General features: G+C 58.7%; 9 protein-coding genes, 2 long non-coding RNA genes, 2 other non-coding genes and 1 pseudogene across 32 annotated transcripts; 7 read left to right on the top strand and 7 right to left on the bottom strand.

Annotated features, from left to right (window-relative positions):
* Positions 1-38,964: 38,964 nt before the first annotated feature.
* On the bottom strand, positions 38,965-39,076 carry LOC123850380 (U4 spliceosomal RNA; annotated as a pseudogene).
* Positions 39,077-59,467: 20,391 nt separating this feature from the next.
* Positions 59,468-59,593, top strand: LOC123850350 (U6atac minor spliceosomal RNA). The gene has a single exon (XR_006792313.1). It is a non-coding gene; the product is annotated as a U6atac minor spliceosomal RNA (small nuclear RNA).
* A 2,371-nt stretch (positions 59,594-61,964) lies between these two features.
* On the bottom strand, positions 61,965-81,803 carry WDR5 (WD repeat domain 5). 6 transcript variants are annotated; one of them, XR_010407877.1, is made up of 17 exons: positions 81,678-81,785; positions 81,110-81,306; positions 80,878-80,966; positions 78,414-78,601; positions 77,688-77,796; positions 77,264-77,337; positions 76,814-76,903; positions 76,319-76,408; positions 76,058-76,141; positions 72,403-72,458; positions 69,007-69,053; positions 66,483-66,558; positions 65,717-65,750; positions 65,302-65,376; positions 64,724-64,811; positions 63,278-63,595; positions 61,965-63,179 (listed from the first exon to the last, which is right to left on the bottom strand). XR_010407877.1 is itself a non-coding variant. In XM_045883474.3 (16 exons), exons 4-16 carry the CDS (start codon positions 78,492-78,494, stop codon positions 63,495-63,497), a joined length of 1,005 nt encoding a protein of 334 aa, XP_045739430.1. In that variant the 5' UTR covers positions 78,495-78,601; positions 80,878-80,966; positions 81,110-81,306; positions 81,678-81,785; the 3' UTR covers positions 61,965-63,494. The 6 variants fall into 6 exon arrangements, 5 of the variants coding, with proteins under 5 accessions (XP_045739430.1, XP_054365459.1, XP_045739431.1 ...); XM_045883474.3 differs by having other exon boundaries at positions 61,965-63,595; XM_054509484.2 differs by having other exon boundaries at positions 61,965-63,595; positions 81,110-81,193; positions 81,678-81,766.
* A 10,293-nt stretch (positions 81,804-92,096) lies between these two features.
* On the bottom strand, positions 92,097-92,200 carry LOC123850392 (U6 spliceosomal RNA). Its single transcript, XR_006792328.1, has one exon. It is a non-coding gene; the product is annotated as a U6 spliceosomal RNA (small nuclear RNA).
* A 20,416-nt stretch (positions 92,201-112,616) lies between these two features.
* Positions 112,617-148,496, top strand: BRD3 (bromodomain containing 3). Of its 2 annotated transcripts, XM_045883472.3 has the most exons (12): positions 112,617-112,773; positions 127,007-127,328; positions 128,145-128,282; positions 129,053-129,200; positions 130,045-130,259; positions 132,162-132,533; positions 135,225-135,353; positions 137,543-137,734; positions 138,551-138,786; positions 142,201-142,493; positions 143,503-143,631; positions 145,241-148,496. In XM_045883472.3, exons 2-12 carry the CDS (start codon positions 127,116-127,118, stop codon positions 145,354-145,356), a joined length of 2,181 nt encoding a protein of 726 aa, XP_045739428.1. In that variant the 5' UTR covers positions 112,617-112,773; positions 127,007-127,115; the 3' UTR covers positions 145,357-148,496. The 2 variants fall into 2 exon arrangements, with proteins under 2 accessions (XP_045739428.1, XP_054365458.1); XM_054509483.2 differs by lacking the exon at positions 112,617-112,773 and having other exon boundaries at positions 127,188-127,328; positions 128,044-128,282.
* A 556-nt stretch (positions 148,497-149,052) lies between these two features.
* On the bottom strand, positions 149,053-153,019 carry BRD3OS (BRD3 opposite strand). Of its 2 annotated transcripts, XM_045883473.3 has the most exons (3): positions 152,653-153,019; positions 152,138-152,187; positions 149,053-151,764 (listed from the first exon to the last, which is right to left on the bottom strand). In XM_045883473.3, exon 3 carries the CDS (start codon positions 151,209-151,211, stop codon positions 150,957-150,959), a length of 255 nt encoding a protein of 84 aa, XP_045739429.1. In that variant the 5' UTR covers positions 151,212-151,764; positions 152,138-152,187; positions 152,653-153,019; the 3' UTR covers positions 149,053-150,956. The 2 variants fall into 2 exon arrangements, with proteins under 2 accessions (XP_045739429.1, XP_064435919.1); XM_064579849.1 differs by lacking the exon at positions 152,653-153,019 and having other exon boundaries at positions 152,138-152,229.
* A 21,290-nt stretch (positions 153,020-174,309) lies between these two features.
* On the top strand, positions 174,310-346,032 carry VAV2 (vav guanine nucleotide exchange factor 2). Of its 5 annotated transcripts, none has more exons than XM_064579525.1 (27): positions 174,312-175,025; positions 207,749-207,865; positions 268,359-268,417; positions 286,676-286,744; positions 302,851-302,938; positions 305,842-305,940; positions 307,143-307,211; positions 308,275-308,375; positions 315,624-315,723; positions 316,631-316,726; positions 317,392-317,460; positions 319,190-319,276; positions 321,013-321,098; positions 321,790-321,922; positions 325,069-325,178; positions 326,118-326,219; positions 326,649-326,737; positions 329,275-329,291; positions 330,077-330,098; positions 331,029-331,156; positions 332,378-332,452; positions 333,647-333,699; positions 334,964-335,080; positions 336,554-336,641; positions 337,672-337,795; positions 339,596-339,750; positions 343,754-346,032. In XM_064579525.1, exons 1-27 carry the CDS (start codon positions 174,822-174,824, stop codon positions 343,799-343,801), a joined length of 2,505 nt encoding a protein of 834 aa, XP_064435595.1. In that variant the 5' UTR covers positions 174,312-174,821; the 3' UTR covers positions 343,802-346,032. The 5 variants fall into 5 exon arrangements, 4 of the variants coding, with proteins under 4 accessions (XP_064435595.1, XP_064435597.1, XP_064435594.1 ...); XM_064579524.1 differs by having other exon boundaries at positions 174,314-175,025; positions 302,851-302,953; XM_064579526.1 differs by lacking the exon at positions 174,312-175,025 and adding an exon at positions 197,621-197,734 and having other exon boundaries at positions 302,851-302,953.
* An 8,207-nt stretch (positions 346,033-354,239) lies between these two features.
* SARDH (sarcosine dehydrogenase) lies at positions 354,240-415,386 on the top strand. Of its 7 annotated transcripts, none has more exons than XM_045883470.3 (22): positions 354,240-354,310; positions 355,517-355,571; positions 357,468-357,815; positions 358,964-359,142; positions 360,542-360,721; positions 361,298-361,421; positions 361,599-361,699; positions 368,678-368,782; positions 369,909-370,038; positions 372,550-372,636; positions 372,852-372,942; positions 376,082-376,223; positions 379,388-379,471; positions 381,687-381,800; positions 386,809-386,947; positions 388,449-388,562; positions 394,333-394,480; positions 398,302-398,395; positions 410,855-411,017; positions 411,516-411,684; positions 413,398-413,533; positions 414,223-415,386. In XM_045883470.3, the coding sequence occupies exons 3-22, from the start codon at positions 357,497-357,499 to the stop codon at positions 414,346-414,348; spliced, it is 2,745 nt and encodes a 914-aa protein (XP_045739426.2). In that variant the 5' UTR covers positions 354,240-354,310; positions 355,517-355,571; positions 357,468-357,496; the 3' UTR covers positions 414,349-415,386. The 7 variants fall into 7 exon arrangements, with proteins under 7 accessions (XP_045739426.2, XP_064436099.1, XP_045739425.2 ...); XM_064580029.1 differs by lacking the exon at positions 354,240-354,310 and adding an exon at positions 354,358-354,505; XM_045883469.2 differs by lacking the exon at positions 354,240-354,310 and adding an exon at positions 354,740-354,832.
* A 6,398-nt stretch (positions 415,387-421,784) lies between these two features.
* Positions 421,785-441,412, bottom strand: DBH (dopamine beta-hydroxylase). Its single transcript, XM_045881892.2, has 12 exons — positions 440,037-441,412; positions 437,232-437,378; positions 435,362-435,619; positions 434,348-434,524; positions 433,582-433,684; positions 430,098-430,264; positions 427,467-427,610; positions 427,024-427,062; positions 426,341-426,400; positions 423,516-423,643; positions 423,066-423,225; positions 421,785-422,175 (listed from the first exon to the last, which is right to left on the bottom strand). Exons 1-12 carry the CDS (start codon positions 440,385-440,387, stop codon positions 422,044-422,046), a joined length of 1,866 nt encoding a protein of 621 aa, XP_045737848.2. The 5' UTR covers positions 440,388-441,412; the 3' UTR covers positions 421,785-422,043.
* LOC135362683 (uncharacterized) lies at positions 429,048-435,507 on the top strand. The gene is made up of 3 exons (XR_010407640.1): positions 429,048-429,392; positions 431,968-432,225; positions 432,376-435,507. It is a non-coding gene; the product is annotated as an uncharacterized LOC135362683 (long non-coding RNA).
* Positions 441,413-459,384: 17,972 nt separating the features above from the next.
* On the top strand, positions 459,385-486,681 carry FAM163B (family with sequence similarity 163 member B). Its single transcript, XM_045882032.2, has 3 exons — positions 459,385-459,682; positions 483,014-483,129; positions 483,715-486,681. The coding sequence occupies exons 2-3, from the start codon at positions 483,037-483,039 to the stop codon at positions 484,114-484,116; spliced, it is 495 nt and encodes a 164-aa protein (XP_045737988.1). The 5' UTR covers positions 459,385-459,682; positions 483,014-483,036; the 3' UTR covers positions 484,117-486,681.
* A 580-nt stretch (positions 486,682-487,261) lies between these two features.
* On the bottom strand, positions 487,262-521,319 carry ADAMTSL2 (ADAMTS like 2). The gene is made up of 19 exons (XM_045883466.3): positions 521,063-521,319; positions 519,241-519,331; positions 518,523-518,665; positions 517,414-517,489; positions 516,107-516,209; positions 515,466-515,611; positions 515,205-515,328; positions 512,583-512,663; positions 509,919-510,094; positions 503,532-503,880; positions 502,725-503,097; positions 498,029-498,126; positions 493,797-493,923; positions 492,775-492,988; positions 492,512-492,667; positions 491,830-492,000; positions 490,994-491,170; positions 488,755-488,899; positions 487,262-487,933 (listed from the first exon to the last, which is right to left on the bottom strand). Exons 2-19 carry the CDS (start codon positions 519,328-519,330, stop codon positions 487,815-487,817), a joined length of 2,868 nt encoding a protein of 955 aa, XP_045739422.1. The 5' UTR covers position 519,331; positions 521,063-521,319; the 3' UTR covers positions 487,262-487,814.
* A 7,721-nt stretch (positions 521,320-529,040) lies between these two features.
* Positions 529,041-538,004, top strand: MYMK (myomaker, myoblast fusion factor). The gene is made up of 5 exons (XM_045882031.2): positions 529,041-529,252; positions 533,543-533,657; positions 534,478-534,626; positions 537,261-537,377; positions 537,855-538,004. The coding sequence occupies exons 1-5, from the start codon at positions 529,118-529,120 to the stop codon at positions 538,002-538,004; spliced, it is 666 nt and encodes a 221-aa protein (XP_045737987.1). The 5' UTR covers positions 529,041-529,117.
* A 12,425-nt stretch (positions 538,005-550,429) lies between these two features.
* Positions 550,430-554,411, bottom strand: LOC135362635 (uncharacterized). Of its 3 annotated transcripts, XR_010407551.1 has the most exons (5): positions 553,698-554,411; positions 553,168-553,342; positions 552,430-552,497; positions 551,823-552,008; positions 550,435-551,335 (listed from the first exon to the last, which is right to left on the bottom strand). It is a non-coding gene; the product is annotated as an uncharacterized LOC135362635 (long non-coding RNA). The 3 variants fall into 3 exon arrangements; XR_010407550.1 differs by having other exon boundaries at positions 550,434-551,335; positions 551,823-552,497; XR_010407549.1 differs by having other exon boundaries at positions 550,430-551,335; positions 551,823-553,342.
* Between the last annotated feature and the right edge of the window lie 690 nt (positions 554,412-555,101).

The following is a 555,101-nucleotide window of genomic DNA, read 5'->3' as shown; positions in this document are numbered from 1 at the left end:
TGTTTCTAGTTTTCTTTCTTTCTTTCTTTCTTTTTAGGAGGGGGGAAGAGCAGAGGGAGAGAGAGAATCCCAAGCAGGCTCCACCCCCAGCACAGAGCCAGATGCAGGGCTCTATCTCACACCCTGAGATCATTACCTGAGCCAAAATCAAGAGTCTCACGCTTAACCGACTGAGCCACCCAGGTGCCCCTGTTTCGTTTCTTAAGGTGGCCCGCGAACCTACGGAGTTGAGGTTCCTTTTCTGAGGTGCAGGCGGAGAGCCGTAAATCCCGCTCCAAGCACGGTCCTTGTGCTTTCATCCTCCTCCAAGTGCTATCTGGTTTCCCTTGTGATTGTTTTGACCCACTGGTTCCATAGGAGTGTGGTGTTTAGTTCCCATATTTGTGAATTTCCAAACTCCCTTCCAAATTAGAACGAATTTCCGATTTCATTCCATTGTGGTCGGAGAACATATTTTGTACAATTTCAATCTTTTTAAATGTACTGAGATTTGTTTTATGCGGTCTGTTAACATGCAGTCTGTCCTGGAGAATGTTCCATGAGCATCAAAGAAGGATGCATGTTCTGCTGGAACATTCTATAGATAACTGTTAATTCTCATTGGTAGGTTTGTTGGAAGTTTTCGGTTTCCTTGCTGATTTTCTAATTGTCGTATCCATTACTGGAAGTGGCATATCAAAGTTTCCAACTATGAGAGTTGAACTGTCTGGATCTTCTCTCAGTTCTGTCCTTTTTTGCTTCATGTATTTTCGGGCTCTGTTGTTAAGTGCATATATGTTTATAATTGTTAGATCTTGATGGATTATCATTAGAATCTCCTTCTTTGTCTCTAATAATAGTTTTTGACTAAAGTCTATTTTGTCTGACGTTAGTAGAACCATGCCAGCTCTCTTTTGCATACTATTTGCATGCAATATCATTTTCCACTCTTTTACTTTCAACCTACCTGGTATGCGACTCTTGATCTCAGGGTTAGGAGTTCGAGCCTCACATTGGGTTTGAAGATTATTTAAAAATAAAATCTTAGGGGCGCCTGGCTGGCTCAGATGGTTCAGTGTCTGCCTTTGGCTCAGGTCGTGATCTCCAGGTCCTGGAATTGAGCCCCCACATTGGGCTCCCAGCTCAGCGGAGAGTGCTTCTCCCTCTGCCTCTCCCCCACTCGTGGTTTCTCTCTCTCTCAAATGAATAAATAAAAACTTTTTTAAAAATCTTAAAAAATAAAATAAAATGAACTGAGTCTATTGTAAACAGCATACCATTGGATCAAATTATTTTATCCAATCTGCTCATTGCTTCCTTTTAATTGAAGAGTTTAATCTATTTACACTTAATATAAGTATTTATAAGAAAGAACTTCTGTCATTTTGCTATTTACTTTCTACATGTCTTTTTTCCTCCTCTATTCCTCCATTACCGCCTACTTTTGTATCAAATAGACTTTTTCTAGTGCACCATTTTAATACCAGTGTAATTTCCTTTGCTATATATTTTTTAGTTATTTTCTTGCAGTTGCCTGAGGATTGAAATTACCACCTTAATTCATAACAATCTAGTTCAGATTAATACCAATTTAGTTTCAGTCGTATATAAAAACTTGACCCCTGTATATCTCCATCTCCTACCATCATGCTCTTATTGTCATCCAAACTACATCTTTATACATTGAGTGCCTATACATCAACCTAGGTTTATAATGATTACTTTATGTAGTTATTTTTTTATTATTGACATATAATTAACATATAATGTTATATTAGTTTCGGGTGTACAACACATTGATGCAGTGATTCTATACATTACCCAGTGTTTTCTGCAACAAGAGTAGCCACCATCTATCCCATATTCCCTATGCCGTGCCTTTCATCTCCATGGCTTATTTATTTTATAAATGGAAGTTTGTACCTCTTAATCCCCTTTATTTGTTTCAAAGCAGTTATCTTTTAAACCAGATATTTTTTTAAAAGGAGTTACAAACCAAAATACATAATCTGCTCATTGTATTGAAGATTCCCTACGCATGACACATCACTTCTCTCTTTCTTTCAAAATTCTCACTTTGTCTTATAGCGTTTGACGGTTTGATTGTGATGTTTCTAGGTGTGAATCTCTGAGTTCCTTGAGCTTCCTCGATGTGTAATGTTTCTTATCAAATTTGGGAAGTTTTTGGCCACTATTTCCTCAAATATGCTATCTTCCCTTTTCTTTCTCTTCTCTCCTTCTGGAACTCCCATTACACATATTTTGGTATGTGTATCCCACAGGTCTCTGAGGCTCTGTTCATTTTTCTTCTATTTTTCAGACTGGATAATCTTAACTGACCTATCTTCAAGTTTGCTGACTTTTTCTACTTCCTCAAGTCTGCTGTTGAACTGCTCTAGTGATTTTTTTTTCCATTTCAGTTACTGTGTTTTCCACTCCAAAATTTCTGTTTCTTTGTTATATTTCTGTCTCTCTCTCAATAGTCTCAGTTTGATGAGGCATTTAGTTCTTTCTAAAGAACTAAAACTATGAGACATAGTTTCCTTTAACTCATTGGACATATTTAAAATAGCTGACTTACAACCTTTCCTAGAAAGTCTAGTGTCTGGAGTTCTTTGGGGACAGGTTTTACTGATTTCTCTTTGTCTTGTGTAGGATCCATACTTTCTTGTTTCTTGGCATGCCTTGTCATTTTTCACTGGAAACTGGACGTTTTGAATATTATAATGTGGCAACCCTGGAGACCAGATTCTCTCCCCCGCACCCCCCAGGATTTGTTGTTGCTGCTATGTTCGGTCTTTTGTTATTGTTGTTGTTTTTAATGATTCTTCTGAACTAATTCTGTAAAGTCTGTATTCTTTGTCACGTGTGGCCCCAAAGCCTCTGTCTTATTAGCTTATGGTCAGCTACTGATTAGACAGAGATTTCCTTAAAGGCTTCAGGCCAAAAAGAAATCTTCTAGCCTTTGCCAAGAGGCTCTGTGTGTGTTCACAGCACACCTTCAACACTCAGTCGGGTGGTCTCCAACTCTGCCTTAGCCTTCAAGTCTGGAGGTCAGCAGGAGGTGAGAGCTGGGGACCCTCTCAGCCTTTCCCTGAGGATACGGTCTTGAATATGCACTTGGCCTGATAATATTCAATTATCTTGAATAATTCAGAGCTTTCCAAAGCCCTTAAGGACATCTCGGTCCCCAGCCTTCCTCCCAAACTTTGATCAGTCTTCTGTTTGCCCCCACTGTTATCTTTTACCACTAGTGGTAGTCAGTAAACAGTTTTGACCAACGTCCCTGGGTGTGCATCTTTAGCACTAGGCCAATTCTGCGTTAGGTGGACTATCTTTTGAGCTGGTTTTCCAGAGAGTGCAAGACAAGTCAGAAATGATTGATTATGACTCTTTGTGAGTGAGGTCTGTTCTGCCTTCTCTAGTGTTGGGAACGTGGGCTCTTATTTTCATAGCTACTACTGAGCCGAAGAGCAGGGGATGGGGCTGGGGTAAGTTAAAATGCCATAAAGTCCACTGTTCTTCCTGAGAATCAGCTACATTTCTTAAATAACTATTCCCTGGGTTGCTGCAAGCCTTTGGTTGATTTCCAGCGGGCTGTAGTGACGGGGGAAGGAAAGTAGATACCAACAGATTTTGCCTGGTTTTTTTTTTCATTGTTTTATAGAAGGGCAGAATTTAGAGTCCACCATTGTTGACATCACCCCACACTTACTTTAAATCGCTGAATCATCGTGCTCAGGCTCTCATTGTGTTTTCCCATCCACTGATAATACCCAGCAATAGCCACCCAAGGCCATACATCGTCTTTATAATGACTGCTTCTCCCGCCAAGTATCAGACGCTTGAGATACCGCAGTCCCTTCTACTGGTATGCCATCCCAGCCCACTACTGGACAAAGTTTTAACATTCGTGTCACTGTCACAAACCAGGCTCTGTCACTGCTTCACCTACAACCTGCCATTCAGCTCCAAAATCCCATTTTAGAATTTGCTTCCTGGGACCACTTCCAGTATCAACGGCACGCTGCTCTTAACTGTCCTGAGTGCTTTCAAGTTTTGCATCACCCAGGCCATCAGATGTCCCAGTGGCCCATGGAGGTCAGGGTGAGGGACCTGACCCTTCAGTCAGATTCTCTAGGAACCAGACTCTGAAGTGCAGATTGGCAAGCAGGAGGCTTACTGTGAGGCAGAGCCCACAAGGGAATGAGGGATAGAGGCCTGGCCAGAGGGAGGCCCGCAGCAGAGGCTTCAGCTGACCGCACGGGAGGCTTTGCAGGTGGGCTGGCCCTTTGCAGTTTCCCCAGTTAAGACAAGGGGACTTTGTGCCCCATACCTGCCGGTCTAGGATGCAGGTTGCACTTGGATGAGGCGGCCCCCTTCCACCCAGGCAATTCCTGGAAAAGTACTTAGCTGTGAGCTGTCAGCAGGCAACAATCCCAGGAGCTTGGAGGACAGAGACCTCAGTCCTGAAGTGGAGATGTGGGCGGTGTGTCATCACAACCACCTCTGTGGTTTAGCCCCAGCCTGCCAGGAGGCCCCTTCTTCCAGGAAAACACCCTCAGACCCCAGAGGTGCTCATCTCTAGATGCCTCACCCTCCCACCTGGCCTTTTTGGCACATTTTGGACAGTTCCCTGTACTAAGTTCTCTCTGTTGAGCCTCCTGACATGGGCTCTGGCGTCCTTGCTGGCCCCTGGCTGATTATTAGGTGACTGCCAAGGCCCCCTCAACACTGATATTCTCAGCCAGGTTGCCCAGTGAGTTTATGGCAGGGTGGAGAGAAAGCCAGGCCTCCCACTTCCCAGCCTGCATGCTCTCTCATCTGGTCCTGGCTGGACCTACACCTGCTCGGCCCCTAAGTGGCATCCCTAGCCCTGACCTCCATGGGCCACTGGGACATCTGATGGCCTGGGAGATGCAAAATGTGAAAGCACTCGGGACGGGTAAGAGCAGCGTGCAGATGGAGACGAGCCGACTCCTGCAGGCAGATGTTGCTTTCCGTTTCCTAGATGGGCACGCAGGAATCCCACCCCTCCTGTCCTCACGCTCTGGAGACCCTGCTCAGGCAGCAAGCCTGGAGGGACAAAGATGCTCTGGTTGGGTTCCATGCTTCCCCGAAGAACAGAAATTCTAGGGCTGGGCTTCTGAAACCCTCCTCCTACAGGGGCAGATGGGAAGAGGGCATGTCTGAGAGCGAGAGGGACCCCCAGGGGCTTTCTCTGTCCTGCCCCCAACGGAATTAGCTTTGCTGATGGTAAAGGGAATACGTGCTCACTGTGAAAACATAAGTAATACATTTGAGCAAGACATGATGTGCGAATTACTGAGTATAAGGACCCAACTAGCGCCCGCCCTGCAGAGGATCCAGGGAACGCTGGCCTGCGGCCCCCGGGGTTTTCACCGCCCCTGCCCAAACGCTGTTTCTGCAGCTGTCCTCGCTCGCCAACAGGGGCCTGGGGCGCTGGCGAAAGGCCGGCCTTTCTAGTGGAGAGATCTGGCTGGGACTCCCAAAGTCACCAGGGGGGTGACTTTGCACCCCCGGGGGATGGAAGCAGCAACACTCGCCTCTCCGGGACGCAGCCCTGGACGTGAGAACGTGGGTAGAATGCTAAGCAGCGAGCCGGGCACTTGCCAGGGTCTTTGCTGACATTCCTGCTCCAGCCCCTCTGCCTCCAAAAGGGGGCCCAGGACAGCAGGCTGTGGTCAGGGTCACCACTAGGGTCACCACTCCCCGGGGGCCGTCTTGGAATGGTGCACTTGGGAAACGCTGGCCAGTGCAGCCTTGCAGAAGGCGCCTAGGGAGCCGTCTCTGAACGGGAGGGAGCACGGAAATCAAACCCACAGGGTGGCCTCATTAGGAGCCAAGCTTCCTCTCGACTGAAAGCCCTCCGGCCTGTGGTCTAATCAAGCTCACCGCTGCCTGGGGCCTGGCTCTTCGGCACAGTTCACTCCCCACCAGGTGCCCCACTCCCAGCCTCCGCCCCCCAGAAGGAGTGTGCCCCCAGGAAGGGAGGCGTCTACACCCCCCACACACACACACACACTCAGCCTCACGTGGACGTCAAACCGCACCAGCCCAGAAAGTTCCACAGGACCAACGAGCAGAGGGGACGCGGCTGTCCCGGCCTCCTTCGGCGACACTGGGCACTTCACAGAGAACTTTCTCTGCATTCCGGGCCCTTCTGCAGTGTGGACTGGGACCCCCTGCAGCCCTCAGAGCGGGAAGAGAGTTGCTTGAGTCTGGTGCCCTTGGAGGCCCAAGAAGGAGGCATCGGGGTGCCGTGGAGCCCCTGAGGCCAGCAGGCGGCTGAAAGTGGTGTGGGGGTCCCCTGGGTAGGAAGGGCTGGGAGAAGCGTGAGGCCCCGGCGGGGGGGAGCCACTGAGGCCAGGGTCCCCAGAGAAGACAACAGAAGCTATACACCCAGGCTCTCCCCCGACCCTCGAGGCTCTCCTCGGTTCTGGGGGAGGAATGGAGGCAAGGGTGATGGGGCCCCTGGCCCCTCCCCACCGCTCTGCCTGTGGGCTTGCCCCCAGCATTCAGTCCCACCCGCCCCGGCTGGCTTGGGCTATCCTGGGCGTGCTGTCCCCCAAAGCCACAACCAGCCCGTGAGCCCACGCTCAGCCTCAGCCCAGCCCACACAAACCCCAGCATGGCCCCCGCTCAGCCGAGGAAACTCCAGAGGGAGGAAGTGCCCTGTGTCTGGTGGGGAGGCGGGATCCGGACCCGAGCCCAGCCCCGAAGCCGTGAGCAGGGTACCCCTCGTCCTGGGTCTGAGCAGAAATCAGGACACGTTCAAGATGGAAAGGAAAACCCAGCTCGTCAGGTCCGGAGCTGGGCCGCCCAGCCTGGGGCAGGTCTGGGGCAGAGGTGGGGTGGACTGGGCCAAAGCCGCAGGGCAGCCAGGAGGGGCAGAGACAGGGGTCCAGGGCAGGCCCTTGCCCTCAGGTGGTTTGGGCAGAAGGCGCCCCTCCACTCTTCCAGGCTACAAGGGACTCAGCACTAGGGTCTTCCTGAACCTTGCCTTTTATTTCCATGGGGCATGGCGGGGGTGGGGGGGGCAGCCAGCCTCATCCAGGGCAGGGCAGGGCAGGGCCAAAGGTGGGGATGCTGACAAACACCCTGATGCCGCCCCCGCCTTTCCCCCTCCTGTGGCTCCCATCTCCCCGGCGCCCAGATCGTTTACTTGGTCCTCGCCATCCCGTGTTGTGCCTTCTGTAGGCACACCCCCAAGGCCAGAGTACTGGTGACTGCCTTGGGTAACCCCAAACCTGCACGCCTTGACCACGCTCACTGCTGTTTTTTAAAGTAAGCTCCTCCAGAACGGGGAGCTTGCGGACTGCTGTCCGTGTGGCGTCAGCTGGCTGGAGGCCCCCCGAGGCAGGTGCTTACTGGCCTAGGGCTGGGCCTCGCCCTTGGGCGGGGCTGAAGGTCAAGCATCAGAGTGAGGGGGACTCTCCCCGGGAGCCTCTGTTTCCCAGTCTGGGCTCTGAACTTCCAGGAAGTCTCCGCTGGCTAGGCCTCCCCTCCGCCTGGGGACAGCCCAGATGATTATCCCCGTGCTACAGAAGGGAAACTGAGGCACAGTAAGGAAGTTGTCCCCTTTGAGCCAGGCTCATAGTGAGCACTGGGCTCTCCTGCCTCCCAGCACGAGGACGCAGTCCCTGCGGCACCACCTGTGGTCCGACCGCCCAGGCCTGGCTCAGGGACGGCCTGACCCGATGCCCCTGTATGGCCAGCCTGGGAGCGGTGGAGCTGGGCAGGGGCGGAGCAGGCGGCAGGTACTGGGGAGAACCTGGGCTGCCCAGTCATGTGGGGGAGGGGGGAAGGGGCGCCTCTGGTGTGGGGGAGGCCTGGCCAGCCCGCATTTGCCCTGCAGCCCCCCCACTGCTCCTCCCCCCATGGAGAGTTTGCTCCTTCCAGAGAGCCTCCCCGGCCGCTGTCAGGAGCCTTGGCGGGAAGGGTCGGAGGAGGAGGACCAGCAGGCAGGGCAAGCTCACCCCCCCAGCGGCTGCAAGGGCCCTGGGCCGGCCCTCAGCCTCCCTGAGCCCCGTCCTTCCACAGAAGGGCAGCACGGCCAGCCCACCAACGGGGACAGGGAAACAGCGGCTGGATTGGAAGCCGGCCCCCGGGATTCCAACCCCTGGGGCCAGAACTACCCTGCAGCTCAAAGTGGGGGGGATGGCGGGGGGAGAGAGAGGCCGGGATTCAGCCCCCCCTCGCTGGAACCCACGCAGAGGGCGCACGGCAAAGCCCCCTCCCCCCACGGGGAAGTCCTTGGTCACGCTCACCCACGTTTGTTTCTGACCCCCCGACCCACTCCACGCCCGCTGCCTGAGACCCGCAGACCTCCAGCCTCCCTCAAGGCCCGGCCCCAGCTGTCCCCAGCAGAGGGACACACACAACAGCACGTGGGGGTCCAGGCCAGCAGGCGGACGCAGCACTGCCCGCACCGAAGGGCACGGTTCCAGAAAGGGCACAGTCACCAGGGCTCACAGCTGCTTGCGGCTGAGCCACCGCGGGCGTATTACATGCCCACACCTCCCCCGGGAAACCGAGGCCTGGTGCATGGGCCCAGCAAGGACACACAGCCTCGAGTGGCCAGGCGGGCTCCACGGAGGCCCTGGAAGCCACAGAGCCCAGGCTCCCGGCCCCCCACCCTGCACTGGGCCCCCACTCCCATCTTCTGAATCCAGTCTGCAGGCCATTTGAACCCAGAGGTGAGCTTGAAGAGAGATGACCAGAGGCTGATCCCTTGGGTTTTTTTCTGGCAAAATTCACAGCTTCCTGTCTCTCAGATGAAAGACGGGGAGGCCATCAGGTTGGGGGTGAAGCCCTTCTGATGAGCTTTGTGTGAATAAATCAGAAACAAGGTGGAAAAGACCCCCTTGACCCCCTAGCATAAAGACGCAGGGAAATGCGTTAAGGACAAAACTCCAGGGCGCCTGGGTGGCTCAGTTGGTTAAGCGACTGCCTTCGGCTCAGGTCATGATCTTGGAGTCCCGGGATCGAGTCCCGCATCGGGCTCCCTGCTCGGCGGGGAGTCTGCTTCTCCCTCTGACCCTCCCCCCTCTCATGTACTCGCTCTCTCTCATTCTCTCTCTCTCAAATAAATAAAAATCTTAAAAAAAAAAAAAAAAAAAGGACAAAACTCCAGGGCGCACCAAGCTCCCCGGGGACCCCACAAGCCCCAGCGAGTTCTGGAACCCAGCAGCTGGTGGGGCGGAGGCAGGAGGGTGTGCAGCCAGCTTGGCCCACGGTGCCCATAGGTAAGTTGTCCCCAGACTACTGCTGGCAACCCCGGCAGCCCACAGCCCAGAGCCACTCTCTCAGGCCTCCCGGGCCTCGGTTTACCTGCCTGTCCAATGGGCGTGCCAGCAGTTCCTGGACCAGCTGCAGGGGACCCCCTCAGAGGCCAGCCACAGAGTGTGGGCATGTCCTCCACAAGGAAGGTCGGGGTCACCCGTCCTCCCCAGGGGGCTGGTCACCCATGGTCTCCAGCCCCCAGCAACTCACCACAGACCCCTTTGCCTGCATCACAGTGACTCAGGGACATGGAAACCAAGCAATTTGTAGCTGCCTCTGTGGGCTCCACAAAGAGCTGACAGACACCCCTTGGAACTTCTGGGCGCCCCATCCCCACACCTCCACCTGCACCAGCCATGCAGGGCAAGCACGAGGCCAGCTGGAAAACACATCACCTCCCTGGGCCTGGCCCAGACTGGCTGCCTTGTTTTCAGGCTGGGGTCACCGGCCCATCCGATACAGAGAGGCTATGGGGGGGGCGGTTCCCAGAGCACCAGGCAGGTGGGCAGGACGGAGGAGGAGGAGGGAAGGAGAGGGGGCAAGGCTAAGTGGGCGGTGGGGAACTGGGGAAAGAACGGGGTGGCGGGTCCAGGGTGTTTGCAGCCAAGGAAAGGGGGCAGGGAAGCCCCAGGCAGGGCCAGGACCAGACCCGGGGTCTGCAGCCCCCACCCCTCAGGGCCCCAGGCACAGGCCCCTGGGCTCCTCCGTTCCCAGCCTCAGAGAGGAAATTACAGCCCAAGAGCGGGATCAGACATCCACGTGGGGCCGGGATGCCTGAGACGGGCTGTGAGTGATTCTCACACTGGCATGAGAGTGACCGCCGCTGAGCGTCCCGCAACCACTGGGTGGGGCTCTCATTTGGCAGGGGGCTAGTAGCCTCACATCTCAGACCTGGGGTGGGAAGGAAGGCCGGAGGCTTCTGTGGGCCATCCTGCGGCTCAGGTCCCAACAATGGTCTCTAGCCATTGGTGGGGTTGGGACACAAAGAGGTTTCTGAGGTCCCAGGGCAAGAAGTGGCCACTGGGGACGGGTCAAGGTGGCGTTGGCTGTGCTCCCTGGGTCACTGAGTGCTCCAGCCCTTCCACCTGGGCTCCCGCCCAGTCTCACACCCCAGGGATAGGGGCCCAGAGGCAGAAGGTCCAGGTCACAGGGGCTTTCCAGGGTGTACTGAGCCCAAGGCCCCCTGTGACCTCGGCCTGAGGCCCCCTGACCACCGCCTCTGCCCTCTGCTGGGGCCTGGATGCCTGGGTGAAGGTCACTGGTGACCCACAGCAAGCAGAGTAAGGTAGGAAGTGCCACTCCGCAGTGCCCTCGAGGGAGGGAAGTGGCCGCAGGTACAGAGGTTGGCAGGCCTCTGTCAAGGACAGGAGCTCTGGAGAGGTGACGTCTGAGCTGGACATGGGGGAAATGTGCAGTGTGCTGGGCACAAAGGGATGCCAGCCGACCGAGGGGCAACGCCGAGCTGCAGAGGTGTGGGGTGGCGGATGGCGGGCTAGACAAAGGCCAAACCTCAGGGCACCGTGAGGTGGGAAGTCAGCCCCAAGGGCATCTCCAGAGCCTCCTGGCATGCTCCAGACGGCAACAGGTAGACGTGCAAGGTTCAGATTTTGTGTGTTCTAGAAAGATCTCTCCAGCTGCTGAGTGGGCAGGACAGGACAAGGGGCAGCCAGAAGCGAGGAACTCCCGTGTCATCCAGGCAGAGCTGAGGAAGATGAGGGTCAGTGTTTCAAAGACTAAAAACGAGGACTGTTCTCCCTGCCACACATTTGGGGGCCAGCCAGGCCGGGGTGGGGGGGATGGAGCCCATCTCCCGTAACGGGGAATGGCCTGCTGTGGAAGGGGGCTGCCTAGTGAAGGAAACCACCCCTCCCTGAGAGGCATATGGGGTGGAGAGGGGCAGGAGGGGTCCTGTTCCTCTGATTTTCTCCGGGCCCCAAAGGAATCCACTTGCCCGCTCTGGAGCTTGGCATTCCCACCAGTTCCTGGCCCCGGAAAGTGGTGCGGGTGGGGGGCAGTGCTGCAGGGCTGCCAGGGTTGGGGGGCAGATAGCTGCAGGAGGGACCCCAGCATGCAGGGGTGGCTGGACTGGGCACAGGCTCGCCACATTAAGGGCCCGCCTTCTGGCCAGGGATGGGGGCCTGTTGCAGTCAGCCCTGGAGCCCCAGCTATGGGCACCGGGAGGTGAGGGCTGAGGGGCAAGGGGCCTGCCCTCTGGGACTGGCTTTGCTGTTCCATCTCCTTCCCCTCCTGGGGGGCGGGCCTCGGCCTCACCGGTGAGAATGCTGGGGGTAGTCTCCCTTGGGCCCCACCGTAAGTGTGGGACTCCACCCTGGAAGCCACTGGGGAAGCCGCCATGAGGAAACCGAGGCACAGGGAGGCAGTCACTTGCCCCGGCCACACAGGTCCCTCTGACTCAGGCCAGTGGGCTTACCCTCGAGCTGGGCTGCCCCGGGTGGAGGCAGGGGCAGGGGGGCAGCCTCATGGAGCAGCCGGAGGGACAGGTCCCGGTTCCCAGCAGACCGAGACCGCTTTTGCTCCCTCAGCCCCTCATGCAGGCGTCCTGCCCTCAGCACCAACCCTGAAGTCCATGTGAGCAGGGGCCCCGGAGCCGGGCAGGGCAGCCCCCTGCTCCCAGGACAGGCCGGGAGCCCAGTCGGGCACTCCAGGAGGTGGGGCCCCCGGAGACCTGTGCCCAACATCAGGGAGGCTGTGTCCAGGCTGCGTCCCCAACATGGGCTGGGTCCGCGAGGGAACACAGCAGACCCCTTGCCTCCGTCCCGGGTCTCCTGTGCCCCAGGATCAGGCCCATTGCAGCTGGGGAAGCTAGGGCTCAGCAGGTTCCAACCCTCCCTAGACCTGCAGGCCAAGGGAGGGGTGGGAGCATCCTGGGATCATCCCACACTGCCTGTACATGGGGGAGCTGCTTCCTTTCTCAATGTGAAGCCACAGGGCGGTTTTAAAAAGAGAAAATGCACTCAGGGTCTGGAGGAGGGAAGGCACCATAAGGGCTGGAGGCCTCAGGCAGGGAATCAAAGGATTCCGCACCAGTAAGCCTGGAGGTGTGTTGGGGAGGGGTTGGGTGGATGTGCAGGGAGGCGCAGGAGGAGGTCTGGGGTCTGGGCCTTGTGTTCTTGGTGTCACGGTGGGCTGAAGGAGGCCAAGGACATGCCACACCGGGGCTGGTTCACCCTTTGTGTAAACAACCCTGGGAAATCAAGTCTCCCTCCAACCGTGGTGGGGTGGGGCGTCAGGCCCATGGCAGGGCAGGCGGCGGGGGCCAGGGGACGCAGGGAAGCCGTCTGGCTGGGCGGTGCCCTCTTTCCCCAGAGTGGGCCAAGGGTAAGGGACCCAGAGGCCCAGGGAGGGCAGGAGTTGTCTGAGGCCTCTGCACACCTAGGCTCTGCAGACTCAGGGGCCCCAAGTACCATCTGCCTCAAAGGTGCCCTGTCCCCCAACTCTCCACTCAGCCTGGAGCCCCACCACTGCTCTCACTCCTTGGGCTCCTCCTGCTGAAATGCAAATTCTCACATCTTCTTCAGAGCACCTGCCCTTCCAGGTCTAGATTCAGGATCCTCCAAATAATATCATAAAAGTCTTCTCTCCTGAACAGGAAGAGCCTCTCCTTGGTCATATGTCCCTTTTTGCCCTGGCTGCCAGGAAGCTCAGCACTGCACTCAGGACACCCTCTGCTTGCTTCCCCACCCAACCATGCCCTCTGGAGTTGGCCTTGTTGTTCCATCTGTCTGTCTTCTTTGAAATGCGTGTGTTCCTGGCAAACCTCCTCAGACCTTAGAGGAGAGAGGTGGATTTGGCCGACATTGGCTTGAAGTCACGTGAAATGGAGCTGCACCCACCAACGAGGCTGATGTCCAAACGGGCCTCGAGCTCAGGAGGCAGTAGGGCCTGGGTCCAGGTCCAGGAGTGAGAAGGGGTGAAGAGGAAGGTTCTGCAGGGTCGCTCAGGAGCCCTGCTGGATATCAAGGGGCTGTCGCTGTGGAGGCCGGAACCCGGTGGGGTTGGCACGGGACCCTGGGCAGGGGAAGGGGCTCCGGGAAGAGGCCATGTGGAAAAACCCAGACCAGGGTCATTCTCCAAATCAGCAGCAGCTGGGGGATGGGTGATGGGGGGCTTGGACCCCCACACCTCCCCTCTCCGCAGCCCTCTGTGTCCAGGCCCACACGTCCTGCTCTGGGGTGCACCCAGCTGTCCCTTTAAGGAGCTGGGGGCTGCTGCTGGCACAGCAAACCATCGGCCAGTGCAGAGACGGGCACGTTCCTGATCCTTCTGGAAGGCTGGCTTGCAGAGGAGACAAAATGTTCTTGCTCAGCTCAGTAAACAAGCCTGAAGTGCTTTGAAAGCGTCTGGCGATACAAAGGACTGAAATAAAGGCCAGCATTGCCAAAGGAGGCCCAGCTGCGGGGAGCCGTGTGCACGGGAGGGCACCCAGGCTGCTTGCCACCCCAGCTCCCGGTGGGTCACCTCGAAGGTCACTGTGTGCGTGCCTGGGCTCCTGGCCATGGCCTGAGTGTGCAGATGCGGGTTCTGAATGTGAGCTGGCCAGGGCGCATGGGGACCTGCGTCCCCAGGTAGGAGCCTGGGAGCACGTCCTCCCCAACGGGGTGCCCCGTGTCCACACGTGTCGCTGCGGTGGGTGTGTTCGCACACACACGGAGTACATGCACGTGGGGACACACAGCTCTCTGGATCACCCCAACACTCCCTGGGAACCCAGCTGGAGGAGATCCAGCACCACCCTTGGAAGGGAGCAGGGAGCCCCGCTCCCCAGGGAGCTCATTAAGGGCCCGCGGAGCAAGGAGACCTGGCGTCTGCAGGACAAGGAGAGCCAGGCGAGAAGGCACGCTTGGGGCCCAGCCAGGAGTATTTTACACGGCAATCATGGTGCTGAGGGCAGAGGAGCTCCTATGGGGCTCCCCCAGGCGCTAGGGAAGGCAGGTCCCTGCATGGTATGGACGCCGAAGCCTGGCCTTCCTGGCAAAGACCGGCCTCTGGTACCATGTCAGCCACTCCCAGCTCAGCTGACCCGGGTCAAGTGATTAAGGACTCTGAGGCTCCCTTGCCTCACCTGTAAAATGGGCAGAACCCTATCCGCCTCCCAGGGCCGTCGTGAAGTTTGGAGGAGAGAGGCTTTGGCCGGACAAGGGGCCTACAACAGAGAAACACGGCCCCCAACGCCCACCTCGGCGTCACAGCCGGGCAGAGTGTGACCAGGTCCCGGCCCTGCTCCATGACCGTGTTAGGAGCAGAGGGAGCAGAGGGTGTTACTCCCCGTAATGGACTCTTCCCCACCGTCGCTCGCCAACACTCAGAAGCCACCAGACCTGGCAGTCTGCCCCACTTGGGGCTGGGTGCCGGGGGGGACAACACACTCCCCAGGCCAGCTCACTCTGCTGTTGGCATGGCACCAGCCAGGGCCTGGGCAGTGGGAGGTGCCAAGCCGTGGGAGAGACACACGTGTGGCCTTGGGACCACAGCCGGGGCATCAGCCTGGCCTGGAGGGGGCCGGGGGTAGGGAGAAGATAATGCATGAAGCCTGCAGGAAGGGGGAGAAGGGTAAGGGCGGACGGACCAGGAGAAGCGGCCAGAGGAACACCAGGCACGACAGTAGATGCTCAATTAATGCCTGATGAGTCAGTGGTGAAGCCCTGTGAAGCAAGAGAAAGCTGAAACCCAGGGGGATGTCCCTCTAAGGTCACAGTGTCCCCGATTTGCCTGGCCCCAGGGCTGTGCCCCCTCCCTGCTCGAGAGGCTGGGCTCCCCCCCACCCCACCCCCGCCTGCGCACCGAGCGAGTGAGGGAGGTCCCACAGCTTGCACCTCTCCGCGTGTCGCAAACACCTCCCGAGGCGCAGGGCTCCTGCCCAGGAGCCCACTCTGTCCTCTGTTCTGCTGGCAAGCCGAGCAGCGCAGGAACGGCCAAGTCCCTAAATTCTTGCCCAAACCCGCGGGGCGGCCCCCAGGAGGCGAGGAGCATCCTCCTTGCCTGGCTGCAGCAGGAGACATCCCGGCCAGGAGGCCCATTTAGGAAATGGGTGGCCGGGAGCTGCGGGGGCGTGAGAGGCCACGGTTGCCAGCCAATGCCAGGGCTGCCAGGCCGTCCACCCCCTGGGCTCCCAGTGGCTGCTGGGGGGGACTCCCCGGCAGGGCCCAGCCTCTGGGTACCTGCCAGCCAAAACCACTCAGAAACCACAGGCCAAATGAATCCACTTTCTGAAGTGTCCGGGGAGTGAGGGAGACACGCGGTTTCGGTTCCAGCGCCGCGGCCCCGTGAAGCGTGAGGCAGCGCCGCCGTGGGAGGGGGCGGGTCACGGGCCCCGAGCTGCCCCCCATCCCGGGGCCTCAGCGCCCGGCTGACTGCGGGCCCGGGACGTGTGCTCAGGTCACCCTCTTGTCTGTCCAGGGCTGGTCCTGGCCCCGAGCGGTGTCGGACAGCCCTGCCGCTGTCGGCCGTGCCCGCCCCAGTCCCAGGACGTGACGGAGCCACCCAGCGTGTCCCGGGCCCGGGGTGAGGACCAGGTGACAAGGCCAAGCCGTCAACACAGTCTCACAGGGGCCCAAACCTTCGGCCGCGGCGGTGTTCCTCCCACAGTCTGGGTCCCCCTCCCTGGGCCCTGGTGTCCACACGGCACCTGCTGTCACTACGCTGCAGGCAGGGGACCCCGGGTGGGGGGGCAGCCTCTGTGCCCCGCCAGGCGCGCCCTGCCTCATGTCACTGTCATCTGGGAACTGGGTGCCAGGACCACACCAAGTGAAGCTATGAAAGTCCACCTAACACGTCCAGGGCACACGGCAGGTGGAGGGGCAGGCCTTGAACCAGGGGTCTGCCTCGGTCCCCACGGGCTGAGCTGCTAGGCCACAAACGCTTGGCCGCCAAACCCCGCCTTGGGAAGGGAGGAACAGGGCCCCCCCAGCACCGAGAGGCAGGGAGGGGGCAAGGGGTGGTGAGGCCAGAAAGCAAGCAAGTGTGCCACGGGAGAGCACAGGGCTCCAGGCTGTCCTGGGGTGGGGCAGGGAGGGGGGAGCCTGCCACCCACAGAGGGTGGCGGCTGGGCAGGAGGCCAGAGCCTCCCCTCCCTGTCTGTGTGCAGGAGGAAGTCAGGGTGGGAAAGTTCGGGGGAGGGTGCAAGGGGCGGATGGTGCAGGGGAAGGGTGAAGACTGGGGAGGGTACGGGGGAGGTTGGTGAGAGGGGGCGTGCAGGGGGTGGAAAGATGGGGAGGTAGGAGGATTCGGGGTGGGGGCGGGTGCAGGCTACAGAAGCCCTAGCCCAACCCCACTGGCTGGGTGACTCTGACCCCTCAGCCCCCAGCTGGCCTCCCTTCCCCATCATGACAGAAGGAGAGGGCCTGCTGGAATAGGATCCTTCTCACTGGGGTCAGGGCAGGAGAAGCTCAGCAGGAGGGCACCCCCAGCTCATCAGTCCGTCGGGGAGCAGGGAGGCAGCCCAAAGCCTGTGTCAGGCTCCAGCATCCGTGCGACCCCAGCAAACACCAGTCCTGCCTCAGAAGGCCCCTCCGGTGACCTCACCCCAGGCATCACACCAGACACAGGGAGGACTTTCTCTGGTACCTGGCATGCCCTGCCTCCCGCCCAGACCACAGTGGTCCTTGGGAGGAATGGATAAGGGTGCTGGGGCTGAGGGGTGCCCAGACGCAGGACTCCCGCACTCCCGCATGCCTTGCCCTCCCCCACGAAGCCCTGGCCTTACGGGGAACGGAGCTGGCCACGGCTGGACCCGTGGTGGCCTGGTGGGGGCTCCGAGGCCAGAGCCTGTGAAAACTCACGGGGGCACTTGGATCCTGAGCAAATTCTCTAAGCAAAGCCCCAGGGAGCCGCCGTGGAGAGAGATCGAAATGAGCTGAGCGGGGCCGGGGAGAAGGGAGGGGCGTGGAATGGCCCTCTGGGGACCCGGGGGCATCTCGAGACGGAGCAGCCGCGGAGAGGGGGCACCCAGGCCAGAAAGGGAAGCGGAAAGAAAGCTGACACTCTGAGAGGGGGCAGGAATTGGCTTCCCTATCCCCCTCCCCCCACGGGCCTCCAGGGAGGGCAGAGAGGAGGGGGCTGTGGTCCTCCAGAGCAGGAGGAGCGTGGGCAGCCGTGGGCAGCCAGGCCACGCTGGTTTGAGACTCCACCTGCTGCAACAGAGATGCCAGTTCACTTGTCCCCGGGCTCCCGGGGCCTCTGCACCCCCAGAGCCCTTTCCCGGGACACTGCCAACGTGTCCCAGAGCTGGTGTTCCAGGAGCAGCTTCTAGAAGCCCAGGAGCAGCCAAGTGCCTTCCTGCTTCCCCCAGCAGAGCACAGAGCTCCATCCTCAGGGAGGAAGGGGCCTTGAGGTTTGGGGGTGGGGGGGGCCCATGGGACAGAGCCACCAAGTCAGGCTGCCACCTCAGCTCAAGGCTGGTGAGCTCTTCAACAGGCTGTGGCCGTCCAGGTCCCCCCACCCTCAGCTTCCACAGCTGGGCGTGTCTCAATGGGTTTAGTGGACACTTAAGAGCTTAGAGCCCCGCCTCCGCATCCCCCACCTGCAGTCCACCACACACTCTCTGGCAGCCTCAACTTCCCAGAATATGGGTGCTAGCCCATCACACGCTTGTTAAACAACCCGCCTAGGCCGCCCGTCATCCCAGAATGGAAGCGCTCATCGTTCACAGGCTCCATCTTCCTCTCCCAGTGCAGATCCCCACCCTTACGTCACACCTCCTCCTCCTGGGCCCTCTTCTCAGGGACTCTGAGGATGTGCAACTCCACCAGAAGCATCTCTGGGTCTGCCCCACTCCCCTCGCCACAGATGGCCTCCACCCCGTCCCATCCCTCCACGCGCTGTGTACAAGCTGGCTGAAGGGCTAACTCACACTAGAGTGGAAATGGCTGAACAGTGGGTTGCTGAGTGAATTTTCTCTGGAAATACATCACCATTGACAAAAAAGTCACTCTTTAGCCGAGGGCATGGAGTTTCAGAGCAGAGAAAGACCCCAGGCCCCAAGGTGGCGTGCTGTCTAACCCACCGTGCCACCTTGCAGCTCCTCCTGCCCCCTCCCTCCTCAAGGCCCACAGTGGGACAGCGACTTGACCGGCCTCAACTCGAGTTGGTGGCAGGGCTGGGTCAGGATCCCAGGGGTCTGGACTGCACCAGACCCAGCTGAGAGCAGAAGGCTGAGAGCCCTCTGACCCCCAGAAGCGTCCCCCGGTCGTGGGACTCCAGGAATCAGAGAAGGGTCCCACGGGAGCGGTCTGGTGGGGAGTGGATCCGTGGCCCCAATCACCAGGCAGGAGGGGAGGCCAGAGGCCTCCAAATTCCAGGCTAATTGGCGTCTGGCAGAGCACACTCCTGCACAGCAGGCCTGGCTTTCCCACCCCGCTCCATGCTCTGACACCACCCCCCGGAACACCCCCCAAAACCCAAACTGACCCAGCCCTGCCCCCCCGGGCCACCCCAGGAAACCTGACCCCAGCCCTCTCCAAGCCCAGAGGCACCATGGCGGCAGGGGCTGCAGGCCTAGAAGGAATGTCTCCCTGACCTGGGGGCCTGAGCATCACAGGGAGTCGAGCCTGAGACAGACACAGGCTCCAGAGGCCCAGGAGATTAGAGCCAGCCACATAAACAGTGATAGTCGAACCGCGTCCACACTCATCCAGACGTGGCGATGAGGAAACCGAGCTCTGGGCAGAGCACGGCCCCAAAGGAATTGCCCAACGGGTCTGTTGCAACGGGGCTTGGATTCCAGGGCCGGACCGCCCAGCCTCCCTGCCTCCCAGCTGCCCTGAGCGCCTAAGGTTTGGGGACAACGGCTGCCAAGCAGGGTGAAAAGGTCAGGTGTCCCTGGGCCTCCACGCCCTGTTGTCTATGGACCGGACAGGATGGGGCAGGAATGGAGCCTCCGGGGCAACAGTGGCTCAGAGCCGACCCTTCCCCTCCTGGCACGGTCCTGGGAGGTCGCCTGGGAAGCAGGGAAGGAGTGAGGCCTAGCGGCGCCCCCACGAGCCCTACCCCGGTGGGGCTCCCCGGTCTTGCCCGCAGAGCACCGGCCCTGGGGAGCGGACCACTGACCGGCAGGAGGGCCCTTCAACGTGCCGCACAGAGCGCAGCTCGGGTCTCGGGAGGTCCCCTGAGCTCCGAGGGGTCCACCCAGACCGCCGGGCCGCGTCCTTCCTGCCACCGTGGGCCTGCTGCGGCTTTCTCCTCCCAGGGGCAAAGGCAAGGCCAACCCGTCAGGCCCCAAATCTCTCCTTTTCCCTGCAGACACTAATTCTTTTTCAGTCTAGTGGACACTGACCGCGCACTTGCTGGTGTGGACGGGTACGCCGCCATCCCCTCCCCACACCTGCCCGTGAAGCCAGCGCCACCACCCCTTTCTACAGGTGAGGACGCAGAGGCCCGAGGAGGTGAAGGGACGCAGCCAGGACCACACCTGGAGCCGTGGGGTCTCCTTGTTTCTGGGCAGACAGCTGACCGGCAGCAGCAGGCAGCCCCTGGTGCGGCCTGAGGGGCAGATCGACCCCCTGTGGTCTGTGCTTCCCACGGCCTCCGTCCCCCTTTGGAAGTGAGGGTCGTGGGAGGATTCGGAACAATGGATGTCTTCCCGCAGTCTTCTGGGTCAGGCATCCCCCCGTTCTGCATTCATTGCCCTGGTGAGATGCCCACCATCCAGGGGCTCAGCCTCCCACCCCAGGGACACACCTGGCCTGGCACCCAGGGTTCAAGCACGTGGCTCACCAGTCACATGCCCCGATACCCTTCCAGAGACTCGGTCTCGCCTGCACAGCAGGAGGGGTGCCACGGCCCCCTCGAGAGCCAGCTAGGAGACATGTTCTTGTGACATGTGCTCGGCATGCAGCGGGCCGACCCCCTCCTCCTCCTCAGGGGGCTCCCTCTCCCCTGCTTCCTGGGACAACCAGCCCCGTCTTTTCCACACCCTGGCCCTCCGCAGGCTGCCTGGCCCGCAGTCCGCACCCCCGCTGGGAGCATGCAGGGCGCTCGGCTCACACCACGGCACCACCCTGTGCTCCCTGCCGCCCGCCTGATGGGCACCGCTATGACAAACTGGTCGCTGGGCCCCACCTCCCGACCCAATCCACCTCACCGTCGCAGAACATTCAGGAAGACTCAAGTGACCCGCCATGGCTGAGAGCCCCAATGTCCAGCGATGGCCGTGCTCGGGGCGTGTCCAGGCACGTCCAGCCGGCCCGTCCACGGCAGGACCCGTGTAATCTGCCCAAAGCAACACAGCTAGTTAAAAGTTTTATTGATTGAACACAATTGAGTGTAAGTAGTAAAAGTTCTCCCGATGTAACCCACTTTTTCTTAATGGGTAATCTCAGACACTCGAGTCTGTATGTTAAAGGAGCTTTAGGACAATTTAATAGCTCATAAAATTTTATAGTCCCAGTTGAAATCAGAGTGATAACTCTGGTCTGCACAGCTATAGTTCTCTAAACGTCCCTCATCTATTTTTTTCCCTCTGTTTATTGCAAAGTTAACATCTGCTCTGCTATGGGGGGGTGGGTGGAAGAAAGGAAAACAATGATCTATTTTTCCAGAAGAGAGGTAAGACATTCGGGCTCTCCTGGCAACATCCTATTTTCCAAACACATGGTTTTCCTTTAAGTCCGAAGGAGGTCTGATAAACCGGCTGACCCGCAGTTGGCCCAAAACCCAGCAAACATCGGCGCCCCTGCGGGGACTGCTGATCCAGCTCTACTCAGGCCACGGCCACGGCCTGGTGTTGGCGGAACCTGGCAGGGCCCGTTAAGAGTCACAACCTGGCCCTTTATAAAGTGCCCACTGTGTGCACAGCCCGGAATGGGGGGGCACAAAGAACAAGGACACGCGTGCTCACACCGGCGCCGGCCCAACATGGGGGGGGGCCACCCACACGGCCACAGCGATGTCGCGATGCACGCCCCAGCGTGGGGAGCCTCAGAAATGTCACGGGGCGTGAAAGGAAACAGACGTGGTGTCAGATTCCTTTTATATGAAATGTCTGGAATTGGCAAATCTTTAGGGGCAGGAAGCGCACCAGTGGTCGCCGGGGCCGGGGGAGTGGGAAGGGGCTTCTCTTGGAGCGGGGAACACGTTTTGGGACATATACAAAGAGGTGGGAGACGCACAGCATCGCGTACGTGCTCAATGCCACCGAGCTACGCACTTTAAAATGGTTCCTTTTACCCTATGTGAATTTCATCTCAATGAAACAAATTTTTTTTTGAAAGAAGGAAATTCAGACCGACAACATGACACACGGGATGGTCACCGGGGACAGACCCCAGATGCCGTGCCTCGTTTACCCCTCCAGCCTGTGCAGAGGTCAGACCCCAGAAACTCGGAGTAGGGCAGCCGGTCAGTGGGGCCAGGACGGGGCCAGTAGGATCGAGGGCGCAGGCTGGCTACCCCGCAAAGTGCGATCGCAAGGCTGTGTCCCTGGACGCCGTGGGACAGGCTGCGTTCCATCGGAGCTCACTTAGGGGAGGGCACATCACGAAGAGCCCAGGTCAGCGCGGGGGACGGGCTCTCAGGCACCCCAAGGGGGCCTGCCGAGGGGCCCCCCGGGGGTCAGAGGACACGCTCAGCTGGGAGCACCACAGGGGTCAGGGCAGAGCCCCCACCTGCCCCAGGCGTCCCCATGGGCCTGCTTCTCCCCCACCTCCCTCAGCCACTCCCCTCCCCTGCAGTCTCTGGACTCCTCCCAGATCTCCCGTTCCTAATTCGTACCCAGGAGAGGAAGCAGAGCAGGAAGCTGTTCTGTGCCCTTCTCGAAGGCAGCCATGCCCTCGGTGAAAGGCTTCCTGCCCAGAGAGAAGGACTGCCCCCCTCCACAGCAGCCACAGAGGAGCCCTGGCCACACGTGGCCGCCTGTGAGGGGGGTCCTGGGCTCTCCCACGGACCCACCGCTCCCTGGACAGCCTCCTGGGCTCTTGCCCACCAGGGAAAAGGACAAAATGAGGGCACAGGACTTTCGTGTCCTGCCATGTGGGAACCCTCCTGCACAGTCAGGCAACACTGTCCCACAGACCTCAGATGCCAAAGAACGAAGCAGGTGTTCAGCCGGGACGGGACCCTGCTGCCTGGTGGGATTTGTGGGTTCGGGGAGGCCATGCCGCCATGCACACCCCAGGTCTGCCCGGGACTGGGCTGAGACAACCTCCCAGGATTCGAAACCTCACTCGGCTAGCAAGAAACGTGCCTGCTAAGGAATCGGCAAATCTTCAAATTCATAAATGCCCTCCAGGGCATGGTGACCCCTTGAGATGCAGGCAGGTGTCAGGGAAAAGCGCACAGGGACCACCCTGCTACTCAGAATAATCCCACATGAGCAGGAGGGGCCTTTTCCGAGCACGTGGCTTTTCTTGGGGTGGGCTTGCTTTCTCCGAGGGTCAGTTCTCATCCCCCTGGGGCCGCCCGCGCCCCTGAGGAGGGTCTGCAGCTCGAGCAGAGGGCAGGGTCCACGTCACAGGCCTGCGTGGAGCCCTTGCACGTGGTTGCCACAGTACAGGGCTCTGCTGGCCACCCCGGCTGGGTCCCCGGCCCCCCAGTCTCTGCTGCCTCTTCTGTCCAGAGCAGATGCCTGCCACTCTCCGTTCCCCCCATCTCCGCCTCCTCCACCTCCTCCTCGAGGCCTTCCTGATCCCACACCTACCGACGCTGCCCCCCTCCCCCCAGCCACTGAGACAGCCCCCTGTGGCCTTCCCTCGCAGCCCGTGGCTGTATTTAAGTCATTCTGCTCTGTGATCTCATCTGTGTTTCTTTTCTGCCTCAGCCTCCATGGGACCCGATGAGGTCCCGGCCATCCTCCTGAGCCCGGAGCCCCAGAGGCAGGTAAATGTTTGTTGAATGATGCCTGAGTGTTGAAACGGAACATGCTCTGTGATCAGGACACCTGAGCTGGAATGCTAGCCCTGCCGCTGCCTTGCGTGGTGACCGTGGGCCAGTGACTTGGGCTTTGCTGTCCATGGAACAGAGAGAATGTCACAGAGACTGCAGGCCGGCCACTCCCCACCACTCCACTGGCCCGTGGATCTTGAGCACGAAAGGGTGTTCTGAGAGGTCTTGATGGCACCCCCACCCCCAAAGAGAGAGGCTGCCGTGCGCGCTGCCTGGTCTGCTCCTGGGCTCTCGGAGAGGCTCCGATGGGCGGACACAAGTGCATTGTGGGTGCGAAAATAATCAGATTGCAGGCGGAGGGCGAGAGGGAAGGGGAAGATAATTGAATATCTGAGAGGAAGCTATCCTCAAGCCGGCCATATCGCGGTTCCTTCCCACACTTATGCTCTCTAAGAGCTCCCTCAAATGAAAGAGTTCTATTATTTTAGGACTCATAAAATATACGTTAAAGTTACATCACATCACAGCCATAATCATAACCACACTTACTGAACACCTACTATGCGCCATGAAACTCTCAAGATGAGTCTGACTCTCCCACTCTGCAGCTCGGAAGACGGCGGTGGCTCGTGGCCAGGGCGCCCTGGCCACGGGGCCACGCTGGTCTCGGCTGGAGAGGCCGCCCGCTCCCAGCCCTTTCCATGCTCTCCGGCACCCGGGCTCAGCCCATTCCATCATGGTGTGGCGTCACACGACTATTCATTTCCAAGTCTGGTTACTATAGACGCAAGATGAAAAATGAGCCAATCACACAGTAAATCCGAGCCGCTCAGGGCGAAACACAATAAAAGGAGGCAAGGCAGTGCCAGCCAGACGGATTAAGGAGGCGTCGCCTCTGAGAAGTTGCCCTCTCGGGCCCCGGGGTGACATTGAAAGGGCACAGAGAGGTCTCACCCCGCCAGGTCGAGAGGGTCACAGCCTGGGCGGGGGCAGGTGCCCGGGACCCCGCTTCTGCCAGGACTCGCATGCACGACCCATGAGGGACCCCGGGGCCGCTGACTCTGCCCCTTAGTTTCCAGGTCTGCAAGACGGGGCGGCCAGCTGGGGCGGCCCTGGGACCCAGAGAACGCACATGGCTGGGAAGTTCTGGAACAGGGTGACGGCCCCAAGAACGCGCCCACCCCTGTGTGCGCCCCCGCATGATCTTGCTAATGGAATGACTACTTCCCGAGGGGAGAGGCTAGTGAAGGCGTTTCAAAAGGAATGCATAGATAATACAAGTCGCTTGGCCTTCGCAGGCTGCTTGCCCCCGCCCCAACCCCTGGAAAGGGTCGGGGTCAGCTTGACACCAGCTCCAGAATCATTTATCCCCCAGGGTCAGAGCTCCACTGACTCTCAGTCCTGGCTGAACCTCCTGGGGAGGGCTCTAAACGTTCACGCCCGGCCCAAAGATGCATGTTACTGGCCCGTGTGGCCAGCAGGCCAAGGACACTAGCCCAGACCCCTTGACCCCTATACTCCCCAGGGCACCCAGCAAGTGGGCCCCCTGCCTGTGAGCCCTCCTGAGGGGGCTGGGAGGCCACAAACCCCCCGAGTGGGCCAGCACAGCCCAGTTCCCTAATGGCACCAGAGCCATGCGGCCATTTGCGTGAAGTTACACGGCCCGGAGGGAACTCACAGATCCCCACGAGGCCCGAGAGCCCGTGTGTTCCAGGGAGTCTTGGTGGAGCGTGGAAGCCAACGGGCCACCCCCCCCGGCCTCCTGCCTCCCATGTGAGTCTGTCAGACAGGAACACAACAATGCAGCCAAATAAGACCCCTCCTTGGCCGGTCCCTGGCCCTGTAGCCGCGAAGGGTCTGGAATGCTCTGAACGTCACGGCAACGTGCCACAGGGCCACCCCGAGCAAGCGAACCCCTCTGCCCAGAGAGAGCCTTCCAGTGCCAAGTGTTCCAGCTGCAGTCTGCCCCGCGGAGGAGAAAGGGAAGGTCAGGAATAGTGACCCTCTGTATTTATTGGGTGTTTTGGGTATTTTGTTCATTGTGGATATTTTGAATTAATTTTAATGTTTAAAAAGATTGCAGTAAAGCATTATTTCTCTAGATTGAGGAGTTTCCTGGAGCCTGGCCGGTGTGCCTGACTTCCCTCACCCCGGTTCCAGCCCTGCGGCTCCTGCACGCTGTCACCTGGGGCCACCCCGCCTGCTCTCTGGGCCTCTGGACCCGCTGCCGGTCACGCTGGTGACCTGCCGGGCCCCCCAGCAGGTGAGACGTCCTCTGGTCAGGCTCCTCATGTCCCCCAAAGTACATCACGACGGTTAAAAGCTTCACCTCCAATGGGGCATTTTGGAGATTCAAGAAGTGCTCTTTGGGGTCATCAAATGACCGTGGTGGGGGGCAGTAAGCAGCAAGCGGGGCCCCTCCGTTGTGCAGACCCCCGCCAACCTTTCCTCTTGAGTCCCGTCCTCCTGAGTCTCACACACACTCTAAATGTCCCACCAGGCGTTCTGGTCCGTGAGAGACTGTTTTTCCCAAGCCAGAAATCCCTGAGCGTCTTCTGTGCGTGTTTAACGACCACTGGCCTTCCCAGGAAAGCACCTACCGTTTGCTGAAGGCAAGATGCCTTGCTCTGTCTGGAGCTTTCCCATTTGGGAAGGGCACATCACGGATACGGCCCACTGCACCGGTGGCCCACACCCATCTCCGCGGATCCGGGAACTGGGGCAAGACTTCCGGCAGAGTCCCTACTGGGGATGTCGTGGGGCACTCACTGATCGAAATACACATTATTTTATTACCCATGGTTTTCCTTTAATGCATCCCTTATGTTACAGTCAGAACAGTCTATTGATTTTTTTCCGAAATTCTATGTGAAGCGAGTTCTATTTCCCATGATCTTCCTCTCAGACCGTCAGTTCGGGGGTCCAGACTGCCCCCATCAAAGCCCTGGGAACGTTAGAGGATGCTGCAGCCCAGGCCAGGATGCTGGTACACCTGGTCTGAGCAGGGGGGCAGGTGGGGGCAGGCAGGGGGTAGAGGGGATGCTCTCCTGCGCAGCCACCGTGGGGACCCTCAGGTGCCAAGCCCAAGCCGGGCAGGTGGCCACGGCCCTGCTGGCCTCCGTTCCCTCATCTGTACAATAGAACGATCCGGATGCTGCCGGAGCTGGGCACACGGACACCGGGAGGCAGCTGCTCTCACTCAGCATCGCGGCCCCTGGACGTGTGCTGTCCGGCAGCCTCACCACTTGCATAGCCTAGGCCCTCGGCGCGGAGCCGGCTCATAATAGGTGCTCATCCGACGTGTGCCACCGTACATGAGGCTTCCTGGGGCCCACAGGGAGGTGCGAGGCTCCCATTCCTCCGGGGGGGGGGGCTGCTGGAGGCTTCCCCTTCCCATTGGGGGGAAGTAGCATGTTACAGGTGGCCAAGGGGAGGGTCTGTCTTGCAGACGCAGGCCCCCCCAGCCCCGTGTGAGCAGCCGTGTGCTATGAGGGCCGTGGCAAAGGCTCATGATTCCCGCGGAGGGAGGGAGACCCATCTGCACTCCCTACTCCCACCAGCACACAATTCCCACAGGGGGCTGTCAGTGGCCGGGGGTGGGGGGGCGGTGATGGAGAGACCACTGGTCTTGCATGCGGCTCTGGAGCTGGGCGTGGCGGGGGAGGCCAGGCAGAGGCGGCAGGTCGGTGGGAAATGAGGGACAGACCCCTCCCGGGAACCTCCCTAGAATCCCAATTACTATCATGGAGAAGAAAATGGGAGGCCCCCCACCTCGGGAGAGAGCCCCCGATGCTTAATTAGCGCATTATCTTCCAGCCATCCAACTGAAATGGGAAAGCAAGCCGAGGAGCTAAGCGGCTTTGGGATTCCAACTCCGTCCTCCACCCTCCTCCCCCGCACAGCATCTTTTGGGGGCTGGTTTTTTTGGGTGTCTGATGAAAGTCCTGGGCAGGCCAGGGAGGACGGGAAGCTGGGCCAGGGGTGGGATCCCCCCACGGGGGCAGACCACCAGCCGAGAGCCCAGAGAGGGGCAGAGGGACAGGAGGTCCGGGTCCTTTTCTTGTCATCACTGCTTTCCAAGCGGTGTGTCCGGCCTGGACCCGTCCCAGGCTGCCCACTGTGTCTGCTGCAAAGGAAAAGAATCTTTTTCTGTATTTTATTATGGGATCACTTACGCTCAGCAAAGCTCATCCTTTCTCGTGGTCAGTTCTGAGAGTCCTGACCCATGTATGTAGTCATGTAACCACCCTTCGTCCCTTCACCCCCAGTGCCCCTGTGCCCCCACCCCAGCCTCAGGCAGCGTCCGCAGCACTTTCTGGGCCTATGGTTCGGCCCTGGCCGTGGAACCAGGCAGCGTGAGGCCCGCGGAGCCGGCACGATGCACCTGAGCCTCACCCACGGCGCGGCAGCCTTTTACGGCCGAGTGGTGTCCCCGCAGGCGTGGGCCCAGGCCACTTGTCTGCTTCCCAGCCGAAGGACATCTGGGCTGCTTCCGGTTTTCGCTCAGCCAAGTTCCAGAAAACGGTTTCTCATCCCAGAACAGGCTTCACGGCCACCAGCCCTGGAAGAGAGTCCCTTCCACACGGGCGGCTGGGTGTGGACATCTGGGCAATCGTGAGGATTGCCGGGGAGCAGTGAGGCTTGGGGTTCCCAGTCATCAGACACCCTGCCCAGGACACCCCTGCACTCGGCAGTCGGGGTCGCCACAGACCACTGCCAACCACCTAGAGTCATGGGCCTTTTCCAAACCTGGGGTCCAGGGGAGCCTGAGGGTGGGGCTGTCACCCACTCTGTGCACGAGCGCAGCCCCACCCCGGCCCCGTGCCTGCCCACACCCGGCCCTTCCCAATGCCCTGGGCTTAAACTCAGCACGGGCGAGGGGGACGCGGGAGACACCACGCTGCCGTTTCTCAGCCCTGCCAGCCACACGGTGCGTCCCTTTGTTCCCGAGGGAGGGCCGCTGGGTGGCCGGGCTCGCTGCCCCCTTGCATCCCCGCCGCCCGCCAGCAAGGAGATCACTCAGGCGCTGATACGATCGCCGCGGGACAGGCGGAAATTGGAGTGTCCCCGGTGCTTGATCGCGCCCGCGCCAGCCGCGGCCACAGGGACATTAAAGGCCCGCGTAATGGCCCACATTCACTCCCCTAGCAGCCCCACCATGACCTTGGGCGGCTCGGAGCCCGCTGCTGTTTTAATGAAAAATCAGGAGTTGGGGAATGGCTATGGCTCAGAGGGGGCAGGAGGGGGGAGGGCTCTAGGCAGCTGCCCTCAGTCCATCTGTCCACGCCGGCCGCAGGCCCCTCCACCACAGGCCATCGGCCACGCTGGGCCCTCGTGGGGGCTGGGGACCCCTGAAGAGACAGAGAGAGCCCCACCCCGTGGAACACTGGGATGAACCTGTGAGCTGGGGAGAGGCTGGGGAGGGATACAGGAGCAGCTATTAAGGGGAAGGGGAAGGGCTACCAGGCCAGGGCAAAAGGACACTCCGTCCAGGCTGGGCTGAGGTACCGACTCCGCTCACCGGCCTAGGTTTCCCCAGCCCCTCCAGCTCTCCTAGTAAGAACTGACAACTCTGATGGAGCACCTACGGGGTGTCCCCGCTGTCCCCACAGCACCCTGTGACCCTGGGCTGCCAATCCTGCCACCCTATTTTCAGATGAGGAAACAGAATCGACTGCCCAAGTCACACAGCAAAGGGAGGCAAGCCGCTGGGGTGCAGAGCCCTCTGCCTGGGCGGTGTCCGGCGGCCCCGCACATACCCTGGGCTATTTCTCCCAGCTCTTTCTAGAGGCCAGACCTGGCCCGCCCTCCCCAGCCAGGGCCCTGCCCCCTCACCTCCCACCCCCACGCCCTTGCCAGCTCCCCTGGGCTGATGGCAGACCAGACAGGTGAGCGCCTACCCTGGCTCTTTGTAGCCACCTCCAGGCCCACAGGGAATTCAAGTACCAAAGTCAGGGGCAGGGCTGAAGTGTCTCTGCTGGGGAGGCTCCCAGCCCTCTTTCCCCTCCCGGGGCCTGGTGGGAAGGCCCACCAGGCAGCCATCCCCTTACAAACACACACAAAGGTGAGCGACCCCAGGCTGACCCTGCAGTGGCCGGCAGAGCTGATGGAGTTGGGGGCCAAGCGAAGGTTCGCTGTAAGGGGGCCCCTCTCTCTGGCTGGGCTGGGGGTGGGAGGAGCCTTCCTGCACCTCCTGTCCCCAGAGGTGCAGACATCACCCCGGGGCGGAGCCAGAAAATGAGGCCCTGGAAACCCGGGAAATGAGGGGTTTCGGATTGGATGCCCCCACCAGACCCAGGATGCCGGCTTCTCTGGGCAGGGCCCCTCCAGACCGAACCTCCCTCCACTGGGGCTCCTCCTTCCCACTACAGTCCGCGGCTAGCCCACTGATAACCAGGCTATCTGCCTGCAGGAAATTTACTGGAAACCTTGGCCTTGACCCTCTCTTGCTGCCTCTTCGTTCTCTTCTCTCTCCTCCTTGGCCTCTCCTGGGATTCGGGAAGGCAGGTGCCTTATTAGCTTCAGCCACTCCAAGCAGGCTCAGGAGGGTCCCTCTCCTGGGACCTCACGACCCCCTCAGAACCCCAGGTCGGACCCCCTCTCTGAGAGGGGCTACATCGGAGCGGCTTCCTCGGGGACATCAGCCCTGCTCTGAGATCAGAGAGAGAAAACAAACGCTCAGTGATGATGGCAAACAGGTACAGAGCCCTCCCCAGGGGCTGGCACACGCTAAGGGCCATATGTCTGCTCACGCTCCATGCCCTTAGCCATCACTTGGACCGTGACACTGAATACCACCCTCCCGCTACCTTGTCTTTCTATACGTCCCACGCCTTTTCAGAAAGTCATGCAGCTCTCGTTCCGTTTTCCCAACGTGACCTCGTGGGAGCCTTCCTGGCTTACCACCTCTCACATCCCACACCCCTCTGTAGCCTCAGGGCCCCGCCCCCAACACCACGTGCCCTGTCACTTCCACAAGAAGCCTTGGATGGTTCAACCCCTGCCCCAAGATGGTACCCCTCGAACCACTGCCTTCATTTTTCTTCCGTGCTCCTGGCACATAGTGCAGCAGACTGCATGCAGTAGGTGCTCAGAAGTGCCGACTCGCTCCAGAACTTTGGAGTCACGGAGCGACTATACCCCATAGTAGAGCTGGAGACCAGGCGCCCACGGGTCCCGAGGGGCCCAAGGTGGGGGCGGGGGACGCATCCCTTGCTGAGTGCTCTCGTGGCCCAGCTGAGCCGGCCACTCCGTCTGCACCTCCCCACTAGCCTGCAAGAGCTTCGTGGGCCCTCTGAGGCACATGGTCCCTGCTTACAGGTTAGGAAAATGAGGCTGTAATGGGTGAACTCACTTGGCAAGAGGCAGGGCTGAGGTTTGCACCTGGCCCTTGGCACCACCTGGCACTAAGGCTGTGATCCCTGGCGCGTGGTAGGTGTCAATGGCCACGAGACCACAGAAAGCCCCCTGCAGACTGCTCCTACCGTAAACGCAGCCCACACCTGCCCAAGCGGCCCAGCCCAAGGCCAGCCTGCAAGGGCACCAGCCACCCTGGCCCTGGCATCGCCGCGTTCAGAGCCCTGTGGGGTTTCTAATCAGCCCCCGTGCGGAGTGCCGACATGATTTATAAAGTGGGTCTGGGCCACGGCTGCCTCCACTCAGCTAATGAGCACCAGGCTTTGGCAGCATCCACCAGCTGCGTGTTGGGTTCGGAGCGAATCACCCCGGACTATCCCCACCACATGCCGGCAGCAACCAGTAGTCATGTCACCCCTTTCCCGGGGTGGGCGGACACGACCTGGCCGTCTCCCCCGGAGGGAAGGGGGGCTGGCAGGAGGGACGCAGGGAGGGACGGTCCTCACCAGAGCCATCTTCCCACTCCAGGGCACGAAGAACAGCAGCCCATCTTCTGGCCTGGAGTCACCCGTACCCCACGAGCATCCCCTGTCCCTCCAGGCACCACTGAGGTCACCTCTGATGCAGCCCACCCCCAGCCCACCTGGAGCTGTACCCTGGAGCCCACACTCTGCAAACAGCCAGCACCAAGTGGCAGCACCTCCCTGAGCCTCAGTCTCCTCATCTGTAAAATGGGCACTTTTGCCACAAGGTCCTGGTGTGCTTTCTGTGAGGTGAGACGGGTCACACAGTAGATCCAGAGCCGGGCTCGGGCAATGCCCCACAACCAGAAGCCGTGCTCATTAGTGTTGTCACTGGGGCCCGGCGCCCCATGGCCCCGTCCAGAGCCGCCCACGTTCTCTTCCTGAGGCTGAGCGGCGCTCGCCTCGCTTCCCCATGCAAAACGTCCCAGATGTCTCCTTCCTTCGCCAAGCCGGCTCCACTCCACCCCAGCCTTCCAGGTCTGCCGAGAGCTGGCTTCCTCTGGTGGCTGCTGGTCCCCAGGGACCCCGTTCTTGCCCCTTCCGCCCACACGGCTCCCGGCACGGGAGGCCCCTCGGAGCCACGGCCTACTTGGCCACATGTTTGCCCACGTGGTCGGGCTGGTTTGTGGTGGAAAGGACATGGGGCCAGAGTCCAGGGAGGGACCAACACCTCCTGGGAGCAGGATGACTTGGCTCAGCGACCGTGAGAGCCCACAAAGGCCTAGGAGGGGGAGCCAGCCACGCCGGAGGCCACGGCGAGTGTGCCAGAGGCCCAGGACCCACAGATAGCCAGGCACTCCGAGGATCTCTGCCCTGCTTGGAGATCAACTACGCCAACTTTATCCTTGCTACACCGTCAGCCAAACAGGTTCCGAGCAGAGAGTTGGCGGGGACTCTTCAAGCTGCAGCGTGTAAAGAAGACAAAAGAAAGTGGAGAGTCAGCATTTGCCCGGCGCGTTTTCGCCCCTGGAGAGCGTTTCGGGGCCGGGACGTCAATCACAATGTGCTCTTGGGCCACAAGATGACGAAATGGGGGAGGGCGCCAGGCTCGGGCCCCAGCTCCCCCCGGGATGCTCGCTCCAGCTGCCAAAGGCCTGGCAACTGCATGCACACAGCTGTGGGAAGTCGTGGGGACTGTGGCACACACGGCAGCAGGACCACTGCCACGGCAGACGGCCCCAACCCCCGGCGCCTCTCAGAGGCTGAGTCCAAAGCAGACCGGCTGTCGGGGACAAACAAGACCAGGAGGTGTGATGGGAGCACTGATGCGCTGAATCTATGTGGCTCCCACTCCGTGGACGCTTCGAGATCCTTGGTTTTAATTACGGTGATAGCGGGCGGTCGTGGGTTTTGTTTTGTTTGAGTGTCTTCACTCAGTAACGGAAGATGTTAGCAGCTCTGTGCCAGACCCCAGATGGCTCTGTGGACCTGGTCTGTCTAGGAGCCGAGGGACTCCAGCCCTCGTGAGCGGTATGTTCTGGGCCATCCTAGGAGTCTTGCCTGTCACCAAAACCCCAGCTCCTATCTTTGCTATGAATTCAACAAGTCCACGTGGAACCTAGTCATGAGCAAGGCAGAAAAACCCGCTGCTTTCATGGAATTTCCATTCTGGGGAGAGAGATGGACAACTTGTAAGTAAATAAGGAATGTAGTTTCTGCTGAGTGTACCGGATGTTACAGAGCAAGCGAGGAGGGCCAGGGACAGAGAGGGTGCAGAGAGGGAGGCAGGGCAGCCCCCCCGAGGATGGGACCCTTGACCTCACAGCTCATGAAGTGAGGGAGTGAGCCATAAGAACACTGGGAAGGCACTCTGGGCGGGGAAACAGCAGGTGCAAAGGCCCTGGGGTGGAAAGAACGACATGGCTGGGCCGGCGGGCATGCAGAGGACAATGTGTCCAGGAGAGTCACAGGGTCAGCAGGGCCAGATGGAGAATGATGGCACCATTTAAGGGAGAGGTAGACACCGGGAAGATCAGGTCGCTGGTTTGGACATGCCAACTTTGAGCTGCTAGGTAATCTTCAAATGAAGATATAAGATGTCGTCATGTTGAGGCGTTGTGTGTGTGGTTCGATATACAGAAGTATGGATCTCAGGGTGGAGGTCAGAGGTGGACAGATCCGTGTGGGGCCATCTCCACACAGGTCGCACTTCACAGGATGGGTCCACGGGAGGCTGAGGGGGAGGGGCATAGATGGGACTGAGCCCTGGCACATCCAGGATTAGGACAGGAGGATGCGGAGCAGGGAGCAAGGGCTCCCGGCAGGCAGGAGAATGCCTTGGAGTGCTCCCGAGGGGCAGTTCCATCTCCGTGGGATGTGAGGAGGAGTTTGGAAGGAGAGTGACTGAGGGGTGAGTGGGGTCGTGGGGTTTGGAGGTTGCCTGGAATGAGCCTGCGCGGAAGGAAGTCCACGGCCAGGCCCGAAGAGCTTTACAGCTGTCCTGGCCCCCACTCTGGAGACCAGGTATGTTCCGATTCCTACCGCCACCCCCAGTCATCCTTCAGGCCACAGCCAGAGGAAGCTGGTTTTCAGGGAACGCAGAGCATCAGGCCTCCTCCGCTGATGCCTGCGGGCTCCCCAGCATGCTCGAGGTGGAGGCCTGGCCTCCTCACGGCCCCTCGAAAGCCCCTCCAGGCAGCCTGCCCCTGTCCCAGAGGCTCACTCCTCACTGGGGTCCATTCACCTCCGCCCCCTAGACCTCAAGCTCCCCGAGGCCCCAGCTGTGTGGCCAGCCCATCTCAGAGGGGACACGGAGTCACGGCCACAGGAGCACAGAACGTGCCAGCTGGGAGGGACTGCAGTGGTCAGCGGGCCAACCACGCTCCCTGCCACCTCTCTCTTGCCTCTCTGCCGTAGTCATCTGGCCTTCCCTTGAATGCCCCCTAGGATGAGGGGCTCAGCACAGTTTGGACAGCTGTGCCCCAGCTCAGGGGGCTGGCCTGTCACGGCCGCGAGTGGGGGTGCATGCTCCCCAGCTCGGGGGCCCTGCCCCTCAGAGGCCTGGACACCCATGCGGCTGCCCTTCACCAGCAGGAAGACTGCACCTCCGCGGACCAAGCTCCCGGACGTGGGCTGTGACACACACCGTTTCATTGGGCCCCCGCGTAACCCAGTGGAAATAAAGCCTCTGTCCCCTGAGAAGGAGTCACACAGGTGTTCCCGAGTTCTTTCTCGGAGGCCCGCCCCCCATTCATACCCATCATGCAGGAGAAAATCACGTCCTTTCTACAACACACACCCTCTCCACGGAGGCGCTGTAAATACGGAGAGATGACATCGCTGGTGGTGTGGTCCTGTGAGTGATGTCATCTTGGGGGCTGCCTAGCAACCCCAACAACGTTCGGGAGGCTCTAATTCTTGAGTAGGGTAAAGTCACATTTCTGCAGCTCAGTTAATCAGCTTCCTGGCAACTCCGACAAGATGATCTCATTTTATTCATGACTATTTTATGTGAAATGCACTTTTAGCTCTAAGAGAACACAAAGATTTAATTCAAAACCCGCTATCGCTTTATGTTTCCAGGGTGCCGTTAACACGGCATCCATGCAAATAACCATGGTAACACATGGGTAATTAGTATATACGGCACGCGGCATTAACACGGAGCCAGGGCCAGCTCCCCAATCAGCGCAGATTACCGCACGTTATTACTGGAGTAATTACCTGCAGTAACACACAAATTGAACTAAATGGTCAATTGAAGTAAAGTGAATGGCTTTTTATTCTCGTCCCTAAATAATGTGTCTGCTCGGCTGAGCCGTTCAAGGTAAATAAAACTCTCCGACTGATGGCCTCCCCCCCTTCCCCGCCCTGCCCTGGGTGGGGGGTTGGGCCTGGCCCAGACAGGTGTGGGGCACCCCGCGGGCTCCCCAGCTTCCCCGCCGTCCCTGCGCCTCCGCAGAGCTCGGGCCCTTATGTAACACGCCCCCTAGAACGAGGATGCGCACACAGCTGTCGTACTCCTCCCCCCAGGGAAGAGGGCACAGAACTTTCCAGAGAGAGGATGGGGTGAAAAGGCAAAAGGCCTTCCTCCCGGGGATGTTGTTCTTGCCCCTCTGGTAGGTGGGGCTTCCTGTCGCAGGATGTGAGGGGGAGGGGAGGTCAAAGGTCAGTTCTGCCTTATTAACACAGCGTTTCTCAAATTCCATAAACTTAGAAGATCTTCAAACAGGAAGTGGCGCAGGCTCCTCCAGGAGTCTGAGCGGAGCTGCCCGGCCTTCCCGGGAGAGCGGGAGAGCGGGAGGGAGGCAGAGGCCCCGCAGCGGGTGGAAGGGGCCAGCAGTCCCGTGTCCCGCTGTCCTTCCCCGGGCAGAGGTGCGCCAACGATGGCGAGGGGGTCTGGGGACTTTGGGCAGGAAACGCCCCGTCCTTCGTGTGTCCTTCACGTGACAGATGCAGAGTGGGTTCTGTGCAGGCCTGGCCCCAGGGGCTAGCCCTCAGCACGACGGCCACCGCCCCGCAGGCCGCCCGTCCAGGCGACGTGGAACCGTGAGGGCACCAGGTGCCACGAAGGCAAAGGACAGAGCACCAGGGGCTCCTCAGAGGGAGCGAGGTTGACAGCGGCGGCAAGGGGGAGGAGGGAGGCCCAGCCCGGGAGCGTGGGCAAGTCTCCGAGTCAGGGAACCCGAAAGAAGGCCACTGATCTTATCACCACCTTCATGTGCCACGGACACATTAATACCAAGGGAGAGCGAGATGCAGACGGAAGAAAAACGTGACTTAAAAACCCACAGCCTTATCTGCACTCCACTGTGGTGGGGCAGACTCATCGCGGGGAAAGCTGCCGTTTTTCAGAAAACATTCTGAAAGGCTTTGGTTTTCAGGGTGAAGGCACCTCATCTACTCTGGATTGGAGAGGCCGAGACAGGCAAGGGCAGAAGATTGCACTCCAAATCAAAGGGGATTTCCAACCAAAATAGCTCGTGGGTGCACACTCTCTCCCATCCCACTGCTCTGGGTGCACACTCTCTCCCATCCTACTGTTCTGGGTGCACACTCTCTCCCATCCCACTGCTCTGGGCCAAGTGATAAATGCAGCATAACTGATGACCCGAAACATACAGTGGGGCTACAAACACAATAACGTCTCCAGAGATGAGGAACACAGGTGGGGGGTGGTGGGCAACATGGCCTGCTGAGCCCAGATCATGGAGCCACAAGGTGGGGGGGCTGTCTGGGCTCTTGGTACCCCCTGCAGGGAAGGGGGACCTAAACCTAGGTGGGACCAGGACACAGGCCTGTGGAAGGAGACAAGAAAGAGCAGGGCAGCCCCCACACCAAGGCTGAATGCAGACCATCACTCATAGACACGGATGCAAAAATATAAAATAAACTACTAGCAAATTGAAATCAGGCGTAAAAAGGATAGTGCGTAATTAAGGAATTGTATTTATGCCAGAAAAGGAGATTTGGTGATCATCGGGAAACTGATCAATATAATTCACCATGCTGACACATTAAGAAGAAAAATCAGACAGAGTCTTACTACATGTAGCAGAGACACTTGCAAAAATTCAACATCCATTCACAATTAAAACTAAAACAGCTCTTACAAACCAGGAACAAAAGGGAAATTCCTTAAGCCATTTAAGAGTATCTGCCAAAGTCAGCATACTTAGTGGTGAAATATAGAAAGCTTTCCTTCTGAAATTAGAAGCAAGACAAGAATTTCTCCTCTCACCCTTTCTGTTCAACATTGCAATAGCAACCCTCACCAGTGCAATAAGGCAAGAAAAATAAATGAAAGGTGAGAAGACTGGAAAAGGAGAAACAAAACTGTCACAAGTAACGTGATTGTGTCACAGAGGATCCAAAATGAACTACAGGCCAGTAATTAGAACTACTAAGAGTTTAACAAGGTTGCTGGATGTAAAATCAACACATAAAATCAGATTTATGTCTATATAATGGGAGTAAATAGATAGAAAATGAGAATTTTTAAATGATACCATCTGCAACAACCTCAAATGAGATCAGGTACCTGGAACTAAATCTAGTTCTGTGCACAAGACCTCTAGAGAATAAATAATTTTATTAATAGACATTCATGAAGACCTAAATAAAGGGGGGACATAGATCATGTTTATGGTTTAGGAAACTCAACATTACAAAGATGTTAATTCTTCCAAATTGATTATTTTCAAGTCGGGTTCATTGAAGTATAATGATCTATAGTAAAATTTTTCCTTTTTTAGTGGACAATTCTCTAAATCTTGACAACCTTAAATAATTGTGTAACTGCCACCATAACCAACATAGAGAACACATCCATCACCTCCCAAACTCCACGCCAGTGCCTAGCAACCTCTGATCTATTGTCCCTATAGTTTTGCCTTTTCTAGAATGTCATTTAAATGAAATCATGCTGTATGCAACATTTTGAGTCTGACGTCTTTCACTCAGCATAACTCATTTGAAATTCATCCCTGTTCTTGCATGTATCCATAGCTCATTCATGTTTATTGCTGAAAAGTATTTCATTAGATGGACGTACCACAGTTTGAAAAATATGTGAATTGCTTCCAGCTTGGAACAATTATAAATTGAGCGGCTATAAACATTCACTCACAGAGTTTTAAGTGATTTTCTTCACTCACAGAGTTTTAAGTGATTTTCTTGGGTAAATACCCAGGAGTGGAATCCTTGGGACATACTGTGAACATGTGTTTAACTTTGTAAGAAACCGCCAGACTGCAGAGTGGCTGGGCCACGTTGTGTTCCCACCAGTGAGGTATGAGAGTTCCAGGTGCTCTGCATCCTCACTCGTTATCATCAGTTTTTAAAAGTCATGATTAGAGGTTATAGTGGTACATCATTCTGCAATGACATAATGACTAATTACACTGAGCATCTTTTTATGTGCTTATTTGGCAATCATACGTATTCTTTTGATGAGCTGTCCTGTAATGTCTTTGTCAGGTTTTGGTATCAGACTAACGCTGACCTCATAAAAAGTAGAACTGGTAGAATTTGCCAGAAAACTTACCTAACTCTGGAATTTATTGTTTTTGGAGGGTTTTAAACAACAAACTCCAATATATATGGGAGTTTAATGTTTTTTTTTTTCTTGAGTGAGCTTTGGTAGCTTATGTCTTTGAAGGAATTTGTCTATTTCATCTCTAAATTGTAGAATTTGTGGGCACAAAACTGTAATAATATTTATTAACATTTTAATATCTACACGGTCTTGGGGCACCTGGGTGGCTCAGTTGGTTAAGCGACTGCTTTCGGCTCAGGTCATGATCCTGGAGTCCCGGGATCGAGTCCCACATCAGGCTCCCTGCTCAGCAGGGAGCCTGCTTCTCCCTCTGACCCTCACCCCTCTCATGTGCTCTCTTTCTCTCATTCTCTCTGTCTCAAATAAATAAATAAAATCTTAAAAAAAAAAATATCTACACGGTCTGTAGTGATGTCCCCTTTTTCATCCTGATACTGGTGATCTGTGTCTTCTGTCTTGTTCTCTTTGTCAGTCTGACTAGAGATTTGTCAATTATATATGGTCTTTCCACAGAGGCAACTCTGGCTTCATTGATTATATTTTCCTCTAGACTTTTTCTTTCCTATCTCATTGATGTCTGCTCATTACTCTTTCTTTCCTTCTGTTCGCTTTGAAATTAATTTGCTTATTTTTCTAGTCCCTTAAGGTGGGGTTTAGATCATTGGTTTTCTTTTACTTTTCTTTTCTTGAGTATATTTGATGCACAGTGTTAAATTAGTGTTAGGTGTACAACTTAGTGATTGGACAAGTCTACACATTATACTAACTTCACCACAGGTCCATCTGTCCATCTGTCCCATTACATCACTGTTACCGTATCATTGACTGTACTCCTTATGCTCTGATTCTTGTTCCTATGACTTACTTATTCCCTAACTAGAAGCCTGTCTCTCCTTCTCCCCTTCCCCATTTTGCCCATCCCCCACCCCTTTCCCCTCTGGCAACCATCAGTTCATTCTTGGTATTTATACCTCTTTTTTTTCTAAGATTTTATTTATTTATTTGACAGAGCTTTAATTAGCAATAATCGTGCCTCGGATAAACCTCATTGGCTACAATACTGCCACTGCGCAAAGCTTGACAGAGCTTTAAAGAGAGACAGCGAGAGAGGGAACACAAGCAGGGGGAGTGGGAGAGAGAGAAGCAGGCCTCTGGTGGAGCAGGGAGCCCGATGCGGGGCTCGATCCTAGGACCCTGGGATCATGACCTGAGCCAAAGGCAGATGCTTAACAACTGAGCTACCCAGGCATCCCAGTATTTATATTTCTCATTCTGCTTTTTGTTCATTCATTTTTTTTTTAGATACCACTTATGATTAGAATCATATGGTATTTGTCTTTCTCAATCTGCCTTATTTCACTTAGCATTATACCCTCCAAATCCAACCATGTGGTCCCAAATGGCATATATCACCTCTTCTTTGTCCATTCATCTATCTATGGACACTCAAGTTGCTTCCATATCTTGGCTATTGTAAATAATGCTGCAATAAACATAGGGTGCAGATATCTTTTCAAGTTAGTGTTTTCCCTGAGTATACACCCAATATACTGGAATTCCTGGATCATAGAGTAGTTCTATTTTTAACTTTTTGAGGAATTTCCATACTGTCTTCCACATTGGCTACACCAGTTTGCATTTTCACCAAGGGCACGAGGATTTCTTTTTTTCCATATCCTCGTCAACACTTGTTATTTCTTATGTTTTTGATTTTAGTCATTCTAACAAGTGTGAGGTGGTATCTCGTTGTGGTTTTGATTTGCATTTCCCTGATGATCAGTGATGTTGGGCATCTGTATGTCTTTTTGGAAAAATGTCTATCCAGGTCCTCTGCCCATTTTTTAATCAAATTGTTCTTTTTTTTGGTGGTGTGATTTTCTTTTTCAATGTATTTAACTATAAATTCTCCTTTATAAATTTCCTACATATAAATTTTCCACAAATAAATTTAAGCTATAATTTTCCCTTAAACATTGTTTTAGCCGCATCACACAAAGTTGATATGCTGTATTTTAGTTTTCAGTCAATTCGAAACTTTCTGTCATTTGCCGTGCTCTAACTTCTCCCCTACACTCGCTGCATGGCCCTGGGCAGCTGGGGCAGTCTGGGATTGGAGACCGCTGACACGGGAGAGTTCCGGCGGGGACTCTGGGACTCCGTGTCCGGTATCCTGGCAGAGACGACACTCGGCCCCAGGCCAGTCCCAAAGGAACTATTCGAAGGAGAGAGTGAGTCAGGGCTCACCGGCCACGCCGGTGTCCCAGCATCAGGGCCTCAGCCTTCCTGACCCTCTGGCTGCGGTGGCCCCCAAGGTCTACTTACCCCATGATCCAAGATGAGGGTCCTTCACCTCTGTGCTCCATGTGCAACAGTCCAAGTGCACATGACGACAGCAGTCAAGAAGCCCTCACCGGGAGCTGGCGGGGGGGGGGGGGGGGGCCGTGGGCCAGCGCTGCCTTGGGGGCCTCCTCTCAAGTGGAGAGTATTATGGCTCCTTTCCCATGTTCCCCGTGGTCACTGGGCCCGTGGGGTCCCATGTCAGAGCAGAAGCTGCAGGGCCAGGGACTCACAGAAGCCCCCTGAGTGTTCGGGGAGTATTGTAGCAGGAAAGAATGAAGCGGGGAGCCAGGACAGATATCGCCCTGCCCACCAAGCCCCTATTTCTTTCCTTCAGTCTAGAAACCAGGTGGGTGTTAGTGTTTCTGAACCAAGGACATGGATGTTTGTGAGGAGAAATGCCAAGTCTGGAGCCAGCAGCTTCACCCCACAGCTGGCTGGGACACCCACCCTGGGGGCCGGCTCCTCCCAGGCCGGGCATGGGGGTGCCCCCCATGGTGCATGGGGTCCCTGCCAGGCAGATCACATTACGCTCGCCCTGGGCCCTCCTCTCCATCCCCACAGGAGGAGGGCGAGCAGGACGTGGAGAGAGAGAGCACGCGGGACCCACCACGGTGAGCTCAGGGGGACCCAGGGGCAGCTCCCGAGGCCACTGGCAGGCACAGGCCTCGGCTCTGCCTTCACCCCGACCACTGAAGGAAGAGCTTCCTTTTCCACCAGCTGCCGGTGCCCCGCCCTGGCAGGGAAAGTGGCTGGGGGGGGCTTTGTCGCCCCAACACCAGACCTCTTGAGCAGCATTCCGCCCCCCAGCCCCACCTTCTTGCTGCATCTAGAACAGGCTTCATACTGTCCCGTTCTCTCCGAGATGCAGAAATTGCCAGTGGCGTCCGTGTTCTTAGACCAAATTAGCCACACTTAACTCAAGTGCCCGCCGCCCGCCCGCCGCCCGCCACCCGCCACCCGCCTGCCTGCCCACGTGCCCAAGCCCACAGCGGGCCTGACTCACTCGAAGTTCACAAGCAGGGAGCCATCGGCTCCCACCCGCCGCCGTGATAAGCAGGCTGTGATTACGGAGGGCCGGGCCCAGCTCGGCTGCGCTGCTGTGTGGCTTGGGGCCGTGTGCTTCCCCTCTCTGGGCCTGGCTTCCCCCTCCATAAAACAGGGGCTGGGGGTAAACCAGGCCTCTGTGCTCCCACTGAGCCCACCTGCCCAGGAGGAGCTCGAGCGCAGACGAGATCCAGCAGCCAGAGCCCCTGGAAGCATCCACACAGCCCGCCCCGCATGAGGCCTGTGCCCACCGCGGGCCGCACCCGGGGCTCCTGTTGAGGACCCGGCTACAGAGGGGCTGCCCCCTCCCAGAGAAGCCCTGACGTCCCTAGGGGAGCGGCAGAAAGCCTTCTGGTCAGGGCCAAGACACTGAGGGGTGGAAGTTGAAGAAAATGGGTTTGGAGGCTTTTGCGTGAGACCCGCCGGAGTTCAGGCCCCCGCTCCACCATGCTCTGGGTGTGTGACCTTGGACAAGCCTCTCCCCCTCTCTGGGCTCCGGTTTCCCCACGTACAAGATGGGGACACTAATCCCCGCACCAGGGGCAGGGCATCTAAAGGACACGGTGCAGTGCGTGGCACCCACCACAGGCTTTGGGCGTTTGCCGAACGGCCGAATGGAAGAACACACGTGTGCGTGCGGGCTGATAGCGCTCTGCGTGCTCTGGCCCCAGCAGCTGGCGGCCTCGGTCCCTGGGGTGCTCCTTGGGGAAGGGCCCCGAGACGGTGCGTGTCTGTGCAGAGCGCACCGGGTTGAGTGCAGAGACCCGGGTCTGCACCCGGCTGGGTGTCCCGCACCTAAGGCTCTGCCTCCCCTGATCCCGTTCGCTCACCCCCGGACCCAGAGAGTAACTCAGGGTAAGGACGCTGGAAGGGGGTAAGAACCAAGCTCCCAGCCGAGGAGGCTGGGCTGGGGCGCTATCTCCTGCCACCCCCCACCCCGCCGTCCCCAGCACAGAGACGTGATTCAGATAGACTCTTCTAACGCCTATGATCTGTTACATTTAAAAAATTATACAGGAAGAGTCTGTAACATCTCACGGACCTGTATACTTACAATTTACGCACTTGACTGTATATAAGTTAACCTTAATTTTTTAAAAAATATATTTTTAATATAAAAACACTAATTCAGCTCATTGGACACAAAGCCGTCATGACAGAATAATTCCTTGTCTCAGCACCCCCCATTCCCATCCCCCAGAGGTAGCCAGGGTCAGAGAGAGTCAGGGAGGCAGGCCCAGAACCAGGGCAGACACCTGTCCCCGCTGGGGTGCTGGGGATGTGCCAGGGCTGCCCGGGCAGGAGGCTCGGGGCCTCCAGGAAGGAGGAAGGCCCAGCGACGCACGCGGGTGGGCAGGGCAGAGGGAGGCTGGCGGGGTTTGGGAGGGTGAGGCAGGCCGGCGGAGCCCACGCGGCGGCACCTCAGCCTCTTAGGCCAGAATGTGTCATTGCGCCTGCAGGTCCCGGGGCACTCGGCCCCCTGATTCCAGGAAGCCCCCCAAAACCCCGCTGCTGAGAGCAGAGTGCATTCGCCGCGGGCCCTGGGCTCTCCACCTGGACCCTCACGAACCAACCGACCTTGGGCTGTAATGGGAAATGGGGCGGCAGAAGTCGCCAAGGCCCCCAGGAAAGGGTAGCTGAGGGCTGGAACATTCCTGACCCCCGGCCCTTCTCTTCAGTCAGGAGCAGACCGGGACTTCGAGAAGGTGCAGGCCGGGGGAGATGGCGGGGGTGGGGGGCGGCGTGCTGGCCTCCACTGGCCTGCCTTCCCTGGGAGTTTCTGGGGTGATGCCACAGCCAAAAATAAGGGCAATTCTCCACAGCATAGAAGAGGCACCAGCCTCCTTGACTTGATCCACACAGTCCAGCCCTTTGCTCCAAGTGACCCCCAACCCATCCTTCTGCTTCCTTAGCCCCCCTGGCCCAGGGCCCGACAGCCACGGGCACCCACCCACCTGGGACTTCAGCCCCCCGCTCACAGCCAGCCGGCAGCCCCAGCCCCTCTGCCTCTCACCCGCAAGTTTCTGTGCCTGGTCTCCTCCCCCAGGTGACATCCATTCAACCTTCAGGAGCTCCCAGCTGAGGGTCCCGTCCGGGCATCCCAGAGCCCACGCTCACAAGCCCACAGGGCACGTTTGCCAGAATAACAGGCAGCCAGGTCCTAAGGGGACAGCAGACATCAGCCTTGTGAAGGAAGAAGGAGCAGCCTTGGCAGAGGTCCAGAGGTGAGGCGGAGCCGGGTGTCACCCCGCGGGGTCTGAGGGCACTGGGGGAGCTACGGAGGGCTCGCAGCGGGGGGGGGGCCAGGTCAGGGACAATGGCCCAGGTACCTGCTGCTCCCGCAAAACCACCGTCCCATCCCCCCACCGCCACCCCCCAGGGCAGAGGGCAGGCCGGAACTGCAGGCTTTGCCTTGGGGTGGGGGTGGGGGGCTCTTGCTTTTTAGACAGTGTCCAGTTGGACTGACAGGCAGCTTCAGGGTCCCCACGCCCTCCCACTGCAAGGACGGGACAGAGCAGGCCACACTCACATCCCCCTGCTTTCCCAGGACCTGGCCACATACTTGGCAGCTCTGAGGCCAAAGGCCACCCGACGTGAGCCGGTGAAGGGGGTAAGGGTCCTGCCCCAGCTGAGCCACCACTGCTAGATGCCAACAGGGAAGGGGACCACACCCTAATGACCACCGGCGGTAATCATAATCCCCGCAACTGGCCCCTGCCCCTGCTCCCAGCCCCTGAGCTGCCCCAGAGCCCCTGCAAGCGGGGAGTGCGGCGGAGGTGACGGAGCTGGGACTGTGGCCTGAGCACATGGCTCTCTCTTCACACCAACCTCCTCCCTTCCCTCCGCAGCAGAGCCGGGGCCCCTCACCTGTCAGGGGAGGACCCCACTGGCTCCCTGACCGGGCTGTCGCCTGGACTAAACGGGGCACCCACACTCGGAAGGCCAAGGCCAATGCCAAGGCAGGTCCAGAGCCACCCATCCAGCACGGCCTCCTTGCCACGCTGGCCACAGAGCACGTGGCCCAAACGGAGACAGCACGTGTATGAAACACTCCTGATTGCAAAGACCAAAACAAAAAACCACATGAATCCTTGTTTTTTCCGAGGCACATTGAGATGATCTTATACAGAGTACTTTTGGTTACCTAAAATATATTCTTGAAGCTAATTTCACCGGTTTTTCTTTCTTTAATGCGGCTACTAGAAAGTGTTTAATTGTGTTTACGGATCTCACACATAGGGTCGTGTGGCGCCCCGGCTGCAAGGGACCGAGGAGCAGAGACCCGCAGTCCCCTTGGGGGGCTGAGCGCATTCATGCGGGACAGAGGGCCCGGGCTGGGAAGGGAGAGGACCGGCACACGGGGACATGCCTGGGAGGCCACCAAACTCAGGGTCGCAGGGTCATGGATCCAGCAAAGGGGTGTGACCGTGTGGAGCAGCTCCCCGGGCTCAGCTTCCCAGCTCCCTGCTCTGGGCTCTGGCCCTCCTGGCCTCCCTTTGCACCGGCTGGAAGGACGGAGGGGCCAGGCCACCCTCCCGGCTGCCACTACCAGGCCCACAGTGCCCACCCTGGCCTGCCATCCCCCCTTCCCCGACTGCCAGAGAGAAGAAGAACCAATTAGCACCTCCCTCCCCAAGCCCAGCGACCCCACCACCTCTCTCCATCCCTCTGGTTTTCTCCTCTCCCCGACCTCCTCTGCCTGCCTGCCCGCCCGCCTCTCCCGCCCCCCTGCCCACCCTCTCCCTCCAGCACCAGCCGAGTGGGGAACAACAGCTGCCATACACAGCAACAAATCTTCCGCGTTCCCCCCTCCTTTATTTACACCGGGCACACAGTAGCAATTCAATCTGAAAAAGGGCCGTGTTTTCGGAGGCGTGCAGCCCGAGAAATTGATGTTTGTGTTAATCAATCTTGTAGGAGCCTGCGGGGCTCAGAGAGGTACCACACGAGAGATTTCTTCTATTGATTAATTGGATTCCGAGAGGGGAGTGGTGGGGAGGAAATCAAATACTCCAAGCGCCTGGCAGCTTCCGAGACGGTCCTGTCCCCCACCCTTCACAGCCCCACATGTGTCTGGGGGCCCCTCACTCAGCGTCCGGCACCAGCTGGGGGTCAGGACTCCTACCTCCGGGGTCAGCTCTGCCTGACTCTCCCCTGTCTGGGAACACCCCTGCTCCCGCCGTCACCCTCCCACTGCCTGCCTAGGTGATCCCTCGCCTCCAGAAGCGCCAGGCCCCCCATCCTGACAGGAGCCCACGTGGCCCCATGGCTGCATGCATGGGGCCCACAGCAGTAGCATGGGCCGAGGAGGAGGGCCGAGCCCCCCACGCCCCATCGGTGGCAAGTCTGGGCCCTGGCACCCACGTACTGGAGCCAGTCCATGCTAGCCGAGGCAGGCCGGCGGGCCATCCAGAGCGCGCGCCTTCTCGCTTCAGGAATCCGCGCCCAGGCTCGGGAGCTGCTTTCAGGGGCGCGGGCTAACCCGTCCCCGGGTCTGGGAGGGCCAGGAAGTGGCAGGCAAGCAGTATGGGAAAAGAGTGCAATACTCTGCCTTCACATGAGGCTTGCAGGGCTAACCGAGACTGACCCTGCCCGGGGGTTCTCACCAATGGGGTGGGATGGACAGACCCACCTTACAGACATGGACACAGGGGCTCCGGCTGGAGAAAGACTGGGCCAGGGTTCTGCTCCGAGACACCTGGTCCCCAGGAGTCCAGCGACCCTGGGCCCGGACGCCAGCCTCATCCACCAGGTCAGTGGTGGGGACGTGTGAGTAGGCCCCCCGCCGGGGCATCCCTGGGAGTCTGGCTGTCTGCCGGCTCCCTGAACCCTTACACGTCTGGGGGGCAGGGGCACCAGCCATCTCTAGAGAGTCGCTAGACTGTCCCTTCCTCTCTAGGCCAACAGCCTCAGGGGCATCACCGACGCAAAACTGTCTCGAGAGAGTACAAACCCAACCCTCTCTCGTCTGTCAGCATTACTGACTGAGCGCCTACTGCATGCCAGCACCCATCATCTGATTCGATCCTTGCAATCGCGACCCTTTGCTGGAAGCCTCTTCCCCGCCTTGTGGCCGCGAGCGCCGTGAGACGGACGGCGCCCGAGCGGCACGCACAGCGTCTCTGCCTTCCCCACAGTCAGGGGATGGCGGGGCAAGACCAGGCAGGAGCAGGAGAGGGGTCCCAGTCCCACAGAGGCCTCCCACGCACCGGGCCTCAGCTTCCCCATCTGCAAATGGGTCTGAAGAGAGACATCAGCCGTGACCCCACCAGGGCATCGTGCTGGGAAGCAAATGTGATCTCTAACCAACTGGATGGAATGCCCTGGAAACAGCCCAAGGACCCCATCCTCGCTGGCCTCGGGGGAGCCCCCGGGTGCAGGGTAGGGGAGCATTGGCCTGGACCCCCTGAGATCCCGTCCTCCTTGGACCACCCAGTGCTGCCATCCTCATGCTTGCCGTGTTCCATCCAGAGGCCTCTCCTGTGACACGGGGGGAGCCGAGAGCTCGGGGCGGGGCCCCCCACTGTTCTGGACCGGAAAGGAAATGGATTTGTAAGGATAGTCAAGGCTTTTTTCTCTCTTTTTTTTTAACTAGTTAATTGAGTGAGTCTTACCCCATTTCCTACACAAGCTCGCACACACACACTCGCATACCTTTGATTTCCCAACAAACAAACAAAGCGTCATCTCTGTTACTGCACAGAATGTCCTGTTTAGGTTGACAAGAGCCAAAAGGGATGACCCCAAGCCGTCCCACCACAAAATGCATTTCCAGGAAGAGGTCGATGGCATGAACGCCTGACCCCCCCCCGCCCCCACCCCCGCCAGAGAAAGCCCCCGGGAGGCCGAGTCGGCCCCGAGCCACCCTCCAGCCCACTGAGGGCTGCCGTCCCCACACCCCCAGGCTCGCCCTAAAACCACCCACCACACGCCGAGACCACCCTGATCAAGGAGAGCGACAGGACTGAATAGGGAAAAAAAGTAATGTCCCATGAGGAAAACAAATCACAGACAAAGCTGAAGGGCAAAGGACAAATTTGGAAAAATAAGTACAATATATATGGCTGGAAAAGGCTTTATGTTATTCATATAGACAGGGTTCTTTTCAAAATGTTTAACGTCACAAAATTCAAAAGTTAAAAGAACACAGACATCTCTTTGCCCATACCGAATTGGCTAGTGATATTTTTTGCTAACACCTAAATTAATAAGACGGCCCACCTACTGCCCCGGAAGGAAAAAGGGCAATTTCCACACACAGAGTGACACACGGCGGGCCCCCTGACCTGCCTTGCTTTCTCCATCAGAGACGTGGGCAAGGAGGTATGGATGCTGGTGTTGGCTACAGCAAAAGTAGTCAAAACGGTTCATGGCGGGGAGGGGTAAATCCATTGCTAAATCTTTACACAATGTGACACCTCCTGGGCATTTAAAGTCATGTGGTAGAAGGACATCACGTTGGGGCCTCACAGGAAAAGGTAAGAGAGAGGCAGCAGTAAGGCACAGTCCCGTGATGCTTACGTGCTCACGTGCACACGCACATGCACGTACACACACCTGCACACACGCCCGTGCATATACACATGCATGCACACTCACTGCACACACGCCCCCGAGCACACACATGCATGCACATGCACCCACACACATGCCTGTGCACACACACATGCACATACACACACCTGCACACACGCCCGTGCATATACACATGCATGCACACACACCTGCACACACACCCGCACACACAAATACATGCACACACACCTGCACACACACCTGCAAGCACACACATGCATGCACACGCACCTGCACACATGCCCACACACATGCACATGTACACACGTGTGCACAATCGAACACACCCACCCGCAGGCATGCACACACTCACACACATGCATGCTCGCACATGCACACACAGGTAAACAGTGCAAAGATGTGCACCCAAATGCCAACCCAGGTGGTCTCTGGGTGTGGAACTGATTTCTGCCTGTCACTTCCCGATCCCTTCCGCTCTGTACGCGGAGTCCATCCGACTTTCTCATGACCACAAGATACTAGAACTTAGTGCTTTTCCTAAGCTCTGCGTGGAGCCCCGAACGGGCCCCGCAAAGGCGCGGGTGGATGTGTCTGTAAAGCAGCGGCGCCGCTCCATCCGGGGCCTCTCACCTGCGAGTACCTTACCTGCGGAGGGGCGGTGATGCCTGACCCACCCACCCCGGGGTCTCTGAGGGTCACACCGGAGCATCGCTGGGACTGTGGTGGCCTCTGAAACCGCCTGCTGACCCCTCCCACCGGGGGAACTGAGACTCAACCTGCAGGACCCTGTGCCGTGGGAGCACCTGCCCGGGAGCACCCGCACAGAGAGGAGCCCACTCCCAGGGCCGCCCGGGCAGGCCATGTGACTCTCCAGGGACCCCAAAGTGGGAGAGGCCTCACCGGAGAGCTGCTTGCTGAGATGGAAGCCAAGCCTGCTCCCCTCACTTTCCTGGCCCACTCGACTCCCCCACCCCATTTCTCCCATCAGTCTGAGGTGGGACAGTGCGGGGGAGACTGGTGCTGCCTGGATAGCAATGTGGGGTCGTCGGCCCGTAGAAGGAACTAGAAGCCCGGCATGGAAGAAGCCTCTAAGGAGTGCAGACAGCTGGAGAAGAGCCCAGGGTCTGCCAGCACCCACCCCACACGGGCTGAGTAGGGGCGGGGGTCCTGGCGGGGTGGGGGTCCCCGAGGCCACGGGGAAGAAGGAAGGCTGAGGAGGAGCAGGGGTGAGGGTGTCCGATGTTGTGATGGTCCAGTCAGAGGACTGGGGCCTGCACCGCTGGCTGAGAATACGCGGAGGTCCCGAGCGACCTTAGGCGGGGGAGCCCAGCTCGAGTGGAGGGGTTCGTGGGCGAACGGGTGGGGGAGCGGGTGGGGCCTGGCCCCCTCGTAGCTCCAGCCTCTCTGGACGCTCACCGGCAGCCGGATGCAGTCCGCGCAGGGCTGCATGGACGGGCCCCTCGGGCCCACCCTGGACACAGGCCTGGAAGGAAGGGGAAGCTTGCAGACCAGAATCCCAAGGTCGCAGGGCCAAGTGTGGAGGATGCTGGCGCCCCACGGAGCAGAGGCGATGGTGGGGGTTACTCCAGGCTAAATAAATAAGCTAAGTGAGCAGGAAGACACCGCACACCCGTTGGTCCGTGAGCCAGCTCTGCAGGGAGCCTGGCGCGGCACCAGGGTGGGCTGCTGGAGGGGGTTCATGAGGCGGGCCCCCTGCAACACGGCCGGGCCAAGGCGCCCTGGGGAGAGCTGCAGCCTGGCTGGCCCTCCTGTCCTGTCCTTAGACCCAAAGATTAGAGCCTGGCCAGCTCCTGTCCCCCCAGCAGGCGTGGTGCACGGTGGGCCTGCAGAGGACGCATGGACACAGGGAGGAGAAGCCTGTCCTGCTCATGGGACATCGGAGCCGCCTCTGGGCTCTCGGCCCTGACACAGGTGGTCACAGAGCCTGCCCACCTGGGCAACTCTAGGACCCCCCCACGGCTGCCCAGTCAGGGCCCCTCTCTCAACTCTGCCCCTGCCACCTGGAGACCCTCTCCTCCCTGCCTGCTGCCCCCATCCCTTGCTCGTGAACTTGGCACAAGGCCCCCGGGTGTGCCCCCCCGGGGCCAGGAGTGCAGCAGAGGGGGAGACCAGGCAGACCCCCAGCAGCAGGCTGAGGCATGGGCCCCCTGCAAGGGAACGGTGCTGGGCTTGAGGGCGTCCTGGAAGGAGAGTGGGGGTGTGGTGCCGGCAGAGGGAGCAGCATGAGGGGGAAGGGACGGGGTGGGGGGCAGAGCCTTGCTGGCCTCCACATCTTGTCCTGGGCCTGATGGAAAGGTTGACTGTGTGTCTATGAGCCCCTGAAATTGGTGCACACACAGAGATGCACTTTTCAGGGGAGGGGAACAGGACCCCCCCATGACCCCCTCCCCAGGAAAAAATCTTCCCATTTCCCAGATGCAGGAGCAACATCTCCAAGGTCGAGAAGGGGCTGGTGACAGAGCAAGGGCCAAAACCCAGTCCTGACGCCTGGGACAGGGCCGCTCCCCCTGGGAGGGGCAGACCCCTCTGCGGGTAGAGGAGGAGGAGAGCCGGTGAGCCAGGACAAACAGCGATGCTCATTCTGCCCAGCCCCATCCAGTCTTCATGATAACCCCATTTTACAGATGCAGAAACTGAGGCCCGGGCAGTGTGGTGGGGTGAATGTTGGCCCCACAAGCTGCATCTCCTGGAGCCTGTGAATGTGACCTTATCAGGAACAGGTCTTTGCAGATGTAATTATGCTGAGGTCTTGACATGAGGTCATCCTGGATTAGGGTGGGCCCTAAGCCCAATGACAAGTGTCCTCACAAGAGACAGAAAAGGAGAGGCCGTGTGAAGATGGAGCGGACTAGAGGGGTGGCCACAGCCCAAGAGCACTGGGGCCACCAGGCTGGGAGAGACAGGAAGGACCCTCCCCCAGAGCCCCCAGGGGAAACGCGGCGCTGTGACACCTGGGTTTGGGACTTGCGGCCCCCAGAACGGGGAAGGAATTCATTTCTATTGTTTTCAGCCTCCCAGCCTGTGGTCCTTTCCTACAGCAGCCACAGGAACCCCATGAGGAGACCACACAGGGGTTCAGCCATGCAGGAGTCCCAGCCCCACACAGCCTCAGTCCACACCCGGCTAACAGGAGGTCCCGGGACCCGCGTCGCCTGCAGCATGCCCGGGCTTTTGGCGTGTTTCTTGCCCCTGGCAGGCAGCAGGCCAGGCGTGGATCCTGTAGGGAGCTGGGGACGTGATCAGGCCGAGGCTCAGCGGGATGGGAAATAGCAGAGGCTACTGGGGCCACGGGCGACATCGGGGGGCACAGGGGCAGGGGCAGGATGTTTGGGGAGCCAAGAATGGGCCGGGCCGGGCCTGCAGCCTCCAGGCCTCCTCCCAGGCCCACCCTTCTGTCCAACCCCCCGTGGGACCTTCCCAGTCAGGCCTGCCTCTGGGGCCGTGTCCACAAAAAGTCTGGATTGGGGCCCAGGCACATAACTTGAAAGATGCCCCCACCCCCTGCTCTGCTGTGATCCCACCCTGCGCTCGCTTCCTCTCCCATGAATGGGAGTACACCCCCTACCCTCTGGCTCCAGGGAGGGGAGATGGCATAGAGCCAGCCCTGGGAGTGCACGCCAATGCCCCTTGACATAGTCTCGGTGGAAGGAGCAAATGAAGGTGGGGCAGAAGGGGGCAGAAGGCCCCCACCTCCCTCTGCAAGGGCACCTTGGCCAGGCGCCTCCTGCCTGGTCGTCCCCAGGGCTCCCCTGGAGCCTGGCACAGCGCTGGTCCATGCCCGGGCCAGAAGCAGCCGGAGTGCATATCCAGAACGGCCTCCCCAAACCCCTCCTTGGCTCCTCCAAAGCAGCATCGCCAGCATCCGGGGGCCAATACGGTCAGCGGGAGAGGGCTCCCCGAGAAGTGTGGGCAGAGCACACTCCAGCCCCCTCGGCGCAACACCCAGGGCCCCGACGAGATGGACGGGCAGGGCAGGGGCTGCTGGAGCCCTGGAGAGGCATCAGGGCGGCAAGCCAGCCAGCCCCACATCCCACCTAGGCAACCACAGTGACTCACTGGGCTGCCTCCTCCACGCTGCCCACCTTTGCCCTGTGGCATCTGATCCTATCATCTGCCCCCTACCTCTGCTCACCTGCACAGCCTCCCAGAGCCCCACCAGCCTCCTGGCCTCTGGGCCTTCCTGAGCTTCTCCCCTTCTTCCAGTCTCGGGGCCACTCCTGCTTTTCTCCACCCCAGGGCCTTTGTACAGGCTGGGTCTTCTTCCCAGAGCCCTCCCCACTTTCCCCGGACAAACTCAGCCTGTCCTTTCCCGGCCTCTCCTAGACAAATTCCCTCGGCCCCTGGAACTCAAAATCCAAGTCAGGAAACCTTTGTCTACTGCCGGCTTTCCTCCAAGAGGGTAGGCCATGCAGGGCAAGACACGCAGTAGGTCTTCAATACGCACAGGTTCCCCGGAGGGAGCGCATCAGAGACTAGTGCTCAGCAAGGTTTCCTCCATGCCCCCCAAGAGCTCCACGGAATGGGCCTCGTTTCTCCCCTCCTTTCACAGTTGAGAAGACGGTGCAGAGAGAAAGGGACCTGCCCTGGGGCCCTGCGGCTCATTCAAAGGGGGACATTTTGGACAGCCCGACCATAGCAGCTCACAGCAGACTGTACCCCATCGGGCCTGCCCCCGCCCCCGGGGATGGGCCATACCCCAGCTTGGAAAGCACTGGGTGAACAGAGGAGAGCAGACTTCTTCCACGCGGGACTTGTCAGAGCCTTCGCTGCTCGGCATGCTGGCCCTCCGGGAGAACCGCGAGCAGAATTTCCCAAACGTATTTGGCCATGGGTGGCACTGGGGGGTGGCGGTGGGGGGGGCAAGGGGCTGTGGCTTCTGATGGAAGCCTCAGTCCCTGAGAGAGGATGGGGCTAGCCTGGGCTTTGCAGTTACCCAGAGGTGCCTTCAAATCCCTCTGTTTCCTTCTAGCTGGCAGTCCTCTCTGAACCTCAACTTTCTCCTCTGTCACATGCAGAAAGGAGAGCCCAGGTAGCAGGGGCAGAAGGACTCTTCTAAGCCCCTGGCTCCAGCAGGCACCCGGGGTGGGGGGTGGGGGGTGGAGGCAGCTTTGATTGGCCAGACTGGGAGAGAGGGGGTAGCCCGGGCCTCCCCCTTCCTCCTGGCTCAGCCGTGCTTTGTCTGGCAGCATCTTCTACAGTAAACCTTTTCCAGTGCGTGTTTAAGGAAGTTTTGCTGCCCCATGCAAAGGATTTGTCAATGCTTCATCGTGAGTCCCCCACCATCCCTGCCAAGCTGGGCCCACGAGGACCAAGAACTAGGAGGGGCTGTGTCTGCCCCCCACTCAGGGCCTGGGCCCTGCAGTGCTGAGAACGCTCGGCCCCTCCTCCAGCACCAGTTTCTCCGGGTTCCAATTGGAGGGACCAGAACCCACAGCCTTTCGGAAGCATCCAGGGGACCGTGGTGGGATTTAACCCCCATGTGGCCTGCACTGGTCACCTGAGCCTCCGTACCTCACCTGCGGGATGCAGGCCCCCTCTGTGTGAGGACAGGTGAGGGATCGGAGAACCCAGCACAGCACTGGCCACGCGGACTCTGTCGGGACTCAGTCATTTGTCTCCCCCTCCTGGAACCCGAGGCCCAGAGCCCCAGAGGGGCGCACACAGGTGTAGAGAAGACTAGACCGTTTTCCTGCCCTCCCCGTCTCTCCAGTCCTGGGCAGGGCCCCTCTTCTGCCCCAGCGGCATCCACCAACGACCAAACCAGCAGGGGAGTAAAGCAGGGCCTCGCTGCCAGGCTGCCCCGGGGGCTCCCGCACACAGAGCCGCACAGCGGGGCGGCCCCAAGCCAGCTCCTGGAGGGCCATGACCTGGGTCTCAGGCCCGCAGGGTCACAGGCCTGAGGCTCCTCCCTCCCTCGCCAGCCCTCTTGGGAGGCTGCAGGGGGCCGGTGCTGGGATATTTATATCCCAGAGGAAGGGCAGCCCCCGCACTTGGTCCACGCAGAGCTTCCGGGCCAGGGGGCCAAGGAGCCAGGGCAGAACCAGGGCGCTCTGGAGGCCTCCCAGTCACGCAAGGGAGGCCTCTGGCCAAACGCCAACCCTGGGAACACTCCGTCCCCTCCTCCCTCCCCACTTCCGGGGGTCAGTGGTCACTTTATTAATAGCAGCCCCTGAGGAGAGGCCTCACCCCTGGACGGTCATCGCTCTCCCTGCAGGCATGGCCGAGTGGCCTGGGGGCATCCCTGGGAGTGATGGCCGGGGGCGGGGGGGGACACATCGTCACCCGGCCTGGAGCCTCCACGGATGTGCAGAGAAACAAAAGAAAAGCAGCTTTCAAAGGCCGCGTGTTCTCTCTGCCACCAGCTGCAGGACGCAACATCAGCCCCATTAACAGCTCTCGGGGACAGAGAGAAGCACGCTGTCTGTAGGGACACAGAGCGACACAACCACGCGCCCGTCCCCAGGATGAGCGGGCACCGTGTCTGCACTGCAAGGAACGTCCTATTTTAAAACCATCAGGGCCCATTAATACCCAGAGAAAAATCTGGAAACTTATTTACCAAAAAGGCCTTATCTGGACCCCCCCCTCCCCTGCACAAAAACCTCCTGACGGGCGGCCTGCCCGGGACGCCGCCCACCGATGGCAGCTCAAAGCCATCACAACTCTGCCATTTACAGGAAGTAGGAACCTGATAATAATGCAAATCATTCTTGTCTGTAAAATGCAAAAAACTGTGCCCACCGACTGGGTTGTGTGGTCAGACCAGGGCTATTTTGCTTGGTGTGGCTTTAAATGCACACGCAATGGGCAGGTATCCTTGTGTAATAGTGGGAAAACGGGCTTCTGGAAGAACTAACGCCATTAAGTGTCCAGGTTACACCCAACGGAGCATTTGCAGGTCGGGCGCGTTCCAGGAACGCCACAAACCCACTAGCCTGCCTAGACTGCAGACCCCACCGCCTGCCTCCCTGGGGTACCCCCTCCAGACATCCCGTAAATGCCCAGAGCCCCGGTTTCTCTCTCTGGGAACCGGGATAGGAATAGCCAGCCCTCCTGAGCCTTCCCTGGAGCCAAGCCCCAAGCTCGGGTCCTGTCGGGGAAGGAAACCGAGGCACCGGGCGGGCTGGGCGACTTTCCCAGGGCCACGGCAAGCCAGACAGTGTGCTGAGGCAGCCGGCCGGGCTCCAGGGGCTGAGGCTTAGCGCAGGTTGGCCGCCGGCCTGCCCAGGCCCTGGCGCCCGGTCCCGTTCGCCCACACCCACAGCCTAGACGCTGAGAGGTGCAGGCCCGCCCTCTGGTGGACGCTCCTGGAACTGCCCAGCGAGGCGTCCCTCCCACAGACCGCAGAGTGCAGGCGGAGGGCAGGAAACCACCACCGTGGGGACAGCCCACCGGCCACCCCTAGGCCAGCAGGACAGGAGCCAGAGGACGGGGACATCCACAGGCCACGGCCTGCCCGATTCCAAAGGCCCCTGGTCTGTTTGGTGGCCGCAAGCAGTGGCCTTGAAGCTGACCCTCTGGGCCCCAGCAGTCACGCCAAGAAGGCTCATGATGGCCGGCCCCAGCCGGGTCCTGGGTCACCAAGGCCTTCCGTTCCAAAAGGCAATGAGTCCTCAGGGCCTGTCGCTCTTGCTGGGAATGTCACTGCTCTCCCCTCCCAGCTGAGAACCTCCCAAGAACCCAGAAAGGCCTTTGGGGCCGGCTGGACGGTCGGCAGAGGAGGGGAAGAGGCAGGGGGCCGTGCAGGTCACAGGCACTGCCAGCAAAATGTGTCTCCAAGAGGAAGTCTCTGAATCGAGCTGTAGCTCTAATCTCACCGCCGAACCCCGAATCCTGCAGGAGCTCTAACCCCACCACCAAACCCTGAATCCTGCAGGATTGTGCTGGATGGCAGGTGTTTCCACTCTGCTCCCATCTCTGACCCTGCCCGTCCTCAGGGGGCCAGGAACTCCGAGCTATGAGAGCCGGGAGACCTGGGTCACATGGCTGGGTTTCGGGGGGGGGAGCTCATGTGGGGAGACCCCAGTGGCCACAGACTTGCCACCTGAGTCCAGGCTTCTCCAGAACCGACGCAGAGACTTGGTCGAGGTCAGGAAAAGTCAAGCTCTCCAAAGCCACTGGGGCCTGGACAGGAGTATTGTAGGCAGGGCCGAACAGCGTTTTTGCTCTGAATAATGAGGAGCACGGCCTGAAGCTTGCTGAGCGCTCCTGGGGCCCCCTGAGAGACCAGACTCCAGCTGGGTCTGCAGAGCCCAGGTCTCAAAGCGCCCGGCCCGCAAGCCTGGACTTTGCCGCCAGGAGACGCTCTCGGGGTGAGCCCTAGGGTCAGGATTATTTCTCCTTCCTCCCCTCTGTCCATACACGTGGCTTTGCTCCTCCTCTTGCTGCTTCCCCCTTCCCTGCGCTCTCCTCTCCCTCCTGCACAGACCCTCATCCCACAGCCCATCAGCCAAGACGCTGCGCCCCAGGTCTCTCTCTCCCATTCTCATGAGCTCCACGGCCCACCAGTGGGCTCTTCCTGTGTGTGTGGGGGGGGGGGGTCATGCAATTTTGTTTCACACAGAAGTTCCCAAACAAGCTTCTTCTCCACAGGGACAGCTAGTGGTCTCGTGGGGCACAGTGGGAAATGCCTCGTGGGCAAATGACTAAAGTCCCCTCTCCTGTTACCAGGGTTGCAGGACTGCGCAAATAAAGCTTCAGGACCCTCAGCTAAGTTTGAATTTCAGAAGAACAATAGGTAACTTTTAGCATAAGTATATCCCATAAAATATTCGGGACATACACAAAAACATTGCTATTTGATAAAATCCTGTATTTTATCTAGCAATTCCAGAGGACACTCGGAGAAGGGTCTACACAGGCCTGGGGCTTCACCAGGGCTAGAAGGAAACCCACATTCCCACCCACTTCTGCCATCTGGGGGTCGGGGGCTGGGTCCTCACCCCAAACACTAACAACAACCCGCTGGGTGCCCTCGGGCAAGTGCCTCCCCTCCCTCCGTTTCGGCATGTGCAAAATGGACAGGTCAGCAAGGTGAGCTCACCTTCTCTTACTTCTGAACCTTTCTCTGGGTGTTGCCTGATTTCACGTGGGGGCCTTTGGGGATGGTCCCTGGGGAGGGTCCAGTGGGTTCTGTTCCTGGTGAACTCGGGGGGAGTGAACAGCGAACTGCCCCCCTGTAGGTGAGGACTCCACTCGTCCATCTGGCCTCCCGCCCAGGACACGAGGCAGGTGGCCAACCTTTCCTCTGGCCCAGAGTGACCTGCTGGCCCAGGAGGGCTCTCCCAGCCAGGGTCTTGCTATGCGGGGCAGAGCTGAGAACATGCCAGGACCAGGGCGGGAGGCAGGGGTCTCGCAGCAGTAGCCCATGGATTTATTCCACGTACACTGTGGGATGCCCTTCGGTTCAAAAGCAAAGGGGACGGGAGGTGCCGTCTGGCCTCGAGTCCTGGACGCCCCCACAGCAGACACCCAGAAAAGCAGCCTCATGAAATGCAGCCTGGGAAGGAGCTGCCACCTCCTGGGTCCTTCCCGCCTGGTCCCTCCAACCCCACGAAGACCTGATTCTACAAACCCTTCCCACACTTGTCACTCTCGCTGGGTCCCCTGGAAGACGTGGCATCTCCCACCCTCCACCCAGAGCAGACAGGCTGCTCAGATGGGGAAGCTAATATGCTTTGTGAAATGCAGATTCTCGGGCCTACCCAGGCTTTTGATTCAGACTCTGGGAGGTGGTCCCAGGAACCTGCATTTTGATCCCAGGTGGTTCGGATTCACTCTAAAGCTTGCGAGGCCTGGCCTGGGGTTCCTGAGGAGCCGGCTGCCCCTTGGTTCCAAGCCCACATGGACCAGGAGCTTGCAAACCCAGCGGAAGGAAGCCCCACGTGGCCGGCAGATGGGCAGGAGACATCAGTGAGACCCAGCTGGCTCGTGTGGAGCCTGAGGTGTGCCCAGACCTGAGGGGCCCCGTAGGGCCAAGGCAGAGAGCCGGGGTACAGAAGCCAGCTGTGAGCACGAGAGTCGGGCACAGGCAGACAAGATGAAACACGGGACTCCCTCCCGCTGACACCCAGTGTGACCAGGCCCAAACTACCCACCCGCTTCGGCCTCTACATCTTCAGCTATAAAATGGGGGCGCCGGATGGCCTCTTGCTCGTGGGTTTGGGGAGCTGGAGGGCACTTGTGCCCAGGTCACACAGCTCAACCCGGGGCCCTGACTGCGGTCCCTCTCCACTGAGTGCCCTGATCACTCCCGGCTCTTCTCCCCTCAGGTGCTCGGCTGAAGCGGGCGGCGCCCCTCGTCCCACCCTAGGCTGGCTCTGCATCTGTAACTAAGGGGGCTCACCCCAACTTCTCATCGGTGGCAGGTGCGGGGAAGCTGGCCGCCCACAGGCAGGGTCCAGCCGCAGCCCCCGCCTCACCAGGGGGGACCCCCCACCACCCCTTCTCCGGGCCTCCAGACCGAGGGCGCAGGAGAAACTTAAGAACTGCCTCGACCAACCAACGAAGTCTTGCCTTTTCTAATTAACAATGAGACCTCTTCGTTTTCTAATGCAGTTTGGGAAGCAGGCAACGGGACAAGCACAGAGAAATGCCCCCCGGCTCAGAGCCCACAGCCACCAGCGTGGGCCCTGCAGGTCGGCGCTGCCCCTGGCAGTGACCCATCCACGCGCATGGACACTCGCGTGCGGCCGCACACGCACGCACACACGCGTTCGCTCACCGCACACGCACACACGCGTGCACTCACCGCACACGCACACACGCGTGCACTCACCGCACACGCACGCACACGCGCCCGGCACCCGAACGGGCGCACACGCTCTCCCGCGGCACGCGCGCCCCCGCGGCTGGGGGACAGGGAGGCAGGAAGCATCGGGCGGAAACCTTCAAGCCCCGAGGAAAGGGCAGACAGGAGGCACGGAGGCCCGCTGCGCGCACGCCGGCCCGCCCCGCGGCTCGAAGCCGCGGCCCGCGCAGTGTGCGCAGCGGCCGTGGAGCAGGCGCTGAGCCGTGCAAAGAAGGGCTCGGAGCATGCGCAGGCCGCGCCCCTGCCCGCCCTCGCCTCCAGCACCCACAGTTCCAAGCGCAGGGCCGGATCTCCGCTCCTCGTCCTCTGATTCGCTCCAGACCACCGCCATTTCCGCAGGAAGTTCCGAGTCTCTGCCCGACCGTCCGCGAGGCGTGTGGGTGTAGGAAGTGCGTGCGGGCCCTGTTTTGTTTCCGGGGGACTCTCGTTTTCTGAGGGACGCCCAGGACTTCCGCATGTCCCTCCCAGCTTCTGATTGGCTGGTTTTATGAATACATTAGGGCAGGGACGGGCTAGTTGTTCCACACGCGGCAGCGACTGTGGGGATTTGGGCGGTAGTATGCGAACGGTGGCGGCTCCGCGCTGGGGGAAGGCGCCCCACCGGCGACCCACTTCGGTACGAGCCCCTCCTCCGCCCCCCTCCCCGGCCTCAGTCGCCGTAAGCGAAAAGTGGCGCGCTTCCGGAGCCATAAATAGCGGGCGGCCGGCAGCGAGGGTGTGTTGTATGAAAGGAGAGAAGGTTAGCACTCCCCTTGACAAGGATGGAAGAGGCCCTCGGGCCTGACAACACGCATACGGTTAAGGCATTGCCACCTACTTCGTGGCATCTAACCAACGTTTTCTGTTTTTCGGTTCCCGTGCGCTGGGGGGCGGGTCGGCGGGGCAGGAGCCGGGGTCCGGGCGGGAGGGCCGCCCCAGGCCTGGGAGACGCCGGGGACGGGAATCGGCGGGGTTGTCCCGCGGGCATGGCCGCGGCAGCCGGGACTTGTTACCCGGCCGCGGTGCGCTGAGAGCCCTCGTGGCCGCCTGCGTCCCCCGCGCCCCTGCCGCCGTCCGCTGGCCGGGGCTCCCCCCAAAGGCCCTGTGAGAGCCGGCCCGCCTGCCGGCTGGCAGAGCCATCAGCTGTGAGGATGAGGGCACGACGACCCTGAGCTAGGCGCCTCGCAGGCCCAGCGCGGGGAGCGGACCGCGCAGAGGCGCGCACCTGCCCAGCGGCCCGGGTGACTGTCCCCGGGCTTGCCGGCCGTTTCCTGGGCAAGTGTGGTCAGCTCTCCTGTGGACTGCTTGGACCGTCTTACAGGTTTCCTCGCCGAGCGAAGCAAAACCTTTGGCAAGCATGCATTTGGGAGGGTCATGCTGTTCCTGCCCCCACCCAAGTCTCCTCCGGGGCCCAGGCAGCCCCTGGCTGCACCCTGTCCCCACCCTGTCCCCCGCCTGGGCCGAGGTGCGGGAGTGGACAGCAGGCGCTCTGTCGGGCCTCCGGCACCGGCGGCCCTTGCTGAAGGAACACAGCCTGCCTTCCTTCAGCAGAGTCCCGGAGTCCTTGGCGGCTCAGCGCCGGGCCCTCCCTGAGCCCCTGATGGGCCATCATGCAGGTGCCAGGCGAGGGCATTACGGCCACGTGGCCGACGCCGCGTGCTCAGAGCAGGACCTGCTGGGTCGCAGTGCACACGCTCACTGTGCAAGTGACATCCTGACGTTCCCAGGGACGGAGCCCCGCACGGGGCCACTGCAAGCTCCACGTGTGGGGCTCACTTAAGGACCCAGGAAGCTGTTTGTCAAGTTAAATAAAAACCTGATCCACAGTCCCACTGTTAAAAGTGCACGCAGCACCGTCCACCTCACGTTCACTATGAAAAGCAAGTTCCCCAGCTTACCGGGAACCGGGGTCGGAGGCTGGTCCACAGCCCCTCAGACAACCTGCAAACCCAGACCTGGGAGCCAACGGGACACATGGGTGTTCCGAGTCGTGGTGAGGGACAAATGAGGACACCTGGAGATTCTAGAGCTCAACCAACCAATGTGGGTGGGGGCCTTGCTGGGGCCCTGGTTCTCCCCGACCCGCTGTGGAGCATGTGTGAACACGCACACGTGTGCGTGTGATGGCAGATGCCGTGTGGGAGTGTGCACGTAGGAACATGTACGTACACACAGGTACACATACACGAAGATATTAAGACAACTGGGGAAAGCTGGGCATCAGGTATTTGACTGAAGAACTTGAGGTGTGAAAATGGTTCAGTGCCGAAGCTTTTGGAAAATTCTCTTGTAGGGCCCATGTGTATTCACTGCTTCGATCATGAAGCGTCTGGGAGTTCTACTAAACAAACCGGGATGGATGCAGAAAACAAGATGTGTTAACAGGTGAAGCTGAGGGGCACCTGGCGGGCTCAGTCTGCAAGAGCGTGTGACTCTTGATCTCAGGGTTGGGAGTCTGAGCCCCAGGTTGGATGTAGAGTTTACTTAAAAGTCTTTAAGGGGTGCCTCAGGGGCTCCGTTGGTTGAGCGACCAGCTCTTAGTTTCGGCTCAGATCATGATCTCGGGGTCGTGGGATTGAGCCCCGCATCAGGCTCTGAGCTCAGTGGGGCATCTGCTTGCGATTCTCTCTCTCCCCCGAATGCGTGCTCGCTCTTTCTCTAAATAAATCTTTAAAAAAAGATTATTTTGGGAGGCACAGGGGTGGCTCAGTTGTTAGGCGTCTGCCTTCAGCTCAGGTCATGATCCCAGGGTCCTGGGATCGAGCCCCGCGTCGGGCTCCCTGCTCGGCGGGAAGCCTGCTTCTCCCTCTCCCACTCCCCCTGCTTGTGTTCCCTCTCTCTCTCTCTCGCTCTGTCAAATAAATAAAATCTTTAAAAACAATTTTAAAAAATTATTTTTTTTAAGTTGACTGATAAAGCCAGCAAGATTCTATGTTCATATATGCTTGAAGTGGTCCAAAATGGAGTTTATTTTTAATGAATACACTAGAAGATAATCCCCAAAATGTCAGTGGTAGCACGAACCCAGGTGGTTTATGATCCTTGCCTATTTGCTTTACGTTGTCAATAATTAACACAAATAGTAACTTTCATAGTAAGAAAAAGTAGTTTTTAGTAACTATGAGCTTTCTGCCAGAGTGGGCCACCCAAGCAGCAGAAGGGCCGGTGAGCTTCCAGCCCCCACCCCAAAAAGAGCTGCACATTAAGAAAAGTGAAAAAGTCTTATGGGACAAAATTACAAGACATGAAAATTTTTATTTTTAAAAGAGAGAATGTATTTTTACACAAATCTACAACAGAGAATTCAAACGTAGAAAAAATAAACTATATCCAAGGGCACAGAGCTCCGTATCCACACCCCCCTGCTCCCAGGGGCGGGCAACAATACCTTCGCGCTTCCTACCAAAATATGTGGCAAACCAGGCCCCCCCCACAGCCCCTCGAGCGCTGACCACATGTCGCTCCAGCGGGACAGCCCACCTGCTGTCCACCTCCCGGGGAGAGGCCGGGGCAACAGAAGGAAGCCGGTTTCCACATGCCTTCTACCAGAATGGTCAGCGCTGTCCAAGTGACAGTGGCCACTGGAGGGGGCCCCGGAAGCCCGTCGAGGGCAGCCCCCTACTCCCCCTCCCAGGACTCAGGGCCTCAGGAAAGGCAGGGTGGGCGCGGCTCCATCCACAGACCCAGCACAGGCAGGGCCCACGCTTCAGCCACCTGCTGCTGGCGGAGGACGGGGGTGTGGACGGGGGTCCCGCGCCTGGGATCAGCACAGCACCACCCCCGCTCCCCCCCACCGTTGGCAACCGCGCTGCTGGAGGTTCCAACCACCACCGAGAGGCCCGCTGGAGCGGGCGGCTCCCAGTGCCGGCCCCAAGGCCCCCAGCAAGCCTGCGGGTTCCGAAGCCCAGCCTGAGCCCAGGCCTCGGAACCGGGGCCTCCCGCAGCCCAGGCCGGCTCCTCTCCAGCCACACTGCCCCGGCTTGTCCCCGGCCCCCGTGACGCACTCCCGACTACAGGAGAGCCGAGTCCTTCCCGCGGCCATCCTCAACCTCCTGCCACCAAGGACTTCTCAGGAAGGGGCCGAGCGCACGTGGGCCCGGCGGGAGAAGCCCGGCGCGGCGGCGAGACTCCCACCTCGTACCACAGCTGGTGGCCGTGCGCGTCGGGGACGCGGGGGGGATGCGGGGGGGATGCGGGGAGCTACGGCACGACGCCACACTGTCGGCACAGGGACCACGAACTCCCACACAAAGGGTTTTTACACGGGATTAACCTTACAGTGTTCTGCGTTTTCCAGAAAGACTTTGAAACAACACTGGGCGCTCCAGCAGGAACCGGTGACCGCGGGCCGGGTCGCTAGAGCATCTACTGGACAGACGGGGGGCTGGCCGCGGGGGCTCACAGCGCTTGCATTGGGTGCTTACATACCGAAGAAGGGACAGAACATTTACTGGAAAAAAACACAACTCGTGATGAATTGAACTTCACCCTTCTGTAATAAAAAATTAAAAATTTTTGTTGACTCTGAACACAATACAGACTACAAACCTCCCCAGACAGTGTGAGAGGGATCAGCAAGAAATGTCACCAGCAACTTCTAGAACTTTCCGGTGGTAGACACCCCCTCCACCACATCGTCCTCAGAGGCGGCTTAATCCAGGCCCGTCCCGACCCCCAGGCCCAGACCGAGGGGCGCCCTTCCAGACACCGCGCTCCCGCCGCCGGGGCACCTTCCTGACCGTCCCCCCCGCGGCGCCCACAGCGCCTAGCAGTCACTCTTCCAGAGCTTGATGGTCTTGTCGTTCTCCAGCGCGGCCGAGGCGATGATGTTCTCTGTCGGGTGGCAGGCTGTTGAGATCACAACGTCTGAAACAGAGACCGGAGCCGACGTCTGCCTCCTGGTGCAGAGACCTGCTCTGCCGCCCCAGGGTCGCGCCCCCACCGCCCCCCGCCACTGGCCCCCAACGCTCACAGCCCTGAGCTGTGCCACCCACCCCGGTGGGAAGGTGGCAGGCGGCATGACGCGGCGGCCTCCGAGAACACCAGTGTCGGCCCGCGGCACCAGCGTGGGCTCGTGGAGCCTGGCCCAGCACCCAGCGCACTGGGTCCCGGCGGGTATAGACAAGCCTGGTCTCGCCGCGTGGACAACGTGCCCGCGCTCACCAGGACCAGAGCCCACGCTCCCGCCGCCCCCCACTGCTGCTGGGCCCAGGCACACTCCACAGGGCATGCTTCGCCTCCGCCAGGAAGCTCCCCACCTCCGCCAGGGATGTGAGAGTCCATGAGCTGACACCTGGGGCTACACCCCAGAACTTTCCCGCTTCCCGAACGGCTGCATCCCGAGCGGCTGCAAAGGGGCTGAGTGTCCTGCCCACGCAGCAGTGGGTGGGCCAGAAGCAACCGAGGCACGGGGCTGCTCCCGAGGAGCTAAGCCACGTGGGGAGACCACACAAACTGGCAGCTGACCTGCAGGTCTAGGCCGTGTCCCCAGCGGGTAGAGGTGGCTTTAAGGGATGACAGTAGAGCACTCAAAGGATCGGACACTCTCCCCCAAGTGCAGGCGGGGAGAGGGGCGGCCTCTGGGGGCAGAGGGCCCAGTATGGGCGGCCGCTCAGAGTGCAGAGCGCAAGGCCCCCAGGGAGAAGGTGGGTCAGAGAGCAACCAGAGCCTCTAGCCCAGAGTGGATGTCCCCTGCCCCACGCTTGTCTCGACGCAGGACACACACATGCGAGCAATGTCCGCACACGGAGCCTACATGGACTGTGAGGCCAGGCAGCCAGAAAGATGGCCATGGAGAGAAGTTAAAGCCGGACCCGGCCTTGGCCAGACGGGAGCTCGGACACAGCCACCTGCCAACCGCTCCAAAACAGGGGGCGCCCCCAGGCCACCAGAAGGCCGAGGAAGAACACAAGAAGCAGGCGGCAGGACGACGCACACGCGCACACCGTCGCTGTGAAACGCGGGTGTGCGGCCGGCACAGATCCCCGCGCTCACCTGTGTGGCCCTGCAATTTCTGTACGATCTCCTTGGTCTGCAGGTTCCAGATGTACACCAGGTTGTCCTCGGAACCAGACACGATCCACTAGGAACGGGAAGACGGGCAAGAAACACCCAGGTCGGAGCTGGCTCCTGGGTGAGAGTCCCTGTCCCCACATGTCCATGCCCGCCCCAGGGCGGCTCTCTCCCTCCCAGCACCGCCCACAGAGAAACGCGAGGCCGCGCTCGGCCGTCGGGAGCCCTCTGGGACCTGCATCATTTCCTCGAATCACCACTCTCTCAGGGTCACGTCCAGGTCTGCCGAATGCCACCACCCACTCAAGTCATGTCCCGCCTGGGCGAGCACAGGAGTGGGGCCCCGCCTGGGCAGCAAAACCCTCACAGAGACGACACTGCGCCCCACACCCCGAACCCTCTGCCTCCATGAGGGAGAAGCTGACCGTCCCAGGCACCAGGACTTCGTTCTGCGGGCACAGAGGAACGCCCAAAGGCAGACAAGCCAACCTATGAGAGGGTCACCTCTCGGGAGGGACAGCTAGGAGGCCGAGAAGCTCCTGAGCTGGGAGAAAACTTACCTTCCCGCCAGTGACTGAGAAATTGGCAAAAATGCAGTATTTCTCATTCTTGTGGCCGGTGTATGTCTTCAGGCACTACAAAGACAGGAATGTCAGTACGTCTACTGGGTCACGATCTCCCTGCACTGTGGACAATTCCCGGCGTCTGGAATGGGGGCACTTCACAGCCAACTATCCTTAGCTCTGAGAGCAATCTAAACACCTAGGGCGCAAAGCCACGCGGTTGAAGCCTTCACCTGCGGCCTAGCGAGCTGCAAAATCCTGAGTCTGACAAACACGCACCACGCCAACCCAAAGAAGGCGGCTTCCGTTAGCCCCTCTTGCTTCAGACCCTGGCTCAGCTCCGCCACCAGCGAAAGCCACAGCCCAGGCCCTCGGCACAACCAGTCCCAGCAAGCCTGCCCCCAGCACTCACCTTCCCTTTGCTGTAGTCCCAGAGCTTCAGCGTGCTGGAAGGCAGAGGGGGGCAGTGAGTCACCTGCATTCCCGGGAGTCCCTGCAGTCACTGTGTGCCCCACCCCCACCACGTGCTCACATGCGGAGCAAAGCCAGGGGCCGGGCCCCTCACCCTCTGCAAGCGTGGGCGCAGGGCCCGCCGTTTGTCGGCATCCGAGAGCACTGTGAAAACCCTGCACGTTTCTGCCACTAACCAGAGCCTACTGGGTGCCCCCGAAATCAGTCAGCGGCTCGTTCCCACTATAGGAGGGAGGTGGGGAGGTTCCAGAAATGTCCAGAACAGATTTCAGTGCAACAAACAATCCCCCCTCTTCCCTGGGCAGGAATTCGCTCTTCCCAAGGGTGTTGAGAAGCGCCAACCACATGGCCCTCTGGCAAGCTTGGGGGCCAGGCTCGGGGCCCCAGAGAGCTGCCCGAAGTGCACACACGGCAGCCAGAGGTTGAAGGCCCACCGAGAGGGGGCAAAACCGGCCCCGAGTCTGCTGGGGTGAAACACAGGTGCTCAGAGGCTGCCCGTGCCCCGACAGAAGCCGCAGAGAAACCTGGACCCCCAATCCTTCTTCAGCCCGGAGACTCGGCCCCCAGCACAGCATATGCATTCCGGAAGCCTACACCTTCCAGAAGCATGGACCACGTACCGGGCTTAGACATCTCATCTCTACGAGTGCAACACTGCTAGGAGACAGATATCTCTGGCCCGCCCCGCGGGAAGCGGTGGCACTTACTTGTCCAAGGTCGCGGCCAGGATGTACTTGCCATTTGGAGAGAACTTCACAAACGACACAGGAGGATTGTCGTCATCTGCATGGGAAACGCAGAGACAGGCTGATGGGAGGAGCGCCGGGCCTAGGCCCGGGGAGGAAAGGAGGACAGCCCCCCATCACCACACGGGGCCATCCGAGCGGGGACACTGCCACAGGTGCCCACACCACCACCTAGGACGGGTCCCCGAGGAGCCCAGCACACCCCCCTTCGCCCGTGCCTGGCGCCGGTCACAACGGCCGGTTCTCCTCGATGTTTCTCGGGTCCCTGGTGGGGGCCTGACCACCCCCTCTGCCACGACGGCTTTAGAACAAGGGGCCTATGGCCAATCAAACTCAGGGTGCCTGGCCTTCTGCCAACATGGGGTTTGTAGGAGGACCCAGGGTCAACTTCTTCACGTGCAACAGTTTGCCAACACCCCGCTGGACTGAAGAAGTATTGCCATTGAGGGAAAAAGGACCCGGGTGAATCATCTCAGATGTTTTCTGCCGCCTAATTAGAGCAAAAGGTCTGTAAACCCCCTCTAAAAACAACCCTGCTGGCATAATACCTGCATCCTTGCTTCTATACTCGGGTGTGAAAGCTCACCCCGGGCGGCCCGGGAATGCTGGTAAGAGCCACCGTCCGGGCCGCCCAGGCCAAGGCCGGCATTTGCTGCTGCATGACAGCCTGTGACCCTCACATCGGGAGGAGCGCACTTCCCCCCAGGTGAGAAGGACAGAACCGGGGCCGTGCACCCTGGTGCCGAGCAGGGGAGAGCGGCGGGCCGCATTACCACCTCGAGGGCCCTGGCCACCGCACGCCGGGGGCCGCTGCTCCCTCCGATACGTCCCAGACGCTGCAAAGGCACATGAAAAGGCGTGAGGCCAGACGGCCCTCCTCAGGGCACAGGGGCCACACCAGGAAGGCAGGCCCCCAACTCAGACAAGGCGAAGTAGTGCCGGTGTTTCCGACCCAAGCTCCAGGACCAAAGCGTCGCTGGGTCTGAAAAGTCCTAATCCTGTGGACCTGCCTTTAGAAACGGGCTGGGGACAGGGTTACGCACCGCCCCTTCCTCCCGCAGACGCCGTGGGGCTCAAGGCCCGGCGCTGGTACCTGCCTGCTCCCAGCCTTGGGTTAGTCAACGAGCCTCTCCGAGCCTCCGCTTCCCGCCCGGCTGTGGCGCGGGCTGGCCGGGAGGATTACGTGTGTTAACGTCGACGCTTAACACACAGCAGGCGCCAGACAGCTCCCGCGCGCGAACGATGGCACTTTCCACCTGGTGAAGGGGGCTGTGCCAGGCCTCTGGGGACGGAGGCTGGGGACACGGCGTGAGGTCACGCCATCAGAAGGGTAAACTCAAACAGCAAAAACCGTACAAAGGCCACCGTCATACGCTGAACCGCATCCCTCTCAAACCTCCACATCGCAACCCTAACCCCGGTATCTCGGTTCTATGTGGGGACGCGGCCTTGCAAGGGGTGCCTCGGTTAAAATGCGGCTAGTACAGAGGACCTTACTCCAATCTGACCAGCGTCTGTACAAGAGAAGAACTGGACGCCAGGGGTGCACACACATGGGACAACCATGGGAAGACACAGCAGGAAGGCCGACGAGAGACTGCAGGAGAAACCAGGCCCGCCCACGCCTGCATCTCAGATCGCAGTGCCGAGGATGCAGGGATAAATCTCTGGTAAGTCGCCTGAGCTGGGGTGCTTTGCTATGGCGGCCCCCGGTGACCCCAGCTGACGCATAAAGCCACATGCGTTCCCGATTGCCCAGGGAAGGGTGCGGAGCTTCGGAGGCGGCACCTCCCGGCAGGTCGTAGGCCTCTCCCCCAGCCCACAACCCAGTTCTCGCCGGCCCGCAGCGTAGAACTCCACCACTGCCCTATTTCACACTTAAACCTGAAACTGCAGGGACCTTCCAGGCTGACCCAAGGTGATCCACCTTCTCAAAATCCTCCCAGGGCTGCCTCCCCATCACCTTCAGGGGCTCAGGTCCTACAGGGGCCCAGCACCCACCCTCTGGCCACATATACACCTACCTCTCTTTGCACAACTGACCCCTACCCGTCTGCAGAGACCCCAGTGCCTATCCCCCGGGCTCGCCCGTGACACCCCCAGCAGATGGGGTGCATTTCAGGGCTGGGGCTCAATCACGTCTGCTCAAGGAATGATCCAAGGAGAGTCCCCACCAAGGGTCTCAGGGGCTCACGGGGCTTTCGGAGGACACGGCCAGGCAGTCCCAAGCAAGGGCTGATGGAAGACAGCACGGGGCCCCGCCTGGAGAGGGGACGTCACGGTGCCGGAGGTCAGCAGGAAGGAGCTGCCAGGAGCTGGACCTGGTCCGTGAGGGAGGAGCCCTCCCCCAGGAAGCAGATCCAGGATGGAGGACAGGGGGCCTTCCCAGAAAGCACACATAACGGAGGGCAGGGAACAGCGACCGCCGCTGGGAGGGACAGCCCGCCGGAAAGCCCGCCGGAAAGCCCGCGCCGGCGGCACTCACCGATCAGCGTCTTCAAGCACTGGCCAGAGGCGGTGTCCCAGATCCGACTGCAACGCAAAAATAGCAAGTTTTTACAAAGCAAGTCAGGACGAACAGCTCGAGGCGTTCCAGCTCCTAAGCAAATCCTGATTTTGAGACTAACACACAGTGAGCCATATTTCAGTTTTCTTTACTGTTCCGCTCCATCATTCCTGCGGCAACGAGGTCCCCCCGCCCTCCGGGGCCAGAACGGGTGCCACGCGCACCGCGCTCCCGCCGCACTCACAGGGCCCCGCGCTCACAGAGCCCCGCGTGTTCTCATGTGCTCAGCCACAGGAGGCGTGGTCACCACGATGGGGACAACTGAGGCCACGGCCGAGGGCGCCAGGAGCCCAGCCTGCTCTCCGGCACGAGCAATCCAAGCATGCGGTTGCTCGGGAGTTTCCGCAGAACTAGAGCATCGTATGGCATTTTCTGGATGTTCCTCTAGTTCAGGAGCAAGAGAACGTACTCGAGGAGCTGCTGCCCCAGAACGGACGTGCCAGTTCGAGCGTGTCTGTGACTTTCATCCACGCAAACGTCTTCAGCAGCAAACGCGCGTCGCCTGCCCCTCCACGGCACAGACACCCAGCAGCGAGGACGCTGGTTCACAGGGTGCCACTTGACCTTCCTAACGTCCTCTCCCAGCTTCCCACCCCCACCGGGGGATGCCCTGGCCCGGGATGATATCCCGCATCACTGGCCGTGGGGCACACTTTCGAGCTGCTCTCTAACTCCCTGACCGCTGGGAGTGGGCGTGGGGCGGCGACCTGCTCCTAGGACCGGCTCCGCTCTGCCTGCCCCACCAGGCCCTTCTTCTGGGAGGGGAGCCCCCCACCCCAGCACCAGGCGCTGTGTCGCATCCCGCAGCAGGCACCCGTCGGGGCTGGGTGCTACAGCGACCGGGCCTCAGGTTTGCTGTCCAGGCAACAGCAGGCCCCCGGCCGCCGGTTCTCCTCGCCCTCCCAGCAGCAGCTCGACTACATTCCCTCCAGGTCCTAAGTCCGCCTCCTCTCGCTGCAGAAAGGCCGAGGGGGGGCCCTCCGTGGAACTGCCCAGTCTCCCAGGCCAGGGTCCCCACTAGGGGACGTGCACACACCCCGTCCTCATCCCCCAGCTCGCTGCTTCCTGACCCTTTAGTTGCACCTTGTCATTTTCCCCACGTGGTCCTCCTCTTCCCTGTTAGACGTATCCTAGGTTCCCTCATGTCTCTGCCCCTGTTCCTGCGTGTCTGCTCACCACGGACGTCCAGTACCGGGGAAGGCTGTCTGTTTCCAAACCTTCACCTCCCCAAACACTCAGTCATGGTTTGTAACCAGCAGGGCCTGGCGGTTCAGAGCTGGGGCGCCGGAGCCTGCCGTGTGGCACAGATTCTGGCTGCCACCCACCCACGCTGCTGGGGACAACCAGCGAGACTTCAGCCTGCCTTGGCTCCCCTCCTGCCGAGTGGGGATGGCAAGGCTGGGGTCGGTGCTGATCAAGTGCTGTGTCCGTGACTCCTAACTCTTGAAAAACAGACCCTCTACAAAGAGAGAAAGTTCTATCCCATTAACCAGGAGCTCCAAACACCCTGAATAAGGGGCAGATGGGCCTGGTTTGCTCCTGATTTACCTAGAAACGTTTTTAGCACATTACTGCACGTTGTAAACGTTACAAAGCTTCTGGCGAACGGTTAGCGACACCGTTAGTCTCCACTGGGGGTGCCTGCCCGGCCTCTGCTGGTGACACGTCATGGAGGTTCGCCTTTGTTGACACAATTCATCAGATTACAGACTTCCTGATGTCAATCACGCTATCACAGCCCTCTCACAGTTCGAGAAACCCACGTGGTCGTGGACTACTGTTTTCTGAGGCACTGCTGGAATCAGCTTGCAAACGGTTCCTTTGGAATTCTGACATCGACACTCCTGAGCGAAGCGTCCTCCGTGGATTTCTTTACAGACTCACTGCGGAGCTTGGGGAGGAGGGTCACACTAGCTCCAGCAGGGGCATCAGATCAGGGGCCCCCACCTTGTTCTGTGGTCGGATCAGCTTCCCAGCCTTGGAAGCCCAGGATCCAGCTCAGCTCCACTGACCGTGAGCAAACCTTCCTCAGCCAACGCAGCAAACAGGAGCTCCCCGAACGTGCCCTTGTCCCCTTCCCTCCCCAGAGCCTGCTACGTCTGCACCCGCTGCCTCCATCCTGCTCATCTTCCCTGTTTCCTTACTGGAGCTTCGAAGGGTTAACTACTAGGCGGGCCTCAGTAAGTACACAGCCTTTTAAATTTTCTCCTCCTTCTCCCTCTTCTGTAGAAAGCTTTCAGAGCCTGTCCACAGACAACCCCAAGATCGTTCCAGGCTCGCGGGACACGACGTATGCTGTGCCGCATGCGCAGCAAATACACAGCCACGGCGTCGCTCGGGTCCGGACGCTCTCCTGTCGACGTCTAGACGACGCGTCCTGCCTCACCGTCGCGGCCCCAGGCTCCGCGTGCGCTCGGGGCGGCTGTCTGCGTCTCCTCGGGGGCGGGGGGGGGGGGGGGTGACGACACACGCTCCGTCTGTAAGTCCCGCTGACTCAGACGCTGCTCTGTGCTCTGCGCCCGCCGCCGCCGTTCGCCCACCCTTTGGTTTCCCACGCAACCTGACAGCCTGCAGCGAGGGGTCCAGCTGCCGTGAACCCGGCGCAGTGCGTTTCCCTCCTTCCGTGGCGTTTTCATTAGATGATTTATGTCACCCCCCTTCCTCTTGTTTCCTTTTTGCTAAATATAGACTGATTCCTAGCCTTGCTTTCGTTCTCCCTCGTAATTGAGAAGCTCCTCTCGGGTCATCACGCAGCTGGGGGCCGCTGCCCACCGCCTCCCACCGGCCTCCCCGCAGTGAGCAGCGAGCACGCTGGACAGGTGGGAGGCTGTCCCTGCCCGCGTGCCCCCGTCACAGCGTCTGCCGATTTAAACGGACATTTCCTTCTACACCCTCTCTCATGCCTCCAACAGAGTCCTCAACACGTAGGTTACAATCTCCGAGCTGTCCGAGCATTACTCAGTCCAGGCTACACTGCACATTCCACATGAAACCACATCCCCCCTTCCTCCTCACCTCCTCTGTGGCGGGATTTCCACGCCACATCCTCCACGGGACGTGAGGCTGGTCCTGGGCCCGCATGCCCCCCGTGCCCACAAGGAGCGGAGTCGGGAGCAGGAACGCCTCCCCAGCCTCCCTGCACCAGCAGCACCCCTCCGGCTGTGCGTCTGTCCGTCTGCCGCAGCCCACGACAGCAGAAGCCCCTCGCGGGGACAGGCTTCCTCCTGCCCCGTTTTCACTGCTGTCCCCCGGAGGCCAGAACACGGCCTTTGCACAACCAGGCACTGAGTAACTGAAGTAAACGTCTTCACTTACCAGAGACCATCGTAGCTACTTGACACTATCAAGGATCCATCCCGATTAAAATGCACCTGAGAACAGAGCGGAGGAAAAAAGAGACTTACTTCCAAGTGGTCCACACAGACGACGTGGCCCTGCCCACCTGAGTGGCCCCCTCCTCACAAGCACCCTTGACAAACACATGCCGTCTTGCTCACACCGACGAAGCAACAGAGCCGCCACGCACTTCGAGCTCTACGGATTTCCTGCCGACACTGACAGATACTCGAGGGACACAGACAAAGTGACTTTTGCCAGGTGTCTCAAGCAACAGGCCCTTTGTTTCACGATGGATAACTAAACTTAGAAGGCAAACCGACCCCGAACACATCTTCAGCAACTAAATCGCTTACTACAAAATGTATCCTTGAAAAGAAACAAAGGGGACCAAGTGACCAAGCCCAAGGGAGAAGAGGCCAGGCCTGCGTGCATCTGCTGCTGCCATGGAGGCGGCCTGACCAGGGCGACCTGGCCGAAACCCACCTCCCCTGACCTCACATTAAACCAAGAAAAACCCACCTGTTGGGTAACCACCGGAAGAACGCATGCAGGCGCATCCCCCTGCCTGCCACGAGGACCGGGAACCTCAGGCACCCGGGCGCCCGACATCCAGGCCGCTCTGAGCCCCACACCTCGGAGCGGGGGTGACTCCCCCGTGGGCTGGTCCCCCGGGCACGACCGGCCTCCGCTCCCCACACCTCTGTCACCCAGGGGCCCAGCGCCCTCCACCCCCATGGCCACACACACCTCCGGCAGCCGACAAGCCCCAGTCTCACAACTAAACCATCTTCGAGTTTCTTTCCTGCTTTCCCAGTGGAATCCCAGCGGAAGTAAAGGAACCACGATGTCAGATGAGACTATCGCCAACTTCTACCTTTTTTATTTGAGTCCTGGGCAGAGTTTATCCAGGATAAGCCTTTTTATAACAACTAGCACCTTGCTGAAACCAGCTCGCTCCCTGCTTCGTGCCACGTTTTCCACGTGAGACTGCGCGGCACAGGGGCTGGGGGTGGGCCCGTGGCCGCCTGCTGGGTCAACTGGCCTCCACCCTGGCGCCACCACCCCACCAGCCCAGTCTCTCCGGCCGCGGGGCTGCCCATGTGGCTGCATCCGCCCGACTCACAAGGGCCAAGCTGCCTCCAGACACTGCTGGACGTCCCCAGGGGCCAAGCCACGCGCCCAGGAGCACCTGAGAGCTCGTTCCACTGAGCAGCAGGCCCCAGAGCACGCCGCTGACACACCCTCGGTGGACGCGGGTGACGTGGGGCCAGGAGACCCGGAGAAGCTGGGGTCTAGACTCTCGGGCCCCGCCCGCCACGAGGACAATGCTCTAGTAGCTGCAACAGGAAGGTTAACAGGTGGGATGAACTTGGCTTTATTTAACCCAAAGTCTCTACGGTCCCACCCCAACACGTGACCGGTGTTGAAGTCACCCACGGGACACTTCTGGCTCCCTTTGGTCCCACGGAACCGTCGAAGGCTGAGCACACACAGCACACCTGACGCTCACGGCGGGTCTCGGTCGGGGCTCCCAGCACTTCATGGGCTGCACCACGGCGCGCGGCTGGCGGCCTCCGTGCCGGACCGCTGGGCCCCGCACGCTCTTCAGGAGACACTCGAGAGGCTTTTCTGTTGTCCTTCCATCCCTACAGGCTCGCAGGCCAGCTATTTAACCAAGACCACCCGCTCGTCAGCCCCTCAAGGTAACGGTCTTTCTAACTCGCTGCCACCTGTCCAACCACGTTCTCCCTTTCTCTGGATTTGCAAAATACTCTGTCACAGTCCATTGTACCAGACACTAACGAGTTGGCATGGGTCCCCGGAAGCTGCCATGCCAACCTCATACTCTGCCTTGTTCCCAACCACATCGGGACCTCCCCACTGGCAAACGCAGCTTGGCTTTTCCATCCCACCAACGGTCAGGTACGAAAGGCAACAAGGCCGCCCTACACGTCCCCACAGTCTAAACGTAAGCACTACGAAGACACGAAAAAGGCAACAAGTCAGACCCTAAGGGGAATGCCAAGTCCGCACTCAGATGACAGTCACTCAGAGACCTCCCTCCGGCGGGGGGGAGGGGCACACCTGGCAGACAGGTGAGCTCACGTAAAAGCAGCGAAGCAGGAAACAGGGTGAGTACAAGGAAAATCCACAGGCCGAGCGGCTGCAGCGAGGGCCCTTCCGGTGAGGAAAATAATGCAGGAGGAGTCCGGGCGAGAGAGGACGGGGGCCAGCGGAGTACCCGCCGGGAGGCTTCCAGCTCCCAGCCGCATCTGCTGGAAAGCTCAGTGTGCCCCCTTCACACGACCGTGACCGCCAGAAGTCCACCCGCAGGAACGGCACGCCGCGGGGTAAGTTGTCCAACTTACCAAGTTGTCCAACTTACCAAGTTGTCCAACTTACCAAGTTGTCCCACTGCACTCCTGGCCGTGCGGTGCGACTTACAAGCAAACACCCGCCGGGGTGCCTGGCGCAGGGTGCCCACTACCCCCCGGGGTCTGGGCACAGACACCACAGATGCCCGAGAACCCCTCCCAGGGGGCCGCACGGCAGCTGTGCTCCACCCCCACCACTTAGAGAACATCCGGTGAAAGACACGGATTTTTAAAAAACCAGACGGCCTCAGGAGGAGGCAGGGACTAGCAGTGGGCCTGGAGGGTGGGGACTCAGGAGAGTGTGACTCTCTCCTCGCTCCCTCTGTTTGCCTTTTCTTAAAGGAGTACATTTCACTTCAGTGGGAAATGCAAACTTTACAAACCCTACGGCTGCTCAGGCTAAGTCCCCCCGCCCCCCAACTCGCACTCCTGCGACTCCCCGCCTTCCTTCAGCTCGCTTCCCAGGTCCTTCGCACATTCGCTGCTGTGCTCTCCTCGGACTGCGAGTCCACAGCGGAGGGGAGAGTGCCGGTCAGGCTGGGCCCCATGTCCATAGCGCACCGCCTTCCTCGGAGCCCCAGGCGCTGGCCAGGACTGTGGGCGGCAAGGGTCCCTGCAACCAGCGTGCGATACGTGTCCTCTACGTATCCAGGCTCTGCAAGTGGTCTCGGCTGGGCAAAAAAGCCCTTCCAAGGCTGAAAATGTTTCAAATCACTCACCTACACGATTTCAGAAAGTGAAAAGGACCATCTGCTCAGTAAGAATAAGCACACTGTTTACACGATCCCTTCCCCTTTCCAAAAAAAGGCAAACTTGGCTAAGAAACAAGCCCAGGCTCTCTGCTGACAAAGAAAGGAATCTCCTGGCCACTTTCAAGTGGAGAGGTTTGTGATACAATGGACACTTCAAGCACCCACACTCGTCTTGCACACTGCTGGCGTGCACACAGGCAAGACGCGGAGCACACACAGCACGGAGCTCTCGCCCTCGGCCAGGTCATCTCGACCTCCTCCACCACCACCCCAAGATCAAAGCCAGCTCCACTCCAAACTCACTTCCCAATGCATGGCCCTCTTCTAGGCCTGGCCGCCCTACCTGTCCCACAGGATTCAGTTTCGGGACACCACACCCGGACCCTCGCCCGCCTGTCCTTTCATGGGCCCAGGACAGGGAGACCGTTCTCAGGGTCCCCAGTGTCCCCTCCCTGGCCATCACCCTGTCCTGCTGCGCGGTGTCCAGGGTTCGGTGGGACTTACAGCTGAAACCGGGTCCGAGTGTGCAGGCAGAGTCTTGAGACACTTCCCTGTTTTCACGTCCCATATCCTCACGCTTTCATCAAACTGAAACAAAAGAAGAGGTTAAGGCCATTCCATACAGAGGGGGAGATGACCACTGGAACCCAAGACGTGCCACCATCAGCCCCTCGTCCCCCAGCACGACAGAGAAGACTCAAGGCTCAACTCCCAAGCCCCTGGCTACAAAGTACCGCCCCCCACACCCAGGGGCATCGCACTTACAGAGCCCGAGACGATGAGGTTGGACTGGGGGTTGAAGTTACAGCAAAAGACGTAGTTACTGTGCCCCTTCAGGGTTTTCAGACACTTTCCCTAAAACCAAGTATTGTCAGACTAAGTTACTCCCAGTGGTTATTTCTTTTTTTTTGTTTTAAAAATTTTATTTATTTATTTGAGAGAGAGAATGAGATAGAGAGAGCATGAGAGGGGGGAGGGTCAGAGGGAGAAGCAGACTCCCTGCCGAGCAGGGAGCCCGATGCGGGACTCGATCCCAGGACTCCAGGATCATGACCCGAGCCGAAGGCAGTCGCTTAACCAACTGAGCCACCCAGGCGCCCCCCCAGTGGTTATTTCAACACCGAGCCCACAGCGGCCCGATGGCACATCTCCCACCAAGCGGGGCCGCCCATGACCAGCTGGTCCCCGGACCGCCCTCGGACTCCCACACCGTGCCCCCTGTCCACAAACAGGGGCTCTGCCGGGAGGGGAGCAGCTTACCGAGCTCACGTCCCAGATCTTTAGGGTTTTATCATCTGAGGCGGAAACAAGGAGGTTGGAATCTGACGACCAGGCCACATCTGATATCCCCTGGGGAGCAAAAACACAGGGTCACCACCTTGATGGGACAAAATGCAGTGAACCAGCAAAGGTCAGAACATCCGTCTAAAGATAAATAAGCACTATCCAAACCCTCTAGCTACTCCCGACCACACAGACGGAACACTACACGGTCCCCAAAGGAGAAGCGTGTTTTCTTGCAATCACGATGAAACTTTTCTGGGAAGGTCAAAAGTATTTGCTTAAAAAACAAGAGGCAAACAACTCAAAAAACTCGGGTTGGGGGGAAGCTTAGATCTTAACCTGATGAACCCTGGGGATGGGCCCCACCCCCTGGACTAGTGGAGCTACCGCGGCCCACCAACTTCAGCATGCAGGGCTCACACCTACCAGCTTGTGACCAGATATGGTTTTCTCAAATTTTCCGTCATACGCTCCCCAAATTTTAATGAGTTTATCAGCAGCTGAAAGAAAGGAAGACAAAGGAAATGGGGTGCTTCAGTCATCCTGAGTACAAAATCTGGGCTTCCCACAACAAGTGCCCTGGGAACAGTGTGAATCCCTCTGGAACCCACGTGAACAGGCTCCATGCAGAGGGAACAGCCGGTGCTCGGACACCTGCTGCCCGCGCCCTTCCCCTCTCCCCCAGGCCCATCACTTCAGAGCAGCCAAGCACCCCAGTTAGGGCAAGGGGCAAATGGCTTGCTGCAATGCCCCAGCGGCAGCGTTAGGAAGCAAGCCCTCCCGCTGTCCCGGGCTTCTGGTTGCAGCTCCGACAGCCCCTGGCAAGAGCTGAGGCCCTGGTGATACGTACATGAACTTGCCAGCCACTCCCCGTTCGGGCTGAATTTCACAGAGGACACGGCTTTCGTGTGGCCAGCCAGGGTGAATTTTAGAGCATAGTTTGGTTTAACGGGGGTAGGCTGTTGAAGAGACAGTACCAGTCATCAAACAGTAGCCACGTGCTGGTTTCAAGCTCAGACTCACCTCCTGAGCTCCGAATCCATATTCCAAGGGCCTACTAGACTCTCTGGAAGTCACCTTCCAAACTGGACAGGTTTAAATCTGGGCTATTTCCCCTCCACAGCTCTGCTTCTCCTGTAGCCCCCTCTTCAGTGCCCCCACTCCACCAGGCCAGCTCAACACGGATGCCCCTCAAGGCCTCACCCCACCCTCAACGAGACTGGAGGCACCATCTGACACGGCCGCAGCCTTGCTCAAAGGCCCACGTGTGCTGCCTGGTGTCCACCAAAGGGGTTGGCAAACCTGCCTGGGAACCAGAATTGTGGAACCAGGGAGGGGGCTTCAGGAGAGGCTTTCTGGGTCCCGCAGAGAATCTTACAATCGGGACCAAGGATCTATGTTTTTGATAAAGCCCCTTCCCCAGGGAACAGGTCTGGGCATCCCCAGCATGGTAAACAAGCACCGAGTAGGTATGTGCTCGATGAATAAAAATGCAGTGTCTGAGGGAGAAGCATCTCCAAGGAGTGTTCGGCCTAGGCGTCCCCTGACAGTTCCCCCAGAGCCCTCAGGGACATGCCTTGCTCTGCGCGGCCGAGGAGGAAGGGGTGGGCTGTGCTCTGGCGGCCTCTGTCTCTGGCTTCTTCTCCTCCGTTGCCATGGCTCTAAAGCCCACCAGGTAGGGGGACGCGGGCAGAGGAGTTCACAGCTCCAGTCGAAGACTCCCAGTGCAAAGAACTGTCTGCTAATCGAAACCTACAGGGGGAACTGAGGCCAATAAACAAACCATATTTTACAAGTTAATTCCCAGAAAAAAGGATGAAAAACCTTTGCCCACCTCGCTTGGCCCCGCAGCAGACACACTGTTCCAGATGAACCTATCCTATCTGTGGGCCTAACTCAGCACTAACACTCTTTAGATGCTAAGACAGCCTGCCCAGGCCCCTTTTGTCAACGAAATCCAAGGCCCCACCTTCAGGGGTGCTCCCTACTGTTATCCTTGTCAGTAGGAATGCAGCCGGTCTAGGCAAACAAAACACAATTTTCTTCAAAGAGCCCTTGAAATGTAAAAAAAAAAAAACCAACCAACCAACCAACCAAACCAACCAAAAGTGCAGGAAGACTGAGCTTCAGGGTGTAGAAATTTGGGAACTCATCCAAATCCTCACAAGTGATGCAACAGGGCTTAACTGCCATGTTTGAAAATAGACAAGAGGAGACCCCCAGTGCTCTGCGCCTCCCGGGGACTTCCCTGTCGCCCGGTGCAGACACAAGGCTGCCTCCCGAACCCTAGCAGCTCAAAAGGCGCCCTGTCCCTGGTGAGGCGACTACAAGACGCAGCCGGGAAGCGCGACCCGGGGCTGGCCGTGCCTGCTTGCTGAAGCCTGAAGTGTACACAGATCGGCTGCAAGCAAGCCGGCGCGCTGCAGGAGGGGAAAGACTGCAGCTCAGTTAGGTTTCAGCGTGACAATGGGCGCTACCCGAGCCACACAGCGAGCGACTCAGTTTGCTGTAGCACAGGATTCCAGAACCTGGATGTGTCTCCTAGCAGCACACCTGGTGACTCTGAAACGGGTTGGGGGGTGGGGGGAGCCACCACGGACAGCATCCTCGCAGACATCGCTGGCCATCCAACCCAGAAGTGTGCACCACCGTTAATCTAACGAGTTTACAGTGTAAATTCTAGCTTGGCGCTTAAAACTGAAAGCCTGCACGACTCCTTGTCACACCAAGGGAAAATGGAAGCCATCAAAAAAGACCATGTCTCAAAGTCTTCATCCAAGAGGAGGGAAGAGAAATTACAGCGCAACACAGCCGTGTAGAGCACAGATGTGGCCCCCGCTGGCTACCTGTAGCGAGGACTCCTACCCAAGGATGGATGGAGCTGCAGCCAAAGCCCAAGTACTAGAGCGGGGGAGGGGCAGGTCACATAATCGCACCCAGGGACAAAAGTGCTGGCACAAAACTGGTGCTCAGTAAATGGCAGCTGCTTGGTGATTTAGTGCAACCTGGCAATGCCAATTAAGCCAAGTGCTGCCCTCCCCTAGGTGGGATGGACAAGTGGGCTGGGGGAGCTGAGGAAGACAGCTGGAAAGGCTTTCACAAAACCTAACATCTGAAGAAGGTATCAGCAGGAGCTAAGTGAGGTGTGGGGGAGAAACAGCAATGGGAACACAAGAGGCTTCCTCTGGGGTAAACAGGGCAGCTCAGGGAGCCCAGAGCTGCTCCTTTTAACATAAAAATTGAGACGCACCAGGAGGTGGGGTGTGACTCCCAGCAAACTACCTGCCCTCAGGTGAGGACCAGGGAATGTATCAGACCCTCTCACAGAAAAGGTGTCGAACCCCTCCCAGCTCAAACCCAATCCGCCAGTCCCTTGGGCTAGCAAAATATTAACATGCAAAAAATCAGGGGGACCATAAAGAAGACAATTTCTTGACTCAAGGCCCCTGGTTTCCACTTGAGAGGGAGAAAAGCCGTGCATTTTCCATTAACACTCAGGTGATTCTGGGGAAGCAACTGGACGGCAGGGTAGGGTCTAGCTCCTCAAGGAGTCCAAGAAGGTAAAGGCAACTGTGCCGTGGGGAAGGCCTCCAGAGCACATGCTACCTGCCCCCTCTCGACACTCACAGGTCTCTCACCCAGGTGCGCCTGACCACCCAAGGCTGAGCCTCCCAAACCTGAGCGCTCGCCTGCACTGCTTGTAAAATGCAGCGTCCCGGGGGCGCCTGGGTGGCTCAGTCATTGAGCGTCTACCTTCAGCTCGGGTCATGGTCCCAGGGTCCTGGGATCGAGCCCCGCATCGGGCTCCCTGCTCCGTGGGAAGCCTGCTTCTCCCTCTCCCACTCCCCCTGCTCTCACTCTCTCTCTCTCTGTCAAATAAAATATTAAAAAAAAAAAAAAATGCAGCGTCCCGGACTCCACCCCAGAGACTGGGCCCACAGGTGAGGAAACCTGATGACCTGCAGGGGGTCAGACCAAAAGAGTGGGGGGGAATGCCTCTCTCCCCACCTGTTCTGCAGCCGGCTTCCATCCTAGCTTACCTATCTGCCTTCTAGGGGGCCGGGCCACCCTCAGAGGCAGCGTCTGGCACAGCACCTGCCAGTGCGTCTGAAGGGCTTGATAAACGGACCTGGGTGGGTAGAAACCGGTATGAGAAGGCTAGTAGGGAGCGTCGTGCCATCAGCCAAAATGGCTCTGGCACACCAGACCGGAGGTGGTGCGAGGCGCTATGGAAGGAGCCGGGGTCTCTCGCGGCGGGAGGGCGAACCGCACCTGGCGAGCGCGGCTTCTCAGGGGAGAGACAGGGCCTGGCTGCCTGGGCTGAGGGCGAGCAGCAGGTCGGGGTAGGGGGCGTTTCTGCAGAAGAGGAGAGCAGGCTGGTCTGCGCGCCACGGCCGGGCACCAGGCGGTGGGTCTGGGGTCTTTCTTTGGACGAGCAGCGGAGAGCAAGGGGAGACGCGCGCTGGCTGCTGGAATAAGTCACAGTCCCCGGGCTGGACGCTTGTCACCCGGCCGCAGGGGGAGCGGAAGCTGGGGAGTGGCCGCACGGGTGGGCGCTGGGGGGGGTCGCGGGGGGTACGTTTGGGGAGGGGCGCCGGGACCCGAGTACGGGGAGGGGGCCGCCGCCGGGGGCCGGGCGCGAACGAGGGGCGGAGAGCGGGCACCCGGAAGGGAGGCGGTGGGGGCGCGGGGCGCCTGCACGGAGGCCCCGGCGGCGCTGGGCCGGGACCTGGGCCTGGCCCGGCGGAACACGTGCGGCGGCGGGGCGGCCCGAAGGGGCAGCCGGCGTCGCCCCCGCCCGCACCCCGGGCGCGGTCCCCGGGCTGGCGTCCTCGCTTACCTGCCGGCCGCGGCGGCGGGGCGGGCACTCGGGGCGTCGCGACGCCGCCGCCTGGGCGGGAGCCGGGCCGAGCTGGACGAGGCGGCGCGCGGGGGCGCCGGCAGTGCGCGTGCGCGAGGGGCGGGGCGGCGGCGGGGCGGGGCGAGCGCACAAAGCCGGCCTCTCGGAGGGGCACTACGGGGAGCGGCGAGGGGCAGAATGCCTGGGGCAAGCGCAACGCCTTAAAGGGACGCTTGCGGAGCGCGCTTTCCCCTGCAAAGCGGTAACCTCAAAGTTGGCGGGTGTAGGTCGTTCTTCTCGTGCACTTTCTAAAAACGGAAGTATGATGATACCTCCAGGAAAGTGCCAGTGTGCCCCTCGAAAGTTCACCTCCTGAACTCGGCCTGCAGCGGCGCCCCCAGAAAGCCGCAGGGCCCGCCCCGGGGAGTCGAGGGGCGGCAGGTCCCTGACGTTTCTTGTGGGACCCTCACTCAGGGACCGCGGCCCCCCTTCCCCGTGGCGCACGCCGCTGACGGCGGCTGCCAGCGCGGGCTGGTCTCTCCACGCATGCCTGGCAGCTCGGCCGGTAGGGTCCCAGTCCGCCCCCCTCCCCGGAGCGAGGACCCTGAGCCCGCAGAGTTGGGGGCGCCGGCCCCCGCACTCCGCCTCCCGGCCTCCCAGCCCTCCCGCATGGCCGGCTGTCCGCCCGCAGAGAGCCCCGGCCAGGGACAGTCCGTACTTGCAGTCACCGCGTGCAGGCAGCTCTGCGGTCTGCAAGGTGGGGTCCCAGACGGTGTGTCACCGCCAGCTACAGATGAGGAAGGGGAACCCCTAGAGGGGAGGGCTCGGGCAAAAGGAGAAGCTGGAGCCCGTGTTCTGGCCCCAAGTCCCGTGCATTCTCGTCCGCCGCCCCCACTCCCGCTAGCCATGTGGGCCTTACAGTCTTGGAAGTGGTCTTGGTCTCCCCAGCTCCGCGGCCCCACCCCAAGCTGCGTAACCTGCAGTCTCATTTCCCAATTAAAGATGGAAACACTGAATATGTCCCAGGAACCCGTGCCAACAAAAGGACAGCATTTGACATGGAAATGCCCAAGGAACAAGGTGTGTGGTTATCATGGACGCAGGAGCTGGGACAGGCGCTCCAGGGGCCCAAAGTCTCTGGCCCTGGCACAGCTCTGTGTGGATCTGGGAGCCACCTTTGTTACAGAAGTTAACAAAACCAGCGCGGGATGAAGAAGGACGTCTCCCGCCACCTGGCCACCTGGCCACTTGGGCCAGAACCTGAGCCCATCATAGACACCCCTCCATCACCTCTTGGCTGTCTCAGCCATCCATTTCTCGCCATTTTTGCTCCAGGCTTTGTCTTCCAAAGGGCCTTTTCCAAACCTTTCTGAAGCACAGTCAGAACTAAGACCCCCGATGCTGTGATGTGTCACCCCCTGATCTAAGCCTCAGAGCCAGCTTCCCATTGCTCTCATGTCCAAATCCAACATCTCCTGGTGGAGTTTACCGGACTCCCCCCTCTAGCCTAGCAACACCCCCAATCCATGCACCCCAGATCCCAGCCCCAAATCAAAAATACCTCCAACCCTCCATACCCCAGAACTCAGAACTCAAACCGGGTTCCCAAGGAAATTGGTCTTGCTTCCCTCCCCCCAGGAGACAGAGCCTTCCCGTGAAAATGAGGAAATCCTGTTAAGTGCTCTTGCAACCCATCCTTGCAATCATAGCTAAAATACTACAACCAAATGACACAGCAGGTAAAGCAATTTAGCAAAAGCAGGAGATTTGCTTTATGGGCGAAGTTTTAAATCCTTTTATATCCCTTCAGAAATGTGGTCGGGCTCAGAAAAATCACAGGTAGAAATGGAAGTGAGGATAAAAGCCACAGAGAAGGGGAGAACATTTTGGAGATTTGTTTTTTCCAGAACATTAACTGTGCTTTGGCCAACGGGAACTAGTTGGTAAATGAACCTGTTTCCATGAGCAGTTTTTATAAAGACAACGTTTCTCAAGACTGTCTCATCAAGCAGAGAGTTTGGACCGGTCTGGGCACCCTCCCCACTCGCCCAGGTCCCTCCACCAGGCACACCACAGCACTCATGGCCGGTGGCGCTGGGAAGAGAGGAGGAGGAGGACGACGTGCGCCTGGAGGCTCTATTCTCTGCTAAGTTTGTGGCATGTGTTATCTCTTGCACCTTCACAACAAGCCTGTGAAGGGGGTGCCTTTATTCCTTTTCCCACTGAGGGAACTGAGTCTGAGAGGTTGAGAAGCTGCCCAAGCACCCTCAGGCAGTAGGCACAAGCATGGAAGTCAGTACTGACTCCAGGCAGAGCGCACACTCCCGGGCAGCACATTCACGATGCACACTCGGTGGCGGGTGGATGGATGGGTGGAGGCTGGATGGACACGTGGATAACCAATGGGGAGATGGATGAGTGAATGAGTGAGACGCACGTGCTGAAGGGAGAGCAAGCTGTGTCAATGGAAGCAGTCAGGTCAGCAAGGGTTGAGGACGGAGGCAGAGCTGAAACCGCCGACATCACTTTCTTAGAGGACATGAAGCTTTTGGAAAACCGTATTTGGTCACCCGGTGATAAAGATTTCACCAGGCACGGTGCACTGCCAGACTTGGCGGGAGGGCTTGGTGGGAGGCGGCAGGAACGCTGTGTGCTCCCTGGTGTGGGGGGGGATGGGGGGGAAGGAAGCACTGGTCCTTTAATGGCCAAGCCCAGAGCTTTGGATTCCGACAGCAGTTGATGAGGGAGGGTTGTGGAAGGCGAGGGACAAGGGGATGCCTGGGACCCAGGGCTTCCAGGAGCTGTTCACCAGCTTTCCAGACTAGCCGGCCCACCTCTGCTGGGCCACCATTCCAGGGGGCTGCTGACACTACCCAGAGACCCCAAGGCTCCCACCAGCCCAGGTCAGTGGGGTTCGTGTGCATTCCTTTTCTCCTGGTAACTATGCCAGGGCAGCCGGTTTGGGAGACTTAGGTCCCCATTTCCCCTCCTTGGGCTCTGCTCTCCCTTCCCCTGCCCCTGCCCGTGGTCCAGCAGGACAGGTGTTTTGCCCAGCATCCCCTGGGTCCCAGTGGGCCTTCAGCTACCCTGAGTCAGAATGGCCACTCCCAACCCCAGTCTCCAGAAAACCGTTTCTCATCCTGGCTGTGCTACCATCCTCTCCCTCCCCAGTCTGTTTCCCAGGTACAGAGAGAGCAGATAGGACTGGGTCCTAATGTCAAATTCCCTCCTTCTTCGGCCTTTGCCCAGTGTGCACCTCCCCCATGTCCCCTCCCTTCACTCCCTGGTCCATCCCTCCTGCAGGCTACTAACCACCTCAGCCTCATTACCCTGCATCACCTCCCCTCCTGGTACCACCCTCCCGAGGGGGACAGAGAGCCCAGTTTGCCTGGCCGTCCCATTTTAGAAATGAAAGCGCCCATTCCCTGCAGGCCCCCAGTGCCAGGGTAGCCCAGATAGTCACAGGCACCGTCCCCTTCCTCAAGGACACCAGGCTCAGCCCTAGGTTGCCCACAGTCCCTTCCAGTCCCTACCGGCGTCCCTACCGACACCGTGGCCCCGGACCCACGTCAGGGTCCATTCGCTCATCCACCACCCTCACTGTGGGCTCACGGGAGCAGGGACAACCCGTTAGGGCCTCGGTGCCTGCTGGGAGGGGCATACAGCAGGTACCCAATAAAGACGCTCTGAAGGAATGAATCCTGGAGTATCTGCTTTCACTTCCTGCTGGATTTAAGTCTAACCTACCGTTGCGTCAAAGCCCCCACAACTCAATCTATCTGCCCTCAGCTTCCACCCTATCTGGGCCTGGAGGTCTCCCGGGAGGGCCCCCTCCAGGTGGTGCTGGGTGCAGAGTACCCGTCTGGCCCCCAGGCCAGGCTGGGCGGGTCGCCTAGCAGGAATCCCTGGAATGCGGCTCAGACTTGCAATGCCAGGCCCCACCTGTTCCGGTCTGCAAATCCCCTCCCCACCTCCCGCTGGGCTAATCCCCCTGGTTAGAGAGGGGTCCCGACCAGCGAGCGAGCAGGGAGGATTCAGCTCCTGTGACAGGCCCGATGGAAATCAGGGGTCTGAAACACGGGCTGGTTTCAGAGGCTGTAGATGGGGGTGGGGGTGGGTGGTATTAGGCACCAGTGGTTTACCGGGTCTTTTCTCTGGAATGTCAGTGTGGCTGCCAGCGATCCACCTGTGTGGCCCTGTCACGTCCAACTGTTTCCATTTGTCCAAGTTATTAACCCCCCTCCCCCGCAGCTGTTCTTCCTGAGCACCTACTGTGTGCCGCCCTCGCCGCAGGACTTCAAATGCGGTCTTGTACGTTCCCAAACGTGCTCGTAAGGTATTCTGATTTTTACAGATGAGGAAAATGAAGGTTCGGAGGGCCTCCTGCCTTGCCCCGGGCGACCCTGCCAGGAAATGACGCAAGAGCAGCAGCTTGACCCTGCTCTTCTGGCCCCAGAGTCCACCCCGGCACCCCCTTGTACCAGACCTGCAGGGCCCTTTCCCTGGGCGGTTCCACGGAATGCCCATAATCCTGGCGGCTTTGACTGTGGCTCCGTCTCCCGATGACGGCTGTGGCTCATCGCCCCAACGAGCACTTTCCAGTCTGTTCCCCCGGCCACAGAGAGCCCTGGTAGCACGTTTGGGCTGTCTCCGGGGCTTCATGACTGTGAACGTTTCTGTGGGACAAGATCCAGGAGCCCCGACTGGGTCGCAAGGCGGGAACATCGGGGTACGGCCCTCACCTGGGCCTGGAAGCCCACAGGGTGAGGAAGGGGGCCCAGGAGCCAGGGCCCCAGCGCCCGCCTTTCTGGGTTGCCAGGCGGGCTGTGAATCCCCTAATGGAGGAGCCAGCGGCCTAAAATAGAAAAGCTGACACCGGGAAACACCAGGGGCCAAAGTCCGGGGGCTGTGCCCAGCTGCCCTCCCTGCCAAGTGCCGCGGGCTCCCGCCGTCCCTGGCTCCCCCAAGGAGCCTCGGTGGTGGCCCTTCTTTCTGCCCTCCCCTTCTCTCCAGGGTCTTTAAATAGACACACCCTCCTCCCCCAAGCTAAGGGCTGAATGTTCGCAAGGAATGAAGACCAGGCTTCTCCCAGGCTGCCCGGAGGCCTGGGCTAACACAGCTGTCTTCCTGTGTGAGCCCCACCTCGGGGGGTCAGAGTTGGAGGCCTGGCCCCACCATCAGAGCCTGGAGCTCTCCGGCCGCAGGCAGCTGGGGCGGGTGCTGTCCTCTGTGCTTCTACTTCGGGAAGTGAAGGCAGGCTTGACACGGGGGCTGTTTGGTTGTCTGGGCCAGAGGAGGCGGGGTGTGGATAGTTCTGGAGAGTTCCAGGCCCAGACTTAGATTCCCTATCCATTGCGGGGTCTCATGTTAAAGCTGGCGGGGACCAACGGGGGAGGGACTACGAGGGTGGAGGAGGGCATTTAAAAGAATAGAAACAGTGGTCCCTAAAACCGCAATGAGAGACCGACCTCAGGGACCATTTGGAACATACAGCCCCTGCGGCCCTTCCTCCCGGGGATCTCTCCCTGGGAAACGGCTGCAGGAGGCGGCTCAAGGCTGCAGAGCGTGTTCACGGCAACATTATTTATAATGATGAAGTCATTGGAGACACTGTGCATGTCTGTCTCTGGGGCAAGAGGTGAGTCGGCCATGCTCCATCTGCTGCTGGGACATTCTGCAGCCACCAGATGAGGTGGCTGGGGAGGTCGTGCTGTGAAGGGGCGGCGTGGCATTTTGAGAGTGAAGAAGCAAGTGATGGAAGAACGTGCATCGAATGATACAATTTCTGTGAAACCGCTCTGTGTGCAGAGAAAGAGGAAGAATCTGCAGGAGCAGAGGCTCTGGAGGGCGCCCCAGGGGAAGGGACTGCAGGGAGCCTCTTTCAACTTTGCTTGTATGTCACCCATATCCGTCCAACCCATGTCCTGCTTTGTGACTAGAGTAAGTAAGTCTGGGTCTCGTTCATTTCCACAATGGGAGAAGGACGCTGGGTTCAACTAAGCCATTGCAAATACTCTTATCTCCTGTCAAGCCCATTACTGACCCTCACTCCCCCACCAGCACCCCCGGACAGGACCTCTGTGCCCAGGGTTGCCAGGAGCTGTGGACCTGAAGCTGGCCCCACGTGGTCCCCGCCCTCGGGGAGCTCTCTGCCTGGGGAAGGCACACCCATGCGCCAATGGTCACAGAGCATGGTGCTAGGTTCTAGAAATAGGCTTCTAGCATGGGCAGGTGGGTTGATGGACAGTCAAGGAAGCCTTCCCAAATGGTGTTTGACCAGGGGCACCTGAAATGCAGGGTTTGCCCCCAAAGCAGGATGCAGGCATTTGGGGGGGAAAAACAGGCCACATAAAGGCCAATGGTGTGGGGGAAGCGAATGGGAGGAGGTTGAAGGAACAGGAGGCAGGAGGCTGGGCCTGGAGACATGAGTGGAGCCCAACCAGCAAGCAGAGGGAGAGCGTGATCTTCAGAGGCAGACCAGAGAGTCGGGAGATACTCCGAGCTGCCTGCACCCTGAGGCTGGAAGACAGCTCAGCTGGGATGTGCAGAGGATGCCCTGGTGAAGCAGCCACTGGAGGCCCTTGGCTGCTAAGCTCCTCACTGGGCGAAGGGCATCTCAGACTTCAGGGCACAGCAGAATCCTATGGGCCTTACAATTCTAACTGGCCACCTGTAGGGTCCCGTGTCTAGTCCTGATGTGACTGGGACACTTGGAGAGTCCATCCTGCTGTCTCACTCATGGGCAGAGACCTCAGCCAGGCCTGGGGTCTCCCCTGCACCCCTAGCTCCTAATGCTGGCCAGCCTGGCTCTCCCATGCCACCCCATCCAGCCTCCATCTCCCCAGCGCTCCCAGATCCCCTGCCAAATGGCAAGCCTGAGGGAGGCCCCCTTTGGTCAGTATTCCCCTCCCCTATGCCCTGGGGGTAGGGAGGGCCTGCAGTAGCCCGGGGGGGCTGGGTAGCAGCTGTGCCGGGCCTTGGGCCTTGTCCTGGAATGCACGTCCCTCCTTCCTCCTGCACTTCGGCCCCGCTCCTGATGGTCTGTCGGGTGTCAGAGTCCACACCTGCCACAGACATCTTCCTAGTCTCCGTGAAGTGAGTCCTGCTGCCCACATCCAGCTCTTAACACTAGGAACCGCAGTGTGAGCATGGTGGTTGATTTTTACGAGGCTCTGAGCTGCAGTGGCTAAAAGTCTGAGGTCTGGAGTCAGATACTCCCAGGCACCTCCCTACATCTCAGTTTTCTCATCTGTAAAATGGGAATGGTCAGACCGACTCATGTGGGGTTGTAAGGATGCTTACACCAATAACGTGGGACACTCAGTGCAGGGCCTAGAACCCAGGAAGCACTCAGAAGGTACAATTATTCTCAAATCTTTCTTTTCTCCTGTTCCTTTTGAAGTATGTCATAAAAATGAAGGGGGGAGTCTACATAGTTGTGTGAGTCATGCACACGAATAGGCCAGGGTCACCAGCACCAGCTTCGGGACTGTCAACTTCCAAACCCCCAGGTCCCCTCCCGCTGCCCCTTGGCAGTCAGATCTTCCCCCTTCCCTGGCCGTCACCAACCTGTTCCAGGTCCCTACGGTTTTTGTCTTTTCCAGAATGGTCTAGAAGTGGAATTACACAGTGGGTGACCTTTGAGACTGGCTTCCTTCAGGCAACATCATGTCTCTGAGGGTCACCCAGGTGGTCCTGTGTCAAGTCTGTCCTTTTTCACTGCTGAGGGGTGACCCCTTGCATGAACGGACCACCTTTAACGGTTCCCTTGCTCAAGGACATGTGGGTCATTTCCAGGCTGAAACGATCGTGGACAAAGCTGCTACCCACATTTCTGTAGACGTTTTTGTGTGAATATACACTTTCATTTCTCTTGAGGCCATACCGAGGAGATGGATTGCTGGATCTTTTGGCAAAACTGATTTTCGGCTAGGGCGGGTTTTCTCGCCGCCCCTCCCCCATCCCTGCTAGTAGATCTGTAGTAGTTTCTCACTGTGGGTTTGCTGACAACACTTTTTTATTGTGGGAAAACACACATCACATAAAATTGACCATTTGGCCATTTTTTTCAGCATATAATTTAGTGTGGCATTAAATACAGTCAGCACATTGTGCAGCTGTGAGTATAGTCCATCTCCAGGACTTTTGCATCATCTTGAACCCCACTGGTGAAGCAGAAACTTCCTATTTCCACCTCCCCCATGCCCCAGCCCCTGGTAACCTCGCTCCTACTCTCTGTCCCTATAAATCTGCCTGTTCTAGGTATTTCATATAAATGGAATCATACGGCATTTGTCCTTTTGTGTCTAGTTCATTACCATAACATCTTCAAGGTTCATCCATATGGTAGCAAATGTCACAACATCATACCTCTTGATGGCTGAATAATATTCTGTGGTGTGTATAGACCACATTTTTTAATCCATCTATTGAGGGACAGTTGAGTTACTCCCATCTTTTGGCTATTGTGAAAAGCTCTGCTGTGAACTTAGGTATGCAAATACCTGTTTGAGTCCCTGCTTCCCATTCTTTTGGACATTTCACTATGGTTTTTATTTACAATCCTCTGTGGCTAATGGTGTGCTTGTCTGTAATCTCTGTATCTCCTTTGGTGAAGTGTCTGTTGAAATATTTTATTTTTTTATATGGGTTGTTGGTGTTCTTATAGTTGAGTAGTGAGAGTTATTTCTAGAGTATGGACACCAACCTTTGTAGGACGTACAATTTACAAATGTTTTCTGCCAGTCTGTATCTCATCTTTATTCGCTTAGCTGAGACTTTCACGAAGCAAAGGTTTTTTTAATTTCATGAAGTCCCCTCTATGATTTTTTTCTCTTATTAATTGTCTGTTTGGCATCATAACTAATGTTCTGCCTAATCTGTGGTCACAAAGATTTTCTTCCAAAAAAGTCGTAATTTTGCATGATATATTCAGATCTATGATCCAGACTGAGTTAGCGTTTGTATTAGGGGTGAAGCATAGGTTAAGGCCCAAGAATTTCTGCATCCTGTACTTCAAAAGTCGGTTGTTATGTGCATAGACATCTAGGATTGTTATGTCTTTGTGGTGAATTGACACTTTGATCTTTATGTCATGTCCCTCTTTATCCCTGGTAGTTTTCCTCGCTCTGGACCCTACTATGACATTAATGTGGCCACTCCAGATTCCTTGACTAGTATTTATGTATCAGTTTATCCTTTGATTTCTTAACCCACCTCTATCATATTTGAAGCTCATTATAGACAGCCTATTGTTGGGTCATGGATTTTAATCCATTTTGACAATTTATCTTTATTCTTTCGTGTGTTTAGACCATTTATGTTTTATTTTGTTGTGCAAAGAACACTTAACATGATATCTACCCTCTTAACAAACTTGTAAGTGTAAGGTCTATTATTACTGACTATAGGGAAGCCATTTGCATTTATTTTTTTGACAGATATTACAGCATTTTATTTTATTTTTATTTTTTTCTTCTAAATTTTTATTTAAATTCTACTTAGTTGACATATAGTGTAATATTGGCTGCAAGAGTAGAATTTAATGATTCATCACTTACATACAACACCCAGTGCTCATCACAAGTGTCCCCCTTAATCCCCACCCCCATCTATCCCCTCCCCCACCCACCTCCCTCCATCAACCCTCAGTTTCTTTTCTCTTTCTTTTCTCAGTTTCTCTTATGGTTTGTTTCTCTCTCTCTTTTTACCCCTTCCCATATGTTCATCTGTTTTGTTTCCTAAATTCTATGTATGAGTGAAATGATATGGTATTTGTCTTTCTCTGATTGACTTAATACACTTTAGCTCCATCCACGTCATTGCAAATGGCAAGATTTCACTCTTTATAATGGCTGAATAATATTCCATTGTGTGTGTGTACGTATACATATGATATACATACACACACACACACACACACACACCCCACATCTTCTTTATCCATTCATCAGTCCATGGACACTTGGGTTCTTGCCATAATTTGGCTATTGTTGATAATGTTGCTATGAACATTAGGGTGCATGTATCCCTTTGGGTCTGTATTTTTGTATCCTTTGGGTAAGTACCTAGTAGTGCAGTTGCTGGATCATAGGGTAGTTCTATTTTTAACTTTTTGAGGAACCTCTATACTGTTTTCCAGAGTGGCTGCACCAGTTTGCATTCCCACCGACAGTGCAAGAGGGTTTCCCCTTTCTCTGCATCCTTGCCAACACCTGGTATTTCTTATGTTGCTAATTTTAGCCATTCTGACAGGTGTGAGATGGTATCTCATCATGGATTTTATTTCTATTTCCCTGGTGATGAGTGATGTTGAGCATTTTTCATGTGTCTGTCAGCCATCTGTATGTCTTCTTTGGAAAAATGTCTATTCATGTCTTCTGCCCATTTTTAACTGGATTGTTTTTTGGGTGATTGAGTAAAAATATGGAATACTTCGCAAGTTTGTGTGTCATCCTTGAGCAGGGGCCATGCTAATCTTCTCTGTGTCATTCCAACTTTAGCATATGTCTGCTAAAACAAGCACTACATTTAATGTAATTATTGGCATGTCTGGATTTGTTCTACCGTTGTATTATTATTTTCTATTTGCCTTTTTTTAACCTACATTTGTCTTTTCCTGCCCTTAAAAAATTATCTGAAAACTTCTCAGTGCTCTGTTGTAACTTATCAGTTGGGTTTTTTGACTATGTGTTTTGTGCATGCACTTTTTTAGTGGATTGTGTGGGGCAAACAAGTATATCTCTAAGTTTACCTCATAATCTACGTCATGTCAATATTTTACCACTTCGGGTAGAACATAGATCCTCACCAGCATGTTCATCCCTTTCCCCGCTGCCTTTATGTTATAGTTGTCACAGGTATCAGGCCCAAATACACTGAAAATCCCACTAGACAATGCAATTTTTTTTGTTTCAACTATCATGCATATCTTTTAAAAATTAAAAGGAAAAAATCTGTGTATTTGCCTAGTTATTTATAATTTCTGTTGCTTTTCCATCATTCCCAACGTTCCAAATTTCCCTCTTGCTTCATGTCCCTCTTGCCTGAGAACTTCTCTAAAGCAGTTCTGCTGGTCACAGATTCTTTCTTTTCCTTCATCTGAGAAAGTCTTTATCCTTCTTGAAAGATATTTTTGCTGAATTGATAGCTTTTTCTTTCAGTGAATTAAAAAATGTTATTCCACTCCCTTCTGGCCTCCATAGTTTCCAATGAGAAATCTGCTGTAATTCTTTTTTCTCCTTCAATATTTTTTTGATAAGGGAGGTTCCTTTCTCACCGTTCTCAAGATTGCTCTCTTTGTGTTTAACAGTTGGCACTTAGACTATGATGTGTCTTGGTGTAGATTTCTTCAAGTTTAAACTGTTTGAGGTTCACTCAGCTTCTGGAATCCGTGGGCAGGTTTGTGTCTTTTGCCAAATTTGGGGAGTTTTCAGCCATCTTTCCTTTGACTAATTTTTATGCTCTGCCCCTCTGTTCTCTCCTTCTGGGAATCCAGCCAATGTCATGAATGTTAGATCTTCTGTTAGAATCTCATGGGCCCCTGAGACTCTGCTTCTTGTTTGCATTTTTCCCTCCTTTGGTCTACTTCCTCTCTGTTGTTCAGGATGGGTGATTTCATGTGTTCTATCTTCCAATTCATCATTCTTTCTTCTCTCCTCTGTATTCTGCTCTTGAGTCCGAGCCCATCCATTGAGTTTTTAAATTTCAGTTATTGTTTTTTTCAGTTCTGAAATTTCCACTTTGTTCTTTTTTATATCTTCTCTTTCTTTGCTGAGACTTTCTTTTTTTTTTTTTTACTTGTTTTGAGTGTGATCGCAACTACTCACCAAAGCCATTTAATGATGACTGCTTTAAAATCTTCGACACATCATTGGAAGACCTCTGTCTCATTTCAGTGTTAACATTTATTACTTGTCTTTTTTCATTCTCTTTGGGATCTGCCTGGCTCTAGGTATGACCACTGTTTTGTTGTTTGTTTGTTTGTTTTTTAATTGAAACCTAGACATTTGGGGTATTATATTATGAGGCTCTGGGTCTTATGTGAACCTGTTTTAGCTGGCTTCCTCTGACTTTGCTCCGGTAAGGGGATGAGATGAGAGGTACCATTTCATTGTTGCTGCCTAATGGAGAAACAAGTCCAGTCCCCACCTGAGGGAGCCGCTCCTTGTTAGTGCTGGTGGTCAGAGTTCCAGCTCCCCAGTGGGCTCCCACCAATGCCTCCCTGGCTAGAAGAGGTGGGAGTGCCTTGGTCCTCCTCCCCACATGGCCTCCACATACACTGCAGCAGTGAGGGGAGGGAGTCACCAGCCAGCAGGAATGAAATTCCTGGCCCCCTAATTGTCCTTCTCTGATATAAACCCAGCAAAGTGTGTGGAGGTGAGGTACCCCAGTACAGCCTGGTGAGGGAAGAAGTTTGCTCCCTAATTGGCCTTTTGCTGGCCGGGGCAGTGTGGTGCCACTATGGTTTTGGTGGTATTGAGCTGCAGAAGAATAGTTATTGTCTAAAAGTTTTCTGTCTTGTTAAGCTGTCCCTTTCCTGGTCCTTTGGCTCAAGGCAGCAGGCTTTTGTTGAGTTTTTGTGTCCATACCCACTGTTCATTTCCAGGTTGCTGGCTTTTCAACTACAATATAGGAGGCCAAAGGAAAACCTGGGGAACTCACCACCATCGCATTCCTTGGGTCCTGAGATCCACAGCAGCCTTCTTCTCTCTGCTTTTTTGGAGTCTTCTTATGTTTTATTTATAATGTTCAGGGTTCTTAGTTGTACTTAGCTGGAGGAATACAGAGAAGTATGTCTCTGCTCCATCTTCCCCAAAACAGAAGTCATTAAATTTGGTAAATACCACCAGTAGCCCTCCAAAAATGTTGCTGGTTCATCTTTTTTTTTTTTTTAAAGATTTTATTTATTTGACACAGAGACAGTCAGAGAGATAACACAAGCAGGGGGAGTGGGAGAGGGAGAAGCAGGCTTCCTGCAGAGCAAGGAGCCCGATGCAGGGCTTGATCCCAAGACCCTGGGATCATGACCTGAGCTGAAGGCAGACACTTAATCATCTGAGCCACCCAGGCACCCCTGGTTCATCTTGAACTAGGAAATGGTATACCCTGAGTCTGCTTTAGACTTAAGGACTTAACCAACATCCGGTGCCTGCCTATTGTAGTTAATCAGTGATGGATGGATGGATGGATGGATGGATGGATGGTTGATGGTTTGATGAACAGAATACAGGAAAGGCCATCAGGAGGCCAGTACACAGTCCAGACAAGACATCACAGCATCAGCATCAGCATCATCATTATGATGGCCATAATACAAATAACAATTACTGAGTTCTTCTACTTTGCCAGGTAAACATTTCTGCCACATGATCTCATTCAATCCACAAACGAGATATGTCCATTGAGAGAGGAGGAAAACATGGGCAGAGAGACATGGTACTGAGCTGAGATTCAAGACCAGAGACCCCTGGTTCATGGACCCAAGATGCCCCCACTGTTCTCTCCCACTCAGTTGCCCAACTGTGAGAAGGTGGTGTACTGTAACTTCCTGGGAAGACACACAGACACCTAGAGGACAGAGGGGACCCACCTTACAAGAAAACGCAGGCAAAGGGGATGTATGTCAGATGACCAAGCCAGAACGTCCTGCTGATGATCAGAGGTTTTCCTGCCCTGGGGAATGTTGGTTTAGCAAGTTTCAGAATCTCCTCCCTGAGATGGAAACCCAGGCTGTGCTGTATTTGTGTATTCAACAAATATCAATCAAGAGTTTGCTCTGTGCCGGGTGCTGAGGGTATACTGTAAGCAATGGGACAAATGCGATTTTTACTCCAGGGACATCACAGGGTCTGAAATCACCCTCCCCCACCCCAAGTCCACCCTGTTGAAAGCAGAGAGGCAGAACCACTCCCTGGTGCCCACCAGATGCCCTGCCCCACATTCAGTCCTTCAGTCCCGAAGATTCTATGAGTAGCAGTGAATATCAGTCGTGGGCATCCAGACCATGGGAAGGGGAGCAAGTTGGAGGCAATGTCCCTGGGGTTTGGGGGATGCTCAGCTCTGGCTCTAGCTTAGGGTCAGAAGAGAGAAAGCCCATGCCCCCAACTTAGCACACCCAGTCTGTGCATTTATGAGGTAGACTCATGCCATCTGTAGAAACTCAGCTGCCAACCAAGCCAGGCAGCTGGGTTTCCTGGGGGTCCTCAGGCCTGCCTGCAGCCCTCCTCTGACTCTGTTTCCCCAACTATTAATAAATAAGTGCATACATTCCTCCTTCTTTTTCTCTCTTTCCTCCTTCTTTCCTCTCTTCTCCTCCGTTCGGTGAAGTTGGGAGGCAGTGTTTCCCCTAATACCTGAGGCTCTGGAATCTTCATTTCATTTCCAGGGAGTGAGCATCTATCCTGTGCCAATCCCAGACTCACCATGTGTGTTGACATCTGGGTACCGAGGCCCAGCCTCGCACAGCAGCGCAGAACACCAGCCTGCCTTGTATGTGGCATTGCTAGCCAGCGCTGAGTCCCCATTCTGGCACTGGAGACTGGAGTGGGTCCGCCAAGTGCTGCCAGGATGGGAGGCTGGTCGCCGTGGTGATGTCACTCCACCAGCACTACCGTCCCGCCCTGGGGCCACTCAGACAGACCTGTATGCAAGTCCTCTTCACTGTCCTAGGACCCCCCACCCCACCCCCTGCAGCATGGGGAAGGGTTCTGGAAAGGATCTCTGCACACTGTCACATGCCACGTGGTCACCAAGAGGCTTGTGATGGTGGCTTGTTCCAAAGAGTCAGCGTAGAGCCAAGATTCACCGTCTCCGTCTACCTCGAGAGGCTCTAAACTTTCCCGACTTCCTTCTGCATAGACCTCATCACCGTTTTAACTACATAGGTGCTGCTACACTTACGGTTTGGGGTCTCTTTGGCCCGCTGGAGGGTATGTTCTGTAAGGGCAGGGCCCTCCTCCCGGCACGTTCTCCAGAATCCCCCCAGCTGGGTACAGCCCTGGAGACAGAGCGGCAGCTTGACCAACTGCCCTTTGCCGAACAGAAGGAAGGACAAATATTTTACGAGCACTGACTTTACTCCTGGTGCCATGACAGCAGTGGGTGTACCAGGAGGTGCTTCACAATGACTTACCAAGAGGTTAAGCTAATCAGCTGGAGAGTTGGGGTGACAGCTTCTGAGCATGTTTTTGTGCCAGAAAGTAAGGAGATTGCTCGAAAAGCAAAAGGGCGGGTTGTGTCCAGGGGTGTGGGAGCCCACCTGAAAGAGCCCTCATAGCTGGGCCGGTTTGAGGGGGAAAAAACATCATCCTGGATCATGATGCAGAGTGTAAGATAGATGTCCACGAGTCCGCGCTGATGGAAAGAAGCGACAGATAATGGGAGAGGCGAGAGAGCCGGTCCTCATAGGGGAGTCCCTGCTCCCAGTGCAGCCACGGGCCCCGTGCTCCCAAGGTGGGATCAGCCAACACCCATGGGCGTACCCACGAGGCCCTTGTGGCGCCCAGAGAGCGCATCGGGGGCTTGGCTCCCTCGGTGGGGCGGCACTCCACGCCAGAGGCAGGTCTCCATCCTTCTTCGAGTCTTTGCTGCGGGTGGCACGGCTGCCCTTCACGGCCCCGGGCGCAGGTGGGACCCCGAGGACGCGGGGCCCCTGGGTGAGCCGCAGGCCTGCAGCTCCCTCTGCAGTGTTGTCCCAGCCCTGCAAAGCTCTGGGGGTCACCTCGGTTATGCAGTGCGGCCACTCCTGCTCCACTCACTGACCCATATCTTTTTTTTTTTTTTAAGATTTTATTTATTTGACAGAGAGAGACACAGCGAGAGAGGGAACACAAGCAGGGGGAGTGGGAGAGGAAGAAGCAGGCTTCCCGCCGAGCAGGGAGCCCGATGCGGGGCTCGATCCCAGGACCTGGAATCATGACCTGAGCCGAAGGCAGACACTTAACGACTGAGCCACCCAGGCGCCCCCCTCTTTTTTTTTTTTTAATTTTATTTATTTGGCAGAGAGAAAGAGAGAGAGCGAGCACAAACAGACGGAGTAGCAGGCAGAGGGAGATGGAGAAGCAGGCTCCCCACTGAGCAGGGAGCCAGACGCAGGGCTCGACCCCAGGACCCCGGGATCATGACCTGAGCCCAAGGCAGTTGCTTAACCGACTGAGCCACCCAGGCGCCCCTGCTGACCCATATCTTGACCGGGGTCCCCCCACCCCCGGCCTCTGTGGACCCCCTGGTGTTGTGTGCAGAACTTCAGGAGCATGGACACGAGTCAGGGGAAGCTCATGGCTAAGCCCAGGGGTGTTGGCTGATCCTGGCTCCAGCATTACTGACTCACACTCCCTTTGCCCGCATTCCCCTGTCTGTGTGTAAGGCGGGTCACTAACAGCCCCCGGGCAGGGTGGGGGCCCAGGGGGTGGGATGCGGCAGTCCGGGGCCAGCGCAGGGCTGGGGGAGGGAAGTGCCAGCTGGGTGGGGTGCTGGGTTCCTGCGTGTAACGTGGTTCAGAGAGAGCAGCCAGGTGACAACAGGGACGGAGGCCCTGGAAGGAGATGCAGGTGTGCAGGTGTGCAGACCCTCCCCCACCTTCGCCGCCCCTCCCCCATACTGACTTTCTGCTTCATCCTAAGGCTTTTGGGAAGACGACTTCTCAAGAGCATGACACCCCATTTTCTCCCTCTGTATTTTATTTTATTTTGTTTATTTTGTAAAAGATTTTATTTATTTATTTGACACAGAGAGAGAGGCACAGCGAGAGCAGGAACACAAGCAGGAGGAGTGGGAGAGGGAGAAGCAGGCTTCTGCTGAGCAGGGAGCCCGATGCGGGGCTCGATCCCAGGACCCTGGGATCATGACCTGAGCTTAACGACTGAGCCACCCAGACGCCCCTCCCTCTGTATTTTAGAGAAGGTTCAGCTTGGCGTCACAGCCCTGTCCCTGAGAATGCAGAGGCACACTGGCGAGTGCAGATGGACTAGAACTTCTGGATGGACTTCTTCTCCTGCTTAAGGAAAGGGATGATCTACTCTTACGGCCAGGCTTAACATTGATTCAAAGAGCTCTACAAATCTTCCTAAAATGAGCCACTATACGGGCGCCCGGCTGGCTCAGTCAGTGGAGCAAGCAACTCTTGATCTTGGGGTTGTGAGTTCGAGCCCCACGTTGGGTGTAAAGATGACTTAAAAAAAATAAAATCTTTAAAAATATATATATAGGGCGCCTGGGTGGCTCAGTCGGTTAAGCGACTGCCTTCGGCTCAGGTCACGATCCTGGAGTCCCGGGATCGAGTCCCGCATCAGGCTCCCTGCTCGGCAGGGAGTCTGCTTCTCCCTCTGACCCTCCCCCCTCTCATGTGCTCTCTCTCATTCTCTCTCTCAAATAAATAAATGAAATCTTTAAAAAAATACATATATATATATATAAAATAAATAAAATGAGCAGCTATCACGACAAAAGCAGACACACACCAAGGGCCACCGCACCGACTTCATCCGCTCCTGGTGTCTCCCCTTCACCCCTTGACAAGGGCCCTGCGCGGAGCCCCGCCTGGCATCCACACCCCACGGGCTGAGAGCCACACTGGACAGATCAGTCCAAACACCGTTTGTGGAGCTCATGAAGCACCAGGCATGGACAGGGAGACTAATACAGCCACGGAGCCACAGCCCTTGGGAGCGACACAGAGCCAAAGAGCTGTGCCCACAGTGGGAGTGAGTCTGTGATGTGTGTGAGGGATAAAAAGAGTGGATATGGTCAGGCAGGCTCCCTGAGGAGGAGACCCCTGAGAGCCGGAGGGGACACAGGAAAGGTAAGTAGCAGGAGCCAGGGAAAGCCCGGCAGAGGAGAGGAGTGTTCCAAGCAGGAAGAACAAACAGCTTATGCAAAGGCCCTGTGGCAGGAAGGAGTTTGGTGAGTGTGAGGGCCAGGATGTGATTGGCTGGCGCGTGTGGGAGTTGCAGGCCAGGCTGGAGACTGCACAGCCTCGACAGGCGTGTTCCCTCCCACTGCTCTGTGGAAGCCGGAGGCTGCTGTGGTCTTACAGGAAAAAGGAAGGAGTGGACATACTGGAGTGATATTTAGGAAGTAGAACCCATAGGAGGTGGTGGCCAACTGGATGTGGGGAGTGAGGTGGTGGGAGTCAAGGGTATGACACCAGTTCCTAATTAGGGCATTTGGGAGATGGGGGTGCCTATGCCCAAGGCGAGGAGCCCCACGGGTCTGCCCTTCATTTGCCACCTCTCAGGACTCCCTCCCTCGCTGTCAGGCCCAAGTCCTCAGCTCATGCCTCCAGGCTGTGGCCAGGGCCCTTCTGTTCCATCTGGCTGTGCACCGTCTCGTTTACCCCCCAGAACCCTGACACGTAGCTTCCCTATCATTTCCCCTTCACAGTGGAGGAAACCAAAGCTCAGAGGGGTTTACCAACTAGCTGGAGGCCACATGACAAGACGGACAGTTAGGACTCAAGCCCAGATCCGTGTGACGCTGAAACGCATACCCTCCGATCGGTGCTGCTTGTCGACAGCCGACACCCACTATTCCCAACCCTCACTGACCTCCTCCCCAAGCACACACACATGCATGTGACAGAGAAGGACTCGTTTTCTGGTGTCCTGTTACCGGCTTGTAAGTTAGCTACGCTACTGCTATACTTTCTGTGGGGACCTTTCCAATTCTCCATCCTGCTGAGTGCAGAGAGACCTCAGAGTCCTACCCTCTCACCTCCCCTCCCATCCCTCCTGTTAGATCAATTGGGGTTAATACCAGCTTTGAGAGCTAGAAGCCCAAAGTAACACAACAGAACAAAGTCTGAGGGAGGGAGCCAGGGCTGGTCAGGTGGGGGATCCTCCTCTCCTGCAGATGGAGAGCGAAGGCCATGTATGGCTTCTACCCATGTCCAACGTGATGCATCACCCCCAAAAGAAACCCCATACCCATTTAAGCCGTCACGCCCTGTGCTTCCTCCCCCCAGCCCCCGGCAACCGCTCACCTGCTTTCTGTCTCTGTGGATCCGCCAACTATGGGCATTCCGTGTCAATGAAACAATACCATATACGATCTTCTGTCTGGTCTCTTTCAGCACAGCCTCATCTAAATCCATCCATGTCGTAACAGGTGTCAGTCCTTCCTTTTTATGGCCTAATCATGTCCCCTGTGTGGACACATCACCTTTTATTGATCATGCATCACTTGATGGACATTGGGGTTGATTCCACTTTTTGGCTATTAGGAATAATGCTTCTCTAAATATTTGTATACAATTCTTTGGAACACCTGTTTTCAGTTCTCTTGAGTGCATAACCGAGAGTGGAGCTGCTGGGTCATATGGTACAGCTATGTTTAACTTTTTCGGGAATCACCAAACTGTTTTACAAAGGGGCTGCTCCATTTCACATCCCCCCTGGCAACGTACAAGGGCTCCAATTTCTCCACATCCTTTCCAACACCGGTTATTTTCTTTTTTTTTTTTTTTAAAAACAACCATCCTCCTGGTTATGAATTGGTATTCTCATTGTGGCTTTGATCTTTATATTCTTTTTTTTTTTTTTAAGATTTTATTTATTTATTTGGAGAGAGAGAGAGAGTACAAGCAGGGGGAGCGGCAGGCAGAGGGTGAAGCAGGCTCCCCACTGAACAAGGACCCCGATGTGGGACTCAATCCCAGGATTCTGGGATCATGACCTGAGCCAAAGGCAGACGCTTAACCATCTGAGCCAGCCGGGTGCCCTTGACATTTACATTCTTGATGGCTAATGGTGTTGAGTCACTTTTCGTGTGCTTGTTGGCTGTTTCTAGACCGTCTTTGGAGATCCAAAGGTCTATTACGTCTTATTAAAGTCTTAAGCATTAAGGTCTGTTCAAGTGTTTCGCTTGTTTTTAATTTGGGTTGCTTGTCTTTGGGCTGTTAAGTTACAAGAGTTCTTCATATATTTTGGATACAAGACTCCTATCAAATATATGATTTGCAAATATTTTCTCCCACTTTTTTGGGTTGTCTTTTCATTTTCTTGATGGTGTCCTTTGATGCACAAAAGTTTTTAATTTTGATGAAGTCAAATTTACCTATTTTTTTCTTTTGTTGCTTATTTTCTGCCAAGGATTCATGGGCAAATCCAAGGTCATGCAGATTTATTCCCATGTTTTCTTCTAAGAGTTTTATAGTTTTATCTTTTACCTTTAGGTTTTTGATCCACTTGGAGTTCATTTTTGTATATGGTGTGAGGAAGGGGTCCGATTTTGTTATTTTGCTCATGGATATCCAGTTATCCCAGCACCATTTGCTGAAAAGATTGTTCTTTCTGTACACATTAGCCTCCACAGCTTTTCATCTTATAAGGTCATCTGTCATCTTTGCTTAGGGCCCACCCCGATGACCTCATTTTAACTTAGTTACCTCTTTAAAGACCCTATCTTCAAGTACAGTCACATTTTGAGGTTAATGAGGGTTACAACTTATGACCATACGAATTGAGAGAGGAGGAGAGAATTCACCCCATAACATGATCTTCGTTTTTTTTTTTCCCCCCTAATCCTTTTAATATGGTGGTATTACATTCACTGATCTTCGTTGAACCGCTCTTTCGTTCCTGGAATAAATCCCATTTGTTGTGTAATCCTCTTCATCTGCTGCTTGCTAGCCTTTGGTGGAGGATTTCTGTGCCTGCATCCACAAGGGGTGCTGGTCTGGCTGTGGTACGAGGGTCATGATGGCCTCATGCGTGACAGGGAAGTGCCCCCTCCTCTATGTTTGGAAGGAACTGAGAAGCATTGGTGTTCCTTCTTCCTTAAACATTTGATGGAATCTGCCAATGAGGCCATGTGGTCCTGGGTTTTCCTCTGTTGAAAGTTTTTGAACACCTGTTCCATCTGTTTACCTATTTTAGGCTTATTCAGGTTTTGTGTTTCTTCTCAAGTCAGTTTTGACAGCGTGCGCATTCCTAAGGTTTTGTCCGATTCATCTAGGTTATTGAGTTTGTCGGCACACCATTGCTCTGTGGGCTCTCCTAGAGCCCGGTTTATTTCTGTAAGGGCAGCAGGAACTTGGTAGTATGAGCTTCTCTTGTGTTTTCCAGGCCAATCTACCTAAAGAATGGTCAGTTTTGTGGACTTTTTTTTTAATTTATTCATTTGAGAGAGACACACAGAGAGAGAGACAGAAAGAGAGAGAATGAGCAAGGCGGTGAGAGGGAGAAGCAGACTCCCCACTAAGCTGGGATCCCAACAGACATGGGGCTCAATCCCAGGCCCCAGGATCGTGATCTGAGCTGAAGGCACTTAACCAACTGAGTCACCCAGGCATCCCTGGACTTTATTTTTTAAACATCTTTTAGTTTAGCTGGTCCTCTCTACTGCTTTTCTATTCTTTATTTCATTCATTTCCACTCATCCATATTGTTTCCTTCCTTCTGCTTGCTTTGAGTTTAGTTTGTTCCTTTTCTAGTTCCTTTAGGTAGGAGTTCAGGTGATTGATCTGAGATGTTTCCTCTTTTTTTTTTTTTAAGATTTTATTTATTTATTTGCAAGAGAGAGAACACGAGCAGGGGGGAGGGGCAGAGGGAGAGGAAGAAGCAGATTCCCTGATGTGGAGGGACCTCGATGAGGGCCCCAATCCCAGGACCCTGGGATCACAACTGGAGCAAAAAGCAGATGCTTAACCAACTGAGCCATCCAGGTGCCCCTCTTTTTTTTTTTTTAAGATTTTATTTATTTATTTATTTGAGAGAATGAGAGAGACGGCATGAGCAGGGGGAGGGACAGAGGGACAAGCCGACTCCCACTGAGCGGGAAATCTGACATGGGACTCGATCCCAGGACCCTGAGATCATGACCTAAGCTGGAGGAAGATGCTTAACCGACTGAGACACCCAGGCACCCTCCTCTTTTTTTTTTTTTTTTTTTTTTTAACATAGGTACAGTATAGCTATGAATTTCTCTCTGGGTGCTGACTCTGCAGAACCCTGTACATTTGGTATGTTTGGATTTTTTTCAAGTGTTGAGTATTTTCTATCATCCCTTGTGATTCCTTCTCTGACCCATCCATTGTTTCAGAGCGTGTGGTCTAATTTCCACATATTTGTGAATTCTCAAATTTTCTTTCTGTTACTGATTTCTCACTTCATTCGATTGTGGTCAGAGGAGATATTCTCTATCGTTTCAATCTTTTCAACAAGTTATTGAGACTTGTTCTGTGGCTTAACATGTGGTCTGTCCTAGCAGACGTTCTGCATGCCCTTGAGAAACATGTGTGCCCTGCTACTGTGGGGCTGAGTAATCTATGTAAGGGTGCGGTCTGGTTGTCTCCTGTTGCCGATTGTGTCTACTTGTTCCATTCATTACTGAAAGGGAAGCGTTGAGGTCTCCAACTATTACTGTTGAACTGTTATTTCTCCCTTTGATTCTGTTAGCTTTTGCTTCATATTGCCCCATGTTTGGGGGCTCTGTCATTATGTGCATACATGTTCATTGTTGTTGCATGTTCCTGGCACATTAAACCCTTTATCATTATGCATTTCTTTGCCTCTTGTAACAATTTTGGTCTCAAAGTCTGGTTTGTCCAATATCAGTATAGCCACTCCAGCTCTCTTTTGATCACTGTTTAAATGGAATACCTTTTTCTATTCCTTTATTTTATTTATTTATTTTTATTTTTTTAAAGATTTTATTTATTTATTTGAGAGAGAGAGAATGAAAGACAGAGAGCATGAGAGGGAGGAGGGTCAGAGGGAGAAGCAGACTCCCTGCCGAGCAGGGAGCCTGATGCGGGACTCGATCCCGGGACTCCAGGATCGTGACCTGAGCCGAAGGCAGTCGCTTAACCGACTGAGCCACCCAGGCGCCCCTATTTTATTTATTTATTTGCTTATTTACTTTTCAAGGATTTTATTTATTTGTTTGTCAGAGAGAGAGAGCACAAGCAGGGAGCAGTGGCAAGCAGAGGGAGAAGCAGGCTCCCCGCTGAGCAGGGAGCCCAATGCGGGACTCGATCCCAGGACTCCAAGATCATGACCTGAACCGAAGGCAGATGCTTAACCAACTGAGCCACCCTGGCGTCCCATATTTTACTTAAGAAAAAAACCCCAACATATTTAATTAATTAATTAATTAATTTTAGGGGGGAGGGGCAGAGGGAGAAAGAATCCCAAGCAGACTCTGTGCTGAGCCCGGAGCCCGACCCAGTGCTCGATCTCACGATCCTGGGATCATGACCTGAGCAGACACCAAGAGTCGGACGCTTAACAGACTGAGCCACCTGGGAGCCCCTCTATTCTTTTACTTTTAACTTGTTTCTTGGGTTCTAAATGAGTCTTTTCTTGTAGATAGCATATGGTTTGATTACGGTTTTTTTTTTCTTTTATCCATCCTGTCAATCACTGCCTTTTAATTGGATAATTCAATCCATTTACATTTATTTATTTATTTATTTTTAAAGATTTTATTTATTCACTTGAGACACAGAGATACAGAGAGGGAGAGAGAGAGCATGAGCAGGGAGAGAGGCAGAGGGAGAAGGAGAAGCAGGCTCCCCGCTGAGCCAGGAGCCTGATGTGGGACTTGATCCCAGGACCCTGGGATCATGACCTGAGCCGAAGGCAGATGCTTAACCATCTGAGCCACCCAGGCGCCCCTAATCCATTTACATTTAAAGATTTTTTATTTATTTATTTGAGAGAGAGAGCGTGTGTGCACGAGTGGGATGGGCAGAGGGAGAGGGAGAGAAAGACTCTCAAGCCGACTGCCTGCTCAGCATGGAGCCCAGCACCGGCCTTGATCTCAGACCCTGAATCACGACCTGAGCTGAAACAAAGAACTGGACGTTTAACTGTTTAATCGACTATGCCACCCAGGCGCCCCCATTTACATTTAATGTAATTACCTGTACAGAAGTACTTTTGCTGTTTTGCCGTGTGTTTTCTATATGTCTGTGCCCAGTTCTTCCACCACTGTCTTCTTTTGTGTTAGGTGTTTGCCACTGTACCATTTTCTTCTCTAAATTAAATATTTTTTAGTTATTTTCTTATTGGTTGCTGTGGAGATTACAATCAACGTATTAACTTATAATAAGCTATTTTGGATTGGTTTCAATAGCATACAAAATTGTTGTTTCTATATCCCTCCCTCACGTTGTTACTGTTACAAATTGCACCTTTATACATTGTTTGCCCCGGGGACATAATTATCGTTTACGCGGTTGCCTTTTAAATCATATAGGTGCTTAATGACTGAGCCACCCAGGCGCCCCCCCCCTTTTTTTTTAAGCGTCTGCCTTCGGCTTAGGTCATGATCCTGGGGTCCTGGGATCAAGCCCCACATCGGGCTCCCTGCTCAGTGGGGAGCCTGTTTCACCCTCTCCCACTCCCCCTGCTTGTGTTCCCTCTCTAGCTGTCTCTCTCTCTCTGTCAAATAAATAAAATCTTTAAAAAAAAAAATCATATAGGTGGAGGGGCGCTTGGGTGGCTCAGTGGGCGAAGCGTTTGCCTTTGGCTCAGCTCATGATCTCAGCATCCTGGGATCGAGCCCCATGTTCGGGCTCCCTGCTCAGCAGGGAATCTGCTTCTCCCTCTCTCTGCTCATGTTCTCTCTCTGTCTCTCTGAGATGAATAAATAAAATCTTTAAAAATAAATAAATAAATCACATAGGTGGAGAAAGAGGCATTACTAACCAAAATATACTACTGCTGATTTTGTTTCTACTGAAGCACTTCTCTTTCCTGTTCTCTCTTCATGTGGACTCAGGTTACTCTCTGTTGTCCATTCATTTCTCAAAGGGCAGGTTTACTAGCAACAAACCCTCTCAGTTTTTGTTTATCTTGGAATATCTTGATTTCTCGGTTTTTTTGTAAGGCGGTTTTGCTGGATATAGAATTCTTGGTTGACAGGATTTTTAGTTTTCTTTTAGTGCTTGGCATATGTCACCATGCTGCTTTTTGGCCTCTGTGGTTTCTGATGGCCGATAAGCTCTTGATCTTATTGAGGACCCCCAGGACACAAGGAGTCCCTTCTCTCTTTCTGCTTTCAGGATTCTTCCTCTTTCTCTTTTAACATTTTGATTATAGCATACAGATCTCTTTGAGTTTATCCCACCTTGGATAAACTTCTTGTGCTTCTTGGCTATGCAAATTCTTATCTTTCATCAAATTTGGGAAATTTTTGGCTATTCTTTCTTTCTTTTTTTTTTTAAAGATTTTATTTATTTATTTGACAGAGAGAGACAACGAGAGAGGGAACACAAGCAGGGGGAGTGGGAGAGGGAGAAGCAGGCTTCCTGCCAATCAGGGAGCCCGATGCGGGGCTCAGGTCCTGGGATCATGACCTGAGCTGAAGGCAGATGCTTAAAGACTGAGCCCCCCAGGCGCCCTTATTATTTCTTAAAAATCCATTCTTCCCCATGCTTCTGTAACTCCCACTGTGCATACATTAGTATGCCATATAGCATTCTGCAGGTCTCTTAGGTTCTGTTCATTTTTCTTTCTTCTCCTCAGTTTGGATCATCTCAACTGGCTTATCTTTAAGTTCTTTGATCTCTCCCCCTGCTTGCATGAGTCTACTGCAGATCACCCTCTAGTGACTCCTTTTGTTTCAGTTACTGTTCTTTTCGACTCCAGAATTTCTATTTGGTTCCTTTTAGTAATTTCTATCTACTGCTGTTATCTATTTGGTGAGATGTCCTGCTTGTGGTTCCCTTGTCCTTTGTGCCTGGTTTCCCATAGCTCTTGATCATATTAACAGCTGATTTAAAGTCTTCATCCAGCAAGTCCAACGTTTGGGCTTGCTTCCTAAGGGACTGTTTCTTTTCATTTTTTCCCCCCTGTGTGCAGGCCATGCTTTATTTCTTTGCATGCCTTGTGATTTTTTTGTTGTTGTTGAAAATTGGACATTTTGAATGTTACAATGTGGCAACTCTGGAAACCAGATTCTGTCCCCTCCCCAGGGTTTGTTGCTGCTGGTTGCTGCTGTTGTTTGATGTTTCTGAGCTTATTTTGTAAACCCAGTATTGTGTGTTGTGTGTGGCCAGTGAAGTGTCTGTTTGATTAGCTTAATGGTCAGCTAGTTATTCAATAGAAATTTCCTTAAACGCTGAGATTGAGCTGCCTTCTTCTTGATTGTTTTCCCAGTTTATATAAACCTTTGACTCGTTTCCGGAGTTCAGATAAAGTTTATTGTGACATCTTTTGCCAGTTGTGTTTGATGTTTCTGCGGAGTTACGGGCCCTTTGGAGTTACGGGCCTATTCTGTGCTCTGCCATATTTGCTGAGTTCATCTCAGCCCATTGCTGGTCAGATCTCTTTGTCTTTGATGTTTTCTGTTCCTCTGTGATACATTTAGGGATGCATTCACTGTTGTCTATCCTACTTGTGACTTGTGTTTGAATCCAAGGATTCATTTCTTCCATCTATTTTGTTAAAGTTTCATCTCTTATCTGTACAAAGATTTCTTCTCCCCTTTAATTCTTAATTCAGTCTGTCTGGTGTTCCTTTTAGAAAGATGACATAACACCACTTTCCTGTTTCTTAACTGAATTTTCCGATTTTTAAATTTTCCATCTCTTTTGCTCCTCTAAACCCCATTCTGGTTGATTTCCTCGGATCTATCTTTTAGGAACTAATTCTCTCTTGAACATTGTCTAAGCCACTAGGTACCCCTTCCTCTGAGTTTCAAATTTCCCTGTAGCCTATATTTTTGATTTCTAGAACATCTAAGATTTTTTTTTCAAAATGTCAAATTTTTTGTTAGTCTTTCTTTTAAAATATTTTATTTATTCATTTGAGAGAGAGGGAGAGAGCACAAGGGGGGGCAGTCAGAGGGAGAAGCAGACTTACCATTGAGCGGGGAGCCCGATGTGGTACTCAGTCCTGGGACTCTGGGATCGTGACCCGAACTGAAGGCAGATGCCCAACTGACTGAGCCACCCAGGCGCCCGTTGTTAGTCTTTTTAAAAAAATTACTTATTGGATATCTTCAATCATTCTGAACATACTTGTCTTGTAATCTTGGGGTTCCTTCTCAGAGGCAGGGGATATGAGGAGGGAATACAGACAGGGCCATGATGTCCCAGGACATCAGTACAGATAGCTTTCTCACGGGTGGCCAAACCAAGAAGCTGGCACCACCACCTTCTAACAGCAGGGGCACCTAAACTTTGAACAAGGATTCCAGGGACCCGGAGACTGGAGCACTTCCCAGGCCAGCCCCAATCTCCCATTATATCACAATGATCATTTCTTCAAACAAAACTCAAGTTTTGGTACATAGTCATACCTGTTTGCCGTGGAAGAAAGAAATGATCATTGAGAAAAATAAAATGAAATCACTCACAGTCCTAGTTCCCAGAGGTAGCTGCCATGACCCTACTACCCCACTAGTCAGCTCCCCGGCTCCTTTCCTGGCTTGAATTTTCTCCACAGCACTGAGCACCGTGAGGCACATGGCTTATTTTACTTATTTATGACAGTCTGTGCATCCCCAGGAACATGTCAGCTCCACGGCAGCTGGCTTTGTCTTGTTCCCTGTTGGATCTCCCCTGCTGGGAAGTGGGACTTGGGGCGCCATGCCCTCCACCGGTCCCTATGCAGCAGACGCATGAATGGATGGGGACACAATCTTAGAGAATGTGTCCTTCTACCATAGTTGTCCTCACAGCAAGCCTATGAGGGAGGCATATATTACGCCCATTTTACAGATGAGCAGACTGAGACTCTGGGGGCCACCCCCTGTCTTCCTGCCCTGCCTCCTGCTGACTGCCTGTCTGTGACCACACTTTTGTGGCTGCAGCCCAGTCCCTCTTTTCCCCCAAGCTCCCAGATCACACCCAAGACCTCTGCACTGTGTGCTTTTAAAGACATTACTATTGCTTTTATGCAAATGATCTTCCACCTGCGGCCAGGGAAAACGGGGAAGTGAGAAAGCTCACCTCCAAGCTCCATCCCCTGATGGGCGCTCCCCACACGTTTCTAAGAGAACCACCAGTTAGTGAACATGGGCATCCGTGCCCTCAAATATGCACCTCATCTCACCTACCAAAACACAGGCTCCTGGAAGATACCTTGCAGGTGAAATGCGAACCCTCATCTGGGTTCAAACCGTGGCTCAGGCTAGGAATGTAGCCTCACCATGCCACCACTTTCATCTGTAACGTGGGCATAATCACCCCTACCTCATAAGATTGTTTGGGGATTCAGTGAAATTGTGTATGTAAGCTCTTTTTTTTTAAGTTGTTCTGAGGGCTGATCAGTCTCCTGGGAAGGACTCACGATAACTAAACTTTTCAGAGACTCGTGTATGAACTATAATGCAGTAACATAAACTGCTCTGTTCCTCCAGGGGCATGGCAGTAAACACTGCATGAAAGAGGAGGAGGCAGTTGAGACCCCAGGCCCGTCCTGGCCTGAATATGGGTTTAAGGCAAAGGGCAAGTTTTAAGGCCAAGACTTTAAGGCTTCCTGCGGGGCAGGTGCCTTAGCCGCAGGAGGTCTGGCTGCACTGAAGTTTGCAGATGGAGGCTGGAGGACCGGACAGGGGTGCAGAAGAGAAAATTCATTCATTCACGCCAGACCCCTCGTAGGCCCAGGGGATGGAGCACTGCTCTCATGGAGCTGCCACAGTGGAGCAGGATCAGCCAATCAACAGACCCTGTAAGTGAGAGACGAAGGCGGAGAGGGGAGCTGTGACCAAGGGAGGGGGCCGCAGGCCAGGCCTCTGGCACACACCCCTTCCCCCTCCCATAGCAGGAGACTCAGGTCCTATTTTTGGACTCCTTTGACAGATGAGGAAACCAGGCTTGGGGAGATTAAGTGACTCTGTTCCGGGCACTCAGCAGTCCTCAGAGGCCCAACCTCAGTGGTGTTGAAACTCCAGGAGCCTGGGCTGGTAGGGGGTCGGGCATCGGGGCCACCCTGAATTTCTTCCCAAGGCAGCCCTGCCTCTCCAGAGGCCCTAGGGAGGAGCCCCTGCACTAGGCCTGACAGGTAGTTAGCCAGGGGCTGAGATGCCCAAAGGCCAGTCTCTGTCACATTCCTCTTGCTGATTCTGCTTCCTAGAGACTTCCAGCCTCACAGAAGGCTACCCCACTGAGCCACCTGGGCAACGCGAGTGGCAAGCAGGACCAGTGGGCACAAGGAAGGGAAAGGTGGGGACCTGGGTCCTTGCATACAAGCCGAGGTCCCCAGGGAGGGCCCAGGTTCCTGCTGTATTCCTTGTGGGATACTTCTGGGGTCACCATAAGGCCCATGGAGGCTCATCAGGGTCCTGGGCATTTGGTCGGCAGCCTTGACAGCCTGGCTGGTCAGGGGCACCCTCTGTGGACTCCAGCCAAACTCTGGAAGGCCAAGACCAGGTGGAGAGGCTCTTTGCTTTGGCCTGATGAGTGAGGTGGGATCATCCTGATGGTGAGTGCCTAGGATGTCCTAGAGGATGAGACCCAGAGGGCAGGAAAGGAATGTAGCCTTGGGGGTGACTAGCACAGGAGTCTGTAAACCCGGAGTACCAAATCAGGGCTCTGGGAGGGGTGCAACCAGGACCCTGGGTCTGAGGTGTCAGCCTGCAGATTCTCACCATCCACTCCACCTTCTCCCAGTTTGTAAACTAGAAAGACAAGGTCTTCCCCAACCCCCTCACCCCCCAGTGCCTTGCTCTGGAGTCTCACCTGGGGTGTGTAAGAGGTCCTGAGCTCTTACACACAAAGGGGCAGCGTGTAGGGTCGGAGAACATTTCAGCCTCTCCAGCAAGCTGTTTCCCAGGTCTGGGGGACTTTGGCATCTCAGCTCTCTCCTGCTTACTGACTCTGTGACCCTGGGCAGGTCACTGCTCCTCCCAGAGGCTCAGTTCCCTCACCTGTGAGCCTGGGAGGACAGAGTGGCCCAGTGGGCCCCGCGGAGCCCGCACTCACTGTAATATTATTAAGATGTGTGCCTTTCCAGCGGCAGAACTCCTGCTCACCCTGAAAATAAACCCAGTGACCCCAGCGACTTGGGATGGGTCCAGACCACACAAAGAAACTCGACCTTCCAGTTGGCAGGTTCAGCCAGCACAGGGGAAAACTTGTTTTGTTTTAGACGTTTTTATAGGGGTCTAACTTACACAACATGCGTCCACCTTACATTACAGCTGGATAAAAGTGTACTTATGTATACACCTGAGGAATGGCCATCCAAAACAAGATCTGAAACGTGCCCACGAGCTGAGCCTTTCAAAACACAGAAGGGCCGAGCCTCCTTGTTTTTACCTTTGTGGCCCACTCCTGGAATCTCAGGGTGGGGGCCTTCATCTCATTCCAGCCCCTCCCTGGGCAGACGGGGAAACTGAGGCTGGCGGGCGCGGTCTTTGGGCAGGGCTCGGCACATCCCCTGCCCCTCCCCACCAAGGCTGACTTGGGCTCGCGGCCCCGCGCACCCCGGGAATGCGAGCGCGGTGGCGGGCGCAGTCGGAGGTGGGTAGCTAGAGGGGGGCGCGGCCGAGCGCGGCTCCTCCCCGGGCGGGGCCGCCCCTGCGCGCGCGCGCCGACGCCCCGCCCCCCCGCGCGCCCCCGCCGGACTAATTAGGCGCGCGGTTTGTTTACAAACACGGGGCTCCGCAGGTGCGCGCCGCCCCAACGGTGCGCAGCCGGCGTTCGAGGGCGCCCCCAACCCCGGGCTCCGGGGTCCCCGGGCGGGAGTGGCGGCGGGCGGGCCGGTGCTAGCCGCGCTCCTGCCTTTTCCACGCCTCCCGCGGGCACCAGGAAATTCGCCCGAAGGCGCAAGTTCCCTGCGCCGGAGGGCGGGCGGCAGGGCTGGGGGCGGCCGCCGGGGGTCCCCGCCCCGCCCCGCCCCGCCCCGCGCGCCCCCCGGGCCGGGCCCGCTCGCGGCCGGGTCGGCGGGGCGGGCAGCGGGCGCGGGCGCGCGGGGCGGGGCGCGGCGCCGGCGGGGCCGGGACATGTAGTCCGCGCGCCGCGGCCTCCCCTGGGCGGCCCCGGCGCGGGCCCGGCCGCGGACTACGACTCCCGCCAGGCGCCGCGGCGCAGCGCATGAGCCCTGCTCGGCTCCGGCGCGTCTATTATGCTGCCGGGGCCGGCGAACCCAAGAGGAGCCGGCCGCGCGGGCCGGAGAGGGACGGCCGCGGGAGCCGCCGAGGCCAAGTACGCCTTTCTCTTGCTTCCTTGCGCGCGCGGGGCGGCGGGCGGCGCGGGCGGCGGCGGGCCGGGCGGGCCGGGGAGCGCGGCCCCGTGCGCCCCGCGCGGGCCGCCGGCGCGTCCCGGGAGCCGGGCGCCCGGGCCGCCGCCGCCTTTGTGCGCGGCCACGATGCAACAAAGCGCGGCGGCCGCCCGGGGTCGCGGCGGCGGCGGCGGCGCGGGCTCCCTCCCCTTCGCCCTCGCCCGCGCCCTCCCGGCAGCCCGCGCCCCGGGCTGGGGGCGTCGCCGCGGCTGGGGCGCGCAGCCCGGAGTTGGCACGGCCCGCGCGCCCCGCGCCAACCCGGCCTCCCGCGCCTTCCCTCGCGGAAGGGATTTTTTTTCCCCCCTTTCCTCTGCCCGCCATCTTTCGGAGGGGGGAACGAGGGAGGACGCGGAGGGGAAGGTGCGCGGTGGCGTCCCGGGCCCGCCGTGCGCCCCGGCGCCACTTTCCCGGAGCCCGCCCGCCCTGGCTGCGGGCCCCTCGCGGCTCGCGCTGGGGGCCGGCGCCGCTGCCGGGCGGGGGGCGAGACCAGGCCTGGGCCCGACTCGGAGCGGCGCGGGGGCAGCTTCCTCCCAGAGTTAGGGTCCCGGCGCTGACTTTGAGCCTCTTCGAGTTACTGGGTCGCTGCAGCCAGGCCAGGAGGAGACCCAGTTCCCGTTTTGAAATCAGCCTGAAAAGCACTTAATCCGGGCGAGGGCGACTTGGAGTGGCAGGAGCGGGGTGCTTCCCCTCTTTTCCCCTCGGGTGGGCACCGGGGTGACCATGGCACAAGCCCGTCGGGGAGGAATGCCCGCCACGCAAACCTCGAAGGTCTCCGTGGCCCTAGTGGGCTCCCCGGTGAATAAAGCTGGGGGCCCGGCGGAGTTCTCCACCGGTTGCTCCTATGGGGGCAGGGCTAGCGTGGAGGCCTTGGGCGGCCTCCTTTCCCTTGGGGCCCAGGGACAGTTTTGGAAAGATGAAAGTCGGGACACAGAATGGGGTTGGGGCAGGTTCCTCCTGTGAGTTCCCTCTGTTGGGCCCATTCCCTGAGTGTCCTGCGACCCTTCATTTTGGCTGAAAGCTTTCCGCCCAGACGTGCGGAACTGGTGTCCCTCCCTCGTGTGTTAACTTGGTTATGGACTGCAAAGTTAGCGGGGTGGGTGTGGGGTGGGTATTGTGCATCAGTAGGCAAACTAAGGGGCTGGAGGGACAGGAGGAAAGCGAGGGAAGGATTCGCCCCCGCTCGTCTTCATGCTCCCCCACCCCACTGAGGATCGAGAAGGGAGTTTTGTTGGCTGTCTCCCTTACTCTTTCCTTTAAGATGGGGTTTTTTTTCCTGGGCCCATGGCGTGGCCCTGCGAGATCAAGTCTACAGAAAGTGGCCTGGCCTGGCGTCTTTTACCGGGAGTAGTTTTGGCTTTAGAGTGGTCAAGAAAAAGTCTGAATCTGTGCAAGGGGTCAGTCCTCAGGAGTTAAGGACCTCTTCCCCTCTGTCCAGGGGCCCTTCACAGCGGCCCTGAATGTGGCTTCTCATTTGCAAATAAAGCTCTGTGTTTGCCCTTTTCTGTCTTGAGGCCTTGATGTGTGCTGGTGGTTACAGATCAGGAAAGATAGGGCACACGGCTTTGTGGGGTGGGAGGGACAGGAGGTGATGCCTGGAGGCCAGGGGCATTTCTCTCTGACCTTTTTGGTGACCTAGGGTAGGGGCCATGCCCCGGCCCCTGGGCTTCTGGAAGCTGCCTCCCAGCAGCTCCTCAGAGGCCTAGATCCAGTCCCAGCCCTGCCATGGGGACATCCAGGGAGGAGGGATTTAAGACGCTTTCTCGGGGTGGACATTCGGCACCGTTTTGATTTTTGTTTTGTTTTTAGGAAGTAAAGTAATTGATTTCCTTCAGCAGCAGCTCACGCATGCTTTGGAAGTGAGCTTTGAATAAAGGGACGGGATTTGTAAACATTCTGCTCCCGCCTTTGACTCACGGGCAGTCCTGGGCAGAAAGTGAAAGCGGAGGGGGGGGCCCGTGCACCGCCCAGCCCAGCGCGCTGCTGCAGCCAGCGACTCCTTCCTGTGCCCTCTTCCTGCAGGCTGGCGAGTTGCCAAACACCAGAGCCCTGTGCCCAGCAAGTGGGGAGGTGCACGGCCACTTCCTGGTTCTAGGTGGCGGAGCTTGCCTTGGGGTGCGCTGGCCCCCGGCCCCTGGAGAGGAGTGGTTGGCACTGGACTAACAGGACCCAGCCTCAGTACCCGGCCATGGTGTCTGTTTCACTTTCTGTCCACCCCTGGTGGCCCTGTTCTCCTTGGGAGAGCAGCCTTCCCTCTGTAGATCCATGGGAAGGAGGGGTTGGGCCAGGAGTGGGGGCCCACCCAGACCCCAAGCCCACCAAGCGGCTGCCGTTGGAAACGTGCGTGAAGCCGCTCTGCAGGTTGTTGATTTGGGGGGCAGTTCAGGCAACTGGCTCAGTAGTGTGGATGGGCAGGTAGCCCGGTCCTCCCTTTTTTACTCCCTAGCTGACCTTTGAACTATACCCAGTGGGACCCCAAAGGCGGGCCCTGTATCCCTTGAGTCAGCATGCTGGTAGCCAGTTGAAGCGCTGTTTCGCGAGGAAATGTTAGTGAATTATGGCAGAAGGCGGCACCCTGCTTGCTGCATACTTGCGCTTGGGAACTTGGGGGTGCCCCAGCAACTTGCACCTTCTTGGGAGCGCTCCTTCTCTCCCATCTGAGGCTTTGCCCTTTTGTTTGGGCAGGAGAGACCGACAGGTGGCCAAGCAGCCCTGGGCTGCCTGGTGTGTTTGGGTCAGGGGACACCGGTCACTGTCCAGGTGCCCAGGTGCCCAGGTGGTGGCTGGTGTGTCCACGAAGCGCTTTGGCGCTTGCACCCCCGCCCTGGGTACCTGTGTTCCTGCCATCCGAGAAGCTTGGGGGCTCTTAGAGGCAACGTGTCATGTTTCGGGATCATTCACACGTTGGTGGTTTACATTAGAAGTCTGGGTCCTGGATACAGTGGGGATAATGGGGACCTGCCTGTGGCCAGAGGCTTTTGGCTCTGCGGGCTCAGTGCTATGGGTGACTGTTTATTTCTTTTGCCAGCTTTTAACTATTCTAGAAGAGAGTCTGCTCTCAGTTGACCTCCTTTATGGGCCTTTATGACCTCTGGTGAGAGCCAGCTGAAAGACGCAGTTTGGAGGAAGCCCCCGCCCTCCTTGCCACAGGCCCCAGAAGTTCTGGGGGACCTCGTCCAGAGCTAAAGAGGTGTTCGGAAGTCCTTGAAAAATGTCACCCGGAGTGCAGTGGCAGTTCAGATGTCCCTCGTCCATTTTCTCTGCATGTGATTAAAAGTCAAGCTTGGTGGCTGGAGTGGGGGCACCACGTCACAAGAGCTGGGACTCTGGGGCCCCCTTCGAGGTCCCGGGTACCTGGAGCCCAAGACGGGGAGGTGGGAGTGTCCTCACCTGCTGGCCGTTGTCATAGAGGCCACTGCCCACAGGCAGGACCGTGTTCGCAGTTCATGGGTCTGGATCCTCGGCAAGGTTACCAGAAGGAGGAGGAGCCGTTTCAGGTCTGTGACTCAGAGCTGAGGGGACGCCTTCCCTGTGCAATGACTGTGACCGGGGAGTGTCACAGGTGCGGTGTGGGCGTAAGGGGCAGACAGTGGTATGGGCCTCAGGAAGGGGGTGCTCCCCCAGCTTACTGCTGTCGGCTTGCGTTGCCAGCCCTGACGTTGACTGGGTGCTCACGGTGCCAGCTGAGTGCCAGGGACGGGCGTGCAAGCCTGGGCTCTGCGGGCTGTGCACTCACAGATAAGGCACGCGCCCGTCTGGGTTGGATTGTCTTCGCTGCCGCCAGGCTGTCCTGGCCTGGCAGATTGTGGGTCTGGGGATAGACACAGAACACCATGTGACTGTCCCCCATGAAGACAGAGCCCCCGCCCCTGTAGGCCAATCAGGAGCGGATGAGGGAGTAGGGGGAGGAGAGCCTGCAGAAGAGCTTGGTACACATGCAAGGAGGAGGAGTAGTAACAACCCGCTGTGGGCAGTGACGTCAGTGAGCGCCGGGCCGTAGTGACACCCTGCTGTGGGCGGTGACGTCAGTGACTCCGGGCCGTAGTGACACCCCGCTTGGGCGGTGACGTCAGTGACTCCGGGCCGTAGTGACACCCCCGCTGTGGGCGGTGATGTCAGTGAGCGCCGGGCCCGTAGTGACACCCCCGCTGTGGGTGGTGACGTCAGTGACTCCGGGCCGTAGTGACACCCCGCTTGGGCGGTGACGTCAGTGACTCTGGGCCGTAGTGACACCCCCGCTGTGGGCGGTGACGTCAGTGACTCCGGGCCGTAGTGACGCCCCCGCTGTGGGCAGTATTTCCAGTTTGGGGGGCTGTAGTAACACCCAGTTTACGAGGACGGGTGGCCAGACACTCCTGAGGTCCCCGCCCCTCGCGCTCTGTGTTCCTGAGTGGACAGGTTGGAGGGCAGAGGCAGGGCCCTGGTAGGCCGAGCTCTAGCTTGCGTCAGGCGTGTTGGGTTCAGACCTGTCAGGGGTCACAGTCAGCTCCCTGGGCTCCCTTCGTGAGTCCACGGAGTGCTGCCCTGGGAGTCCAGGACCGTGGTGGTTGTAAAGTGGCGCCCATCTGAGACGTGGTCTGGTCCCCGTCAGCCCATCTAAGAGGAGAGGTGCTCCCGTCTCCCTGGGATCGATCGCACCAGGGCCTGAGGGCCGCACGCCACACTGGGTGGACCCGCCAGAGTCTTGCTCTAGGATGTTGCTGGGTAGGGGGAGCCGCGGGCGTGCTGAACTGTGGTGCTCCCAGGGCCAGGTCCCCCACATCCATACCTGTGCAGGATCACCTGGCCTCTAGCGTCCTCAGAGAGACCTGCTGACCCAGAGAGCACCCGTCCCCTCTCCAGGCCCAAGTGCAGATGCCGGTCACTCTGGTCTTCTCCCGTTGTCCCCTGAGGACCGCTTCCCTTGAGCTGTGGGTTACCCATGGAAGGTGTCATTCAGTGCAGCCTGTGGCCTGGCCTGGGGGGGTGCCCTGCAGGAATGCATATGGGTGTTGCTGGGACTCTCCCAACGAATGATGCCAGAACTCAGTGTTTCGGAGCATGCGTAACTCCCCAAATTCCCTGGGCCTTACACCCCTTGAGAGGCATCCCTTGTACCATGTCTCTTTGTGTTCTTTCCTGGGGCGCGAGGGGAGAGGTCAAAAGACCTACGGGGACAGAGCCTCACCGAGGTGAGTGGGTGCGACTGGCCTGGCCCCTCACGGCTGAGCCATGAGCCCTGCTTGGCAGGGCTGGAGGCGCCTCCTGCAGTGGGGTCTCAGGTCCGAGTTGGGGCTGATGTTCGGGCACGAAAGGAGCCTTCAGAGTTTGGCTTCCTCAAGGAGGGCCAGTGGGCTGGGGAGAAGGATAGGACGTTAGCAAACACGGGGTCGAGGAAGCATGTGAGGTGGGCTGGGGGCTCGGGCCCCGCACGTGCTGTGGGTACAGAGCCCAGAGCACACAGTGGGGCATCAGGAAGTTGAGGGGAGCACAGCATGAGTCCATCTGCCCGCCAGACCTGGGGCCTTGTGACAGTCCTACAGAGGCCCGGTGGAGTGCCCGCACGTTTGATGGGACTAGGCCAGCTGGGGGCGGGTCCTGTGCTGCCGGACGGCAGGTGTGACCTAGACTTTTTGGGCTCGGGGCCCTGGCCGGGGCCGCACTGCTCCCTGTCTGGGCAGGGTGGGACGGTCCCAGAGTGTGGGCAGGAGGTGGCGGCCAGCAGGGCCAGGCGGGCGGTGGGCCCAGCCTGCCCGTCTGCTCCCCTAGGGTCCCCTCCCCTGGCCCCACAGGAGGAGGCACTCGGCTCCGGCTGTCATGGAAGCCAACCGTGGCCTCATGGATCCTGTTTCCTGAGACCCGGATGGTCAGCCCCAGGGCGGCTGCTGGTCAGCGTGCACCCTGTGGAGGCTCACCCAGCTGCCTGGGGGCAGAGATGCCCCTCTCTGGGGCGGCACTCAGCTCGCGGTCTGCTGGGTGGGTAAGACGGTTCTGAGAGGTGGTGGCTGGGAGTCTGGCTGGGGGGGGCCCGCCTCTGCCTCTTTCTGGCCGGGCGACCTTGTGCCCCTTCGCCTCTGAGTGTCTGGCCCCACCCGGAAGATGGAGCTCGTGTGACCCCTACCGATGCCATGCCAGGGTGAACTACAAGGAGACCTGGACTGGAGTGTGGCAGTGGGGGGCCCGCACAGGCATGGAGACCCCCAGGGGCACAGAGAGAGAGTGAGCCCACCCACACCCTCCTCAGGAGGCTGAGTTTTTGAACAGTGGATCTGATCAGGACGAGGCGGGCCTAGGCAAGCTCAGCCCTGCCCCCTGTCCCCTTCCCCAGCCAAGACTGGGGACTCACCCCTACCTCCCATCACCTCCCTCAGTGGCAGCGTCCTCAGGTGCCTCCTCTCCTCTCAGGACATGCCACGGTCTCCCTTCAGATGCTCCTCAGGTGCCCCCCACATAGGAGCCTCCTGAGGACCTCCACCGACCCCTGCCCTTCTGCGGTCCAGGGCCCTGCAGAGTTGTGCAGCTTTGCCCCATCCTGTCCCTCCCCCACGGCCCCTCGACCCTCCCTTTGAAAGCTGGGGCTCTCCCGCCCCAGGCCCAAAGAAGGGCTCCTCGCTCTTGGCCAGGCCAGCCTGGAAATACCTTGCCCCCCTCCCAGCTTCACCCCGTCCTCTCCAGGCTGAAGGTGCTCCACCCGCCGCCGGCCTCGGTCCCAGATGTCCAGGAGCATCCGTCTCAGCCCACCTCAGGTGCCACCTGTGGCTCAGCGGCAGGGTCTCTCACACCCCCTCCCCCCATCCGGGAGGGCGGCTGCCGCAGCTGCCCAGTCGTGGGGGTGTTTTCCACAGTGGCGACTGGACAGAGGCCTCCACTCCTCATTTGTCCAGGGACCCTGAACAAGGTCTTTCCTGATGTTCCCGTGGGCTGAGTGAGTCCCTGGGTGGATTTTTGCATTTTCTCTAGGTTTCTAGTTCCCCGTGGAGGAGGGAGTCCCAGAGGCTGAGTCCAGGCCCTTGAGAAGGGGTGGGGAGATGGCCCGCTGCCTCCAGGCCAGCCCGTCTTGCAGCCTACAGCGCCGGGGGGCCCCCCTCCCACCCCCCAGGGGGCACAGAGCCCCTCCGAGTGGAGCGTGTATGGCCCCGGAGGGTGGGGTGACCAGGCAGTGTCCCCTGCCCTCTCCTGCCGGCTGCCCACTTCGGAAACCCTCTTCGGGGTCTTGCTAGGACTCCCCATCTCTGGCTTTCACTTGTGTTTAAGGGTTTTTGTGGTTTATCTGAGTTTCCGCTCTGGGCAGTTTCAGATCCTCTTGTGTCAAAGGCAGCTTGTCTGCACTTTGACCTTCACCCAGTTTGCACATGCTGCCTTCCTGCCTTGGCAGGTGTCCCCCTGGGAAGTGGGGTGGGTTGTCTAAGCCTCAGTCTCCCCCTCTGAGAAACTGGGCTCCATCTCTGCCCGACGGTGCATCGCACAGAGTGGGCGCTCGGCGAAGGCTTCCTGGCTGTCCCTGGGAGGCGCGCCACTTCCCTGCGGGCTGTCGCCACGTTGGGAGCCCCGCTCCATGACCGGGAGGGCAGCCCGCGCCAGGGGGTGTCGTCTGCAGTAAATCGCTTTCTGGAGCGAAGTGGCGACCTGCGGGTGCGTGGGGGTGAGGGCAGACCTTGCAGCTTACAGATTTTGTTAAGTCTGTGTCTAGTCCTCAGGTGCTGGGGTCTCTTTGGCACCTGCACTTACCCACCCTGTGCATGGGGGTCCTCTTTCCACCCAGGGAGTGGGGAGCAAGCTCGTGTTCCCCAGATCTCACAGCTCCTGTGAAGGGGTGGGGGATGCAGGGCCCCGAACACCCAAGGGAAAGCGGGGTTCGCCCTCTTCCTTCTGATGCTGTAGGAGCTTTCAGTGCAGACAGGAGTGGAGGGGCAGTCCACAGCCCCCAGAGCGCTCAGCTTCTGGTTTGTCCTGTCTCCTCCAGACCCCTGCTCGTTTTCAAGCCCCACCCCCATTATCGGGAAGCAAGCTGCGGGTCTCATTCGGAAGACTTTGAGTTACCTGTCTCTAAAAGGTAATGGCTCTAGAAAACTTAGAACCGCAATACCACTACCTCCCCCAAAGCGTTGACATTGAATCCGAAAGATTATCACGTGGCCAGTGTTGAAGTACATGCCCCTGCGTTCACTTTTCAGCAGGCATCTCTAGCAGGCTGGCTCAGGCGCTGGGAGTCCAGGGGCCGCTGCCCACCAGCCCTCACCCACCCGTGATTGCTGGACCCGTGTAACATGCTAGAGTCCCAGGCTGGGTGTAGAAGCTGACCCCAGTGACGGGCAGCTGTCCTCACGGCCACCATCCTCGGCTCTACCTCGGACACCAGAAACTCTGGGAATGGAGCTTTTTTCCCCTGATTCTTTCGCAGCAAAACCTGACCCTTGGCAGCGGAGAAAAGGCCATCTGTGATCCTTATTTATCCTTAAGATGAAAATTTGTATGTTTCCTTGCGGAATGTTGTGTTTGATTTGGGACGTTATCCCAGGCTCTGGGTGGGGGGTGTGTGAGATCCCCCATCCCCCTGGAATGGTGGGCTCGCTGGGTTCTGAAATCCGACAGACTCCATCCGGACGCGCTTGGCTCCCGGGGGGAGCAGGCGATGAGCAGCCTCAGACTCTGGTCCATCCCGCGAGGCCTCACTCTGAGCCGGGCACGGTGGTTGCGGGCTTTCCCGCTTGTGTCCTGAGTGGGGTGGGTGCTGGAGCTGAGGCAAGGTCAGGTGTCCCTGGGGCTCTCGGGCTGTCTGCAGCGGTGGGGGTGCCCATGGGGGCCTCAGTTGCCCAAGAGGCTGTGCAGTGGTGTGAGTGCTCTGAGCTGGCCGTGCCACCTGTTAGCTCTGAGCACCTTGGGCCTCAGTTTTTCCTTCCGTGGCCAGCACCCAGGACATGTTGCCATAGGCTGATGGGGGACTCTGAGAAATGGGGTCCCAGCTGGGCTTTTTCTCTTCCCTCCTGTGATCCCCCTCTTGGTGTCCCCCACCCAACCACAACGGGGTTGGGGCACAAGATGGGGCCAGACCCTTTCAGGGCCCCAATTTCCCTTTGTTTCCTTCATGATATGGGGGCCCTGGGGTACCCCCCGGGGACTCCCTCGAGGAGCAGGTGCTGGAGGTCCCTGGCAGTAGACACAGGAGCAGGCCAAGGTGGCCCCATGGCCATTTTTGTCTCTCCTTCTGTCTGTCCCCAGCCAGTGCGGCTGGGCCGGCTGCCACGGGGCCAGGCTTCTACCTGGGCGTTTCTCCCAGCCTGGCATGGCCAAGGGGCGGGGCTGGGGGCCCCGTGTTCCTGCATAGAGCCCAAGCCTGGTGGGCTGAAGAGGGGCCCCACCTGGAGACACAGGCCCAGGGGAGAGCAGTGGGTGCAGCAAGAGCCTTTCTACTTCTCTGACAGGATGCTTCCTGTGTGGCTGGCTTTAATGTGCAGTTGGGAGGACATTGAGGGACTGGTCCTGCTCTGCTGGGACACGGAGGCGAGGTGGAAGGCTGAGTGTGTTTGAGGTAGACCTGTTTTAATGATCTGTTGCACGTGAGACCTCATTATGTCTGCAGAGTGCCTGCAAGTGGGCGTACAGAGACCCTCGGGCTCTGGTCCTGGACCCTTGGCTGTGCCATGTCCGCTCCCCAGGTGACTTGGGAACCAGGATAGCTCCTTTTCCAGCCCAGCATGCCCATGTCACCCAGCTCCCTAGCCATTGGCCAGGATGTCCCTGGCCCCTACATCCTTGTGGGTGGGAAGCCACGGCACCTGTGTCTCTGTCCGTGGGGTTGGGTTGGGAGCACTCAGTAGGTAACAGCAGTGCTGGAGGTCAGCCAGTGAGGGGAGCCGAGTTCTGAACCCTGGCGTGGCAGGCCCAGTGGGTGCTCCTTGCTGCGCTCTGCATGGCCCCCGTTGCCGGTGTCCTTGATGTTGGTGTGGTGACAGCAGGGCCATCTCCTTCTTCAGCTGCCTACCCCCCACCGTAGCTTATGTCCCCAAATGCCCAGAGTACCCCGAGGGGGGAGGAGCCTCAGCGTTGTCATCTGTGAGTGGACACGGTCGCTCTGACCTCTGGTCACACGGGGGTGAGACTTGTGGCCATGGGTGGCCACTCAACCATACTTCTTGGTGTTTTTGCCACGCCAGCTCCCACCGGCCTGACCCCGGAGGGCAGCAGTGAGGGCCGGGCCCGAGGGTGGCGGGGCCATCACAGGGGGCGAGGCATGAGGTGGGTGCTGGACACGTCGCAGGGAGGGGCTCTTCCTGAGGACACCCAAGGATCACAGGGCGCTCTGGGCGTCTGGGGAGACAGGTGGACCCCCTGAGAGCTGGTGTTGTGTGACTCCACGGCAGCCGTACCTCACACCGTTTGGAACCCCATGTCGCTCTGCACTCTGTCCCTTACTGTCGGTTCATGGCTGGCCCTGTGAGAGGGTCGGCTAGTGGTCTGTTTCAGTTTTAATTTATTTCTGGAAGCAGCGTTTGCTTCCCGGTCTCAGCACGCAGCCCTGAGCCCGCCCAGACCGGGGAGGCTGAGGGACGCAGTGTGGGTCTGCGTGTCGCCCGGCTGAGTGGCAGGAGCCGTGGGTGGCATGCCTTGGTTCCTGTTTGCCTCTGTGCTTTGCACTGACAGGTGGGCTCTGTCCGGGCGATCTGGGTGTGGCCACCTGCATCCCAGGGGCTGGCAGTGCTGCTGAGCGCAAGTCCCTACTTTGGACTCATGGTGGTCCTAGGATTTCCCTTTCAGGGAGCGCGCTGGGCTGCTCAGCCCTCCCCCTGACCCCCGGGCAGCGCGTCCCCAGGCCTCGGAGGAGGAGAAACAGAAGCTGCAAACACTTGGCCGTTGACCGAATGCAGGGTTGGGTTGGTTTGTGCTTGAGCAGATTTTCAAACTAGAAATAACTTTGCACGCTTTTCCTTTCGCGAAACAAGCCTGTTCCGGACACAACCTACCTGTTCAGAAACGCAAGCGAGGGCGAAAGCCCCTGTCCTTGTGGGCTGGCGTGCGTGGCGTGGGCTTGGTGCCTGCCGGCTGTGGGCCCCCAGGAGGCCCTTTTCTGTCCACTGCCTCCCGCCAGGGGCTTCCCAAGGTGGCCTGTGGCTCTCCTGCGTGCTCGGCAGTGTCTGTCACACTACTCTCTGGCTTGGAGAAGCATCCGGGGGAGAAAGGCAAGGCCAGCTTTCACCGTAGCTCGGCTTGTCCTGGACCTGCCATCCCGCTGTGTTTTGGGCAGAGGACTGACCCCCAGGTCTGGCCTCTGTCTGAAAGATGATGGTGTGCGTGCTCCTGCAGGGACACGACCACTCACTCTGCCTGCCACCCCACAGGGGACAGTGCTCGGTGACCTGTGCAGTTTTATGCCGGGGGAGCCTCTCTGAGCGTCTTCCCTCCCCGGGGCGGCTCACAGGGGTCAGGCTCTCTGACCGTCCCCTTGCTGGTCTCCTGAGAGGTGGGTCCTGGCATCTGGGATGGCAGGGCTTGTGAGGGGCCCCCAACCCCTTATGCTCTGGCTGCCCCCACCCCCACCCCGAGGAGCTGGTGCCTGGGCTGCTGGGCTCTGAGGGAGGGAGAGGGCTGGACACTGCCACCCTGAGAGCACGCCACGAGCCCTGCGGCCGTCCCCAGGTGTTTGCAGGGGTCTGGGTGGGGGAGGGAGGTCCCGCCCTGTTTCAGCGGAGTGTTTGCCGAAAGGGGGTGGGCTCCTTACCGTCAGTCCGGCAGAGTGTGGGCACCCGTGTGCTGGAGACTGCCCAGCCCTTTCTGCACGTGTCTCCTTAGAGCCTCACGGACTCTGCCGGGGTGGGTGATGTCGAGCTGGAGGCAGGCTTCGCTTTGGGCCACTGTGGAAGGACTCCTGTGGCCTGTAGTGACCGCTGGCCGTCAGGGAGCATGTGCCAGCCCCAGGCACTCTGCTCAGAGCTCCAGCAGTGCGGTCTGGGTTCCCCTGGCAGTGGTGGGCAGTGGCGGGGAGGGGTTGGGCTGGTGTGCAGTCTGGGGTCCCATCAGTGGTGGGCAGTGGTGGGCGGGGGATGGGCTGGTGTGCGGTCTGGGGTCCCATCAGTGGTGGGCAGTGGTGGGCGGGGGATGGGCTGGTGTGCGGTCTGGGGTCCCCTGGCAGTGGTGGGCAGTGGGGGGGGGAGGGAGTTGGGTTGGTGTGGGGTCTGGGGTCCCCTGGCAGTGGTGGGCAGTGGTGGGCGGGGTTGGGCTCATTTGTGGTCTGGGGTCCCCTGGCAGTGGTGGGCAGTGGCGGGGGGCTGGTGTGTGGCAGAGTCCAGGAAGCCCCTCCAAGCACCTGGCTCAGCCTTGTGGCAGCTGATGTGCTGCCCCCGGGCACTTACCTCAAGACAGGTTTGGGGATGCATTCCTGTGTTTGTGGCCAGAGCTGGCTTCCTCTCAGCCACACGTTTGGAGCGGTGGCCAGAGCTGGAGGAGGGAGGCCGTGGGGCAGGCCTCAAGTCCTGCTGGCAGCCTGAGCCTGTCCCTGCACTGAGCATGCCTGCCCGTCTTCATGCTTGGAGGAGGCCAGCCTGCACTTTGGCTCATGCACCTCAGCAGCAGCAGGTGCTAGGTGCTGGGCACCCATCCACCTGCCGGACACGTAGGGAGGGCAGGCCACAGGGGAGATCCCCGCAGGCAGTGGCGGTGCTCAGGCCAAGTTTGCACTTGCTGGCCTGCTGGGGGTGGGGCAGCGGGGTGTGAGGGTTGACCCTGCTTTGCTCCAGGCTCCCACGGCTTTCTGGTGGTGAAGACCCACCCTCAGTGCCATTAGTGTGAGCTGGCACAGCGCTGCCCCCACTGAGCAGCTGGTGGCGGCCGTGGGCACTGTGCTGCCCGTGCCATGGCCCCACCTTGGCGAGAGGGAGAAGCGGGAGAGGGGCCAGCTCGCCCGGGAGGGTGTGGAAGAGGGGAGCGGCTGTGGCTTCCCTGGGTTTCCCGGGGTGATGGGCGTGGCATCTCGAGGGGGTTCCAGGGTGTCCCTTGAATGTGGAGCAGGTCTTGGTGGGCGAGACGCACCTGCTGTCTGCTTGAACCCTTTTCACTCTGGTTGGAGTGGTTTGTAGCAAGCGCCAATTACTTTGGTGCAAACACGCCCACTTGGCAGGTGGCAAGCTACCAACAGGATGTTAACCAGCTCACGAGATTCTCAAAGCTTGAACGATCTGCTGTGCAAGTCGTAAGAAGGCTGGCTGATTCCAGCGCCCCCATGTTCTGCTCTCTGTCCCCCAGCTCCGTCTGGCCCCTCGTGCTGTGGGCGCTGCCACTGAGCCCCAACCTATCTGTATATCGTGACAAGGACACATAACACAAAGTCTGGCAGGGCACACAGACACGGCCTGGTGTTCTTATTCCACGTGCGGCCCCCAGTCTGCTCTGGGCCCTACAAGTAAAAGTGGGGCCAGCAGCTTCTGTCCAGGAAACAGTGGGGCTTCAGATGTCGGGACTGGCCTGTTGGTTCTGGGGCGTAGTTGGTCATCTTCCTTCCCAGCCGTGAGCCTGGCCAACATTCCTGAAAGCTGGTGGGGGATGCATGAGGTCTGCAGCAGGCCCGCATTTGCTGAGAGCCAGGGTGAGGTGCACCTCCTCCTGCCCGCCCCTATTGGCCTGGGGCTGGGCGTGTCACACCTTGGCTCATCATCACAAAACCAGCTCTGGTTCTCATGGTTACATCGGAACCTCGCCCCAAAGGGGCCCAGCTCCGCACGCCTCGCGTGGTTCCACAAACGCCCTGCCTGCCCAGCTCAGCTCTGTGGGGTTGATGCCGGAGCGCTCTCTACGTGTGCATCATTCCCCCAAAATTGCCACGATCAAGAACAGCCTGAGTCAGCCCCCAGTAGGCAGGCAGTTGGTGGGCAGTGAGCCAGGAGAGGCCGTGTCCTGGGCCCCCGCCCCCCACCGTTGGCTGTGTGCCTGGACCGCCACCTTCCCGCCCTTGCGTTACCCGCCCTTGCCCAGGCGGCCCGTGTTCACGTCACGTCCCTGCCCCAGCTTGAGAGCAGTAGTTAGAGAGTGGGTCCGTGACAGGTGAGGGCTGGGCTGAGCAGGGCGAGTGGCGTGAGTGACGTGAGCTGGCCTCACTGTGACCACTCGGGTGTGCTCGGGAGCCCACGAGGCTGGGAGAGGTGGTGGGGCCTGGGTGACTGGCCTGTCTCTGCCGTCCCTCCTCCCCTGTAGGTGCTGCCCGGTTGGGCCCAGAAATGGGATGTCAGGCCTCCGAAAGGAGCATAGTGGAAGCGAGGGCCTCGAGCGGCTGCTGTGACGGCCAGTGAGTGAGCCGCGGAGGATGTCCACCACGACGACGGTCGCCCCTGCGGGGATCCCGGCAGCCCCGGGCCCGGTGAACCCGCCCCCGCCGGAGGTCTCCAACCCCGCTAAGCCCGGCCGCAAGACCAACCAGCTGCAGTACATGCAGAATGTGGTGGTGAAGACGCTCTGGAAACACCAGTTTGCTTGGCCCTTCTACCAGCCCGTGGACGCAATCAAGCTAAACCTGCCTGTGAGTGCCCCCCCCCCCCGCTGGCATCCCTGCCCCTCCCCTACCCACTGGCATCCCTGCCCCCCTGTCGCCCCCCTCCTGGAAGGACTGCCCCTGGGCCCAGGCAGCTGTGGTGCCGGTAAGCCAGGCACGGCACAGGGCCTGTGGTGACCGAGGAGCGGAGGGGCTCCTCGGGTGTGGGAGTGTGGAGGGCGGTGGTCCCCAAATGTAGGGAGCGGGGGAGAACCTGTGCCTCCCTGCTGTTCCTGTGTACCCTCCTGTAGAACCATGCCTCTGACCCCTGTTGCGGTCAGATGCTCAGGGCAGGTTGTGGCCCTCTTTCCAGGCGAAGCTGCCCATCTGCCCCTTCAGTGCTGGCCCAGTCTTCTCATGGGTTTCTTATTTGGACCCAAATAGAGAAACCCCCAGTGTTGCCTGGGGAAGCCCTGGGCCACTAGTTGGTGGCCTGGGTTCTCGGCACAGCTCAGTACTGGTCACCGGCGGGCCCTGGGTTTGGAGTCTGAGAGGGGGCTCGGCCCCCTCACCACAGTGCCGATCAGCTCTGGGGCCTGCCCCAGCTGCCCAGTTCCGTGCATCTCTAAGAACCGCCTGTCCATGTGGAGCCTGTCGGGCGAGAGGTGTGGCAGGGGTTGGAAGTGGGCCGGGTGCTTGCCCTAGACTCTGCACCTGCCCTCAGCTGACCAGACACTGCCTTTGGCCTGACCCCGGTGCCCAGCTCACCCGAGAAGACGCTCCGTGTGCAATCGCCCTCCTCGGGGACGGCGAACACAACGCCTCAGAATCTGCTGATGATGCCTCTGAAAATCTCTTTCCCAGGATTATCATAAAATCATAAAAAACCCAATGGATATGGGGACTATTAAGAAGAGACTAGAAAATAATTATTACTGGAGCGCGAGCGAATGTATGCAGGACTTCAACACCATGTTTACAAATTGTTACATTTATAACAAGGTAAGAAAGCACCTGAGGCATGGCTCCCCGAGTGCCGAGGGGACCCTCTGGCCGGGCCTGGGCTCTGTGGTGGCTCTCAGACGGGGGGGCGTGTCACCCCCAGGCTCCAGTCCCCACTCTGGGGTCCCATGTGCTGTCCACACCCCCCCGGGGGGGGAGTGAAGCCCGAAGCAGCCTTTGTGGGGGGGCCTTATGTATCAAACGCTTTAACTGTTTGTGCCCTCGGACCTCGAAACTCCAGCTGTCGGGACAGTGCTGGGGTCAGCGTGGGCTCATGGGGCAGAGCTGCAGCGTGCACACGCATGGCGACCGGAGGGCAGCCGAGCGCACCGTGACATCCACCTGCAGCCGCCCCACGTGGCCAGGCCACTGCATGACCAGGGAGCATGTGTTCACGATGGTTTTTAGCAAGAAGATGGTTTTAGCGAGAAGAGTAGATTAGGGAAGGTCCACGTGGTCCTGACTTGGTGGGGTTTTTGTTGTTTTCCGATCGCGACAGGATATAGCAAAGATGAATTGAGTTGAACTGAGTGGAAGGTTCTGTTTTCTGCACGGGATAGGCCAAAGGGTGATTCTTGTTCTTGGTTTTCTGAATTCTTTCAAGAGTCCCCACAGTAAAATAAGGTCCTTTCGCCTCCCCCATCGCCTGCCCTACCAAATCTCTGAACGGATTTTTGAATAAATGTTTTCTTGAGCCACAACCGGTGATGTGTTTGCAAGCACGTGGCCCCTTGCCCAACAAGTGACCTTGGCTCTCCCTGTGTCTTCAGCCCACAGATGACATAGTGCTAATGGCCCAAGCCTTAGAGAAAATTTTTCTGCAGAAAGTGGCCCAGATGCCCCAGGAGGAAGTTGAATTATTACCCCCTGCTCCGAAGGGCAAAGGCCGGAAACCGGCTGCAGGAACCCAGAGTGCAGGTAACGGGGTGGACGGTGCCGTCCTTCTGTCCTGACACCCCGCCCCCCGGGACATGACAACAGCATTTCTTGTGCGGGTCTCGGCCCCTCTGAGCTCAGTGTCCCTGTCTGTGAAGTTGGGGCGACACGGCTGGCTCTTGGTGGCGTTGTTACCATCTGCCTTTGAGCCTACTCTGGTGGGGAGACTGGTCTTGCTGTGCCCGCGTGCAGAGGCCACCTCTTCCAGAAGTCTAGATGGGAGGTCCTTTTGTCCCCCTAGGACGTTGCCTCTCTAGCTGGTATTGTATGCTCTGGGACAGGAGAGGGGCTGTGTCACCCGTGAGGGAGGGTGGTGGGGATGAGGATTAGCACTAGGAGCCCTGGGGGTCTTACCTGGTCCAGGAACAGGGAATAGAGGTGCGCCCCGATGGAGAGACTGGCCCAGCTCCCCAGCCCTCGAGGAGGCTGCGGTGGGTCACCACCAGTGCCAGCCACCCCGCTTTGCAGATAGGACCGTGGGTGGTTAAGTAGCTCTGCCCAGGTCACTCAGCTGGTTATTGGTGGAGTCTGAGTTAACCCCCGGTTTCTCGGGCCCAGGCCTCGCTCTCCCTTCCAGGCTGCACCTTGTGCAGGCTTCCTCATTCAGACTCTGGTCTCTGGCCAGAGGGAGGGTCTTTCCTTTGTTGGATGAGCGCCTGTGGAGGCTGGTTCCATGGAGGCAGCCACGGTGCAGGGCCAGGGGTCTCAGGAGGAGGGGCTCCCCGGCACTGATGTGCTCTGGCTGGACGGGATGGTTCAGGAAGCTTCCGGAAGCCAGCTGGCAGGTAGAGCCTGGTGTGTTCAACGTCCTTTCCTTGTCTTCAAGGTACACAGCAGGTGGCGGCTGTGTCCTCTGTCTCCCCAGCAACCCCCTTCCAGAGCGTCCCCCCCACTGTCTCCCAGACGCCTGTCATTGCTGCCACCCCAGTGCCAACCATCACTGCAAACATCACGTCGGTCCCCGTTGCCCCGGCTGCTGCCCCACCTCCTCCCTCGACGCCCATCATCCCTGTGGTCCCTCCCACACCACCTGTAGTCAAGGTGAGTGACCCTGGGGACAAGGTCAGCTGGCTGTCCCATCACCAGGCCGGGTTCCTGGATTTGGGCAGGTGTGGGGCGGGCACCTGTCCCTGGGCACCGACTTCTCATCGGGTGTTTGGAACACGTGACACTGGAGTGATTCTCTCTGTGCCCATGAGGTTGGGCTGTTGCCCCTAACGCAGGCGGGGAGACCGAGGCTCAGGGAGCTGCAGGTCACACAGCTGGTGAGGGTGCCCTGCTCTGAACCCCAATTTCTCTGGCCCGGAAGCCCTGGCCTTCGCAGGGCATGGGTCACTGAGCGGGAGGAGGGTGGAGGGGTCCCGGAGCCCCCCTGCTCACATGTGGATTTAGGGCAGCAGCCTGGTGCACGGTGAGGAGCCAGTGCCCGCGGCCTGCACTGTGCGCCCCTGCTCGCGTGAGCTCCAGCACGTCCGTCTCCCCAGTGTGTGGCTGGGCACTTTCATGGCAGGGACCGTCCTGGCCGGGTCTGGGCTCAGAGCCCGTGCTCCTTGTGAGATCCGGGGCAGGCCCCGTGCCGGGTGCTGATGTGTGTTGTCTTCCGTTTGCCCCTCGCAGCGGCCCTGTGGGCCAGACAGTATTTCCCCCATCTTACAGATGAGGAAGCAGGCGCTCGGGGGGGTTAAGTGGCCCCCCCCAAGGTAACACGCCCCCGCCATTGCTTTCCCTCCCCCGTGGCCTTCACTGCCTGCACTTCCGGGCGGCACCGGGCCAGGCTGCCTTACACCGTGCCCGGCTGGTTTTGGAGCATGTCCTGTTTGCCATGGCCGGGTGAGCTCCCCCCGGGCCTCTGTGGCACACGCTTGGTGTCCTGTGGGTGCCCACACGTGTTTGTGGATAGCCAGCTCGTGCCCTGACAGCCTGGGGGCGGCGGCTTGGCTGGGGCAGAGACCTGGTGGCGGCCCAGAGAGCAGGTCGCTATGAGGCCGTCAGCCTGGGCGGTGCGGCTCCGAGGGGCCCCTCTGCCAGTCTGAGAGGTCTGCGAGGCGGGGAGCTGGCTGAGCTGGTCTCGGGGACGTGCTGAGCCTGGGCTGCACAGCGCACCGTGATGCCCGTGGGCGCCCGGGCGCGGTGCCAGAAGAGACCCGCACGGTCCAGGACCCACGGGTATTCCCCACGTTCTCACCCTCGGGGCACAGCCCGTGTGAGTGTCTGCCCTCTGCACACCCACAAGGGGCTCTGCGGACCATTTTAACATTCCCTCCCCTTGTGGACAGCAGCTCTCTCTGGCTCCCTCTGCCTTCAGGGTTCCAGTCCAGACCTGCCCAGTCAGCCCCCGGGAGCCCTTGCTCCCACACCCACCGCTGCTGCCCTGCCCCAGCCCCGCATGCTCCTCCTGCTCCTGGCCTCGGCCCGCTCCACGACGGCTGTCATCGGAGCTCCAGCTTGGAGGCCCTCATCTGGGCCTTTCCCACTGGCCTTTCTAAGCAGGGATTTCTGTGCGTCTCTGCTGTCCCTTAGCCTGGGTCCTGCTTGGGGATGATCCTAGCGCCAGGTCCACCTCGGTCATGTTGTCTCTGGAGCCCCCCACATGGGCCTGAGGTTCGACGCAGGTGACTTGCATGCCACACCTCACAGTGCTCGGGCGTCACCTCGGAGCCCTGGGGGCAGGCGGAGGGGACTCTCGTGGGGCGGCTTGGGGGGTGGGTTCTGAGTCCAGCCTTCCCACTACCAGCTGTGTGACCTTGGGCCTGAGACGTGGCCCCTCTGAGCCTCGGTGTCCTGCGTGGCGCGGGAGGGCAGCCAGGGGGACAGGCGTGGCTGTGCATGCCGTCGCTTTGCTCGGCGCCTGGCGGAGAGCGCTCTGGAAGCGCAGCTGCAAGCGTTCACGTTCTCGCGCCCCGTGCTCGGTCCTGGGGCTCACCGGTTGTCTCGCTGTCGCAGAAAAAGGGCGTGAAGCGGAAAGCAGACACCACGACGCCCACAACGTCCGCCATCACTGCCAGCCGGAGCGAGTCGCCCCCGCCACTGTCAGACCCCAAGCAGGCCAAGGTGGTGGCACGGCGGGAGAGCGGGGGCCGCCCCATTAAGCCGCCCAAGAAGGACCTGGAGGACGGCGAGGTGCCGCAGCACGCGGGCAAGAAGGGCAAGCTGTCGGAGCACCTGCGGCACTGTGACAGCATCCTCAAGGAGATGCTGTCCAAGAAGCACGCGGCCTACGCCTGGCCCTTCTACAAGCCGGTGGACGCCGAGGCCCTGGAGCTGCACGACTACCACGACATCATCAAGCACCCGATGGACCTCAGCACCGTCAAGGTACCGTGTGGCGGGGGCTCGGGGCGCGTGCGGGCCGCCCCCTCTGCCGTCGTCCAGGCTGTGTGCTGGCTGGGGGGCTGCTCAGCATGGCGCAGGCGCATGGCCCGCTGCTGGCATGGGTCCGGCCGCGTCTGGGACGAAGGTGCATTCTGCCTGTCGTCACTGAACCTGGGGCCTCGCGGTCCTTCGTTCCGCTGGAATCTGTCTCCTGTCTCAGTGTGCGGGTTTTGTGACGTCCGCAGGGACGCCCTTTCGGGTGACCCACCCCGCCCTGGCCAGAGAGGGGCCCTGGAGCAGGGGAGGTAGACTCGAGACCCAGAGCCTGGGCTCCCCGGGCCTCCCGGGCCAGGGGCTCCTCCCTGGGCCTCAGTGGGTTTTGTTCTGGGTCCGGCCCATTGTGTCCAAGCAGAGAGCAGGCTTGTGCTGGGCCGTGAGCGAGAAAGTGCCCGGGCGGCAGTGACCCCAAGGGCAGCAGACCCAGGGCTGCCATGAACTCCCAGGGGGTCTTCCCTGAGCACACGCAGGTGGGGTTCCTGACCCCCCGATCGGCTGGGGCCCCAGCACACATGCCCTCCCTCAGGTAGCGCTCTGAGCCAGCATGGTGTTGATCTCTGGCCCCTTCAGGAATGCCCCTGGCCACTGGGGACTGTAGCCCACCTCCCCTGTGAACTGGCATTCTGCCTGGTTTCCCAGTGATGCCAGCCTGGGGCAGAATCTCCATACTGGAGCCTCCCCCCTGGGGTGCTTGGGGGTTTCGGGCAGGACAGACCTTGCTGTGTGGGTTGGTGGTGCTGGGTGAAGCACGTGGGGGTCCGAGCCTCTTCCTTGGATACCTTCCGTCCTGCCCCTGCTGGGAGCCTAGTAACGTTCTTTCCTTTGGATGGTGTTTTATCCCTGTGAGTTGGCGTGAGTAGAGAACAAATGGAAAGATTCCAGCAAAGCAGAGGTGGGAGGAGGGCAGAGTGCACCGTTGCCCCTCTTTCCGGGGAGGATTCCTAACCGTGGTCTGGATTTGCTCTCGCCTGAGGCCTGCTTTCTCCTAGCCGGTCTTGACCATGGGGCAGTGGGTGGAACGGGGCTCCCAGGCCAAGTCCGAGGCCGAGCTCTCCCTGCTCAGGGTCTGTGGGGTCCTGGCTCTGGGCCAGCAGTGGGTGGCTGTGCGCCCATTCGGCCTCCGCACACAGTGTCCTGGCTGGGATTTGGGGTGGTGGGGGGTAAAGGGGCTAGGCCTTTGCACGTACCCTGGTGTTTCGAGATGGGGAAGCTGAGGCTGGAGGGCCCGCCCCGAGTGAGCTGCTGGTGGAGCCAGTCCCGGAATCCACGTCTTTGACTCTTGGGGCCTCGAGCCGAGCCGGCAGAGCTCATGTCACCCAGATGAGGGTGACTCTCGCTGTGCCCTTCGGAATCCCCAGAACTCTCGGGAGGCCAGTGAGACCAGTGACTTGTACGTGCCACACTGCCAGGGAGCGGCTGAGTGGGGAGGCTGCCCGGCCCTGGTGTGCTGGTGGTGCACCTGCAGGCTGAGGCCGCGTCCTCTGGGCTACCGAGCGGGGGCCGCATGCACGCGGCGGTTTGCTCTGGCCTTCCCCTTCAGAAACACCCGTCGTCTGCGAAACAGTGAGGAACGACACACAGCTGCCCGACTGTCCGTGGGCACCCCACGTGCACTTAACGTGTAGCCTGTGTGTTCCCAGCCCCCGCCCCCCGCCCCACTGGGAGAGCCGCCAGTGGTCAAGTTAGGACCAGAGTCTGAAAATCTGGCAGGGGTTGAGAAGGTCTCGGGTGCCCGTTTGTCCTCCCTAGCTGGGCCTCCCCAGAGTAGGGAGGCTGTGCTGAGGGCTGGAGCCATGCAGCCTGGGAGCTGTCAGAAGCTCTGTGACTGGCGGGGGTGCGTACCCAAGGCACTAGAGAGGCTGTGGGCCCCGGAGTTGGGCTGCACTCAACCTGCCAGCGTCCAGGTCTGTGTAGGTGCGAGCGAGACCCACACTGTCCTCCAGGGGTGCATGGTCCCCAGGAGAGCGGGCGCCCCCCACCGACAGGCGGTCCCTGACTGACAGCTTCTACTTGAACCCGTGCAGACACAGGGAGCTCGCTGCCTCACCAAGCAGTTCCCCTCCATGTGCCCTGACTGGCAGCTTGTTCTAAGTGCCACTTCGCGGTGTCTGTCAATGGTCGTGCTTCTGTCCTCCCCGTGAGCGGGCGTGTTGTCTTACCCCCACCAACCCCACCTTGTCCTGCTGGGTTGCGAGCGTCAGGCTGGCCAACAATGCCTGGATTCTCACAGCGATGAAGTCAGTGTCTCGATCCGCGAACTGAGGAGACCCCCGCGCCCCCGCCCCGAGTTGGCAGCAAGTTTACCGGAAGCTCCCTGTTCGCCCTGGAGCTCCTCCCGTCAGGGACTTCTCTGTGTATAAAGCTACGGGGCGTGTAGGGCTGGAAGCTATAGAGCAAGGAGAGGTTACGTGGCGGCCGCGGGAGCCAGGGTTCAGGCCGCCTCCCTGGGGGTCCCGGAGCCTCTCTTCCGAGCCCTCAAGTCCCGCGCCCATGCAGTCCCTCGGGGCTCCCGGGGACAAGGTCTGGGGCTGGCCGTGGATGGTGGTTGTGTGGTGGTGTGAGGTGCTGCATGCGGGGCCTGGCTGGGCCCTGGGGTGCTGGGCAGCGCCCCTCACCCCCGCCGCTTGTGTGTTGCAGAAGAAGATGGACAGCCGTGAGTACCCAGACGCGCAGGGCTTTGCTGCCGACATCCGGTTAATGTTCTCCAACTGCTACAAATACAACCCCCCAGACCACGAGGTGGTGGCCATGGCCAGGAAGCTCCAGGTAACCGGAGGCGCTCTCAGGCAGAGGGGCCTTCGGGGCACGGGGGGACCAGCAACCTGGGCAGGTGCCCAGGAAAGACCGGCCTCCTGGAGAATATACAGCTGCGAAGGCCGTGGGAGAGCCTCACCTGCACAACGCCTTTCTCCTGAGCGGTGCCCGGCGCTGGCCAGGCCCCAGGCCTGCTTCCCGGGCACACGGTGGCGGACAGTCCAGCCTCTGTCCCCCGGGAGCTGCAGGCACACGTTCCCGTGGGGAGGGGGAGGATGAGAGGGCAGGGGTCCCTCCTCCCGCAGCTCCAGTCTCTGTGCGAGGGAGCCTTTGTCACGGGCCTGCCAGTGAGCCCGGGCACCTGACGCTTGCGTGTGACCTTCTGTCAAAAGTCTGGGTGCTGCCCGCCTAGTTCTGTGTGGGTCAGTGCGCTCTCCTTACGACAGACACTGGTGCTTTTATAAATGACAGCACCAAAACGTTAAAGGTTTTTTTTAAATTTTAGAGAGAACGTGAGCACAAGTGGGGGAGGGGAAGGGAGAGGGAGAGAGAGAATCTCCAGCAGACTCCTCGCTGAGCACGGAGCACAACGTGGGGCTCGATCTCACCACCCTGGGATCATGACCTGAGCCAAAATCAAGAGTCCAACACTTAATCGACTGAGCCACCCAGGTGGCCCAACAGCACCAAAATTTTAAATGTTATGTAATTGGAAGACTTTTTTTTGGAGGAAAGAGTAAAAATTGTGGATCTCTACTCTCTTCCAGCAGTTTTTTTTTTTATCCCCATAATGCAGGCTATTTGTTGTATGAGCTGTTCCTAATCTTTTACTCAGAACCCTTTGAAAACCCCATAAAACAGCTCATGGTGTCACCCTTGGCCACCCAGGATCCAGAGGAGGGAGGAGAGAGAAGCTGTCTTTTGTGCTGCTGGGTCCTCCTGTGTTGAGTGGGCCTTTCCCAGGTTCTGCTAATGCAGGCTGTGCCCTCCGTGGACCGGCTCCCCTTGGGAGTATGGTGCCCAGTCCCGCTGGTCCCAGGATGCCCAGAAGCCAGCAGGATCTGTGGTTTAATGCTCAGACCACGCCCCACTGTGTCTGGGAGCAAAAAGGCTCTGCACGGTTCTACTCCGTGTTTACTCTGTGATGCTCCCGAACCTGGTAAACTCCTGGTACAGCTTAATGAGAAAGCCAGGCGGGGCTGGTGCAAATCGGGTGTGGAGGCCAGTGGCTCTGGTTCCGTTCCTGCTAAAGCTGGTTCTCGGCAGTCTGGCCACAGGGGCTGCGAGTCACGATTCCCAGTGCACTGAGCAGTCATGCCAGTCCAGCTCTGGGGTCGGAGCCCCGCACGGAAGCAGCCTGCTGTCAGTGCTCCCCCAGCCATGTGCCGAGAGCAGGCTGGACCGCTGTGCGCATCTGTGCCTCTGGGAGGAGAGTCTGGGACCAGTGGGGTGGCATTTCACGAGTGTGAGCTGGTGTGGATTTGTGTGTAGGAGCTTAGCAGAGAGGGAGCTCCCACGTGGCTGTGCACCCCGATGTGAAATGAACCTGGGCCGCCAGGAGAGGGGACCTTGGCTGGGAGGTGCCCCTGAGGGCCTGGGTCCTGCTCTGTGCAAGCTGGCAAGGGGCTTTCCAAAGCCAGCGTTGACGGAACAAGACTTTTGCCTTTGGAGCCAATTTTGGGGCCTAACTCAGGATGAGAGGTAAAAGCGGTAAAAGTGGTAAAAAGCTCTAGGGTGAGGAATGGGCGAGGATGTCAAGTGGCCCCCAGACCCGGCAGCTGCGGGCCCCATAGAGGTCATAGTTCAGACAAAGGCAGGCACTCCAGCTGCTTTGCAGTGGGCGGCAGCCTCATAGGGCCTCAGACCCAGAGGCCATAAGGATACGCAGATCTACGGAAGGCTTGCATGCTTAGTAAAGGGAGTTTGCGGACCAGTTTCTAGAAGGCTGCATCCGTGGCTGTGGGCCCCATGGCCCCTGCCCCCTGCCCCCAGACCTGCACTCAGTGCCTGGGCAGGGAGGGAGGGAGGGCGGGACAGCAAGCTAGGGCTGGCCCAGTCAGTCCCCCTGTGGGCCTGGCCTTCGAAGCCGCCGCGGGTGCAGCTCCGAGAGCAGCTCACAGACGCTCAGGTGTAGGTTCCCCACCCCAAGGGGCTTGCCCCATGGGCGTCCAGGACCTCAGGCGGCCCCCGCTTTCCCGCAGGACGTGTTTGAGATGCGGTTTGCCAAGATGCCGGATGAGCCAGTGGAGGCGCCGGCTCTGCCTGCCCCCGCGGCCCCCGTGCTGAGCAAGGGCGCTGAGAGCAGCCGCAGCAGTGAGGAGAGCTCCTCGGACTCGGGCAGCTCGGACTCGGAGGAGGAGCGGGCCACCCGGCTGGCCGAGCTGCAGGAACAGGTGTGCCATGGGGCCGGGCCGCCCTGGGCCGGGACCCGGGGGGGCGTCCGCTCCGAGGGCCCCTCGGCAGCGCTAGAGGCCAGGGTCATGCCAGGCTGCCGTGTGGTGCCTCGCCCGCTGTGGAAGGGTCTCGCGGGCGCCGGCTCCGGCCTCCCGACGGGGAGGAGAGAGCAGAGTAGAGATGGCCCCGCTGTCAGCGGCAGGGGGCTGGTGTTTGACTTTGGGCTGAGCCTCGTTAGAGGTGACGCCACAGGGAAGGTGGCCCTCGGTGTAGCCACCTGGCGGCCCCAGGATCTGTGACCCCGTTTCCTCCCCTGTGAGGTGCAGCTCACGGCCCTCGCGGGGGTCGCTGAAATGAAAAGTACGTAAAACGCTTAGCACACTACCAGGTATGTATCGACTCGGGGTAAACCTCAGCTGCTGGCCCTGGATCGTTTTAATCCTGTCTATCTGCCGTATGGCATGCAGATGGCTTCTAAAGGTAGCTATTGAAAATCTCCTTTGTACAGACATACAAACCTCTGTGCAGAGTTGTCTCTAAGTGGTGAGGAAGTTGTTGCCGTGCCCCCTGTCCTGGCCTGAGGGCGCCACCGGGCCCATCGGTCAGCCTCCGGGCCTGTGAGCGGTGCCTCAGGTGGGGCCGGCGAGGCCCCGAAGCTCTCCAGCGCGCACAGGGGTCGTGAGGGCAGAGGGGGCCTTTGATGCCGTCTGCTCCTGGCTCACCTCCCCGCGTGTTTGAGGTAGCTCCCAGGGCACCCCGAGGCCCCCGTGGGCCAGTCCCCGGGGAGCCCTGCTCAGCTGCCTGCTCTTTTCCAGCTGAAGGCTGTGCACGAGCAGCTGGCCGCCCTGTCGCAGGCCCCGGTGAACAAGCCAAAGAGGAAGAAGGAGAAGAAGGAGAAGGAGAAGAAGAAGAAGGACAAGGACAAGGACAAGGAGAGGCACAAGACAAAGTCCGAGGACGAGAAGAAGGCCAAGGTGGCCCCACCCGCCAAGCAGGCCCAACCGAAGAAGGCTCCCACCAAGAAGGCCAGTAGCACGGCCACGGCCAGCAGGTGGGCTGTGGCGCCCTTCAGGCCCCTGCAAGCCCAGTGTTGCTAGGTGTCCTAGGTGCTTGTATGGCAGGAAGGGTACCGGATTTGGGCCTTCACACCTTGGCTGCAAATCCTGGTGACACGGAGACGGGGCTGGTACATGGGAAACGGGATGGGGGCAGGGTGGTCCTTGTCCCCGAGAGTAGGGGGACAAAATGAGGCCTCTGCTGGGAAGACTGAGCTCTGGAGGGTGTCACTCGGCTGTCTATGGGGTTAGCCTCTCGATCTCAGGCACTGGAATGGCCGCACTGTCTGGCACAGACTTCAGCATCTCAAGTCTTTGGGGCTGTTTTCCTGATTTGAGCCAAGGAGTCCTAGGGGCATTGTGCCTTGGTACGGTTTTCTCCTTCCTGGTCCACCTGCCTTCTGTCTTCACTCCTACCGTGCACTGCCCTGAGGAATGCTTGCCACGGACAGGACCACAGGGAGATGAGGATGGGGGAAGGTGCTCAGGGCCAGCGGGCCTCTCCTGCAAGGTAGAAGGAAGGCTTCCCAGAGGAGGAGTGACTGCTGTGCAGGAGCAAGCTGAGCAGCAGTCGGGAGAGGGTTCCGAGAGTCAGAACAGCGGAGACAAGGCCATGGAGGCCAGCAGACGTGGTCTAGGAATTAGTGGGAATTAGGACAAGGTTGGTTACACTGAGGAATGGAGACTGGTTTGGGAAGAGGAGTCAGGAGAGGCTGCTGAGATTGGCCAACTTTGCTGAGGCCTCTCGTTTTATCCTCTGAGCAAATGAAGGGACGTCATGAGGTGTTTGAGCTGGAAGTGGTCAGATCCTGGACAGTGTGGAGAATGGATCATTGGGACGCAGGACTGGGAGAAAGGACAGCCTGGGGAGGTTTTGTGGTCATGCAGGCAAGAGAGGCCAGGGTGGCCATGGAGGTGGGAGGCAGAGGGACAGGCCTTGGTGCCTGGAAGCAGGAGGACAGGGGCATGGGAAACGGGGTTTGGGCCTTGGCAGCTGGGTAGGTAGTCAGCTGCATTAGCGAGGGGTAGTGGTGGGAATGCTCGTGTTTTGTCTTCCCTCCCTTTTCAGAGGGGAGGCAGGAGTCAGGTTTTTTTGTAATGTCTGTATGGATTTGGTGTCCGTATGACACTGGCCTCAAAAATGAATTGGGAGGTGTTCTCTCCTCTATTTTCTGGGTGGATTTATAGAGTTGGTGTTAATTCTTAAATACTAAGTAGAATTCTCCAGTGAAAGCATCTGGGCCTGGGGTTTTCATTGTGAGGCTTTTAACGATGAATTCAGTTATTTTTGTAGATACAGGACTAGTCAGATTATCAGTTTCATCTTGAGTGAGTTTTGGGGGTTTGTGCTTTCGAGACATTGCTCCATTTCACTTGAAATGTGGAATTTATGGGCATTGGTTTGTTTGCAGTGTGCCCTTATGGTCCTTTTAACATCTGTAGGGCCTGTAGTGATGTGTCTTTTGTCTTTTTTTCATGGTGAATCTGAAGAGAGATTGATGAGTTTTATTGGTTGTTGAAGCAACCAGCATTTGATGTCATTGGGTTTTATCTGCTTTTACTTCCTTTTGTTTATGGTCTTATTTTTATTACTTCCTTTTGCTTGTTTTGGACTTAATTTGCTCTCTTAAAGTAGAAACTTAGATTATTGATTTGAGACCTTTTCTAACATAAATATTTAATACTATTTATTTCTGTCTAAACACTACTTCAGCTGTACTCCATAAATTTGATATGTATGATTTCATTTAGTTTAAAATATTTTCTAATTTCCCTTCAGACTTCCTCTTTGACCATGGGTTATTTAGAAGTATGTTGTTATTTAGAAGTACATTGTTTAATTTCCAAGTATTTGGAGATCTTTTTCTGGACATGGTTCAGTTATTGGTTTCTGGCTTAATTCCTTTAGGGTCAGAGAACATACTTTGTGTGATCTCAATACTTTTGTTAAGATTTAATTTATGGCTGGGAACTGGGGAACGTTCCATGTGGACTTGAATATGTGTTCTCCTGCTGTTGGGTTGTTACCTGAATGTCAGGGGGAAAAACAACAATAACAACAAACACCCCCACCCCACCCTAGAAACGTGGCAGTTAGGTTAATTTGGTTGATGGTGTTCTTGGGGTCTTTTGTCTTCTTGATGATTGCTTTATTAATCACTGGGAGAGAGAATCGTTAGATCCCCTGCTGTAATTGTGGATGTTTCTACGAACCTCCCTTTGGTTCTATCAGTTTTGCTTTATACATTCTAAAGCTTGGTTTTTAGATGCACACACATTGAGGGCTATGATGTCTTCTTGGTCAGTCGATCCTTTTCTCACTATGCCATGTCCCTCTTCTTCCTGACACTATTCCTGTTTCTGAAGTCTCCACTGTCTGAAGCTAACAGAGCCACTGCAGCTTTCTTTCGGTTAATGTTTGCGTGGTGTAGTCCCCCCATCTCTTTACTTTTAACCTACTTCTGTCGTTGTATTTAACGTGGGATTGGTGGACCACATGTAAGTCAATTTTGTTTCTTATCCAGTCTATGTCTTTTAGTTGGTGTGTTTAGACTACTTATATTTAACGTAATGATTGATAAAATTGCATTTCGGTCTGCCATTCCATTATTTTCTGTCTTCCCTGTGGTTTTTATTTCTCTGTCCCCCTTTTCTGCCTCCCTTTTGGATTGTTTGAATATGGAGGTCAGTTCTTGACCTGCTGAATCTGAGATGCCTGTGTGGTGTTGAGGGGAGCTGACCACTACAGTCTTTCCTGGCTCAGGCCGGGAAACCCCCAAGTTGGGAGCAGATTGTGCTCTGACCTCTGAAACAGGGTCTTCTATGTCCCTGCAGACACATATGCAGCCCTCAGTCCACCTGGCCTCTCTGCCCAGGGCACCACTTAGGGCTTGCCTCTTGTTAAAGAGCCTGGTTCTAGAGAGGAAAAAGGCCAGACAGAACAGGCAAGGGGCAGGGGCTCCGTGGGGCTGAGGGGACATGGACTGGGGGCTGCACAGGGGCTGGAGGGACATGGACTGGGGGCTCCACAGGTGTCGGGAGGACAATGGGCAGGGGTTCCACAGGGGCTGGGGGGCCATGGACTGGGGTCTCTGCGGGGGCTAGGGGGGCTATGGGCTGGGGGCTGCGTATGGGCTGGGGGCTGCGTATGGGCTGGGGGCTCCGTGGGGGCTGGGGTACAGGGGCTGGGGGCTCCGCGGGGGCTGGGGGGATAGGGCCTGGGGGCTCCACAGGGGCTGGGGTGCCATGAGCTGGGGGCTCCATGGGGGCTGGGGGGTCCATGGGGCCTGAGGGGGCCATGGGCTGGGGGCTCCACGGGGGCTGGGGGGCCATGGGCAGGGGGCTCCACGGGGGCTGGGGGGACAGCGGCAGGGCCTCTGTGCCATGGTGTTCTTTGCCTTGTGCCTCAGGCAGCCGAAGAAGGGTGGCAAGCAGGCATCAGCCTCCTACGACTCGGAGGAGGAGGAAGAGGGCCTGCCCATGAGCTACGACGAGAAGCGCCAGCTCAGCCTGGACATCAACCGGCTGCCCGGGGAGAAGCTGGGCCGGGTGGTACACATCATCCAGTCCCGGGAGCCCTCGCTCAGGGACTCCAATCCTGACGAGATAGAGATTGACTTTGAGACTCTGAAACCCACCACTTTGCGGGAGCTAGAGAGATACGTCAAGTCTTGTTTACAGAAGAAGCAAAGGAAGCCATTGTGTAAGTTGTGGGGCAGAGCACCATGCTCGCCGTCCCTGCCTCACCCCTGCCTCCCCTCCTCCCCTCCCCTGCAGGCCTGGGGTGTGGGGGAAGCCAGGCAGTGGGGTGGGCCACTCTCCCTGCCCGTTCCCACCATGTGCCCAGCCGGGCCCTTCTTCCCTGTGCTTGGGCGGGTGGGCAGCGCTTGCATGCCTTGGCCGACACCAGGACAGGCAGGGGCCCTGGGTCGGCCCCCAGCCCCCGTTCATTCAGGTGCCAGTGACGCTGAGGCTCCCTTTGGGACCACGGTTGTAGGTGACCTCTCAGTGGTTCCCTAGCCAGGGTAGGCCAGTTCCCTTTTGCTTGGAGTTGAGGGTCCAGAGACCTCCCAGGACGGACATGGGCACTGGCCCGGGCTCGTCCTGGAAGTCAGCAACTTTACTGGATGGGGACGAGGCACTGCCTGGGGCAGCGGGTCCTGGGCAGTGAGGGGCAGGGCAGGCCCGAGGCAGCCCCGCAGCTGTAGGATCGCTGGGCAGTGGCCCCAGGGAACACCCGGGGTGCACCTAGACCTGCGTGTGGCCCTCAGTGGGCTTTCTCCCTCACTCTGAGGGGTTACTTGCTTCCTCCTGGATGGAGTCACGTGACCCCCGCTGTCTGGCATAGCTGGCCCTTGGTAAGTTCTTCTGGGACTCCGAGGTGGTGGCACAGGCGGTGGAGGCCTCCCTGCTGAGGCTGAGCCGGATCCGTGCTGGAGAACGGCGAGTCGGAGGGTCCGCGTCAGGTCTCGACTCCGCCCTCTGCGCAGGGGTGACTGTGTCGCCGAGCCGCCCATGCCCCATCTGTGCACTGTGTGGAGTGGGGAAGGTGTGAGGGTCACAGAAAAGGCTCTGCCGGTGGCAAGGGTTCGTGTCGCCCGTCCGGGAGCTCGGGTGGCAGCCCTGCGGGGGCCCAGCACACGTGAGCATCCAGGAGGGCGGGTGGCGCCTGCAGTGGCCGCCGGCCGGCTCAGCTCTGTGCTCCTTTACAGCCACGAGCGGGAAGAAGCAGGCGGCCAAGTCGAAGGAGGAGTTAGCTCAGGAAAAGAAGAAGGAGTTAGAGAAGCGGCTGCAGGACGTCAGCGGGCAGCTGAACAACAACAAGAAGCCCGCCAAGAAAGGTACCTGTCTGTGGGCCACGCTGCTGCCCCTGCTGCGGTCCTCTGGCCAGAGGGGAGGGTTGGCGGGGGGGGAGTGGCCAGCAGACCCAGGCTTCAGTCTGTGGCTCGACCAGCTCTGGAGCCGTGTGTCCTTAGATGACACTGTTGACCTCCTCAAACCCCAAGTCCCTTGTCTGTAACCTGGGGACCCGAGCCCTGCTCCTGCAGGGAGGTCAAGCACATGCAAGTGTGAGAGTGCCCCATGCCAGAACCTCCCGGAGAGGACTCTCTGGAAGGGCCTAGCTGTGGTCTTTGGGGGTGGACCCCATGGCTTGAGAGGGACTGGGGTCCTGGCCCCTGGCAGCAAGCTTTCTGGCCGTCCACAGGCAGGAGACAGGCTCCAACTCCCTGCCTCTGGGTCCTGTGCTTTGTGGACAGCGGGGTCTTATTTTAGGTGAGCAGGTGATTTGACTGCTTATCTCTTTCCTCTGGAGCCTATAAGAAAGGGCAGATCCCTTTCTCCCAGCCCCGGGGATGGGGGGCCCCAGGTAGTGAGTGGTCAGAGTCCACGATCATGTGGCAGCTGGGTGCCGCCGTTGGCCTTGCCCACTCCCTCTGAAGGTGGGGCGGGTCCCCTCAGGTCTCCCCTGGGAAGGACAGAGTAGGTGCCACGTGACTGACGGCTATCTGTGAACTGCTGACCTGCCCCCACACCCCATTAGTTCCTCCTGGTGGACTGCATTCGTGTTTTCTAGACTGGCATATTTCGATAGTTTTGTGGCCCTCTGAGCTATTTTTACTCACACTTCTGACACCAGGTGTGTGGGCTTGTGCCCACACCAGGTCTGCCATCCCAGCTCCAGGTGGGGTCCGGCAATTCAGTTCCCTTCGGACACTATTTACTTAGGGTTAGCTCAGAGCCCACAGGTGGGGGGCTGCCCTCCACAAGACCGCCCTTCTCTCTGATGCCAGGTGCGAGTCCTGGGCCTGCCTTACCCCTGCCTGGCAGGCTGTACACTGGGGCTCCCGTGACCCTTTGCTCAGACACGACAGTTTGTTAGAAAGAGCTTTTTCTAGATGTATAGTTTATTGTAAAGGGTACAGCTCAGGAGCAGCCAAATGGAAGAGATGCGCAGGGAGAGAGGCATGGCAGGGGCATGCGGCGTCCCTCCCCTCTTGGGCATGCCACCCTCCCTGCACCCCCACGTGCCCCCAACCCTGGAAGCTCTCAGCATCGAGAGTGTTCTAGCACTCCATCCGCAGCAGCCTCCCTTCCCCGGAGCTCCCAGCCCCGATCCCGCGGTTTTCCCGGTGACCGGCCGTCCCCCGAGTCACTCATGAGCATACGCTTAGGTGTGATCCACGGGGGGCTCCTTGTAAATGACCAAAAGACATTCTCACCCCTCGGCGGGGATGCCAAGGGTTTTCAGAGCTCTGTGCCTGGAACCCAGACAGAGGCCAAACGCGTTTCTTAGTGTCCCGTCACCTCGTTAGTGTAGGTGTTCATTCCGGCACATATTTGTTAATACTGACAGGGCTGCTGGGCGAAGAGACGGGTGGGCCGCGGCACGGGCGAGTGCAGGGGCGTGGGGGGCGTGGGGGCGCCTCTCACCTGCTGCGTCTCCCTCAGAGAAAGCGGGCTCCGCGCCCTCGGGCGGCCCGTCCCGGCTCAGCAGCAGCAGCTCCTCCGGCTCTGGGAGCAGCAGCTCCAGCGGGTCCAGCTCCGACAGCAGCGACTCGGAATGAGCCCTGGACGCGGAGCAGAACCCGGACAGCGATGTCGCCCACGCCCAGACTGCAGTGGTCCCTCCGATGGTTAATATACTGCTTTCCTTCCACGCTGTGCAGGTTTCCTTGTTAACTCAGTGTTATGGTATCTTCCAGTTTTTGCTTTAATAGGTCAGAGCTCTTTCTCGTGTGTCCGTGAGGCTTTATGAGGAGGTGCGAGCCCGCATAAAGTCTTTTCTTCGTAACTGAGTCCAGTTGCTTGGAGATGGCAACTTCCAGCGCTGACCTGATGACCGTAGAAAAACAGTGTCAGATGTGATCTGAAGTCTCTTAGGCCCGACCTGGTCTGTAGCTCCAGAAGGAATTGTTGCAAAGGAAGTTTCTCTGAGATGGTACTGTACTGAAGGCTGTCAGCTTTGCCAACAGGCCTCGTCTCTGTCCCTCGGCCCCGAGCTCGGCCCCGGGGCCGGCCGGCTCGCCTCTGGCTGCGGGGGGGCCGCGGGGGGTTGCGCTGCGGCCACGGGCTCCGGTCTGGGCTTCTGCAGGGGAGGGTGGGGAGAGCTGGGTGGGCGCGGAGGGAGGGGCGCCGGGAGCTCCCAGGAGGGAACACGGGGGCCGCGCGTGCCGCGCGCAGCTTTCCATACACTGAAACTTTTACCTCAACTTAAAAAAAAGAAAAAAAGGAAAAAAAAGAGAAAAGATTAAAAAAACAAAAACAAAAAACAAAAGGAGACTTTTTTGTAAGGTTCAGCCGTTTTCTACGAAGTCCAGCCCAACGTGTGTCCCCAGCTCGTGAGCTGCCGCTGCCGCACACCCGGGAGCTCTTTTCCCAGTTTCGTGTATATATGAACACTTTATTTATTAACATCATTGGTCATTTTTTTTTAAAAAAAAAGAAAAACAAAACTGCAAAGAAACGCATTAAAAAAAGCAGCAGACGTGCAGGCCTCTCAGAGTGGTTCGCAGGAGAGCCGCGGCCCTGCCCGGATGGCGGACTGTGGCCTCCAGGTGCTGGCCTCCCACCACTCGCGCTGGTGCTCAACCCCGGCCGCGCGCCCGCCCCCCGGCCCCCCCGCGGGGCTCGGGCCTGCCCCCCGTGTGCGCGTGTGGGTTTGGAGACGTACAGGCGTAGACAGCCGCCAGCTGCAGCACATTCTCAGTCTTCGTTCTGTGTGTTGGGTTCTTTTGTACTCACTTCTGGTCTCTCTAGGACTGTTTTAAAAGAAATCAATTTAGGGAACCCCAGTTATATAATATAAACTTTGTAATCTGAGAGAAAAAAAATGTATAGTAAATCTAAGTCTTGATTTTTAACTTTCTATTGTAAAAAAAAAAATAATAATAATATACAGAGTTTAACAGAAGGTTATGTTTTGGTTTTGTTTTTCCCAGAGGCTGCCCCGCGGCCTTTGAGTGCAGGGACGCCCCACACGGCCCGCCTGAGCTCGGAGCATTGTGGCTTCGGCCTCGAGTGCCAGGGGCCGGCCGTCCAGGCCCCCCCGTGGGGCGCCCCTCACCTCCCAGCCCCGAGGGCAGGGGCCGTGGGGCTGTGGGGCCGGAGGAGCCTCTGGCCGCAGGAGGGTTTGCTCCTCAAAGGCCACGCCGGGCTCCCTGCTCGAGCATTTTCCCGCTAGCACAGAAATGACTGAGATAGGGCATTCTCCCAGACCTCCCTAGGAGGTGGGTGCTGGGGGCGGAGCTGCGGGTGCCCTGCCTCGGGTCTGGTGGCGAGTTTCCAGGCGGACGGGGGGACTGGTCATCAGTATCCGAGGAGGGGGGCAGTCTTTACAAATCCTAAGATGGATTCAGGTTCCACCGGCCCTTATGGTCACAGATGCCCTTGCCGGACGCGGCACTGATGAGGCGGTGGGTGGTGGGTTACCATGTTTCTTACTGCTGGTGATTCTGACGCTTGGTGAGTTTTGAGCCAGTTTGTTAAACTTTTCATTAAGTTTTGTTTATAATAAAAATATATGTGGATTTTTCAACTTGCCATTTTTTAGAGTTACCCTTGTGTTTCAGAGGTGTTTTCTAAGCAGATCTGTAACGGAATATTTAAACTAGGACTTTAATACATGACACGATGGATGGTCTTAAAGCAGGATCTCTCTGGCAACGTGCAGCAAGCGCGCCTCCCCGAGCAGAGGGTGCTGGGGGGCGCGTGGGGGGCTCCCATGGAGCACCTGTCCAGCTGCGGGCATGGTGGGGGGTGGTCGCCTGTGTGAGCCGTCAGGTCGGGGAGCGTGTGGTCCTCGAGCCCGGCACAGTGCAGGCATTTCAGAACACTTCACTGTCCGCTGGCTCTGCGGGAGACATGGGTCCTGGATCACCTCTGCCCCTTTCCCCTGCCCCCAGGAGGAGGCCGCCATGCGCAGAGGGCTGCCGTCCATCCTGAGCAGTGTAGTTCAATGGTGCTGTGGTTTCTTAAGGCTTCCTGTGCAGACTTCAAAGCCGAGTTCTCTTCTGAGTTTGGGGGAACGTCCTCAGCCCCCTCGAGGTCAGCCTGTGGGTGTTTGCCATCTCCACGTCTCTCTGTGTCGGGGAGACCGCAGCTGGACAGGCAGGGCTGTCGTGTCACGGAGAACCTGAGGGCAGATTTCACGGCCTCTTCTCGAGGGGGAAGGAACCATGTGGTTAGGAGGTTGGCCTCACGGGAGCCCCGGAGGCCCAGGGGGCAGAGACCCGTGCTCATGCTGGGCGGCGTCACCTTGCTTACAAACTGTAAGATATGTTTTCTTTTCGTTTCTCTTTTTGTTCTTATGCAACATCCACGTCTGTGACAGCCCTCTGGGGAGAACAGCACCCAGAGAAAGGATGCGTTCCCCCCCCCCCAGTGTAGCCTGTTTCTCAATACTGGCATCACGCTTCCAGAAGTTTTTCTTTTTTATATTTAAATTGTTACTTTTCTGTATGATGTGCATGCAAGTTTACCGTAACTTTTCTTAAACTTTTTAGTGCCGTTTCTAGTATATTCCTGTAAATGTCAGTTACTGAAAATGAGTCCAATGTAAGTAGTTTTAGCTTGTTTATTGCAATGCTGGCCTCCACACAACAGAATAAAAATGGTAGAAAGTACTCTTTGATGTTTCTGGTAATCATGGACCCTTCTCCTGGGGCATTTGTTTTGTTTTCATAATAAAACCAAAAAAAAAAAGGTGCCTGTATGTGCCTTTGCCTGTGCTTTCTGGTGGCTCCCAGCCCCGCGGGTGCGCGTGTGGAGATGCTCTGAAGCTTACACCCTGGAACGCTCGGCCGTCGAAGTAGCTCTGGTCCTCAGCCTGGGCAGGAGGCACCTGGATTTGGGGGACATCACTGTAGCCTTTCTTTTCCGCTAACTGTTCTCTAGAACAAGCGGCCCTCTTCATAGAAGCACAACCTCGGTCACATTGCGGTCTTCGCTCGCTCTTCCTCCTCTCTGGGCAGATGCCTCCCTGCGCTCCGGCCGCGCTGGGGCACGTTCCGGGGCGGGTTCCCGGACGGCAGGCAGCAGACACTGTCCTGCTGGCACAGTCTCCCGTCTGCTGAAGTCTTCCAGCACTCAGCGCAGAGCCCGGCACGGAGGAGAGGCTTCTGCGAGCCATAGACGGCAGATGGGCGCCTCTGACACTGTTTTCTGAGCAGTCCTGGCTGTTAGCGCCTGGCCTTGCAGAGCCGTCCTGGGGAGAGGTTCTCGATGGCACCCTCCCCCCACAGCCCCCGCCCCCCGGCTGTCAGCAGGCACCCTTCCAGCATCCCCTCAGCACGTGCCATCCTTGTGCAGACTCTTCCCCACCTCATCCAGACTGACCTCCCCAAGGACGGGGACTGGGCCGTGTCCACTTCGGTGGCTCCAGCCCCGGCCGGGGAAACCAGCCGCCTGGGCTCCCCTTTGGCAGATGGTGGCTTCCTAGGCTCTGAGCAGCGTAGCACCTGCTGTCGTATGGGCGGCCAGTGCACGTCGGTCACCTGCACACCCTGACCTATGCAGACCTCGGCCGTGGCCAGTGCTTGTCTTCCCAGGTGCTTTCCGTGCCTGGGGTCAGACTAACTGCCCCCCGTACTCAGGTTAATCTGAGGCTCACATCAACATACAGCAAAGGCATTCCAGACGAGTCTCTGCAGTTTGCTTTCTTCCCAAGCAGGACTTAGACTGAACTGCAAAGATGTTGAGCAAACGATCTACCGGGTGATCCCAGTGTCAGGGCTGCTGGGCAAGCAGGCCCTTACGGCAGATCTTACTCGGTGTAGATGGGGCCAGCTTCCCTCTTCAACTCCGGGAGGAGATTGAGGAAACGTGACTTTAAGCCTCCTGACCCACACAGCAGGCAAGCCGAGGATCCATCACTAAGGCCTAGCCTCTGGCTGGACGTTTTGACATTTGGGGAACGTGCTCTGACCCAGAGTTCCACTTCCGGGATGCTTGCTGATGAACTTGCACACCCACAAAAAGATCCACGTCCGACGAGGCTCACGGCATGCTGTGTGCAGGGCAGCAACGGGAAGTATCTCTGCCCTCCTGTGGGCTCATGGGAGTGCTGCCGGTCAGACATTCAAAGCATGACGTAGATGTCCGTCTGGACGGCTGGGCAAGAGGAAACCTCCAGGACGAGATGCGCAGTGCAGGCCGTGCCTTCAGAACCGTGCACGGTTGCACACGCAGAGCTGCTGCTCGTGGTCGTCTGCGCAGGACACTTTTGCTGTGCTTTATGCATTTCTGTAATGGGGTTTGTAGCAATCATTAGATTCTCCTGTTACTGAAAAAAACCTGAAGCCAACTCAACGTATTCTGAACAAACAGGTAAAAGAGTGGGGAAGGAAGGAGTGTCCCAAAGCATATTTATTTAGAAAAATCAGCTCTGACAAAAGATACTCCCACATTTGCAAAGCCACGCAGACCAGTTACAGCGGACCGCACATCCTTTGCAAATGCCTCCCAAGAACTGCCCTCACGGGGGCGCCACAGGGCCGACGGGCTGCCGCCTCCCCGCAGAGGCCCAGCCTGCCCTTTGCAGCCCTGAGATTCTGTCCGAAATCTCCGTAAGCAGCGGACGCGGAACTTAAGGATAACTCTTGGTTTCTGGAATGTTTGTGGGTGCCCTGGCATGCTCGCCCTCGAGTACGTGGAAGCTGGCGTAGAAGCTGCCGCCGTGCACTGCACGGGACGCCGGTTCCTCGTCGCCGAAGGCCCCGCCGCGGGGCTGCTGCTGGCCGCTGACCCCGCCTGGCCCCGCACGCGATGCTCGGCCGGGCCTGACGCGAACTCCTTCACCTTCTTCTAGATCTGTCCCGTTCTTTACCAGGCAGAAGGGAATACTGGAAACGACCTGGAAAGTTCTGAAAAGGTTGTGTGAAGACCCTCTTGCTGGGTCTGCTTGGAAACCTAAGAGAAAAGCCGCGTCTCCGGCGCGCTGGCAGGGCTGGCAGCGAGCCCGGAGCCGGGTCCGCCGGCCGCGTGATGCGTGGAGACGGCTTGGGAGCCCCGGCGGGCATTCTTGGGCTCTAGAAGCGCAGCTGGGGCTTCGCGTCCACTCTCCAGAATCTCCCAGTAAGGCCTGGAAACCGCCAAGGCCACTCCGGGAGGGAAGCGTGGCCTGATCGCCGCACAGCTCAGCGCCTGGGCCCGGGTGTCCCACCGGGAATTACATGATTGCACAGAACTTGGACTGGCCCGTGTCCCGGGACACTCCGAGCTTGTGTCTGTCCCGGACCAGGATGGCCTCGTTTCCGTACTGCGAGTACCACATGCTGCGGCTCCGGCTCAGGTAGGTGCCACGGGGCGCCGACTCCAGCTGCTGCTGCTGCTGCCGCCAGATGAGCAGGGAGGCGTCCCGGTACCGGAGCCGGGCGTAGCTCTCCGACAGAGCTTTCTCCGCCAGCGGCACGCGGCCGCTCATCCCTGGCCCGCAGCTCCCCGCGCCTGGGCGCCCGCGCGCCGGGCCTCGCGGAGCCAGTCCTGGGCGTGCGCAGCCGCCCACTGCTCTGCACGTCGGGCACTCATCAACCACCTCGGCAGCCCTCGGCTCTGACGGTTCCTTACTTAGCTCAGTGGTAAAAAGCACGAATTCGGGCCACGCTTAGGCAACACCCTCAGGAGGGATGCAATGCGAGGGAACTTGAGAGGAGCCTCGGGGCGCTGTCAAGACCTGAGAACCAGCGAGCGGCACAGGGGCGCCCTGGACCGCGCTTTATCAGATGTCCAGCCGCCAGGGACTAGGCTCCCAGCTGGGGAGGCCTGGCCGGTGTCCACTGCGATTCCGACACCACGGCTCGGCCCACTTAACTTATGTATCTGGTGCCCTGCCTGAGATGACCTCGTACAGCTACACAGATGTTGAGCTCCGTCCCCATAACTGCCCTCCGCTGATCCGTGCTTGGGTCGGCTTCCAGTGCCACGGGGCCTCTCTGATGGAGCCAGTCCTGTGTCCTCAGCTCTCGCCCAGGCAGACACTACAAAGAAATGAACGTGCTGTCAGGGGCGGGGAGACAGCCCAGCGGCAAGGGGAGGCTTTACGGCACAAAATCTCAGCTCTTGGGGTCAGAGCCTCCAACCAAGCTACTGGTGCATGTCACCATTTCAGTTGCTGTCCGGTGACCCAGACCATGAGCCTGCGTTCAAGTGGCAGACCTGTGACGACTCCCAGTGCCTTTATGAACTAACGGGGATACTGGGTAAGCCGCCCGTGGGAGTGCCAGCGTATAGATCTGGGAAATGAAGTCCTAAGAACCCGAGCGGGCACAGGTTTCGGGACTGGTCCGGCAAGCACCCGGCCTGAGAGGGGTTTGCCCAGGCTGCCCGTGCTGAAGGCAGGTCGGTACTCACCCAGCCACCAGGGTCCTGCTTCTGCTCCAGGCAGCTGGGGGGCCCCTGGGCTGGACGGAAAAATGATGTCAGGTGGAAACCAAACAGGGAAGCATCGACTAACCCCCCCCCCCCCGCCCCCCCAAAAAACCGCTTTTCCAGCCGTGCAAGATTGTCCTTCTGCATGGCCGGGCCCGCTCACCCAGCCCCGCCCTCGCTGCTGGCTGCCGCAGATCCTCCCCAACGCCGCGCGGGCGCCCGGGAGCCCTTCACGGCCCCTCTGGTTGCCTCCCCAGCATCCTGGGTCCTCCACCTATCCCTGCCTCGCGCCCAGGGTCTCCCTGTCGCCCTGTCCAGGCCTCCCATTGCCCACCTGCGCCCCCCCGGCGCCTCCCGCCCCAGTCACCGGCGGCCCCATCACCATCTCTCCCCGGCGCCTCCCGCCCCAGTCACCGGCGGCCCCCATCGCCAGGCGCGCTCCCCCCACGGCCTCCCGCCCCAGTCGCCCGCGCCCCCGTGCCGCCGCCCCCCAGCACCTCCCGCCTCCGGTCGCCGGCCGGCGCCCCAGTCGCCCGCGCCGAGGGGCCTCGTAGGGGCCTCGGGGGCGCGCCTCGAAGGGGCCTCGGGGGCGCGCGCACAGCCGGGCGGGGCGCGGGGCGCGGGGCCGGGCGCTGCGGGGCAGGGGCGGAGCCGGTTGGCCCGCGGCCGCGTCTCCATGGCAGCCGCGCAGGCGTGCCCAGCCGAGCGCCGAGTCCGGGCAGGCCAGCAAAACGATCCAGAGGGCGGGAGCGCGCGTCTCCCGGTCCCGCCTCCGTCGCCGTTGGTCCGAGCGTTCACGGACGGTGGTTTCGTACCGCCGCTCGGCTACTTCTGGCAGTGCTGCAGCGTTTGCTGTCCTCATCCCTGCTGCTAAAAATCTGTACATTTTAAAAAGTAATCGTGGGGGATGGGTGTTCAGGGGGGCGCTTGTGATGGGCACTGGGTGTTGCCCGTAAACGATGAATCGCTGAAGTCTACTCCTGAACCCGATACTGCGCTGTAACGTTAACTAAAACCCAAATAAAAATTAAAAAGTAACAATTCGAGTCTGTCCCCTTAGGGCTCTCCCAAAATGATGTCTTGAGCGCCCCTGTCCCCATGCCGTCCCCGAGAATTCCGCACCCCCTCCAGGCATACCAGTAATACCCTCAGGTGGCGTCTGCTCGCTCCCTTTCCGGGTGTATTTCGCGGTCTCCGCAGCATTGATGAAGAAAGTGGTCCAGCAGGGCGTCCGTGGGACGCTGCACCTGCACCCCACCCGCCCCCACCCCTGCCCCGGGAATGCACTCCTCGCACCCACACCGCCCACGCGCGTCCTGCACAAGGGTGCAGAACATTCGGGAAACAGACCATGCGCCAGCGGTGAGTCGGTTTCAACACATTTCCAAGTTCAAGTCATACATAAATAAGGCCGCAGGAAGAATGGTCTGTAAAACAACAATGAAAAGGTAACCAGAAGAAAGCATGTTTTTCATCATTAGGAAACATTTCTAAATTTCTCATGGGTCAAAGAGGAACTCACAATACAAATTGTAAAGTATTTTAATGGAATGAGGATGAAAATACAAGATGTCCGGATCTTGTGGGATGCAGTTAAAATCGTGCCTGGAGGGAAACTGAGAACTCTAAAGGCATACGCTAGGAAATAAACACATATACGTCATATACACAGCGTGTATGGGAACTCTGAAGTACCTTTGCAATCGCTCTGTGAATCTAAAACTTTCCTAAATTAAAAAGTTTATTTCAAAAGTGGGAAAAAAGTTAGCTAACTGGAATTTAAAAAAAAAATAGGTGAAAAGGAAAATCACAGAGATGAGAGGAAATTTGCAATCTATATGTCATCGATAAGGGAAGGGACGTAGGGTCCAGTTCCAAGACAGAGATCCCACCAATGAGTTGACCGGAGAGAAGTTAATGGAAGGGGTTGTTCCAAGGCACAGAGGTTTTTTTTTTTTTTTTTTTTTAAGATTTTATTTATTCATTCATGAGAGACACAGAGAGAGGGGCAGAGGGAGAAGCAGGCTCCCAAGGAGCAGGAAGCCCGATGCGGGACTCGATCCCAGGACCCTGAGATCATGACCTGAGCCGAAGGCAGACGCTTAACCATCTGAGCCACCCAGGTGCCCAGGCACAGAGTTATTAACCAGGTAACTGTCAAGATAAAATAAAAACGTCTAAAGTTTCTCAGAAGTAGTGGCAGCAGGAAGCAACTACCACCTCAAAACCTAAAGGAGCAAAGGAGGGTCCTATTACTGAAAGTACTATTATGGAGACTCTATAAGAATTTAGGAACTCAGAGGAGGGACAGTATGGAGCTGAAACTCAGACTTTTGAGGAGGGGGCACCAGCAGCTTGAGCTGGTGTCTCTGCCCTGAGTGCCCCAGTAGCGGGGGGCCCAGGCCCCGGGAAAGGGACGCCAGCCAGATGCTGCCTCTGGCAACATGATAAAGTGGATTTTGTGCTTGTTGGGAAAACCACAGACTGGATTCAGCAGCTGCTTCAGGGGGAAAAAAAAAGTGAAAAATCTTTGCTGGGGCGTGCACGCTGGCAGGAAGCCCGCAGGAAGCAGAGAGGAAGGAGCAAGTTTGGCCTCCCTCTGCAGTTCCCAGTCTGTCTCCCAGAGCCTACCAGGGAGACTCTGGCAAAGGGACAAATGAGGTTCGCAGAGTCCTGGTCGGAGCATCACAAAGCAGAGCGTAAAGGATGTTTGGATCACGTTTAACGCAAAGGCCGTGGGTGACAGGCCAAAACTACAGAACGGGCACAGTCCCGCCCTTCATTCATTCAGCTGCCCTACACACATTTCTATGCATATTGGAACCCCATACAACAGAAGCAAAACCCCAAAACCTAGCTCCACATGTCTGCCTAAGAAGATGCCACTCTCTTCCATACTAGAGTGAGACAATCTGGCCTCTCCCCAGCTGGAGGAGATGCAAAGTCCAACAGACCTTTCTGATTCGGGTCTCCTTCCGTCTGAATATCCTTCTCCCTGAAACTAAATTGCAAAGTCGCTTCCAACAACACTTCCTGAAAATAATAAAGGGGATGAGGAGATACAAACATACATGCTTAACAGGCAGTGGGGGTGGGGGGACCATGGAGAGCTGCTATGTGCTCGCTCCTGCACAGTCCTTGTCGAGAATTTCTTGCCCTCAGCCGCATCTCAGTTGGGCAAGTTTTTTTTAACTACTGGGGTGACTTATACCTTCATTCCCAAAGGGCATGAACCTTCAATGATCCTATTTATTTATTTTGTGGTAGCTTTCTATTAACTTTTACTTTGGGTGGCAGAAATGCTAAAACGTACCTCAGACAATCCCCCCAGTTCGAGCCTTACTTCTTCCTGCTCTCAGTGTGAAGCAACGACTCACTTTCTCCTTGGTATGAGGGATCCATCACCCCAGCCAGCAAGGTAACCTACTTCTTAGTGTTGGGGCGCCTGGCTGGCTCAGTGAGAAGAGCGAGCGACTCTTGATCTCGGGGTCGGAAATTCGAGCCTCATTGCCGGAGTCCAGCTCCGACGGCGTCGGCGAATGAGGAGACACAGACACAGGATCAGGTTGCAAGCATCTCCTGCTGACAGCCTCGGAGGAACTTTATTTATATGTTAGGATATTTTTGTTTTTCCAAATCTTAGATCATTTTCTGGATTACGGCCATAGCCTTCTTTCATTTTTCCTTTGTAATGATTAACATGACCTTTATTAATTTCCGCTTATTGGCTTTCGCTAAAACTAAAAAACAGTACGCAAAGAGAAAGGTGCTAGACAGAGCGTGACCGTCTTGTTATTTTGTTCTATAGAAACTAATTCTTGCTTAGATAGGCGTAACTAAGATGAGTAGTCACTTTATCATGAAACCCCAGAAATATTCCCACAATTATAAAGATTGCCATAAATAAAATGAAAAAGAATGGCAGGAGCCAGCCCAGAAATATTCCCACAATTATAAAGATTGCCATAAACAAAATGAAAGAGAATAGCAGGAGCCAGCTGTGGAGTCTCCTGTTTTCAGGATCGTCCCCCGTACTTGGACCTTGTCAAACAGCATGAGTAGCTTGGCTCACGCCATCTCCCCCTTCTTTATTTTTGGCCTTCAGTTGCAAAGTCTTCAATTCCAAATGAAATTTGTTTTATTCCTCTACTTAGTAATTTGACGAAGACTGGAAAGAGAAACAAAAGGGAGATAATAATTAGTGCCAATATACCTAGATTGATGAGGGATGGAAACCAGGCAGTAGTGGAGGTATATTTCTGCAAAGTGGCAAGAAAGGAATCTGCAACTTCTGAGGCTGTGGCTGAGGACACATGTGCTAAACTAATGTCTTTAATTTTTTCTTGCAAGGAGTTTAAGTCCAAGGATACATTATCATTGCTCCATATTCCCAATAGGTGATTTTTGACGTTGTCCCAAGGGACAGACGAGGAATCATAATGGTGGGGAGTGACACAGATCCATTTATATTGTGCATGGCATCTAGTGGTTAACCGAGTTTTGAGATTTTGAATTTGATTTCCTACATATAATATAGTTTTCTCTAGAACATTTAATCGTGCCTCAAACTTCTTGTCTATTTGTTCCTGCAAATAAAGTGCAGTTGAAATATTCTGGGTTAATCTATCCACATGATGTGCAGTATATATTTTCTGTACTAAAGCAGTTGTAGATACAGCAAAAGAACTTAGGATTCCTATAAGAGCAGTAATACCTAATATAAGTGCCGCAATAAATCTCTTAGGGCGGCGTAAGGCTTTACCTACAAGCTGAATCGTATACATGCCAGGATCATCATACCAATGTTCTTCTAATTTTGCAGGTAACACTACGTAAGGAGGTTGATGAACAACTATAAAGACAGTTTGTCCAACAGTTGGACCAATGCAATTAGTTAATGTACATTTTGAACAGGATACATAATAGGTATGATTAATCTTGTTTACCTGTAACTGGCCATGACCTTGCACCAAGAGAGCATGAGGGGGACCCACACATGCCGTGACCACCTCCATATGGTCAGGGCGTCTAGGCCTTTTTTAGTTCCTTTAAGACCTTATAAGGGAGTGGTTCCCACTGAGATTCATCCCATTCATCATCAAAAATCACTGGAAAACATTTAAAGGTTAAATCCCCATCTCGCAAGGCCTCCGGCATTGCTCCCTTAAAGCCAATATTCTTAATAGGTGGCAAGGGTTTTTTACGAACTAAGGCCTTGTTCTGTGGAACTTTTAACTGTCTATGTAGATTAATCACAGAGCCGCATTCAGGGGCTGTGGCATTTGCAAAAAGTTCCCAATCTTGTTCATGATATTTAGCAGCCTCCTCCTCAAGGGCTACCTCATCTTCGGAGGACAATTGATCATCTCTCCCTTCAACTCTTTTATTATCTTTGTCCTCATCCTTTGATTTCATTTCATTTATTACCAGTACTTGAGAGGCTGATTTTTGTAATAGAGGTGTCTCTTCAGTGGGGGCAGCGTTATGTGTCTCCCGTAATTTTTTGTGTAAAGCCTGTGAGCTAGGCATAGGATCTAACATATCTCTTAACAATGTCCATAGAGAGAATGCCTCCACGGGTACATTCTCAGGACCGTGGTTAGGATAGTATAACCGCACTTCCTCCCCTATCTTGTTCCATGTTCTAATATCAAGACTACCATCTTTCGGAAACCAAGAGCAACAGGTCTCTACAAAGGTCAAAAATCTAGCCAGTTGAGCATGAATAACCTTAACACCTCTTTTTTCAATCATATGCTTAATAATATCAATAAAGAGTCGTCGTTCCTTTGACTCATTATGGCCCATAGCTTCTCCAAGTTCTGTCTTTCTGCTCACTCTTACTCTGTATTCCTTCACAGAGGGGTCTGCAGTACCCACGAGCAGAGTCCTATCCGTCCTCGTAGAAAGGCTTACCTAGTCGAGCCCCACCGTTGGGCACCACCTGCCAGAGTCCAGCTCCAGCCGGGGTGGGTCTCTCATAGGAAAGGACGGCGGCGGTGAATGAGGAGACACAGACACAGGATCAGGTTGCAAGCATCTCCTGCTGACAGCCTCGGAGGAACTTTATTTATATGTTAGGATATTTTTGTTTTTCCAAATCTTAGATCATTTTCTGGATTACGGCCATAGCCTTCTTTCATTTTTCCTTTGTAATGATTAACATGACCTTTATTAATTTCCGCTTATTGGCTTTTGCTAAAACTAAAAAACAGTACGCAAAGAGAAAGGTGCTAGACAGAGCGTGACTGTCTTGTTATTTTGTTCTATAGAAACTAATTCTTCGTGGAATTAGCTTCATTATGATTGCTTAGATAGGCGTAACTAAGATGAGTAGTCACTTTATCATGAAACCCCAGAAATATTCCCACAATTATAAAGATTGCCATAAATAAAATGAAAAAGAATGGCAGGAGCCAGCCCAGAAATATTCCCACAATTATAAAGATTGCCATAAACAAAATGAAAGAGAATAGCAGGAGCCAGCTGTGGAGTCTCCTGTTTTCAGGATTGTCCCCCGTACTTGGACTTTGTCAAACAGCATGAGTAGCTTGGCTCGCACCACCTCATGTTGGGTGTAGAGATGACTTAAAACCCCTACCTACTTCTTAGTGTTTTGATGCGGTGGTATGAGGAACCCCATATTTCCAGGTGGGCCTTTCATCTTCTAAGTCAAAGGAGCCATTCTAGGCTCCCTGGTAGACGTATTCCTCCCTAGAGAACCAAGATTTCTGAGCCTTCAGAGCTCAGAGGTGGGGGTGGGATTAAGAGGGCTGTGAGGAGCACCTGGGAGGCTAAGTCGGTTAAGCCTCTGGCTCTTGATTTCGGCTCAGGTCATGATCTCAGGGTCCTGGGATCGAGCCTCACGTTGGGCTCTGTACTCAGCACAGAGTCTGCTTGTCCCTCTCCCTTTGCTCCTCCCCCCCACCCTCTCTCAAATAAATAAATAAGTAAAATCTTAAAAAAAAAAAAAAAAGAGAGAGAGAGCGCTGTGAAGCGTTAATAGAAATCAGGGAAGCCATTGCCCCTCGTGTCCTTTGGGTCCTGGACACCAGGAGTCTGGCCATGGGGGAGACAGCACCCCGTATCTGTCTCTGGTTCGAAGCACACACTCACTTGAATCTGTGAGCGAGGACCTCAAACTTTCATGGTGTTGCTCCCAAGTGGTGCTCTAACCATGTCCTTGGTGGGCCACCCCACTTGCTATTAGGTGGGCACTTCTGGGTGATGGAGCATAGGGAAGACCAGTGAATTCCATGAGCACGAGCCCACTATTTGGCTTCTTTTGTTCAGGAGTGAGTTCCTCGCTCAGGAGCGCTGTTGTGCGGGAAACCGTGATGGTCAACAAGGCACCGCCCAACTCCAGGAAGGGCAGGGAAAGCCAGTCCTCGTCCAGAATCCGTGTCTATTCCAGTGAGACGGATGGAACTCCTGTCTCCTCCATGACAGACCAGTCCAGTGTCATAAGCGTGCCACCACTTGGCTGGCGGGCCGCCATGTAAGGGCGCCACAACGAGGGCCCAGCACTGGCCTTGGCTGTTGGTGGGCGAGGCCCCCCCGCAGTGGCAGTAGGCAGATCAGCTCCGGTGGTGGAGGTCGGTGGAGTGGTCTGAGCCGCGCCTGTGTCCCTCCAACCATGATCACTGTACACATGAGCCATTGAGCAAGAGGCCAAAACGTTTACAGAACGGGTCCCATGTCCATCTGATTATTGAGAGCCTCCTCTGCAGGGGATGGGCCTTGGCGACATCCACCAGGGATGCAGACGTCTTTACAGTCTGCGTCCTGTCTAGGACACCGTCCACTGCCTCTTCCCCAGACCTCCTTGTCACCAAGCTCCCAGCAAGTTTCTCTCCATTCCTTAACCATCCAGCCAAACCGTCGGCACTGGAAGCCTAGACCCCTGAGCTCCGTGGAGGCGGCAGCTGCAGGATGCAGCTAGCCTTCTAGCGCTGAGGGAACCAAGGAAGAGGCTGGAATAAGGAAAACAAGAAAAAGAAAGAGAAGAATAAAGGAAATAAAAAGAGGCAGCATAGAGATGGCCCCTTGGAGCTCTGAGGAGGGGCCCTGCTGGGGGCGTGCTGCTTCTCTGGGCTGGAGGGCAGGGCCTCCTGGACCCAGACGGGACCCAGGCCTCCGAGGAGGGCCTGGAGGTGCTGCCCTGAGGACAGTCACGGGACCCTGGCCCTGCCGGGGTTGGCAGCCGCCGACTGGACTCGCAGGCGCCAGGGACACTGCTGCTGAAGCCTGGCGGGTGCAGAAGGCTGGTGGGGCACGGCTGGGGCGGGGAGCAGGCAGGCTTGCGGCCTTCCAGCAGCACCTGCTGGCAGAGCCCCACACAGCTGCAGGCGACGTCCCAGCACCTCCAGGCTGGTGGTGAAGGGTGGTTTGGAGCTGACGGACGTTAACTCGGAAACTGGTGCACGTCTCACGTCCAGGATACAGAAAGAACTCCTGCAATTTAATAAGAAAAGGAGATGAGCCAACAGTATAAAAAAAAAGTATCCAAGAAAATCCAAATTAAGGGGCGCCCGGATGGCTCAGTCAGTGGAGCGCGCGACTCCTGATCTCAGGGCTGTGAGTTCGAGCCCCGCGTTGGGTGGAGAGATGACTTAAAAATAAAATCTTTCGGGCGCCTGGGTGGCTCAGTTGGTTAAGCGTCTGCCTTCGGCTCAGGTCATGATCCTGGAGTCCTGGGATCGAGTCCCACATTGGGCTCCCGGCTCAGCGGGGAGCCTGCTTCTCTCTCTGACCCTATCCCCTCTCATGCTGTTTCTCTCTCTCTCTCTCAAATAAATAAATAAATAAAATCTTAAAAAAAAAATAAAATAAAATCTTTCAAAAAAGAAAAAAAATCCAATTAAGATGGTAGTGTGAAACCACCCATATCCACAGGAACGTCTAAAAGCACAAAAAGATGGACCCATCCACATGCCAGCGACGACAGGGCTGTGGACGATGCTAGCTCTCCACGCTGCCCGTGCACACGGATCCAGCTCTGCACGGTACCTTGCCACGAAGTCCGAGGGCCCCGGGACTGTGATCCAGCCGTTCCGCTCCCAGGGGCCCACCCAGGGGAGCCGCGTGCGTCTGCGCCCATGGGGAAGCATGCACACAGCAGCCCTGGGCTGTAATCGTCCAGCGTCCGGGCTCTCAGAAACCGGGAGAGAAGTTGCGGCGTGTTCCCACGGAACCCTGACAATGAATGAACCACGGTCCGTGCAAACACACGAATGAATCCCAGAAGCACAACCGTGGAGGGGAAAGAAGCCAGCCCGCACCCTAAAACACTCGATTGAATGATTCCATTTAGGTAACATTCAGAAAGAGGCAGCACTGATTATAGCATTTAGGGTTGCATATTTCGATGGTAAAAGTACCAAAAAAAAAAAAAAAAAAGCGGGGATCGTGGATGTCAGTGTGTAGCCGTCAGCTTGCGGGGACGGAGAGGAGTGCGATGGGCAAAGGCTGAGGCCCATGGGGTCTCCTCGACGCACTCTTTCTTGACCTGGTGCTGGTTACTTGCGCTCTTCCGTTATAATGTCTCCTTAAGCCGCACATTTGCTGTGGGCATATTCCCGCATGTCATATCTCACAGAAGAAGATTTTTCGAAGGGAGCTAATTATAGATCGTGAGGAAACAGACGCCAGCTAAGGCCAGACACCACATTCTTTCACCTACCGATACGCTGGTGTTTCTATGTGTCACCACAGCGACAGGTCACATCTCCAGTAGCAATTGCTCATTAGTACCTGACGTTCGGTCAGTGTTCACAGTTCCCGGGTGATCCGACAGATGCCATTACATATTTAATTTGAAACAGGATCCAAACATTTGGCTGCATTTGGCTGCATGTCTCTTAACATCTCTCTTCCTCCGTAACGCCTTCGCTACTGCGTTTATCTCCTTGCCACGGAACTGTGGAATGAGCCAGATCCTATGTTCTGTAGGAGTATCTGTGGCCTGGATTTGGCTGATTGCATCCCCACGGTATCCTTAATGTATTTTCTCCTCTGTGTGTTCTGAAAACTGGTGGTTAGATCTGGAGCCTTGATTAGACTAAAGCTCAGCTTTTGACCAGGTTCCTTCATGGGTGGGTAGGCACATACCGTGGGGGGCTTTCTCTCTCTCTCTCTTTTTTTAAGATTTTATTTATTTGAGAGAGAGCGAGCAAGCACAAGCAGGGGCAGAGGGAGAGGAGAAGCAGACTCCCTGCTGAGCAGGGAGCTGGACGTGGGACTCGATCCCAGGACCCTGGGACCATGACCTGAGCTGAAGGCAGACGCCTAACCGACTGAGCCACCCAGGCGTCCTCTCTCTCTCTTTTTTAAAGTAGGCTGCATGCCCAGCATGAAGCCCAACGCAGGGCTTGAACTCCTTACCCTGAGATTAAGACCTGGGCAGAGACCAAGAGTCGGACGCTTAACCAACTGAGCCTCCCAGGTGCGCCTGTCTTTCAATATTAAGAGGGACCAGGGGCTTGGGGTCTCAGTAGCCTGGTGTACCCCTTCCAGATTTCCCCATCCCTCTCTCACAGGGTAATTGTAACCTGCCACCACGGATCGTCACTTAGGACCGTTATTTCATTAAGGTTGGAAATTGGTGATTTTCTGATTCTAACTTTACTTCTGGAATTCTTCCATGGGGAAGAATTTTCTTCGTCAACTGTTTGGCTACCCTGAAATATGGTTCATATGGGAAAAGCAGAATAAATGCCTTCTTCTTTCCTTTTACCTGGCAGTTTTCAGAAGAATGGGGTGGTGCTCTACCAACCTCCAAAGGGAATTTTTAAAAGTCAGGGTTTTTTTTTTTAAAAAAATAGCAATATGACTTCATGAATTTCAGTGTATTTGATATTTTTCGAGCAGTTGCATTCATTATGTGTTTGAGGCTCAAGATTCCTACATGCCTGGCCAGTAGGAAACCCAGCTGCTGGCAGGGCCCCACTCTGTCTAGAATCTCTGGGGGAAAGAGTCTACCCCACGCCTCTCTCTCAGCTTCTGGTGGCCACCAGCATGCCCACCTTCCATGCCTGTGGCTGCATCACCCGGATGGCCACCTCAGCCTTCACATGGCCTCTCCCTCCTGTGTGTCTCTAATAAGGACACGTGCCACTGGATTTCGGGCCCAGTTAATCCAGGGTGATCTCCTCATGTCAAGATTCTCAGTTAATTACACCTGCAAAGGTCCCTCACCCCCTTGTTTTTAGAGGGAGAGAGACAGAGAGACAGAGAGAGAGCCAGTGGGGGCAGGCGAGAGGCAGAGGGAGAGAGAGAATCTTAACTGGGTGTGGAGCCTGACTCGGGGCTCGATCTCACGACCCTGAGATCATGACCCGAGCTGGAACCAAGAGTCGGACACGTAGCCAACTGAGCCACTCAGGCGGCGCTCAAAGACCCCTTTTCTGAATAAGGTCAGGGGCTTCGGGGATTGGATGTAGGCATATCTTTTGGGAGTCCACCATTCAGCCCACTATAAACCCTAACAAGGAAATTGGTGCAGGAAAACTGGAGGCGATCTAGGAGGGGTTATTTGGTCAGCCTGTGGCTAAAAGCAATGAAGATAGAGCTTGTCTTAGGGAACAGGACAAAAGAGGCCATGCAGCGAAGTAAACCGTCTCCCGTGGTCACCTGGAGTGCCGAGCTCTGTGAAAGGCTCTGGAGGACCAAGGGATGGTGCCCCAAAGCAGTGAATGGCCATGGTGTGTGACATTTCCAAAGGGGCTTTTCAAGGAAGAAAATAAAAAACTAAGATTCTTCCATTTTAGTGCAAGACACAGACCGCTAGCCCAAGGATGCAGGGGTGTGACCTCTCTGGGGAGACAGGGGAGAAACTAGCCTTCAACGTGGGGCGTGGCCAGTTCTGCCAGCCCAGAGCTTCCAGAGGGAGCCCCGGGGGGGGGGCAAGTTTGCAGTGGGCTGCCCCTAGCTGTCCCCACCTCCGAGCCTCTTGGCTCCAGTCCTCCCAATCAGGCCCCACTCCTGACAGGGGAGACCGCCGGCTGGAGAGCTCAGCCTTCCCTGGAGCCCCTCCTCCCTCTGTCTTACAGCTACAGGGCCGACAGTCTCCTTATCTATGCTTTGAAACGCTGCCCCAGCTTTGAGACGTGGCCTTGAGTGGGTGGCTGGCCCGCTCGGCCGGCCGTCGACTTCCTCCAGCGCGCTCACAGCCGCCTGCATCCGCTGCCGGGGCTCTGATCATTGCGCTCCCCCCCAGCGTTCGACTACTCCTACTGCACCCCCAGGACATTCTCTTCCCATAGGTGTCTGTCCCATCCCAGTTCACACTAGAGAAAGTTCTAGCGATCACTCGCCTGTGCCAGGAGCTCGCAGTACAGGACTGAGCGCCAGCAGCGGGGCTCTTGCCAGATGGCTGGGTCAAGCCAGTCCATAATAGCACGCTAGAGTCTGCTTCCTGGGACACCTCCAGGCACCAAGTATGGGTCTGGGGGCGGGCAGCAGGAAAGCCCCGGGCGTGGGGAGAACACAGCAGACAGCAGGGTCTGTTTTGCTTGAAATGAAAGGCAGGTGGGGGTGGCTAGGAAGTTGTCAGGCCACTCCTGGACCTGGGCTCGGAGATGCTGTCATGCCTCTCTGCCCATGGCAGGAGGAGCCGGGCACAGCTGGGCCCACCTGGCCGGCGCCTGTGGCTGTGAGCGAAGACCTGTCATGATGGCAACAACAAAGAAAATCAAAGGGAGTGCCTGGGTGGCTCAGTCGTTAAGCGTCTGCCTTCGGCTCAGGTCATGATGCCAGGGTCCTGGGATCGAGTCCCGCATCGGGCTCCCTGCTCGGCGGGAAGCCTGCTTCTCCCTCTCCTGCTCCCCCTGCTTGTGTTCTCTCTCTCTCGCTGTGTCTCTCTCTGTCAAATAAATAAACAAAATCTTAAAAAAAAAAAAAGAAAGAAAGAAAGAAAGAAAATCAAGGGTCTGGGCCCTGGGAGCCGAGGTGAGCACAGTTCATGTCACGGACTGCCCAGACGGACAGTGAAAACTTTGACCTGTGTCTTGACCATGGAGGGTGGGGAGAGAGGAGGCCTCGGGCCAGAGGCAGGAGAGAAGGTGGGTCTTTCTGAGACCTCCCTCCTAACTGTGTTAATCCTGGGCCAGCTACGTCCTCCCACTGAGGACAAGGCACGTGCAGGGTGGGTACTCAGGAACTGTTTTCTGAATGGGTGGGTAGATGGGTGGGTAGATGGGTGGATGAATGGATGCATGGTGGGTGAGTAGGTGAGTGGATGGTTGGATGGTGGGTGAGTGCGTGGGTAGGTGGATGGTGAGTGGGTGGATGGTTGGATGGTGGGTGGATAGATGGCAGATGGGTGAGTGGATGGATAGATGGGTGGGTAGATGGGTGGATGAATGGATGCATGGTGAGTGAGGGGGTGGATGGTTGGATGGTGGGTGAGTGGGTAGATGGTGGGTGAGTGGGTGGGTGGATGGGTGGATGGTGGGTGGGGGGATGGATAGATGGGTGGATAGATGGGTGGATAGATGGGTGGATGAATGGATGCATGGTGAATGAGTGGGTGGATGGTTGGATGGTGGGTGAGTGGGTGTGTGGCTGGGTGGATGGATAGATGAGTAGGTAGATGAGTGGATTAATGGATGCATGGTAGGTGAGTGGGTGGATGGTTGGATGGCGGGTGGATAAGTGGATGGTTGGATGGTGGGTGGTGGGGGTATGGATAGATGGTTAGGTAGATGGGTGGATGAATGGATGCATGGTGGGTGAGTAGGTGGGTGGGTGGATGGATGAAGGAATGCATGCCAAGCACTGTGCTGGGTACTGGGAGGAGCATGAAGGAGGTGAACCCACAAGCCAGGCCCAGAGGAGCCCAGAGTCCACCCCACGCCCAGGTGGACATCTCCAAGCAAGGCATCGAAGGGGTGCTGAGGAAGCAGGAGATGGGCCCTGAGGGAAGAGATGGTGGAGATGGGTTCTCGGAAGCACACATATCGTGAGTGGACCAGGCTCCTGAGGGCCCACTGCTGGAGACAGCTCAGTGGTGGGGCAGGGGTGGGGCACGCAGTTCAAAATTACAGGTGCATGAAGTCCGGGGCTGGGGTTTGGGGAGGTGGGTAGGAGGGGGCTCAAATTAGACTGAGGGGCTCTAATGGGGGCAGGGGGCCTTGAAAATCGTGCCCAGGAGGCTGGCTGTGCTCAGAAGGCAGTGGGAGCCAAGGGCATCTTTCTTTGTTTTTAAGTAGAATAGCTTTATTGAGACATAATTCTGTACACCCCCTCATTTAAAGGGTACAGTGTCAGAGCTTTTAGTCCACTCGCAGAGTTGTACAACCACCATCAGTCAATTTTAGAACATTTTCATCACCCCTCCAAGAAGCCCTGTAGCCACAAGCAGTCACTCAGCATTTCCCCCGTGGCCCCCGCCCCAGACCACCACTGACCTCCTCCCACTGTCTCTGGACTTGCCCATTGTGGATATTTCCCGTATATGGAGTCATGTAACACATGACTTTTCAGGTCTGGCTTCTTCCACGGAGCACGGTGTCTTCTAGCTTCATCCCTGTTGCGGCCCACGCCCGGGCATCTCTCCTTTTGGTGCGTACACATGACATAAAATAGACCACTGGGGGTAACATGTAAGTGCACAGTGCAGGGGCATGGAGCACGTTCCCGCAGTTGTCTCCAGAACTTTCTCATCTTACACATGGACCCCCGTCCCCTCCCCCAGCCCCTGGCGCCCACTGTGCTCCTTCTTGTCCACGGATTTATGGATTCAGGGCACTTCATACAAGTGGAGTCCTATAATGTAACCTTTGGTGTCTGGCTCTTCTCAGTTAGTGTGAGGTTCTAGAAGTTGGTCTGTGCCGTAGCATCTGTCAGAACTGCACCCCTTTTGACGGCTGAATAACATCCCGTGGTATGGATGCGCCACACGTGTTAGCCATTCATCTGTCGGTGGACATGCGGGTGGGACACGTGGGATGGAGGACGGAGGCACTCATCCGTCGGTGGACATGCGGGTGGGACACGTGGGATGGAGGACGGAGCCACTCATCCGTCGGTGGACATGCGGGTGGGACACGTGGGATGGAGGACGGAGCCACTCATCCGTCGGTGGACATGCGGGTGGGACACGTGGGGTGGAGGATGGAGCCACTCATCTGTCAGTGGACATGTGGGCTGGGTCCACCTTTTGGTGATTGGGACTGGTGCTGCTACGCACACGGGTATGCAAGTTTTTATGTGGACACAGGGTGGGTTTTGAGCAGCAGGGAGCCTCATGGGTTCAAAGGGTCTCTTCCACTGGGCTGGCGTGGGGGGTCTGCAGGGGTCAAGTGCAGAAGAGAGACCGGGAAGACATGACCAGGCCTTGAGGAGATGTGACGCACAGCCATGCTCCTCAGTTCCTAGCACACACACTGGAGCCCCACTTTTGTGACAAGTCTCCCAGGGACAGGCCAAACCTGCCTGGTTCCAAGATGACCAAGAGTCTCCATGCTCGCCAGTCCTTGCATGCAGACGGGGCCAGCCCCAGCTCCCAGAGAGCCCCCCAGGGGCGTCTCGCGAGCCCCACCTCACAGGGGAGAAAGCTGAAGATTCCTGCCCCGTGCAGTGTCACACCGTGGGGAGGGGCAGGCTCCTCACAGACCCCTTGCAGCCACGAGCCACGTGTGGCCTCTGGCTCAGTGGCCTCTGGCTCATCCTCTTCACTGTGGCTCCTCCCACTGAGGAGCTGAATTTTTACTTGCATGTCATTGTAATCAACTTACAGTTTAATACTCAATCTGTTTTTGGCCAACTTCTAAGTATATTCGAGACACCCGGATAGCGAATCTATTTTCTCCATGATGAGCTTTCTGGGGATGGTGGGGTGTTCAAGCTGACGAGGGCGGCCAGGGTCAAGTACACGCCACAGCTTGAAGACTTTCGTGGGGAAAAGGGAATGTAAAATATCCTGTTCATATGTTTTTAGGTTGATTCCATGTTGAAGTGATAATATTTCAGATATATTGGATTAAAAAAATGTATTATTAAAGTGGATTCCACTTACAGGGAGCTGATACTCAGCTGTGGGGAGGCATGAAGGACTCACTGACACCAGCCACAGCACGGGGAACCTTGACATTCTGCTGGGCGAGAGAAGCCAGGTCCAAGGGCTGCGCACGGTGGTCCCATTGATATGAAACGTCCAGGTCTGGGCTAGGTGGCGTATTGGGGATGACAGCTAACGGGTACGGGGTGTCTCATGGGGACTGTTCTAGGATTCAGAGCACTTGCGCTGTGGTCTACACGGGGGTCTAGCAGGCACTTCCCCTTGGCTGTGCTGACTTATTTTCCTGTGAGGGGGTAGGGCTGCAGGAGGGCCGGCAGGGCCCGGGGCAGTGCTGCCTCCTGCTCAGGTCAAAGGGCAGCACCGACTGTCAGTAACGGCCAGCAGACTTTGCTCTGGGCCAGAGTGTCACAGCCGAGCCTGACGAGAAGCTCGTTTAGCAGCAGCGGGCAGCCCGGGGTCAGCCCTTAGGTCCCATAACCCAGCTGCACGGGGCCTACATCTTCCCCGCCGGGGCCTGGATGCCCACCTCCGTCCTTCGTGGAGGGTGGCCCATGAGTGCCCTGACGAGGGCGCCTGCAGAAATCTGGAATCTCCCCCAAATCCCTACTTGTTGGCTTTATGCCTACAAATGGCGTGAGTCCTGGAGGCCCTTCGTCCTTCCTGAGAGCCCTAAGCAGCTTGCCCCCCAGAGCTCACAGCGCCTCTCAGGAGGGCCTCAAGCAAGGTCCTGGACAGTCTCCAGGAGGTGCCCAGACAAGGGCCATTTGGCAGTAAGATAGCAGAGATCAGTTTGGAGTCCAGTCCGTGTCCTTGGACTTAATTTTGATCGTTGAAACAACAAGCCGTGTCAAGTCTGTATTGTGCCTTTTTAAACATAATGTAAAAAAGCCCACACCCAACAACCCAGTGGGGCGTAATCTGAGTCCACAGTGGGCCAGATGGTCTTTTTCTACACCTATACTTTCCCGGGAAATTGTGACAGCTGAATTTGCATGATGTTGCTACAAATGGAATTTGCAAAATGTGTGTGTTCATGTGGTTTGGACATGAGAATAACTCCTTCACCCAGTCATGCTGGGGAGAGGCAAAACATTTCACTTCTCCTTTCCCCATGAACAGAACCTCCTGGAAAGAGGATGTGGGAGGGATGGGGGGTAGAGGGGTGGAGGGATGGAGGGAGGGAGAGAGAGATGGATGGAAGGATGGGTGGAAGGATGGATAGAGGGATAGAGGGATGGAGGGAGGGATAGATGGATGGAGGGATGGAGGGTTGGAGGAAGGGAAGGAGAGATGGTTGGAGGGATGGATGGAAGGATGGATAGAGGGATGGATGGAAGGATGGAGAGAGGGATAGAGGGATGGAGGGAGGGATAGACAGATGGAGGGAGGGATGGAGGGAGGGAAAGAGAGATGGATGGAGGGATGGGTGGAAAAATGGAGAGAGGGATAGAGGGAGGGAGGGAGGGATAGATGGGTAGAGGGATGGAAGGATGGAAGAAGAGATGGATGGAAGGATGGAGGAATAGAAGGAGGGATAGACGGGTGGATGGAGGGATGGGTGGGAGGGTGAACAGAGGGATGGAAGGATGGAGAGGGGGCTGGAGGGGTGGACGGAGGGAGGGATAGAGGGAGGAATGGATGGATGAGTGGAGGGTAGGCAGACTCCTGCTTCTGTGGAGGCCTTTGCGGGAGAAGTCTTATATGTCCCTGGGACCCTGCCTTATGGAATAAGGCCCCCTCAGCCTTGGTCCTGTTGAGAAGAGGCATGGGGACCCTGCCACAGCTCTTGGCGTTGGCTGGGGAATTGGGCTGGGAAAGCCCCCGGGTGGGTTGCATGTCGTTCTCCAAGCAGGCTTGTGTGGAAAGGGGAGCTCTAGGGTGTTCGGACGGGCAGAGGGCCCTCCAGCCCCTTCCAGTGCGGTGTGCCCCGTGCGCCGCGTGGGGAGACGCACTGTTCCTGTGCCCAGCAAACTCCCAGTGCTGCCCCGGGAATGAGACTCTGGCCGAGGAGGACGGCTCTGTGGGGACCCGGGAGGCTTTGTGAGGGCAGACTCCCCCCTACGCCGCACCCTGGAGCCCTCGAATCAACCAGAAGCGAAAGCAAAGTCCTCAGCTGGAGGCACGGCAGGAGGCAGATTCCCTATTCAGACGGGGATTCAACCTGGCAAGTCCCTCCGGTCTGTGAAGCTTCACCTGCACAGCAGATCTAGTAAGAGTGCCCCCCGGCGGGGGCTGGGCTGGGGCGCGTTAGTGCAAAGCCTGCCGTGCACGCGGGGCCCCTCAGCAGCAGCTGGGCTGTCCTCCCCTGCATGGTTTACTGTCCTGGGAGAGGAGCAGAAGCGGGAAGCCCAGGCTCACCTGCCCTAAAGCCTCCAGAAGCCTCTCTGGGACTCCCAGGGACCCGACAGCCCCCCTCCACGCTCCCCCCACTTCAGCCCGGACACAGGGTGTCTCCCCAGCAGCCACTTTCTGGTCAACCTGATGCTCCTGCCAGGCTACCACCCCATTTCTGCAGTGGGGCGCGTGTGCATGCACACACGTGTGTGTGCGCGTGCATGACTTTCAAGCACTGCATTCTGTTGCTGAGTCAGTATCTACGTGCTGTAGACATCACAGCATTTTCCCTTCTCCCTCATCACCCACCCACCCAAATCAGCTTGTCGAGGAACAGCAGAAAGTCTCAGCGCGGAAACCGCTTTCAACAGCAACATCTGGGCGCTGGGCAGGCCCGGCGCTCGCACCGGGCTCCCTCGCGAATTGCCGGGCGGCCCGGGCAGCTCACCAAAGCGCCCGGCGTGTCGGTTTCCGCATTTCGCCACCCAGGACAATAGCGGCTACTGCGTGAGGCTTAAGGGAGGTGAGGTGAGCGTCCGCGGCTCTCGGGCTGGCCCCGTGGCCCTCAGGACAGGGGGGTGTCCGTTACAACCACGGACGCCATCAGGATAAACCCGCCTGAGTGGGCTACGCCCGCGCAGTCTTACGGAGCATGCTGTTACACACTCACGTGACGATGTTAAGGTTCGTTCGTTCTAGACATTGCTAGGACAGGCCGCAGATCACTCCACGGATGATGGCACAGCCCGGTTCGTAAACCTTGGCATCAACTTACCCCATGTCTGTGACTTCCGTGAGAGAATCTATTGGGTTTAAAAATCGGAGTTGCAGTGCTTTGCCAAGTTGGTGGTTTATTCATTTGGTGTTTCGTTCAATAAGTGTTTTCTGAGCACCTACCACAGGCCGCGCCCAGTCTGCAGTGCTGGGCGTGAACTGGGGACAGGAAGAAATGGTCCCTGCGGCCCCAGAGCTCACTGTCTAGAGGGATGAGACTAAGTGAGTCAGGTCTGGGGGAGAGGATCGCAGAGGATGTGAGGGGGTGAGCTCTGTGGACAAGAGTCCCGGGCGGACACACGGCCAGTGGAAAGGCCCTGAGGTAGGAGCATACCAGGTGTGGCTGCTCCTTTCCTTCATGCAGGAAATGAAGTCATCCAGGGAGGGGCCACATTTTCTAGGGAAAGAATTCGCTTGTACCTCTTTGGCCGGGAGAGTGACAGGGTCTCACCCAAGTTTTTCTGGGTCCTTGCTGGTTCCCGAGGATGGATGGAAGGGGGCAACGGTGGGTGGGTGAGGCGGGGAGAGGGGGCTGTGACCTTCCTTGTCTACTTTGGGGTACGTGGCTGGTATTGGCACTCCCTGCCCGCTGGGCTGGGGGCCGAGCTCCCCGGCTCTCCTGTGGGCTGCCCTGACGCTCAGCACAGAGTCTGTCCCTCCCACTGAAGCCATCACTGGCTGGGCTAAAGGTGGGCCAAGCTGAAGTGCAGCCTCGAGGGTACCATTTCCTTGTCTGTGAGCACGTCTCCAGGGCACCATGTCCACAGGAGGCAATGGGCCCTGTGCACCCCCCCCCCCCCACCGCCCAGAGGTGTACCACAGGTGGTCCTGGCAAACAGCTCTGGGTCCCAGGGCATGAGGATAGCAGTAGGGTTTTCTGGACAAGTGTCCCCTCTTTCTGATCCATACTTTGAGTTGGTACAGTCTGGACCTGCTCATCACACCCACACCAAGTGCCAGGGAGGGAGTCTCTGCCAAGTTTCCATCCATCCATCCATCCATCCATCCATCCATTCCTGTCCAGCTTGCCTGCAGAGCCTCCCAAGGATTGTGAGATACACATGTTCCCAATGTCCAGATGGGAAACTGGGGATGCTGAAAGGGTTGTGGCTGGCTCAGGACCGCACAGCAGCAAGGTCTGAGTCTCCCGGTGTGACCATTCACAAGGCTAAACCCCAGCTTCCTCGGCCAGCTGGGCAGCCAGGTGGCGACAGTGCCCTCCGCAGCCACCAGGAGGCAGCAGACGACCGTCTGCATGGTCAGCTGGGGGTGCCTGTGTCCCAGTCCCCGGCTCATCATCTTGGTTGGGTCTCTGCCCAGGCAGGAAGGCCATGAGGGTGGCGAGGACAGAGGCCCTTTTCTTGCCTTTTTCTACCTGTGGGTGAGAGACACAGGCATTAAGGGGGCACCAGAATAGGGCACCCCAGGTGAAGAGCTGCAGGAGCCCCATTCTGCCCCAGGCCCTGCACAAAAACTCCATGATGTCCTGTGGGCCCCTCACAAACAATTCTGATTGTGGCTGGGCTCCCTGCAATACAGAGGGGGAGGGGGCGCTGCAGGAGAAGGTGCCTGCAAGGCTCTCAGAGCGGGGGCTGGTGGGGCTGGGGTTCAGGCTACGTCCTGTGGTTCCATTCCTCGGGCGGGGAGATGCTGGGGCGGGGGTTACCCGCTTTTGCCTCCGGCCAAACAGGCTCCATCGCACCCCTCTGAGGCCGGTTCCTCCCTACGTGGGTTTCTCAAAGGAAGGACGCCTGGACGGTAGCTTGGAGCTGCCTGGCCACTTGGCCTGATTTTACTCCTGCTGTGACCACTCCTCACAGGGCCTGGGGTGTGTCCCGGAGGCCAGCTCCTCTCCTGCTTCTCTCCGTGGGCTGGCCCCTGGCCTGGCCCCCCAGACTTCCTCCTCAGTCGGGGAAGGGGAAGGTTTGAGCTCTGCAGAAGGCCTGGGGGATCCTCTCTGCACTCATGAGTTGGGGGTGGCACCCCGCGGAGGAGAGGGCTGGGCCGTGAGGCAGCTGCCCAGTGCTGCCCCAGCGAACACAGGTCCAGAACTCAAGCACAAGCGCGCAGGTGGGTGGCCTCACCACCACCCCAGCGTTGGCCGAGAGTCTCAGGGTGGGGCTGTGCCTTGCCCAGGGAGGCCCAGCACACCAGGGATGAGAACCCACGGCTCCTGAGCTGAGCCAGGATCCACGTCATTTCATTGCCAGATTGGCTCTTCATGCCCTTGAAGCCGTGCCACTGTCGCGGGGGGGAGGCCAGCTGCTGAAAACGCGGCCCCCACCCCTGGGCGGGGCTCAGGAAGGAGTTCAGGGCGGGGTCAGTGGACCCTGCAGTCAGCCAGAGCCCAGGCAGCTCTGGCCTCATGACCAGCCGTCTCTGTCACTTACTAATCGCACATAGTCCATCTCAGACGCCAGGATTTGCCCTCCGGGCAGCTGCAAGTGGCCAGGGCCCTGGGTCACAAAGTGGGGGAATCCCGGCCTTTGTGCGGGGTCGGGGGTGGGTGGAGGGCTGCTTTCGGGTCCGTGGCCAGAGCACAGGATGGGATGGGGGTTCTGGGCGCATTCCCCGCCCGTGTGTGCCTCGGGCCTCGAGTTATCCCTCAGGGACGGCTTGATGGACCGAGGGGACGCGGGGGGCCTCGGTCCGGTCGGTCCCCCCCCCGGGTCTGTCCTTTCCGAAGGGCCGTGCGGAGGCGCGCAGCGCGACAGGGGCCACCGACTGATCGCCGCCGAGTGGGACGCAGGGCCAACGCAGAGACCGAGAACCGGCCCTCCCTCCACCGGCGAGGTCGCTCGCCCCCCGCGCAGAGCTCCTCAAAAGTCCGGGCGCCCCGCGGGCGGAGTGGGCGGGCCCCGGGCGGCGCCGCAGCCCCCGCCCTCCGCAACTTCGGCGGGCGGCGGGGCAGGAAGTGGGGGGCGGGGGCGGCGCCAGGCCCGCGCGCCGGCCCCGCCCCCGCCCCGCCCGTGGCCGCGCCCCCGCGCCCCCCGCGCCCCCGCGCCCCCGCAACCCCAGGGCCGCCGCGCTGCCGAGTCCGAGCGCCCGGCGCCGAGCGCGGAGCCCGCGGGCGGGGCGAACAAAGCGGCGGCGGCCAGGGCTGCCCAGGCCCCGGGCGCGCGGAGCGAGCGACCCGCCGGCCCTTTGTCTCGGGCGGGGCAGGAGCGGCGGCGGCCGCGGGGCGCCCCGAGCGCAGCATGCGGCGCCCGCAGGGGCGGAGAGCGGGGCGCGGCGGCGGCGCGCGGCGCGGAGCCCGGCCCGGGGCCCGGGGGCGCCCGTGTGTGTGAGGGGTCCCGCGCGCTGCGCGGCGCCCACCCCGCGGCCGCACGTGGGCGAGGAGCCGGAGCCGGAGCCGGAGCCGGAGCGGGAGGAGGAGGGGGGGGACGCGCGGCGGCGCGGCGGGGACCCCGGGCCGCCCGCGCGAAGCCCCGCCCCGGCCACCGAGCCCCGCGCGGGCGGGCGGGATGCCCCGCGGCCGCCGCACTCCGGCCCGAGCGCTGCCCTGAGCGGGCCGGCGGCGCGGCCGCCGCGGGCGCCATGGAGCAGTGGCGGCAGTGCGGCCGCTGGCTCATCGACTGCAAGGTCCTGCCGCCCAACCACCGGGTCGTGTGGCCCTCGGCGGCGGTGTTCGACCTGGCGCAGGCGCTGCGCGACGGCGTCCTCCTGTGTCAGCTGCTGCACAACCTCGCCCCCGGCTCCATCGACCTCAAGGACATCAACTTCCGGCCGCAGATGTCCCAGGTGAGGGTCCCGGCGCGCGGGCGGTCGCGGGGAGAGAGCGGTGCGCCCCGGAGGCGCGAAGTTGACCAAAGTCCCCCCAGCCCGGGGCGCGCCCCGGGCCGTCTGTGGCGCCGGGGTGCGGGGAGCCTCGAAGCCGCCCCCTCCCCGCGTCCCTCCCGGCCCCGGGGAGCCCGCCACGCCCGGGGGCCTCGTCGGGCGTCGCGTCCTCCGGCTTCGCGCCTGGTGGCGGGACAGTGGAGGACGGCGGGGCGCGGCCGGAGGAGTCGCGAGGAGCGGAGGCGGAGGGGCCCGAGGGAGCGGGTGGGCTCGGGTCGCCGCCTCCTCTTGGACGGGGCCGCGCAGCTGGGTGCGAGCCGGAGCCCCCGTCGCCTCGCCAGCACCCTCAAGTGTGGCCTTTGTCGCGGCCGGCCGGCAGGAAAATGTCTGCGCGGCCGGCAGGAGCTGCTTTTCTTGGCCCCTTAAAGGGAACTTGGCTGAGACTTGAGCAGAACGAAGCTCCGGTCCTGCCCTCCTGGAGTCACAGAACGCCCACCCCCAGCTCCATCTGAAGGGGTCCTGGGCGCTCAAGGGGCCCCAGGGGCCAGCCTGAGTCTGGCCAGCACTGTCCAGGATCGACCTTCCTGTGAGCCCCATAGCCCCTTCCTCTGTGGCCCACGGCGAGTCCGCGTGGACAACGGCCATGCGTGTGTGACATCGGAAAGCCGGCTAGGGAGAAGGAGGGATGGAGTGAGTCACGGCTTTTCCAGGCTGGGCTGCATGGCCTCTGCCCTTTGGCTGTGATTGCGTTTCCAAGGAGATGAGAGCACCCCCTCCTCCAGGGAGGAAGGGGGGTGGCTGATGACAAAGAGGAGCCCTGAGAGGGTAGGGGGGCTGCCCTCCCACTCAGCGATAACACCCCAGGACCACGGAGGCAGGCAGCCTATTGAGGGAGCCCCGGGGGTGCAGGCATGCGGTCTCAGGGCTCCCCTTAGGCGCTGTCCTTAGGTTCTCTCATGCCAACTAACTCGCAGTCCCTGGGGCCTGGCGCCCTGCTGCAGAGTACTTTCATAAACCCGTTCCTCACCTCCGTCCTCCCCTGGGGGTGGGGGTGGGGGTGGGGGCTGGGCTGGAGAAACTGAGAGCAGGAAGGGTTGCTGAGGGCAGAGTTGGCCATGGGCGGGAGTGTCTGCCTTTGGCTGTCATCCACAGGGGCTGCCCAGGCTTGCTGGCTCCTGGCCGGTTTCCTGGCTGATTGGCAGGGAGGCTGGGGCACGGGACGCAGCCCGGGGTGGGTGGGTCCACACCACAGACGCTGGGCCTGGCTGGCCTCGGGGTCCCGGAGCTGCCCTTTTCCAGCTGGGGTTTGGGCAGGGTGGGGGAAGAGGGGGCGCTCCGGCTGTGGCAGGTGGCTTGGCTCAGCCGCCGTGCTGGAAGTGCTGGGACATCCTGGGGTCCCTGGAGGCGTCCATGGGGCAGCAACACTGACAGCACCACAGTCCCTTGGAGCGCTCCGTGTCCCAGCCTGGGTGAAGGGGTATCCAGGGGGACTCGGTGCTAGGGAGAACCGGACGGGCGAGTGTCTGTGTGTCTTCGTGCGTGTGTGCTGATCGAAGCCTGGCACTGTCGTCTTTCAGGTGGGTGACCACCCCTGGGCCCTCAGTTTCCCTAACTGTTTAATGGGAACAGCAATAGTAGGCGCCTTAGAGCCGCCTTCTGAGGATTGCGTGAGTTTAAGGCAGGGAACGTTCTCCGCGCAGTGCGGAGTTGACGTTAGTGACTTTAGGATGGTTATCTGGACACTGGCGGGGATCATTGTCTTGGCTGAGGGCTGGTCTCCCTGGCCTCAGCCCACCGGTCACCTTGTGGGGGTGGGGTGGGTCACCCCATCTTCGTGTGTCCGTCGCTGGTGCAGGATGGCTGCAGGTGCTCTGTGAACTTGCATTCACCGGGTCTATCCCTTGGCTCCCTCTGTGTATTCACAGTTAAAGAAACAATTCTCTGTACCAGGTATGGCTGTGCAGGGTTTGGGAGGGAGCCTGGGGGGCCTCGCTGTGTGGCTGCTCTTTGTTATTTGGGAAGCTCACCATCCCTAGAGCGGGGCAGGGAAGATGTCCTGTTGGCCCACGGTGCTTGGATCACAAGAAGAGTCCAAGCTTCCCTTTCTTCCTTGTCCTGCCCTGGGCGAGGCATGATCCTGGGGAGGCTGTGCCATCCCCGTTTTATAGATGAGGCTGCTAAAGCTCAGAGAGATCCAGGGACTTCCGTCTGGTGACACAGATTGGAAGAGGCGAAACTAAATCACAAGCTTAGGTGTCCCTCGTAGGATTGCCGAAACTCATTCGATTCTGCAAGCCTCCCTTAAGCTGTCTGGCTGACTCTCGGACGGATGCTCCTGCCGCGTGTCTGCTTCCTCGGGGTGGATGGGGTGTGGGATGGGTGCCTGTTTTCTGTGGGGATCTGGCTACTTTGCTGTCGAGTCCAGTCTGTGGGGCCTTCCCACCTCCGTGCGGTCCTGGAGTGCCGGAGGCCCGTCCAGCTCAGAGGCCTCCATGTTGTCCGCTCGTTCCAGAAGGCCATGCTGGCTTCTCATGGTGACATCCTGTTTTCAGAGGATAGCATTTGGAATGTCCCTCCACTCCGAGTTGACCTCAGCTGGGTAATTGGCCCCAAAGGAGCATAAGAGCATGTGTACTTACGGGGCATCTGCTGTGTACCGAGCCGGAAGCTAGGAGGTGTTCACAGAGAGAGCCGAGCGGCCCCTTTGTCATGCCGTCCTGGAGCTGGCAGGCCGTGCTTTAATTTTTTTGTTAATCCAAAATGCCCGGAAGCCACCTTGGGTTTAATTAAACTAATTAGGTATGGCCACAATCTGCTGATCCTAACAAGAGATCACGTGTGTCTGGAGTGGCTTTAGCTGTGGAGGTCGTGAGGTTGCTGACGCCAGCAGACGGCCCCGGGTTCCATCTGCAGTTTGAACCTGTAGGGCACCACCCGCCCAGCCTCTTGCCCACAGCACCCTGGCAGGCCTCCTCCCCGGAGAACAGATTGGGAAGCCTGGCACCCGGGGCCCACCGGGGTTACTCCCCTGCGCACACCTCCCGTCCCTGCCTCAGGCCTGTCGCTCCCCACTTCCGTACTTTGGCCGTCAGCATCCATTAGGAGCCTTGCCCTTGCTGGTAGACCTCCCTTCTCTTCGCTTGGTTATTCCTGGAGGAGCTAGTCTAGAGGCCCCTCCTCTAGGAAGCCTCCTCTGATTGCACTCTCATCCTGCAGCGTGGTGAGCTTGGCCGCGGCCCCCAGTGTACCAGGGGTGTGTCGCTAACCCTGAACTTGCCGCGCTTTCACTCCACCCAGCACGTGGGGGCCACGCTCTTGCTGTTCACTCTGCAAAGCCCAGTCTGGAAGGGGGACTGGGCTGAGCCTCTCCTCCAGGATGTCATCTCGGGGGCCTGCGGACTCCCGTGTGTTCCTTCATTCTGAGGCCGGCTTTGTGGTTGGCGAGGGCCTGGAGGCTGCCTGGGCCGGGTCCTGCTCTCATGAAGCTTCCAGGAGAGCGAGGGTGCACGGTGGTGTGGTCCAGATGCCTGGGGCCGCAGAAGTGGCCTGCAGGTGGCCCGCAGGTGTCCGGGGGTCCCGAGCGCAGGCGGCCCGGGCCTGGACCCTGAGGCTGAAGCGTGCGACACCAGGGCAGAGGGCAGAACCGAGGAACCCTCGCTCCCGTGGAAACAGGAAATCTCTTGTCCTTTTCCAAATTTGAAAATATATCGGACTTTCGTAAGAACTCCATGTGCACACATAGGTTTTTCTCACCCCAGTGGAGGTGAGTGGGAAATTTGGTGCCCTCCCCCCAAACTTTTCAGTGCGTCGCCCGCAAAACAAGGGCATTGTCCTCAGTGAGCGCAGCTCAGCCTCTCAGCCCCGTCCCACGGGTGTCCCACTCACGCCTCAATGGGTGTCCCCGGAAATGCCGGTTCAGCAGAAGGGGAACCTGAGGGGTGCTGTCTGTGCTCTTCCTCGGTCCATCGCGGCTCCGCAGCCTTCCCGTGGTGTTCATGACCTCGACACCCTGCAGGTTCCAGGCGCCCTCTGTTGAAGAACATCCCGCTGTTGGGTCTCTGCGCGTCCCTTCGGGATTAGATTCGGGTTGTGTGCGTGTTGGGGGACCAGGCTCGATGCCTCCCGCTCCTGCTCCTGTCCTGCAGGCAGCAGGTGGCTTAGCCTTGTCCCGTTGCTGGGATGCGGCCCTCCCAGGCGGTGTCTGCCGGTCCTCTCCGTGATGTCGCTCTGTCCCCCGTCGTTCACGGCTCTTCTCTCCGAGGGACTTGGGACAAGGTGCACCTCCGGTTTTTCCTTCCTCTCTCTCTTTCTGCCAGTTTGCATCATGGTTTTCTCTTTTATTCCCTGGATTATAATCTGTTACTGTCATTTATTTCCATGCTCACGTTGTCTCGGGTTCGACCCAGAGAACTGTTTCAAGCCGGTTGCTGTGCATCTTTTTGACGTGTTCCCAGCATTTTCTTTCTTTGTTTTTTTTTAAAAAGATTTTATTTACTTATTAGAGAGAGATGGGGGAAGAACAGAGGGAGAGGGACAAGCAGACTTCCTTGCTGAGCACAGAGCCAGATGCAGGGCTCGATCTTATGACCGTGAGATCATGACCTGAGCCGAAATCGAGAGTCAGATGCCCAACCGACTGAGCCACCCAGGTGCCCTGTGTCCTCAGCATTTTCTGAGCACTGCCCTCCTTTCTGGAGTGAGATGTCCAGACTCCTTTGGTATTATTCTTTGTCCCAGCTCAGGAGTCAGCCGTGTTTCCGAGGAGCTCTGGTTCCATCGTGAAGAGGGGTGTTTAGAAGCCCAGATCTGGGTGCTGGTGTGCTCACTGCTGCAGGCTGTCCCTGCTCCCAGGTGCTCTCCGAGGTGGGAGCTGGCTCTGTGTGTGTGTGTGTGTGTGTGTGTGCAGGCACGGTGTAGATGGACGTGCCGTGTGCGCGTTTGTCTTTGTTTTCCATCTGTATCACCGCTGCCAAGTAGAAACACGTGAGTTGCGTCTGTCTTTCAAAACTTCTGGTGATCCTATTAAAAAAGTAAAAAGAAATGCATAACATTAATTTTAATGATACATTTTAATGAACCCTTGCCTTCTCCGCAGGGGTGATATGGCCTCCAGGGTGGTGGAAATCAGATCTTTGGAGGTGAAGAAATCATGTTCTTTTTATGTATAAAGCTCAGATGCACATAGAGTACAAAACAGATACACGGTAGCTCTGTGGTGTTGAGACTTCCTATGGGAGGTCGATTATGAAAAGCACCAGAAAAGGCTCCTTGGGGGGGTGATAGTGACAAGTGGAGAAATGCGGATTTCCCCAACCCTGGCTTTCCCATGTGGCAGGGGTTATGGCTCTGAGTGGGTCGAGGTAGCAGCACCCCGGGGGGCAGGGCTGGGGGCAGAGGCCAATGTGCTGGGATCCCATGTTTAGCGCGGGCCTGACTGGCTAGGAGGGGCCCAGGGCTGTGTGGAGTGGGGTCCTGAGGCTTGGGTGTGAAATCTGCAGACAAGGCCCATGGGCATCATCTGCCCAGGTCATGGGAAGGCACCGCTTGGCAGTGGTGGACAGTGGATTGTTTGTGGCTGGGATGGAACCTGGAAGCGTGCCGTGCATTCGGTGGGGAGGCCGTCTGCGCCCTGGGCATGGGTGTCTCTGTGCAGAGAATGGGCGGCTCCACTGAGCTTGGGGCCAAGTCTGTAGGCAGCAGCCTTGCCGGAGGCCTGACAGGGATGTGTAGCCACGGGGAGCCCCCACCCCAGTGCCTCGTTCGAGCTCTTTCTTGCATGAGGATAGGGTGGCCAAGGGGGTCCCCTCCCTGGAGAGGGACTCTGTCGTCCTTCCCAGAATTGCAGTGGGTCCTGCTCGTGGCGGTCGGCAGCATGATGCCCTCCAGCCCCTTCCTCGTGGCCCTGTGTCCAGGCCATGTATGTGTCTGTGGCTTCGAGGGGTGGGATGTCCGGGACGGGCAGCGCTGTCGGGGCTGGTGTGGTGGGGCCCAGGTTTAGGCAGAGGCCCAGACCCGAGTCCGGCAGCCCCATGGCTGAGGCCCTGCCAGGTGGACCTCCTTCCTGACTGCCCCTTGAATCCACGCCTCTCTGACCCAGTGCCCCAGTCGACCACCAGCACCCTGCTCCCAGAGCAGGGGTTGGTGCTTGTCTTGTGTCGAGGGCCAGACGGTAAATATTTTAGGCCTTGTGGGCCAGACAGGCTCTGTCGTAACCATTCAACTCTGCCCTCCTGGTGTGAAGGCAGTCGTGGCTGATCTGGAAATGAGTAAGTGTGGCTGTGTGCCAGTAAACTTTATGGAGAATGAAATTTGAATTTCATATCATTTTCATGTGTCACGAAATATTATTCTTTTCTTTCCCCCAACCGTTTAAAACCGTGGAAACCTTCCTTAGCTTGTAGCCAGTACAAAAGCAGGCAGTGGGGCTTGCCTGCGAGGCTAGGGGCCTGTCCTGGGGCCTGTGCAGGAGCCCTGGTCCCTGTCCCCGCCCTCCCAGGGTTTGCCCTTACGTGTCCATTTGTATCCAGGGCCCTTGGCGCCAGCTCCTCCAACAGGACGCGCTCAGCAAGGCAAAGCTCTCTCCACCTTGTGCCAGAATTTGCAGAATTTGGGCTAAGTGCTTGGGGCCAGGACCTTGTCTCATCCACGGAGGGGTTGTGGTGGGGCTCTGCCCTCAGCCCCAGCTCATAGGGGAGGCAGCAGGGACCCCCCGGGGCTGAGCCCCCGATGTCTGGAACAACACGGACATTTGCTGCCGTCTGGGATGGCAGTGGAGGGGTCCGCCGCCATCGGCCACTGGGCTGTAGTGGGAGCCTTAGTGGGGCGGGGTCGCGGGCCTGACTGAGCCTTGGTCTCCTCGTCTGCGAAGAGGGTGCCCGTGGCCACCTTGCAGGCTGCTGGGGGCATTTGGCAGGAAAATGCGGGCCTGGCACTGCCCCTGCCTCGCACCTGGCCCCGTAAGTCTCCGGAACACTGCGCCCCTCCCCAGGCCCGGGTGGCCAGCTTGCTCCTGCTGGCTGGGGCAGCCGCCTTCCCTGGCCAGCTGGCCCCACCTCGCCTCTGGCCGCCCAGCTGCAGGAGAGCCACATGGTGGTTAAGAGAGGGTGGGCGGCCAGCGCCCCCGGAGTTGGACCCTCCCTCCTTCCCTGCCCCCAAGCCCCTCCCACTCTTCACTTACCCTTTAGCCCCGGAGGCAGGTGGTGGCTGGGTGATGTGGAGAAAAATGGAGGATCCTTGGCCAAGGAGTGCAGGACCCAGGATCGGACAGCAGCCCTGCCCCTCTCTCTGCGGGTGACTTTGGGCGCCTGCTGGAGGGGTCTCAGGCCCTCTCTGCTGCTTCCTCCCCAGGAGCTCTTGTGCTGGATGGTGCAGGAGGTGGGGACAGACGCAGGATTTGCTGTCACATCTTCTGGGGCTGTGTTATTCCTTATCAGATGCAGGTATTTGGATCCCTGAGGGCAGGGACTGTGGAGGGCTGCATGGAGAAGGTAGCATTTGAGCTGGCCTTGAAAACTGGATGCCCTTAGGTAACTGAAGGGAGGAGATGGGTGGTTGCTGCAGAGACAGGCCCCCCAGGTCTTCCAGATCATTGCTGCCCGCAGTGTCTTGTCCTGGGAAGGTTGGTTCCCTGGCTGCCCAGCCCCAGCCCCTCCCCTGTGCCTTAGTTAGGAGGCTCTGTGAGACACCTGGTTGGGTGGGGAACCGAGAGGCCGAGGGGGCTGCCTGAGGTCACACAGCCACGTGGAGGTTGGGGCCTCTTGCCAACCTGCAAAACAGCCCTTGGTCCTGGTGGGTGGGGAGGCTGGGGGCTGCACAGTGCCTGAACCCACAGATGGCCCAGGGTGGGCCCGTCCCCTCCACCTGCTGCCCGTCGCTGGGAGGGGGCTCACTCTGTCATCAGCTCGCTTCCCATTCACTGTCACCTGCTCATGGGCACTGGGCAAGAGCGGCAGAGACCCCTGACTTTGTGTCCCTGACCTCCAGGAGGGGGATTCACGAAGAAACAGCATGGCACTTTCGATGCGGAGGAATCGAGCAGGCCTGCGAGGGGGGCTTCCTGGGGAGGTGACAGCGGCCCCTCAACATGACTGGGAGAGAGGTCTGGTGCCTGGGAGTGGACGCTCCAACCCCTGCACAGTGCCTGCGCCGTGGGGCTCGGGAGCCGCCCCCCGCCCCCAACTTCATGGGACGAGTCCCTGTCCACTGCCTGGACAAGGCCTGCCCTGCTCAGGCCAGGATGAGCCCCGGGGCAGCCCGGAAGGGCCCCTGGACCTCTGTGCTCTCACGGCACTCTCTGCCAGCATCCTGTAGCTGCTCTGTTTTGGTTTCTGAATCCAAAAGATAAACAAGAATAACAAACCCATGACCACCGAGGGAGGCGGGGCTGGGCTTGAACTGCCGCGGGACCTGGGTGGTGGCGCCTCCTGGTCAGGGAAGTCTCGAGAAATGCCTGCCTTGGTGCCCTGAGCCGTGGGCTTCATGTGCCCGCCTCTGTAGAGTTTATGGAAGGATTAAAATAATCATTTTCAACACACCTGCTTGTCTGCCCTGAGTCACCTTAAGCTTGAGGCCAGGAATACTTTTGTTGGCTTGTGTTTTGACCTTCGGGCCTCACAAGCAGCGTGCATATATGGTCTCTGTCGAGGGCCTGCCGCCTGTCCTCCCGTCTGTCCGCTGGGCTCTTCAGCCTCCAGGTCTTTACAGGAGTGGGGCCCCCCAGCCGCCCCCCCCAGCCCATGCCGCCATCTGTGCGGGGAGGGCGCGCCTGCCTGTCTTCCGCTGTCTGCCTCCCAGCCCACCCCGATGCGTGCGTGTCTCCCCCACGGCATGACAGGTGCGTCCCTGAGATGTGGAAGGTGGCAGGGTGGGTGCCTGAGGGCGTCACCGGGAGTCCCTGGGCAGGTGGGCAGCTTTGGGTTCCGGGCGTCTGCCTGCTCCCGTGCCTCCCCCGCCCCAGCCCTGTTTCTGCTTGCTCTCCCTGAGCGCACCTTCCTTTCCCAGGGACACACGTTTCCAGTTTGCACCGGTATTTGCTTGATCGTCATAGTTGTCCCCTAGACATAGGATGTTGCCGGGGGCAGGTGATGTAGGCACCATGCTGAGCACGTGGCAACCAGTGGCCCCAGGGAGAGGGGGCCTCTGCAGAGGTGTAAGGGCTAAGCCACCTGCCAGGGTCCCCGCAGCTCAGAGAGCGGGGCCCCACCTGCCCTGGCCTTTCTCACGCCAGAGCTCCACGTCTGGCTTGTCTTCCCCGCCGGGCCAGGCTGTGGTTCGTGGCAGTGTTCCTGTGAGCTTTGGCACCTGGGGGTGGCGGGCTGTGTGCCAGGAGGCCTCCGTGTCCCCCAGGAATGGGGAGGTGCCCTGGTGACAGTGGTCATGGCTGGAGCATGGACCGTCCCAGCTTTTAACTGTACAAGGGGGTGTCTGGTTCCTGGGGCCGTCACCACATGTCCCGGGCGCACAGGACACCTAGGGAAGCTTTAGTCTGTTTGTAACCTGTGTCAGGCCCCTGGCGTGGCAGAAGGTTCTGGTTCCTCGTGCTCATGGCAGCCACATCCTGAGACCTTCCCTCCCTTGCCCCTCAGCTCCTCCCACTCTTAATTTACCCCTCCACACCCGAGATGGGCATCTGGGCTCTGCTCCCCCAGCCCCCAGCTCATCTGTCTGCAGGGACTGGAGTGAGCATCACGAAGTCATTTCAGTGAGGGATGAGACTCTTCAGATCTGAGCTGTTTTCCTCTGCAGATGACGGGCTTCACACGAGAACTGACTCTGAACCATTCGGTTTAATTTGTTTTCACCCCGGAGCTCAGAGGAAGCAGGCTTGAGGCTGGGCATCGGGGTGTGACCTGGCTCCCCGGGACTTGCCACATGGCTGCCTCCCCTGGGCCTCTGTGTTCCCGGCTGCAGAGGGGGCTGGGCTCCCCCTCCCTCGAGAGCTCAGGGCTGGTGTCCTGGCTTTGCTACTGACCAGAGTGGGCCCTCGAGCTTCACTGTCGTGGGGTCTCAGTTTCCCCCTCTGTAGGATGGGGATAAAAAATAGCATTCTCCTCAGTGGATGACTAGGTAGAGGGGGGTCTGTCCTGACGATGAAGTAAGATCGGCCACTAGGAGGAATGAGCCCTGACCGACAGGGGTTGCAGTGCGGATGAGCCTCGGAGACATGGTGCCCTGTGAGGGAAGCCAGATGCCAGAGGGTGAGGGTCGGGGAGGATGGCGTGATTCCATTCATGCGCACGTCCAGCACAGACGGAAGGTGGGCTGGGGGGAGGGAACCGGGACTGGCTGCTCTTGGGTATGGCCTTGTGTTTGGGGTTATGACAAAGCTCTGGATCCAGATCGGGGTGGTGGTTGCACAACACGGCGATTGAACAGTGTCGCTGATTGTAAATTTTGTTATGGTCTTTGACCCCACAAAAACAGCAGCCCCCTTGTGGGGCTGGGAGGAATTTGAGCAGGTGTGTGGTGGGGTGAGTGCCTGGAACCCGCGCTGGCCGTGGCAGGGGCCCTTAGGGCCACCATGTGACTCTTTGGGGCCCTGCACGCCTTCGCCCGTGGCCTCCCTCTTCCTTAAGAGATGTTAAAAGTCCTACTTTTATGCCTGGGTTGGTGTAAGGGTCAGAATACTAATAGTATATATTTAAATATTGTCTTTGACCTCACATGCATTTGGGTCCCGAAAAGTGCTGGCCCGCGGTGCCTGGTGGGTGAGTCAGCCCCTCGTGGCCATCCACGTGACACGTTTCTTGGGTCCCTTCTTGCCCTGGGTCCTTGCTGCTGCAGGACTCAGGGCACTGAGGCAGGCATTTCTCAAGACTTCCCTGTCCAGGAGTGAGGAGCCAGGGAACGGCTGTCTCTGCTCCAGGCTCTTGACTCCGTGCCTTAAACAGGGTGACCCAGGAGAGCTGGGGTGAAGGAAGATGGGTCCAGGGAGCATGTGAGGAGTCGGGGCTCAGTTGCCTGCCCCCCCTCCCCGTAAAATGGGACCATCATTTCTAGGTGCCTCCAGGGTGGATGGAAGGAAGGCTCCTGGGGCATCTGAAGGGGTCCCGCGGTCTGGGCGTCAGTCCGGGGGTGCGGGATCTGTGTGCGTGTCATCTCTCTTGCGGGAAGCTGCCCTACGGCTGATGCGGGCGTCTGTGCTCTGGCTCACCAGTCCCGGGCCTCCTGCCACTTGGTAAAGGAGGGGCGTTTTCTCGACCCCTTGCGGTAGCCCAGCGGCCCTGGGGCCATGATGGTGTCCTGGAAGCACACGCAGGGGAGGCCTTGGCGTTCAGTAGGGATGTGGGTTTTCTCTGTGTCTTTGGGAGAATCGGTTTCCCCATGTCGGTGGCCGTGGGAGGACTCGCTCCTGGAGTCCTCCCTGCGGCCGCTCCCGCTGATGTCCCTGCCGACGCGGGCCATGTGGGGCAGGGGGCTTCCCGACGGTCTCGTCAGCGGGAGCCGCAGGGGCCAGACGCCTTGTCTGGGAGCGAACGACCAAGCCAGTAAACCCAGGCTGCAAACCTCGCCTTCTGCAGGCAGCTCGGGTGGGTGCATGTGTTCCCGCAGTGGGTTCGGAAGCATGGCCACATTTCTGGGGCTCGTTTCTGGAACCAGGTGCAGGTGTGGACGAACCCGAGTGGACGTCGGGGGCAGGAGGCCAGGTGCGGTCTGCCATCTGCACTGCACTGTCCGGCCAGAGGCTCCCCCTCCGTGTCTGGCTGCGACCCAGAAAAGTCTGGGTGATGCCCTCCGCCTCCGGGGGTGGGGGTTTGGGACTGTCCTGGAGGTGTCTGAGGGCTCTGGGGTTTTGCCTGCAGAGCTCTGTCCACCCTGTCTTCTTCTTCTTCTTTTTTTTTTTTGTAAGATTTTATTTATTTATTTGAGAGAGAGAGAGAGACAGCAAGAGAGGGAACACAAGCAGGGGGAGTGGGAGAGGGAGAAGCGGGCTTCCCGCGGAGCAGGGAGCCCGATGTGGGGCTCGATCCCAGGACCCGGGGATCATGACCTGAGCCGAAGGTAGACACTTAATGATTGAGCCACCCAGGCGCCCTCCACCCTGTCTTTTTAGGGGGACCCCTGGCTGCCCCCTGGCCAGCTGGTTCTGTTCATGCCAGGCACCACACTCTGGACCAGCTCTGGGGTCCCTGTCCCCCGCCCTCCCTCCTGCCTGAGCCTCCGGCTGGTGGTGGTGGTTGTGTCCTGCAGGGTGGGAAAGGCCCTGGCCTGGGGGCTCAGCGGAGCAGCTCCGGTCCTCAACCTTTCTGCTGCTTTGCCGTCTGGTGGCCCCGGGGACGTGCAGGCTAGCGCCCGGGCTGCCTCTGGGTGGTGGGCTGGGGATCCAGCTGGAGTGCTCAGCCCCTTCCAGCGTTCCTTGGGTACAATGGTGTCACCTGCCATGCTGTGCCTGGTCTGGGCCACTCCCGGGCTGCCCCACGATGCGTGGTGGTGGTAATTAGTCACAGTACTGGAGGTGCTTGGCGGTCATGGACCTGGCCCCGGCAGAGGGCAGCCCCGGGAGAGTAGGGGCCATCGGCAGCCATTTGAGAGCCTTGGAGGGTGAGGTTTGGGGACCACAGGAGCTGGTCCGAGTTCACCGGTAGGGGATGGAGGCGGGGTCAAACTCCCGGCCGCCCACGCACCTGTGGCCCCAGCATCCTGTCCCACGTGGCACCCTTGGGCTCCTGAGTTGTGCGAGCCGTGGGGTGCCATCGACACCCTCCCTCAGTAATTCACATGCTGGCAGCCACTCTCTTTTTTCTCTTAACCCGTGTGTGTAGTAAATTTTTTTTTTTTTTTTCTCAAAAAAGAGAAGATAGAATGTTCACATACCACCCCCTCCTCATGCAAATAAACCTTGGGAGAAATTGGCCTGCCATCTCTTTGGGTGTATTTCGTGGTAATTTAGCTTCTTAAATGGAACATCTGTTAGCCAGCTAGCTCCAGGGCAGCAGAGCTGTAGATTACAAGAGTGTTCGGGAAGTAGTCTGTTTGCTGCAGGAGGCCTAGGCCCCAGCCACTCCCGCCCCTCTGCCCCCACGCGTGGAGGGGCGCTTGGCACCGCGGACCACCGTGCGGGCGACAGGGTGCGGGAGGCTGGAGCCTTTGTACCTGCCCCGCCGGGCCCCTGAGGACAGTGGCTGATATGCGTGGCTCAGCCTGGCTGGGGCTCAGGGGAGAAGCCCCTGTCTTTGCAGCCTGCGTGGGCCCAGGGGACCCTTATCCCCGGGCTGCCCTGGCCGTGTCCCCTCTTCAGCCGAAGAAGGGCGGTTGTGGTGGGGTCAGAAGCCAGGCTGGGCCTGAGCAGCTTGGACCTGCCCCACTGCTGACGTGGCCTCGTGCGCCCCTGGGCACGCTTCGCAGTGACCCCCGCCCCCACCCTGCCCACACCCCAGCGGGCTCACCTGTGAGCCTGGGAATCCGTCCCCCCTCCTGTATGTCGGATGCTGCCACTTCATGTGATGTATGCTTTGGGGACCTGCAGGCACTGGTCTCCATACCGGTCACTGTGGGGTGCAGTGGGACCCCAGGCCTTTCTGTGGGAGGGGTGGTGGTCTTCTTGGCAGCCGGATTCTGGGGGAGGGCACCTTCCTGCCCTGCCGCCCGTCGGGTCTCCTCTTCCCAGGCCTTTCACCTGGGGGCTCTTCCTACAGCTCCCACAGCTCACGTGGACCATTCAGCTCCCAGGGAACATTTCCTGAGCAGTGGGGCCTCAGGGCAAGGGAAAGATGGGGGTGGCCTGGCAACTCCTTCCAGGAGCTCAGAGTCTGGGGCGCCCCCCGAGGGGAGCAGCGGTCACCTCTGGGGGAGGTTGGAGGAACTCAGAGCCATGGCCTTCAAGGCTGCAGGGCGGCAGGGCAGTGGGTGGTGGGTTGGTGGGTGGCTTCGCCTGGGGTGCCGGGCAGTCACCCGAGGGGGTTGGGGAGAGCACGATGTCCTGGATTTGGCTTCAGGAGGTTCTGCTTGGCTGCAGTGCTGGGAGTGGATTGGAGGCCACAGTCTGAAGTCCCGGAGGCTGAGGCTGGGGAGGAGGCGGATGCGGTCACCCCAGCAGGAAAACTGTTCAGGCCTGTGCCTGGGGAAGGGAGAGAAGCTCCGGGCTCCAGGGTGTTGGGGGAGGTGGGGGCTGGGCTGGTCGTGACCCCGATGTGGGGTAATGAGGAGGGTGCCCCGATGTCAGGCTCGGGCAGCGGGGGAGCTGGTGGGGCTCATCCAGATTTGCCCTTGGGGCTCAAGGTCTGCTGTTGGCCAGCAGCCCGGGGAAGGCCCGGCTCTCCCAGTGGTCTGTCTGGAATCTGCCCTGACCGGGGGTTGCGGGACATTTCAGCCCCACCCCGTTGTGTTCTCTGTCTGCCTTTGAGTTTCCTGCTTTTTTTCCGGTCTCTGTTTGGCTGACCACATCAGTGTCCAGGCTGGACCTGGGCGTGAGGGGCTGGCCCCGGCCTCGGTGGGCCAAACTCTGCGGGCTCCTGCGGGGCCAGGCCCCCGGCCACGGCGAGAAACACCTTCCGCTAGCATGGGACTCCATTCCAGACTCTCCTTCCCTGATCACGATATTCTCGAGCACGCTAACAGTTTTGCCTTCATGAGCGCGCCATTTATTCAGGCTGTAAACAGGTGCTCTCGTTACTCGGAAGCACGGGGCCGGCGTGTCGGAATCCGGCTCTCTGGGGAAGCATACATCCCCCGCGTGTGTGATTCATGTCCAGGTAACACGATGGCCTTTGCAGAGACTCAGCACGAATGCCGCAAAACCCAAAATAGTCGTGTGGGTTATTTTTAAGAGGTTTTTTTCCTGTGGAAAGAGTGGTTTTTCTTAAAAAGGGCCTTGCCTTCGATTGATTTCTTTGGGACTGCTTTATTGCTATTGATTTAGTAAAGCTTTAATCAGGAAACAACCTTGCAGCAGGTTCCGGGGAGGGTAACTTGCCAGCCTTGTTGATTTTTTTTCAGCGAGGAGCATTTGCCGCGACCCGGGGGCCGCACGAGAGCCAGCTGCCTGGCGTCTCATTCTCAAGGGCCGAGTTCGGGCAGGGGCGGACCCCAGGACTGAGCCCCGGGCTGTCAGAACGTGGGGCTCCCTTGCCAGACACCATGTGGGAGTCGGAGACCCAGGCTGGGTTCCCTGCCCCGCACCCCTTCCTCTGCTTCTGAGAGCCGCCAGGTCCTGTGCTGGGAGGTGGTGCACAGCTGGGAGGAGAAAGGGGACCGTGGTTGTGTGTGGTGTCCCTTGAGGGGGATCTGGGCTCTGCCCTCTGCCCTCGGACCCTGGAGGGTCACGGCCTGTCCCCTCGCGGTTTGTGCCCTCTGCAGGCGCTGGGGTGGATGGGAACAGAGACGCTCATGGGTACGTACTGAAGGCTTACTGGTCTGTTTGTCACAGGGAGGACACTGCGCATAGCCGCGTCCCCACAGAGCTGGGGCTGTCATCTTCCTCACCACCTGGGAGCCTGCTTTGTCACTGCCACGTCTGTGCCACATGGCTTTCCGCCCACGTTATTTCACGTGTGCGGAGGTAGATACTTGCTTCGTGTTCTGACCGCTCTGAAATCAGCGTGGGTCTTGGGGCCTCACAGGAGGGGTGTGTCAGACCGTGGGGTCTGCCCTGCTCGCTGTGCTTCACGTGAAGCCACCAGGAAGAACCTCAGGTGACGGGACGGTGCCCGGAGGTATGGGGAACACCTGGCCTGTGGGTCCAGCCTTCACTGTGACCTTGAAGCCGAGAGGGCGAATTAGTAAACAAAGAATGGAAGTGGAGACAAAAAAAAATCACAAACAATGATTTCTAGAAAACCGTTCAAGGAATTAATTGACCCAGCAGCACTCATCCCAGACGGGCCTCTCCGTTTCCTCCTTGTTGATAAAATCATCACTGAGACGGTGGGGTTTCTGGTTCCTACAAACCTTGCAGGGTCGGGGTGGAGGCCTCTCCTGCCCATGCCTGGAGAGAGATGAGAGATGGGGCCTGGACGGGCGTTCCTGGCCACTCCGACCTGCGGCCCACCTGGGCAGCCCAGGTTCCCTGGGGGACGGTGACTATGGGGGACAGAGCAGCTCTCCACCCAGCCCCTGGGCCCTGGGGGGTGACCGGGATGCTTCCTTGCTCTTCAGTGATCTCTCTGTGCCCAGCCATGAGTTCTGGAGCCTCTGCTCCAGCGTAGACCCCCCTCCCCCCAGCAGTGAACATGGTTTTTGTGCCCTGCCTGAGTGTGGGGCCTGGGGAAGGGGCTGCACTCCCATCCCAGGTCTCCTGAGGTCTGGCCAGAGCGGACAGGGGGTTCCAGACTTTGTGAGGTCCCAGACACCAGCCTTCTTCCACCCTGGCTCTCATCGGGGGAGCTGGACTCTCCATCAGAGCACCCCATTTCCCCTCTGCTGCCCTTGGCTTTTCGGGCACAGACTGACCCTCAGCCCTCCGTGGAAGGTTCCAGATTTGGTCCTGGGCCCAGCCTGCCTGAAAAGCTGCCCTGAGAAGGACAGGGAGGTGCCCTTTGTGTGGCTGCTCAGTGGCCACGTGGATTAGTAATATCTGCTGGGGCGTGGGTGATGGAGGGGGGCACACTCTCCTTAGATAGATTAGTAATGTCTGCCGGGGGCATCAGTGATGGAGGGGGACACTCTCTTTAGATAAGATTAGTGATGTCTGCCGGGGGCGTGGGTGATGGAGGGGGACACACTCTCCTTAGATAGATTAGTGATGTCTGCCAGGGGCATGGGCGGTGGAGGGGGACACACTCTCCTTAGATTCGTGATGTCTGCCGGGGGTGTGGGCGATGGAGGGGGACACACTCTCCTTAGATTCGTGATGTCTGCCGGGGGTGTGGGCGATGGAGGGGGATACACTCTCCTTAGATAGATTAGTAATGTCTGCTGGGGGCGTGGGTGATGGAGGGGGACACACTCTCCTTAGATAGATTAGTGATGTCTGCCAGGGGCATGGGCGATGGAGGGGGACACACTCTCCTTAGATTAGTGATGTCTGCCGGGGGCATGGGCGATGGAGGGGGACACACTCTCCTTAGATTAGTGATGTCTGCCGGGGGCATGGGCGATGGAAGGGGACACACTCTCCTTAGATTAGTGATGTCTGCCAGGGGCATGGGCGATGGAGGGGGACACACTCTCCTTAGATTAGTGATGTCTGCCGGGGGCGTGGGCGATGGAGGGGGATACACTCTCCTTAGATAGATTAGTAATGTCTGCTGGGGGCGTGGGCGATGGAGGGGGACACACTCTCCTTAGATAGATTAGCGATGTCTGCTGGGGGCGTGGGCGATGGAGCGGAACCGGCTGCTTATGTGCCTTCCCTGGAGCAAGCATCTGCGTGCGGTCAGCCTTGGAGCTGCTCTGGGGTGCCCAGCCTCGTGACCTCTCCCCTTCTCCGAGCACCTGCCTCCTGCCTCCCCCACCTTAGGCTCCTCCAGGGTGGCTCAAGCACCCCCTCCCCCCCATGACCGCCCCTGCCTGGTGCTCCCAGCTCTGCTCCTACTCAGCTGGTATTGTCCCTGGGGGCTTTTCACGCCCTGGCCTGGCAAGGTGGGGGGCCCGGCTCCGTGCGACCGTGAGGAAGCTGCAGCTACCCCCTTACCCTGGATCTGGGACCCCTTCTCTCTGGGTCTAGGACCCCTTTTTCAGAGTCTAGGACCCTGAATCTGGACCCGGATCTGGACCCCGTTTCTCTGAATCCGAGATGCCTTCTTCCTGGGGAGCGGACTGCTTTACTAAACAGAGGGTGTTGTAGTTGGATTGACAAAGTGCCACAGGCCTGGGCTGGCGGAAGGTCCCACGTCGTAAGCTGTCTGGAGAGAGGAAAGAGCCTCGCCCTAGCTGAGGGCCACCTCCCTGTTCTCCCTGACTGTTGGTGTTAGCGGACTCCTAGAGAGGAGGAAACTGAATGCACTTAGCTTCCCCTTTCCTCTCAGATCGTGCTGGATTTCCTGGCTTGAGGAAGTAGTTGGCAGTGCTGTCACGTGGAGACAGGGTTTGGGGTGCAGCTCCCTGAGCGAGCCTCCCGGGTGAGCAGCTGCACGTCCTGAGCCCCTGGGCCACCCTGGCCTTTGCTCAGAGGTGGAGAGGCCTCTCCGGGGACCCGGGGAGGTGGGGAAGTAAGGCTCAGTCTCTCGTGGTTAGCATTTTAGCGGCCAGATGATGAAATCCCCCACGGGCCAGAACTTTCTTGGCTCAGCCTGGGCCTGGGAGGGGCAGCTCTGACCTCCCTGAGCACCAGCGACATGGTGTGCCTGAGCAGACCACGTCTCTCTGCGGTGGGTTTGGTGTCCCGCAGCTGGGTTACGTGGCTCACTCTTCCCTCTGGAGCAGTGGGCAGCATCCCTTGGGAAGGACGTGCCTCCAGCTGTTGGCAGGGCCGTGCTGCCTCGAAGGCTCCGGGGCACGGCCCCTCCCACCCGGCGTCCCGTGGCTTGAGACTCCACGATCCGGCATCTGTCTCCATCTTGCCTTCTCCACCAGCGCCTCTGACCGCGGGGGCTTGCCTCTGGGTCCCCGCGCTCTGGCCCACCCCGGGCCGCCCCGGGGCCCTGCAGCTGGCGGGCTGTGCAGTCCTCCCCACCCCGAGCCGCTCCGCTGCACTCTCACTTCCCTCGGCCGCCCCCCTTCTCTTGAAAATAACACCCGGGTGGGCGGGCACCTTGCAGGCCCGGCCTGGGAGCCTGGCTTTAACTGTCTCTTCCCGTGGGGGGTGGGCAAAGGGGTGCGCTGTCCTTCGGGGTGCCCTCATGCCTGGCACCGTGTGGGGCCTGGTGGCCGTTGGGGGGATGGTGGAGTGAGGGAGGAGTGAGCGAACACAGGACGGTGGGGGACCGTGCTGGGGGCTTCCCGGGGCGCTCGTCCGCCCAGCCACTCTCACTTGGTGGAGCCTGTCTCTGCCCAAGGCCGCTGGGCTGTGACCGTCAGGGACGGTGGCGCTCCACCAGGATGCCCCCTGTAGCGGACACGGAGCCTTGGGCTCAGCTGTGGGAATGGCCTGTGCAGGACAGAGCCGCTCACCGTCGTGTGACTGTGATGGTGAAACTGTGGGAACACCCCGAAGGCCCAGCGGCCGGGCGTCGCTGCAGTGTGTGACCCCAGCCCGGGGAGGGTCCCCGACGCCCGGCGCGGGGTGCCACGTGCCCGCGAGGAAATGCCGGGGCCCAGAGCTGTGCGTTTTCCCCAGCAGGCCGTTTTGTAACAACAAAAAATACAGGGTCAAGAGTGTGGAAGGCAGAAAGGCCTCACGTGGTAAGTGGTGCTTTAGGGCTGGAGCACATGTGGGCTTTTGTTTCATTCCATCCAGACTCCCCCCCCCCCTTATATCTAGGAGAGGCTGTTCCTATTTTGGGAGAAAAGATGAAGAGCAAAGTTTTACCCCTGGAGTGCTGTCCCTGGCACCTTTCCTTCCGTTACAATCAGACGGACCCCGCAGGCAGCTGGCCCGGGGGGGCCTCAGTTTCCCCACTTGGTGAGGTGGTTGGTGCTGGTCATCCCAGCCCAGAGGGGCTCCAGGGCCCTGGGTGCCGTGGGCAGGTGAGCCGCCACGTCTGCTGTCTGCCCTCCCTGGAGCATCCTGAGCAGGTGGGGCCATGGCTGGAGCTTGGCTGCTTGCAGCTGAAACGCCCAGTTCTGGCTCAGCTTTCCCATGTGGGGACAGCTGGGGGCATGCTCGCCCCTGCCCCCAGGCCCCCCCCCCCCGCCCCGCAGCCTCCCTCCCCCGCTTGGCTCCCGCCTGACTGTGGGCGGAGGGTGAGTCTGCAGCTGCGAACATTCCTGACCTCAGTTCAGGGGCGAGAGCCCAGCTGCTCCTGGCAGACAATGGAGCCCCCGCTCCCTGCTCCCCGTGCCCCCTCGGTGCTCTGCCCTGGGCCTGGTGCTGGAGCCGCTGGAATTTCCAGAAAGTGCAGCTTCTCCGGTAGAGAAGAGAAGGCTGCGTCCTCAGAAGCATGCTGCGCTGGCCCGGCTGGGTTTTTAATACGTTCACAAGACGCATTTCTCCAAAAGCCATTCCAGAGTGGAGATGGTTTTTTAAGAAATCCTGAAAGTAACGTCCAGTTATTGGAAGAATGAAAAGAAGAGACAATATGGGGCAGTTTCCGGACTCCCGTCCCAGGCAGGCCTGTGTCCCTGTGACTTTGAGGCCCCCAGGCCCCCAGTGTCCATCACAGCCTGGTTTTGCTGCTCCTGAGATAGCCCGAGACCCTCCTGTGGGGCCGGGGGCAGGGAGGGACCGGTTGGGTCAAGTGACCCGCGGCGGCGGGGGGATGAGGGGGTCCTGGCGAGCCATCCAGTTTTTTTATTGTGGTGAAATAAAGAGCTGGAGGTTTACCGTCTTAGGCGTTTTTAAGGGCACAGTTGAGCGGCGTTGGGTGCGTTCACGTGGTGGTGCAGCCGTCCCCCACCATCCGACGCCAGAACTTGTTCATCCCGAAAAACTGAAAGTGCACCCGCTAAACGACCCCCCAAGCGCCCCTCCCTCCAGCCCCGCATCCACCGCTCTACTTTGTGTTTCTGTGACCCTGACTTTTCCAGAGCCTCGTGGGAGCAGGTCCTGCAGCACCTCGTCCTTTTGCTGTTTCCGCTCAGCATCACGTCCTGCAGGCCCATCCACGTCGTGGCCGGTGTCAGGATTTCCATCCTTTTTAAGGCTGAATGATACTCCACGGTGTGGCCGCACCACGTTGTGTTTGTCCGTCGTCCGTTGATGGCTGGGCGGCTTCCACCTCTGGCTGCCGTGAACCAGCTGTGCATACGTCTCTTTGTCAGTTCTTTGGATAAATACCAGAGGTGGAATCGCTGGGTCCTACGGTGATTCTGTTGTTAGTGTTTTCAGGAGCTGCTCCACCCCTTTGCACGGGAGCTCTTGCCCGCGTGCGTTCCGTGTGGTCGGTAGTCGCCCTCCTAGCGGGTGTGTGGGGGGGCCTCGTTCAAACCCCTTTCGAAGCTGCAGGACCCCTCCCTCCCCCTCTCCCGGAGGTCTATCTTCCCGAGCCCCAGGGACTGCAGTCAGGCTCACCAAGGCTTTGAGGGGGGCAGAGACTTGTCCACGGTCCCCAGCAAGCTATGCACCAAATGGAGGTGCGTGTCCAGTGTCCTTCTGCCCTCATTGGCTGCCAGGGTGACAAGACCGGGCAGGGGAGGAGATGAGGTCCTGATTCGGGAGAGTTCCCGTGCTCATTTTCCCGGGATGGAGAGCAGCGTCTACAGTTCCCTCCTGAGGTCACGGCCGGCCTCTCTGAGCCCGTGGGAGCCCGTGGGGAGCCCGTGGGTAGGCAGCAGTCAGCGTGGGAACAGAAATTGGGAGAGAAGTGACTTCAGAAGGCACAGCTGAGATTTCACACGTAAAGGGCGTCCCTTGCGCGAGGGAGGCAGGGGAGTGGGGGCGGGTTGCCCAGCGTTGGCATCAGGAGTCGGAACCTCTCCCTGGCTTCTTCACGGAGGGGTGGCTCCCTGTGGGATCCCTACTGCCTGGGCCATAAATGACATGTGGCCTTTTGGGGCATGGATGAGTATTTGATTGAGTGAAGCCCCTGAAGAGACCGGGGCTCCTGACAGGTTGAGACCCCATGGACGGGTGTTCCAAGAAGCGGGACCTCTGCGGCCCTGCCCCCCACCCAGGGAGCCGGCATCTTCCTTGCAGACCGAGCCTGGGAGGCGTCCCTGGTCCCCCCCCCCCCCCAGTTCCCGGGGCTGGTGGAGCCTCCTGGGTTCTTGAGCAATACCCTTCCCTTCTCACCGAGCTCAACCGAGCATTTATGGTACGCCGTCGGTGGTCTCATGAAAAGGAACAGCATTTAAACACAGAAGGGACGACGTGTGTACCTCTTATCCCCCCCTGCTTGGACTGCAAAATACATTTCCCCGAGTCCTTGTCCACCTGCAGACATGCTTGTGCTGAGCTTTACTCGTCACGACACAGACGTGCTCGGCATGCATGCCCCCTCGTGCACCCCACATGGAGCAGGTCCCACTCACGGTAGCTGTGGAGTGAACGAGGGAGGGGGGCACAGTGGGCTCTCAGCTGCCTCTACAGCCCGACCTCCCGCTTCTGCACAGGGGATGAGTCCCCCCTCCCCCTGCAGCCCTCTGGGGCCAGCGTCTGGCTTCACTGAGCACCTACTACGTGCTGCTCCGCTCTGGGCGCTTTGGATCCTTGCTAACATCTGGGGAGCGGTGGTTCTGGCAAGGCCCGTGGCCCCTGCAGAGAGAGAGGCAGCCCGAGAAGGCCTCTCCCCAGCTTGGGTGCTGCATGGACGCTGCCCCTTGTGGGGCCTTGCTGGCTGGCTGGCTGGGTGGTCACCCCCCGGCCCCCACTGTGGGACGGAGCTGATTCAGCAGCCTCGACTCTGCGTGCGGGGACGGATGGATGGACGGACAGATGTCAGCTGTGTGTGTGTGTGTGTCTGTGTGTGTCTGGGGGGAAGTGACAGCTCCTGGGGCGCCCAGCTCCTCTCAGGAACCCCCGGGAGCTGTGGGATACAACGGAACAGGACACTTGCCCCTTCTTGCGATGGTGTGTCCACCTGAGGAGGGATTCCCCACGAGCATCCACACGCTGCTGAGGGATGCTCTCTGCTGCACTTCAGGAATGGCGGTGGCGGAGGATGTCTTATGTCCCTTGGTGTCCCCAAGGTGATGGGGCCTTGAAGATGCCCTGTGTGAGGCATGGGGTTGCCACACGTGGGAGTCACTTGCTGTACCAGGTGAGTGAGAGGGGGTCTCAGCTGCCCCGACGTGGGCTGCAGCCCCTGGGTGAGAGGGTGGCTTTCACAGAGTGGGGGGGACAGACAGGCCTGCTGGGGGTGGGGAACCACAGGCCTACTCCGGTCCCCTGATTTTGGGGTGCTCGACTGGGCACCCTCTTGTACAACATGGAGGCAGCCACTGGATGGGGGTCCGGGGACTTTAGCTGTGCCCTCAGCCTGGAGCTAGGGCCATGGGGGCAGGGCTCCCTGGCGAGTGTGGCAAGGGGAAGGCTCAGATTTGAACCCCAGTCTCTCTGCCTGAAAGCTGGATGAGTTTGCCTGAGCCCCACACCTCATTTCAGGGGTGTCTGGAGCTGGACCAGGCACCGTGATGTTCAGAAGGCAGAGGCACATCCCACCAGAGCCCTGAGTTAAAGCTGGGGGCCCAGTGTGCCAGGTGTAGGATGCAGGGGCTCCCACCTGGGTAGGGGCCGTGGGGGACCCGTGGGCAACAGGACTCTTGCCTTAGTTTCTCATCAAAACCCACGTTATCCATCCATCCATCCCGCATACCTTCGCTGAGGGCCTGTGGGCGCCACGCTTGTGGTGGTGAGGTCATGGAGCGGTTCAGGGCATAAGGGCTGCCTCTGCCCAGCGAGCGACCTGGGGCTGCCATGAAAAATGACCACACTGGGGGTTTACAACACTCTGCCAACTCCAGAGCCCAGAGCTCTGAGATCAGGGTGTTGGCTGGGCCACGCTCCCTCCCAAGGCCCTGCGTAGGGTCCTCCCTGCCTCTCCCAGCTCCTGGTGGCCCAGGTGTCCGTGGCTCGGGGCGGTGTCCCTCTCATCCCTGCTCTGTCCTCACACGGCTTCTCCACTTCTTCCTGTGACTCCACTGGGTCTCCTATAAGGGGCCCTTGCCGTCGGCTTTAGGGCCACCCCAACCCAGGATGATCTCATCCTGAGATCCCTAATTACATCAGCTTAGACCCTTTTTCCAAATAAGATCACATTCACAGATTCTAGAGGTCAGGACACAGACATGTCTTTTTGGGGGGTCACCTTTCAACCCCCCGTACAGTTGGTAGATAACTTCCTCAAGCCTCAGTCTCCTCATCTGTAAAATGGGGATTGTGTCCGTGCTACACTGATCATGTTAACGTCAACAGAACTGGTCAGCCTAAAGGCCTGAGCGTGCTCCCTGATTTGGGGAACGTGGCTCGCCCCTGGTGGTGGCTGCCGTGGGTATCGCCCCGTTTGACAGGGAAGGAAACCAAGGCGTGGAGAGGTGAAGTGGTGGTCCCCATGTCCAGGCTGGTCTACTGGGCTGGACCTCATGGAGCACACTGACTCTGGTGGGGAGGAGGTGAGGCTGCCCCCACCATGATTGGGGCTTTGTGGGCATCCCCCAGAGCAGAGGACGGGTGCTCCAGGGGGTACACCCGGCCAGCCCCATCAGGGGGAGGGGTCTCTCGCAAGGAAAAAGGCACTCAGAGCCCCCTCCCTCCGCATGCTGACTTTCCCCAGGTGCTCACTCTACCCGAGCCCCAGGGACTGCAGTCAGGCTCACCAGATGGGGTGTCAACCCGCCAGGGAAGGGTTGACTGTGGGGCAACTTGTCTGGGACGGGTTTGGACACGTGGCTGCACACACGGCTGGCGAAGGGCCTCCTGCAGTGGAGGCCGCGGCTCCCACCTCGCCGTCTGCCTTTGGTTCAGGGCATGGAAGAGGCTTCTTGCCGTCTTCTTGTTTCAGAAGCTCTCTGGTGCTTCGGTTTTATTTTCCCTCAATATTTGCAGCCCAGCAGGGAGGAGTAATGAGATTTGCACGATCAGACAGGAGCGCCATAATCTGGTATGTGCTGCCCATTCGGGGACGCATTGGCTTTAATTTCAGCAGGCAACAGGAAAACAAAAAGAGCCGAACGTGTTCTGCTAGGATCTCTCCGGAATCGGATTGCCCAAATTGCAGTGGAGAGAGGAGCTTGCTCTGAGGTTGACCTCCGAGGCTGCTTTTCTGGGAGGAAGAGGAGGTGGAGAAAATGAGTTGGCCGGGTCAGGGGCGACGTCACAGGAGGCTTGTGAGCTGGTGTTAGTGGTCTGTGCTGGGCTGTGGGAAGAGAGGGGCCGTGGATCCTGGGGTTGGGGAGGGATGCGGGAGGCGCCGTGCCAGGCAGTGGCCGAGCGCTAATCTCCCTGAGCCATGCCTGCCCAGAGCAGCCAGGCAGCGGGAGAGTGGCATTTGAACCCTCCGGTGTTCAGAAGCCTGCTCAGGGAAGATGGTTGGCTGCGCAGGGAAATCCTAGAAAAGCAATTTCCTGCTGGCTTTGCAGAAAACCTTTGGTTGGACCCTGACCTTGAAGTCTCATAACACGGGCCACGCTTTATCCCTCAGGCTCATGCAGGCCATTAGGCGGAGCGGCGGGTCTTTTGAGGACTGCTGGGAACAATTTCCACCCAGGTATTGGACGGAAATCCCAGAGTCTCTTCTCGGACAGCTGTGGTTTCTACAGCGGTCCCTGCTGCTCCCCTGTCCGTGTCCTCGAGCCCGGGACCGCGGGGCAGGTCCTGGCATACAGTAGGCGCCTATTAAGTGTCTGCTGACTGGATTGAATGGGCATGAGCTGCCTACCTGCTCTGCTCAGGCTTCCAAGCTGGTACTTTTCCAGAATTGCTTTCCTTGGTGAGTTTCTCCCCAGGCATTGAGGAGGAAGTACTTTAAGGTCAGGGCAGAGATTAATTGTCTGTAGCTGTCGCTAGCTCGGCTTTGCTCGCCATCCGCCTGCATCCTCCTGCTGGAGAGCTCAACTTCCTCACCTGTTAGAACCTGCTGCCCACGCACGGCTCAGGGACTGCAGACAAACAGACAGACTGGCAGGGCAGTTGGCGGGGAGCCCGGCACACTGGGTTTCGGGGGCTTGGTTCGTGCTGGTGCTTGCTGGGAGCCAGAGGTCCCCGAAGCCAGGCGTGTGCAGGAATCAGCCCTGACAGAAGCCAGGAGGGAAGCCCCCCGCTCCCACCCCGCCCCCCGGGGCTGGACCAGACCACCTGGGTTAGGCCCGGACCCTCCCCTGGCCACCTGTTGGAGTGGGTGGTCCTCGCGCCGTGTTTCCACCGTAAAATGGGAATACGAGACAGCTCGGGAACCGTGTTGAGAAGTGAGCCTGCAGGGCTCAGGGCGGTGCCTGGCGCGGGCCCTGCGGATGTTCGTTGCTGGACAGAGTGAAAATGCCTCCTGACGATGTCTCAGCGCATCTGAGCGTGAGAGACTTAACGTGCTGGACGCCTTCGCCACGCGGTGAAGCGAAAGACATTGCGGCCTTGTATCCTTTGTGTCGCTCCGTTCGGCAGGTGGTGGGCACGGTGCCGCCAAGCTGGACGAGGCCTGCCCTTGACCTGGGCGAGGCTGGCCTCTGGCAGACCGCCTCCATACAAAGGCAGCGCCGCCCTCCGCTCCCAGAGGGGAGCCTGGCCCTGCGTACAGGTGGCCCGCGTTCCTCCATCAGCCCGCCGGCGCCGGGGCTCCCAGTGAGCGTGCAGCCAAGGAAGTGGCCCGAGTGCAGGAAGAGCTCCTGTTCAGTCGGGCCCCCGACACTGCACAGTAAGCCCCAGCCTGGCCTGCGCTTTCCCTGCCTGGAGCAGGGGATGAGGTGCAGCGCCCCTGGGGCCAGGCTCGGCAGCGTGGGCCCTGTGCCGGTGAGGGAAGCCCCTCGGTGTTAACGTTGACCACCCGGGCTGTGGAGTTCCAGTCCCTGCTCGGACCTCCCGAGCTGCAGTGTCCTCATCTGAAGTGGGTGATAAATGACCCGCATTCCCCGAGTTGTTGGCATGGTGAGTGGGTGGACCCTAGCGGCTGTGCAGAGGGGCCCATGGGTGGTACCGACGTTTGCAAGAGAAAGTGGACGTGCCAATCCCAGATTCCACCTGCCCGCTTGTTTCCGGAAGAAACGCTTCGGGAAGTGAGGGCCTCCCCCAAGCAGTGACATTGGCTCATGGGTTCCCCGGATGCCTCTAAAGCCTTCATGGGTCACGGATGCTTGGGGGGGACAGCAAGCCATTTTGGAGCGTTGACCCTTGGGACACCCAAGCATGCTTCACAGACACTCTCTCTTTCCCTCATTCACGAGATACTGAGCCCCTCTCTTGTCCCAGGTGTTTGGGACCCAGGGGGAGAAGATGGTCTCTGTTTCTATCCCATGGAGTGTCTGGCTAGCCTGTCACCCCCAGGCCTCCTGTTTATTTATTCCCAGGGCCCCAAGTTGGAAAGATCCATTCCAGCACGCTGCATCTGTTATATAATAATGAAGCCATTTTAAAAGGATTTTGGAATGAGCACGGCATAAATAAAACAAGAAGTTAATTCCTTTTCCCGTTTTTACTGATCAAAGGCGTGTCAGCTGCCAGTCAGAGCGTCTGATCAGCGGCGCGGCCCCGGAGGTCAGTGTCACTCCAGCGGGGCGGCATGCGGTTTGTCATGGGGAAGTGCAGCTTTATGCCACTTGTTGAGACATTTGAGGAACACTCCGCTGTATCCGTGGAAATTCGAATACGGAGGACCCCCCGCTCCCCACCACCTCTCTCAGAAAGGCAGAGGTTGTAAGAGGCAATCCTATTGTGGGGGTGGCTGGGAAGCTGATACGCCCCGTCTCCCTCCAGCGCCCGCGGGGGCTTTGGTGTCCGTGGGTCTCTCTTAAGCAGGGGGCACGGGGAGGGTGCTGTTCATCTCCCCGTGCTCGTTGGTTTGGGTGTGAGCAGCCAGACTCAGACACACCATCTCCTGGAGGCCTTTGGCTGGCCTCTGTCTCTTCCCCCTGCCTCTGGGCAGCAGGGTTGAGGGGTGAGGCTGGTAGTGAGAAGCCAGCAGAGGTGTGGACGAAGGGCCCAGGTCCGCCTGGGTGTGGGCACTCCCCAGCACTCCAGCTGACTGTGGCCTGGAGGGAGGTTGGCCCTGAGTGCCGATCCCAGGGCCCCATCCCCTGGCTCCCCCGTTCCAGAGCATGACATCACAGGGAAGCTCTGGGAACAGGGACTTCGGGATGTCCTGGGGGAGATGGCCCAGGGTCAGCCGACACTTTCTAAAGCAGTCATCTTGAGGGAGGGGCCCAGCATCCTAGAACTCGGGGCAGGGTTTTCTTTCTGCATTTTACAGATGGAGAGATGGGCATGGAGAGGACAGGTGGGTGTGGACCTGGAGCACCCAGGCCAGGCCTCTGCCCTCCAGACGTGCCCACTGTGGGTCTGCAGCTGAGCCTTCCCGCCCTGCCCCAGGGGCAGCTGGGACCCCAGGACTGGGAAGGCCGGGGATGCCAGCCGGGGGTAGTTTCATGTCAGGGGCAGTTTACAGGGGCCAGGGGAAGGTCAGGGGCATCCATGAAGCCCAGCCTGGGGCTTTCCCTGTGGGGCCCCCCCTTAGCTGGGCATCACTGCAGGCCTCAGCAGGCCCCTGGCCTCCTGACCCAGCTGGTGAGGTGGCCAAGGGACTTCCCCTGGGACAGGCCCTGTAAGAGGAGGTGAGGGGCCACCCTGAGAGGTCCTCCTCCTCCTTGCCAGTTCTCCGAGCCTCACTGTGTCTGTCTGCGGAATGGGGCAGTCACGTTCCACGCCTCACAGGGCCGCTGCAGGTGTTGGGTGGGTTCGTGTGCGGGAGCGTGTCGGCATGCTGCGGGCCCCGTTACCTTCCTCTGTCAATGCTTCATTCAGACCGCACATCCCCAGAAGGAGCCTGCTAACCAAGTGGCTTTGCCTCACTGAGCCTCAGTTTCCCCTTTTGCACCTCCCTCTCAGTGCTGAAGTACATGAGCAGCCCCTGGCCCTGGGCCTATGTGGTGGATGCCGGTGGATGTGAGTTCTGGGGGCAGGGTGTCCGATTTTCCACTCCAGCTCGCCCACGAGGGGCCACAGGAGAGGGCACGGAGGTCTGAAGCCCGCCCTGCCCGGTGGCCAGGCTGTCCAGGTCTCCTCCACGACTCCATGTGGGGGAGCAGTGGCCGTGTGGGGCCAGGAAGCCTGCCCCCGAGGGTGCTCTGGGGCCTCGTGGCTCAGACGTGGGGTCTTGGCTCTCAGGGCCGGCCCTGCCTCTCACGTCCGGGATCCCGTGCTGGGGCGGGCCTTTTGAAGGCGAATGACAGATGACAGTGGGCAGCAGGCCCTGCGAGGCTGGTGGGGGGCGGCTGGGCACAGAGCCTGTGTGTTCTCACTAATTTGATTTCACCCTGATGAGTGGGTGGGACAGGGGGTCAGGAGTCCAATGCACGGGCGGCCTATCTCTTGGCGCAGTGACTAGGACCCTCCCCGTGGGCTGGGGCTGGGGGAGCAGCGGGTGGGTGGTGCCCTGAACAAACACGGTGGGGGCCTACTCCACTCTGGGCCGCTTGTCGCTTGTCAGGGGGCCAGTTTTCCGGGGACAGACCCTTATTGTGTCCACTTAGCTGGACTTCTGGGCCTGAGCGTTCGTCTCTAGATGCTGGTGAAGCTGTGGCTGTCCCTCATGGAGGGCCTGGTGGGCCGAGCAAAGAGAAGAAGGCCACTCGCCCCTACGGCCACAGGGACACAGCCCGCGGCCTGGCCTTCTCTGGCCACAGGACAAGGATGGGCAGCTTCTGGCCTGGCACTGGCCACTGTCTGGACCCTCCCTCACCTGCCGTCACTCAGCCTGTGGCTGGGATGGGCCCACGGCATCCTCTCCTCATCTTGCCCTCGGGAGTCTCTTTCCCAGTCTGAAGCCGTCCCTGCTGTGAGCGAGGGACTGTGGGCCTCTGACTGGCCGGGTCTGGGCCCCTGCCCTCCTGAGCCCAGGGGTGGTGAGGGGGGAGAGGCCGGCGGTCAGGCGAGTGGACGCGAGCAGCAGAAACAGCAGGCCCGCTGCCCCCGCTGAGTGGAAAGAGGAAGGGGCAGGAGTCCGGACACAGGGCCGGCCCTTCCTTGCTCTGCCCCTCTCTGTGTCCGGCCACTCCCCTAATTGTACAGCGGTGCGGTGGGTGGAGTGCCCGTGAATCTCATCACTCAGAGCAGGCCACCTGTGAGAGGGCAAGGGACACGGGTGCTAAGTGCAGCAGACGGTAGGAGCGGCCCGGGCCGCGTGACACCTGTCCTCTCAAAGGACCTTCACTGTTGCGCGGGTTCCAGTCTCGGCTCCACCCCCTTCTGCTGGGGAGCCTCAGTTTCCTCTCCTGAGAAATGGGCTGAATGATTGGAGGGTGGGGGGTAAAGGCATCCAGAGCCGGCCGGGCACTCGGGACGCTCTCCCCAAAGGATGCCGCCTGCTCTTGCCGTGGGGCCCAGTTCTGCCCTGTCCCTCTGCCCGGGGTCTGAACCTGTCTGTGTGCCGCAGTTTTCCCGGGGCCAGCCTTTCGTGGCCGCGAGCTGTGTGGGGCTTGGTCCTGGGAGGTTGGGGCCCCCGCGGCTGCCGTGGGGAGGGGCCAGGCAGGCAGACGCTGTGCCCGCAGGGCAAGGGGCGCCCGCCCGTCCTGAGCCCCAAAAGGAAGCCTGGCCTCGCCGGCTGCAATTACGGTTAGGAGCCGTGTAATTAACTCTAAAAATGGGAGGCTGAGGAGGACATAACGTGGATGCTCAGTGGAAATTGGCGCCAGGCGATGCTCAGACAGCCGTGGAGCTGGGCTGAGGCTGCAGGGTGGGCGGGACGGTCTGACACCAGCAGGGACCCGGGGGGTGCAGGCTGGGGCGGCCTGTTGCTGGCCCACAGACTGGGGGGCTTAAAGCAGAGGAAGCGTATCCTCACGGTTCTGGAGGCTGAATGCTCGGTCGAGGGGTGTGCCGGGCTCTCTCTCGGGGCCCCTCCCCTCTTCCGGTGGTTTGCCGGCCGGCCGTCGCTGGCCTTCTTCGGTGCACGGGAGCGCCCCTGGATCTCTGCCCCCACCAGCACATGGCCTTCCTGTTGGGTCTCTTTTTCCGTTGCTCTTTTTTTAGTTAACTTTTTGTTTTACTGGAGTAAAATCAGGATACACGACATTTATTTTTTTGTGGGGGGAGGAGCAGAGGGAGAGAGAGAATCTCAAGCAGACTCCCCACTGAACATGGAACCTGACATGGGGCTTGATCCCCCAACCCTGAAATCATGACCTTGAGCCAATGCCAGGAGTCGGCCGCTTAACCCACTGTACCACCCAGGGGCCCCCTAAATTTACCAGCACTAAGCATTTTTAATACATGTACAATTTGGTAGCATTAGGTGCCTTCACGGTGTTAGGTCACAATCACGTGTGTCACTTCTAGAACTTGTTCATCGTCCCAAACTGCAGCCGTCCCCAGGAGACACAGACTCCCCAGCCTCCCCTGCCGGCGCCACTGTTCTGCCCGTCTCTGGGAGTTCGGCCTCGTGTAAGTGGGCTCCTACCGTGTCTGTCCTTTTGTGTCCATATGATCCAGAAGCTTCAGGTCACAGAGGACAAAACTGAGGAGCATTTGAGGCCCAAACCGGCAGCCGTAGCTGTTCAATTTAAGTTAATTAGAATAAAATTGACAATGTAGTGTTTCGGTTGGACTAGCCTCATCTCCAGCGCTCAGTGAGCACGTGGGTCTTGTGACTACCCAGCTGGACAGCAGGTGCACAGAATGCAGCCATCCTTCTGGAAAGTTCTGTGGGGGCATTCGGTGGTAGGCTTATGGAGATGAAAGAGAAATGACAAGAAACATCATTGGACCTGGGGCCAGAATGTTCTTTGCTGTCAGGACATCATGGTTGTCCTCTGTTGGGGAAACGTGAGGAAGTACCATCTGTAGACGAGGACGTGTGGGATCCACGTTGATTTGCTGACGTGGGTGCTCTGATTGTGGAAGAGGGAGTCTTTGTTCTTGGGTGCCCTCAGATGTTTGGGGGGGCAGGGGGGTCGCATCTGCGGTTTGCTCTTGCTTGGTTCAGAAAACACCGTACGCACACGAAGCCAGTGAGTCTGTCGGCCGTGACCGGGGACCAGCCGTGGCCGGGGCGGGAGGAGCGGCCCAGCCCAGCTCCGGGGCCGGGGGTGGGCACGGCCTGCGGGGGGCACACGGGCAAGTGAGATGCCGCTCGGTTTATGCTGGGCCAGCCGTAGCTTGTGATTGCAGACTGCCCTTCGTCTCTGTCCCTGTGTTTGCGTTTCCGGTGGGTGGCACACACTCTACTTGTCTTGCTGCCCTGGGCCCTTAGGGAGTGGCTGTTGATGAGGACGAGCGCTCTGAAGCTCCAGGACCCCGCACCATGCATGCCGCTGTCCTTGCCTCGGGGACGCCCTTGCCAACTGGACCGGTGGGCCGTCGCTACCACACCCAAGCGCTCACGGTTCCCTCAGGGTACACAACCCAGCGAGACATCGGTTGGAAAGCCGGCCTCGGGAGCCGAAGCCACTGTCCCTGGTCCTGCAAATGGGAATCAGTGGACAGGATTTGAACCTGGGGCTGAGCCACTCCAAATCCTGCTCTCCAGGCCACCTGGTCTGCTGCCCCCATGCCTTCTTTACCAGCTCCTTCTCCACGGGGACTGCAGCCGGCGATCCCGTTCAGCTCCCAACCCCAAACCTCCCGCCCCAGTTGCTTCGCCAAGCGCAGTGCGGGTGGGAGCTCATGATGTGGGGTTGCTGGGTGGAGGAGACGCCCCGGATGTGGATCTGGGGACTCTGGCCCTGGTGCGTCCCCTAGGCTCCCGCCATGACTGGTGTGTGCCGTTCCCGGCGTCCTCCATGGACAGGACAGCTTCCACGGGGGCAGGTCTGTGCTGGGGAAGGCAGTGAGTGTGTGCATGCAAGTGTGCGTGCGTGCGTGTGTTCGTGCTGTTTTTTGCTGACTCAAGACCAGCATATTTCCAGTCACGATCATCTGCGGGGGATCCTCTGGGTGGGGGTGCGGGACAAAGGGTCATGAGTGGCCAAGGTGAGCCGGGGGTACTGGTGGCGTCCGGACCAGCGGGCCGGCGGGGCTGAGGCTTCCCAGGGCCCGAGTGCGCGTCTCTGCCGGCCGCCGGAAGCCAGAGTTTGCTGCGGTGACGGCCGCTCTTACAGACCCTACAGGCTCAGCGTTCTTCTCTTCTCTTCTCTAGTTCCTGTGCTTGAAGAACATCCGCACCTTCCTTAAAGTCTGCCACGATAAATTTGGACTGAGAAACAGCGAGCTGTTTGACCCCTTTGACCTCTTCGACGTCCGAGACTTTGGGAAGGTGAGTGGTCTTCTCCAGTGTCCGGGCGCAGTGGCCGAGTGCCAGCTCAGTGCGGGGTGGGGGTGGGGGGCCGGACGGGACAGGCCTGGTCCCTCCAACACGGCGCCACGAGGGCCTTTCCACCCCTGTGTCCCGCACGGGCAGGCTGGGATGGGGACCATTATGTCTTCTGATGGATGGAGGCTGAGGGCTCGAAGGAAGAGCTGGTTCTGTGCTGTGCGCAACCTGGGGGGTCCCCAGTCTCCGTGCACTCTCCAAGGACGGCACCACGCGCCCCCCCCCCCCCCCCCCCCCCCAGGGCTTTTGCACAGGCTCAGCCAGACAGCCGCTTCCCGGACTGCCCGAGGAGCCCATTTCCACCTGCTGATGGGAAACATCAGAAGATATTTATTGCTTAATTTATCGGAGAAGCATCATCGGGGACTGGGTGTTTGAGGAAATGTGCTGTGAATACATGATTTATGAAATGCAGGGGGACTTCTGTATTTGCTGTTGTGAGTGCGGAGAAGTCCGTTCCAGTGCTAGGCCTGCCGTCGGTAGCCAGGACTTCCCCATGAGCCACCTGGCCTGATGGGACTCTCCCCGGGTTCTGGAATTCGCTAGAAGGGAGATTCAGGGACCCCCTCAAGAGCCCATCCCTGTGTGATTGCCACTTCTTATCAGTTTCCATTTCCCCCGGAAAGGCTCACTCACGTCCCTGCTGCTGTGATGCCCCTTCCTGGGGCCCCAGGCCGCCCTGCTTCCCTGTGCCCCGGGCACGTGTGCTGGGGTGGGAGCGCCGAGGGTGGGATGGGGTCATGCTGGTGTCCTTTGCCGTCAGTGGGCTTCTCAGTTCCCCGGGGTTGCTTTCAGAGGGTTGGAACTCCTCTCCTGTTCTTTTTTTTTTCTTTTTTTAAAGATTTTATTTATTTATTAGAGAGAGAATGAGAGACAGAGAGCATGAGAGGGAGGAGGGTCAGTGGGAGAAGCAGACTCCCCACTGAGCAGGGAGCCCGATGCGGGACTCGATTCTGGGACCCCAGGATCATGACCTGAGCCGAAGGCAGTCGCTTAACCAACTGAGCCACCCAGGCGCCCACTCCTCTCCTGTTCTTGTTCTTCCTTGTGCGTGGCAGTGCCCTGGGCAGGGAATGCACGCACACACACGTACATATATACTCACGCACAGAACTGCTATTTACAATAACCGTCTAGAGAAAAAGACAGGATACACCCTGGCCAAATCCATTTCTTGGCTGGCGGTTAAAATGCAGATGATCCAGTCTATAATTCCATTTTAGTTTTGATTTGCTACCGCTGAACGCAATGATGTAAGTAAGACGTACATAAATTCAGATCAAACTGTCATCGTACGACCCACCAGCCGTGTGGCCACGCGGTTTGCAAGGGGGTGCCCCTCGTCAGAGGTTCCAGGGAGGCGGCTTGGCTCCAGGGTGATGTCCCAGCTGCAAGCAGAGGGGCTGTGTGGAGACTGCTGCTGGAGCTGGCCTCCGGTCTGCCCACATCGAATTGGTGATGCTTTGCCACGCCATGGCCTCTGCTGTGGAAGGCAGGAGTGGGCAGTGGATTTGGACCAGGAGTCGCGGTGGGGCGACGCCTCGGACCCGGGTGCCGAGCTGCATACGGGGACCTCAGTTCATGCCTTGCACTGAGGACCCTCGGCTCCGGGAAGGGCAGGGCTCGGGGAGAGCTCCCCCCATCCCGCCTCTGCTCTCCATGTTGTGACCCTTGAGTCAGACTCCTCGAAAAACTGGCCCTGCTAATTGGCTGGATGACTTGGCAGGTGACCCGGTGCCTCTGACCTCTGTTTGCCTAGCTTTGGGAGGTGGCGAGGCGTCCAGCCCCTCAGTAGGTTGTCCTGAAATGCCGAGCATTTGTTGCTGTCCCCCCGCCCCAGGATTGGCCGAAATGGAACTAGACCCTCGTAGATCTGTGGCCTCTGATTTTTTTCTCTCTATTATTTTACTCGTAAGTCTGCACCTTTGGAAGACAGAACCAGAGAGCTAAGCACATGGACTGCGGACCCTTGCAGGCTGGGTTCGAGTCCAGCGAGCAGCCATGCCCAAGTGACTGGCTCAGTTTCTCCAAATCCTACTTGTAAAATGGTGGTAAGAACACCACCCTCTGAGGTCCGCTGAGCAGGAAGTAGAATTGTGTTCCTGGAGTGCTTAGTCCCTGGCACATGTCCCAGGAAGCTCACCCTTGTTCTTCGCCTCCCTTCTTCTCTGTCCTTTGGCCTCATGTTGACTGCATGGAAGCCACGTGGGGCTCCAGCAGAGCCTGGCCTGCCCCCCCTCCTGCCGCGTCCTCCCCGTCCATCTGGCTGAGTGTCCTTCTCGTTGAGCTCCTCCTGCCCCGCACGTGATTCTTACCGAGGTAAACCTGTGGTTAGCGTTTCCAAGCTGGGGGCCAGCAGAGGTTTGGGGTGCTGGGACGTGCTCTCCCCAGAGGGGCCACTGTTCCAATCTGTTTGCTTGGCTAATCCCTCCTGATGTCCAGGGACGGGATACCCTGGAAAAACCAACACAAGCAAAGCCCCAGCGCCCATGGCCTGCTTTGCTTGGTACCCAGACGGACAGGACTCTCCCACCCCTGGAGGGTGGTGCTGGGCAGGGTGCAGCAGTGGACAGGAGAGCTTGCTGATGGCAGGCTACTGAGAAGGAGTGCGTCTGGTCTTTATTCAGGTGTTACCTCCTGAGATGGGCCTGGTGAGGAGGTCCCTGTGCGTAGCTCCATCTGGCCACAGAGACAGAGCGTAGGTTCTGTGCCTCACTTCAGGGATGTTTACGGAGGTTTCCCCGTGGGCCCGAATTCACCTTCTGGCCTCCAGGAGCTCAGTCAGCACGGCCTGGCAGTTCCAGATGGGCCTGGTGGCCCTCACTGACGTCAGACCATGAAGATGTGACCTCTCGCTCTGCCCTCCCGCTGACCCTCGCTGCTGCCCTGGAGCGCTGAGTTCCAGTCTGCAGGAAGGCAGTGCCTGTCCCAGTACTGAGCACAGCGCTCTGTAGGGTCAGAACTGACCCTTTGTCTCCTGCGTGGGTGAGGCCAGGGGGGCAAAAGGAGTGATGTCTAGAGCCAAGTCTGGTTGCTGCTGACCGGAACCTGCCTGGAGCCTGTGTGGAGGGATTTGCTGACACTTAATCCGGGGGAAGGGTTTGGGACTGGTTGGCGGGAGGCTGCCCGGCCTGGGTGTGCGGGGCCGGGGCCCGGAGGGGCAGGTTTCCGTCTTTCTTCTTGATGGTTGTCTTCTACATACAGTCACGGCATTCTGGAGTATAAAGGATCCTAATGGAATAGCTGGTTAGTTAGTCTTAGGCTGCTTTAGAAATTTCCAATTTTTTTGGGGGGGGGGTGTTATTTAAGAAGGTTTGATTGCGTTCAGATCCAGTCCCTGTCCTGGTTTCTTTGTTCTTTTTCTAAGCAGCTGCTTTTCAGCTTCCTGTCTCCCGTGTCTCAGGAGTCACTCCTTGGGGAGAAAAGGCACTGGTGCATTCATTCATTCCTCCGTCCACCCACCCACCCATTCACACACCCATGCACACATCTACCTACCCAGCCACCCACCCATCTACCTGCCCACCTGCCCAGCCACGCATCCATCTACCCACCTACCCAGCCACCCACCCAGCCACCCACCCCATCTGCCTATCCACCCACTCAGTCATGCATCCATCTTCCCACCCACCCAACCAGCCACCCATTCATCTACCCACTCACCCATCTACCTATCTACCCACTCAGCCACACAACCATCTATCCACCCGCCCAGCCATGCATCCATCTACCCACCTAGCTACCCAGCCACCCACCCATCTACCTATCTACCCACTCAGCCATGCATCCATCTATCCACCCGCCCAGCCACGCATCCATCCACCCACCCGCCCAGCCACGCATCCAGCCACCCACCCGCCCAGCGACGCATCCAGCCACCCACCCGCCCAGCCACGCATCCATCCAGCCACCCACCCGCCCAGCCACGCATCCATCCAGCCACCCACCCGCCCAGCCACGCATCCATCCACCCACCCGCCCAGCCACGCATCCATCCACCCACCCGCCCAGCCACGCATCCATCTACCCACCCACCTACCCACCCACCTACCCAGCCACCCACCCATCTACCTATCCACCCACCCAGCCACACATCCATCTACCCACCTACCTAGCCACCCACCCAGCCACCCACCCCATCTGCCTATCCACCCACTCAGTCATGCATCCATCTTCCCACCCACCCACCCAGCCACCCATTCATCTACCCACTCACCCATCTACCTATCTACCCACTCAACCACACAACCATCCATCCACCCGCCCAGCCATGCATCCATCTACCCACCCAGCTACCCAGCCACCCACCCATCTACCTGTCTACCCACTCAGCCATGCATCCATCTACCCACCCACCCACCCAGCCACCCATTCATCTACCCACTCACCCATCTACCTATCTACCCACTCAGCCATGCATCCATCTACCCACCCACCCACCCAGCCACCCATTCATCTACCCACTCACCCATCTACCTATCTACCCACTCAGCCATGCATCCATCTACCCACCCACCCACCCAGCCACCCATTCATCTACCCACTCACCCATCTACCTATCTACCCACTCAGCCATGCATCCATCTACCCACCCACCCACCCAGCCACCCATTCATCTACCCACTCACCCATCTACCTATCTACCCACTCAGCCATGCATCCATCTACCCACCCACCCACCCACCCAGCCACCCATTCATCTACCCACCCACCCATCTACCTATCCACCCGCCCAGCCACGCATCCATCCACCCACCCGCCCAGCCACGCATCCATCTACCCACCCGGCTACCCAGCCACCCACCCCATCTGCCTATCCACCCACCCAGCCACACATCCATCTACCCACCCGCCCAGCCACCCATTCATCTACCCACCCACCCATCTACCTACCCACCCGCCCAGCCACGCATCCATCTACCCACCTACCCAGCCACCCACCCAGCCACCCACCCATCTGCCTACCCACCCGCCCAGCCACGCATCCAGCCACCCACCCGCCCAGCCACGCATCCAGCCACCCACCCGCCCAGCCACGCATCCAGCCACCCACCCGCCCAGCCACCCACCCAGCCACCCACCCGCCCAGCCGTTAAGCACTTAATGTACCATGTGTTTTTGAAGCAGTCACTAGGCTAGAGATAAAAGGGAGGGAAAGTCTTGCATGGCTTTTGCCCTCCAAGGGGAGGCCCAGATTAGCTCCTGTGCCATCAGTTATAGAAGAAGGGAGAGAGTGGGAACCCTAGAACTTTCCCAGAAGCTGCCCGGCTCGGAGCCACCTCTCAGCCGTGACACTGGAGGTATTCCTCTGTGAGCTCGTTGTGCGGAGGATCTGGCGCACTGAACGCAAGGCTTGTGTGCCTAAGGGAAAGGCTAAGGCCCCCTCCTCGGGGATACCGCTGTGGAGAGCTGGGCTCATTGCCTCATTCTTCCTGTGTGCAGACCGGCCCGCCCCCCGGCCCTTGGGCATCTCCTTGGGCCTGTCTGCTGGGGGAGAGTGGGCCGGGCAGGGCAGGTGCAGAGGGAGCTGGTGTTTGGGGGCCCATGAAGCTTCAGAAGGTGTTTACTTAACCGGGTTCTCCGCTCCCTGGCAAGACCCTGGGCAGAGGCCTTGGGGCAGTGGGCAGGTGGACCCCTGGAGACCCTCGAGGGCCGCGGGAGCCCTGGGTGCTGCCAGCCACTGAAGGAGCGAGCCCCGCTCACCAGAGGAAGCCGGCCAGGTGCTTTCTTTCCAGAGCCTTCTCTCGTGTGGGTCCTGTTGGAGCAAGGTGTGGAGGTGGCCGGCCGGAGAGAGAGGGGCTTAGCAAAGCAGACTTTGCAAAGACTTGGGCCCCTTGAGCTTTCCTTTCTGCAGGGATGAGATGAAGACAGTGTGGGCCCTCACGGGGCACATGAGGTCTCAGCAAGGACATGAAGCCTGGGTCCCGGTTGGGTTTACTAGTGGTTTCTTCCTCTTCCTGCACTTCCTCCCCCGCCACCCCCCAGCAGGCTCCATCCAGCAGGAGCTGGAGGATGTGGAAAATTGGTTCCGGAAGTCGTTCCTTCTTTGGTGGCTCCCCTGGTATTTCTCACATTAAAGGGATTGAGTTTGGGTGGGGCGCGTGTGGGGCATGTGAGCCCGCAGGGCTTGCTGGTGGGAAATCCCGCCGGTACGTGGACCCTTCCTCTTTTCCCTTCGTGCCCTCTGTCAGACGCACAGGGCCCAGAGTGGGAGGGGGCGTGGGAAGGCCGCACGGGGGGCCCGCTTCGGCTGGATCTTCCAGGGAACGCCATTGCCCCGGCTTGCAAGCTGATTGGGAATTTTGGAGAGAAGATCCTGGTGAGACCGCAGAGTTTCTGTGGCTTTCTTCTGGTATTTTGGTCCCTGGAGAGCGCAGAGAATAATCATGACCAAGGGACAGCTCCACCTCCCCTGATTGTGCGCTGGCCCTGTGGGTTGGCTCACATGATCTTCCCGTGCACCGTGACGTTGGGTGTCCTCACGCCACCTCACAGAACAGGAGGCCAACACCAGCCTGCAGGGAGCTGCCCTTCCTGGGCCCTGCTCCCCACTCCTGCCGCACTCATTCCCTTCCCTGGGCTTCCTGCAGGCCGCCCCCTGCCCAGAACTGTCTCCCCATAGCTGCAGGGCCGCCTTCCTCCCCTCTGGGGCCTCTGTTCAGATCTCACTGTTGAGAGGGGTGGCGTGCCCCCTTTGCTGCCGGCTCCTCTGTGGACAGCGCTGCCACGAAGTAGCTCGTCCTTTCTTGGTGTGCCTGTCACCGTCCACCTCCTGGCCATGGGGACTTGGGTTACTGATGTCTCCCAGGTGTCTCGAATCGAACTCACACGCGGGGGCACCTGCCTGTCTTTGCATAGATACGTGGATCTTACAGGAGGAGCCTGGGAAGCCTCTAGTCAGGACGGGGGTGGGGGGCACCTCGCAAGAAGCCCTGGCGCCCTCCGTGGGTCAGCCGCCTCGCTGGGGCCCGAGGAGACTGGGCATCCAGGACCTCCCCCCAGGTGGCGCCCCATCGCCGACGTCAGGGACCCGTTCCCAGTGTGTGCCGCCCCCAGCCCAGGCCGCCCTGCCCGCCTGGGACCCACGGGTGCCCCTGGTCAGCGGGGCTCGCTTTAGCCTCCGTTTGGGCAGAACCGATGACCCTCGAGGAGGGTCTGCACACCCTCCCACAAGTGGGTTTAATTCTCCGATTTATGATCCATGAAGACATTGTCTAGGCTCAGAAACCTTAGAGGTGGTTGCCGCTGGCCCTCAGCAAGGCTGGGCGGTCCCACGGGCCGCTCCTCAGTTTAGTGTGTGAGGGGGGCTGCGGCCGCTCCGGGGTCCCCATCCCCCCTTCCTCCCACGCTCCCTCTTGTCCTCCTCCTGCCAGTAGCAGTGACTCGCAGGTTCGGGGCTCCCTGCTGGCTTCCTTAGGTCCCTCAGGGGCCTCATGAAGTAGGGAGGTCCCTGAGGCCCAGAGAGAAGACGCATCTTGCTTGGGCCCCACAGAGACGGTGGAATCGGGGGTCTGTTGGGGTCCTGCTGGGAGAGGGGGGTTCTTGCGTATTCTGCCGCCCCCTCCCTTCCGCCAGGAGAGGCGGCTGTATGCCGGGATGGGGCGTGGTCAGCCCTGTGGATTTGTGCCACCTGCAGGGGGTTGGGAAGCTAGGCTGGAGGCTAGGGTGGAGGCTGGCAGGGCAGAGTGGAGGCCAGGAGGCAGTGTGGAGGCCTGAAGCACTGTCCGGGGAGAGGCCGTAAGAGGACTAAAGCACGAAAGAGCAGGCTGTTGGTTGTTTAGAAGACGCATGGCAGCGAATGCTTGTCTTTCCAAATGAAGGTGAGAACAGGTGCGGGTAATTCCCTCCTGCAGTGGATTTCAGACCACTTTGGGCCTCTCAGGAGGTCGGGAGGAGGCTGGGAGGGCAGGGCCTGCTGAATCAGAGTGAGACTACGTTTATCTGCTTTCCATATAGCATTTGCCTGGCATTTTGCTTAAAGGGTTCCCAAGAGGCTAAAAATGCAGTTTGAAACCAGTGGTCCATAACAGCTCAGGCCCGCCTCCCTGGGTATGGGGCTTTGGTCGAGGGGTGGAGGGGGTGGGTTGTGGCAGGCCTGGTTGCACCTGTGGGATGACTGGATGATGTCCTGGGCGTGGGAAGCAGGGGCGCATCTGCCAGCATCCCTGTCCCTCCCGACTGCCCTGGCTGGGTCCAGAGCCCGGATCTGCGTGCTACCCCATGCCCCCTTAGCTTCTGTCTGTCGGACACAGGTGCCCTTCCCCCGTCTTCCCTCAGTTCCACTCCCTGTCTCTGCTGGACACCCTCCTCTGTCGGCCTGTCCTTACCCCCACTCCGTCCCCCCAGGTGTGGGAGATCTGGCATGGATCTGGAGCGTCCCCCGCTCCGTGCTTGCCCATCAGCACACACTGCAGCTCCCCAGCAGTCTACTGGGGAGTTGGCCCACGAGACGGAACCGGCTTGCTCTGTGAGACCTCCCGTGTGTTCCCGCTGTTGCCGTCTCCCCCTCTGCTCCTCCCACCAATCCCACCCACTGCTCGCTGTCCTGGGGCTTCTTGGCTGTGCTAGAGCTTCTAGAAGCCAGGTAGAAATGGAGCCGTTGAGACAGTTTTCAGAGCTCCGGACGGAATGGGGCCCAGATGGCACTGGGCTGGATTCAGAGGTCATCTTACCCCTTGGGGCCACAGTCTCCCCATCTGTAAAATGGGTTTGCAGCTCGGCCTTTCCTCTGAGAAGTGTGGAGGAGGACCTGGCAGGGTGCGGCCGTGCGTGCTAGCTTCTGAGCCCGCAGCTCTCGGGGTGGTGCCCTTGTCCCCACCCCCGCTGAGCAGGTGGCTGGTGGCCTTGGTGGGGGTTGGGGTGCGGCCTGTGGTTCCTGCCACCAGCTTGTGCTGCGTCAGCCCCGACATTGATTTCTCTGTTTAGTGTCTGCATCGATGAGCGTGTCCCCTGGGCGCTGTCTGGTCAGCGAAGGAGGTAGCAGGCCGCCTCAGGCACCCAGGCCCTGCGCTGCCGCGCGTTTGCCCGTCCCCTCCTCGTGTGTGTTCACTCGCGGCGTGCAGAGCCCTGGGTGCTCACTGGAGGCCGCTCGTTTGATGACTCGCAGACACTGACACCGCGGTGACCACCTACCTGCACGTCGTCGGCCAGGCGCTCTGGTCTCAGAGTCCACTGCGCACTAATGACTTGTTCAGATGCAGGAGCTGCCCCAGGCCCAGGAGGGCCCATGCGGGGCTGGCGTCACAGCTTTCCTGCTCCAAACAGTGCCTCCTACTCTCTGCGGGCTGTCTGTTCCGGCCGCGGGGAGCCCACCCGCTTTCCGGGGACCTGGACAGCCAGGCGCACACATGCACAGACACGTGTGCACCCCCTGCATGCACACACGTATGCACTCACATGCACACATCTGTGCAGAGTCAGAGAGGCCCTTCGGATGCTGACCCGCTGTTTCCTAACTGGGGTGGGGGTGGTTTTCTTTGCTCCCTTCCAGGCGCAAGCCATTGGCCGACAGCCTTCATGGTGGCGGAGGGAATGAGGCGGGGGGCTTTCGGTTTCAGTGCGGGAGTCCTGAAAATGAACAAGTGTGACGAGCCGTGCGGTCTGGGCCTGCCCCCCGTGTGGACTGGTCAGCTCTTGTGCGTGAGGCTGGGGGCCTCTGGGCCCTTGTGATGGTCCCTCCAAACCCCTGGGCGGGGTCCCAGGGAGGTTGTGGCGCCCACACCTGGCCCGAGAGGTCTCCGAGAGGGGCTTTGGCTGAGGAGCGACCGGACGTGTTGATGTCCTTCTTGCTCACGGTTCATTTTCGGGGAGAGTGGACTCGGGGACTCAGTCAAACCTGCAGAGAAGCCGGGGATGGAGGAGATGGGGCCAGGAGGGTGTGCCCAGGCCTCACCGCACAAGGGCAGGTGGCTGCTCGCCTCTCTGGGCCTCAGTTTCCCCATCTGTGAGCAGACCGTTGCCTGGATGACCCCTTGGTGGTGGTCGTCCCGGGCGCGCCTGTTGTCCCCGTGGGTGTCGGGCAAGCCATGCATATCTGTGTCATCCTGTCTTCTGTGTCTGGCTTTACCCGGTGGCCCCACCCAAGCAGCTGAGAGCTAGCATTTTCCTCAGCTCAGCCTGGTGTGACTCATTCGTGCCTTTTTTGTCTGTCCGCAGTTAATTAAATATTAATTGGCTAATTGTTTCTCCCCAGTGCCCCAAGACATTGTTTCTGTTGAAGCCTGACAGTCTGATGTTTGCCGCAAAAAATGCAGAACGGCAGTAAGAAGGAGAGAGGGAAAAAGTAGCAAAATGTAAATAATTAATTGTGACAAGGTATCCTTTCATGGCACGCTGGGAGGCCCTTCTCGGGTATACTGGTTCTTGCAAAGGCAAGGAGGGGTCTGCAGCCCTCAGCGACCAGGCACCAGCAGCAGGGTCGGGTCTGGGAGTGGGGGGCGCCTCCTCTGAATCACAAAGAGTGCAGCCAGGACCGTGTTGGGGGAGAGGCCCCATGGAGGTTCCAAAAGCTTCACCCCCCTTCTCCATGCCCCACGAAAGGGTGCAGCATGCAGGCTCCCCACCCCTCTGCCCCATTCAAGGATTAGGGAGTTTGGGCTGGAGCCTGTGGCTATGTATCCTGGGTGGTCCTTTTTGACTTTCATTCTTTTTCTTTATTTTTTAAATCTGTATTTTTTTAAAATATTTTATTCATTTATTTGAGAGGGAGAGAGGGAGAGAGTGCACATGCGCACAGGCACAAAGGCAGAGGGAGGAGAACCAGACTCCCCGCGGAGCAGGGAGCCCGATGCGGGGCTCGATCTCAGGACCCTGGGATCATGACCTGAGCCGAAGGCAGACGCTTAACCCACTGAGCCACCCAGGTGCTCTGACTTTAATTCTTTAAAAAAAATTTCTGTGATAAAATGGACATAACATAAAATGATCATTTAACCATTTTTGTGCCCACGGCAGAGGCATTCAGTGTATTCAGTGTGGTGGGACCACCGCTGCTGTCTTGTTCAGAACTGTTTCGTTGCCCCAGAAGGAAACGGTCTTTCCTCTCCCATGCCTCAGCCCTGAGCAACTGCCTATCTGTTTTCTGTCTCTATGGATTTGCCTCTTCTGGATGTTTTCTATGCATGGAACCCCATCACATGTGGCCTTTTGTGTCCGGTGTTTCTCCCTCAGCATCCCATGTCCAGGGTTCACCCCATCGTGGCACCTGTCAGAATTGCATTCTTTTCAAAGGTTGGGTAATACTCCATTGTGCGGATACATCACCTGCTGTTTACCCGTCGCCCGTGGATGGACATTTGGGCCCTTTCTCCCTTCTGGCTGTTGTGAATCGTGCTGCTGCGAACACGGGAGTGCGAATACCTGTTTGGGTTCCTGCTTTTGTTTCTTTTGGGATCTGCCCAGAAGTGGAGTTGCGGATCCCGTGGTAGTTCTACGTTTAGTTTTTTGAAGAACTGTTCTAATATTTTCCACAGCACCTGCACCATTTTGCATTCCCAACAGGGCACAAGGGCTCCAATTTCTGCACATTCTTGCCAGCACTGCTTACTGAGTGTGTCTGTGTGTGTGTGTGTTTGTGATACGACCATCCTAGTGGGGGTGAAATCGTATCTCACTGTGGTTTTGATTTGCATTCCCCTCACGGTTAGTAATGTTGAGTCCCTTTTCATGTACTTATTGGCCATTTGTGTATCTTCTTTGGAGAGATGTCTCTTCAAGGCCCTTGCCCATGTTCTAATCTGTTCCTTGTTGAGTGGTGCAAGCTCTTTATATATTCTGGCTATTAACCCCTGAGAGGTATGTGATTCACAGGCACTCTCTCCCACTCCATGGGTTGCTTTCCACTCTCCCAAGAGTGTCCTTGGATGCATAAAAGATTTCAGTTTTGACGAAGTCAGATGTAGCTGTTTTTTCTTCTGTTGCCTCTGTTTTTGGCGCCCTGTCCAACAAATCATTTCTGAATCCAGCATCATGAAGTTTTTCTCCTACATTTACTTTTTTTTTTTTTTTAAAGATTTATTTATTTACTTGACAGAGAGCAGCACGAGTAGGGGGAGCGGCAGAGGGAGAGGGAGAAAGAGACCCCCTGCTGAGCAGGGAGCCCGATACAGGACTCGATCCCAGGACCCCGGGATCATGACCTGAGCCAAATGCAGATGCTTAACCTACTGAGCCACCCAGGCGCCCCTCCTATGTTTGCTTCTAAGGGCTTTATAGTTTTAGGTCTTACATTTGGGTCTTTGATCCATCTCGAGTTAATTTTTGTATGTGGTGGAACTCAGTGTCCAACTGTCCTGTTTTTCGTATGTGGACATCCAGATTTCCCAACACCGTTTCTTGGAAAGACTGTCCTCTGCATCGGACTGTCTCGGCCCCCTTTGTAGAGAGCCGTTTGAGCATGTGTTCGAGGGAGGGCGGGCGTTTGTTTTGAAGACCGGGAACAGAAGCGCCTACCGAGTGACCACATCTGCTGGTTCGTCCGAGAAGAGTGTGCCCGGTTGGGCCCTGCTTCACCTGCCTCAAGATCCCCATCCTTAAAAGTCACCCACCCCCAGCACCATCCCCACTTGGGGCGCTTGGTCCACTGGGCACCTCTGCTTTCCCATGGGGGTGTCAGGCCCCTTCCTGAAGCGTGTGAGCCCAGGCAGGGAGACGGTTCTGGGGTCACGGCTTTGCCAGAGCCAAGGAAAGAGAGATGACAGGGTGGGTGTTCTTTCCCCCAGCTCAGCCAGGTAGAGCAGGTGGGGGCTGCCCCAGCACCTCCCAGGAACGGGGCAGCGGGAAGTGGGGGGCAAGTTTCCAGCGGCTGCGGAGTGAACTGAGACCAAAGGGTTCCCGGGCCCCTCACCAGCCCCAGATGGACCGGGAGCCCGGGAGCCCCTTCTGTCCCTGTGTGCTGTCTGGTGGGGACCAGAGAGGCACACCGTCTCCCGCCCGCTCTACCTGCCAGTGCCAGGAGCACTCAGGTTGACTGCTACATGCAGACATCGTTGGAACGGCCCTCACATCCAGTGCTTGTGGCTTGATTTCCATGCAGAATGAACATCTCGGCAGACGGGCTCTGCGGAGATTTGTATTAATCTGCGGTTGATTGCTTGTTCTTGCTCAGGCCCGGGGCTTCCCCACAGCTTCCCCACGGAGCCAGGTGGAGCGGTAGGAGCTCATGGGAATGCGGTGGGGCCAGCTTTGAAGTCAGAGCCCAGTCCCTGGGGTGGCCTCCGGGATGCGGAGGGGCTGCTCCCAGATGCAATAGGGGTCGCTGGGTGCCTGATGGGAAGACTGCTTCTTCAGGGACGGCTGGTAATCGTGGCGAAGGGGCTGCTCAGTGGACGTGCAAGGAGAACGTGAACACGGGTGGACTCGGCTGAGGCCACAGATGAGAAGGCCCGGTGCCTGAGGTCAAGGCCAGCCCCTCGCGCCGGTCCAGCCAGCACTGGGACCGTCCCCCGCTGTCCTGGGAAGGTGCGCTTCTGGCCCGGGGTCGTGTGGACGTACCGGGCTCGGCACAGCCTTGCAAACACGGTGGCTGTCATGGGGCCCTCCTGGGAACGAAGTGGCTATGATTGCTGTCTTGGGGGTACCAGCACGGTGGCCCCTGGCTGCCCGCTGTGTGTGGCATGGAGGGTGTGGACACCTTTGATCCTGGTCTAATGCTCTGTGCAGTACAGGGCAGGGCAGGGAAGGCGAGCACTCTTGGGTCTCTTTAGACTGGAGGCACCATGCATACTTGATGTCACTGCCAAGAAGGGCTGAGCTCAGGACTGAGCCTGGCGGCAGCCCTCATTCTGTCAGTGAGGCTCTGGAAGGCAGCGGTCAGGAGGTGGGTCCTGCTCTATCTGGGCTTGAGACCCAGAGGCCTGCGACCGTTGAGTGAGACTCAGCTCCCTTTCTGGACATTCAGTGTCCCCCTGCCTTCCTCCCTCCCTCCCTCCCTCCCTCCCTCCCTCCCTCCCTTCCTTCCACTACCACCTAGGAGGGAGCGCCCAGCTGGGCCAGATGCAGGGGACAGAGTGCTGAGTGGGACAGACCCCACAGCCTCAGTTTCTGTGTTGTGTGCTGTCTGGGGGTGGGGGGGTGGGGGGGCGGTGGCTCCCACGTGTGGGAGTTTGGAGGCTGAGGACCAAGGTCCTCAGGGGACCTGCTGAGTCCATGTGGCCGGCCTTGCCCTCCAAGGACCCTTGTGAATATCCTCTCCTCTCCTCTTAGGGCTGTAGGTTTTCAAATAGTATGCAAATGAAGCCAACGACATTTATTAAGTAATTAGTTTTCCCATTTTTAATTAATCAAAGGGTAATTATGAGTTACATCTCCAGTTAGAGTTTCTGATCCATACTTGGAAGCAGTGCCCCACGCGGAGGGTGCGCCAGCCAGCCAGGAGGGGGGCAGGCGGGAAGTTAGGAATTGGGGGTTTTCAGTTCGGGCGTGTGCAGGGTACTTGGAGACCACATGGACCGTGACCTTCAGGACCCCAGGTAGGGCCCCCATCAGTGTGGAGGGCACTGCCGGTCATCACTGGGCACTGTGGCAGGCTGGCAGGCGTGTGGAGGCAGCAGAGGGAGCTCCGAGGGTGACAGCAGCCCCAGCCCCAGGCCAACCCAAGGCTCTCTGTGTCATGGGACCCTGGGAGGGTCAGCCAGGGCGCTCAGAGGGCGGGCGCCTGGGGAGGAATGGTCCTCGCGGCAGGCCGCCTGCGCCTGGAACAGTGGGCCTTAGCCAAACCCTTGTGGTGCCGATGGGGACGCAGGCCTGCTTCGTGGCCCTCTGGTGGGTCTCTTGTGGCCCCGGAAGCCCAGGCCCCAGGTGAGGGGAGGCCCAAGCACAGCCTTTCAGGACGACCAGGCGAGGCTGTCGGCTCAGCCTCTGATGGAAGACGCCCTCACCCGTGTGAGCTGCTGCTTTCTTGGGGGACACTCGGGCACAGTTAGGGGAGCCTGGCTCCCGGCCTGTGGTAGGGTCCCCACCCTGGCCCGAGTGCGGCCTTACACTGCGGTCTGAAGCTGGCAGGAGCCGGCTCTGGGCTCGAGACGAAGGGCGGGCAGGGCCTTTCACCTCTCCGCCCTGGGGTTGCCCAGAGCGCCCTGTTTGTCTTGCTTCCCTGAGACAGACCGCGTCCATCTGGCGCTGAGCTCTGTGCTGTTTCCGGCTTGCATTCCTTCTTGATCTGAGGCTGAAATATTTTAGCTGGTGGCAAAAATGGCTAAGTGCCCTTTCTCCCTCCTGAGATGAGAGGAATGTTCAAGAAAAATCCGGTGTCTTGGCGCCTTTCCTCAGTGAGCGGCACTCTCTGATCTGGGGTTTAGAAAGGCAGGGATGTCGGCCCGCCCTCCTGGCCACTGGGGACAGGGAGGCCCTGGGCCGGGAGTCTGGGTGCCTGGTTTCTGGGAAGCCCCCACCCAAGGCTGTGTGGCTCTGGGGCAGGTCACAGGAGGCAGCTCCGCGGTGCCTCCGGGTCCCCTTGCCCAGCCGAGTGGGGCCCTGCTCAGGTCGGGAGGCCTGGGAGGTGTTTAGCTTCCAGTGGCCTCCGCTTCTCATGAGTACCTGCTGCGCAGGTTGGCAGTGAGAACTCAGGGGAAGGGTGGCCACGGTGCTCCTCCCATGGAAGGTTCCGGAGCAGGCATAGTGGTGGTTTCCTCCAGCGTTGGAAATGCAAAGACGTGGCAGTGAGGAGGCGGCTGTGGACGGTGCAGCCATAAACCCTGGGAGCTGCAGGCAAGCCGGTGACGAGGGGAAGGAGGAGAAAGTCCAGTGGTGGAGATGATTCGAGAACACGACTGTGATTGTTGGGAGGCCGTGGCTCCCCGGCGCTGAGGATGGGCTGGCGTCAGACAGGCCTGAGCTTGGGGGATCCGAGGTGCGAACGAGATGTGTGTGTGTGTGTGTGTGTGTGTGTGTGTGTGTGGAGGACCCGCGTTGTCCCAGCTAATGAGCGCTCAGAAATGCCTCCCAACAGGTGCTGCAGGCCTGGGCTTCTAGATGCTTCCTGGTGATGGAGGTAGCCGGGGGTAGCAGCTGGGCGTGGGTTCGATGGGCAGATAGAGGCACTTGAAAACGCGGGACTAAGACGATTACGCGCAGGCCTTCTGCCCCGTTTTGTCTCTGCCACAGTGAGGACCACGCTCCTCCTCTGTGTAAAAATAGTTTGTAGCTGGGCTGGAGGCAGAGTCTGTAATGTTTCTAATGGTTTCCCTATTAATTTAACTGGTGGAAATCACCCTGAGATGTCTTTCAAGTGGAAAAGGAGAGATGTCCTAATACTGTGGGCATATCATTAGGAAAAGCAAATTAAATCATGTTTAATGGTGTTAGAATCTCAATCACTTTGGAAGATGGAGCCAGTGAAGCGGGGAAATGAGAGATCGCTGACGCCCTTCGGAAGGAGGTCGGGGAAAGGAGCATCCAGGCGCGCTCGTGGGGGTGGCAGCGGGCCAGGGCTGAGGGGCTCAGCCAGCGAGGGCCGGCGGTGGGCAGGCAGCTGGGTGGGATCCAGCCTTTTCACAGCGCTGGGTGAGTTCTCTGTCTCAGGGCTCAGTCTCTGCCAGCAGGGTGTGGGGCCACTGTGGGCTGGGTGTGTGTCCCTCTGAGTCATGTGTTGAAACCTAACCCAGCCCGAGGTGAAGGTGTTGGGACGCCCTTGGGAGGGGAGGAGGTCACGGGGTGGAGCCGCAGGAGAGGGACCCCAGGGGCTCCCGCACCCCTCCCGCCGCGTGAGGACACAGCGAGAAGTTAAGTCTGTGAACCCGGGAGCGGCCTCGCCGGACACGGACTCTGTGGTTGCCAGGATCCTGGACTAGCAGCGCCCTGAGCTGTGGTCGTGGGCCCGGGTCCAACCAGCCCTTTCTGTCTCCAGGATTCCCTCTTTGGGGTCTTTTGGGTTCTGTCTGAGGTGGGGGGTCAGAACAGCTCAGCCCTTTATCAGATGCCTGACTGACCGGGCAGATTGCTCCCCTCCTAAGCTTTGGTCTCTTCATCATACAGGGGAGGGTGGCCTCTGCCTGGGGGGCTTAGTGGGTAAGTGAACCTCGAGGGCCTGGGCTCAGAGGCAGGTCTGATTCATCTGGAATAGCTGTGGCCCCTTGGTACAGTGTTTACATTTTCGGGGGGGCCACTATTTTGTTTTTGAGTAGCTAATGGCACTTTGGAGATTACGCCTTTGCAACTTGCTGGATGATATCTCTAGCTCTTGTGAACATAAAAAAGGCCTCCTGTAAAAAAAAAAAAAAAGTTTTCTCTTTTTCTCAGGGTAGGTTTTTAGTTCCCTGATACATCATGAAAAGTATTCAACTTGACGTTCCACCCTTAGGGAGTCCTATTGATGTAGGTAACCCGTGAGGCTTTATCACTCACTTCTTAGCGCTGAGGAGTTGGCTGGATCCTCTCTGGAGAATGGGTTCTGATGAGGAACGGAGAAGGAACTTAGGCCCCTCCAAGGGGCGGACAGGCAGGGGGCCCCAGAGAGGAGAGGCGCAGAGTGCAGAAAACTGAATGAGCACGTGGGCTGGCCCCTCGCCGGCCCCGGGCAGGGAGGGCTGCTTGGCTTTGTTGAAGAGACTTGTGCGCAGTCAAGGAGGGAAGCAGGGGTGGGGACTGCGGGGCATTCGGGCCCCGTGAGAGTAAGAACCTCATCCTTCTTATTTATACTTTGCTGAGCATTTACAGTACCTCAGCCCCAAACAGCAGGGCTTCTTTGTATGGGGCCCCTCCAGCCTCACACTCGACAGACCAGGATGCGAGGGCTCAGAGAGGTGCGGTGACTGGCTCTGGGTCACACAGGACATCAGCACCTGGGCCTCTTTCCTCTCACTCCTACCTGACCTGCCCCGGGGTCTGCACACAGAAGACCCTAAATGCTTTAGCAAGACTGGAGGCATCCAAGGCGTGCTTTGCAGGGGAAGAAAGTGGCGGTTGGCCCGGGAAAGCCAGCTACACTGGAGAGGTGGTCCCTCTCCTCGCTCCCCCTGCCCTTCTCTCTCCACCCCTGCTGCCTCCCTCTGCACCTGCCACTGAGACTCCGGCTCACCCACCCCTGCGTCTCAAAGCAAACTCCCCGTCGGAAGTCGCGCCGTTTCCCAGGACCGGGCATGGAGAACCGGGCTCTGGAGTGGGGGCAGATGCTCTTGCTCGTTCCGGCTTGCCCTGCAGGCCCCTCCCGGCCTTTGTCAGCGCCCACCCCCCTCCCTCCCTCTCCACAAGGAGGGAAACTTCCCAGATGAATCACATCAGTTAGCATTCAGCACCAGTAACGGCTCGGCTCGGCAGACAATTCATCTTGTTCCTTTCTTCTGCCTTATCTGAGTGAGACGGAGCCCAGCTCCAGTGAGGAGGGAGGGGCGGCTGCCACCAGACCCCCTCCTGCCCTCCCCTCGTGGGCGTGGCTGGGGCCTGTGCCCGTTTCCCAGCAGCCTTCGTGTTCATGTGTGTTGTGTGTGTGGTCCAGGCGCGCACGCATGTTGTGTGTCTGCACACGTGTGTTGTGTTGTGCGGATCTGTGTGCACGTGTGTGCGTGGTGTTGGGCTGCATCCTCAGTGTTTGCTGTGGGCTTCTCTGCGGAGACGGGGCTCGTCGAAGCCTTGGGTTCTCAGGGTGCTTTGCAAAGAGGGCAAGGCTTCTCTCATCTTGCATTTCCTTCCAAAGAAAGTTCCTCACGCTAGCAGCTGTGCTTCTTGGGAGAAATTCGGCAGGATGCCGGCAGTCGGAGCCCGTGGAATCCCAGAACATGTCGAATCCCCTTGAAAAGATCAGATTGGGGGGTGGGTGGCTGCAGGGAACAGGGAGTCCCGGAATGACCCCATCCCAAGGAGCAGGAGGCAAGGTTCGGTGCCGTGGAGCCCCTGTGCCCTGCCCCAGGACTGTCCTGGTGTCAGACCACGAAGACTGTGGCCGGGCCCTTTCCAGGCCGTGGGCCCCTGACCTGCCCTGGCCACTGTTTACAAAACACTCCGGGGTTCGTAAGGTTCACAAACACAGCACCCGCCTGCGTCCTTGCGGCCCCTTCCCAAGAGCCCTCGGCCGCGGAGGACCCTGATGCTGCTGGAGGGGCGGGGGCAGGCGTGGCAGTGGGAGGACTGGCGTCACGCTCCCTTCCAGAGCCCTAGACCCTTGTCCATGCTGTTGACTGGGGAACAGGGCTCTGGCGACAGAGATCAAGACACGAGTGCTGGCCTCTCCCCTTTTTTGGGGGGGTGGGGTGCGTGGGAGCATACTCATAGCATCCAGCTTACCCTTTGAACCTCTTGAAAGCGTGCAGCTCTGGCTTGAAGTGAATCTGCTGTGTTGCGCAATCGTCTCCAACTGCCCCTTTGCCGAAGATTCCCATCAGCCCTAAGGAAAGCCCAGACCTGTAGCCGCCGTCCCACCCCAGGCCTCCCGCCCATTCCCCAGCAAGCCCCAGCCTGCTCTCGGTCCCTGGGGACTGGCCTCTTCCGGATACTGCATGGAGATGGAATCCCGCAGCCTGTGGGTTTGGTGTCTGGCTTCTTTCACTCAGCGTGATGTTTTCAGGGGCCATCCACGTGGCCTCGTGTGTCAGGACTTTATCCCTTCTTTTTTTTTTTCTTTTTAAGATTTTATTTATTTATTCATGAGAGACACAGAGAGAGAGAAGCAGAGGGAGAAGCAGGCTTCCCGCTGAGCGGGGAGCCCGATGCGGGACTCGATCCCAGGACCCTGGGATCATGACCCGAGCCGAAGGCAGACGCTTATAAACCATCTGAGCCACCCAGGCGCCCAGGACTTTATCCCTTCTTAGGGCTGAATAAAATCCTCTTGTTTGATGGGCCACGGTCGCTCTGCCCGCTTGCCTGCTGACGGGCGTCGGGTGGTTTGGCCACCGTGAACATGTGGGCGAACACCTGTGCTCATGTTTTTGGGCTACAGACCTCGGAGTGGCATTGTGGGGTGTGGTGGCGATTCTGTGTTGAACTCATCGGGGCCGCAGCCTCTCTGCCCGAGAGGACACCCCGGCCACCTCCTGGGGTTTGGGGTCTGGCACACTGAAGCTGAGCTGTTCTTGTGGGCTGTGGCTTTGTGTCTTGGTACTGCTGAGAAGCTACAACCCGCTGGCCGGCCCTGCTCCCTGAGGGAGGTCCGGGCAGCGTGGGCGCTGGGGCAGGAGGGCTTTCTTGAGGGACGCCACATTCTCCCCGGGACCCGCCTGGACCAAGCCTGCCTGGCCCTGGTGTGTCCTCTCTCTGTTCCTTTCTACCGAGGGCTCGGTCTCCTGCTCCTTCCTCACCCCCTGCTCCCCCACTGTCCGCCATGGCCCCCTCCAGATGACAGTCTTAGCCACCACATCTCTGTGACCACCCAGCGACCACCGTGGCTCGCAGATGTGGTCTGTGGGTCCCAGGTCCAGAATCTGAGCATCTTGGTGGGGCCAGGTGTTGTCCAGCCCCTCGGCGGTGGCTCTGCTGGGGGGCCTGGGGCAGGAGGGATCCTGAAGGGATGGGGTGGGTACGGGAGGGAAATGTGCCTGGTCAGGAAGGGTCGCTTAGTGTCTTTAGTTGCTGTTGGGTTCTGTGTACCCTTGACCATGGCCGGTGAGCAGGGTTGGGGTTGGGGAGCTGGTGGGGGTCCCTGGACCAGCTACAGGAGCTGGGGGTGGGGTGGGGTGGCATCTGTGGCCGGTGGGTAGGGAAGGAAGCAGACAGAGATGGGGTTCTGTTAGGCGGAGAGGGTGCTCCCAGGGAGCCGCTGTGTGGGCCCACTGTGCGCTGAGGGGCCATGAACGAGGTGCCCGGGGGCTGCTTCGGGTCAGATGTGGGTGGGCTCGCGGCTGTCCCTGCAGCTCTGGGTCCTCTGCCCAGTCCATTTCGTACAGGCCTCTGTCCCCCCCATGCCACCAGTGTGGGCCCCTTCCATGGCCTTCACAGTGCTGAATCAGCTCTCTGCTCTGTCCTTCTGACTCTGGAGCACCGTGCACCCTCCCTCCCTCCCCAGGGTCCTGGAGCCCCAGCCTCCCGTGGTTTTCTCCTCCAGCCTCTCGGCCGGCATTCTTTTTCTCTGCCCTTCCCGTCGAAAGCCTGATGGGTATCTGACGTGGCCAGAGTGGTGTCCCAGGATCCCGGCCTCCCTGCCAGGCTCTGTCTCTCCCAGAGCTTCCTCCTCCCTGTGGCACCCGCTCTTCCTCGGTTGGAAATGTTTGGGTGGCTCTCAGCGGGGCCATCTTCGCTTTCTAGAGACATCTTTGGTGGTCACAGCTGGGGCATGGGGCTGCCCCTGGCATCTGGTGGGTAGAGAGTAGGGGACAGCTCCTCGACATGGACCATCTCACCCCAGAGTCCACTGGCGAGGCTGAGGACCCCGAATTATATCCAGACCGACCACTGCGAGCCTCTCCTGCTGGCAGTGGGGTCATGTTCGCACCTGGGTCATTTCAGTCCCTCCCCGCCCCCCGGTCCATTCTGTCTTCTGCTGCCACTCTTCCCACCACTGCCTCCAGCCTGGTCCCTAACGATTCCAGATGCAAGTCTGATTATCGCCCTCTGCTCAAGCCCTCCCTTGGGTCCTCTCATACTCCGAGGAACGGCCAACGTCTCAGTGATCATCACAACCCCGGGGGCCCAGCCTGTGCCGTCCCTCAGGCCCACCTCGCCCTGCATTGTCCACCCTGCCCGGCTCTGCTGGCCTCTCGCAGCTCCTCCGTGAGGCCAGGCTACTCTCACCCCAGGACCTTTGCACTTCCTGGTCCCGCTGCCTGGACTGCACTTTCTCCAGATGGCTGCATGGCCTGACCCTCCCCTCCTTCAGGTCCTCATCGCCCCACTTACCCTGTTCTGACCACTCCTTCCCATACTCTGTCTATGTCCTCTGCCGTGTTCCCTCCAGAACACTGATAACCATCCTACTAATTGGCATATGTCACTCTCCCCAGAGAACACGGACCCCACGAGAGCAGGGCCGTGTCTCTTATCCACCTACAGATGTCAAGAACCAGAGCAGTGCCTGGCACGTAGTTCCGGCCCCATAAAGCTTTGCAGAATGAGTGAATGAGGCCTGACATGGAAGCATTTTCTGGAGGACTGCCTCATGCGTCCTTCCTGTCCTTCCCAAATACACAGGGGCATCCTTCTGGGGGCCTGGTTCTCTCTGAAACACAGCTGGTTTTTACCGTTCCTTCTCTGGGCTCATTAAACAGACCCACAGCTCCCGGCAGAATGGGAGGTGGGGCTGGGCCCCAGGGGGCTCGCACGCTCTCTCTGGAAGCAGGAAGCGCAAGCAGACCCTTTTATTGACTTGTGCGTCTCGCCTGGAGATCGAGCTCCAGTTGGAGCGTCAGTGCCGTGAGGTGGCCAACACCGTGTGACTGTCCCGCTCGGGAGCTGCCCAGCGCCTCCCAGAGTCACCTGCGTCTTGCTCCCCATTTGCTAGCGCACATGAAGCAGCTCAGCAGGACGGGATGTGGACCGGCTGTGTTCAGAGCCTGTGGTTCTCAGAGGACCCCTGCCAGGACTGGGTCCCCCCTGCGGGGACTGTTTGCCTGCACCAGTGGGGGCTCTCCCACCTATGGGGAGCAGGCCTTCCCGGCGCACACGGCTGTCTGCACGGGGTCTGGAACGTTGACCCAGCCGAGTGGAGTGGCCCGTGGTATCTGCCGACATTATGGCAGGGTTTAGTCCAGGGCCAAAGGACATCGAGGATGTGACAGCGCCTGGAGGAGTTGTTTCGAGGCGGCCTTTTGCGGTAGAAAAACTGACGGGGGCAGAGTGTCACAGAGCTGGGGCCGCACCCCCTGCGTGTGCGTGGCTGTTCCCACGGGTGTGTGCGTTTCTCAGCAGCCCCTGCAGGGGAGGGGCTCAGCGCACGGCCGGTCCCCACTCCGCGTGCCGGTGGCAGGTTCCCGGCCGTCCCCGGTGCTTGTGGCCAATGGGCAGTAGTTCAGGGTTCCCGCCAAACCCTCCTTGGGCTCCGAACTGGCTAGAAGGGCTTACAGATCTCTAGAAGACCGTGTACCCACTGGATTCTCGGTGTATCACGGAGAAGGCGGCTCAGGAGCAGCCAGAGGGAGAGCTAACTCGGGCGAGGCGCGGGGCGGCCGGGGAGGCTCCGTGCCCTCTCTGGGAGGGCCACCCTCCCCGCAGCGCCAGGCGTTTGCCACCCCAGGAGCTGTCAGAACCCCCCGGTCAGGGACTCGGTGGAGGTTTTGGCACGATCGCTCGGTTACAGACTCGGTCTCCAGCCCCTCTCCTCTCCTTGGGAGGATGGGGGCTGGGGCTGCAGCTCCAAGCTTCTGCCACGGCGTGGTCTTTCTGGGGACCAGCCCCCACCCTGAACCATCCAGGAGCCCACCCAGAGTCACCTCATTAAAACCAGAGGTGCTCCTATCACCCAGGAAATCCCAAGGGATTTCGGAGCTGGGGGCAGAGATTGAATATGTGTTTGTTCTGCTGGCCCAGGGATGGAGGGTCCTAGGGGGACGGCATCCTCTGCAGTGTATGTAGGTGTATAGACATTGTTACCTGGCACATCGGTGAGAAGACCTATCCGCTACAGCATCTTTCGGGAGAAAATCGGTCCCTGAAAGTGTGTCTGGGGCTGCCGGGATGCACGTTCCTCTGGGCAGTGTTATAAACCACCCTCCTCAAGCTTCAGCGGGCATCAGAAGAAGCCGGGGGAATGTGTTTCTGAACGCGGAGGCCTGAGTGCGGCCTGCAGTGGGTGATGGTTCAGCAGATCTGCACTGGGGCCCAAGGCTCTGGATTTTTCACCAGCACCCAGGTGGTGTGACAGGCTGGGCCAGAGACTCACTCCTTGGGAAGCCCTGACACGAGGCCTTGGGCTGCAGGTGTTCGTCTCCACCAGGAGGCTGGCTGGGGGGCGGTGCGGGGGCGGAGTCGCCTCAAGCACCTGCCGGCCGTGGGCGTGGCTTCAGGACCCTCGGGACCACCCTGTTGGTACAGTTGGGAGGGGTCAGCAGAGGGCAGAGGAAACGTTTGGGGCGGTGGATGTGTTCACTGCCTCGATCGTGTTGGTAGTTTCACGGGCGGACAACTATGTCAAAACCGATCGAATTTAGCACTTTAAATACATGCCGTTTGGTGCATGTTGATCATACCTCAGTAAATCTGTGAAAAATTAGCTACAGCGGACCGTTCATTTCTCGGTGGCCCCAGGCCACAGTCCGGACGCTCAGTGGCCACGTGTGGCTGGGGAGCCGTGTATTGGGCAGTGCAGACACAGCATTTCCCTCGTTCCAGAAAGTTCTAGGGGATAGTACCGCTCTGGAGCAAGGAGCGGGGGACAGGTTTGTGAGTGGGGCATGCTCTTTTTTTGTTGTTTTTCTTTATGAAATCTTACCTCTGGTGACACCATGAGTGCGTGAGCATACTCCCTTCATCAGACGGGGAGACAGTAGAGACGGGCCCTGTGCTCATGGGACGCGGCTTGCCCCACCCAACCTCCCTCCCACAGCCTGTTCCGATTCTGACGGCCCTGGGACATGACCCTCCCAGCCGTAGCTTCGTTTCTGGCTGTGTCCCACTGGTGCAGCGGCCCGTGAGTGAACACATAGGTGTCAGGTGTGTCAGGATGGCCTTGCTCTTTGCAGGACCCGGTTAGAGTTCCTCAGGCCCTCGTCTGTGCTTGCGGGTGCTCTCGTCAGTGTCCACTCGCTTCCCCCGCTTCTTGTGACTTTGGCCACGTGGTTCACTGGACCTCGGGCCCTCATCTGTAAAGGGGGCGGGGTCAGTTCGGGTTAAGTTAGGGAGCTCACAGCACGGTGCTCCCTCAGTCCTATGTCTTCCTCGGAAGCCCCGAGCCTGTAGCCTGCATCAGCTGGAATGGACTTGGCTGCTTATAACCAAACCCCACACAACAGTAGCCTAAACCTGTGAGGATTTACTTTGTCCTGTGGGGAAGTTTGGAGGTAGGCAGGGCAGGGCAGGTGTGACAGTGCCACAGAATCATTGGGGATCCTGGCCCCTCCCATCTTTCTTCTCCTCAGGGTCATGGCCCAAAATGGCTGCAAGAGCTCCAGCCATCTCTTCTCTATTCCGGGAAGTATGGAGGATGGTGAGGGGGAAGCTGACTCATGCAGATTTTGCAGAAACGCCACTCACCGCTCTGGTTCCTCCTTATTGGCCAGGTCGTAGTCACATGGCCTCACATGGTTACAAGGGAGCCTGGGAAGTGTGGTCTTTCGTATTGGGCCATCCCTGGCAATGTGGGAGTGCACCCGGTGAAGCCGAAGGCGAGGATGGAGATGGGAGGACACCAGCTGTCCCTGCTCTACAGGCAACTGAGTTTAGTGGGGAGAGTGAGTTTATAAGCTCATCCATATCGGTGTACACAAGGAATTTAAAGTTAACACATGTTCGGGGCAGAAAAGGATTTGATGAATAGACACAGGGTCTGCTCGTGCAGCTTCGGAATCAAGGAGAAGGTCTGGTCTGAGTGCTCCTCCGGCCCAGGGCCCCCACGTGTCCTTCTGCAGGCCAAGTCCTCTGCCCTGTGAGTGCCCCTGGTCTGTAAGGGGCATGGGAGACAGCCCTGCCCCTGGCCAGAATTGGGGACCTCCATCCCCCCTCGCTGGTGTTCAGTGAGTGCCCACGGTGCCAGGCACTGTCCTAAGCATTTTCTGCTTGTAGCTTGTTGAGGTGGGGGTGGGTGAGGGGTGCCACGCCCCGGCCTGCCCCCTCCAAGCTTGCCGAGCCCTTGACCGCTATGCCCTAACGCTCGCCCATGTCAAGGACGGGCAATAAACCGTGTTGTGCATGGCCACCGAGTCTAGTTGGCTTTGGCAGTTGGGCATGCTGACCCGTGTTGCAGGTAAGGAAACTGCGGCCCAGGGGTTGATGGCTGTTCAACCAGTCCGTCGGTCGCACAGCTCAGCCCTGGAGGAACAGGGTTTTGAACCTGCTGGTGGGCTCTAGGGCGCAGACTCAGCTCTGTGAGTGACTCTCAGGCCAGGAGCTCTGAAGAGGCGGCCACATCTCCGCCCTGCCCTGAGGAAGGCAAACAAGACGAGAAAGCCCAGCCCAGCGTCCGAGTGTCCAGCTGGTCTCCGATGGGAGGCGGTTTGTTGGACTAATTCAATAGCCGTTTCTTAGAACATGCTTTCTCTGCATGGGCGGGGCAGATTTGTTGTTCACCGCCAGTCGCTGTGGGTGCCTGGATTTGGGCCAGACGTTGCGTTCTTCGGACTCAAAGTTCAGTATTTGAGCCGGATGCTCACACCAGCTTGCAGGATTCGCCTTTATTCCTGGAGTGCCCCTCCCTCTAGTGGAAGGGGTACTCGTCTTGGGATCCCGGAGGCAAGATGCTAGGCAGCTCTGCTGGGCCACAGTGCCCTGGCCATCACCACGATAGTGGTGACTGGCCCGCCTGGTGCCCACGGAGCCGCAGGGGCTGCAAAGCCAGCCCGGGGGAGTGGGCATGCTCCTGCTGTCAGACGGGGGCTCCCGACACCTGGTTTGTAGATGTGCTCACCTCAGACGGACCCAGAACTGGAAAGGGCGTCTGAGGGGCCCCCCCGTGGTCCCCTCCAGGGCTCCGAGTTGACTTGAAGTCACCCCTTCCTTGAGTCTTCCTGGACCATCAAGTGCAGAGGTTCCAGAATTTTCCAGGAAGCCGTTGGTCTGGGTGCCCAGCTCTCCCGGCCTCCGGGGATTTGCTGTTTTGGGGAGTCTGGCTTTCTGTCTGGGGGAGGTGACAACCGCTGTGATGTCCCCACGGTCTCTGGCATCATACTTGGGGGGTGGGAGCTCCGTGCCTACGCTGATCCCCACATCCATCCCCCACGGCTTGTCTCTGGGGAAGCACTTGCTGGTGCCCACGCACCAGATCCAGTGTGGCCTCTGGAGGAAAGTGGGACTCGGCCGTTCGCGAATTAGTGCTCCCTGTGCTGTGCAAACAGTCGGACGTGGCTGTCAGGTAATGCTGGAAAAGGAAAGTAACCGTGGTCAGGACAGTGAAACCTGGGAGGGGCAGCGGGGACACGGGGCCCAGAGGCCCCTCATGGTACCCCCTGACTGTGCACTCTTGCGTTCCATGCTCCCGACGGCCGATGTGAAGGAGGAATGTGAAGGAGGAAGCCAGTGTTCTTGGTCCCTGTTCCTTCTGAGGGGATGTGGCCTGGGGCTCCATCGAGGTCCCTCTGGGCACCATTTCCCATTGTCGCGGTTCCTCGTTGCACACTCTGGGGGGCGCTGTACCCTCCTGGGGTCTGTCGGCGTTCTCTCTGAACAGGATGCCCCGTGCCGTCCTTGCTGTTCTTTGCTTCCTGCCGTCTCCTTGTCCAGCTGTCCTGTTCTGCAGAGACCATCTCAGAAAGTTTCACTCTCCCGTGACAACCAGGTGTCAGAGGTGGCCATGGGTCCCGGAGTCACGGGCCATGGAGGGGAGGGAAAAGGGATAAGCTTCTAGTCATTTCCCCTCTCCGGGCTTCAGTTTGGGTTCATAGGGTCATCCCACATATTTGTTGCTTGGGTCCTGCCTTAGACGGGACACTGCCCTGCTCTTGGGGAGCTCAGAGTGGGGAGGAGGTGTCAGGGATGCCGTGGCCATGAGTGGTGGTGTGCCGTGGGGGCTGGGACGGGCCCTGGGGGTCCTCGTCTGGTCTGGGGATGTCAGAGAGAGGGAGGCTTGAGAGGTGACAGGTTAGTGAAGAGGGCATGCGGGAGGGGTTTTTTTCTGCCTTTTCACACTATCAGCCCGGGCTCCCCATCCTCCCCGCCCACTTGGGCAGGGCCGGAAGGGCCAGGGGACCCCGGGCCCCTCTCTCTGGCCTCCACCCTCCCCTGCTCTCTGGGGTGGGCAGCGAGGGGACGGGAGGGAGGCGTGCCCCCAGGACCCTCCCCACTGCTTCATTTGTGCCCCTGTGATCATCCTAAGCACGGGACTGGGTGATGGTCCTTCCCTTTGTTACTCTCAGCCTGGTTGTTTTGAAACTCATTAGGCTTGGCATTTATTTGCAAAGGCTGGCACAGCCCGAGCCGACGGAGAATGCCGAGAATGGGAAGTGATTTACGAGGATGGTGGCGGGATCTAGGAAATGTCAGCCTCCCCTCCAGAGTCTATAAATCAGTTTTGATGCCAGCGAGTTTTCTCCCATCCCGTAAATCTGCTCCGAGGGACTCTGCAAGTCTGGTGAGGGTTGAGTAAGCCGCCTGGTGACTCAGTCAGTCTCTTGGCTTTGCTGGACCAGCTGGGTCGACCCCGCCTTCTGGTCACCCAGGCCAGCGGGGTGAGGCTGCAGGGACTTTAGCACTCTGTGTGGGGACGAGTGCATGGCCCCAGTCAGCCTGAATTCGGAGCAGTGACTGGGGACAGGTTGCCAGCCCCTGGAGGGCACACAGGGGGTCTTCGGTTGCTCCAGGGAGGAAGGCTCCTCCTCAGACTTGGAAGTCAGATGGTTGGGTTCCTTGGCCCTGAATATGGGATTGATGTTCTGTAACTGACGGAGGACCCAGACCCACATGCAGGCCGGGCCCTGCGCTCCAGCCGGGCAGGTGTTGCCTGTCTCCCTGGTGTTCCTCAGGACGTGTTCCGTGCCTTGGTTGAAGGAAGGATGGGTGTGAGGTGTGGATGCCCCAGGAGCCAAGCCAGGCCCGCCCCTCAGCTGCTCACTGACCAGCCGACCTGAGGTAGGTCCCCGGAGGGTGGAGTGGAGCCCACTTAGCCCAGGAGAAATGTCTTTTATTCTGGGTGATTTTAGGTCCCTCGGTGTATAGATTTTTAATACCCTGAGGCCCAGAGATGTCCTGTTTCTGCACCTCAGTGTTCAGGAGGGTTCATCGGGGAAGTGGGCTTCATAGGTCCTTCCAAAGGGCTGACTCAGCAGTGGCCCCGAGACCCAGGGACAGCAGGGGATGCCCTGAGGGGGTATGGGGCAGAGGACCGAGGGCCCTGGCTGAAGACTTGGCACCTGATGGTCCCTTGAGTGGGGGGGAGCCTGGGCCCACCTGGCCTTGCAATGCAGGTGCATGGCCTGAGGGAACCTGTGTCAGGATCCTCACCTGGGATGATTATGGCCAGGGATGGAGCTGATCCGAACCAATGCCTGGTGCACGGCTTGTGCCCACAGATGCCCCGGCCATGGTTGGAACACGAGGTGGTTTATAGGTGCTGAGCAGCAGAGACCAGGGGGCCTCCCTGAGGAATTAGGGGACCCCACCACCATCGGGAGTGTGTGTGCCACACCCTCGTGAGGCTGGGACGGACCCGTGCTCCATGCGTCCAGGGTTTGTGTTCCGGCAGGTGCATCTGCTGCCCCCAGGCTGGCACTCCTCCCCCTGCTTGGGGGCCGTTGTCGGGAGTGACTGGAGGTGCTTCCTGGTTTGAATTTCATGGGACCCTGGAGGACAGGGACTCAGAAGATGAGGCATGAATCATACTTTCTGTTGGGGTATCATATGGGTTGAGGTTTTGAAGGGGAAGCTTTGGGATGATTTCTGCTCTTGCAAGCTCTTTGAGCATCTAGAAAAAGGATTTGGTGTTCCGGTCTCTAGCGGGGTCGCCCCAGAAGAGCAAAGCTGTGTGTGGTGGAGGACCCCCTCCCCCATTAGAATCCAGGGACCACAGGCACCCTGGTGCCCACAGGCTCCACACACACCTTGTGATTTGGGGTACATGGTCTGCCCGGATAGGAAGAAATGCCACGTGCAAGCTCGTTTACTCTCTTCCCAGTGAGGGGATTTTACATTTCTTGGCCAATGTGATTTTATAAGCTGGTGAAATAGTCAAACGTTTACTTAAATATTTAATTTATTTACATTTTTAAGAACACTATTATAGGGCGCCTGGGTGGCTCGGTTGGTTGAGCGGCTGCCTTCGGCTCAGGTCATGATCCCGGGGTCCCGGGATCGAGTCCCGCATCGGGCTCCCTGTGCAGTGGGGAGTCTGCTTCTCCCTCTGACCCTCCCCCCCTTCATGCTCTCTATCATTTTCTTTCTCTCAAATAAATAAATAAAAATCTTTAAAGAAAAACACATTATAAAAATAACGTTACTATAAAATTGCTCTTTCCTGTTCACAATTAACGAAGTGCATTTCTTCAGACTCACCCTACTGTCTTCAGCCGAGGGACTTCATCTCCCCATGGCCTCTGGGTCCCTCAGTAGGGTTGGCTGGGGACCCGAGAGGTGGGTTTGTGCGGGGTTCAGGGGACTGCTCCGAGCACCAGCACCCCGTCCCTCCCCAGGACACCTCCGGCGGGAGCCCGCTCAAAGGCTGTTTTTCAGCAACACCCCCCCACTTGCAAAGTCAGACCCCCAGGAACTCCGAGTGGATCCATGCCACATGTCTTTGTCTTTCTTTTCCAAACCAAGTCCCCCGCCAGGCCCCGCACGGGCTGAGGCCGGGGTAGATTGGCCTCTCTCCCCAGCAATGTGTGGCTGTTGGTAATAAAACACTTGCCAGGGGCGCCTGGGTGGCTCAGTCGTTAAGCGTCTGCCTTCGGCTCAGGTCATGATCCCAGGGCCCTGGGATCGAGCCCCGCATTGGGCTCCCTGCTCTGCGGGGAGCCTGCTTCTCCCTCTCCCACTCCCCCTGCTTGTGTTCCCTCTCTCGCTCTGTCTCTCTCTGTCAAATAAATAAAATCTTAAAAAAAAAAAATAAATAAAATAAAACACTTGCCAGGACTTGGTGGCCCTTGTCATTTCCAGGGGATACTTTGGAGGGACAGACGGCTCCCGATGAGCGGGCATAGGGGGCACTGCCTGAGTGGGGGGGGGGGGGCTGAAGGACAGCAGGGGGCCGTGGGAGACGGCCGCCCGGCGCGGACCCCAGGGGCGACTTGACATCTAGAAGCAGAGGTTCTGGCCACCTGCGCTGCCCGGGGGCGTATCCTGGTGGGCTTCCCGTCGGCTGCCAGAGCTGCCCATCTTGCCCGGGCTGCCCTGACAAGGCACCACAGGCCACGTGCCCCGCCCAGCGCAAGTTTGCTTCCTCTCGCTGCCCGCGGCCCCAAGTCCAGGAGCTAGGCGTTGGTGCCTTCGGGGCCCCTGTCCTGGGTTTGCAGAGGCTGTCTCGTCCCTGTGTCTTCACAGCTTCTCTCTGTGCAGGTCTTTCTCTGTGTCCACTCTCCCCTTTTTGCGAGGACACAGTCCTGTGGGCTCAGGGCCTGCCCGAAACACCTCACGTCAACTCAGTTACCTCTGAAAAGACCCGGTCTCCAAATTAGCCCACGTCCTAAGGAGCTGGGATGGGGACCCTCGTGTATCTGGTTTTTGGGGAGGGGGTGGTATACAGTTCAATCCCAAACCCTCCTCCGTTTTTGTCTGAGAAAATACATGTCTTCCCTCTTCTGCTGAACACAGGCATCTGTGTTCACAGCCTGTCCCTTCACCACCCAGGAAGCCGACCCCATAACCCCGGCCCCTGGACGCTGCAGGGGAGCCCTGCACAGATGGGCCAGAGCTGGGGGGGCAGGAATGGACGTCTCAGCCCAAGCAAGTGCTGCTTGTTTCTCGTGCTCCTTGAATCCCGGCGTGTGATGGTCCCACGGACGCAGCTGTGTCTGCGTGTGAGAAGCGTGGTCAAGTTCAGAGGCTTGTTTGCTCATGGTGCCGGGAGGCTCTCCACGTGTGCCGGGCACCCTGCGTATTGTACGTGTTGTGTCCCCTTCCTGGTCCTCCCACAGCCTCGGCAGGTGCCCGTTTCTGTCCCACTTTACAGATGAGGAAGGCGAGGCTCAGGGAGGTCAGTGGCACACCCAGGCAGGAGGTGATGCCCTCAATTCTGGCCTCCCCGCATCCTGCCAGCTCTGCGGTCCCTTTGGCCCAGAGGGGTGGGGATGTTCTGGTCTGAGGCTCTGAGTCGTTCACAGAGCGACCCAAGGTCGTGTTGGCTGAAGTGTGGTAGGGATGAGACTCAGACCCAGCTCCGGGGGCCCCTGAGGCAGAGCTGGCCTCCTTCCCCCAGCCCCTTCAGAGGGCAGCGTCCCGTTGCCCCAGTGCCCCGCCCGTGCCAGGCTTGTGGGCAGAGGCCAGCACTGTAGGGAGCAGCTGGCTTCTCTGTGTTCGTGGGGAGGGCCCAGGGAAGGAGTCCTAGCGAAACACCCCGGAAGTTTGGGCCCAGCCAGCATCTATAGGGGGCTGGGTGGCTGGTCTCGTCTGGAGGGTCTGTGATGATGTCCCACAGCTTGGGGGTTTCCTGGGCCTGGCGTCTTGGCGAGGACGGCGGGGTGTCAGGCTTCGGAGGGTCCCTGTCCCCCTCCAAGAGGCTCGGGGCCTCTCCTTGTGGCTTTTCTGTCGGTGTAGTGGGGTGCTTAGGACTCCAGGAGACCAAGGCGGAAGCTTCTAGGCCTCTTCAAGGTCGGATGCAGGGTGGCTGTGGCGTCACTTGCTCCACACCACCCTGGTCACAGCGGTCAGGGGCCTGCCCAGGTGCAGGGGTCGGGGGGAATCTTTAGCAGCCATCTTTAACCTGCCTCAGTGTCCCCGCCATAAGATGGGGACTTTCACTACCACTTCAAAGGGCTGGTGACAGAGTCCCGGGGGGCGGCTGTGGGAGGCGGGTGGCCCGGGGCCTGTCCAGTGGCAGGTGCCCCACACGGTCGCCACCGTGACCGCTGGGCCTCTGGAGTGGCTCTTGATGAAACATTCCCCAAACGTGCGTGGAGAAGACTGAAGAGGGTCGTTCTGTGGCAGGCACGCGGGACACTGCCCAGGAGCCCCTCTGGCCACTCGGCCAGAAATCCCGCCACAGCAGCAGGCACGGGCCCTCGCCACCTGAGAACGTCTCCCACTTTTGTGAAGATGTGTGTGGGGCTGCTAACCAAGGAGGCAGGAGCTCCATCCACCAGCTCCGGCCATGGCCCCCACTCTAAAATAGCTCAAGCATGGAGTTCACCTTCCTCAAGTGTGAGGTTTGGTGGTGTTTGCAGAGTTGTGCAGTCTCTACCCCGTAGTGGTGGTGGTTCCAGGACGTTCCACCGTAAGGACACTCTGGGCACGTTAGCAGTCCCTCCCCGGCCCTCCCCAGCCCCTGGCAGCCGCGAGTCTGCTTTCTGGGTCTGGGACTTGCCTCTTCTGGACGGTGCAGATAAATGGATCACACAACGTATGGCCTTTCGGGTCTGGCTTCTGTCACTCAGTGTGACATGTTCGAGGTTCATCCCCGTGGTCACGTGCTGGTGCTTCTCTCCTCTTTGTGGCCAGATAGCGTTCCCCTGTGTGCTTTGGCCACGTTCTGTGTCTCTGTTCACTCACGGATGGATGTTTGGCTTCATCGTGTCCTTTTTATTTATGTTGGTATTTTTGCCGAAGTAATGATATGTGCATGTGGCAGAAAAACAGTCAAGTTGCACAGGAAGCGTTGGAAGGAGAGGCTCGGCCCCTGCCCCCAGCAGCAGCCCCCACCTCCCCCGGGGCTGCACTTTTAACTCTCTTCCATTCTCCTTCGGTCACCTTTGTGGCTCTCTCATGACATGCTTATCACTCTAGCTCTTGATTTATTGACTTTAAACCTCTGGTTTTTGCTCTCAAAGATCAGCACCTGCTCTCCTCCCTTCCCTGATGGTTTTCACACTGTTGTTACTTCTCTTTTGTGCTCCCCTCCTCTCTCTCGACACCCCCCATGCCATCTCCAGAACTTGGGCCCCCTGCCCCTCCTTCCCTGACCCCCATTCTCTCCACTGACGTGGGGCATTGCTTTTTGGTTCTGACCACGGGGTCTTCGATACTCCGCCCCAGGGGCTGGTGCCGCCGCTTCGTGGGGCCATGCTCGGGGCCGTGCTCGGGGCCGTGCTCGGGGCCGTGGCCGTACCTGGCAGTACGGCTATCCTGCAGGCCCAGGTGGGCGTCAGGTGCCTGTCCTCCTCTGGGGCCCCAGATCGTGAACTCCTTCTCTCCCTGGGGCCAGGGTCTGGGGCCTCCGGAGTGTGCTGTGTTCCAGCGAGGGGCCCTGGGGTTCAGAATCTGCTCGGAGGCGGTGGGGAAGGGTGGCCCTCTTTTCCCCTCCCGGCCCCACCCTGCCAGGGCTGTGGCCTTCCCCGTGCTCTCTCCCTGCTTTTGAACTTGGTTGGCCTCAGGTGGATTGTCCTTCTTGCCTTGCTGGACAGAGGGAGACCTCCGTGGGGGTGCCGTCCTGGAAGGCCTCCCGCAGCAGTTTCTCCAACGCCACTTTGGGAAGAGCTGCCCGGGGAGGCCCCAGCGGCGTTGGGGAGGCCTCTTCTCTGGGCTCAGAGGGCATAAAGCACTTCCTGCCTTGGCAGGGCACTGCCGTCCCCCAGCTTTCTGCCGGCCGCTTCGGTGTCCTGCATGGGTCAGTTACAGCAGGCCCAGGCCTGGCTGGAGCTGCTGCTGTCAGCAGCGTCCCCTCGGGCCAGGTCACCTCTGCAGTCCCGTGTTTCCCCCCGGGGGCTTTAAACTCTAAAGGCTGCGGCTCCCCATCGAGCGGGGTGGGAATGATAAAACGGGGCATCTGGTGAGATGACCTCTGGGCTCTCCAGCTGCCCAGCTTTCCAGAATCCTGGTGGGCAGTGGAATCCGAGGGGCCTGGGATGGATTCTAAATGCCACCCCAGTTCCGTCCCGGCCCGAGTCCTAGCCCGAAGCCCTGCGGAGCCCGCGGTTACTCCCACCGCAGTGTTACTCCCGCCGCAGTGTTACTCCCACTGCAGTGTTACTCCCACCGCATTGTTACTGCTGCCACTGTTACTCCCGCTGAGTGTTACTCCCACTGCCACTGTTACTCCCACTGCAGTGTTACTTCTGCTGCGGTGTTACTCCCACTGCAGTGTTACTCCTGCCACTGTTACTCCCGCTGCAGTGTTACTCCCGCCACTACTGTTACTCCTGCCGCCACTGTTACTCCCGCCGCCACTGCTACTCCTGACACAGTGTTACTCCCACCATCAGCTACTCCCACCCACTGTTACTCCCACCGCTGTGTTTCTCCCACGACAGTGTTACTCCTGCCGCCATGTTACTCCCGCTGTAGTGTTACTCCTGCCGCCACTGTTACTCCTGACAAAGTGTTACTCCCACCCACTGTTACTCCTGCCGCCACTGTTTCACCCGCCGCCGTGTTTCTCCCACCACAGTGTTACTCCCGCCACCACTGTTACTCCCGCCACCACTGTTACTCCCGCCGCCACTGTTACTCCCACCGCCACTGTTACTCCTGACACAGTGTTACTCCCACCATCAGCTACTCCCACCCACTGTTACTCCTGCTGCCACTGTTACTCCCGCCGCTGTGTTTCTCCCACCACAGTGTTACTCCCGCCGCCGTGTTACTCCCGCTGTAGTGTTACTCCCGCCGCCACTGTTACTCCCACTGCAGTGTTACTCCCGCCACCACTGTTACTCCCGCTGCAGTGTTACTCCCGCCGCCACTGTTTCTCCCGCCACCGTGTTTCTCCCACCAGTGTTACTCCCACCGCAGTGTTACTCCCGCCGCCACTGTTACTCCCACTGCCACTGTTACTCCCATTGCCACTGTTACTCCCACCGCCACTGTTACTCCCACTGCCACTATGGCCACCATTGCTATTCCTATCGCTGCCACGACCACCACCCCAGCGCCACCACCTCCACCACTGCTGTTCTGTTGGCCCCACGGCCACGGCCACCACCCCTAACACCGCCACAGTTCCTACCACAGCTGCTGCCCCTACGGCGTTAGGACATCGCAGCCTTGATGGCAAGGGAGGGCCGGGCTGGCGGCTCGTTGGAAGGCTGTGTCCAGCACTGTGCCGGTCATAGCTCTGGCTGGACTGGGTGGCCATGCTGAAATGTGGCCACCGACCAGCTGGGTACGGCTGTGCTTCTTTCCTTTCTTCCTTAGAAGAGCCTAGAAGGGTTTTCCAAGGGCTGAAGCTGAGCCTGGCCCCAGGGTCCACATCCTGGTGGCCCCTGAGCCCCGGTCCTGTGTGACCCCACTGAGGCTTCCTCCCCTCGGTCCAGCCTGTGCCGTGGTCCTGGGCTCCTGTCTTCTGTCCCTGAGGCAGCCACCCTCTGCCCCAATGTCTAATTCAGGGCTGGAGACCTGGGACCGATGTCCACTGCCCTTTGGCCCGGCCCTGCGTCAGGCAGCGGGAATCACTGGGAATCAAGGACAGTCCCAGGCTGACTTTTGGGGACCCCAGGGCCAACTCACCGAGTGACCTTGGGCAAGTGACTTAATCCTCGTGGGGGGTGTGTGTTTACAGACTGCATTGTGAGCTTTTTCTACAGGGTGTCCGCGTCTCCTCCCTGCCCCAGCCTCCTCCACGTTTCCAAAATAAACAGACGCCTGTTTGTGTTCAGAGGACACTCTCCAGCTCTCAGACCACTTGCCTCTGCTCCTGAGCCAGGATGGCCTTGAATCCAACTGCACGGCCCCACAGACTCACCCTGTGAGTCTCACAGCCTTTCCCCTCCCTACCTGGGCAGGCTCCTAGCTGGGCCCTCCCACAAGGTCTCCTGTCTTCCTCCCTGCCCTCCCTCTCTCCCTGGCATCTTTCCCCTCCAGCCCACCCCTGCATCCTCCCACACCCTCCCCTGTATCCCTCCCCTCCACTCCACCCCTGCATCCTCCCCTGCATTCCTCTCTTCCTCCTCAGCACCACCACCCCTAGCTCCCCTGCTCTGCTTTGTTACCCTGCTGCCTCCCTTTGTTACCCTGCTGCCAGCCCCAGGCACTGAGTGCTGGGATAGGACCAACTCCTACCATGGCCCCCCTTCTTAAGATCACATGTGCCTCCCCCTGCCTCTTTGTTTTGCTTCTGCTGTGGTTCCTGGTCCCTCAGAGGCCCAGTCCTGGTGTGGGGTATGCGCACTGCGTCCGGAATGTTCTCTATTGATAATAAGACAAGTAGTCTTTTTTGGCCCTCTGGGCCACCTAGGCTGAGCTCATGGGAACAGCGATCCCTGGGGAAGCCTTGGTGAGTGGGTCGGGTGAGTCCAGACCTCCCAGGAGCTGGCTGGTGGTCTTGGGGTACCCCCTTGGAAGGATGGCCTTGGGTCCTGCTGGGGTCCCTTCATCCTGCCAGTGAATTTACCGTCTTTAGATCAGAAAATGTCGAAATGGATATTAGGGGATCTGAATATTTTTGTACATTGGGTATAAAAGATGACTGGTCCTTGCTGGCTGGAGAGGATGAGTGGCTGGCGGCAGGAAGGGTGAAGCTGCCAAAACAGGAGACCCTGTGAAAGTGGCTGAACAGGCTGGACGCTGTCCCTCTCTGTACCAAAGCCCAGGCTCCTGGCATCCCCTTGCTCTGCCGCCCGTGCCCTGCATGTGGCCTCCCCCTCGTGGTGCAGCATGTTTGCTCAACCTCTATCGTTGCATCTACATTCCATCCTGTGCATCAGGGAAGGAAAAGGGAGAGACAGGGCTTTTGCTGAAAGAGCAGGGGCCTGCCTCACAGCCGTGTGTTCTCACGTGCTGTGCAGACTGCAGTGACGAGGCCACATCTAGCTGTGGTGGGGACGAGAGGTGGGGTCTTTACCCAGGCAGCCTTGTGCCTGTCTGAAGCTTGTCTTCCACGGAAGAGGGAGGAGGGAACCGGGGGCCAGTGATGGCCAGTGTCTTGCCACAGGTAGGGACAGTTGGGCTCCTGTTCCCGCCCTCTCTTGGGTTTTTCAGCACTGTGTGTTCACACTGCTGGGCTTGTTGCCTGTATTACTTCTTGAGATGGTATGATGTGCCCTGTGTGGCCGTGCAAGACTAGCTTCGAGGACGGGCCTGCCTGGCTCCACGGAACCATTGCCTGGGCTCCTGGCTTAGGCTCACGCCCTGTTTCATCCCCTAAAGCCTCAGCCTGCGCACAGAGCTCTGTGTATGCACGGCCACACGTTAGCTCAGCGTGCTCCCCCCACCGGGCGAGCAGCTCCCTCCACTGCAGAGATGATAATTCATGGGGTCATCCCAGGAGTGGCCCCTCCGGGTCATGTATTATTCATGGACAATACTAAATATTCCAGCCCGCCTTCTTTGGCGGAGGCTGCGAGGCTGCGGGGTCCCCGGCCTTGTATCAATATTAACACTGGAAGCCTTAATAAAGCACCGTCACGTTTGCAAAGCCTGATGAGGTTTAATGGGGGCAGAGAAGAAAGAAGAAACTAACGTTTTTCCAGATGAAATGTCTTAGAAACAAACATCTGTGTTTCCATGCCTCAGGGATGGCTCTGGGCGTCCGACTCCCGGGATCCTCATTGCGCCCGTTGGTGCGGGGGCTGTCGTTTTTTTCTCATTTTCTGGATGAATAACTGAGGCCACGCGGTGGGAGGTGACCTGTCGGGGATCCCAAGGCATCCATTCCAGGCTTTTCCGGCCCCTGGTCTAAGCCCTTTCCTCTCTGGGCCTTGACTTCCCAAATCGAGGGCAGAGTATGGGTGATGAGTACTCCCCCTCAAGCCCAGAGTCCTGGTCCCCCCACGACCGCACTGTGGGAAGGTCAGAGGTGAGATTTCTCCTGGGGACCGTGGCTCTCAGGCCTGACCCCTGCGTGGTGCTGGCGGGGACTTCCTCAGGTGGCCCTGCGTCTAAATGCCGGTGATGGTCTCCTTCCTGAGTGACTCACCATCTCGCCAGGGCCCCGCATCCTTTCTTTGGGAGAGCTGTCACCTTTGTTTCTGTGGGGAGGGCGGGGGATTAAATGGTGTGTGTCTACAATTAATCTTGCTAATGGCAGCCTCTCTGGATCTGGAAATCCGATGTTAAGTATCCTGAAGCCAGCTGATGGGATGGCGCCCTTTGGGACGAATCAGTTAGCTCAGGCTCATGATACTAATTGGGGTAAAATCCAGGTTTGCTCAGCGTTGACACTTTGGAGGACGCTGGTCTCGTCTTGCTGCATGAGCCTGGGACCCGAGCCGTGAACGCCGGGGAGGCCTGCCGCCTCCCCCCAGTCTCGCAGAGGGTCACAGTGGTTTTTTCAGAGGCCCCTCCAGGCGACCCCGATCTTGCCCCTGGGCCCCCAGGCCTGTTGGGAAAGAGGCACAGTGTGTCCCTGGCCTTTGTTCAGGAGCCGGCGCGCTGGAAGGGGCTGTGGTATGTGTTCGCTCATGGTGGCGGAGGCTCTCTGTAAAGATGCATGACGTGATGGTCACCTTCCCACCGCGCTGCAGTGCGCGTTCACGTCGTGCACCCATCACTGCCCTCCAAGAAGAACCAGACCCGGATAGTAGTTACGGTGGTGAGAACAGGTATCTCGGGACTACTGAAATAGCGGAAAGGGACCTCGGCACAGAACCGGGCTCAACTCTGAATACAGCCCGGGCGGTGGGGAGTTAGAGCCTGGGAGCAGGTGTGGGTTGGGATAGAAGATCGATGGGCAGGAGGAGACCTCGGGGTCGGGGCCGCTGGCTACGCTGATGGAGCCCAGCCAGGGCACCTGACATTGCCTGAGGGGTTGTGGGGTGTGAGGACCCCGCTCGGACATCCAGGGTGTCCCCCGGGACCCCACAACAGGGACCCCAGGATGTGCTCATCCTGTCTGAGGGGAGACCCAGATGCACAGAGAGGGTGAGCAGCCTGCAGGCGGCACAGCTGGGACCTGAGCTCAGGTGTGGCCATGCTCCCTCTGGGGCTGTGTTTCCAGGACCTTCCTTATCTGAATCATCAGATAATAGAATAATCGGTGCAAGGGGTGCATTGTTCATGCTCTGCTTCTGAGGGTCCCATGGGTTTGCTCCAGGGTCAGGTGGCAGGAGACTGGTCAGATGGCAGCCTACCCTCCAGCCTGCGTCTGGGGCCTGTCCTGGGTGGGAAGCGGGGTGGCCCCGGGATGGCTTGGATGGCCACCCCCACACCCGGGATGACCTCCAGCCTCGGTTCTCTCATCTTTTGGGGGGGCTTACCCCTCCCTGGGGCTCCTGGGGACTTGGTGGGGGAGTGAAGATGGGCCGCTGCCTATGCTCCTCCCTCAGGAGGCACTGCGGGCTTCACAACAGGGGGTGGGCTCCTGTGGCACCTCCTGGGATGCGTGTGGGGCCTGTATGTGTGTTTGGGGGCTGGCAGTGGGGCCTAGTGGGGCAGGGGGCTGGGGTCTAGTGGGGCAGGGGACTGCTAGCTGGCACTTGCTGTTTTTAAAGAGGTGTGTTCATAGGACCCAGAGAGCTTCCTGGGCCCAGATGTCTCCATGTCTGTAATCCTGGTTTCCTTTCGGGCACCCCCTTCCTGGGAACGGTGGGTGGGTGGGCTGAGAGCAGCTGAGGCCTGCTTTGTTCCCCATTCAGGGCGCCTGTGGGGGCCTCACTGCCCTGCCCCCATGCTGTCTCTGGGGCGTGTTATTTATGCTTCCAGGCAATTAGTTTCTGCAGGGAATCCCTGAGGGCTCTGTGGGGCGGAGAGGTCACTTCCAGAAGAATGGGCCTGGCAGATGGGCCCTACCCTGCCCTCACCCCGAAGGAGGGCGTGACTTCAGTGCTGGCCCTGCTGTCCTTGGCCCCTGCCAGGAGGTTACCTGCTGGCTCTCTTCTCTGAGTGGGCCTGAACCCCAGAAACCCCCTCTTGGTTGAGCAGCCCCACCACCAGGTGCTGGGGAGGAGGAAAATGGGCCTCAGGGTCCTCAGCACCCACCATCCGTGTCCCCCCCGCTCCCCCGTCCCCACCAGAGCCCATTCTCTGTAGGACGGGTCTGCAGGGCAGGGCCGGCCCCTAAACCGGCCTCTGCATTTTTAGAATCCTGACCACACCATCGCATTGCCCCTTGCCCCAAGCCAGGTGGCTCAGAGATCCCAACGGATTTCCTGGAGTATTTGCATGAAAACAGACTTGGAGAATTCATCTCTGGGTGACTAAAAGCTGCTGATGGATCCACCAGGCCCTAGACCAGTGTGTTGCCAACAGAGGATTAACTTTTCCGAGGGGGATATACTGTATCTGCAGCTCCCCTAGGAGCCTAGCTGGCTCCTCCTTGCTTCCCACAGTGTCCAGTTCCCTTGTCTGTACCCACCGGCCCTCGGCCCTCGCAGACCCCAACACCGGGCCCAGGCACAGAGGGGAGAGAGGACATGGCGCAGGGTCTTCGCATCTGGGGCTGTCCCTTGGCCACAGTCAGGCCCGAGCTGGGCCCTGGCCAGAGCTCAGACAGACCAGGGTTTGAGTCCCGGATCTGCTGCTTTCTAGTGGGGTGACCACGGAGCCGTTTACTAGCCTCTCTGAATCTGACTCGGCCATGCTAATGGGGCTAGCCGGTGCCCTCTCCGTGGGAGGCTCGGGGGGATTAGCAGGGAGCCCCATCATGTGTGTATTCCTCGAGATTCCCCCTTCTGGTCAAGGTTGGTGCTGGGACACAGGGACTTGGAGATGGGCGGCCTGTGCAGATAGTTCTGGGCCTGGTAGGACTCCTAGCACAACGCTGGCTCGTCTGTTCATCCAGCCGACCTGGCATCTCCTGCTGGGTCAAGCGTGGGCGCCGGGGGCCGCTGCCTCCACTGGGGTCTGAGAGCCCAGCCTGGGAAGGGGAGCCTCCATGCCAGGCGGCAGGAAAACAGGATGCAGGCCAGGGTCCCGGGCCCACGTGGCCTTGTTAGCACGGCGACTCTGGGGGGAGTGAGCTGGTTCTCACGGTTCTGCCGTCTGTGTGAGGGCCCATCACAGCGCCTGCCTGGGCAGGTGGGTGGTGGCTTGGACATCGAGTGAGTCCAGCAAGGTACAGAGCATCTTTAACTTCACTTGAGGTGACTAGAAATTCATGACAGCTCATCAGAGGCTGGACAGAAAGCAGCAGGTCAGCGCCTTGTGCTGGGTCCCTTGCCGTGTGTGGTCGGGGCAGCGTGGGGCCCGTGCTTGCTTGTACCTCGGGGCTCCTGAGAATCACAGGGTAATGGCTCATGAAGGCCTTTCATTTCTCAGCCGTCGGATGGCTGTGGGGGATGGGGCGGGGAGGAGACACCGGGCAAGGTCGCATGTGGCTCAAGGGCCATGCCTCAGGAGGAGGGCCGTCCTGGGTCACATCTGACCTGCACCCTTGGGATGAGTGACCGGGCACGGTGCTTACAGGCACTGGGAGAGGTCATCCCATGCTCTTCGTGCTGTATGATTTTGCAGGACACCGTGGAGCTCACGGTGGGCTCGCGCGTGGTGCTGGCTGTCGCCGGGTCGCTGGAGAGTTGGTGCCCTTGAATCCAGACTTGTTTGGGGGAATTGAAGAGCTCTGAGCTACCCCCACTTGCTAGGCCGTGGCTGCTCATCGATGTGACAGGGAGGCCTGACGTGCAGGGGAGAAGCAGGGGAGAAGCAGGGGAGAAGCAGGGGTGGGCAGCGCGGGTACTCCCGCTGCTGCTGGACCAGCTGGGACCGCATGCGTTTCCCGTGGCTGGGCCGCTCCCAGCTGCCCGTGCTCCCGGCGCAGGAGAAATTGCCACGTGGATGCGAATGGCTGTGTCTTCCCAGCCTCTGCAGAGAAGCCTCTGGAAGAACCTGAATCACCCTGCCTCTGCCTGTCATCCGGGGCCCCTCGGGCAGTCGATGGACCTGAGGTGGACAAGGCCCCTTCTGGAAGAAGTGGAGTCCCTGCAGTTGTGGGAATCGGGGTGCTGTGGACCCCCCGCCCCTCCCCACCATGCAGTCACCCTCGTGCTCCTTCGGCTGGACTGGGATGGGGAGGTGAGGTGCACCCTGCCGGCAGGCCCGGGGGGCCCTGAGCGACCCACCCGCCCAGTCTGGGCAGTTCCGTCCCCTCACTGAGTATCGGTTCATCGGAAGCCCCAGAGCTGTATGTTTTCCAATGAATAAAGCCAATTAAATGTCGGTGACATTTCTAGATTTAAAGCTGGAAGGTTTTATTTTTTTTTGAACATAAATTTCTTTTGAAGCATTCCACTTTCACGGGAAAAGGCATTTGTCATAAGTGGCCAGCTTGGTGAATTTTCAGTAGGTACACCCACCCCCCCAGGTAACCAGCTTGGGGTTGAGAGACAGACGTGGCCCGCATCTGTCGAGCGCCCCAGCATTCCCACCGCACCCCACAGGGTGGTGGCTGCACGAGTCAGTCCACAGAGCATGGTGGGGGGACCCCAGGGAGGGCGGAAAGTGCAACAGGATGCGTGAGCTTCGGGGGGCACTTTGGAGGAAGCTGAGGCCGGGTGGGGGAGCAGGGAGGGCACTCCTGGCTGAGGGAGCACGACAGCACGTGTGCAGGGGAGGGCAAAGCAGGTGCACGGAGGGGCGTGTAACCCGCGAGTGCTCACTTGTGCACGTAACTCCCCTGCTGCCGTTGTGCGCGTGCGTGCATGCATGCGTGTGCGTGTGCGTGCACGTGCATGCATGTGTGTGCGTGTGCATGCATGTGTGCGTGTGCGTGCGTGTGTATGCGTGTGGTCGCTAGTGTCCTGAAAGCTTACCATTCATTTTGACTTCTCTCTCCTCGTCCACCACAGCTGCCAGAATCAATTTAAGCCAGGTTGTCAGTGGTCTGTGGGCCTCAGGTGAGGGTTTGGGGTGCACTTGACCTTCAGATGAGCACTGACCTGGGAGGTCTTCCTGTCTGATCACCTGTACAATGCCAGCACCAATGTATTACATACCTCTGGGCGATGGGGTGCTCACTACCCAGCGGCAGCCTGTGCCCCGATGGACTGCTCAGACTGAGCCCCAGCTTGCCTCCTGCCTGGCAGCCCACCTGCTTTGGCTGGGGATGGCCGGCCATCAGCTGAGCGGGTCGCTCTTGCCGCCACATTGTTCCAATATGTTCCTATTACTTTGTAAGTGCCTGAGCTTCTGCAGCTGGTCCACAGCTGGCTCTGTGCTCCCCCGAGTTGACTCTGCTGTTCTCTCTCCCCCTTCACGTTGCTCACACCCGTAGCCTACACCTCAGCTGCCCCCCTGGACAGGTGCCTGCCGTCTCCCTGTGTGATGTCTCTGGGTCCTGCTAGCCATTGACTTTGCACAGAGCAGCCTTATTAATTACCAAGACTTGTTTCAGATCATGAGGGGAGCATAAAATGAGCAGATGTTAAAGGGTCCATCTGCTTGAGGGGTGTTGTGCAGGGATGTCCGGGCATTTGCCGGCTCAGGGCCCGACCCTCCGTACGACTGGGGGAAGGATCTGCAGAGAGCGGAGGGGAGGGGGCCCGGGGATGCTGCTGAGGGAGATGTTCCCGGGGAAGGAGGGTTACTGTGGGGCCCCAGCACAGGCTGGGTGTGGGGACGCTGCTCGAACCTGGGGTGCCGGGGGCCTCCAGGAAAAGCCGAACCGAGGCTCCGGGTCGTTGTGATGTGCTGTCCCACCTCGTTCATGGGCAGAGCTGTCCTTGTCTGTCTGGGCCTTGACTGTCACCTCCGTGGGAGCCCTGCCTCGGCGACTGACTGCCCTCTGCTGCGGCGGGGGGTGGTGGTGGGTCCCAGGGTCCCCGAATGTCACCTTGTGACATTCTTTTTTAAGATTTGATTTATTTATTTGAGAGAGAGAAAGAGAGAGCGGGGGGGGGGGGGGAGGAACAGAGGGAGAGGGACAAGTAGACTCCGCGCTGAATGCAGAACCCAACGTGGGGCTCGATCTCACGACCCTGAGATGATGACCTGAGCTGAAATCAAGAGTTGGAGGCTTGACTGACTGCGTCACCAGGCGCCGATCCTCGTGGGCATTCTGACCCCTGCACATTTGGGTGGCCGTCGGTGCCGAAGGGCTGAGCGCCCTCCACCCTGGCTGCAGTGCTTGTGACTCTCAGCCTTGCCCCAGCGTCCCCGGGACCGCCGATACCAGCACCACATGGGGGGCTTGCAACAGAAATCTGTTCTCTCCTGGTTCTGGGGCCAGAAGTCCGAACTCCGAGTGTCCCAGGACGCGCTCCCTCTGCAGGCTCAGGGAGGCTCCTTCCTGGCCCTCCCAGCTTCTGGCAGCTTCGGGTGCTCCTGGCTTTGGCTGCGTCCCTCGCTCTGATCGCCGCCTCTGCCGCGTGGCTTCTTCACCTCTCCCCGGGGCTCCTGTGTCTCTTCTCATGAGGACACCCGTCACGTTGGATTAAGGGCTCACCCTACTCCAGAATGACTTCATCTTAACTCATTATATCTGCAACAGTCCTTTCTGCAAGTAAGGCCGCCGCCTGAGGTATTGGGAAGGACATGAGTTTTGGGGACCCTCCGACCCACTACGGACTGTAGCAGCAGTATATTCAGGTGACTTGTCCTTTGTGCTAGGCACGACAGGGCTGCCCTTGGGGGCTCTGAAGATGGAGCAGACAGGGTGTTAGCCCTTGGGGAGTCCGTACTCGTGGGCTGAGTGGGAGGTGCAGGATGAATGGGTGGTCCTCGTGGCGGGGTGCCCAAGGCTGGTCTTGGCCTGCGTCTCTCTTCCACGCTGCATCCATCCTGTGCCTCCCTCGTGACCTTTCTTGCCTTCCCATGACCTCCAGGGTGAAGTCCAGGCCCCTTAGCTGGTCCCGTGCAATCCAAGCCTGGCCACATCTACCCCCGCCCCACGGGCTCATCCTCGAGGGGCCGTGTGAGGATGGCCGGGGCTCCCCTGGCTGCGGGTCTCTTCCTGCTTTCTCCCCTCGTCCTGCTCCCAGCTGTGGGTCCTGTGGTCCCTCACCTCCACCTGCTGCCTCTGCTGGAGCCTCCAGGGGAAAACTGTTGAAGGAGAATTTCAAGAGTGTTTAGAGGCTCGAGCTGCGACATGAATCCACAGAGCCTGGTGCAGAGAACCGTGTCCCCCAGGCTGTGTTTCCCAGAGCCGCTGAGTTGGTAGGTCCTGCTGGCAGGTTCCCTTCCCATCGGGGGGAGTCTCGCAGGTGCAGGGAGACCCAGCAGGCAGCCCAGCCGTAGGCAGGGACGTTTGGGCCTGCGGAAGCTTCTGTCCCACCGTGTTCTGGAGCCCAGCGTTTCCGAGGTGGTTTGATGGGAGTAACTCTTGCAGCTGCGCCACGGATGGGACTAGCTGGTGGCCTGGTTCAGAGCCAGGCTCGGTCACTCTGGGCCCTGGTGCCTGGTCAGGTGGGGGGAGTGGCCTGAGCCCCGCAGTGCAGGCAGCAGGGGGGGTCTGCACCCAGCCGTCCCCCCGGGCCTCGTCACTCGGCTTTCTCCTCTGCCTCGGGCCGGCTCGCTTCTTAGGCACGCTCTCTCCGTGGTCACAGAGGATTTGCTCTGGGCAAAAGGCACCTTTGAACTCTACCCTTAGATAGCAAAAAACCCACGAGGTGACAGGTGCGGGAAGTCCCTTGATGGGCCAGGATTAAGCTGGAATCAAGAGGAACCCCTTTTCTCAGAAGCAATCTGGAGCTTTGTTGTAGTTGTTTTCTATCTGTTTCTGGAAACGCGGTGCACAGGAGAAAAAAAAATCGCATTAGATTTTTTCCTGGTCAGGACTGGCATCGCACAAATCGGGCATCCAGACACAGGGCAGTGGGGTTTTTGGGCCGATACGGCTTCAGAAAGGAGAGTATGCTCTGCAGGGTCAGGTGCTGACGGCCACGGCAGGACCCTGGGGCCACCCCCGAGGCCGTGTTGTGGGAAGGTGGCCCTCATTTATGGTGAGCCAATATGCGTGTCCTGGCTCTCTGACACACACTAGCCTGTCACCCGGCTGACCCCCATTCATCCCTCAGGTTGAGCGACACCTCCTCCAGGGAGCCTTCCCTGATGTCTCCAATCAGTTAAGCCCTCTGTCCCTTGACTCATCTGCCCTTTGCCCTAGAGCGTTGAGCACACAGTGCATCCTGTGAGCTCTGGAAGCCACCTCTGGCCTCTCGTCCCCAGTACGTGGGACCTAGCTGCTCACCGAATGTTACTGAACACATAGGTGAGGAAATCTGAATCCTTCATCAGGGCACTCATCCCCATGTCAGGGCCTGGGACCGCGAGAGCTCAGGGCATTGCCAAGATTTGGGGGGTAGTCTGCAGCTGGGCGCAGAGCTGGGTTTAGTGACGTCAGGCTGGCGCTCTACACCCTCTGGAAGGCCGGGCCACAGACTACCCTGAGATGGGGCGGGCATGCACCTGGCTTCGGGGCAGCGGGGAGACCCCCTACCCTGCTCCCTCCTGCAGGGCGTCTGAGGCTGAATTCCCATGATGCAAGAGGAGGAAGGGGAGGGGTCCACACCCAGCAGTCAGCTGCCACCCTCAACCCTTCCCCCACCTGCCCCACCTCCGAGACTGCTGGCCCAGGTGGGGACTCCTGCTACGGGGTCTTCCCCCCACCTGCCCCCACCTCCAAGGCCTCGGTCCAGGTGGGGGCTGCTGCTATGGGGCCCTCCCCCCACCTGCCCCCACCTCCAAGGCCTCGGCCCAGGTGGGGGCTCCTGCTACGGGCGGCGGGAAGTCTCCCGAGGTGTGGCTTCCTGGGGACTTCACCAGGGCTGATGGTGGGCAGGGTGGGCAGGGCCTGCCTCTGTGAGGTTGAGTTGGTCGGGGGGCTGCTGCTGTGACAGACGTGCGACAGGCCAGGTGCTGCAAGAGCAGACATGATTTCTCACGTGTCTGGAGCCTGGACGTCGGAGCAGGTACAGGAGGGCTGGGTTCCGTGAGGCCCTCTTCCTGGTTTGTGAATGGCGGCTTCTCGCTGTGAGCTCACGGGGCAGGGAGAGAGAGATCAGCCCTCTGTGTCTCTTCCCAAGGGGCACTGATCCTGGCCTTGAGGGCCCCACCCCTATGTCCCGATCACCCCCAAACACCCCACCTCCTAATACCCTCCCACCCCTATGTCCCGATCACCCCCAAACACCCCTATGTCCCGATCACCCCCAAACACCCCACCTCCTAATACCCGCCCCCTGAGGTTAGGGCTTCAACGCAGGAATCTGGGGGACACAAATAGTCAGTCCATAGCAAAAGTTGACCTCTGTCTAGCGGCAGCCACAGACACTCGGTGGTGGAAGTCGGGGCTTGCCGCACAGGAGGGGCCGGAATGACAACGAGGTCAGGGTGACACCGCCGGCGTGGATTCGTGTGGTCTCCTCACCATGTGGGGCTTCACAGGTGAGGACACAGACCGAGCTCCCTCCCCTTCCCTTCCTTGGCTGGGGATGGTGGGGACCCGCATCTGTCAGGCTTGGAAGAGTCTTCCTAATGCTCAACCCTGTCAGATCTTTCCAGAAACACCCACCCACAGGCATTTCACAACTGTGAAAATGCTTGGATTTGCAGCTTGTCCTGTCACGTGTGTGGCTGCTTGAGGCGGTTGGCACACAGGTGGGTGGCTTCTGCGGTGCTGACCCGGTCCCTGATTGCCGTGGGGAGTGTCCAGACACCCAAGAGCAGGGGCCAGAGAGCAGAGCCACACCCTCCTTTGCTAGCAGCTGGGGAGAAAGTACCGGGGGGCGGGGGGGTTGGTGCCAGAGACTCTCCCGGCCGCTCAGGCCCCCGAGCAAGGGGCTGGCGAGAGTGAGCTGACAGAGGAGAAGGTCTCCTTACTCTGTGCGCTGGGTTGTACTTGCACTTAATAACAGAGTTACTAAATCATCGCTTTAGAGTAAGTGTGTACATTGAAAAATTATAGTCGTGGTGTGAGAGAGAGAATTTTTGTTCCTCTTTCCGTTAAAATGGCCATTAATCAGGGGAGGCAGTGAAGCAGTTCTGAAAGCCGCCGGCCCCTCCCCAGGCAATGGCTGTTGTCACCTCTCCCCCATTAGCAGGCTAGGGTTGGCAGATGGTGAAGGCCCAGACCAGAGTGGCAGAGCCAGAAATGCTACGGGAGGGGGTTCCGGGGAGAGGCTCACACGGGGGGCTGAGGCTGTTCTTCTGGATGCTTCCCTGTTAAGAACACTGAGTGCAAATCTGGGTCTTGACCATCTCAGTCCCCATGACCACTCTGATCCTCCGTTTTCTCCTTTGACAAGCGGCACAGTAACACAGACTTCCTTGGATGGTTGAGGATTGAGTGAGGTAGCAAGAGAGTAACTTCTGAGCTCAGTGCCAGGCTCATGATCAGGACTCAGGCTGTGGTCAGGACTCAAGCTCATGATTAGGACTCAGGCCCGTAATTAGGACTCAGGCTCACAGTCAGGGCTCAGGCTGTGGTCAGGACTCAGGCTCATGATTAGGACTCAGGCTTATGATCAGGACTCAGGCTCACAGTCAGGACTCAGGCTCAGGATTAGGACTTGGGCTCACAGTCAAGACTCAGGCTGTGGTCAGGGCTTAGGCTCATAGTCAGGACTCAGGCTATGCTTAGGACTTAGGCTCACAGTTGGGGCTCAGGCTCACATTCAGGACTGAGGCTCGTGATTAGGACTGAGGCTCATGATTAGGACTCAGGCTCATGATCAGGACTCAGGCTCATGATCAGGACTCAGGCTTATAGTCAGGACTCAGGCTCATGATCAGGACTCAGGCTCATAGTCAGGGGCTTAGACTCAAAAGTCAGGACTCAGGCTCACGGTCAGGGTTAGGCCCATGGTCAGGGCTTAGGCTTGTGGTAGGGGACCAGTCTCACAGTCCAGGTCAGGATTCAGGTTCATGGTCAGAACTCAGGCTTACTTTAGCATCAGCTCATTCAAGGAGGTTCTGGTGGTTCTTGTGTTCTGAGCACTGCTCCTGGGCTGTGACTCCGGGATTGGCAGGTTGGCTAGTAAACACTTGTGAGTGCCCAGGCCATGTGGATCCCAGCCTTTGGGGGCTGTGGCTTGGCATCCCTTGGGATTGTACACGGAGGACTGCCACATCCCAGGCAGTACTGGTTCTAGGCACTCTGAGGACAGTGAGGGAAGACCTCAGAGTACATTCCTTGTTTCTGGCAACTCTTTAAATCTAAGGTGGGAGGCATTTCATTCCTCGGTGGGAATGCAGAAGGTGCTTAGAAAGGGCCGAGTCCAACAGCCAGCTTCAGTCCAGGGCTGCCTCTGGGGTTGTGTCGTGGCGAGTGAGGTCCCCCGTCTGTCGGGGCCTCGGTTTCCTCTGGGAAGTGGGGATGGTGGTCCTGACCCCACACCATTGTGGTGGAGCCGAACCACGCATACCCAGGTCGGATGTGATCAGTGTTAACGGGCAGAGGTGGCATGGGCTGATGGGGTACGGGGACCCGCTCAAGGAGCAGGCTGTGTAGATGCTTGCTTTCTGACCCCCTCGGCTCGCCGTCTCCGCTACAAGGAAGAAGGAAAAGAAACTTGTAGTCAGAGCCTTGCAGACAGGGCGAGGGTTCCACATGGGACCAGGGCTCCTTCCTGCTCTGCCCTGTGATGTTTGTAATGTGTTTGGCATCTGAGACCTGGGCAGGGAGCCTGGGCCTCAGGGAGTCTTGTACCTTCGGGCGGTGATTCACACCAGTGGGCAGCAGACGTGTGTCTTGGTTCATGGCCTCGCCAGGATCAGAGGGGAGACGTGTTGCTGCTTGTCTGTGTGAGATGACACACCTTCGCTCCACCTTTTACCTGTCTGGTGGTGGGGAGGAGGCCGGTCTTGCTCTCCTTCAGCTGCAGGGCGTGCCAGGGGAATGAGTGAGCGTGCATTCACAGATGGTGAGTGGCCCGTGGCCGGCCCACCCAGCCAGCTCCCCAAAGCCACCATTGTGGTTGCATGGGCTTGCTGGCCCCACCTGATCCTGCCTGCCGCTGTCGGCCTCCGTCAGAGCCGCCCTTTCTGGGGCATGGCTGGGGCAGAGCTGGGGCAGAGAGCTAGGGCCCCACAGCTGGATGCATGAGCCAAATCTGTCTCAGGTCCCTCCTGGTCTGCCACGAACCCCCGGGCCTCGGTTACCCCTCCATAAAATAGGAGGAACAGCAGAAGTGTCTCGTGGGGGTTTTGAGGGAACGAAATGAAATGACCCTGGGAGAGGCCTAGATACACAGCCGTTGTTGTTAGTGAAGATCTGCCAGTGAGAGCAAGAGCTTTGAGCGCCAGGTGGCACCTCTGTCTCTGGACGGATTCTGCCTGGAAGTTCCTGGGCGGCCCTTGCAGACCATGGACAACTCCCTAGCTGGGTTTAGCTTTCCCACCTATGAAGTGAAGAATTTGGACCAGGTGGTCCCTAAATTTTTTCCACTAAGGATTTTGTTTCCCTGGTTGATTCCTGCAAACCTTCATGGTCAGGAACAGCTGAAGTTCATACCCTCTCCCTGCCCAGTGACCATGGAGCGTTTGACCTGATGTTACAGATCGGGGACAGTGGATAGTGCCCAGAGGGACTCTTGAGACTGCCAGGTCTAGGTGTTTCTCGGGGTGGACTCAGGTCTCTCCTCGCATGCCAGATCTTTCTGACAGGCAGAGCCGGCTCCGAGCACTGCAGAGAAAGTTTCAGGGCTGCCTGGGGCTTTAGCGGGAAGGAGCGCTGTGATTGATTAGTGATGCTTGCTGTGAGTGCAGCAAGGGGCTGTGGCAGCACGTGTGCTGTGCGTTTGCCATCCCCTGTGTATTGTGTTTCCCTTAGTCCACAGTTAAGGAAACTGAGACCTGGAGAGAAGTGGCTCAAATAGTCAGCGGTGGGCTTAGGACTGGAGCCCTCATTCCTGCCATTTTGCCTTGGTTTGCGGCTCTCTGCGGTTTACTCATGATTGCACCTTAACTAAAGTGACTCCTGTAACATGCCCGCCACAAGGAGGCACTTAATATGTGAGCCCAGTTCGGATCGATCACCCATCCATCCATCCATTCCTTCATCCATATATATTACTGCCTTTAGCGCCCACGGAGTCCAAGGCATAAAGATTCAGGCCACTGGTCCCCGAGGCTCAGGATGGCCTGTCCTGCGTGCATGTGAGGTCTTGATCTGCTCCCACTGAGACTGAGGACATGCAGCTAGATTCGGGGTTCATTTTAAATCACCTGGAAACCGTTGTTCGAGCTCAGGAAAGGAAAAGGCCAGTGCTGAAGAGTCTGCAGACTCTGCCTTTTTTTTTTTTTTTTTATTTAATCCTTTTTCTCTCCTCCTAAATCACTTTTGAGCTCCCACCCTCTTTCTGGGACCACCAGACCCTCCTTCCGTGTGTCCCCCTCCAGAGTTGCCACCCGTCGCTGGCTCCCGCGAGTGGGGGTTTTCATCTGGCCGCTTAGCCATCCTGGGGCCCCCGTCTCCCGCACGCTTTCGGCCGCCTTGAAGCAGAGTCCCATCAGCCGGGCCCGCCGGGCCGCCACCACCGCCCAGAACACAGCGGCTGACAAGTGGCCGCGTTTCCCACTTGCTTCTGCTTCCCCGGCTCCTCCCGGGGGCAGGGCTCGAACACGGGACTGTGATTGCACACCCAGCGTGATGAATCACACCTCAGCGGCCGCTCCTCATTCTGAAGGCACCAGTGCAGAGGCTTTTCTGACCTTGCTCTCGATGTGAAAAAAGGGAAAAAACAGAAGGGCAATGCAGAGCTGAGCTGGGGAAAGCAATTTATGATGATTTGCTTCTAAATATGCATCCGTGTTCGCTGTAGATCTCCCAGGCAGATAGGAGAGTTTCCCGGGCAACATGTTGAAATGAGGATCATAATCTTGCCGTTCGGCTCCGTGGAGCTGCGTGCGCGCATGTGTGCGTGTGTTTGTGTGTGTTTTCCAGATGAGTGGTAGTGGCTGATAAGGAAGGTCTGCGGGCTTGAGCCCAGTGTGTGTGATTCCTGCTTATTGACTCCTAATGACAGCGAGGGAGCTGGGGCCGGGAAGCCCTCCTGATCCGCACAGAGCCAGCGGGGTCTGACGGGACCCGGGCGTTTGCCTGGGATGGCTCCCCTCATCGCCAGCAAGAAGCAGCCCCGGGTCCCTCTTAAAGGCCGGCTTGTATCTGTCTTCGTTGTTCTTCTGGGTCATTCCTGCCCGTGCTTCTCCATCGAGGACCTAGGGGAAGCTAGCTGGCCTTCCTGGGGGCAGTACCAGCTAAATGCTAGGATGGATGCGGTCGCTTTACTGCGGTTCCCAAGCGAGCCGTTCATATCGCCTTAACGTGGCAGTGATGCGTGTGTCCTTGTTTCTTTGCAGAGACATTTTGTCAGCTCTTCAAACCCGACTTTTTTATGGTACTCATTAGCATAGGAGCCTTCATTCTGAGGGGTATTGATTTTTTCACTTGTGAAGAAATACTGTTTCCACATAACGAACTCCTATCCTAGAGGACTTTTGTCTTTTATGTTCAGGATAATAAAGACTTTAAGGCAAAACACACAAAAAACTTTGGTTCATGTTTTGAGTTCTGGTGGAGAGGTGAGGTGCGTTGGTGGCTCCCCCAGGAGACGGCGAACCTTCAGGGAAGTGCCAGGTGGGCAGAGGGCGCACGTGGGTGCACGCATGTGTGTGTATATGCGTGCGTGCATGTTTGTGTGCGTGCGTGTGTCTGTGTCCATGTTTGTATGCGGCCTCTGCCCCAGGAAGACCTTCAGGGGCCCCGGCTGATGGCGGCTTCACCACCTTTAACATGGGGGTTTCGAGGCTGCCCAGGACCGGGAGGTTTCACGAGCCAGGCCTGCAAGTGGCCCACTTGTTGTCTGCTCCATTCATTGGCTGGACCTCAGACACTGCCAGAGAGGCTGGAAAATGTGGCCCAGCCAGGCCCGGAAGAAGGGGTACGCGGTCTTGCGCCACTCCCGGGGGTGGGGTGCTAGGTAGAAACACAGGTTTGGGTCATGAAGATCTGGGTTTAGTTCCTCATTTGGCCACTTGTTGCCGGGTGACCTGGGACAAGGTCCTCATTCTAATCCAGTCACCAGGGTTTGCATCTAATAATGGGGAGTTGGGGGGAGGGAATAACACATACAGGAGTAATGTTTGTGTCGTGTTTATCTTAGTGAATAACATACTAAGTGCTCAAGAAATGGTAGCTCATGTTCTGACAATTAAGAGGTGGGGATTGGGAGGCAGGTTCTTTCTCTCACTCTTTTTTAAAGATTTATTTATTTGAGAGAGAGAGAGAGAAGAGGGGCAGAAGGAGACGAAAGGAGAGAGAGACTCTCAAGCAGACTCTGTGCTGAGCATGGAGCCCGGCGTGATGTTCGATCTCATGACCCTGAGATCCTTACTTGAGCCCAAATCAAGTTGGGTGCTTAACCGACTGAGCCACCCAGGCGCCCCGGGAAGCAGGTTCTCTTTGGAGCCTTTGCTGCTGATTCTGCCTGTCCATCTACCATCTATCCGCTCCTCCACCCATCCACCTACCCACTTATTCTCACACCATCCATCTGTGTACCCATTCATTCATCCACACACTGATCCATTCACCCCCCACACCCATCCATTCATCCTCTCATCCATCCATTTGTCTACACACTCATCTGTTCACCCATACACCCACCCATCTACCCATCTATTCACCCATCCATCTGTCCACACACCCACCCATCTACCCATCCATTCAGTGACACACCCATCCATTCATGCATGCACCCATCCGTTTACCCACCTACACATATACACAGACATTCTTTGAGCATTCCTGCAGTCCCTCTGTGGCTTCTGCCCATCCTATAAACTCAGTGGGCTCCAGTTTTCACCTGTAAAATGTGAAGTGGCAATCCAGAGCCTGGTTTTGAAGGTCAGATGTGATGTAAGCCCCAGAAGAGCTTGGAAAAGCTACATGTGGCACATGACAAGTGTCAGGTGTCCAGGAGGCCTGGGGAGAGCTGGGGTGGCAACGGGCATCCTCAGCAGAGGGCACAGCCAGCCACATTATGTTCCTGTGCACCCCTGGAACCACGGCCTCTGCTTATCCTGGCAGGGAAGGGGAGAACGTGGAGGTTGAAAGACACTTGGTTGTGGACTCCTATCTCTCCAAAGGTTCAGTGGGGTGGGTAACAGGAGTGTCCCTCCCAGCCCCCACTGACCAGCTGTGTGAGCCTGAGCACATTCCCCAGGATTCGGCCTCGGTTTCCTGTCTGTAAAATGGGTACGACATCAGTCCAGTCCAGTGTCCGTCATGGGAAGGACCCTCCTGGAGCTCAGAAGTCTCATGAAATGCCTTGAGGTCTGTACCCCAGGGCAGGCTCGTAGCAGCCCAGCTGGGTAGGACGCGCTGACTGATTGTTCCCTTCAGCACGAGAGTGCCACCTTGGGAATTGTCCCCAGTGGGACTTCAACGTGAACATGGCAATGGTTGCTCTGTCCCTCTCCCAAGTCTCCTGGTCTCTGTCTGGAGGGAACTTGGGGCCTCGGGTGGCCCAGATCTTCCTGAGAAGCAGGGTCCCTACTTGAGCAATCCACGAGGAGTGTGGAAAAGCCTCTGGTTTCTCGGCAGGAGTTACAGCTGATGGGCCTACTCTGTGAAGACATCGGGAATGCATCATTGAGCAAACCCAGCTCAGCTCAACCCTCGGGGAGCTCACAGACCAGTGTGGTGTCAGAACCCCTCTCTGGGGCTGCAGGGAGAGCCTGGAGTCTTGTGAGCCTTCCTCTGTCATTCAATCACTCACTTTTCCCATCTGTCCTTCCTTCCTTCTTCCACCCATCTATTTGTCCTTCTTCTACAATCCATCTGTCTCTCCCTCCCATTCGTCCGTCTGTCCATCCATCCATCCGTCCATCCTCCTTCCCATCCATCCATCCATCCATCCATACACTATCCGTCCTCCCATCCATCCATGCATCTGTCCATCCTCCCTTCTTCCCATCCATCTGTCCATCCATCCATCTATCCATCCATTCTCCCTCCCTCCCGTCTGTCCATCCATCCACCCACTGTCCATCCTCTCTTCCTCCCATCCATCCATCTATCATGCATCCAGCCCCTTACCGTGCATCCATCCATCCTCTTTCCCATCCATCCATCCATCCATCCATCCATCCATCCATCCACTATCCATTCTCCTTTCCTTCCATCCATCTATCCATCCATTCACCCATCCTTCCACGTGCCCATGCATCCATCCATCTAGCCATCTAGCCACATCAGCATTTGCCAGGTGACATCTGTGTGCCAGGTACTTTGAATATAAAGTTCAAAGGCGCAGCTTCATGTGCTGATACATTTCAAGGAGGTCCTGTGTCCTGTGTCACAAGACAGTTTCATAAGAGTGAGGGTCCTGATTGGTGTCCTGTTGGCTGCAGCTTGAAATGGGGGGCCTGCCGCTGTGTGCTCTGGGTGAGAGTAGGAGAGTGGTGACTTATGACCTGTTTGTGATGGCTGTGGTGTGGTGAGAGTAAATCTATCCTGTGTTTCCACTGCAGGGCCCAGAGTTTGAGTCTTTTGGCTTGAATAACATGTTTTATTGACAGGAGAATTCAGGGAGGTTCTGCACCTGGGGGTGGGGGTGGGGATGGACACCAGTAGACTTTTTTTTTTAATAACATTTGCTCCTACTGTATATTGTAGGAAACTGTAATACACAGCCAAGGAAGAGCAGGAGGCAGACTGCACAAAGACACTCAGTCGCTGCCTACGTTTTGTGCATTTCTGCCTGGCCCTTTTAAGCAGTATATAATTTTAAAGCTCTTTTTAAAAAATTTATTTGAGAGAGAGAGTGAGCAAGCAAGAGAGAACATGAGCCGGCAGGGAGGAGCAGAGGGAGAAACAGACTCTCCGTCAAGCAGGGAGCCCGATGCGAGACTCGATCCCAGGACCCCGGGATCATGACCTGAGCTGAAGGCAGACTCTCCACTGACTGAGCCACCCAGGCACCCCAAGCAGTATATAATTTTAGAAACTAGACTCTATTGATCGTATAATGTTTCACAACCTGTTTCTTTCACTTAAGGGATTCATGAATAGATTTTATGTCAACAAATCTTCTACAACATCAGTTTACCCGGCAGCTCAGGATCCCCTCATGGGGGCATGCCTGCCTTTATGTCTCCTACCCTGTGTTGGGCGGTCAGGCTGCTGCTGGCTTGTTTGCCATTGGTAAGTTGCTGCAGGAACACCTCTGGAACTAAAGTGTTCCACACCCCGGAGCAGAAACTCAGTCTTCTCAATGCCACCAGAGAGAGCAGTAAGGGCTTGCTTCTTCTGGCCGGGAGAGCAGGATGGTTCCCACAACTCTTCTTGGAAGGATTTGCTGGTGGCCCCTCGGGGACATGTCCTGCGGGCTGCCTGCCGAGCTCCATGCCTGGGCAAGATGATAAGCTGAAGCTTCGAGGTTGGCATGGGGTGCCGCCCTGGTTCGGGGACCCTTGGGGAGGGGAGGCTGTGGGGCCCCAGTGACAGAGGTCCTGGGAGCCCTGTTCTGGAACTCTAGGCTCGGCGAGGTCTGCACTGGATATTGCTCTGCCCGGGGTCCCCCTTTAGCTTCCTGGGGTCCAGATTACATGTCCTTTCCCCAGAAGTCCCTGCTGCCCACTTGGCCTGACTGTCCGTTCCACACACATCCCCCTTCAGCAGCTCCATGCTTCACACCCAGGCTGGCCCAAGGTGAACAGGCGGGGCATCCTCCTTGCCCTTCTGCACACCTTGACCGAGTCTGTGCTATTGTGTGTCTGACCCAAGCTCCACATCTGGGTCACGCAGGGCCTTACAAATAAACAGATTCCTGGGCCCCACTCTCTTCCACTCCGGAGCCTTCTGGGGGGTGGGCTTGGGGGGCTGCATTCTGAAACTTGGCCAGCGAGCATGAGGAAGCTGACTGGCTGCTGGTGTTCAGGAGTCTGTCCGCCCCGATTGCAGACCCGGTGGAGAACGTGGGGTCAGAGCAGGCCGCGGCTGGGTGGGGACAGAGCCAAGACGCCCACCCAGGGTGCACACCCCACACCTCTACTTGCTGTCCTCTGGGCTGTCCCCTCCTCTCCTTGCACCTTCACTGGGGGTGCATGCGGCTCCTCCCTGTGGGACTGGCCCTCTGGGGACACAACTTTCTGGGGTAACCCCCTGCCCGTCCCCCTTACACATGTTCGTTGGCCCCGGCGACATGGTCAGTGGGTTGCTGAGCCAATTGTGTGTGGGGAGGAGGGGAAGACGGTATGTGTGTGTTCTTTCCATTCGTTAACTGGGATGCAGGCAAGAAGTGCAGATAGAAGTTGGGAAAATGTCATTGTTTGGCATTTATGTTTTCAGAAGGGCTGGAGGGGCTGTGGGCTCGGGGCTGTTTGATCATGGCCCGGCCCCTCCATCCTGGGATGGGGCCGCCTGGCCAGGGGTGACGTGGGAGCCACACAGGGGCCTCGCTTCCCCTGCAGGGACATGCACCCCTCACCCTGTCTTCCCACATGGGGCTGCGGCCACCCCATGTCTGACCCCACGACGGGGAAGCCCCACAGCTGCTCCCAGCAGCCTCCACCCTCCGTCACCGCAGCGGGGTTCCCTGCGGTGGGCCCCGCTGGAGCACTCCCTTTCCTGCACACCCTCCGGCCAGGGAGCATGGCCCAGGCGGACCCAGGGACGGGGCCCCTCCCACAGAGAGGACCACATGGAACCCCATGTACGGAGCTGCCTCTCGCTCGCCGGATCCCTCACCACCAGGGATGACAGACCCCAGCCTGCAGCAGAGTGTCTGCGAGCGGGGGGCCGAGGCTGCTGGGCGCATGGCAGCCGGAGAAGCCACCGTGTCTACCGGGACTGCAGCGCGTGGACACGGCAGCTGCGGCAGCTCCCCTGCGGCAGCTCCCCTCTGCCTGGGGTTCCACCTGTGTGTGGGGAGCACGGCGTTCGCACTAACTGCAGGAAGCAGGCTTCGTCCCCGCGCCCGCGCTGACCGATGGCCGGTGCCGTGGGTGGGCTCCGCGGGCAGGAGTCTGGCCTGAGTCTGGCCGGCCGGGGAGGAGTCGGGCAGGTGGTGACCGCTGTCGCCGCGGGGCCGCAGGAGGGCATGGCGTGTGTGCCCGGAGCCTCCGAGCTCTGGCGTTGCTCGCTTCTATCACACGCAGCACATGGCCAATGCTTAGAGCTCTCAACAGCCGAGAGTAACAGCCGAAAGCCAAGTTGCTCACTGCTTGTGCAAGGCCCCGTGTAGCACACGAGCTTGGGGCCTCGGCGGGGCCAGTTGCGCCGTGAGCAGCGGAGTCCCGTCTGGGGCGGCGCAGAAGGACCCCGCCATTCCGCGGATTCCTGACTGCCAGGCCCCGGCCCCTGAAGTGTGACCAGGTACCAGAGGGCCGCTCACAGCACTCGGCGTGTTGGCCAAGGCGGCCCTGTCGCCGGCTGAGAGAGGGCCCTTCTGGTATGGCTTGGGTTTTCTCTCCCTCTAAAAAAATTGCGGCTGGAAGGAGAGCAGCCTAAGAGGAAGTCTGTGGAATGTGTCTCAGCTGCGGGCTTTAGGGCCTTACCTCAGTTTCCCAGTCTCCTGAATGTGCTCAGCAGGCCCGGCCTTGGAGGATGTGAGGATTCACGAGGATGGTGCACGTCAAAGGCCCAGTGGGCTCGGTTCTTGCAGTGATCCACAGCCGGCAGAGGGTGTCTGTGAATTTAGCAGGTGGTCCTCGTGGGCCGTGTTCGTGGTCTCTGTCCCCCCCCACACAAGCACACGCAGACTACACACACGTGCACGCATGCACGTGACCACACACACAGCATGCAACGCACACTTCCTCTTGCACGCACTTATGCACATGCATGCACACCCATACACACACGAGCACACACAAGCACACAGACTGCACACATATGTGTATTACATGTGCACACGTGCACAGAGACCACACACATGAAATGCGCACACTCATCTCACACCTTATTTATGTACGTGCATGCACACGCAAGGACACATGCACACACAGACCACACACATGCACACACACGTGCGGTCGCACACACACACAGAGGGATTCATGCACCCTGACTCAAAGAGGTCTCGAAGTCAAGGCTTGCACCTGCCTCCTCAGTGTGTGATGTCTGACACGGCAGGGGTCCCACAAACCCTGTAATGAATCGTGAGCAGCTTCCTGTACGTTATACTCCGGGGCAACTGCCTCCCTTTCCCTGCCTCAGTTTACCGGTAATCACCTGTGGAGTCTCTTCCCTGCCTGCTGCCTGTTGTTGTAAGGACCTGTGGAGTTCCTGCATTGGGGCCGTTGAGGCTGGGAGACAGGTGGGCCCTGGGTCACGGGACAGGACGGGGTAGGGTCGGGGCAGCCTAAGAAGGAGTGGTCACAGCTCATGGCTGAGCACACGTCAGGACTTCCACCCGGACAGGCCAGTCGGTCTGGGGAGATACTGCTCGGATCCCCTCATGCAGCCTGAGCCTGGAGCTCTTCGTTTCCCTTCCCCCTGACCCTTTGAGGGAGCCGGGTGCCGGTGTCCGTGGCCATGCGGGGACAGGAGGGGCTGACAAGAGGAGCACCGTGCTTGGATGTTTGTGTCAATGCTGCTGGGGAACACGGGGCAAATCACTCGAGTTTTCTGGGCCTCTGCATGCCCCTCTCTGAACCGGGTCAGCACCTGCTGTGAACATGTTATTAACCATATGGTAGCTTCCAGAACAGCGGCACGGGGTGAGCACTTCGTAAGCGTGTCTCCCGCTACGGCTCTCCGCAGCCCCGACAGGGCCGGCCTTAGCGTGGGTGAGAACGAGGCCCAGTGCGTGGTTAATGTGGCTGGTGCGGGTGAGCCCAGCCCCGCTGCTCTGCCGCGGGGAGCCCAGCAGCCCTCAGCAGATGGTGGTGCACGGAAATGACACGTTTTGCATGGTACACACAAAATAGGTACCTAGCTCCCCCAAATGTTATGCTGTATGTGTGTGTCTGTGTGTGTGTGTTTACGAGGTGAAACGTGCTGAGTGAACAGCTGTGTGCACACAACCCTTCATTACAGTTTTGTGATGACTTTCTGGTTTCTTGTGGAATTACAGAAGCGCCTTTCTGGTCTCCCCAGGTCATCTCTGCCGTGTCCAGACTCTCCCTGCACCACGTGGCTCAGAACAAAGGGATCAGGTGAGCTCGCCGTTGCGGCTAAGTGACGCCCCCTCGTCCTCCCCGCCACCCACGTGCAACCCGCGGGCCCGGCCTCAGCGATCAGAGTCTGCAGCAGATATCCTCTGCCTGTGTCTTTTTCATGAATTTTCAATGTGGTGTCGCGTTGCCTGTTGACCGCGGCGGGAAGGGGCGGGGAGGAGGGGGGACAGCCTTCGGTTCCCACCAGGGGGATCGCGTATGCGTGTTCAACTGACGGCTGCAAAATCGCTTTCAATTTCGGTAATAAGATCAGCACATTAATCTTTTCACAGGTCATCGCCTACCTAAGCGCCCTGTGCGGGCCCCCCCGCCCCACCCACACATCACAACCAGGGAGGCTGTGCCATGAGGGCTGGGCAGCGGGCCTGGCCCATCTGGGGGCCCCGGGTCCCTCTGTGGGACTTCCCATTCCCAGGTTTAATGTCCCTTGGCTTTCAAAGCTCAGCCTCAGAGGATCCTGTGACCCCTGTGGTCCGGCCTCTGGTCTCCGATACCGGGCCGGGCACGCAGGCAGCGGGGACAGGGGAGGGCAGCCCCAGTGAGAACAGGTGGTTGCCCGTTCTGACCCACAGGTGAGGGGTCAGGGAGACGTCTAAATGGGGACCAGGTTCCAGATCAGGTGGGCCCAGCGGAGTACCTGCCCTTCCTCAATGTCCCTGGAGGACGTGGGCCAGCAGGGTAGGGATGGGGGTTTGGGAGGACAGAAATAGCCCCGCCCTAGGGTGGAGTAGGCAGGGTCATGCCCATGTGCAAGCGACACCGTGAGGGTGGCGTACTATGGCAAGGGGCCACCCCCTGGTGTTGTCTGTGAGGGACAACGAGTGCCTGGAGTCTGGGGTCCCCGGACCATGGGGCCGGGTGGATCCAGGCCAGCACAGCTGCCCCTTGGTGGGGCTCTTTGCCCAGGTTCAGAGAGTCACTGGGACAGATGCGAGGACTAGGGACCTGCGGCCCCCCCCCCCCCCCCCCCCCCCCGTCCGGGAAGTCTGTTGCATTCTCAGAGGACTTGGAGATTCCTTTGAATTGGGGACTTTTGGTTTCTGTTGTTTATAACATCAGAGACAGGATAGGCTGTTTAAAACTGTTGTTAGACTATATGCTGAACACGTGCAGGAGGGTACTTAGAACACGTTAGGGTATAAAGGATGACCAGACCAAGCTCCTGCACCCACCAGGCAGCTTAGCCCCGAGGACATCGCTAATACCTTGGGGCCCCCTTGCCTCCCGCACCCCGCCCCGGCCCCGCCAAGCTTTCGTGAGGTCTGTTAATAGGGACAGTTTAAAAACGTTAATTACGATTCAGTGTGTTATTTCTGGATACAAAGACAGCGCATAGTTTTGGTTTTGGTTTCCCCCAGGAACGACTGTCTGTTCGTTCTCCCGCTAGCGCGTGGTGGTTGGACCTCCCAGCCCGTTCAGTGTAGTCTCGTCTGTCCACGTGTCCGTGTACACACATGGGCAGGAGTGGAGTTCGTGCAACAGAAGGTAGTCACGTGATTTGCTCTTTCCCCGGAGGCTAGAGCGTCTGTATCCGTTTCTCCCCGAAGCAGGGCCTGGCCCAGGGGAGCGAGCCCGGTTACGTTCTCATTCTTGGGGCCGTTGACCCCCCTGGTGTTGCCCTGGACAGGGCGGTCCTGCTGTGGTTCCAGGCTCCACAGCCCGAGGCTGACGTAACCCTTCAGTGCAGGGGGCGGGGGGGGGTAAGAAATGAGGGCAAGGAGGGAGGTGTCTGCAGCCCCAGGCAGGGCAGGGCCTCCCCTCTGCAGAGAGAGCCCCCACCTCCCACCTGCATGGCCTCCTCATCCTCAGGGCTGGTTGTCATCCGTGCCTCTCTTCCCCTGTGCTTTCCGGTCCTTGCTTGAGCCCCGATCCAGAGCTCTTCTGGGGTCCTTTCCCTCTGCAGCCCCCAGGGACAGGAGCTTCCCCACTGTGAGCTCAGGGGAGGGCAACACGGTGGGGCTGCCCCTCGTCCCCCATGCAGGCTGCCATTTCCCCAGGGGTCTGGGCGTTCTGGTAACCGCTGGCCCTTTACGACACTAGATAGCTCTTCGTTTAAGAGCGTTTCCTAGAGTTCTTCATTACCAGAGGTTTCCGTGTGGCCAAACCCTTTCCTTTTCTGAAAACCCACCACCCATGCCTGCAGCCCTGAAGAGAGTCGTCCTGGTTTCTTTCCTGGCTGGATGGGAGCCCAGCAAGCTCCTTTAGAAAAATGAGCAATTTTACAGCCCTTGCACTTTGCCTAATGAGCTGATTTTCCATAAAAAGCCCTAATTATACTTCTCAGAGGCTGATCAATGGGAGACTTAATCTGAGGGCCCCACCCTGGTGCCGGCTGGAGGGTCAGAAGTGAGAGGTTGGGTCAGGGAGAAAGGGGTCCCTGGCAAGTCATCCAGCTCCACAGGTGGAGGTGCAGGTCCTTGTCACCCCAGAGCTGGCCCTCCAGAGTGAGGGATGTCCCGTTCACAGCTCTGAATGGCAGCGGCAGGGGAGAGGGCAAAGGGACAAATTCTCCTGGGGATTGAAGCCGGAAGGTGAGGCCCACGAGCCCTCAGCCCACTAAGGTGTTCTCTTTCAGGCACCTGTTCACCCAGTGGCCTTAGGCAGGAATGCTCTTGGGCCCTCTGTCTCTTCTTCTGTAGGCCAGAAGGTTCCCTTGCTGTGCAAGGTCGCTGTGAGCCTGTAGGCTCTGCAGCACCTGGCACTCCATGGATGCCCACGGCGCCGGCCGGGGTGGTGGGCAGAGAGGGGGCCCCCAAAGCCACAGCCCCCTCCTGGCTCCTGGACCTTGTGTGACAGGGAAGAGTTTCCCTGCAGGTGTAACTAAGTTGTTATAGATGTCATGGTAAGTAGAAGAGGGAGGCGGGAAGGTCAGAGCAGAGCAAGGCGTGGAGGTGGAGCAGAGGTTGCGGTGATGTGGCCACAGCTGAGGAACGTGGGCGTCTTAGAAGCCAGGAAAGGCAAAGAACAGATTCTCCCCTGGAGCCTCCAGAAGGACCCCGCCTGCTGACACCTTGAGTTGAGCCCATGCGAGGCCCAGTTCAGACTGCTGACCTCCAGATCCCTCGGACGGCAAGCCGTGTGGAGTGGGGCGGCGGCAGCCGTGGATGCAGCCGTGGATTCGCAAGGGTCCTGGCGCGGCTGGGGGCTCCGGGTCCTCTCTGGGCCGCTGCTCCCCGGTCCTGGGCCGCTGTCTTCTCTCTCTTTGTACCAAATTGAAGTAAAACTCACATGACATAAATCTAAGCCTCTTAATAAGCATATGGTTCAGTAGCATTTAGCAGGTTCTCCGTGCTGTGCGCCCACCACCTCTGTCTGGTTCCAGAACATTCTCACACCCGATAGGAAACCCCGTCCCTCATAAGCACCCGCACCCTCCCCTCCCCCCCCCCCCGTGCCTCCCCTTGGATCCGGCACTTAGCTTTCTGGATGGGCCTGATGGAAACATTTCATACAAACGGCATCGCACGCCGCGCAGCCTCGTGTGACCTGCTCCCTTCCCTGGGCGTCTCAGTTTCAAGGGTCTTCCGGGCTGTGGCGCAGGATAGAGACCGACCCCATGTGGGGTTTCCAGCCGTCAGCGGATGAACGTTGGGTTGCTTCCGCCCTTTGGCGATTGTGAATCGCGCTGCAGTGAACATTCGTGTTTGTTTAGATACCTGAGCTTCTGTTCCTTTGGGTTGCCTTCTGACATTTTGATTATTTTCTGCCCAAAACATACCCATGAATCCCCGGTGTTCTGGACGCACCCGGGAGCCAGAGCCTGGGTCCCGTCCCCGTGTCCACGGCACATGACAGTTGCTCGCTTCGCCTGGGTGGCTGTCTCCTGGAGGGTGGCTCAGAGAGGGGGGCTGCCAGGCCGCCAGCGGGGAGCGGCTACTGTGAGTGGCCGTGGGGTCTCCCCCAGCCCAGTGCCTCCTGCTTGTTGTCGCCCCAAAACTCTGCTGCTGTGTGCCTGGGGGGTCCTCACGCTTGGTCTTTTCCTCCAGTCTGGGACACCCCAGCCCCATTTCAGGGGGGTGGGGCTGCGGGCAGGCTGGAAGGTGGGTGGGTGGGGCAGGGGCAGGGGTGGGAGAGACGGGACGCCCCCAAGCCCCCAGGGGATGGAACGTCCTTTTTCAATTTGAAGTGAATTCTCAGAATGTCAGATGTACCCGGATCCAAATCTGAGTCGAGGAAAGCGTTCTGGAACTGAAGAGAAACGCTCCTCGTCTTGTTGCCGGCTGCAGAGGACCTGCTCTTGGGTCTTCCTGGGCGCAGGGGGATGGGGAGTGAGCCTCCGCCCCCAGATGCTCCTGTGGGTGACAGACAAGGGGCAAAGCCGCCTTGGCAGGAGGTGAGCCTTGCTGTCTGATGGGGTCTCCCGTCTTCGTCCTGAGGCGAGAGTCTCGTGGGAGGGTGGGAGATCCGGTGCTCTCGGCGTTTCTAGGGAGGAGAGGCGTGATTTCCCTCGATCCTCAAAGGGCCCTCCCCAAGTGAAGGTCTTGTCCTGCGGTGAAGCCCCAGCCGCTCCTCGAGGCGTCCTGTGTTTGCGGACACCAGCCGTGGCTCACAGTCCCCAGCTCTCTCCATGGGCCCCCTCCCTGCCGACGTCCCTTTCCCATCTGGTGCCACCTGGTTAATTCCGGGGAATTGGACTGTGCATGAGAGGTTTGGACGGAAAGTGGCCGTTTTCATGTGCTTACTAGCTCATTCTGCCAGCAAGATGGGTTTAATCGTCCCACCTGGTGACTTCAGGCGTCTGGCCACTTGTCGTCGGTGGAGAGACCGTGTTCCTCTTCCTTCCCTGGTGATGGTGGGGCCGGTGTCGTTGGCCACAGGGGAGAAACTGGAAGACTTGAGATTCCTTCCGGGAGGGGCTCGGACCGTTGTGGGCCGTTGGGCGGCACGGTTGTGTCTGGCCTCCCCCGGCGTGTCCTGGCCGCACAGGGCGGCTCTGCCCAGCTGGTGCCTGTCCCACTTGCCCGGTCAGGTGACCGCTCAGGGGCGGACGGCGTCCGTGTTAAGCGCAGAGACCCAACCTAGCTTGGTTGCCCCCTCGCTCCCACGGCCTCGGCTGTTCGCTCTCCCCACCTCTGCTGGGGCCACTGCGTAGGTCTCCAGGCTTCGGCAGAACAAGCCGTGTCCGCTGGTGTGTTCGCTGTGCCTCTTTCCTTGCACGCCCGTTTCTGCCTCCTGGTATCTGTACGTCGGCATGCCAGCAGCTGAGTCTGAACCCAGACCTCATGCCCGCTGGGGCAACAGACACCCAGAGTGTCCCAGATCCTCCCTGGGGGCTCTGTTGAAGGTTCTAGAAGGGAGGCCACTCCTTGTGCTGCAGGTGGGGGTGGGAGGGAGGCTGTGTGGCCGTCCTGCCTGGGAAGTGTTGGAGGAGAGGGTGTGGGCCGCGGGGAGGGAGGGACCTGGTTTAAAGATCCCGGAGCTGGTGTGGCTGCCAGGCTGCTGTCACTGGGGAGCAGTGGGGGGGTGCTTTGAAGAGTGAAGGGGGCCTGTGTTGTGTGGGCTGGTGTGGGGAGCACACGTGGGTGTGGCTCTGCTTGGCCCATCCTGCCCGACCCTGGCCCGGCAGGTGTGCGGATGTGAGGGACACAGAACCTGCCTCAGAGAAGGAGGGGCCCCCGGGGCAGGGCCCACCCCAGAGGGGACAGGTGCAACAGTGTCCGTGGGTGCCTTCTCCATTCACCTGACAACGTGACTCCAGCTCTTCCTGCTTCTGAGCACGTCCCTCGTGGGAAGGAATGTCATGTGGTTCCATCCAGCCTCCTGCCCCCACTTGGTGACCATGACCCACTCCCAGGGAGGAGGGGTGGCCCTGGGGTGGAGGGGAGAACCAGACACTGACCTGGGGGCACGAAGGTCATGTTTTGTCTGTGCTGGCCACCAGGACAGAGCTCCCGAGTGGCAGCCCTGAGGCTTTGAACCTTTCCCGCTGTCCAGGGCCTACATTGTCCTTCCCTGGGACACCCGAGTGTCCTGCCCGTGAGCCGCGGCCGCTGTCTGTGAATGGGGTCATTATCAGGACTGTGTGGGCGACCCAGGCAGCGTGCTTAGCCTGGGGCCTGGCAGGCGAGTGCCTGGCACATGGTGGCCAGCTGACTTTCGGTGAGTCTGCACCACGGACTACGGGAGGGGCCCCCTCCTCACGTCCTTCACCCACCGCTGAGCCGAACTCCTAAGGAACAGTCTCCTCCGCTTCTCTCTGCCACCTCCACTGTGGGCACCAGAGCTGGAGAGACACATATTTGTCGAAAAATGTATTAACTGGCCGTTTTGTGCCGGGGCAGTGGGGAGCTAATTTATGCTGGAGATGGTCAGGAGGAGCAGGAGGGCTGCCCGGCGGGAGGGCCGAGAACGGCCAACCGGAGCTTCCACGGCCAGGCAGCGTCTTTACAAAGACTGAGTGCAGCTGACTGCCTGTCCCTGCTCCCATCCCTGCTCTCCAGGGTCAGGCGGGCCGCCTGTGCCTCCACCTGCCCACAGAGCGCAATGCCCTGGCCGCTCTCACGGTCTTATTGCCCCCTCCCCCAACTCGCTCCCCTTCCCCGCCCTCCAGCCCGTTCATGCAACCAGTCAGCTCTCCATCCATCCATCTGTCCCTCTACCTCCCCGTCCATCCACCCATCTGTCCATCTGTCTGTCTATCCATCGATCTGTCATCTCTACACTTATCCATCCTTCTACCCACCCATCTGTGCTTCCATTCTTCCTTCCACCCATCCATCCATCCATCATCTTTCTGCTTCTATTTCCACCTATCCGTGTGTCTGTCTATCCTGCCACCTACCTACCGCCCACCCGCCTATCTACATATCTATCCATTTGTCCATCCATCCACGTATCCGTCCTTCCACCCACCCTTCTGTCCTTCCGTCCATCCTCCCTCTGCCTATGTCACACGAATGTGGGCCGGTCTCCATGTGGTGCTGGGAAGCTCACAGCCTCTGGCTCCATTAAGGTCTGGCAGTGACGGTGTGAGGCCCCATGTGCTCCCCAGCGCAGCCCAGGCACTCAGCTGGGTATCGTGCTGGGGGCGGGGCAGACGAAGGAGCAACCCCGCTGACCTGGGTGGTGGCGGGATGCCAGGTCAGTGTCTGCTCCTGAGCCTTTGTGTCCTCTTTGGTAAAGTGGGGTCACGGTTGAAACTCCCTCCCCAGGCTGTTGTGAGGATTCAGGGAATCTCCACAAAGTTCCCAGCACAGGCCCTGACGCACAGTAGGGGAGGGGCCTCCTCTCTGTGCCTCGTTTTCCTCTTCTGCAAACGGGGCTCTGCCAGCACCTACCTGGAGGGCTGAGTGGGCTGAAGCAGGTCGTGCGTGAGTGAGTTTCCCGCTTCCCGATTGATGGAGGATGTGTGGGCTCTGCCTGTGGATGAGCTCCGTGGTGCCCAAGCCTCAGGGAGCCCAGGGTCACCGCTCTGCTTGAGGTGCTCATAGGAGACATCAGGGGACAACGTGCATCCAAGCGCGAGCATCTGCTCCAATTTGTGGCTCACGAGCGTCACACCAGCCCCCCTGGGCCTTCTTGGGGTTGCTCGGGTGCCCAAGTTTGGAATCGTGACGGGGGAGATGTTACCGGTGCCCACATTGGCCTGTCCCTACTGACAGATGTCCCTGGTGCCCAGACAAGAGAATCGCTGCCCAATGAAAACTCCAGGAGTGTGAGCTGCCTCCCGGGCTGAGGACCTGTCTGCGCCAGGCAGTGGGATGGAAAACAAGGGGAGGCTGGGGCCTGGCACATTTGCCGTGACCCTTGCAGACTCATGAAGCCCCTGGGGCTGAATTTCAGACCCTTCGCTCGGCTCCCACAGCCCAGCCTCCACAGCCCAGCACCTTCATGCTGGAAGAGCCCTTCGTCCCTCCTTCGACGTATGGGGAAACTGAGGCCCAGAGAGCTTTTCTTTCCCACAGTCCTTTATCTAAGGAAGTCAGTGGTCATCTGTTGTTCATTCATTCATTCATTCATTCATTCTGTTTGTGCCTGGTGATGTCTGTCCCCAGGCCAGGTGCTGGGCTGCAGCCAGAACCGGCCCCCATCAGGTAGGGAGATGGACACAGGACCCCGGTCACAGGCAGGTGGACATGTTGCAGTGGGACCTGGGGCGCGGCGGGGTGAATGGGGAATATGACCCCAGCCCCAGGGGCACAGGGTGAAGGGCCAGCCAGCGACACTCGGGTCCGGGCTGCTGGTGTGATCTTCAGCAGGTGCCTTAGCCCTGGGCCTGTTTCCCGGCCTCTGAAAGGGAGGCCCCCATCAATTGATGGTTGGAGCCCATGGTAAGGGCCCAGGGCTGGAGCAGCCCTGCGTGGTGGTTCTCTGGTGAGGCCTGAGGATGCTTTTGAAGGCGGGCCCTGGGTGGGCAGGTGTGGGCTGAACGTGGTGCACCCGTTCATTAAGAATATGTGCACCCGAACCTATGAATGGGGGCTCACTGGGGAAAACCCTGTGGGCCTTAATGCAAGGGCAAGTGTCCTTTAAGAGACACAGGGAGGAGAGACACGGGCAGAGGAGGGGCTGTGTGACCACAGAGGCAGAGGCTGGAGGCACACAGCCAGAGCCCAGGGACACTGCTGGGGCCCCAAGGAGCTGGGAGGGGCACGAGGGCCCCCTCCCTAGAGCCTTGCATTGCCCTGCTCACACTTCGATTAGGACTTCTGGCCTCTAGCACTGAGAGCATGAATTTCTGCCGGTGTAAGCCACGCAATTGGTGGTACTTTTTATCGGTGGCCCCAGGACCCTAGCACGGTGCATGTGGCCAGGCAGCAGGCTCTGGGACAGGGGCCAGGTGGGGAACCCCAGCCTCCAGCATGCCTGCTGTGTGGGGGTGTGATGCTGCACTTCCCAGAAGCCAATTGACGTCCCCATGAGCCCCAGCTCTGTCCTCATGCAGCCCCTGCCACGGAGACCTGCCTGCAGGGGGGGCTTGGGGTTCAGAGACGCCCGCCGGTCAGCCGGGATGGGAGGGTGGGCCTCCAGGGACAGTGGCTCCTCCTCTGGGTGTGCCCTGTCCCCCGAGCATTCGATGGGGGCAGTGAGCATGTCCACACGTACTGGGTCCAGAGTCCTCTCAACTCCTGTCCTGCCCCCTGGGGAGCGAAGATCGCTCCGCTCTGTGACAAGCGAAACAATAACAGCCTGCTTCTTCGGCGAGTATCACCATTAAAAATTGATCCGGGCAGCTGTGAAACAGTATCCGCTCATTTTCAGAGACGGAGCAGAGCGCGTTGTCATGCGGCGGGATTTCGACACGTGCAGAAGGGCCGTGAGGTCGTCCAGCGTGCCCACGGAGCACAGCGTGGTGTCCTGGCTGGGCGGCGATGTTGGGGCTGCGGCCTGGGGTTCCTGTCGTTAACAGTCTGTGGCCTGAGGTCAGCCGTGCTCTCTCCAGGCCCGAGCTCGGGGGGCTCCCAACGGTGGGGATGGCCCCGGGCCAAACAAACGCATCAGAACCCGGGAAGGTTCACTGTTGTTTGCGAAAGGTTTCCGGGTGCTTTGAGCACATCCAGTTACGTGCAAGCCCAGCGCTCTCAGAAGCTCGAGGCCCGCGCCTCTCCTCCCTGGCAGGGGGCCTCTAATAGCCAAGGGACCGTCCCCCACGTGTCACCGGGCTGCCCTTCTCGCTGCGGTTCTCACCTGTCCCGTCCCTCCTCGGGACCGGCTGCTTCTGTGAGTCGGGATGGACCGGGCTCTGTGGCGGCAAGAGATAGCCCCCGTGTCCCAGTGCCTTTTTCCTGCCGTTCCAGGTCACCTGCTCCCAGAGCCGGGCTGGAACAGAGTGGCCGTCGCGGTGGGTGGGGGGACACGGCAGCGCGTGTGCTGGCCCCTGCAGACTCTTGCCAGTCAGCGAAGCCAGGATGCTCGGTGACAGCAATTCAGCCTGTCGAGCAGCTCGATGCTGCTCGTCCCTGGGAGTGGGGGCTGCTGCTGTCCCCCCTTCACAGAGGAGGAAACCGAGGCCCAGAGGCTGAGGGGCTTGCTGGAGGTCACGTGACGAGGGCGGGGTGGAGCTGAGCCCGGAGCCTGCCCTCATCGGGCAGAGCCGCGCTCCCGCCACCCATCCCCGCACCACGTGGCCTCCCTTTTGGCCAACGTGCAGGAGAGAGAGGGGTCTTGGAACTGACCGTCTTCCCTTGACCTTCCTAGTCCCTGTTCATGCTGACCTGTTCCTCTTCTATTTTTATTTATTTAACTTTTCATGATTTCGGACACCCCCAAGCCTGCCAGCCAGCGCAGGAACTAGAACATTCCAGCTCACTCCCGACCTGGCCCTGCTCCCGTGCTCGCCACCTGCTTGCTTCTGTCGAGTTAGGCTTACGGAATCTCACGTGCAGTTCTGTCTAGTCATCGTTGCTTTGGACCTTGATTCAAGAGAATCAGTCAGGTTGACTCTGGGGCCTCGCTGTTTCTCTCACTGTCCCATGATGCATCAGGCCGCTGTGTGTGGCTCTGGGTCCTGGGCAGCACCCCCAACCCCCCCGCTCTGGTGCCTGTCTCTTGCGCGTAGCTTCCCGTGGGTCAGTGCTCCGAATGCCTATTTCCACCGGGGGGGGGGGGGCGCACTTTGCAGAGGAGGACGTGGAGGCCCTGAGGGGGAGCCTCTGGCTCTGGTCTCGCAGCTGGTCCGCGGCGCTGCTGGGTCTCCATCCCAAGGCCCTCAGGTGGGAGTCAGTCAGCAGGGCGTCGGGGTCCCGGGGCCTGGGCCCGGCACTGACTCGGCCCTTCCAGCCTCGGTTCCTGGCAGGACTGACCCTAGGGGCACTTTGGGGTCACTGGTGGGAGACCTGGACAGGCTTGCACCCCGATCCAGCCCTGGAGGCTCTGGCCCTCCCTGATGCCGAGCTGCTCAGGGCAGAGGCGCCTTGCTGGCTTTGTCTCTGGTCCCCAGTGGGGTTGGTGGCTGCAGAAAGCTGTGTTTTGTGCCATTTGGCGAATTCCTGTCTTGGACCCTCCCCTCCTTGAGCACTCCCGGGGCGCTGGACGTCACCGCAGTGTGGGAATCTGGCCGGCAGTGCTGGAGCAGGGGTGGGATGGTGTCCAGCTGCAGTCCCTCCTGGGAGGGTAGCACCGAGGCACTGGAGCCCACCCTGAGACGTGGCTGGGCCCTCGGCCCGACGGACTCCAAGTGCGGCAATGGCCCGCCCGGACCCCTGGCCCACGCCCAGTCCCCCACCCAGGGCCACCTTCAGACTTAGGGTTGGCGCCCCCGGGAGGGTTGATGCCCAGTTCTGCTCCGCAGTGGCCACGCCGGACCCCGTGCTGTGCGGTGGGAGGGCTGCAGTCTGTCCTTGTCCTCACTTGGGCCCAGGGCTGGCCACCCCCAGGACGCCGCTGCCTGCAGCAACCCCCTGTCCCCACCTGTCACCACTGTGTGCTGCCTTCCTGAGGCCCAGGCTCTAGGGGGACAAGTCCGAGGGTGGGGCGTCAGAGGGACAGGGTAGGGGCAGGGGCGGCACTCAGATGCCACGGTCAGTGCATCTTGCAGAGGAGGTGATGTTGGATCCTGCTGACCCCCCAAGGAGGGAGCAGTGACAGGTCTGGGGCCCCGGAGGCCTCGGCAGAGGCCCTGGGAGGGAATGCACTTGGCATCCTGTGGGATGGAGAGGGGCCAGGGACAGTGGAAGAGACCATGTGGGGAGGGATGGGCAGGGCACGGGGGTCTCCATGGCTCTCTGAGTGTGAGGGGGAGCCCTGGAGGATTTCAGCGGGGCTGTGACACCTCCCGTGCCCTAGTGGACATGGCCAGAGTAATCCGTCCATGCAGGGCCACAGCAGGCCACGGGGATTTCCTGCCTTCCCCGGGCATGGGGTGGGGGGGCTAGGGGGTGAGGGGAGGGAACAGCAGAGTGGCCGCAGGGGCTGGGCCCTGCTGCTCGCGGGAGGATGGCTGACCCACTGGCCTTTCCGCTCCTCTGCTGCCATTCCGAGAAGTGGGCCGGAAAATCAAAAATACGTTGGGCTTCTCGGCTGCTGAGAAGTGGCACGGGGCTCCAGGCCCCTCCCTCCCTGCAGCTGGGGGCCGGGCCAACTATTCTTTCTCGACCCTGAGGTCAGAGTGTCTTCCTCCGCCTGGCTAGGGTTTTGGAAGCAAGGGCAGAAGCAGCCGGCTGGGATCTGGGGATCATTTGGGCTTTCCTCTGGGGGAGGCAGTACCTGCCACCTCTCCGGGTGGCCTTGGAGCTGGCTAGCCCTCTCCCCTCCCCCACACATCTGCTGGGCCTGCCTCGGCCGTGGCTTCACCTTGGTGTCCCTCCCCTCCGAGCCCCCACCTCACAGAGGCACAGAGACCCTCCTGCCTCTGTGGGGACTTTGGTTTAAGATCCTGGTGGTCATGGGGCACCTGGCTGGCTCAGTCGGTTCAGCGTCCGACTCTCGGTTTCAGCTCAGGTCATGTCTCAGGGTCGTGGGATCGAGCCTCATGTCGGGCTCTGCGCGCAGTGAGGAACCTCTCTCTCTCTCCCCCTCTGCCTCCCTGCCCCCTCCAACCCCACTCGCTCACGCTTTCTCTCAAATAAATAAATCTTTAAAAAATAAACACAAGATCCTTGTGGTCAGCGCCTGGGCTGGCCCACCTGTCACTGCTCCTTGGCTACGGCCCCATCGGCCTCCTGCCCCGGCCCGTCATGGCCTCCTCTGGCCTCCGTCCCAGCCACACGGAAGCTGCACATCCCCGCGTGTGCAGGCGTGTTCATCTGCCCCAGGCTGCGTCCTCCAGCCCCCAGCTCATGACCACGTCCACCGTCCCCCCTGGCCTCTACTGCCCTACATGCCAGGCCCTATGGGAACCATGCCCACGCTGCATCTTACGCAGCGTCACAAAACGCCTGTGCCCCGGGGAGGGGGGAGGGGAGGGGCAGTAAATCCCCATTTTACAGACGAGTTAACTGAGGCCGGGGGCTCAGATCCTTTGGCAAGCTCTGGGGCTGGGAAACTGTGGCCAATTCCAACCCTCATCTGATACGAGGCTGGAACTCTGCGCTCAGCATCGGGCTCTGCTCTCCAAGTCGGCTCCCCCGCCACCTCCCTCGAGAAGCCCGCCTGATTTCCCCAGGCCAGGACTGCCCTTCTGCCCGAGCCTTTCCTCCTGCTCCCTGTGCCCTTCAGCCCTGTGTGGACTTCATGCGGGCTGTGGGTCGCCCTCCTCTCCAACACAGGTGTAGCCTGAGCTGGGTGCGGGCGTGGGTGGGGTGCACTCGCCGGCGCTGCCCCCGATGCGATGGCCCATCCACATGGGGTGGGGTGACGGGCTGAGGAAAGAAACGAGATCCGTTGGCTTGTTTTGACAGTCGGGGCTGTTTAGCAGGAGAGCCGTTTTTAATAAGGAAACCCTGGTGCCTCAAGGCCTCCCAGCCAATTAGCAGGCGGCACCCAGGTGACTCTCTCAATAATTAAATGGGCCTGTCGGGTCCTCCAGGCCCCGTTCTTTTTTTTTTATTATTATTATTTTTTTAAAGATTTTATTTATTTATTTGACAGAGAGAGACACAGCGAGAGAGGGAACACAAGCAGGGGGAGCGGGAGAGGGAGAAGCAGGCTCCCCGCAGAGCAGGGAGCCCGATGTGGGGCTCGATCCCAGGACCCTGGGATCATGACCTGAGGCGAAGGCAGACGCTTAACGACTGAGCCACCCAGGCGCCCCTTGGGCCGCCATTCTTGATGTGCCTTTCAAGTTTGCCCGGCTGCCGGTTCCGTTGCAGACTGGTGCCAACGGGGCTGTTGCCCCCTCCCCCGCCCCCCCCCATGCTGACCACTTCCTTCTCACCTGCTCCTGGGCACACCTGGGCACACCTGAGGAGATGGGACTGACCCTGATGGTGTCCTGGTGCCGGGCCCTCCCACAGCCCCACCGCACTTCATCCTGAGGTGTTTCAGAATGGGAAACTGAGGTCCGGCCAGAGAAATGAGCTGCCCCAGGAACCCTCCAGCGCTATTGTTCCCCCATCTGTGGGACTAGGTGGCCAGCACTGAAGTTCCCACGTTCCAGGAGACTCCCTAATCCCAGGCAGACCAGACGGCGCTGTCCCTTGTAGGGCAGTGCTGGGTGCTGGGGACCCCCAGGCCTCTGGGGCCCAGTCTGCTCTCTGGGGGCCTTGGGCCCATCTCACCCTCCAGGATGGGAACCCAGGGCACTGGTCCCCACCCATCTCTTGGACACACCAGGTGGCCAAGGAGGACCTGAGCCATCCATGACCCTGCCCTTGAACACGGACCTTGGAGGTCACTTGCAGGGAGCGTTCTGTGAGTCAGAATTCCAACTTACTTCTGGAACACGCGAAGTGAAAGATGAAGTTAGGATGTGTCTCAGATCCTGGATCCCTTTCATCTGAATGTCCGCAGAACGTGGGAAAATGAACACTGTGTCCTAGATTCTCTGGATGGTGCTGAGTGACCTTGAATACCCACATCGGAGCCAAGCACTGACCCGAAGTGTTCTTCCTTTCCAGAGTATGAACTTTTGTTTCCAGGGAATGTTCTTTCTTCGGAAGCATGGGGAGAAAGAGCTCTGTGGGGTGGGTTGGAGACCCCTGTGGGGGTGCTGACTCTGTGTCCCCTGGCGGCGGGCCTGCCCTCGGGGGCTGGCTCCAGGAGTCAGCACCTGGAGCTGTGACAGTTCAGGAGGCCGTGGGGACCTTGAGGACTGCCTGTGTCTGAGCTCTGGACTGGGCAGGTGGGCTCTTGGGGTGGGCCACCCAGCAGGGAGGGAGGGCGACGCACGCTGTCATTTACAGGACACTTGCTGGGTCAAAGGACCTGAGTTTAGAGACTCACTGCATTATCTCATTTAATCTCAAGTGACTACCACTGACATTCTACAGTTGGGGAAACTGAGGCAGAGAGGGAGCATTCCCTGTTCAGGGCCACGTAGTGAGTCTGGATTCGAACCCAGATCTTGGTTCTTAGCTCACTGCTCAGGGCCTTCCAAGAAAGCACACCCTAACCATTCCCCATATAGCCGAGCTCCTGGAGTCTGTCCTGAGTGGACCCGAGATCGCCACCTTCAGCTCCAGGACCCCCAGAGCATCTGGTCTGCCCCCTTCCAGGCCATGCATCCTTCCCCCGTGTACCTGTAAGCACAGTTGCCCATGTGGGCACTTTTCAGAAGCCATAGTTTTTTAGCAGATTCTCAAAGAAGTGCTGAGGATGAAGACCAGAGCCTGATTTATCGATCCCAGAGCTTCTCCCTGAAGCAATGACCAACGGCAGACCCAAAGGGGCAGCTCAGAGCAGGTGCCCGGTAAATACCAGTGAATGAGTGAAGGAGAACGCACGAGTGATTTGGAACTAGGAGTTGGGCTCTCATCTGTTGTTTGTTCAGGGGTTTAGGCTCGGACACCCTCTCAGGGTGCCCTGTTTTCAGGTCCCCTTCCTCTAGCTGGTGACTCCTCGTTCCCCCAATCGTCCTGTGCAGCTAGGCTGTGCTGGCCTCAGCCACTGGATGCTGAAATAGTCCTTGTGGGGGGAGGTGGGATTGGGGGGGGCTCCTTCAGGAGCAGTGGTGCAGACCTCTCTCTCGCTGCCTCCAGGGGGAGGGCGTACTGGGGAAGCTTGGTGGGGAGGGGGCTGGATACTGCCTGACGCGTCTCTGCTTCCGGCCCAGGCATCCCCTTCATTCCCTTGGCGGTCCAAGTGGGAAACTTGGCTTCCCAGAAGCTGGGCTCAAGGAAATGCGTGCTCAGGAAGGGTCTGATGGGACAGGAGGAGCCCATCCTGCTGGGGGGGACCCGGGGGACCTGCTCTGGTGTTTAACCCACGATCATTTCTGTGCAGACCATTGTGCTATGCATCCTTCTCATCCCCTCCTCTTAAAGAGCAGATTAACGGGCGCCTGGGTGGCTCAGTTGGTTAAGCGACTGCCTTCGGCTCAGGTCATGATCCTGGAGTCCCGGCATCGAGTCCCGCATCGGGCTCCCTGCTCGGCAGGGAGTCTGCTTCTCCCTCTGACCCTCCTCCCTCTCGTGCTCTCGGTCTCTCATTCTCTCTCTCTCAAATAAATAAATAAAAATCTTAAAAAAAAAATGAGAGCAGATTAACTCCACTGTTAACGTCGGCATGTCTGGTGAAGCCTGGGGGGGAGGAAATTGGCGGGTAGATGCGGCATGGCAGGGGGGGTCTGGATGATTCGTGGTACCTGAGACAGAAGGATGGAGCCAGTCCTTGCTGTAGCGTGACCCCTCAGGCTTTAAGATCCAGTGGGAATGCAGCCCCATACGGTGCCCTCTGTGCAAATGGGTGTCCCCAGTGTTAAACCAGGGTCAGTGTTGTAAAGTCTCAGCTCAGGGGTGACTTGAATACGTCTGCTTGGGTTCTCAGAACCTCTTCTTTTTTTTTTTTTTTTTTAAAGATTTTTATTTTTATTTATTTGAGACAGAGAGAATGAGAGACAGAGAGCATGAGAGGGAGGAGGGTCAGAGGGAGAAGCAGACTCCCTGCCGAGCAGGGAGCCCGATGCGGGACTCGATCCCGGGACTCCAGGATCATGACCTGAGCCGAAGGCAGTCGCTTAACCAACTGAGCCACCCAGGCGCACTCAGAACCTCTTCTTGAAGATGCTTTCCTGTATCTAATTCAGGGCTGCCATTTGTTGTTGTCTTGGGGGTGTGGGGGGAGGAAAGCCTGAGACTGTGTGACATCCATCCATCTGTCCACCCATCCGTTCGCCAACCCACCCACCCAACCCCTCCCTGAAATCCTGGACACTCCTCCACCCCCCCACCCCACATCTCATTCATGTGTCCATCAACCCACAGATCAACCACTGTTCCACCCACTGTCCTCCCAGACAGCCATCCGTCATCCACCATGTATCTGTCTGTCCATCCATCTGTCCATGCTCTTCTAGTGACAGGGTCCATGCTGGGCAGACGTGGACCCAGGCCGAGAGCATGGTCAGATCTTCCCACATGAGGTGGGGTTGAATGGAATCTTGAAGGGAGCTGGGTCTTGGGGAATGGGGTGGGGCAGGGGACTGGGGGCAGAGTGGACGGGGACAAGGCGGCCCCTACCCCGTGTGTTCCTGTCTCCTCTTGGGGCCAGCTCCCGGCAGCCAGGCTGGCCGCCCCTCCCTCTCCTGCTCTGGCCCACGCTGGCGATCATCTGTCTTTGGCTGTGGCAGAAATGGGCTGGGTTTGGGGTTCCATTCTCGAGGGAGCTCATCGCCCTGAACGAGGATGTTAGGATGCAAGGAGCAGATTCTGTTCTGCGGCATTCTGAGCTGCCCAGCTGACAGAGCAGCACCCCGCCCCACCAGGAACTCTGTCCCCCGCCCCTCTGCAGGTGTTCACCACGTGGGACGTCAGCCTTAGGATTCGACGGTGCCAAGGTCACTGTCACCCTTATCAGGAGCAGTTTGGTTGGGGGAGTGGACACAGGTTCAAGGCCCAGAGAGGAGGTGGCGTGGGAGAGATGGTGGGGGAGACGAATGGACTGCTCCTCGGGCACGAGGCTGAGGAAGGGGAACGTGGCGGGGCCCGGGATGTGGCATCAGGGGACGGCTTACCCGTGGCGATGACCCAGGAGGGAGGGAACATCCGTGCGGCCATCGAGTGGACACTAAGGAGACTGCCGTGCTCCATCTGGGGCCCCTTGCCCCTGTGGCTCCCTTTCCAAAGGGGAGACAGGTCCTTTGGGAAAGCTGCCAGCACTTTTCAGGACATGCTCTGACCCCAAGCCAGGCTTCCGTGGGCTGGTGGGCAGGATGGCAGGACAGTAGCCTTCTCAGAGGCCCTGGCATGTGCCCGGGATGATGGGCAGCCTCCCACATAGTGCACTCGGCCATTGCCCTCGGGCATGGAGGGTGGTGGGTGCCCCTGGAGCTCCACCGTCCCTGCCAAAATGCCCTCCTGCATCCTGTCCTCCAGGTGGATGGAGCCGGCAGCCCTCTCAGCCAGGGCTAACCACAGGGTGCCCCAGGAGCCCACATCCCCGTTTCTGGAATCCCCCTGAAATGCAGAGGCAGGTGTGTCTCAGCGGCGAAAGCTTCCTGCTGTCCCTGACCCAGTTCCTTCATTTGCCAGTGGGGTTGGCGGGGGCCTATGGAGAGTGACCTCCAGTGTCCTAGGGTCAAGCTGTGCTCTCCTCACCCTGGACACCTCCACCTGCTGGTTCTGACGCACGAGCCACTGTCGTGCGGACCTGCTTCCTTCCGCGAGAGCAGAGCCCTCCTTTGCAGGCCCATCGGGGGTCACTTGGGCTGGGCGCCCAGCCGGGCCGAGGAGACCTGCTCACCTCCCTCCCCTCTCTCCACAGGCCCTTTCCCTCGGAGGAGACCACCGAGAATGACGACGATGTGTACCGCAGCCTGGAGGAACTGGCGGAGTAAGGAGCTGGCGGGACTGGGTCGGGATGGGATGGAGACGGGGATGGGGGAGTCGCGGCCCCACTCTGGGCAGAGCTGCCCTGCCGTCCCACCCAGGGCCTCTCCACGCGGTTGGTGGTGGCATGCGTGCCCCCAGCTTCATGAGAGCTCAGGCGGACGAGTGCTTCTTCACTTCACGCCTCCTTCCGTGTTCTGGAAGGTTCCCCAACTTCTGCTGGGGGTGGAGAGAGCTGATGTTTCCAGAAGCAGGGGCCTCTGGAGCTCAGGCTACAAGCAGAGGCAGTTTGTGGGTGGTCTTGTGGCCCAACAGAGGTGGGTGAGGGGCCGAGACCAGGCCACCTGAGGCCACGGGGGCATCTCCCCCCTTCTCCATGACCCCAGACTCACATCGCTCTGTCTCTGAGGACTCCCCTATTCCATCCTCACGCGGCCCAGGTCTGGCCACCCTCCTGGCTGTTTCGCCTCACAGTCCTGGAGCCCCCAGGAACCAACGAGAAGCCTGGGGCGGTGGTCCGGCTCTGCAGGGTCAGCGGTGGCCAGGGATGGGGGCCATGCAGCTACTGCTCAGGGAAGGGGCCCGGGCAGCTTCCCTGAGGAGGGGCAGGGGGATGGAGGAGGCAGGGTACACCATTTCCGCAGGCGAGGAGGCTCGAGCAGTGATGGGCTTGTCCTGGCCCTGGGCTGGTGAGTGGGGGCCCCAACCTGGCTGGCCCCCTGCCCTTCCCAGCCTCCTGCCAACTGGACCCCTCGCTCCCACTTGACAGCAGACGTGGCTTTGCCCCGGAGAAATGGCTGCTGCTTCTGGGGAGACTTACCGTGCCCCTCGCCTTCATCAGCACAGACTAGGAGTGAGACCCAGTAAGAGCTGGTGCTTCCTGGGCGCCCTCCCAGTGCTGAGGCTCCGTGCTTCGTGCCCACCCTCCCATCCAGGGCCGCCTCTAGGGCGTGGGGCCCGGCAAGCGTTTTTGCAGGATCCCCGTCGATGTAAACACTCTGAGTCACCAAAACCCAACATGTCAGCACCATGCTGGTGGCCCGATCCCAGGGGAGCCTATGAATGAGGCAGCTTGCCGGCCAGTTGGAGTGGCTACGCCAGCCCACCTTCCTGAGCCTGGGCTGGCCCCAGGGCCCTGGGATGACCCTGCTGTGTCGGGTGGGGTGCCCTGGGGTACCTGTTGGCTCCGTGCAGGTGCGAGGTCTGGAGAGTGCCCTGAAGGAGACACGTGGGGGCCGGGGTCCACACTAGTCGTGTCTGGGTCCTGGAACACCCTGCCTGCATGCCCTGACCAGTCCCAGGAATCACAGAGGGACTTGGCTGTCGAGAAAGGGGCCTCGTGTGGTGCGGGCCTGAATGACAGGCTGCTCCCCCCACCCTGCGAAGGGTGGGGAAACTGAGGCTCAGAGGCACAGCTGGAGGGAGGTCTCCCAGGGGGAGGCCCAGCCCATCCACCTTCTCCCCTGCTGCTGACAGCAGTCCCCTCGCTTGCTGAGCTCAGGTTGGAGGTGCCTCTTGTCCTCTCTTCCTGGCATTTCTTGCCTTGAGATCCTTCTCATCTGCCACATCTGGGCCTGGGTATCCCCCACTTGGGAAGCCTCTTGTACCACCCCCCTGACTCCGAAGGGCACCCACAAGCCCGTTTGGCCTTTGGGCTGCCCGAGGGATGCACCATGATTACGTGGTGAAATGTCTGTGTTCTGTAGACCGGCGGGTTCTGAGGTCAGACCCTGTGTCTTCTTCATGCCCCCCCACCTTCAGCCCCTAGCAGCACTCACCTCATGCACACAGTGTGACAGCAAGTCCCACGCGGTAAGGACAGTGGTGGGGGTGGTACTTACAAGAGCTTTTGCAGGGCCTGGCATTGCTGAGACTTCGTCTCCTTATATACACCCGCACCATCTCTTTGTAAGGTCTGCTCTGCGGGGTCCCCATTTCACAGACAAGGAGCTAAGGCCCAGGGCCCAAGAGCCCCCGTCAGGTGCGGAGAGTGGGGTCCTCAGCTGCCATTTCTCCTAAGTCACCAATGTGAGGCTGAGGGTCTTCTCCCTCCAGAGGCATCCCTCCATGGTCAGCACAGACCAAGGGCTCCAGGAAGACAGGGTCATGCTGGCTTCGTGCAGCCCAGACCGGGCATGAAATATGTCCTCGGGCCAGCCAGGGAGCCTCCCCTTCACAGCCACGTGGGGATCCCTGCCCCCTCCGGCGGCGGCTGGTGTACGTTTGGGGTTGTGTTCCTGTGCCCTGAGTCCCGCAGCGGCCCTGGGGTGCTCATTCCCCCCGTGACCGATGCCCGGAACCGGACATGGGACATGACTCGGCTCACACAGGGAAGCCAGGCGGGCCTTGCCAGCACTCTTATTCCGTGACATTAACAGTGCGCCTCCTTCGTCCAACGAGTTCCTTATGACTACGGTTATTGACAACATAAATCATAAATTACAGGGAAGGGGGATGAATTTGAGTCTTTAACTCATGTTTTGGTCCCAGTGGTTCCAGTTTAATAAATTTTTCATGCTTTTCTCCCCCCTTCTCCTCTCACTGAAAAACACGATTTCCTAGCATCTTGTCTCCATGGGCTGGGGATTGATATTTATCCATTATGGCAAATGACGAGACACAAACGGACCTGCCTTTGCTTCCCTGGCCCTGCTGGGGGAGGGGAGGTGGCTGTGAGTCTCCGAGGCTGGAGCTGGGGCACTGGTGTGGATCCCACGGCCGGCGGTGGCAGGGAACAGGCAGTGACATTTCGAGCACAGCCGGCTCATTCTTTGCCTTGGGCTCTTGGCCAGGCGTCCGAAGTGATGATCACCTTGTGCTTCCGAAGGGCCCTGCCGGTCGCCCAGACCTCAGACACGGAGCAGCTGTTTGAAGTGGTCGGATGCTGGCTCCCCCGCAGGGAAGCTGGTGTGGTTCTGGGGCTCCGGCGACGGACCGCCACGTGTGAGTGGCACCATGTATGCTTTTCCTTCAGTCGATCACCTATCTGTTCAGGGGCCAGCTAAACACCAACGCTTCCTGTGTGTCGGCTCAGGGTCGGGAGCTGGAAACGTAAAGGGGAATGAGACCCGCCCCTGCCTCCTAGGACCCCAGGAGGGTGGGGTCACGTGGGTCTCCCAGGGGGGACCTTTTGGAACACCCCTTAGAGGGCATGTTCTTACTGGGGTTGTCTAGAGCCTTCACTGTCCCCAATGTCCCCCAGTGTCCTCAGCCCACAGGACATCACTCCATGGCGAAAGCCCCCTTCCGGTCCACCTAGAGCAGGTATCTCGGCCGTGCAGGAGAATCTGTCCGTCCTCCTGCTGCCACGTCTTGTGTCCGAAGCAGCAAAGCCTGTCCCATCGGACGTGGCTTGGGAGTCTGGGCTCTGTCACCTCCTACTTGCATGGTCTTCAGCAAGTTACCCACCTCTGTGCCTCGGTTTCCCTATGTGTAACCCATAGGTGTCAGGATCGGCTTCAGGAAGAGCATCCGTGATATTGTGGGGGGCACAGCGCCCGGTGGGAACACTCTGAGCCCTCAGGCGAGGATGGGGGTGCCTCTCTACCCGTTTCACCAAAACTGGCTTTTTCCCTGGGTTTCCTAATGGCCGTGGCAACACTGTCCGGCAGGCCACATGCGTGATTGTAGGTTTTCTAGCAGAAACAGAAGTAGGTGCAATTAATGGTAAGAATGTATCTTTCTTTAACCCCGTATATCCAGAATCAGTACTAGCTCAGTGTGGAAGCCGGCACAACCGATCCCTGATGCGGTAGCTTGCCTTCTCCCCCGTGGCTCAGGGTCCAGTCTGCATGCTTGACGTGGACAACACAGCCCCGTTCACCGGGCCACGTTTGTGTGGCTGGTGGCCCCAGTGTGGGCGGCTTGGGTGTTGGATCCAGAACACGGTTCCAGGAGCTCGTGCGGAGCCCTCCCCACGTTTGAATGGATGATGCTGGACTAACATTATGTTCTCAAGTGCTCTAAGCTCACTTTTGAGATCACTGAATAATGTATAATCGAATAATAGAGCAGCTGGTTGAAAAAATTAACACGAGATATTGCCACTTAAATGGCCTATTTCAAGCTCCCGGGGCGCTGTCACTGACCGCGGAGCTGAGAAGAGAGGCACTCGGCTCCTGCTTCCCAGCCTCCTCTACATGCTTCTGCAACGATGTGGGGGGCCGTGCTCTCCGGGTCTTCTCCCGGCATTTGGACACGGCAGCTTTGGGATTTGGAACCTACACCTTTTCTGTGTTTTGGAACTAGGAAGGGATGGAGGGGTTTCTTGCCCCAAATTAGGCCAGGGGGCTCGGGTGGGTCACAGTAACAAGACACCCCAGCTCCGCTCAGCCGAATTGCCTGGGGATGCTGGCAGTGGGAGGCGGGGATGGGGTGCCAAAGCCCACCGTGACAGATGGCGGGCCATGAAGGGCGGGACTGTGTGGAAGGTGCCTGGTCCCACAGCTGCGTGGGGAGGCTCCTGTCTAGAAGGGTCGCTGGAGCTCGGAGAGATCATGGGCACATGGCCTCAGGCTGCTTCTCTGCGGCTTCGTGACCAGGCTCTGGCTTTGCTCTGTATCATTCCTCGTCCTTTCAAGGGGCCTTGGTTGCCCGGGTGACACCATGCCACTCACTGGGGGCGTGCTGGCGAGTGCCTGCTTACCCGAGGCTGAGTAGCAGCAAAGGCGACGTTCTGTCTTTCTCAGGGCACGTCAGGTCCTTCATTGGGCCTCAGTTTCCCTACCTCTGAAATGAAAGCAGCAACCGACGGAGTGTGTGTCCCTTCGAGCTTGAAGGATCCAAGGCTTTATGACCGAGGAGCCTGCTGCTTAGCACTCCCATCACTTCCCTGGGAGTCAGAGTGATTTTCGGGCTTAAACAAATGTGATTGGGGCATGGCAGGGGATATAATTTATCCATAAATGTATAGCTGCATGCTTTATTGAATCGTAAAATGAATTTGCAGCTTTAAATGTGTCGTATTAGCATCGTTGGGATAATTTTTTAAGATGCATAGAATGTAGAAGGAGTGTCCCAAGTTGATGCTCCTTCAAGGGTGTGAAGACGTCATCTTGCAGCAGGGGTCCTTCTTGTCCCCGGGGAGGGAGGCGGGGTGCACGGGGGGGGGGGCTGGCCTGCTGCGAGGGCCCCCTTACCGGCAGGGAATGGGGACAGTCACTGCGCCCGACTGTGACCCTCATTCGAGTGACAGCCTATCCCCGCCCCACCGTCCTTGCATGCCCGCCTCTCCCCGCTGCACCGAAAGCTTGTTTGAAGACTGTCCCGAGTTCACAGATGTTCAAGCCGCTTGCGTGAAAATTCAGTGTTTCATAGACACCTGCACGTGTCGGGACGTCTGTGTTGGGTCGGGAGGGGCCGGGTTTGGGGATGTCTGCTGTTCTCTCCAAAGGATTGCTTTTCCACGGGGGACAAGTTTGGAATCCGACGATGCAGAAACAGCCCCGCTAAAAACAAACAGCAGCCCCCTGCTCTGTGGGACAGGCAGCCCTCCACAGCCCCCGTGGAGCACCCCAACAGCCCCACAGTCTGAAGGAAGTTGAAGAAAAGCCTCCCAGAGCAGACACATTGGCAGATGCCCCCCGGGCCAGCCTGGGAGGCTGCCATCCTCAGGCCCACGGTGGGGGGAAGCTGGCGGAGGGGAGCGGGGGTCCAGGGAGCCCTGGGTGCTGCACAGGTGTCCCCTTGCCCTGCGGTCTCACTGCTCGAGGGCGCCTCCCAAAACTCAGGCCCTGGCTCTGGGCTGCTAAGGTGGTGACAGCCAGACACAGCCCTGCCACAGCCCTCCTTCGACAAGGCCACCTTCTGTGCGGCTGAGCTGCCTCTCATCTGGCCGTTCAGGTCTCCGCTTGTACGACAAAGAGGGCGTGCCGACAGTGGGCGAGGCATGTGCGGTCCCCAGCCGGGTGTCCTTGGCAGCACGGGGGGGCCCAAACCCTGCAGAGGGTCTCTCCATCCTCATGTGGGCTCCGGGAGGCCCCTCCTGCCGTGGGGCCTGGCCCAGGGGAAGGAGTGAAGCCAGAGTCTGTGGAGCACACGCAGGGTCTGTTCCCACATGGAGCCCTGCAGGTGGGTCCCGGACCTCCCCCTTTGGACTGGAGACTGGCCCTGGGAGGCGAGGGTGGCCGCACACAGCAGCAAAAGAGTGGGACTGCGGTTCGAACCAGGTCCGTGTGACTCAGCAGGCCGCCTGCCCCGGGCTCTGTGACAGGGTCTGCCGCAGACCTTTCCTCACTCCAGAAGCTATCCAGGGGGCATCCATGGGGGGTCAGGCCAGGAGACTGGGAGGGCTTCCTGGGGGAGTTGTTGCTGCAAGTGCCCTTGGAGGGAGCATAGGACTTGCCAAAGCGGGATTTAGGAAACCTTCCCTCACCCCCGCCAGGCTGCTTACTGCCTTATTTTGGGCCAGGGTCTGGGGAGAGTCTGGGTCTCAGCTGCATCTGTGTGGGTTCCTCAGGAATTCAGGGCAGGTGGTCCTGCCCCCAAAATCACCATGTCTGTACACGTGGCCCAGCGGTGGGGCAGGCAGCCCTGGAGCCCTGGCCCCTCTCTCCTGCCCCTGTGGTCTAGACCAGCTGCCTTCCAGAGCTGGCAACAGGACAGGCTAGGCAGAGGGCCGTCCGTCCAAACCCTGCCTGGTAACCGAGCTCATAGGGTCTTCCCCTCGTTTTGATTATGGAGACAGTTGGCCACAGCTGGTGAGACTGGCCGCCCAGCGCTCTGCTCCCCGCAGCTCTGAGATTTCCTGCACTGCCCTCCTGGAACATCTCGGCCCCTTGGGGCACGGGCCTGAGCTGCCCTGGCTGGCCTGGGGCTTGGGTGACCTGGAAACCCTGCTCCCTGACCCCCAGTTTGTTTGTTCCCTGTGTTAGAGTCTGCACAAGGGGCCTCATGAACGAATGCAGAGCAGATGCCCCAGTGCCTCTCTGACCTGCTGAATAGTCAGATGTATGCAGGCCAGTAGATACGGCACAGACTTAGGTGAATTTTTATTCTTAATACCTAATTAGACCTAGGTCCTTTCAGGACCAAGGCGGTCACAGCGATTCTGTGGCCTGGTTTAACAGTCTCTGCAGGGTGGGGAGGCCAGTGTGGAAGGGAAGTTTCCAAGATGTGCATATTCATCTTGGTCCCAGAAGGAAGCAGGGACCAGCTGGGCTTGGTAAGGAGAGGTTTACCTTCTGTCTAATAAGGGCCTCTCTAAATCATTTTCCCCATACTCGCTTCTGGGATGCTATGAGTATAAAGACTAGGTTAATACATACCTGACTTGGTGGTTTAGGGGGACGCCTGGGTGGCTCAGTCACTTAAGCGTCTGCCTTCGGCTCAGGTCATGATCCCAGGGTCCTGGGATGGAGCCCTGTGTCGGGCTCCGTGCTCAACAGGGAGTCTGCTTCTCCCTCTCCCTCTGCCACTTTCTGCCACCCCCCACTCGTGCTTTCTCTTGCACACACTCTCTCTCAAATAAATGAATAAAAATCTTAAAAAGAGAAGTACTGCTTAAAACATGAATACGCATAACATCCTGCATTTCACCACTAAAAGTCCTGGCACGTACATGGTACCGCTGATTGCTTACAAATCTGCATTGTACAAAACCCAGCCTGGAGGTAACCTCCTCCAGGAAGCCACCCTGGCCTTACTAGGCTGAATGAAGTGCTCCTTCCCTGGAAGATTAAAAAGCACACCAGGACTGTCTTTGTCCCCCACCCCCAAAGCTGAGCTCCCCCTTAAGGGCAGGCAGCTTGACCTGAGCCCTGCACACTGGCACAGAGGACATGCCCGGTAGTACTGGGGAGGTCCTGAGCCTTTGCTCGTTCCATTCTGAGGACCCGAGCAGCAGTCCTTGAGTGCCAGGCCCAGTGCCCAGCCCCGTCATCTCAGCCTGCACAACAGGTCCTGTCCCCATTCTGCAGTTGAAGAAATTAAGGCTCAGAGAGGGTAGGTGACTTGCCTGTGGTCACACAGCACACTCTACATGACAGTGTAGGGGCTGAACCCCTGAGCCATCTGAGGCTGTGGCCCAGGACATTCCTCTGGGCCTTACCCTTATGACCCAGCCCAAGGGGTTGGGGATGCACTTGTACTGCTTCGAAAGTACCCCAGGAAAAGAGAGAGTTTTGGGAGGGAGCACGGGGCCCGGCGAATGGGGCTCCCTCCGGGAGTCTGGCAGCCATGGTCTCGTCTTGGTGTGCTCCTGCATGGCTTGGCAACCTTGGGTGACTGTCTTGCCCTCTCTGAGCCCTGCTGTAGGAAAAGCAGCCCCTCCCTCCCAGGTTGGGGCGAGGGTCTGCTGAGGCGTGTCCATGTGTCTGTCCCTACGTGAGGCCCCCCAGCCCACAGCTGGCTTCTTCTGGCCCTCAGGGGCCCCTCCCTCTGCTGCGCGGCATGGACCGAGGTCAGGAAATGTCCGATCTGGTTTCCAAGTAACAAGTTAATGGTGGTTCGGTGTCCGGCTTCCCAGCATCAGACAGCCCGGGGGCCAGAACGCACATCTGCGCCCATAGCGATCTTTTATGTCGACCTTAAACACAGGCTTGCCCGAGGCCGAGAGCAGAGAGTTTGTTCGCCTTTCTTTGATTTTCCTTAGGCGGTGGGGGGCGGGTGGCGGGCCTCTTGGAGTAGCTGACTTTCTGTAACAAAATCGGGGCGGGCAGGCCAGGCTTTGGGGGCCCGGCCGCGGGGTCTGGGGTGGGAGGGAAGACAGGTTCCTGCCCTCTCTGGGGGGCAGCAGGCCATTGTGAGGACGAAAATAATTGTTGGGATTTAGCATCTGTCAGTGCGGCTGCCTGCTGGAAAACAGCAGGAGCCAAAGGATGAGCCCGGGGAGAGGGGGATGGGGAAGGAGAGGCGGCGGAGTGGGGGGGGAGGCAGGAGGGCGGGTCACTGCCCCCCCCAGTGGAGCAGTGGTGGGGGCTGGGGAGGCCGGGGCCCCCTGCGTCCGAGGAGGGGAACCGGGTGGGTCTCGCTGGGGCGTGGGTCAGACCCCGGCCCTGGACGCTCACCTGCCCTTTCCCATTTGGTCCGGGATCTCCTCCCACCCACCCCGCCCCATTCGCAGGGTCCTTGGGCTCGCTCGTGGGCGGCGCGGACCTGGCCTCCGGACTCCCAGCCTCATGTGTTTTAAAACCTGGGTGGTGTTTTATTTATTTATTGAGCTCCGGTCCCTGTGCTGAACGTCGTCCCGCTGAACCTCCCCTCCCTCCCTCGGGGGTAGCAGGCCGCTGCCACTTGCTGAGCACCTACTGAATGCCAGGCCTGTGCTGGTCACTTCCATCATGGCTGATCGTTCCACCCACCTCGCCAGGAGCTTGGGGTTATTCCTACTTCACAGATGGGGAAACTGAGGCATAGGTCCTCCTTCCCAGAGTGACATAGCCAGAAACTGGCAGCGCTGAGGTTCCATCTCAGACTCCCCCCTTGACTGCTTCCCCGTGGTGTGAGTGGACGAGCAAGTCAAGTTCCTGCCCCTGGCGACCCCGCTTACCCCTGTCTGGCCTGAGGGGGTGGGGACCAAACAGCTCTCGTCCAGTGCTGACCAAGTGCCGTGACATGCACACAGCTTCTGTGTGGCACGGACCACACAGGGTTTTCCGTGACGTGTAGCCTCTGATAAGTTAGAACCTCTCCAAGATGAGTCTCTGTTGGCCCGAGGGGCTGATTGGCAAAGAATCGGGGTGTAATTGGGACAATCTAACACAAAAGCAACACAGAGCAGATGGCATTGCCCTCTGCTTATTCAGAAGGCATTTTCGGATTTTGCAGGGGCTGGGGGAGGTGGGGAAGTGGGGCTGGGGTTGGGTCAAGTGTGTCAGGCCCAGATGGGAGGCCCTCTCCCCTATGGGACTGCATGCAGTTCCCGGTTCTGGGTGCCGGGTCATAGCTGGACACCCAGGAGGCTTGTGTCACTGGAGACCAGAGGCCAGGATCCTCGTGCAGGTGGATCTCCCTCCTGGTCAGTGTGCCACACTCAGGACACTCCAATGCTCGGGGGACTCACGGTCCCCTCGCCAAACACAATTGTTGTTTCTTTTTCCTCCCTTCCAACAACCACAGCCATCACGTGCACTGGACCCAGCGGGTCATGGCATAAACTAATCTGTTTTAACAGATGCCTAAGACTTATCATCTGTCCCCTACCCTGTTCAGGAAACTCACTTTTGGAGACGATGCCTTTGCTAAAAAGCAAGATGACAGTGGGATGTCCGTGCCCATGTTGGCCAGAGGGTCAGAACTGTTGGGAACCAGGGCTTGTCGCTCACGCAGATGACACCACTGCATTCTAGAAGCATCTGCGCCTCAGGCATAACTGCTGCCCTGTCCGTCTCCCCACCTGGATGGTGAGGTGCACGGCATAGGGTGGACGCCACTGTCCAGTTGCTGGCACAGAATCTGTCTGAGGAGAGGTATTGATTTAACCAATCAGGTCTGGTGGGTGTTTTGTCTTAGTTGCTGAGCTAAACAAATATGTTTGAATTTACTTTCATAATGTTTTTTTTTTTTTAAGATTTTATTTATTTATTCATGAGAGACAGAGAGAGAGAGAGAGAGAGACAGAGGCAGAGGGAGAAGCAGGCTCCCTGCTCCGCAGGGAGCCTGATGCGGGACTCGATCCAGGGACTCCAGGATCATGACCTGAGCCGAAGGCAGCCGCTTAACCAACTGAGCCACCCAGGCGCCCCTTTCATAATGTTTTTTGAAGTTTATTCATTTAAGTAATCTCTACATACAATGTGGGGCTCAAACCCATGACCCCAAGATAAAGAGCCACATGGTCTTCTCATGGAGGCAGCCAGGCGCCCCCATAATTTTGTTTTAATAATAACCCCCCTTTTTTGCCACTGCTTTTATTCCTTCTCTTCTCCCATAATGTGGAACATGCATGAAGTGAAATTCTAGTGTAGCTATTTTGTCATTTCAAATAATATGCACAAACCTGTATTGCTTAGTGCTCATTGGCCTGAATTAAATAACGTTTGGGAGAGTGTTTTCGTAAGTGAAAAAAGGATGAACATAGAAAGCATGGGGGTGTGAGTGGTCTACGGCTGTATGATGAGGACCCCCAAAGGAGGGGAAACTGAAGCCATTATAGGCAGATGACTGACGATTCGCTTCTCTGGTCTTCAGCAGGCCTTGGGTAACAGACATTTTGCAGAGCAGAGGGAAGGGACAGTGCCTGCGTTTCTTAGATTTTTCTGTTGCACATTAAGACCCCAGAACACAGCTCTTCGTCTCGTGTTTCTGGCTGCCTGTTTTTAGCCACAGCCATGAGTGAATCAGAAGAGGCGAATGGGAAGGGGTATGTGACGAGGGATCCCATGTGAATGAATGTTCCTTGTCTTTATTGATTTTGAGGAAGGAAACAGGCTGAGAGCATGGTAGTGGACATGCGTTGGGGTAACCGCTCTGGTTGTGTTCCCAGGGTTTTAGTCTGTGTGGTCGTGTCCCTTCTGTGAGTACAGGGAGAGGGAGAAGGACTGTGTCATGTCACTCTTACCTGGAGGAACCCCAGGTTCTTCAAGGAGTGCTCACTGTGTGTGGGGTTGGAGAGTTTGTAGCCCTTGCCTGAGGGCACTCCCCAGTCCGGGTAGAAAGCTGCAGTCCCTCCAGCTTGAGGTGTCAGAGGAAAGATATTGAGGCTGGTATAGCAGCTAGAAAGTTAGGAGGGAAATGCTGGAAGGGAGGGACCTGAGAACAGGAGCCCCAAGATCTGATAATCTACCAAAATCCCTGGCTGGTCATTAAACCTCATATACACAAGAAAGACCCTGAGGCTTCCAGCAAAAAAAAAAAAAATCCAGCATCCCAAAGCTAAATTCAGCTGCATGTCAGTTGCTGCTCACTACTGGAAAGACAGAGTTTGAAGTTTGAGTCCAACCAGGTTAACGGTCTGTTAGAACATGTATTCAGTAGAAATAATGGAATCTTTGTATCATTGGTCATGTCTGGTGTTCAATACAAAGTCATCAAACTTGCAATGAAACAGAAAAAAAGTCAAATTCAGAAAAAAATAAAGTCAATAGGAACCAACCTGGAGATGACTCTGATGTTACAATTAGCAGCTTTTATAAACATGGTCAGGGACTTAGAGGAAAATACGCACCAAATGAATGAACAGATGGGGAGCCTCAGCAGAGAAATAGACACAATAAAGAGGGCCAAGCAGAAATTCTAAAACTGAAAACCACGATAGCTGAAATGAACAAGTCACTGGACCCACTTTAATAGAAGATGCAGGTGGCAGAAGAGGGAGTCACTGACTTAAAGGTCATTCAGTGGAAGGAATATACCCAAAGGAACAGAGAAAAGAAAATGCCAGCAGAGCCTCAGACACATGGGGCCGTACCAAGGGGTCCAACATACGTGTAACTGGAACTCCAGGAGAAGAGAGAGAGAATGGGCAGAGGAAAAAAATGGTCCAACGTAGTGACCCCAGTCTATCTAAATTCCCAAACTTCTGTGATAAAACTACAAAATATTTTTGAGAAATGAAAGACCTCATAAATAGTGGTGTACATACTATGTTCATGGATTGGAAGATGATATCGTTAAGGTGCCTGGTCTCCCAGCGGGCCTTTTTTTTTTTCCTTTTTGACAAGATTATTGTAAAGTTTCTACAGAAATACAAAGGACCTTAGAATAGCCTTAAATAATCTCATAAAAGAACAAAGCTAGGGCGCCTGGGTGGCTCAGTTGGTTAAGCGACTGCCTTCAGCTCAGGTCATGATCCTGGAGTCCCGGGATCGAGTCCCACGTCGGGCTCCCTGCTCAGCAGGGAGTCTGCCTCTCTCTCTGACCCTCCCCTCCTCATGCTCTCTATCTCATTCTCTCTTTCAAATAAATAAATAAAATCTTAAAAAAAAAAAAAAAAGAACAAAGCTAGGAACTTAAACCACCTGGTTTTAGGACTTTCTATTAAAAAACGAAAGTACTCAAAACAAATTGCTTTTGCCACAGGCATAGGTGAGTAGGTCAACGGAATAGATTATAAAATTCCAAAATAGACCCACATTTCCGTGGGCAGTGGTTTTGGTCAAATGGCTCTAAGCAGTCCAGCGGGAGAGACAAAGTTTTCAAACAATTGACCTAAAACTCCTGAATGTCCCTGAGGAGAAATGAACCTCGATCTCCACCCCACACCATGCACGGAAATCTGAGATGGATCAGAGGCCTGAGCGTAAACACCAAAATTATATAGCTCTGGGAAGGAAAAACAGACAAACCTTGGCACCTGGAAAACAAAGCTTTCTTAGACAAGATGCAGCGATTTCTTAGATGGGACACAGGATAGAGTCAGGACACCATAGGAGAAAAATGTGATAAGCTAGGCTTTTTTTAAATTAAAAATGAATGTTTTTCAAAAGACACCACTAAGAAAATAAGTAGCCAAAGCCAGAGACTGGGAAAAAATTCACAAAACATACCTGACGAAAAACTTGTATCCAAAATATATAAAGAGCTCCATTTCTTTTTCTAATAAGAAAAAGGCAACTAATTTTTAGAAATGGAGGAAAAGTCTTGAGCAGGCCTTTCACAAAGGACGATATACAAATGTCCAGAAGTACACGGAAAATCCTAAACATTATTAGCCAATCGCGGAAATACAAAATAAGAGTGTAGCCATGTGGGCTCAGGAAGGGGGCCGCTGTGCTGGCGGTTGGCCCTCCCTGAACCAGGTGACCTTGAGGCTCCTCTCCAGGCCTGCCTTCAGTGATTTTTATTCATTTCATCAGCTCTTAGGATGTTTAACTGTCATGGGCCCCCCACTTTCTTCCCCCAGCCCATCAGAGCAAAGCCAAAGTCTGCCTCCAGACAGTGTGAATGGCCTCAGCTGCCTTTGAGGTGTCTAATTTAGCAGCCCGAAAGCGTCCCTGTCTCCCCTTGGTTCCACGCTGTCAGGATTCTCGACAATGGCTTTGTCACCAGCCTCGCTCTGCTGCACGACAGAAATCGGGGGTGGCTCGCACCTGCCAGAAAGAACCCTTGCCGATACTTGCCTGGACAACCAGTAATGTGGCGGGTGGGGTTTCCGGAGCTGTTTCCTTTGGGGACAGCGTCTGGAGAGGCAGGGGAGGTGACTTGGGTCAGCCCGAGTGACCCACCCAGCGGGACGGCCTCTGAGATGGTGAGTTCCTGCTGGTTCTCTGTCACCCTTGGGGTGCTGCCCTGCACTGCAGTGCGGGGCCCCAGGACCGCCATCCAGACAGAAACAGCCACGGGCTCTCTGCCTCCAAGGGTTTGTGAGGTTAGAAAGGATCGCTGTTTTTCAAGTACCTAACAGGTGTGTTGGCCCAGAAGGGCTCACTGGTGGGTGGTGGTTACCGAGTCCGTGTGCTGGTCTAGCGCAGTGTGACCTGTCCCCTGCCTGTCCCCTGCCAGCTTCTGTTCTGTGGCCAGCATTGGGCGGCTTCCTCACACCTGGAGGGGCACAGAGTAAAGCACCCAACGCGGCGGCCTCCTCTCCTTCCCTGCTCGTCGGCTGCCTGTGGGGGTCTCATCAAGTCGGGAGCTGGCTCACCTACCCCCTGCCTGAGCCCCTCAGAGGGAAGCCCAGATGTGTCACCCCAGTCACGCTCGGTCTCACGGGGAGACACCCAGGGTTTGGGGGGAGACCCCTTCTGTCTGGCTGCAGAGGCCTTTCCTGAACACAAACTCTCCCTCCCTATCTCAAGTAGATCTGGAATGATCTCTCCCCACCCCCCACCCTCCCAGCCTGTCAGATGACAAGCTGGGTTTGGGATGGTGCCAGAAAACCATTCATAAGAGCTGCTGGGTATCATTTCTGCTCTCTCTGTCTCCTGCTGCCCCCTGGCCCTGAATTCTGGCCAGTCGGTGCCGTGGGGTGGGGAGGTACTCTGCGGCATCTCCGTGCCTTCTGGAAATTAACTTTGCCAGGTGCTGCTTTGAGCGTGGGCTCTGAGATGTGTCTGAACCCATGCATGAATGGCTCGGGCTTCCAGGGCGGGCTGGCCCCCGAGTACCACCTGCCCTGGGGATGGGCCCCACAGCAGACTGCAGAGCTGGTCAGCCCTGGGCGCAGGGCACGGTTGCCCCACTGCATGTGGTTGGATTGGCTCATTTGCTGATGTGAAATATTTGCTGAGCACCTACTGTCTATGGGGAACGGTGCTCAGAAGGGGTTAAGAAGTTGGGTTTTGTCCAGGGAAGAGACAGGCTCATCCACAGACACTTAGAAAATAAAGGGAGAGGGCGCCTGGGTGGCTCAGTTGGTTAAGCGACTGCCTTCGGCTCAGGTCATGATCCTGGAGTCCCGGGATCGAGTCCTGCATCGGGCTCACTGCTCAGCGGGGAGTCTGCTTCTCCCTCTGACGCTCCCCCCTCTCATGTGTGCTCTCTCTCTCTCTCTCAAATAAATGAATAAAATCTTAAAAAAAAAAGAAAAAGAAAAGAGTGGGAGATACAGCAAGAGGGATGCACTTTGAGAGCACCGGGGGTGGAGGGAGGGGTTCTGGATCACAGACTGGGCTGGGGATCCCTGAGGGCCTCCTGGAGGAGTTGTCCTAGGATCCACATCTGGCAAGGCCGAGGGGACAGCCTGTTGGAGTAGAATCAGAGCGTGGTCAGGAGCCAAAACAAGATTGGTTAGAGTATAAAGTGAGTGGTGATTTCCTTACACTCGTTCTTAAAGCCGTATCACAAGCTCCATGTCCCTCTCCACTCACTCGGCTTCCTTGTCACCTGGTAGGGAAGGCGTCCATGTGTGAGCTCGGCTCCTTGGCCAGCATGCCTCCACTGTAGGCGCCGGCGATGCCCGGGGTGGACCGAGAGCACTCGGGGCTCCAGGTCATGGGCCTGGCGGCGTGAGTCCCAGCATCACTACGAGGGTGGAGAAGTGGGGGCGTGGTCACAGTGGGTCCTAGAAGTGGGGCAGGCAGAACACGAGGGGATGCCTGGTGTAAACACAGGGAGGCCCCGGGAGGCAGGTACACCAGCCCGTTCTGTGGACCAGAAGCTGGAGGCCGAGCAGGAAGGGCTCACGGTGGTCCCGAGCAGCCCTGCTCCTCCCTGCGAGGCCCCTGGTGCTGTGTCCCCGCGCAGACCTGGCTGGCCCTGGCTTCCATGTGTCTGACTGGCTTCCCTCCCACGCAGCGAGCATGACCTCGGGGAGGACATCTATGACTGCGTCCCGTGTGAGGACGAGGGGGACGACATCTATGAGGACATTATCAAGGTGGAGGTACGGCAGCCCATGGTAAGCTATCCCTCACTCGCAGCGTGGCCCCCACTCCAAGAGCTCAGAGCCTCCGGGGGGCGGGGGGCGCTCTGTGGCAGAGGGAGCTCCCGAGGCTGCACCCCAGCCCTTCCCAGCCCCTGCGGGCTTCCTGCCCGTCCTTGGGCCCAGGCCTCCCTACGGGATGTTCCGAGGAGCCTGGGATGTGATGCTGTTGCCCTGGGATTCTCCGGAGGGTGTGCCAGATTCCAAGTCCTTCCTGCCTGGGGAGTCTGAAAATAGCGCCTGGCTGCTCAGGCGCACGGAGCGCGCATCATTTTACTCCTTTGTGCGGAGAGCGAGGAGACCGCTGCCGGCTCAATTAGCCAGCTGTGCATCTTTTATGTGGCGAGGATATTTATTTCCCAGTCGGTGTTGGCTAATAATCTCTCGGACTCCGGTTCGCTGCCGGGTGGGCTGATGGCCAGCAGCTGCCGTGCGGAGGGTGGGGGTCCTGTCGGGCCGGGATGGGGAGGTTGGGGCCCTGGGGGGGGCAGGCTACAGCCCCCTGGGTCCCCACGCTCCTGGGGGGTGGCCCAAATGCCACTTGCCAACTGTGGAGGCTTTTTATGCTGTTTGCTTTCCCTGAAGAAAGGGGGGGAGTTTCTCAAGAAGCCAATTTCAGTGTTTTCCTGTGGTGTGGGAGTAACCAGCTGGTGGTGGAGAAACAAAGCTGGGACGACGGCTCCCCAGCAAGGCCTTTCAGAGAGGCCTTTCCCGGCCTGGTGGCATCTGCCCTCCACTGGCATCTCGCCAGGAGGAGCACAGAGAAACATGGCAATGGGCTCACAGCCCCCAAACTCTCTCTTCGGGACGGAATGGGTTTCTTGTTTCGCTCCTGAAGCGTCTGAGGGGTCCCCACCATTACCAGGGGCCTCTCTCTGTGACCCCAGGTCTGCCCAGGGCCAAAGCTGCCCTTCCCCCAGGCAGCCTTGCAGTGGGGCAGCTCTGCCCCTGAGCCTGTCCAGGGGGCCAGTTATGGGGCTGGAAGGCCAAGCCGTTGCCCCGCTGACGGAGACCCTCTGCTTTGCCCTCCTGGAGCTGGCCTGAAAGCCCAGCCAGCCCTCTGGATTTGGGGCCCCCTCACTCCCAAGCCCTTTGAAGTTGAGGGTCCTGCGGGGAAAGCGGGAGCAGTGGATGCAGTGGCCCCGGGCCCTTGTCTGGAGGTCCCCTCGCCTCCAGGCTGGAGACGCCCCTGAGGCTCCGTCTGTGCCTGGCCTGGTGAGACCCCAGAGTGGGCAGTCCCCAGAGCCTGCTGCTGTCCCTGGTCCTGAAGCGCACAGGGCAGGCCCCGGGCTGTTTGCAGGACCTGCGGGGGCCGTCGGGGAGACAGGCTGGCATCCCGCCTGCCCTGCTCTGCTCAGTGTCCTGACTGCGCTCCGTGCTGCTCACGAGCTGTCCTGTCAGTCTCTCAGCGTGGGCCTCCGTCCCCCTGCCCGTCCTCCAAAATAAAACAGGTTTTACTTCCTCCCCGGTCATGTCCGGGGCTATCTGAACAGTCAAAGTGGAAGGTAGATGGAGACCTTTCCAAAGGAAGATAAAGCCAGAGGACGGCAGGTGCCGCTCTCAGAGCCCACACGTGAGGAAGGGCCGGGTGCCGTCCCTCCCCATGCAGCCAGGCTGACACTCGGGCGGGCGGGCCGAGGACTGTGACAGGATCCTGGGGCTGTTGGGTAAATGCAGACAAGCATCCCTACCTCCCAAGCACAGCCCGGATAACGAGCTGACACTGCTAATTGGTTCTCTCTGTGATTATTTCTCCACGCTTTCAGATAAGATACATGCAGGTAAGTGGCAGGTGGAGGGAGGCCCGGGTAAAGACAGCCAGCACTGTCTTCCTCCACCTCGCAGAGCGGTCTCAGATCTCTTGGAAAAAGCCTGGGACCCTGTCCGCAGCGAGATACTGTCAGGCCCTACAGTCTTACACATGGTTTTAGGGGGATCATGGGCCCCCAACACTCCCCCCCAAAGCCCCGAGAGCAACAGTGTAGCGCCCAGGCCACAGGGGGCTTGGGAAGGAGCCCTGGGGGCCCTCCTACCTGACCCTGGTCCCCTGGGTGATGTGCCCCCTCTGACATGTTTCTGTGGAGCCCTCGGCCCCAGCAAACACCTGGGGCATTTCTTCGGGGAGGAGGATGGTGTTAGGGCAGATAGGAGTCCACATGGCATGTCACGTGGCCCAGCCCTGTTTTCCCAGAGCCTCACTTAGGGACCCATGTGGCTCGCTCAGCCTAAAAGGACGTGAGGAGAGGGTCTAGAAATCCAGAGAGACTCTGAACAGTGGCCCCACCTGCAGCTTCATCCCCTCATCCCTGTGGCCACAGTCTCCTGGTCAGTCCTACCTCTGGCCACGTTCCCCTCGGAGGTGGGGAGCAGGCCCTGCCGCAGTAGCGAGCCCCCGGTGGCCCCTGCCATTGAGCTGGTCCCTCAGGACCCTAAGTAGAGGCCAGGAAACCCTGGGAAAGCCCAGCCCTGCACTAATAGGTCGATGCTGGGTCAGCCCCTCTGTTGGCGGACACAGGTCCTCAGGGAGCTGGTCAGAGCCTTTCCCTGTGCACACAGTAGGCACTTTAAGCATGCCCCCCCCCTGCTGTCTATGCTGGAGGGGCTGGCTCCTGAGGGCCCCACACTGGTCTGGTAAAATCCAGAATAGGGTCGCAGGAGCCCAGATTCTAGAAGCTTCCGTGCTTTTCTCCAAGCTGTTGCCAGTCCTCAGGTTCATGCCACACACACCCCCCAGTGCCTCAGTTTCCTCATCTGCAGAAGTTGGGGGAAGGGTTTGGGCCCCCTTCTGTCTCCTATCCCGTCCTCCATGTCACCCTGGTGACCCTGCGGCCAGGCCTGGCTCACGTCTTGTGTCTTTCCTTTAGAAAATGGGCATGTCCGAGGATGACAAGAGGAATTGCTGCTTATTGGAGATTCAGGAGACCGAGGCCAAGTACTACCGGACCCTGGAGGACATCGAGAAGGTGGGTGCAGGCCCCTGCCCTCTCCCGGTGCCACTGGTCCCCTGGGGTGTGGCTGCCACCAGGCACCCCCTGCCCTCCACTCCCCACGCAGGCTGCAGGCTCCAGCCCGCCAGTGTCCTTGTGGGCTGTCACCCTCGTCCCCAGTCCCATCCCCAGCCCTCAGCCATCAGCCTGTCCCGGGACCGTCCTGAGCTTGTCTCTGCGGCTCCTTCCCGCCTAAGGGGGGCATTAGTATGTCTTCCACTCCTGATTGCACTGGGCTAAAGCTCCTGATGTGTACTCTCTCCTGTAGGCTGGGCGCTAGGTTAAGCGCTTTGTGTATACCTTCTCCCCTAAGGCATTCTCTGCCCTCAGCTTCCCACTCTGTAAATTGGGGTGATAGCAATACCACCCCGTAAGTGGCTGTGAATGTCCTGCCGCCAGGACATAGGCCCCATGATGTCAGCCTGCGGCACCCCCACGGCAGACCCTGTGCCCCCCGAATGGCTGGTCAGTCCTCTCTCCCTGCTGGCCTCCCGAGCTCCTTGAGGACCACGGATGGGCCTTCTCCTGCCCCCACCCCGCTCTGGCCTCCCGTGGACACTGGCTCAAGGACATTTCCCTGTCACTTGAGAATCCTTGGTGCCAACTGCCTGTGCTTACTGGGTGAAAATCCAACGTTGTTTTTAAGGGAGAACCTCCCCGGCTCTTCTTTGTTTGTAGTGCCATGGCGGGGCTTCTTGGGGGCATCTCTTTGGATGGCAGGTTTAGGGCCGTACTTGGGTCTGAGTTGGGTGGGAAGTGTGGCCCTGTCCCCTTGGGTGATGTGCTCACTTCTCTGGCCTCAGTTTCCTGAAATGTCTCAAATAACCATTGCAGCACCCACCCTGGGTTGCAGTAGGGTTGAAGTCCAGCCTGTGGGACACCACAGAGCTTTGCCCACGTGGTGGGTGTGGGTGCTTGGCTCCATCATCCCCAGCCCCGCACTCTTCCTTGCTGTAGTCACCCCGCAGAACAAAGCCCCCATCTCCCCAGAATGCATGCATTCTCCAGCGACACCGGGCCCTGGTGGTGCTCCAGGCCTGCGTCACCGCCCCACAGAGAACCCCTGGCCCCTGCACCTTGGTGGGGTCGTCAGAGCCCCCTCCTCCACTGACGGCTGTGGCCTTGAAGGGGGGTGGCACCCCCTAGGCAAGCTGACAGTGGGGACTTCCCTGTTCCAGAACTACATGACCCCCCTGAGGCTGGTGCTGAGCCCGGCGGACATGACAGCCATCTTCATCAACCTGGAGGTAAGGGTCCCAGCCCGTGGCTCAGTGTCTGCAGCCTCAGGCTCCCAGCCGGCTCAGATGTCAGGCAGGCTCCCACCTGACTGTCCCTACGGGGCCTGGGGAGCTGTGTCCCTGCCAGGTGCATGGTTGGTTGGTGCTCCAGGGTGCTTTTTGGACTGACCGGTAGGAGGGGAGTAGCCACCCTTCCCTCTGAGAACTTTGGCCTCAGGAGACAGGAGGACGAGGTTTCTGCGAGCTTCTCCAGCTTGCTGTCTGTGTTGTGGGTGTCGCTCAGACACACGTGCCCTAGGTTTAGGTTTTTGTCATTAGCCAGAGAGAAATGTGTCCCCTCCAGCTCTTCGAGAAGGGTCCCCTACCTGCTCTGCACACGTCTGCACACAGACACAGGATGGTGATGGCCTCCAAGAGGCTCACCCTGATGTGGTCAGCAGAGCGGGGAGGGGTTGGCGGGAGGCTCCGGAAGCTGCACACTCATGAGCTCGAGGGGTGGGTGCTGGTCTCCCGGGGGAGGCTGAGCCAGACTCGGGAGGTTCTAGTGCTCTGTGCCCCCTACCTGGAGTTTGTCCTGCCGCGTGTGGTGGCCAGCACAGACGGCTTTGGACAGGATGGGAGCCGGACTGGGGGCTGTGGGGAGCCCCGGAGTGCTGCCTGCCGGTCGCCCGGCTGCTCTGAATGTGGACAAACACCTGTCCCCACAGAGAGAGTCTGCCTCCAGAGTCCCAGACCAGGGCAGAGCGCCCCTCTGCGCCTGCACACAGCGGGAGGGTAACAAGGATGCTGGGTGGCAATAGCCACCCAGGGCCGTTGCGGTCCCATTCTGGCCCTGGGGCCTGCGCTGGGTCGGTCACCCTGTGTCCGGATAGGCCGAGCAGGTCCCCTCCTGCGCCTGGCACTGCAGCACCTTCTAGTGGGATGAGACCCTGGTGTTTGCCTGGGGACGCGCGCCTGGCCCCGGGCCCCTCACACGCGTGTCCGCAATCGCACCAGGAGAGAGCGATTCAGGGGCGCGTGGCCCTTCCAGCCTGGCGCACCTGGTCATGCACTAACTGCTGGTTCTTCCCAGGACCTGATCAAGGTGCATCACAGCTTTCTGCGGGCCATCGACGTGTCCATGATGGCGGGGGGCAGCACTCTGGCCAAGGTCTTCCTCGATTTCAAGGAAAGGTGAGAGTGGCAGGCCTGCCTTGCCCATCCCTCCCCGTCCTTGGGGCCTCAGGTTCTGCCCTGGGGACAGGGCCGAGCTGGCCAGTTGGGATTTACTCGGGTGTGAGTCTCATGGTGAGGTCCTCGAGGGCCGTGGCTGTGCCCCCACGAACCCCTGTACTCACTTGTAAACCGAGAGAGCTGCCCACCCTTCCCACCATCACAGCCTGGAGGGGTGATCTCCCCCCGCAGCAGGGTCTGGATGGGCGGAGGCCTCCACCAGCTCCCTCTGCCTCTGTGCCCAGGGGTGTTGGTGGCCCAAGGGCGTTCTCACCAGCACGGTGCACCTCCTGTGTGCCCGCCCCACGGGCATCCCACACCTGGGAGAGTCTGCCCCCCAAGCTCTAGGCCTGGCTGGGGTGAGGGCACGTGGCAGCCGCTTAAAGACAGAGGCCAAACCCGCCCCTGCAGGGCTGAGTACGGCGCTTCCAGGGTTGAGGCCACTTCCCTGCTTCCTTGTCTGCATCTGTCACAGGACCTTGACTTCCTAATCCGTCCCTTAGGGACCAGGATGGCATCTGTGCCACGTGGTGCCACCAGGTTCTTGTCTGTGCCACCGAAACAGCTTGTCTGTGTCCACTGAAGGGCTTCGGTGGCCGGGCAGGCGGAGGGCCTGGGCCAGGTGGACGGGCTGGAGGGCACACAGCGCAGGACTGCCCTGGCATAACGCAGCCCCAGCCCCCAGTGTGGGGAGACAGCGCTTCCAGTGCCAAAGAGGGCGGTCCTGGACCCTCCGATCGTGCCCCGGGTCCCTCCACGTCTCTGTGGCATCGGGGCCAATGTCCACGAAGCCCGAGGGGGCGTAGATTCTACGCATCAGGCGGCCTCTCTCCTCCCCCCGGCGTCCAGCTGGTCAGGCTGAGTCTAGACGCACAGATGGTGCTGGCCTGCCTACGGCCAGAAATGTGCCTGCAGGAATCGTGCCCCTGAATGCAGCTCCTCCGACCGTCCGGGCCCCTCGTCCAGAACAGGTGCTGTCGGTGGAGGAGGGTGACAGCTCATTAGAAACCAACACAGGGTCCTTTTTAAAGAAGAGTCACATCGCTGTTAGGAGGCCTCCGTGACTCTTTGGTTGTTGGCTTTAAGCTCCTCTGCCTGTAACTGTGGTGGGTGGAGGGGTATGGAGCCGCCTTCTGTGCCCCAAAATGTTCTGCCGGAGCCCGGCAGGGGAGGACTGGGGTTCTGGAAGCTTTTAAGTAGGTGCGAGGGGCAGCTGTCAGGACGGCTCTGCCGTCTCCACCAAGGCCTTGGCCCCCGAATTCCTTCATGGAGCCTGGGCAGCCGCGTCTTTAAAGCTGGGGACAAAGTCTGATGACGTGAGGGCCCGGCCGGATGCCCAGTGCTGCCGGAGGACAGCGGTCCAGCCACTGAAGTCTCAAGAGGTCCATCGGGAGATGATGCCCTGCCTTCTGTCCTTCAGGCTTTGGAGAGGCGCCAGAAGGTTCTGTCTTGACGGGTCTTCTGGCCAGCTACTGATCAGAGCCAGCTGGGAGCTCGTTAAGAATGCCAGTTCTGGGGTCCACTCTGCCGGGTGGGAGGGGGAGGCCCCCAGCGGCTGGTTGGGAGCCTGGGTCCATCTCGTCCTCATCTGTGGGGAGACTGTCAGGTGACCATCAGCTTGGATCATGCGCCCTCCCGGCCAGGCAGCCCATCCCTGGGCTGGATTCCAGGTGCCCCCGCCTATGAGCCCCTGAAGGGGCTTCCCCTGCATGCCCTGTGACCCAGGCAGGGACCCCTGAGCCTGCTTTCTAGGGGCCATGGGCTGGGCATCAGTAGGGAGGCGTGAGGGAGCAGGAAGTGCCCGACGCAGGGGGCAGATGTGAGTCCGCTGGTGGGCCCCAGGGGCGGGGGGAAGGCCGGCTCCCTTACCCGCCCCCTGTCCCAGCAATTCCTCTCACCTGGCTGCGAGCCCGTGTGCGGGGGGAGCCAACTCAGGCTGGAGCTGTCAGATGCCCCCTCGCCCTGGTGGCGGCCCATCGCATGCTTCTCCTCCATCCTGGGGAGCCCAAGCAGGGCTGCTTCTGAGGCCTGTGGACCCACCCCCGGGGCAGTAGCAGCAGGCCGCGTGGCCAGGGGACAGACGGACGACTTGCCCTTCCCTGGGAACCTCTGTGTCCCGGGCCTGCCCTAACAAGGGCACTGGCCTCTGCACACAGCTTTGGGCCTCACCTGGCTCTCGGGTCTTGCTCCCGCTGGGATGACCATTGTTTCTGCCCAGCAAGGCCTCAGGGGCCGGACCCTCGAGTTGCGGGCCACTTGGGGAGGGGCCTGGCTACATCCCATCGGAGTTCATGTGCCCAGTCCCTTAGTCTGTCCCTGCGTCCATCTTTTCTGCCCCTTTGCCTTATTTCTGAGTCCGCACCTACGGTCCTGCGGTTCATTTACATACCGATTCCACAAGCATTTATAGGGTGCCCACTGTGTACAGAACAGCCTCGGCTCTCACTGGGCAGGGAGGGGCAGGAAGGGACAGGAAGCAAGTTCACAAAGGAAACGAGAGGACGGGAAGAGGGAGAGGAACAGGGTGCTGAGGACCAGGGTGAGAGGCAGAGAGCAGGACTGTTTGGGAAGCTGCAGAGGCCAGAGGAGCAAGCGTGAATCAGTCAAGAGGAGATTGTCTAAAGCCTGGCTTGAGGCTTCTACAGGAGGCTGGAAGGCCGAGTTTAGATTTTTTTTTATAAGGGCAGGAGGAAGCCACTGAGGAATTCTTGTGGCAAGATCCTGGCAGCTCATCACAGGTGGAGGCTTGAGTAGCATCCAAGTGTGGTATGACCAGTGCCAAGTGGCAGAAGACAATCACCTCCCTCTTTTTGGAGCTAATACTTCCATTAATACAGCCTCAGTCCTCAGACAAGGTAGATGCTCCTCTTAACCTTGGCCTGAGGGGACAAGTCCCACGCAGTGGGAAGTGGAACTTGGGGAAGATATGCATTTTGCAGATGTGGATGTAACAAAGAGCCACGTGGTTTTTATCTGTGGCTGGGGTTGGCCAAACTTGGTCAGTGGGTCAGGCTAACGGACGACCAGTGGAACCGGCCACAGGGACTTTGTGGTCCAGCGAGAAGGCAGGGGTCTAGCTCTTAGCAGGAACTCCCTGGAGCTTAGCACAAGTGCTTCTAGGAAGGGCAGCCATCAGAGTGAGATGAGAGGCAAGTCCCCGCCCGCCTGAGGACTCAGGAGTATTTAGAGAGAAGGGCTTTGCCACAGCTGAGCACTCTGTGCTCTGTGCTTTCCAGCTGCTCAGGGTGTTGGGCTGGGTGATGCTGCCCTCTGGTTGCAGCTCCCGCCTGCGGGCCGGGGTCTCGGGGAAGCTGGGTGATCCCCGTCAATGCTTGCAGGAAGAGAGCCCACCCATATCCAGGCTCCTTGAGCCCCTGTGAGGTTCTGCACGGAGGCCTCCTCTGGCAGGGCTGCCTGGGACCCTCTGACCTGAGAGGGCTTTGGCCCCGCTCCTCCCAAGCCTCCTTGCCCAGATGGGGACATCGGGGATTGGAACAGCTTTGGTGACTTGGCTGCGGTCCCGGCTCTGTCCCGTGTCGTCCGTGCATACCCAGCAGCGCCGCCTGTGTCTGGTCCCCGGGCACCGTGAGAGTTTGGAGTTCTGTGACAGGAGACGGGCAGGTCGTGCCCCCCCATAGATGCACATATGCCCCCCTGCAGTGGGGTCCGAGTTGCGTGTTCAGGAGGTTACACGACATAGTCATACAGACACACAAATACCTGCCCGCTCGTGAGGGAGGGACCCAGAGCCTGACGCCGCGCATTCGGAGGACGGAACGAGACGCTGGTGTGCCGAGCTGGTGGGGAAGGCAGGCACAGACGGGGTGGGAACACCGGACGCGCGCCACTGGGGTGTCTTCAACACGGCCGAGCGCGGCACCCCAGCGGTCTCCCACACGCGGGCAGCGAGCCAGGGCCCCGGACACCGCCTCACCGCCTCGCCTGGGGTCCGGGTGGCCGAGGCAGCCTGTTTTTGCAGGTGCCCCACTGAGACCTCGAACCGTGAATGAAGTCCTGTGTGTGTTGCTTTACTTCCAAAAGTTGGATAAGTTTCCTCAACAGCACAAGATGTTTGTGGCTAGAATTGAGGCCTACCAGCTCTCACTTCCTTAGCTGACTTCCCTCCACAGGCCGAGAAGGGACCGTGTGAGGCCCCTGCTGCCCGGCCCACGGCAGGGCCCAGACCATGTGCCGTGGACGGCGGGGAGAGGCCTGACGGTCCTGACAGAAACGTATCCTCTCTCAGTTCTGGGGCCGAAATCCAGTGTGGGCAGGGCGGCGCGCCCTCCGGAGGCTCTAGGGAAGGAGGCTTCCTGCTTCTGCCAGGTGCTGGTGGCCCCCAGTGTCCCTTGGTTTGTGGCCCCCCCGCCAGTCTCTGCTCGGCCCTCATGCAGCTCCTCTCCCATCTCAGGCCGCCCACGGGGTCGGCGGCGGTGAATGAGGGCTCAGCCCTGGGGTGGCCTGGGTCTCCAGCATGGGGGCCCGGAAGACTGGTCTGGGGGCCCCATGGATGCACTTAGGGGTCTGGCCTTGCTGCTCCCTTGCTGGGTGACCTTAGAAGTCATGTCACCTCTCAGAACCTCAGGGGCGCTGTCCTGGAAGTGGTGTTTTGTGAGGACAGGCTGAACTCAGGTGCGAGTGCGTCCCACGGCCCCACCTCTTTCTGTCCTTCAAGCTTTGCCCTCTTCCCCACAGGGGCCTCCTGCCTGCTGGGAATAGCGGTGTCTTCACTGCCCGTGCTCAGGCAGGCGGGGTGGGGTCTTGGGTGCTCACAGCCACATGTCAGGCCTCTGAGCAGGCCAGGCCTCCAGGCTGGATGTTGGGATGTGGGGACAGATGAGACCCATCCCTGGAGCTTAGAGCAGGTGGAGAGGGGGCTGGTCTGCTTCTGCCTCGCGCTTGGCTTTGGACGGGTCTGTGCCCAGAGGCTCCCCGCCTGTCCCCTTGCTTTTCTGTCTCGCCCCCACTAAACCCGGGGACAAGGTTGGGAGGGGAAAGGAGGCAGGGCTAAAAATGATGGGGCAGGGTTTTGAGGGATGAATAGAAGTTTGCTGGCCAGAGAAGGTTGCAAATGCAGTGTGGGGCTCCTGCGTGTGCTGTGAGGAAAGCAGGATTGGGACCCACTCTCCATACACCCTGTCTGCCAAAAACCTTGGGCCGAGATGAGCCAGGGTGTGCTGAGGTGAAGGGGGGACCCCGAAGGCTGGCTTGGCCTGTTCCAGAGCTGCGGGCCCCAGATGCTTAGGAGAAGTGCTCTCGCTGGTCACATGGACTTCCGTGGGAGCGGCTGGGCCATCACCAGGAGGTCTGCTCATTCAAAACAACTTGACAGGAACCTTGGAGTCTCCAGTCCCCCAGGTGCTCCCAGAGATGATGAGATTTAATCAGTTTTTATACTAAAAATTTCAATTTAATAACAGACTCATTTAAGTGGAAACCAGGGCTCAGGTTCTCATGCAGAGTGGTGCCTGGTTGGAGTGTGGTGGGGCACGGCCATGGTGCCTTCTACTTGACAGTGGCGGGGAAGGTGGGCTTCTGTGTGAGGCCGGGGACCGGATCCGTCTCTCGCTGGAGTCCTAGAATCTCAGCCTCTTGATGCTGGAAGCTTCCCTGCAGGCTGGCACCGGCAAAAAGCCTCCGGGCGGCTGGAGAGTGTGGCAGCAGCTCGGCCGGGCATGCAGGCTGGGGAGGCTCCGAGCACACACAGGCCCAGCGCAGCTTGGACGCTGGGCGGGAGCCGGGAGATGCTTCACGATGTGTTCTCTGTGCCCACCTCGGGGCCGCTCTGAAGTCACAGGCTCGCTGGGTTGAAAACATGCTCAGAGCGTGCTGCTTTATTCCTCCAGAGTTGGGAGGAATGTGGGTGTTGTCTGTCCCCAACGCCCCCGGGCCCTACAGCGGGAGCCAGGGGAGTACCCCAGGCCAGGATGCTTCTCAAGAGCCCGCCTCCTCGGAAGCCCAGCCAGCTCCAGGCCCAGCCACCTGCCCCTCACCCCTCGCCAGGTGCCCATGGGGAAGCAGTGTCCACGGAGGACAGAGATGTGGTCCTGAGCACATCTGGACTCATCTCAGAGGCTGTCTCCAGCTCCCAGAGCCGGGCGGGAGGGGCCTCCAGACGTTTGCTGTCCTGCAGCCCTGCAGGGTGTCACTGGAGGCCTTGGACAGGGCCCAGCCTCCCGAAGAAGCTACGCTGGCGGCCAGGCCCTCACCTGTTCTCAGCTGGTGTCTCTTAGCAAGCTCACTGGGGCCTCAGTTCCCTGCCTGAAGAATGGGGCTAATTGCCCCTCCCTTTGTAAGTGGGTGAAGGACTCATGATGGTGTGCGTGAAGCACTGGGCAGGAGTGGCTCCCAAAGGTGCTGGCTGTGGGCAGCATGCTTGTTACCTTGGTCCTCCTGAGGCCGACTCCGTAGTCGTGGGATGAGGTTTTCAAAGATGAAGTGTCAGGTTACTGACCCAAGGCCTGGAGAGCATTGGGCTCCTGGTGCCAGGGGCTCGGTCTGCAAAGTCTGTGGTGGGGGTTGGCCGTAGTGTTAGGGGGTGTCGGGCAGGAGAGCGTGGCCTGAGGCTGCTCCCAGCACCCCCAGGCCCACGTGGCCACATCCATCCCCCGGGTGTGCAGCATTCAGGGCTGACGTCACACTGCCCTGAGAGAGGGGCTGCCTGGGACCCAGGTAGAGAGCGTCAGTGTCATGTAGAAGCAACAAGGGCCGACCCCGGGGCCCCCATGCCCTGAAATGTCGGCACGGGGGCCACCACCCCAGGCAAGCGCAGAGAGCCAGGATGGGCCTCAGTGCTCAGGGCCTGCAGGCAGGAGTTGGAGCCTTCCTGGGGTGTCCCCCAGCCCTGAGGAGGTGGGGGCTTCTCTCCTGGCCAGCTTTGGCCTTTCCAAGGGGCAGGATGGAGGTGGCAGTGAGAACTCCATTCCAAACCCGGTCCTGACCTGAAATAGAACCATAGAAGGGGGACCTCCTTGGGTTTGGGGTTTGGGGAGAGTAGGGAAGCCCCTCTCCTGGCCCGTCAGTATTTTGGGAGGGGAGAAGGCAGCCACACGGAAAGAACAGAACCACGATGCCGGTTAACGAGTGAGGAGCTATCACGGGGAGAGACCCATTTGCCGTGTGCTTGCCGTGCCCTCTATGGGGAACTGGAGCGCGGCCCCCAGAGCCGCAGGGTCTCATAAGCTGTGTGCACGTGCGCTCACTGTCCAGGCTCCTGATCTACGGGGAATACTGCAGCCACATGGAGCACGCTCAGAACACGCTGAACCAGCTCCTCGCCAGCCGGGAAGACTTCAGACAGAAGGTCGAGGTAATGGGGGCTTCCCGGCTGGTCCCCTGTTCACCGGCCCCTGCTTGTCCATTTTGTGGAAAGGTGGACCCCAGGGTAGCAATGGGATGGTTTCTGTAGATGTTTTTCTCGATGATTTTTTCCCCTTTGCGGGGAGGCAGGTGCAGTGCAGGTCACTGTCCCAGGCCCGAGTCCCCTGGGTGCATCTGACTCCTGGGCCAGATTCAGCTCAGCAAGGGGCTATGACCTTGGTCTTCACAGACCCCATAGGGACCCCAGATGATGGACATTTGCTGGGAGCCAAAGAGCCTCCCTCCCGTCACTATCCCCACCCCTCGCTCAGGGCCAATCTCTTGCACTTGTCCAATTGCGCATGTGGGCCCCTCTCCAGGACCCCTTCCTCATCCTCCTTGTCGGGGGCAACTGAGCTGCTCACCGAGGCTGGGATTCCTGTGTTGTATTTGGCCAATCAAACCCTTTCCAGAGTGAATCCTGGTGCAGGGGCCCTCTTTTCTAGCAATGCTGGGAGGCATGTCCCCAGGAGATGCATGATGCCCCTCTGTGTCTGGGAAATGTCCTGAGGGTGGCCCTGCCTTGGTATGAGCAGGCTTCCCTGAGGGTCTCTAGGCAGGCCAGGGCTGGCTCCGAATACCAGAGCCCTTGGTGCCCACTGCAGACTCTCAGGGCTACAAAGTGGCAGTGGGACGCTGCTGGGAAGCCCACCCCTTGCACGCAACTGGTTTGGGAAGGGTCTGTGGGAGACACTGCCCGTTTGGGGAGCCGGGCCACTGAAGGACCGGACACCTGGGCCCCAGTTCAGGGCTGAGGTCTGCCCACCCCCGCCACCACCCTGGGTGCGGGATGGGAGTGTTGGGGCCCAGCAGCCCTGGCGAGGGTCTCCATCCCCTTCTGCTCGCCTGTTGCCCAGGAATGCACGCTGAAGGTCCAGGACGGGAAGTTTAAGCTTCAAGACCTGCTCGTGGTCCCCATGCAGAGAGTGCTCAAATACCACCTCCTCCTGAAGGTGAGGCCATGCGTGTGCCCCGTGGCCGCCACCGGAGAGCGGGATGGAGGCCCGGCTGCCTCTAGGGGTGTGGACGGGGCCCAGATGCACCGGAGTGGGAGACAGACAGCAAATCTGTTCTCACAGCCTGTGTGGCGTATATCAGGAATGTTTATCACAGGAAATGGACAAAGGGAATTTGGGGCTGAAATCCATAAGAGCCAAAAACTTGAGAGACAGAAACGTGTCCCCAGACCAGGAGTAAGAGTAGCCTGGAGTGGGTCACTTAACCCAGTCTCTGAGCTTCCTGGTAGGCATGGTAGAAGTGGAAGTAGGAAGTCATTCTGGACAGACAGATCTGGGGAGAGAGAGTGGTTTCCATGTGGCGTGAGGCTCTTCGGTGAATCTACCTGTCACCCGTTAGCTCGGAGGCTTGCTTCATGCTGCTTTGAAGTGCTTCCCATTACCCAGCAGGTTCGGGGACACTCCATCTCGAAGCAGTGTGTCCCCTGGGCGAGGGCTTGCTGTCTGTGCTGGGTTGGTCAGCTGAGCCAGAGCCTGGCCTGGTGGTTGGGGGCTTGGTCCTGACGGTCTGGCTCTGGGCCCACACCCTGTGCCTGGTGGGGGCAAGGACGGAGGCCAGCATCCCCGCGTGGTGACCCGGGACTCCTCTCTCGCACGTGCAGGAACTTCTGAGCCATTCCACCGATCGGCCCGAGAGACAGCAGCTCAAAGAAGCTCTAGAAGCCATGCAGGTGGGTTGCTAAACTGAGGCAGGGGAGGGCCGAGCCAGTGTGGGGCCTCACATACCAAGTCTGCATGCTTTGACCGGAATTGGGCTCACCAACAAGCCTTGTTCTGTGACCATAGATGCAGCTTTTCCTGGGAAGACAACAGGCCGAACAGGGACGGGGTGGTGGGTGGGAGCCACCCCAGGACAGAGAAGGTGGGTGGAGGGGGCTTTAGGCACTCGCCCCAAGCGTCCAGAATCCCTAACCTCGCCTGACCCATGGCGACTTCCCTGGGTCTCCCTTCCTCCTGCTTCCCTGGCTGTCCACCAGGGCTCTTGCCAGGTCCCAGGCGCTGGACTCAGTCTGGGCCATCTGGCCCCATACTGCCCACTGCGCAGGCCTACAGCTTTTGCTTCTGAAATGTCCTCCCCACTCAGCCATGCTGCCTCCTCTCCCCTCTTCCCTATGTCCTTTGGAAGCCCACTGTGCAGGTAAGTCCCTGGAAGGAGAGCTCAGCTCGTGCCCTCCCCTTGCTCTGAAGCCTTCTGTGCCTCCCCACTGCCCCTGAGTCGGGCTCCGGCTCCCCTCCCGGCACACAGATACCCAGGTGCCTGGCTTTGCAGCTGTCTTTTCCACTAATGCCCTAAATTCCAGGCAAGCTTGGTCACCCCCATGCTCCTGTATGTGCTCCATCCTTTCTTGTCTCTGTTGGCTCAGGCTGGACCTCCTCCTTGTCACTGGGCTGTGTCCTGCACATCCTTGGTCTTTGCAAGGTGACATTTCCCAGGATTGCCCCCCCGCCTTGGGGATGGTTGTGCTGGGGTAATGCCGTCACCCCTTTGTGCCCATTGCTCCCTGATCATGGTCATCTGTGTCCCCAGCCGAGCACAATGCCCAGCATGGGGTAGATCCCCTCAGCGCTGCAGCTGGGCAGGGGGACGACAGTGTCCCCAGCACCTCCCAGGGTGAGTGCTGACCTCTGTACCCTCTTGGATGAACTCCTTCCAGAGGGCAGGGGTCCGTCTCCGTCTGTGGCTTCGAGCCCATCACCTGGCCCTTGGGTGGTCTGTGCTGGGGGAGCATCACTGATGAGCCAGGCCCATCCTGGAACGTTTCTGCCTCAGATTCTGCCCCACCAGTGGGCTCCTTATAGGAATGGGCAGGAGGTGCTGGAGGGGGAGGCTGGAACCGGCTCCCCACCTTGGCCTGGCTCAGGGATTCCACCCAAGGCAGCTTGTCCTACTGGGCAGATCAGTGCCTCCGGCTGGGTTCTCCCGAACAAGGCTTGGGGTTCCCTAGACCCTGGCCAGTGCTGGCTGCCTGGATTGCAGCGGGCACTGCCCCCTGGTGGCCGGCAGGAGGGCAGCGGCGTGTGGACCTCCAGAGCTAGACTGCGGGGTCACCCAGTTCTGCCTGGCTCCGCGGGAGTGGGGACCCTGCCAGGGGTCCAGTTCCCTAGAGCTGAGAAGCAGGCTGGTCAGGTCTAGCTGGCTGTTTTCTTCTAGTCTGAGCTAGAAGGGGGTCGAGTGGCAGGGCAGGGAGAAGCCGTTCCAGGAGGCAGGGGCTTGGGGGGTCTCACCCACTGACATGCGCCATTTGGGGTTGCTTTTACCTTCCCTGCCTCAGTTTACTCGTTTGTCAGATGGGGTTTCGAAGGCCTGCCGACTGTGGTGGCTGATGGCAGGTGCTCTGGAAATGTGGATGGGGATGGGGGTCGGCCCCCTGACCCCTCCCCCGCCTCCGTTGTTTTCAGGACTTAGCGATGTACATAAACGAAGTTAAACGGGACAAGGAGACCCTGAAGAAAATCAGCGAATTTCAGAGTTCTATAGAAAACTTGGTAAGTGTGGCTGATTCTCTAGAGTGGAGATTAATTAGGATCGCACATACACGTTTCAGAAATTACTTCCATAATCTCGGGATTAAACGAGCAGGCGGGTGAACCTACTCTCTCCGTCTGGGTTGGGGAAGCGGGCGCAGCTGTGTCCAGAGGTGGCCCGCGTGCCGAGGGGCAGGGTCTGGGGGAGGAACGGTATTGACCCCCTCCCTCCCTCCCTGGCCTGGACCGAGGACAGAAGGGCTGTGGCTCCCAAGGCGGGAGGGGGGCAGGCTCCCAAGGCTCCTTGTCCACCTGCAGCTCTGCTCTCCCCAGGAGGGTCAGTGGGGAGACGGTTTGGCCGCTCTGTCTGGGAGCGGCCCTCGGCTTTTCCCCTCCCCTCCCTCCATTAGGCAGGGCTGACGCCTCACAGGACCCTCTCCCCAGCCTGGTTCATCAGAGGCTCAGCCTTGGGGTGTTGGGTGAGCCACTGTGTCCTGCCGGGAAGAGGAGATGGGCCATCCCAGAAAGCAGACGCTTCCTTGTCTGTTCCTTGTAGCAAGTTCTCAAAGATCTGCCGAGTATTTCAACCAGGCTTTCTGTACCCCAACACTGTTGACATCTGGAGCCAGGCCATTCTCTGTTGTGGGGTCTGTGCTTGGCATTGTAGGGTGTTGAGCATGCCTGCCTGTGCACCCCACCCTTGGGGGTCCCAGACATCCCCGGACATCCCTTGAGTACAGGGCTACCCTGGCTGAGCACCACTGGGTTAGCCCCAGATACTTTTAGTGCCTGGTGGGGTCTGGGGCTGTCTGTCTCCCCCTGTGATCCTTGATGCTTTCTAAGGGCTATATGATGCAAGTTTTGGGGTTCTTAAAGTTTTTAGACATGAATTATCGTGTTCCTTAAATAACAAAAAGAACACAGTGGTGGCGAGCAGGTGTGGGCCCGCCCCGGGGGCAGGGCGCATGCTCAGCCTGGGGGTCTCTGCCGAGCCCACCAGCAGCGGGCGGAGGAGATGCGGGGCGTGGAGGCAGGCAGCCGGGCAGGGTGCTCACCCCACCATGTAACACCAGAGCTGGGCTGCTCTCAGCCTTGGACTGGCGGCTCCTGCAAAATTCGGAAAATTCAGAAAGCTGCCGAGAACTGTCGTCATGGCGCCACGGGCCCAGCCCCTTTAACGTGCTAGAACATTCTCTCCTCGTCCGGGTAGACCGTTTCTTTGCAAACCACGCAGGGAACGCGCCTTCTCTGAATCAGAGCAGAGGGGAGAGACAAGCCAATCTGAAATCACAGCAGACCAGAGAGGGGTTGGACTCGAAGCCTCTTCCTGTGGAGGACGCCCCGCTGGAGGCCCCCTCGCCCCGCCCGCCCTCCATCTGATAGGCCTTGTTTGTTCTCCTCGGCTTGGTTTCCCAGGGTTGGGCGTCCGGCCCTTCCTACCAGGGCCCGGCTCTGGGCTCCACACAACGGCGGCCTGTTGCCGTGACCCACGCCATCAATCGCCTCTTGTTCCCGCAGCGCTGAAGGGAGTGCTCAGCGAGGCTGGGGCAGGGCCCATCCCCCAGCCCCGTCCTCTCCTATCCCGACCTGCGCCCCAGCCAGCAACCGCAGGCTCGCTTCTCCCAGTTCTGCCTTCCATGTCCGCGGGAAGCATGCCCGCTTGGGCGCCGGCCCGCCGCCCTTGCTCTCCGTGTAGGTGCGGGGCAGCTGGGGCCCCCTCTGGCGCTGGGGCTGACCGCCTTGCCCTTTCTTTCCAGCAAGTGAAACTGGAGGAGTATGGGAGGCCGAAGATCGACGGGGAACTGAAGGTCCGGTCCATAGTCAACCACACCAAGCAAGATAGGTGAGCAGGCAGGTGGCCCCGGGCTGGGTGGCAGCCCCTTGTAGTCGGGCACCTGCTCCCTAACGGCCTGGAAACAGCTTGCCCACTCAGCCCTGTGTTCTCCTGCTTCACTCGCTTCCTTTCTGCTCAGGGACACGGTCCATGCCACGTCAGCCAGTGGCTGCCCTGCCCGTGGCACTGGGCTGGGCTAGAGGGCAGCCAGAGGCCCTGGCCTTCGAGTTCCCAGGCTCCCTGGGGCCACATGCACTCTTGGCCACATGCCTGCGAGGGAGTGCCCAGGCAGGCGACGGGGAAGGCTCCAGATGCATGGCCCCTGCTTGTTCAGAGCTCTCTATGTGCACCTGCTCTGTGCAAGGCCTGGGCTGGGGCTGGGGCCATGGTAGATAGGGGTCCTGTCCCTCTGGGGCTCCCGTCTAGTGGGGGATGGAGCATGGAGGCCTGAGGAGCCCATATGAGCCTTGAGCCCTGGGGTGGGTAGCCAAGGAGGGCTTCCTGGAGGAGTTGCATGGAGCAGCTGAGACCTGCTGGGGGGTCAGAGTTGGCAGCCGAGCCCCACAGTGGGACGGGGCCCAGGCTCGGAGAGGGAATAGCCTTGTTGCTGCCCACCCCAGGCACACGCTGGCTGTCCCGGGGCCTCGGAGCACGGGGCGCTGGGCATGCTGACGGCCACCTGGCCGCACTGCTGGGCCAGGTACTTGTTCCTGTTTGACAAGGTGGTCATTGTCTGCAAGAGGAGAGGCTACAGCTACGAGTTGAAGGAGGTCATCGAGCTGCTCTTCCACAAGATGACTGACGACCCCATGAACAACAAGGACGTCAAGAAGGTGGGCCCGGGGCTGCCTGCTGGTGACGGCAGGGCCTTCTGGGGCTGAGGGAGGAGCTGCGGGGTGGCCTCGAGAGCAGGGTGAGCCGGAATGGAAGTCAGCACTGACCCCGACTGGGTGGCTCTGCTGTGTGAACGAAACTTCCCTTCTGTCACCCTCGTGTCACTGTGCCTTCTGTGGGGGGCAGCCCACTCTGTGCCCAGCCCAGCACTTCCCTGGCCCTTTGTCTTTGAATCTTCCCTGGGGGTGGGCGTCATCCGGATCACAGCTCCTGGGTGAGGGTACCGCAGAGCGGCTCTGAAGAGAGCCAGATTGTAGACCATGGCCCCTGATTTCAGCCCACGTTGCCCCCTGCAGTAAGCAGGCCTTCCTTCGGACCGGGGCTCTGGGCAGGCCTGACGGTGGGTTGTTAGACACCAATGTCCAGCCAGTGGGCCAAGGCTGCTGGGGGGTGGGGCCGGGGCTGTTGGGGGTGGGACCACAGCTGTGTAGGGTGGAGCCACGGCTCCAGGGGGTGGAACCGAGGATGCTGGGGTGTGGCTGCCACCCCCTCTGGTTCAGTCCTGCTTCAGCAGAGGCTACTGCACCCCAAGGCTTGAGCATCTACTGTGTGCATCCCTGGCTAGATTTGGGGGCCAGAAGCCAACGTGCTAAAAATCCCAGATTCTGGACTTCAGAGCTTGCAATATAGAATGCAGGTTCCACCTGGAAGGGCTATTGGGGGTGACGCACTCAACCCCGCCTGATGTCTGAAACAACTCCTGAGGCTTGGGGTCAAAGCCACAGTCCCTCCAACCCCTGGCACATCTCCTCTGGGAGGCAGAGCCTTGCCCCTGGCAGTGCCGGGTCCTGGGCTGTGGTACCTGGTGCCGGGACAGGCTGAGTCTCTTAATGATCTGTCTCCCCCTTTCCTCCCCTCTCCTCATGCTTCCTAGTCTCATGGGAAAATGGTAAGCACCTGGGTCCTCCTCCTTTGCTTTCCTCCCCTCAGGGCCCAGCCGGCCCTTCCTTTCTGAGCCTGAGCAGCAGTGGAGACCCCAGGTGGGCCTGAGCAGGGCCAGGCTCCTGGCTTTCTTCTTCCTTCGTCCTGCTCCCTGTGCCCTCATCAGGATGGTGATGTGTATTCATGATCACAGACTGCCATTATGGAGGGTAGAAATGAAGGCCCACCTGCCTGCCCTGGTCCCACCCTCTCCCATTCCCCAGAGGTAAAGGACCACAGGCTTTTTTATAGTGAGCAGGGCTTTGGTGTATTCTCACGGTGTCCTTCTCCGCCTTCCTGTCTTCCCTCCCTCCTTCCCTCCCCCCTCCCTCACCTTCCCTCCCTCCCCCCTCCTTGTCTCCTTCCCGGTCTCCCTCCCTCCTTCCTTTCTCCCTCCATCTTTTCCAACACAAATGGGCTCAGACTTTCCACACTCTTCTTCCTGGGCCCCTTCGAAAGCCCCTAGAGATGGCCTGGCCTGTGGGTGGTCAAGGCAGCTGTGGGCTGGTTCAGCTGCAGGCTCTCCCAGCGCATGGCCTTCTCCAGCCTTTGGTTGGGTTTGTTTCTGTTGTTTTACTTCAGGGCAGTGAGCTTTGTAGCCTCACATTTAGGAACTGAAAATGGGTGGACCAGGGTGGTGGAAGGGCCCCAGGCAGTTGTGAGCACAGGCTCCCTGGGGACCCCACTCGGTCATAGACATGGCCCTGGCTGAGCCTGCAGAGAGTTCAGTTGAGGGTCCACCTTGCAGCGGGAGGGAGAGGGGTCCCATGGCAACTTGTTAGAGGGGTGCGTGCACACACGTGCGTACACGCACATGCGTGTGTGTGTGCAGGCACAAGTACCTGGTACACACACACACATGTGCACACGCAGGCACGAGTGCCCGGTACACATGCACATACACACGTGTGCACACGCAGGCATGAATACCCAGTACAATCACGTGCACACGCAGGCACAAGGACCTGATACACATACACACGTGCACACGCAGGCACGAGTACCCAGTACACTCACATACACACGTGTGCACACGCAGGCACGAGTACCCGGTACACACGTACACACGTGTGCACACGCAGGCACGAGTACCTGATACACGTACACACATGTGCACACACAGGCACGAGTGCCTGGTACACTCACGTACACACGTGTGCACACGCAGGCACGAGTACCCGGTACACACGTACACACGTGTGCACACGCAGGCACGAGTACCTGATACACGTACACACGTGTGCACACAAAGGCACGAGTACCCGGTACACTCATGTACACACGTGTGCACACGCAGACACGAGTACCTGGTATACTCACGTACACACGTGTGCACACGCAGGCACGAATACCCAGTACACTCACGTACACACATGTGCACACTCAGGCACGAGTGCCCGGTACACGTACACACGTGCACACGCAGGCACGAATACCCAGTACAATCACGTGCACATGCAGGCACGAGTACCTGATACACGTACACACGTGCACATGCAGGCACGAGTACCCAGTACACTCACGTACACACGTGTGCACATGCAGGCACTCGTGCCTGGTACACATGCACATACACACGTGCACATGCAGGCACGAATACCCAGTATACTCACATACACACGTGTGCACACGCAGGCACGAGTACCCGGTACACACGTACACACGTGTGCACACACAGGCACGAGTACCTGATACACGTACACACATGTGCACACAGGCACGAGTACCCAGTACAATCACGTACACACGTGTGCACATGCAGGCACGAGTGCCCGGTACACTCACGTACACACGTGTGCACACGCAGGCACGAGTACTTGATACACGTACACACGTGTGCACACACAGGCACGAGTGCCCAGTACACTCACATACATACATGTGCACACGCAGGCACGAATACCCAGTACACGCATGTACACACGTGTGCACACGCAGGCACGAATACCCGGTACATTCACATACACACGTGTGCACACGCAGGCACGAATACCCAGTACACTCACGTACACACATGTGCACACTCAGGCACGAATACCCAGTACACACACACGTACACACGTGTGCACATGCAGGTGCAGGCCCGAGTGCCCGGTACACATGTGCACGTGTGTCCATGCGCCCCAGGCCAGGCCAGCTGCGAGCCTGTCCCCTTCTCCCACAGTGGTCCTACGGTTTCTATTTAATTCATCTGCAAGGAAAGCAGGGCTTCCAGTTCTTCTGCAAGACCGAAGACATGAAGCGGAAATGGATGGAGCAGTTCGAGATGGCCATGTGAGTGTGGGGCGAGCCGCAGCGTGGGGGCTCTGGGAGCCCCAGGGGCAGTTTGTCTGGGACCCCCGCAGGCAGGGCTGATTTCAAACGCCCAGAGACTGAGACAGGCTCTGTCACCCCGAGACCCCAGGCACACCTTGGTAGCACCTTCACTGTTTTATAATCTGTCTGGGACCAGTGCCCCTTCCTCTGGGACACCTGTGTCCCCGAGGCTGAGCCTGGCACAGCTGGCCAAGGGAGCAGTGAGGGGCCAGGGCAGCTGCGTGCCAGTGACGCCTGGTGACCTGGGTCCTCAGCGCCTTATGGGCGGCTGGACTGTCTCGTTTTTGTGAAGGCACAGGGCTCTTTTTCCGTGAAACCTAGAAGGAGCCCCCAATATGTCCAACAGAGAAAGGGGATCACTGGGGTCCCCAGACACACCGGGCCCTGAGGCCAGAGTGGGGTCCTGGAGTCAGGCAGGCCGGGGGCCTCCGGGCAGGAGCGCTCCCCTCCCTGGTAAACACCGCGGGTTCCACCTCTCACGCCTGGCCCTTCTGGCTTTGTCGCCTCCCATGCATCCGGCCCTCGCGCCATCTGATCGTGGATGCGGTCCGAGTGAATGCTGGACATGTCCCCCTAAATACTTCCGGGTGCTCTTTCTGAGCTAAGTGCACTGTTTAGATTTTAAATCTCAAGCTTGTGTACGGTGAAATCCCTAAGGGTACATTGGCTGAGTTGTGACAAATCCTGCAATTGCCAGAAACCCTTACCATCCTCCTAGAAGGCGCACCTGCCAGGATGGCACGCTTGTCAGCCCTCACGCAGACCCTCGTTCTGCCTGGGGTGTCAGGGCAGGTCCAGCCTGAGGCCTGGCCTCCTGACCTCCGGCCCAGCCTGTTCTTGAGGTCGACCCCGCTTTGGTAGAGCTCAGGGAGTCTGGGCCTCTTTCCCTCCGGTCAGGTCCAACATCAAGCCAGACAAAGCCAATGCTAACCACCACAGCTTCCAGATGTACACTTTCGACAAGACTACCAACTGCAAAGCCTGTAGGATGTTCCTCAGGTGAGGAGGCTGCCTGCCCCGGCCCCTACCTGCCCGCGCTCAAGGGAGCCTCGTGCTGCATCTGTCCTGTGTACCCCTCACCCTGACCACCCCCTGCCCCTCACTCAGGCCAGCCCTGTGCTGGGCCCAGAGGGGCTGGAGAGCGTTCCTTCAGTGTCAGACCATCCAGGCCCTCGGGCATTCCGGATTGAGCTGGGAGGGGAGGCAGCCGTCCCTGCGGGTGCCCTGGGCCTGCCATGCGGGGAGGCAGAGCAAGGCCAGGAGAGGTCTGGGAGGAGAGCCAGCACCAGGCGGCACGTGAGGGCGAGGGTCTCAGCAGCCCAGGGCTGGGTGATCTGTGGTGCAGATGGCGAGGTGGGGCTGGTGGTCTTTGGGCCTTGCCATTGGCTCGGAGCCGTCCTCACGTCCCTTCCCCCCCTCTCCATGCAGGGGCACATTTTACCAGGGCTACCTATGCACCAAGTGTGGTGTCGGGGCCCATAAGGAGTGTCTGGAAGTGACGCCTCCCTGCAAGATCAGTGAGTACCGACCCCCGTTCTGCCTGCAACACACAAGCCTCCAGGGCTGCTCCTCGGGGCCCCGTGACCCACCCTGAACTAAGGGTCCTGTGGCTCACAGCTGCCCCGGTACTTCCCTCCTGGCCCAGCCATCCTCCTGTATTCTCCTTTCCCACGATTGAGACCCCACGGAGCAGGGACCCGATGAGAAAAACCAGGGCTCAGAGAGGGGAGGACACCTGGCCCGGGCCACACAGCACCAAGAGGCCCTGCCTGTGGGGCATTCCTTGCCAAAGTGCTCCCTCCTCACTAGGGGGGCTCCCGCGCTTCTCTCTGCCTCTTTGTACCCCCACCCCATTCCGGTTGTAAACTTGCAGAACCTCCACCCCAAAATGGGCACAGAACATTCTTGGCAGTTGCGTGGACGTTTCTGATCATAGAGAAACGCTGGTTGTACCTGTTCTTTACTCCTGGTTCTCCTGCACCCAGACAGGTCTGGCCTTCCTGAGCCACGCCTTTAGCCACGTTAGCGTGCCCACGTGTGCACACATGCATGCATGCACACACGCACGACACCTACAGGGCTCCCATGCTCTTCGTGCCCAGGTGTCGGGGGGGAAGCTGAGGCTCAGGGAGGGGAGGGGACCCGAGCCTGCCAGGCTGACATCTGGGCTGCCCAGGCTCCTCTGGCGGATGCATTTGGGGGAGTACCCCGCCTGCAACAGCTGGACGGGCAGCCAGAAAGCCCGAGACGGTTCTGAGCCACCGCAGGCAGGGCTGGCTGAGCACTGGATCAGGTGGGGATGCTGCAGCATGAGTCTGGGAGCGGGGGTACCTGCCGAGGGTCGGCTCTGCCCCCTGCACCACACGTGGGTGCCCCTGATCCTCCCACATCCCCTGGGACGGTCCGTTGCCCTGCATCCACACTCGGGGAAGTTGCACTCAGAGACGGGGTTACTTCACTCCAGGTAGATGGAAAACCGTATCAGGCCTGCTTGTCACCCTGAGCCACCACCAGCAGAACAGAAAATTTAGTTTGTTCTTCATTTACTGTGACTGCTGGCCCGGCGCCCTGACTGCGAGGAGGGTCCGACAGGTCAGGCAGACCCCCTCCTCCGGCCACAGGCCCGATGCAGCCCCTTCCACTCCCCCACGAGCCTCCTCTGGGCTGGAAGTCCTGGCCAGAGCCCGTGGGCACAAACGCGGCTTTTCAGCTTTGCCCATCGATACCGCCCTCTGGTGGCCGTGTTCTGTCACACGGGTGACGGGACAGTTCATGTCTTTTGACTTTTTTTTTTTTTTCTCTGATCCTCAAAGTAACATAATTACTTACCAAAAATTTGGGGACAAAAAGAGAAGAAATGGAATACAGAAGAAAGTAAATATCATCCCTGAAGTTATAAAGAAATAACTAAAGGTGATGTTTGATGTATTTCCTTTCAAGTTTTCTTTTTTAGAATGAATCTTTCTGGGTTTTTAGTCTCCTGATTATTAAAAATGCTCATTTCCATGGAAAATTGGGGAAACGTAGAGAAGAGTAAAGGAGCAGGTCATCCACTCACGGTCCCACCAGCCAGACAACCACCGTTCGCCGATGCGCCCTGTTCCCTCTGCCGCACACGCCTGTCCCCCCGCCCAGTCTCTTCTCATGTTTGTGTGCTTTCCATCCTGCCTACGAGTGGGGTCTCACCAGGCGGGCGATTTCGTGTCTTCCATAAGCCGAAGTTATCATGGGCGTCCGCCCCATGTCACTGAGAGCCCGTGCTGGGCACCTGGTTTTATTCCGGAGAGTTCCGCGCTGGTCCAGCGCTCTCGCCGTTTGTGCTGGGCTTGGGCTCCGGGCAGTGCCTGTGACCCGCAATGAGGCAGCTTGAACTGTGTTGCCACCGGGGCCAGGATGGCCCAGAACGGCGCTGCCCCCCCCCCCCCCAGAGAGCCTCTGCCCGGGGAAGCCTTGCTGCTTCTCCTCCCCACCCGGTGCCCACCGGGCCCGTTGTCTCTGTTCCGTAGGGCTGTCGGCGACTGTCCAAAGCGGTCTGCCGAGAGTGTCACGTGGTGTTCAGGTCGCGTTAGCCATTGTGGTCCTTGCTTCGCCCGGTGGTGGAGTGGCGGCCCCGCCTGCCGGATGGCTGGGGCCCAGCTGGGCACCGCTTCCTCCCCTGGGGGCACCCCGAGGCAGGCAGGAAGAATCTTCGGGACATCTGACAAGCGGAGGAGCCCCGTGTCTGGGAGCGAGCGCGCAGGCAGATGGGTGGTGTCTGTCCTGACAACCTCTTGTCACCGGCCCGTGGCAGGCATCCCTAGTCAGGCGTGGAAGCTTTGCCTTTGAGCCCACGTTCCACCTGGGGCTCTCGGGCGTGGCTACCATGAGAGCAGAGTCAGCCCAGGCGGGAAACCTGTTTGCCAGCCTGTGTTCCCTGGGGACCCCCGACAGCCAGCGCTCCGAGTGTGCCGGCGGAAGTAAACGAGGGACACTCGTGGTCGCCGGCTGTGCTCATGTGGGGGGGAGCTCACCCCCCGGGGGCTTGCTGCTGACACCTCACGTGCTTCCTTTTCAGGTTCTCCCGCCGACTTGGTGAGTTCTCCAAACTGTTCCCTTCCTGCCACTCTGCACCCCACGCAGCCCTGTGTCCCCAAGCCAGAAACGCCTGTTGTTCCTGATCTCACCACTGCTGGGCCCACCCTGGCTGGCACACTGGCCACTGTTGCTCATCGGGGCCTTCAATTTCCTTCGTGGGCCTCAGGAGAAATGGGTCCCCGTGCACAGGAGGTCCCAACAGGGCTCTGCTTGCCCCGTGGCTTGCGGGTGCCCAGCTCTGGGACAGGCATCCACCCACTAGCCCCCCCATCCTGATGGGGCTTAGAGCCCTCTGTGCCGCTGACTTAGGGCAGACATCCCCGCCATGGGGTCTAGTCAAATGAACCAGCCCTTACAGGGTGCTCGCCAGGCCTCGTGTGTGGTACAGAAATGTCCTCATGGAGGCGGGAAGAGCTCTAGCATTCGGTTGCATATGCAGTGGGACATGTCCCCGGACAGAGATGACAAGCCCCAGGCTCAGAGCAGGGAGGCCCCCAGGGCTGGCGTGGTCAGGGCAGCCTTCCTGGAAGAGGTGGGAGTTAATGGTGAGGGATGGATATCCCGGGGCAATGCAGGGGCACCGAGGTGGAGGGGGTAGGTAAGAATAGGGGAGGGCTTGTCAGAGTGAAGCCGTGTCACGAATGCCTGTGGGACTCTGGGATGTGTCCCTCTCCTCCCCCTGCTTCCTGCCTCGACCCTTCTCTCTAGGGAGGTGGGGGGCAGGGGATGTCGATGCCGGGGCAGCCCTCCCTGATCACTGTGGTTTGTCCTTGCCCTCCCAGGACGCCTCCGGAGCAGGACCGGGTGAGTCTGTGGGACTCGGGCCCTCTCAGCTGCCATCCAGGTCCGTGGTCACTCTGGGGGCCAGGCCTGGGCCACTGTGACTGCCCAGCCTCGCCCAGCCTTCTGGGCTCCAGGCTCCCTCCACGGCCACGTCCCCGGGGGGCCATTGTAGTGTCTGATGAGGGCCCAGCGTGCAGAGGGTCAGGGTCCTTCCAGGGGGGAGGGCTGCAGCCGGAGCCCCCCCTCCACGGGGTGGGCCTCAGAGGGCCGCTTCTGTCACTTGGCCGATATCCCTATGTCCTCGTGCCCCCTGCTCTGTACCGTGTGGCAGGAACGTGGCTTTTAACTGTTGAGGGTGGACGGCATCGGGAGCCGAGCTGTGCAGTCTAAGCGGGGCTGGGCCACCGTGGCCTGATCGTCAGGAAGCAAAACCAGAGCCACACTGAGGCCCGGGACACCCGTGTTGGGCCCAGGCCTGCAGACAGGCCCACATGCAGCTGGTGGGGTCAGAGCAGGGCTTGGGCCACGAGCGCCCTGCAGATGCCTGGGGGGCCCAGCCGGGACCCCGTTTCAGCCCAAGAGCCGCCCCAGCCAGCTGTGTGTGGCCTTAGCCAGCCCCTGGGTCTCACTTGCCCCTGGTCCCCCATCTCTGCCTTGAGGGGTACCCCGTGTCCTGCTCCACACACGGACTCTCAGTCACAGATTAGAAAGGGGTCTGGAGGAAAACACAGGAAGTGCCACTTAAAGTAAGCAGCCACTGCCGTAACGAGCCCCTGAATCCGTTAGTCCCACGGTTTCCTTATGACACTTAACAAGGGGACCTGGGGTCTCATGGGAAGAATTTAGGGTCCCTCACCCAGGAGCCCTGGGGAGCCGAGGTCAGTGGTGGGTGGGCTGCCGGCCAGGACCGAGTCACTGAACGAGGGGCCCCCTCCTGCCCTGTGCCCGCAGGTCCCAAGATGGTGGCCGTGCAGAATTACCATGGCAACCCAGCTCCCCCCGGGAAGCCAGTGCTGACCTTCCAGACGGGCGATGTGATCGAGCTGCTGAGAGGCGACCCCGAGTCTCAGTGGTGGGAGGTGGGTCCTGGGGCCCGGAGGGGCAGGTCTGGGGGTCAGGGACCATCCCCGGTGGAGGGAGGCAGGCTGTGAGCAAGTCCGGAGTTCTCGCCCAGGCAGGAATTCCAGGGGTCCCCAGCCCTGTGTTCCTCGGGGTGTCCGCTTTCACGGGCCGAGCACAGCATCCCCTCCCGTGTGTGCCTCCTGCTGGGGTGCGTCCTGCACACCCTCCCCAAGGCTCTGCCCACCTCCTGCCTACCTGCCCAATGCAGGTCAGAACTGCAATGGGGCAATCAGGTGTCGTGCTGGCCCCAGGGGGGTGGGGGACCCTGTGACTTCCTCCAAGGAGCTGCTGTGTGGTGGAGCAGAGACAGACGGGGACACGGTGTCCCGGGATGGTTACGGTTCTGAGCCATGAAACTGTTCTGAGGACAGGCCCACAAAGGCGGAGCCCTCCTGCGCCCACCTGCCCCTGGGCACCCGAGACCCACAGGGGTCAGCATGGTGCCACGGGAGCTCGGGGCACCCGGCCCAGCCTGGCCGGCCAGGGGTGACTGAGACCTGCTTAGAGTGAATGTTTGTTATGTTTCCGTGACTGTTACCGCCATCACTGTTGTTTTGTGATGGTCATTTGTCACTCCATACTTACAGATGAATTTATTGTGCTAGACCACACCTTCACATAACTGGAGATTCGGAAGGTGCAGAAGGGGGTCTGCAGTATAAAGTCTCTGTCCCACTCTGACCCCAGCTGCCCAGTTCCCAGGCCCAGGTGTCCCCAGAGCCATTGGTCCTGGGTGGCCTTGCAGAGAGGCTTTGCCAGTGTGAAAGGGGGAGGCCGAGGAGGAGCGGCCGGGAGGACCTTGGGAGCCCCGGCCCCTGCAGACCCTCCCAGGGTTCTATCAGATGCCCCCAGTCCACACACCCCTTCAGTTTGAGAAACACCCTGTAGATACAAGGACTGGAGAGCAGCTGGGGTGGGGCTCTAACCCCAGCTCCGAGCAAGTCTCTCAACTACTTCTCTGGGCCTCAGTGTTCTCATCTGTAAAGTGGGGACGCCACCCGCCTTCCTGCCCGGCGGTCATGAGGTCAGCTGAGGCTACAGCGGGGAGCGCTGCCGACACATGCTCTTCTTAGGACCTGCCCTCACCCCGTCCTTAGGATAAGCTGAGCCGCACGGCAGTGCCCGCTGCACCCCCTCCCACTGGCCCGGCCCGGCCCCCATCGTCTGTCTCCTTCCAGGGTCGGCTGGTGCAAACCAGGAAGTCAGGCTACTTTCCTAGCTCGTCCGTGAAGCCCTGCCCCGTGGACGGAAGGGTAAGCACTTCCCACAGAAGCTTCTGGAGCGCAGTGGCCGGGAGGCTGGGGCTTCTGAGGGCTGTCTCCTCACTCGGGGCATCTGGGCTTGGTCAGCACATCCTTGCTGAGTAGCCATTGCTGGCCCTGGAGCTGGGCGTCGGGGGGCACTGAGGGGCAAGGGGTGCCCTCGGTCTGAGGGGCTCGGCCAGTTGGGTGCTACATTTCTCGTGGTTTTAGAAAAACAAAAATGGGCCTTTCTGCAGCAGTCGTAATCGACGGAAGACCAAAAATGTCACCTTTCTCCAAATTTTAGGGACTCTGTAAGTCTTCTGGGACTATTTTACAGCCCCAGGGAGGAGAGGACTCCCCTGAACGTTGGAATTCAGAGCTAGACTTTAGGATATTTGGAAAAAGGCCTTTCATCTGAGTAGTATGGAGCAAATCTTCCTCTGTTACAAAAGGCATCAAGCAGTCAGTCGTGAATAATGGAATTACCTCCACCCACCCTCTAAAAAAGGCATTCAAAAGTGCCGGAGGGAAATTTCTCCAGAGGGAGCAGGAGGTGGGTCCAGAACACCACGGGAGCCCCGGTGCACCCTCCAGGCCCCGCCTGGCCTCTGGCCCCATCCGCCAGCGTAAGGGGACCAGACAGCGGAGGAGGAAGAGCATCACTAACTCACTGGGTGGCCTGGGGCAGGTCCCATTCCTGCCCTGGGCCTCAGTTTCCCCATCTACATGGTGAATGGGGTGGAAGGGGTTAGGTAGTCCATGAGGCCTTGCCTGGCCTGTGGCACAGTGAGGGGGGGCCAGGGTGGGACCTCTGGCTGGTGAGGGGGCGGCGTGGGGTCTCGGGGCTGCTTGGCCAGCGTGTGGCCCGTCACCTGGAGGAGAGGCTGCCGCCAGCCAAAGGACACCTGCCCTTGGGGCCCTGAGCCCGTCTGTAGCAAGGAACTCTAGCTGTAGGATGTGCTCCCGTCCCTGCTGGGACGTTCCTGCAGCCTTCTGTCACCTCTCCTTGGGGATTTGCACCCTATCAGTCGGTCGCTGCACATTCAATCAAACCCACTGGGACCTCGCAGTCCGGTGGCTCCGGGGCTAAGTCCACAGATAGCACGGTAGCCAGTGCTGGGCCCGAGGGTCAGGGCGCTGGTCACAGGGCCCCTCTGGCCCCACTTGGGGCAGGACATTAACCCGAACATTCTCTCCTGCCAGCCGCCCATCAGCCGGCCGCCATCCCGGGAGATCGACTACACCGCCTACCCCTGGTGAGTGGGGCAGTTGCGGTGGCCCCGTGAGCCCGGGAGCAGGCCGGGAGGGGTCCCCCGGCTGCCTCTTGCTTGTGTCCAGGTTGGCTGAGCCCTGCTGGCCGTATGTCTCGGGGAGCCTGGGGGAGTCTTCTCTACCCCGAGGCGGGTTTTCCCCATCACGAAAACAGGTCATCGGGTTATCATTTGGAAGAATGAAGCCCCCCCTTTTTTTTAACATGAGCTTCATCATAGAAAATATAGGAAAGTGGGATATTTAAGGCCAAATGTGTAATCACACATGTACGCATGGAGCGGCTTGATGAGAACCGTGGCGCTGTTGGGATTAACGAGAGCATGAAGGTAGACGATCTAGGAACAAGTCACAGATACAGGTCGGCTCGGGGGGCCAGCTTTTACTGGTCTGCCTGCTGGCCCCCCGGGCTGCCTCGAAGGACTGGCCTTGTGGTCGTAGCTCCCTGTGTTCTGCATCCTGTGGTGGCCACAGAGCCATGGGCGGCTACCTCAGGGGCGGTAAACCCCTACCCCACACACATCTGGCCTTGAGGTTTCCATCTGGGCCTCAACCTGTGCCCAGCGGTGCAACCCCTGCGCCCTTGGGGTTCTGGCCTCCTCCGCCCCTGGGCTTGGCCTTCCCCTCCAAGCCTGAGATGCCGCAGGTCTGTCCGCCCGGTGCCGTGTTCCCCGCACTCCTGTCCAGGGTCGAGGGTGCAGGACAGGCCTGTGATTTTCATTTGAGGGAGTGACAGAGATGCTCCATTTCCGCTGTAGGTTCTATCTCAGCTGCACATTATTTACCGCAGTCCCCAGTCGGCCTGGCGGGCGGTGCAGGTGGTAAGGGGTTTGTTTGGGAGGGGGCAGTGGGGCTCGCCTGGCTCTCTCCAGGGTGGCTTCCCTTCAGGGAGGCGGCAGCCTGTCAGTCTGTGCAAAACCCATTGATGTCCGCGGGTTCCCATGTGTTGCAACAAAAGTAAAAAATCCACACATGAGTGTTTATGACTTGCTTTTCCAACAGCGAAAACTTAGAAATTTGCTCTAATGCTCATGTTGCTCGAGCCCCTCTTGCAGACCAGGTTCTGTAGAAAGCTCCCGGGGGCCGGGCTGGGGCCTGGGGGCCTCATTCCTCCCCACGACGATGTCACCCCACGAGTGCCCCTCCTGCAGGGGCTCAGGTGGCTCATGATGCCCATCAGCGCTGTTGCAGAGGCCTGGGTGTCCTCCAGGCAGTGCCAGTGTTAACCTCCGGCCTCGTCCCACCTGCTAGGTTTGCGGGCAACATGGAAAGGCAGCAGACCGACAACCTGCTCAAGTCGCACACCAGCGGGACCTACCTAATCAGGGAGCGGCCGGCCGAGGCAGAGCGCTTTGCCATAAGCATCAAGTACGTGGTGGCCCGGGGAGCAGGGAGACCTCTCCCCCAATGCCACTCTGAACCACGAGCCCACGTCCCTCGTGGGTGGGGGTGGCCATGGACTTCATTGCCCTAAGCAGGACCCTTTGGGATGAAAGCCTGTCAGTGGGTCTGCACAGTGTAGCTGGCCCGGGACACATGTGAAGGCCCTGCCCAAAGCCACGGGGTGGGCTTGGTCCCACGTTTTTCAGGTTGTGGGCAAGGGTACTATGGGGGTTAGGGGCCGGCAGCCCCGCTGGTGGGCTTTGGAGAGAATGGGAAGGTCACACCACTATGGCCTCGCGGCTTCGGCCAGTGGCCTTTGATCTGGTTGTCCTCTGCCCAGAAGCTGTCCTCTCGTGCATCTGCCACCACCCCTTCGGAAGAAGGAGTCTGCCTGGTGGCTGGGCACCATCGGCATAGGATGCCCACTGGACATCTTGGGTCAGGCCCCTGGCAGCCCACGTCCAGCAAATAGGGGCTGTCGGCTATGATGACCCCCAAGGTCTGGTCTGGTCAGCTCTCGACTGCCGCCCCTCAGGGTGGCCTGTGTCCGGGGAAGGCCTCCACTGGTCTGCTGGAGGTCAGAATCCCACAAATGCTTGGAGCGTGAAACAAGCCCACCGGCTCTAAAGTAGTGGGAGCAAAGGAGACCAGCGTCGGAAGGGACAATGTCCAGTGCAGGAGCTGGACGTGGCCCAGGTCCCTGGTGAGCAGGCCCTGCTCCCCAGCAGAGGTTCCCGCACACCTGTCGTGGGCCCGGGGAGCATCACGGACAGTGACAACGGAGGGCGGGCCGAGGGGCAGGTCCGTGGTGCGGTCAGCCAGCCAGCACCAAGCCAGGAAGTGGCAGAGACCGCACTCACCTGATGGGAGATCACGTGGCATCTTCTGGGTGCCTGGCCTGTAGGGCTCCCCCATGGGGCTGAGACCGGCCCAGGAGCTGGGGGTGGGGTGAGCACCCCCCCCCGCCCCCGCTGACTTTCAATCCCGGAGAAACCATGGGTGGTCTACAAAGGCTCCCCCAGGAGAGGCCGCTGGCCACATTGGATTATCTGCCAGTTGTTTGTTTCATTAACCGATTTCCAGTTGTTAAACAAACCTTGCATTCCCGGAATATCCCACTGGGTGTAGTGCGGAGTCCTTCTCAAATATTTGGTTTATGTAGGCATACACGTGGGGAGAGATTCAGCTTGCTGGTGGTTTGCTGAGGACTTTTGCATCTATAGTCATAATGGTTGCTGGTGTGTTTCCTTCTCTTGGGGTGTCTGTCTGGCTTTGGTACCAGCTGGCAAGGGGCTGGAGTGGTATTTGGGGAGCAGGGGGTATGAGGAGGTTTTTCTGTAAGGTCACATTTGAACGGAGACCCGAGGATGCAAGCCCAGGAGGTGAGGATGGTGGGGGGCAGCTTGGGTTTGTGCTTGGCCTAAGTCATGACCTCCATGGCCCAAACACTCTGCCCAGGTTCAACGACGAGGTGAAACACATCAAGGTGGTGGAGAAGGACAGCTGGATCCACATCACAGAAGCGAAGAAATTTGAAAGCCTCTTGGTACGTGATCCTGTGGCTCCCGTGGCCTGGTCCATGGGGGTCAGGGGAGGGCCTGGGGGTCCCACCGCCGCCAGACCAAGAGAAGAGGCCCCCTGCACCCTGCTATCTGCAGGCCACGCTCACAGAGGGCCAAGAGCCCGGTGGGGCTTCTGCATCACTGGGGAGGATCCAAGGAAATGGGTCTGGAGGGCTCCTTGGGATAGTTCGGGCCTCATGACAGCCCCCGCATTGGGACTTCTGCCCCCGAAGGGTTCACCTGGGTGGACAGTGAGGGGAGGGCCCGCCTGCCCTGCCTGCATCCCTGCAGCCCAGCTCCCACACGCCCCCGCCGCCCCCCTCCCCAGCCAGAATGCAGGTAAAACCACAGGCCTTCTTCACAGGATTTTAAAGTGAGACCTGTGGTATCTTTCCTAACTTACGAGCATTACGTGTACCGAGAGGATCTGACTCGAGCACCTGAGCCCTTTGACGGCCCTCAGTGGCCGCAGAAAAGCACAAAGTAAAAAGTATCCACAGTCTCCCACCCCCCCCAACCCCAGTGTTAACATTTCAGGGTGAGTCCTCCCGACCTCGAAGAATAGCTTAGGTGTGGTTTATATCACGGTTCTCAAACGAAACCGTTGGCCACACTGTGCTGTCGGCCTGCTTTTCAACGTGATAAACTTCGCCGTGGGCACAGCCCTCTCCTGTCCGGGCCGGTAGCCACACGGCAGCCGGTCGCTGGCACCTGCTGGTCTTTCGGGAAGCCCTTCCTTGGTGCCGGGCGCGTGGGGTTGCAGGCTTTCTCCATCAGAAGGCGCTGCGGCGAGCCTCCGAGTGCCGGTCTTGGCTTTCACCCCTGATTTTCCTTGAGCAGCTGCTGGAGAGAGACTGCTGGCTCAGAGGTCTTTGCGACCCGGACCACCCACCCTGGGTGGGGTGCTGGGCGGAGAGGACGAGTGCCAAGTGAAACGGGGGAGAGGGAGGCCAGGGCACCTGGGAGGGCTGCCTGGAGGCGGTGAGAGCACCAGCGAGCGCGCGTGTCTTGCAGGAGCTGGTGGAGTACTACCAGTGCCACTCGCTCAAGGAGAGCTTCAAGCAGCTGGACACCACGCTCAAGTACCCCTACAAGTCAAGGGAGCGCGCGGCCTCCAGGGCCTCCAGCCGGTCCCCAGGTAATGCCCGCGCCCGCCCGGCACACCAGCGCTCACTCTGCCCATTTCCCACGGCCCTGGCTTCACCGCCTCCCTGCCCTTGAGGAAGGCTTTCTGTGGGACCGAGGCCAGGAGCCCCTTCCCCGTCCCCACCCCCAGAAACCCATCACAGCCCCCTCCTGAGCCAGGGTGTCCTGGCTGGTCTGCGGGACAGGCGGGGAGTGCGGGCTCTGAATGGCTCTGAATGGCTCTGAATGGCCGCTCTGGGCCTTGGCACCCATGCCCAGAGTCAGCATGGGGAGAGAGCAGGGCAGGTCCCATCTGTCCTTAGATCCCTCCCTGCGCCCCAGCCCCCTGGGGGCCTTCACTGTGAGGGAGCTGGAGCTGGTGCGTCCGTTTGTGGGCCGGGCTCCACGGCTCAGGACAGGGGGGCGTCTTGCTTCAGGCCCACTGGGAGTTAGAGGCAGGGCGAGCCCACGGCTGTCCGCTGCACCACCCCGCGTCCCCAGCCGCCGGGGCAGAGCAGGGCAGGAGAGGAACAGTGGACCTTCAGCGGGCAGCTGGTGTGCGCGGGGCGAGAGGCCGGGCTCCCTGCATGAATAGTTTCCGAGAGCCTGGAGCCAGCCCGCCCGCTGGGAGGAGGTGGTCCAGATTCTCCAGGGAACAGGCCCAGAGAGGCGGTGGGAGGGGCAGCTCGGAGGCCGCCAGGCTGCGCCCCGCAAGCCCCGGGCAGGCCCGGCCCCACGCGCCCTGCGCTCTGCCTGCATGTGCCTGGGCACGCACGGGCCCGCTTTCACGTTCTTTCTCGCCTCTTTGCAGCTTCCTGCGCCTCCTACAACTTTTCTTTTCTCAGTCCTCAGGGCCTCAGCTTTGCTTCTCAGGGCTCCTCCGCTCCCTTCTGGTCAGGTACCACTGGCGCTCGGGGCGTGGGGGGGCCCGGCCTGCAGCCCCCGCCCACAGCAGCCCGCAGCGGCCTGCAGCCCGGCGCAGGGCGGGGCCGAGGGGCCGGGCCAGGGACGGGAGGGGCCGGCCGCCAGGGCAGGGCTGAGGATGCGGTCAGGCGCTGCCCCCCTCGCTGCCGTCACCTCTCGGACTCGCGCACCCCGATGGCCACTCCCCAGCTCGGCAGCCCCTGTCCCTCCTGGCTTGTTGAGAGCTTTGCCCCTGGCAGCGGCAGACAGCTGGGCGGCCACCCTCGGGGCGAAGGCGGGAGCAGATCGGGCGGGCCCTGGAGGAAGGGGGACGGGGTGTCAGTCGGCCCCGACTGCGTGGCCCTCCGCTGCCAGAGTCAGAGCCCCTCCCCAGCCGCTGTGTGTGTCCCCTCCATCACGGATGTTGTCCCTGCTCAACGGGGCTTCGGGGCCCCCCACTGAGCTGGTCTAGTTAGGTGTCTGGTTTGGTTTGGGGATCTGGAAGTCGGGCCCGGGACCCTGGGGTCTGGCTCCAGGTGCTCCATCAGAGTGCAGGCTGGGAGCTGGGCAGTGGTCACTCAGCTGACCCCTGGCCAGGTGACACTTGTGCACCAGGCATGCAGGGGGAGGCCCTGCGGGAGTTGCAGTGGTCAGAACACCGGCCTCTGCTCTGACCCCATGACCACACTTGGCTGTGACGGCCCCCAGTGTGGCTGGCGACCGCTCCGAGTGCCCTCATGGGAGGCTCGAGGAGGCCATTGCCTGTGGGGCTGGGCAGAATAGGAGAATAGTCTGTGCCTTCGGAGCCTTTCTACCAGACAGCCCTCCTCTCTGCACAGGGGGCCAGACACCAGGGGTCCACGCTTGGCCCTGCCGCCAGCTGTGTGACCCTGCCCATCTCCTCCAACAGTGTTCACGCCCCGTGTCATTGGCACGGCCGTGGCCAGGTACAACTTTGCCGCCCGGGACATGCGCGAGCTCTCGCTGCGGGAAGGTGACGTGGTGAAGATCTATAGCCGCATTGGCGGGGACCAGGGCTGGTGGAAGGGCGAGGCCAACGGACGGGTAAGTGGGGCAGACGTGGCCTGGCTCAGCCTGCGGGCCGGGTTTGGGCAGGCTGGCATCTCAGTGCAGCCTGCCCCAGCACCATGCCCACACCCCCGAGCCACAGACTCGAGCTGCCCCGGTTGGAGCTGGATCCAGGCCCATTTGACGCTGTATCTGGGCTCAGGCCTGCTCCGTGGTCCTCTGTGGCCACAGCAGGGCCATGTGTTTCGTATGCACTCTTCATGTTACTTGCGTGTACCCAAGCCCTTTGTGCAGGCAGAGACCTCAGGATGCGAGCAAGGCCCAGGAGTCCTCACTGGCCTCACTTACGTCATGGGGAGATGGGAAGGGGTACACCATGTTCCCACCCACCCTGCCCCTTCATGCTCTTCCTGAGGACTCTCTCTTCCCTGTCCACCCTGTGACCCTGCAACACTCTATGGCCCCTTATCCCTGCACCCTGTCTGGACCCGATGGCTTTGACCTGTCTCTGTCAGAACTCACCCAGCAGGATACTAGAGCCCCACGTGGGGCAGATTTGGAAACGTCCAGCTATCCTTGGGGCTGCAGCTGCCTGCAGGCAGGCACGCTGGGCTGTGGAGGGTCGGCCTGCCTTGGCTCCTGTTGCCCACCATTCCGTGGCCAGGTGGTGGGAGCTGGTCTGCCTCCACCTAGCATGTTGGCTGCCCTTTGGAGGCCTGGGGTCAGATCCATTTTCCACCCCACATCCCTTCAGAAGTGTGAGGCCACTGAGTCCTGGGCAGCTGACCTGGAGGGCTGAACCACTAGCTCTCAAAGTGGCCCTTAGGGCGCCAGCACTGGAGGTACCTGGGGCTGTAATTCAATGAGCACATACCTGGGTCCTCCTCACCCAGATCCTGAAGGTCAGGAATAGACGAGTTTCCCAGGTGATTCAGAACTACTGGCTTAGAGTATTACTAGATATTCCTGTTGCTTTGACCCTGTTGTGAAGTGTTTCTTTTTGTCTGTGGCAATTCTTCTTGCTTTAAAGTCAACTTTGTGTTGTTCGAGCAAGCCAACTTTTTTTTGTGGGGGGGAGTTAGTGTTGTATGTGGCAGACTTCATTCTCTCTTGCGTTACTTTCAACTTTTTTGTATCCTTATATTTAAGGGAGCTATAAGATAAAATGTTGTCTTAAACAGAGTTTTTAGAGCTAGTCTGTTCTTACAGTCTCTGCCTTTTAATGTGTATATAGCCCATTTACATTTACTGTAATTACTGAGCTGCTTACATTTAAATCCGTCATCTTTCTGTTTATTTTCTATTTGTCACATCCATTTCTTCTTTTTCCTCTTTTCTTGCCTACTTTTGAATTAATCAGTATATACATATATATTTTTTTTCTATTCTACTTCCTGTCCCGTTGGTGGCCATTCTTTTCCTATTATTTATTTAGGAGTTAATACCTTAGGGATTACAGCATGCACTCTGACTTCTGAGAGCCCATTTTAAATTAGTACTTTTACTACTTCCTGGATGATGCAAAGACCTTACAACTTTTGACTGTATTCATGTTCCTCCCAACTTTTGTGCAGGTGTTGTCATGTATCTTAATTCTATATATTTTTCAGTCCCATGAGACATTATTTTTGTTTTAAGCAGTTAGTGTTTGTTTAGAGTTACCACCTATTTACCTTTCCCAGGGCTCCCCATTCCTTCATGCTTTCTTGTATTTCCACCCAAAATCATGTTCCTGCTGCCTGAAATTCCCTCTTCTAGGTATGTTTTTTAGTGTGAGTCTGCTACTAATAAATTCTTAGTTTTTGTGGGATCTGAACACCTCTTTATTTCGTTTTCTTTTTTTCTGTTCTCGTTATAAAACGTTTGTAATGTATTTGACACAATTTCAAACCTAAAGAAAAGTTGCTATAGCACAAAGAGCTCTCACATGCCCAGACTTACCAATTAAGAATGGTTTGCATGTTTGCTTTATCATTTGTGTTCTCCCTCCCTCTCTGCTTATTTTTCTCTTAACCATTCGATAGTAAATTGCAGAAGTCCTATCCCTCCCCGCTAAACTCCTTAGTACTTCAGTGTCCTACGATCAAAGACATTCCCCTTTGACAGAATATGATTATCTAATCCACGGTCCATATTCAGATGTCACCAGTTGTCCCAACTGTGTCTTGTCTACCTAAATGAATTGCATTTACTTGCTATGGCCCTCAACTTTGTTCTAGAACAATCCTCAGCCTTTCTTGGTCTCACATGACTTTGACATTTTTGAAGAGTACGGGTCAGTTATTTTTGTAGACTTTTCCTCCATTTAAGTTTGATACTTCTTTGTGATTAGGCTATATATTATGTATTTTCAGTGGGAACATAATGCAGATGTTATATCCTTTTCAGTACTGTAGTGTCTTATCCAGAGGTATATAAGGTCAGTTTGTCCTATTATTCTAACATTAATTTTGATCATTTGGTTAAGGTGATATCTGCTGAGTCTCTCCACTGTGAAGTGACTGTAATTAATCAGTAATCTCCAGGGTAATACTTTGAAATTATTAAATATCCTGTTCCACATTAAACTTTCACCTACTAGTTTATCATTATCATTCATTGGTGAATTTTGTCTCATCACTTATTCGTATCGTGGTTGAAAAACAGTGATTTTCCAGCCATTGTTTCTTTAGCACTTATTAGGGGACATTCTACTGTAAGGAACACCCTTCTCTTCTCTTGGTCATCCCCCGGGGAGTGGGGTCAGTCATCCCTCCAGTGAGAATGGCTTCCTTTTTGTGAAGAATCATGTTGAGCTCATTTTCAAATAGTATTCTTTAGGGGATAAATTTGAGGCTAGCAGGTATTTTATTTTGGCACTTTGGGGATATCATTCCATTGTCCCTGGTTCCATCATTTCTGTAAAGAGCTGGCCAACTTTTTTTAAAAGGGCAGGGAGGGGCAGAAGGAGAGAGAGAATCTCAAGCAGGCTCCACGCCTAGCACAAGAGCCCAACTCGGGGCTTGATCTCACAACCCTGAGATCATGACCTGAGCCAAAACCAAGAGTTTGTTGCTTCATTGACTGAGCCACCCATGTGCCCCAAGAGCCAGCCAACTTCTTAACATTGCTCCTCTGCAGGAAATGTCTCTATTACTCCCAGTGGGGCTTTACATATTAAAAAAAACAAAAACAGAACTCCGGTTTTTATCAGTTTTACTATAATGTGCCTGGGTGCAGTTTTCTCTGTATTCAGTCTGCTTGAGATTTGTAGAGATTTTTAAAATCTGTGGCTTGATGTCCTTTATCAGTTTTGGACATTTCTTCAAACAGTATACCTGCTCTGTTTTCTTTTTTCTCCTTCGGGGGCTGTATTCACATGAGCATCAGTTCTTTTCATCATGACCCAGATGTTATTTACCTTCTTTTACCTGTTTTTCACCCATTCCCTTGTTTCCCATCCAGCTATTTTCCACTGGCCTGTCTTCCGGTTCACGAGCACTCTCTTCTGCTCTGTCTAATCTGTTGCTAAATTCTATTGGGTTCTCAATTTCAGTCATATTTTCCACATTAGGATTTCTATTTGATTTCTGGTTTCAGTTCACTGGTAAATTTTTATGCTTTATCCTCAGTTTCCTGAAACATATATGTTGCAGTTATTTACATTTCCTGACTGATGATTCCCATCCCTGAATGACCTGTAGACTGGTTTCTGTTACCTGCGTTTTCTCTTAGTTTCTGTCACTGCGTCCTGACTGGATGATGAGCTTGTGAAGAAAACACCACTGAGGCTTGGGATGGTGTTATTTTCCTCCAGGGAGGATTTAATTTTTTTCTGGCTGGCAGGTTGAGGGAGAGCAGGTCATTGTGAACTGCTCTGGGCTGGTGCATTTGGGGGTCGCTCCTACCCTGGGCTGCAGCTCCACCAGGCTTCTTGGCTTAGAAGAACTCCACAATCTTTTGCAGGATCCCCAATTTCCATGAGCCCCTGCTGGCCTCACCCCAACATTGGTGCAGACACCTGCACACACACTCTCATGTATCCTGCCATCTTTTTCAGATCGGCTGGTTTCCTTCAACATACGTAGAGGAGGAGGGCATCCAGTGATGGCAACAACATGGACAGGACTCGTGGGTTTTCTTGGAAGAGTCCAGCTCTGAAGTCTGTCTCTAGCCCCGTGACACAGAGGGGACATGCCTGCCAACCTTCCCGTCTTCAACAGCCCATAGGGATGGGGAGGGTGTTCAGAATCCTAAATGCGAACTGGCCCACCATCCGCCTGCCCTCGGTGGCCTGTCCTGGGTACGCTACTTGTACATAGAGGCGAGTTGGGCCGGCCCCGCCGTGGCTGCCACCGCCAGAGTGCTGAGGAGGGGGAGCGCCGGTGGTGTTCTGAGCCAGGCTCTGGGTGACAGCTGAGGCCGGAGTTCATCTTGCCTCTGTCCTGTTGCGACAGCATTCAGGAGCCTAGGTTTGAACAGCAGGTGCCATCCCAGGGAGGGCTTGAACAGCAGAGGGGACCCTCCCCCAGCCCCTTCTGCTCAGCCCTGATGCTCAGCCTGCCTGCTTTCTGCTGCTCCCAGGGGGAAGCTCTGGGCCTAGAGAGTCAGAAGGGACCGGAGCCAGGCCTTTTGCTGCAGCCCCTGCTCGGCCCCAGCTCAGCTCCAGCTGTGCTCGGATGTAGGAGAAAAGAGCACTGCTAGGGGGTCTGCGCGGGCCCCTTGACCTCCTCATGGCCCTCTGCACTAGGGAGGTGCAGAGACTGCCCAGGGCAGGTCCCTCTCTCAGGAGGGAGCTTTAGTGAACGATGAAGTTGCCGACCCTGCTCCCCAGTCAATGGTACTGTTCTTTGCCCTGAATCCCAGGCGTGTGTCTGTCCTGTCCTGCTGCCAGGTGGATACACCTTTTGTAAATCCTGATATGGGTGAGAAGAAAACAGAGTTTTCCCCTCGCTCGGGCTCTGCTGCTCACATTCCCCTCCGGGAGGAGGCCCCCCCCAGCGCCCCCCAGCAGGTGGCCCCTCTGGGACTCTTGTGTTCTGCAAGGTGGTTCCTGAGGGTCTTCCCAGCTTTTGCACAGGATGTTAGTTCTAGCCCTTGGCAAGTCTTCCCCCTGCAGCCCATGAACTGGGCCTGTGGCCAGCTCGAAATAAGTGCTCTTGGGGGTGGCCTTACCCCCGAACTCCCCCTCCTGACTCCTCCTGGCCTTTTGAGCTCTGGCTTTCTTGTCCAGACCCTTTTGCTCTGCCTGGATATTGCATTAGACCTAGGGATGTTGTCTCCCTGCAGGCTCTGTGCCACAGATGCTGGAGAAACCCGGGCTACACGTGTCCCCTGAACCTTGGTCAGCTGCCCTGCCCTGTGCAGGGGGAGGGGACTGGGCAAGGCTGGGCGTGGGGAAGGCTAGCCCCCACTGGGGTGGGTGCTGGTTGCCACTCTGCACTCCTGGGCTTCCTCCGAAAGCAGCCGTGTGGCCTCCGGGCTCGGCTCACAGGCCCCATGTCCCGGAATGGGGAGGTGGTGGGGAGCGGGTGGGGACAGTTAGCAGCAAGGGCAAGAGAGAAGGTGGCCTGCAGAGGCTTGAGAAGCCAGGGTGAACAGGATCGTGTTTGGGGGCAGAGGGGCAGGGGGAGGGAAGGAAAGAGCTGGTCTCGGAGAGAGCAGCCCCCAGTCCCCATCATCAGGGTGCACCCAGCACTTTGCGCACAACCCTGGGCTCAGCCGGCCCAGCCATGAGCCTGGGGTCGGGGGGAGAACCAGCCAGGCCCTTTCGTGTTTACTGTTGTCAAAAGGGTTTTGTTTTGTTGTTTTGTTTTTGGTTTGGCTTGTTTGTTTTTTAAGGGAAGAAAACAGTTTGTAATTATTTCATCCAAAGCTCTCATTCTATATCTGTGAATAATAAGGAAGATATTTTATAATAGCAAGAAAATGATGTATATTTGAGGTCATCATGAAACAAGTCATCACGACAACGAGGGATACTGAGGGAACAGAAGTCGGAACCCTGGTTTTTGTGAATGTTTTGTTTTGTTCTTGTTTGTTTTGAAACATGTATGTGGTTTGGTTTGGTTTTGCACTGCATGAGGCAGGAGGGGAGGCGGGCCGGGGGCAGGCTGGGAAGCGGGTGGTTTCAGCAGGAGATGGGAGGCCCTCTCTAGGGGCTTTGGACCTGGGGCCTGAGATTAGCTGTGAACACTTAGGAGCCCGATGCATGCGGGTCAGGGATCTGGGGGTCCCACAGCTGGTGACGACCCCAAATGGAACACAAACTGTACATTTGCCACTAGGTTTTTTCAGACCACAGTTTTTATTGCAAATAAACCTAAGTTCTTTTCTGCAGGCATGGCTGGATCCTTCTGTGTGTGTCCAGCAGAGACTGCTCCACTCACACACTGTCAGCCCAGGATACAGTGGCCTGGGTCAGGCATAGGCCTTGGGGGTGGCCCAGCCTCCTCCCAGCTGGCCCAGGTCCACGGACTTCCTGTGCAGTGTCCCATGGGACCCTCTAGCAGCCATCAGAGGCAATGCCGCTTTCTTCCCATTTGGGGGGGATTCAACCCTAGCCCTACCGCTCAGGCACGTCCTTCAGCTCCTGAGCCTGTTTCTTTATATGTGTATGTTGGAGATAAAAAATAATACTTCTCTCTGGAGAGTGGGTCTGTGGCCTATGATAGAGAAAATCTAGTCAGGCAGAGATTGATTTCTCCCTTATGGAGAAGCAGTCCAGACAAGGTAGAGCAGGGATGGCTTGGTGCCCCACCCCCCTACCCCAGGCTCCTCCCCTCTTCATCATGTGCCTTTATCCTTGCTGTGGCCTCATGGTCCAAGGTGGCTGCTGGAGCTCCTGCCATCAAGGCTGCGGGCAGAGGCAGAGGTCGACACAGTGCTTCCCTTCCCCTCCTTACCCAGAGCTGAGGCATATGGCCACTCCTGGCTGTGGTGGAAGATGGGGACTGCAGGACTTGAGCTGGACACATGGTCATACCTCCTCCCTATTACTGAGGAGACAGAAGAATACCATTGGGGTGGGTGACCAGCCCCAGGATCCACATCAGAGTTGTGAGGATCTCACTAGACTTGGAGTTGTGTTGGCGCTCAGCAAGTGTCAGATTTTGTTGCAAACCAGGGAGACAAGTACAGATGTTTGAGGTGACCCAGAGAGTGGTGGATCCCACCCCAGCCCTGGTCTCCGGGACCCAGAGCCCCAGAGTCTGGCTCACTCTGATGCCCCTGAGAACCAGATGGGAGGCCTGCCTTTTCTGGAGCAGCCCCCTCTCTGAGCAGATTTCTCAGGCATGAGGCCCCGAGAGGCCTGGTTGTCCCAACACCACCTCCCCCAAGAGCCAGCTCCAGCTCTGAGTTCTCACGCCCACGTGGGGGATGGACAGACCCAGACACTTGCTCAGCATTCCCCGGGCCAGTGGTCCCCGGCTGCCCTTAGCAGCGCTGAGCAAGTTGGAGAGAGCCCCAGGCCAAGAAGCAGAGAGCCGTGGTGCCTGGAGGGGAAGTGTGGGTGGACTTGGGGGGTGCTGGGGAGCTTTGAGGGAGAGCCTCAACAGCACCTGCTGTGCGGTCCAGACCCAGGAAGGGTGGGAAGCCCCAGGCCTGCTCAAGGGCCCCTGTGTGGATGGGGGCAGAGGCCAGGAGGGAAGAGGAGCATGTCTGCCTGAGGTCACCCCAGAACGTGGGAAAGCATCTCAGAGCTGCACACTTCTGGTCAGAGGGCCTGATGCCCATTGGGCTCTCAGGGCACCAAGGCATCATGCCCCTTAATTCTGACAGAGTGGACTTCCCTGGGTAGGGCCACTGCAGAGGCCGCCATGTGGAGCTTTAGGGAAGTTCCCTGGACAAGACATGGGAACCACCCACTTCTGGAGGTGAGGTAGACACCTCTCTCCACTCCTGCACCACAAATCTAAGAATGCCGTATAAAACACAAGAGAATAGAAGAGGCTGAGCTTGGAACAAGGTGACCTGTCCCAGAAAGAAGAGACACAAAGCCAGAGCAGATATTGGGAGCCAACACCAAGGTGGCTGCTAGGATCTCAGGCCCTCTGGGGTTGAGACCAGGGATTCCAACACTCAAGGCATTGGCTCCAGGACCTGGGAGACCAGGAGCCGGAACTGAGTTCCTGTGCAAAGCTGGGGATCTCGAGGAACACCTCCATCATGAAAAGGAAATTAACACACATGGGTAAAACCAAAATCACAGAATGGGACAAAGATTTTGATTGGTTTGTTAGCTTTCCAGAAATAAAAGAATACAAAGGCATACCATACCCTCGGACAAATTAACACAGAATGGTTAACCCTGGACTTCCAAAGATAAAAAATCACGAATGTAGACAATTTAAAACTTAATGTCATACCAAATAGATTTTAGAGCAAAACAAACAAAAGGTGTCACTAGAGTTTTAAAAGGCTTACAACATAATGATAAAGTTCTCATTTATTAGAAAATATCAGTTTTAAACTAGTATGCTTTTCATAATATAACCCCAAAATACATAAAGCAAAATTGACAGAAGAACAAAAAGAATGAGACATACCCACCATCATAGATGGGAGGTTTTAATACAACTTTTTCTCTTTATTTCTGTAACTAAAAAGTCAAGCAGACATTGAAACAAGAAAAAGTAAGGATAGAGAGTAGAATAACATAATTAGCTATTGCATGTACAGAACATTGTGGCCTCTTGCAGAGTACACATCATCTCCATGAAGATACACCTCACACTGACCCAGAAAGCAGATGTCAATGGATTTCAAATCCTATAGTTTAGCTTCTCTCACTCACCATGAGGAGTGAGGTTAGAAATCAGTAATGAAGGGGCGCCTGGGTGGATCACTCGGCTAAGCATCCAACTCTTGATCTCAGCTCGGGGTCTTGATCTCAGGGTCATGAGTTCAAGCCCCACGCTGGGCATGGAGCCTACTTAAAAAAAAAAAAAGAATAAATCAGTAATAAAAAATACACAAGAAACATCTATATGTTGGGCAAATTAAGAAACATACTTCTAAATAATTAATAACCAAAAAAGAAATTCAAGGAAATTATAAAATATTTCAAATGTATTCTTTTTTTCCTTTATTTTTTCAAATTTATTCTTAAATTTAAAAGGATAAAGATAGTTGATAACACAACTTGTAGTATACTACTGAAACTGAACTTGAACTGAAATTGGTGACCTTGACAGCTTGTATTACAAGAGCCAAGGACTGGAGGTAGGCTTTCCTTCTTTCAGGCTGAAACAAAACGTTGATTCCTTGAACAAAAGTTTTATGTCTCCGTTAAGCATGTTCAAATTATCTATTTAAAATGTAATTTTTCCAAGTAGAAAATTACAAATGTATTAAATGTGCACAAATTACAGGGTTTTGAAATTGCAGTTCTTGTTCCAATGGCTCTGTCCTCCTGTGACTTGTCTCCACTGTTGGAGGAGGGGATGGTGGTGGGGAGCTCCCATGATAAGATTTTACAACATTTGTGAGTTCAGCTTGGACTCCTATTTTTTGGTCATGGCTGTTGTGCTTATATTCCCTAACAATTTAGTTTTGGTCCTTTATTTTCCCTAGAAAAAGAAAACCCGCATGTGCCCATGGGATCTATGTGGGAGTTTTACTCACTTGGAATTCTCTCTGGATAATCGTTCCACATCTTGACACTTAATGTGCTGTTGGAGCTGTAATCAGATGGGTGTAGCAGGACCCCTAGCCACAGTGCTCTGCAGCCCCACACCAATCAATGTAAGGCTTGGTCTGTTAGGATTACGATCTGGCCATGGGTGATAGCCTATAAGACAAGAGATGGTTATTTCTTGCTCACCTAACAGTCTGGGTAGAGACCCTGGCTAACAGTGTCAGGGACGCAGGTCTTTCTGGGGTTTTTTTGGTCCCTTGGGTGTGCCCTCATAAGTTCACCGCATGGTCCAAGATGGGACTTCAGCTCCAGCCCCTGAATCTACATTCCAGCCAATAGGAAGGAGAGGGACAGGGAAGGGATATGACCATGTCTTTTGAAGAACACCTTCTGAAAGTTTCACTCACTAACTCCCATTGGCCATAACTTGGTCATATGGCCATACCTGGGCTGCAAAGAAGGCTGGGAAAGGTAGTCTTTATTCTGGGTCTGATTACCCTAAAAGGATGAGAGAATGGGGAAGGCAGGGAGGTGAATAGCCTCTGCCGACGAAGACCCATGACCATGAGGGGTCTGCGGGGCAAAGACAGGTGGTCAGATCCCTTTGAGGCATGTCTTGCTGACGGATGAATAATCTTGATTCATGGGGAAAAGAATGCTGAGCTTTCTCATTCTCCACGGTCCAAGCCTACTTGGAATCTGAAAAGCACCCTGAATAATCCTCCATTCACTCACATAAGCGAGCTACACCTGTGTCGTGTAAGGGGGTCAAACCATGCACACTTGGAAGAGAACAGAGGTTTTTATTTCAACTGCCTCGGTGACTTTTTGGTCTGACATACTTTGTTTCTTAGGAGAAGAAATCTCTTCTGACACCCCCTCTAAACCCTAACCCACGTGCTGCATGCGTGCATCTGTTTCCCTCCCTGGTTAGTGAGCTTGGCAGGCTCAGCAGAAAAGGGGCAAATTGTACTCCCAGGGTCGAGACAGGCAGCCTGGCCAGGTGAGAGCCTCTTGTTTGTGGGTCCTGCACTCGGCTCCACCAGCTCCTGGGGAAGCTGTTGTCACCATTTGGGAAAGGTCACAGCTTTGTGTCACACTCCAAAGTAGGAATGTCCCAGACACCACTGAGACATCATGTCACAGAAATATTGAAAGCAGAGCAATGGGAAAAGGTGCACCAGGCAGGTGTCAGAGAAGGCGGAGAGACCATTGTTGGTACCAGACATAAAGCACTTTGGGGCAGAAAGCATTCTTGTGTGTAAAAAATGTGGTACGTCAGAACTGGCTCGTGCCGGCTCCCAAGAGCCGGTCCTGTGTCCTTTCCAACTCCAGATTCAGTGACTCCTCACTGGCAGCTTGACATTGGCCCTGGTGAGAGTGTTTACACCAAAGACATCAGCCAACGCTCTCCACTGGATAAAGAGGTCCATTATTTTATGATAAAAAGGGACAATTAAATGTGAAGCTAGAACAGTCCTGGAGCTTAATAGACTTCACAACATAGCCTTAAAATATAAAAGAAAAACTGGCAGAATTATAGGGAGAAATGGACACATCCTACTAGGAAAGGGGTCTTACACTGCTCCCGGAAACCAAGACAAAGCCAACAGCCATCGGGAAGGAAGCTCCCTGCCAGGGGCATGTTCCGTGAGAAAAGTGTGAGCCCAGACTCTGAGCCCAGGCTGTCGGTCCCAGTGGGGATCCACCTCCCAGCCTGCCTGTGGGTTCGTTCTCTGGGCAGGTCCCTGTCCTGGGGCTGCACCCCGAACTCGGGGTCCAGCTCTCCCAGGGTGTCGTGCTCACATGTGGCCACCAGGGGCGATGTTTCCCCGCAAGGCTCAGAGTCCTGGAGGGCTGACTGCCTGGGGGTGACCCAGCCCCCCACTGACCACCGTGAGCTGTTCCCCTCACCTAAGCACCTAGAGGGCTTTCAGATCCCAGGGCCAAGGACAGCTCTGCACACGCCTCTTGCCCTCTATTCACAGCAAGACTCACATCCCCCTGATTGGATTGTTTTGGGGTGCTCTGATCCCCCGGCCTGGAGCGGGAGAGAGGAAGCTGTCTTTACCTTGGACAATGCCTGGGGGTTCGGGTCAGGGGTTGAAAAAGCAAAACTCCCAGAGGCCAGCAGGGAGTGTGAAAGGGCAAAGTGACAGGGTAGGGACAGTGACCAACTGGACAAAACAGGCCCATCTAAGTGCCTCTGGCTAGGGTGTGGGCCCAGACCGGCCTGTGTGTCCCAGCTTTTCAAGATTTTGAAAGATCAAAGATTTTCAAGATCAAATCTGGATTTTTAGAGGAAATCTCCAGGGTAACACATAGGAAGATGTAAGCACAGCCTGAATCATGGGGGGTTGGGGGAGGCTTCCTGCCCCTGGGTGGCTGGGGTGAGAGCCTGGAGGGTGTGGCTGACGGGGCCGGGGGGCCGGGTGGTGTTGGTGGGGTCTCGTGCCCGTGGTCACTGTTTCCCCACCCTCGCCTCCCAGCACCCTCGGCAGGAAGATCCTCCAAAGATGCGTCCTGTCTCCCCACTGGACAGTTGTGGTGCCTGATGCCGGGGGGGCTGATCCCCGGCCGGGCCCCGCTCGAACTCAGCAGCGGGAGTGACCAGCTCCACCTGCCACGTCGCTGCACCCACAGATGATTTGTGGGGCCGGTCGCCGGGTGAAGTGGGGGCCCCGGGCCCTGCACGAGGCTGCCTACCCCCGCTGTGTGTGTCCCAGGGGTCGAGGGACACGAGCTTCCCATTCCTGGGGACACCTGCATCCAGGTGGCGTCAGCCCTGAGTGTGTGGGGAGGGGGCAGGGGGCGCCCTGCCTCTGGAGAGGGACCACCACTGAGCCCCAGATGATGAAACATCCTGTCCTCATGAAAGCATGGGGGTAGTCGATACAGTGTTTTTAGGGTCTTTATTGGAAAAATAGAATCTCAGAAGTGTAATTCCAGCCCTCAAAGTTGTTCTGGAAACTTCCCTGCTCGCAGAACTGTCCGGGTCTGGCCCCCCTTGGCTATGTTCTGCCACAGTCATTTCTCTCCTCTGAGAGGACACGTGTAAAATGCTCAGCACGCTGCTTGCCTCCCCGTAGGGCCCCCAGGGCACCTCGCAGAGGCCCTGGGGGCCAGGCCGGGCGCCACCTCCCCCTGGGTCAGATGTCAGCAAGCGCTGCCCTGTTGGTATTTACTGTTCCTCTTTGGCAGGGCCTCGCACAGAGCTCCGTGGAGGAGCCTCCTCCCCTGGCCCATCCCCCTGGATGTCTGCCCAGAGGGCGGCCTGCAGCCGCCTCCCTCTGTCCTGGAAGCCGGGCCAGCAGCGGGGGCGGGGGGCCGGCCGGGGCCTGTGGAGAGGGCCGCGCCGGGGAAGGAGGAGGCTGGGCCAGGTGCCCGCAGGCCAGGGGGCAGGCCACAGGGGAGGTCCAGGGCCAGGGTCCATGGGCAGAGGGCGGGCTGCTGGACCGCAGGTAACCCCTCACCCTCAAGGGTCGACTGGGACTTCTCTTTGTGCCACGGTTTCCTTTAAAGTGCACCAAAAGTAGATAATATACAATAAATAAATTACAAAACTTCCCCCAAACTGACACTGCAGGGGTTATAGTCCCTACCTCCCAGATGGGGAAACTGAGGCTGGGCCCAAGCTGGTACGGCAGGTTGGCAGCAGGAGCCTGCCTCAGTGTCCCTGGCTGGGGCCTGTGCACCTCTGGAGCCGGGCCCTCCAACACCCAGGGGAGATGAGGTGGCCCATTCCCCCCGCCCCCTCCCTCCCCCCCAGGCCTGAGGAGGGCTGATCGATCACATCTCCTACAGCGCTGACCCACAGCCAGGCCCGGCCTTCCAGCCACCGCCCCTGTCCAAAGTCCAAGGGCGACTGTGCCGCTTGCTCGGCTTGGGACAACTTTGCACCAGCTGCTCATCTTTGAGTGCAGGGCCGGGAGAGGTCTGGGCTGCCTTGGCTGCTGCCCTGGAGCTGTCGGGACCCCTGTGTCCCTCTCCCGTGCCCCTCCTGTCTAGGGCTCTGATGGGGATGCAGCCACATTCCTTCTTCACCCTCCCTGACCCGTCCCTCACTGCATCGAGTGAGTGCAGCCTGGCCCCAGGCTGCTGGCCGGGCCCCCTATCTGCAGAGTGACCAGGCTATGCACCGTCCCAGGACAGCCTCATGCTGGTGGGGCAGCCTTCCTTGGGGAGTGAGTGACAGTCTCTGTCCACATGAGGGGGACTGACAATGGTAGCAGCACCCGGCCAGGCCAGAGCCCGGGCCACCTCCTCAAAATGCTGGAAGGAAGGGCAGCTTGCTTGGGAGCGCCCCATCACAGCCAGCCTCATGGCCACCTCGCCCTCCGTCCCGCCCCAAATCTGTCTTGATCCTGAACCCAGAGCCCCTCAAGGGTTCTTAGTTGTCTCTGGGTCTTCTAGCCGTGCTTTGCATACAGTAGGTGTTCAGTAAGTGTAGAGGACAGACAAACTGGCAGCCAGACAGTCGGACAATTAAGAAATTGAAATAAAGAACGCAAATAAGAGCATAATTATTTATCTCATCTGTATTAATTACAGTGTGTCGCTCCTGCTATTTCCCCACTCTTAGTAGCCAGCATTACTCTATTGCTAATTTTTAAATTCTTTCTTTGATCCGTGGGGGAGGAGGTCCAATTTTATATCAACACCTGTTCTGATGCTTCGCACACCCAGGGGTACATGTACGCAGTGTTCCTGCATTTCCTCTGGGCGTCTCCTCTGGGCATAGATGGAATGCCCTCGGCCCCCAGAGCTTGCTGTGTGGCCCAAGGCATGCTGGCTGCCCTCTCTGGTCCCAGTGCCCCCAGCAGTCAAATGGAGGCAGGCGTTCCTGGCCTGGGAAGCAGGGCACCCTGCCATGGCAAACCAGAGGCTCGGGGACCTCTCACACAGCGACAGAGGGAGCCAGGAGCTCTGCAGGGCGGGATGCAGACGGCCGGACTTTCTGGCTTGCTTCTGAAGGCGGTGAGCACCCCTGCCCGGGAGTGAACAAGCTGCCGCTGGCCGGGCAGGTGCTAGCTGGGGCCCTGCCTCACCTCGCCAAGGAGCCTGCAGGATGCCACGGGGCCTGGCACGACCCTGTTGCTTACCCAGCACTTTGGCCCACCGCACATCTGTGCCAAGCGCAGCTCGGGGCACGGGGAGCACAGACGGGCAGAGGCAAGCAGGGGTGCTCGGGGCCACCGGCGGCATACCTGTAACCCCCGTTTTAGAGATAAGGGAGTGAGGTCACCCGCCCCATCACCCCCGTTCACAGGCCTGCTCTGCGGCCCGCCGCGTTGCTGCCCGGGCCTGGGAGAAGCCCCAGGCGGTGGGCGGTGCAGCCCGGGCGGGCGGTGGGCGGTGACAGGGGCGGGCGGTGCGGCCGGGGAGGGGCCGGGGGCGGGGCCAGGGGCCGGGGTTCCGGCCGGGCCGCCGTCGGGAGGGAGGGAGGGTCCGGCACCCTGCAGCCCCCGGCCGGGCACAGGCCGGGCACAGGGGGCCCAGGTAGGCCCGGGGGAGGAGCAGGGCCCGGGCCCTCCCCCTGGGGGCGGGCGGGGTTGGGACAGGCCCCCGGCGGGCCAGGACTTCTCTCGGCCTCCGGCGGCAGTAACCATCTGGCTGGGTGGGCAGGACCTCGGGTCCCCGGGTGCGTGGCAGGGGCCTGGGCACCCACCCTGGCCTCCTTCACGGGGCGGAGGCTGGGCCAGCTCTTTTCTGCATCAGCCTCCCTCGCCCCACAGCCTTTGAGGGGGGCTCCTCTGGCTCCTGCTTCACGGCTCAGGTGAAGTTGTGGCTCAAGCCCCAACCCCGTCCCCCCCCGCCCCCCCCCCCCCCGCCCCGGCCTGGGCTGTCCTGCACCCTCACCCCTGGTAACGCACGGGCCACGCTGCTGACCGGGCGGGAGAGAGTTGCAGGGGCAGGAGAGCAAGTTAATGGTGAAGCAGCTGCTTCTGGCGGTAGGGGCGCCCCCAGCCGGCCCCCAGTGCTGCCCAGCTGGGCACAGCCGGCCCGGCCGGAGCACAGGAAGGGGGCAGCTGGCCGCTTCTGGGGCCAGCGGCTCCGGCGAGATTGGAGGGAGGGAGGCCGGGCCAGAGGCCGAGCAGGAGCGCTGGGCAGCGCGGGTGGGGGCAGGGGGCAGGTGCCCGGCCTTGACCGTGCTGGGAACCACGTGACGCTGACTTTCCACAGGTAGGACACCACTCTTGGGGGCTCCTGGACGATTAGGGAACTTCGAGGACGAAAGGTAAGGACAGAGACAGGCCCAGAGGTGCACCAACCTGTGCCCAGGGCACCTCTGCGAGCAGAAGGGCAGGTGGGCTGTCAGACCGTGGGGGCAAAGGGTGGTAGAGGGACTGAGATGCCCCGTCACCCCCAACCCCTCCTCTGCGAAGCCTTACACATCACAGCTCTCTGCCCCTCCTCTGCCCCCACTCACCTGGGAGGGTTCCCTGTGTGTGTGTTGGGGGGAGTGGGCAGCCCTGACCAGCCTGAGCGCTGGACCCCTCACCCCCGTCCCCCCCAATGAGTTGGCGGCTACCCCCAGCCTCCCCTGCCCCAAACCAGGCCCCAGGAGAGCCTGCAGGCTTGGGCTGTGCATGGGCCTGGCCTTGCTCCCCAGCTGGGCCACAGAGCGGCCCTGTGACCTCGGCCACCGTGGAGGGCCTTCCTATACTTTGGTCTCCTGCCCTGTAAAATGGGGACAGCAGTCATAGGGGTGCTCACTGAGAGCATCTTTTATTTGGCGTGCGGGACACTCTTGCAAACAGAGGTCGACTCTTCAGGTTAATTAGTTCATTAATATCAGTCATGGCTATTAATGCAGGTGGATTCACGACTAAATCCCTCTTACTTGTTTTGCTGACCCCGGAAGTGGGCCCAGGAGGCCCCTCTGCGTTTCCTTTCCTCCCCAGGTTGGGCAGGACACACCCCCAGGGAGACACCTCTCTGGCACCTTCACTCCTTAGGAGGTGACTTCCTGTCACTTTCTTGTAATTAAGAGACTTTTCTGGCTTGGGAGGGCTTCCTGAAGGAGGGGGGATTCCAGGTGAGCCCTGAAGGCCACTGGGGGACACAGAGGAGGAGGAGGAGGTGGAGGGGCAGGGAGGGGGTTACCCATGCACACGGCTTCCCCTCCCACACTCCCGTCTGTGTCCGGGTGATGCGCCCTGGGGACTGCCACCTTCCTCGGTCCCCCCTGCCCCCCGCCTGTCCCACCAGCACACGGCTATGCCAGGGGCTCATCCTCAAACGCAGACCCGTGGGGCCAGGCACTCGGGAAGACACCCCAGGGAATTGTCTGAGCCCCAGGGGCTCTCACAACCCCCTCCCCCTCCAGCCTACCCCTCCCCCACTCCCATTCTCACAGTCATTTCTCTGGGTCCTGGGCCCCCCTGAGACCTGAGCTCCTTGACCTCAGCTCTCAGATCCCCTGCCCTCCTCCCTGGCGTCCCTCACGGGTGACCCTACTTCCCCAGACCGCATCCTGCCCCTTCCCTCTACCTCCCCTGTTCCCCCTGCAGCTCTCTAGTACCCACACTCTGTCACCCACACTCCGCATCAGCCCCTGGAGGGCAAGGAGAGACGGTACAGGGGGCAGGCCACTCCAGAAAGGCAGGTGGCCCGGTTAGCCCGCAAGGGGTCTTGCTTACAAGGCTTGTCTTGGGGCCTGAAGACGAGCAGTTCTCTGCCCCCAGCTGCCAGATCGTAGTTTCTACAGAGGCCTTACGGGGCTCAGTCCCGCACACCGTCCAGAGGGTCTCAAGGACACATTGCTCCCTCAAGCCTGCATCCCTGGGAGTGGCTCCCATGGTGGGAACCGGGGGCTGGATTGGGGGGAGGCAAAATATACATTCCCAGGACAGGGCAGGGGGTGAGGAGCCTCTGATTACCCAGGTCCAGCTTGTGGGCCCAGCTCCAGGAGCGGGCAGGGACCTTCTGCCTCCCACCAAGGTCGCCGTGCTTCCGGCCAGAGCCGATGATGCCTCCAGGCCCTCAGTACACGCACGCTGGAGTGCAGGAGCGATCGGGGCCCCGGGGAGGCAGCGGAGGAAGGAGGGTATGGGGGGTGGTCCCCGGGTCTCACCTGGTGCAGCCCCCACTGCACCCCTCGGCGCCCAGCCAGCCCTGACTCTCTCCCCAGCTCCCTGAGGTGCTGAGCACGGAGTCCCCATGGCCTCGCTGAGCAGAGCCCTGCGTGTGGCCGCCGCCTGCCCTCGCCGGGACCTGAGGCTGCGCGCGCTGACCAGCCGAGCCGGCCCCACCACCGAGAAGAGCGTGCCGTACCAGCGGACCCTGAAAGAGGCCCAGGGCCCCTCGGCGGTGGCCCGGGGCCCAAGCCGGCCCCTGCCCAGCACAGCCAACGTGGTGGTCATCGGCGGGGGCAGCTTGGGCTGCCAGACCCTGTACCACCTGGCCAAGCTGGGCGTGAGTGGGACGGTGCTGCTGGAGCGGGAGCGGCTGACCTCCGGGACCACCTGGCACACGGCAGGTAGGGGCCAGGGCGGGTGGGGGCCAGGAGGGACTGGGCTCAGTGAGGGGACAGTTCCAGAGTGACGACTAGAAGCTTGTTAGAGGCAGCTGAGCAGGAGGAGGAAGGACACGGAGAAAAGATGAGGGATCATCTGAAGGCGGACAGATGGGGGACCCCCTTTGCCCCCCATGTCTCTGGAGAGCCATAGTGGGGAGGAGGGAGCAAAGCTGAGACCAGAGCTGGGAGCCCAGGCAACTGTCTGTTCCAAGAACAGAAGCGCCTCCCCAGATGGAGCCACTGGGGCTGAGGGGCGTCCACAGGCGGGCATAGAGCGTGGACGGGGGAAGGAGCCATCGGGTGATGCAGAGCCGTGTCCTCCATGGGCACCAGATGCGTCCATGATCCTCATCCTCCTAACTAAGCGGTGGGCATGTAGTAAGCCCCTACTGTGTGCATGTCGCCAGGGCAGCCACCCTTCTGCCTTAACCCTGGGAGCTGGGTGAAGTTTGCAGTTTCGGTGGGGTAAGCATTCCCACCTCTGCTAATGTGGTGCTACCAGCGTGAGGTCACGGAACGTGGAGCTGGGAAGAGGTTCGGACATCACATGCCTTGTACACCACCGTTCTGCCCTCCCGCTGTCCCATCCCAGCCAGGCCAGCAGGCCTCTCCCCTCACGGTTACACCGGCCTCGGCCCTGGCCGCCCGCCCCCCAGACTCCGCTCTGAAGGGAGCAGCTTTGTTGGGGGTCGGTGTACACGTGGGCTTCAGCGGGTCCTGGCTTGGGGTCCCGGCCCCATCATTACCTGCTCTGTTGTCTTGGGAGTGGGACTGTTTGGTGCCATCTAATTTCACTCTAAAATCATCGTGCCTCCCTCTTGGGGATGCTCTGTCGCCCTGTGACAGGCTCAGCCCCGGGCTTGGCACACAGTAAGGGCTCGATAAAGGGGACCCCCGATGTTACCACCGTGTGAGCTGCCCAGGGGCCAAAAGCCCATCTTCAAATCAGCTTTGACCCTGTGATTTCTGGCTCATCAACCTCCTGGAGTTCCCCGAGGGCTGCAGAGAAAGACCCAGGCCCTCTGCCTGATCTTCGGGAGCCCCAGGCTGCGGTGGGGGAGGGGAAGGCACGGCGGGGGGCTAACGGTGCCCCTCGCCTTCCCGGCCAGGCCTGCTCTGGCAGCTGCGGCCCAGTGACGTGGAGGTAGAGCTTCTGGCCCACACGAGGCGCGTGGTGAGCCGTGACCTGGAGGAGGAGACGGGGCTGCACACAGGCTGGATCCAGAATGGGGGCCTGTTCATAGCATCCAACCAGCAGCGTCTGGACGAGTACAAGAGGCTCATGTCGGTGGGTGTGGCCCCCGCCAGAGGTGGAGAGCTCCCGGTGGCGTGGGTGCTCCCTGTCCTGGGGGGGCTGGGGCAGCAGGGCTCGGGGAAGGAGCTCTGATCGATCTGGGTCACCATCAGACCCAGATGCCCTTGCTGCTGGGCCACCTGGGACAAGTGGCCATGCCTCCCTGCGCCTCGGTCTTCCCACCTTTAAAATGGGACCATACTGTGGAGCGGACATGGGAGAAGCCCAGTACGTGGGGCTATTCGGCCACTGTGCTCCGTGCTCACAGCAGACAGGATAGTTATGAAATCGCACCCCCAGAAGGCAGTGCCCACACTTCTCCCACGCCTCTGCCCCCCCCACTTCCAGGCCTGGGGAGGGCTGTTGTCCAGGAGACTGGGAGAGAGGCTCATGCTGTGATGATCCTTGGATTGGGGTGGGGTGCTGTTTCCTAACCCCGAGCGGCCAGGCCTGGACCCCAAATCCCGGGACATGGGGGCAACGGGCTGCTCCAGCAAACTGTCCTTTGTGGAGTGCTGACTGAATCCGTGCTCGGCGCCCAGCGAGCAGAACCAGCTGTGTGGCCGGCAGGGGCCCATTGTCGCAGGGACGCTGAGGCCCCTGGGTGCCCGGGCAGGAGGCAGGGGCTGCTGGCTTCACCAGGACAGGTCTGGGTCTCTGGGCCCAGGCGCTGGCCCCCGTTCTGCTTCCTCCTCCCTAGCTGGCTCACTGGCTGGGACAGAGGCCTCCAAGCGAAGCTTCAGCCCCAGCCTTGGAGCCCAAGTCCCCAGCTGCTGAGAGGCCCCTGCCCCTTTTCAGGCACAGTTCTCAGCCAGAGACTGACCAGCTCAGCTCCTTGCTAGTAGGGTGGAGCCTGTCCTGGTTGTGATGCCTGGGGACACTCGATTGGCTGCCCTTGGGCCAATCAGATGTGGTGGTGTGGCCTGTCCTACTAAGTCAAGGGCCCGGCCAGATGAACAGGTTGGTCTCCTGGGAGCTGGTCGGATTGGAGAACCTGAAGATCCTCAAGCTCAAAACCCCTCCAATCCCTGGGGGGTGATTTGCATTCGTTTATAGAAGCCCTTAGGTACCAGAGACTGGTCGAAGCTCTTGAGGGATACCAACCACATAAACGGTTAGCACCCTTAGTCTGCCCAGGGGACTTTAAGTCATCTGTGTCAGAGCTGGGTGGAGGTGGGACAGCTCCAGAGCCTGCTCCTGCGCACGGCGTCACGCTCCTCACCCTAGTGCGGAGATGGCCCACGGGACGGGGCGGCTGGGGCATGGTGACCAGCTAAGGCTTCCTGGAGGAGGCAGGGTTGGAGCTGACCCTTGGAGGTGCACACGGGGAGGACGGTGGCCAGAGGGGGTCTGCTCCCTGAGGGCTGAGTCCCTTTGCTCTCGCTCCCTCTAGCTGGGCAAGGCGTATGGCGTGGAGTCGCACGTGCTGAGCCCGGCAGAGACCAAGGCGCTGTATCCGCTGATGAACGTGGACGACCTGTACGGGACCCTATATGTGCCGCAGGACGGTACCATGGACCCCGCCGGCACCTGCACCGCCCTCAGCAGGGCCGCTGCTGCGCGGGGAGCCCAGGTACCAGCGGCCACGGGGCCCTGTGTCCCCTGCTCCCGGCCTGAAGGACCCGGGGTCCCTGCTAGACGAGCGCGTCCTCTCAGAATCTCTTCTGTACTTTTCATCGTTTATCCCAGATGTGCACCTAGTCGTAGAAAACATTGGAAAGGACAAATAAGCAAAAAAGAAGAAATGGAAGTCACCCAGAGGGGACAAGTGTTGACATTTTAGTTTTACCCCCCAAATATTTTTTAGGAAGGTATATTTTTGTAGGAAGAACCAAGCCACACTGCTCTGTGGCCTTTTGACCGAAGACCGGACTGCAAACACCTGTTGGCGAAGCCAGCCTTGCTTTCTGGAAGTCACTTTATGAGAAAGACCCCACGTGTCTGGGGACACGTCCTCCAAGTCAGGGGTGCACGGGGTTGGCTTCTGGTGCTGGGGTGACGCCATTTCCCTGGCGGCGTCGCATGACACAGCGCCAGCAGGAGCAGGGTCCCAGGTCCCGTCCGGGCAGTAGGGAGCCGGTGATGGCGGGGTGGTGGGCACCCTCACCGAGCCCTGCTTGGCTCTGGAAGCAGCCCCTCTCGCTCCCAGGTCATCGAGAACTGCCCAGTGAGCGGCATCCGCGTGCGGACCGATGACTTTGGGGTGCGGCGGGTCGCCGCCGTGGAGACAGAGCACGGCACCATCCAGACGCCCTGTGTGGTCAACTGTGCAGGTGGGCAGGGGTCTGTCCCGGCTCTCGGGCGGCCACGCTGGCTGCTCCCCAAGCCTGGCCCGTCTCCGGGTGGGGGGCCTGGGTGGGACAGACAGGCCCGTGGAGGCTCCCCCTGCTCACCGGGCTGGCGGCCCCGCCTGGAGCCACAGAGCCGACCTGTCCCTGCTCTGCCCTCAGGCGTGTGGGCCGGCGCTGTGGGTCGGATGGCTGGAGTCAAGGTCCCGCTGGTGGCCATGCACCACGCCTACGTGGTCACTGAACGCATTGAGGGCATCCAGGTAGGGACATGGACGGCCCCAGACCTGGTGTCAGGCTATGCGGGGCGCAGGGACCTGGCTCGGAACCCCAGTGCTTGCAGGTGGCGTGACCCCTCCCCACCCTGGGCCTGAGCCTCGGTCACCTGATCTGTGAAATGGGCATCATCACACTGGGGGCTTGGGGTGGGGTCAGAGTTAAGTGAAGGAACCCCCTGGTGCTGACCCCCTGGGCCTTCGGGGCACAGCTCCTCAGTGATGCCCAAGATCGTGTCCTGCGTGGTGCGGCCCGTCCAGGCTTTGTCACGTTCTGTGCTCTGGGTGCTTCTTCAGGGGACCCACGCGTGTTTGCCCGCTCCCTAATGTGCCCTGGGTGCCACTGTCAGAGACGCTGATTCCGGACCCTCAGATCCTCCTGGGGTCTTGGAGGGGCTTCTGCCAAGGGAGACGGGGCCTGTGCACCCCTGCCCTCTCTCCTCTTCTCCCCTTCTCATCTCCCCCCCACCCCCGCCCCACTGTGGTGCGGCTGATAGCTTCCTGTCACCTTGTCAACGACCACTCCTCTTTTCCTTCCTCCCTCCCTCCCTCCGTCCCTCTTTCGTTCAACCCATTCATCTCTCCCTCCCTCCCTCCCTCCCTCATCCTCCATCCACTTATCAACCATTAACCCACCATTCCATGTAACCCTCCCTCCTTCCTCCCGCTCACCAGCAAACACTGACTGCGTCCCAGGCCTTATTCTAGGAACCAGGGCTGTAACAGAGAAAAGGACCCAGTTCTTGTCGGGGTAGAGCTGGGGGGCAGGTACAGACCAGCAAAGGACAATTCCCAAGCAGGCTGATGGGGCTCTGAGGAGGCAGGCAGGGGGCTCCAGGGACTCCTAGCCCAGGGAGCCGAGTGCGGGGGCCTGGCAGCCCAGGGCCTGCAGGCAGTTCAGGGGGGCCAAGGAGGTGGGGGTGGGACAGTGTGAGGTGGACCCGGCAAAGAAGGTCCTGCCCTGGAGGAGCCTGGCTTCCGGCTCGTCACTGGGGCCACAATGGTGGAGGGGCTGGGGCAGGTGCCGGGCCCTGCACACACTCCTGCCCCTCTCCCTTGTCACAGGGCTTCCCCTGTTCGTGGACGAGTGTAATGGGATCCAGCACAGGCCTCCTGAAGGCTGCTGGATGCCCCGTGCTCTGTGGTTCTGTGGGGAGAGCTCCCGGGTGGCCGCCAGGGGTCGCCCTCAGGCCACAGTGGGCTCCTGAGTGCTGGGGACAGGCTGTGTCCTGGGGAGGGATCCTTCTTCTTGGGTGGCCACAGGGCTGTGCGCCCTAGGAACCCCCAGGTCTGAGGGTCTGGCACAGGGCTGGGTCTGAGCCAGGCACTGCCCCCAGCTGCTCTGTGACCTGGTCCCCTCCCTCTCTGGGCCTGGGGTGTGTGTCCCACAAATGCGCCCCATGCTCTCTGCTGGTCTGCATTCCACTGGCCCTTGCCTGCTTTTGCAGACACCGCTCTACTCGGGCACCAAGGGATAGGAAGGCTCAGGCTCGGGGGCGGCATTCCAGCTCCTCCGTCACCCAGCCAGGCAAGTCATAGTGCTGCGTGCACCTCAGTTTCCTTTTCTGCAAGATGGACGATAGGGTACTGATTGCACGGGGCTGGCTGAGGGAGGAGCCCGTGACGGAGGGGAAGGGCTGAGTATGGTGCTTGGCCTGTAGCAGGTGCTCCTCAGGTGGTAGCTGTGGTGAGGGTGACAATGGCCAGAACCAAGGGGCACAGGGTGGTCCAGCCAGCAGGTGCCTCAGAGGACGAGATTAGGGAAGGCTGGAGCTATCAGGCAGGCTTCCCAGAGGAAGCAGCCAACAGGATTTGGAAGGAGTGGGGCACAGTTAAACAATGAAAGGGAGCAGGGTGAGGTCGGAAGGAAGGGACACCAGTGGGACCCGGGTCATAGCTGTAGGGTGGGCTTCTGCATGGAGATGGCACTGAGAGTGTCCTGAGGACGCCTTGGTCACTCCAAGGCAGCTCGGTGTGCGGGGGCGCAGGAGCTAGAACGAAAGTCAAGGGCTTCTCCGGCCACCAGGTGTCCCCACTGTCCTGCTCTACGGAACTCCAGAGATTTTGTTTTGTTTTGTTTTGTTTTAAGAGTAGTAGTGACAATAGAGGTAATGATATCACTATTTCTATTTCTGAAGTGCTCAGTTACTGAGAACTTCCTACGTGCTCCTTACAACAATCCCTCATTGCAGACATTCTTATTCCAGTTCTATGGAGGAGCTGGACAACTAGGAGACTGGAGTGGGAGGGAGGGGCATCTGCCAAGTTATCCCTTTTGGTCTCTGTGTGTCCTCAGAGATGGGACAGAGGAGTCACATCTAATGTGCCCATCTCCAGGGTAAGTCGTCCAAGAGAGAAGGCAGTTCCTCCAGTGCCAAAGAGCAATAGGGGATGTGGTCTTTCCCCACTTCTGCTCAGTTTCTAAAATGATTTTGCTTTTGTTTATTGCTTAGATCAATAGTCAGTGTTTGCAATATAATGTCAATGTAAATATTGTTAACTCCTGAGCAAATAGCATCCAACTTTTGTGTTTCCTGGAGTTATTCATTGTTTTCCAGTTGCTCAGTTTTCTATATAACTGTCACTAATTACCTCTATCTGTCTGTCTATCTATCTATCTATCTATCTATCTATCTATCTATCTATCTATCATTACCTTCATCCCCCAAATCCCATACTCATTATCAGTCACTCCCCATTTCCCATCCTACCCCCAACCTTAGATAATCACTAATCTGATTTCTGTCTCTATGGATTTTCCTATTCTGGACATTTAATAAAATGAAGTCGTACCATATATGGCCTTTTGGGTCTGACTTCTTTCACTCAGTATGACATTTTCAAAGTTCATCCATGTGGTAGATTGTCAGAATTTCATTCCTTTCAATGACTAAATAATATTATTTTTTTAATGGCTAAATATTCTACTGTAGATCACATTTTATTTATCCAGTCATCTGTTGATCGACATTTGAGTTGTTTCTACTTTTAATAATGCTGCTATGAACATTCATGTACACATTTCTGTGTGGACGTGTTTTAATTTTTCTTGGGTAGATATCTTGGAGTGGAATTGCTGAGTCATATAGTAACTATGTTTAACTGTTTGAGGAACTGTCAGACTGTTTTTAAAGCACGTGCACTGTTTCACATTCCCACCCACAGTGCGGAGGGGTCTGACTTCTCCACAGCTTCACCACCACTTGTGATTCTCTCTTTGATCCTAGCCATCCTAGTGGGTGTGAAGTGGAGAGTATCTCACTGGGGTTTTGAGTTGCATTTCCCCACCGGCTGATGACGTGGAGCATCTTCTCATGTGCTCATTGGCCATTTGTACATCTTCTTTGGAGAAATGTCTATGCAGATACCTTGCTCATTTTAAATTAGGTTGTTGGTCTTTTTATGGAGTTATAAGAGTTCTTGTTATATTCGGGTTATTTTTGGGGTCTGACCAGATTTATGCCTGGCACATATTTTCTCCCGTTCTGTGGGTTGTCTTTTCCCTTTCTTGATGGTGTTGTTTTGGCAGCACAAAAGGTCTTAATTCTGGTGAAGTCCAACTTATGGATTGTTTCTTTTTCTGCTTGTGCTTCTGGTATCATATTTCAGAAGGGCATTTCCTACAGTCCTTTTCCAAGGCCACAAAGATTGACTAGCATATTTTCTTCTAAGAATTTTATAGTTTTATCTCTTATTCTTAGATCTGTGACCCATTGTGACTAAGGCTTGTGCATGGTGTGAGGAAGGGCTCCAACTTCCTTCCTTGTGTGTGGCCATCCAGCTGTTTCAGCATTGCATGTTGAAAATTGTTGCTTCCCCGTCTCCATGGCCTTGGCATCCTTGTGGGAAATCAGTGGACCATAAATATGAGGGCTTATTTCTGGACTGTCAACTGGATTTCAGTGATCTATATGTGTATCCGGTGTTAGTGCCCCCCTGTCTTGATTACAGTAGTTTTGTAGTGAGTCTTGAAATCGGGAAGCATGGGTCTCCCAGCTTTGTTCTTCTCTTTCAAGATTGTTTTAAATATTCTACATCCCTTGAATTTCTGTATGAATTTTAGGATCACTTTGTCTATTTCTGCCAAGAAGCCAGCTGCGATTTTAATGGGGATTGTGTGGAATCTGGATCAATTTGGAGAGCATTGTCATCTTAGTACTAGTCAAGTCTTCATTTTATAAACATGGGATGTCTTTCCATTCATTTAGGTCTTCTGCAGTTTCTTTCAAAAATATTTGCCAAGTGTTTAGAGTACAAGTTTTGTACTACTTTTGTTAAATTTATTCGTGAGTATTTAAAAATACTGATGATTGATGGGGGTGCCTGAGTGACTCAGTCCATTAAGCGTCTGCCTTCAGCCCAGGTCATGATCTCAGGGTCCTGGGATCGGGCCCCACATCGGACTCTGTGCTCAGCAGGGAATCTATTTCTCCCTCTTCCTCTGCTTGGGCTCGTGTGTGCTCTCTCTCTCTCTCAAATAAATAAATAAAATATTTTTAAAAATTCCTTTTGATGGTGTAAGTGGAGTTATTAATTTCATTTTTGATTGTCCATCATTAGTGAAATGAAAACCAAAACAATAGTTTTTATTTGTCTGTTGTACATTGACCTTGTATCCTGCTGCCTTATTGAACTATTTTGTTAGTTGTAATAGTTTTTTAGTGGGTTTGTAGAATTTTCTCTTTGCAGGATCATGTCATCTGCAAATAGAGATTGTTTTACTCCTTCTTGTCCAAGGTTGATGCCTTTTGTTACTTTTTCTTGTCTAATTGCTGTAATGGCTAGAAACTCCAGTATAATGCTGGGTAGAAGTGTTGAGAGTAGACATCCTTCTGTTGGCCTAATCTTAGAGGAAAAGCTGAAAATAAGTATGTTTCAGCTGTGGGTGTTTCTTAGATACCCTTTGTCAGGAAGTTTCCTTCTATTTCTAGATTGTTGAGTGTTTTTGTCATGAAAGGTATTGGAAATACTTTTTCTGCATCTGTTGAAATGATGGGTTTTCATCCTACTCTGTCGATACCGTGTATTACATAAATTTGTTTTCAGATATCAAACCAACCTTGCATTCCTGGGATAAGTCTCATTAAGTCATGGCATATAATCCTCTTATCTGTTGCTGGATTCAATTTGCTAGTATTTTGTTGAGGATTTGTGCATTTATATTCTGTCACATTTTCCTCCCAAACACTTCAACATGTTTGTCCTATCAACTACCTCTCAAGAATATGTTCTGCACAACTCTGCACAACAGGGAAATCATATACAGTCTGTAAGTCCCATTCCCCTCCCCTGGAGGAACGCTCCTGCTGTTCTGATCTCTGTTCTAGACGGATTGCCTCGTGACCTCTGCTCAGCTGTGACCCTGGGGCCTTCTTCACTCCTCTTCTGTTTGGAACCATGGCATGTGCTCTGGTTGCTTATTGAGAAGGGGCAGGTGGTGGGTAAATATTTTCATGTTCATCGATGTCTGAAATAATCTTTATTCTTTCCTTACACTTGATTGATGGATTGACTGGGTCAGAATTCTCCATCTAAAACTGTCTGTCAGAATTTTGAAGACTTGGCTCCAGGTCCTCTGGCCTCCAGGAATGCTGTGCCATTCTTCAGGACCCACCTGTTCCTCTGGTGTTCTGATGTTTCATCCCTGTGTGGCCTCTGTGCTGGCCTGTCCATTCACAGGGCATGGTGGGCCCTTGTGGTCCCTCATAGGCCCTTTAATATGGAGATTTGTGATGTTTAATCTGAGAAATTATCCTGGATTGCTGCTCTGATGTTCCTCTACTCCATTCCCTCTGTCTTTCTGGAACTCCTATAAGGTGGATGTTGGACATTTAGGCTGTCTTATGATTCCCTTATTTTTTTCCTTTCCTGATTGCAATTTCTTCATCTTTTTTAGCCTCATATCTAGAAGATGGTCTTATCTGACCCTTCTGTTGCATTTTTCATTTTGATAATCATCTCTCATTTTGAGACCTCTTTCTTGATCTGGGATTGTTCCTTTTCCATGACCCCTTGTTTGATGGACCCAATCTTGTCTTATCTCTGAAGTTCCTAGTGTGGGTTTTAAGGGGAAGTTTCTGCAGGCCGACTGGAAGCTTGGAGAGGGAGGACAGGAGGGCATCTTGCAGGGGATGAGGGTGAGCCATCCTCTTTGGTGAGGGCCCTGGTGTCCACATCTGGAGCCTTCCACAGGCCACTTCATGTCTCCACAGTAGAGTCCCCGGGCTGCCGTAGAGGGGGGAATGGCAGTCCAACCCTCACCACCCCTGAGACTGGAGCCTGTGGGAACCCACTTCTCCAGACCTCGGGGCTGTCCCCAGGCCAGGCTCTGGGCTGTGCTGGGTGGGGATGGAGAGGATCTGGGTTCACTGCTGTGAAGAGACCCTGGCCTGTCTTTCTGTTCATACACATACTCTTTCTCACTCACACACATGCACACTTACACACACATGCATGCACACACACACTCACATTCACACATGTGTGCACACACACTCACACCCACACACACCATGCACTCTGCCCACCAGGCCCCTGCAGAGGGAGCTGGGTTGCCACAAGCCAGGACTCTACAGTGTGGAGGGGACGGGGAGGGTGCAAACTGGTCTGACTTGTGCATTTCCCCCTCCCCAAACCCGAGCTGGGGTACTGGCCTTCACTCTGCGTCCTGCAGTATTGCTTGAGATCTCTGTGTGCTCTTGTCTCTCCACGGTTCTCTTAGATTTGCGGCTTATACCACGTCCCTCCCTCCTTCTTTCCTCTCCTTCTTACATCTTTGCTGCTGTTTTATGGGGTTTAGGGAAGGAGAGACTTGAGTGGTGTGGGGGTTATCCACAGTGTAACCTGAGACCCCAGGTCCACTCTGTCCTCAGGGTTCTACGACAGGGAGGAGGTGCCATGGGCCACTGGGGGCCTGTGACCCCCAAGCCCTGGCTGACCCTGAGGCCTCTTTGCTCTGCCTTCCAGAACATGCCCAATGTCCGCGACCATGATGCCTCGGTCTACCTCCGCCTCCAAGGGGATGCCTTGTCTGTGGGCGGCTATGAGACCAACCCCATCTTCTGGGAGGAGGTGAGACACTGAGGGATCGAGGGGGTGGTTCGAGGCTGTGTCTCAGTGTGGAGAAGTCTTCTTCCAGAAAACCCACCCTCCCGAAGCTCCTCAGGTGTACCCCTGAAATGGTAGGTCCCTTGGCCCCAGAAGGGTCTCACTCATTTTTCTCTGAACCGGGCACACAGGTAGATCCAGAGCTGGGGCAGGGAGAGGGCTGGCCTCACAACATTAATAGAGGCTGCAGAATGTAAAATAATGGCTTTGGAAGACCAAAACACAAAAGCCCTGTGTCCGCAGCAAACAATCCCGCAGCCCCACCTCCATGGCAGCGGCATCTCCTCCAGGCCTGGCTGCTTCCCCAGCAGCTTCGGGGGCTGCCTGAGGTCTGGCAGCCCCCTCGGCCCCCATGAGCATGCCCAGGCCACCCTCGCTCCTGGATTCATGGAGAAATGGAATGACTGAGTGACAACTTTGGGTCAGATACTCTTTTACTTCCTGGGGGCAGGGAGAGACCAACATAAAAGTCCCTGTCCTGGAGTGCCTTTATTTAGGTGGGGAGACCCACAATAAACAAAGAAGTCATGGGTATCTGTGTGCTGAATGGAGCCGGCAGGTTAGGAAGAAGCCCGGTAAGAGTGGCGTGGAGGGATGTCCTTCACTCTGTGGTCAGGCAGGGCCCCCCCTGGGGAGCTGACGGCAGAGCAGAGTCCTGCAGAGCGAACAGGTGGGCGAGGAGCTGCCTCAGGTGGGGGTGAAGGCCCTGAGGTCAGGTCAAGCTTGTCCTTCTCAAAGAACTGAAGGAAGGTTGGCGTGGCTATGGGTCAGTGGTGGACATGGACAGGGCCTGCTCTTGTAGGGCTTGGTGGGCCACAGAGAGTCACGGGGAGCCACGGGGGGCTTGAGAGCAAGAGAGGGCCTGGTCTGACTTAGGAGAATGGGTGGAAGGAGGCGGGGAGGCCGGGTGACGAGGGAGAGCACCATAACAATCCAGTGCAGAGTAGGTGGGCCTGGGCCAGCACGGGGAAGGGGAGTGGCCAGGCCCCACTGAGGGGTCGGTGGAGGAGGCCTGACTCGGGGCAGGTTGGCCGGGCTCAGCTCCTGCGGGGCAGCTGTCACAGGGCTGCGCCCCCGCCTGCCTCCCCAGGTGTCAGACAAGTTTGCCTTTGGCCTCTTTGACCTGGACTGGGACGTGTTCAGCCCGCATATCGAAGGGGCCGTCAACCGCGTCCCCGTGCTGGAGAAGACAGGGGTCAAGTCCACGGTCTGCGGCCCTGGTGAGTGGGGAGGCTGGGAGCTGGGGTGGACGTCCCAGGGTCCTTCCGGCTGAGAAGTGCATCTGGCCTGTGTCAGGCCTGGACCTGGGCCACCCCTGCTGCATACAGGCAGGAGACGCACCACCCCCATCGTGGCTCCAGCAGAACCACGCGTGAGGTATGCGCCCCCCCTTCTTTCCCGGCACACGCGGAGTCTCTTTCATCCTCAGTCAAGACAGAAAATGGGTAGGGCCAGCCTCGGCCCACATCAGGGCTGGGGAAAGGCCCCAAAAGATACAGTGCTGTCCAAAGGGGAAAGCTTGTGACTGAGATTCTGAGTTCCCCATGCCTCAGTGTCCTCATCTGTGAAGTGGGTGACAGAGCACCTACTCAGCAGGCATGGAGCAAGGGGCGGGGGGGAAGCCACATGTTAGGTGCAGGGCACGGCTGGGCCAGCAAAATGCCGTGAGTCTCCCGAGGGGAAGGGGTCACCACTCAGAGAGCGAGAGGCAGGCCAGGACAGGAGAGGGGCAGGTTCTGATGCCAGGGGCCCATGGCCTGCAGGGGTCCAGCTCTCTCTCCCCCGTGCACTTGGCATTGACACGGCCACCAGCCGGGGCTGCTTTAATCTGTTCGGCTCTCAGCAAGCCCAGCTGCGGTGAGCAGGATGGAAGCGCCCCTGAGCACTGGACTCAGGGAGCCGGGCATGGGCCCTGGGCCGAAGACTCACTGCCCCCCCACGCTTCCCCAGGCTTGCGAGGGGCTGGCAGTGAGAAGCACAGGCCTGAGACAATCCCAGGGGCGCGAGTCACCCGGGAGCATCCTCTGTTTAATTAGACCGGGGAGTCACTGCTCCCACGAAGCCCTATCTGGGGGCGAGGTGCCTGTGAGGACATCTTGTGTCTGGTTTCCTGCCTGGGAGGGAGGGTTCGTGGGGAAATCAGCCTCTCTCCTTGCCAGGGAGGACAAGCACGGTCAACAGCCTTTGGCTTCCAGAACAGAACTCGGAAGTCCCAGGCCCCCTTGACTCCGGGGAATCTGGGGGCGGGTAGAGCTCCCATTCTGGGTCCCGGAGGTCACCGCCAAGGTGGGGGCCCCTGTCTGTGCAGCCCAAACGTCCCGTCATCCTGCATCCTTGTGTTGCTCAGGCTTGAGTCATTTGTTAAACATTCAAGAGACTCTCGTCCCCTGATACTCTCTCCTCACTTGCCCTGTGAGGCTGTTCTGAGCTTCCCATCCACCCACCCGCAGCCCGGGCCGGAAACATCCCCAGCTCTGCCCAAGTGCTCACGGGGTGACCGCACGGACCCGGGGAAGCTCCCGTCCTGATGCTCACTGCCCTCTCTGAACTGCCTCCTCCACCCTCCCTCAGCCACCCCGAGTCTTTCTTTCTGACCTCTGGGGTGTCCCCCTCTCCAGCTGTTTGAAAGTTTCCCCCAGGCCCTGCAGACAGATGGCCTCAGAGGCCGCCCCCCCACCCAGGTCGGGCCTGCTCCCCCCGCAGCAGGGAGCAAGCTGCACAGAGGTTAAGAACTCGGCTCGGGGCCAGGCAGTCCTGAGCGGTGCTCCCGCTTCCATGGTTCACTAGCAGGGGAACTGGGATAGATGAGACCCCGTGTCACATGGTCTCCTCATCTTTACCCCAGGGGACCACGGTGCCTGCCGGGAAGGGCTATTAGGAGTCCCTCACCACCCCCTCCTCCCACACTGCTTTCTTACTTTGCTTATTTACTGTGTCTTTCGCTCTCCCGTCAGCTCGCTGAGGGGTGGGACTGGTCTCGTTCAGAGCCGAGCCCGGGGTACATACACGTGGGCGGCAAGTATTTGCAGATGGGCTAACTCACAGCCCTGGAAGTAAGTGCCATGGTCCCAACTTTACAGATGAGGACACTAAGGCTCAGAGAGGTGAAGTGACTGGCCCGAGGTCACACAGCTAGGAAGGGGAAAGCAGGGTTCAGACCCAGGACTGTGGCTGTAAAGCTCAGCTCTTTATCATGACATCCGAGGGTCCCCCGCCGTCCATGCCCTGGCCTCTGGGGGTGACCCGTCAGCAGCGGACAGAAGCAAAAGCCCCTGTCCCTCTCCTAAAGAACTTAGGATCATTCCTTCACTCAGTGACATTTATCAAGCACCTACTGTGTGCTGGGCCCTGTGCTAGGCAAGGATGACCGGCAGGGACACAGCAGGAAGGGGGTGCAGTGAGGGAGAGCTTCGCCCTGTGATGGGGGCCGAGGGGAAAGGCCCCTCACCAGCAGGAGAATGGTGACAGTCGTGAGACAGACCTGGACCCTGCGAAGCAGAACCCGCTCCTAGCTGGGTGTTTCTGGCCGTAAGTGCTGAGGAACCGGGAAATGTGGTGGGAGAGGTTAGGGAGGCTCCCTGGAAGAAGTGGCATCGAGCTGAGTGGTGAGGTTGGGGAAGGTCCGGATGAAGGAGGCAGCCGCAGACCCTGCTCCGACGCCCACAGTCTCAGGAGACCCTGCCCCGGGTGCGTGTGGCCTGGACGGAGCTTCAGGGCCCCCTTCCTTCCAGAGTCCTTCACGCCTGACCACAAGCCCCTGATGGGGGAGGCGCCTGAACTCCGAGGATTCTACCTGGGCTGTGGTTTCAACAGTGCAGGTGAGCACGAGGGCCGCCACCTTGCGCCTCTGACCCCCAGAGCACCCTCAGGCAGCGTGGGCGTGGCTCCTGGCGGGGGCGGGGCAGAGGAGGCCTGCAGGGAGGGGTGAGGTCCTATTAGCAGGCGTGCAGCACCCCAGGTGTGAGATCCGGGGCTTGGACACGGGGTGGGGGCTCTGGGCCAGGCGGCAGACCTCTGGCTCCACTCTTGCCAGGAATGATGCTAGGCGGCGGCTGTGGGCAGGAGCTGGCCCACTGGATTGTCCACGGGCGCCCGGAGAAGGACATGTACGGCTATGACATCAGGCGAGTGTGCACCGGACCCTGTGCCCTGGGATTCGGTGGAGTGGGGTACATGGCAAGGGCTGTTTAGAAAGGAGCCTTCCCTGGAATCCAGAGGGCTTCTTGGAAGAGGTGCCGGCAGGGGCGGTGCTGCAGGGGCCTGGGTTTGGCAGATCCACCGCTTCCAGGATTTCTTGTGCCAGCGTCCTGCTTGACCCTCTATGGATAGCTCCAGGATCAGCAGCGGGATCACATCACCCCACTTTGCAGATGGGGAGCCTGAGGCCTGGGGAGCAGGAGGGACCACACACATTGCCCAGGGAGTGAGGCCGAGCTGGTTATTGTTAGTACGAGGGTGGAGGCTGGGCGTCAGGCAGCCCTGAGCGGAGATGCCATCGTTCACTTCCGGGGTGACTGGAATGAGTTGGACCCAATGCCGAGCCATTTCCTCACCGTGATGCCCGGGTCATGACGCTATGTGCTGCCAACGTTGGGAGCAGCGAATGTGTCTGGGTCGGTAAAATGCTCTGGAGCCTGTCTGCAAGAAGCCCAGACAGACCTGAGCCGAGGTGGAGGGGAGCTGACGTCAGAGCTGGGTGGGGGGTGTCCTGGTCTCCACCACCCTCTGCCGGCGGGGCTAGGGTCCGCAGGCAACAGCTTGGAGGGGCGCCCCTGTGGGTGTCCGGCCTGCTCCCCTGTTACTGCTCCCGGTAGACAGCCTCCCCGGGGGGGACCCCAGTGGCCCAGTAGGGACTGGTTCAGCTCGTGCCCCCTCCTCTGCTAACCTTGCCCCTTCCTGGCCTGATGAGGACATTACACCCACTGGGGGGGGGATGTCTGGCCCCCACAGAGGCAGACAGACAGACAAGACACTGAGATTCTCCGACTGCCACCCCCTCCATGGCGCCTGGCACAACAGTCTCCTCTGTGGCTGCCTCAGAGCCCGTCTGGGGCTGCACCCACGCGCTCCCAAGAGAGGAATGTTCCAGAAATGATAGCTGCAAGGGGCCTCGGGGATGGGCCAGTCCAAGCCCCTCCTGCTACAGACAGCGAGAGGAGGCGCCGGTGGGGGAAGCCGCCTGTCTGCAGTCACTCAGGGCATGAGCTGGAGCGAGCAGGGACTGAGCTTCTGGCCTCCCTGGCGGGCGAGGGCTTCAGCCCTGGAACAGACCCGCCCCCCAGGGCTCACCCCGGGCCTCAGGGGGCAGCTTCCCGGTGCCGCAGTGTCCGCGGCTGCAGGACGAGGCTGGCCTGCCTGCACCCCGCCTGGGCCGAGGGAGACCCTGCAGGGAGGGAGCGCACAGTCCTGGATTCAGCAGGCAGCTTAGGTCTGGGCTGGCGGAGGCCCCGACCCAGTTGGGAAGGGGTCTGGGCCTCCCTCTATCGGCTGCCTTCCCTGGCAGGAGCGTCTTGTGGGCGGGTTTATGGCTCGTGGGCTGGGGGTCACAGGTCAGGAGGCAGAGGGCACGGGAAGGGAGCCCCTAAGAGCTGGGGCCTGGTGGGTCGAGGTGGGGGCAGTGAACTAGTCGACCCACCCTCGTGGCTCAGGCAGATGGTTTGCCCATCTGTGAAATGGGAGCAATGAGCCACCACCTCTCAGGGGAGTGCGTCTGAAGCTCGTCTGTGCTTCACCCAGTGCCCGGCCTGGGCAGGGTCTGGAGGGCAGGCTGTGATTTTTAGTGAAAGTCCTCGGGGTCTGAGTAAGTGGGGAGGAGGAGTCATTCCTTCTTTGAGTGAGGAGGGTGGCGCAACCCTAGCCCCGTTGGCCCTGGCCACAGGCCCCCTGCCTGCCTGCTCATGGGAGGAACGCTGCAGCTGGGTCTGCCTGGCCACAGGCAGGGGTCCGTCCCCCTGCCGATCCCCGGCCATGCTCTGGCTGAGCCTGAGCCCACGGCCCCGCCACGTGCACACGGGCACAGATCTGAGCAGAGGGGCTGGCGGTGCTGGCCAGTGGGGCACCTGCTGGAGCGGCCGTGTCTGTTGGTGTCGGGATCACCCGGGCCTGCCCTGGGTCCAGCTTCCTCTTCTGTCCCGGGGAGTCTGAGGAAGGAAATCCAGCTCTCCCCAAATCCCCAGCCGCCCGCCCCCGGTCCCCACCAGGACTCACACTCTCAAAGCCGCTAGGAAGGTCCCATCTCCCATCCTGGGAGAACCATGTCAGCTCCTAGTGACGGGGGGGGGGGGGGGGGGGGGGGGGGGAGGGGGGCGGAGTCTGATCAGAGAGGCCATCAGCCAAGGGCCGACCTCTAGCCTCCTTCTTCCCCACCTCAGCCCCTCCAAAGCCTGCCTTGCATTTCCGAACTCCACACCCCGGCACACGGCTTCTCCTCCAGGAACCCTCCCCAGGCCCCTTGGCCCGGCTCCATGGCTCCCTCTCTTGCAGCGTGTCCCAGAAGCTCCTGGCTCCGTGTGGCCCAGCAAAGGGCAGGCTGGGTTTCCTCTCGTGTGAAACGAGTCAAACCAGGGGTGGCAGGGGGTGAACAGCGAGGGGCACTCAGCCCCGGGCCTGCACTGGAAAGGAGCTCCGGAGAGCCTCGATATTACTAGTGATAATATCTGCAGTAATAAGCTCACTCCTATAGCTCCACCCCTGCCCCAGTCAGGCTGCCGTGCTTGCTAGAACTATGTGCAAAGTAAGAGTCAATTAGCCCCGATGAAGCTCGGACAGGAATCACTGAGGAAGAAACACAGATGAGGCCGTAGCTGGTGAGGAGGTGGGCCTGGAGGAGGCGTGAGGCGCCAGTAGGTGGACAGTGAGGAAGGGGACAGCCGGGGCGGCTGGTCCGAGCTGGGGCTCTGAGAGTGGGTTTGTGTGTGGGAGGGGCTGCGGGCCTGACCACAGGTGGGCCGGCAGCCGTGCAGTCGGCTCGGGTGGCCGTGGCTGTCCGCGGAGACCAGATGGACAAGCCGCTGGGAGGCTGCGGCCCCTGTACCCCCAGGAAGGCTGGAGGGGAGGGCCGTGTGTGGTGGGCGGGGGTCGCAGTGGGGAGGCTGAGCTGCCCAAGGCCCCACGGTGGGAGAGTAGAGCATGGACCCGCCCCTGAGCCCACGCCTCAGGGAGGACTCTGGCGGAGGGATGAGGGTCCAGTTTTGCCCTGGGTCCTTGGCCAGCCCTCCCCTAAGAGGCCCCCAAGGCAGTGACTGACCCCTCCATCTGCGACAGGCGCTTCCATCCCTTGCTCACGGACCACCGCCGCTGGATTCGTGAGCGCAGCCACGAGTCCTATGCCAAGAACTACTCGGTCGTCTTCCCCCACGACGAGCCCCTGGCAGGGCGCAACATGAGGACCGACCCCCTGCACGAGGTACCACACCCTGACAAGCGCGGTGACCCTCAGAAGGGCGTGCAGCGCCGCATCTCCTGGGCAGGCGAGGCGATGAGGGGGCTCAGTCATACCCAGGGTCTTCCTAATAGAACGGGCTCAGAATCCTCCCTGACTGCTGGCGGCGGGGCCCCTGAGTGGGAGGTGAGTCAGCAGGAGTGAGCATCAGCGGGTGCGCGCCAGCAGGTCGCACATCAGAGGAGGGCATGGCCACAGGGCAGCATGCCGAGGAGACGTGCTCCTGCTGGGGGAGCCTGCTTCGGCTGCCTTCCTCCCTGGCCAGCTTCTACCTGTACGATGAAACCCACCGTCAGATGCCCTTCCCGGGGCCTGGCCCTGTGCACTCTCGCAGGGCCCCCACAACCCGGGCACCTGCCCTGTGCCCCCAGCCCGTGCTTGCTTTGCTTCTCTGGGGCCTTGGGCACAGATGCTGTGCCCTCGCGTTTCTGGTTCCTGAGCACTGAGCCCAGAGCCTGACTCTTAATACGTGTTCAGGGAACGTTTGTTGAATGGGTGGATGAAGGGGGAGGCAGGAGGGCAGGCTCATGGAGCAGGCAGCACTGAAGCTGAATAAAGGAACCTCCTTCATCTGGGACTCCAGTGCCTGGACCCCAGAGGGACCCAGTGTCCCCTGCACCTCCTGGGGAGAGGCCCAAAGATGTCAATGGGTCCCAGGCTGCCCGGCCTCTTAGCTCAGCTTAGGGGGCCAGCGAGGGTCTCGGGCCCCACAGGGCCTCCCGCTCTCCCAGCCTGCCCGGGTCTTTATTCACCCTGCACGGATCCTGACGACTCTGCGGCCTCCCTGGCAAACACAGGGCTTGCTTGGCTGGCCGTGGAAGGAGAGGGGCTCAGAAGGATCACTCAGAAGTGCACAGCTTTACCCTAAGGGCACGGCACGTGGCAGGTGCAGGAGCACCTCCTGCCCAGAGAGAAATCTGAATTCACCCACGCTTCCACTTTCCCACATCATCAGCCCTGCTCATTGATGCCTCCCAACCATGGATTGTTTTATTAAAGGAGCCTACGCCCCGCAATAGCGGAAGTCCCTCCTGCGGAAGGTGACTTCTCCCCAGGTCCACTCGCCTCCATCACTCACTGTGGGGTGATCTTTTGTGTCCTCAGTTGCTGCCCCCTTGGATGTCCAAGGAGGACATTTCTGGTGTGTCACCATTTGGCAGTGTGACCTTGGCCCCCTCTCTGCCTGCTCAGGGTCTGGGTGGTCCACGGGGCACCTGTCCACAGCCTTGGGCTTGCCTGTGGACACAGGGCCCTTCCAAACATGAGAGTAAGATTATCTTTTTTTCCCCAAACCAGATTTATTTTCAAAGAAATCTGCCACTCCAGGACTTTATTGCGTCCATGTGATATTGTGACTTAGAATAAGAAACAGGTATAGTCTTTGTCCAGTTCCCTGTCTGGCAGGAAGTTCTGAACCCTTGGAATTTCCTCCGTGATGAGAGCCATAAAGGTGCCTTTTGTTATGTTAATGGGATGACTTTGGGCCGAACCTAAGGATGGAGGCTGCATGCCAGGGAACCCAGCTGGATGCCCCGTGATTAGGGGACAGGAACTTTTGGTCCCACCCCTGGCCTCTGGGGAGGGAGAGGGGCTGCAGGCTGATTCAATCAGTCGTGCCTATGTACTGAAGCCTTCCTAAAAACCCCAAAGGAGATGTGGAGAGGCTCCCCTCCAGGCTGGGGAGCGCATGGAGATTTGGGCAGAGTGGCGCTCAGAGGAGCCCAGAAGCCCCCTGCCCTTCCCCACCCCTGGCCCGACGCCCCTCTTGCATCTGGCTGTTCCTGAGCTTTAACTTCCTGCACTCCTCCAGCGATCCAGTGGGTAAAACCGCTCTCGGGGTCTTGTGAGCTGCTCTAGCAAATCAGGCCGCCCCGAGGAGGGGTCCTGACCCACAGCTGGTCGGTCAGGAGTGCTGGTAACAGCCGGAGTGGAGGTGGGGACGGCCCCGTGGGACGGGGCCCCCAACCCAGGGACTCTGATACCGTCCCGGGGTAGACAGTGTCAGAATGGAGCCGGATTCTTGGACACGGTCCTGGTGTCTGAGAATTGCTGGGTGTTGCGGGGGCGGTCCCCGCACACAGGCACGTGTGAATTAGGCCCAGGAAACCAATTTAGTCTGTTACATTTTTGTCTCGTGGCAAAGTACACATAACATAAAATTTGCCATTTTAACCATGTTAAAGCACACAATTCAGGGAGATTTAAGGACGTTCAGGATGCTGTGTGACCATCACCACCACCTAAAGGAGACCCCGCGCCCATGGTGCAGGGTTTCCCCATTCTCCCCAACCCCCGCCCCGCCTAGAAAAACCACCCATGGGGTTTTCTGTGTCTGTGGATTTGCCTGTTCTGGACGTTTCGTGTGAGTGGAGCCATGCAACACGTGACCTTCCTTCCCCCAGCCTGCTGGGCTTGAGACTGGCCCGTGGTGCATCCCGTGCCAGAACTCCGTTGCTCGTGAGGGCCGACCCCTGCTCCACCGTGCGGGCTCGCGCGCTTAGTCACCCGACGCGTCGTCAGCCGGTGGACACTTGGGTGGTCTCCACCTGCCGGCTGCTGTGAACGTGGGTGTGCAGAGACCCACTGTGTCCCTGTTGTCGCTTCTCTCGGGGGATGAGGGGGACCTAGGAAGGAGATTGCCGGTCTGTCCCAGCAGCGGACAACGCAGCACAGATGGGGGGCCAGGGGGTGCTGAGACTGTAGAAATTCCTTTCTCCCGGTTCTGGAGCCTGGGAGGCCCAGAGCCAGGTGCCCGCTGCCCGGCTCCAGGTGCGGCCCCTCTGCCTAGCTGCTGGAGGCCTCCTGGGATCAGGGCCCCACCCCGTGACCTCACTCCACCCTAACCCCCTCTTCATGGGCCCCATCTCCAAATGAGGTCCCACTGGGGGTTAGGGCTTCAACATAGGAATTTGGGGGGTGCAATTCTGTCCCTAGCAGGTGTCTCAGTAGGTTGGGGACTCTTGGAGTGGGGCAGGGGGAGCTGGGGGCGGGGCTCTGGGGCAGGCATGGGGTCCTGGCTCCCAGCACGAGGACCTCTTTGCCCTCTGCTCCTTGGGGGGTCACTCATTGCCCTGCCTGGGGTTAGTCTGGCCCGGCCTGAAGGGTGCTTGTTCCCCACCCCTACCTAGGAGCTACTTTCACAAGGCTGTGTGTTCCAGGAGCGACAGGGCTGGGAGCGGCCCGGATGGTTTACTCCCCAAGGCACAGCTCCGGTGAGTAGGCACCCGGGCCTGGCCCCCCTCTGTGCCCGTCCCCCACCCCACCCACCCCTGCTGCCCAAGGTGGGGCCTGTGGGACGGTGAGTCGTCTTGTGTGCAGGAAGGCTGAGCCCCCTGCAGATCTGCCCGTGAGCACGAAACCCCTCCCCTGCAGATGTCCCCAAGGCTGTCAATCACCGCCTCAGCGGCCAGGCCTTCCAGGGCTCGGAGAAGCCCGGGGCCCCTGGGAAAGCTGGTGTTCCACAGTGCGGGGGCCGCGCACAAGATCCTCCCCGCCCCCCCCCCCCCGTGTGTAGGAGAAATTAGTGCATCTTCTCATAATTTTGTTCGTATATTTTTGGCAACTGCAACTGTTATTTTATGTTAGTAGGAGGATTTAGCACCAAATTAGGCATTTCATGTTAGTTTGTAAGCTGGGATTTCACAGCCTCCTGGCCTCTGGGTGCCCTCCTGGGGGCTCCCCAGCACCCCCCCAGTGCCTCCCATGGGCCTGGGGTTGTCAGAAAAGAACCCAGACCATCCTGCTTGTGAAACTCGGGGGCTGGGGTCTGCTGGAGCAGCACTGTGATGCTTTCAGCCCAATCAGGGGGATAGTATTTGATCCAGATTTGTGCAAATTGAAATCCCTCTCCCGCTGCTCTGTTTTACCAGTCCCCTTCCTGTGCATCCACCTCCCATCTCCATAGCAACCCTCGGCCCAAGGCCAGTCCCAGGGCATCCTGGGGCAAGTGAGGCAGAAGTCAGAGCTCACTAATGCCCAGAGGTCAGTGTTCTCAGGCTCCTCGGTCCTGGCCCCTTCTCCAATCGGCCTATAGAGACCCTTGCTCTCCGCCCAGGAGCACGGAGCTCCTCTTGAAGTCCTAATCACCGGAAGGACAGACAAACCCATGAGGATGGAGGAGGCAGGCTCTCTAAGACACCAGGGGGAGCAGCCTGTGCCCAGGAGGCTGAGAGGCTGGGGCCACCAGGACAGGATGGGCCTTGAGCAGAGCCCTCTGTATCCCAGCTGGCCTGTCCCTGGAAGCCCCTGTCCCCTGGAATCCATGGGAGAGCAGAGGACACTGGAGCAGGGATCGGGAACATTCCCTTGGGCCGGAGATGGGCAGGCTCTGCACCCTCTCACCTGGGAGCCATCCTGGGTGTCTAGGGCACGGAGTGATAAGACATCCCCCAAATCCCGGATGCCCGGCCAGGCTGCAGCGAGCTGGAATGTCCCTTCTGGGGTCTCAGGGGCCAGTGGGAGCCGCGCCTGCAGGGCAGGGAGAAGACTGTCTGCAGAGGCCCCTCCCAGATGCCAGGGCTTGAGTGGGGCTCGGGGCAGCAGAGTGGCCCAGTGCAGTCAGAACCTCACACTCGGCTCTTGCCTGGGAAAGGAGGCTGGGCAGGGCTGGCCGGGCTGCAAGGTGACAGTTGACTGGCTCCCTCAGAAGCAGCAGAGGTGGGGAAGGGCCTCTTGGCTTGTGGACCTCTCCACGCTGCTGACAGGTGCAGGACGGGCCAAGGCAAATGGCGGTGGAGGAACCAGCCTCTGGGGCCCACCCGCCACCAGGTCTATGCCAGGCCTGTCAGGTCCTTGCCTGTGACCTGGGCAAGCTTTAGCCTCTCTGCCTCAGTTTCCCGTCTGTAGAAAGGATCTCCCTCCCTAGAAGCTTGAGGCCCTCGGAGCAGGGCGTGGTCCTGATTGGGATGGCAATGGCATTGGGCCCCCAGCTCCGTCACCCTGGTCTTCAGTGGGCTGGTGCCGGGGCCTTATCCTGCTGCCTTAGCCTTGCCTCAAAAGCCCTGATGGTGGCCCTGATGTCCCTGGTGACCGCCCCCCTTGCCTCCCTGTCAACCCCATCTCTCCCTTCCCTGGGTCCACCCAACTTCTTCTCCATCCTCCTGGGCCCCAACCAGCACAGCCCAGACTCCCTACCGGCTCTCAGACACACCACCACAGCCGTTAAGGTGTCATCTGTGCAAGGGATTACGGACGGCCTGAGCCCTGTTCCTTCCCCCTGCCCCTGCACGCACAACACACCCCTCCAGAGGGCAGCTCGGTGAGGCTGGGCCAGATCGTCTGCTCCATCTCTGCCTCTGCGGGACCCAGCTCCCTGCCTGCCGGGCCGCACGTGTGTGTGTGTGTGTGCACGCATGTGTGCATGTAGGGAGGGACAGAGGAACGGAGGGAAGGGAGGAGTAGGAGGACCGTGACGGTGTCTTCTCCCAGGTTCTGCAGTACGACTATTACGGGGCCTATGGACACCAGGCGCACGGAGACCATGCCTACGGCCGCCTGCTTGGGGACGAGTATACGTTCGACTTCCCGCCGCACCACGATGTGGTCAGTGCCGAGTCCCCTGCCCCCACCCCTGGTGGAGCCGGAGGGCCCCGTGCTTGACTGACTCCGTTTTGAGGAGGAATCTGTGATGTTTTCCCGGCCTCCTCTGTACCAGGGCTTGGCCCGCGGTTAGGCTGAGGGCAGTATTACTGCTTCCAGGTGGGCTGGGGCTGGCTGTGTGGCCCCAGGCCAGGGGCTGCCCTCTCTGAGCCTCCATCCCTCCTGCCCTGGAGCTGTTCTGAGGGGAGCTTTCGCGAGACCCTGTGAGTGACTAGCTCCTTCCTCCAGGCCCAGCGTGGTGGGCTTTTGCCTGTGGCTCTCACACAGCAGATCCGGGACACAGAGATCCCAGACCGGCCCCTCCAGGGGACAAGCAGAGGGTCTGTGGTCTGGGGTTTGAGTGTGGCCCCTCTGGCTCCGGAAGTGGGCAAGTGAGGCTGGTCAGATGGTGACCCCAGCCACTCATTGCCCCGGCCCGAGTGCCTGGCTCCCGACTGCTGCCGGGGTGGGGGTGACAAGGACTTGGGGCCCGGCCACCCTCTGCAGTCTGCACCACGCAGAGATGTTCTCATGGGCAGTGTCTACAGAAAACAACACCAGCTGCCATGCGGGGCGGCACAGCCATTTGGTAAAGGGATCACCCAGTAGAACATGGCCCGGCCTGTGTCCTCGTGGCTGCCCCGGGAGAGGGAGCACGGCCTTAGCCGCCCCCTGAGGTGGGCGTGAAGCCAAGGCCTCCACCTGCGGGTGCCCGGCCCAGGGCGGCCTGGGAAGCAGCCGCGAGGAGGAAGGCAGCCAGCCAGCTTCCTGGGTGTGTGGCCTCTGAGGTCACCTGGGGCCCTGGCTCAGAAGGGCCCTGCGCCGGGATTAACACTGCTGTCGCCACCTTGAAACTCTTCATACTTTCGGAACCAGGGCCCACGGTTCCATTTTGCACTGGGCCTCACAAATGCTGCAGGTGGTCCCGTGATCTCCCCCAAGCTTGCTCTCCTGGTGAAGGCACCGGAGGAGGGGCTTGGGAAATGGAAGCAGAAGGCGTGTGCGTCCGGAAGCTCCCGGAGTCCCCGGCGCTGCCTCTCGGGGAGCGAAGGGGGCTCCGTCTGGCACTTCAGGGCCGGCAGGACGTCTGGCCCTTGGGGACGTGGGAGCTCGGAGGGGATGCCAACTTGGCTTGATGGCTTCATCCAGCCTCCACAAACACGTCTGAACAGTCCCGAAGCATGAAACACGCACTTGTTCTCGACGTTGGCAACCTCCCCAGTCCGGGGAGACGAGAGTCAGCCTGGAGACTGTTTTGGGTTTTGCTCTGCAGCCCCAGCAGCGTCAGCGAGGGTCCCGCAGCGCCTGAGGGGTCGCAGGAGCTCCACAGAGGGGAGTGGTGTCTGCAGAGGGGTGGAGGTGCGGCATCGGGGGCTCGGGAGTGGTGCAGCCCGGGTGGGGTGCCAGCCCTCCCGGGGAAGCCCGATCGGGTCCTTGGCTGGTTTCCCTGGTGTAAATACTCTCACCACTCACTCCGATACACCCACGCGGCGCCACTGGATGCGGAGCTGGGCGAGACACACACCGCTAGACAGACCTGGCCCTGGGCACGTCTGTGGTCTTCCCGCTGGGGAGCCCCCTCCCCCCCTCCCCCGCCGCCAACCTCGTCCCCTCCCCGGGCCTCGAAGGGCACTTAGCGCGAGGTGGCTCGCGGCAGTTTCCTTGTCAGAGATGGTGGACGGACCGCGGGGTGGGGGGAGGTCACACAGGTCCCCGACCCACAGTGAGTGCTCGGTGGGGGGTAGCTTTGCTGCTACAGTTTTCTCTTCTGTCATAACAATAAGGTTGGTGCCTCTGCTTGGCAGCTGGGTGATGTGTTCAGAGCAAAGAAGCAGGGGTGAGGTGATGGAAGACCAAGGAGAAAAACACACGGATAACACGGGGCTTGGAGGACCTGGCTGGGGCATCTGTAGACCATCAGCGGGGCTGTTGGGCTCTCTTTGTAAAAATACAGAACAGCTTTATTGAGCTAGAATTCACATACCATACAGCCTGTCCCTTTCAAGTGTACAATTCCACGTTTGTTAGTGGACTCCTGGGCAGAGCACCGTCCCCACCATCGGATGTTAGAACACCTTTGTCTACCTGCAGAAGAAATCCCGGCCCGCTAGCCGTCACCCCCCGCCCCCCACCCTCTCCCCACCGTGTCCCCACCCACGGGCGGCCACTAAGCTACTTCTGTCCCTACAAATTCACCTCGCTGGGACATTTCAGAGCAGGGACTCATACAGTGCGCTGTCTTTCGTGACTGGCTTCTTTCACCCAGCACAGTATTTTCAAGGTCCATCCACGTTCTAGGGCATATCTGTGCATCACGAGTATTCCATTACACGGATATACTGCAGTGTGTCTGGTCATCTGTGGATGGACACTCAAGCTATGTCCACGTTTCAGCTGCTGTAAATGGTGTCGCTACGATTGTGCGTGGACAGGGGTCTGTGTGCACCTAGGTTTTCATTTCTCATGGGTAGATACTAACAGTGTTGGTGAACTAAGGTTTGTATGTGGTGTGAGGACAGGGGTCTGTGTGCATCTAGTTTTCATTTCTCATGGGTAGATACTAACAGTGTTGGTGAACTAAGGTTTGTATGTGGTGTGAGGAAGGGCTCCAACTTCCTTCCTTGCATGTGGCCGTCCAGCTTTGTCAGTACCATGTTTTGAAGATTGTTGCTTCCCCCCGCCTTGCCATGGCCTTGGCATTCTTGTGGGGAGTCAGTGGACCATAAACATGAGGGCTTATTTCTGGACTGTCAACCAGATTCCAGTGATCTATATTTATATCCTGTGTTAGTGCCCCTCTGTCTTGATTACAGTAGTTTTGTAGTGAATCTTTAAATTGGGAAGCGTGAGTTTCCCAGCTTTGTTCTTTTTTCTCAAAATTGTTTTAAGTGTTCTGCGTCCCTTGCATTTCTGTATGAATTTTAGGATCAGTTTGTCAATTTCTGCCAAGAAGCCAGCTGCAGTTTTAATGGGGATTGTGTGGAATCTGGATCAATTTGGAGAGCATTGTCATCTTAGCACTAGTCAAGTCTTCATTTTATAAACATGGGATGTCTTTCCATTCATTTAGGTCTTCTGCAGTTTCTTTCAAAAATATTTGCCAAGTGTTTAGAGTACAAGTTCTGCACTTTTGTTAAATTTATTCGTAAGTATCTATAAATTCTTTTTGATGATGTTAAGTGGAATCATTTTCTTAATTTCATTTTTGATTGTCCACCGTCAGTGAAATGAAAAACAAAACAATAGTTTTTATTTGTCTGTTGTACATTGACCTTGTATCCTGCTATCTTGTTGAACTATTTTGTTAGTTGTAATAGTGTTTTAGTGGGTTCCTAGGATTTTCTATATGCAGGATCATGTCATCTGCAAATAGAGATCATTTTACTCTTCTTTTCCAAGCTTGATGCCTTTTATTACTTTTTCTTGCCTAAGTGCTGCCCTGGTTAGAACCTCCAGTACGATGCTGAGCAGAAGTAGCAAACAGCTGTCTTGTTTCTGATCTTAGGAGGAACGTTTTCAGTCTTTCCCTGCTATCGTATGTCAGCCGTGGAATTTTTGCACATGCTTTTAATTAGGTCGAGGAAGTTCCTTCCTATTCCTAGATTATTGAATATTTTCATGATGAAGGATGTTGGATTCTATCAAATACTTTCTCAGCATTTATAGGGATGATCACATAGTTTCTGTTTTGTGTTTATTAGTATGGCACATTCCATCAGTTGATCTGGGGATGCCCAACCAACCTCCCATTCCCAGGAGAAATCCCTCTTGATCATGGTGTGTATTCCTTTTTACATGTTGTTGGATTTGGTTCACTAGTATTTTGTTGAGGGCATTTGTATCTATTTTCATGAGGGATATTGGCTTCGTTTTCTTACGAGTCTTTGTCTGGTGGTCTTTGTCTGATTTTGGCATTAGGGTGATGCTGGCCTCATGGAACAAGTATTTCCTACTCTTCTATTTTTTTGAGTTTTGCAAAGACTCGGTGTTAATTCTTCTTCTAATGTTTGATAGAATTCACCAGTGAAGCCGTCTGGGCCAGGGATTTTCTTTATAGGGAGTTTTAAATTACTAACCCAATCTCTTTTTGTTATGGATCTATTCAGATTTTCTGTTTCTTCTTTAGCTTTAGTTACTTGTGTCTTTCTAGGAATTTGTCCATTTCCTGTCTCACGTGTTGTCGGATGGGTATGTGTGGTATCCCCTTATAATCCTTTTATTTCTGTAGGGTGGGTGATATTCCCTCTTTAGTTCCCAATTTAGAACTTCTGAGTCCTCTCTCTTGTTTTTTTTGTGAGTCTAACTGAAGGTCTGTTGATTTTGTTGATCCTTTCAAAGAACCAACTTTCCTTTGCTGGTTTTCTCAACTTTTCTATTCCCTATTTCATTTATCTCCATTCTAGTCTTTATCATGTCTTTCCTTCTGCTTGTTCTGGTTTAATTCACTCTTCTTTTTCCAGTTTTCTCCAAGTGGGAAGCTCAGGCATCGATCTGAGAACTTCTTCTCCATGGAGGCATTTGCAGGTGTGAGGTCACTGGGAGCATGGCCCTGACTTCGTTCCCTCCGTTTCCGTGTACCACATTTCCACGGGCATCCTTCTCCAAGAATTTTCCAATTCCCCTGTGAATGTTTGCTTTGATCCTTTGGTTATTCAGGAGTGTGTGGGTTAATGTCACTTATATGTGAACGCTCTAATTTTCCTCCTACGATTGACTCCTAATGAAATTCCATTATGGTCCAAGAACATGCTGTGTGTGATCTTAATCCTTTTGAATGTACTGCCTTTTTTATAGTGTATGAGCTCCCTGGAGAGCGTTCCCTATGCTTGAGAAGAATGGGCATGCTGTGCTCCAGCTGTGAGGGGGAAGGGGGCCTCAGAGCAGGTGTGCGGCAGAGAGCCCAGCGCCCCATCCTCCCGAGGACGCACATCTCAGAGCCCTCATGGCATCCCTCCTCCCTGGAACTTTTCAGATCAAGAAAGAGTGTCTAGCCTGCAGAGGGGCCGCTGCTGTGTTCAACATGTCCTACTTCGGGAAGTTCTACCTGGTGGGCTTGGATGCGAGGAAGGCTGCCGACTGGCTCTTCTCTGCTGACGTCAGCCGACCCCCTGGTATGACCTCCAGAGGACCATGCTCCTTTTCCACTCCAGTGCCAGGAAGAACTCCATGGGCACAGCCCTGGGTACCTACCCTGGCAAGCTGACCCCGTCCACTCTGGGCTCCTCTAGCTCATGGCTCTGCCCCCGAGGCTGGCCCCATGCCCCTGCATCTAGACCCTTCTGCCCCCATTGCCAAGTCCCAGCCCTTAGGACCCCAGCACCTTCCTCCATCCCTCTTCCTGCCCTTCCTTCCCCTCCTCCCTCCTTCCTTCTCCTTTACTTTGTTCCAAAAAGGATACAAGGCAGCAGGCCTTCAGTAAATGTCTCCTGAGACTGTGGAGCCCATTTAGTTACCCCCATAGGAATGCTCTCCCCAAACAGGGTTTCCAGAATTAAATGAAAATACAGGATGCTCAGATAAATTTGAGTCTCAAGTGAAGAAGGAACAGTGTTTTTGTATAGGTGTGTCCCATGTAATATTTGGGATATTCATCTCCTTTTTTATTACCCACCCTCCACCTACGTGTCCATCCACCTAAAAAACTCACCCACCCCCATCTGTATCAGTGCCCTGGGGCTGCTGTAACAAAGCACCACAAACTTAAATGATCGAAACATATTGTCCTACAATTCCAGAGACTAGAAGCTCATCATCAAGGTGGCAGCAGGGCTATGCTCTCTCTGAGACCACGGGTAGGACACTCAGCAGCCTCTCCAGCTCCCGGTGGGGCCGATGGTCCTCGGGGTTCCTTGGCTGTGGCTGTATCCCTGTGGTCTCCGCCCTGATGTAACACAGGCTTCTTTCTCCCTGCGTCTTCTTCTTCTTATAAGGACACCAGTCATACTGGATTAGGGCCCACCATAATGACCATCTTAACGTGATTGCATCTGCAAAGCCCTGTTTCCAAATAAGGTCACGTTCATGGGGTTGGGACGTCAAGCTATCATATTGGGGGACACAATTCGGCCCATTACACCATTTCCCCAGCCAGCCAACCCAGCTGCCCACTTACCCACGCACCCACGTACCCTCTGCTCACCTCCTCTTAAACCTCCTGCCGATCCACATGCTGCCATCTGCCCCCCAACCCCACCCAACACCCCTCCATCCACTTTCCCCTTCACCCCTCTTCATTCATCCATCTGTATGGTCACTTATTCAACAGACATTAGGAGCCTCTGCTCGGCCAGCAGGGGCGCACCAGAGTGAGTGAGACAGGATCCCTGCTCCTAGGAACTTTCCAGCATGGTGGTGGGTGTGTGGGAGGGTGGGATGAGGGGAGTCCAGGTCCCGGCTTGAGGCATTTCAAGAAGAAAGAAGCTCCACTCTTGATCCTTCCTCCCCGGGGGATGGCAGCGCTGGGGGACCTGCCCATCCCTCTCTGGGCCACCGGGTCGTGGTGTCACTGTGTCACTGTGCGGAGACACCTTTCGAGAGCACCCCGTCACGCGGTTCTGCAGACTCGTGTGAGCTGAGCGGCTCACACGCTCTGGATCTTCCTCCTGCCCCCAGGCTCGACCGTGTACACCTGCATGCTGAACCACAGGGGCGGCACCGAGAGTGACCTGACCGTCAGCCGCCTGGCCCCCAGCCCCCAGGCCTCCGCCCTGGCCCCTGCCTTTGAAGGTAAGCGATGCCCCGTGGGCTGAGCCGTGCTGTGGCCTGTAGCTGCTGCTGGCGGGCCGGACGGGGAGCGGGGTGCGGGCGGCTCTGCCGTTACCCAGTGCGCTCGCAGTGGTCAGGGCTGGGGAGATGAGAGGCCTCGGTTCAGGCTGAACGTCAGCTTTGTTCAGGCAGTGATGCTGGGCTGTGAGTACTCCGTGATTATGTCCTTGAACCCATCCGTACTGTGGTGTTTCTGAGCCCACACCGTGGGCGTGCTCAGCTTGTCTGCCCAGAACAGAGTGAGCTGGGGAGAAGGCCGTGCCTCCCACTGGGCGATGTTAGCTCCTTTCTGCCACTAGCCTCTCTGCGGAATCGACTTTCATCTATGCTGAACCCCAACTCCGGCTGGGGCAGGTCCTTAGAAGATATGCGGTTCAGTGCTCAAGCTGTTACTGGGTGGCCCTCTGCAGTGCCTTCAGGTTTGCTTGCATGCCTCCAGGGACAGTTAACTCAGTACCCGTCTTCCCTGTCTGCACAGCCCCACTGACTGCTGCACTGAGCCAGATACTTCCCAACACTTCAACTCCCCGCCCCTACCCCCTGGTTCCTGCGGGAGGCATCTCATCTTTAGTCCTGTTAACAGTCTCCGCTATAGGGAAGAAGAGAGGCGGCTGAGAGTCGCAGAGAGCGGGAAGCACCCTCCTTCTCCAGGAAGGGGCCCCATTGCCACCTCTGAGAGGCTGGATTTGCAGAGGAGAAAGGTGTCGACTGTGCGTGGGCTGACTGCACCATCCAGGGCAAGGGGCAGTAGGCTGGACGTGCTTGGCCCGTTCTGAGAAGCTGGTGGCAGCCCCCTGGCTCCGGGCCTGGCTCTGTGCTGCCGACAAATGCAGCTCACGCTGCGGGGGACTCGGTCAGGGTTCCCGGTGCGGGCGAGGGCGCTCTGGCCTGGGCACTGGGAGAGGGGGGCGGAGCGAGAAGGAGGCGCGCTTGAGTCAGGAAGGTGCATGACTTCAATACTAGTTCCTGAGCACTCACAGCGTGCGGCCTGTTTGAGGCACCAAGGATGGAGTCAGGAACCCAACTGAGAAGGTTCTGGCCTGCATGGAGTTTGTATTTCTGGTGGGGAGTAGGGGTGGTGGGACAAGTTTGCCCCGCTGGCCACGGAGTCCTTCGGGGTGGCTTGGGGGGCAGGTAGGGCGTGGGGGGCCCTCCCTCCTGCCACTGCCGGTGCAGAAGTAAGGAATGCAGTGGGCTCAGCGAGAGCACGTGTGCTTTGTGAACGAGCTCATCTGCCCCTTCCTTCTCCCGGTGCTCAAACGGAGCCTTTACCCTCAGGCAGAGGCAGGGGGTGAACGGGGCTGGCTGGGACCTCCAGGATCTCAGGGTATGGGCAGACCACCGTATGGGCAGACGGGCCAGGAGGAGACCATTAGAACACCGGGGTGGAAAAGAGCGGGACTATGGAGCCTGTGGGAAGTAGCTGAGCCAGGATGAGGAAGGCTTCCTGGAGGAGGTGACGTCTGGCCTGAAAGGCGGCTGGGAAGAGCTGGTGGAGAGGTCAGCAGGGCTGGAGAAAGGCTGGTGGGAGCTTTGTGCGGCCCTCACCCCCGAGGAGAGGGGAGGCCCCGACACAGACATAGCTTCCATCCTTGCAGAGCGAGTGGAGCTGGGGCCGCAGGGCAGAGGGACCCCAGTGAGGGTGCAGAGGGTCTACGGAAATCCTGGGCCAGGCCCTGCCACTGACTGACTCTGTGGCCCATGGCTCCGAGCCTCAGTTTCTCCATCTGGAGCATGGGGACCTCGCTGGTGCCCTCCACGGGGAGCTGTAGTGAAAACCCTTTGTAAACTGAGCCACTGCCCTAGGGTGTGCCCATGATACGCCTTTCAAGATGATTCCGGTGGATTCCTGGCCCTGGTCCTTGCCAGGGCTGGGGGAGAGCAGGCTCTGGAGCAGAGGGAAGGGAAGGGTGCTGATGCTTAGGGAGGTGTTTTGCCTAGAGTCTGGTGCCTCCAAGTTCACCTGGGAGTGAGGGAGGGAGGGGTTGGCGCTCGGCCTGCCAGTGGAAGTGTGCGTGGCGAGGGAGGCACGAGGACGCCTGCGTCACATCCTGGGAGGCTCTGGAGCGTGCTGACGGGCCCGGGGACATGGCCAAACATGAGAAAGCGGCGGCGTGCGGACTTTGTTTTATTTTCAGCCTGAAAAACTCTACCATTCCTGCCATGAATATGCATGTCTGTTCAATATGCATGTTTCAGACGGGGGTTAATTACACCTGTTACGTCAGATCACCAGTAAGTCAAGAGGATGAGGTGATTTGCATTCGATCAAGGTTGCGTACAAAGCAGCTGTCAATCCTAAACGTGATCTTGCTTGATCTTTTATATCACAAAAGGAAAACGTGCTCGTAGGAGGCATTTCAATAATACTGAGAAATAGAAAATACAATCTGCAGCCCCCAGCTCCCCAGCTGGAGGCCGAGCCCTGGACTCTGTGCCCGCTGACCGCCCTCTCTGCCACACGTCCGCTTGAGGGCTGGGCCTGGAGCTGGGCTGACTGTGGCCTCAGGACCAAGCATTTTGGGTCTTCGATGATGGACAGCTGCCCAGAAAATGCCAGGTCCACCCGCCGCCACCTCTTGGGCACCGGTGGCCCCAGGAACTCGCGTCCTTCAGGGAGGGGCCTCAGGGGGCTTCAGAGAGTCACAGCATGTGTCGGAGGCTGGGTCAGAGGACACTGTCGCAATTCCAATGTCCTTTAAGAGTCCTCAGCCCAGGGATGGGGTGGGGGGGCCTTTGGGGGCTGACTTGTCTTTTTGGCTTCTGTCTCCCTTTGTGCTCATCAGTTTTAAGAGAAAAGAGAAAGAGAGGAAACGTGATCAAACCTGGCCAGTAGATTTTTTTTATCCAGTGGATGCTCTCAACAGCCCTATAGGAGCCGGTGTGGCTCTGCCCATCTTACAGATGAGAAAACAGGCTCAGACAAGAATTGAGGACAGTGAGTCACAGAACTGCCTCTGGGCCAGGCTGGACTGGTGCCAAGACTTACATGTTCCCCAAGACAGGCTCCTCGTGGGGGTGGGGTAGCATCCCTGCGAAGTGTGGATGTGGCAGGGATTTGGGGAGCAGCCCTTTCTGCCCAGCCCCATGGTCCAAAGGATGCAAAGGTGCGTGCAGGGTAGGGTCCTGGCTGGAGGGAGATCGTGGGGTAGGGACAGGCAAGGGGGCAGGCCACTGCGGGGAGGTGGTGGAGGTGCTCTGCAGGGTTGGGGTGGGGTAAATGGGCTTCCCAGAGGAGGGGATGTTTGAGCTGGATCCGGAAAAATGAGGAAGTGGCTCAGGTCCTGCAAGGCACTAGTGAGTGGGAGGGCCTGGATGAGCATGTGTCCTGGCCCAAGAGTAGAGCCAAGGGTATCAGAACCAAGTGCCTTGTGAGGGGGCAGGTGTCACGGAGCAGGCTCTGTCAGGCCGGGGGAACACTTTGAGACCATCCTGAGGGCTGTGGGAGTGAGGGTGGGAGGTGGTGAGGTTGGACTGGCATGGGATTGGGGGCTGGGGCCAGGAGGGGACAGATCCAGCCATCGAAGCCAGAGATGCTGCAGCCCGAACAGAGCCACAGCCATGGGCGCAGAGAGAAGGGGCTCAGAGGCGGCTTTGGGATGTGAGGATGAAGGAGACAGCAGGGCCGCGGGTGACCCCAGGGCCTGACCATTTGCCAAGAAGTTCCTGCAGCTCTCGTGTTCAGGGAGGGCTTCCTGGAGGCTAAGGCCTCTGAGTTGGATCTGGAGGGGCAATGGGATTAGGGGAGCAGAAGAGCACACAGCACATGGGGTGCCAAGGTCAAGAATGTCCCAGGGCTCACCTGGAGGAGGGGGGGAGGAGGGCGGTGGGGACCACAGCCCCTGCGTCTGCTCCTTCCCCTGTGGGGTGGGAGAGGGAGGAGGGCCCCAGTGCCAGCCTTCCGTTGGTGGTCCCCAGCCCAGCCCAGGAACCTCCGATGAGAGCCCCTACAGCAGGTGCTCTTGGAGAGGCAGAGAGGCCCAGTACCCCTTCATCCCCAGCCCTCGGCCACCAGCAGCACCCTCCCTGGCCAGAGAAGGATAGCGAGGCGTGCCTACTTTTTAATTATGGTGGGGGGCTGTACCACAGCTGTGGGGGAGCCCCTGTGAAGGGCCAGAGGAGGGCACTTAGGAGGATTCTCCAGCCTCAGGAGCCCCCTGGCCATCTCCACCGGTGCCCACTGGCTATGCCCGGGTCCGGGGGTGGTGTTGGGCCTGCGGGGGCCGATGCCCAGAGGCAACAGTGTCCAGGGCCGAGAGAAGCAGCTGCCACGCAGGACCCCGGGAAGAGGATGCCTCCCAGGGCACAACCAGCTCTGCTCCTGGCTCTGGGCCACTCCTGGGGGCCTCTCCCATGGTGGCTGTGTCCACCTGGCCCGTGAGGCCAGCTCTAGTCGCATTCCCACTGTGCAGATGGAGAAGCGGCCGGGAGCTCTGGGATTGCCCGGTTCCACTGCTCTGAGGCTGGGGACCCTGTCGGAATTAATGAGGAAGGAAGGAAAGAGGCAGGATGCGCAGGGAGGTACCGAGACAGCTGAGATGAAGGAGGACCCCACCCCCAGGCCCACCTTCCCTGGTTCCTCCGGGAGATGGGGGGAAGTGACCAGTGAGAGCCCGCCCGCCCCGGCACAGCACCCCTGCAGATGAGATGTGTCGACCTTCAGTTGCAGATGAGAGTACCGAGGCTCAGAGGGGCTGTGTGATGGGCCCATAGCTGTCCCAGGTCCCAGCTCCCCAGGGCAGTGGCTCTCCCAGGACGCTGGGCCGAGGCGGGCTGCCCTCCATTCACCCCTACCCGGTGGCAGTGTGGCTCAGGCCATGGACGCAGAGCTGGACAGATTTTCTACCATGTGACCTCCATGAACCTCAGTCTCCTTTTCTGAAACCCTGGGGTGGTGACCAAGTGTCAGCCTCCTAGGGGGAATCAAGGGGATATATTTTTTTAAAGATTTTATTTATTTGAGAGAGAGAGTAAGCGAGAGAGAACACGAGCAGGGGCAGAGGGAAAGGGAGAAGCAGACTCCCCATTGAGTGGGGAGCCTGATGCAAGGCTCGATCCCAGGCCCCTGGGATCATGACCTGAGCCGAAGGCAGATGCTTAATGGACTGAGCCACACAGGCATCCTGGGAATCAAGGGGATATTGCCTATAAAGCCCGGCCCGTTACCTGGCCCCAGCAAGTCCTGCTATGGCCAAGGGGGGACCTGGAGATTAGGGGCCAGGGGAGTATGGAGTGAAACGAGAGTCAGAGAGGAAAAGAGACTGGTCCACGCCTGCCCAGCACTGATGACAGATGGAGCAGCATCCCTGTGGCGTGATGGTGTTGGGAGCTCTTCCCCTTTCCTGGATCAGGAGCCCTTTGAGAAGTGGGTGAAAGCCTCAGACTCTCCAAGAAAAGAGCTCCCTTGGCACGTGCAGCCCTCGGGGTCCTTCATCCTGGCCTCCAACCCCCGCCCCCTGCTGAGAAGCCAGGGCCCCCAGGGAGGGGCCCCCAGGGAGGGGCCCAGCTCATCTTTGCCCAGGGTGGCACAGCTAGGTAGGTGCTCGATCACTGACCCCAGAGCCCAGTGTGCATCGGCGCAGGGGAGACGCCTCTTGAGTGGTGGACCCTGCCAGGGCGCTCTGGCTTGTGTGGTTCACTCTCCAGAAAAGAGCAAGTATTTCCTCAACCCAGAGGCCTCGGGCTACGCCTCGCTGCCCCCGCCATCCTGAGTCCGGTGCTTCTCTTCCAGGGGATGGCTACTACCTGGCCGTGGGTGGGGCTGTGGCCCAGCACAACTGGGCTCACATCAGCACGGTGCTGCAGGATCAGAAATTCCGGTGCCAGCTCATCGACGGCTCTGAGGACCTGGGCATGATCAGCATCCAGGGCCCGGCCAGGTGAGGAGCCGCGGGGTGCACAGCCCCTGGGACCCAGCCCCGGGTTCCTCCAACCGGGTCCTGCGGGCAGAACCACTGCGGGTCCAGAATGGGATGTTCTGGTTTGCTAGGTGCTCTGGTGAACCCAGAGATGCCATGCCAGATAAATCGTTTTCAAAGCACTAGAATACAGAAAAACCCTTATTGTGAGCATCAGACTCAACCATACGGTGACTCAGCATCTGAGGGCTCAGGGGTCACAGAAGGGCCTGTGGGGGGTTGGGGGGAGTGTCTTTGGGTCACTGACTCAGTCTGGGAGATACTGATGCCATCTCAAAGTGGGCATAGCCAGGCTGGGGTTCTCCCTGCCACTGGGGCCGAGAGTAGTATGGACCTGAGGCCACTGCCCCCCGGGCCCAAAAGCCTCCGTGATCACCTCTGGTGATTAGGCCTGCAGATGGGTGATCCAATCATTCGTTCATTCTGTATTTGCTGAGCTGCATTCCCGCCCACGAGGAATCGGAGCCTGCGAGGTCCTCAGATGCTGGCTGTGCGTGGAGCCACAGAGGGGGCTTAGGCAAAGGGGCGTCCGAGCAGCTGTGCGCTTTGGAAAGATCCCTCCAGCTGGGCTCCAGGGAAGGGACTCGGGGGTGGGGGACCAGAGGGGAAGAATGATCGTGTTAACAGCCACCAAATGGACACCTGTGATTTGCCAAACCCTGTGACGACCTCTCCTGAAACTACGGTTAATAGCCCTTGCAGGTGGTTCTAATTGTTCTTGTTCTTTTTGGTGAAGAAACAGAGGCACAGAGAGGTAGAGATCTTTGCCCAGGGTGGCACAGCTAGGTAGGTGCTCGATCACTGACCCCAGAGCCCAGTGTGCATCGGCGCGGGGGAGATGCCTCTTGAGTGGTGGACCCTGCCAGACTGGAGAGGTGCAGGTCCAGGCAGGGGAGGAAGGGCACATGTCAAAGGAAGAATGTATTCCCGAAAAATGGTGGGAACAGCTGGTTGCCGAGAGGGAAGAGTGGGCCCCAAGCTGCACGCTCAGACCCTGCCCTAGGGTCCATTTTCCCGGGTGCCTTAGAGCTGACCAAGCCAGCAGCTCCCCGGCTGGGTCCTGGACGGGCCAACCTCCCCTCCCAGACTGTGTTGTAGCTGTTTTTGTGTGGGCATTGCTTAGGGGCGCATGGCAGATGGACAGGACCTGCTCGCTGAACGAATGTACAGAATCTGAGTAGGTCATATACCTTAATGTTGATCGGCTTCTGTCAAGTGTTTGACCAACATCCGCTAAGAGAACATTTGGGCAAAGCCCTGGAGGAAAGAAATGAGGAATCAAGCTTTGGAGCTCTGGAGGGACGGTGTTCCAGGCAGAGGAAACAGCAGGTGCAAAGGCCCTGTGGCAGGGGCCTGCCCATGTGTCTGAGGAAAAGCAGGGAGGCCAGCTGGAGCAGGGCAGTTGGAGGTGCGCTCGGAGAGCAGAGGAGGTGAGAACCTGTAGGTCCAGGGGCTGTTTCCCCGAGTGAGGCGGACTGAGCAGAGCAGAGACATGGTCGGACTTGGACTTTAACAGGGTCTTTGATGCCGGGCGGGGGACGAGGCCAGCAGGTGTGTGAGGAGCCTCAGGGACCAGAGAAGCTGGGACTTCAAGGAGGGAGCATTGAGCTGTGTCCAGGTGGCCAGTGGATCCAAGTGGGATGAGGACCAGAAACTGACCATTACGTTTGGCAGCGTGGTGCTTCTGGTGGCCTCGAGGGTGGTTTGTGGGATGGCTGAGTGGGGGCATGTGGAGCCAGGAAGGGAGGAGAGGAACCTGGAGATCCAGTGGCGTGGTTTTCATCTCTCCCTGGACCGGCTGGCTCCCGTCTGTGGGCGGAATGGGGCCGGGGGTCCTGGCCAGTCCCTGGGGGAGCCTCCACTCCCTTGCCTCTGCGCCTCAGCCGGCAGTGGGTTATTTTTAGCGTGGGGGAGGCGGGTGGGCAGGGGAGGGAGGGTGCAGGCAGCCAGATCAAGGCAGGGCCCCGGGGAGACGGGCCAGCCTCCTCTGCCTCGTTAGAAGCAGCTCCAGGCGGGTGCCGGTGACAGCCATCTCATCCCCCTGGTAATTCCTGAACTTCCTGCTCCAGAGTGTCCTCTCCTTCAACAACAGCCCCACGTCCCTGCACGAGGGTCAGCCTTGCCAGCTCCCCCGGTGGGGCTAGACCTTCGGAGTTGTCTGGTGGGAAGACAGCACCCGGACCGTGGGCCATGTTCAGTGACCTGCTGTCCGGTAGAACTCTCTGGAAACGTTCCGTAATTGGGTGGTCCAGTACGGTAGCCACTAAGCTGTAGGTGGCCACTGAACCCTTGACATGAGTCTGGCCAGACTGAATATTTAATTTTAATTCAGTTAAACTCAAGTGGCCATGCGTGGCTGGGGGAGACCGGGCAGAAGTGAATGATCACTATTGCAGTTTCTCACTGCTGGCTCACAAGAGCCCTGGGAGGAGGCATCACTGTCCCCGTGGAGGACGGGGTGAGGGCGAGGGGTGAGTAAGGGGAGTCAGGACTCGAACCCGCGTCTCTGGCCTGTGCCCTCCAGCGCCACCTGCTGCCTTCCTGGTGGAGGGACAGCCTCCTGCGCCCCAGCCCGCGTTCAGCAGACCTGTGTGCCCGCCCCGTCAGTAGATTGGTGCCCAGAGCTACCCCTAGCGCTGCTGAGCCCCTTCAAACCCTGAGCCCGGGCAGCAGCTCGAGGCTCCTTCCCCTGCAGGGACACAGGCTAGGAAGACACCGGCCGCCCCCGGGGCTGCAGAGAGGACATGCTCCGGGAAGACTGGGGATGGGTTCTCTGGGGGCTGGCACCACGTGGGTGCCGGGGGTGTGTGTTACATAAGGCACTGGAAGCCTGCAGCACGCTGGGCACCTCGAGCCGGCGTGGGTGGGCAACTCCAGCACCGTGGGGGTGGAATTAGGGTGGGCAGCTTTCTGAGCTGCAGAACCTTGCAGCCCCAGCACCTGCTGGTACCCCTGCGCGGGGCTGTCTCCTGCCAACGGGGAGCCCACCCTGGGGCACAAAGCTGGGCTCTTGTCAATCAATTCTATTTACCGTGTGCCCTTCTGTGCCAGGCACGTTGGGATAGGAGCCCTGTGGTCACAGGGCGCCTGGTTTAGGGAGGGGGGGCAAGTACAATCCATGCGAGAGGTGTCCTGTCGGGAAATGTATCAGAGCTTCATGACCCACATAAAGGACACCTGACCCAAACTCAGGGAGTCAGGAAGGGCTTCCTGGCGGAGGTGGCAGCTGAGCCGAGACCTGAAGGATGACAAAGGCTTAAACAGAGGCAGGGAACCTGGGTGTTATGCCGAGGAGTGAACTAAGGCCTCGAGGGAGGCCAGGGGGCAAGGGGCCCTGGAAGTGAGGGTTTCCATGGATACTGAGGGCTTTGGGCCCAGCGAGGTCTCAGGTAAACTCCTAAGCCTGATAGCCGGATTCTGCGGGGGGTGGGAGAGCAACCTCTGCCCTCGGGGAGCTCACAAACCAGCCTCCTGCCCGTGGGACCTGGGGGCGTTAGATGGCTAGGTCACTGCCCCCGGAGCCATGTCAGTCTGGTCTCCGCGCAGGCTGGGCTCACCGCCCCCATCATTGTTCCTGGCTTTTTTAGTGGACTGTATTTTTGGCTCGTGTTCATCTTGGTGTGCTTTTATGAATACCCTTTTGTCAGTCTGCCCTACGAGTTCAGGGACTCGTCCTGCTCACTGCTGTATCCCCAGCGTCTTCCTGGCCTGGGCCTGCACTCAGGAGTGCTCAGCAAGCGTTTGTTGACTGACTGACTAACCGACTTTGTTCTTGTTCACAGCCGGGCCATTCTCCAGGAGGTGCTTGATGCAGACCTGAGCAATGAGGCTTTCCCGTTCTCCACCCACAAGCTGGTGAGAGCCGCCGGGCACCTGGTAAGTACCTCCTGGCTGCCGTCTCCTGAGTTGCGGGCAGTGGCAGTGTGCCTGCGGCTCGGACTTGGGAGCCAGTCTGTTGACTTCCCTAAGCCACCACTGTGAGGTGGGGACTAGACGTTCCGGCCCACAAGCTGGTGGGAGCTCGGAAGGCTGACGGGTCCAAGTCAGGCCCCCCCACCCCGCCCGGTGCTGTGCCCAGTGCCCGGCACCTGCTGGGGGCCTTGCTCCCAGGCTTCCGCCAGGACAGAGCCTGGCCCTGCCACCTGCACAGCCACCCGCCACACCCCCTCCTCGGAGGCACAGGCCCCCGGGGTCAGGGTGCTGTGTACGGCTTCCACCACATAGGACACGGCTGGGACAGCAGAGCTCCGTGCCTCTGAGGAGGTGTCTGCCTTTCCCTGGTGTTCTCCCACCCCTGCCCGCCCAGCACTGTGGGTGTGGGAGGAGGAGGGGCTGCTCCGTGGGGTGGGGGTGCGCACCCCCCACCCCAGCCCCAGAAAGCCCAGATCCTGGGACCCAAGGCTTCTGGAATGGTGGGCAGTGTCAGGCTCCCTTGGACCCGGCTCTGGCTGGAAGCTTCCTCGGAGACCAGGGGCCGGGCCGGGGCCAGCTCTAGGTCAGCCCGTCGCTTCCCTCCATGTCCTTGCAGGAAGTTAAACATCCTGATCTCCGTTCTGACTCCCCGAGGCCAAGGGGAGGATCAGATGGTCAAGGTGCCCTCAGCCACCATGTGCCGGGGGCTTGTGGGCACCAGGCACTGCTCCAGGCTCCCGGCACACGCATGGCCCACGTCATCTTCCCAACGATGTGAAGGTTCCGTGACGAGGTTTCTCAGCCTCGGCACTGTGGACGTTTGGGAAGATACTCTGTGTTGGAGGCCGTCCCAGGCCTCGTAGGGTGTTTGGCAGCCTCCCTAGCCTCCACCCATTCCATGCCAGGAGCACCCCCAGCTGTGACAACCAAAAATATGTCCAGATGGGAACAAGTGTCCCCAGAGGGCAGACTCACCGGAAGGGAACTGCTTGTCTGTGATTATCCCGGTGGTGGTCAGGCTGTCTGCAGTCGTGGCCGGGTGAGCTGACCCAGGCCCTGCAGCAGCTCTTGATGTAGGAAACCGAGCTTGGAGACGGTGAGGGACTGCCCGAGGCCTTCAGCTAACCAAACAGAAAAGCACACAAATACATGTCAATAGAACGGACGTGGCCGTCAGGGGACGGGTGGATGGACAGCTGGGCCGGGGGGTTCCTCTCCTTGTCCACTTCTCCATGTTCGCTGGGGGTTTGGTGGGGAAAGTGCCAGGGGAGTTGGTGAGGAGGGGGATCCTGGCCCGCGGGGGGGCTGGAGTTCCAGGACCAGCCTGGGTCCTGTTAGCAAATCAACAGTGTGTGCTGAGGTCTGCGAGGGGGGCTGCCAGAGAGGGTGGGGGACAAAGGCTGCTCTGGAGCAGGGGAGTACTGGCTGGGCTCTGTTCCCGCCTTCCCTCTCCGGAGGGAGCTAAGGGACAGGAAGCTGGGGCAGGGGGGGTTCCTCTGTCTAGCTTGCTTCCTGCCTCCTTGGTGCAGAGCTGCCTGCCAGGACCAGAGAGGGTAGGTGTTTTGAGAAAGTGGCACAGCGCGACCCCAGGCCCTGGCCGGCATCCAGCAGGCCCCGACTGCAGCTGGGCCGTGAGTCCCCATGGGGACTGGGTTCTGGCTTGCGGAGGTGTGAAGGGGAGTCGAGAGGCTTGGCATCTGCTCGGCCTGTGTGTGGCTCGGGGGTAGTGGGAGAGAGGACCAGGTGGGAAGCACTTCCCTTCCCAGCCCAGGCCGCTCCAACGAGGCACCTGGGACGGGACTTGTTCCTGGCCAGGGGACTCCAGCTGCCTCCTGCCCCTGGGGACCGGTCCCACGCAGCCCTGGCCGCCTCCCTAGGCCTGGCCCGTGGTGGTCTGGCTGCACCTTGTCCGGCTGGGCCTGGGAGTCAGGCTGGGTCAGGTCTCGGACCGAGGGGAACCCCTCCCTAGGGTAACAGGCAGCCCAGACACAAGGTAAGGGTGCCCTGAGTTGCCTGGGTCAGGGTGCAGGACACCCACGGGGCTGCATCTCCTCACTGTCTCCTCTGGAACAGACTTCCTGGCTTTGTCAAAAAGGATTTTATTGCTTTGTGAACAAATGTTCAGTTTCCAGACATAAGCGTGTGGCACGGTGGTGAAGCGGGCAGGGGGCCTGGAGGCAGAGCTCACTGACCCCTTCGGGTGCAACCCTTGAGCTCTCCAAGCACGAGATGCCGCAGTCTGGCTGGAGAGACGGTGGGCATCACACTGGGAACGTTTGTGAGCCCAGAACAAGGAGATGGAAGCCAAGCCCAGGTCAGCAGTTCAGTGCGCCTTACAGAACCTTCTCTCCCCGATCTCTGTCCATGAAGCTTAAAACAGGAGCAGGACCATCCACAAATACAGTTTGTGCACCCAGCTTTATTTTCTGACGGTGGTTGTAACAGTTTTCTTTTTTTTTTAAGATTTTATTTATTCACTTGAGAGAGCACGAGAAAGTACAAGCAGGACGAGAGGCAGAGGGAGAGGGAGACTCAGGCTCCCTGACTGAGCAGGGACTCGATCCCGGGACTCCAGGATCATGACCTGAGCCCAAGGGAGATGCCTAACTGGCTGAGCCACCCAGGTGCCCCAGTTGTAACAGTTTTCTGGTTCCTTTAAATATTCTCCGAGAACCACTTTGAAAACCTGTGTGATCCTCCCTCAGCTCTTCGAGCAACGCCCATGCTTAGTCCTTGTCCTGGGAATAGCCCGGTGAGGAGCACCCCGTTGATGGTGGTCCTTTTATGCCTCTGATTATTGACCTAAGGCAGATTCCTCAGACCCAGAGACAGGTGTCCCAGGTACACAGTCCTGGCCTTCCGGGTCATTCCATGCAGTGTTCTTACCCATTATTTGGCATTTTCTGTGTCCTCCCCATGCCCGGTGCTGTGCCAGGCCTTCAGGGGGAGAGTGGGCACCAAAGTAGAGAGCTTCCCAAGCCGGGTCCCGCCTGCGGGAGACTGGCACCCTCGGCTCACATTGGGCCAATCCAGGTTCTCACCTGAGCCCTGGCATTCTAGCCTAAACTGCAGGATCCATTCCTAGTGCTGAGCATCCTCTCCCCACCTCCGCCCTCCCCGATCCCCCACACCCCCCACCTGGCTCTAGAATTAATTCCAGACACGTTGGCTGGGAGCCCCCCAGATGCCGGGCCCAGAGCTTGACCCGGAGGCTCTGGGGTGGAAGAGGTGGGCTCCCGCCCTCCCCAGGCTCACAGCATTGCTGGGGTGGGGGTGGGGGTGGGAAGGATTCTGCAGCACCGTGCACCCTGCGTCGGGCAGGAACACGTTCCTGGGAGGGGGAATAGAGTCTTGGCAAGACAAGTAAATGTGAGAACAACAAGATGGTGGAGAGGATGTGACTTGGGCCTCTGGGCTGGGCAGCAGCTTGCCTGTGCTGGGTGGGGAGGGGGTCTGCCCTGGGACGGGGTCCCCCATGCCCCTGCCCCCTGGCCCCCTTGGCAGGACTAGAGGAACCCATGCCCTGGGGTGGCCAGCAGAGACTCCTTCCTCTCCCCTGCCCGGCTAGAAGCACATCGCGGTTCCCTGCGGGGGACCGTGCCCACCAGCACCCAGGGCCAGGGCGACGCCGCCTCACTCCTCAGAACAGCCCATCTCCAAACACACGGATTCACTGTCCTGCAGGGTCACTCCTGCGTCCCTGTCCTCAGATGCTGTGGGGACCCTAGGGGGCTGGGCAGTTGGGTAAGTGCCTGGCTGAAGCATCTTTGTGCAGAACTCTGCCTCCGAGCCTCTCATCCTTCCTCCTCCTCCCCCTCCTCCCCCTCTCTGCTGCTCTCTGGAGGTCACATCTAGTAACCTGGAGGCCCCCTGCTCTGTGACCCCTAGGGGCTGGGAGTCCCCGGGTGACCCCGGGGGGCCCAGCTCCTGAAGATGAGGGCCATGGGGGCAGGAACATTCGAGGATGGGATGCAGCTAAGGGTGTGGTAGGTTGGTGCCCCAGACGCGCCGGGATCCTGCCTCCGGATCCCACATTCTCCTGAGGGCCAAGGAGGCTTGGGCAAAATGGAGCGAAGGCCTAGTTTCCTCAGTGTTGATGTTATGGGTTTTGCTGACCTCCACGTGGCCCAGACCACAGGATGGTCCAGGATGGTCCAAGCCTAGGGCACAAGGGCTTTGCATTCACTGTCCAGTAAGAGGGGTGGGGAAGTCCGCCGGGGAGGGCCACAGGTTGTGGGGGACCTGGGCTGCCCCCAGGCCCCGTGGTGGCCTCACAGGCAGGCGGGGAGGTGGGAGCTGGGTCAGCACAGAACCCAAGGGTCAACAACAAAGTCACTCCGGTGTTCAGCAGAGCTGGGGGCCTGTAGGCCTGGCTTCTAGGCCCGCCCCGGCCTTCTGGGACCACCTCTCCTGGCCTCGGTTTCCCCACCCGCAACACAAAGCCTAGACAATATCTAAAACCCTTTCTGGGCTGTCTTGTGAGTCTGTCCAGACAGCCTGAATTCTCTCTGAATCCAGGGGGATTTCCTATTCTCCCAAATAATATCTTGCACTGGCTTCAGCACATCCTGGCGCCATATCCCTCCGTGTGAGGGGACGCTGGGGCCAGAGGGTGGGCTGGGCCAAGTTCGACAGGAGGTAACTGGATTCCAGCCAACCAGATGCAGGAGAAGAATGTGTGCCTGTGTAACGGGTAAGGCCCCCTGGTTGCAGTGCACGGAATGATGAGGGCCAGAGCCCAGACTGCACCCGGGCCGAGGGTGGGGGAGCAGGGCCCTGCCCGCCGTGACCCACACTCACGGCCAACAGATGACCCCGGCTGAGCGGCGTCCCCGGCTGAGTGCCGTCCTTGTTTTGCAATAACACCCCAAGATGCTTGGGCCCCAAGCTTCCATGAGGCTTGCATTCCTAGAGGAAGAACAAGGGGCGGAGGGAAGTTGTCCCCTTGGCAGCCAACTGACCAGATGTCCTTACCTCCCACGTTTTGGCCTCGAGGCCAGCAAGGTTCCCGGTGGGAAGCGCTCTCCCCGCGTGGTGACCAAGGGAGACATGGTGTTCCTGGCGCCTCGGCCTGGGACAGGGGGCCCCTCTGGAAAGCAGCAGGCTCTGGGCTGCAAGCTCGTCGCGAGGCACAGCAATAAAGTGATTTTCTTCTGAAAATTAATTTCAGGGCAAAAGGACATTGAATTTCTTCTCCTGATGGTATGAGGTGCTTGCAGGGGCACATGAGGATTCGCTGAGTTCAGGATGGAATGTTCTCCCACCTGCACAGGGTACCTAGCCGATTGGAGGCTCGGGCCTCCCTGCAGAGCCTCGCACAGGGCCGCGCATGCCTTCACGGCACCCGCATTTGCCAGTTGGGTTTTAGCCGCTGCCTAAAGTCACTTTGCATGAGCTGTGCAGATTCGCCGTGGCTCTGGAAAGCCAGGGGGCCGTGGGCGGGTCCCATGGGTGCTGTGGAGAAATCCGCATGGCCACAGCCACTGTTGAAGGCGTCCTCCCGGGGAACAGGGTTGTCTTCTTGCCGCGAAAGTGTCAGGTCAAGGCGTGGCTGGGGTGAGTTTGGATGGCTCTGAGGGACCCCGGGGCATGAACTTCGGACATTCCAGAAGTTCCCCCAGGGTGGCACTCCATCCTTTCTCAGCAGGGAACGCTGGATATTCTGACGCGACAGGCCTGCCTTGCTCTGTGGGGGCAGACAGCCGTCTTTCTCAGGGATGAGCCATAACTCTGATCGGTGACTCGGAACCTGTGGTTCCAGGGGTGGCTGGCTGGGGAGGAGTGCTTTCCACTGTCGAGCGTAGCGGGAGGGTCTGTGGCCCATTCCAGGCTTCCCGGGGCCTGGAAGAGGAACCCTGAGGGTCGGACAGTCTATGGAGTTTTCAGATCCTTAGAGAGGGTCAAGTTCAAGTTCTCGACATGTGACTTGAATATCCTACCTTTTATTAATTCTTATTCTTGGAAATTAGTTTCCAGTCATCTTTCCCCCAACTCCCTCTCCCTACCACCAGCATCCCCACCACTCTCCCTGCCATTCCCACCACCTCCTCCACCATCAACACCATCATGCCCACTACACCATCTTCACTACCATCATCATCCCCATGCCCACCACCCTTATCCCCATCCCCACCACCTCCTCCACCATCATACCCACCACCATCCTCACCACCATCCCCATCCCCCATCACCATCCCCACCCCCATGCCCACCACGCTTACCACCACCTTCACCATGCCCCCCCGCCCCCGCCAACGACCACCATCACCACCTTCGTTACTGCCATAATTACCTCCCTCATCTTTACTACCACTGTCACCACCAGAACCGACCCCAACACTGCACACTAGCCTTCAGGAGCAGACCACTGGGAAGAATTGCACATCCCACTAGCAGAAAATTGTTAGAATCAAGAATGTCTTGGGAGCCTCCAGGGGGTTTGGAACACGAAGATCCTTGAACCTATGGCCAACCTCCCCCACCCCTCCCCGTTCCTGCAGATTCAAGGCAGAGGGCTGCCCAGGCTCAGATCCCTGCCCATCCCCTGCCTCCAGGGGCCCTGGGATCCTCACTTATTTAAGAGATGGCTGAGCTGGAGGACGTGCCTGCTGTTTCGGGGGTGCTGTTACACAACCAAATGCCTGGAAACTTGTAAAACTGCCATGAGCTAATGTGATCTGAAAAGGTTGGACAAGCTGGCCTGTGTCTGTGGGCGCATCTGCTTGAGCCCTCCTGTGATATTTACCCAGAAAGGCACACTCCAGGCTTGTTCTGGTGACGCACATGCCCAGGGCATCCCACGGGAGCCACGTGGCCTGCCCTGCCCTGGGCACCTGCGTGGCCCTTGATCTGAGCCGGGGCGGTGACCCAGCATCTCCCCGGATTCAAGTCATGTCCACGGATAGCTGGCGGGGGGGCAGTGAGGCGCCAAGCATGGGCTCAAGCCCCTGAATCACATCTTTACTAACACCCGAGCACCCAAAATTTTACTGAAATCCAACCACCCAAAAATAGTCAAGTGAGTCAGTCCAGGGCAGGGAGCGTGTGTCTCCCGGCTTTGTGCACGTGCGCTACCGTTGGAAACCCTGGCTGAGCCCTTGCGTGGCTGCTTCCCAGTCGTGGGCTTCCTCCGGGTGGCTGGAATGGGCTCGCCCGAGCAGGAGAGCGGGCGGTGCAATGTATAGGAGGAGTGGTGAGCAGTGGTGAAATTGCCAGGGGCCTGAAATCGGCCACGTGGGGCTATTTATACCACGGAAAGTGATAGATGCTACAGAGGGACACCCCGGCCACCGGAGCTGATGAGCAAACATTTCCCAGGACATCCGTGGGCCTGGGGCAAGCGGCTGCTCTCCCCTGAGCCCCCAGTTCCTTATCAGTAAAACGGGCACGCCCACAGCCCCGCCTCACCGATGGTGAGCACCCTGCCTGGGGTTTTATGGGGACGATTCTGTTGAGTGCTCCTAGGAGCCTCTGAAGGGCATACCGATATCATGCAGGGCTTGCAGAAGAGACTCAGAGGGAGGTCAGTCGCCAGGGATGGTGTTGGCTGCTCCTGTAGGCAGCGGGCCCCTTGCCTCCCTGCGTCAGCATCTGCTGCCTTCCCCTTGCTCCTGGTGTCCCGAACATCAAGAAAGTGCAAATCACCCAGTCCCTCTGGGTTTTAGGTGTCCATCCACGGAGAAAAGCGTGTTCTGTTTTTACCATCTTAACCTTTTTTAAGCATGTAGTTCGGTAATGTTAACTATATTCATGTTGTTGTGCAAAAGATTTCCAGAAATTTTTCATCTTGCAAAACTGAAACTCTATGCTCATTAAACAACAACCCCATTCCTCCTTCCCCCAGCTCCTGGGAACCAACCGTCTACTTTCTGTCTCTATGAGTTTGACTAATTTAATTCCATGTAAGTGGAATGTGGATTAGGATTTGTCTCCGTGTCGGCTTATTTCACTCAGCATCATGTCCTCAAGGTTCATCCATGTTGTAGCCGGTGTCAGGATGTCCTTCCTTGTAATAGTTGAATAATATTCCATTGTATGGATAGACCCCACTTTGTTTATTCATCTGTCAGTGGACACATGGGCTGCTTCCACTTCTTACCTATTGTGAATAATGCTGCTGTGAACATGGGTGGGCAAATATCTATTCCAGATCTTGCTTTCAATCCTTTTGGGCATCTACGCAGAAGTAGAATTGTTGGACATGTGCTCATTCTATTTTTCTTTTTTTTTTTGAGGAACCTCCACACTGTTTTCCCTAGCAGTTGCACCAGCTGGGCCCAGGGGTTCAAATTTATCCACATCCCTGCTAACACTGGTTATTTTCTGTTTTTGTTTTTGTTTTTGTTTATAGTAGCCATCCTAATGGGTATGAAGTCATATTTCATTGCGGTTTTGATTTGCATTTTTCTAAGGATTAGTGATAATGACCCTCCTTTCATTATACTGATTGGTCATCTGTAGATCATCTTTGGAGAAATATCAGTTCAAGTCCTTTCCTCATTTCTTAGCTGGGTTATTTGTTGTGTTGGTGTTGAGTTGTAGGAGTTCTTTATGTATTCTTGATACTAATCCCTCATCAGATATATGATTCATAAAAATTTTCTCCCACTCTGTAGGTCACCTTTTTACTGTTGGCTGTTTCCTTTGAGGCACAGAAGTTTTCATGCTTGACGTGGTCCCATGTGACTAATTTTGCTTTTTGTTGCCTGTGCCTTTGGTGTCAAATCCAAGAAGTCATTGCCAAGTCCAATGTCATGAAGCTTTCCCTTGTTTTCTCCCGGGAGTTGTATAGTCTTAGGTCTTTAATCCATTTGAGTTAAAATTTGTATATGGTGCAAGATAAGGGTCCAAGTTCATTCTCTTGCATGTGGATATCTGGCTTTCCCAACACCATTTGTTGAAGAGACTGTCTCTTCTCCCATTGAGTGGTCTCAGTAGCCTTGTTGAAGATCACTTGACCATATACATGAAAGTCTATTTCTGGGCTCTCTTTTCTCTTCCACTGGTTTATTTGTCTGCTTTTATGCCAGTGCCACACTGCTTTGATTATGGGAGCTTTGTAGTAAGTTATGAAATCAGGAACTGAGAGTCCTGCAGCCTTATTCTTCTTCAAGATTGTTTTGGCTATTTGAAGTCCCTTGAGATTCCCTATGAAAGCTAGGATGGATTTTTCTATTTCTGCAAAAAGTACTCCTGGAATTTTGATAGGGATACATTGAATCTGTAGATCACTTTGGGTAGCATTGATATCTTCATGATATTGTTTTCCAGTCCAGGAACATGGGATGTCTTTCCATTTACTCGTATCATCTTTCATTTCTTTCAGCACAGTTTTGTAGTCTTAGTGTAGCAGTGTTTCACCTCCATAGTTAGGTTTATTTTTAAGTATTTTATTCTTTTTGATGCTATTATAAATGGAACTGTGAAAAAATTTCCTTTTTGGATTGTTCATTGTTAAGGTAGAAAAATGTCATTGATTTTTGTATGTTGATTTTGTATCCTACAACTAGCTGAATGTGTTTATTAATTCCAACAGTATTTTGGGGGTCTTCAGGGTGAGAAAAGGGTTTAAATAAGACCTGCTTTAAGGCCCTTCCTGATGACCTTCCATGATTTTGTGACTCCAGCCAGGGCCTGTGGTTCCTGTAAAAGAGAGGGGCTCTGTTTTGCAAGGGGGTTTGCCTCAGTTTGGGGCTTGCTTTTAAAGTCAACCCAACCCAATCTTTACTGGCAGATGACTGTGAATCAGGCAACATGCTTCCCAGGAACTCAATGATCACAAGCAATGGCCTCATGCATCTATCAGATAGGGGCACAGAGGCGGGGAGAGGTCGACCCACATGAGTCTGGTTGACCCAGAGCCCATGTTCCAGTTATCCTCATGCTCAGCTTTCTCCCTTTATTACATGTCCCTACTCAGAAGAAATGAGGACTCTCCCAATTCCACTGCTTTAGTGGAGACAAATGCAGGATGTCTCGAGAACCAGTAATTCTGTGAATGTAGAAAGGCACCTGGAATTCCCCAGACTCTTTCCCTCACTTTGCCAGAAGCAGAGGTCCATCTGCCCCTGTTTTCCTCCATCATCCAAGAAGTATTTTTTTTAGCACCTACTGTGTGCTGGGCCCAAGCACAAGGGTGCAGTGGAGAGCCAGGCCTGCCAGCCCTTGGCCTCGTGGGGCTCCTGGGAGTTACAGAAGAGCCCAGTGAATTCACGCTGAGCCCCAGTGCTGACCCTCTTACTTAACTGGGAGCATGTGCGTCTGACATGAACCTGCAATCTTGGGCCATTAATGGGTGAGCTTTAAAAATGATTTTTCCTGTTTCAAAATGAGATTGGCTTTGAGCCCCAAGTTCCTCCGTGGGCTGTCTAAAATTAGAACCCCGTTGACAAGGCAATCTTTGTCAGGGGCCCACGGCTTGCACTAGGGAAGCAGGGAAATGTCAACAGTACATTTTCTGTGTCAATTTTGAGTTTTTTGAGAGGCCTGGGCAAATGGCAACTCAGAGCAAATGTTCACTGTTTCAAAAGCTTTCAGAATCCAGCCCCTCGGCAGCAATGTGATTAAAGTGTCAGATTTATAAGGAGCCAGGTCTGTGTTTGGGAGAGTGGCCTCCGCCCCCTCCTGTGTAGACAGGAGCTGCACAGGCGGACTTAGCTAAGCTCACGGCAGTGATGGGATAAGCTCCTCCATCCCTGTGAGCTCTGCACTTGGCTGTTCTCTCCACGTCCCTTTTGTTTCGAGGATGGTCCTGGGGCTGACCTCACCTGTGGGGACACTGTGGGCTCAAGGACTTGCCTGAAGGCCAGGAAGCAGGAACCCATTGCCAGGTGTGTAAATGACATGCCAGCAAACCGACCGAGCGGGGACAAGACCCCGGCCATCGGCGTCGGGCAGGGAGTCGTGGCCCCTGCTGGTGTGGCCTCTATGCTGCTGCTGGCCTGGTTGGTGTAGAGGTGTGCCGGCCACACGCATCCAGAGACCAGAGATGCATGTGCTCAGGCTGGGCCCGGTGCCTCTGTTTTTGTGTCGTCCCCTGGATGTTATTTACATCGGTCTCCACCACCGTGTGGGGCCGAGAAGGGCTCCAGTGACGTGATGTGCAGAACTTAGCCCAGGGACACCGTGTGAACAGCACTGTCATCTACGTGGGGGTGGGGCCCCTGGTCCTTTGCAGGCCCCTGGGGCCCAGGTCTCACTGAAGTGACTCTCACAAATGTCTGTAGCCTGATGATAAGGTCCTTCCAACCCCGCTGCAGGCCTTTGTCCTGCCCTCCCCGACGTGCCCGCCCCAGCTCTGTGCCCCGGCCCCAGCTCTCCTGGAAGGCCTGTCTGCAGCCCCAGACTCCGCTAACCTTGCAGCCGAGCCTGTTCCAGGCAGGTGACTTCCTTCCCAGCACTGGCCCACCTTGGCCATGGTTGCCACAAAGCTGCCTTGTGCTTCTGGCTGAGTCCAAGACTCGGGTCCTGGGGACAGAGGCTGTCTGTCTTCAGAGCCCAGCGTCTGGCCGAGGCTGACCAGGCTAGGGAGCAATCACAGGGACGACTCAGCGCCTGTCTGCTTCCCTTCTTGATGCCTCTGAACCCAGAGTGCAGCCGTGGTGAGCCATGAGCTGCGCCGCCGACCTCCCAGCAACTCGCTTGCACACACACCTCGGGGCTTCTTGAAACAGACAAAGCCAGGCTCCTGGCCCCATTTACAGAGGAGGAAATTGAGGCCAGAGGGAGTCTGGGGGACTTGCCAGAGTCACTGTGGTGTTTGCATGGTGGCCTCCAGAACAGAGGTCTACGTCCCAACCCTCACCCAGAACCGGCAAGCTTGGCCTTAGTTGGAACTTGCCGACTTTGCTGATGGGATTAACGTAAGAATCTTGAGATGGAATCATCCAGGATCAGGGTGGGTCCTGACTCCAATAACAAGTGTCCTGATAAGAGATGAAAGTAGAGAAGACACGGACACAGAGGAGAAGGCACGTGACACAGAGAATGGAGGGAAGTGACCACAAGCCAAGGAGCACCTGCGGCCCCCAGAAGCTGGAAGAGGCAAGAAGGACCCTGTCCTAGAGCTTCCAGAGGGAGCACAGCTTGCTGACGCCTGGACGCGGGGCTTCGAGCATCCAGAACTGGGAGACGGCACACTTCTGCTGTTTTAAGTCCTCGGTCTGTGGTCATGGACACTCACACAGTGACTGAGAAGAGTTGAGGCCCGGGACCCTTGTATCCACTTTCTCCCATTGGCACCCCTTCTTCCCCTTAAAGATTGCCAGAGCCTGGAGCTCGTTCCTTGGAGACCCCATGCCTTGGTAGGCAGGCCGGCCTGGGCCCAGGGCCAGCTAATGAGAATGGTGACAGTAGGGACTGTCCATCAGTAAGTGGCAGCTGGGCCTTGACCTGGGTTGTCTGAGCCGTGCCCTGTCCCCCCAGGTGCGGGCCATGAGGCTGTCCTTCGTGGGGGAGCTGGGCTGGGAGCTGCATGTGCCCAGGCCAGCCTGTGTACCCGTTTACCAGGCTGTGATGACTGCAGGCGCCAAGCATGGCCTCGTCAACGCCGGGTACCGGGCCATCGACTCCCTGAGCATTGAGAAAGGTGTGTGTGGGAGCCACACAGCGCCGGTGGGCCACCCAGAGCCATGCTGTAGGCACGGGGCTGTCGCCCCCCTGTACTTCTTTCCTGTCCCCAGTCTGCTTCCCGTTTACCCCCTCATGCCTGCTTCCCCAGCCCGCACCCCCCGCCCCGCCCCTGCACCCTTCCTGCACTGCCCGTGAACGCAGTCCTCCACGCGGGCCTGGGGATGGTGCTGGGGCCTCTGACACCTGTACTTGGAGGATGAGCGGGAGAGGTGCTTGCCCGGCCTTGTGGGGACGGGGCCAGAGCTGGGTTGGGAGTCAGCGCCTGGCTTTCCCTGGGAGGTCTGAAGAATATGGGGCAGTGCTGCCCGGGTTCTCCCCAGCATCTCAGCTAGCAGTGCAGAGCTGAGGGCTGGCCCAGGCGACCTTCTGCAGGCGAGGACGCCCCCCTCGCCGGGCCTTCAGAGGAGCCCATCCCCCACTGCCGGGCACTGACCCCGGGCTCTCCTCCCCACAGGCTACCGGCACTGGCATGCCGACCTGCGCTCCGATGACAGTCCCCTGGAGGCAGGCTTGGCCTTCACCTGCAAGCTCAAGTCGGCCATCCCCTTCCTGGGACGGGAGGCCCTGGAGAAGCAGCGGGCCGAGGGCCTCCGCCGACGCCTGCTGTGCTTCACGGTGGATGAGTGAGTAGCCTGCGGTCCTGCGTCCAGCGGCAGGGCCCGAGGGGACATGGCGAGGGCACGCCCTTCTCAAACACAGCTTTGGAGAGAGAAAGGCACGCCACCGCCGAGCCACCTCTGTGGGGGTGGATCCAGGCCGAAGGCCCAGCGTCCCTGTCACTGAGCAGGAACCTCCCGCTGTGTTCTGGTTCCATCCTCCCCACTGCCCAGGCTGGGGCCACCTTCCCCACTTCCAGATGGAGACCTTGGGTGCCAGGGGACAGGGTAACTCAGCCACAGGAAGGAGAGCCCACGCTGCAGGGACCCAAGCCCCCCCACCCAGGGGGCAGCTTTGAGCAGGTGGCTCAGCTCTGTCCCCGGGAGCTGGGCCTGTGCTGTCCCTGGATTCCACTTGGGGCCAGCGACTCTGAAGTGACAGCACCAGGCTGGTGTCAGCCCCGCCACGGCTCCGTGGGAATCTGAGTAGCATCGGTGTCCCGGGCCGCGGCGGCCGGGCTTGGTTGATTTGCCGCTGACAGGTAGCCACAAATGGAACCACTTCTCCCAGATTTCTGGAGCCGTCAAAAGAAGTGTCTGGAGCTTCAAGGGGGGGGTGGGGGCAGAGGGGGCGGAGCTGTGGCTTGTCATCGTCCTGCTGCTTCCCCCCGGGCTCCTGTCAGGCAGGGCCTCGTCAGGCTGCTTGTCCACCTCCTGGGGACCAGCTTAGCTCCAGTGTGGGGACGCCGCCGGAGCAGGGGTCTGCGGAGCCCCTCCGCCCCGTGGCCCTCCAGAAAGCGCCTGCAGCCTGACGCCTGGAGCTAGGAGCAGCTTGGACAGCCCTCGCCACAGCCCGGCTTACCCTGCCCGGGTGTTCTCTGCTGGGCCACCAAATCTACCCGCAGCTACAGCCAGGGAGGTCCCAATCCTGATAAGGTCACGGCCAGGAGTTGCAGGGAGCTGCCACTCAGCTCTGGGCCCTGGGCCACATAGGTGGCCTCCCCGAGCCTGTTTCCTCATCTGCCAACGGCATGTGGTCTGCAGGACCGGGGTGGGACGAAAGAGCAAGGGTGTGCCATAGACCCTCCGTCTGTCCCAGCCTTTCCCCAGACGGTCACAGAGGCCCCCAGACCTTGTCCACGCGGCTCGGCTGCGGGGGGCGGGGGATCCATAGCCACGTCCGCATCATGTCCCAGCCTGGCTTCCCCGGGCTCTCCTCGGGGGCACGGCCCTGGGCACAGTCAAGCTCTCCATAAACACCATGAACGAGGCGCCTGGAGGGACGAGTCCGCAAAGATTTGCGCCCAGACTTGCCCAGTTACTTCTGGGCGCTGGTGCGGCCGTGATTGCAGGTTGATCTGTGTGTTTTCTATTCTGAATTTTCCAAAAACGTGTAGTCAGCACTCATACCTTACGCGTACTAAAGAAAAGGACGTTTGCTAGATGACGCGTCCTATTGTGAAAAGAGAGCCAGGCAGAAGAAAGCAAGCCTCGGGGGCATAAGGTTTTAAATCGTTCAGAAGTCAACGGAAAACCGATGGAAAGGTGGGCCTCTCCCGAATACCTGCGGCCTGCCTGCAGACATGGGAGGCAGAGCCTGGTTGCGGTCTTCTCCGCTCGTCCGATCATCCCCGGGAGCCTGGGCGCTGGCATCCTGGGGGCGCTGGGTTGGCCCCGGGGCCGCGCAGGTCCCCCTTCTGGGGGCTCCGGGGCCCCAGCCTTTTCTCTTGCTTCTTCCAGAAAAGTGCCCATGTTCGGCCTGGAGGCCATCTGGAGAAACGGCCAAGTGGTGGGCCACATCCGGAGGGCTGACTTTGGGTTCGCCATCGACAAGACCCTGGCCTACGGCTACATCCGGGACCCCAGCGACGGGCCGGTGAGTTGAGACCCCCCACCCTAAGGGAAGCCGGGTTCCTCATCAGACACCACGCCGGCACCCCTGCACCAAGCTGCGGGGTGGGGGGCGGTGGGAGTAGTGCACGGGTCACTGCTGATGGGGCTGTGTCTCCGGGCAGGGTCAGGGGCTGTTTCTGTGTTTTCTGTCTGAAAGAATCTGACTTTGGGAGCTCCAGGCTTCCCTTGGTCAGAAAGAGGCTCTGGGCCAGGGCTGGCGCCCCAGTGGACGCCAGACGCCTGACCACCCTCCCAGGACCCCCTTCGTCTCCTCTCTCCCCTCATCCCAGACACGCTCCCGGCGTGGGGGGCACGTACATCCGTGTGCACGCGTATATGCACATGTGTGTACACGCATACAGATGCGTGTGCGGGCATAGGCACATTTTGCCACGTGACACTTTATAAACCCCAATAATCCCCCACTGAGCCCGGTTCCTCCCTGTCCTGCGGGAGAAACCCCACTGGTGCCAGACGGCGGCTCTGCTGGGCCCTAGGCGGTCAAGTCCCACTCGGGGCACCTACCTGCTCAGGGCAGCCCCTCGGTTGGGAGGAGGGCCCTTGGCACAGAGGGGAGGAAGGGAGGCCGAGCCCCCTCTAAGAGGCAGGTGGGTATGAACCCAGCACCCACAAGGTGACAAGTGACCCCCACCCCCTCCTCTCCTGCAATAGGTCTCGCTGGACTTTGTGAAGAGTGGGGACTACGCTCTGGAGCGGATGGGGGTGACCTACCCTGCCCGGGCTCACCTGAAGTCCCCCTTCGACCCTGACAACAAGAGGGTGAAGGGGTTCTACTGATATGCCCACGGGGCGGAACTTCCACGGATCAGGAGGCCGAGACCTGCTCCATCCCTCGCTGACCATCCACACAGGGCCCGCCACCCTGGCCCAGGTCCTGGACCCCGACCAGAACATGGGTCTTCCCTGCTGTTACTCCAGGCCTGCTAACCCCCCAGACAGATACCAGCTGAGTGGACAGAAGACTCAGAGGGCCCATCCTGTGGTCACTGACCAAAGGATGGTCGCTAGCCAACCCCTACCCCCCCACAAAACAACCATGTAAAGTCTTGGGCTCAGGCAGCATGCCGTGTGGCTCTCTACAAGCTTCCGGGAAAATGCTCAGTTAGCACTTTACACCCAGTGTAAAAGCAGGGAGGCGGAGTTCCGTCTGGAATCCCAGGCCTGCCTGACAGGCGGACCGCCCAGAGCATCACTGGAGAGCTTCCGGGTGCGTCTGTAATTAGGCACAAAGTAAGGATTGACTAGACCTGTCTGCCGTGGGCGCAGTATGGGAAGCATAAAGCAGGTATGCCAGCTTGGCTCAGTCCCCGCGGTCAGGCCATGGGGCAGGATGGCCCATTTCCCAGATGCTGGCAGGGAAGGGAGTCTAGAAAGCAAGCTCTTCCTGCCTTGACCTGCTTTTCACTTGGGAAAGCCTTCTGACCATTGCCAGCTCATGCAATAGGTGAGCAGAAGCAGGGCGTGGGAGGGGTCTCCCCTTGCCTGCCCTCTCTCCCTCCCGGCTCACACACCTGCAGGATTTCAATGGCCACGGGGCAGCCCAGGGGCCAGGCAGCCCCAGCAAAGCTGCACCACGCGGTCCTGCCCAGGCTTGCCTGACCCTCTGGGGAACAGAAGACGACAGACGTGCAGGGGGCAGGGAGGACGGGATTCCCAGGGACACACACAAGAAGCAGTGGGGGGATCGGGGTGTAGGCAGTCCTTGGCGGGTCCTGGCTGCGTTCAGATGATCACACACCAGCCAGCCCCGCTGTGGACTGAGCTGGAACAGGTCAGGCTAATAAAGTCAAAGTCGTGGGAAGACGTTTGGGTTCAGATGGCCTTTGGAAAGCTTTTTGGCCCCCTCGCCAGACCACAGGCTGGAGAGCTTGGGCCTCTGGCTTTGACAGGCCTCCGACACGGGAGCACCTGCAGCCTCCCCTGCTCTCAGGCGGGCCTGGCTCCTGCCCGAGAGAGTCTGGGGGAAGCTGAGTGGACCCCGAGGGGCCAGAAATGGAGAGGAGGGGAGACAGCTTCCCAGATGGCCTGGCCTGCTTCCCCGGGCTCTGCGGTTTGGCCACGGAGCCCTGGATCGGGCGGTGTACGTGTCCCCCCCCCCCCCCACCACCGCCTGTCCTGGGTCGGGGGGGAGGCTGAGGGTGCAGGGGGCCAGACCCAGGTTCCGATCCCACCCCTGCCTCAGGGGCTGAGCTCAGAGGCAGGAGTCCTCACGGTTGGCGTGTTCGCTTCTCTGCCGGGGAGAAATAACCCCGGCCTCTCCCGCAAGGGCACTGGGTCACAATGTGGGAGAGGCCACGGAGCCACCTCCCGAGCTCTCCTGGGCGTCCTGCCGGCAGCAGCAAGGTCTAGGCCAGGCCGCAGCCCCAGGCAGGATGCCTCGGAGGCTTAGGGATGGGCCACATGGCCTTCACCTCCAAGTGTCCCGGGGCCAGTCCTTCCTTATGCCCCAATCTAGACACTTGTTGCCGTACCTGTTTTGAAGGTTCTACTGGACAAGGAACGGCAGGGCCTTCACTGTGGCTGAGTCCTGCCATCAGGAATTGTGGGCAAACCGGGCTGAGCTTGGCTGGGAGTCAAGACAAGGAGAGAGGGGGCTCCTGTACCATCAGACTCCACCTGTGGGCTGGCCTCAGCAGTCCCTGGAGCTCACAGGGCCCAGGGGGGCGCTGTCCCCTCCGGAGGGCAGGTGGAGAGGCCCCTACTTAGTGATGGTCCTGCTGGCTCCTATCAGGCGGGCTGCCCTAGGCCGTCAGAGACTGCTTGGGTCCCAGATCCCAGCGCACAGCCCGACTTCAGGTCCCAGATCCCTGCACACAGCCTGGCTTGGGTCCCAGATCCCTGCACACAGCCCGGCTCGGGTCCCAGATCCCTGCACATAGCCCCGGCGTTTGCGTCAGAGTGGACGGCACACCACCTCTGGTCTTCCAGGGCTAAGTGGGGAGGGACCGGGCTGGCAGGGACGAGGTGCCTGCCTCCCCAGTGAGGACCAAGGGCCCGGGCAGGAGAATGCCCAGGTGAATCCCAGCTCCTTCCATTCCCAGATGCTTCAGGTGCTGGGAGCTGGCGCTCGCCCTCCTCCCTCCAGCAGGGTGGATGGAAGGGACAATGGAAGCATCAGGGAAAGAGGCACCAGAAACATACCCAAAGTGATTGTAGACAAATGAGCTCATCGTGTGCTAAGGTCCTGGGGTAGGCCTGACCTGCTGTGTGACCCAGGCCAGTGTCCTACCTCACCTGGGCCTCAGCCATCCCAGTTGCAAAGGGGAGTGGGGGGCAGAGTCCTCATGCTCCCTGCTTTGCCTCAGCTTGGGACGCCCCCAGTGGGGCTCCTGCCACAGACCCTCCCTGCTCCCATGCGAGCACTGTCTAGCCCGGATGGGGCTTGAGTGCTCGTCTCAGCCCCCGCCCCTCCATGAGAGGATGCACGAGAGGCCAGAGGGCTTGCCCGAGGCCCCCCCCCCAGCATGTTCTGACCCATGTCACTGGTGGAGAGGTGGGTGGCTGAGCCATCTCAGTGGCAGGCCACGGGCACCCCGGGACCCCGCTGAGGTCCTCACTCCTCTGAGGGTCCTCACCCGGGTTCCTGAGTGGGAGACACTGGGGCATCCCGTGAGGCCTGAGGAGGGGCCGAGGCTGGGGGCCGTGGAGGGCTCAGCAGAGCATGGCCGCCGCTAGCCGCCGCCGGGGCACCATCACCCCAGCCAGCTGCTTCCACCCACTGGGGAAGGAGGCCTGCCACCCGGCCTAATGGCTGGCTCCAGGGGCTGTGCGGGGCAAGACCTCAGAACGCTCCCAGCATGAGCTGCTTTCCCCGTCCGCCTCTTCCACTCTCGGCTTTGTTCTCCCGTCTCCCCAAATGAAAGGCTTAAAGCCCAAGGCTCCCCCTGCGAACATGCTAACCCTCTAAATGCCGGGCAAACTCAGGAGCCCCTCTCTGACCCAGGGCTCCAAAGGCCAGGCCAGGGGACAGGGCTCAGACTGCCCCTCGGGCTGCCCCCCCAGGCCTGGGCTCCCTGGGCCTGCTGGCCCCCAGTGACCCTGCACGAGCACCCAGGCATCCCTTAGCAGCTACCACCTTGGGGTCTAAGTGTCTGTCTGTAGGGATCCTCATCCTGGTCCTCCCCTCCCCTCTCCTCCATCCCCTCTTCCCCCTCCCACTCCCCCTCCTCTCCTCCCCTTCCCCTTCGCTCCAGAAGAGCCCATGTCTTTCAGATGAGGAAGGAGCGGGAGCAAAGCCCAGGACAAAGCTTTCATTTCCTTCTAGGGAGGAGGACAGAGGGCAAAGGTCCCCAAAAGGAGGCAAACACCACCTGGCACAGGACAAGGGGCAGGAAGACAGAGTGGGCCTCTGGGCTTCCGGCTGAGTTCTCAGGGAGGAGCCCCCACGTGGAGTCTGTGTGAGGATGTTCCAGTGACTCTCACTGGCAGTCCCCCCTGAGTCTGTCTGGAGCCTGACCCTGTGGCCGCCCCCATGGGCCACCTCACCACACCTTACCCCTGGTTACTGCTCTGGCCTCCCCTGGCCGCTGCCTCCCACTGCAGCCTCTCTGGCCTCCCGCTTCTCCTGCCGCACCTGCCCACTCTGCTCAGCCACACTGGCCTCCCCCCTGTTCCCCACCTCGGGACCCTTTGCGTGGCTGTTCCCGTGGCCAGAGGGTCCTCCCCCAGATACCCATGGGACTCACCTTCTCACCTCCTTCAGGATTTTAACTAATGTCACTTTCTCCTTTCTCGACAAGGCTGTCCCTAATGTCCCTAATGGCCTCCCTCCCGCACTCCCTCTGCTCACCACCATTTGCATACTGTAAACTTCCTTAGTGTTTGTTGACTGGGGGTCTCCCCTGCTGGAATGTAAGCGAGGACTGTGTGGGTCCAGCCCCAGAGCCTACCACAAGGCCTGCTCCCCAGCTGGGACTGGATGACTGGGGGGTGGGGGAAGACCCAGGACTAGAGGGACTAGGGGACAGTGGGGCCACCTCGGGGGCCATTGTGATGCTCCTGGGACCATAAACCTCCGGTTTATGTGCAAATACACTGAGCGCAGCTTCTAGACCCCACTTAAGCCAGGTTCTCAAGGGGGCCACAACCCAGCCCCTCTGCAGTTCCAAAGCAGGGAGCAAGGGCCTCCTGGATTCTAGTCTAGAATCTTCCCTTGAAGGCTCCCCACGTCCCTGTTAGGAATCTTCCACAAAAACAGAAGTTTCTGGCCTGGGACTCCTGGGACGCCGTGGGCTGCCTTCCATCCCAGAGCCTCCTGAAAATGCAAGGAAGTGTGGCATGTGTGCGTGAGGCCGGTGGGTGTGTGGGGAGAAAATAGAACGCACGGTGTGTGTCCCAGGGAGATTGTTCATGGTTTTCAGTGCGTGTTACCAGGGCTGGAGGGGACGAAAAGGGGGGTTCTCTGCAATAATGAGAAGCTTTGTCTTTCGCTGCAGTGGAAAAGGTGGGAGGACCCGGGGATCCCTGCGGCTCAGTTTCTCCATCTGCACGACAGGATGGGTGGGCGGGGGCCGGGACTGAGAGAGCCTTTAGCAGCTGGTGGGGGGCGAGGGGCAGAGAATGTTCAGTGCCTGTCTGTGCCGGGCATTTGGAAGCCAGTGGTCACGATGTGCTGCTGACGCCTGGCGCGGGATGCGCGTGGGGGGCCCAGAGGCCAAACCTCCCATAGCCTGGAGGATGATCCTTAGCCGTGGAGACTGGTCCTGCCGAAATGCCCCCGTGGAAAATCCTGGCACCCTGCGGTGGTCTAGCTGCTCTGTGCAGAGCAAGCCAGAGCCGGCCTGCTGCGGCCCATCGGCTACCTGGGCCTCCCGCCGCCGCGCAGCTCGGCGAGGCTGGTGCTGTTTGGGACCACAGCCCGGGGGCCGCGCAGCCCAGTGGACTCCCCGCGATGAGGAAATGAATGCTGTACGTCTGTGCCGGGTAGAGGCCACGGCCCCATGTAGCCACGGAGCGTTTGGAATGTGGCAGGTGTGACCGAGAACCTGAATGTTTCCTTTTATATCCTTTTAATTCGCTGGAAATTAAGCTTGAACGGCCACATGAGGCTAATGGCCACCAGACAGCACAGCCCGGCAGCACCCCGGGGCCCAGGCAGACACCCCTGGTTGGAGGCTGCGGACTGAGGATACCTCCCCGCCCCCACCTCCAGACCCTCCCAACATTGATCCTGGGTGAGCACACCTCAGCCCGGGACTCAGGGCACTTCACAGCTGGTGGGTCCCCTCTACCCTGGCAGCCCCTGCCCCTCAAAGGGCAGCAAGGGAGACAGGCCCAGAGAGGGAAAGCACCTCGCCCAGGGCCACACAGCAGAGAGAGGAAAGAGAGCGCAGGCTGCTAGACCCTTGCTCTTCCACCACCCAGCTGTTCAGAAGAGCCTCGAGAGTGATTGGAGGGACTTGGCCAAGGCCGCACACTCGCCCTGACAGGCTGTTTTCAGTAATAAAGCGTTTCTCCCACAAGCCCTTGCTGAGTCCTCTGGGTGACCACGGCACCTAACTGGGGGGTCTGTGTGCCTCAGTTTCCCTTTCTGTCAACAGGAGCAGGAACAGCTGTGCTGTGGGTCTGCTGGGCGTGCTGGCACAGGAACAGGGCTGCAGTCATCCAGGTGGGGCGGGGCTGCGGGACCCGGGAGCAGGGATGGGGCAGCGTGCAGGCAGAGGTCCCTGCAGGAGGAGCGCAACCGGCTGTTCCCAGCGGGCAAGAGGATGACCAGCCTGAGAGGGTGAGAGTGAGTGAAATGGGGGGGGGGGGGGCTGGTAATGTGGGCGGTGGAAGTTTCTGGAACTGGGTGTGATTCCCCAACACCACTAATCCTCCGGGAACCCTGGGTGAAGCATTTCTCCTCTGGGGAGATTGGAAGGCTGCAAGTGCCTTGGGGGGTAGGGCTTAGGAACCAAGTGATGGTGGCCAGGAAGGGCTCAGTGGGTGCGAGGCTGGCCCACTGTGGCCTGTGGGTCTCCCTGGCACCCTCTCCCACAGCCCTGGGCTGACCAGGACTCTTGTCCTGGCTGGCAGTCATCACGGTCAAAGGACAGAGGTCTGGTTGGGCCTGAAGACGAAGGCCCAAGGCTGGGCATGCTCCAGGCCGCTCTCCCGAGGCCTGCCCTTGCAGGGAGGGGCCTCTCCTCCACCTCACCTGTCACCCGAAGCTATAAGGATGACAGAGGGCCGGCCGGCTCTCCAGCCTCCATCGGGGCTTGGCATCTCACAGTGATCACACCCTGTGACTTACAGCGCGGGAAGCCATGATTTATACAACGCAGTGCAGAGCGTCTGGGCCAGTTTGTCCGCGTCTATAATGAAGTGGCTCTCAGAAGAAGAGGCAGCCGCTTCGCGGACGTTTTCTGAGGGGGGAGGACGGGGAGGCCCATCCATCACCCTCTCACTCCCCTGGAGGCTGTGCAGCGTTTTTGCTGAACCGGCTGAACAGAGTCGCATCTGTTACTCCCTGCAGAAATCATCAAGGAGCCAAACTTGGCCATAAACGGGAGGCAGCTCAGAGGGGACGAAGGTGGAGGCTGACCTGGGAAGCATGAGGCATGTTCCAGCTCAGCCACGGGGCAGAGTGCCTGCCGTGGAAAGGAGGCTCGGACAAGGCTTTCTCCCACGGGGGCAGCGCCACCCTGTGCCGGCCATCACTGAGCACCGGCCCCATTTGATGGATGAGAAAGCTGAGGGTCAAGGAGCTGGATGTTCCGGCAAGAGATGGAACACAGCACTTCTCACGCAGGCCTGAGTCTGGAGCCCAGGCCCTTACCCACCTGTTCCACTGCCGCCAAGGAAAGCAACCCTGGGGCTGATAATTCTACTTCCCCCAAGGAGCTGGCACCCGGATCCCTGTCTGGGTCTTTGCCGACTCATCTTTCGGTGGTGGCGAGAGAGATGTTAGCGTTTTCCCTTTAGGTGGGCGAAAATATCTATTTACCCTGCAAGGGAGCAGTCTCCGCAGGCAAATCCCTAACTAGCTAAATGGCTGTCTTGCCTCCGTGGCAGAGAAGACACCCACTGTGACAAATGAGCCACTCTGCAGGGAAATGTTTAAGTAGCACGTGTACCCACAGCACACCAACACAGATCGCCATCGACAGGGGGCTGGGGACGCGGGGGCCGGGTTAGGGGGTCTGCCCCATGGCCAGGCATGGCTCCCGTCCTAGCGCGACAGGCAGGACTTCTGGGGGTGAGGGGGTGGTGGGAGGGCGCACCGGACACTAGACCCCCAAGGTGGGTGTGGGGAAGGCATTGGTTGCCCCAGGCCCAGGTGGGTCAACAGGGAACTCTCACGGGACCCTCTCAGTCATGCAGGGGGTCCTTGAGGGGCGAACGCTAGAATGGGCCATGGTCTCAGGCAGGGGCGTTCATCCTGGGCACGCAGAGCTGTTCCAACAAGGGTCTTCACAGAATGGGGGTGCACAGAGCTGGCGTGAGCCCACAGCCACAGCATGGATGGGGGAGTGAGAGACAGCCCCCCACTCAACTTTTGCTCCCACCAATGCTGACCACAGTGGGTCTGGTGGGGCTCTGAACCCGGCTGGCTGGACACCGAGGGGTGGGCTCTTCTAGCTTGGAGATGATCTCGGGCAGGGGCTGCCGATTCCATTCACCCTGCAAAGAAAGGACCACGCAGTAAACTGAGGCTGGAGGGGTGAGACAGGGCACTGCCTTCCCGGCCACTTTCCCCCATGACCTCTTGGGTTCTTGCCCTCAAATTCACCTTGTCCCAAACTGAACTCACCCTCCTCCCCTCCGGTTGCTACTTGGGGGTCCTGACCTGGAGTCCCCCGGCCCCCCCTCGACTCCCTGTCTGTCCCTCACTTCAATCCCCACCCAGGTGAAGCAATCAGAGCCCCTGGGTGCAGGTTGAGTGCGTAGCCCCTCCTCCCCAACAAGGCTGCACTAAATGCCACTTTTACAACCACATCAGATGTCCACACCGAGTCTTTCTCGCCAGCCAGCGTTAGCCCTGCCCTTGGTGCTGGGACTGTTTGATCCAGCGATTAATCCGCTCCCAAATGCCTGCAGGAAATCTGCCTCCCAGACCTGCAGGCTTACAGATCCTTCCCCACCCTGCTCAGCACCAGCCCAGCCTCCACCAGCAGCTTGCTCGTGCTCGCTCAATCCGGAATAAATGAGATGCCTTTGAATCCCCGAGGGTCCCAGATAAAGAGACCCACCGGCCCACAGCTTCAGACTGTTTGGCTTCTCCCCTGCCCCTCCCCCTGCCCTTTATTTTTAGGCTCTGGCCGAGTTGCTGGTGCCCACCCCCCACCCCTGCTCACACCGCCCACCGAGATTAGTCCTGGGGTGTGATGCCGCCCCGCCTGGAGGTGCTATCAGTCCTTCCCTCTGCAGGCCATCTGTCTGTCTGTCTGGGGGCCTGTCTGCCACCCCCTGATTTCTCCAGGTGTTCAGAGTGAGCGCTTCCTTGCCGGCCTCACGCTGGGGTCCTCGGCGGGGCCCCGGGAGTAGAGGGGCAGCCCCCGGGGCTTGCGTACCTGGAAGCGGACAGCCGAGGACTTGTTGCAGTGCATGGAGATGGGAGCAAAGCCATACAGGGCCCTGAGCACGTCCCGGCTGAAGGAGTTCCAGGGAACCGAAGCAAACTGCTTGGGGACAGAGGCCTGAGGGCAGGTGCACACTTCCTCCTCATTGAACCTGGTGGGGAAGGAGACACAGCCCAGGCTGGGGTGGGGCCGGTGGGGTGGGGGGGGTGGGAGGGGTGGTGACACCTCCCCCCAGCCCCACTGCCGCCAGGACGCCGTCTGGGCTCTGCCTGCCCGCCTGCGATGGCCCAGAGGCTCCCTCTCTCGAGTCGCCTTGGACGGGCTGGGAACGGCTGCTCTGGGGCTGGGCCGAGGGGGCTTGTCGGGCCAAGTGCAGGCTCAGCAGGAAAAGGGCATGGGGGTCCCTGTGCCACGCCCGGGGACACTCCCATGGCCCGGCACCTGTTCACCAGGTGGAAGTACTTCTGCAGGAAGCCGGGGTCCACGGCGCTCTTGCAGAGCTCCAGCTGCGTCTGGGGGTAGTAGTGCACGTAGTTGACGCACATCTCCTCCAGGATCCCGAAGCCCCCCTGCGGGAGGGGAAGGTGCCCGTCAGGACCCGCGCTTCGCGCGCGCACGCTGCGCTCATTCACCGAGGGTTCTCAGTGAGCAGAGTGCTGCCTCCCTGGAATTCCGTCTCCCTCGGCAGGAAAGACAGACCACGCACGAACCAACAAGTCAGCCAGCAGCAACACGTGTGAGGAGGAGAACTACTACAGGGCGAGCAGAGAGGGGGACGAGTGTGCCCATTTTGTGGATACAGAAACTGAGTCCCAGGAAAGGTAAGGGGCAAGGCCTGTGTGGACACAGCCTCCCCACCTTGGCCGAGGAGGGGTCCCCTGGGGACCCAGTGAGAGCCCGGGGACTGGGACGGTAGCTGTGAAGGCCCCTGTCTCTCGGGTGTGAGGGTTGTCACACTGTGGGAAGCTCAGTCTGTCTGTTGAGAGCCGCCCTGCCGTCCCCCTCCTCGGTCCCACCAGTGACACAGGGGCCCCTGCGAGGAGGCAGCGGGGCAGCTGGGGCCGTGGCCTGAAGAACCTGGCGTCTGAGACACCGGGGTGCTCATGGGGCCTGGATATCCCGGGACGGGCCACCGGTCCCCCTCGAGGAGGCAGGTGGGGCAGGGAGCAGGGCCCTTGCAGAAGTAGCGCTGGGCGGGGGTGGGCCTGGGGGTCCCCTTCACTCTTCTGGCAAGTTGCCCCCTCCTGCCCTCGGCCTCAGTGGGTTCACTTCCAGAATGGGGAGACGCTGCCCTCCGGCGAGCGTCAGAGCTCAGAGCTCTTGGCGCCTGGACCAGCCCTGCTGCCTGCTAGCTGAGGGCCCTTGGTGGCTCCACCTCACTGTGTCCTGGTGGCACCTGCCTCACGGGGTCCCAGCAAGGCTTTGAGGGTCCCTGAGCTCGGACAGGGTGAGCTGCCATGCGGAGGAAGCACTCCACTCCAGCAGCTGTTATGTGGACTGAGCCGCTCTCCAGATAGAAGAAGGGGGTGCGGGGTTTAGGCCAGGGCTGCGCGCCTGCAGAGCACTCCTGCTCCCTGAGTTTGCACCCATGGGCACAGAGTAGTGGTCCCCCCAGATCCAGAGGGAGGGAGGAACCGCATGGCAAGAGCCTTGCAGGCACACGGCCCTGCATTAAATCCCCGCTCCGCCTGTTATCGGCTGTGTGATCTCCGGCAAGTGTCTTCCCTCTCTGAGCCTCTTCCGTCACCTGTGAAAATACAGAGACTCCTACCTTGAAGCCTGGGGTGAAACAACTCAAATGTTCATCACCGGAGAATGGATCCACGGCTGTGGTCCATCCAGACACTGGCATGTCGCTTGGCCGTGAAAAGACGAGAAATACTCGTAACAACTGGGGTGAACCCTGACGACGTGATGCTGAGAGCAAGACGCCCGTCACGAGAGGGCACAGATTCTAGGACTCCCTGTATCTGAAGGTCCAGGATGGGCAAACCCACAGAGACAGAGGGCGGGACAGTGCTTGCCAGGGGCTGGGGGGGGGGGGGCGGCGAAGGGGGGACAGTTTCTTTGGAAGGATGGCCAGTTCTAAACTTGACTATGCGGATGGTTGCACGCACCTGCGCACAGACTAAAAAGTCACTGTACTGCACACTTGAAATGGGTGAGTTGTTTGGTACGTGGATTGTATCTCGATAAAGCCATTGGAAAAACCACTGAATGAGCGCCAAAAGTGGGGTGCCGTGTGGTCGACTGGGGTCCCGGGGGCTGTAGCCCCAGGTCTGTTCCACTGGGCACGTCATGGTTCCCAGGATAACTGGGGGCCTCGGTGATGAACGAGACGATTAGCAAGCCTCTGTTGGCCGGCGGTCAGTTTGCCAGGCCAGCCCGGGCTGGTGCTGCCGACCACACGTCATTACTAACAGCACAGCCTTTCACTCTGCAGGGTGCGCCGGCCACCTGCCTGCACAGCGAGCCTCGAGGACAGTGTCTCCCAGATGGACCCTCCTCCTGGGCTACCACAGTGCAGCCCAAATGCACCATGTCACATCCCTGCCAAGCAGAGTCAGCCACACAACCTACACGGTCTGCTCTTTGCCAGAAGCCCCAAAGGGAATGGTGTCAAGACGGATTTTCTGCAGCCTGCTTACTTTTGCCATCCACAGTCTGCAGGCTTGGTACCGGAGGTCTGAGGATGTTCTGGGTCCTCGGGGCCTTCCTGCAGCCTCCCCTTTGCCCGGGCACTCACTCACCTCCCCCAGCCCGCACCTGACCACCCTCCCTCCTGGCCCGGGCCCCTGTGGCACTGTGCTGCTTGTCGCCTGCCCCTGGTGTGGCCTGCACCACTGGTTGATGGAGCTCCATGAAGACAGGGATCGACCAGGCGCCCCCTCGCCCCCGCGTCCGCATACAGGTGCGGATACGTTTACTACAGAGTCACGTGGGGAGCTCCTTCAACCACAGATGCCACGTGTCACCACCCACATTCTGACTCCAGGTCTGGAGTGGAGCCTGTGAGTTTGTGTTTCTACCAAGTTCCCTGGGGGGAGCTGTGGCTGCTCATCCGGGGACCACACCCTGAGAACCGCCGGTTTACTGGATGAGTGAGGGAGGCCACCCCCTGCCCTCCGACAACCGACGCTCGAGGTGATGACTTAAGACTTGTCCTCATGAAAGCATAGAAAGCCCCGAATGGGACCCCCCCACACACTACCCCAGACCTCACACATCCCACGGATAGGCAGCAGGGAAAAGTCAGGGTGACTTACCACGGTGGCCAGCTTCCTGTCTCCGGTGTTGTAGGTACAGGAAGTGATGAGCACATCCCCCTGGGGATCCAAGCCAATAGACGCTCATCAGCACCTGCGCACCTGGGGTAACAGGTGCACTGGGCCTGTCCCACGTTTGACCAAGCTACTGCATATGCCACCGCACGTGGTCATCCGCCCATTACTGAGGAACCCCGTGGTGGCCTCTGGGCCCCCACAGGTGCGGGTCAAAATCTGGGTGTCCCCGGGGACTGACTACCGTTGGCTTCTGTGGCTCCTGATCAGGTACACAGGTCACAGTAGTGCAGACTTTCGGCCATGTCACAGCCCATGGGTGAACTTGGGCCACCCCCTACCTGACCCGGGGGTCCCCTTCTGCATGATCGGGGCCCCGCCAGCGACCCCCATGCCCTTGTCTCTCCCTGAAGCTCTCAGAATTTGTGGCCGGCTGATCCGGCAGGAGGACGCAGGTCACCCTGGGTGCTGTCAGCTCAGGTCTCCTCTGAGGCCTCTCTATGACGTCCTGGTGAGTCTCACTGCAGGATGGCCCCAGACCCTGCCCTGCGTGGACGTGGTTCTAGAAGACCTTCCCGCGGCCTCTGCCATCCCCCATCCGCTTCTGTCTCTCCTCTAGGGGGGCACTCCCAGCCCTCCCGGCCTCCCCATTCTTGACTGGCACTCACCGGGTGCACAGACACGATCTTCTTCAACATGCGGATCTCCTGGGTGGGCAGAGGGGAGACTTCAGATGGCTGCAGACCCAGCCCCCAGCCCCCTGTCCTCCCCGGCTCTCTGGGGCTGTGCTCCCAGCCCCTCGGGGGGAAGCCAGGACTGGCTAAGTGTGGCCTCCGGCCAGGAAGGGATGAGAACAAGAAGGGGGTTACCCAGGACAGACTTACCATCGGACTGCCTGGGTCCCCTAAATTCTGCATTCAGCCGCATGCCAGAATCTACCATCAGAGTCCCTCCCCAGGATCGAATCTCCCAAAGAGAAGGGCTGGCCGCTGTGTGCTCTTGGATGTCGGGGCCTGGCCCAGGAGAGGGAACCCACTATAGGGGTGTTCCTATGGCCACGGGAGAGAGAAGGTGCCACAGGCCCCCAGCCAGGCCCTGAGCAGGCCCCTACCTGGAAGTGAGGGCTGTAGTGATCATCCCGGTTCACAACCTCCCTCTCTCGGCCGTCCCGGGCCAGCACGGTGACCACCTTTCTCCCGGTCAGGTGTGTGTGGAGCTGAGAGGCGAAGATGTGGATCCCTGAGGGAGGCAGGGCCTGCAGGGCAGGGGACGGCAGGGTCAGGGCCTGGCACGCGGGGGACCCGGGCTCTGGCTGCCGGCCCCGACCACAGGCCGTGGGACACAACGCCTAGTTTGCTTCCCCAGAAAGTCTGCATCGCCCGGCCTCATCTTTCTCCCTGGACGGCTAAGGCCCCCTTCTGGAAACGCAGCAGGGCATGAGTCGCCCGCAGAGCGATGTCATTGTCACCGCCCGGGTCTTCCGAAGCAGCAGAGGCTCGGGTGGGGGGTGGACAGTCTGCTTCCTTCTCTCTGAAGCCCCTGAAGGCTGCTCAGTCCACTATCCATTTACTCAACAGACTTTAAGGGGAGCCCCCCCCGGCAGGGGCCCATCAACGCGAGCACGGTGTGACCTCCTTGCTCTGCAGGCGCAGGTCTGGGGTGAGGCTGTTCCGTCCAGCGGCCGCCATGCGCCCACGCAAGCAGGCCCTCAGCCACCCTGCCGCACGACCTCGGGCAGCCCCCGGGGGGCCCTCCCCTGTCTCACAGCCGTGGCACTGACCACGTCCCATCGAGACGCCTTGCTTCACCTTCCAGGGAGAGGCCACTTTCCTGAACTTCAGGTGAATTTGGTTGAGACGGAACATTTCCTAAGGGGATTACACACTTGAAGCGTGTTCTTCACCACCTGTCACCTCCCTGACCGCACAGCACCGTGCCCTGCTAGGCGCTGTCCACAGTGTTGGCAGCTCAGGGAGCTCCCGGGGCCGTGGCTCTGTCACCAAGCGACCCCGGACAGCGGCGCTTCCTGCACGTGGGCTGATTTCTCTGTATGCCTTCCCCCTCGTGCCCTCCACCCACTACTGTCCTGCCCTCGGCATTAGGGAAACTTCGGGCCCCCTCACAATGATTTGAGGACTGGGGAACTGTACGGCCACACCTGTGACCGTTGGGCGTGGGGCCTGGGAGCCTCTGCTGACTCACGGGGCCCTGGGTTTCGCTACCCTGGAGGCTGGCCGCTCGCCCAGAGACGCGGGGGTCTGATGAGTGCACAGCGATGTGCCGTCCTGCGGCCTGGGGTCCCAAACACTATGCTTTTTCTTGGCTTGTCCATTTCGACAAGGATATCTCGACCACGCCAGCCTTTCGATTGCCAAATTTACGCCCCTTGGTGATCTGCTAAAGGAGAGGCAAGGCCAGACTCCGTGGAGCCCCTTCAACGAGTAGTCCACATAATGCAATTTTCAAGAAGAACGTACTGTTGGAAGGGGAAGAAGACTAAGGTGGGTTCTTTCTCTTTCCTCGCGGTAAAGTATTTGGAGACTTGCAAGAGAAGGCGGGTCTGTGTGCCCAGGCTGCCTAGAGGCATTCTCCAGGGCAGGGCTCATAGCATCCTGGGGCCCCTTTCCCTGGTGCGTCCTGAGTAGGCCACCCCCCAGCTCCAGGCCCACGCCACAGAGCCTTTCACGTGGCAGGAGGCGTCACCGATGGGAACTCTGGGGACATGGGAGGGAGCACCAGATGCTGGTCTCAGACCAAAGGAGCTCCTCTCCTGCATGGCTAATAGCTCTGTTTCTCTTTGGCTTGAGGACAGGTGGGAAGCCTGCAAGCTCGGGGGGCCCACGGGGAGCACAAGTCCACGTGGAGAAGCAACTCACTGGAGAGGCACATCCACTCCACACCTCATCACTGCAGCCTGGAGGGCGTTTTGTGAGATTTATTCAAACTGAAGCTCATGTCCTCTGTGCATGGCAATTTCTGGAATCTACCTGATAAAACGTGTCCCTGGCGTACAAGGAGTTCCCTGAAGCCTCTTGTGGTGGGTGAAAAGTTGGCGGAGGTCTGCACGCTGGCGACCAGGGGGAGGTGAACACAGGCGGGGCTGGGCGAGGCAGGGGAGCTCCGAGGGCGCAGAATCCGGGGAGTCTCTGCTGCTCCTTGGGAGCGTTTGCTCCAGGGTCTGCACCCCACCTATGTTCCCACGGTCCTGAGAACGGTGCCCCTGGCCTCGGCAGCGCAGCCCTGGTGAGGTCCACCGTGAAACCATGCTGGGCACAGGCATGTAGCCACCAAAAGGCAAGTTACAGGACAAAGGTTTCCTATTCAGCTTGTTCTCTCTCAGACACCACATATAAGGGCATGTAGCAATTTATCGTCTGGCTGTTTGAGGGGGAGGGGAGCGGGTGCTGCAGCTGAGGGGGGCTCTAACTGGCCCTGCAGTGCCTGCACTGTGAGTGGGGGATGCACATCTATTTTACTCACAGAATGAAAGCAGAGTTTCAAATGCAGCTCGAGGAAGCCCTGGCTGGCACGTGGTGTAGACCAGGTGGGAGCCAGGCTGTCCCTGGGGAGGGAGGCCCACAGAAAGGCTCCTTTGCACACACAGGGGAGGGAGGGCCGTGATGAAGCTGCAGGGTGGGGGATCCAAAGCCACGAAGCCGCCCTTCCTTGCTCGCCACCCGTAGGACCTCCTCCCGGGAGCCGGGGCGAGGGAGCGGCAGGTGCCAGGCCATGCCCCGCTTACCAGCTGGGTGCACTTGTCCGTGCAGTAGCCGGTAAGGACGAAGGCCGTCTCCTGCGGGGGAATGGCCATCACAGGCGTGTACACCAGCCCCAGCTCCATGATCCCCGCGTCGAAGCGCCGGAGCGTGGCCGTGTAGTGCAGGCGGATGCCTGAGGAGTCGCGCCGGCCTGGGAGGAAGAGGGGCGGAGGTGAGCGGATAGCGGCCCCACGGGTCGCCCCAGTGCTCGGGCTCCAGCAGACCCCCAGCCCCCCTCAGCCACGCCGGCCCCCCACACCTGCTCCCACCTGCGGCCCACACCAGAACCCAGCCGCCTTCGCTCCCACACCTGTTTATGCCAGGCACGCCCACATGGAAAGAGCCATTGTTTCTATGAAAACTAAGCGGATGCTTTGGAAAGTCTCGATAAAGGCGGGTAACTAAAACCGAGCGACGGCAGGCAGTGGGCCTGAGCTGCCTGCAGGTTATCTGGGATATCTGGGAGGCCGGCAGTTCCTCAGTTGGGCTTTGCAAAGGCTCCATGTTCCTCCCACGTGCAAAGGAATCTGAAGGGGAATCCACCTGCAGGACGACCTGTGGGGGCGTCTGTGCAAACAGGAGGGCAGGGAACGGCGGCTGCCCCGTCTCATAGAGGAGTCTCAGCGCCCTGGCCAAGGTGGGCCAGCGCGTGTGTCTGTGTGCTGAAGATGCACCTAAGGTGCATCCTTCTTGCTGCCTCCCACTTTACTCCTCTGATTACCGCCTGCAAGATCAAGGCGCACCCCGGGCACGCATCTGAGGACATCACGGGGCATTGAGCAGGAGCCTGGAGTGCTGGAGCAGGGCCGGTGTCTGCTGTTCCACCCCCTGGCTCGTGCACGGGCCCAGACTCCGCTTGGTCAACAGCAGTGTGCTGTGCCCTCTCAGACAAGTCACTGTCCCTCTCTGGGCCTCTCTGGTTCAAAGTTAAGAGCCTCTTCCAAAGGAGAACACCGTGCTTCTGCCCATCACTGTCCAGCCACACCTGCTGGCTCTTCTGGCGGTTTGCTAATTGGAGAGTCCATAAGCTCCCTGGGCAGGCCTCCTGGTGGTCACACGAAGCTGATGGCCAGAGGTCACGGACGCTGGCAGCCAGAGGCACGGCCACATAACCATGTGGCCTCCAGTAGCCCCCTGCTCTACCCCTGCCTGGAATCGGTCAGCCGAGTCCCTGAGTACTTCAGTGCAGAGCCCTGGCCTGGCCCCACAGGCCCAACCACTCAGAATGTACAGGGGAGCTGGGATATGGGCAGGGGAGGCCATGCAACTGAAGAATCATCCTCCCCAATTTACAGATGTGGAAACTGAGTCTCACAGCCTGAGCTGAAGACTGCCCAAGATCACAGGTCTGGAAAGTGACAGAGCTGCGATCTGAGCCCAGGGCGTTGCCAGGGATCTGGCGGTCTCCCTGCTCATTCGCCCTAAGGTGGAGCCAAGAACGCCCCTCTTGCCTCCGCCTCCCCCTTCCCTACTCCAGCCCCCCCGCACCCCCCCCCCCCCTGCCCTGCAACATCCAAACTCAGCCTCTGTGTCTCTGGGCTGGTTACATCAGAGGATAATAATAAAAAGGCGATGCAATTGGTTAAAATTCAGATGAGGATTAAATAATGAAATAATTGTGGCATTTTGATATTTATAGCCAAGCAGCCCATCTCCAGATTTGTGAAGTGACAGAGCGTCCTTATATTTGGCAAAGGATCCATAAATATAACCAGATAATCAGGAAGAGACAGACCTCCCTGACGGTTAAGGAGTTTTCAAAAATCCATTTGCTTTCAGGTTTTAAATGAGCAATAAATCCCACATCATGCTAAAGCCCCAGCTGACTTATGCCCTTCTCTGTGCACATTGTAGGTAATTCCAGTGGTGGCAGAAAATATTAGTTATGCCTCCGGGAGAAAGATCGCTGGCAGCCATTGGCGGGGCACAACCCGGGGCCCACATGCAGCTGGGAGCTGTGTGTGGGAGCTCTCCCAGCCTCAGGACAGCTGCGGGGGGCCAGGGGGCCCCCCGTCAGGGTCACGCAGCTCGAGAGGGACGGGCTGGGGCCCAGGCTGGAGCTCCCGTTCTCATCTCTCAGGCTATTTCTTCTCCTCGCTTCCACAAATGAAAGTAAGTGTCCTTTTAAAGAGAGAGAGGGAATGGGTTATGTGGCCGCATGTGGTGGAAGGTGCTGGTGTTGCAGACGAAACGTTTCAGTTCCTGACCCCGTTACAACTGGCATCACCATCCTAAAGATCGACTCTCGTTGTCCGCCTGCAGGTGCAGGGTGATCCAGCAGCTACTGCTGCACAGGGCAGACCTCACTAACGAATGACAGTGCTACCCCGCTGGGCCCTGGACAGCCTCAGATGCGTCTCCGACAGGGAGCCCCATGCAGCTGCGGAGAATCCACTGGAGGAGCCCACAAGCAAAGCCTGTTTGCCACCCCCGACCCGAAAACATGTGCATAGAAAATCCCAGACGCGTGCTTAGATGCAAGCGTGCCTTTGCTCTGCTGGAATGTGTTTTGAGAAGCCAGGGAGGAGCACCCAGCCGGAAATGCTCCCAGTTGAGCCAGGGCTCTTCCCTCGACCTGAAAATAATCCCGGGGGCAGTGCCTCCCAGGGCTCAGGCCGTCAGAAGGTGGGTTCTGGGCCCTGGATGGCCTGCACCTGCCGTCCTTCCAGGTGCCCTGTTGTGACCCAGCCTGTTGTGGGGACGGCAGATACATCGTGCCTGGGTGCCGGCGGCCACCCTGTTGGGGAGGGGCAGCTGGGGACGAGAGGTAGCTACTGGTCTGAGCAGCCTCGGAGAAGTGGGACTTCCAGGGAAATAGGGCACAGCGCTCCAGCCCGGGACCTCTCTTCACTGACCTTGAACCTGTTGACCCCACTACAGAGCAAGGAGGGGGTGTGGGGAGGAGGTGGGCCACTTAGACTCCGACCAAACTGGTATCTAAGTGATTCCTTATGGCTTTGGAGTCCGACCAACCTTGCGGGTTCAAGTGCAGTGCAGCCACCAGAGAACTGTGACCGGGGTCCCCGCCGGCCTAGACCCAGACCTCCTGGCCCCACCTACTCACTTCATGGCCCCGGTGGGAGTCCCTTCAGCCTGGGCCTTAATTTCCTCATCTGCAGATGGGCATGCAAGAAGCCTCTGCCTCCCTTTTCCAGAGGGTGGTACCTGGCAATGGGTGCTTGTGAGGAAGATGGGGGTGCTGCACCCCCACCGTGTGGGGTGCAACGATGAGCCGGCCGGACGGGGCCCTGCCCCAGGGAGCCCACTACAGTCTCCAGAGAGGAACAGAAGGAAAGGCGTAAGAGGGGCGCCTGCCTCCATGGGTCGTAAGGAGGCTGCACTGCAGGGAGAGGGGGTCCAGTGCTGGGCAGACACCCCAGTCACCTCCCAGAATGGGCATGTCCGAGCCCGAGGACTCCGAAGGGAGGACAGAGGCGGGGGTAGAAACACATGCTTAGAACTCCCTACCTTGGATCTTCAGCGGGTTGTGGTAGTGAACTTCTAGACGGAGATATCTGGAAGACCCGGGGCCCCCAAAGGCAAGGCCTGCTTCCTCCGGGTAGTAAAAGGCCTGCGGGGGATGGGTGGGGGGTGAGGAATCAGACACAGGCAAACTGGTGTCTCACAAGGGGTTCCTCCCAGACGGGGCTTGGGGCAAACCCACCCAGCTGTTGGGGCCTGAGTTGTGGTGGCGGGTGTTGGCGGGGCAGCGGGATTAGAATGGTGCTCTCCCGCTGATGGGCAGCTCACTACCAGCCCACCCGGATATCCTATTCAACTCGAGGTCAGGGAGTAGGGGGAGCTGGTGTCCCGGGGGTGAGCCTACCCCCCAGGCCCTGCGCATGGCCCTGCCTCGCCCTCCTCTGCATCGGTGGAAGCCCTGTGGATGCAGCCCGCGGAGGTCACAGCACCTGCCACCCACCCGCCAGGACCACCCGGTGCACCCTGTGCACAAACGCCCAAGTCCAGTGGGGAAGCAAGATCAATACTCACCAAGTACCTACGCTCAAATTTTGCATTTTTATAGAACAGCCACAAAGGCTGGAAAAAGCCTCGTGGCCCAAGAGGGCTGGAAGAGAGACCGAGCTGGGGGTGGCGTTATGTGGGCGGGGCCCTCTCCGGTGGCCTCACGAGCGCCCTCTGGAGCCCCCTGCTCGGAGGCCCTCAGAGGTGGGGGGACACAGGGTGGAGGAGTTGGGGCCCCCACGGCTCCGGGGAGGCGCAGGGCCCGCACCTTGGCACCCAGCGCCCAGGCGGCTAGCACGTGGCGGCAGTAATTGAGATGGTCAGGCTTCATCTTGGAGTCGCAGGGCCCGCTGAACTGAGGGAAGCTCTCGAACTGGGCGGTGCACTGGAAGACCTCCATGTGGTGGACCAGGGCTTCGTTGCCCTTGGTGACAATGGGCTCGTACTGGGGGAGCGGGAGGGCACTGAGCCTGGGGCCACGGACACCTGCCTGCCCGCCAGCAGCGCCCCCCCCCCCGTGGGCCTCTACTTGCCCATCTGTAAAATGGGAGGGTTAAGGGAAGCAATTTCCAGGGGCGCTTCTGGGGCCCAGGGCTTTGAAGGGGGAGCCACCAACCCGAAACCAGGCAGAATCTGCCAGAAGCCCACAAAGAGCTCCAGAGTGAAGGGCATAAGGATCGCCGCAAGTCATTTCCCGATAAGGTGGGGACAGGAAGGTGTCCTCATGTAAGCGTGGCCGTGGCCAGGCAAGGACACAGAGGCTGCCCTGAGGCCAAGCCTGAGCCAGTAGACCAGGCTGGCCACCCCTGTGTGACTTTGGGCACTCGCACAATGTCTCTGGGCTGCACTTTCTGTGTTGAGCATGCACCACTGTGGAGATGGAGGGGGTCCCTGCCTCCCTGTCCCCCAGGGCCAGGAAGAGAGCTGTTGCCCTCACATCGTATCTCTGGGTGGGTGTTTAGAGCAATTGAGCTGCCTTTTCATGAAGGGGGATGTGACCTGACAGATAGACAGAGGCCCTTCTAGTCCCAGGGGAAGACGCAGAAATCAAAACATCAGTGTCCTTTGGTCCAGTCTGGGCAGTTGGGGGCACAGGTGCCCTGGGAGGCTGGGGGCTGAGCAGGTGACAGGGTGCCTGGGGTTCAGGCAATGGGGGGACCCCTGGTGCAAGGGGTTCATGAACCATGAATGGCTTTCCAGGACAAGGATGTCTCCCCAGCGGCCTCTGAGGCCCCAGGAGGAAGCAGAGATGGGCCCTGGGACCCTCCTCCCCCCCAGGTACCATGACAATGTGGTGCCGGGAGAAGCCATCTGGAAGCTCGGTGATGTAGCACCAGTATGTGGTCTTCTGGCTGGGGATCAGGATGTCCGGGGTGTGGATCTCCATGGAGTGCATGTCCGAGGGCAAGGCCGGGACGGAGATGTTGGGCTTTAGCAGCTGCACCCTCTGCAGCCCAGTCTGCAGCGCCGACGTGTTGATGGCCTCCAGCGACCTGAAAGGCTCCTCCAAGATCCCATACACCAGGTGGACGGTGCCATCCTGCAGCCGAGACACGCAGACCCCCCCGCCCCACCAGAGCTGGGCTCCCGTAACCGGGCACTGCTAGGTCCCTGCCACCTCACCTGGCAGGTGACATGCCCGGCTCCTGTCTCTGTGAAGGAGGGCGTCTTTGAGGATGCAGCTGAGATTCCATCCCTGGCTAATCACCCCCCAGCCCACAGCTTGCACCAGGCATTAAATACATGTTTTCTTTGCAAATATGATCTATCCACATTCGCTAAGCAACCATTCTGCCAGCCACTGCTGAGCCGCCTGAGAGCCAGACCGGCTGGCCCCCCTCAGATATCTGTCCCCTCCACCACCCCCAGGGCCACCGGGGATCAGGTGTGGGTCATTTCCTCAGGTCCAGTGAACAGCCTGGCATGAGAAGTCAATGACCCCGTGAAGGGAAAAACACCAAACTGGGGCTTCTCAACAGTCGCAATGAGCTTGGAGAGTTGTGCTGTCCCACTGAGGCCGGACAGTGCAGACATAGAAAGTTCTAGTCGGCACCGTGCTAGAGGTCACAGACAGACCCAAGGAGGCGAGAGTCTGGGCTTGGCTTTCCCCCACCATGCTGCCAGGAATGTCCGCCTGTGTCTACACGTAGGATGTGGGCCTACATGGATGTGTTTTCTGGGCACCAGTGGATGCGTGCGTATGTTTGTATTCGTGGTGGGCAGCCCCTTTGCTCTCTGAGTTTACATAAACCTGGGGCCCCTGTGACAGCTCTCACCTAAGGACATATCAGAGCCTCAGGCTGTGGGCTCCCCCACACCCCGAGGCTCTGAGCTGAGCGCACGTACGCCGTGGCTGCACCCCGTGCAAAGTCCTTGGAGAGGGTCCTCTGCCTCTCCTTCCTTGCCTCGTCCATGGGGACTGTGGCTCAGGAGTGTAAGGACTCCAGGGGCTGCCGTTGGTCCCCGAGCCAGTCCTTCCCCTGTCTGGCCTCAATCTCCTTGTCTGGCACACAAACAGCCCATCACTGCCAGACCGGAAAGATTACACACGGTGACCAAGGTCAAAGTGCGCTGGAAAATTAAAAGAATTTTGTCTTCAAGGCCAAGCTGGGTGGTTTTTCCCTAATGGGTGTGTTGGAGCAGCTCGAGAAGCCTATGGGGTTTTTAGGATCCACGGTGGCTCTGAACTCCTAGACGGAGCTGCTAGGGCCTTGCAGGTCACCCTGCCTCTCCTGCACTTTATAGACATGTCAACCAAGGAGGTCTGGAGGGGGGAAGGACCTGTCCCAAGCCTCGCAGCCCATTGGCAACCGGACAGTTAGTGAAACCGGGTCTCCTGGGCTCTTTCCAGAATTCCACCTGAAGATGAGGGACCAGAAGGAAAGAAAGTTGGGAGCAAAGATCATTGTGGTCCCAGTTTGAGAGGCTTCGGGGCAGGACCCGAATCTAGAAATATCTCGGCTACGAGTCAGTCAGGAGTACTTCTTGAAGGGACCAGAGGCTGATGGCAGAGCTGGTCGGTCCCTTGTCCTCACCCAGCACCTCTGAGGTCCCTCCCTGGCTTTCTCTCTGTGCACAACGGGGCCCAGGGGCGCTGCCCTAGGTCGTTGGGGTACTCCACGATCTCCTGAGCACATGGGGCCACCACCCACCTCAATGAGGTAATCCTTGGGGTCACAGGTGCCGAAGGGCCTCTTGAAGAGCAGACACAGGCCTTCTGGTGTCCTCTGCGCCTGCAGCAGCTGGTAATCCTGCTGGGAATCCAGGTGGATCTGTCCCCACTGGTCACTCCAGGCATCCTGCAGAGACAAATTCTGACCCTGAACACCAGGGCCAAGCAGTAGGGCCGGAGCTCAAGGTTGGTTGCTCCCAGTGTGGCTGTGGGTCCGGGGAGTGCTCCTGGGTTCGCGGGGGGGGGTCACTCCCACTTTCTGGGTCTGGCTGGAGATGGCAGAATCAAGCTCTAATCCCACTCGCTTCCTCTGCTCCTTGAAGCAGGGCTCTCAAATGCCAACGAGGATTCACCAGGGCTGGGTAAGGACAGACATCTCTCCACACATCTCTGAGACCCCAGGTGAAAGGCAGAGCTGGGATGGGGACTTGGGCCCTGGACACCCCAGCGTACCAGGACAGTGTGCCCCGAGAAGCCATCCAGAGCACGTTCCCAGACCTCTGGGCAACCAGAAGGTGCCATGATGGGGAATGGGTACCTTGGACAAATACCGCTCCCCTTGGTCTGCAGAGGGAGGGGTCGTGACAGCACCTGGAGCCATAGAAAGGGGACACATGGAGACTGGGCCAGATGGGGGAAGCAAGGGAGAAACCAGCTGGGGGGTTTAAGGTGGCTCTCTCTCCCCGGTGCCCACCCAGACCTCGAGCACCCCTGAGAGTGAGCTCCACCTTAAACACTTAAACAGAGCCCCAGGCCTCTTGCTCCCCTCACCTAGCCCTAGCTCTGCCTGGAGAGAGTAAACTGAGGCCCAGGGAGGAAGTGGGCCTGCTGCATTTTGCCGGGACGTTAGTAGGTGGTGGATCTGGCCAACCCTGGCCTGCCCCTACCACCCTCCCTCCCCTACTCCTGTGCACCTGGCTGTCAGGCCTAACAGTCCAGGGCCCTTCAGGCCAGTGTAGGGAAAGAAATCACCTGCAGAGGATGCTCAGAAGGAGGGAAGAACCACCCCCACCCCCACCCCCCAGGCCCCCGCCACAAGACTCTGTTCCCATTCAGGAGCACCACGAGCCCTTGGCCTTAGGATTCTTTTTAACCCCGTACCCAGGCCTAAAGCATGTTCTCTTCATTTCCTTGAGAAAGAAAGAAACCTGCAAAAGAGTTTGCAAAATTTCCCCTAGAGAAAAGCACCACCGCGAAGCTCCTGCTAAGGGACACTACCCATTTGCAGGACTAATTTTAAACAGAGGCAGAAAGTTAGTTTGATCTTCAGCTGGAAATCTAGAATATATTTGTTGAATATACGGCTCAAGGAGGAAAAACAAGTCTGACATTTGTTTGCACAGGAATTTGTTGTGCAAATTAATCTCGCAGCGTGGGGGAGGGCGAAGTCACCCTGGCTCTCTTGGCAGCCAGGAAAAGCTGCCCCAAGAGGAGCTAGCACTCCTGATTCAGGGGCCCAGGGACTCCTCTGGGAATGGCTGATGGCTCAGAGCTGGGGCTGTCCCAGGTCTTTCTGGGCTGGGATCCCGCTGAGCCACGGAGCATCCTTGTGCGGGGGAGATAGCGCAGCCAGATCTGGGCCCCCACCCGGCACCTCCACCCTGTCCTACCTGGGCGGCCCCAAGCATTTGGCTCCAGCTCGCTTGCTCAGCCTCCAGCCGCCCCTGCTGAGCTGTGGTGGGGGCTGGGTGGAGCACCGCTGGGCTCCAGCAATATCAGCCGCCGTCAACTCCCCTGAACTCACAACAACCCAAAAATGTGGAGGGGGATTACTGTCCCCATCCCTCGATAAGGAAACCAAGTCCTGGGGCCAGGAGCTGGCTGCACAAGTCAGGACTCCTAGCTCGGCTCCGACAGGTTCCCCCATTGAAGTGAAGTAAGAGGATCCCTCCTCACAGATGAACCAAGTGCCTCCTGACTTAAAAAAAAAAGTTTAACCCTCCTGTGTATGTTTTTGGGGAGAGAGGTGGGCTTCATCCCCATAGAGGTCCTGGCGACCAGGCCCATTTGGGGCAGAAGGCGGGAGGAATGGCTCACGGCGGCTGGCAGCCCCCGCCCACCTGCACCTCCCTTCACCTTGTAGAGCACCCCAAAGCCTCTCTATCTCTGGTTTGGAGGGAAACCTCTCCTTCCTCCACACTTTCCAGGAAGAAGAGGGGTACATTTGGAGGCAAGGAGTCAAGAGCACATCCTGTTTCAGGTCAGCTCCCAAACTTAGGGAGCAGCCAAAAGGCCTTCCAGATTGTTCCACACCTGGGCCGGTGGGGGGCGGGGTGTCTGCACCTGCTCACTTCACCCTCGTGTGCGAGCTAGGTCCGTAGATGCTGTGTCCTGGGCAGTGGGTGTGCGGGCCTGGTGCTGTGCTCAGCCACGTGCGACCCCTAGGCCCACGGGCGCGGGGTGTGCAGCAGGGTGCGCTGGGTGGTGTTGGCGCCGAGGGGAGACGTGGGGTCCGCCCTCACGAGGTGGGGGCAGTGTAGTACCTTCATTTATGTGATGTGTGTGTCCTTGGGGCGCAGCAGCGCTCCTTGGGTGCTCTGCGTTCTGTTTTGGAGTGTGCGGTCAGAGACCATGGTGGGCATCTATCTCCCATTTTGTCTTCAGGTGGGCAGCCCTGAGACGCCCAAGCTTGGGACACGGACTCTGCTATGATCAGAGGGAAGAGGAATGGAGAGGCGGGAGAATTTCCTTTGCTGGGTTAAGGGGAGTGAGTGTAGGATGAAGGTCGGGTGGGGGCTGGGTAGGGACAAGGTCAGGAGCACGGGGGCGGCGGGGAAAAACTTACCCCACAATAGGCGTTGTCCCCGTCGGTCCAGAGCACGACCAGGTCAGCGTTCTCCAGCTCCCCACGGTCCGACATCCCAAACAGGACCCCGGCCTTGAGCTCCTGCACCAGGAGCTGGAAGTAGACGGTCTCCTGTGTGTAGCTGATGTTCCAGGAGAGCTCCAGGGACCCCTCGGGGTCCAGGGATATTCGGTAGGGGAAGGGACTCTCAGGGGGTGCCGAGCTCTGCAGTGCGGCCACCAGGATGACCAGGAAGACAGCCACCGCCGTGCCATACATGGAGGCCGCCTCGCGCATGCTGGGACTGGGGACCTGCATGGCTCCGTGAGCTCGGCCGCCCCACTGGGACATTTATGTCCCGGCCCTCCAGGGGGTGGGCCCAGGCTGCACCGCTAATCACATTTGTCTGGTGGGGAATTCAATTGTCCCGGTGACCCTCCCAGCAGCCTGTGCCCTGGGGCAAACCCTTTGCCTCCCTTGCTCTCCTAATTGTCACTAATGACACATGGGCATCATCAGTGGGAATCGAAGCCGACTGGCTGATTCGCTTCCCTCGAATCGTCTCTAAAGAGCTGTCGGGAGTGGGGCCCCTCCTAGCAGCCAAAAGGCCTTCCAGATGCCTCCGGCCGGGGACCGGGCTGACCAGCAGGCAGGCCGTCTGGTCCTGTCCCGACGGGGTTGGCAGGATGGGCCCCAGGTGACAGATGATCCTGTGCGTGGACATCACCCCGTCCACGGACGTTCAGACTGAGGCTCCAAGGCCTTATTTCCGAGGTGACCAGGGAGTAAGGAGCCTTCGCGGCTGGGGGCCCGGCCCAGTGAGCCGTTTCTACGAGGCTGGAGGGTGGACCAATTTCAGGCTAAACATAAAAGACGGTCCCCACATAGTCCCTGTGTTTAGACATTCTCTCCATGGCCTGCTGTTCCCACTCTGGTCGCCTATTTCCTCACACGCTCCAGCTGGTGCCACGGCTGCTCCAGCAGGAGTGGGTGCGTTGCTAGGCGCTGGGGCCAGAGGGCACGGGGTGCGTGGCTGGGGGACAGGCTTTGCAGGAAAGGGTGCAAGTGACGGGCCTGCTTCCCTATCATCAAAGCTCCCAAACTTAGGACGTGCCTCAGCCTAGAGCGTACCCAGCCCGGATGTGAACCCTCCCAGGCCGGTGCCTATAGCACTGTTTCTCCAAAGGGCCTGCCACAGGGCCTTTGCACAGACCCATTGGTGCAGCACCCCAAGTCCCTCCCATCCTCCTCTGCAGGGTGGACTGAGCCTACTTGTGCAGCTACCTCCAGGAAGTTCTCCCTGATCGCCTCTGCTCTGACTTCTAGTCCCTCCCCCCAGGCACCTGACTCCCTGTCTCCCTCCCTCCGTTCCTTCTTCCTCCTCCTCCTCTTCCTCCCCTCTTTGGACAAACCCAGACCCCAACCATAGGAACACAGGGATGCCACCAGCTGGCGCCTGACTTTTAGTCCTCAGGTATCTGCAGAGGCCAGCCTGGAGCAGGCCGTGCTGGGCTCAGGTTTTGCTCTGAACCCTGTTCCTTAGGAAGGAATGACTGTCTATGTGAAGATGGAATTTAGGGAACATTCCAGCCCTCTCTGGGCCCTGGAGGTGGTGCTTCCTGCCTCACGGGGACCGGGCTGCCCTGCAAAGCCAAACCAGGCAGAAGGAAGACACACGGAGGCCATGGAACCCTCCCCTCTACTGCAGGTGCACCCACGGGTCTGGGTAGGTGAGAGATGGACACAGGAAGTCCTGGGGCCCATCACTGTCGAGAAATGGGCACCTAAATGGCTGCTGTCCATGCACAGGATCATCTGTCCTGTCCCCCACCCACGGGGGGACAAGCCCAGGTGGCAGAGCAGGGACCAGAGAGATAAGGGTTGGTTGAGTGAATGAGACCCGAGTGTGTGGGGGGGGGTCACAGATGTGCAAAGATGACGGGCCACCAGACCAGGCCCCGGTGGGGCTGGAGAGGTCACAGACGCCGAGCACGAGGGAGAAGTCGGAACCCAGGGAGGCCCCTGGGCCTGGGGCAACAGGCAAGCCTCCCGGAGGCCGGGGAGGGACGTAGCACCTAGGAGGACAGCATTCTGGTGGTCGGGGGCACCGGGGGGTGTCTGGCTACAGGACCAGTCCCAGAGGCCTTCAGGCAAAGCTGCCTTGCACAGAAGACAGGCGGGCCCACCCGAAGGCCGCCCCGAGAGGGGGCAGCCCACATTCTCCAAACTGCCCTATAAGCAGATGTCTGGCATTTGAGATCAAGACTCGCCCCGGACAGTCCCCACCGCGATCAGGGAGTGGCCACAGCGAAGGGGTGGGGCCGGCTCCTTGGGTGGCACGTGAGTCAGCACAGGGAAAGTGGGGGTGCCCCGGCTGTGGGCGAGCCTCCCAGCGGCCTTGGTACCACCAGCCAGGTGGCTCCAGTTGGAAGACAGGCAGAACGAGCAGCGGCTCCCTACTCTGGGGCAGTGAAAGCCCAAGGCCTTCATGGTGCTCCTCCCTGGGCGGCAGAGCTCTGGGTCCGAATCCTGCTGAGTCCCAGCCGGGCATCCTTGGGGAAGCCCTTCTCCACCCAGATCACCAGAGGACTCGGGCGCCACAATGATTTATCTTCTGGCTGTTCTCAGCCCGGCGGCCTGGGAGCGAAAGCCCAGATTGGGGTCGGGGGCCCCGGGATGCAGGACCTCGGGCAGCCGAGCACACCTCCGTTCCTCTCTGGATACGGGGAGATCAACAGATGCTCCAAGTTGCTCCTCCTAAAGGAGGGAAGGTCTGTGCAGCTCTTAGTAAACAGCAGAGTGCTATCTATGTACACACGTTTATTTTTAACAGGATTCCAAAGGCACTCTCTTTCTCTAGCTGGGAACTGGGCTGGGGCGCTGGCGTTCCTGTTGCAGTTGACAAAGCTGAGGCAGCGATCGCAGAAATCATAATTACCAAGGACTAGGAATCAGCAGGAGCTAGAAAGCAGGTCCACGCCCAGCCTGCCACCTGCTTCCTTCCGTGTCACCCCCCACCCCCCGCCCCCGCCAGCCTCGGGGCGGGAGCCATGACTGTCCTCAGACACCAGGACACCGGGCCTCAGAGAGGTTAACAACCGGGCCAGGCCAGGTACCAGGTCAAGGACCCCAAAGTGTCCTTCTAGCAAGGGACAAGGGTAGGGGGAGGATGCTGCACTGGGAGGAGGCCAAGGTCAGGGACATTCCACTGGAGTCAAGAGGAAGGGACACTCGGATGAGAAATGCAACCAGGGGGAAAAGCTGGAGTGGCTCTGGGCCCCGCAGGGGGAGGGAGGGACCCGGGCCAATCGCAGGGCCTCTGCCGCGATGTGCCGCTCCTTGCAGTAATGGATTTTTACAAACAGGCAATTCGAGCTGGGATAAGGAAGCAGCGCTCAGCTGTCCTCCCGCCCCAGCCCGCATCCGGTGACCCACCTGTCCGTCCCGGGTGCCCCATGGACACCTCAAGTGCTGAGCCGCACAGCCCCCTCCCGCATGCCCTCTGACCCCTGCTCCCAGGCCCACCTGGCTCAGCACTGGTGTTTAGGTACCAGTTGCCCTGCAGAGGCAGGGTGGGTTGCGGGTGGCACCCAGGGCGTCGCCGGCACCCTGTCAGGAAATAAACACCGCCCGCTGCCCAGGGCCTGCCTCCCCTCCAAGGCACTTCGATGGCTGACCTCATTTGGAACCAGTCTCAGCGTTTTAATAAGCCCTTTGCTTTTCTGCATCTCTCCGGCACTGTCATCCTCTGCGTGTAATCCCCCATTGCCTCTGCCACGTGAGGCTGGCTCCGGCTAGCTTCCCGATGCCCAGATTGCAGCAAGTGGGGGGAACTGAAGCCAGGGGTGGGGGGGTGGCCATAAGCCACATGGGCTAGGCCAGGCCAGGCCACTCCCCAGAGACCACAGGGCGGCTGCAGGCTGGGCCCCTTTGGCTTGGGAAGGAACAATCCAGCATTCTACCCGAGGGGAGAAGCAGACACGGGGCTGTGGAGGGCTGACTGGGGGCTGCCCGCAGATCAGGCCCACCTCCGGGTGACGCAGCCCTCACACCCCTCCCTGGTCCTGCGCAGCTGGGAGCTGCCACACCCCATGTGACCCTGACATCCACCATCAGCTGCTGCAGAACACCAGGGACTGGGCTGGAACCACCCAGCCCAGGACCCTCTGGCCTGGCCCCCGCTCCTTAAGCCTCAGCCAAGCAAACACAACTCGGGCCCCCGGGTCGGAGAGGCCTGTACCCCAGCCCCCTGCCCCCCACACCCACTCGGGGGCAGGCGTGTTTGGAAATCAGATCAGGGACGCTGCAGGGCAGCACCTTGCAGGCTCAGTGCAAACCACATCTGAGGTCCTGCCCCGGGGGAGAACAGCCGCATCTGTGTCCCGGGGTGGGGACACTGGGGACACGGCCGGGGGAGTGCTGTCCCTTGACATTTAGATGACTGTCACCAGCAGGAACGGGTTCTTGCCCCGGTGAAAGTGACAGAGGGGGAGAGGCAGGAACACAGGACTTAACCTCTCTGTACCTGTTTGTTCATCTCACTTTGGGCCGTGGCGGGGGGGTGGGTGGTGATGGAGCCGCGCTCACAGGAGGGGCCCAGCTTCTGGGACAGCCCCCCCCCCGCCCGACTCCGTCGCTGCCGGCTCTCTGTTACTATTCAAGTGCACATGTGCCCCAAATAGGTCACACGGCAAGTAAAACCCCCAGAATCCCCTCCTCAAAAAATAACCACTATCAGGCGCCTAGGAAGCTCAGTCAAAGTGTCTGCCTTCGGCTCAGGTTATGATCCCGGAGTCCTGGGATGGAGCCCCGCATCAGGTTCTCTGCTCAGCGGGGAGCCTGCTTCTCCCTCTCCCTCTGCCTGCAGCTCCCCCTGCAGCTCCCCCTTGCCGCTCTCCCTGCTCTCACTCTCACTGTCAAATAAATAAATAAAATCTTAAAAAAAAAAATAACCACTATTGGGCGCCTGGGTGGCTCAGTTGGTTAGTGACTGCCTTCGGCTCAGGTCATGATCCTGGAGTCCCCGGATTGAGTCCCGCCTCGGGCTCCCTGCTTGGCAGGGAGTCTGCTTCGCTCTCTGACCCGCTCCCCTCTCATGTGCTCTCTCTCATTCTCTCTCTCTCAAATAAATAAATAAAATCTTAAAAAAAAAAATAACCACTATTAACAGCTCTGTGCATCCTATCTCAGAATCCCTTTTCACTATTTAAATATATTTCTAACTTTCGTTCATTATTTATTATTTATTGGTATATCATGTGTATTACATGATATAACATTTACCATCGTAACCATTTTTAAGTGCACAGTGCAGGGCATGAAGCACATTCCCACTGTTGTGCAGCTGTCCTCTCCATTGGTCTCCAGAACTTTCCATCTTCCTAAACTGAACCCTGTCTGTCCCCGTGGAACACAGACCCCTTCCCTCCCCCCAGCCCCGGCCCCCACCCTCTACTCTCCATCTCCATGGATCTGACCCCTCTGGGGTCCTCCGAATCCTATAGGATTTGCCCTTTTGTGGCTGCCTTATTTCACTCCGCCTCAGGTCCTCGAGGCTCTCCCATGGTGTAGCAGGTATCACAGTGCCTTCCTTTTGAAGGCTCAGTGACAGTTCGTGGTGCGGACAGACCCTGCTTTGTTGGTCCATCATCCGCTGATGGACACTTGGCTGTCGTGAAGGTGCCACTCTGGACATCGATGTGCACACATTTGTTCGAGTCCCTGTTTTCAGTTCTTGGAGGCTCCTGGCGGAAACAGGATTGCTGACTCATGTAAGAACCCTGTGTTCTCGTGGATGCATCGGTGCTTCTCACTGGCGTACCAGACACTTGCTCCGGACCTTTCCACCTCCGTGTTGGACGCACATCAACTGTTAACACACCCGGCTGACCTTGCTCCTTTGACTAGCTCTCAAGTGTTCCAGCATAGCGGTGCTCCGATCGATGTGACCAGCTCCCCGTTGGCAAATATTTGGGTTGTTTGTTTTTTAATTAAACTAGCAGGGGTAGTGGTGCACTGAATGCTCATGCATGGCTATCCTTTGTCCTTGGGCCTATGATTTCTCAGTATAAATCCCTGGAAGTTGAACCTTGTTTGGGGGTGGCGGGGGTGGGTCCGAAGGCAGCTGAAGTCATTCCCAAGGCTCAAAGGCCTTGATCAAGGAGCTCGTCCAACCACTGACTGCTCTCTGCCACCCACCGAGGACAAAACTGCCTCCCTGGAACAAACAGTTTCTTACAGGTAAGTAGGTTTCAACCTTGTTGATGGGCCAAATTTGCTATTGGACCAGGCAGCCGCCCTCCGGCTACAATCAAAAGCATCACATACATAAACACAAATTCAATAAAGCCCAAGGCCTCGCCATCTGCTTTTCAAAGAGGAAGCTGTAGAAATGAGCAGGTTTCCATGCCTGGGGGCCTCTGACATTCACGTGGTAAGAAGGGGACAGCGATCTGCCCACCCTGATCCAATTTTCCCGCCACTGATCGAGTTAGGGAGAGACTCGTACAATAACGCTCCGGAGTGGGGGGGTGGGGGGTGCCGGGAGGCAATTTAAAACGATCAGGACACGGATCTGCTGCACGTAGGAGGTAAGGGGGAGGCGGGAGCTGGAGGGCAGGCAAGTGGGGCTGTCTTTCTGGTGGCACTTGGTCAATATCTGGAGTGACAGGTTGTCTTGGAAGGGCTGGCTTTGTGCAGAGTGTCACAGTGTCACGCATGCAAAGTCTGCGTCGTCCGTCTCCGGACAACAGGAAGCAGAACTGGGATGTCTGTCACCGTGTGGTCACTGCTAAGGGCTCTGGGTCCATCCCGGGGCCTGTGGAGGAGCACTTCGTGGAGTCCTTGGTATTAGTCTCCTGGTTGTTCACTGTCCCTGACAACATCTCAGCATGGACGCTGGTCTTTTAAAACCAAGACATCAACTGACATCAAGGGGCAGAGGAACTCCAGGGAGGCCTGCATCTCCGTCCGGGAGCAGATGAGCATCCCTCGCTCAGAGGAAGGCCCCGGAAGTTACCGATAAGTCGTGTGGTTTTAGCATTTTGGTTATTTTCAGTTGTACAGTCTCAGAATGCCCAGCGGACCCATGTTTTAGTCTTAACCTGGAAGTACCTGCAGAAGAGGGACACTGTGTACTTTGGTGGCTGGCCCACGTGCCAGGACCTACAGGCGCCTCCCCTGCTTTGGCCAGGGGCCCGCTGGGCATACGGGGCGAACACGCTTTCCACGGGCTGTTTAATAATACTCGGGGCCTTCGGTCACATGAGAAATTAAACATGCCCCCTCCCAAATCCTACCGAGTGTCAGAAAACTGTTTTTAAAAGAAACAAAATGCAAATAGAATTGGTTTGAACAAATGAATCTTTTTAGGGGATCAGAATTTTGTAGGAATCAGAAAGATACAAAAAAAAAAAAAAACCACCCCAAATCAGAGGGAATCACGTCTCACGAGATGCCTAGCTGGGGCAGCTGCTGACACAGCTGGAGGCCCCCCCCCCCATCAGGAGCCTGGGAGGTGAGGCACAGGGGTGGGGTGCGGACAACAGTCAGGGCGCCCCTTGCCCACCGCCATGGACAGCAGAGAGCCCTCAAGTCCCCAAATTAAAGCAAAGGGAGGTCACCATAGGAGGACAGTGAACAGAAAACCACATACCTCGGTGAAGCTAGGGATCCCCAATCCAAGGGAACAATTCCCTGCTCACCTCGCCTGAGTGCTCAGACCTCCCCATCTTCCGTCAGAGGCTCAGAGACAGACGCAGGGGGAGACAGATAAATAGGGGATCTAATGCAGAAATAGGCACACTGACCACATGACCAAGCATGTGAGGAAAAGCAACCCCATAAGAGAGAGCCCTCACTTCAGAAACAGAAACCCTGAAGCCCGGGGGAGCGCACTGATTGAGTCAACAGAAGGAGACTTTAAAATACGCATAATTACTACCTTTAGAGAGATAAGAGGGGTTATCGGATCCATGAAGCAAGCATGGGCTTTTATATAAAAGAACTAATTAGAGATCTTGGGATTTAAAATAGAAGGGCTGAAAGCAGAAAGGAGACATCTGAGGAGCAAATCAGCGCGCTGGAAGATCAGGCCAGGTGCCGCACGAGGAGCTCGTCTTAAAGGGCAAAGTCATGGAAAGCAGGAGGCAGAAGTTGGGACCTTGGGGACAGCTCCAGATGCCCCTTGGCCATCTGGTGGACGTTCCCCAAGTGGCACAGTGAGGACAGAGGGGAGAAGGTGGCCACAGAAAGACCCAGAGCCACAGAGAGATGCCCACGTTTGACTCCAAGAATTCGCCAGGTGCAGACAAACGAACCAGGCCCGTTCCAGACGAGCGGCTGGTTTCCAGGTCAGCAGGAGCAGAGCGAAGTTTCCGTGCTCCCGGAGCAAGCTGAGCGCAGGCGCCTGGAGCCACGGTGAGGAAAGCAGGGAAGGCACCTGTGGAGGTGTGGGAGCAGGGTCCCTGTCCCTTCTCCTACCGGCAGCACCGGCCGGCAGGAGACGCTGGTCCCTCCTTCCAAGCTCAGAGAGAAGATGCTACTCAAGCCACTATCCCAAACCCCACATTCTGGTTTGGGAGCAAAAGAAAAAATCAGATGTTCAAGGACTCGGGAATGTTACCACCACCCTTCCTGAAAGCATTAAGTCCAATGACTTGATATGACAACACGAAAATCTTAACCCGAGGAAGAGGAAGATGGGACTTGAGAATTGATGGGGACATAAAATCTAATGGAGCTCGGAAGGAAGTCTGGGTGGTTTTGTTGTTATCAGGGGTGGGATCTCTCGTCGTCTTTGTGTTAGGACTGGTTTCAAATACAAGAAAAATGCAGAGAATGAGATTATAAAGACTCATGTGTCCACCACTCAGACCTCCTGGGTGACCGTTGTGATATATTTGCTTTGTTTTTACAAAATAAAGACCCATCCCAGGTTCTGTTAAGCTCCCTAACCTCGCCTCAAATCAAAGCCATTTCTCATCACATAGCTAATTGGGTTATGGTGACAGGTACAAAAACATTGATTTAAAAAAAAATGTTTATTTCGTAACTGGCCACCTTGGAAACTCGTAACTGTCTTGATAAATCTTCACTGGGTTCGCTTGAGTTTACCAAGCGGAATTTTCCGAGTGTCAGGGAACAGAAGTCATAGTGCAGCCTCTCCTGGTTCAATATCTGTGTCTTTTATTTCTGTCCAGCGTTCTCGCCAGGGCTCCTGGCCTGGGGGATGCAGCAGCCCGGGGACGAGGGACGGGCAGCTTAGCTTCTCCCGGGCTTCCCAACGTGCAGGACACCTGCTGCCAATCGGTGTCAATACCCTTCCATAGGTTAGCAAGATTCTCCCCTTTTCTTTTCAATCAGCAAGAGCCGCTGACTTCGATTAGCTGCTTTTCCAGCATCTGTTCAGATGATCCCAAGCTTTCCCTGCCTTTCTAAGAATGCAGAACTGTGCTTCTCAAACTTTGGGGGCCCCAAGATCCCTTTACCCTCCTAAAAGTTTCTGAAGACCCTAAAGAGCCTATACGAAGATTATAGGTTTTCAAGTTTTACTGCAGGATAACAAAGGAAAATCTACATAAGCAAAGATAAAACCCCATCCTCCTGATGGGAGTTGTTGTCATGTTGCAAAGACAATGCTCTACCATATCGATTCTAATAAACACACCTTCCATCTTTGAACATCTCTGAAACTGAGATAGACTTTACAATCAAGGGCATATCACGGCGGAACTGGCCGCATTTTTTTCCCTTCCTAGTAATAAACACAATAATGATGTATCTTAAAAGAGATGATTTTTGATTTCTTTTTTTTTAAAGATTTTATTTATTTATTTGAGAGAGAATGAGATAGAGAGAGAGCATGAGAGGGGGGAGGGTCAGAGGGAGAAGCAGACTCCCCGCCGAGCAGGGAGCCCGATGCGGGACTCGATCCCGGGACTCCAGGATCATGACCTGAGCCGAAGGCAGTCGCTTAACCAACTGAGCCACCCAGGCGTCCCGATTTTTGATTTCTATACATGCTTTTCATATGATAGCTCATTTATTTTTTACACCAACCCTTGGAGTGGTCTTGGTGTCATTATTACCCCATTTTACAGCTGAAGAAGCTGAAGCTCAGAGAAGTCAAGCAACTTGTCCAAGGGCACACAGCTGGAGAGCAGCAGAGCTGGAATTTGAACCGAGGCTTTTGGTCCTAGCATCTCCGCCTCTCTTGCTCTACTTCTCCAGGTGTTGGGTTTCTTCAAGCTGATCTGCAATTCAATCCAGTCTTAATTAGGGCCCCTAAAGGGTTCCCAGTCTCACAAGTTGATTATACAGATCATTCAGAAGAGAAAAGCTCAAGAAACCCGTGAAGCAGAGTAAGAGGATATCGACAAGCTTCCACGTAGCAGTGGCTCCACGGAGCTGTGAGAGTCGCACGTGTCGCGTGCCGGTGAACAGACAGGCACATGGATCATAGGGCAGCAGAGGTTCCAGAACCAGACCCCTGTGTAGCTGAATGGATGCAATTTCCACTTCAATAGGGAAGTGGTGACACCGGGCTATTCGTGTGTCAAAACAAAATACAAACAAGACCAGGTAAACCTCTGGCTCATATCCACGAAAATCCTACCTGGGTTAAAAATTAAACATCAACTCAAAATGGCACAAACAGTAAGGAAAATACCACCTACTTTCACAAGCCTCCCAGCAAGCCTGGCGGATCGTGCCCGTGAAAGCTGGCGGCCTCCACTCCATGACTGACCCTAAACCCAGGTGAGGACGGACACCCGCCTCAGAGGAAAGAGTTGTGACCCGTCAAACATCCTGAGTGTATAAAGAGTGTGTGCACATCAGTGTGAGGCACGAGGACTCAGGAATGGGAGAAACGGGCAGATGATCGGAGCAGATGTATGGAAGGTTCTCAACCTCACCAGCAGGCAGGAAGACACTAAGTCAACCAGCGAGAGAGAGTTTTCTGCCGACAAGTAGGAAGAAATAGAACGGATTACTGACACCCCATATTGGTGAGGATGCGAGGAGACAGCCCCTGTCCAGCATGGCTGGGAGGAGGGCACATCGGCAGGAGCCCTCAGACGAGAATGCTCGAGGAGGCATCAGAAAGCAGCTTTCACGGAGAAGTGGGCAAGGTGAGGAAAGCCACAAGGTAAAAGCAGTGACCAGGTGCTGTCTCCACGCCGAGGCCAGGAGGGGTGAGGCCCCAGAGAAAGGGGCAGAGGAGCTGGTGTGTGGCGTGGACAGACACAACCCCACCTGACATGAGCCTACAGCGAGAGAACCGCAGGTATGAAGACCCCACCTCTCTCCCCGTCCGGGCCATGCCTGCTGGGAAGCTGCAAGGCAGAGGCCCAGCGCCGACCACCCCATGAAAAGCAGCCGCCACCCGCCTCTTACACACAGCCCTCGAGCCTCTCTTAAGAGCCACACGCTGCCACCTGTGGGGGCAGGGGCTCCTCAGCCCCAGGTTTCAGGGGAAGAAAGCACAGTTAGCCCGAGCAGCTCTGGAGAAGGCTCCCAGGGGAGGGAAGGGAAATGTTAATCTCACAAACGTGAGAGTCTCGCAAAGTCACCTACGGGGAACATAAGCCATCGGTCTATTTGTCTTGTGGTGGTATAACTACCCCAAACCTCTCATCAAAACAAAACAGCCGGGGCGCCTGGGTGGCTCAGTCGGTTGAGCGCCTGCCTTCAGCTCAGGTCATGATCCCAGGGTCCTGGGATCCAGCCCCGCGTCGGGCTCCCTGCTCAGCGGGGAGCCTGCTTCTCCCTCTCCCTCTATCTCTGTCTATCTCTCTCAAATAAATAAATAAAATCTTAAACAAACAAACCACACCCAAAACAGAGGGAAATGGCGCAGCGGGAGAGGCCGGGCCGGCATGGGGAAGGGCACTTGCCCTCGTGTGTGATGACGGCTTTGTAACAAGGACAGTGGCCCAGAGTCCCTTCCCCCACCCAGGAGCCACTCTGCACCCTCAGCTGTGGGGAGGGGGGCTGACCCCGTTTCAGGGTGACAAGGGTCAATGACAAGACCAGGGACGGCAGTGGAGGGCACATGCAGGGCGGGCTTTGCGCCTGGCACTTCCCTCCGTTTCCCACAGTGATTCGCAGAGCAGATCAGTGGCCTAGCAACTGGCCTGGGCTGGGAGCAGGGCCGCCATCAGCCCCCATTTGGAGACACATGCTAATGTGCCTCCAGATGTTCTCCCCAAAGCCTCGTGCGTCAGAGCGTTGCCAAGGGAAAGCCAAGAATGCAAAGGCCTCTCTAGAGCCCAGGGGAGAAGGGAAGGCCTGTCAGGCAGGGCTGTGGGGTCCCTGGGGTGGTCAGTGGGAAGTGGCCATGGGCAGGGGCCACGGGTAAATGCTAGCCCCGCTCCAGGCTCCATCAGAGGTAAGGGGGTTGTCTTGCCAAGGCTCCCACCCACCCACTGGGGATGGAGGAAACCAGCAGGACTGGGACTCCAAACACCAGCACCCAGGCTCCAGGCCAGAAGAGGACGTGAGATTTGGTGCTCAGCGCAGCCCTTCCTGCCAGGATGGCCGTATCTGTGCTGGTGGGGCCCTGCCCAGCCTGGCCGAGCCAAGGGTCCCCTCACCCTCATCCTGTGAGGTAAGCAGATCTGTGTAGCTCAGAGACATACCTGGGGAAACCGAGCCTTGGAGGGGCTGAGCGAAGGACCTGTATTCACCCACCCAGTGAGCAGGGCCAGAACCCGGCCCAGGCCTATCCGCCTCCAAGCCCTGTCTCTCCATTGCCCTGCCCCACGGCAGTGTGGAGCTTGGCTGTATGGCCACCCCCAGATCTGCATCCTCAGGTCCAAGTTCTGGACAAGCCCAGGCTGCGGGCCAAGCCCCGGAGCAGGCCTGGAGGAGGCAGCGGCAGACCCATTAGAACATCAGTTCTGAGAGGGCAGGGCTGGGCCTGGGGAGGGATGGTGGGCCGGGCCAGCACGGAGAGCTAAGTTTGCCCCCCATCCAGGGGACAACGGGGAGCAGTCTGGTAGCTCCTGCAGCACAAGGGCCCGGGGCGAGTGTAGGGCGAACTCAGAGGGTCGGAAGCTCTGCTGAGGGGTCTTGTGCTGGTCCAAGAGTCCCCAGGGCTGATGGGCTCAGATGGGCTCTGCCCTTTCTTCCTGGGAGGCCCTGGGACGGGGACGGGGGGCTCTGGGCAGGAGTTACCACTGAGTTGCTCATGACCTCTGTAGCCCAGCCGGTCACTTGCACTTCCTCATTGGTCCAATGGGAACAATCACAGTGGCCAGTGGTCTCCAGTAGGGGCGTGAGGAGCAGAAGGAGGCTGTGCTTCTGGCCACCCCTTGTCGGGGCTGCAGAAAACCCAGGACCAGCACAGAGCCTCCGGCGAATGCCTTCCCACCAAGGCTGACGCTGGGAGACAATGGAGAATGGAAAAGACAAAGCTCTGTCCTCACGGCTCTTCCAGTCCAGAGCAGACGGGCAGAGGATGAGGCAGCCCACAGATGAGACATGCCCGAGAATCAGGACCACGAACAACGTGCATGCGTGCTGGATGGAGAGGGACGGTGGGTGGGTGGGGGGGAGAATGAGGATGAAACTCACCCTCCATGCTTCTTTGGGGGGCTTACGAGAGGGCCGTGTTACTATAGGGAGACCCTAGCTGAGGCTCTTGAGCCACCCCAGGCCACCCAGATGTGGGGGTGGGAGCAGCAAGGCCAGGGCAGGAGGGAGCCTCGGCATCCCACACCTCACCCTGCACCCTTTGACCGTGGAGCACAGGGCTCGTCCTTGTCCTTGGTCTGCCGTGCTCATTCTGCTTCCCCACTCCTAACCCCACTGTTCCCCCTTCCTCTCCTCCCACACCCTCCCTCCTCCTGGCCCCCAATCCAAATCTGCCACTGTCAGCCAGGGCGGCAGGGTCTGACAGGACAGCAATGGCCAAGCCCTTGTTTTCGATCTTTGTGCCCCGGAGAAGGTCATGTGCTATAGGGCCCTGGGTGGCGTGACTGCATGTGACCCCCTTCCTGCAGGAAGGCCCTGCTCTCTCCTGGGGGCATTGACAGGGTCCCACCTCACACGACATCGTATTGGTATGTGTGATGTCTGCCGTGTCACATCAACCTTCACCCTTCTGTTCAAATGAACAGCATTCTGCATCTTCCACAAGCCTGTGCTAACAGAAGCAGACAGGTTATGGGGAGATCGCTTTAATTTTAGGATCCCACGGTCCAAATAGTCAAGGTCTTATTTTTATCTCCTGTATTTCAGCAGGATAGACTCAGGGCTGCACGGCAGCATAGGACGTGCTCAGTGCAGACTTCAGAGTCAGACGGGCAGGGGGTGGGAGGTGGGGGTGGCCACGGCGTGGCCTAATGCCGGCCATTCACCTTCTCCGAGGCTCGGGTCCTTTAGTGCCAGACAAGTCCTTGTCTCCCAGGGCTGTCGGGACAGCCACGTGCTGGTAAGCTCACCACAGATGCCAGTTACCTATACCGTCCTGGGTCTGGCTCCACTCAACCCAGGGAACCCTGTCTCCTCAGCCCTTGGAAACCTCGCCCACTCCGAGCTCCCCGACGCCAGGGCCTCCAGCTCGGTCTCTGTACCCACAGTGTGTGGCACGTGAATGAATGAACGAGTCCATGCACGCACTGCCTGGATTTGCTCAAGCTGTGGAGAGTGGGCTGGCTGGGAAGTGAAGATGAGATCACCAGAGCTCTTGTTAATGCTTCTCTGGAGAAACATTCCCAGAAATGGAGGAGATGGAAGAATCTTCCGTAGCCCCCGCCTCACGCCCCACCCTTGGCAGGACTTGTCACGATGAACTGTGATTCACCCAAGGAGCCCCGAGGGACCTTTGCCTGATCCGCGGCACCTCGCTCAGCGTCACCTCATCCTCATCCATCATCCTCGAAGATTCCTAAAGAATGAGCATATCAAGCTTTGCTGTCACAACGTTGTAAAATGTTGCAGTAATTGAAAACCACCAGTAATTTCTGTTCAAACAGACGAGGCTGTCTTTTCAAACCAGAGCAATGGAAACACCGCGCACACCACGTGTGCCCGAGCACCCACAGGCACCCCCAGCCCGCCCACTCCCGTCCCTCTGCACGCTCAGTCTCTAACCCTCTCGTTCTTGCTCTCTCCTGCATGCTTCGATGCCTTGTTATTCTCCCAGTCACGTCCAAAAGACACCCAATCCAAAGCCCTTGATCTGGAATGTGAGTGCACTCTGCCTAGCCAAAATCACAGAATAATGGCAATGTCATGGCATTGCTCATCTCTCAAAAAAAAAAAAAATCTAGGGGCGCCTGGGTGGCTCAGTCGTTGAGTGTCTGCCTTCAGCTCGCGTCATGATCCCAGGGTCCTGGGATCGAGCCCCGCATCGGGCTCCCTGCTCAGCGGGAAGCCTGCTTCTCCCTCTCCCACTCCCCCTGCTTGTGTTCCCTCTCTCACTGTCTCTCTCTCTGTCAAATAAATAAATAAAATCTTTAAAATATATATATATATTCTCTAAATGGGTTTGACCTGGATGGATATTTTGGAATTGGGTAGACACAGTTTCAGTGACATAAGTGGATCCACAGAGCCCATTCGATCAACGGCAAAACCCCTCAGGAGTGCAGACCGGGGCAAAGAAAACAATTCAAAGACCAGACAAAGGTTAATTTAGTAATTGCCCGAAGGTGCTGGCAATTTCCAGAAGTACATGCTGGTGGAAACAGCAACCACTTGGGTCATTTGGCCCAGTGCCCATTCAGGGAAAGAAGAACTTGGAAGACTCCACATGGGGCCCCCGTTTGGTGGCCTAAGAACCACCAGGCAGCTGAAATGGGGGCCAGGCAGTGGGACGCCCACGCTGAGCTGCCATCAGCCGCCCCTTCTGAAACCTCAGGGACTTCCTGGACCAGAGGGGTCCCCTGGGGGCCAGCTCAGCCAGCTCGTCTGCTATGAGTGGACAGCAAGCTGCTGCTTGGACACGTCTAGGGATGGTGAACTCACTCCCTATTGAGGGTTCCCAGAAAGGGAATTGGAAAGGCTCTGGGTCATTATTCTTCATATCCTGGCCGAATCTTCACTCCTCACGCACTTGGCTCCTCTGCCGTTCAGCCGGATGAGACTCAGGTCAGAAGCAGCAGCTGAGTGCATACCCTTTGCCTCCAAGAATGTAATTCCCTCCGTCCAAATTGATATGTGACTATCTTCAGTGGGCGGCTATGATCAGAAGGTCCAGGCACCTGCAGTCACCGGCATAATTTATTCCTATGCATCAAGTCAGGGAGTACATATTGAACATATACTTTTGTGGAGCCCCAGAGAGAAATGGACATTGGTCATCACAGCCCCTCCCCTACAAGCTATCCACCCTGGCCCCGAAGAAAATGGATGGATATGAAGGTCCTATCTTTAGCGCACAGGGCTGATCTTACAAAAGCCCCATTCGCCCCCAGTGGAAAAGAAACCCTTGTAAACAGCCACACATGTTCGAACGTGTTGGGGCTTTTTCAACCAACTTGGCCGTCTGTTGGATCTGAGTGATATCCATGAACTTCTGTGCTGGAGAAAGATGCTGGTGATGGGGCCATAGTAGCCACCATAAACTGAAGTTACCATGTAACTGAAAGCATATGGTAGTGGAAGGAACACTGGGGGGGAGGGGGGCGGGGTAGTACCGAGCCGTGCCTCCAGGACTGTTTTTGGCCAACCTGAAAGAACTATGTGTAGTTCAAATCCTTTTTGCACCAGCACCAGGAGAACTTGCTATTTAAGGAAATCTGACGGCAAATCGTTTCTATAAAGTCGGACCAGTGACTGCTCACTTTCCCCCCATTTGTTTTTTTTTGGAAATGGGGTTTTTGCTTAAAACCAGACCATGGTTTGGTCACACGAAGAGTTGAGTTTGGTGGTGACCACGGAGCATCGTTCTCCAAATGAAATCCGTTCAGTGCAGCAACCCCCTTGTCACTCATGTGACCAGTGGTAAGCTATTTCATGCCTTGGTTACCATCAGTAAAGTGAGAGTAAGAAGGGTATCTACTCTATATGTTGTATTATCAGTCCTGGATTAAGTAAAATGGGCTCCGATTACATCAGCACAAGCCCCAGGAGCCCACCTCTGCAGAGCACGGGAAAGAAATCAGTGCTTCACAGGGTCAGGAGCTCTGGAGGTCTGCAGCCACCCAGACCACAGCTGGGGAATTCTGCAGCATGTGAATGAAGAGCAGGCGTGGGAAGAAGTGGAAGGGCATTGGAGCTGGTTGGTAAAAAGGATTTGGCAGTGATGCTCCTTTTAAAATTCTTGGCACACATTTGCCAGGATCTAAGCAGTCCTGAAATTAAAAAAAAAAATGTGGCTCACTTGTCATAATGGGAATTTTGATGGAAAATGTCAATTTAAAGGATTTCTAAGCTGACTCCTAGGGCACCGATTGGCTGGCTGGTTTGCATCTCTCGAGCCCTCCCCCTCCTCCTTATATGGAATTTCTATTAATGTTCCCGTATTTTTTCGTAGGTTGGGGAGAACATCAAAAATCTAGAAGGAGGGTGTAAGGAGCACGTGTTTGGGATTTCGTCTAGCCCAGCTCTCTTTAGTCTCTGATCTTCGCTGCAAAGTGAGGGCAATACCAGTGTCTATCTCACTGGATTGTTGAGAAAATTTAAACGAGACAGTGCAGGCAACGTGTTTAGCCTTGTGTCTGGGACATATTGAGCACATAATGAGTGATGTTTATCATGAAATAAGTGTCTGGGGGAAGCAGGTACTGCACACAGTTAATTAGCGAATCAAGCACCGCCACTGATCTCTTAGGAAATGAGGCAGGTGACGTTTAATTATCCCGCTTGGAAGGGACAGAGGTACTCACCGGGGCAGGCACCAACTCTTTCCATTAGTTAAGAGAAATGAGGTACCTGCCCCGTTTGCTATAAGGAAATTCTCCAGGGTCAAAATGGCTTGAACAGCTTTGGGAAATCGGTCAGTGACCATGCCTAGGGGACCTGACAGGGCGAGGTGGCAGGCTGGCTGTGTGTTGGTCTGTAAGAACTCACCCTCTTGGTCCTGTGGTGTGACTGAGCAAGTTGCTTACCCTTCTCTCCTCAGCCTGTCTATAAGGTGGGAATGAACTCCAAGCAGGTCATCTGATCTCCTCTACATGTCCTCAGTATTCTCATCTCTAGAATGGGAGTGAAGTAACAGGTTCTTCTTACCAGGATATAGCTTCTTATAAAGAACTTAAGAGATGGGGCACCTGGGTGGCTCAGTCCATTAAGCATCTGCCTTCGGCTCAGCTCATGATCCCAGGGTCCTGGGATCGAGCTCCACATCGAGCCCCACATCGGGCTCCTGGCTCAGCAGGGAGCCTGTTTCTCCTTCTCCCTCTGCCTCTCTCCCTGCTCATGCTCTCTCTCTGTCTCTGTATCTCTGTGTCTCAAATGAATAAATAAGATCTTTAAAAAAAAAAAACTTAAGAGTCAAACAAGCAAACATTCATATTATGTTTTCAATGTGCTAGGCATGGTTCCTAATGCTTTACATACTCTAACTAATGTTTCATTCCAGACCTCTGTCAGCTCGGGGGCCCTGTGGCTTCAGCCTCCTCTTGAGTATCTATCTGCAGGAACAGAGGTCACTCACTGCCTCTTGGACACTCCTTTCGGGTGGAGGGACCTTATGTCAGGAAGCAACTAGCCCCATCTGTTCTCCTTCAACGTGCAACCATTGGCCCTAACTCTGTGCTTTGTGGTCCCAAGGAAGAAGTCTGCTCCCTTCCCTATGGATGCCCTCAGAGATCCAAAGGCAGCTAGCAGGCCCCAACCCCCCGCCAGCCCAGGGCGGGACAAGCACAGCCCTTTCTCTCCCTGGCTGGTGGTTGCTCACCAGAAATGGAAACAAACCATGAAACAGGCCAGAGTTTGCTGAGCACTCATTGTGTGCCAAGCGCCTGGACGTCCCTGCCCTGCATTCTCAGACCAACCTTACAGGCACCTCTGCGACCCATTTCAAAGATGAGAACCAGAAAGAGACTCCCCCACCCCCAGCTCCGGGGAAGGAACTTGCCCCAAGGTCGCACTGTGGGTAAGCACCAGCAGCTTCAGCCTGACTCCCAATCCCAACGCTGTGGAAACGGGGAGTGCCGGAAAGCAGGAGAAGAGCAACGGGAGCCCCCGCAGGGCGCGGGGCGGGGGCGGGGGTGCCCCCCAAGGCCGAAGGGAGGTCGCGCGGCCTCAGCCCCAGCCCCGAGGCGAACGAGCCGTCAGAACCACGGACAGCTCCCGGACCGCTCCCCGCAGCCCCCGACGGCGGCGCGCGCGGGGCCGGCGGCGCGCTCCCCGCCAGCTCGGGCGCGCGCCCTCCCGCCAGCGCGCGCCCCGCGCCCGGGACTGGGCTGGAGCCGCGCGTGCCGCTCGCAGGGAGCCAGACTGCGCGTCCCGAGCCGCGGCCGCAGCCGGAGCTAGCAAGGGGCTCCCGCCCCGGCACGCAGTCGCCTCCCGCGGGCCTCCGGGCCTCCCCAGCGCCAGCCTTGCCCGCCCGGCCCCAGCAGGCGCCGCAGCCCGTGGCCTGGGCAGGAGCGGCCGCCGGTAACTGCGCCCTGCCCGGGACGGACGCCGGACCGCCCCGTCACGTGCGCCCAAGTCCTCGGCCGGCCGGGGCAGCGCCGTTCCCATGGTTCAAGGTAAGGGCCGAGCGGGGCTGAGCGGTCGCGGGGCATGGGGGCCGAGGACGCCAAGGACGCAGGCAGGGAAGCCCCGGCTCGGTGTCCACCTCGGCTGGAGCACCCACTGCAGCCTGCCCGGCCGCCTGGAGCCGAGTCCCTGCCCCACACAGCAGCCCCTCCACACCACTTGTCCCATCTTGATCTTCCCTGGAAGTGCGCCCCTGGGGAGGAGGCTGTGGACTGCGAATGGGGACTCAGGTGGGCAGCAAGGGCCTGAGGGAGGCGGGCGACCCACTGTGCCAAGGGACACCTGGGCTCTGTCTTGGCCTGGGCATGAAGGAAATCGGGGAGAGAAAGTTTCCGAGGGGAGCCTGGCCTCCATTCTCTCTGGTGCCAGGAGCTAAGACCTTTCATTTACTGAGGCTTGCCTTCTACCAGACACCTGCTGGGCACCTTACCTGCGAGTAATCATTCATTCAGTTCACCCAACACCCATGAGAAAGGGACATTGGTCCTATTTGACAAATGGGGAAACTGAGGCTCAGGGAAGTTTGATCACTTGTCAAAGGTCACAGAGCCACTGACCTCAAACACCCCATTGTCTGTCATTGCCACTGGCCTCACCCTCACCTTTGTCTGAAATCTCAGCTTAAATGGGGGAGAGGAGTACCAGACTGGCATTTGAGTTGTCCTAGCGAGGAATAAAAAGACTCTCCAAACACCAAAGATCCAAGAGAGATTTCCTGTCCACCTTCCTGGTTCAGCCACTTCCTCCCACCCAGTGTCCGGCACTCCCAAAGCCAAGGACCACATGGACACTAATGGTCCTGGCAGGGTGCATCTCATGGCAGCCCCCATGACTCAGTGACAAAAATCTCAAAAGTCAAGTTCGCTGACCCTTCTCGAGGATCAGGGAGTGTCCCAGAGGTCTTAGCCCCTGCATGCCCTGTTTTCACATTCCTCGGGAAGCTGGAGCTCAGGAGAGCCAGAGGAGACAACCTGTCAGCCTTCCCCCCAGGCTCTTGGGGGGGGAGGGGGCGTTTCCAGACACCATGGGAACTTCCAACCCCAGAAAGTTTCCACTTGCTAGGACACATCCATCCCCCTCTGCCAGTGGCACAGGATATAGCCTAGGTGACCAGAGTTCTTCTTCCCTAAGCAGGTGGCTCAAGCACTTCCTGGGCCCAGGGGAGGGGTTGACTTTAGTCCTTTGTGCTCTGACTGCAAGCTTCCTCAGGAGCTCGGGTGCTGGGAACTTGTGACAAATTCATCTTGCTCCTGAGGCTGGGGCTCAGGCAATGTGGGGTTTTGTTCAATTTTTCATTTGGCAGTGGCCATTGGGCAACCTGCATGACAGGGTGAAAAAAACAGGGTGATCCTTGTACCCTGGTTCCTCCTGATTTCTGATTTCCCTGCCACCTGAGTGTCCAGCGGGGCTCACTGGTCTGGATTCACTTGAAAGTCTGGGAATTGGCCTCCTGAACGGTTTGGGAGTCTGGGAAGGACCCGCAGGCTCTCCCAGCCTCGGTGCCCAAGGGGTGTGTGGGGAAGAGTGCCTGGGGAGCTCTGGGGAGCATCGGCTGGTCTTTCTGGAGCTCACTGGCACTCTCTGCTGAGAGCCTGGCCTACAGAAGTGTCACAGCTTCTCAGCCTGGCCTCTCCAGGGGAGAGGGGAGGGCGTCCACCACAGAGCCTGTCCCAGCCTCGGAGGCTTCGAGCTCCCAGACATGCATTGCTTACACCAGCACAATCATCAAACATGAGTAAGGACACTTGGGGGGGGGGGGGGAAGGGTGGGCACAGCTGGAGGAGCCAAGACTGATCTGCCCAGTTCTGTCCACCCTTCTAGGTGACCTTGGACAAGTCACTCTCCCTCTCTAGACCTCAGTCTCTCAACTGTGAAATGATGGAGTGGCTCATGTTATGCCCCCGATGGGCCATTACCACTCTGTTCACCCAAGCCTCGAACTGAGCGGTTAAGCCTGGGAGGAGCTGCAGTATTGAGGGAGGACAGAGGGGTTCTGAAATCTCCGGGCAAACCTGAGCCCAAGGCCCCCACTCAAATGATCACCCCAGGCTTGCATGTTTGGGGGCCGGCTCTAAATCGCTGACTGCTGATGCTGGTGCTGGGTGACTGATATGGCCCGGCCGGCCTGGAGGCTACACAGCAGGGCCCCACTCCTGCAGGGAGGCCCCTGGGTCTGCTCTACAGAGTGGAGGCAGGGAGATCCAGTGAGGAATAATTACAGTGCTCAAGAGGGGTGAGGGAGCAGGCGGCGCTGCGGGAGAGTTACTACGTCTCTGTAAATTGCTTCTGACTCCGGGCAGGAGGCAAGGCACAGTGGCAGCAGGGCCCCTGTCCTGGCCCCTGGGAGCTCCCGGCCCCACCACTGTCTCCAAAGTAGCGAGCCTGTGTCTATCCATCAGTAAGAGGCAGGTTGTGGATTCCGGGCTACCTCGGGCAAATCGCTCAGCCTCCTCGTGCGCAGAACTGAGGGTGCTTCTGGCTTCCCTGCCAGCATACGGCGGCCCCTGAGAAACTGGGCCTGCCCGAGGCGCTGGACGCCCCGAGTCTCTTCCCACGGTCTGCTCCACGGAGGCCAGGGCGACTGGGGGCTTCTCAGCCTTGCTTTGCTCTCCTCCTGGCCCTGGTTTTCCTTGCAGTGTCTCGATCCCTTTGGATTTGCTCCAAAGGGGATTTGACAAGCCCAGCCTCTTCAGCGTTTGCCAGCCCCTCTCCTTCCACCGCTGAGCGGAGAGGCTCCTGGGCGCGGGTGCGCTGGTGTCTCTTTTCAAAGCTCTTTGTTCCCTTGGGAATGAGGTCCCCTCCCTAAACAGGCTCAAGCTGGGGAGCCCTCCCCCGGGGCTTGGCCCAGCCCCCCGCCCCGGCTGGGGGCTGTCTAAGGATGGTAGGGGCTGCAGGAGGAATTCTAGGGGCACTGGCCACCTTGTCCCAGGGGGAGGGTGGGCTGCAGTAAGAGCCCCAAACTCACACTGAGGTTGGTTTCTGAGTCTGGTGTTGCTGCTTCCTGGCTGTGGGACGTGCTGGGCTGTGAAATGGGGACTGTGGCCCCTACTTCCTTGGGGGCCTTGCAGGATGAAACAGACGATCCTGGTGAGAGTCCTGGGGCCTCTGGAGTGGGGGAGCAAGGCGGGAGGTTTGATCAGGCAAGGCTTGTAAGCCCTGCTCCAGGGGTGGGTTTCTCCAGGGGTCCACAGAAATGACAGGCATCGTGAGCCTGGGAGGGACACGGCCAGATCCGGCCTCTAGAGAATGTTCTTGGGCTGCAATGTGAAAGATTGCTTGGAGAGAGTGAGGCTGGAGGCAGGAAGGCTCTGGAGGAGGTCACTGCCTCCAGTCAGAAGGGAAACCATGGAGGCCTGGACCAGGAGAGTAAGAAGTGGGCAGCAACACCATCCAACCGAGGCGGGGGCACCGGGACGCGCGTTGGGTGGTGGGAGGGGCCTGGGATGGAGCAAATAGCGGTCCTAGGGCACTCCTCTGCATGGGGCCGGGCCAGAGACCGGGGCGTGGCCGGACATGCAGGATGGGCCAGCGCACGCGGTGAGGACGCAGCCCCAGGGGCCCCCAGGGGGACTTTCTGTTCCAGCAACATCAGCACAGTGTCAGAAGTGCCCATCACCGCCTGTGCTCAATGGTACTGCCTGTCCTCTGCGCGTGGTCCCCGCCCACCTTGGGCGCTTTCCATGGGAACGGGCCCTGGCCGCGCCTGGCCAGTCACTATACCCCTGTGGTCAGCTTTCCCAGGTGGCGGAGGTGGGAGGAGGCTGGGCCAGACGCGAGGCCCACGTGGAGGCCGGCCAGGCTCCCGGGGCTGCAGCCTCATCTGCCACATTCCCCCGCCACGAGGACAGGTTGGTAGAGTGGCAAGTGGATGAGAGCATTGGCCAATGGGGCTGACCAGAGCCATGTTTCTGCCCAAGCTGTGTGTCCCTGGTGAAGTGACTTAGCCTCTCTGGGCCTTGGGTTCTTTGGTGATAATATTAACATCTACCTCATAGGATGCGCCGGATTACGACTCAGCTGGCTGACTGGGGAGGGCAGTCCAGGCATGCTGCGCGCTAGCAGAAGCCTCTCTTCCAGGCCTGGTCCACCCCCAGGGTAGCCCCCATGGGTGCTTGTTTCCTGCCTCAGCCACAGAGTGGCCTCAGGGCTGCCCAGCCTCGGGGCCACCCTGGCTCCCTGGCTACCGCCTGAGTCTGGGTTCTTCCCGACCGGATCCACAGTTTCTGCAAAGCAACAGCAACGGCAGAGGTGGCCCTTCGGGGCACTCCCAGGCTGGCCCCGGCCAGTGGGGCCCTCTGCTGGCCTGGGTCCTTGGAGAACAGTCCTCCCTCTTATGGTTGCTGTTGTTTGTCGTCATTTGCTGTACTTAGTTGCACATCCCAGAGGAGCTTACATTGGAGCCGTGCTACCCCGGTGTGGTCTGCAAAGCAGCATCAGCGTCCCCGGGGACTTGCTGGGAGCGCAGATTCTCAGACCCCCTCCAGACCTTCTGCTTTAACAGGCTCCCCGGGTAATTCCTGTGCTCAGTGAGGTTTGAGACACACTGTTCTAGAAAACATGCTGTTCACCAAAACGGAAAACCGACTCCACCTGCAGAAAGCTACAGCAGGTAACTGTCTCCTCCAAGCCACTTACGTTTTCAGCTGATCTGTATTACATTTTAATGCACTAAAGGGATTTTTAAATAAAATACATTGATGCTGGCTCTAAAAGAAAAATCAAACCCTCCATTTGTTTGTTTTTCATGAAGTAAAAGCCGCGGGTGTCCCCCCTGTGACCCCCCCCCCCCCCCCAGCGCTCGGCACCTGCCAGTCGTTTGCGTGCCGGCCACCCGGGCATCTTCTGGGGGCTTATCTGCGTGTGTTCCTGCCTTGCCCTTTTAGCAGCAGATCTGGATCCTCTCCCCGAGTCAGCACCCATCTTCTCATTCGTTCACCTGGCCCCACATTACTAAGCCGGGGTGTAGGTCATCCTGGGTTTTTGTTTGTGCTGGATAGTGTTATTGACTTGTTCACTGGTGTGATCCCAACAGGAAAGGATCTCGTGGCAGAAGGGGCCTGAGGGGGGTGCCCACTTGTGAATAGAATGAGACAGCAGGGCACGGGGCAGCTCTCGATGGATTGTAACATGGGTGTGCGGCAGCAGGCATCCCAGATTCAGAGGAAGATACCCCAATGGGCCAGAAAGAGCAGTCAGGGAGGGCTTCCTGGAGGCGGAATTTGAACTAAGCCCTCAAGGAGGAGTATGGAGTGGGGAGGAGCAGGCGTGCTGGGGAGATGGGGTATTTCTGCCATCACTGGGATGCAGAACACCTGTCTGTTGACTTGGGCTGATAATCAGTGACTCACGGAAGATACCCTGACTTTCTCCAGCAGTCCACTCCCCGTGAGGGTGGGGGGACCCGGTTGGCCACTTCCTGGTGGTCTCATCGGCTTTGAGCCTCAAATCTGTTGTGATTGAAGTTGGCTTTCCCGTGCATCACCCCCTTTCATCCTCTGGTCTCTCTGCCCAGCCTCGAAAGGGCTCCCCACCATCCCGGTGCTGATGGGGCTTTGCTACAGACAAGTGAGGGACCCGCAGCAGAGCCCCCACCCCTGCCCCATGGCCCTGCCTCAACTCCAGAGCGCCAGCCAGCTTTGGCTTTGTGCTTCCTGCCCGTGCGTCCCCCTAGCGTTGGCTCGGGTTATTTTGCCAGACTGCTGGGAGCAGGAACAGGGGCTGCTCAGAGCACAGGAGTGTGTGTCCCAGGGTGTAGGAGGAGGCTGGGAAGCATCATTAGTGTGTCCCTGACACTTGGGGGGGGGCGCTTGCCTCGCAGTGTCTGAATGTCACATTTACTCCCTGTTTTCCCAATTCTCCCATTTGCTGTTGGCAAATGCACTTACTCATTACCTTCGGGAACCTTCCTAAAGCAAAGATGCTCATTTTTCAGATTCCAAGGCAAGCACCGAGTCCAGACGCCCTTTCTCTGCAGGGCATCCCCCCTCCTCACTGCTCCCAGAGCCCAGCAGACCCCGCTGGCTTAGGGAAGGACCCACAGTTAGGGCCAGGACCCGCGTGTCTGTTGCTATCAGGGTCTCCCCTGGAAACATTGCAAAACCAGCAATGTCTTTGAGAGGGCTAACTCCGGGATATGATGATCCAATTTTGGTTCGAAGGGGGACAGTGAAAAAGTCTTCGCAGAAAAACAGCAACTTCTTTGTAACATTGTCAAATTGCGAGCTTCTGGTATTTACCTGTGTTTAGAGTTTGTTTGGTTAAAACATTCATTATACAGAAGGCTCCTGGCTCAGTGGGAACCCATTTACAAAATTAAAAATATAGTCAACTTTAATTTTACCTTCATGGAACTTCCCACATGAGAGTTTCCTCTAATTACCGAACAGATTTCTATTTCAAAAAGAAAATTTTTGGTTTACGACGCAGCGTCTTACATAATCACTTTTGTGGTAGATTTTGATTACCACTGGCTGTCTTGTTTTTCCCTGCACACCCTCTTCTCTCTGGAATTACCCCACCGTTGAACACGAGACCCGGGGGCAAGAGGGAGGCCTGGGAGCAGGTGGGTAGGGGTCCGGCATGGCTGCAGAACCTGTGGGATGCTCGAAAAAGGCACAAGGGTTAGGACTCCACAGCTCAGCCCAACCCCCATCGCAGGCTCCTCCCAGCTGGTGAGCTGAGATGCACTGTTGAGTCACTCTGCACCCTGGTTTCCTGGTCTGTAGAAACGGGATGGTTGTATCCCTCCTGCAGGGTGGTGGTGAGGATTCTTCGTCACCCGGTAGGAGCGTGACAGAGGGAGCCTGGGGCTAGATTCTGGGGTCTCTGAGCACGGTGGGTGGCAGGTCCTGTTGCATGACACCCATGGTGGATCTCAGGTTCCCCATCGGCGTGTGCAGCTGAGGGTCAGTACCCTGCTTCCATCCCATCCCAGCTGAGGGCAGAGCCCAGACCCCCACTGCAGCCCAGAGGGCCCTGCATGCCACAGACCCTGCTAACCCCCCAGCCTCCTCACTGGCCTGTCTGCCCCACTGTGCTCCTGCATGTCGGCTCACTTCCCACTCTGGAACACGCCCAGAACCTTCCTCCCTGGGGGTCCTCCTGCCTACTCCCCTCTCTTCCTGGACGAGCTCTCCTGGCTCGTGAGGGTCTCGGCGTCCACGGTGTACTTCAGGATTGCATCCCTGACCCCACGGCACCTCGCTGGAGGTCAGCCCCATGACACACACCCTCGGACCGCCTGTGACACTGGCTCTGTGCATCTTCCCAACTGGTCTCCCTCTGCACACGGGCCGGGGAGCCTCTGGAGGAGGGCACCTGTTGATGCTGTTCACCCATGAACCGAGCACCTGGCACGGTGCCTGGCACAGAGATAGGAGCACTTGGTAGATATTTGTCGGACGGCTGGAAGCTTTTTGGGCCGTTCTGCGGCCCAACCTCGTCTGCCAGGGGCTGGAGCAGCTTCTGCCTGGCCTCTCCCTGGACCGAGACCCCCCCCACATTTAGAGTCACAAAGGACATCTCTTTTCCCACCAGAAGCTTCCCTCCGAACACTCAGAACCTCCTCGGGGAGGAAGGGGCTCAGAGTGTTCCAGAAACGGAAGTAAGCCAGTGTGGCAAGAGCATGGCCGGCTGCGAAGCTGTTCGGGGGTCAGCGGGGTCTGCTCGGGGCAGCGCCTGGCGTTTTCCAGCTGCAGGAATGTCATGGTGGGGGCAGGCCTGGGGCTGGCGGGTCTCCCTCAGTCAGGCCTCAGCCCCCGGCCAGGCCCCCGGGGTTAATGCTGCCATTCTTCATTGACAACAACTGCTGGTTCAAAAAAAAAAAAAATCACTTAATCTGCAAGACGCACTCTTTCAACAACACGCCTACACTCACTGAAATGGCTGAGCCCAGTTTTCTTACAAAGGGAAGTTGATGTAAAACAAGTTGCTTCAGGCAGGGTCTTTGCTGAAGCCCGGGCCACCAAAGACTGCTGGGGGGGGGGGGGGCAGAGTTGCCCCCAGAAGTTTCTAACGGAGCCACTGAATTAGCTGCAACAGCAGAGCCTCGTGGAGGGGGCCGAGGCGGGTCTGTGGTCCGTGCCCGGGGCCCGCCTGGCGGGCAGTCGAGCGCCGGGAACTGCGTCAGATGAACGAAGAAATTGGGGGTGGGGGTGCTGGGCAGAGGGTTGGCAGCTTCCCTTGGAGGCCTCTGCCCCCAGGACGGCAGGTGCGTGGGCAGGTGGGGCCTCCTGGGGGCCCTCATGCCTTGTACTTGGAGACGACTTGAGGTGACCCCCAGGGAAGAGCGAAAAGCCTGGAAAGTGGCCAGAAGCCAGAGGTGACGCTGCCCTCCTCCCTTCCCTGAGGGTGTGTATCCAAACACTCAGGCTGACCGTCTTGGATGAACTGCGATTTCCAGACGGAAATCTCCATCAGGGTTCATTGAGCAGGTGATTAAACCAGGTAACGTCCAAATCTAAGGGGGAAAGTGGGGGACTCTTAGATTCCAAGCATCATTATTCAGATGTACTGATTCTCTGAGCCGCGTGGCTCTCAGTTTCTGTGAGTCCATCATTCCACCGCCTCGCCTGACCTCTCCTCCCAGGCTCCAGTCGTCCTCTGGCTGTCCGCCGCCCTCTGGCTCCCCACCCCACATGAGACCCTGCCTGGAGCCCCAGCGCAGAAGGGGGGGCCTGCCTTAAATGATCTGCACTGACCTCAGGCAAAGACAGGGATCCAGGGATCTCCCTGGTAGGTGCCAGGTCCCCTGGAGGGCATCTGAACTCCCAGGGGAATGCCCAGACAGGGATGGTGCCGCCCCCAGCCCGCCCCCAGCTGCTGCACCGTCCAGCCAGTCCCTCTGGGACCACCAGGTCGCTCGACTCACCTTTGCCTGGGCTCATCTGTTGTTCCACACACACACGCATACACACACACACACACGCATGTATTTATTCAGGGACAGCAGAGAATTGCAATTCAAGACAGGCAAGTGACGGCAAAGCCATAGGTAAGTCCCGAATTGCAATTCCATATATGTATATATATATTCTGAATAGACCCATTTTGCTAGTAAAATAACCGGCTCTCCTATTTTTAAGGTTAGCGGTATACACCCACACATGGAGGCACACAGCACCGGGATGACAGGTGGCACTGCCTGATTGCAGCAGGGCAAGGCTGGCCCCGGCCCCCCATGGGCCCCGAGCTGTCCTGGCTGAGGCAGCGGTGCCAGGGCAGTCAGCGTGCGCGGGGTCGCCTGAGGTGGGGACACAGGAGGAAGCCTGGGAGTTGGACAGGTGCGGCCGCACTCCACCGACCCCCTCCCCGGGGTGACCCCACCTGTGAATAAGGATGAGGACTCCTGTCTTCCTAACTCATGGGGCTGCTCTTGGGGTAGATGCTGAAAATTCATCTTAAACAGCAGGGAGCTGTCCAGACACAGGTGGTGTTCTGGGTAGCTGCCGAATCCGTCCTGGGGAGCGTGGGGAGAGAGCTGACAGTTCCCGCTCGCTCCCTCCCTCGCTCCCTCCTTCCCTCCCTCCAGTCCAGCAGCCAGATCCAAGTGCCCTGGCCTGTTGGGTTAAGGAGAGCCCACCTCCTTCCCTCAGTTCATGCAGCTTACCACGGCGCCCATGGAAACTGCGGTAACCGTGTGAACCGCTAGAACGCATATGTGTGTGTTTGGTTTATTGTTTTCAAAAACCTTATGCAGATTTCTCTTCTGCTTTTACACTCCTGTGAGGAGAGGGGAGGTGAATAAAGGCACAGGGTTGTCCTATAGAACATGCCTCGCACCTCCTACGCTCACTCTGCAGGGCCTGGGTCCAGGACGTTGGGGTCCCCAGTGGGGAGAGCCCCTGAAGGGCCGCTGCTCCCTCCACCTGGGCTTCCCCCAAAACAAGCCAGATTCCCAGTCCCCTATGAACAGAGTCTTTCCCCCAGGACTCCCCAACCTGTGCTCGGGTTGGGCCACTGGAGACCCAGACCCAATGAGAAGATAAGAATCTTCCAGCAATAGATCCGGAGGGCGTGCCCTGGCCTGGAGCCGGACTGTGGGCCCTGCCCTCCAGGACTGGGGAGTCAAGAAGAAGATATGGTACTCATGCTACTCTTTATTTCATCTTAATTTCAGAAAGATCTTTGCTGGACAGAAGATTCTAGGTTGGGGTGTTTTCCCTACTTTACACCTGCCGCCCACTGTCTCCTGGTTCCCACCGCTCTCACCGCAAAGTCCGCGCGTGGCTCTCCCACTTTGTTGCTCGTGGGCCTTTGTCTCTTCCTTCGATTTTCATGTCATTGCTCGTTCTAGACAATTTGCTCAGGACGGTTCCTCCGTGCTCCTGGTGTTTCTTGTGTGTGGAGTGTTTCGGATCTAAGTTTCAGCCAGTGTTTCTTCTCACTGGACCTCTGTCCGCGTGGGCCTCCCTGTGGGGGCGCCGGTCCCATGGGCTCTGGGCGCCCCCACACCTCCCGAAGCCCTGCTCCCTCACTCAGGGTTTGTCTCTGTGCAGGTTCATTTTGGCGGTTTCTCCCCGCGTCTCCAAACCACTTCTTCCACGGCATCTAATCTAACATTAATCCCATCCGGTGTATTTGTCATCGGAACTGGAGCCTTTTTTTTTTTTTTTTAATCTCTAGAAATTTGGTTTGGTTCTTTCTAACGTCGTCTGTGTTTCTACTTGACGCGCCCAGTCTCCCCTCCCGCATTCGGACCACGGCGGTGACAGTTGTTGGAACTATTTTAATGTCCTGGCCTCCTAAGCCTATCACCTGTGTCATTTCTGGGTTAGTTCCGAGGGATTGACTTTTCTCCTCGTTATGGATCGTACTGTGGGCTTCCCTGCATGCCAGGTAACTTTCCACTGGATGCCAGACGTGGCGGATTTCACCGTATGCCTCTCTGCCAGCTTTGTTCTGGGGTGCGGCTGTTATTTGGAAACAGTTTGATTGTTTCAGCTCTAGCTTTTAGGCTTCATTGGGCGGGACCAGAGCAACACTCAGTCCGGCCCTTCTGGGTTATGAACCTCTCCTCTGAGAGCTGGGAGCAGGAACTGGACCTGTGTGAGCATTGAGTAGTGTTCTCTAGAATCCTTTACAGTGGTTCTCTCTCTGACCTCAGGTAGACTTGGTGCACATCCCAAGGTGAGGTTGAATGATCTAGAAAGCATTTCGGGAAGGAAAGGGCACCAAACTGCAGCAGGCAGAAAAGTGAGCACCAGAGCTCCGTGAAGGCTGTTCAGGAGCAGACAGACCCTGCGGGACCGCCCACATCCCGCCCTGTGCCCTTTCCTTCTACTGCTCTTATGCACCAGCTCCTGGAGCCCACCTTGCTCTGCCTGCCTCCGGGCCTTTGCACTTGCTGTTTCAAAGGTGGGGGGACCCAGAGCAGAAACCAGGATGCCATAGAAACTTAATGAATATTTGCTGTTGAACTGTTCATAAACTATAAATGCCAAGGACATAGTATGGACAGTGAGTGCTATTAGATCCCAGAAGCTCCTGGACCAGTGAGGGCCACGCGGTGAAGCCTGCATCAGGGCCCAGCACCTCCTGGGCCCCCCGGGGAGGGGCGCCCCCAGTGCAGCCCAGGTCCCGGGGGGGTGCCCCTTGCATGGCAGGCAGTATAGGACATCCACAGGTGTCTGCAGTCCCAACCCAGAAGGCCTGGCTCCTGGGCCCGCCCCTGGGACCCTCACATATTTGGCCTGGGGCAGGGCTGGGCGATGAGCTGCCCAGGTGGTCCTGATGTGCAGCCTGGGGCCAGCCTGTCGCTCCCCCGGGGGCCTCGTTAAAGCACAGGTTCCCACTGTTCCTGAGCAGGGTTCAGGGTGGGACCTGGATTCTGGTTTCACCAGCTGGGGATGTTCTGAGTGAAGAAGTCACAGGCCCAGAGCAGCCTCAGGAGCTGATTGTCTGCAGGGCGGCCAGGTTGGTGGCTGAGGAGGGCAGAGGGAGGCCCTGGGGGCAGAGAGGTTGGTTTTCTGTTCTACAAGAGCTGGGCTCTCTGTGATCGGGAGCCAGCCCCCGCCACAACCTGCCCCCCCACCTTGCCTCCTCCTGGAAGCCTGCCTGATCACTGCACCGACCCTCTGCCCTGAACTGCTCACGAGCAGTCACCATCCCTGCAGGGGACAGAGGGCCCAGTGCCCCCGGCCCCTCCCCAGGCCCTGGGAGTGGGACCCAGCTGGCTGCCAGTGACTGACGAGGTGCTTGCCCAATCCCGTGAGATGCCAGAGGCAGCCGGCCTTTCTGAAAAAGGCCCCCATGTCCTCTCCCGGCCCCCGGTTCTGCCTCTTGCCGGCTGTGCACCCTTGGGCAGGTGACATCATCTCCATGACCCCCAGTTTTCTCATCTATGAACCCCAAGGATGATGATGAGGCTCGAATGGGGCAATGCGTGCATCCCCCCCACAGCACCAGGAGTCAGGCGTCAGCGCCCTCCAGGAGCGCTCTCGGAGCCACGGGCCTTCCCCGGGGCACAAGGCCAGAGCAAGGACCAGAAGCAGATGTGCTCAGGGTCTCCTCAGTCTCCCCCTCCCGAAATTCATCTACGGCCCCAAAGTCTCCCCTCCGCTTTTGCCTCCCCCAGCGTTCAGCTCCCAAGGGCACCGCCTTGGCTGGTGACTCACTCCACAGGCGTATATGGAGCTCTTGCGGTTTGCCAGGGCCCGTGCATCAAGGTGACGCCTGACTGAGCTCGCAGTCAAGGAGGCAGCTCACGATGCAGAAGATGGGCCAGGCCCACGGAAGAGGGTCATTAGGGTTTCATCAAACTCGAGGTGCCGAGCCGTAGGGATGGGCAAAGGCCTGGAGTCAGATCCTGGCTGTGCTTCCTCCTTGTGTCCAGACCCGGACGCACCGTGCTCTCTGTGCCTGTGTCCCTGTCTTCACATGGGGACGCTCAGGGGGCCTGGGCGGAGAGTGTCCATGAGGGTTAAGTGACATATCAAGAGTAGAGCCTTCAGGTCAGTGCTGGGACGTGGTGTGTGTTTAATGAACGGAAGCTCCGACCGCGCTCCGTCCAGTGCACCTCCAACCTCTGACCTGGGCCCAGGAGCAGCACTCAGTTCTCGGAAGAGGAAGCTGAAAACAGAAAAAGAAATTTAAGGCAAGCAGCAGAAAGGGTTTTGCAAACCCAGCTTCTACCCATTGTTACTCTTAAGGGAGAGAAAAAGGCAGCCCGACTGCAGCTGAGCTGGTGCTCACCCTCCCGACCTGCCCAGGAGACTGGGGGGGCAGGCAGGTCCAGGAAGTGAGGGCCACAGTGGCGAGACCCCACCCCTTCCTCCCCAAGCTCAGGGCCTGTTCAGTGGGGGCTCGCCAACTGGACCCAACCCCATTCCAATCCCCCCTATTTCGGAGCCCTCACTGTGTCCTTGTGCTGTGCTGACCCCTAGTGACAGAAGGGCATAGGAAACGTGGCAAACCGGGCTCTTGCCTTCATGGGGCTTGTAGTCGGACGGGGCAAGGAGGAGAATGCACCCCTGTCCCGTCCCTCCCACTTTTAGGCAAGCCTTGGGGGGCAGCCAGGAGGAGGGAAAAGACCAGACACCAGCTTTGGGGTGGCACACCAAAGTTCAACCCTGCTCCCCCACCCCAAACCACGTGACCCCCTGTGCACTTCTCTGGCTCTGTTTCCTTGTCTGTGAAATGGGGTGATGATAAATCTGCTCAGACTGTCCAGGGATTAAAGATGTTGGTGAAGGGTGTCACGCCCCGCCAGGCACAAAGGGTGCTCAGGACAAGATAATGTGCTTCTTACTAATGTGAGGTACTGGGGAGCTCCCCGGGGTATGTGAGGGAGGTAGTGACTTGTCCAGACAGGTTGAGGAACCCCAGCAGGGCAACATGGGCAGGAGGGTTGGGGGGAACCCCGGGCAGCCTCTCCGCTGTGTTGGAGGCACTTGGGCATGAACTGTGAGCGTCTACAGACACACATACGTCCTTCAGACCACGGGAGGTCAGACAGGAGAGGTCCGGGGGCGGCTGGGGCCCCAGGGCCAGACACTGCTGAGCTCAACATCAGACAATGGGCGCCTTGCCTCCTCTTCCCACCCCCACCCCCACCCCCACCTCGGGGCCCAAGGATCGGGTTCAGGGTCGCTGGCCAGTGCCCAGCCCTGGTTTTGTGGCACACATCCAGGGTGACTCTGGGCAGGACTCCCTTCTCTGGGGGGCCCGGCCACCTGTCTGACACACCACCAAGCCTGGTCGCCACAGAGCCGGGGGAGCCAGCCTTACCTCACCCCACGTCTCCCTGCACACCGAGTGTCCGCTCCTCTGGACAAGCAGGACAAAGTGCTGAGGCGGGGCCTCTGGGACCGACTGCAACAGTGACAGCTCAGACTTGAATTAATTTTGGAGCAGGCTCGGAGGGCAAGGAACAGCGTGGTAGCCTGCCTCTAAAAGGGCCCCACAGGCCGGCCCTTCCACGGGCATGATTGGGTGCTGCCCACTGCCCCCAAAGGACCAGGAGGACGTGGGTGGCTTTGGCGGGGCTCTGTGACAGAGGCCAGGAGGGCCTTCCCGAAGGTTCCTGAGGAAGGGGACAGCGACCGCCTGGGGACGGTGCCAGAGGGGGCAGGAAGGCCACCCAGTTGGGGGTGCCCTATTTCCCAGGCAGCAGGGAGGCTGAGCTGCCTGGCCAGTCCTGGTGGGGCTGGCAGAGCAGCTTCCTTCAGTTTCCCGGCCGTGGCCCAGGTGCCCCAGCCACCCAGGGCCTGGGGTCTGCGCTGAGTCCTCTCCGCACAGTGCATGGCTTCGCCTTTGCCGCCTCAGCCACATCCACAGTAGGCCCGGAAGGGACACCAAGACCAGAGGTCCCTGCTTGCTCGGTGGGTTGCTTCATTTTTCCAGCCTCGGTTTACCCCCGGACTATGTGGGTGGGGTCATCTTGCAAAGAGATGCATCTGCTCCTTGCTTCCCACGTGGCCTGGGGAGAGCGGGTAGGGGGGCCACCCAGGGGGGAGTCGAGGGGAAAAAGAAGCTGGATGAACCATCCTGCTAGGCGCACGGCCGTTCTTATTAAGGCTCCTGGCTCTGCCCGGGTCCATCCTGGAAGTTCCCGTTGATTCTTCGAGAGCTCCCAGTCCCCCACACTCACTCATCACAGTTCCTCTGAGCATTGAGCACCTACTGTGCTCACTGGGCTGGGTAGTGGGAACAGAGCCGGGAACCCCAGGCAAGGCCCTGCTCCCCCAGCGCTGACCCCAGCGGGGGGGCTCTTCAGCGGGGGTCTGGGGAGAACTTCTGGAAGTCTGTGAACCCCAGAAATGGCCAGCACCTTGTGCTCTTCCTGGCAGTCCCTGAAGGAGCCCATAGCGTGCAGCAGGCCAGCCCAGGGCATCCTCGGCTTCCTGAACACCAGCTCCCAGCTGTGCCTGGCAGCACCAGGCCCCGTTCCCCCCCCAGCCCGGCCATTCTCTGGCCTCCACCTGGTGGTGGGCACAGGCCTGGCTCGCTGGGCCCTGCACCAGGTGGGCCTGCAGTTCGGGGAGCTTGGAGAGGAGATCTCCAGGGACTGCTGGGAACCGCCCCTCCAGGCCCTGCGCCGCCAGCCTGGCCCAGCCCAGCCCAGCCAGGCTCTGGAGAATATCCTGAGACCAGCCACAGGGCTGCTGAGCACTTCCCTGTCTATTTATTACCAAACCCAGGAATCTGGGAGCCCGCGGAGCGTGAAATTAGGAACAAATGTGGAGGAGGTCTAGACAGGAACTCCGCGGCCACTCTCACTCGCGGACCACGGGGCCCCTGGGCTTCCAGGTAGCAGGAGTGCTTTTGTAACCAGACAGATGTGTTTGTGGAGGAAAAGGCGGGCTGGCTCTCCATAAGCCCTTGACGAGACAGCAGGTTGGGGAAAGGCCTGCGGGGGGTAGGCAGGACCCTCCGCCAGGCTCCCCTAGCCTCGGTTTCCCCATCTGGAAGCCAGTGGTGCTTGTTACACAAGCAGATTCCAAGGCCCCCCTTGTAGACCCAGAGAAGCCTGGGCATCCGCGTGTGTGTCCCAGGCTCCCCCACGTTCTGGTGCCTGGTGGGTTTGGAAGTCACTGGTCGAGAAGAGCCAGAGGCCCGGCCGGGGCGCAAGGATGCCGGGCTCGGCTTCTCCTTGGCTCCTAAAGGAGCACCAGGCCTCTCAGGTGAACGCGGCGGACAGAAGCCTCATGGGCGTTGCTGTGTGCCCTGCGCCTTGCAAGGCTTGGGGCTGGGGCGGGGGGGATCGCGCAAGAGGAACAGAGGAAAACAGGAGTCTGAAACTCGGTGTGGGACGTGTGGTCCAGATGGCAGCTGCGCGGGGGTCTTCTGCCAGAGGAAGGTGGTTATGGGGAGGGGGCTCCGTGGGGGGGGAGGCAGGTGGAGGCTGGCGTCTGGCTCTGCTGCCAGGTGTTTCCTGCTCCCCGCCCCCGACACCACCCCGTTTGGTCTTCCTGCTCGGAGACAACCCGAGCTCATAAAGCAGTGGGCCCGCCTGCCTGCCCGCCAGGGAGACTGGCTACCCGGCCCCCTCCCCACAGACCCTAGGGGTGGGGGTGGGGGTGCATAGACGGGCCCCATCTCACAGCCTGTCCCTGTAAAAACCGAGGGTGGGGACAGGGAAGCAAAGCCGTTTATAAAGCTTTAAAACCGTTTATGGTCCCAGGGGGCAGATTAACAATTCAGCACGATCCCCGCCAAACCGTCTTGGCTGGCAGGGCAGTGAAGACTTTAGGGAGAGCCCAGGAGGAACCTCCACCAGGCTGTCACTGCGTCTGCCAGCACCTCTCCGCCTCCCAACCTTTGCTTTGCTGTCCCTCCTCCCATGGCCATCCCCTTCCTCCGCCAGCCCAGCCAGTCCCTCCTTCCAGGGAGCATCCTGGGGTCCCCCCAGGGCAGGCCACCTGTCTCCAGCCCTGCCCCCCAAAGCCCTCCGTTGGTCTCTTGGGCACTCAGCATAGCCATGCTCGGGACACAAGTGTCCAGGGGCCACTGGGCCAGCCCAGTTTCTTCCAGGCTCCCAGGGAAGCATGCACCCAGCGTGTCCGAAGCAATCCGCTCGGCCCACCCTGGGGGATGCCATCTTGATTTACGGCCTGGACCTGTGGCTGGCGCTGTTTTACCTCTGTGATCCTCAAACTCTTTCCTGCATCTCTATCACCCCAGCCCTTGGTAGGCTGGGCTGGTTAAAGATACAAACCTAGATGTTTCACGTCCGGAGCTGCCGGAATGGGTGTCTAAACCCTGCCATACCCATATTACGGAATAAGGAAACTGAGGCCCAGGGAGAGGCCTCTGACCCAGGGTGACCAGCAAGTGTATGGCAGGACTTTCCTCACCTGCCCCCCATCTTGGGCAGGACGAGGGCCCCTCGGGCTCATCACCATGGTGTCCGGCCGGGCAGTCCCCAGGCACAGGAAGGAGGTCTGAAAGGCGACGGTCCAGCAAGGATGGCAGGTGTGAGGGTCGGAGAAGCAGGCGTCTGGCTGCTCTTCCTCCGCGAACTCACTGTGAGGTCATGGACGAGCCACACCCACTGCTCACACTGGCCTCAGCCTCTCTGTCCATCCCAGCACTGGCATTTCTAGGATGGAGAAGTTCAAGAAGGCTTCCTGGAGGAAAATGCAGCATGCTCTGGGCCCTGATGGTAGTGTAGGCCCTGGGAGGGCAGAGGGCAGGGATCCTGGGGGTGGGCAGGGCCAGGGCAGAGGGGTGGCAGGAGGGCGGGGCCGAGGGAGGCCATGTCCCTCGGAGGGGGTGTTTGGAGTTAACTGTGGACTGATGTCAGGCCGGGGCGCCAGCGGCGCTGCCAGCCATGTGCGCGTCTGCTGGCCGGGCCTGGCCCCGGGACTGGCGCCTGCCGCGGGCGTTGCTGCCCCTCGGCATGCGTGTATCTGCAGAGCGAGGCTGAGACGCTCCAGCTGGACGCGGCCGGGGTGTCGGAGCCGTGGCTGCTGACAGCCCTGGGCGCCTGGCCTGCGCCGGCACCCTTCCCATCACGCCACCAGGCTGCCGGCCGCTGGAGGGGCCCTGAGAGCCGGGCCGAGCAAGGGGCCTCCTGGATCTCAGACGCGGGAGAGGGGCCCTGTGGCCACCACGGCCACCCTCCAACGTCCTCCCAGGCCTGCCAGAGGCGGTAGAGCCAGGGAGGGACACGTGTATTAACAAGAGCAATCAGCACAGTACGCCGGCCGGCCAGTGGGATCCTTGATGTCCTCGTCACAGCACCCAGGAGAGAACTGAGGCACGGAGCCAGCCCCGTGCTTGCAACTAGCCGGAGGGAGAAGCAGGCTGGCTCTAGGGGGTCTGCTGGGTGCTGGGTGCTGGGATCGCTGAACTGCCCAGCAGAGCTTAATCCCTGCATGACCTCTCTTGACTTCTTGCGAGCTGAGTAAGTTCCCTCACTGACAAAGTAGGAGCATAATTACCTTTTGGGGTATAAAGAGCAGAAACGCAGGCAAGGTGACACAGTCATAGAATGAGTCTGTCTGCGGATACGGGGAAGGACACGCACTTCCTCCAGTCAGGACCGCAGCTCGGCTCTCTCTGGGCACCGGCGTCCTTCCACTCTCCGCCCTGCACACCCCCGCCCCCGCCCAGGACCAGCTCCTCGGGCCGTCGCACACGTGGCTGGAAGCACCTGTGTCTCTGCCTTACATCAGGTGATCAGCAGGGACTGGTCAGGGCTGGGTCCCAGGCCCATCTCTTAGGAGAGAGGGGAGGACTGGCTCAGCCTGGGGCACACGTCCACCCCGACCCCGGCAAGCGACGGCCAGAGGGCTGGCAGCCGGGATCCACACGCGCTGTCGAGGGCCAGGCTTGGAGAGGAGACCAGGGGCCGGCCAACGCCCTGAAACCCAGAGGCTGCGGGGCTTTGCATGGTTGGGGGCAACAGGGGCTCAGCTCAGTTCCAAGATGTGATGATATGGCAGGTCTGACCTCCACCCTGACCCCAAAACTACTAGTGCTGGGACCTCTGCCAACCTTGGTTTGCTCATCTTCAAACGTGGGAACCACCACACCTGCGGGGTCTCCCGAAGAGGGGGGTCCCGCCTGACAAGCGCTGGGCAGGATGGGGGGGAGGCCGATGCCCTCTGGGCCTGGGAGGCCCTGGATTCCAGGTGGTGGGCCGTGGGGCCTCTATGGCTTCAGGCTGCAATGGGCCCTATTTGCCAGAATGGTGTTCCCGGATCAGCCCACCCTGACGGGGCGCTGGGGTTTGGCTGGGTCGCCAGAAATGGGCCTGCTCTTCTCTGGACCTGACTCCTCGTCTACAAAGTCAGGGTCCCAGTGCTGGCTCTGCCCTCCCATGGCACCATGGACCCTAGGGAGGGCTGCCTGGGGTCCATTCCCCTGCCGCCTTATGGCCGCTTCAGGGTAAGGCTGAGGTGGGCTGTGGCATCCTGGGAGCCCCACAGGAGGGCAGGGAGCAGGGGAGTCGGGCCAGCAGCTGTCGGCTGTGCTTGGTCTCACCTCAGCAAAAAGCGTGAAATGCATCTGGACAGCAGGCCTGGCCCCTGCCCAGCATCCCCCCGCCAGCCGCCTCGCCTGCACACCCAGCTCCCTGGATCTGGCCCCAGGTCGGCCTGCACCCTTGGCAGGGCCAGCAGGCCAGCTGGCCTCAGCCGCCCCGGGGGCCAAGGCGGGTGGGAGCTGCCTGGCAGGGTGCCCAGGAATGTGGGGGTCCCCGGGGCTCCTGCCTTGTCTGTGTGGCCTGCACTGTGTCTTCCTGACTTGGGCCCTGTCTGCACCTCTGTCTGAATTTGGAGCTGTCTGTGAGTCTGCGTCTCGTTGTCTCATCACTTTGGGTCTGTCCAGATCTGCCTTTCTGTCTGTCTGTCTGTCTGTCCAGAGTCTGGGTTCCCACCCCAGCCTTGCCGCTGAGGCACAGTGTTGCCTGGAAAGACTCTCCATGTCGGTACATGGTCGTGCTCCCCGCCATCTGTAGACGGGGTGCTGGCCTTCCTGCCCAGCCTGGCCCCCTCCCCAGCTAGCTGCAGAGTCTGCAGGGAAACCCCTACACCTTCCACCTCACCTCACCCCTCCTACACTGCTGCCCGAGTGCAGGGGCCCAGCCCCTCCCTCCCCACACACCAACTGCTCAGATCTTGAGTCTCCGAATGAAAATCCCATGTCAATTCTCACACATTCCTGGAAGGGGAAAAATGGGCCCAGATTCCAGCAAGTTTTTGGCAAGGTTTATCAAAAAACTTCAGAAACGTGCACACCATAAAGCTATTTGTTGCACATTCCTGTAATCTTTTAAAGTAGGAAATAATGCAAATGCTCACCCATAGAGCCTGGTTGAGGAAGCTCAGCTTCCCCACACTATGGGGCAGCAGGCTCTGCAGGGGTCCCTGGGGATGTTCAGTGTGACCAGGGCGCATATGGTCCATGCAGTGATAGATGGCCTGGGGAGATGGGGAAGGGGCAGAAAGTATATACAGAATGCCATTTTGGAGTAAGAGAAGGAAGGAACTACATATTCGCTTATATTTTTAGAAAGAAGCAATGGGAGGTAAACCCAGAACTAAGTAAAATTGTCCCCTCTGGGGCAAAGCAGGGGAGAGGTGGGAAGGGAGACCTCTCTGCACCTGGTTTTATGCTTTTGACTTTGGAACCAAATGTTTTCTACCATTTAAAGGCAAAACTAAATCAATTAAAAAAAAAAAAAAGTAAGAACTAACTGGAATAAATGAGTCTGAGTATCAAGTTGGTGGAAAAACCATCCTAAGAATTATCTCAAGTGACTTTGAGACAGTTTTTTTTTAACTATCCACCCCTCAGGGGGTAAGGACAAAAAAGAGGAACAAGTACGTATCCTGTTCCATTCAGTGGATGTGTTAGTAAAAATATTGGTAATGTTATTTTTAAATTATTATATGTAATAGGGAAAAACAAGGAATAAAGTCAATATAAACTCCATGTTTTATTTTTCTTTTCCTAAAAAAAAAAAAGTATTCCCTGGCTGTGGTGTCTGAAAAAGCATAGAACCAATGAAAACTCAGGAACAGCAAGCACCCTTAGTGCTCAGACTATGTTCTCTACCAACCACTTCCCACTAAGAGACCCAGGCTGTCACAGAGGAACAGTGGGTCCCAAGGCCAAGATGAGCTGGGACATCTTGTGCCTGAAAGCCAAATATTATCAAGGATTAGTGGGGGGTCCTATCAAAATGACACAGGAGTGGGCGCCTGGGTGGCTCAGTTGGTTAAGCGACTGCCTTTGGCTCAGGTCATGATCCTGGAGTCCCGGGATCGAGTCCCGCATCGGGCTCCCTGCTCAGCAGGGAGTCTGCTTCTCCCTCTGGCCTTCCTCCCTCTCATGCTCTCTGTCTCTCATTCTCTCTCTCTCAAATAAATAAATAAAATCTGAAAAAAAAAAAAAAGACACAGGAGTGAACGTGGAAGGGCCTCCAAACCCACAGTCCCAATGGGGTCATCTGAACACCAAGAAGTACATTAAATATATAAAAATCAGTGAGATCAAAGTGATACTAGGAAACCACCACACACCTCTTGGGGAGCCGACATATTCTGGAAATTGATAAGGAAGTGAGCATCCGGGCCTTTCCCCTGCAGCCTGTATTTTAGGATAACCGTGTAGGTATTAGGGAAAGTTCTTTAGAGAAGAATCAGAGTTGAGAAATGCAGGAGAGATGATAGTGTTTGAAACGTCACTCTCTGCAGCCCCTAATGAAGTAATGGATCTAAGTAACAATCTCCAAAGGCTGCTAAATCGATTAGGTGGAGGGCCAATAAGGAACCTTCCACTGGAGGAACCGGGCTGACAGCAGCTGAACCCCACCGGTTATTCTCGACATGACGACGAGAGGGACGGAGTCTCAGTCCCTGGAAGCGATGTGATAGGAAGCCAGTTTAGAGGACAAAACAGTGATAGAGGGACCACGTCCAGTGCCACTCAAGGAGACCCAGCCCCCTCTAGTACATGGAAAATTCTGTCAGAGAAATGACCCAGTTTCTTCGATAAACAACCTGGGGCAGGGAGTGGGCGAGGAGAGTGGAGGGAACTGAAATGTTCTAGAGTCAAAAGAGCCAAACGCAACTGGATGCTGATTTGAACAAACCAACTGTAAAAAGACATTTTGGAGCTGATGGAAGGAAGCTGAACACAGACTGGGTAATTTTTTTTTTAAGTCTTCATCTGTCAGATTTTGCACTAAACTGATATGCTCTGGGATTTCCTTTCATATCCTCGATTCCACCACCCACCCACCCCCCGCCCACGCCATGTCCCTGCAAAAGAGGGATGGCAAATGGGAACGGGGAATGCTGGAGCCAGCGACTCCTGGCTTGTAGGAGAGGCTTGCTAGCCATCCAGGAACTTTGCAAGCCAGTTGTCAAACCTTTGTAACTTGAACCAGGCCATAGTGAGAAGGGGCATCAGCTACTGCTCTAAGCGGGGCGCTTTGATTCTGGAACGGGTTTATCGGCGCCCGGGTGGGCGGACAGAACAGCTAGCAAGACGGTAGCTAATGACGCACGTTCGTTCTGCTTTTGTTTCTGTGACTTGTGCCGTGATGTAGAGTTTACAAAGGGGCCTGTCCTTTGGCCTAGAAAGCCCACTTCTAAGAATTTATCCGCAAAGAGGAACTGAAGTAGGCCATGGCTCGGATGACTCCAATCACTTAGCTACAAGAACGCTTACTGAAAAACATCCACTTTGAATATTTCTCTTTAATGTAAACAACCTAAATATCAAAAAAGGATTGGTTGTCGGTTGTCAGCCGTTGAAAGGTGACAGAGTTCCGGAGCGTGTTCCATACACAACAGTGTGGCGTATTTAACGCCCCTGAACGGTAAGCTTCACATGGTTACGATGGCAGACCAGGTTATATGTATTTTAGCCCAGCTAAAAATTTTAAAGAAAACAGGTCGGTTATGTCATACAATGGAATATGCCTAGAAATCATGTCGTGGAAGGAAATGTAATGATATGGAAAAATAAGGATGATCTTGTTAGGTTACAAAACCATATGTTCAGCTTGACTGTGTTTGGGTGAATTTAAAAATGCGTGAGCTCGGGAGAGCCGGCTGGAAGGGCGCCATTCCCTGAGAGCGTGCTACGCTGAGTGCTGAAGTGCGTGCTCATGGAATCTTCTCAGAGCCCCTGGAGCCAGGCTGGGGCATGCCACTAGCATCAGCCCCTCCAGATGTGGAAGCCAGGCCCCGGAGAGGGAGGGGCAGAGCCCGCCTGGGTCTCCTCCTGCCCCTGCCTCCTGCCTGCATGCCGGGGGGTGTTTGGTCTCCCCCTTTCAGCCAGTGTCCTCAACCTTCCAAGCTCTAAGGGGTTGCTTGTGCAGCGAGGAAGCAATGATGCAGTGAAGCTGGTGGCGTGTGTTGCAGGCTGTTGATGGAGAAGGGGGCGGATGACAGCCGGGACAGTGGTCATCACCGGGGGCATCTTGGCGACTGTGATTCTGCTCTGCATCATCGCTGTTCTGTGCTACTGTCGGCTCCAGGTAGTCCCGGGGCGCCGGGGGGGTGCGAGGAGGGAGCCCCCCACCCCCGCGCTCGCGAGGGCTGGGGACCAGGAAGAGGGGGAGGGTCAGGTCCTGCAGAAGGCGCAAGCAGACAGCCCTGGCCTGGGTCCCAGCTGTGGGGGCTCAGGATGTGGCCACCTGGCTCCCCTCACCCAGGGCTCCCCAGACTCCCTGCAAGGGGAGGCCACTGAGGCTCAGGGAGGATAAGGCAGGAGAGCGGGGGTGGGTGCCTGCGCCGTGCTACTCGCCCCACCCCGCCCATCCCGTAGGGCCCCCCACGTCTCCCTGAGGGGAGGGGAAGCCATAAGTGCAGGGCGAGGCAGCACAGCCCGGCGCCCATCTTCGGGCCGCTTGACCCTTCTGTGCCTCAGTTTCCCCACCTGCAAAATGGCGATGATCCTCGTGCCTGCCTCCCGCTGCGGTGGGGATGAAACCGGCCCGTTCCTCCCTGCGGCGCTCGGCAGGGGGTCCGGCCTGAGCGTGCCCCGAAGTGTGGCCACTGCGCGGGGGGCGTGGGCGGGAGCCGGGGGCGGGAGCCGGGGGTCACCAGCCCTCTGCCTGCAGTACTATTGCTGCAAGAAGGACGAGTCGGAGGAGGACGAGGAGGAGCCTGACTTCGCCGTGCACTCGCACCTGCCCCCGCTGCCCTGCGGCCGCAACCTCGTGCTGACCAACGGGCCGGCGGTCTACCCGGCCGCCTCCACCTCCTTCAGCCAGAAGACCCCGCAGGCCCGCGCCCTCTGCCGCAGCTGCTCCCACTACGAGCCACCCGCCTTCTTCCTGCAGGAGCCCGAGGACGAGGGCGTGCGCAACGGCGGGGAGCGCGTGGCCTACCAGAGCATCGGCCAGGAGGACGCGGAGCTGCCGCCCGGGAGCCTTGGGGGGCTGCAGGCGCTCAACCCCAACCGCCTGTCGGCCATGCGGGAGGCCTTCTCCCGGAGCCGTAGCATCAGCACAGACGTCTGAGCGGCCCGCCCGCCCGACGGGGCCCCAGACCATGGTGGGGTCCCCGGGCCGCATCGGCCTGGCCCCGGGCCAGGACCAGGGCCCGGCCCAGCCCTCCTCGCCTCCCTGTCACCACGGGGCCCGTGGGGGAGCTCCGCGGCTCACGGCACGGATGAGGCCCTGTGAGCACACGCGTGGCCGCCAGGGGTAGGGGCTGCGGGGCCTGGGGCTGGAAGGCAGGCAGGCGCAGGCGAGGGGTGGTTCCCGGGTGTCAGGCTGCAGGGCAAGGCAGGGCTCTGGGGGGGGACCCCGGGCTCCTGACGGTGAGGCTGCCTTTCAGTGAAGCCGCCGTGGAGCGTGGCCCCCGGCCCGGCCCCGGGGACGTGGCCATCCCTGGCTGCGAGACCTGACCCCGTCCCCTCCCCTCCCTGGGCCTCCGCTTTCCCACCTGTTCAAGGAGGAGGGGTGACTGGCGATGCCACTGGCCCGGTAGCAAGTGCAGACCGAGTATTCTGTCCTGGAAAGGGCGCCGCTGTCCCCCCCCCCACGTCCCCCTCCCACACACACCCCTGGCTTCCAGGGCCAGGCTGCTGAGACACTCTTTGGGCAGGCCTCACTGCAGATGCCCTAGATGAGTTTCAGGGGCAGCCGGGCCCTCGCCATTCATAGCCCCACCTGGGTTTTTGGCGACAGAGGGAGGCACAGAGGGACGAAGAGGCCACATGCCGACCACCTGCTTCAAGAGCGTCCACACCACGATACGCGCCCCCTTCTGAAGCTGCAGTGTGGTAGGCAGACAGAGCCAGGAACAGGACCAGAAAGACCCACTATCTCCCCATGAGGCTTGGGACAGGCCCTCCTACCCACTGGGCCTCAGCCTCCGGGGGCCCTTCAAGCTCTGGTCCCCAGGAGAGACCCCCCGAGCTCTCCCACCCAGCCCCTGTGTCTCGGGAGGATCTGGGAGCAAGGCCCATGATCCTGCTCTCGCTCCATGGAGGGCCTCAACTGAGCCCACTCCCCACCAAGCTCCCAGCAGGGCCAGGGTCTCCCTGGGAGCCCACCCTCCAACTCCCTCCCTCCAGCTGGGGAAGTGATACCCAATGGCCACCCCATGGAAATGACCCAAACCCAGCGCCCCAGGCATGGGGAACGCAGCTCCCCCACCCAGCCAGAGGCAACAAGCATTTCCTTCTCTGCAGCAGGGCCCCAGAGCCCCCGGCCCTCTTGGGGACCGCCGTGGAGCCCCCAGGGTAAGGTAGCCCCTGTCTGCCAGGGATACAGACCAAGCTCCTCAGCCAAGCCATCTTCCTAAAAGACAGATCTTTGAGGGTCCCTGAGCCACGGGCAACCTGAGCACCTGCCTCTTGCCGAAAGCCCCAAAGAGTGGAGTCATCTGGATGTGAGAAGACTCGGGGGAAGACAACTATTTTTAGCTTTCTGGATTATTTCCCCTTCTTCCTTTGTCCTCCTGCCTCAGTTTGGACACGCTATTGGAATCCATCCCCAACTTTCCTTGCAGCCGATCTCCTCTCCTTTGTGGAACCCCATGAGTTTGTTTCGTGCATTTGCTTGGGGGGTGGGCTGGGGTGGGGGGCGAGCCCCGAGAGGTGACACTTCTGCGGGCGGGTCTGTCCCGGGTTCCTCTTTCCTTCTCTGGTCTCTATTCTCTGTATAGATTCATAGATCCACTTGAAATGAGATAAGCACCCCTCCGTGTGAGCTCACGCAGCTGCACTATGGGGACCTGTGGGGAGCTGGTGCTCCCTGAGGAAAGCGAAAGCCAATAAAGCTCATCTCTGCCACCACCGCCACGCCGCCGCCTTCGGTCAGCCTGGGACTCCAGGCCAGCCCAGACCCCTCCCCGGCACTGTCTGGGAGGGGGCAGCGTCCAGTCCCGTGCCAGGAGGAGTTGGCCTGTCCTCTCCCACCCGGGGGGTCAGGGCATTTCCCGGGGTGGTCGTGTCTGTTTGCCAAGGCTGGGAGCCACTGGCCTAAACTCTGAGCTCCTGGAGAGCGGGGTGGCGGTGACGGGCTGAGTCACCTGGGACGAGTGGTGGATGATCTCTGGGCCTGTGCTAACACCAACACGGTGGGGAGATAGCGATGCCCGCTTCATGGGGCTCTTAGGAAGCCCATGACGCAGAGCCTGGCACACAGTAAGGGCACAGTGAGTGTTGTTGGAAAGCAGGATGGGGGCGGAAGGCCGAAGAGAGGGGGAGGAGGGGGAGGAGGGGGTGACAACAAGGCACAGCAGAGGGGTGCATCAGGGAGACCCAGACCCCTGGATTGCGGTGGCCCACCTCCCCTGGAACCGAGCTGGGGACCTCATGCAAGCCCACGGCCTCAGTGACCTTCAGCATCCATCCCCATCGCAGCCCCGTGCGGTGAACCCGGCTCTGGCCCCGGTTTGGGGAAGCGGCTGGCGGCACATCCCAGGGAAGCCACCTGCCCTCCTGCCACCTGTCGCCAAAGGAGACAATCCCTGTGGCCTCCTGGGCCCTGTGGCAGTCTCACTTCCGGAGGTGGGTGGACACCCAGGTCTTCCTTCCCTCCACCGAAGCCAGAGCAAGTTGCTTTCAGCGTCTTCCACACCCCCCCCGACCCTTCCCCTGGAGACTTTGTGCTCGCTGCTTTCTCTTCTGCACACCCTTCCCACCCCTTCATCCAGGAGAAGGACTCCTGCTGCTGGACCGGCCGAAATATCACCTCCCCCAGGAAGCCCTCCAGATCAAGTAGTCCTATGAGGCCCAGAAACAGTAATGATGGAGGGTGTTCTCGAGCGCCCAGTGTGGGGCCTGCCCTGCCCTCCCGATTTCCTCCTCCTTCCCTACACACCCCAAAGTGGGGGTTTTTCTCCGGAGGTTCGGAGGTTCGGGGCAGGCGATTCCTCCAGCCCCACCCCCCGCGCCATCCCCAGCTTCCACACCAGCGAGTGGGCGTGAGATTGGCTCAGTTCTGAGTACAATGTCGGAGTCCTGATGTGCCCCGTCCCCCTCACCCCTGCAGGCACCCCACCTCTGCGTGCTTGCCCCCGACTGTCACCTCCTCAGGGAGACTCTGCCGCTCGGCCGAGGCCCCAGCAAATCTTCCTGAACTCGCGAGCTGGACGGCCTGGCTCTCAGAGCCCGACAGCTACCCCAGCCCTCCTGCCGGAGCCCCTGGGAACCCGCGACGCCGCCATAAATACGACCACTTTATTAACATACAGGAGTACTGACTGACGACCATATCCCAGCGTGCCGTGAGAAGCAGTGCCTCTCCCGGGGCCTAAAGTGCAGCGGGTCCCTCCGTGCGCGAGAGCTTCGTATAACGAGGCAAGGGGACGCTCGTTGCGAGATACAATTCCTCTGGAAGGAGCACGCCTAAACAGGATCCGGGTCCGAGGTGGCGCCTGGATCTCCCGGCCGCCCCGGCCCTCCTCGACCCCACAGCCCCGGAGGGAGAGGGGACGTTCCCAGGCCCCTTGGGTGGGGCTGGGGCCCGGGCTGGGTGCTGGGGCGTGGGAACCGCAAGCACGCCGTCCTCGTAGCTCCAAGAACGCCTTCCCAGGCAGGGACGGCTCTGTCGGGGGCTCTCCCTCCCCGGGGGAGAGCAGAGGCTCAGTGTCTCGTCTTCACAGCCCGGGCGCCCTCGGGAGGGGTGTCCGTGGAGGGGCCCCAGGAGCTGCGGGGTGGCCCCAGGGGCGGGGCGCTCGGGTCTCCGAGGGGCGGCGGCAGGGCCTAGGAGTGAGGGGGTCTGCAGGAGTGGCAGCATGCCTTGCTGTAGTACCAGTGACCGCAGAGGTTCACCTTGATGGCCAGGGCGCAGTTGGTGCCTGGCTGGTCCTGGCAGCTGTCATCTGGGGAAGGGACGCGGTGGGGGGCATCAGAGGTGGCCAAGGGGTGAAAACTCAACAGGACGGGGCCCACCCCCACCCCACTGCCTCCTCTCCTCAACTGCAGGAGCTTGGTCCACTCGGGGGTGGTCCGAGGCAGCAGAGCACCTGGGGGGCGGTGGCCCCTACCTGCCCGTTTCTAGGTGCAGGGGCAACGGGCCCCCCACCCCACTTGGGGCCCTCGAGCGCTATTCCTCTGCCACCCCTTTCCTGCCGATATCCCCCCAGTGGTTTGATCTGTGCATAAGAATGGTGACACCCAGAGCCAGGGTTGGGGGGAGTCCTTGACCTCACTTCCCAGGAGGTCCACAGGCCCACAGGCATCCCTGCTATGGAACAGGTGTGAAGCGACTCATCACCCGCCCTGGGGCCCCCACAGAGCCTAGCACCCTGCCCCTCTTCCAGGCACTCAAGCCCTCCATCAGCCCTCGCCACCCGCCCGCCCGTGCCCAGCACCTGAGCTGTGTATCCCGTTCAGGCTGAGTCATCCTGGATACGCTGGTGTCTGCCCATAGTTGGCCCCATCTTCTGAAGCCAGATGCCCACCTTGGCATGGCTCCTGGGGACCCTGAGCCCCAGTTAGGTCTCACCTGCCGCCCTGCCCACCCTCACCTCCTAGCCGGGTTCAGCCATTTGGGGGCAGGTGGGGGGAGGAGGGGTGGAGCCTTTGCTCCCCCATAGGACTTGGTGTCCCCAGCCACTAGACCCTCCTGGCCCCTTGGCTGACACCTGCTCATCCCTCAGGCCCTGGCTCTGCCCACATTTGTCGGCCTCCCCCTTCTCACCTGGGGGCTCTGTGGGGCAGGGCTGCAGGTCACAGGCCTGCCTGCCGACAGGCTTCACCAGCGGGTCGCAGCCCCGGACGATGTCCGTTCCCTGGTAGCATTTCACGTCTCGCATCCGCACGCCCACCCCACAGGTCTTGGTGCACTGATGAGAGAGAGAAAATGACTGAAGTCCCCCCCTCCCAACCTGGCAGGACAGGGTTTCCAGCCAAAGAGGGACTCCCACCCCTCCCCCCAGGCTGCTGAGTCTCAGTGGGGGGCGGGGGGTGGACAAGAAGCCTGACGCTCATCCCCACCCAGGGCCACTCAGCTTCACCACACATTTGCACCTTGAAGCAGTGGGCCCCTCCTCTCCCCACTGTCCCTGGGTGGGTCCTTTGGTCTCAGCTTCCCCGGGGCCCGTGAGACAGAACACTCCAGACACATGGGGCCATGGCCGAGGGAGAATGCTGGTTTCCCACTCCAGTAAAACACTGTTTGTCGTGGGCCAATTAAACCCATCTTCCAAAGTCGCCACTCCCACCGGAGGCTCCCCCGTCCAGATGTTCCCCTTGGAAAACCCTGCTGAGCTACCCAGAACACCAGGGACATCTGCTGACCCCAGTTGCCCCGTCATCCTCCTGCCGAGATCTGACAGGCAATGGCTCTCTCTTGTTCTCCCCGATATGGGTGACCCCACATCACCCAGGCACATCTGGGGCCTGAGCCCTCAATTCCCCAAGGGGGCGAAGGGTGGGAGGCCCCAGCCCTGGACCCAGCCTCCCATTTAACTGATTAAGACTTAGCCGGGAGGACACCCACCCACTCCCAGCGTGGGCGGTTGGCCCGGGCAGGAGACAAGAGGAGGCCAGCTTGGCACTGAGCACAGAGGACCGCCCACCACGGGTGGGTTCCCCGAGGAGCCTCTGGCTGTAGCCCCAGAGGGAACCCTCTGCCCCCGGGGAGTAGAGAGGACAGCTGGGAGTGTGAGCTCTTACTGAGCCCGCATCCCAGGGAGGGGCAGCCACAGGGACAAGATGCCAGAGGCCCACACGCCCACAGTGGTCCATCTGTGTCAGTCACCCCTCACCCACCCATTGTCAACAGAGCAATACGGGGCTGTCCCTCCCCCAGCGCTCTCAGGACATCTGGGGGGGTCTGCTCCCTCTCTGTGGCTTTCCTCCCTTCCAGGTCATGGCACCCAACCCCCAGCACAGCACCTGCACTGGGACCAGTAGGTCCTGGCCCCACCCCCACAGCTGCCCCCATCTTCTGAAGCTGGTTCCTGGGGGCCTAGAGCCCCAGGCAAACTTCAGCAGCCTCCCAGCCCCACCTGATGCCCTCCCCATCCCCCCCTCCCAGCCAGGCGCTGCCACTCGGGGGGAGACTTGGCCCCCTGACATGCCTCGCTCTGCTCTCTGTAGCCACTAGACCCTCCTGGCCCTTGGACGCCTGTTCACCCTTTGGACCCTGGCTCTGCCCACGCCTCGTCTGGAAGCCTCCGCCCCACCCTCAGCCCCTTTCCTTCTCCCCGGGTGGGTCCTTCTGTGGGCAACACAGTATGAATAAATGTGTGTGTTTTTGCTCTTGAATGAGCATGCGTGCTGTAGGAAGCAGAGGTCCCATCTAGGGCAAGATTCACGTCACCACAGGTCTTTCCACGGAGAACCCTGAGCCTGGGGCTCACCCTCTGGGAGGGGGGCAGCACTCATAGAATCCCCAGACTCACCCTGTCTTATAGACTCTAAAAATCTTCACCTTGAACTCTAAGGTTTAGGGATTTGGCCTCCACCATCCTAACAACCAAGACCGTGGAAACCTTGGGTATGGTGTCTGAGGCACACTGCAGAACATCACGGCTGAGTGTCCAGGGCTCCCCGTCCCATGTGACACCCCTGCGTCATCCCCATAGTGTCCAGAGCTGGCCCATGAGGACACTGAGGCCAGAGGCTCTGGAAACTCCAGGTGGCACAGCCTAGCCACAGCGGCACTGGCCCTGGGGCTCCTGTTCTCTGTCCCCACCCCACTCGGTGATGCTCAAAGACCACTTCGGGCCTCCCCTTGTGCCACCTCTTGAGAGCAGATGACATCATTAGGTGGAGAGGGGCCTGGGGGCCCAGGAGGGACATTGTTGCTAAGGACACACTAGGAGACCATGGAGGGGGTGAGTGAGGGGCACTTGGGGCGGGGGCGAGGTACCGTGGCAGGACCAGAACTCAGGGCTGGCCCGAGGGGGCAGAGGGGCCTGCAGGGCGCTCACCTCTGACCACGGGCTGGTGTACCACTTGAAGCAAGGTCTCTCGAAGCAGGTGCTCTCCTCGGGGGGCTTCTTGGCCAGCCCGCACTCGGGGCCGCTGCGGGTCTGTGGCTTCCCGTTGGCCAGCTCCATGCACAAGACCAGCCTCTTCTTCACACCCCGGCCGCAAGTGGTGTTACACTGAGGCCGGGGGACAGATGGGGCCGGGTCAGAGGCCAGAGGCCAGGAGGACCAGAACACAGCACATGTGTGACTGCAGCCATAGGGCTTGGTCACCAACAACGGGTGAAAACGTTTGCATCCCTGGGAAATCGGCTGAGGACTCTTGGTTGATAACCATTTGGCCCCAGACACATCTGATCAAAAGCAATTGACTACAAAACCATCTGTTTTCAAACAGAATGGTTAATGACACTTTGTCCCAACAGGACTCGGCTAATACTGGTCCACCCGCAGCAACTTGGCGAGAACGACTCGTCCCGAGGGGCAAGTCAGTGACTGGCTGGTCAGTGGGCAGACGAGGTGGTTGTGGGAGCAAATGGCTGAGTGCCCGCCCCCCCCCCCACCCACCCTGGTTTTCCCTAAATCTGGAAAGTGGGGACCGAGAGGGGCAGGGGAAACACGACCCATTCAACATGCCTCATCCAGCACTTGCCTCCTTAGATTTGGCAAGTTTTAAGGGGTGTTCTTCCCTTGGGGCCTTTTTTCTATTTCAAATTAATTTGTAGTGAATCGTGCCATCGCAATGTGCAATTAATTCCCCGTATGACCCATCTGTCCCTCTGGCCACCTGGCTCTCGGCCGCTTGCTCTCCCAGGCTGCTGGCTCGGGGCACTCACCCGCTCCCAGTCCTGGGCCAGCCAGTGGGCGGGACAGTTCTTGTCCCCGCAGGGATGGATGGCCAGAGGCTTGGTCTCCGTCTGGCACTGCGACTCGGGCACCACCCGGCCGTCACTGGTCTTGCAGTACACGTGTCTGATCATACGGCCCTGGCCACAGCTTCCACTGCACTGCAGCGGGGAGGCCGGGGTTAGAGGCAGGGCCCTGTCCACGTCCCCCGCCGCCCCCCCCGCTGCCGCTTCCCAGAGAGGACCGGCTCCCCAGGCAGCATGGGGGAGGGAGCGGTTGCCACGGCAACCACTTTTTAAATAACATTTTCTGTTCTAATTACAGAAATATTCCATACTCGGTGAAAAACAGACACAGAAAAGCACACCTAAATTACCTAAAAAGGTCACCCGTGTACCCAGCACCCAGAGGGGACCCTGGTGAGCGGCTGAGTGTCTGACTTACAGACGAGGGACACAGAGACAGACACACAAGCAGACAGATGGGGAGGACTTGAGAAGGGATCGTGTTTTCGGATAAAGGTTTAGATTCCTCGTCATAGCAGGGAGAACGGCTGGTTAGGTGTTCTAACCCCACATCCTCACTGGAGACGAACAGGGAGACTGAGGCACCGCGAGGTGAAGAGGGGCCCCCAGCCCCGCGCGCACCGCCCCATCCAGGCCCTGCCCTCACCGGGCCCCAGTCGGAGACAGTCCACTGGCGGTCGCAGGGGGGGCCCGTGCAGTCCTTCTCCCCCACGGGCCTGGTGTTGGGGTCACACAGCTTCTCGTCCTCCGAGCAGCGGATGTCCCTGGTCACCACGCTGCGCTCCCCACACTTGGCCGTGCACTGCGAGGAAGCGGGTGGGGCGGGGGTCAGGGCTGCCCCGAAGCGCGCGGACCCTGAGCCCGCGGACCCTGAGCCCGCGGGCCAGGCTTGGCCGCGCACACGCTCACCTCGGACCACTCGGACATCTCCCACTGGGGCCCGCACGCTGGGTTGCGGCATGTCTTGCGTTCCTCGGGCCGCACGGCCTCGGCCGCCTCACACAGGTCACTGTACACGGAGCTGTCGAAGCCGGGGGACAGCATCTTCCAGCAGCGCACGATGCGGAACTGGTAGCCCTCGCCGCAGGTGCGTGAGCACTCGCTCCAGCTGCTGGTCTCCCACCTGCCTCGGGAGGGGCCGGCCTTCAGAGACCCCACCTTCCTTCCTGCGGCGGGGACCCCACGCAATCCCCCCGACCGTGTCCAAAATCACACTAGGCGAAGCCAGCCAGGAAGCTGGTGAGGCCCCAGGGTGGAGGCTGTTGCCCAGATGACCCTGAGCCCCCCGGGAGCCGCCCAAGGTTGGGGGGGGGCACCGGTGCCGGGAGCTGGTGCCCAGAGCATGAGCTTGGCCAGCCTGCCTAGGAACCCATGTGGCCTCCACCTGTTCTCCCCTCCGCACACACCACCTGGCTTTCCAGCCTCTCAGGACCACGTCCTGGCCTTGCTCCCTTGCTCACGCTGCTCCTTCCTTCCCAAAGTGCCCTCCCGCCTTCTCCTACTCGAGGTCATGCTTCAGTGTCCCAGAGCCCTGTGCTGCCCCCCATGGGGACTCCAAGGGGGAAGGGCAGGCCCCCAGGGCGACATAACCAGCTTCTCAGAAGGGAGCATATATGCAGGGAGCAGAGGGCCCGGATGGAGCCAGCCAGAAGAGGACAGGTGCGTAGCCTCGGGCTCCTCTGGGGACCCCGTCTGGTCGTGCCTGGGAAGAGGACACGCTTAGGGCTTGGTCTCTGACCATCTGTGAGGCAGTGTGGGACATGGCAGAGGACTGGCAGGCCAGTTTCGTACCCCCACCCCACAGTCCCCTGCCCACAAAGCCCGTCGTGGGAGCAGGATGCTAGCTAAAGCCTGCTGCTCCTCTGGGCAGAGGCAAAGCAGACCCCCAGGTGCCCCCACACCCCCTGCCCCGGGCGCTGGGTGGTAGGTACCTGGGCTGGCACTCCCTCCCGGCGCAGAACTCCTGGACAGGCTCAGGACGGGTCAGGGCATCGCAGTAGCTGTCGTCCACCTCGATGCCATCATAGCGGACGCACATGGCATAGGTCGACATGACCCCTGGTTCAGGACAAGGGAAGGGCCCATGAGCCACAAGCGAATCCTTTGGAGACCAGCAGATGGGCCATGGGACCACAGACAAGTCACCTGACCTCTCAGAGCTTCCCTGGTTTAAACTGAGGATAATGACAGTAACCAGCTTACAGAACAGTGGCAGAGCCCAGTGAGGACAGCTTTGTGGATATGAACTCTCTCCCTGCCCATGTCTCGGGGTCTGATCCCTCTCTGCACCCCCACCTCCACCCCTATCCCATCCAGCTCAGACTGGGCATCCACTTCATATGTCACAGACCCTGGGCTCATTTGGCCCTTATAGGGGTGCAGAGGCACATACAGCCAGGCGTCACTAATCTTCATTCTTACAGCAACTACCCATCTATGGGTGAGTAAATGGGAGGGTGGGTAGGTAGATGGATAGGTGGATGGATGGATGGATGGATGGATGGATGGATGGATGGATGATGGATGAATAGATAGGTTGTGTGTACATGGATGGATGGATGGATGGATATGGGTGGATGGATGGATGGGTGGATGGATGTATGGATAGGTTGTGGGTGAATGGATGCATATGGATGGATATGGATGCATGGATGCATGGATGCATGGATGCATGGATGCATGGATGCATGGATGCATGGATAGGTTGTGGGTGGATGGATGGATATGGATGGATATGGATGGATGGATGGATGGATGGACAGACAGGTTGTGGGTGGATGGATGGATGGATATGGGTAGATGGATGGATAGTTATGGATGGATATGAATAGATGGATATGGATGGATAGTTGATATGAATAGATGAATATGAATGGATGGAAAGTTTGGTGAGTAAATGGAAGGATGGATAGGTTGGTGGGTGGGTGGGTGGATGGATATGTTTGGAAACTCTCACCATTCCAGCCCTTTCTAGCTCCCCCCAGGTGTCATATTTGACCTTCAGACTCTCCCTGCCCTCCTATGGCACACCTTAATCCTCATCCAACTCTCTTGAACTTCCTTTAATCACTACGATGTGTGTTTACCTTCCTTGGTTCCCCAGTTCTCCGTAAATCCCATCAGGGGGACGATGTGTAAAGGGCCAGCCCTCACCCAATATGGTTAGTTCTTTGACCCCCCCCCTCCATCTTCTACTCCTCTGGTCTTCTTGCCCCTGCACCCCTGCACTTGGCACTGAGTTGTCACAAGAGCCAAATTCACTGAACAGTGGTTGGGTCCCTACAAAGGAAGCAGGATGACTCAGGGAGATTTGTTAGCATCAGTGAAGGCCAGGTGGGGTTAGGGTTTGTTGTTGCTGGTGTGTGTGTGTGTGTGTGAGAGAGAGAGAGAGGGAGAGAGAGATGGGGGGACCCAGCCCCTGAATGATGGAGATAATGGGGTCCTCCTCAATGGAGCTGCCGGTCCCCCAGGAGGAAATCAACTTCCCATTGATGGAGAGCCCCAGCCCTCCCTTCCCAGCGGCGCGTATCTAAAAGCTGCTGCCTCTCCAAGCCCCAGCCCTGGATGGAACGGAACAGCCTGGGAAGCAGCCTACAAGGGGATTTTTTCTTTTTTCCGTAAAGGACGAGCCAGGCTGCAGCACTGGGCTGTGTCGTCTTTCGCCCTCTCTGAGGGGGAGGCCGCCTTCCTGGCCAGGTCTGCTTGGAATGTTCCAGGCCTCGGAGACACCAGCTCTGGGGCCCAGGGAGGTCCAGGGTTGGGGACTTGCAGACCCTCGCCAAGTGCCTGATTATCCATTCAGACCTTCCCATTGACTGGAAACACGGCAGGTCTTGAGCAAAAGCTACTGGGGCTCAAGACCCAGCTCAGTGTCTCCCTCATCTCGTGAATACTATCAGACTCCCCAGGCCTCAGCTTGGTCGTCCCCAAGTTGGGGACCTCTCCAAGATGCTAGGAGAATCGAGGTACCAATTTTCTTCATTACATCAGTCTTGAGCACGGTGCTTTTCAAGCCTCCTTACGCACGGGGCCTTCCCTTTAAGCAAAAGCGAGCAGGGAGCTGGAGCGCATGAAACACAGATTGGCGTCCTGCACTGGCAGGGGCCAGGTTCAGGGCCTGCTGGCCCCGCTACCCCCAGCCCTCACCCCAGATGTGCCAAGGGGCCCCTGCTGTGTGCCCGTGACACTGCCCAGGCCCCATGGGCCACAGAAGGCATGTCACCCCACCACCACCCGGCCTGGCCTCGGCACCCCGCAGAACAGGATGTCAAGAGTAGTCGGCCACAGTCGCGAGCTTCGAATTCGATAGCGTGTGTGGGAGGTGGTGGCAGGGGGGCCATTCAGCTGGAACCCAACTCTGCCATTTCTGCCACGTGCCATTTGGGCCGAGCTGGGTGCCTCCGTGGTGATGGGGAACTCACCCTCTACCGGGGCCATTCATTTCACTCCTGGAGATCCTCAGCTAAAGGAAAGTGCTTCCTAGAGCAGAGCCCAAATCTTTCTCGCTTCCTTTCTTCTTTCATCCTGCTGTGCCCCTTGGGCCACAAGAGGCAAAGCCAGCCCGTCCCCCTGCCTGGCTACTCTGTGGCCGAGGAGAAGTGGCTCTGTGTCTCCCCCGCCCCCAGGGGGGCTGTCTTCCACCCAGGGCCAGCCATCAGGCCCCTCACCACCATCTCCAGCGCTGTCACCTCCCCAGGCAGCACTGTGTCCGGGGGGGACAGGAGCGGCTCCCAGACATAATGTTTCAGGACAATTCCAGCACCTGCAGCGTCCCGGGGAGACTGGGGGACTCTGTGCAAACCGGTCTGTGCCCTCCCGAGACAGCCTCTGGCAAAGCAGACCCTCCAACAGCGCCCCCCACGTGCCCAGCCCCCTTGGGCCAGCCCAGTGAGGTGGCTCCCGTGGCTCCCTCCCAAGACCAGCGGCCTGGCGATAGGTGGGTGGTGGCCACGTAGAGGCGGTGCCCACGTGCTGAGCTTTGGCCATGACAGCTTACTCCTCCTTTTGCTTCCATCCTCACAACCACCTTGGCGGAGGTGCGCGTCCCATTTTACAGGTAGAAAACTGAGGCTCAGAGAGACTCAGCAACTTGCCGAGGGCACGTGGTGTGGTCGGCCAGACGGTGCAGCTCCCGTGCTCAGTGCACACCCTGCAAAGCTGGCCTCATGCCCCCACAACATCCGGGGGCAAACTTGGCATGCCCTGCACCCAGCTCAGGAGGCTCTTGCAATAGCACGAGGGGCCCAAGCTCCCTAACCGACAGGTCCTCCCTAAGGACCTACAGTGTGTTCAGAACCCTGTGGGGCCACCTCCCCAGCTCCTCCCTCGGACATCACCTATGCCAACCGGGGCTGCAGGAGGTCTACGTGACCCAACCTGGTCCACCAGCTGCCCAGGGTCCACCAGTGGCCTGCCTCATCCTCCTCACTGGCTGGAGACTGCAGGGGCCAATTTGGGGGTTGCTGGGGCAGGGTGGAGAGCATCACACATTTTAAGCGGCAGCCCCGGGTGTTGACCAAACCCAAACACGAAGTCCCAAGCATGGGCGAGGCGGCACTCGGGGTCTCCCTAAATGTTTCCCATGGGCGCAGGCCCTGGGTCTGACGTCTGAGCTTACAGCAGCCCCCAGGGGAGGGAACCCAGGTCCCAGGGGGCTGTGGCCAGCGTCCGAATGCGGCAGTGGCCATGTGGGCAGACAGACATGGGTTCGAATCTCAGCTCAACGCTTACTAACTAACCACATGTGTCTGTCTAGGGGCCACCAAGGGGGGGGTCTCTCTTCCCCTCCCACCTGCTCCCCTGGCAAGGTCCTAGAATCTGTCCCATTCCCTCATGGGGCGAGTTCCCCTTCCCAGGTTGCTGCAAACAAAAGTAAAATCCTCACCACTTGGTCGGTCTTACTCTTAACCAAAACGATGTCTGCCCTAACAAAATACACGAAGATGAGGGAGTGCTTGGGGCAGCCCGCCTCACCCCCAGGAGGCCGGGCCTGACTGTGGTCCCCACACTGCCGGGAGCACAAGGACACCAACTCCTGTCCCCTCATGCCGTCGCCCCATCAGGGAATCACCAGACCAGCTCCCTGTGGGCGGGGGGGGGCCCGCAGCTGCAGCCCCGCCGTGGAGGCGGGCTGAGCAGGTGCTGCCCTGCAGGTGACTCGTACCTGTGGTGCAGGTGGAGCTGCAGGGCTCGTGGGACGAGAGCTTCCACCGGTACATGTCCGCTGGGCTCACGCCTTGCTTGCGTGCCTTGGGCCTGGTCCTGAAAGGGAGACGCAGAGAAGCGGATGAGCCCTCCCCACGGGGCTCTGGGCATGAGCTCCCCCCGAGGCCGTGCCCTCAGGGAACAGCGTGCCGGCCCTGGCCCCGGACAGGGTCCGCACTGTGAGGGTCAGTCCACCCGCCGCCGTCTAGAACGGAGGACCGGAGGGAGCACCGCAGGGAGGCACACTCTAGGACAGAGCGACATTTGCCTTTCTGTTGTAGACCGAGGGCCGTCCAAGCACACAGCACGGCAGGCCCAAGCTCCAGGCTGGGGGCGAGTTCGGGGCTCGCCCGCATGGCCACGGCTCCCCACACACGCGCCGGCTTCCCACTGTCGCCTTCTAGCATGGGCAAGTGGATTCCTTTTCTCTACTCCCCCACAAGGGACCTCGGAAGGCACCTTCTCTGCTGAGAACGTGCCGGAATTCTCTCTTGCGGCCTCCCTCAGCCGGGACTCAGCTTGAATGGGGACGCGAGCCATTCAGCCTCCAAGGATCAAAGCAGCAAAGCTCAGCTGCAGACAGGGGAGTGGCCGGTCCCCTCCAGACGCCTCTGCCCAGGTCTGTGATGGCTGTTGTGCAGGGGAAAGCAAGCTGGGTCCGCGCCAGCAACCAGCTATGATTCTTGGCCAGAGCCCGGGCGGCTGAAGCCAACTATTGTTAGGACTGTTTGCTTCTTTGAACCAGTTGGTGTGCTGGGGCCCAGCCTCCATATCCAACATGCAGGCTGGGTTTGGACTCAGCGGGGGAGGAGGGAAGTGGCGCCCCAGCCTCTGCTCTGAGATGTGGCCGCCGGAGCTTGAAGGCGGCCCACGGAGCCCCGCAGCCCCCAGAACGGGACGTGGCGTGATGGCCTGGCTGACGGCATCCTTCGGGCCTCGGCATCCCTCTCACACCGGACCCTGCCCCGGTGCCCCAAGCCCGAGGGGCTGGCTGACCACCGCCCATAGCCGCCACCCTTCCACGAGGCTTCTGCATGGACACATTCACAGGTCCCCTTCCGGGGACCTTCTGCCACCTCAGTAGTCAGGCTTAGTGAAGGTTCCAGGGCGTACAATCTGAAGGGCTTGCCTTTCGGTTCTGTGATCGGGACATTGGTTTGGATTCATCTGGGAGCTCGCTCCACTTCTGGGGTTTCTTGTGTGGACCAGCACCGTGGTCCACTCTCGTGGGAATGTGGCCCTGAAGGCTCATCTCGCTCTGAGAATCAGGGAATAATCCACCCACAACCTTAAGGAATGAATCTACCTTATGAAGAATGTGGCCTCATAACCCAGGGAGGGGGAGAGAGGTGGGGAGGCTGAGGAGGAGAAAGCAGGGGGGAGGTGGGGCAGACTGTGAGCCAGTGGCCGGTTTCAGGGTCACTCAAAACCACTGAGCCCCTCACCTGGTGGCTTCACAACCAAGAGCCAACCCTTCCCTTTCATAGATCTCGGGATGGGAAGGGGAAGGCCCCCCTCCCTCCTCAAGAGTGAAAAGAAATGTTTAAATGGGGCTCCCCACCCACCGAAGACCTTGTCATCGCAGAGCAAGGGACCCATGGAAACCTGGGCGAGAGCATCCAGCTCCCCGGGGCAAGGAAGGGCCCGGAAACCTACTACCTAACGCCTGACTCGGAGAACATGAATCTTGCTGACTGGGTCCCCCGCCCTCCTTCCCATGGCTTTCAATTCTCCCCAAGAACAAAAAGAGAAGAGATCCCACCCATGCCCCACCGCCCCCCCGCCCCCCATGAGGAAGCAGCACCATCTTCAACTAATTACACACTCCTTAGCCAGCAGGCTGCGTGACTCATTCTTGACTCGAGAGAGAGCGGCCTGGTTCAAAATAACCCTTCGGGGTTGAGGCACAAAAGGTATTTCTGGAGGGGCTGCCCACACCTCCCTCTTACACGGGGCCCACGTCGTCGGGACCAGCAGAACCCCTCTTGAAAAACCTGGCCCGTATTTGCACAACAATGCAACGTCTGCCTTCTGTTCTTGGAAGGAGCGAGCACCCCCAGGATCTCTGAGCCACCAGCCCCTCTCCTGCCTCCTTTTGGAAGGAAGAGAGTGCCCCTTTCAGCCAGACTCGGTGGGGCTCTAGGCTCAGACAACCCAGGCAGGAGAGTCTTGTTTACAAATGAACCAGCAAGCCTCTTTGCTGTTCTTCCCCCGTCCAGGCCAGTGGGGGAGAGAGAGAGCCTGTGTCTCCGTGAGCTGGTTCCCAGTGTCTGCTTCTGGTGACTGGGGGGGCCTCCCTTGATTGTTTGAGGCCGCTCCGAAGAGATGAAAATAACCTTTCCTTTCTGAGCTGCCCCTTTGATTTCGGCCTCTCTCGGAGCAGACGCGACTTCCTGTGTTTGGACAGCGTGCCGCGCCGGGCTATTTTGGCTGGTGGTTTCCCCGCCGCCTCCCTGGGTCCTTTATCTCTAAAGACCATCTTTGGTCTCCAAGCAAGCAGCAGCATCCTTTGATGGCAGCCGGCTGGGGGCGCCGCCCCATCTCCCCGCGCCCGACTGGCTGACTGGCCGGGGCTTTCTGAGTGTGGACAATCGATTGTATTGATTCCTGCGGCCCAGGAGGCCGCCCGGGGGGCCGAGGAATGGGTAAGAGTCCTCTGGGTTTGGGGCAGGAGAGACACTTTCAGCGTGGCTCAAGGACCCAAAAGTTCGTGCAGGCGTGATCTGGCCTGGGAATCCCGGGCTGCTCGACTGGCGGGCCCTGGGGGTTCCTCCTAGCCCCGCACTCAGGGACATGGAACCTGAAGCCAGGAGCGGGTGGGAGACATGTCTGAGTCACACGGGAAGTTGGGATGGTGACCCAGGTCTCCCGACACTCCTTCCTGAGCTTTCTCCACGCCTTAAGCCACATGAGGCAGCTGGGCCTCTGTGCCACCCGGGTAAAGCCGTTCAGAGAGGGACGCCAACTTTCTTGGGCACCTGCAAGAGTGCCAGGCCCACCCTGGAGGTTCTGCGGGCTACTGATGGTTCTATTCCCTGAGTCCTCATTCGAGGCTTCCACTGGGAGTAGATTGTAATCCTCTAGGCAGGCCTGGAGCTGACAAGAGGCTGGCTAAAGATGCGGAGACCAGGCTCGGAGCCTCCAGGAACGGGCTCAGTCCCACCAGCAAGGGCTGGCTCATTGTGAACACTGGCCCTTTGCCCATAAACCCCCCTCTCAGACTCGGACATGCACCTGGAAGCGAAGCCTGCCACCCCTCCCCGCCGCTGGGTCCCACATGCCCCCAAGGCCCCATACCCTGCAAGCTTTTGGTCCCTGGGCTGGTGAGCAGACAGCCCTGGCGGGCCCTGTGAGAAGAAGGGCAGCCACAGAAGCTTCACTCTGTCCACATTTGCAAAGAATTCCACCCAGAGCCTGTAAGAGGTGTCCCAGATGCGCCCTGGCTGTCCCCTGTGACTGGGCGGGGGGGACCTCAGAAAAGAGCTTGAGAGAAGGCACAAGCACCCTGGTAGGCTAAGGGGGGCCGCTTTGCTGCTCTTGTCCCCAGGCTCACGGGTGAGAGGGTCACCCCAACCATGTGGCCTTATGAGTGAAGCCCAAATCTTCTATCAAACCCAGTCCCCCAGGGTCCCAAGGATGCCCACCTCTGCATCCTCAGCCCTGGTTAGGGCTCCATTCATGTTTGGTGTCTAAAGTCAAGGGGTGTGGGTGGGTCTTCGGAAGATAAAACAAAAACCATTGAGTCCTTCCTCCCTCCAGTCCGCGCCCACCACCAGCAGTTGCCGAGCCTGACTCGCTCGGCTTGAGCGGCCTGGGCTGCCCCCTGAACTTCTGGGGAAAGGCGCGGGGACCCTCCCTGGCGGCCATCATCGGCCCAAGGGCCTTGTCACCAGGGATCGTCTCCTGGTAAGGATGGTGACCGGCCTGCTCCCAACTGCCTCCGACCCAGAGCCAGCCGCAACTGTCCAGGTATCTGCAGGTGCGGCTGACAAGGTGTCCCTAGGTGTAACTATCCAGATGTCTCCAGGTGTGTCCCTGGCTCTGGGGGCCTGGCCCCAGGTAGACCCCTACTTGACACATCCTAGAGGTAGCTCCAGCTACCTGAAGCAGAAGGCCTTATTCCCAGTGCCTGATTCTGGGGTCTCCCCCTGGCCAAGGACCCCACTGGACCCCTCCCCGTCTCCTCTCTGGCCTGCAGCGAAGGTTGGTGCTAAGCCACTCCACATTCAGTGAGCAGCCCGGGGCGTCCACCTCACACCCAGCGGCTGTGTGTCCAGACTGTCCAGACTGTCCAGACTGAGAACCCAGACCTTCAGGCTCTGTGACCCCTCTGAGTCCCTATAACTGCCCTAACACTCAGGGTGGTTGTGGCAGGTGTTTCCACGCACGTGGATGCTTGGCCTGAGCTTGGCTCATGATGACCACTCAGAACGGTTCTCCTCCTCCTCCCCCCGACCAGCGTTGGAGTCACACATGGGCGCTCAGCAGCCCCTCTAACTCACGGGCCAAACTTGCAGGAAGGATTCCCTAAGACCCAGGCTTCTGACCTCCTACTCAGATCCAGGGGGCGGGGAGCCTGGGCAGGAGTGGCTCTCTCCCATTGCCCTGGGGTCTGGCCTCACCCACCAAGCCCTACCAGCAGCCCCAGCTCCTACCTGGCCTTGTGAGTCCGGTTCCCAGCCATGGCTGGGAGGCTGGCACTGGCGTTCGGGAACGGGGCCTCAGAGGAGGTGTTGGTCACTCTGTCATTGCTCAGCTCCAGGTAGGACCCATTGAGCAGATAAGCACCGACTCCCTCGTTCTCCTCGTAGTCCACGTAGAGGCTCTCGGCCGGGGAGCTCCTCGGCGCGCCCTGCACAAAGATGCTGTTGCCAGTCTCGTTGAAGGGGAGCTCCCTGGAGTCGGAGCCTGCGCCCAGGAGCTGGTCGGAGATGACATTGGCAGAGAGGAGCCGCTGAGAGGTGAGACGTGCATCCACCTCTTGGTCATCCTTGTCCCCCGCGAGAGCCGTCCCGGTGGCATTGCCGTCTACGAGGGAGACAGGTGGCTCACTCTCAAGTGCTCCCCTGTGAGGGCGCGAGGGCTGCCCATGGGGGCGGGGGATGGGGGGAACAGTGTGACTGGCAGCAAAGACCCGAACCGGGAGCCTCCCAGGGGCAGGTTTCTGCCCAGGGAGCGGACGCAGACCACCACCAGGTAGAGGTATGTGTGTAAGCAGGCCTGGATAATCTCTTGCAGGGAAATCTGCTTGACCTCTGCAGCGGATTAAATTGGGTCCCCCCAAAACTCATGTCTGCCCCGAACCTCAGAATGTGAGCTCATTTGAAATGGGCCTGCCTGCCCCAGACAGCTGCACGTAGCAAGCCTCTCATCTGCAGGCTGCAGGGGACTGAAGACCCCTTGCCTGGCCAGGGCCCTTCTCCCTAGGAAGCCCCTGCCCCAATCCCGTCCCTCTTGGTTACCTCGGAAGCCCTTGCCTCTAGGGGGTCCCTCGCAGGCCCTGCCGCCGGCCTGCTCGCACACCTCGTTGGTCTCCTGGCCCTTGCTCAGACCCAGCTCGATCCCCGGGCCCAGGTGGCCAAACACCCGGTTGTCCAGGCCCAGGCGCTCGGAGGAGGCCTGGCCGTAGAAGGAGCCGTTGTGCCGCAGGAAGCCCAGCAGTGCGGCCCCGTCCAGCTCCTGGCTCTCTGCGCTCTCGGACGCGGGCTCGGAGAAGCTGTAGTAGACAGGCTGGATGCGGTGGGCGTGCGGCGGCTGCAGCAATGTGTACTCGAAGGTGATGGAGGGGCTTTTGCCGTTCTGGTTCCACACCTGGGGAGGAGAAAAGCGGGACCCCACCTCTTCCGCACAGGCCTGGAGGGGCTGCCGAGGTTCAGTGCCCACCAGCCCCTAGGGGAGAGATGCGCTTTTGTCCCAAGCTGCCAGACGTGGAGCTGAGTCTTCCCAAGGACCTGCCCTTGACCAAAGAACGGGGCCTCCACCCACGCTGCACCTCGCCCCTGGGGCAGCCCACACCCAAAGCCTGGCAGGCAGGGGCACACACAGGGAGGGGGCAGAGGGAGCTGTCCACCCCAGGTGCAGGCCACAGAGGGTGCCCAGAGGATGTTCTACAAGTAATAAAGCCAACTGAAACCTGATCTGCATTTTATTCTCACCACGGGCCAGAAATCCCACGGGTATAGCTCTAGGAGAAAGTGCCAACACGCCACCAGGGTGGTTCTTGGAAGCTTGGAGAAAGGAGGCCAACACTAAGTGGAGGATAAAGCCATTGCAGATGATGGGAGCGTAAAGAAAGGCTGCAAAACCCACCAGGTGACTATTTCCGGTAGGAGCACCTGAGGGACATTCTGCTCACCAGAGCGAAAGGAAACGTGCCCGTGAGGAGGCGCTAGCATCACTTGGAGGGACGCTGTTAAGGGTCCACAGGCCGGGGCAGATGGCAGGACATGCTGTCATAGACCCAGACTCCCCACGATCATCGGAACAAGGGGGGCTGCCATGGTGGCCAGGAGGCCTGACCCACAGAGACCTCTGTACACAGCTAATAGGAGAAAGGACTCCCAGGGGACAAATAAATGGGCCCAGAAAAGCGGCTTCTCAATCTGTAAGATTGAAAGCTAATCAAGGGTGGATATTTGGCGCGGGGGAGGGGGGGAGCCCCACCCGATTTCCGGCCAGCATTCAGACCCACAGTCCACTGAATGATGGAATGGCCAGGTCCCTGGGAAGAAGGAGCCACAACGAGTTTATATGGTAAAGATGCCCCACCCTGTTCTTCTCCCAAAGAGCCGACGGTCATTGACTTGGTTAACTGTTCACTGGACAAATGGGTAGACATTTGGGAACCAAGGTCCAGGTTGTCCCAGTTAATCAGGGACCCAAAGCATCATCGCTGCCCCCTGTTAGTATGAGAGCATGTGGGTGACTAGTGGCCCAACTATGGCCCAGGTCTAGCTCACACTGTGTCCGCGGGATCCAAGGCTTTCTCCGGTTCCCGGTGCATGGCTGCTAGCCGGCTCCTCAGCCTGTCGGGTAAGAGCTACCGTAGCAGGGAGAGCTACGTGGAAGCCCGTGACCCTGACCCCTGACCCCCATCCCCATCTGAGAGAGTGAGCCAAAAACAGTATTGCATCTTGGGGAAATTACAGAGATTAGGGACACTCCTAATGGCCTGAAGGATGCAAGGAAGGGATCCCCATATCCCCCACCTAACTCAACAGTTTGGCCCCTATGAAAACAAGACAGATCCAGGTGGGTGACAGGGAGCCCCCCCAACCCACCCAAGCAGGAGCCCCCGCTGCAACCCTGTGACAGATACAACTTGACCTCAAGTTGATCACATGTGACCACTCATGGGCCAAAAACCTTCTTTTCTACCCCAGCTGGAGAGAAGAGGTTTTTGTTCACCTGGGACGGACAACAGTACACCTTTGCAGTTTTGCCCCAGGGCTGGGGTCACCACCCCCCACTCCCTGACATGATACAGTGCAAGGGGGTCTGGACCATTCTACAGAACATCACACGGGTCCTCTTCGTTGATGACATCATGTCTACCAGACCAGCTGAGCAGGAAGTGGTGTGGGAGGGCTCAGTAAAGCATATATATTCCAGAGGATTGAAAGTTAAACCCTATAAAGATTCAGTGCCCTGCCCCCATCAGCGAACACTCCAGGGCTCAGTGGTCTCAGGCATGCCAGGACATCTCCTTGAAAGTAAAGGACACATTATTGCATCTCATTTCCTCCCTTATGAAGAAGAATTTGGGACATAGCATATTACTACATATCTGGGAATGCTTGTCCAATCCATATACTGGGTGTCATAACAAGCTGCCGGCTCTCAGTGGGGATCCTGGGGAGAAGGGGCTCTGCGGCAGGTCTAGGCTGTGGGGTAAGCAGTAACAGAGATATCTGGGGAAAGACGTCATGTGAAATATCTGGCCAGCCTTGAAAGGAGAGTCACAGCGCAGTCCCCTAGCATTCTAGAGCAAGGCCATGCCGCCCATGACAAATAACTATACACCTTTTGGGAAAGAGCTTCTGACACACTACCAGGCCCTACTATAGATGGAACCGAGTGACCCCAGGACATCAAGGGACCCATGCAGCCAGAGCAGAACTCCACCTAACTACTCAGCTGGGGGGGCCCTGCAGCGATCCACAGTAAGATGGGAGCATCACATCCAGGATTAGGCACAATCAGAGCCAGAAGCCTGAATCAGCAGGTGGCCAGAACCCTCAGCATCCAAGCCCCCTACCTGGCATCTCTTAGCTCACAGCCATGGCTGCGTGAGGTTCCATTAGGATGGGGTCAGGGAGGAGAAAAATGGCCAAGCTTGAGCCTGAGATAGGTCAGCTCAGTGTGGGGGTATGAGCTGAAAATGGGACCTGCTTCACTAGAGCCCCATTCAGGGGTGGCTTCGAAAAACTGCAGTGAGGGGAAATCCTCCCAACGGGCTTTATGCAGCGCATGTGGTGTGATCATCTAATTTGTAGGAAACACAGAGTAGCCTAAGATGAGAACATGCACTGACTCGTGGGGGGAGGGGGGGCGGGGGGCACATGGTTTGGGTGGTGGGTCAGGGTCCTGGTGGAAAAGGGTGTGAGATTGGGGATGAAGAGGTCTGGAGTAGGTACCTGTGGATGGATCCATGGGGCATAAGATGCGAATCGCTTGTGTCACTTGTTAACGAACACCGGGGAGCATCCCCCACGGGAAGGCACTGAGCCACGGAGTTAGAGGTGGAATGGCTGTGCTGGTTGAGCTGGGCCAGCCTCTGCCATCAGTCTGCCCACTGATGGCAGGAGAGGTGCATGCACGGAATAGCCATGGTGGCAAGGTGGAAACTATGCATAGCCCAAGGGCATGGGCGCTCACCCGCCAAGCTGCTCTAGCTACTCCCACCTACTGAAAGCCCAGCCATCCAACGCTGACACTCAGGCTAGCTCACAGCCTCACAGCCTCGAGGGACCATCGGCTCTCTGACGGCAAGTCGATTACAGGAGACCCCTTCTATCCTAGCGGGGGGGTGATGGATTTTCTGACGATGAGGTTGCCTTTCCTGCCCACAGGGCCTCGCCCCCAAACCCAAGGGCTCACAGAGCATTTGATCAGCCAAGACAGGATACCAGGTGACACTGCATTGGACAAGGGACCCGCCTTCTAGCAAAGGAGGCGCCACGGCAGGCATTTGACCATGAGATCCACCGGGCCCAGGCTAGGCTGCCTCACCCAGAAGCTGCCAGCCTGATAGAGCAATGCAAGATGGAGCCCCGGTGCACTCGGAGACAGCGCCACCGTGTGAGGACGAGGCGCCGGGGCGGGGACGGGTGGGGGCACCCTCCGTGATGCGACATCCCGGGTCCCCAGTGGGCAGACGCGTGGCTCTGGGAAGCACAGATTGGAAGTCGCTGTGGCCATCATTCCCTGGGACCCAGTGGGCATTTGGGATTTCCGGCCCCTGGGGCTCTAGGGTCCACAGTCTGCAGGTCGTGCTTGCCAGAGGAGGGGCACTGCCGCAGGAGACGTGGCAAGAATGTCACTCAACTGTCAGCTCCGATTGCCACCTGGTCCACTCGGGCACCTTGTGTCAGGACAACAGCAGGAAAGGAGTGGCCACCCTGGCAGGGAAGTGACCCTGACCACCACGGTGTGTACAGATGCTTCAACCCTAGAGGCAGAGAATGTATCTGGTTCCCTGCTGGCCCACTGGGGCACCTCCTGCTCTCCCCCTGCCCATTTTCGATGGTAACTGGATAAGAATGGGAATGGAAAAGGGCCTGGAGACCAGGAGCCCAGACCCCTCAGGTAAGAGGGACTGGGACACCTGGCCAGGTGAGCCACCTAGACTAGGAGAGGGGACTCTAGAGTGGCTAGCGGAGGAGGCAAGTCTTCGGATTTGGCAGCAGCCCCCGGATGAGCTGCAGTCCATCCCACCAGCCTTCCCTGTGAGGCTCCCTGGGAAGAAACCAAACAGAATTCTAGAGCTCGTCCTGCCAAGGTAAACTCGTTCTACAAAGCAAATGGATACGAGCGGGTGCGGTGGCATGCCCCCGGGCCCCGCCGTTCAGTGAGCTGCCTGGAGCGACTCTGGACAGTTCACAGTGAGCCCTGGCCCAGGAATTAACCTCAGCCGAAGAGAGCTGCCTCTCCCAAGGTCACGCCCGTCCCTGTGGCTTCCGGCAACTAGGCTGTGCCTCTCTGCCTCAACTCAAGACGACTCTGAGGGGCCACTGCAACCCCAGGGCCCCCGAGGGGTCAGCTGAGGTGCCACATCTCCCTCTGTCCCCCTCACCCCCTCACAGCAGCCGCTGCTGAGACCACACCCAAAACCCCACTGCACACAGACCTCTGTCCCAGAGTCTTCGTCCTGGGACCCCGACCTGCAACACGGCTCCTCCAGCCGGGGGTGAAGCCCAGCAGCCAGTCTGCCTCAGGGTCAGCGCCCATGGAAGGTGGAGAAGTCTGTGGCCCCAGGGAGGTTCTGGGGGCCATCCAGGGAAGCTCTTCAGCCAAGAAGCGGAGTGGGCAGGTGGGGGCAGCACCCCCGATTAGAGGCCCCTCCAGCACAGCACTTAAACAAACAACTGGCTCCAGGACCAAGCTGACCTGGACTCAAAGTACAGCAGTGGGTGCCGCGGACCAGCCTGTGTCCGGGCAGGTCACTGGCTCCGTGTGCCCAGGCTTTTCCTCTAAAGGGAGGATGTGAGTGCCCACCCTGGTGGGATTTGGAAATCAGATCAGGTCAGGTGGGTGGGTTCTGTCCCCACCGTGTCCCTTGGCTTCCACAAAAGCCGGCAGACTGTGAAAAACTTCAGAACGGCCCATCTGGATGTCACCTGATTTCAGTGACAAGTCCTCTCCTGTTCTCTCGGTGCTGGGGCACCAAGTGGCAGTGGCACTCATTTCTAGACACTAGCCATGGGAAAACTCCCAGCAAGCTGGGTGGAGCAGGGCCAAACTCTCCTGCTCTCTGCTCTCTCCCTGCCATGCTCCCAGAAGCTGGGAGCACCCTAGAGGGGCAGTGGGGGGGTGGGACAGGGGCCACGAGCATTGCCCTGGTCCCCCAACATCGAGGACCTGGCAAGAATGCCCCAGTGTCAATGGGGCCAGGGGCAGGGAACTAGGCAGGGGGCATAAACATCCAACTGTGGAGGTGGGGTATAAACACCCTCACCCCGGAACCCCAGCTAGCTTCCTGTCCTCAGCAACTCCTGCAGATGCTGATGACTGCAGTTTCCTACTATGCAGATCCACCAAGGTTGCTAACAGCAGTGGAAGGAAGGGAGGGAGGGAGAGAGGGAGGGAGGGAGGGAGGGAGGAAGGAAGGAAGGAAGGAAGGAAGGAAGGAAGGAAGGAAGGAAGGGAGGGAGGAAGAGGAGGAGGGAGAGGGAGAAAGGAAGGAAGAAGTGAGTGAAGGAGTGAGTTAATGAATGAGTGAGTGAATGAGTGAGTAAATGAGTAAATGAAAGAATGAACAAGTGAATGAATGAATGAGTGAGCAAAGTCAATGAAAGAGTGAGTGAATGAATGAGAATGAATGAGTGAAGTCGGTGAATGAGTGAATTAGTGAGTGAGTGAGTGAGTGAGTGAGTGAGTAAAGGACCAAACCACCAACTACTGGGGTGAGGGCTGAGACAGTGGGTGGCCGGCTGGGCGAGTGACCGAGTAAATGAAGTAACGCATCAATGGGTTGTTGGAGACTAAGTGAAGGAATTAGACCCCAGGCGGTGGGATGAGTGAGGGAGTGACCAGGAGACGCCGCCAGGCCGGCCAGAGGTGCTGCTGTGTGCGAACGCGCCCTGGGGCCCCTGCACGGCACCGCTGGCCCCAGGGCCCGGCTCACCCACCATGACATTCAGGCCCTGGTTTGTGGGCCCCTGTGCCACGATGTACTCAATGCCGGTCTCGTAGACGTCCATGGGCCGCCGGTACTTGACCACGGTGCCCGCGATGTTGAAGTTCTTGGGGCTATCCACCTTGAAGTTGCCATTGAAGAAGTAGTAACCAGCTTCATCTGCAAGAGCTGGAAGGGCAAAGCCGCCCCATCACCTGAGCTGGCCGGGCTAGAGTTGGGCAGAGGGACAGGGAGTAGCCCACATCATCCACTCAGGCAGCCTCGGCCAGCTCAGCTCCGTGACCCGCCCCGGGACACTCCCTGTTGCGGGGGAGGCCAGCGCTCCGACCGTGTCTGCGTGGCCCTGGCCTGGGAATGCTAAGTAGGTATGAACACTTTCCCATCAGCCTGAATTGTCCAGGAGATGGAGCTGGCTGGCCTGGGGCCCTAGGTGGTGCCGTCTGGCCACCTCTGAAGAGGCATGATGAGTACCATCAGGACTAAGGGACCAGGTGGACCAGGTGGACCAGGAGGGATCAGAGCCTGGGGAAGGCACACAGCGGACATTAGGTATTGGCCGGGTCGGCCGATGGCCCGGCCCTGCTGAAAACTGTGTGACCCTGGGTGAGTTGCCCCCCACCCAACTTCCCACCTTGGAAAAGGGACCACACATGGGGAGGGGACCCCAGGGATCCCGTAGGGCCCACACTGAGTGACACTGCAACCGTGGACCGACTGGCTTCGAATGCTGTCCCAACAGCCCCAGCAGGCCTTGCCGGACCACCCCAAGCCTACCAGCTCCCTGCTGTCAAGGGGAGCCCTGACTTTGTGACCAGAGCCACCGTGACCAGACTGACCATTTACCCAATCAATCCATTCTCCCAGGCGTGGCCGAGGGCGGCCCGGGCACATGCTTAGTCACCCTCTCATTGAGACGGGGTGTGGGTGGACACTTGGAACAGAGGACCTCCGAAGGCTGGCCGCTCCCAGGGCCTGACCCAGGCCTGATGATGCCCAGACAGCAGGAACGTGCGTGCAACCCTCAGCAGCCCGTCTCCTGCCAGCCCCAGAGGCCGGAATAACTGCCGGGAGCTAGGGCGATCGTTCGGGGCAGCTGGCCCGCCCTGGGGCTGCGGAGGGGCTGGGGGCCTCGGGCCCAGGGGATGGGAGTGAGGAGGCAGGCTCCATGCTAGGGGACAGCGTGCCTTCCAGAGGCTGTCCTTAGAGCCAGTTCCGGAAACTGGCCCGCGGGCGGGGAAGAGCTCCATTTCCAGAGCTCCTGATGCAATCGGAGCAGAGGAGCTGGGCCATTCATTTATTATCAGGCAGACGCAACAAGCAAGACACGTCTGCTGGAAAAACACCCTCAACGCAGCAACGTCAGAAAATAGCGTGAATGACCGCCCAGGCTGTGCGCCGTGGGGCGCGTGCCGCGGCCCGGCTGGCTGGGCCCAGCCGCCAGGTATGTGCACAGGGTTAAATCCCCGGCCGGCATCCAAAGCCTGTTTCCTGACAGTAATGACCTTCCTTCCTGCGGCTCTCCCGGTGCTCGGAGGCTGTCCTTGCTGTTTCCACGCGTCTGGTTCAAGAGCGATTACTCTGCAGCCAGCTCTGAGAACACGGTGTTTCCTGGCCTCGCCACCCTCCCAGCGGGGGACAGAGCCACCGGCCTGGCAGAGGCCTGGCTCCCGAGCCGGGGTGGCGGGGCCTGGGGCCTGGAGTGGGCGGAGCTGTTGGCAAGGGGGCTGGAGCTCGGGGGCCTGAAGGGCGGAGAGCCCCAGCCGGGTTCCTCCTTGGGGGCGGTTGGCAGAGTCCCCACCCACGGCGGCCCCTGAGGAGGCTGGGTGTCACCCCACCAATCCTGGCTCACACGCATTGCCCTGAGATGCAGGGAAGTGAGCCAGGCGTTGGGACCGGCTTCCCTGCCTGGGTCCCCAGCCCGCCCCCACACGGGGCAAGGCCAGGAGCCGAGCAGCTTCTAGGCGGCAGCACCCACCCACCCCAGCCAGAAGGGCCTCGGGCTGCCTCCCGGGGGTGTAGACAAGGAGGTTGCCAGGCCAACGCTCCAACTACACAGGGAGACTTCCCAGAAATTGTCACCAATAGGGGCCTCACTGCCTCAGCCACTTATGCAAATCACTCCAGAATCCTCAAGCTGAAGGATCCCTACGTACCATGGTCCAGCCGCCCACCAGAGACTCTCCGGTGGCAAGAATGTCGACCTGAGAGCAGCCAGGCCGGAGTCTGAATCTCACCTCTGCCTCACATCCCCCATGGCCTCCAACTGGCCACCTATTTGCTCTTGTTCCAACTCCTAAGTCTCACTCTTGTGCCCTGGGTGGAGGGGGGCGGACAGCCAGAAACCCCACCTCCAGCACCCCCAGCTTCTGCCTGTGCCAGGATCTCCAGGGACGGGGAACTCCCTATCTGTCCTCACCGACCCCTCCTTTGTCAAGCAGCCCTAAGTATGGGTCCTTCCACACATGGGGGTGCAGTCAGCTTCCCTAGGATGCCCCCCAACACACATGGACACACCTAGGTCAAGTTCTGGCTCCTGGGGCCCGACCCTCTCCTGTGGGATGGATCCGGGGTCAAGTGCCCCTCCTGCACCCATATGTTTTGCCCTCTACAAAACCACAAGCCCACGCGAAGCAGCACTCAGGCCCTACACACGTACCCAGGACACCAGCAGACTTCTTCCGCTCCACGATCTGGATGTCTCGGGCACCGGCCGGGATGTGGGTCACCAGAGAGTAACCTGGGGGAAATCGGATAGTGAACGGCGGGTCGGCTGTGGCCACCACCTCTAGGTTGGAAAGTCGCCACCCTCCCGTGCTCCTGGTGGGTGAGGGGCTAAGGCAGTCCCCCCCTCAACGGCTGTACCCGGGCCCAAGACCCAAGTCGAAGGCCCTGTGGAAAAGCCCCGTGCCACCGGAGGGCTGCCCTGCCACCTGGTTTCCATGACCCTCTCCTACCAAGGTCATGGGTGACGCTCATCAGTCCCTGCCCCAGCCCCTCTGGAGGGACTCCATAGGCCATAGACACCTTAAATCTGCCAGAATCCAGCAGACTTAGGTCCTACTCTGCCATGTGTCACCGAGCTGGTCCTGAGCCCCTGGGCCTCAGTCTCCTCGTCTGTGCACAGGGCCATTTGCTCCCACTCTAGGCCATGTGGGGAGATTTCTGCAGGGCACAGAGCCTCGCCCCAAGGGCCCTGTCACGACTATTATTTTAAAAACCCATGTTGTCACAGCATCACAAGGATTTTAAACACTCGTTGCATTCGAAGATGTGGATGAGGAGCACAGCTGAGGGCCTGTCATGGAGGATGGGAGGAAGCCATGGGGACCCTCCACAGAGACGCCCAACGATGGGACCAAGGGTCTTGGGGGACTGGGTCTGAGGAAGGGAGAGGTGCTGGCAGCAGGAGGTAGAGGGTGGTCTGAGGAGAAGGAGGAAAGATTTTAAAAGCCCAAAGATAGAAACGTCTCCCAGGAGAGAATGGTGACCATGTTTTCAGAAATCAGGTTTGCGGGGGTTGACACCCATGTTACAGTAGAGTCCACGTGCGCCTGCCCGGGCCTCCTTCAGGCCTGCCTCACTCTGCTTTGCAGGCCCCCGAGGCCCTGCGCTTGTCCCTCCCAGCCCGAGGGCGCTAAGTGGCTCTTGGCGGGGGCGTGGGGGGGGGCGCTCTGGTCTGCAGAGGGGGCCCATCCCCGCAGTGTCAGCCCCCTCACGGCGGCCGAGCCCAGGCTCCCAGTGTGCTGGGCTGGGAGCAGGCAGAGCAGGGGGGAGGCGCTCGCTAGCCCACCCACCTCAACGGTGTCTCCACGGCAAACCAACAGTACGAATAGCGGTAAAACGAACGGGAGATGAGGACTTGGTTTAATTGTCATTTATCTAAATGTAGGGTTCAATATACTCCCTTTTAAATCAGCAGCCGGCTCACAAGCTCCCCGTGCATTTAAGAACGGCTCTCGGTCCGAGCGGGGCTGGCACCACAGCGAGCGCAAACGCACATTTATCAGGAAGCGTGCAGACCACGGCACTTAGGACCACGGACCCCGGAGCCGGGCTGTCTGGGCTCAGACCCGCTCTGCCACCTCCGGCTGTGTGACCTCCCGCTGGCTTCTTCGCCTCTCTCTGCCTGTGTCCACACCTGCCCGGCTGGTCCTGAGCGACGTTCCGAGGTGTGAAAGCCTCAGCCCGGCGCCCAGGACGGACTTGGCAGACGTAGGGGGGCTGGCAGTGTCAGCCTCCAGCCCCCCAAGGGGGAGTTCCGTGGGGCACGGGCCTTGTCTCCCGGACCTCCGTGTAGCCCCCAGAACATGGCCGTGGGTGCTCAGACAGAGACGCACCGCCATCAACATGCCCCAGGGTCTGGCAGAAGGCGGCCTCCGCCTGCCGCGCTGGCTACGTGTTCTTCAGACCCCCGTCTGGCTCTCTGCCCTGGGCCCTCCATCTCAGACACTCCCTGCTACCCTTATCCTGCCCCTCCTCAGTCCGGCATGCCCATCCCGAGGTCCCACGTCCACACCCTATCGTTAACTCTGAAATTACCCTCCTGCGGGGGCAGGACCTCCAGGACGCGGCCAGGGTCCCGAAGGCCGGGGCCGGGACGGCTCCACCTAGTCCAGACTCGCCCAGCCTCCCTCGAGAACCTTGAGCAGGAACTCCCACAGCGGGCCTCGGTTTCCCCATGTGCCGGGTTGGTTTCACGTGCCCCGCCTTCCCCAGTCTGAGGGCTGTGCTAACCCAGGTTGACCCCACGAGTATTTACTGAGACCCAGAAATGCAGTCAGTTCAACATCGAGGGCTAAAGTGCATCGTTCCAAAGTTCCAAGTCCTGTCACATGCTCAGACCCCCTACCTGCCCACCACGCCCCGCCATCCCGAGCCGAGCCACGCCAAATGGGCACAGCGGACAAACGGACATGCTGCTGTCCAGGGAAGGGAGGGGCTGGCTCTGGGACTCGGCCTCGGCGCCCCTTCAGCCCTCCGAAACTCGGGTTTGAGGGCTTAGGCCCCAGGATCCTCATGCCCAGACTCAAATCTCACATTGGCTGTGCCTCAGTTTCCCCCTTTTGGGTGCGACTGCAAAGGTCAAACTTGATCCCCCAGCCAAGGGTGCACTGAGGCGCCTGGTATTCAGTAGGGACTCAACAAAGAGCCGCTCAGGATTCCTAGCCGAAGGGGGTCTTCCGGAGCACCTGGCCGGCCCCCCTGGGCCCAGGGGGGAGGATCAGGCGGCCGGCGAGGGCAGGGAACTTGCGCTGCGGCGGGGGACAGGGGCTCTTACCAAGGTGGACGTTCCCTTTGCGGTAGTTGCCCGTCACGTGGGTGCAGCTGCTACCGTCCCCCTGGCAGACGCCGCACTTGTCCAGCGTGTGGGTGGAGAAGAGCACCCCGTCACAGCCGATGGGCTGCAGGAAGGGAGGCGGAGAGGGCCGCTGGGAGGGCGCTGAGCCCCGGGCCCCGGGGGCCGCCACTGCCACAAGCGGACAGGCGGGGCGGTCAGTGCAAGGACACCAGCGGGACTTTTGCTACAATGTTTAACAACCTCACATTTTCCAGACACGCAAACCCCTCGCAGGTCGGTGAGCTTGCAGGACGTGCCATCACGGGCGGGGACCATGAGCTGCCGCTGACCATCCACGGTGGTGCAGTGCAGGTCGCATGGCTTGCTGGAGATGTGGACGTAGTCGTCTGATGGGGAGATAGGCTCTCAGGGTGGGTGGGGGGAGCGGCGGGATTCAGGGTCTACCACTTGCCCTCCCACAGAGACCGAGTTCCTCCCGCCCATGGCACAGATGGACAGACTCAGGCCTGGAGTGTGCAAGGGGCTTGCCCAGGGTCTCAGGGGCAGAAAGAGACCCAGATGCTGGGGGTCTGGCGCAGCCCGGGCTCCACGAGTTCCAGCCTCTGCCTCCTTGTGGGTGGGGGGCAGTTCCCAACCGTCAGCAGATCTGAGCCAACTGCTGGCCCTGGGCTATGGGTCCTGGACACCCCGGAACTTACTCCATGAGTGAGAGAGACCCTCATGTTCACTGTTGCCTGCGACCTTGGACAAGACCCCTCCCTCTGGGCTTCACCTTCCTGCCGGCCCACCCCAGAAGGGAGCCATCGGGTGTGGGTCCTTCCAGGCGGCTGGGGGGACGCCCCTGCCCTCTGCCCCCCGCTGGGCGGTCCCGGGCCGGGTACCGGGGTACAGGGGCTTCCACTGGTGCGTCCGCCCGTCGTACACGCGGGAGTTGAAGGAGATGCACTGCTCCTCTCGGAAGCTCCTCCCGTCCGGCGGACACTCCTGTGGGGCGAGAGACAGGAGGCTCCAGGAGGAACTCGGCCCGACAAAGGCATTTTTATCCGGGCTGAGCAGGAAGCGGCTGCAGCCGGGATGGCCGGGCCAGTGCCGAGGCCCACGTGGTGGCCTCTCGTTCCCCCTCAGTGTCACTCGCTCTCTGGAAGGAGCAAGGACAAGCAGGAGGACAGCTGCTGTCCCTCAAGCACGTACACCCATGGGCCCTCCTCGTGCGCTGGGCGGGGTCCGTTCACGTCCCCACCACCCCGGCCTCCTCCCCAGATGCCCCGGGGCGGGAAAGGCGCACCTGGCCCGGGTGGCGCTCGTGCTGGCCCCCACTCACCCTGCGACCCTGGGCAGAGGCCCGCCTGGCTGGCCGCGGCTATGGCCGCAGTGCTGGAACATGGCTCATTGGCTGAAGGTGGGCTTGAGTTCATGGAAGAGGAACCCCCGGGACAGAAGGGGAGAAGCCTGGCAGTGTGGGGGCAGCTGGTCACTCTGGGCCAGAACCCGGACTTAGGTGGGCCTCCCTCCAGAGCTCATAAGCATCCAGGAGGGGAGCAGACCAGTGACGCTAACACAGACCCTAACTCTGCACGTGCGCATATGCAGGGGCACTCAGCCCCACGGACACTGGGTCACAGGGACTAGAAGACCTCAGTGGCTTGCTGTCTTTCCACCCTGTGCCCAGGAGCTCAGGTTCAGACTGGCTTGGGCCCCACTGAAAGCCGCCTGGAGGCTGAGCCTGAGTCAGTAACTCCTGCCCCTCCCTGGGCGCCCCCCCCACACACAGAGGCTGACAGTGCCAGGGCCTGGGGAGCTGGAGGGGGCTGCAGTGGGACTTCCCACAGGTGGGGACGGGGACGCCTAGTGACCATCCATCTCCTGGTGAGCACCTGGCACAGGACTTGTGAGCAGAGTGGGGGCTGTGGCCAGAGATCTCAAACCTTGAGGCTACACTCCAAGCGCCCCAGCAGAACTGAGGCCTCATCCCTGGGAGTGTGGAGCACATGGGGGGCAGGACAGATTTGATCGGAGCCAGGAAAGGGGCTCTGAGCCCAGGACCGCTCACCATTCTTCTCTTCAACAGGAAATAAGGGGTGGGCCCAGGACAAAGAGTCTGGAGTGCCTGGGAGCTACCAAGAAGACACCTAAGGAGATCTGCCTAAGGAGTTTGGGGGGGGTGCAATCGCCCCAGGCAGGGCCTCACCTGCACTCTGCACAGCTGGTACCGCTTGGACGTGCCCGTGCAGGTCCTGTTCCCAGCGCCCGTGACGGACGTCCTCCTGGCGGGAAGACACAGGCTAAGCTGGGGTTGGGAGCCACAGGCTGTAGGCACCAACCCTGCTCCTACTCCAAACGGCCTCTGGCCGGGCCCCGGAAGCCCCCCCAATTCTTCTGACCCCCACTGCTCCACCACAGCCCAGGGGAGGGATGATACCCAATTCACCTCTGCATCCTGGGCACATAGCACAGGATCTCTGTACAGAACTAATAATAAGATCAAGAAGGTTTACTGTGTCCCAGCCCTAGGCTGGTAGGTAAGTGGGCCCTAGCATGATCTCCACTCCACAGATGAGGAAACTGATGTTCAGAGGGATTAAGTGACTTGCCCAAGGTCACCCAGCTAGGAAGTAACAGAGGCAAGATTTGAACCTAGGTCTGTCCGATGGTAACCACTGGACCCTATGTTTTTCCCCGTGTTTATTCAACTCAGGTCTTCAGAAGAGAAGGCCAGGGAGGAGCTCACCACTCATTAAAAGTCCCAAGAAGGGGCGCCTGGCTGGCTCAGTTGGTAAAGCATGCCACTCTTGATCTCAGGGTCAGGAGTTCAAACCCCACGTTGGGTCTAGAGCTTATGAAAGAAAGAAGGAAAGAAAGAGAGAAAGAAAGAAAGAAAGAAAGAAAGAGAGAAAGAAAGAAAGAAAGAAAGAAAGAAAGAAAGAAAGAAAGAAAGAAAGAAAAGAAAGAAAGAAAGAAAGAAAGAAAGAAAGAAAGAAAAGAAAGAAAAGAAAAGAAAGAAAGAAAGGGAAAGGAAAGAAAGGAAAGGAAAGGAAAAGAAAGAAAGAAAGAAAAAAAGAAAAGAGAAAAAAAAAATCCCAAGAGATGGATCCTGCTCTCATGAAAGTGCTGTCCCCAGCACCCTGGAGCAGGATGAACCCCAGGACATGGTCGCCCAGGACCTGATAGGCCAGCAAAAAGCCTGTCGTTCACCTGGCCTACACTGCCTCAAACAGAAGACCCCTCCCAGCCTGAGACACCACACCGCCCCCCACCCGCCCCGTCACCTGCTGCCCCACCCCCACACCAGCCCCAAACCTCTGCTGCAGGCAGTGCCGCTCCTGGGACGTCACCCCGACCCCACAGCTGCGGGAGCAAGCCGTCCACTTGGTCCACTCTCCCCACCAGTAGGCGGTGGCGTCAGTGCCCCCTTCCAGGCTGTTGGACGTTGGGCTGTTGTCCTGGGCGACAGTCCCCACAGATGATTAGAAGGCTGGCGCACCGGGCAGGACTGGCCTGCCATCCCCTTGCCCTGGTCAGGAGATCACAGCCCCCAGATGCCCGCCGGCTGGGTCACTCGGCACCCTGGCCCACATCTCCAGGGTGGTCTTGGAGGGAACTCCCCGGAAGTCATGGGCCTTGGATCCGCCCCATCTTGAGATCTGGAACATCCTGGGGGCTTGATGGGAACGTGAGGCTGCACCTAACTGTCCTTGCTTTCTTTCTCCTGAGCAGCCTGGGCCCCAGCCTGGGTTCTGCAGGACACAGCAGCCCCCTCGACATGCCTCGCTGCAGGCCTTTGCTTGGAAGGAAGTCCTCAGCCCCCTCCGACCTCATTCTGCCAAGTCAGCGAGGGATCCAGGGTGGCCAGGGCCCCCGCTTAGGGGCTGGTCCTACCGGCTTATAAGACATGTTCCCGGGGGGCTGAGTGGGGGCTCCGGGAATGCATGAAGGGGTCCCCGGACACCTGCCCCACACCTGCCACACTCCCTCCAACCTCAGCCCCTCTGGGTGAGGGCCCCTGCTTCCCACTCACCGTGGCCCCCGTAGATGCCACACCCCCAGCCAGAAGTGCCACAGCCAGAAGGCACCAGACCCAGCGTGAAGGCTGCCGTCTGCCGTCCATCCTAGGAAGCAAGGCCACTGTCACTGCTAGGCCAGGCCCAGCTCCCCTGACAGCTGACAAGGAAGAGGGAAGAGCCCTTGGGACCCACCCAGAACTGAGGCCCTGAGGCTATCTGGGATTGATTGCTAGGGGCTGCCTGGTGGCCCTGTTGGGAGAGGTCGGTGAGTGATTAAAGATGCCTGCCACAGGCACGAGCGAGCGCCACAGACAGGTGGGTGGTGTGCTGGCTGAGCCTGGTCTCCCCACCCCCTCTCGAAGCGTGGGCAGGGATGAGCACCAGCTAGCCTCGGACTACCTGCGCTCCCTAGGGAGTGCCTGGGGCGAACACCAGGGACAGCTGGGGAGGCTGTAGGCCCGGGCCACACGACTGGATGAAGAAGCAAAGCCCCAGAGCTCGGGCTACCACCTTGGCTGGCGGAAGCGGCCTGAGCAAGAGCACCTGGGGCTTTTCACACGCTCAGGGCTGGCTGCCCAGTGGGAGGGTGAACTCCCTGCCAGCCATGTGCGGTTGCTGGAGGGGGCCGTGGACGCCACCTGCTCTGCTGGGCCCTTCCCCTCCCTGGCCAGCACTACCCCTGCCCTCGGTGGGGGGCTGGGCCCGGGACCCTCAGGGATCTCAGGCTGGGAAGAGCCCAGGCATCTGTCTCCTCACGCCCCAACCAAGACGCACACTTGTGCCCCTGGAGCATGGAGTGAGGGCAGCCCAGGGCTGCGGGACTGTCTCTTTCCTGGCAAGTCAGCACTGTTAGCCCCAAACACCACTTGACCTTCCTGCCAGGGGTCAAATCAAAGGGACCCTCCAGCCTCCTGGGCTCTCAGCCTCGCCTATCTGCTTTCTCTGTGTGGACGTCTCAGAGGGGCCTCGGCAGCCTCTGTCCGGGATCTGTCTCTGGTCCTAAGTGTCACTTGCCAGCAAGGCAGAGAAGGGGTTTCAGAAACCAGCAAGCCTGTCCCCCCCCAGAGCCTGGAACCGAGAGAGGGAAGCCAGCTTGCCCAAAGCCACAGAGCAAACTCAGGCACTTGTCCCTGTACCCGGCTAATTGCAAGGAAGAAGGTGTGAAAGCCCCCCCAAGCCCTGCCAGCCCTGCCAGCCCCAAAGCCACCTCCAAATCTGTCCCCTCTCCCCTGCATCAACCCTGGCAGGTCAAGCACCTGCAGATCTCCAGGAGTTATGCGAGCAACGTTGACCCGTGCATCCTCAGAACCCTCTGCCGGGACAAGGCCGCAGTACACCCTGGAGTTTGGAGCCAAAGTCCTGAGACCCCCACCTCCCCGCCCCGTCTGCCACCCCTCCCCCGCAGGCCTCCATCTGCAGCAGCCCCGCCAGCCTCGCATAAGCACAGAGCCCCCCCTCGGCGGTCCCATTGGCTAATCGGTGCCCCAGCTCCAGCCTGCCGGCTGAAGACAGGTGCTGAGCCGGCCCCACACTTGGTTTTCATTAAGGCTCCCAGACACCCCTGGCCACAGGCCAGGTCCGGCTCACGCGGGATCCATCCCTCCCTGGGGTCCAAAAACAGCCACCAGCCAGCAGCAGAGGCCTGCCTTGCAAGGAGCTTCAGGCGCCCGAGGCTGGGAGCTGAGGAGCCGCCCTCGCCATGCTCTGAGGGTCCCGACCCCTCCCCGCGAGCCCTCCTCCTGTTATATAACGGCTCCCCGAGGGGGCTGGGGGATGCTCTGCCCCCCAGCCGGCTCGGAGCCGCGCCCGTGCCCTGGGAAGGCTGCGGTGGCCTACCTGACCCGGGGTCAGCAGGTTGTCGTCCCGGGGAAGGGGGCAGAGCTGCTGCGGGCAGGCGGCGCCAGGTGCTCGGAGCAGGGGGAGGCTCAGAGTGCGGCGAGCTGTGGGCTCTGCCTCGCTCCCTTCCTCCTCCTCCTCCCCCTTGCCGCCTCCCTCCTCCACTTCAAAGAGCACCCACGAGAGGGGGTTCCCAGGGAGGCGCGCAGCCCAGTGGCGGCTCTGCGGGCCCGGCTGCCTTTATAGCTGTCAGGCAGACAGGGAGGAACTCACACTTCCCACCAGGCTGCTCCCCCGCCCGCCGCCGGCCCGGCCTGGCGCACACTTTAACCCGCTCCGCGCCTCTGGAGCCCGGCCAGGCCGGCCCAGCTGCCTGCTCACTGCTGCCTCGGCAGCGGCCCAGAGCGGCGAGCAGGGAGGCCGCCTTCCCGGGTCCAGCGCTGGGAAGCATGTGTTGGGGTGTCCAGACAGAGCAGCCTCCAGCCTGGGGTCACCGGGGAGGCTGGTGGTGGCAAAGCCCAGCCTAGGCCTGTCTGATTTCTGCCTCGGGAAGGGACCCAGTCTCTGGCCTTCCCCAGAATGGAGTCCGGATTGTAGGAGGCGTCCAGTCTGATAGCTCCATTTTACAGATGGGAAAGGTGAGGTCCCGGTCACCCAGCCAGCCTTGGAAAGGTTCTCCTGAGAGGCAGATGCCTCCACAGATGGAAGGACAAAGGGAGACCCAGTGAGGACCCCGGCCAAGGGCTCCAGGGAAGGGACAGAAGTGCCCGTGGCCTGCTGACCAGACAGCCGAAATGGCCAGGGCCGGTGGGGGGAGGCGTGGGGAACTCTGTGCAGATGTTCAGCACCAGCTTGGCAGGGCACAGCGGCCTGGCTGGGCCCAGGCCAGTTGGGCAGCCCCTGGCAGGCCAGACGTGGTGCTCCAGGCCTGTGTTCCTGCTGAGTCAGAGCGTGGAGCAGAGGACGACAGAGCATGCAGCACGCCCTCCAGCCCCTAGGAACCCAGGCCGACCCCAGACTCTGCAAGCAAAGCCAGACCTGGCACCCACCCCTGGCACACAAGGCCCCCTCCCCCCCAGAGCCCACCCTCCTGGAACGCAGGGTAGGGGTGGAAACAGCGTGTAAGGTCTTCTGAGCATTTCATCCCCACCCGCCTCTCCCCCCGCCTCAGTTGTGCAGGTGGTCTAGGCCCACAGCGGCACCTGGAAAGTCCTCCTCCTTCCCTCCACCCTCCCGGCCAGCGGAACCGTGAGGTGAGCTCCTCCTTCGACTGCGTCCTGGCGTGGCTGAGAGTTATTCCAGCCCTGGGGAAGTTCCACCCTGTGTCTGGCCACCGACAGGAATAGTGGACAAGGAGTAAGAGTAAAGCAACACCACCTCCCATCCTGGAGGGAGTCCTTCCTATGCACCAAGGGCTCTGAGACCGGCATCCTGACCATCCCCATTTTGCAGTTGGAGGGACTGAGGGTTCAAGACCGTTGAGTGACACCCCGGGTGGCACATCTGGTTAGTGACACATCAGGGACGCCACCGCTGTCACTGACCATAGCCTCTCTGTCTGCAGGGGTTCTTACGTGGCATTTGTCCCCCCTGCTCCAGAACATCGGGGAGGCAGGTCTTGTCCATCTCAGTGTCCCCCCTGGGGCTGCTGGGATGGCCGGTGCCACGGAGACTTGAACCCAGGTCCACACTGCCCCCTGCGGTCGGCGTGCTGAAGCACAGACAGGACAGAGCCTGTCCCCGGGCAGCCTGGAGTACACATCCCCACGCGCGCACCCCCCCCACCCCAGACACACGACAGACAGGGCCAGGGCGCGCGCGGAGCCTCAGCCGCCATCCCCTCCCCTCCAGCCAAGCTCCAGGGCCCTGCACCCCCTGGCGCAGTCCCGAAACTCCCAGCGTTTCTGGCCCCACATCCAGCCAGCGCCAGGGTGACTAATGGTTTCCCTTGGGAGGGACCCCACAGCCAACCGACACAAACACCCCCAGTGCCTCCTCTTAGCCCGGCGGGACAGCGCCTGGGGGACAGGCCTGCCACTCCCCTGGCTCTGTGACCTCCTGCAGGTGTGTGACCCTGGGCGCACCACGCTCCACCCCACCCCGCCCTCCACCTCAAGGAACCCGCCAAGGCCCCCCCACCGCGTGACACTGGTGAGCCCCCACACTCCAGACCCACAGGGAGCTGTGGCTGCTGCTTCAGCTGCTGGTGGCCCTGGGGATGTCAGGGGGGACCCCGGGAGCCAGGGAAGGCTTCTGGGGGCCGCAGAGACCCTAGGAATCAGCGGAGGGAGTGAAGAATAAAGCATAGGCAGGAAGCACCTCCCTGAAGGCCTCACGGTGCTCTGAGTGTGGAGGGAGCTGGTGAGGGTGGGCCTCCTGGGCCAGCAGGCCTCAGGTGCCCTTGGGACCCACCTCACAGGCAGGAACCCAAGGAGCCCGAGGAGCCTCCCGGCCGGCTGCAACACAGCACCAGAACGGGAGCACAGCCCGAGCTCAGAAGGGACCCACGCTCGGGGCTGAGGCTCTGCCATCACTGTTTTGAAGGTCTGAATAATGTTATCTTTGAATCATGTTCTGGAAGTGGCATGGGATGGGGTGATGGAGCACGCACGGGGGCATGGAGCCTCGGCTCACGCACGGCCCACCGTCCTCCACCTCCCAGGTTCTTGACCTCCCACCCGGCCCCCCAGCCCCGACCCAGCAGCTGCAGCTGCCTTCTGCCCCCGAGGGGCCGGGGTGAGGCTGAGTCTCCGGGTGGGGTCCTGGGTGCTTGTGAGGGTGAGCACTCATCCCCAAAGTATCCTCGTGCCCAAAGGAACACGACCTTAAGCATCAAATAAAAAATAGCACAATCAGACCAGAGAATCTGTGGAGGAAAGAAAAAGCTCCATCCTGCTTTTTGAACAAAGGTCCCCCATTTTGCACTGAGCCCCACAAATCATCTAGTGGGGTCACTGCCTCCTGGTTCCATCCCTCCTGTGACTCAAACTGTCTGGGCTCCCTGGAGAGATACTGCAAGGGATGATTCCAGGCCCCCATCTCAGGTCCTGCTCCCCACTCCCCACTCTCCCCCCAGCCCTTCTTTCATACCCATCTGGACACGCTCAGCACCCCCAGATGATCTACTGGGGCCACCTCCTCCGGGAAGCCCCCAGCGCCTCAGCACTTTGTTAAGGCTTCAGAATGATCTTTCTTGACTGGCCGCTGGGACCCCACAGAGCAGGGGCTGCTCCTGGCTCACACTGCGTCTCTGTGTAGCATCTAGATGTACTAGGTGCTCAATAAACAAAGGGGTGGACTTGTGTGGCAGCTCCTGACGCCAGGGCCTCCTTGCCCTCTGGGGGTCCTCCACTCTCCTGAGGCTGAGCTCCCTGCTGGCCTGCTGACACCTCCCAGGGCCTTGGTCCCCTGGAGTGGCCTCACCCACACGCATTGCCACCTGGAGCCCTGGCTAGGGAAGGGGTGCTATAGACACCTGTGTTTTAGGAGACCGTCTTTCCACCAGAGCCTTCTGGATGTCTGGGGAGAAGCTTGGAAACAGGAAAACAGGCACATTTCTCCTAGAGGCCAAGCAGGGGCAGGGGAACACGGGCAGAAGGGCAAGAAGCAGGCTCAGGGAAAAGAAGAGATCCAGGGCCGGGGAGGGGCGCCAGGGGGTCATGGGGTGACCAGTTGGGGGTGCTGGTGGTTGAGCAATCACGCTGGGAGCCGGGCACTGTCCTGTACAAGAAAGCGCCCTGAGCAGAGCTCAGAAGCATGGGGACTGCAGCCAGAGGCTGTGTGAGGTGGGTCCTCGAGGGTGGCCCATCTGGACCGTCTTCCCCACCGTCCCGACTGTCCTCCCTGCTGTCCCCCCAGCGCCTGGGGCATGCTGGGTGCCTTCTGACACTGAATTTTCCCACCCAGCAGGCACTGGGCCGCCGAGGGGCCATCTGGCCAGCTTGGCGGTGACCGGCCAGACCCCAGAAGAAGACCGGGCCCCAGAGGGCAGCCCCCGCAGCCAGCCCCTCCTCATAAGGTCCCTGCCCAGCCCAGGACAGACGACAGCTTTCTCTGCCCCAGGCCCAGGGGCTGGACATTCAGGAAGAACTTCCTCCTGCAGACCACTGGGGGTCAGCAGGTGGGAGTCTGGACCCCCAAATGGGCTTTGTTTCCTGGTCCTTCTTTCTCAGTCAGAAGCACTCGTATGTTCTGTTAGGCCAAGGCTTGAAGTGCAAGCAGGGGGACCCAGGAAGTGTGTAGGCCTCTCTGGTTCTCAGATTCCACAAGGGGCTCCTTTCCACCCAAATATGGAACGAGGATGGCGGCAAGAGAAGCCTGACGTGGCTGAGAAGGAAGCTTTACCACGGGAGCTCCAGGGAAACGAAGCCCCGAGGCCGGCCAGACAGACAGACGGACGGGCTACTTACTGCTCAGAGCGCCACACACTCGTCTGCGTCCCCAGCGACCCCGTGGGGCAGGGGCGGAGGCTCGGCCTGGCTCACCTGGCAGGCGCTCAGAGGCACGGGGTGGCTCGGGGCGCTCATTCTCAGCCGGAGGCTGAAGACAGCACATGATTGCTATCACAAGCTCAGCTGTAGACACACACACGTGCACAGAGCAGAGGCCCTGCATGGCAGTTCCGGGGAGGGGTCGGGGGCAAGGAACGAGCTGGAAAACATCAAAGCCCAGACCCCTCTCGCCAGGTGCAGGGGCGCCTCCGCGGGCGCCTGCACAGAGAGCCAAGGCCCGAGGGCCACTGTCCTCCGGGGCGTCCGAGAGCCGGGGGTCGGGTGTTCACAGTTTGGAGGCTGCAGGCGCGGCAGCTGGCTCGGCTCTCCGGGGCCGGGCCGAGCAGACAGCTGTCCGGGAGGCGGGAGCTGTGTGGCATTCCAGGCATTTCAGCACCTCTATAAAACCGGCCTGCTCTGGGCCGAGGGGGCGACGGAAGGGGGTGCCGGCCGTGGGCTCCCTCTCCCCCTGCAGCTGCCCCCCACCCCCCCAGGGTCCCCCTGGGGCCGGCGCCATCTGCTGGGCAGAGGGGGGATGCCACCTTGGGCTGGGCAGGGAGGCCAGGTCATCCTGAGACCCTGAGCACTCTGCAAGAGTCGGTGCCAAGCACCAGTCCCTGCTCCTCTCTGGGCCTCAGTCTCCTGCCCTGTAGAATGGGGAGAGCAGAGACAGCGACCCCCACCCCCCACCCCCCAGCTGCTGATGGGACCCGACAAAGTAGGAAGAGTGCTTGGCACAGAGCCCTATCCATGGCCAGCGCTGAATCAATGTCTGTGTGTGTGAGTGGTTTTCAAGACACACACAGTGTCGTGGGGGTTAGAAGGGAGACACCTCACCCCGGTGGGGGTCAGGAGAGGCTAAGGGCTACAGTGTGAATGGGGAAGGCCCAAGCGGTGAGAGTCCAGGCAGAAGGAGGGGGAGCGGCCTGTGGGCTCTGGCGCAGTCGGAACATGAGCAGGTGGCAGGGCGGGGGTGTCCACAGCAGGCCGGCAGGCGGGGCCACAGGAGGGCGGGGAGGATGGGGACAGGCTGCACATCGGTTGCTCAGGCCCCCAGTTGAGCCTGCCCAGGTGGAGTGGGCTCCCAGCCCCGCCCCATCCTAGCCCCCCCCCCACTTCTCCAAGGGCACCACCACCCTCGAAGCGGCCGGCCTGTGTCTCCCACTCTGCGTCCCCCTCTCCCAGCCCCCAGGCCTGTGGCTTTCCAGGCTGCAGGGAGAGCCGAGGGTCATCTCAGTCCTGTTCAGAGCTGGACGCCACCCCCTGAGCCAGCTGGTCGGTCTCCAGGTGGCCAGGTCTCAGAGGGGAGCCACACGTGGGCCGCCCCCAGCTCCACGCTGGACTTGGACTTCCGGCCGGTCTGCAGGGACTCCCTGGGCTGCCCCAGGCCTGGTCACCTGTCTCCCCACGTTGGGGCAGCCCCCCTCGGCCCCTTCTGCCTTGATCACTGCAACACATGTACAGCCAACCGCACCCCTGCCTTCCTCCAATACCTCCCCCTTCTCTTTTTCCCTTCCCCAAGCTTACAGCCCTGGCCCTGGAGTTTACAGCTGCGAAGAAAACACACACACACTCATGCACAAAACCAACTGTGGAATGTTTTCCTGCTTCTGAGCAGGGTTTACAGCTCCAACGGGTTCTCTGAGCACCTGACATCTACTCGCATTTCCACACCACAGGGTTTATATTCCTCCTGGGAGCGGGGGCTGGGGGCTGGGTGAGGGCAGGAGCGGAGGGATGCAGAGGTGGGCAGGGAGAGCAGGCCTCTGTGACAACCCACGTGGGGTCGCCGCCTCCTGCCCTGCCCGGACCTGCACACATAGCAGGATCTGGTTTTCCCATTTGGAAAGGGAAAGGGACTCCTAAGGGCCAGACTGAAATGTGCAGCAGCCTGGCCTCCTTGGACTTTCATTCATTCTTTGAACAAAGTCATTCATTCAGCCAGTGTTTGTCAAACACCTACCATGTGCCAGGCTTGGGTCCGGCACAGGGGCACGGTGGCTTGCCTGGGTGCCAGGCCAGGGGGCAGCCTGGCCCACAGATGGTGCTGTTGATCCAGTGACCAGAAAGAGGAGGAGGAGGAAATACGTTCTTGCAGGGGAGGTGGGGGTCCGGGGGTAGGAGGAGAGACGGGGTCTGAGAGGATGGTGGAGAGCCGGCTGTGTGGTGGGGCGACAGGGCCGGGCCATGGATGGCCTGGTGGTCTCCTTGACCCTTGGACTCTACCCCAAGGACGGCAGGTGCCTTGGAAGGCACCGAAGCAGAAAAATGGCATGACCGAATGCATTGTTGCAAACAGTAGAAACGGGATCCAGCTACTCGCACTCCTGCTGTCCCTGGGTGATCACACTCCGCAGTCCAGCTCCCAGGAGAACAGAAGCGTGGCACATCCACACAGTAGAATACTACTCACCCAGCAACAAAAGAAACCACCTGTCACGAAGTGGGCGTATCTCAGGGACGTTCTGTCAGTGGAGCAAAAGAGGTCAGACCCCAAAGAATGCGCACTGCATGGTCCCATTTGTACAGAATTCTAGAACAGGCCAAGTCAGGCATGCGGCAGAAACCACAACAGCGCCTGCTTACGCTGGCAAAGGGCCTGAGGGGTCACCCTGGGGTGATGGGGAGACGCAGTGGTCACACAGCTGTATGTGCTTGTCAAAACTCACCCAACTGTACTTCAGATCCGTGCATTTTGTCTTATGCGAATTGTATCAGAATGAAAAAAGAGAACAGAAGTAAAGATTGTCCTTCGGCTGACAACACATCAGGCTGGGGAGAGTCTGCCTGGGTAGCTCACTCCCATCATTCCTGGGCCAGAGAATAAGGGGGGACCCTGCCAGAGAGTGCCCCTAAAACCTCTTACAACAAGGGAAGGTGGTTTCCCAAAGGCCAGCGGAGGGATGTTGAGATGCAAGCTTCAGCCTCCTACCGGGAGCACGTTAGAGATCATCCTGCTGTTTACTACAGATGTGAGACAATGTAACCAAGTATGAAAAGACTGTTTCATTAGTCCAGTTGCCAAGAAAACCAAGGTGGGGAAAGAGCAAGCGAGTGGGACGTGATGTGGGCTGGTAAAATATGACGCCTGTCTGCAAGGTTCTTTAGTGATTAGAATTGACTAAACCTGGGGTTCTCTCACCTCTAACACCAGCGGACACGTGACTCAAGCCACAGAGACCACGGTGCACTCATTCTGGGCTCCCTAGGGCCTTGGGGAGAGGGCCCAGACGGAAAGAGGCTGGAAGCTGAGGATTCTACTCATGGGGACTTTACTCCAAGGCTGTTGCCTCAAAGAAAAAAAGTATGGTCTCCTTGAATCAACTACTCTGGTCTCTCAAAAAAAAAAAAAAAAAATCAGAGACAAGTGTTGATCACATGGCACATCAGCTGTTGGACCCTATCCATGTGCTCTCAACATATGCACTCCTTTCCCTGCCTCCCTTCCTGGTGTTCAAACCACAGCTGCCATCCGAGCCCCCACTAAAGGGAGCAGGCCTTGTCCCTTTGGTTTTCTCTGCCCTGGGGACCCAGGAGGCCTGCGCCCTCCCCTACTCCCCGGCCCATGGGGACGCTCGCAGCGAAACTGCTTCTGCCCACCCTCAGCAGCCTGGCCTTCCTCCCCACTATCAGCATTGCTGCCAAGCGGAGGTTCCACATGGAGGCCATGGTCTACCTCTTTACCATGTTCTTTGTGGCGGTAAGTCTGGGGAACCCTCCCAAGGGCGCAGGAGAAGGGCCATCTATCCACCACCTTCCTGTATTGGTGAGGAAGAAAAGTGATTTGGAGGTGAAAGAAAGAGCCTGGAGACTGGAAGAGAGGGTTGGGGGAGCCCTCCTCCTCTCTGGACCTCAGTCTCCCCATCTGTGCCAGGATTGGTGTGCGCAAGACCGAGCTCACAACGGGCCAACGTCAGTCAGTCCAGGACAAGCCCTTCGAAGCTTCCGGGGTGCCCCTCGTCTTGCTGCCGGCAGAACACCCCAGGCTGCCCCCCACCCCTGCCACTCTCCCAGCTACAAGCACAGGGCAGCAGAGCAGGGAGGAAGGGGCTGAGCTAGGTCCGGGAGGGGTTAGCGGGGCTTAGGGAATGCATAGGGCCTGGGTGAGTCTGATTCCAGAATTCCGGAGCTGGCCCCAGTTCAGGAGGGCCTGCTCACGTCTGCTTGTCTCTCCTTCTTGAGGCCTACGTCTCTCTCTGAGTCCTTCTTTCTCCATGTATATGCCTGGATGACTGTCTCTCTCTCCCCCTCCCTCCCAGCTGAGCTCTCTCCCTCTGCATTTCTCCTCTTGGTTTTCTCTGCATCTGCCTTTTTCGCTTTTATTCTGTCTGTGTCTGGGTCTCTCTTGATTTCTGGAGCTCTGTCTCCACAGAACTTGCTCTCGTCCCAAACCTCCTGGTCTTTCCCTGTCTGGCTTTGTTCCCTTGGCCCTCCACGGGTCTCCGTGGCTCCATCTCCCATCCGAAAGCTTTTGTCTGTCTGTCCGTCTGCCCGTCTGCCTACCCTCCTACCTATGTACCTCTCTATCTAATCAATCATCACTCTACCTACCTAATCGATGACCCATCCCTCCACCCATCACCAATCTGTGGCTCAGTGCCCACCTGCGTCCCTCTGAGGCCCCCACGCTCACAGCTGGACTCCCTCCCTCACTCTGACGGTCCGCCCCATCAACTCCCGTCAGACTCACCCTTCTCTGAAGCCCAGCTTCCCGCGAGAAGCAGGCACCGGGGAGGCGAGGGTCCCCCAGTCTCCTCCTTGTGGCGGTGCCAGACATGTGAAAGCTTGCATGCCTCCTGCCGCTGGCTGGGCTCGCTCCTCAGCAGCAGGCCTCCTGTGGGTGAGTGTCCGGGTCCTTAGGGCAGCCCTGGGCAGCGAGGTCTGTGAGCACACGCACGTGTTTGCAGACGTGTGCGCACCTGTCACGCCGACGTCCTCGTGAGCCGAACCCACACTTACCTGCAAGGGGAGAAGCTGGGTGTTCACACGGGCTGGCGCTCCCTTAGGCAGCAGGGACCTGGGGCTGGGGGTTGCCTGGGGCTTCAGTCTCCATGCCGGGGTGGGAGAGACCTTGGCCACGGCGGTGCTGGCTGCGAGCCAGCGTCCAGGCTGTGGGGCGTGCTGGTGCTCTGGACACACTGTCTCATGTAGTCTTCTCAGCTCCCCGTGAACCCGAGATTGTGACCGGCCCATTTGACAGATGAAGAAACTGAGTCCCACAGCGGCTGAGTCACATGTCACTGTAAGCACCAGATGCACCCTGGGGCTCTCGGCTCATTCAGGGCATCTTGCCCAATGCCATTTCGTTAGCTCCGCAAGGGACCCCTACTTGGGTGAGTTCCAGGAAGTCAGTTTGACAGATGAGAAACCCAGGCACGGAGTGGACCCGGGACTTCTCTGCGGGCACAAGGGGCTTAGCTCTGGGGAGAGGAGCCAGGGGTCTTGTCCCCAGGTCCATGTTAGTTAGACCCAGCCCCCGAAACCCACAAACACCGCCAGGCCACCCCTCCCTGCTGGGGCTGAGCTGGCCCCCAGCTGCCTCCAGGCTGACCTCAGAGGCCCACCCTGTCCCACCCTAGCCCGCCCAGAGTGGCAGAAGCAGCTGCCTCCTGTGACAGATGTCCTCCGACCTCAAAGCCACACTCAGCCCCTTTCTCCCAGAGCCCCAAGCGACACCATTGCACCTCTAGCTCCCATGTGGCTTCTTCTGTGGACCAGAACCCTCCTGTGACAGTCGCTATTTCTGTGCCCAACACTGAGCCCTGTACTCTGTCACGGGGAGTCCCCTGGCCCGCCCCGCAGAGCCGGTATTCTCGCCCCTGTTTGACAGAGGAGGCCCCAAGCTGCCGGCCACTCACCTGAGCTCACAAAGCGAGGATCAGGAGGCTGTGCTGTCTCCCACCAGACCCCTAGCGGCACTCCACCCCCGCCAGCACCCTCGGGGGCCAAGTCCGCCCCTGCATCGGAAGAGGGAGGCAGGCCTCACAGTCACTGCTCTGCCCTGCCTCCTTGGCAGGTAGCGCTGCTCTGATTCTCCCCTTCCCCACCTGTCCAACAGAGATGAACCAAGGGCCTGGTGGGAGAGACGCTCCTGGGTCAGCTCTCCTTCAAACCACTCCAAACCCTGTCTCCCTGGCCCTGCATCCGCACAGCCAGGCTGAGACAGAGTATTCCTGCTCTTCATGGGACTGGGGTGGACACTCCCGAGAATCTCATAGTGATTAAGTCTGTGATTATACGTGGTGACCTGTGCTACAAAGGAGAAGCATGGGTGCAGAAGCAGCAGATGATCGGGGGAGGGATGTAGTTCTAGAAGTAGTGGGAGAATATCCACGTCACTCACAGGGCCTAGCTCTGCCTGCCAGAGCCACGCGCAGCAAGTGTCCTTCTCCCTGCTCTATCCCACAGAGATCTGAGCACCTTGATCAGGCCCTACCTGAAGCTTCTCTTGCCCCAGCTAAACTGTCATGTCCACAACCTAATTGCTCTCCTCCATCGCCTTTGCCTATGTCACTCTAAAGGGTGCAGCAGCCAAAGTTCAACACAATTCTCTAGGTGGGTCTGACCAGAACAGAGAGAAGCAGGACTGTCACCTCCCTTGTTCTGGATACTATACCTCTATTCATGCCTCCTAGGTGCACCATAACTTTAGGTCACCTGTGATTATAACCAATAGAGCTCTAAATCGACCCCAACTTACTCAACTCACTGGTGACCCAGGGCTGCTGCTCCCCCTGTAACATCCCTGGGCCTCCAGACTTGGGCTGCTCTCCTGGGCGCCTCCTCCCTCCTGCTGAGCTGGGCTCACCAAGAGTCGATTGTGCTGGTTCCCAAGCTCGTTTATGTCCGTGGAACTTGTCAAAATAATTACGTCACGTAATTAAATATTACTTAAAGTGATGAAATGTGTATACAAAAGGAGAGAGTTGTTTTCTGTAAGAAATCAGCTGACTGCTTTGAGAATACTCCACAGAGGCATTTTGCTTTAGAAATTGCTATTAAAGCGCACCCGGGTGGCTCAGTTGGTGAAGCATCTGCCTTCGGCTCAGGTCATGATCCCAGGGTTCCAGGATTGAGTCCCACATCGGGCTCCCTGCTCAGTGGGGAGTCTGCTTCTCCCTCTCCTTCTCCCCCTACTCATGCTCTCTCTCTCTCTCTAATAAATAAATAAATAAAATATTTTTTTAATTGCTATTAAACTAGGTGTTGGGGAGACTAGAGGAGAGAGATGGGCGAACCTACCATGCCGTGTTCAGCACGGTGGTCTCCGCAGTCTCCCAGAACTTTAAAGAAACCGAAGCTGAAAACTACAGCCGGAGGTTCTCAAAGTGTATTCCCCACGGGTGGCTGGCATCAGCCTGAGAAACTCTTAACAGTGCAGATCTCTGACCCCACCCCAGACCTGCTGAGTTAGCAACCCAAGTCTTCATAATACCACCTGCCCCCCGCCAGGGTCCTGGTGCCCACTCACATCTGAGGACTTCCCCAGTGGGGTAGCCCAGTCACCACAGGGGGGAACGGTAGAGGAGAAAGCCGGGCCGACAGGCACCCAAAAATAGGCCATGGCCTCACGCCCAGAGGCGCTGAAGGAACACATACGTACTTGCTGTCGGTAAACCCAGGTGTTAAAGGAACGTGCAGGGCACATCTTTGGGGTCCCCACCTTGGCGGGCTTCACCTGCCCAATGCCCAGCCTGTCTGGTCATGTCATACATAGAACATAAGAGACACGAACGAGCCCTGAGCACATCCCCAGGCTCCCAGCCTCTCATGTGGATTGTTTTGTCTAACCTCCACAAGACCCCATGAGGGGAGCACTTGGCTCCCCTTTTTTTTTCAGGTGGGGAAACTGAGGCACAAACTGACTTGCCTGAGCCTCGCGGCTAGTGAGTGGCCTGGCTGGCGGGGGGGCATGGCTGGGACCCAGCCGTGGTCCTGGGGCTCCCGAGCCGTCCTCTCTAGGCCCTGACCCCTGTGGGTTTTCCGGCAGCTCTACCACGCCTGCACCGGGCCCGGCCTGTCGGTGCTCTGCTTCATGCGTCACGACGTCCTGGAGTATTTCAGTGTCTACGGGACAGCGCTGAGCATGTGGGTCTCGCTGATGGGTGAGTGGCCACGCCTTGTCGCCCAGTGTCCCCGCCATCCTCCTGCCTGCTCCCAGAAACAGCAGAGCCCACTGACTCTGCTCCGCACCCCTCATCGGGAGCGTCTCCTCCCCTCTCCTGGGGTTCAAAGCCTGGTTTAATCAATGAAAAAGAACGCACAGTCCTTAAATGCCCTAAGTCCCATCCTCACATCCTGTTCAATTCACACATGAACGAAGGCTCATTCAGACCACTTTACATGGTAGAGCCATGCCGTGGAACCCGTGGAAGGGCTTCCAGCTCTCTCCCCTGGGAGACCACGGCTCGCATGTCAGGGTTTGCCCCCAAGACTTTCTTGAGGCTCATACAAGCATCCACGCACATCACTGTCAGCTCAGCTTTTTGCGAGGATGGAATCACTCAAAAGTGCATTGTTTCTGCACCTTTTTTCTCATTTAATGCCGTCTGGCGGCAATGTCAGGACGCGTGGGCCCCATCGCATGGGCTCCCTGCCATTTGCCCAGGCCCCATGAAGGACCCAGATCTTTCCTGTCTCTTACTTGTGTGTCTTTGTCTTCATCCCTGGGGTCCTCGGGGACAAGTATGCGTTGACCTGCTCATGAAAGCAGCTTCCCACAAGCGCAGCCCAGGCTGCTCTGTCCACGTCTGTCCCTTACAACCAGCTGGAACTCAGACCTCGGGGTGGCCGGGCTGGGCCATGGGGTCTCGCTGGCTGGGGGCACCCCGCACCGGGGCCCCTAAGGGATGCCTCTGGAGGAGCAGTGGCCGGGAGGGGCAGAGAGGCCGCTCACCTCTCCCGGTTCCTCTCCCCCACCTCCAGCGCTGGCCGACTTCGACGAACCCAAGAGGTCGACCTTTGTGATGTTTGGCGTCCTGACCATCGCGGTGCGGATCTACCACGACCGCTGGGGCTATGGGGTGTACTCGGGCCCCATCGGCACGGCCGTCCTCATCATTGCCACAAAGTGGGTGCGTACTTGTGCGAGCCTCAGCGGACGGGCGCACCTGTCCCCTGTGACCCCTCCACCTTGGCGTCTCCATTTACCTCCCATCTCAGGGCTTCAGCTAAAACACAGAGACAGTGCGCATCAGGTGCCCCCACTATACAGACACCGTCTGTATCATCTGGACCTAACCCAAGTGACTCCACTTCTCTGCCTCAGTTTCCACATCTGAAAAGTGGTTGTTACGGGAACAGTCCAGGACCTACCTCATAGGGTTGGTTCAAAGATTAATTGAGTTAATGCATCTAAAATGCTGGCATAGAACCTGGCTTCTAATGTGCTCAACACATAGGAGCTATTACTACTATCATTATTCTTTGCAGAGAATGACAGCTTTAGAGGTGCAAAAGCAATTGGAAATGGCCTGGGTTAATCTGGGAAGACTTCATGGAGCCAGTGAGCCTTGAGTTTGGTTCTAGTGAGGAGGGAGGCTGTGGTGTGTGGTGGACAGGAAGTTGACCCTGACACCTGGTCCCCAGGCCTCCCTGCATCCTCTGTTGTGCCAAGGCCCTCCTGGCTGCAAGGGCTGAAAGCCGCTCATGCTTCCCAAGCTAATAAGGGATGCTAGAGCAAGATGGACCCAAGGGCACTTCCTGGGACCCCAGAAGGGAAGGAGCTGAACCTTGCAGGGAGCAGCATACAGGCCTGGCCTGCTGGCAGGCCTGAGGCTGGGCCCACCCTCCAGCCGTGCAGCAGCCCAGGCCCCAAGGTGACATCCCTCTGGCACATTTTCACTCCTTTGGAGTTCCACCTGAAATCTCAGGGCGTCCCAACTCCAAGTGCTGGCAGGAGGGCTGGTCCGGCCCAGCCCAAGTCACACACCCACTCAAGGCCCCCAAATTAAGGCCCAGATGGCAGGGCCTCAGGGGATGGGGGCGGGGAGTTGCTGCTGGGCCACCTGGGGAGCAGGAGGGCAGTTCTCTGGGAATAGGGGTCAGGCTGGGCAAGTGGTGCAGAAGGTGTCCATCAACCCATTTTACAGCTGCAGGAAGGAAAAGAAAGCCCTGCTCCTCCTACAGCCAGGGAGTAGAGGATTTGTTCTGCCATTCGGTTAGTGAAGGAAGTAGGGCTCAGAGAGGTCAGCAATCAACAAGTCACACAGCACCAGGCGAGGTCAGGCCTTGACTTTCCAAGAGAAGAGAAGGAGCCTCTTTCTCACTCCAGCTTCCCCGAGGGGGAAGGCTGACCCAGGAGGCCCCTCGGAGCTGCCTGTGAGAGCAGGGGAGGCACACTGGGTCTGCTGCGTCTGGACCCAGGGAAGGACCCCGTTAAGGGACATGTTGGAATGCATAAACACAGAGCCCTGGGTCTCGATAATGCACTCACTCCCCAGCAGGAAGTAGGATAGGCTGCTTGGTCTGCCCTGGAGGGCCATTCCTCCTGCAGATCTTGGCAGGTCTGGATCTGCGCTGGAACGTAATGAGCCAGAGTGGAAGCCACTCGCTGGTTTCCCTGGGAAGCGCTACGGTGACTTCCACGGCCCTCGGGCTGTGGATCCGGACACAGGAACCAAGAGGTCTGCCTGGCTCCCTACATCTGGGGCTCAAATTGTGTTTTTCAGACCACTTAACGTGGAGTTTATTTTGGATTTTCCAGGGCAGTTGTTCCCTGGAATGAGGGTGGATTTTTCTCTTGGAGGCTCGTCCCTGCTTGAGCCCGAGCTGGGGACAGCAGCCCTCGGGGAGAGGAAGCAGAGAGAGGTGGGTGTGGGGGCTGCAGGGCAGGGCCGGGCCAGGCTAGGACCCGACCCTGGGCAGACGCACGGCCTGGCCACCAGCACCCAGGCGCCCCCAGCCGCACCCACACGCTGCCTGTGCGCGTGCAGGGCCTGATGTCTTATCGGCAATGGCAAATTCCAGAAACCCGCACCCCAGACTCTGGTGGCCTAGCCTGCCCCTGCCGGCACAGGGCCCTGGGGGCGGTGTGGTTGGGGGCTTCCATGATCCGCTGTGTGCCCAGGCGGTTATCGTGCTGAGATCCCAAACACCCTGCACTCTGAAACACCCTGGCCCCAGGGATTCGAGGTTGCAGGATGTGGTCCCTCACTTACTGCACATTCTCAGTGTACGTGAACCCATCTTTTCAAGCGTCAATGCCTGCTCAAGCCCCCCCCACTAACGTGAGCACCTGAGCAACCAGAGTTTCACGTGCTGGTCAGCTTGTCTCAGAAGCACTACGATGGATAATGATCTACGAGCCATTGAAGGGTCACTTGGACCACCCCACAGGCGCCCCGCGGGCCGTATGGTGGGAGGGGCCAGCACTCCAACACCCCCTTGCTGTGACTCGTCCCCTGGGGGCCCCTCTGGCTGGGAGGGGCCCATGTGCAGGGGTGGCCTTGTTAGGCCCCAAAGAGGCAGGCAGGGGCTGGGGTTCTTCACAGGGCAAACTGGCCCAGGGGGTTCCCAGACGAGCCATCCAGCCTGGGGCTCCCTTGGGTCCTCCCACCACGGGACGGGGCACGTGGGGCATCTCCCTGAGCCCCATCTCCCGCCCAAGGATAGCCAAGGGGCCCGTGCGTGCCCGGGGCCTGCTCTCCGGTCAGCTCTGAGCAGCATCCCCGCCCTGTGACCTCTCTGCGTGACCACTCTCCCCACAGCTGCAACAGATGAAGGAGAAGAAAGGTCTGTACCCCGACAAGAGTGTCTACACCCAGCAGATAGGGCCCGGCCTCTGTTTTGGGGCACTGGCCCTTATGCTGCGCTTCTTCTTCGAGGTACGGGGACTGGGGCGCCTCGGGGCGGCTTCAGCATCACATTCCTGCCTCCTCTGTCCCTCCCGGTGGGTGGAGGGGTGCCTTGCTCCCACCCTGCACCGTCCATCCCCAGCCAGGGCTCTCACTGTCTGCGTGGATCTGAGATGAGGTGCACAGCCCAGATGGGGCCTGGGGCTGGAGCCTGCACTGCAGGAAGGAGGGAGGAGGGAGGGAGGAGCCCCAGCCTCATTGTCAAAGGCCCAGTGTCCACTTTCCACCTTCAGTGCTCCAGGGGTCTGAGGTCAGGAAAGACTGCCCATGGGCTGGATGCTGAGGAGAGGCCCCTTGGAGGAGGGCACTTGGCCAGATTCCGGAGGGTGGGGCGTGTGTGACTGGCAGGTGCCCTGGCATGCCAGGCATGCAGGAGGCGTGGAGAGTGGGGGAGGGGCGCCTGAGGCCACAGACCCATCCCCCTCCCACCCTCCCCTGCCCCTGCAGGATTGGGATTACACCTATGTCCACAGTTTCTACCACTGTGCCCTGGCCATGTCCTTCATCCTCCTGCTACCCAAGGTCAACAAGAAGGCTGGAAGCGCAGGGCCCCCGGCCAAGCTGGACTGCTCTACCCTTTGCTGTGCTTGCATCTGACTTTGCAACCCCACCCCTGCCCCCCGCCCCCCGCAAGCCCCTGCCCTCCCCCGTCTCACGCCTGGAGAGAGGCCTCCTGTCCTGCCCCACCCTGGCGCGCCCAGGGGAAACATCTCTCCTCTGAGCCTGAGAGGTCCCCGGGGATTTGGGGAGCACCTTGCTGAGTGCTTCTTGAAAGCCCAGTTACTGCGGTTCCCACCGTGGCCAAACATCATGCTCGAAAGAAAAGACCTTCCTCCCTCCTCCTCCTCCTCCTCCTCCACAGTCATGGCCCATAGGTGAGTCTGCAGAAGCCCGCAGCCAGGGGGTGTCCCCCCATCTCCCCTTCCCTCCTCACCCAGAAGTTCTGGCCCAGCTCCAGCCGCAGAGGCGTTCTGCCCACGCGCTCTCCTCACAGCATCTGTTTTCCCTTGGAAACTAGCGTCACCCTCAGGATCTGAGCGCACCCGGTCAGGAAGCCCAGGCCAGCAGGGGGCCAGCTCTGTCCCTGGCCCAGGCCTGCGTGGCCAACCCCCCAGCCGGGTCCCTGAATCAAGCCGGTTCAGGAACGGCAACCCCTATAAAGCTCCTCAATGTCTTGGCCTTACTGGGTGCCAAAAGCTGTATACTCAGCCCTTGATCTAATTCTTAAAACAAGTCTGCAGTAAAGTATGATCATTCCGTTCTAAAGACAGAAGCCTGAGGCTCAGGGGAAATGGTGTGTTTGGGGCCCCGAGCCAGTGAGGGCAGAGCCGGGCCCCAACCCCACTCCGCCGGTCCGAGCCATGCCCGCCCCCCGGCTCCGGAGCCACCCCATGGGCCAGGCATGAGCACCTGTGTTGGTCTTCTGAGCACTCCGAGCGCTCCGACCGGGCTAAGAGCCAGTGTGGGAAGGGGGTCTGGGTGCAGGGAAACCTGAGCAGAGGCCAGCAGGCCCACAGCTGGGCACCCGGGGCCGGCTTGCCACAGTGCACTGGGAGGTCAGTGAGCTTGGGCCCAGAGCCTGTCTGCACTGGGCCCCGGGGGTGGCGGGAGCAGGCCTCCCAGACATCACCTCACAAACCTGAGCCTCCCCAGCAGCCCTGCTTCCCGAATGATGTGGGCACATCTGTCAGGCAGGAAGTTACCTACACCTGTCTGGGGCCTGTTTGTATTTCCAGAAGGTGCACACCCACTCCCACTGCATAGGGCAGCCCATTATTTGTCCTAAAATCACCTCTTGCTCACCTCAGGGGGCCAGGAGAGAACCGGGGACGAGGCTGACCCCTCAGCCCGGCCCCCCATCTGTCGGCCTCCCTGACGGTCCAGAGGTCCCACGCACGGGGGCCTGGACGCCCACAGCCTCACGCCGGCTCAGCCCCTTTCTGTCCCTATAGGCCGGTGACGACAGAGCAGCCGCTCGGCTCTTCACACTGGCTCTCAGAGTCCTGGCCAGGCCCTGGGGAGCAGGGGTGCATCATGGCTCTGCTTCCCAGATGAGCCAGCTGAGACGCCACAGCTTCGGGGCCATCTACCCAGACAGACGCGTCCCCGCCCTCCCCAGCACAGCGAGGGGCAGATGCTGCTTCCAGTGGCTTCTCGTCTGGTTGAGGGGTGAGTGCACGCTCACATGCACTGTAGACACACGTGCACACCACATGTGCGTGCCCTGCAAACCGCATCTTCTCATCCGCCCGTCTCCCATCTCCGCAAGGGGACACACCCGGCCGTAGGGGAAGGGAGGGCACTGCGGGCCACGCCGGGGGCCTGGGGGCACCACTCGGGAAACAGCATCCACAAAGCGGCTGGCCTCTGCCAGTCGCCTCTCTCCCCAGCCCTCCGCCTCCACCCCAGCACCTCCCTCCCACCCCCCTGGCCCCCATGCCCCGCGAGCACACCCCAGCTCCCAGGTCTGCAGCAGCACATGGAAAATTGGAGGCAGCGGGATGCTCCCGAGCAGGGAGGAGGTGGGGGCCTGCCAAGCGCATAAGGGCCGCACTAACAGGCTACTCACTGTGGCCGCGCTGATTTATGAGGCTGTCTGGGAGCCCGGCCAAGTCTGTAAGTCATGGACAATTAGGAGGCGCGCTCCAGCCCTCAGCCCCGTCCGCCTCTCGGGCTCTAGGCCCGCTGTGCCACTCCAAGCAGGCTCGGCACCACGGAGACCCCACTGTGCCGATGAGGACACTGAGGGCCAGGATGTCGGTGGCTGGCCCCAGGCCTTTGGACACTGGCCACTGAGGTGGCTGTCCCCAGCGTCTTAGTCCTCATCCTAGTGGCATCTTCCTCCGGCTCAAAAGCTCACTTTGACATCTCGGTGACTCTAGCCAGGGGCCAGGGCATGAGTGCCCGGGAGGGGGACAGAAAGGGAGGAGGCCACCCGGAATGGCCGGCCACCCCTCTACCGCAAGACTAACAAGGAAGAAGGGTCATGGCCTTCAGACCGAACACCTGGGAACCCCAGTGCTGTCGAGCCCGGGGTCTTCATGCCCTAGAATCTGACAGTCATGGCACCTGGGGCCAGCAAGGACCTCCGAGGCCCTCCCGGACCCCCGTGGGCTCTGGACAGGACTCACCTCCCACCCAGCCCTGATGAGGGATTCGGAAACCAGGAGCCCTGAGCTTGCCTCCAGCCTGTGCCCGGATGTGGAGTCCTAGATGTTAGCGACAGGCCGGGAGTGGCCAGGGCAGCAGGACTTGCCTTAGTGACGGAGAGATGCTTGGGGCCATCCGGCTGGCCCGCCGCTCGCTGCACGCCACTGCATAGCATCTGAATACAGCTCGGGCTACGGAGGAGCAAAATATCAGTTCATTTTAATTAATTTAAATTTAAATAGCCACATGTGTAGGGATGCAGGGTTTCAGGACACCTGGTTACACATGAATTTCAGATAAAAAATAATGATCTCCCCTGTGTATCTCACGCGATATTCAGGACATGTTTACATGAGACATACTGACGCTAAAACAGGATTCACGGTTGACCTGAAGTTCAAATTTGACACGGTGCCCTGTATTTTACGGAGCAACCCTCTCCCTGTGGCTACGGCTGGCAGCTACCGCTCAGGACAGCACATCCCCTGGACACAAAAGGAGTGGGGCAGCTCCCTGGACGTGCGGGCTTGGGGGTGACACCAGGTGACATGGGCAGAGGGGCTGTGGCGTGCAGGACGCGTGAGCAGGAGGGCGTCGTCCCCCTGCTGGACCCCCCCTGAACCTGGGGGCTGCGGTGGGCACAGGCGTCCCCCGGGCCAGCCCTGGCCTCCAGACCCTGCAGCGCATGGAGCAGACACAGCCGATGCCCCACTGGAGCACATGTGTGCCCGGGCCCAGGCCCGCGCCGCCTCCCGGGCACACACATGTGCACGCGTGCACGCACACACACGTGCTCGCACGGGTGCACGGGGCTCAGCTGCAGGGGTCCCCGCACACCCCCTCCGGGGCAAACGGAGAAGTATGAACACTTAGAACCACGCAGAGAAAACAGAGTATTGCAGGGGCCCCTCCGTCCCCCCCAGAGCTGGGAGCCGGGCGAGGGCCGCGCGGCCGGGGGAGCCAGCACCCTGTGTCCTCAGAAGGAGGTGCTTCCGTCGGAGAGCAGTCTGCGCGCTGTGGCCTTTGTCTGCTACCGACATTTCCTGTCTCTGTTAGTCTCTTCTTCAGTAAGACCATCTGAAACCCAAAACTTTTATTGCCCCTTTTAAAAAGGCTTTACAGCTCCCCACCTCCCTCGTGGGGGCCGCCGGCGGGGCTGCAATTGTAGTTAGGGGAAGCCGGCCGCCCTGGGCTCGGCCGCAGGGGCTTGGCCCAGGACCCACAGGAAAGCAATCGGGAGCTGCAGGGAGGAGCGCCAGGTATGTGGGCAAGACCGATTCTGCAGAGTCGGCGGAAGGCCCGGGGCGTAACCCAGCTGGCCGGGCAGCCGGTCCGCTGCTTAGCGGCCACGCTGGGCACGTGCCACCGGGGACCCCCCCCCCCGCCGCCGGCGCGGGGCCCTGAGGCCCGTATCGTCCCATGTCCGCACCGCATTTCTTCACCTTTGATCCAGGACAGCAGCTTCGCCCACTGCCCCACTCCGGCCCTTGGGGTAAACTGAGTCAGAGGCTGGCTAGACTGGTCTTGGGAAAGTAAAACAGGCAAAAAGAGGAAGCAGGAGGCTGGGCTGGGAGGTCAGGTGTAGAGGCGAGGAAACAGCTCTCCCTCCGTGACCTCGGGTGAGCTCCCTGCCCCCTCCCGGCTCCCTGGCCTCAGCTTCCTCCTCTGTAGCAGTGCCCACCCCGCGTGGGTGTTGCCAAGATTAAATGAGGTCACTGACTGCAAAGCGCTTAGCACGGTGTTGTATAAATGGCATTTTAAGAAATGGCATCATTATTTCCATTATCAGTGGTCATGGGCAAGCAAGAGGGTAGGGGGCAAACAAGTAAAGGGGTCCTTACCGTCAGGGGACATTCACCTCAGATATGGCACCAAATGCCCCCATTTGCCAAGGAAACAAATGTTTATTATGGATCAAGGAAGTAAGCAAGGAAGGCTGCTTGGAAGAGGCAGGTTTGAGACTGAAACTAGAAAAGCAAAGTGGACTGAGCCGTGGGAGCCTGCAGATGCCTGGCCCCTGGGCCTCGTCTGTGACGGCCTCACCGTCCCACGGTTCTGAGTCAGACCATCCTCTGTGCCCTGAACCTCCCCCGACCTCCTGCCTCCTTCACCTCAGAGCCTCAAGAGAACCACAGCTGCCCTGATGGAGGGAAGGGTGCCCACGGCTGGACTGTCCTTGCTTCCGTCTCTGGCTTGTGATCCAGGACCAGAGGGAGCTAGATGGGCTTGGCCTGGGGTGCTCAGGGTCCAAAGGTGGAGCGGGGAGGAGGCCGCACTGGGCTCCCCTCCTGCCCTCTCTCAGGATTGGGGGGGGCTGAGGTCACTTGAGCACGTGAACAGGACTTCAGAGCAGGCCTGTGCTGGCCTCGGGTGCAGCCATGCAGGACAAAGGGCCGTGGGATGGTCCACACCCTGGTGTCTTGTCACCAGCTCTGCTCTGGGGTTTCCGTCTCTCCCCGATGCCTGTCCTGGCCCCGCTTGACAGCACCTCCTTCCTGGGTGGTCACCCGTGCAAGCAGTTGTCCCAACCTCGGGGCTTCACTGGGAGCACCCCCCACCCCCTGGGGCTCTGCCTGCCCACCTCGCACAAGCTAGCGGGGCAGCAGAGACAGAGGTGAGTGAGGGGATGGGCGTCCAGGGAAGCCTCTGCGGAGCGAGTGCCGTTGGCCGAGCTGAAGGAGAAGGGAGCAGTGGTCCAGGGAGAGGGTGAAAGGTCAAGCAGGGTCTGTGTGGGAACTGCCAGGGGCAGCTGTGGCTGTGGGAACTGGGGGCGGGGCCAGGTGGACACGAGGGCGGGGCCAGGTGGACAGGGCGAGGGGCCGTCTGGGTTCCCCGGGGGCGGGCAGGCTGCAAAGGAGGATGTAGGCAACTCTCCATGCACAGTTAACAAATATTTCTCAACAAAGGAATGGGTGGGTTTTTCCATGTCTCGGTGAGGGCAGACTCATGGCTCCTTGAAGAGCCCACTCTGGATAAATGGCTAGTCAGTAACCTCAGAAGTCTTGGCCTTGACCCCTTGCTGACCTAGACACCAGGAGCATGATGGAGGGGCCGAGTGTTGGAAAGGAAACGGCTTTGGGGTGCCCACTCCCCGGGGCCGTGAGACCTTGGTCACCCTTCAGGGCCCAACACCTCTAAAAGGAGAGACCCTTGCTTATCCTACTGGCGCCTCCCCCACGACCCCTCACTGCCAAAAACCTGTCCTGGCTCAGGAAAGCTGGCAGAGGCGCATGGGACCCTCAATCTGACTGGCAAACGGGCAACATTGTCGAGCTCCATTTTGGGGTGAGCAGGCACATGAACTCCACATCACCCACGTGCACTATGGAGGGACCCTCCAGGGAGCCCTTGGCCGGGGAGACTTAGATTCCCACCCAGGAGGCAGCCAGCCGATGGCTGCGACCACCCCAAGGTCAGGGCTGGCTGGGCAGGCCGGGCTCTCCGGCCAGAAGGCCGCAGGGAGGGAGGAGGCCAGCAAGTGCCTGGAACTGCATGTCCAGCCCAGTCGCCCCTCTCTCCCTCCCGAGAAGCTGGGCCTCCTGTGCCTTCACTGGGTTTTGTTTTCCTAACAGCTCTGCTAACAGGAGACTGCTGGCTGAGGGCCCCAACCAGAGCCAGGCTATCGGGTAGCTGTGGCCACATCTGGAAGATGTTTGGCAGAGCCCCCGGCCCCCTGCCCCCCGCCCCCCGGTAGCAGGCCTCAGAGCAGCAGCTGATAAGGGCCTGCTGCCGGCTCCAGCTTGGGCTCCAGGAAGCTGCCGTCCTCAGACCGGCAGCCCTGACTTCCGGGGCTGGGAGGGGAGGGGCTGGGGGGCCGGGGGAGTGATCCCTGGCCTGGGGCCTCCAGCCAGTTCCAGAAATCACAGAGTGGCAGAACCCACGATGTCAACACAAGAGGCAATGTCAGAAGCCAGCTGAACGTCCTTCCTGCAGATGCCTGCTCTTCTACACTGGGCCCCACGGTGCCCACATCCTCTGAATCATGTGATCAGCCCCATTACAGCCTGGAAGGGGCTCTCAAACCTGTTATCACTCCCTCATCCTAACGCGTCTCAGCTGCCCCCATTGCTCAGGTTGGAAAACTGAGGATCAGTGAAGTGTCAGTGTGCCTGAGGTCTCACGCCAACAGAGCTGGGACTTGACCTTGCTTGGTGTGGGCTCCCTAGCCCTGTGTCCTGTCCACTGCCCCTCATGGCCGCTCTTGCCCTGCTGTGCAATGGCACGATGCGGAACCCCACCGTGGACCATCCAAGCCACCGGGCGCTGCATCCTTCTGTGAGCACGCAGGGAACCCGGCTATCTGTGCAGTGGCGTCTTCCTCGCTGCACGGGAATTCTGGGCGGGCCCCACCAAGCCTGGTGCATGCTGACCCTGCAGACAGCACCCGCTCACAAACCCATGCATGAATCAGCAAAGGAGCACGACAGGCAGGAGGCAGAGGGAATGAAAGTCCAGCCACCGGCGTGCAGCATGCCTTCCAGACACTTCCATACCCTGCTCCGTGTGTATTGACTCGGGCCTCTCCACCGTTGCCCACTGAGACAGGCACTGTGGCCGCCCTTGTTCTGATTTCATTACGATGTCTTCTTTCTTAATTTGCAGATGGGGGATGGGGGGTCAAGCTATAACTGATTTCTCACGAGTACTGAGGTCAGTCTATGAGACACCAATGTGTAAAAATTATTCCCCAGTGTGGGGTCAGTTTGCCTAACTGCCCCTTGGGAGCCTGCCCGGCGTGTTTGCTCCTCACATTCTGTAGGAGTCCATCAAATCGAGCTCCACGGTGGAATCGCTTCAAACTTCTGTATCCTTGCTGAGTAGTTGCTGTCAGGCACAGAGAGAAGTAGTCAAACCTCCCACTCGGGAATGAACGGCTTTGGACAAAGGACACTGGCTCAGACAGATGTCCCCATGCCAACGAGACGCGAACCTCAACCCTTCCCTCACACCACACCCCAAAATTAACTCCAAAAACCAGAAAGCTTCCAGCAGAAAACGTAAGAGAATATCCTTGTGACCTTCCGTCAGGGAAAGATTCTTAAATAGGACAGCAAAAGTGTGATCCGTCAGAGAGGTTAATTAGTAAACTAGATTTTATCAAAATTTAAAACGTTGGTCCTTCAGAAGCCATCATTAAGGAAATTAAAAAGATAAGGAACAAGCTGGGAGGAAATACTTGTAAAATATATATATACGATAAAGGACTTGTATCCGGGACATATAAGGAAACTTCCAAAGCTCAGTGATGAGATAAACAATTCAAGAAAAAAACGGCAAAAGGTTTCAGCAGACACTTCACCAAAAACTTATGAATTACCAACAAGCACATGAGAAGATGCTCAACATTGTGAGATCGAACCTCACCGAGACACCACTTGGCACCCACTGGGACGACTATACTCAAGGAGACAAAATCTTGGGGTGCCTGGATGGCTCAGTCACTTAGGTGTCTGACTCTTGATCTCAGCTCAGGTCACTATCTCAGGGTCATGAGATTGAGCCCTGCGTCGGGCTTCGTGCTGGGCGTGGAGCCTGCCTAAGAGTCTCTCTCTTTCTCTGCCCCTCCCCTTCTAAAAAAAAATAATAAAACACGTTCATTTTGTTTCTTAGGTCTGATATTTCTAATATTTGTTTTTGTTTGGGGGTTTTTTTTTTTTACTGGTCTGATTCTACAGTCTATTGTTTCTGCAGCCTTTGCTTATGGTTCCTTGTTCCCTTGTGTATTTAGTGAATTTTTACTCTGAACGGTTCGTTTAAAGCTGTGGAACTTTCTGGAACTTTTCTGAGGCCTGAGATGGAGGCGATGCCTTTGCTTCTGCTACACAACTAGGGCACTCCCAGTCTGAGATCCCTTTAGACTGGAATCCCTTGTTGGAGGTTTGGGGGTAATTGAGGGACTGTGAATTCAGGCCGCACGGACACATGAGGGCCAGCTTAGGGTTATGAATTCTAGAGAATTCTCCCGCCTCTCCTCTTGAGCCAGGCACTGTTGATTCAACATCTTGAGGCCAGGTGGATTTTCTAGTTTACCTTGACAGTGAAGTGGGGCGCTTGGGAATCCTGTGCCCCTGGAGGTGGTCTTCTGTGGCACCCCCAACACACCCAGACCCAGCGCTTTGTCCTCTGTCCCTAGTCCCAAAGAGAGCCAAAAAGTGATGCTCCATTACCTATGAGAACAGAAAAGTTTCAGCTCCCCATATTCAAAAAGACAAGACAGACTCTTCCTTGGCCATCACGACCAGTAAACACCAGGACCAGCGTCGAATCTATCCCAACCTATCAGTGGCGACCTGCTTCGGGCAGCCAACCAGCAGCCCCGTTCCAGTGACTCCCCTTCCTCAGCTCAAGAGCATCCAGCCCCTAAACTGCCCCGCGGGGAGGGTCTGAGGCCACACTTGATAAAACTCTGTGCCTCACAACTATGGTTCTCCCTGGCTTTTTTTTTTTAAAAGATTTATTTATTTTGGAGAGAGAGAGAGCACAGCGGGGAGGGGCAGAGGGAGAGAGAGACTCTCAAACACACACCCCACTGAGCGTGGAGCCCAATGTGGGGCTCGATCTTACGACCCTGAGATCACGACCTGAGCTGAAATCAAGAGTCGGACGCTTAACCGACTGAGCCGCCCAGGTGTCCAACATATAATCCCTGGCTTAACAAATAATAAATTCGATCTTTTTGTTCCAGATGTGACATGGTGGCCTCATCCCCCTACATCTCAAAGCAAAACCAGCATGAGTGTGCCACGTTCTCCCTGGGTCTCCTCCTTCCCCCATCCTGGCCTGAGGACTCTGCAACCTCCTAGCCAATGGAAGACAGTGCTCAAGATGGACATCTTTTCTTCTATCCTGAATTTGTAGCTGCTTTTCCTATTGATAGGAACAGAAATCTCTCTACCTTCATTGTACAGATGAGGAAACCGAGGCACAAGGACATTAACTCGCTCAACGGCCAGTAAGTCACAGACTCAAACCTCAGAACCCGGACTATCTGACTCCAGGGTCTATGCACTCAAACTCTGCCATTCTCAACAAATGAGTTAGTGATTGGTGAATTCGTTCATTCATCCAATATTTATCGAGCATCTCCTATATGCCAGGCACTGGAGATACGGCAGTGAACGAGACAGGTGACAGCACTGTCCACGGAAGCTCATGCTCCATGGGAGTGGAGTGATGGCGGATGTCTGCAGGACCCTCCTCTGCAAGGGCCAGTGGCAGCCATCAGGGGCTCTGCATCTCCAGAGGGACGTGTGCCCATACTGGCCATTTGGGCTGGACCTCAAGGCTGGGACCCCTCCTCTGAGTGCCCATGCCTTTGGGGGGCAGCTGCAGGAGTGAGGAGGGAGCCCACTAAGCCCCTGAGAGCCCCGAGGCACAGAGAAGCTTTGTGGCTTGCCCGAGGCCCATGGCCCAGCCCGTGGTTTGATGGCATGTCCACGGTTTGCCCTCCTCCCGTTGAAGGCTCCAACAAGGACCCGGGTAAGGCCTTCCGGGCAGAACAGCTGCGGATTCAGGGAGGTCAGAGATCACAGCAGCAGGGTGGGTCTTCTCTGCAGGGGATGCTGGTGGCCATGACAAGGGAGGTATGAGCTCTTCCATTGGAAGACAGAGCCTCCGGTAACTTCACAAGCCCAAGCAAAGAGCATCCCCTGGCCTGGACTGTGGACAAAACTTCTTAGCCACACGATGTACCTGGGAGGCCTCAGGAAGTCAACAGTTTTCCCAGACTCTGCAAGCCAAGCGGGTCTTGGCCTCTGTCCTGTTACCCCAGGGTCCTAGGTCCCCAAAAGGGCCCCGACACCTGTGTCCCTTGGTCAGCAGAGCTGGGAGGGGTGGGGGTGGGCTTTCTGGACGATGTCATTCGGGAAACAGCTGGGCACAGCTGTGTCCTGAGGACACTGCCCCAGCCTCTCCTGGAACACAGGGTCAGACGCCATTCCCGGCACGGGCCTTGTGCCAGGAGGCCAGGCCAGGCCAGGGGACAGCGTGTCCCAGCCTGACCAAGCAGTCCCCCGCCCGCCTCCAGCCCTGCGGGGTGGGGGGAGGATATCTCTAGCCCCAAACCAGAGGAATGTGTGAGCTTCTTCTCTGGAGGCCTTCCCAAGCGGGGTGACTTCTGTGGGGTGGGGCCATGTGTTGGTGTCCCAGAGTATCTGAGAAGAAGGCCCAAGAGGCATTGGTAGCTTCCGGAAGCCTGCACTTTGGTTCTCACCAAACTACTCAGGAGCCACCACGGAGCCCGAGACCTCGGTGGAGCCTGGTCCCAGCCCCCTGCACGCCGGCCACTGTGGACTGAGACCTCTCTTGGTTCAGACTGTGGCTCTCCTAGCCCCTGCCCAGCGAGATTCTGGGGCCAAGTCACCGTCCTCCCTCAGCTGCAAAACTTCACATGCCATCATGCTGCCGCCCTGTCCAGCCTACGCACCTCCCAGCGGGCCGGCCTCACCTGCCCTCTGGCTGCCCCTCCCGTTAAGCTGCCACCCCCTCCCCCAGCACATACTCTATGCCCAAGTATGCATGTGTGTGTGTGCGTGTGTGTATGAGGGCGTGCACGCACATGGGCTGTTTCCCGCACCCACAACGCCCTCGGGCACACCTCTGCTCCCTGCCTGTTAAAATCAAACTCATCCTCCAAGCCCCGACCCTTCCATGGCCCCCCAAACTGCCCCTCCCAGGAACCCCTTCCTCCATTCATCACTCATGCCGAGAGGTATCACATGCATCCACGTGTGCATATCCCCGACGGATGGAGCCCCCTCCACACTGCCTCGGTTCCCCTCCGGTCCCCAGCCCTGCGGCCGGCGACCATCCCGTCAGGGTGTAATGGATGCAGAGCTTTACAGGGTTGTAGGGATTTTCAGTTACGTTTTACCACTGGTGACGATTCTAGTTTGCTCAAAACAACCATTTAAATTCTTCACATTCGTGTGTGTCGTAGAAAAATTCAAACATGCGGATGAATAAAAAGACCCTTTAAATCACCCGAAATCCGAGACACTTTCCCCTACAGACACCTATAAGGGGTTCCCAGTTCGCACTCCGTGTAGGAACTCGTGTGATCCTCTGGCAGAGGGAGGCAGGAGCCACGCCCACGGTCAGGGCCAGCTGGAAGGTGACAGGGCAGGACCTAGGCCCACAGAGCCCATGGTCTCACCCACTGCGCTCTCCGACTGCACTCCAACCTCCATCTCCCGGCCGGACTGGTCACGCCCCCAACCTCCTTGTCCCACCTCACCAGCCAGCTCCTTCAAACGCCTTCTTAGGCCGGGGACCCCATGTTCTCTCCTAAGCCCGTCACATCCCAGACCGGCAGGTCAGCCCCAGCCGAGACCAGGTGGACAGGAGCTCCATTCGGCAGGACTGCACACCCAGTCTGTGGCCGGGCCCCTGACCTGCCGGCTGGCCGAGTCAGGGATCCCAACTCCTGCCCAACCGAAGGCCGAGTCGGCTGCAGCTCAGCTTCCCAGAGCCCGGGGGCCTGTTCCAGGTCCTCGAGCCTGCAGTTCAGACTGGCCAACCTGGGGTGGGGGGGCAGGGGGAGTGTCAGGAGGCCCCAAAGAGTGAGGGCGCTGCCCTTGACCTCACACAGAATCTGCAGGCAGTTCTAAGTAGGTGAAACCCCCTCTGCCCTCCCTGAGGGTGGAGTGAATAAGTTGAAGGGCAAGGCACCAAGGGAGAATCCGAGAAAGCACTGGGTGGTCCCAGGGATGCCCAGCTGTCAGACAGCCCCCCTCACTGCTACAAGGCTGTGTGGTCGGGGGCGTGCCGTCTGCACCACCAAGGGGCTCCTCAACCATCATCTGGGAGCTGCCCAGAGAGAGGTGTAGGGCTGGCTGCACCCCGATCTGGGGGTGCTTTGTGTGAGCCCCATGTTTCAAGTGCAAGTGGGAGAATTTTCAAAGCCAAAACACCTCTGAGCTGAAGACCCCTTGCCTGGCCTTTCAAGGGCCAGACCCCATGATTGGAGCTCTTGACTCAGATGCATCATGTCTGAACTTTGAAATGAAGGTGGGAAAACAGCAAGGCTGCAGTGGACGGTCTGGGGAAGGGGCCAGTTTCTCAGAAACAGCAGAGGGGCCTGACGGGCACTTGACTTTTATTCTTAGTAATGAGTCGGTGAGAGTCAAGACGGCCAGGCAGGAGAGGGCATTCCTGTCCGGGGACAAAGCCCTACACTCCCTGGACATGGACAGCAGCTGGAGGGGCCTCCAGGAGCTTGCAGCTGACCCACAGGCGCAGCGTGGAGCCCGGTAGCCGCAGGGGGCTCGTTGGGGTCCCCAGCTGTGGGGTTGCACGCACATGCACACCAGCCCCCGTACTTTGGAGCTTCTCACTTGTAAATGCCATCCAACACAAAATCTGTTGTCCAGCAGAAGTCCCAGCAAAGGGAGATTTGTGAGCTCAGGGTGCTCTGCACCTGGAAAGCCAGGAAGTTTCCGCAAACAGAGGCATTTGCTCTTGGTCCCGAAGAGCATCCTGTCCACAGGCAGGGTGGGGGCTGCAGGGCGATCTTGGAGAAACTTCCCCACACCAGCCCCATAACTGCAGCTCATTGGAGCCTTCCAGGCCTGGCCCATCGAATGTACAAGGGCCATCCTCCTCCCAAGCCAGGCACCAGACCTCCATCTGGAACAGCAGGGGCACACTCGGGCCGGAAGGCACCGTGCTGCCATATTCATGTGGCAAGCACATTTCTTCTGCCTAATTCCATGTTCCTATGGGTCACCGCTCCCACGGGACTCAGGACTCCAGGAGACAGTGGCCGGGATCCTGGTGAGCTGAAATGGAGAAAAGTCAGGCAGCCACAGTGTGGGGGCCATCCACCTGGTGGCCACAGGGAGGCCCCGGCCAGGGCGGCAGGATCCCTGAGCCCTGCAGCCCACTCTCAGCCCCAGCCCCAGCCAGTCTGCACCTGGGGAAAGGACGATGTGATTGCTCTGGACAGAGGGGGGCCCTGACCCCCACCACCAGCAGTCCCTTCCCCACCACCATGCCCCAGAAGGTCCGGATCCTCCATTGTGTCCACGCCCACCAGCCAGTCCCTTTAAGGGCAGCAGGGACCTGGTATCCATCCTCCAGGCCCACAAACACAAACCCCACTCCTTATTGGCAAGAGGGAACCAGGCTTCTCAAAAGAGCCACCTGCTTGGGCAGCTAATCCGTCAGCTCCCACAGAGGGCAACCCGTGAGACCCCAGGCCTCAGTTGGCCTCCCGGGTCATGGAGATGCTGTGGGCCGAGCCCCTCAGACAGACATTCTGCCTACCTCCAAGATGAAGCCTCAAAGGTCGGGGGCGGGTGAGGGCAGGCACCCCATCTGCATCTTCCCCTGCAATTGCAGCCGTAGTTCCAAACCCCTGTGGCTGTCCAGGGCGACAGGACCAGCTGGAAGCCAGCCCCAGGCTGTGTAGACACCAGGACAAAAGACACACCACGGGCAGGCACACGGCATCTATGGGTGTCAGCCCACAGGCAGGCCAGGCCTGAGCGTCCAAGGCTGGACCCCCCACCCTCAAAGCCTGACCTCTCTCCCTCGATGCCCCACTCAGCCTCATGCTCCAGCCACACCCGCTGGTGACAGCCTCGTCCACACCCAGCACCAAGCCGCTTCCCGCCCTGGGGCCTTCGGAAGGACAACCGCACCGCCTGGCTGGCCCCATGGGTTCCTATGCACTGAGCTTGGGTTCACTCCGTGACCGGGAGGCATGCTCGGTCCCCACTGCAGGCTGGGACCGCAGCCCTCCCCTCAGCCGCATGCCTGTCCTGCCCCCGCCTGCCGAGCCCTTTGGCTGCATTGGGCTCCCACTGGACCAGGAGCTCCCTCGGGGCGGCGGGGCAGGTCCGGATCCCACTGCCCGGCAGGAACTAGTTACCGTGTGCACCGGAGAAGCATTTGCGGCGTGAGTGGGCGCAGGGACACGCCCACGGGGACCAAGCCAGCCTGTCAAACAAGCGATGGGGTCACAAGTGTTTTCTCTCCTGCGAAGCAGGGAAAGACGCCCCCACTGCCTGACAAGCTCACACACCCTGGTGTTCCAGAAGCACCAACAAGCGACTGCTCTAAATAAACAGCCTCGCTCGCCCCAGCCCTCCCCCAGCTCACCAGGCACCCCAAAGGTCTACCCCGGGGCGGGGGGTTGTGCTGGCCACAGCACGCTCCCAAGCCCCCGCTCCCCACCCCCGCCGTGCCCTCGGGTCTCCCAATGGAACATTTTTTACATATTCTAGACCATCAGCAAAACAAGAGTCAAAATTCAATCCTTGCTTTTGGCAGGGAGTCCACGGAGCAGCCCGGGGGCCAAAGATAAATGGAGGGACACAGGGGGCGGCCGGGACCCAGCCAGACCCAGCCAGACCAGTCGCTTACACTGCAAGCCAGGGAGAGTCCGGCCGCCCGAAAAAATGTACCGTCACACTCGAGCAAGAAGAGCAGCTGTTGTGTGATCAGCAGCCACAACTGGACGGCTGGGTCCCCGAAGACGGCGCTGGCTGAGGCCCGCAGGGTGGCGCCCCCGCAGGGGAGGGGGCCTGAACCCCAGGGCGTCTGGGCCGGGGTGGGGGACCTGGGTCTGACCCTTCCTGGCGCCAGACGGGGAAGGAAGTCACTTCACCTGCGCGGATCAGCCCGTGTCCACACCAGCCTGCTCTCTGGCAGGCCTCGCTCAGAGGCTGGTCGGCCAGTGGGGACGCCAGCAGGCAGGCAGGGTAGCGGGCGCCCGTCCGGGACACTGGGCATTGGCTCGGAACTCCGCTGCATTCGCCCGCACACACCTCCCCGAGCTCCCCCTGTACAGAAGAGGAGATGGAAGCGAGCGGAAGGGAGCGGGTTATCTGGTTACCCCAGGTTATCTGGCTACCATGCCAGGACCCCAGGAGCAGAAGAGGCAGGGGTCCCAGCAGTGCCCTGAGGAGGGGCTGACAGCCAGGGGAGGAGACAGCCCCACCTCGGCCTTTCCCTGTTCCCTATCCTGCCCCAAGCAGGGTGCGCCTGATGGTGTGGGTTGGCTGAAACCCCCAGAAGGTGCCCAAGAATGTCCCCGAGGGGACGTCCAGCCAGGCCTTTGCTGCGGCCCTGCTGGGGCCCAGCCCTCGGGACTGGCTGCCCCAAGTTACAAAGAAGGATGCTATGTGCCCTGCTCACCTGTGGCTGTGTTCTCCTGCCGTCGGCGTCCTCCTCTGTCCTGTCTCTTGGGCCGGGGACGGAGGCTTCCACCTGTCACAGGACCCACAGCCCTGGATGGTTATTCTGTTCCCACCTCGCGGAAGGCAGGAGGCAGGAGGAGGGCAGTGGGTGGCACAGGGCCCGCAGTCCCAGGCTGTGTTTGCTCTCCTACCACCGCCCTGTCCCCTGTGACCTGGAGCCATCCCCCTCCCAACAGGGGGCCAGGCCGGGCTGGTTTGGGTAGGACCCTCCCTGGACGCCCCTGTCTACACCTCCGGGTCAGCACTGACTCACGTGGCCACCTAGCTGCAAGGACGGTTAAGCACCCCGCCACCGCAAACAAAACCAGGGCCCTTCTAGGAAGCAGAAAAGCAGAAGGGACAGCGCTGCCCCCAGCGTCCCGCGGGCTGACGAGGGAAGGAGGCTCTGGCTGCATGACCCTCCCAAGGACACACAACCGGAGAGCAGCCTGTCTCTTCAACAACAGCCAAGGAGAAACTCATCTGGCCCCTCTATGGGCCACTCAGCCTGGCCTTGCAGACCCCCACCAGCCCGCGGCCAGGCCGGGAGGAAGGATGTCCGTTTCACCCCACGCACACACGCCTGTATACATATATACACACACATGTACACACGTACACACACCCATGTTACACGAACATTCACACATGCACACTCACATTCACGCACATGCAAGCGGCCTGCCCCTGGCAACTCGGCCAGCCAGCTCGGGAGCGCACCCCCCACCCCAGGCTTGCCCAGCCCAGTCCCCAGGCCCATCCCGGCACCCTTCGCAATGTCCGACCCACCCAAAGCCCGTACTTTCCTGACCTGGGGCATCTGGCTGTCCCCGCAGGAAAAACCCCCAGGGGGAGGGGCGATGTTTATAACACGGGTCATTGTGTTACACAGAACCACAGTTTCCCTGCAGGTCACCAGTCACAAATGCAAACAAGCAGAGCCTGCCTGCTTCGGTCACTCCTTCGCCCTGGGCCCCTGAGCAAGGCCCAGAGGGGCTTCCCCACCCAGCCCTGCTCCCCAGAGGGCGCTTCCCAGCTCACTAAGCCTTCCAGGGAACCAAGGAACTGGAAGCCACCTCTGGGGGGAGTGGGGACCGCCTGACATCTGTGGCCATGATCTCACACTTGGAGGGAAGGAGCCAAGGATTTCCCTCTGGTTCTGCAGCCTCTGAGAGGGAGTGAGGAGGGAGATGGGGAGGAGGGGTGGGGGACAGAGGGAGTCTGCAGCTCCCCGGCACCCCAGCCTGGATACGCAGGTGAGCACTCTGACTTCAGGAAGCTGGAGGAGCAGGAGAAAGAAACCCCCTTCCTTCCTTCCTTCCTTCCTTCCTTCCTTCCTTCCTTCCTTCCTTCCTTCCTTCCT

Source organism: Mirounga angustirostris, unplaced genomic scaffold (genome assembly GCF_029215605.1).
Source record: "Mirounga angustirostris isolate CCGP_5_RB_7025 unplaced genomic scaffold, mMirAng1.0.hap1 SCAF_15, whole genome shotgun sequence".
Lineage (NCBI taxonomy): Eukaryota > Metazoa > Chordata > Mammalia > Carnivora > Phocidae > Mirounga > Mirounga angustirostris.
Note: the sequence above shows the minus strand (reverse complement) of the source record. Positions and strands in the feature narration are given on the sequence as shown.

Excerpts from the sequence above, each read along its gene's own strand:
- WDR5 (XM_045883475.3), bottom strand. The coding sequence starts at position 78,494 with ATGGCAACGGAGGAGAAGAAGCCAGAGACAGAGGCCGCCAGAGCACAG. Across the intron at positions 65,751-66,482 it reads CTGGCCGCGACCTTGGACAA|CACGCTGAAGCTCTGGGACT; the intron begins GTAAGTGCCACC and ends TCTGCCTTCCAG. Across the intron at positions 63,596-64,723 it reads GAAATTGCAGGGCCACACAG|ACGTTGTGATCTCAACAGCC; the intron begins GTGAGCGCGGGG and ends TCTCTGTTTCAG.
- BRD3 (XM_045883472.3), top strand. The coding sequence starts at position 127,116 with ATGTCCACCACGACGACGGTCGCCCCTGCGGGGATCCCGGCAGCCCCG. Across the intron at positions 129,201-130,044 it reads TGCAGGAACCCAGAGTGCAG|GTACACAGCAGGTGGCGGCT; the intron begins GTAACGGGGTGG and ends CTTGTCTTCAAG. Across the intron at positions 137,735-138,550 it reads TGGCCGAGCTGCAGGAACAG|CTGAAGGCTGTGCACGAGCA; the intron begins GTGTGCCATGGG and ends GCTCTTTTCCAG.
- BRD3OS (XM_045883473.3), bottom strand. The coding sequence starts at position 151,211 with ATGAGCGGCCGCGTGCCGCTGGCGGAGAAAGCTCTGTCGGAGAGCTAC.
- VAV2 (XM_064579524.1), top strand. The coding sequence starts at position 174,822 with ATGGAGCAGTGGCGGCAGTGCGGCCGCTGGCTCATCGACTGCAAGGTC. Across the intron at positions 317,461-319,189 it reads AAGCTCTAGAAGCCATGCAG|GACTTAGCGATGTACATAAA; the intron begins GTGGGTTGCTAA and ends CGTTGTTTTCAG. Across the intron at positions 336,642-337,671 it reads AGAAATTTGAAAGCCTCTTG|GAGCTGGTGGAGTACTACCA; the intron begins GTACGTGATCCT and ends CGTGTCTTGCAG.
- SARDH (XM_045883470.3), top strand. The coding sequence starts at position 357,497 with ATGGCCTCGCTGAGCAGAGCCCTGCGTGTGGCCGCCGCCTGCCCTCGC. Across the intron at positions 372,637-372,851 it reads CTGTGGTTTCAACAGTGCAG|GAATGATGCTAGGCGGCGGC; the intron begins GTGAGCACGAGG and ends CACTCTTGCCAG. Across the intron at positions 388,563-394,332 it reads CCTGGCCCCTGCCTTTGAAG|GGGATGGCTACTACCTGGCC; the intron begins GTAAGCGATGCC and ends CTTCTCTTCCAG.
- DBH (XM_045881892.2), bottom strand. The coding sequence starts at position 440,387 with ATGTCCCAGTGGGGCGGCCGAGCTCACGGAGCCATGCAGGTCCCCAGT. Across the intron at positions 435,620-437,231 it reads CCAAGGATTACCTCATTGAG|GATGGCACCGTCCACCTGGT; the intron begins GTGGGTGGTGGC and ends TCTCGGCTGCAG. Across the intron at positions 427,611-430,097 it reads CGGACAAGTGCACCCAGCTG|GCCCTGCCTCCCTCAGGGAT; the intron begins GTAAGCGGGGCA and ends CCTGCCCTGCAG.
- FAM163B (XM_045882032.2), top strand. The coding sequence starts at position 483,037 with ATGACAGCCGGGACAGTGGTCATCACCGGGGGCATCTTGGCGACTGTG. Across the intron at positions 483,130-483,714 it reads TGTGCTACTGTCGGCTCCAG|TACTATTGCTGCAAGAAGGA; the intron begins GTAGTCCCGGGG and ends CTCTGCCTGCAG.
- ADAMTSL2 (XM_045883466.3), bottom strand. The coding sequence starts at position 519,330 with ATGGACGGCAGACGGCAGCCTTCACGCTGGGTCTGGTGCCTTCTGGCT. Across the intron at positions 517,490-518,522 it reads CGGCACTGCCTGCAGCAGAG|GAGGACGTCCGTCACGGGCG; the intron begins GTTTGGGGCTGG and ends TCTTCCCGCCAG. Across the intron at positions 503,881-509,918 it reads ACCAGGGCCTGAATGTCATG|GTGTGGAACCAGAACGGCAA; the intron begins GTGGGTGAGCCG and ends TCTCCTCCCCAG.
- MYMK (XM_045882031.2), top strand. The coding sequence starts at position 529,118 with ATGGGGACGCTCGCAGCGAAACTGCTTCTGCCCACCCTCAGCAGCCTG. Across the intron at positions 529,253-533,542 it reads TTACCATGTTCTTTGTGGCG|CTCTACCACGCCTGCACCGG; the intron begins GTAAGTCTGGGG and ends GTTTTCCGGCAG. Across the intron at positions 534,627-537,260 it reads TCATCATTGCCACAAAGTGG|CTGCAACAGATGAAGGAGAA; the intron begins GTGCGTACTTGT and ends CTCTCCCCACAG.